The sequence below is a fragment of the Triturus cristatus genome, chromosome 4_1 (genome assembly GCF_964204655.1).
Source record: "Triturus cristatus chromosome 4_1, aTriCri1.1, whole genome shotgun sequence".
Taxonomy (NCBI): domain Eukaryota; kingdom Metazoa; phylum Chordata; class Amphibia; order Caudata; family Salamandridae; genus Triturus; species Triturus cristatus.
This window is the reverse complement of record NC_140585.1, coordinates 620,353,280-620,929,995: the sequence shown is the minus strand read 5'-3', so window position 1 is coordinate 620,929,995 and position 576,716 is coordinate 620,353,280. Positions and strand designations below refer to the sequence as shown.

The 576,716-nt window shown below is 43.7% G+C and overlaps 1 protein-coding gene across 3 annotated transcripts; it reads right to left on the bottom strand.

The window, feature by feature from the left end:
• Window positions 1–133,818: 133,818 nt before the first annotated feature.
• On the bottom strand, window positions 133,819–491,951 carry PAWR (pro-apoptotic WT1 regulator). 3 transcript variants are annotated; one of them, XM_085652993.1, is made up of 7 exons: window positions 491,765–491,951; window positions 489,946–491,262; window positions 212,608–212,727; window positions 183,475–183,509; window positions 161,179–161,326; window positions 148,891–148,995; window positions 133,819–135,295 (listed from the first exon to the last, which is right to left on the bottom strand). In XM_085652993.1, exons 2-7 carry the CDS (start codon window positions 490,582–490,584, stop codon window positions 135,209–135,211), a joined length of 1,134 nt encoding a protein of 377 aa, XP_085509119.1. In that variant the 5' UTR covers window positions 490,585–491,262; window positions 491,765–491,951; the 3' UTR covers window positions 133,819–135,208. The 3 variants fall into 3 exon arrangements, with proteins under 3 accessions (XP_085509119.1, XP_085509121.1, XP_085509120.1); XM_085652995.1 differs by having other exon boundaries at window positions 491,655–491,819; XM_085652994.1 differs by lacking the exon at window positions 491,765–491,951 and adding an exon at window positions 491,388–491,602.
• Window positions 491,952–576,716: the final 84,765 nt, after the last annotated feature.

The window sequence follows — 576,716 nt, the reverse complement described above, 5'->3', positions numbered from 1 at the left end:
GATGCAAACTCAGTATCCTCAACTTATAATGAACTGTCTTCTGAGATATTGAGTATCATTGTAAAACATCTCATTACAAACTCACACTTATGCACTCAATCATATATATATATATATATCTATATATATATCTATAGATATATATTCAAACAGGAATTCTCCCATTCACAGATGCACTCACATACCTAAGCCACATAGCCACTCACACACTGATGCTTCCTGTCACACACAAAACTTAGAAACTAATTTACCGAGTTACACACCCACTCACACTCTCATATGCAAATCACGAGACATACTTATAAACTCACAAACTGATGTATTTCTCACTCACATACTCAGTTACAAACACTCATACATCCATTCACAGATCTACTCAAACACTTACATATGCACTCACAGATGCACTCAGACTCTCATGGGAAGAGGTGTGGTGCAGCAGCCGGGGTGGCTGACGCCGGAATACAGGGGCTCGCGGTTCGATCACCGGCAGCAGGCTAGCCCAGCACCCTGCGACTCTGGGAAATAGCTCGCTTAATCTTCCCGACGGCCCCCAGCACCGGGACACCTCTCCGGAGGTAGCTGTGCACTTTACAAATGCTGGTATTTCGTTTTATTTTCTCAGACTCTCATGCACCAAGAATCACACCCAGAGTGAGACTTATACAGGCACAAAGAAACACTGACTTACACACAAATTAAAACACTCACATACTCACTTACACACCACTGAGACACTAATTCAGTCAGTCATACACTCACTCTCACCACTTACAACTTACAGTAAGGTAATAAAATCAAAAACTGTATTGATTTACTGTTAAGAACTAAAGTTACAGGGATGTTTTAGTTAGGGTACACAATTAAAAAGCCATAGAAATTCACGTAAAAAAAAACAAAGTTATAGGGACAATGTTGTTAGGAAATAGAATTTAAACAAACTGAAAAAAACAAAGGTTACAGGGACACTATAGGTAGGCTCAGAATTCATTCATACAAAACCATTGAAATTCATCAGTTATAGTTACCTGTGCTAACTGTAACTTACGCCCCCGCAATGCACTGCTTACGACCTCACATATTACATCACTTATGATGTCACTGATGACATCTCAAATGACATCACTGATGACATCACTGATTAAATCAACAAGTGAGTGTAAGTGTTTTTAAGAGTTTATGGGTGTTAAACATATATACTAACCTACTACAAAAGTTAAATGAGTATACTAATACTTCTAACATAAATTATGTGATTGACTGTATGTATCCTTGTGTCGATGGGTGTGTTAGTGGTAATATGGGTGTATAAGGGGGTGTGTGAGTAGCTGTCTGAGTGACATGCTGTGTGATTGGTGGTATTGGTGAGTGGGTGGGTGTGTCAGAGGCTGTATGAGTGAGTGAGTGTATATCTGAATGGCTGTATGAGTGAGTGACTCATTGTGTAAGTGGCTGTGTGGGTGAGTGAGTGGCTATTTTAGTGGGTGTTTTGTTAAGTGAGTTGGTGTGTGAGTGGCTGTATGGGTGAGTGAGCAGATGTGAGTGCTTTTATGGATGTGTGAATGGGCATGTGAGTGGTTGTGTAAGTGTTTGTATGAGTAAGTGAGTGGCTGTGTTGATAGGCTGTATGGGTGAATGTGTGGTTATGTGAGTGGCTATACGGGTGAGTAACTGGTTGTACGAGTGTCTGTATGAATGTGTGAATGGTTGTGTGAGTGGCTGTACGAGTGAGTACATCTTTGGAAGGCTGAGTGGGTATATGAGTACTGGAATGGGTCTTTGAATGGGTATGTGAGTGGTTTTGCATGTGTGTGTATATGTTTGTGTGTGTCGCAGTGGGTGTACAAGAGGTTCTATGGGGTCTGAGTGGTTCTGTGAATGATGTCATCATTGAAGTCATCAATGATGTCACTGACCATGTCATGAGTAATGTAATATGTGAGGTCATGAGCAGTGCATTGCAGGGGTGTAAGTTACAGTTACAGTTAGCTCAGATAACTATAACTGCAAAATTACACTGGATTTGCACAAGTGAAATCTGAGCCTAACTCTAATGAACCTGTAACCTTTGTTTTTTACAGTGAATTTCTAAGGTTTTTAAAACATATTTCCTAATGATAATATCCCTGTAACCTTCGGTTTTAAAGTGAATTTCTATGGTTTCATAACTAGTAGTTGCGTTTGCAGAGTGGTGGAGAAAGGGGGCAGTACCTCTGACCAGCTCTCAGGAATTCTGCTGTATGAGATATAAGGTAGGTAACAGGATGGCTTCTTGACCCCCAAGGTCCCTCAGCAGCCAAGCGGAATTCATCCCCAAACCAGTAGTGCACCAGGAGGCATGTTTGCAGAGTGGTGGAGAAAGTGGGTGCGGCCTCTGAAGTCCTCATTGAAATTGTGCTCTGTGGGACTTACTGGAGGCAACAGGAGGGCTAGTTGCCCCCCTAGGGCCCCGTGGAGCCAAGGGGACTTCAATCCCTAACCAGCAGTGTTCCAGGAGGTGCATTTGCAGGGTGGTGGAGAAAGGGGGTGTAGTCCTCAAAGACCTCTCAGCAATCCTGCAGTGTGGGACTTACTGAAGGTAACAGGAGGGGTAGTTGGCCCTCTGCAGCCAAGGGGACTTCATCCCTCAGCCAGTTGTGCTACAGGAGGCATGTTTGCAAAGTGGTGATGAAGGTGGCGGGGCCTCCGGTGACTTGCTGGAAGTTTTTTCCTTTATAGAAATTCTTTTTTTAGGAGAGGAGGCTGGTGGTCCCTCCTCCCTGGCCTGTTTTTGGCCCCAGAAACCCCATCCCCTGGGGCCCAGCCTTTATTTTAGAGGTTTTTTTAAAATTGAAAGGAAGGGGGGCCAAGCAACTGCCTTCCCAGCCTGATTTAGGCCCAGGGACCCCATCCCCTAGGGCACAGCTTTCTTTTGGTCCCAGGACCCCTTTCCCTGAGGCCTGCACTCTTTTATAATTTTTTTAGGGGAGGATGACCTTTATTGTGGGTGTCCTGGTTCCAGGCACCCCCCATCAAATTTAAATCCCCGGGGAGGTGGTGGTCCCCAGGGCTGCAGGTGGTCTAGCCCCCACCCCGCATTATTTAAATTTAAAGCCCTGGGGAGGAGGTGGCCCCCTGCTTTGTTTAAAAAATAAATTCCCAGGGTGGTGGCGGACACCGGGGCTGCTAGGGGGGTCATGCAGGTCCCCGTATTAGTTTATTATTTGATCCTGGGAGGGGGCAGTCCCCGAGGTGCAGGGGTACTGCTTGGACACCCCTACATGATTATAAAACACTGCTCCCAGGATTTGGCCCACCTGGGGACTTCCTATAAAAGAAGCATGGGATATTTTTTTCTCTAATTTTGTCAAGGATTCACAGGTCCACCCGTGAATTTGCGGCAAAATTGAATTAAAATAAATACTTTTAACCCCTGGCGGGGTCCCTCTTGGACCCCCTCACCATATTTTGGGGTGGTCAGGGTATTCCTACACTGCCCCCTTTTCCAAATTTTTTACATTTTTTGTGGGACTGTGCTTCAGGCCAAGTCCCAAGATGGCTGCCAACACTTCCTGGTTGAAGTGTTAGCAGCCAATAAAATTTCAGTAGGATCCGCAAGACCACTGCAAGGACTCACATCTCCAGATATTTTTTAAACTTAAATATCTTCCAAACTACTGAACGGATTTACACCAAATCACAAAAAGCACACTTTCTGGACCAACATCTAGCTTTCTGCCAAATTTGGTGTAATTGCGTTCAGCGGTTCGGGCTATAGTCGTCTTCAAAAAATTAAAAATCCCTATAGACATAACATCGGGAAAATGCATTTTGGGACCCCCCTTTTTTCTCAGCCCCCGCTTGACGGATCACCCCGAAACTTTCAACATACCAGCTGAACTACAAAGAGGGCTTTTTTGAAAATTTTGTGAAGATTCGCAGCCGCTGCAGGTAAGAGAGGTGGGGCCAGGTGAGGGGGGATTTCGAGAGACGCCCGCGAGGGAAAATTATATAAATAATTCATTTTCCCTCTTGGTTGTCTCTCAAAATCCCCCCTTACCTGGCCCCCCGCCCCACCGCTCTTAACTGCAGCGGCTGCAGCTGAAGATTCGTCAAGCAGTGCCAAAGGTATTGGCAAAACAAAAACGCTTTTCCTTTGGAATCTTTGGTCCCAACTATAACTACTTATCCATGATATATATATATACATCGAATGACCATTTCTAAGAAAAAACTTGATACGAATTACAATAAAGAAGAATGGATCTACATTATGAACTATCTGCCTAATGACATAAAGATTTGATTCTAATATAGACATTATTGTATTTAAATTGTGTTGCTCCTTCTTCTTGTAATTAAATATATATATATATCACTTCTTCCAGCAAAGTTCCCAAATGCAAGGAATCCAAAAGATGGACACAGACCCGAAGTAAGTGCATGCGGTATTTATTTGATCCTTATGTCGTCGATACGCGTTTCGGCTCTGGCGAGCCTTGTTCACTCAACATGGAATCATTTTGTGCTCAGATTTAAAGTGAACGTGCATGTAAACGTACAACCCCACGTGCCGTAGCAGAGAATAGACATGGACAAAATACTAGCACATATTAACCAATCAAAGGTTCCAAAACAGTTAGCAATTTACAAAACCATTCCTAATATTTTCAGAACGTAAAATACTTATAATTGACATATTGTTATCTTATCGCTAGTAAATTTTCGCCCAGCAACATTATTGCTTAAAAGTTCCCGAGGGGTAGATAATGTATGTGCAAATAACAGTGTTTAAAACCCAGTGATTAAAAGTTGAACTCATTAATCTCAGTAAGAGAAAAACCAGCAAAAGAATCAATATGAAAATTAACAAGCACAAGTGAAACAGATTAAAAAAATGCTTAAAAAGATGTTGGAAATGTTTGAATACATCAGTGCTGGATATCGCTGCCTCAGAGTCATAGTGAAATACAGTTTGGCCGATCCATAGCACAATGACATCCAACCAAACAACTAATTAAGAGGTACAGATGTCCGATATACCCCATGACAGTATCCAATGAAGATTGCATCAGCATGTGAGTGTAAATCATACTCAAATTAGATAAAAAGTGGATACATAGTAGATAAAAAGTGAATACCCATAGGTGAGACAAGATAATTGTTATTGAATGCCATTCCTTCAGAGTCAAATTATCACAGATTTTTCTGTGATCAAGACCTGCGCAAAGTGATTAATATTATATACTTGGGCGATTATAATCCTTGCAGACAATAAAGATGTGTTTTGATCCAAATAGATAAAAGGACTTCATAAATTAGTTATGTAGGTATTATAACAAAAGTAGACCTGTGTATAACCTTATGACTTGGCCTTTCAAGAATTGAGAGGACAGTGTGAGAGATGTGCAAATATGCAAAATTCAGTATAAATATATAAATATATACATAAATGACCACATAAATATATAAATAAATAAATATATGTGTAAAATCTCACATGGGAATAGTAAGGTTGTTAAATTAAACAGGTAAGGTCCTCTGCCGAAATGTCGGTAAATTGTCAAAGTCTGTAGGTTAAAATCAAACATGATAAAATATCCAAAAGATTAAAGTAAAATACTATCAAAGGCCCAAGCACCAGGTCCTGAAGTAACTTATAGAGGAAACTGCATCTTCTATAAGCAGGTATATAAATCTTCTGTTACATTCAAACCGTTAGGGTGTTTAGTATCAAGTTGTAATATGTATCTAGTCTCTAGTTTTCTAAGTCTGTATTCACGGTCCCCACCTCTTCTACTTGGAGGCACAGCATCAATTACAAAATAATTGAGCCCTTTGTTGTTCGATTGGTGGGATTTCTTGAAATGTCTTGCCACGGGGTATGTGTTATCTTCATTTGTAATTGCTCGGAGATGTTGAAGAATGCGCTTGTGGACCTATATATATTCACGCTGCACGCCTCCTCTCACTCCAGTAAAGACACAGCACTCACGGGGGAGAGTCAATAGATTTATTTTGACTCACAACGCTCCAACCAGACGCATTTCGGCAACGCCTTCCTCGGTGGTGTAAGGGCGCGCCAGAAACTGCCATTTTTTATATATTTGCATCTGACCACATTTCCTGTTTAACAACATCAACAAAGGACTAATTCATACAAGTTGTTCATCAGCGCCATATTGGAATGGTATATACATCGTTTTATCGAATGTAGTTAAATGCTTCAGGTAAATTCCCCGATAATTGCATAAATGTTTGTACTCATATAATTCATATTTCCAAACATGCATACACTGTATCGCGCCCTCGATGGGCCATTGTACCTACATATACATACATGGGATTATCAAAGCAATCTGTTTCGTACCCATTCAGCCCTGAATGGGCCCAAGCGCTATAATTACATATAGTCCTCCTAAATTTTAAGATAATCAACACCATCACTTAAATCATAATCTCTTTCATGATGACAAAAATGACAAGAAAATGGCAAAAAATGACAAAATTGAAACCTCATAAGAATTAAATTAAAAATTAATTAATTGAATATTAATTAATTAATTAAGCACTCTTCAGAGAAATTATAGAGCATTTATCATCAGAGTCATAATTTGGATATTCCTCAATACCTCTTTAGTAAATTTTCAACAATTTCATAGAGACCCAAATTCATTTCTAAAATATATCCATATTTCTGAATTTCTCAATATAGAGGAGTAACCTATAGGATGTGACCACTCCTGTGGTAGAGAGCCCTCTACCCTAGATGCACAGTAAGTTCCTCGTTACTATTAAGTCCCCCAGGGGTCTTAGTACTAAGATCTATGATGTACCTTGACTCTAACCTTCTCAATTTAGCTACTCTGTCTCCTCCTCTTATGTTTACAGGCACATGATCTAATGCAAAAAAAGTTAATAGATCACTATTACAGTTATGATGTGCTTGAAAGTGTCTTGCAACGGGATACGTTGTATCCCGATTTTTTATTGCTCGTGTGTGTTCTAAGATGCAGATTATTGTTTGGTGAATGGTACTTCCAATGTATCTTAAACAAGTTAAGAACTTTCTAATCCACCTTGGCTTTTTGGTTCCCGTAACTTCATATGCCAGGACCTTCTTGCTGTTCCTACATGATTTACATCTACCACAAGGGTAGAAACCATGTGGTACCTCCCCAAATGGTCTAGGGACCGTTCGTATGAAATGGCTTTTAGTTAAAGTGTCCCTTAATGCTCTCGCTCTTCTAAAAGTAAGCATAGGATGTCTAGGTATATCCATCACAACGCTCCAACCAGACGCGTTTCGGCAACGCCTTCCTCGGTGGTATAAGGGCGCACCAGAAACTGCCATTTTTTATATATTTGCATCTGACCATATTTCCTGTTTAACAACATCAACAAAGGACTAATTCATACAAGTTGTTCATCAGCGCCATATTGGAATGGTATATACATCGTTTTATCGAATGTAGTTAAATGCTTCAGGTAAATTCCCCGATAATAGCATAAATGTTTGTACTCATATAATTCATATTTCCAAACATGCATACACTGTATCGCGCCCTCGATGGGCCATTGTACCTACATATACATACATGGGATTATCAAAGCAATCTGTTTCGTACAACGCTCCAACCAGCCGAAACGCGTCTGGTTGGAGAGTTGTGAGTCAAAATAAATCTATTGACTCTCCCCCGTGAGTGCTGTGTCTTTTCTGGAGTGAGAGGAGGCGTGCAGCGTGAATATTGGCGGGAGCACCCCCCGCCGAACAGCACCCGTTCGTGAGTGCGAGAAATTGGTGCAAGTGGAGCGGTTATATATATATATATGTATATATATATATATATATATATATATATATATATTCACTGAAAAAAACATAGGTTTCAGACACTCATATAGCTATTCGCAAACCCATGCAGCCGCTTACACACCAACAGACAAACGGATACAGACATTCACACAGTTTAGTCACTAACCCATGCATTTAGTAAGATACGTTTAATCACTCACTTATAGAGTCAGTCATGCACCTACTAAATCATCCATTCAGACACTTATACACCCACTCATTCTTCCATATGCCTTTCCCTATACATATTAAACATATTTAAACTTTACAGAAACACACAGTCACTGGATGATGTCATCAGTGATGTCATCAGTGATGTCATTTGAGATGTCTTCAGTGATGTCATCAGTGATGTCACTGACCATGTCATGAGTGATGTAATATGTGACGTCATCAGCAGTGCATTGCGGGGGTGCGAGTTATAGTTAGCTGAACTAACTATAACGGGGGAATTTCTCTGGTTTTGTACGAGTGAAATGTCCAACTAACTATAACTTTCCCTAAAACCTATGGTTTTTTCAGTGAATTTCTAAGGTTTTTTACATGCTAATTTCAGACTATAACGTGCCTCAAACCTATGTTTTTTTCAGTGAATTTCAAAGGTTTTTAAATGCTAATTTCTAACTATAATGTGCCTGAAACCTATTATTTTTTAAGGGAATTTTAAAGGTTTTTTAAATGCTAGTTTCTAACTATGCCTACAGAGGTAGGACATGTGAAGAAAGAAGAAAAAACACACAGAAAGAAGCAAAAGAAATGCAGAAAGAAGCAACAGAAGTCCACAAAGACGAAGAAAAGTGCAGGAAGAAGCAAGACATGTGCAGAAAGAACCAACAGAGGAGCAGAAAGAGGCCTTGCTGCAAAATCATCCTGTGCCCACAACTTTTCAGACGGGTACTGGTGGTAACTGACTCTGACTAACCAAGCCTAGAGCCAGTGCTATGCTAAAAGACACTTAGAATACAGTGAAAACAGCTACATACACTAGGGAACACTATGTGTTGGGGTACACCTGTGATTAGCATGACCTCCTCTGTAAGGCCCCAGTACATAATAGGGCAGGGGGATTATAACTACCTCTTAAAATGCGCTACGGGGCGCGTTTGCACAGTGGTGAAGGGAGGGGGGGCCTGTGGTGACGTGTGCAAACACGCCCTGTGGCCGTTTTAAGTTGGGAGATTAAGTGCCCTTGAATCCTGACGATCCCTGTGGTCCAACTAGCCCACCAGGTACCTCCAGTGAGTGCCCAGAGCTGCGTTGCAGAAAGGTGTAAAAAGGGGCGTGGTCAGGCCCACCTCTCTGCAACACAGCACAGTGGCACTTACTGGAGGTACCTGGTGGGCTAGTTGGCCCCCAGGGACCCTCAGGATTGAAGCGGAATTCATTCCCCAACTTAAATGGCACCACAGGGCGTGGTTGCACACATGTCACCTCTCCCCGCCCCCTCCCTTCACCACTAAGCAAACGTGCCCCTTGGCGTGTTGTAAGTTGGGGGATTAAGTCCCTTTGAATCCTGAGGGTCCCTGGGGTCCAACTAGCCCACCAGGTACCTCCAGTAAGTGCCACAGAGCTGCATTGCAGAGAGGTGTAAAAAGGGGCATGGACTGGACCACCTCTCTGCAATGCAGCCCTGTGGCGCTTACTGGAGGTACCTGGTGGGCTAGATGGCCCCCAGGAACCCACAGGATTGAAGAGGAATTAAATCCCCAACTTAAAACGCGCCACAGGGCGCGTTTGCATAGTGTTACTGGGAGGGGGCGGGGCCTGCGGCGCGATGCCAGCTTTTAAAAAAAAATCACGTGGCACGTTTTAACGTGGGAGATTAAGTCCCCTTCAATCCTGAGGGTCCCTGGGGTCCAACTAACCCACCAGGTAACTCCAGTTAGCGCCACAGGGCTGTGTTGCAGAGAGGTTGTCTGAGGCCACGCCCCTTTTTACACCTCTGCAACGCAGCCCTGTGGTGCTTACTGGCGGTACCTGGTGGGCTAGTTGGCCCCCAGGGACCCTCAGGATTGAAGGGGAATTAATTCCCCAACTTAAAACGCACCACAGTGCCTGTTTGCACACATGTCACATCAGGCCCCGCCCCCTCCCTTCACCCCTGTGCAAACATGCCCCGTGGCGCGTTTTAAGTTGGGGGATTAAGTCCCCTTCAATCCAGAGGGTCCCTGGGGTCCAACTAGCCCACCAGGTACCTCCAGAAGGAGCCACAGAGCTGCTTTGCAGAGAGGTGTAAAAAGTGGCGTGGCCTCAGACCACCTCTCTGCAAAGCAGCCATGTGGCGTTAACTGGAGGTAGCTGGTGAGCTAGTTGGCCCCAGGGACTCTCAGGATTGTAGGGGAATTAATTCCCCAACTTAAAACGCGCCACAGGGCGCGTTTGCATAGTGTTACTGGGAGGGGGCGGGGCCTGCGGCGCGATGCCAGCTTTAAAAAAAAAATCTTTTATAGAAGGGGGGCTGTGTGGCCCCCCTTCCTTTCCTGTTTTTTGGGCCCTGGGGACTCCATCCCCCAGGGCCTATTATTTTAAAATGGAAGGGGGCCACACGACCCCCCCTCCTGAGGCCATTTTCGGCCCCAGGGACCCCATCCCCCAGGGCATGGCCACTATATATATTTTTTTTTAAATATTTACCAAGGAGGGGGGCTGCATGGCCCACCTCCTGAGGCTTCTTTTAGCCCCGGGGACCCCATCCCCCAGGGCTCTGCCTCGTTGTTTTTTTGTTCGTTTTTTACTGGGGAGGGGGGCCACGTGGCCCCCCTCCAAGACCACTTCTGGCCCCAGGGACCCCATCCCCGGGGCCTGGCCATTGCGTTTTTTAAATTTTTCAGAAGGGGGGCTGCGTGATCCCCCTCCTCAGGCCAATTATGGCCCCGGGGACCCCATCCCCCGGGGAAGGCCTGCCTTTTTCTTGTAGGGGGGCTGCGTGGCACCCCTCCCGGGCCACCTCTAGCCCCGGGGACCCCATCCCCTGGGGCTGGCCCACTCCTTTGGGGACCGTGGGGAGAGACCCAATGCCCCCACGGTCCCAGCCGGCTCCCAGCCTCCTGCGGGAGCCAGCATTGCTTTTACACATGGGGAGCTGCTAACATGCAGCTCCCTGTGTGGAAAAGCAATCTGCTTTGCTTCACTGAACAGTCCCCAGGGCCATCACAGACTCCAGGAGGGGGGCCGCACGGCCCCCCTCCCACCATTGACAAAGCCCCGGGGCGGCGGTGGTCCCCGAGGCTCGGGGGTCCGTCACGGACCCCCAAATTTGAATAATTAGGACCCGGGGAGGTGGCGGTCCCTGGGACATGTGGGGGGGCTCGAGCCCCCCCACTCAGGTTTATTTTATTTTTATAGAAAAAGCCCCAGGGAGTGACGGTTGTGGTACTTTGAAATTTGGGACCGCATAGGAGGCAGGGCCCTACCCCTGTCTATTCCGGTATTAGCGAACCGCGAATGGTCAATGCGGTATGTACAAGTGCTTTGTATAACGTTTTAGCGATAAATGCACTGTGTATACGATATTATACATTGACTTTGTGGGTTCCATCTTAGAGCGGTGGCCATCTTAGGGTTGCCCTCACATAGGCTACACATTACGACCAAATATGGGCCTTTAGAACACATGTACTTTCTATTTGACTTCTCTGTGACCTGGGCAGCTTGGCTCCGCTGCCCCAGGTCAGTCCGGTCCCACGAGCTCCCCGTCCTACTGCCACCTGTGATTAGCATCAGGGTTTGACACACCATAAAGCCCCTTCACGAACACAAGCCTCCGGCTAATCTCTTTCACACCTGACTCTTCCTGCTTTATGGCTTGTTTTCTAAACAGGAGATGCTCGTGTTTATTGGGGCCTGTTGATATCTGATGTGGGATCTGAGCCTCGCTGGGTAAATAATTGTGGGCTGGCTTAACTGGAATGTGGGATGGTCATCATGACTCTGCCCTTTCGTTTGTAATGGATACATGTAGATGACCATATCGTAAAACAAGGAATGTGTGCCTGAAGCATGATATTTTGTATTTAAGGAGAAGCCCGTTTCTGTAATTTTAAGCAGTCTCCTGAGAACATACATTGTGTTGTACTTCTCGGATACCTGTAATTGGTGTGCAGCCAATAAATCGATCTTTGACTTCACCCAGAAGACTCTGTGTTTCTGTAGGTCTGAAACAGGAAGAACCCGAAGTCTTAGGGTGTGTTCCCCTGCACCGCTGGGCTTAAATTTCCCAGTACTTCAGTTGGCGCCCAACTCGGGACGATTTCAGCGGTACCAGTCCAAGCCAGAGGTTCGTGAGGAGCTTCGTGTGGCAATTCTGGAGGAAGGCCGCCACTTCATCGACCCCTGCATGTCGACGTGGTCCGAAAGTCTGTTCTGCGAGGTTCTCGGCGTCCCGACGGCTACGAAGGACTGCTGCCCTGATTAATCGCCCTGTTTTGGACCCTTGACGATTTTGGTAGAGCGAAACAATCGAGAGAGTCTTCTGGTGACGCCATCGATCATCGATATTCAGTTAAGTATAAGTGGAGCGTCTCCCAGTTTGTTGGTATCCTTCGGGATTTTTGGTATCCTTCGGGATCATTTTGATTTGGAGCTTGCAAGTCCCAAAGCCAGAGGACTCGTGTATTCACGAGACTATCGTAATCGATAATCCTTTGAAGTTTGAAACTAGACTAGTGAGCGAAGATGCCAGGTTCTAGTGTATTTGGAAGATTGTTTTGTTTGGGTTGTGGAAGGGATTTCCAGTTAGAGGATTCGTGTCCGGTTCCTCCAATTGGAACTCCAACTTATGAGCTTTATGTAAAACATGGCGTGGGCCCCATTGCATATAATGAAGTATGGATCCGATACACCAGAAAGGACGGTGTTTTAAAATGGCCCCAAAATGGTAGTTTCGATACAGATATCTTAGATAATTTGGAAGTTAAATTGTTTAAAAAGAAAGCCCGGCCGGCGATGTTTGATTCTTTCCGCCTATGGCGAAAGGAAGCCAAACAGAAGGAAATTAAGCTAGCGAAAAGGAATAAGAGAGAAAGAGGTATGTCTGTGATGCAAGCAGCTGTGCAATTTAAAGATAATGAGGAGGAACAAATGAATGAACAGTTACATAGACAGCGCAAACTAGGGATCGATAAATGTTACCCTGTTTTGTCACCCCTTATGCAAGATGAAACGAAAGAGAAAGATTCCCTAATGTCCCATTTGCTAAGTTCACCACCCCCGTATGCGCAAAATGCCACAGCACCTCCACAGCTTGTAAATGTGCAGCCTCCAGTAAATATGCCGCAAGCCTTCCCACAGCCGCCAGCTCCTCCTCAGCTGGCTCCTATCCCTGCAGTGCAGCCCTCTCAAGGGCCGCCAGTTGTGTTACCTATTGCCCCCGTGCTTCCTGCGACTTTGCCTAGCACATCAGCTGCCTCCCCTGGCGCTCTTTCTTACACTACCCAGGTACCTGTGTCTGAATCCGCTTTTCTTCCCTCTGTCTATCCCCCCGTTTTTGCCTCAACTTCTCCTTCAGCACGACAACGACTAGCTAATGTAGTTACTAGTTTAATATCGCCTCTCTTTGGGTCAACTAATGTGACCCCTGGGTTACAACGTAAGCAATTGCGTAGTCAGCTGCCTGGTCCTGACGAGAAAGAGGTGTTAGATAATCTGGCGCGTAGGTGGATTGGTTTCCCTTCACTCTATAATGTGGAATCAGTTGTTAACGTTTTCGACCAATGGGATGCCCCAAAACAGAGATATGTCTTTGACAAAATGTGTGAATGCCTCTGTGAAGAATTGGAGGATCATGGTTCAAGCACAATCCCGCAGGAATTGTGTCGAATACGATTTGATTTCGACAAAGGTATAATTGTGGGTCCCGATGTAGATAAAGCGGTTGCGATTTTACTGTCCTTCAGAAATGGCGATTGTCAGCAATCATTGTTCGAACAGGAATTCCCTGTGGGGAAAAAGGTAAAAGCACGCCAATATCCGATGCGTGAGGTTCCCCCAGTTTGGAGACCTGCTGATCCAAATGCGAATCCACCTGTCTTAGCACATTTTCAGCGTGTTTGGGTACATGTCCCTTGGAAACGATCTGAAGTAACAGCGCTTAAGCAGACATTGCCTGACCCCCGTAAAAACCCTACAGGATATTATAAGGAGTTATCCCAAACTGCAGAATCGTGTGTCATGAATCTGGCTGACATAGATATGTTGTTTGGGAATGTTGTTCCACAGCCTTTATGGGGATCCATCCGTAATACGGATCATGCTGCGGAACTAGGGGGCACATGGGCTAATATCATTGCTGCAGACGCTAGAAAAGTTGGTGGCGCGAAGCCTGACCCTTTGGTAGCAGAACTCCCTGGTAGAATTATTACATACATGAAAACTTTAATGCCCGCGATGCGCTTAAATTGGGATAAACTGTCCGCATGCAAGCAGAAGAAAGATGAGACAGTGTCCGATTTCTTTACAAGGTTTGAAGAAACGTTTATCGACCACAGTGGTCAAGACATGAGTACTGAAGGTGGCCAACGGTTATTTGTGGATAAATTTGTGCAGAATCTACTTCCCGAGTTGTGTAAGAAATTAAAAGATTCAGAAAGTTCTTGGGCTGTTTCCTCTTCAGCGCAAATACTGGCTACTGCACAGTATTATGAAAATAGAGATAAAGATGAGAAGGATAGAACAGATAAGAAAACGAAAGAACTGAAAACAAAGGTCCTTTTACAGCAGGCTTATCCGCCACGTGGAGGACAGAATAATTATAGGCAAACCCAAGGTATCTATCAGCAACCCCAACAGTTTCAGAATAACCAGCAAATGAATGGGTATTATCAACCACGTATCCCTGTAGGTCCCAATCAATGTTCATATTGCAGAGAGGAAGGTCATTTTAAGTATAGTTGTCCTAAATTAATGCAGCGTACTAATAATGCGTATGGCGCAAGAGGCAGAGGTGGTCAGCAAGCTCCTAGAGGCAGAGGGCGTGGAAATGTTCCCCAGAACGTGCGTCCTCTTCCGCCTCAAAATACCATAAATAGCTTTGATCAGCAAGCCAACGCGACTGGTAATACAGCTCAGTACTACAATAATGATTATTATGCAGAAGACGACAATGTGGAAGGTAATGATTACTAGGACAGCCGTAGACAGAGAGAGGGAGTTGTTTCAGTGCCAGTGGATCAGAGTGGACCATATGTTAAAGTAACTACAGCGGGTGTGACGGAGCCCTTTCTGCTGGACACTGGTGCTGCAAAGAGTTCAATCATGCATTCAAAACTCCCTGGCGCACCTTTGTCTGGCGAAATGAATGTTTCAGTAGGTTTTTCTGGCGCCCCAGTTAGGAACCCGATTTCTAGTCCTATGCCACTCTCTGTTGGACCTTGTGAGCTAAAAGCACCCCTCATCCTAACGACAGGATGTAGTGAAAATCTGCTAGGATTAGATTTGCTAAAAAGATTGCATGCAACGCTATATTGTTCTCCCTCAGGAGTACAACTTACATTAGGTAAGAAAGTGATTTCCCCAATGTATATGTCTAAGAATGCAATGCCACCTGAATTGTCATCCCTTCCGGATGTCCTTTGGGATACTGGTCCCAATGATGTGGGTCTTTTGGAAATACCGCCATACGTGGTCACTTTAAAGGCCAATGTCAGATTGCCACGTATCCCCAGTACAAGATCTCCAATGAAGGTCAGAAAGCGTTGTTAGCCATTGTTAGCGATTTGATTAAAAAGGGTGTAATTGAAGAGACAAGAGGCAACGTTTGCAATAGTCCTGTTTTACCTGTCTTAAAACGAACGGACCCTTCACAGCCACCTGTTTACAGATTTGTGATTGATCTTTGAGAGGTAAATAAGATTGTTGTGCCACAGTTTCCAGTTGTCCCTGATATAACTGCCTTGTTAACTATGATTCCAGCCTCCACTGCATGGTTCTCAGTGATCGATTTAAAGAATGCTTTCTTTAGCATCCCAATTGCAGAGGAGAGCGGAGACATTTTTGGCTTCAGTTTAGGAGGTCGAAGCTTTCGCTTTAAACGCGCTCCACAGGGCTACTGTGAAAGTCCATCAATATACAGTCAAGCTTTAAAAGCGCAGCTTGATGCACTTGTTTTACCTAGTGGTGCTACCCTCATTCAGTATGTGGACGATTTACTAATCGCCGCGGATACTGAAGAGATTTGCAAAAAAGCTACATTGTCATTGTTGCGTCATTTGTCTGCCTTTCATCACAAAGTATCTCTCTCAAAGATGCAATATTGTCGACAAGAAGTGACCTACTTAGGTCATCTCTTATCGAAGGAGGGAAGGAAACTGACCCCAGAAAGAATTCAAGCCATTGCACAATTGAGTGTGCCAAGAACACAGAGAGAAGTGCGTGCTTTCTTGGGCATTACTTCATACTGTAGGTACTGGATACCAAATTTCTCTTTGCTGGCAAAACCCTTGTTAGCATTAACATGTAAAGACACACCGAATCCTATTCCATGGTCTGAAGAGTGTCAGAAAAGTTTTTGGGAATTACGTGATGCATTGTGTTCAGCCCCTGTGTTGGGTACCCCCGACTACAGTAAGCCTTTTACATTGTATGTTCACGAAAAGAATGGCTGCGCATTATCAGTGTTAACACAGCCTTTTGACGACAGACCGCGTCCATGCGCATATTATTCGTCAACCTTGGACCCGGTAGCGAGGGCATTGCCAAGTTGTCTGAGAGCCACAGCCGCCGCAGCTATGTCTATTCGACAGTCTGCTGGACTAGTGATGGATAATACATTGATTGTTATGGTTCCACATGCTGTGGACACATTGTTAAACAGGACCAAGACACAGCACTTAACTAGTGCGCGATTGTCAGGATATGAATTGACACTGTTAGCAAATCATATACACATAAAGAGATGCAACACGTTGAATCCAGCTACATTATTGCCAATTCCAGCAGACCTAGATGAGATTGAACAACATGATTGTCTGTTCAGAACAGAAGAAGAGACGAAAGGAAGAGTGGATCTTAAAGATACTCCCCTGACCGAGTGTGATGGTACCTTATGGGTGGATGGTTCGTGCTTCAAGCTTCCGAATGGTGATACGACTGCTGCATATGCTATCACGACTTTGCACACGATTGTTGAAACTGCACGTGTGCCACAAAATTCGGCTCAAGCAGCAGAATTGATTGCCCTTACAAGAGCATGCGTGTTGTCTGAAGGAATGAAAGTGAACATATATACTGACAGTCAGTACGTCTTTGGCGTGGCTCATAGTTTTGGGCGATTGTGGAAAGAACGTGGGTTCCTGACTTCGCATGGAGCTAAGATTCAGAATGGCAAGTTGGTGAATGATCTCCTTGAGTCACTGACCCTACCGTTACAAGTTGCGATTATGAAATGCAGTGCGCACAAGAAAGTCACTGATGATGTTGGTCGTGGTAATGCATTTGCTGATGAAATCGCGAAAGAAACAGCAAAAGATGTGAAGACTCGAATGTATGTTGCAGGCCCTGCAAGATGGGTTGGTGATGTTGGAATGTGTGAAAACACGATAGAGAGTGTGAAGTCCCTTCAAGCTGAAGCCACAGAGAAAGAGTTGAGCAAGTGGAGAGAAAGTACGGGTAAATTGGATGAGAATGGTTGTTGGATTGATTTGTCAGAACATCGGCGATGGTTGTTACCTGATGCATATGTGCTTCCAGTGGTTACTATGGCACATGGAATGGCACATATCAGTATGAAAGGAATTTGTAAGTTGTTGGCCCCAGTATGGCAGAATGCTGGAATTCCCAAGTGTGCAGAGAATGTATTCAAGAATTGTATGTTATGTTTGAAATACAACCCTGGTAGAGGAACCCCAACTCCAGCTGGTCATTTTGCACCTCCATCATATCCATTTGAAGTTTTGCAGCTAGATTTTATCCACATGGAAAGGTGCAACAACCTGAAATATGTATTGGTTGTTGTTTGCGCTTTTTCAAAATGGATAGAAGCATATCCCCAAAAAGACAACACTGCTTTATCCACAGCCAAAGCCCTTGTGAAGGAATTTTTTCCTAGGTTTGGAATGCCAAGAATGGTGTGGAGTGATAATGGGAGTGAATTTGTGGGTCGAGTGATGAAGAATGTGTGTGAGGGGTTAGGGATCAAGCAAAAGTTTCACGCTGCAAATCACCCCCAATCAGCTGGATTAGTAGAGGGCTACAATGGCACTCTAAAACTCAAGCTGGCCAAAATCCAGGCGAGCTCTGGTCTTAAATGGCCTGACGCTCTGCCTCTAGCACTCCTGTCCACCAGAATGACTGTGCACTCACGAGTGGGACTCAGTCCATACGAAGTGGTTTTTGGCCGCCCGGCCAATGTATGGGGTGTGCCAAGACCGACGAAATTCCGCGAAATCAAACATCCAGTACTGCTTGACTATTTGTATGAATTGACGGCTAAATTGCGTGTTTTACACCAACAGGTGCATGATACTCTCCCCCAGGCCTCTGAAGCTCCAGGACACCCTATTGACCCTGGCACGTGGGTTCTCATCAAGAACTTCCAGCGAAAGAGCAACGATGAGCCCCGTTGGATTGGCCCTGACCTCGTACTTCTGTCTACAAGATCAGCTGTTCGAGTAAAGGGGAAGAAGAATTGGATTCACGGCGCCCACATCAAGAGGATCCCTTTGCCTCTACCATATGACCAGTGGGTCCAGGAGGGTATCGCCGATTCTGAAACAGACACTGTACCTCGTTTTGTACCATTTAGTGATGCACGCGTAAGTGGCACAACTTCAGCACAAGAAAGTGACGATATTTTGCAAGAAGCTGTGCCACCGTCAATTCGATTGGACACCACAGAGCCTGAACTCTTGTTTCAAGATCAGACAGTACCTGGCCGTTTCCGCTACAACTTGAGACCAAGGCCTATGGACAAATAAATATTCTTTTCCCTTACCTTTTTGTTTTTGATATCATAGCTCTCCCATCTGAAGGACTTTCTTGATTTTTGTTTTTCGAACCACCATCCGGGTTCAGCCGCAGGGTCGCGGTGCCAAGACTTTGGGGTACAGGCCGGAGACGTTAGGTCAACGGTTCTGGTTGGTGTAGGGCGTTCCCTGGACCGACAGGCGTACTCCTTAGCAGAAGATACTCACCCGCCGCGAGCGGCATGATTAGAGGATGGAGTTTTTCAAGATGGAGAGACCCGCTGAGGAAATGAACTTTAAAGCGAAAATATGTAAAATAATGAAGAGCAAACGTTTTGTATTTTTATGTCTGTTTATACTATGTAGTATGATAGTGTTTACTGTAGGATTCCTATTCTTCTCCTCTCAAGAGCCCTTTGCACCCACTGTACAGCCTATACCTCCTCCTACTGCTTCCTTGCACTCTTTTCACCCTCTGCCTGAACACGAACAAGCTAGACGATCAGAGTTTGGAAACAACTCGTTTATTCAGCTCCTGCACCAGCACCAACTAGTCATGAATACAACCAATTGCTGGGTGTGTGGTTTAATGCCACATACCATTAACAAGGGTATTCCATATCTAGTGCTGCTGTTTAGTTATAATGGATCGTCATGGGCATTCCAGACCATGTTCCTTTTTGCATTAGCTACCTACTCCCCGCGACAACCGCGTTCCATCAGACCTAGCACAAATAATAAAGCTTTAATGAAAGGAGTTGCCGATATGAGCAGAGATATCGACGCATACTCATCTATACCCAAGGATGAATTGAGAGCTTATGTAGGGTGGAACGTGACGGGGTATAGTATTAGTCTGGGTGAAAGACAGCGAAAAATTTCATCCCCAATTTGGGTTGTACCCCACATAGGTCGGTTCTGTTTACAAGGTAATGGTCAGAATCCAAGAGCTCAACTGGGGAAAAGTGACTACTGAAACGTACACTTTCCCATCACAGTTTTCCCCTGCGTTTTTGGCTGCCAAGGGTACATATTTTGTCTGCAATGACCGAGCAAATACATGGTTGCCCCCTGATTTCTCGGGCACATGTTATATTGCAAATTTGCTACCGCCGACATTTACTGCTGCCTCTGACTATCACAAGACCAGAGTTGTAAGAGGCGTGATTAGTAAGGAGGATACTGCCGGTCAGGAAGCGGGAGACTTCTTTTTGGGTTTCCTGCCGTTTTGGGGACCTATGGTCAATAGTAGGAACCTGAGACAACTGACTCGTGTGGTTGAATCCACCGTTAATGTAACGGCTGGTGCCCTTGGTAATTTGACAGCTGAGCTCCAAGCGGATCGCCTCATGACTTTGCAGAACCGTATGGTTCTAGACGTCATACTTGCAGACCGTGGTGGGGTATGTAAGGTTATCCAATCTAGTTGTTGCATTTTCATACCAGATAACGCTCCAACAGTTTATCAAGCCATCTCCAAACTGCATAAAATATCTGAATCCATACACGTGGATAAAGGAGATTGGTCACTGGTGGGGTGGTTCTGGGAACTGATATCTGCCTGGGGTTGGAAGATTCTGATGGTCATTGGAATGATCTTAGCCATTCTTTTCCTGTTCTGTCTGTGCATACAGTGTGCTCCTGCGATATGTGGCCTCTGTGCTACATTATGTGTAAGGAAACCTGTATCAAGGGACGAGCTAAGTAATAGGATGATGCTACAGCAACATCTCCATGACTTCGTGAATATTGACCTAGACTCGGATTGATGTGAGTATAGTTATTGCCTATGTAAGGGCAAAAGGAGGGTCTGTGGTACTTTGAAATTTGGGACCGCGTAGGAGGCAGGGCCCTACCCCTGTCTATTCCGGTATTAGCGAACCGCGAATGGTCAATGCGGTATGTACAAGTGCTTTGTATAACGTTTTAGCGATAAATGCACTGTGTATACGATATTATACATTGACTTCGTGGGTTCCATCTTAGAGCGGTGGCCATCTTATGGTTGCCCTCACATAGGCTACACATTACGAACAAATATGGGCCTTTAGAACACATGTACTTTCTATTTGACTTCTCTGTGACCTGGGCAGCTTGGCTCCGCTGCCCCAGGTCAGTCCGGTCCCACGAGCTCCCCGTCCTACGGCCACCTGTGATTAGCATCAGGGTTTGACACACCATAAAGCCCCTTCACGAACACAAGCCTCCGGCTAATCTCTTTCACACCTGACTCTTCCTGCTTTATGGCTTGTTTTCTAAACAGGAGATGCTCGTGTTTATTGGGGCCTGTTGATATCTGATGTGGGATCTGAGCCTCGCTGGGTAAATAATTGTGGGCTGGCTTAACTGGAATGTGGGATGGTCATCATGACTCTGCCTTTTCGTTTGTAATGGATACATGTAGATGACCATATCGTAAAACAAGGAATGTGTGCCTGAAGCATGATATTTTGTATTTAAGGAGAAGCCCGTTTCTGTAATTTTAAGCAGTCTCCTGAGAACATACATTGTGTTGTACTTCTTGGATACCTGTAATTGGTCTGCAGCCAATAAATCGATCTTTGACTTCACCCAGAAGACTCTGTGTTTCTGTAGGTCTGAAACAGGAAGAACCCGAAGTCTTAGGGTGTGTTCCCCTGCACCGCTGGGCTTAAATTTCCCAGTACTTCACGGTCCCCGGGGCTGCAGAGGGGCCGTGTGCCCCCGCAAATAAGTAATGAAAGCCCCAGGGGGTGGCGGTCCACGGGGCTTGGGAGGGCCTTTGATGCCCCCCCACATATTTTAAAATTGGCCCTGGGGGTTGGCGGTCCCCGGGGCTGGGGGGCTGCGTGCCCCCTAACTATTTATTCAAGCCCCGGGGAGGTGGCGGTCCCCAGGGCAGTATGGAGGGGATTGGGCCCCCCCACACATTTTGTTCACTGCCCCCGGGACCTGGCTCACCTGGGAGCCTCAATTAAACGAAGCGTGTATATATATATATATATATATTCGAGCAAAGTATTGATTCCCCCTGCTTCCAGCCGGCGAAGAGAGAGTCACAGACCCAAAACACGTGGCAGAAACAGGTCTTTATTTCACGAAAGCCGTATGACGCATTTTGTGAAACGCAGTCCGCCTGCAGTTTTTATTATGCATTGTGTCATTTCCCCGTGTCACATGATTAGAATATACAGAGACAGCATACTATGTTGGAACCTATTACATAGTCGGTCTTCTGATCCGCTAATTTCTCTATTTACTCCGAAGTTAAAAATTGTCATAGTCACAATTAAAAAGCTATACTAACATAGAGAAACCAGTGAGTATTGTACAGTTCATCAATTTATAAGCAGATATTTGGTCACAGTGTTGTCATACATTGAATTAATAAATGCATCAAATGTTAAAACATGTATAAATATATATATATATTTCAAATATATTAAATTTTTAAATATCTGAAATGCATTGTAAATAATTGAACATTAAATATTAAATAAGAAATATTAAATGTTAAAACATATTATATTGCTGCATGAATGCTGGCCAAGACATTTTTACTTGAACTGTGCAAATGAACAAATAACCATCTCACATTATGGTTCTATCACGAAAAACGAATAGCCATGATAGGTGTTGGAAGGGGGAGCGTTAATTTTATGGAGTGCAACTCCTATTGCTGCATGAATGTGATTCTAGCTACATCCCCTGATCCTATCATGATCTTTTAAAGCCAGAATATACCCTAGCTAAAGTTGTTGGACATAACGATTGGAATAAATAGACTAAAAAACTCGGATCTTAATGATATAAAGTGAAAAGATTCGAAACCCATAAAAAATGCTGTATGCTTCACGGTAAGGCAAAAGCCGAACCATATATATTATAGTGCTAGTGCTTGTAAAATACTTCAAAATAATTAGACTGTGGGTATAAAAACAATATAATAAAAACAAACAAACAGCAGCTGATGAACTGATATACAATATACCAATATATCTGAATTAATTCATTCATATAGTGTTAGATTTGTTACCTAATTTGCATGCTCATATATGGTGAGATGACTCAACACTGATAGAATTACATATGTGTTGAGTTGACAGTTTACAGAGAAAAAAAAATTTATAAAAAATTATTCTAAAAATGTATCACAACAAATTGTGAAGATCCTCTGTATTGTTCAACCTTTTGGGGAATCTACCATCAAGGATCATTCAGGATTCTAGTTGGCGGAGAGACCGCTCCCTATTTCCTCCTCTAAGGGGATTAGGTACTGCTGTAATCACATAGTACTTGAGGCATTTGAGGTAATTGTTATGTGTTTGCTTAAAATGTCTGGCAACTGGGTAAGTTGTGTCATTGTTCACAATTGCACGCAGGTGCTGTAGAATCCTGACATGCACCTGTAGCTTCGTGCTGCCCACGTATCTCAATCCACAGCTGCATGTCAGGACATAGACAGCAAATTCCGTTCTGCAACTGTAGTTGCCTTTGATCATTTTGGCAATGGGGCTGAAAGAGGTCATATATCTGGTGGTGTTTTCTCCAAACTTACAAGCTCTACACGTAGAACACTTGAAAAAGCCTTGTCTTGGCTGTAGCACATTTTACCAGAATGGACCTCTGGGCTGCTTTTCACTAGTTGAGACCTCATAGAAATACTCTTCCTAAATGTGACTGTAGGGTTGTCTGATAAATTGGGCGCCAACACTGCATCTGTGAGAATAATCGGCCAGTTGTGTTTGATGATGGATTTGATTTGCCTTTCTTGTTGGTTATATGTCAAAATGAGTCTAGGTGCATTGTTATCCTGAGGTTCCTCTTTTGTATCACTCTTTGTTTCTAAAAGAAGCTCTCTAGGTTTTTGCATCACTTTTGCTAGTGCTTCCTTAAGGACTGCGTCACTGTAGCCCCTTTGTTTGAACCTCATTATAGCCTCATGTGTGCATCTTTCTAACTCATGTTCAGGGCTGCATATTCTTTTAATTCTCAGGAGTTCCCCATATGGTATGCTCCTAACTCAATGCTTTGGTTGTTTGCTATCTGCATGGAGTGTGGAGTTACCCGCGGTTGCCTTTCTATGTAGGGTAGTAGCTATGTGTCCATTTTTTATGAAAATTTGCACGTCCAAAAATTCCGTGCTGTCAGCGCTAATGTGAGATGTGAACTTAAGATTAGCAGAATTGTCATTGATGTTATTGATAAATCTATTTGCACTCTCTACATTGCCTTGCCACACTATAAAAACATCGTCAATATATCTAAACCAATATTTGACATGTCTATTGTACCTCTCTGAGTGTACAGCCCCGAGAGCCCACTCCTCCCACCAGCCTACCACCAAGCAGGCATAGCTTGGAGAGAAGCAGGCTCCCATGGCAACACCCCGCAATTGTCTATATACATCCGTGCTGAACATGAAGTAGTTATTGTTGAGGCACCATGATATACATTCCATCAGCATCTTGTTGTGTTTATAGCATTCTGCTGGTCTGGAATCTAAAAAAAGCTTTATGGTCATGAGTCCTGTGCAATGTTCTATACAGGTATAAAGCGACTCAATGTCTAGAGTTATGAAAATCATGTCTTGTTCTTATTCTATGATTTTGATCTTATTCAAGAAATCTCCAGTATCTCTAACATATGTGGGGAGATCTTTAACCAGTCCTTGTAAAAAGTAATCCACATACTGGAATATATGTTCTCCCATACTGTTAATGGCAGATATTATCGGTCGTCCTGGAACAGGAATAATGTTTTTATGTATTTTGGGAACGAAGTATATTATTGGAATCACTGGATGCTCCACCCATAAAAATGTGTATTCCTCCTAAGATATCAAGCCATCTAGGTTTGAACGGGTGTAACTTTTTTTCCAGACACTCTTTAGCTTTATTGTATTCTTTCCAATTAGATTTAGCATAGCATTCTTGATCTGTCAATTGTCTTTGTGCTTCATTGACATAGTCCACTTTAGGCCAAATAATTATGTTACCTCCTTTATCAGCTTTTGTTGTTATCACCTCATGATTTTTGCTGAGTTTGCCAATTAGTTTGATATATTCGTTTTCGCTGTATTTCTTTTTTCGTTTTTTGTGGTTTATTCGATAGTTTAACTTTTTCATTTCCTCAGTTACTGTCTCGTGAAATATATCAATTGCATCTTTTGGCATTGCTGGTATGAACATAGATTTCGGTCTAAAAGGGCTGCTGCCAGCGCCTCGTTGTGCAATATCCATTAGCTGAAGTTGTTCTTGTGTTTGTAGTGTCCGGTGCGCGCGAGGCGTTCTAGCCTTCCGCCATGCCGGGGTGCGCTAGCCCTGACGCGTGACGTCAGACGCTAGCGAGTTTAAATAAAGGGGCGTGGCCTCGACACATTAGTCGGAGCCGCGTGTGAAACCAAAGAACACCGGCTCCTGTGTCTCTTTTAGCGCGATTGCGCAATCATGTAATTTAGAGCGTTTAAAACGCTACACTGGCGACGAGGGGTGTCTAGAGCCCTGATGTGCTGCTTTTGTGCCCCACAGCATATATTTTGGCCTCCCATGTGTCCTGAGCCGGAGTGTGCAGCCCCTCCTCATGGTGCCCGGCTGTGCCTGCTGCTAGGCCTGGTGGGGGATACTGCAAGTGCCCTGGAGGCCCATCCAGCCATCGGCAGTGACTCTGTGTGCGCCCTGGTGCCCCATTCTACAGCCTGTGAGGGGTATGTCTCGCCCAGGCGGCGCTGCGCCAGCTCCACGAGGTGCCTGACGACGACTGCGCCCTCCACCGGATCGGGCCTACGCCGGGTGAGATCGCCTAAGCCCATGAGCGCCTGAGGAGTCCCGCGGATGACGTCTGGAGGTAGGCGCGCCCACCGGTTGGTGTAGAAGCGCGAGGAAAGTCAACGCGCAACGCCCAGAGGGGGTGCACGCCTGTTGGCGTTGACGCAGAGGAGAGGGAGCCAGCTTCCACCGCGTGCTGCGCACGTGCCAAGATGGCGTCGATTCCCGCCATTGAGCCGTTTGCCGTTGACGGTGCCCCGTCGTCCCTTGCCCCGCGCTGGAGGGATTGGACAGACCGTCTACAAATCTACTTCGAAGGGGCTGGCATCGCGGGGGAACGGCGCAGAGCGCTGCTGCTCCACCTAGGAGGCAAAGACATCCACCGTATATACAAAACTCTCGTGGAAGCCACGCCGAAAACGTACCACACACTGCTGAACGCGCTCAACGCCCATTTCGAGCCCATGGCGAACAGAGACTATGAAAGGTTCATCTTTCGTCAAGCCAAACAAGAGGCGGACGAGTCCCTGGATGCATTCCATGGCAGGCTGAAGGAGTTAGCCAGCACGTGTGGGTTCCGTAACGAACAGGAAGAGATCCGAGGGCAGATCATACAAGGGTGTTACTCGTCCAAGCTTCGTGTCACGGTCCTCCAGGAAGAAGGAAAGCCCCTGGCGGACATCCTTACTCTCGGACGGTCGAAGGAGCTATCGCAAGCGAGGGCCTCGCATATGGAAGCAGCCCTACATCGCCCTGTGAAGACGGAGCAAGTGCAAGTGGCGGAAGCGGTGAACGTGGTGCGGCCTAAAGGAAGGCAAACCGGAGGGAAACGGCAACCGGAGGCAAAGAGAAAGGACTGTGGGTACTGTGACGGCCAACCCCACCGCATACAAGACTGCCCGGCCAGAGGGAAAAAGTGCGGCGCCTGTGGGTGGATGAACCACTTCGCGGCGGTGTGCCGGTCCACCAGAGTCAAGAAGGAGGCGGCCCACGCGGTACGGGAAGAGGCAGACAGTGAAGACATGGACGACGACACCGAAGAGTACCCTGTCCATTATGTGTTTGCAATCCACCAGCCACAGAAGAAGAAGCGCAGACTTCCGAAATGTCGCATCCTAGTCCAACAACAAGAGGTAAAGGCGACAATTGACACTGGGGCCTCCATCGAGCTGATGGCCGCCAATGTCTACCACCAACTGCGGGTCAAACCTCTGCTGCGAGAGGCGAAGATTCGGGTGTTCGCGTACAGCCAGAAGACGCCCATTCCCCTCATCGGGTGCTTCAAAACAGAGCTACAACATGGTGAGAGGAGCATCAACGCCACCGTCTATGTCACGGAAGAGGGCAGCGGGATGCTGCTGAGCGGGCAATCGGCCGAAGAATTGAGACTGATCTCGTTTGCCATGGCAGTCCTGGAGGAAGAACTGGATACCATCATGGAAGAGTTTGGAGAAGTTTTTAACGGCATCGGGTGCCTGAAAGGAAAGGAAGTATCCTTACACATCGACCCGTCGATCCAACCAGTGGCGCTGAGGCACCAGCGAATCGCTTTCCACCTGAGGCAAAAGGTCGAGGAGGAGCTGGAGGCCCTGGAGAGACAAGGCATCATCGAAAACGTCAGTGGGCCAACCCCGTGGGTATCCCCGATCGTCATCGCCAGGAAGCCGAAACAGCCAGGACAAGTCCGCCTCCCTAACGCCGCGGTCAAGAGAGAGCGACACCTGACGCCCACCATTGATGACATCCTGGGAGAGCTGAACGGGGCCAGGTGGTTTTCGAAGATAGACCTACGGTCAGGCTACCACCAGCTACCACTTCATCCGGACTCGAGGTACATCACCACATTTTCCACACATGTGGGCCTCAGACGGTATCGACGCCTGAACTTCGGCATCTCGAGTGCCGTCGAGGTATTCCAAAATACCATCAGAGAAGTGCTCAGTGGGCTCCCCGGCGTGCTCAATGTGAGCGACGACCTGCTCATATACGCGTCAACCATAGAGGAACACCACCAGCGGTTGAGAGGGGTCCTCAAAAGGATTCAGGAGTCAGGCTTGACCCTGCACCGGGAGAAGTGTCAGTTCCTGCAGAACAAGATCAGTTTCTTCGGGTACACCTTCTCGGACCGAGGGGTGGCCCCAGACCCGGACAAGGTGAAGGATGTCCAAGATGCCCCAGCTCCGACGAACATCTCGGAGGCCCGGAGTTTCCTGGGCATGGTCAACTTCTGCGGCCGCTTCATTCCTGACCTCTCCAACCTCACCAAACCCCTCAGGGAGCTGACCAAGTCGTCCACCACGTGGCAGTGGGGCCCGGAACAGGAGCAGGCGTTCCAAGCAACGAAGGCGGCCCTGTCCGCGGACACTACCCTCTCGTACTTCGACCCGGCAAAGCCCACCAACGTGGCGGTCGACACAAGCCCGTTTGGGTTGGGAGCGGTCCTGACACAACTCCAGAACAACGAGGAGTGGGCCCCCATTGCCTACGCCAGCCGGTCCCTGACTGAAACAGAGCAGCGGTACTCGCAAATCGAGCGAGAAGCCATCGCCATCCACTGGGCATGCCGGCATTTTCACGTGTACGTGTATGGACATCATTTCACGGTAAAAACCGATCACAAGCCACTCATTCCTCTATTCCAAGGGTCGTCCTCGAAGCCGCCACCCCGGATTGAAAGGTGGATACTCCAACTACAAGGGTACGACTACCGAGTGGAGTACAAACCAGGGGCCACGAACCCGGCGGACTATCTGTCACGGCACCCGCGGAAAGCCACAACAGAAGAGAAGGAGGAGGCCGAGGATACAGAGGAGTACGTCCGGTATGTGACAGAGCGGTCACGACCCCTCCCAATGAGCCTGGCCGCAATCATAGAAGCCTCAGAAGGTGATGAATGCGTGAGAGCAGCGGCGGAGGCTGTCAGGTCGGGAGATTGGAGGACAATCCAAGCCTCGCTCAACAGAAGGACGCCCCAAGCCAAGCGGACACAGGAATCATTCTTGAAAGTGAAAAGTGAGCTGTCCGTTGACGCCCAAGGATGTCTTCTGCGGGGCCCGAGACTAGTCATGCCGGCCAGCCTCGCTCAACAGGCGGTGGACCTCGCCCACAGGGGACATCAAGGAATGGTAAAGACAAAGGGCAGGCTCCGAGCCAAAGTATGGTTCCCAGGCATGGATGCGATGGTTGAGCAGACGGTGAGAACCTGCACGTGGTGCCAAGCCGCAGGACAGCCGGAACGCCCTCACCCGGTGGCGACCGAAGATAACCCTCTGAGACCGTGGGAGTGTGTGAGTGCCGACTTCGGACATCTCCCCGATGGACGGTATGCGTTGGTCATCATCGATGATTTCACCAAATACCCAGAGGTCGAAATTGTGGGGAACCAGACAGCCACTGAAGTAATAGCGAAATTCGAGAAAACCATCGCCCCTCATGGCATATTCGGGGTGGTCAAGACCGACAATGGACCACCTTTCCAGGGGCAGGAGTTTGCTGAGTACCTCAAGAGCTGGGGGATCCATCACCGCAAAGTAACACCAAGGTGGCCCCACGCCAATGGAGAGGTGGAGAGGTTTATGAGGACACTCAACAAAACCATTCGCATCGCCATGGCTGATGGATCTCCATTGGAGAGAGCGATATACAGTTTCCTGCGGGAATACCGGATGACCCCCCATGTCACAACCGAGGCAGCGCCAGGAACAGCCACCATGGGAAGAATCGTAAGTGACACGATCCCACACCACCCTACTTGGGTTCCGGCACAAGCCTCAAATGAAAAGACCCTAGCCAATCGGATGCACTCGAATGACCACGCCAGCCAGCGAAGGGGAGCTAAGGAGTCCACGATACAACGGCAGGATCAAGTGTACGTGAAGGACCGCTACCCAGGCAGCAAGTTCAGACTTCCTTTTGAACCACAACCATGGGTTGTCATCCGCCGGACAGGCACGATGGTGACCGCTCAAAGAGGAGCTGAAACGGTCACGCGAGATGTGTCGTTCTTCAAAAAGGTCCACCCAGGAACACCTTCACGTCCCGGGGCCTAGCCAGAGGGGCCGGACCCCGACCAGCCGAGCGGAGATCAGGAGGGGGAGGACGGTCGGAGTGAGGATGGTGGTTCCCAGTCCATCCCAGCCACCCTGGGGTGTAACCTGCCTGGCGGCTCCCCAGCCCGGGCAGAGCCTAACACCCCAAGGCGCAGAACCCCCGATGTGGCCCTTTCCAGAGGCGTCCCATCCCGCTACAACCTGAGAAAGAACCCGGCACCGTCATCCCAGCTGGCGGACTATATGGTGTAACCTGAAAGGACTGGCAGACTGGTAACAGACTCATCGTTGATTTTTCTGGTCCTATGTTTTGCTTAATGTTTATAAAGGTTGGAAGGAGTGTAATGTCCGGCGCGCGCGAGGCGTTCTAGCCTTCCGCGCTGCCGGGGTGCGCTAGCGCTGACGCGTGATGTCAGACGCTAGCGAGTTTAAATAAAGGGGCGTGGCCTCGACGCATTAGTCGTAGCCGCGTGTGAAACCAAAGAACACCGGCTCCTGTGTCTCTTTTAGCGCGATTGCGCAACCATGTAATTTAGAGCGTTTAAAACGCTACAGTGTTAAACCTGCTAATGTAAGTGTATCCTTTCCCTTTTCTGTATCAGCATTTAATTCATATGTGGTGATTAATAACGGACTATCAGACACCTGTAAATTGCTCTTGTTGCCTAAATTCTTTTCTTTACCCAACCGATTTGCTTCTAAACCATTTTTAATAGTAAAGAATTTCCTGGGTTTTAATTTACAGATATAGCTGAATAAATCTATCCTTGTTTGCGCATAATTTAATTCATTCGGGGGACAATAAGAAAGACCCAAACTGAGTAATCTTTTCTCTGCAGTTGTTAAAACCATCGTAGATAGATTGACAATGGTTTTATCTTCAAAGTTGTCTATTTGCGCCAATAGTTTCTTTTTGGTTTTGGTTTTGTATTTTTACGTCTTTCTCGCCTTTTTGCATTCCTGTGTTTTCTGTTTGCTGCCCTTGTTTCCGCGGTCTCAGTGTGTTGCGCCAGTCCGTTACTAAAAAATCGACCTCTTCACATAAACTGAGTCATCTTTTTTCTGTTGTTGTGCCGGTTGTATACACTCTACTGCATTCTGAGCCGGTTTTGCTACTTAGTGAAGTCACGTCAGAGATCTTTGGATGTTCCGGCGCTTTGTTGCATCGTGGTCTCTGTGTCTTTTGTAGTTTCTGCATTGAGTTTTTGTTTTTTGACATTAACATATTTACGGGCAAATGTATAAATCCGGCCCTGTTCATAGTCTGCCAAATCTCGAGCAAATTTATAAATTTTGCGTAATTTAATTTTCTCTTCTTGTTTTTTTAAGGCATCCTTGTATTTCTTGTCTGGTTTTAGCAATATAATCATTTGGCTCCAATTTACTTAGTTCTTCATTTATTTTGTCAATTTCTTTTATGAGATCAAGACGATCTGACTCATACTTTATGAGGATGCGTACAAAGTTAATTGATGCGTCAAGATTACTTTGTCCCCATTCCTTTAGCATGCTCGGGTTAGGATTTTCGAAACTAGGCGCCAAAAGAATCCTTAACCCACGCGGCACTCGCCCAGCTTCCTCATATTTGATCAATGATTTATTTTCCCACCATTTATTTATCATTTTGGCATAATGTCACTATTATTACAGGACTAAATTACAGTCTAAATTTGAAAAAATGAAAAATTGTCACAAAGGAACCATGAACCTACCAGTTGTAGACACACAGATTAATATGCTCTTCTTTGTTTTATTTATGAATGTTCACAAGTCTGTTACATTCATTTCTCCATATACTTATGTCACAAATTGGACATATGTATTCTGACAAATTAATTATTTTATTTAAAAATATCAGTTTGTTTATGCAATCAAACCTGGAATTTCTTTTTAACAGGTCTATATGAAGTCATACATAGGACACAATAATCCGCGCACACACCTGGATCATCGTTGTTTTGCAACAAAGTTGTTCTTTTTCAAATTATCCTATATTTTGAAAGTTTTATAGAGCCCGAACAAGATCCTTGCGGATATCAGAGCGCTTTACATAACAACTGGCTGTAAGCAGAACAAACAAAAGTATGCAAGTAAACAATCATATAAAACCATAATTCGTGCAAATATAGTAGGAGGATTAAAGCATGGTGATGTATATTATAACAGGAGCTAAAGAACTCAGGTCTGAGAAGATAGTGCTCATGTAAATTTTGCCATGAGAAACGCTTTAACTTCTTTTTTGAAAGAGGCGGTGGAGGCATTCCGTCTGGTTTCAGGGGGAAGAGTGTTCCATATTTTGGGCGCCATCCCTGAGAAGGATCGTTTATAAGTTTTCTTTTTGTTGAACCTTTGAGGTTTCAGTAAAAGGTTTTCAGCACTCCTAGAAGACCTTAGACCACCAGATTTTGTCAGTTTCTGCGTGAGGTAGCTGGGAGAACTGTGGTGTAAGGTTTTATGAGTCATGCACGCAACTTTTAGGTGGACTCTAGCTTCAAATGGAAGCCAGTTCAAGGTTTTTAAGTCCGGGGTAATGTGTGCAGTTCTTTTCGAGCCAATGATGAGTCTTGCTGCAGCGTTGATAGACGCTCTTAAGGGCGCTGTTGCAGCTTTTGGGAGGCCATACAAGGGATAACTAGAGCTTGTACTGCCAACTTGAAGTCCTCGACTGGCAGGAAGGGTTACAGCTTCCTTAGGGTATTTATCTGGAAATTAGCTCTCTTTGTAGCGTTACTGATGTGTTTTTGCATCATGAGGTTGTTGTCGAGAGTGATCCCCAAGGATTTTGCTGAGTCCACGATAGTTGGTTGCACGTTGAAAGCGGTGAGCTGTTTGATAAAGTCGTGCATTAAGGAGATCTTGGCCGGTGGTGCTATGAGGAGGAATTCTGTTTTTAGTGCGTTCAGTTTGAGATGATTTTCTGATAGCCAAGACTGGGTGATCTTGAGTGTGGAGTTGAGCATATTAATGTCTTCTAGGGAGTTGATCTTGAGGTATAGTTGTGTGTCGTCCGCATACATATGAAATTGAACATTGGATGTTTGCAGGATTTCAGTGAGCGGTTCCATGAACAAGTTAAATAAGGATGGTGAGAGTGCGGACCCTTGCGGCACCCCAAGTGATACAGGAGAGGAATTGGAGAACGCGTTGTTGACCTTGAATTATTGTGTACAGTTATGCAGGAAGGATGTGAACCATTTTAACACTGTGCCAGACAGACCCATCCTATGCTCCAGGAGATCTAATAGTTTCTGGTGTTTGACCGTATCAAAGGCTGAGGAGAGGTCTAGTAAGATGAGTAAGCACGATCCATTCTGGTCAAGGATTTGTAACGCATCATCAAGAATGTGTGTAATGGCTGATTCAGTGCTGTGACTAGCTCTGAAGCCTGATTGGTTTTTATTTAGGAGGTCAAAGTGATCTATGTGATTGGTCAGTTGTCGGTGTACACATTTTTCCAACAGTTTGGCCAAGGTGGGAATATTGGAAATGGGACGGTAGTTGTTAAGGTCAGTAGGGTCAGCTGTGGGTTTCTTTAGGATAGGTGAGACTTGGCCTACTTTGAGGGAGTCCGGGATGCAGCCTTGTTGAAGTGAGCTGTTAATGATTTTGGTCCAAAGTGGAAGAAGCCAAGGCGAAAGGACTTTGACTGCATTAGCCGGGAGAGGGTCAATGAAGTGATTGGTCGGTTTCAGGCTGTTGAGAATCTTGCCTAGGGCGTCTTCAGTGTACGTCTCAAAGGAAGACCAGGCTACCTCGTTTTTAGGGCAGGCCTTAGGGGGGAATGGCACGGCGTGGGTGTAAATGAGGTGGTGATTACCGTATGAGGAGCAGTGTGTAGTGATCTGTCATTAAGGAGATCCTTTATGATGTTGTCAGTCTTCAGATTGAAGAAGGTAGAGAATTCTTCACAATTAGGTTGTGGGCGAGCTAGGTCTCGAGCCTGTTGGGGTGCTTCGTTGGATCGATTTTTGACTAGTTCGAAGAGTTTTTTGGGGCGGTTTTTAGCTTGGTCTAATTGATGGCTGAAGAAGTCAGCTTTAGTGCGCTTAATTTTTTTGTAGTATGCATTTCTCTTTTTCCTAAGCAGTTTGAGGTGGTGAGCCGATGGGACTGATCTCCAATTGCGTTCTGAGGACCTGAGGGCTCGTCTGTCCTCATTAAGTAGAGAGTTGTACCAGGGCTTGGAATCTTTAATGGGAGCTCTCTTAAGTTGCAGAGGGGCTGCCTCATTAATTATCGAGGTCATAGCGTTGAGATAGTGATTGGTGAGATCATAGACGTCAGAGGTGCTTAAAGGGGGCTGGAGCAGGTTATAGCTGGAGGAGGGTAGTGAGTTGGGGTTGATTTTTTTCAAGTCTCTTTTCCAGATCTTTGGTTTTGTGGGTTGCGCTGAGTTGAGTTTAGAGGTTTCTTTGATATGAAAGGCAATAATGTGATGGTCCGACCAGTCACATGGTTGGATCGAGTCCACCTGGATGACGTCAGCTTTGGAGATAATGAGATCAAGGGTTGATCCTTTATTGTGTGTCGGACTAATGCAGGATTGGATGAGGGCTAGATCATCCAGGAAGTTTTTGAAGCTGTTGACCCCTGAGTCATTATTGTCATTCCGATGGAGATTGAAGTTGCCTAGGAATATTTGGGTGTTTTGCCGCCCGTTGTTAGAGGAGATCAAGTCCATGAGGTGTTCGATGAAGAGGAGGTTTTCTCCTGGGGGATGGTAGATGATGTGGAGTGAGCATACAGGTTTGCCCTTGCAGCTGATGTTTAGGCATAAGTATTCACAAGAGGGGAAAGTGGGCGAAATGGCTCTGTTTACGGTGATGCTGCTGCAATGTATACAAGCTATGCCGCCCCCTATCTTGTCCGTTCTATCTAGTCTAATGATGTCGTAGTTAGGTGGTACGAGGATGTCGAGGAGAGGGGTGGAGGATTCTGTTAACCAGGTTTCAGTAAGAAATAAGATGTCAAGCTCCTGAGAGATGATGAGGTCAGCTATGTCGGCTGCATGTCTGGAGGCTGATCTGCAGTTTAGCAGAGTGCATTTCAGATGGGGTGCAGTGAGGGAAGAAGGGGGGACTTGAGGGACAAGGATTCTTCTAAGGTTATTATCACAGACTCCTCTGTTGTTGTGTGTAGCGGGTCTGCAGGAGTTGAGGGGGATAGTCGGGATGGTTATCTGAGAGGACGTAAGGGAGTTGGGGTGGGAGGGTTCGTAAGAGTGCAGAAGAGAGAGGAGATCGCTCTCCGAAAACGGATTGGTGCTGCGCATAGGGCGTGTTAGAGTGTTGTGGGAAGGAACTGTTTTCCAACTGGGAGGGGGCATTTTAGAGGCAGATGAAATTAGGTCCAGGTGCTTGTGTGATTTATAGGACTTTGATGGCGTGAGGCGCAATGAATGTCTCGACAACATCACCTTGAACGAATGGAGCTCCGCTTTAATTTGGTGCAAGGTGATCATAATTTCGTCTAGGCTAGGATCTGGTGTGGATGAGTGAGAGGTAGGAAGGTGTGTTGTGCCTGAGGGAGGCTGAGTGGGAGGGTGTAGAGTTGGGGTTTCTGGCTGTTGTAAGTGAATAGGGATAGGGTGGAGGGTGGTTTGCTCAGAGGGAAGCGTAGTATCAGAAAGGGGGTGAGGTGAGACATTATTATGCCGCAGTCTACGTGGGGGTGGGAGACTGCGTTGTGGGGAGTATGTGTCGGGAGAGGCCGGGTCAGGCAATGGGGAGGTGGCGGAAGAGAAAGAATCAGAGGGGTATAAACTGTAAGGGGGGAGAGGAGTGGTGGGCTTCAGAGGAATAGGTTGCTCATCTGAGGGAGGCACATAGGTTGACGCAGTCGTACTGGGCAGTAGAGTTAACGGGTCAGGTGCAGTGACGGGGGTGTGGATGGGAGGGGTGCACGGGGGGAGAGCTATAAGGCACCGGTGTCAGCGGTGGCTGGGGAGTATGCGGGGCAGGGGTGTCAGATGAGCCGGGCGTTGAGGGTGAGGTTAAGCGCTGAGTGTGGGAGAGGGGGGTAAATTGTGTGGTGGAAGGACTAGAACCGGGCGGAAACGGGGAGATATTGTAAGTTAGGGTGGGGGAGTTAATCCAGTCTGTGTTGCCACAGGGAGCGGGTTGAGAAGGCAGCTGTGATATAGACACCCGGTTTTTAATGATGGGGAAGATGTTATCTAAGAGATTTAAATTATGATCCGTGGCTTGAATGAGGATGGTGCCGTTATTGTATATGGTGATGGTCGCTGTCGCATGAAATAGTTGGGAGGGGTAATAACGAAGGCTGTCCCATGTGCGGTTTTCCTCGTAGAGGAGACCGTGAGAGAGGCTAGGAATGCTTTTCTCCATTGGGCTCTTCGTTTAGTGTGGAAAATGAAATCTGTGGTAGTGATTCCACTACGAGGTGAGAAATAAGGGTCTGCGAAAAGCGTTTCAGGGTGGAGTTTAATAAAATTAGGCTTGAAGCGTTTAGCTGATTGTTTAGATAGGTTAGGGGGATAAATGATGCTGTAGGTGTGTGTACCTGCACGCTCCATGACGCCCACCCCCAGCGGTGTGACGCACGAAAGGTGGGAGGCAAGATGGGGGGGAGAAGCGTGAAAGCTGTGGTAAGGTCTAAGTGGAAAAGGATTGGAAGGAAAGGTGGATGATTGTGAATGATTTTCTTTTTCTGATTTTTTTGTGGGGTGTGGTGGTCCGAGAGTATTAGAGGTAAAGAGAATTGTTGCAATAAAAGGAACTAAGGTAGGGATGGGAGTATCAGAAGTAAGAGAGATAGAGGGAATTGATCCCTTGAAGAGGGGCTTGCTTAGATAGAGGGGAACTAGTTAAGAGTTTGTGTAAATGTCGTAGTAGGGGTCGAGTCGAATAGTATTCAGGGTAAATCCTGCTGAAATAGTGGTTGTCAGAAAATATGGCCAAATCTACCTCCGTGATTTGGTAGTTTAGGTAATCAAAGGGAGAGATCACGGTAATGCTATAGATTGATTTAACTAATAGGAAAGCCGTTCCAAGATGGCTGCAAGTTTGATCAGTGATGATTTGGTTCAAATGCATAGTCCGATCGCTCTTTCCATGAGCCTGTCTCTCTAGTTAAAGTCCTCTATCTCTTACCATAGGTAGCAGTTGTTGGTCCTTTGTTTCTTTTTAGTACTGTGTAGAGTGAGGTAGTCCTATGTCTTTGGTCATGGCTTGGTGTGGAGAAGGAACAGCCCTCTCGATATAGTAATTTAAGACAGCCATTTTGAGGAGAGCAATTGCTGCTGTTAACACTGAGTGATCAAAATGATGGCTTTGCCATGATTAACATGCCCTCGATGCAGTTAATAATCCTGTGTTGGAATGCGCAGGAGAAAATTAACTTAAACTTAAAAACGATGCAAAAATAAGGGAAACGACCAGATTAACCATTAAAACAATAAGAGATCCGAGGGGCCGGTTCCTTGTAACACGCATCGCTTTATGTTTGTTGGAACGCCGTGCGGTCTAGTGCTCCGCTACCAATAAACTAAGCATGCGCGATGTGTCCAAATAGACAATAAACCAATAAGGAATCCGTGTGGCCGGTTCTTTGCATCACGGACCAAATTGTGTGAGTAGAAATGCCATGCAGTCTAGTGCTTCACGAACTGTTAAGTGAGCAGACTTGATGTGGTCGAAATACACTGAGTGCTGCCACCTGCACAAAACAAAGAAGAAAGATGCAGGTCGCCGGGGGGAAAGTCCTGATTGCGGCACGGGGAGGGTGAAATTCCTGCATTTAATAACAGCGACCCTGCCACGTAGATCATCAGAGGGTCACAAAGCTGCTTCAATCATCGCTCCTCTTCGGCGATGAGGGAGGATAGACGCTGGTCAGCTCATCTCCCCATGGGACCCGAGCGCCCGTTGCGAGGCGAGATTCGTGTGGGGGGAGTCGGAGTGCCTGGATCTGTCCTGCAAGCTCTTTCCAATATGCTTGCTCACCGCTGGGACTCCCGCTAACCTTCTTTGCCGCGGCAGCTCCTCTGCGAGGGCGGGACGCCGCCTCCGCAATCCCCAGACAATGCAGAGCTGCCTCCGATGAGGCCTCCAGCGATGTGTCCTCCTCCTGCTACGTCCTCATAACAAACCATGTAGTGGTGTCCTGCCGATTCCCCCGCGGGACTGCCTCCAGTCTCGGCCCCAACTTGGGGGCCCCACACAGCCAGCGTCGATGTGGGCGAGCTTGGTCGAACGGAGGGTCGCCACCAGCGAAGTCCTACTCCTGAAACGGGGGACTCCTGCCGATCGACTCAGGTAAAGATTCAATCCCGTATCTGTATAGATGTAGTTCCTGTGTTCCGGTGCCTAAAGCGGCAGGGCTGGCGAGGACTAACCAGGGATATTTTGTCAGTTTCGATCCCCAGCCTACGGAGCTCCATTCTCGAGCTCCTCTCCAGTCGCCATCTTACAGTCGCATGATGGCTCCTCCTTTCTCTATTTATTTTTAGGCTATCTGGCTCAATATCTCTGTCTGTAAAGAGGGCATACTGCCCCTTTGCTTTTATATCCATGTACAAACAAGATGTATAAGTACAGGTGCCTAGGGATTTGTTAATTAGGAATGGGCATATTTCCCAGAATGTCAGCCCAAGATGGTCACAATCAAGAATATATCACGTCCCTCAACAGAGTTTTACAATCCTGAGAGTACAAATGGGATGGAACAAGAGTTCATGCAGCAGAAACATTTCTCAATGTTTTCAAACTCAACTAGCAAATTCATGTGATGTTCTGCACAGGATTGAAAGCACCGGCCTCAATTTGCTCCCTCTCCAGACCCATCCACAATGTATCATAAGTACATTCATTAGCCGGAACAGGGAAATAAGCTAACAGGTTGATGATCATTGCTACAATAAAACCACAGTGTCCAAGTCCAAAATAACTGCCTTGTTGCCAAGTGAAACTTGACAGTGGTACATTTCCACTGTACTGAGGGGAAGTACAGTTCATTACGTTCCTATCAGTGACACTATGTAAGTTACCATTTGGTTTATTAATGGTGTGTGGTTTCTAATTACTTCACAAAGGAATTATTTTTAAGTCGATTTGCTATCTATCATTAGCAAAGCACACACATGAAATCCCTCTGGCGTGAGCAGACAAAGGCATTGGTGCTTGATATGTACAAGGCATCTCCTTACTCTGTGTGACACTTTTCGCCTCCTGTATAGACATCAGCACAGTGGAATAAGCATTTGATGAGGTACATTCTTCATGCTCTGACTTTCTCAACACTATACAGAATAGGCAAAAATTAGGTACAGGGACAGATATTTCAAAGCATTCTCACTCAGTAGCAGGGCAATTTAGTTTAGTTCAATATATTTTTCAAACCTTTATTAAAAGTCTTATCTGACATGGCAGTCTTTATAGTGTAGTTTCTATATCCCTGATAGGCTCTGCGCATTGGAATAATATACACTATAGATTTGACATAGGACTGAGGTCAGTATGTCTCTATCGAGTACATTAAACTTAATTACTTGTGTGTGCCAGCTAACTTAGATGTCACTAGAAACTTCTCGAATAAACAAGAAGGGATTAGTTTCTGACAACCGCATAAACATGACAACTTTGTTTCCCTTAGAGTCGGAACAATCTCAGAACCGTGGAAACAATAGATAACAGTTTCACTCAGTCAATCGTGCATGCTTCGTTTCTACAGAGTTACACAGAAATAGATAGACGGGCGTTTCAATAAAAAGGGTTTATTGAACAGTCTTATTTCTCGTGCAAGAGATATGAACTGCTACAATCGTAAGACAGGCTGCGAAGTACAATATGTACAGAGTTAGCAGTAAGATAGAAAATTATACTGCAAGAGCATGGTTTGTAGCTATGACATATATTGATTAAAATATATATATAAATAACACAGGCTAAAATGTGAATACTCATCTGATGCTTCTAAATTGTTCTACCCCAGTGTACCTAACCTAAGTGTAGTACGAGGTAAGAAGTAAGTGCTGTTTCCTAAAGTATAGCTAGCTTTAGTTTTAGTTTTGCCAAGAGTTGCCAAAAGTTTCTCTAGGTTCTAGTCTGCTCCATACCTTAGAATGTGCGAGGTTGGAATCTCTTTCCGGGACTCGATATCTAACACCCCGCTAGGGGAGTCAGAAACACTGGAGCTGGATCCTCTGCGAGGAGGATGACAGCATCTGGTCAGTGCATCAGGCTGGAACTCGATCTCCTTCTGAACTTGCCATGGCGAACCGCAAATAGGCTGTCGAACTGGACCGTACCGGAACCGTGGTTTGCCAGGGCAAGTGCAGGTATATTTATACCTTGAAGGTGTTTAGGAATGCCTGTATTGACGTAAAAAACGGGCATCGGAACGTCATGAATGAACCCCTAAGGAATAGATGTTCATGCATAATAAATGAGTTCTTGGAGAAATCAATAACCAAGCAAGGGAAATTCCTAAAGGCTTAAGAGTCTGGTTTTCCAAGAACTCGTTGTGACGTGGATTGACCGATGTAGGAGACCATCCCTGTATTTGGTTAGCATGGCCAATGCCTAAATAAGGGCTGGATTTTCTATGCCTAAATAAGGGCAATATGAATTGTACCTATATAAGGGCATAAATCGGAAGACCTATATACGGAATCTAAATCTACATACAACACCCACTCCAGTTTCGTATGAACGACATTACTAAATCCTAAACATGTCTAAAAGAGAATATCGCATGATAATCGAAAACATGCTAAAACATATCTAAAACATATGTCCTAATAATGCATTACAAAACCATTGCTATGCATTAGGTGCTGTACATATTAAAAGCAATGTTTCATTCTAATACATGTGTGCATTGGAAATGCCAAAAAGAATGAACCAGAAATATATACACATGATGAAATGGCTCGTTAATACAGAAGAAAAAGGGCCGAAACCACTTCATATCAGGTTAACACAAATCAATTGTTGATGTGACAAGGTGGCATAATATCCCAGGAAGTTTTTCAATGAATTCTGTTCTCTATGAATATTTCTACTATAAGCAGATTACTGTGCCAAAAAATGAAGAAAAAAAAACATTTGGAGAAAAAAAATGAATCCTAGGAAAAAGTTCCAAAGTTAGTCCCTTGTCTGAAAAGAATGAAGGCCAAATTCAGAGTCTCATCGGAACACTGTGTGCCAGAATCAAAAGTCAGTGTGTGGGCCTGGAGAAAACATGAACTCTTCTAATCCTGTAGACAAAAAGTCGTCTACCATTGTAGGTGAAAGTTGGAATACCTTGTTTAGAAGATTAATTGCACATTGATGTGAACTATCGCCTTGGTTGCATCAGCAATGTTCGAATCAGATGTTACTTGCGTGCCTGATGTTTCGTCTCATACCTAAGCAGTAGCAATTTGCATCTGTGAGATCTCAATGAATGCCGTCATCAGGATTGGTATCCGCTGGGGACAACACAGAGCGTGGGTCGTAACCGGGTCCAGCAGAGTATCGATATCCGTAGGCATGACTGATGGGAGTGTTAGACAGATGTCTAGCACGCATTCTTCACCGCAGAGCAGGCAGCGTAGAACAGGAAAGATGCAATCTTGCCAGATTGGTCTAAATGACAGAAACCATGTGGTGTTTAATTCTCGCAGACGAGGTAAACCCAAAATTTGGACGATGCACTCACGACACTTCATCTCCAATAGAGCTCTCTCCATGGTGAATTGGGTGTCGATGGTGATTTGCTTGCCATATCGTAGCAGTTGGAGCAAAAATAGGATCCCTGCAACGAGTGCTAAAAGGAGCGGCAGTCCGCCAAACACAGAGTGCACGAAATTTGGAACAATTCCGAGGACTGCTTGAAAAGGTGCTAACAGTCCTGCACACACGTTCTTAGATACATGTATAATACCGCTCGTATCAGACATGTTTAAGATATGACGTAACATTGCGGAGAAATGTACAGGGCAGTTTGTATACAAAAGGGTATGTATCTCTGCAGAAGTCCTTGCCACTTGGAGATCATAGGTTTCTCTGGCTGAGGTCAGTGGCACTGTTTCCTGTAAAAGAATGGCTTTCATTCTGCTTAGAGTATCAATTCGTATAGAAGCGATGTTCAGTGAAGGCCACAAAGGCGACTCCCTGACTGTGTCTATTTGTAGAAACAAGACTTGCATACAGCAATTGACCCTGGATGTAACCGTAACTAGATATGGAACACCTGGGAACATGCCACAGCAGCTATGATCATTCAACATAATGTAACTCTTGTTCGAAAGTTGGCCAAAAATTGGATTAATCACTGCAGCCGGTGAACTTTGCAGGTGACAGGATAAGTTTGTAGTGGAACCATCACAGGCCCCATGTAAGTTAATACCTTGACAAAGGAGAGAACCGCTTATTGTGTGTTCACAGTTTTCACCGCTAAGAAACACTTCACGTTCCCCACTCCAACATCTATGTGTTTAAGGTAAATCCCAGGATGGCTTGATGTATCCTTTACCCAACCTTTCATATTTGCCAACTGGTATGTTTTAGGCAATACTGAAAATGGAAAGTTGTAACAGGCAGATTTTATCATGTAGGAGCCATTCAGTAGCTGGTTTTTCTGCCACTGGGAATGGTAATTTCTCCAGTTTTTCAATGCTCAGCACAGTGTAGTTTGCTCCCCTTTGTGCCAGTTTGATCTGTTTATCAGTGAGATTGAATTCTGAAAACAGTGACGTAGTATGGATTAAACCCCATGGCACATAGCCTGCATGCAAGTTTTGTAGCGTCCAGCCCAATAGCATGATAGAACGTAGCTGAGACTGACCATGTTGCAACATGACCAAGTCTTGTTCCATGATGTCTATGACAGAAGACACAATGCTGTCCAATGAATATATCCTGGACGACAGAGATGTTAACCCATTGTCTACTACAGAGAGAGTTTTCTCTAAATTAATACGATCAATTTCTCGTATTTGTTCTGCAGTTTCTGCTTCGGTAACCTTCCATGCTTCATTATAAGCAGCGTAGATACCGGCATATATGAAACGTTTTTGACGCGGTTTTCTTGGTCCTAGCAAGAATTCCCTAACGTCTGCGCCTTCTTGAAGTAAAGTTAAGTGTTGTTTTACATCCTTCAGTGTAGCTTTCTGTAGCCAATCAAGGCAAAGTTTCCCTACACTGTATGTTGGTACTACCCCAGGATGCTGTCTTTGAACATAGCGTGGGTCTGGCCTATTGATAGTGAAACCCTGTGTTTTGTTTAGGAATCGATCTTGACAGTTGTTTGTGTCTGTGGGCCAGAACAACCATTTTTTCCATTCTGGATCTGATCTGTTGTGATGCAAAATATTATGTACGTCGACCTCCCCCCGTGTAGTGCTATTACTTGCAGGTATAGGTATGGTTGGTGTGTTCATGTCTTTGATCTTGGCTAACCCAAGGCAAGACGTTTGTTGGACAGTGTCATTCAAAAACATAATTTGATCAGGGATGATACAGGCTCTAAACAAAGCTTCTACCCCCTGTACTTGCCAATCTTTTTTACCCCAGACAGATTTTGTCTTTCCAAAAGTCGAAACCCTGTCTAGACAGTTGGGCAATAAAGGCTGCAGAATAAATCTGTTTCGTAATGGTTAACATATTTTTTGTTCCTCTCTTGTTCACATTTTTAAAGTAAAACGATTCTGGATTAGACAAATTGTAGCCTGAAATATAGGAAATTTAATTGCAAAAGTTTTCGAATTACACTTTGGAGGTGTAGGACAATGTTCCCATTGGTTATACATAAATACATTTCTAGGTGTTGCCGATTTATGCAAGAAATGATGACCATAGTGGTTATAACAATACATTTGTTCATAGGTCTGATGAACCCTCTAAATATTCATGATGTGTGAATACTGTAGACATCTCTAGATCAGACATCATGTTATTAACAGTCTCGAAGTCCCAATCATCAGAAAAGGTACAAGAGGTAATAAAGTCACTTAATGAAATCTTAAATAAATGTGGAATTTTCAAAAGCTCAGACGGGCCAAAAATGTCATATTGGGTTTGGTCCCAAACCATACCATCATGTATAGGAACGGCTGTGATGTTCACTGCTAACAAGTCTCTTGCTTCATGATGGGATGATTTGTGTGGCTGGAGAAGTAAATTCACTCTCTTACTTGCTGTGTCCATTTGAATATATCTTCCATTTATGCGTATCAGCATACCCAGAGTTAATACCAGAGCTAACCAAAGTAGAAAGAAGAATATTCCCAAAACAATCCATAGTTCAATCCATGGTGAAACCAGATGTCTTTTTCAGGAGATGAAAAAAGTCTGTTGCTTGTTCTTTGAAAGTTCGTTGGGCTGGCGTAGTTTCAGGTTTGCTGGGATCCTCAGAAAACGTATCAAAGTTAATGAAATAGCCAGAGGCAGTTCTGTCAATGGTTTGAATTGCATCAGGATTTGTTAAACTCGCTGGAACCAGTTGATCACTTGTTACTTCGTTGTAGACATGTGTATCAGGACGACCAGTTATTTGGGTCTCAAGAGGTATAAGTTCCATGGCATTGTTGTTTAGTCCTTTATTTCTAACTGTAGAATCTTCAAAGGTGATGAGTCTCTCAGTTTGAACCTCTTGGATTGTAGCTAGAGGAGTGCGTCTGCTACATTGTCGGAGTCCACTTGGCCTACTGCTTAGTATCGGCCACATAGTGTGGTTTGATCAGGTCGATGGACACAAATCTTTTCTCCTTTTTACCAGCAAGGGGCAGCAAAAGTACTGTTCTTGATCTGTGGATTGCTAGGACAAGTACTGGTTGTCTGTAAGAAAGCCCAAATTCCTTCTTGTCCACGATTCTTTCTCTGACTAGATCACAAAGCTTTGGGATCCAGACAGGCCTTGCTGGGACGGCCGGTTTTTCCCCAGTGATGGTTGGCTTCAGGAGCACGTTGCTTTGTTTAGTTCTTAGTTCATTTAAGTCCTGTAAAACAACCAAACGATCTTTGATATCAAATTTCTTATTCTCCATCACCATGCCTTGCATATCAAGGTCTGGTACCAACATTCTAGTTCCAAATAGAACTTCATATGGAGTGACACCCCCTAGAGAACTTCTTGGCAAGTTGTTAAGTGCGCGCTGGACCCCATAAAGGTGTTTGACCCACCCATCACCCGAACCTGTTATAGACTGCTTTATGTCCCGTTTTTTCTTTCCACAACAGAATTTCCGTCAGGATGGAATGGAGAAGAATACCGCAATGCTATGCCCAAACTGGCCATGGCTTCTTTGTAGGCTCGATAGCTAAACGCAGGACCCTGGTCAGAATGTAGTGTGCCAACTGCATATGTGTCGATAAAGACTCGCAAATCTTTTACAACGGTTTGAGCGTCAGCCGAGCGCTGAGGCCACATCCATAGGAACCTAGAACACGAATCCACTGCGACCATGATATATTTATAGTTACCATCCCTTTGTAAGGGACCGCAAACACATTTATTTATTTATTTATTTCACTTATAGAGCGCATGGTTACACCACCGGTGTGTCCCCGCGCTGAGAGATAGCTCTAAGAGATTAGGTTTCATAGTGCTAGACCTATAGTGACGTGTGGCCATATCAAGTCCTATCCTTGAATAGGTTGTACAAATAGCCATGTCTTTAGCTGCCTACGAAAACTACTTTTGCATGGTTCTGTTCTTAGATCTATCGGGCAGCTGTTCCAAATTATTGCTGCAACGGTACCTGAATGAGCGTTCCCCCATTCTCGCTCTGAAAATTCTCGGTATAGTCACCAGAGCCTTTTCTGAAGATCTTAAATTACGCCCTGGTCTGGATTTGGTAATTAGCAGTTACAGATATCTTGGCCCTTTCTTTTGTAAAATGCAGTGGCAGTGGCACATTGCCTTAAACACAACTCTTTTTTCCACTGGCAGCCAATAGAGGGCTGTCAAGGCTTTCTTCGTGTGAGATCTTCTTGGAAGGCCAAGTACCAGACGCGCCGCCGTATTTTGTACCCTCTGTAATTTGGACAGACCCTATTTTGGGGCTCCAAGGTATAGGAAATTCCCATAGTCCAATTGAGATGTTATTACTGAATGTACAATAGTTTTCCTGGCATTAGGTGGTAAAAGATCTAGGACTTTCCACAGAGTTTTCATGGCCCCAAAGCATTTTCCTGCTACCTTCCAAATTTGGTTCTCAAATGTCAGCTCTGAGTCAAACCAGACTCCGAGGTTTTTCACTTCAGCTTTTGGGGTGGGAAGTTGGCCTAATGCATCAGGCAACCACGCGGTTGACCAGATGGATGGTGTTTTGCCTACTATCAGTACCTCCGTTTTGTTCCCATTTAACTTGAGGCAGTGATTCGACATCCAGCACGCTACTTCAGTTAAACATTCGGAGAAGCGTATAGCTGCTTGGTCCTTATTCTGTGATAGCAACACAATAAGGTGCGTGTCGTCAGTATAGGAGACGATTGACACCTTATGTTTCTCCACTCTCTCTGCCAGTGGTCCCACATAAATGTTGAATAAAGTGGGGCTCAAAATTGAGCCCTGTGGAACCCCCTGGGACAAGGGAATGCTTTCAGATAAATAGGTTTGTTGTGCAACTTGGAAGCTCCGTGCTGAGAGGAACGAGGTCAACCAGCTTAGAGCATTCTGCTTGACGCCACACGTCTCTAACCTGTGAAGGAGCAGTTTGTGGGAGACGGTATCAAAGGCCGCACTGTGATCGAACAGGATCAGTGCGGCTGATTGTCCTTCGTCTGCATATTTTCTCAGAGTTTCCGAGGCTATAATTAGCGCTGACTCTGTGGAGTGAGCCCTCCTAAATCCTGATTGGGATGGATGCAGAACGCCATTCCAGCTTATATGGTCTACTAGCTGTATGTTTGTTACCTTCTCTGCAATTTTAGCCAAAACGGTAACAGTGAGATCGGGCATAGATTTTCTAATACTGTTTGATCTAACAGTGGTTTCTTTTTGAGTGGCTTGACAATGGACTGTTTCCATTTGGTGGGAACAATGCCAGTTTGGAAGGAGCGTAGAATGAGCTCCGAGATATATGGCATAATTGCAATAGCTCCTAACATCATTATTTTTGGTCGAGCTGGGTCCAGAGGGGAGACAGATTTGATACCTCTTGCTATAAATGTAAGTTCTTCTATAATCAGGATCGTAAATTCATCCAGTGTCACCCCTGCAAACTTTATCTGGCTCCTGCCGGTCAAGCCTATTCCTTGTTGCACTTCCACCGGGAATGTGTCATATACGTTAGTAACTTTATTCATGAAGAATTCTGCAACCTTATTACAGCTCTCGGTTGAGGTGATAGTATCCTCTCTGGTTTCATGTGTTCTAAGGGACTTAAGTATGGTAAACATTTCTTTGGAGGAGTTGCTAGCCTTTTCAATTCTTTCCATATAAAAAGTACTTCTGGATTTTTTAATTAAAGCTTGGTATTGTTTTAGTTCCCTTTTATAGTTTTCTTTGGCTATACTGCAGTACTCCGTCCTCCATACTCGCTCAAGCCTTTTGCGTTTTTTCTTGGCCATCTTTAATTCATCATTGAACCAAGGTGCCGTTTCCTTTTGTCTCTTTGGGATCCTGGTACTCCAAGGTGCTATCTTATCCAGTGCCTCTATAATCCAAGTTTCCAGATTACTATTTGCTAGATTAATATCATTATCTAGAATAAGCTTTTTTTCCGTCAGCGTCCTGGTGAAGGAGGTGGGGGTAAAATTCTTCCACTTCCTGCTAGTGATTTCCTTGGTCTGTTGTTCTAGCCTCTTTCTGTGGGAAAGTACTGTAAATTTGATTAGATAACGATCTGACCAGGGAATTGGCCATGGTGTATCGACCTTTATCTCCGTAATGTTTGAGAAAATGGGGTCCAAAATGGGTCCTCCTTGGTGTGTTTGGGTCTCTACTTTGTGTACTAAGTTAAGTGTCAATAGGTCCTTTCATAATGTATTAGCTTCTTGGTTCTGTTTATTGTCAAAATGTATATTAAGATCTCATAGTATCAGAAAATGTTTGTGTCGTAGAGCTGGGTGTATTACCTTCTCTTCCAGACTCATAATAAATTGAGATAAAGGACATGGCGGACGATAAATTAGTAAGCCCGCTATGGTGTTGTCTTCCGTTGCTGCTAGGGTGAATAAGAATGCTTCGCAATTTTCAAGATCAGCTTTTTTTATCTCACACTTCAGTGTTGAATTGTAGATTATAGCAATACTGCCACCTATTTGACCTTCTTGGTCCTGCCTTACTAGCCTATATTAGTTGGGGGTAGCGTTCAGAACATCTGTGGTGGAACTTTCATTAAGCCAAGTCTCGGTCAGGAAGAGAGTGTCCAGTGATTGTTCCCTAAGTAGGTCATGGATCTCATATTTATGTTTGGCTAATGACCGGCAGTTAAGTAGTGCTAGGTGCAGCTTTTCCTCCTTGTTTTTGTTCGTTTTAAAAATTAGGGTCTTATCACAGTGTTCACATTTCGCCTCCATACTATCTACATTTATGGTATGTTTGCATAATATGTCAATAGGCTTTGATAGTCTCCGTATGCTAATGGTTTATCTGAAATTAACAGAGGCGTCTGCGAAGGACGTTTCACAGTAGAGACTTTCATCTTCTGGCATATTTCACATTCCAAAACATATTTCCTGGTCTGTTTCCTAATGCCTGGCCACCAGTATCTCTGTTTTAATAACGATACTGTGGCGGAAACACCTGCATGGGCAGAGGCGATCCCTTCATGTGCTGCTAGGATTAGTCCTAATCTATGTTCCATGTTTGGTATTACCCTATCCCCCACTCCAGCGATTCGAGCAAACGGAACATTGTTCGCATCAATTATATATGCGTGGAAATTTTTTAGGTAACCCTGCACCGCTGCCTTTGCTTGAAGCATTGACAGCCAGCATTATTTCACTGTCTATTTTTGTTTTTGAGCGAGTGATTGCAGCTACGGAAGCTGTTTGCACAGCCCCTTTCGCTGCTTCATTAGTCAATGAATTCCCTTCAAAGTGAACGCCATCATGTTGATAACCCAGCATGTGTATCACATGAGTGTTTTGTAGTCCTTTTCGTAACTGAACTACTTGTTCCCAAAGCATTTTATGCTTGATTGTGCCACCTTTTGCATCTTTGAAACCATTTTGAAGTCAATTCTGTAAATATTCATTGTAAGATTGAACACAGTAAAAAGAATCGCACACTATGAGTGTGGGGAATTCGCGATCCGTATTTTCAAGTGCCATCTTGAATGCTTGTAGTTCAGCTCGCTGAGCAGTACAATCTCCTAGAGATTGGGTTTTTGTGACCATTGGTCTGAATTTGCCATCGTGCATAAGACCTTTAACGATCGCGCATACTGCACTGTAAGCTTTTTCACTCTCCGTAGCGGGTTGTGCAGATCCGTCAGTATAGATTTTAAATTTGTACTGATCAAGAGGGAGAATTTCAGTTTGCAGAGGACATTTGTGTTCGTATTGCAGGAATGCTTGTGTTTTCAAATAAGGATCAAAAACATATTCAACATCAGTTGCAGCAAGAGAATTAACCCATTGTATCTTTTGAGGAAAGGGAGTCGATGAAATTGTGAAGAAGAAGTTTAATTTAAGTGTATGCAGCAACCCCCAACAGCTGTCATCCAGTGCACTCCTGTCCTGTCTCCGTGACTCCCACAGACTGGCTTCACGTAGTAGAACAGCAGTTGCTAGGATGCAGTTGCTGGGTATCAAACATGATGACATCACCAAACAGAAAACATAAAGATTACAACAGTATCCATCTTGGATGTAAAGCCTTTGCATTCGGAATACTCGCTTTTGTAACTGCCTCTAAGGCTGGTACAGGAGTCAGGACCATAATGCGTTTCCCCTGTGCTTTCTTTTGCTGCAGCGGTTTGAACTGCTGTCAGAATCTTTTCCGTAGAAGTGAATTTCATTTCTGCTTGTGTATACAAGTGTGAGTTGTATGCAATTGGTACTTTTTCACCTTAGTTAAAAGTGAAGTAGGTGAATCCGCATTGACCCGGAATGATTGGGATCACTAAGTTGCGTACGTTTCCGCGTGTTTGCAAGTGTTTTGTTGCTAACATGTCTGTTTTAAGTGAACGCAGAATTTCTGTGTGTTCTTGTGTCCAAGTTGTGGCTTTGAAATCCGGTTTCATTAATTCGTAGAGAGGTTTAACCCTCTCTGCGTAGTTTAGAATGTATGTTCTTCCAAAATTCAGGAAACCTAGAATCGACTGTAAGCTTTTCAGCGTTATTGGAGGTTGGCGCAGTGCACACTTCTCTAAAAAGTTGGCTGCCAGGCTTTTGCCTTCACTTGAAAGTTCATATCCTAGGAAAAGAACGTTGAGGTGGGCAATTCTGGACTTTTTATAGTTGAATTTGTAACCCTCAGTGGCGAAGCCCAATATAATGGTGTTCACCCTGTTCAAGTGTCTGTCCAGGTCATCATCTGTCAGATATATATCATCGACATATGACAATGCCTCGTCATCATAAATTTGTAGTATCTCTGTTACTCTCGCTGAGAATAACCCTGGGCTGTTTTTGAACCCCTGTGGGAGTCGACAAAATTGACCCTGGGTCCCCATTATTGAGAAAGCGGTCAAATATCTATATTTCAAGCGCAATATTTTGACAAAAGAAACCATTTGAAATGTCTAATGTGGTTTTGTACTTTTTACGCACAATTTTATTCATTAATGCTGTACTGTACTGTGTGCATTTTGCACTGCAAAGGTTTTACAACAAGAGTTTATCCAAAACTAGACGATATGTATGCAGAACGCCATTCCAGCTTATATGGTCTACTAGCTGTATGTTTGTTACCTTCTCTGCAATTTTAGCCAAAACGGTAACAGTGAGATCGGGCATAGATTTTCTAATACTGTTTGATCTAACAGTGGTTTCTTTTTGAGTGGCTTGACAATGGACTGTTTCCATTTGGTGGGAACAATGCCAGTTTGGAAGGAGCGTAGAATGAGCTCCGAGATATATGGCATAATTGCAATAGCTCCTAACATCATTATTTTTGGTCGAGCTGGGTCCAGAGGGGAGACAGATTTGATACCTCTTGCTATAAATGTAAGTTCTTCTATAATCAGGATCGTAAATTCATCCAGTGTCACCCCTGCAAACTTTATCTGGCTCCTGCCGGTCAAGCCTATTCCTTGTTGCACTTCCACCGGGAATGTGTCATATACGTTAGTAACTTTATTCATGAAGAATTCTGCAACCTTATTACAGCTCTCGGTTGAGGTGATAGTATTAGGCCTGGGCGAAGCACTACGCTACGCTCGCGTAGTTTGCGAAGTTCGCGCTACTTCGCACTACGCGAACTGCACGTAGCACAGTGCGAACACGCGTAGCGTAGTGTTGCGTAGTGCTGCGGTCATTTTTTGCTTGCTCGCGGTCCTCAACGTCAAGTTGGCGACCGCGAGCAAGCAAAATGACATCCTGGCGAGACTTTTTCCTTGTTCGCGATCGCGAGCATGGAAAATAAACCTCCCGGCGAGATTCCCAACGCGAGAAGGTCAGGTTTCTCATTGCGAGGGGTCGCGTATGCTCGCGACCGCTCGCGATGAGAAACTACCAGTTCGCGTTGAGAAAGCTGCAGCTCGAGTAAAAATCTACTCGAGCAGCAGAAAACTACAGCTCGCACTGTGCAAGATGCCATTTTCAATGATTGCACAGTGCCGGTTGCTTGTCCGCACTGTGCAATCATTGAAAACAACATCTTGCACAGTGCGAACATGTTACTTCGCAGTTCGCGAAGTGCTACGCGCAGCTCGCGTAGTGCGAACTTCACTTTGCGTAGCTTCGCGAAGTGCTACTTCGCGAACTACGCCCACCCTTAGATAGTATCCTCTCTGGTTTCATGTGTTCTAAGGGACTTAAGTATGGTAAACATTTCTTTGGAGGAGTTGCTAGCCTTTTCAATTCTTTCCATATAAAAAGTACTTCTGGATTTTTTAATTAAAGCTTGGTATTGTTTTAGTTCCCTTTTATAGTTTTCTTTGGCTATACTGCAGTACTCCGTCCTCCATACTCGCTCAAGCCTTTTGCGTTTTTTCTTGGCCATCTTTAATTCATCATTGAACCAAGGTGCCGTTTCCTTTTGTCTCTTTGGGATCCTGGTACTCCAAGGTGCTATCTTATCCAGTGCCTCTATAATCCAAGTTTCCAGATTACTATTTGCTAGATTAATATCATTATCTAGAATAAGCTTTTTTTCCGTCAGCGTCCTGGTGAAGGAGGTGGGGGTACAATTCTTCCACTTCCTGCTAGTGATTTCCTTGGTCTGTTGTTCTAGCCTCTTTCTGTGGGAAAGTACTGTAAATTTGATTAGATAATGATCTGACCAGGGAATTGGCCATGGTGTATCGACCTTTATCTCCGTAATGTTTGAGAAAATGGGGTCCAAAATGGGTCCTCCTTGGTGTGTTTGGGTCTCTACTTTGTGTACTAAGTTAAGTGTCAATAGGTCCTTTCATAATGTATTAGCTTCTTGGTTCTGTTTATTGTCAAAATGTATATTAAGATCTCATAGTATCAGAAAATTTTTGTGTCGTAGAGCTGGGTGTATTACCTTCTCTTCCAGACTCATAATAAATTGAGATAAAGGACATGGCGGACGATAAATTAGTAAGCCCGCTATGGTGTTGTCTTCCATTGCTGCTAGGGTGAATAAGAATGCTTCGCAATTTTCAAGATCAGCTTTTTTTATCTCACACTTCAGTGTTGAATTGTAGATTATAGCAATACTGCCACCTATTTGACCTTCTTGGTCCTGCCTTACTAGCCTATATTAGTTGGGGGTAGCGTTCAGAACATCTGTGGTGGAACTTTCATTAAGCCAAGTCTCGGTCAGGAAGAGAGTGTCCAGTGATTGTTCCCTAAGTAGGTCATGGATCTCATATTTATGTTTGGCTAATGACCGGCAGTTAAGTAGTGCTAGGTGCAGCTTTTCCTCATTGTTTTTGTTCGTTTTAAAAATTAGGGTCTTATCACAGTGTTCACATTTCGCCTCCATACTATCTACATTTATGGTATGTTTGCATAATATGTCACTAGGCTTTGATAGTCTCCGTATGCTAATGGTTTATCTGAAATTAACAGAGGCGTCTGCGAAGGACGTTTCACAGTAGAGACTTTCATCTTCTGGCATATTTCACATTCCAAAACATAATTCCTGGTCTGTTTCCTAATGCCTGGCCACCAGTATCTCTGTTTTAATAACGATACTGTGGCGGAAACACCTGCATGGGCAGAGGCGATCCCTTCATGTGCTGCTAGGATTAGTCCTAATCTATGTTCCATGTTTGGTATTACCCTATCCCCCACTCCAGGGATTCGAGCAAACGGAACATTGTTCGCATCAATTATATATGAGTGGAAATTTTTTAGGTAACCCTGCACCGCTGCCTTTGCTTGAAGCATTGACAGCCAGCATTATTTCACTGTCTATTTTTGTTTTTGAGCGAGTGATTGCAGCTACGGAAGCTGTTTGCACAGCCCCTTTCGCTGCTTCATTAGTCAATGAATTCCCTTCAAAGTGAACGCCATCATGTTGATAACCCAGCATGTGTATCACATGAGTGTTTTGTAGTCCTTTTCGTAACTGAACTACTTGTTCCCAAAGCATTTTATGCTTGATTGTGCCACCTTTTGCATCTTTGAAACCATTTTGAAGTCAATTCTGTAAATATTCATTGTAAGATTGAACACAGTAAAAAGAATCGCACACTATGAGTGTGGGGAATTCGCGATCCGTATTTTCAAGTGCCATCTTGAATGCTTGTAGTTCAGCTCGCTGAGCAGTACAATCTCCTAGAGATTGGGTTTTTGTGACCATTGGTCTGAATTTGCCATCGTGCATAAGACCTTTAACGATCGCGCATACTGCACTGTAAGCTTTTTCACTCTCCGTAGCGGGTTGTGCAGATCCGTCAGTATAGATTTTAAATTTGTACTGATCAAGAGGGAGAATTTCAGTTTGCAGAGGACATTTGTGTTCGTATTGCAGGAATGCTTGTGTTTTCAAATAAGGATCAAAAACATATTCAACATCAGTTGCAGCAAGAGAATTAACCCATTGTATCTTTTGAGGAAAGGGAGTCGATGAAATTGTGAAGAAGAAGTTTAATTTAAGTGTATGCAGCAACCCCCAACAGCTGTCATCCAGTGCACTCCTGTCCTGTCTCCGTGACTCCCACAGACTGGCTTCACGTAGTAGAACAGCAGTTGCTAGGATGCAGTTGCTGGGTATCAAACATGATGACATCACCAAACAGAAAACATAAAGATTACAACAGTATCCATCTTGGATGTAAAGCCTTTGCATTCGGAATACTCGCTTTTGTAACTGCCTCTAAGGCTGGTACAGGAGTCAGGACCATAATGCGTTTCCCCTGTGCTTTCTTTTGCTGCAGCGGTTTGAACTGCTGTCAGAATCTTTTCCGTAGAAGTGAATTTCATTTCTGCTTGTGTATACAAGTGTGAGTTGTATGCAATTGGTACTTTTTCACCTTAGTTAAAAGTGAAGTAGGTGAATCCGCATTGACCCGGAATGATTGGGATCACTAAGTTGCGTACGTTTCCGCGTGTTTGCAAGTGTTTTGTTGCTAACATGTCTGTTTTAAGTGAACGCAGAATTTCTGTGTGTTCTTGTGTCCAAGTTGTGGCTTTGAAATCCGGTTTCATTAATTCGTAGAGAGGTTTAACCCTCTCTGCGTAGTTTAGAATGTATGTTCTTCCAAAATTCAGGAAACCTAGAATCGACTGTAAGCTTTTCAGCGTTATTGGAGGTTGGCGCAGTGCACACTTCTCTAAAAAGTTGGCTGCCAGGCTTTTGCCTTCACTTGAAAGTTCATATCCTAGGAAAAGAACGTTGAGGTGGGCAATTCTGGACTTTTTATAGTTGAATTTGTAACCCTCAGTGGCGAAGCCCAATATAATGGTGTTCACCCTGTTCAAGTGTCTGTCCAGGTCATCATCTGTCAGATATATATCATCGACATATGACAATGCCTCGTCATCATAAATTTGTAGTATCTCTGTTACTCTCGCTGAGAATAACCCTGGGCTGTTTTTGAACCCCTGTGGGAGTCGACAAAATTGACCCTGGGTCCCCATTATTGAGAAAGCGGTCAAATATCTATATTTCAAGCGCAATATTTTGACAAAAGAAACCATTTGAAATGTCTAATGTGGTTTTGTACTTTTTACGCACAATTTTATTCATTAATGCTGTACTGTACTGTGTGCATTTTGCACTGCAAAGGTTTTACAACAAGAGTTTATCCAAAACTAGACGATATGTATTGTCTGGTTTGGAGACAGGAAACAAAGGATTGTTCATTGATGAGGTGCATGTTCCAATCACCCCCTGGTATTCAAGTTAATCTAAGATCTCCCTGACTTGTTTTTTGGCTTCTTGCTTAACTGCCTTTGTGCAGTTGGTTGATTTTTTAACTGGATTTTGTGGTGAGATGAGTCCTCATCCCATCCTACATGATTCTTGTATAATGCTGGGGCTTGGGCCACTGCCCATTTCCTGGCATAAGTATATTTTAAGTGTACTAGAACATCGTTGGAGAAGGCTGACATAATGATGTCTTCGCCATGTGGGCACTCCCTGACAAATTTTGGTGCCCAGTCTCGTTCTGCTAGAAGTATATCATAACCCTTTGAAAGTCGCTCCCAAAAGAGTGCTTTCACTTTTCTTGGTATGTCTCCCTCCATCCGGAGTGTTATTTCATATAACCTATGCGGAGAACTAACCCTGATGTCTGCAGTTTCAACTTGAATGTCCTCATTCAAATCCACTGTCTCCAGAAGCCCCTTCAGGTTCTGGCGAGCTACTGTAACTTCTGCTGCACTGTCCAACATTGTCTGAGCCCATTCTCCGTTCTTGAGTTGTGTTCTCAGAATCCTCGGCATGTCTGAACTTCAGACCTGCTACTTTCTTCTTGGAGAATTGAGGTTTTGTATTGTTTTTCTGAACGTGTTGATCGTCTTTGGACTTCACGCGTTCTTCTTTGTGATCTGATGTCCTGTTCTTTTGGATGTCTGTGGTGATATCTGAAAGGTACGAGAGGAACGTGTATCAGTATCTTGATACCTGTCAGGTTTTCTCAAATTATCCCTATTCCTGAGGTTGTACCTCCTTTCAGAGGGCTCCTTTTGAGGAGACCTACCTCGGGATTGAGAACGCTTCTCTTTGGAATGCTGTTTGCTCTTTTCCCACTTCTTTTTAGAATAGGTAGGAGTGTTTTTAGGAAAGAATTTATCAGGACTTTCAGACAGTTGTGGTTTAACTGGTTTCCCTCCCAAACTGTCTCCGCCTAATTCTTCATAGGACTTTTTAATTATTCTGGCTAGTTCTTGTGGTTGTTCTGTTACATCAAATTCCCTTAATATCTGGCGGATTGCCACTGATGCTGCTTCTCCTTTAATGTTAGATAATATTATTGTTGAGAACTGGTCGAAATTTTTAAGTAACTTCATACCTAAATTCAGAGCAGGCTCTGCCCCGTATTCGTTTTGAATCTGTTTCAGGACGTCATGTATTACAGCCATAGACGGAACACCATGTGTTTTTGTGTAGATTGCAGCAAAGACTGTGCCCCAAGTGGTGCAGTTTCCTGATGTGGTTTGATCCCCACTGGTAAACAGACTGTTAGAATTCTGTGTTTCTCATAAGGGCAAGTATTAGGAAATACTGCTTCGATTTGAGACATTTTTTGAGCTATCCAGAATGGAATTTGTTCACGTTTTGTGGGCATTTTACCCATGACTGCGTGTAAAGCCTGTAGAGTAATTTTTAGTGTATTCCCCGGATGAGGGGCTGGATTTTTAATGGTTAATGGTGGTTGGACTGTGAAAGTCCGCATGACATATTTAACCAATTGTCTATATATTTTGATTAGCTCCTTGAGTTGAGCTAGCAATTCTACATTTGACATTTCTTCAATGTCTGGATGAGGTGTGTAGCCGGCTAAAATCGGCCATGTTGCTCCTGGGCTACCTAGTGGACCGAGCCTGGTAATGTGATTGTAATGTTTTAGGGCGCCTTTAAACCAGAGATCATGCTCCTGTTATGTGATTGGAATTTCAATATCCTCGAAAGGAATATATTCCTCAGGTGGTTCATCTTCTTTGCAGAAGTGAAACGTTTTAGTTACTGGATTTGATTCTGGGAATACTATCCATGAATAGAATATCTCTGTCTGGTGAGATTCATGTGCCTCTATCACAAAAACTGCTCTACCACCGCTTGGTGTTAGGCCATGTTTTATAAGTTTCAGAGTGATGGCTCTCCTTAAATTTGGTGGGATGTGTATAACACCCGCATCGGTTTCATTAAAACCTGTAAGGTAAGCCGTAGCTGTACCGTTGTCGACGACCTCGTTGTCAGACATCATTTAATGAAAATTGCAGAGCAAGTTTCAAGGGAACAAAGATAAGGTGCACAATATTTTGGAACACTGTATCCTTCAACGTTGAACAAACCAAACAGCTAATACATAGGATCTTTGTCCTACTCAGCTATGGCGGATATTATCCCTACCCACTCCAGACGTCTAATGGAGTATTATGAGTAGGGGGCTCTGAGAAAAGCACGACTGAGGTACTTCAGTATCTAGCGTTAAATGAGTGCCTTACCAAACCGTTGGGCGCCATGTAGTGTAGTTCCTATATCCCTGATAGGCTCTGCGCATTGGAATAATATACACTATAGATTTGACATAGGACTGAGGTCAGTATGTCTCTATCGAGTACATTAAACTTAATTACTTGTGTGTACGAGCTAACTCAGAGGTCACTAGAAACTTCTCGAATAAACAAGAAGGGATGAGTTTCAGACCACCGCATAAACATGACTGTGAGAAGTTGGCCTGATATATGCTGTCCACTAGTTATAGTGGACACCTTGTATCAGTCCAAACAACCCCTTATTGGTTAAAGGTTAAAGACAACCTTTATTGAAAGCTATCCTAGTGGTAGCTATGGAGAGTAGCCTTCAGGCTAAGTCCTGAAGGAATGTAAAGCAGCTTGTTTTACCAGTTGCTTCGGTGCAGACCAGCAAGGTCTATGGGACTCACCACTTGGTAGGGAGTTACCCCCTCAGGGACCCACCAGTCAACGGACCAGGGATCGCAAAGGGACCTCAAGATGAAACACAAAATGGTGGCTCACGTGTCACTCGGAATGACCAGGCCAACAATCTTTGGTGGATTCAGTGCTCGAGGTGGGGGCTACAAGTCAGCCTAAGCACAACTTCAGAAGATGTTGAGAAGTTAATGCACTTGCAAAAGTGCATGGTGACCAGGAGTTCCGGTTCCATGCTACTCACGAGTGCGGCGGGTCTCAGCTTTGCTGGAGACTTGGGTCGGCCTCTGAGATGTCTAGAAATCCTCTTTCTAGGCTTCAAATACTTTGGAGTCCGGCAGGCGCTTTGATAATGCAGACCGGCAAATTGCTTCGTTGGTGCCTGCCAAGCAGGGGAGTCACTCCTTGACCCCAAGGGAGACTTCTTCAGTCCTCTGGTCTTTAGCAGAGCGTCAAAGGTCCAGGATTAGGCTTCAGAGTTTCGTCCAGGGTAATCTAAAGTTCTGGTTACAGAGGTTCCTTACTTATACCTAAGGAAGGGGTTGGACCAGCTCTGGGGACTCACCTATGGGAGGGTTTGGAAAGAGGGGTGGCTACACCCATTTCCATTGTCCAGTTTCACACCAGAGCAGGGGCTGGAAGCCTCTGAACCGGTTTGAGCTGGACTATGCACAGGGACACCAAATGTACCCCCAGTCCAGGACTTAAAAGCACTCAGAGAGTGCTCCCACCCAGCCCCAATATACATAATCCTGTCTGGGAGGTGGTTACACCTCCCTGTGACAGGAAACCTATTGTCCAGGCCTCCCCTGCCGGAGTTTCGGTCAGCAGTAGGAGGCCAGACTTGTGTCTGTGGCTGCAGCATCCATTTTGTGATGTCAGGGCTCTATTAAGTTTCTACCGGGTATACCAGTGCTGCCATGTCTCTCCCTCTAGAAGGGTGGGATCATACTCCCACACCAGTTACTGGTGTGGGGTATGATTCCAAGGTGTTTGACACCAAACAATGACATGTTTCTGTGGAAATATGGATTTTTCTGATCAGTTATGTCCCCTATCTTGGACCCCAACGGTTTCATGTATGAATCACAAATACATGTATGTTCCCTCCAGTTCCAGTTATGAAGACGCAAACACATGTGCGTCCACCGTCAACATGTCCTCTGTCAGATCCGCCATGAATAGGCCGGATATTCCATTCCTAAGTATGAAAGGCCACCGGCTTTATATGGTTCACTTATGCCATTTTACAGTCCAGGAAAGTAGGCCCTGATTCTGTCATCAAACTCTTCTTGCCTTCTGCCTCTGAAAAGCTCCAGTCTGAGCCTGCATCTGCGACCATGAACTTTGTCTCATTCTCTGCGCGGCTCACGAAGCCTGACATCAGCCTGCTGTCTGCCAAAAACTGTATTTCACCTTCGAAGTTATCTACTCCGTTCCCTGCCCGATGCATTCCTGTCTAGCAGTTTAAGTAAACATTCTTCCAACTACCGAGCAAAGGCTCGGCTTCTCTGTCTTTATGAAAGTAATTCATAGCCCTATTTGCTATGGAAGATTTCCGCCCTCGCATACAGTGTAGACACTTAGACGCTTGTACACGCACTAATGGTCAGTATAGTCAGTATAGAATAAGATTCTACTCGAAGAGACCTCTCTTTTGGATAACTTAGTTCTTTAAACACAGGATGTTAGATATGATTTGGATTAGGTTGACTTGACCCTCCAGACTTCTGTCGCCACATGTAGAGCTAAAAGTCAAGTCCCCTTCACCCCCTAGTTGCACGTCAATCACACGTCATGCTGCTGCGCGCGCATTTCTGTCAAGTATTTTTGCTGACATTGCGAAATTCTTTCATAGAACCACCCTCTTATGACATCACATCTGATGACGTTCTTTAAATCACTCCCAGTTACGCCTATTTTTGCTACGCACGAACATATTATCACCACTATCAATTGTTACGCCTCTTGTATTTGCTTCACTGTAATGCCTATTGTATAAAAGTAATTGATTGTCAATAATGTATGTACTTCACTTCCTGAACCTTCGTGGTGATGGAACTTGGAGCAACCGATTATAATCGACCATTGGAATAAAGCCCATTCCGAACCTCTAATACCACGGATTCTGCCTCTTATTTACTGAGCTATTTTATTATGTTTCTGTATCAAATGAAGTCCCGGTAATTAAATTATTTACCACATGAATGGCGCCCGAACAGGGACACTTTCTCATCTCACGCGCCGGCGGTGAGTTGCAGGCCCGGTCTCCTGCCACAGCTGGACGGACAATAACGCGTACCAGCAGGATTTCCTGTATCTCCCTCCGGTCAAGCGGGGGCGACTGAGGCTGCGATCAACACCCAGACGAGGCGGTGAGAAGTGCGAAGTATCCCGACCAGAGCCTAGCTGAGAGAGCAAGATCCGAGGTATACAGAGGCCCACCAGTTTCCGAAGTCCCAAGTCGAGTCCAGTCTCCGCAGTGTTCGAGTCGAGTCCAGTCCGGTTCAAGTTCAGTTCAGTTTCCGAGGCCTTCCGTTTCCGAGCTACCCGGTGAGTACCATTACTGGGGAGGCATTCTGACGTGCACATAGGTTGTGCCGGTCAAGACGGGTTTGGGTACACAAATCCGGTCTGCACTGTTTTAGCAGTGTATCTGTACTGTTTAGCAGTATATCTAGTATATCAAGTATATAATTCAGAATGATTCAGTTAATGTCGAGTATTATGTTTAGTGATTAAGTTTTCCTTAGATCGTCATCATTATTGATTGTTCAGGTAAATGTTAAATGTTAAATGTTTTAAGTACGTTCTGCATATTGTGGTGTGAATGACTGTTCATTATCGTTTACTGTATTAAGTTTGTTTAGAATCAAGTATCAGATCAGTTTTCAATATGCCGCTCTTTTCAAAATTAAGACAGATCACAACAAGAAAAGGGGTACTCGAAGAAGCCGTTCCTATTCCTCCTAGGGACACTCCAGGGTACTTCATGTATCATAAACATGGCTTAGACGCTATATTATTTCTTGATTTATGGGTAGACTACACCAAGGAATTACCAGAAAGTCAGAGGTGGCCCACAGCGGGGACCTGGGATGCAGAGTGCATCATGAAAGTAGAGGAAGAGTTATGGAAAAGGAAAGTCAGACAGTCACAGAAAGACGCCGTTGAGTTATGGCGTAAAGAATCTCATAGACGTACAGAAAAAGCCCTCCGACAGGAAGAGAGAAATAGAGAGAATTCAAATAAAGTTCGAGAAAATCTATTAATTGAAGAAGGTATCCGAGTGAAATCAGAACAAGTAGACAGACAAAGAAATACCCTTATGAATGGTATGTATCCCCTTCTGACCGAAGGATTACCTAAGGCTACTCCAGAGATACCAAAAGACTTGCCAACCCCATTATTTCCAATAAAGGTATATCCTAAGGGGCATCCTAGAACCGCAGAAGATGTTTTTCTTTCCTCATATTTAGATGACGCAGCTCCCGAGTATGCTAATTCCGCCCCACATAGACCGCCTGCCAGGGAGGTTCAACGCCAAGATCCAGTACCCGTATCTCTACAGCAACAAATTCCGGCAAGCACATCTGTTTCTGCATCTGTTCCTACTGCTACTTCTATAGCTGTGTCCGCACCTATAGTTGCTGTGTCGCGTTCAACGAATCCTTTCACGCCCGATACCCCAGACGGGACTACGGGAGGTACTAGCAACATTTTTTCTACGCCACCCAGAATAAATAAACTTACCTTTCAAGAGTCAGCACATTCACGTACCCCCAAACTCATAAATGCCCGTACGCTTAAGGAACTTCTTGTAGATTGTAGATATGACCCTGTGCCCGGCAAAGAGGACGAAATGATCATGGCATCATTACGTATCAGACGAGCCGCAGTGTATTTAGGGAAGTTACCAGGAATGACTGCGCATCTAGATAATATATACCATTTTGTCCAAACAGGGCGAGATTCTGAATGTATTAACAGAGCTATGGAATACCAGAAAGTGGAGATACAGGGGGAACTGTTACGTTTCCTCATAAATTGTGTGATCAGAAATCAAGACCGACCGGGGGTAGACCCGGAAGCAATGCAAATTCTTACTAGATGGAGCCAGAATATATCAGAAGGTAGACATGATAAGCAAAATTGTATAGTAGCCATGTGCCGAAAGATCCGTAAAGAAATAGAACGTTCACATGAAGAGAGATTAGCGGTAGACCAGTCCGAACAAAACGAGGAAGAAGGATCAGGACTGTCCACAGGACAGTCAGACACCATAGCCTATGTGGGTAGAGGAAGACCTCGTAATAGTAATAGATGTCTTATTGACCCGAGACGTCCGATATGTCCAGATAATAACAGGAATTTCCAAACACCTATAATTAATATAAGGTCTAACGAGCATTCATTCCAAGCAGCTGACAAATTACTCCGAGAACGAAGGGGTTATCATTTTCTCGATTCTATGGATGAACAAGAATTAGCCAGGTCAGCTGTCCATTGGGTTGACAGTCCCGGAAAGTATAGTGACGATACAGTAGCACGCACATTTTTGAATCTCACCCCAGATGAACAGCGTTTAGCTGGGATTTATATGATTCAACAACTCCTTATACTATATCAGAGTCAGCATTCGGACCCTGGTCCCTTACCTGACATATTGACTGAATTGCTCATGAATAGATGGAGAGGTTCAGGTACTAAATTAATTAAAGAAATTCTAGAATCAAGAAAGCAGTATATTCTTTTTGTATGTTCAGAACATGTCTCATTGCCCATCAAGGAAAGAACCACGTATTACATGGATAGACAGAATCCCTTACGAGAAGTGCACCCAATAAAAGGCGAGGACAATGAGTTTAAACGCGTATTTGTATATACGCCCATATCGAAAATAGAATTGTTAGAAATGAAGAAAGTGGTACCCAGTCATGACAAAGATCCAGCGGGTTTTCACCGAGAAATTAAAGACATGTTACTCATGGGAGAGTATACCTATCCCGACATCATGACAATATTAAAGGTATTAATGCCTGCTGGCATTTATGAGAAACTCAGGGAAAAAGAGTGGGAGGTAGGAGACCAAAAGATAGAATGGTCAGTATTAGAAGCAGAAGAAAAGGCCCGAACTGCAGGAGCAGGACTTGGGGATAAAACTAAAGCACTACCAGGTTTATTAGTACAGGTACTGCCACGTTTATTAACTACGAAAAAGGAAGACTGGGGTACAATTTCAGCCTGTAAACAGAAGCAAGATGAAGACACTAGCGATTACTATGCCCGATTTGAAAAATGTTTTGGTATAAATAGTGGCATAAAAGCAAGTAGCGAATCATACCCACATCTGTTTGTAACAAAATTAGTAGAAAATGCCCTGCCTCAAGTGAAGAACAGAGTATTAAAATTCGAGAGTACCTGGCAAGGTAACACCCCATCACAAATGTTACAAATGTTACAGTACCATCACAATAGAATTAGAGAGGAACAAGAACATGAACATAGACGTATGAAAGACACGAAAATGAAAATGCTAGTTTCCCAGACAGTTCCAGCTGAAGGACATAAAAAGGGTACGACACATTCCAGTGATCCAACAGGACCTGTAAAAGGGACATGCAATTATTGTAAAAAGCCAGGTCATTACGTACACGATTGTCCAGTTTTGAAACATAATATTGCCATAGGTAATACAAAAGAAAGACCACGGCCACCTAGACAGGATCAGAATGAACAAGGAGCCCCGCAGCATGCACAGTCCATGCCAGCTCCACCACAGTCTATACAGTTTGTGCCAGCTGCACCAGCGCTGCCTGTTGCTGCCACACAAACCACGACACGACAACTGTACCAGACCGCACAGTACGACTATCCTGATTACCAGCGATACGCATGAACCAGCCTAGAGAGGGAAGTTGACTTACCCCTTATCGAGATCCCTGTAGATCAAGAAGGACCTTATGTACATAGTGAATTATTAGGCCAAGACAGAAAATTTTTACTCGATACAGGGGCAAGTCGAACAACCATAAAACGTAGTGAAGTTCCAGGGGCACCCCTCTCAGGCTCTCAGAATATTTCCCTTGGTTTTTCAGGAAAACCTATTGTTAATGAAGTGTCACAGCCTCTTCCACTTACGATAGGACCTTTGACCCGAACTAAAGATTTATTGCTTACTAAATCATGTCCAGAAAATCTGTTAGGAATAAAAACACTGAAAGCTCTAGGAGCTATAATATGTTGCTCTCCGGAAGGAGTAAGATTGTTTTTACGTGATTTTAAAGGTCACTATGTGTCTAGAGACATGGATCCCCGACTGCAGACTTTACCTACACATCTATGGGCACAAGGCCCTACGGATGTTGGTTGTATGAACATTACACCATATCGAGTCACACTAAAGGCAGGAGTGGTACTACCACGAATGCGACAATACAAGTTACCACCAGATGCTGTAGTGGCTTTACTACAAATCATTGACGAGCTCATTGCCCAAGGAGTGGTTGTGGAAACAGACTCCAATGTATGTAATTCACCGATAATTCCGATTCTTAAACGAACAGATCCAAAGGCCCCGCCAGTATATCGACTGGTTATTGATCTGCGCGAATTAAACAAATGCATTTTGCCACAATTCCCTGTGGTCCCAGATATCTCGTCATTACTGACAGCTATTGATTCCGAGGCAACATTCTTTACTGTAATTGATCTCAAGAATGCCTTTTTCAGCGTCCCAATAGATCCGGAAAGCCAATATTTGTTCGGATTTAGTTTAAATGGACGTAGCTTTAAATTCTCACGCGCACCTCAAGGATTTACAGAAAGCCCCAGCATCTATAGCCAAGCACTGAAACGAGAACTCGACAGTATCCACATGCCAGTTAACACTGCTCTGCTTCAATATGTCGATGATCTGCTGATCACCGCGAGAAGCGAACCCGAATGTGAGAAAGCATCACTGACAGTTTTACAATTTCTAGCCGAAAAGGGGCACAAGGTGTCCCCTTCTAAGCTGCAATTCTGTGTCCAGCGAGTTGTTTATCTTGGACACTCGCTGTCCAAGGAGGGAAGGCAGCTTACACCTGACCGCATTCAGTTAATAGCTAACATGCCAATACCCAAGACACAAAAGGAGGTACGGGCTTTCATAGGCCTCACTTCATATTGTAGGCAGTGGATCCCTCAGTATGCATTTCTAGCAAAACCACTAATTCAGTTGACAACACAGGAGGCAGCCACATCGACTGTTCTCCCTTGGACTCAGGAACATACACAAGCTTTTGAAAGCTTAAAGAAAGCTTTATGTCAAGCACCTGTTTTAGCAACGCCATGTTACAATAAACAGTTTACACTCTTTGTTACAGAACGCGAAGGTACTGCCTTGTCAGTACTCACACAGGAACAAGCAGGAGCACACAAACCATGTGCTTATTTTTCTAGTACATTAGATCCCGTAGCTCAGGCTTTGCCTGCGTGTCTGAAATCAGTGGCAGCGACAGCTTTAGCAATCAGACAAAGCGATGCCATAGTGTTAGGACATCCATTGACAGCTCAAGTACCACATGCAGTAGAGGTTCTTGTGAATAGAACACAAACACAACACTTAACTATTGCGCGACTCACTGGGTACGAACTGACATTGTTTCAGCCACATATAGAAATCAGACGTTGTAACACATTGAATCCTGCCACACTTTTACCTGTGATTGGAACAGACCCACTAGCACATGACTGTATTGAAGTTATTACAATAACGACGAAACCGAGACAAGACTTAACCGATGTCCCATTGTCAGACCCAGACCTGACGTTGTATGTAGATGGTTCATGTATGAGAACTAGTACAGGAGAGTTAGTGGCCGCTTACGCAGTCACAACAGATACTGAAGTCATTGAAACTAATCGCATAAATACCTTGTCAGCTCAAGCCGCAGAGCTCATCGCTCTGACACAGGCCTGTATTCAAGCCACAAATAAAAAAGTCAACATATACACTGATTCACGTTATGCATTCGGAGTGGTACATGACTTCGGCGTGCTGTGGCGAGAGAGAGGTTATTTAACTTCCCACGGTGCCCACATTCAGCACGGACCCCTTATCCATGCCTTATTAGATGCAATACATCTACCCACTGCAATATCAATTATGAAATGTAAGGCTCATACGAAAGTTACTGATGTCATTTCTCAAGGCAATGATCTAGCCGACAGAACAGCTAAACAGACCGCTCAAACTCAAACATCCGACATGACAAAGACAATAGTTCCGACGCTGACACATTGTATGACAGTTAAAGATCCTACTCTTGACGTAATTGACATACAGACACATGCTACACCAGATGAAATAAAGAAATGGACCGAATTAGGAGGGATCCAAACGGACCAAGGATGGATGATGAAGGAAAAGTCTGTGTGGTTCCTTCCTGATTCAATGGTCCAAGTTATAATTAACACTATACATAGTCCAGCACATCTAGGAGAAAAAGCTATGCTAGACAGCATTCAACACATTTGGTTCAATAAACATTTGCGAGCAGCAGCCAAACAAAAAGTTCGTACCTGTATGATCTGTTGCCAGTTCAACCCAGGAAAAAGCGTTCCCGTAGAACAGGGTGGATTTCATCCTCCTGATCACCCTTTTGAAGTCCTCCAGATGGATTATATCCAGATGGAACGATGTCGAGGATTCAAATATGTTCTCGTCGTTGTTTGTGCTCTTTCCCGTTGGACGGAGGCATACCCGGTTTCAGATTACACTGCCCCGACTACTGCCAAACAGTTGGTTCGAGAATTCTTCCCACGATACGGTTTACCACGTGTTGTTCACTCAGATAACGGCCAGCCGTTCTCATCCGAATTAATGAAACATGTTTCACTTTTGTTAGGCTATCAGTGGAAATTTCACTGTGTCCGACACCCCGAGGCAGCAGGTCTCGTAGAAAGACATAATCAGATACTGAAAATCAGATTGTCCAAAATATGCAGAGAGAAAGGTGTCGACTGGGTAGTAGCGTTACCCGTTGCACTCTTTTACATGAGAATGGTAGCACATTCTCGAACAGGGCTATCCCCGTATGAAGTGATCTTCGGCAGACCACCAAATATGTGGGGGACGCCTATACCACGCAAAATAACTGATGTTGACTGTAATATGCTGACAGATTACTTGGCTTCCTTGATTTCTGCACTACAATCTTGTCGTTCACAGGTAGCTGCAGCTTTTCCTGACAACACTGAGGTGAAACCCCATGACGTAGTTCCGGGAGACTTGGTCCTCGTGAGGAACTTTGATCGAAAGACTCAGCTGGAACCTAGGTGGAAGTCGCCCCAGTTGGTGTTGCTCACCACAAGGACAGCCGTGAAGATCGAGGGCAGGAAAGGCTGGATTCATTCAAGTCATATCAAGAAATTTCATGGACCACAATCAGAAGTGAATACCACACCTTGTGTGACTTCACCCATTGACTCAAAACTTCCTTTTGTTGAAAAAAGTAATTCCGAACATTATAAACTAAAGCTTAGGTCCAATCAGTCTAGCAATTTGATTGTTTAAGTCCTCTCCAAGGTGAAGCGGTTGAATTGTCTCTGACATGTATCCCTTGGACCTGAGTGGAGAAAACACCCGAAGAATGTTGAAACGACAGGCGTACTGTAAATCACTGCGTAGTCATTGCATAGTGACATTATTAATTTTGTTTTTCTTAAGTCTTTTAATAATTACTGCAAGTATATTGCTGCACATATATTATCCTATTTCTAGACATGTTTATAATGTTACTGCTGAACATTCTTTTAGTGAATTACCTCCGCTTGAGTTGTCTTATAGATTTGCGCTGCGCAATAACACGTTTATCAGTATGTTACATCATTCCCATCAGGTTAGCAATGCTACAAATTGTTGGATATGTGGCCGACTCCCTCCCTATCAGAATTATAAAGGAATTCTACCTCTCTTTCCATACCCGTTCACACACAACGGCTCCTGTGGAGCATGGTTTAGTTTAATTAATTCTCTAGATTCGAATTCTGCAGTTTACCAAGATAACTGGGTATGGGGAAATTTGAACCTAGTTTTGCTTAAGGTCTGCTACCCTAACAAGGAGGGACTTCCCCAGAGAACAGGAACGGATCTAGAAAATGAAGTATATGGATTAGGTAATTTTACACTTAATCTTATGATCCTAAATGTCGAGTCCGAAGCTACTCCAATCTTGCCCGCCATGTCCGTATTCCCAGTAAAAGGGGAATTATGTATAAGAAAGAATGGTTCCATACATATGGGCCATAGTAGATGCACCACTGTAGTAGAATTTAGTGATCAAGGCAAGTCTACATTTAGAGCTTCTTGCCATTCCTATTTCATATGTGGTCAGACGGCATATGTACGTTTGCCTCTAGATTGGGATGGTACTTGCTATATTGGATTCCTTTTGCCACCTGTTTTTCTAGCTCCTCCTGATTATCACAGAAACACTCATTTAGTAAATAATAGAGTAAGGAGAGATCTCCCAATAGTCGATTACACTGAAACAGCATGGGAAAAATACACAGATTTCAATAAAGGTCTCTTTCCCTATATAGGTACCGTTACTAATAGTAAACTGATACGTAGATTAACTAGAACCCTTGAAGCAGTAGTGAATGAAACTATTTCCGCCTTAGGCAATTTAACAGAAGAGCAGTCTGCTATGCGGATTGTTGTGCTTCAAAATCGTCTTGTCCTTGACGTCATCCTAGCCGATAGGGGCGGAGCTTGTAGGGTCATCGGATCAAGCTGTTGCATTTTCATACCAGAAAATTCGCCATCTGTATATAAAGCCATAACTCGCCTTCATAAGATTGTAAGCCAGATACACCAGAACCCAGGCACCTGGACTTGGTCCGGTTGGTTTTGGAGTGTATTATCTACCTTTGGATGGAAGGTCCTATCTTTCCTAGGTATTGGCCTTCTCATACTATTCAGTTGCTGTCTATGTCTACAATGTGGACCAGCGATCTGTGGTCTGTGTGCCACATCGTGTATTCCACCACCAAGATTTCATTCGTCACGGAAGAAGAAAGAAGAACAGATGATGTTATATGAACAGATCAATGGATTGATGAAGATTGATATCTCTTAACGGGCAAGTAGGGGACAAGGAGGGAATGTGGAAATATGGATTTTTCTGATCAGTTATGTCCCCTATCTTGGACCCCAACGGTTTCATGTATGAATCACAAATACATGTATGTTCCCTCCAGTTCCAGTTATGAAGACGCAAACACATGTGCGTCCACCGTCAACATGTCCTCTGTCAGATCCGCCATGAATAGGCCGGATATTCCATTCCTAAGTATGAAAGGCCACCGGCTTTATATGGTTCACTTATGCCATTTTACAGTCCAGGCAAGTAGGCCCTGATTCTGTCATCAAACTCTTCTTGCCTTCTGCCTCTGAAAAGCTCCAGTCTGAGCCTGCATCTGCGACCATGAACTTTGTCTCATTCTCTGCGCGGCTCACGAAGCCTGACATCAGCCTGCTGTCTGCCAAAAACTGTATTTCACCTTCGAAGTTATCTACTCCGTTCCCTGCCCGATGCATTCCTGTCTAGCAGTTTAAGTAAACATTCTTCCAACTACCGAGCAAAGGCTCGGCTTCTCTGTCTTTATGAAAGTAATTCATAGCCCTATTTGCTATGGAAGATTTCCGCCCTCGCATACAGTGTAGACACTTAGACGCTTGTACACGCACTAATGGTCAGTATAGTCAGTATAGAATAAGATTCTACTCGAAGAGACCTCTCTTTTGGATAACTTAGTTCTTTAAACACAGGATGTTAGATATGATTTGGATTAGGTTGACTTGACCCTCCAGACTTCTGTCGCCACATGTAGAGCTAAAAGTCAAGTCCCCTTCACCCCCTAGTTGCACGTCAATCACACGTCATGCTGCTGCGCGCGCATTTCTGTCAAGTATTTTTGCTGACATTGCGAAATTCTTTCATAGAACCACCCTCTTATGACATCACATCTGATGACGTTCTTTAAATCACTCCCAGTTACGCCTATTTTTGCTACGCACGAACATATTATCACCACTATCAATTGTTACGCCTCTTGTATTTGCTTCACTGTAATGCCTATTGTATAAAAGTAATTGATTGTCAATAATGTATGTACTTCACTTCCTGAACCTTCGTGGTGATGGAACTTGGAGCAACCGATTATAATCGACCATTGGAATAAAGCCCATTCCGAACCTCTAATACCACGGATTCTGCCTCTTATTTACTGAGCTATTTTATTATGTTTCTGTATCAAATTAAGTCCCGGTAATTAAATTATTTACCACATTTCCATGCAGCCAGTCCAAAGTTAGCATTTACCGTTTGGTTATAATGCACTTAAGAGTATATGGTCAGGCTGCACTACTGACAACCCCGGCAAAGAAATTCCGAAGGCTGCAGAGGGGCTCAGCTCATGCCTGGGCACCCCCTCACATATAACCAAGCACCCTGCCTTCAGGATTGATAAGGCCTGCCTTAGGGGTTTGTATGTGCAGTATATGGTGATATATAGTGAACCTATATCTCAGTAAGGGGTGCATGCACCACCATACCCAGGCTGCAGTAGTAGACCTGTGGTGTCATTTTGGGTGACTTTCCAGGGGTGGCATAATACATGCCCTGGTAAGCCTCTGGGGTACCTATGCCCTGGATACATAGTATACCATATACTAAAGACTTATAAGGGCACCTCAGATCCAATCTGAACTGTACCTAAAGTACATGGAATCATTTTAGAGAGGAAGCAGCTAGGCTGGGACCCTGAATAGCAGGGTCCCAGCCATACTAAAGTCGAAAAACAGAGAAACATCAGCAAAAGGTGGGGGTACACATGTGAAGCAGATCCTACTGTCCTACAATGACAACTTTGTTTCCCTTAGAGTCGGAACAATCTCAGAACCATGAAAACAATAGATAACACTTTCACTCAGTCAATTGTGCATGCTTCGTTTCTACAGAGTTACACAGAAATAGATAGACGGGCGTTTCAATAAAAAGGGTTTATTGAAGTCTTATTTCTCGTGCAAGAGATATGAACTGCTGCAATCGTAAGACAGGCTGCGAAGTACAATATGTACAGAGTTAGCAGTAAGATAAAATAATACTGCAATAGAATGGTTTGTAGCTATGACATATATTAATTAAAATACATACATAAATAACACAGGCTAAAATGTGAATACTCATCTGATACTTCTAAATTGTTCTACCCCAGTGTACCTAACCTAAGTGTAGTATAAGGTAAGAAGTAGGCACTTTTTTCTAAAGTATAGCTAGCTATAGTTTTAGTTATGCCAAGAGTTGCCAAAAGTTTCTCTAAGTTCTAGTCTGCGCCATACCTTAGAATGTGCGAGGTTGGAATCTCTTTCCGGGACCCGATATCTAACACCCCGCTAGGGGAGTCAGAAACACTGGAGTTGGATTCTCTGCGAGGAGGATGACAGCGTCTGGTCAGTGTATCAGGCTGGAATTCGATCACCTTCCGAACTTGCCATGGCGAACCACAAGTAGGCAGTCAAACTGGACCGTACCGGAACCGTGGTTTGCCAGGGCAAGTGCAGGTATATTTATACCTTGAAGGTGTTTAGGAATGCCTGTATTGATGTAAAAGTCGGGCATCGGAACATCATGAATGAAACCCTTAGGAATAGATGTTCATGCATAATAAATGAGTTCTTGGAGAAATCAATATCCAAGCAAGGGAAATTCCTAAAGGCTTAAGAGTCTGGTTTTCCAAGAACTCATTGTGACGTGGATTGACTGATGTAGGAGACCATGCCTGTATTTGGTTAGCATAGACAATGCCTAAATAAGGGCAGGATTTTCTATGCCTAAATAAGGGCAATATGAATTGTACCTATATAAGGGCATAAATCGGGAGACCTATATACGGAATCTAAATCTACACACAACATCTTGCTTGCATGCATAAGTCTCTAGCCCCATATGCAGACTAAGCCCTGAATTGACCTGCTCTTAGTTGCTTTGAAGTTCAGGCTATTCGATGATTGGGCGCATTCTCAACCTTACAGCATGGGTCCTTTCTTCATGACCGCCACAGTGGCAGCACTGTCCGGGTCCAGGTTCACGTATGATCTTGTTGTGCAGATCTGCTTGTTCACACCAATTTTTAGCTGTGGGGGCTCTTTGGATGTCTGCAGAGCGAAGATTGGGATTAGTAGTTGCGGCCTCTTGTCCATGTTTCATCACAAGGATGTTGCTGTGGCAATTGAAGCCTCAGGCCGTTTGTGGCTTCCCCATTCAGCAACAGTGCAACTTTGCTTTTGTCTGCCAGAAGTGACGGTGCACCTATTTCAAGCCTGTGGTGTATTGCAAGGCAGGATGGAAATCTTCACTCTGGTACAATCATGATACAGTTCACTTGGGAACAGCTCAAAGAGACCGGGAGGCGCCTTTTTCAGCAGAAATAAGTCCTAGCTCTCTACCTATGCTCCTCTGGGTGCTCCACATGCTGGGAACACACTCACCTCCTGGACAGTCTCTAGTCTGCTGGGTCAGGCACACATCTTCCCTCTCTCAGCAGACAGGCAGGCTTCTAGGCTCTTTGGGTAGAGTGTCAGCTCTTCCTGCAGAAAGTACAGACTTCAGTTGATGTTTATTAACCTAAAGAAGACTGGTTGCCTGGCAGACACCTGCCCTCGCTACTTTGCAGCTGTATGAGTTCTCTGCAAAAAACTTCCTTCCTTGGTCAAGAAGATCGTGGGAGTGGGAAAAATTGGTATGGATGGATCACACTTTTAGATGTAAATACACTTTTATTAGCATTTCAGTAATTCGGCATAACATTAGCGGCCACAGCATAACCATAACACAATTCCATCTCACTCCAGAACTTGAGGAACCCTCTCTCCCTCCCTCCATACTGCCCATCCTCCCTCCCCTACCACCCATCTTAATGCCATTTCCATTCTGAATAGGATCTCCACCATTCACTTAGACTAGTAGCTCACATAACAGCACCTTTTTGCCCTAGAAAATTATAGAATAGTAATCCCCTGTCTTGGAGTTGTCTAAAATCTTTAAAACAACAAATCTTTTGGGGGAGTATAGTTCCTTGAAGTCTTTCCCCCAAAAAGTACAGCAGTGGGGCCTACTGTTTTCTTAAGGCTTCTTCTTTGCCTCAGGCTGACTTTGATAGTTTTTACATTCCCTGTAGCCAACAATCAATCCTATTTGATCTCTGTGGGGGCCATCTGATTATTCAAGAAAGATAGAATCCCCTGCGTTGCTGCCAATAGCAAATGAGAGATGAACGGACCCTTCTTGCCATGCAGCAGAGAAATGCTTGTGTTTGGGTGCTCCAACAGTATCACATCAGGGCATCATGCCAGCTTATAGTCCAGTATTTCCTTTATTGTCACCAGCACTTAGTTGCTAATGGGCTGTATCCGAGTACCATACCACATGATGTGATAATGTTCCATCTGACATCTCCTCAAGCATCCTGTGATCCCTCCCTGGTGCATCAGCCCCACTGAAGAGCAATGTAATCTGCAAAGTATTTTTAGCATGGTCTCTCTTCCTCTGCATGAGATACAAAATTGTTGATTTGGATGAGAATATCCTCCCATTGTTCCTCGTCTAGTGCACTCTGTAGTTCTTTTTCCTTAAAAGTGTTGGCATTGAAGTTTCTCCCCTTGCTAGCCTGAAGTTCAGCATATCATAGATTTGGGAAGTGGCATCCTTGTCTCATGTACAAGTCAACATATATGTCTCAAAGGGAGTCTGATTTCTGCTTCCTCCCTGTTTAATTTTAGGGTTATGAAGCCAGTGGCACAGCACCAAGTATTAGCCATCTGATTCTGGGAGGGTAAAGTCATCTTTTAGCTGTGTGATTGTTTTAACATTCTTGTGATTGAACATATTACTAAGTGTTTTACACCCACTATCTAACTTTTTTTCATAGACTGCATTATTTAGGGAAAGTGTGAACTCTGTTTCTCTCAAAGGTGGTGTAAAAGTTGGCCAGCCCAGGTTTACCAGACCTGTAAGGTAGCCCTCATAACAGGTGATTTATATGGCATAGAAGGTTGTTATTCTTTGAGTTGTCAGGACACCTCCCATAGTGGGCCCCTGCGAGGATGTGGTCAATCAAACACCAACCTTTTTAGGTCGAGCTTTCGAGACCTCTTGTATATACTTTAGTATATACTTCTTTGTGGTTTAAAGCCTACCCGCTGCTTTTCATTTGTTTGTTTCAGTGTCCTTTAGAAATCCTTGTTTGCTAGTGGTCAATGCTTCCTCTTTGTCCCTCCTTTTTGTCTTTCTTTCCTCCCATGGAGCAGGGACCAACTAATGTATCTTTATGCTTTGGTTGTCGATCTGTTGTTTGGGGGTCTATTTTTTTATTTCAGTATTTTTTTTATTGCATGTAGTTAATTAAAACCATTTTAAAAAATCATCGAAATTTGACAATAAAAGCACAATCAGCAATTATGTTTAAAAAAAGAGAAGAGAAAAGAGGAGAATATGTCCCTTTTGCAAAGTTTAAAATTCATCGTAATTAGTCAGCATTGATCGGTATACAAGTTATTACTCAATTTTTAACTTCTTTTGTCCTATGGCTAAAATCATGGGCAAAACTGTGTTTTGTACCAAGTTTTGCTGGTTTGCTACATCGTGACTGGGAACATGAATTTAAAATGCAATCCTACGGTGCAGTGTGTCTCTCATTGCAGGCGGTCATCAGATTTAATTACTGCAGTTATATGCAAAAAGTTCCGGTGTGCATGAATCCTTGACTACACTGCTATAATCATGGACAAGGTGCAGATATAAACCAGATGTTACAAGACCTCAGATTCCTGTGCGATATCATGTGCATTATGAGCTTTAAAACAAGTTAATTTTAAGAAGTTCACAGTCATCTATTTCCTATTTGAAAATCATGTGCAAATAACTATTATGCTTATCGCTTTGGTACTAAAAAAAAAAACATCCACGCTGGCGCTATGTGTTTGATTTGGATAATAATGAGCTAACTTTCTGCAAAAATTTGGCTGCCCTGCATGAGGTCTGAAGCGAATAGTAATTCAATAGTTGCATAATGGCCAGTCGACATGATCTAAATTGCAAAGCGCGGAGTGCATGAAGTATATATTGCCGTCTCAGGCTTATTCACAGCTGAGCAAATGCGCACTAGGTGGATGAGAGACTCTTCAGCTTGGCCACAAAGTTTGCAAAGCATGGTTGGCCATGATTGTTTCCATCTTGGAACCTGGTCTTTTGTGGTGAAAGCTCCCAACCGGATCAAAAGTAGCTGATGCTGGATCGATGGAGTGATGTGCTGGACGAGGTACGTTTGGGGCAATCGGATCTCATCTGAAGATAGGACGATCCAATCATGTTTTTTGATAGGGCAGCTTTACCCTTTATCCAGGCCTTTTGCTTTGCTGCGTTGTTGACTATTTTTTTGAATGCATTAAAACTATAGTCAGTGTCCCAAGCACCATGCATGTCAAGCGTTGTCAATGCTTGTTCGAGTACGGTGTGCCAAGCTTTTCTTCCATTGGGTTGGTTCTATATTTGCGTCCAGCAGTACCCCAACCAGGAGTCCTCTGGTGCTGCTTTTTATTTCAAGCACATCTTCATTATTGCCGCTTGTCTGCTCAGGTGTTGGTTTAATAACCAGATTAAGCGAACTTGGGCTTGAGATGTATACTGCTGAATCCGGAAGACTTGTTTAAATAGGCCTGATTGCAATAGATTCAAGAAGTTGGCATCTTGTCCTTTGAATAGTTCGGAGCCGTATGTGAGAGTTGGGAGGAACTTGGCAGCAATAACTTTTAGTAGATGAGTTGGATGGACACTTTAAATTCAGTTTTGACATGTTTAGTGCAAATCGTAGTTTATTTGCTTGAGTTTTTCTGGTGTTTAAGTGGTCTTTGAGTGTGAACCTTGTGTTGACCACTACTCCCAGGTATTTATAGAAGGCACTCTGCTCTATTCTATTTCCTGCTGCATACCACTGGTGTTTCCCCTATTGGGCACTGTATTTGCTGAGAAACACATAACCTTAGTTTTGTTGTAGTTGAGAGACAACCCGAGCTCCTTAGTATATTCCACTAACTTTCTAATCAAGCGCTGGAGTCCCACTGGCATCTGACTGCCTAGGACGATATCGTCTGTGTGGTGCAAACTTCTCATTTTGCGGTTTGCGATCTTCAGGGGGTCACTTTGCACTTCTGATAGCCTCTTATCTAAGTCTGCGGTAAAGATGCTAAAGAGACTAGGTGCCAGCACGCATCCCTGCTTTAGGCTGGTGCGCGTAGGAATCCTTGCTGCGGTACTTTCTCCATTGCCCAGTTTTATCTGGACCCAGGTGGATGTGTACAGGTTAACGATGGCCCATAGTAGTAATGAAGGAACACCCCATTTTGCCATTTTTTGACACAGACGTTTTCTGGGTACCATGTCAAACGCTGCTTTTAGATCGATGTAGCAGGTGTACAATTTGGTAGATTTTCATTTGACATTTTCTACGAGGAGATTCAAAGTCAAAATATTGGACAACGTATTTGTACCGGGTCTAAAGCCTGTCTGTGTGACTGAGATGATCTTGCTGGAAGAGACCCATTCTTCCAGAGCTATCAAGAGATTTGACGCATATATTTTTGCTTCTACGTCGATTAAGGCAATTAGCCTATAGTTTGCAGAATCCGACCTGGCACCCGCTTTGAATAGCGGATGCAGAAAGCTGCCTCTCCAGTACGCTGGTATAATATTTGTTTGAAAAGCATGATTGTATAGTGGAGTGAAAAATTGTGCCCAAAACGATTTGTCTTGTTTAAAAAGCCCGTTTGGTAAGCCATTTGGGCCAGGGGCTTTGCTGAATCTAAGGTTTTTTTATAACCTTTTCAACCTGGTTAGTTTGAATCCAGTTTTCCTCAAATGAATTTTCTAAATTGTCTTTTCCTAGTTGATACACTACGTTATAATCTGTATTTACGACTTGGTGATTGTTTTCATTCATGTTGCTTTTGGTTAAATGGCTATCCAGTCTGCCTCTAGAATATTTGCGTTGTGTTGACAGAAAGATCCATTTGCTATAACAAATTATTCATTTCCGCAGAAAAATTTCTTGTTGTTATTTGCTTTGCTTATTTCCAATAATTTTAACCAAATTTCAGTTTGTCGTTTTTTTTTACAGTCCAAACTTCTTTTTTGCAGCTCTGCCTTAATTGATATATTTGTTGCTTTTCACCTTTGCTTGTTTTCAGTGCATTTCCATGTAGTTTTCTCAGTTCTTGGTTAAATGCCCTTTTTAACACTGCTAACGAGCCTAGGGGCTCTGTTGTTTTTGACCTTGAGTTATTTCCATGATATCTTTCCTTTGAAGGAAATTTGGAAATCAGCATCGTGATCATGGTCACCCAAGTTACCCATGGCTGTATCAGGTTTTGTTCTTGTGTAGTCAACGGTAAGTTCTTTAAATATTTCATTATTTCACCAGCATTTTTGCCATTCCACGTAAGCCTTTTTAGATTGTATAGACTTGGGGTTTCAGACAGATTTTTACTTTCCTCTGCTCTTGGCGTGTAAATGTGAAAGTCGATTAACTGAGGGCTGTGGTCACTCTCTAGTCTATGCGTTATTTGATAACTAGAGATTGTTTGTAGTAGCTCAATGTCCACAATTGTGTAGTTTATGACCGAGTGTGTCTGCTTGGATATTCTGGTTGGTCTCGCTGGTTGGTCTTTCGGGAAGCAACCGTTTAAAGTTATCATCCCTGTGTCGTCTAATATTGAGGCGCACAGTTGGCCATGCGGTCTTCTTTTCGATAATTTGTAATTACTGGAGGAATCATTTTACCTTTGAATTTACTTTGTTGTTTCTTTTGTGCCTGGTCCACTTGAAGTAGAAACATATTGAATTCGCCAGACAACACAATTCCTGCCTGCGGGAAGGTTGATTGCAGCGATTTGATCAATGCTTTGAAGGTCATGATTTTCTCCTGTTTTGCTTTTGATGCTGGGTGGATATATACATTGCATATGATTAGAAGCTTTTCCTCATTGTTTTATCGCAAACCATTTTGTGGATCTTGTGATTGTGAGATTTTTTATACATTGGATATAGGTTTGTTCTAGATCAATCGATTCATAGGACCATGGTATGCTTGTACTTAAGTAGACTGATAGACCACCAGATGGTCTGCCTGATGCTTTGCCTTTGCAGGCATTTTGCTGAAATTCTTTAAAACCATTGATCAGCGTGAGTGCCAGGGTCCAGGTTTCCTGGAATAGGAGACTGTCACATTTTTTTAGGATAGTTTGCAAATCTACCTCATTTGCCTTTCTGACAAAGCCGTTGATATTCCAAGAACACATTTGTAATTTACTTTTTCATGCCGTATTTCCCTTTATCTCCATGCCCCAAGTGGTTGAAAAAAGAACTTTTCAGGCTTGACTAGCTACTTCTGGTGCGGCTTGATGGATGATGTGTAGGTTTGACCAGCTCTCCTGGGCGTTTGCTGTGGGAGCTACTGCCCCCCGGAGTAATCCACTTTCCGTTGCTGATCCTAACTCAGTTATTAGACTAAAAGGACCGGGATATCGTTCTGTTTCTATAGTTCTTATTTCGATTCCCCATTTGGCAAAAAAGTCTCTGTAGTTCCACTCATCCGTTGTAATTTTTGGATCACTCCAGGTTACAACCATCATTTCTCTCCCTTTTGCGTTTGGGGGCGTTTTGAATTGAACGCTTTCTATGTGGTTTGTATTTAGATGTTTTAACGTTTCGATGGAATTTGCCAACTTTAATATTGCACTACGATTGAGAATATCGTGGTTTCCTCTTGAGATGTAATGTGGAATTCATTCTAACATTACTATGCCTTTTGGGCAAGTTTGGCCTTTGTTGCTTTGCGAGCGATTAGCTCTGTGGCAATGTGGACTTGCAAGAATTCTGCTGAGTATATTTTCTCCTGCTGGTATGGTCCCCTCTGTTGCAAATTGGGGGCAAGTTGTTTTTACCACAGCTGGATTGATTGTGTCTGCTTTTGTTTCTTGTAATCTGACTTGGTTTACTGGTAGTGGGCAGTAATCTATCTGATTTGCCAAACCATGGCTGGGTTTTGGAAGTTGCTGCGATTCTACCACAATTTTGCTGATTTGAGCTTTTACTTGTTTGGGGAAGTATTGAGATATACTTTGTTGTTCTACACGTGGATTTTGCCATGGTTTTCCGTCCTTATCTTGTTCTTTATGGGGCGAAAATGGTTGCCAGGGGTCTTTGTGGTTAGTTGTCTGCGTTGTTATTGGGTCAAATGGGCGACTGTTCATACCATGATTTTCTGATTGGGGTCTGAATTCGGAATTTTTTTTGGTATTATGCTTGCTTGTCTTGGCTTCCAATATCCTGTTCCCTAGGCTTGTTTCGTTTGGATTCATTTGATGGTCACTAGATGCAGATCGCTCTGGAGCCTCTTGCAGAGAAATCTGTGCTGTGGCTTACATCTCTTTTTCTTATTTTGCCTTGACTTTCTCAGTCTCTTGCGTTCCTATTTGGTCAATGGATTACTAAGATTTTGTTGCTTTTATTTTAAGGCAGCTGCATCGGGTGCTAGGTTGTCGCAGGAGTCACTGCTGTGATTGTTTCGATGATTGCTTCGTATTGACATATTATTTGATGTTTCTGTCTGTGTTTCTGAGATTGAGTCTCTTAGGGTGCCATCCGTTCCCTCCGTGCTTTTTAGGGTACCCACTGATGGTCTAAAATTCTGTTGGGTCACGGCTGTGTTAGTTGGAGAGCTGTCGGCAAGCGTGGCCATTGTTTTTCGTTTTTTTACTTCTGCCAATATGTCTGTCAGGATCACCGGATTGGACTTTAGTTGATGCATGGTGCTTGAACATTGGCACTCATGATACGTTGTGTGAAGATCTTTCTGCACCCGCTCAATTATAGAGTTTAATGCTTGATTTTTTCTTTCTATGCCAGAAACGTGTAGAGCGAGAGCTTGCAGGAGATCTACTTGCAACTCTAGTTTCTGAGTGTTGGAATAATGCAGATGAGATGGTTTTCATTACATTGATGAATGGAGACCATAACGGAGCTTGTAAGAGTGAAAAATGATCTGTCTGATTAGCGTCCGGTCGTGGGCTAAGGTGAATATTACTTCCTGATTTAATCATAAAGTTGTCCTTAAGGTCTCCCATCAAGCTTGTGCTTGGTTGTATAGGGGATCCAAGCCCCGATCTGGACTTTGTTGGTTGATCAAGTGTTGAGTAGGCTATGAAATCAGTCCCTGGTCCTGTCTTTATTGGTGAGAGTATCTTATTATGATTGTAATCATAGAGGAGCCCTGTTGTTGGCTGCTCGTTTCGGGTGAAAAGGGAAGTTTGTGCCATCTGAGCTACATATTTTGGCCCGAATCAGGCATTCCTGAATTTCTGGAGCTAGTTTATGTTCGTCACTCTTGCCCATCCCGTCCACAGTGGCCTTGAGGGTGACGCATGTCTGGTCTTCGCTTAAATTGACTACACGGATACGGGGAAGTGATCCAAGACTTACGGAGCGCCTCTTCATAGTTGCATCTAGCACTTCTTTTATTGGGCTCTTTTGTGATTTTTGCAGTATTTCACTTGCGTTTATCTGGGCTGTCACAGTAACTTGGTTGCCAGTTATTTTCAGAATTTTTGCGTTGTTGAAGCGGTCTTGTGTAGTTGTAGATCCTGTTGAAGCCAACGTTTTTATGGTTGAATCCTGGGGTCTAGTTTTTCTGGTTGTTCTTGCCTGAGCTCGGAGACTGAGGGGAGATTAAAAAGTCTGTCATTTTTGTGTTCCTTCCTGCTGACTTTTTCTTTGGCGTGGTTAACGCTGTTAGTAATAACATTGGCGACGTTATTGATGGCAATTCCAAGTTTGTTTCCAATTGTGTCGCTTTTACGGGTAAGACAGGGGCACTTTTGCCGGTTCTCCTGCTGTTTTGGCAAACTTTTTTCTTTGGCTTTGCCTCGTTTCTAATTCTCCCTGATCTCATGTCTTGAGGATTGCTTGAGGATAGCTTAGATGCACCCTTTTTTATTTTTTGCTCCTTTTATTATTTTGTGTTTCCTTTGCTTCCTCTACTTCTTCTGCTTCTGTTGCTTCCTTTGTTTCCTCTACTTTACTTTGCGTTACTTTGCTTTCTTTCTTTCTTTGCTTCTTGCTCACTTTGTGGTCAGTAGTCAGTAGTGTGGTGTTTGCAGCCGATGCTCTTTTAATGCTCTTTTGTTTGTCCAAATGGCTATGCAGCAACACCCATCAACTCTCAGTCCTTTTTTCCCTATAAAGGTGCGCGCAAAGTTGGAGGATGGGGAGTGGAAAGAAGCAAAGGTAAGAGCGAAAATTGGTGATTTTTTTGGGGGGAGCACGCCAGGAACATCAGACACACTCCAGCCCACCAAGCATACACTCCTCAGGAACGATTAGAAGCAGGAGCAGGGCACTCAAGCTGACCGCTAGCCACACCCAACCTAGTTAGGTCACTTTCGCGGTCTGCTGGGCTCAACACTCAGCGACCGCCTCTAAGGGCAGTCATGCTCTCTGCTCTGTAGTCTGCCCCCAGTCCAACAATGTAAGTGGGGCGATGCGGTGCATTGAAGTAGTAGGGTGCACCTCCCACACCTCCCCCGTCGACGAAGAGGACTGCGAGGAGACTGCGAGGAGACTGCGAGTTGGCGGGTGTTTTTTTTTTTTGCAGGGCAGCTGCCGGTTGCTGGTTGCAGTTAGACCCCTGGGTCCCCTGTGTTACAGCTGCCAGCGAGTGAAGCCAAGAGCCGAATTCCGCACTGCTCCACTCTGAGCTGCAGAGTGCAGGGAGCCTTGATCCGCCCAAAACAAAGGAAAAAGAGAAATACCGCTTACGTCGCGGGAAGCCGGGAGGTCGGAAAGCTGGAAAGGTGCTGGGAGCCAGGAAGCCCGGAAGCTGCTGGGAAACCAGAAAGCCGAAGAGCCGCTGGAGCTGCTGGGAGCCGGGACTGACTAGCTCCTCGCTCCTGTCCGCCGACCGCTGTGTGCTCTGACCCGGAACCGGAAACAGGTGAGTCAGTCAGTTTCTGGATCTCTGTGTGCTGTCAGGTGTACAGGTCGGCTGAGGTGAAAGCAGCGGGAGCGCCAGTGAGCTTTTATTTTGTTGCGTTAGATTGGAGGAGTACCTTCATAGGCGTCCATGCTCCGAGGTAATATACTCTTTTTAAATTATTTCTTTCCAGCTCTTGTTACACTGTGGGTGCCGTCTAGCTTTGATGCCCGTATTTTATTGTATCTTCCCTCCCACCCTCTCCTTCCCCTGTTGTTGCTGCCATCCTTCCCGCACCTCCCGATCCATTTCTTGCTTAAGCAAGGCGTGATTTCAGTGCAAAAAGTGATAAAGCGAGGGTAATGTGCTATCTCTCCAGTGTGCACCATGGCAGTCTCGCGCCTAACTTTTATCCACATAGGTGCCATGTTTCATGTTTCAGCTCGGCGCCTGCGTTCTTATTTAGCAATTGTCTGTTTTCTTTATTTCATGCTTAAAAATAAAGTTGATTTTCTTGGTTGTATTCCCTGTTGTTCGCGTTATGTGGGATTGACTTGCTTCACCATTTTTCCACAGGCCTTGTCCTAGTTCACCCTTTGTTTCTGAAAATATGCGTAGATTCTTATGGTGTCTTAACTGCTTGCACCACTAGGGGGCACTCTACAGCTCCATCGCTTTGATGTAAAGGAGGCTTAGCAATAACTTCATTCTAGTCTACCCATGAGCAGAGAATATGTCCCTTTCAGGGGCGGTGCGTTCATTGGGGCTTAGGGGCATTGCCCCACTAACCACATGGTCACGGAGGAAGATTAACTTCACCACCGGGCGGGTCCTGACTCGAAATCCAAGTCAGTCAGGAGAACGCGTCGCTGAAGGGGGTGGGGCAGCACTGGAGGGTTGGGTTTGTCGTTGACTTCACTGAGTGACAGCAGCAGGGCAGGCCAAGTGGGAATGTTCAGGTTTGGGCTGATCATTTTTCTGACCAGCCCGAACATGCACACTAGTATAGCCGGCAGTGCCCTGCATTAGGCAAGCGAGGGCTGCTACTGGCCAGTGGCCGCAGCCCCCGGTCTCCTATGGGCAGAGACAGTCTGTGTTCAAGCCAATCCTGGCGCTGCTGGAGCAGCGTCTGGATTGGTTGAGAGGGGTTGCACAGTGCACCAGCCACTCACGAAGGCGCCAACGCAGCGGCAGACTACCCGGGAATAGGAACACTGTACACAGCAGATGTGGCAGGGATCCGGCGGCGGTCAGGTAAGTTTTCATGTATTTTTTTTGTTTAAACTTTATTTTTAAACCCCGCCCTCGCGTGGCCCCCCCCCCCCCCTCACGCGACCCACCCTCGCATGACGCCCCCCGCATGTATTGCGAGCCGCAACGGTGTCCAGGGCTTTAGTTGAAATGCGCCGAAGAGAATGAACGATCTTTGTAAATCACATTTTCAGGAAGTTTGCATGAGCAGGGAAACAGATGTGTAAAATGAAAGCTTCACGCACGAGGTATGACTGAAAATGCTCGGCAGACGAGACGCAGATATTGTTCACAGCCTGGACGCTGCCTTTAATTAGAAAACGCTGGTCAAAAATAGCTGTATTCGAGTCAAACACATTAGGCGATTTTCTACAGTGCGACAAGAGCCCGTTTCCTCTCTTGGGTAAACAGTGAAATCCCCAGGCTCCACTCTATGTCGATGAATGACTTCCAAGAGTCAAGGGAAAGGAAGTCATTTTTCATAACTCTTCCCAATCTTCTGAATATCAAATTTCCTGCACAGCCCCCCTCAACTGACCTTCCCAGCGAGGCCTAGTGCAGGTGAGGTTGTGGGGGTGGTCGCGGTTCAGCCTGAGCAGCAATTAAAACGATCTTCTCTAATGGAAGAGAACGCGATGCAGAAAGAGAAGAGAAAACACAATATTTAACATGGAAAGAAAGGCTTGTGTTAGAGGGACAGTGGCCACGGGAGGTAATGAAGGAATCGAGACAGGCAAATTGATCGAGGGACTGTGGGTGCACATACTTATTAGGGCGACTGATGAGGAGTGCCGATGTGAGGGAGAGAGGCCTCAGGCCAGGGAGTGGTGATAAGGACGAGGAGGGTTGATCTGAGGGAGAGAGACCAGGGAGTGATGAAGAGAATGAGAAGGGTCAGTATATGAGAGAGAGAGGCCAGGCAGTAATGAAGAGAAGGAGGAGGGTCGGTATGAGGGAGTAGAATGTCAGCTGTTGTGCCATTTATCAGGATAAAATTACATCTCAGAGGGAAACCAAAATACCGGTCTGATGGCACACTATGGGACTCACAGAAATGTATTTGGCATGTTCCTTGATAGGGAGCACTCACTTTTTTCATCTCACTTAAAAACCTGTCTGCGCATATTTCTATATGACTGGTTACAGACAGCAGCTGTGGGTGCTTCCCGAAGTCTGGTTAGAGCATATTTTTCCAAAGTTAATGCTGCATGCAGTGCAAGACACTGGGCAAGCATACATTTTAAAGGGCGAAAATTGTCATGCAGAACAATTTACATATTACATTAACTGTTGAACAAATTCATGCAAGACGATACGGGGCAGTTTTTAATGTGTTTAATATTTCAGGACTATACGTTCCCACTACTCAATAAGCCTTGCTTTATTGCTGCATTAATTTGCTTTAAAATGCACCATTTGCCAATCGTTTTTAAATTTCTTTCTCAGGAGAGAGACTCTCCCTAGACCTCAGGTTTGTCCATTGAACTTGTTCACATCGCTAACTAGTGTTTTCTATTGGAAAGGGTAGAGCCACAGCAGTCTTGTTTAGTACCCTAGCCCTCTTCAGAAGTCAGACTTGCTTGCCAACCCAGAAATTCTCTGAAATAATGTATGAGTTTTCTTTTATGAATGCCTAGAAGAACTGAATTTTTTGTCCATTTATCACAGAAATAGTGCTGAAAATCGCACCAAAATGATGCCAATTTTTTAAAAATTTCTTCACGGTGGGAGAACCCCCCCGAACCCACCTTATTGCCGTTGGACTCGCTCGCTCGCATACGTTGATTTCGTTCTGCATATGCCCCACCAGTTTCAAATTCCACCAGCCACCCCTGGTCCCTTTGGAAAATTAGCCTAGAATTACAGCAACTTCAAAAGTATGATGATAATGGATTGTGAATGAGCCATGTGTAGAACTGTTTACACACAGACTGTGGAGATGTGATGTGTCTTACTTGAGCCTCCGTACTTACTTGACATCTGAGCATCCGTTGCCCCATCTGTCACAAGTAGGGGTGCTCTCGAAAAGGAATCCCGGGAGTACTTCAAATAATATAATACATGCAGGCTTCCTTTCTAAGGGCTGTATGAGCATGAGATCACAGGCATCAGTGCTGACCAGTGCCCTTTTACAGTCCTAAAAGAACTTGCAAACAGAATGTAATCAGTGAGCATCTAAATTAATCCTTATCCATAGAAAGGCATGCTTATGCATACACTACAGTATCTCACCTGCTAGCAAAAGGTCAGATGCCTGGCCCTCCTGGAGCAACCTGGCAACCGTACTTACAGGAGCAAGATCACACGCCTTTCATACCTGGAGCTCGTTTAAGAAATCCTTATTACTGGAACAAATGATAGTTAACAAAAATTCTGGAATTTGTACACTCCCTGTGCTTCCATTTGAGGAAAGTTGCCATTCACGGGCTGCAGAAAAATGGCAGGGATTGCCTCCAAGAAGCAATTTATCCCCATTTTCAACAGCTCTTAATCAACAGCTTGCTTACACCACTGAAAACAGACCTCCCCTTCCGCTTTCCACTTACCTTTATGTCCCAAGTTGTATTTTTTTTCAGCCTTGCTTCTACCTTCACCCATCGTCCTTTTTTCCCATGATGATCATCCGTTCTAGAAATTTTGGGAACTGTGCATCACATGGTAGGCATTACGTTTGTAAATTGCAGGCAGTATTTAATTCTTGCAGTAAAGGTATGCTAGTGCTCCATGTTTCCCAAGAAGAATATTTTTGCTTAATAGGAAATGTGATCACTTTTCTAGTTCTATGATTAAAATATAAATATGTTCTAGGTTGGCTTTCAAGGCGATCTCATGTGCCCTTACACGAGTAATCATGCATTGTTTTTCTTTGGTAGTGGCGGAAGAGGCTTCCCTTGAAGGGGGTTTCTGTTTTTTAACAGTGTCAGGATTTTAGGGGTTACTGCACATAAATGTTTAAGGCGACAGACACTCCGTGGACGTTGAGCACAGTATACTCTCTTCCAAGGTGACCTTGAGGTAACTAAATAACAGAACCCATGTATTTGTAAAACACATGTTTACTTCTATAGTCTCTTGGAACGTGCAACGTGTTCGCCGTTCCTTAAACCTAAGGTACTGATTTGTCAACCTTGCAAGGATGAGTGATATTGAAATGAACAACGATGAATCATCCAAGTCAGCCTCCACTGTAAAATGTACTGAATCCTAGCTCAGAGCTCCCATGAATGTTCAGCGCTCCCTCGCATTCAACAAATACATGCACATACATAAGGGTGGATACAAGAGAGCCACCTGGGAACACCCCAGCGCTCATACACAATGTCCAGATCTCACATTAGTGAATGTGAGCACAGAAGGTTGTGTTGCAGTTAAGTTGGCTTTGAGTTGCTGGTGTGGACCTTGAATTTATGATTTCATTACTGTAATCTTTCAAAATAAGATATTCTGGTATAATCTAGTGCCAGAACACTGTGTCTGAGCATAGTAGAAAACCGCAATCATTGCAGATGGACATATCATTCCGATTTAAATTATGAGTCAATACCATGATGTATAAACCAAGGCATAGTCACCACTCTCTTGACTTTTTGTTTTTACACGCCCTTGATGTACAGGTTTGGTGTTAAGATTTGTAACCGTTTTGACAATCACATTTTGGCCTGATCATCCCCTCTTGCACTAGGGCAACATTTCATACATTTAGGGGCAATGAGGGAAGATGGAGGTGTGCGCCCTACGCGGCTGACTGGTAGAGCATTTCTCTAGACCCAGCGCTAATGCACACAGTATAAAGTGAATTGAATATCACTTTATTCGATATAAAATATCATAAAAGTATGAACATTATCAGATCATCCTAAAAATCCGTCATAATACAGCATATAATATTTAAAAAGTGGGATAAAAGAGTGGAATATATACAGATAAAAGCCATAAAAAACACTTCATGTTATAGCAAAAGAAAATGCTCATATATCTCCAGTGTCCAAACTCTTGTAAGGTCTCAGCAATTTGGTACGTATCAACCAGGCACACCCCAAAAATTTAGCTACCCCGCAGACCACCACCAGGGAAGAGGCATCAGTTAAAAAGAAACGTAGCGCCACCCTATAGTTCACAAAGCCCAAATTTCTACAGATAGGGCTAAGCCACTTCCTCCTTGCCGCCCTATAAACCGGGCATGCAAAGAGGAAGTGGGGAATGGATTCATTAGGGACAGAGCACCCGGGACAGTTGGCAGATATTGAATTCTGGTTATTCCAGCTTGCTACCAAAGTGTTAAGCGGGAGGGTTCCAAACCTAAGCTTCATATAGAGCGTTCTGTCTCGTGGACATTGTATATAATCCAGATACTGCTCAGATTTAGCCACCAATTTATGCTCAAGAAACTGGTTAGTAAGGATATCTCGGTTGGGATTTTGAGCTTCCTCTCCCTTCACCCAGTCCCAGTAGGCTTTTTTAATGATTTGCTTTGCAGGTGGGGTCTGATTGGACCATGCCTCCCCATATCCAATTTCTGTAACCAACTGCTTTAATTTACAGATCCATTTGATCTTATTGCCTGTATTTAGATTAATAATCTCGTTCAGGGCATCAGCATAACTAGCCAGTTCATGGGTGCGTCTCAGGCGGACCCAAAAGAGCAATGGGCGTAATCTTACTATGTCCCTGATGGAGCGTTTGCCCAGGTCCATACGAAGTGGTAACAAGGGGGTGGAAGGAGGGAGGGAAACCAGTCCTCTTTGAAAATGATTCTCGGATTTCTCCAGGTCACAAGTATTCTCGAACCCCCATAGCTCCGCCCCATATAATGCTGAGGGTAGAGCCTTCCCATCGTAAACCTCAAGGGCCGAGACTACTGGTCTACTAAAGGAGAGCCGCTGTTTTCTTAGTATCGCCCCCGCCACCCTCTTATGATTAAGAAGCATTTTAGCTAGATGGCCAGTCCATTTCATCGTGTTGGTGATCCTGATGCCCAGATAGTCAAAGGAATCTACGGTGTCTAATGGCGTACCATTAAGTGAGATGCCATTCCTGAAACGTTTAGATGGGGATAGTGTCATTAGTTTTGTTTTGGAGGTGTTGATTACTAAGCCCCGTGCTTCACAAAACTGGCTGAACCTGTCAAGCAGCTTTTGGAGACCACTTGGGCTTTTTGACATCAAAAGGGTGTCGTCGGCAAAGAGGAGGGTAGGAGTTTTCTCCCCTGCCAGGGCTGGGGCATCCGATGGATCCTCTCTCAAATGATCAACCACCACGTTTATATAGAGGGAGAACAGAGTTGGAGCCAGCACGCAGCCCTGGCGGACTCCCCTATCCACCGCCAACCTATCTGTCAACTGGCCCTGATTGCCCCATCTGATTTTTGCGTAATTCCCCTCATGGAGGCGCTTGATAATATCAAGGATCAGCGGTGGGAAGCCCAGATCGGACAGCACCAGCCAGAGTTTAGTACGAGGGACCAGGTCGAACGCGGTCTTGAGGTCAATAAAGGCCAGATATAAACTGCCTTTCCCAATGACCACTACTTTCCAGTAGATCATAAAAAACCGAAAGACCTGGTCCATCGTACCCACCCTATGACTAAAGCCTGCCTGGAAGTGTGAAAGCACATTAACATCATCCATCCACGTCCTGGCCCTCATAAGGAGGACCCTGCCAACCACCTTCTGTATTACGTCGATTAAGCTAATCGGCCTATAATTTGCAGGATCCTCCCTGTTCCCCTTTTCAAATATGGCTACCACTTCGGCACCTTTCCAAGAATCCGGGACAGGATGGCCTCTAGCAATTAAATTCAATATGAGCAGGATGAAATCAGCCCATAATTTTGGTTCGTGGAGGAGGAGATCTCCAGGAATGCCATCAGGGCTCGTCGCCTTCCCAGATGTTAGCCCTGTGATAGCAAGGGAGACCTCATTGAGCTTAAAGAGATTGGGTGGGCTAACAGGTTCAGGGATCGCATCTAGTAAAGGATCCTCCAAGAATAAGGGGGGCTTATCGCTGTTAAAAAGTGAATGACTATTATCCTCACTGTACAAGCCAGTGAAGTGTGTATGCCACTGCTGTGCCGTAATGTGATTGGGGATCGGATCATCACCCGTACGGCTGCCTTTATCAATAAGTCCCCAGAACAGTGTGGCATCTTTCAGAAGGGAGGCAGATTTCAGATCCTGCCAATATGCTTCTTCCCATATACGCTTGGCTTGCTCAATTGTCCTAGCGTACTCTTTCCTGGCGTATCTAACAGAAGGAATGTTATTACTTTGGAGGGCTACAGTTAACATACGTCTCTTCTCCCTGCAAGCCCTTGAATACCACATATTAGAGGGCCCAGGTTTTTTTTTTATGCGTGCGGTGCTCCGGTATGGTAAAAAGCAGTTCCATTTTTTCAGTAAAATCTTGGTAGTAATTTGTAAGAAGAGAGTTCTGTGCTCCCATAAGGGGCTCTCGGAGCAGGTCAAGCTCCAAGGACTTCTGCTCTACGAGTACTCTTATTTTACACAATGTATCCTCTTCATGTGAGACCCTATGCCACTTGAGGCGTCGGTTACAGTGAAAGGGCACTACCTCTTTTGTTGACAGTTTTGTTACATTATGGGGTTTGGAAGCTGTCCAGATATTGCTTAAAAGCATGCAAAGCGGATTGTGATCACTGTCCTGGGATGGTAGAATTTCCATGTCCGCTAAATCATGCCAGAGCCGTATATCCAGCAAAATGTAGTCTATCCTTGACGGACAACTGAGTCTATTGTAAGTATTGGCCCCGCACAAGTCGGAGCGTGTCCTTCCATTTACGGCTCTTAGATTATGCTCCAATGTAAGGGCACTCAGTTGTATAGCCCTTTGAGTCCACTTCTTAATTGGGGACAAACTAAGGGGGCGATTGCAAATTTAGTGTCCTGCTCTCCAGTACCCAGAACATCCACAGTACAAAGAGGTTCGTAAGTGCAGTTAAAATCCCCTACCACCGGCAAGACCGCTCTATTCGGGGATTGCGGTGGACCGCGGAATGGGAAGACAAGATCACCCTATATGCGGACGATGTCCTGCTCTACATTGCCACTCCAAGGGCGTCACTGATTTGCTTGTTGGACGTCTTAGCTATCTTTGGTAGATATTCCAGGTACACAGTTAATTGCTCGAAGTCTGTCATTTATGTGCTGGCAGGTGATCCGCCAGCGATACCGCCGGGTTGCCCAATAACAATCGCCGTTGATGGCTTCTGTTACCTCGGGATTTATGTGTCCCTGGATCCGGGGTGGCGTTTTGCTTCCAATCTGGGCCCGCCCCTGCAGCGACTCAAAGCGGATGTAGCGCGTTGGAGGTCCCTTCCTCTCTCTATGCTGGGGAGGGCGGTCCTTTTTAAAATGATGGCACTTCCGCGTTTCTTGTACGTGCTCCACAACGCGATGGACCCGGTCCCGGGGTCTTATTTTAAGGAGGTTGAGGGCCTCCAAAGGCAGCTTCTTTGGGATGGCAGACCGCGGATTACGTTCACCAAATTGACCCTGAATTGGTATGACGGGGGGGATAAGTCTCCCTGACATTCGGAAGTACTATTGGGCGGCCCAGCTGGCTGCGATTAATCATGGGATGCATGGCAACCCTGGTGATCCCGGTTACGCCATGGATAGGTGGCTGCTCCCGGGGGGAGACTATACTAGGGCGCTGTATGCTAGGCCGGGTAGATTCTCATTGACAGGCCCCACCGCCCACGCAGTCCAGGTGTGGCACACAGTCAACAAGCATTTGGGATGGGACGGTAAGCTGACGCTGGCCACGCCTCTGTGGAGTTCCGAAAAACTGGGGAGCCTTTGGAAATCCAAGGGCTTTGACGAGTGGGATCTTATAGGGATCGCGCAGATCAAGGACTTGTGGGGACGGGACGCGGTTCTATCGTTCGCTGCCCTCAAGGAGCAGTATGGCATGGCGGACGCCGAGCACTTCAGGTACCTGCAGATCCGGCATGCGTTATTGACAAAGATCCCAAAGGGTGGGTCGCTGCCAGAGGCGTCACCATTGGAGACTAGGGTCCTAGACGGCCATATCCCGGAGAAAACAATCTCTCTTATTTATAAGAAGCTAATCAACAACATGGAAGATCCACTGGTGCGCCTTAGGGAGAGATGGAATGCTGAAGGCCTCGAACTTGACGATGAAGACTGGCAGGAGGCAGTCTCATCCCCCAGGGTTGTAGCAACACAGGCCCGACTTAGGCTGGTTCAGCTCAATGTTTTGCATATGACATATATAACGGGTCCTGGGCTGGTTCGTATGGGACGAGCGGAAAGTGGGGAGTGCAGACGGGGGTGTGGGGAACCAGGGACCTTTTTCCATACCCTTTGGGGGTGCCAGCGGATAGCAGAGTATTGGAGAGGTGTACACCGAATTGTGCGGGCTGTGCTAGGGGTTGACATCCACCCAGAGGCACGTAGGTGCCTGCTTAATGTCTGGGAGCCTACGGAACTCAACATGTGCACTACACAGTGGGCTACGCTGGCGTTCATGATAGCGAAACGAAACATCTCACAATTGTGGGGGGCGGTACAGCCACCCGGTCTGGGGAAGTGGAAGGAAGACCTAGACTGGTGCATGTGGAGAGAAAAGGCAGTGTTTGCGGCCAGGGGTTGTCCCGGAAAGTGGAGTAAAGTGTGGGGAGCTTGGAACCACTATAGAGAAGATGTGTGTCCCCCACCGAGCAGACTGACTGCGGATGAGGCTCATGTAACCCCCTCGTCAACTTGAAACTCCATTGGAAACATGTATCGAGATGTATAATTTGTGGCCGATTGTAACTGACGACGCCTGCCAATGAATATATGCTGTCTGACTGTCGAATTGGTTTAATAAAAAGAAATAAAAAAAATTTTTTTAAAACCCTGCCACAGTGGCAACTGAGTTGGGGTTGATGTTGGACAACTCTCTCTCCAATATTGCTATGGTTGAAGAGAATTGTGCCCCGGGAGACCCTCTAGCATAGACATTAAATATGTCCAAATTAAAAACATTTTTAGGGCCTTTCACCGTCAAATGTAAGATGTCGTTTGAGGGGGTTATATGCATGGACGTTGACCAATTTAAGGAAATATTTAGCCAGATATGAACCCCGCTGGTCGGCCTTTCCCTGATCTTGTAGCTGGAATGAAGTAGGTGGCAAACCCGGACTTGTGGAGGGGTACCAAACTCCAAGTTTCTTGAAACAGGCAAATGTCTTGGCCATCTAAAAATGTGTTCCAATCTGGGAGCAGCAGTTTTTTTTGCAGCCCAGCAATGTTCCAGGAAAGAAAGCGTAATGTCCCTGGACTATTGTCCCCAGTTCCAGTGCCTCCCACACTTGCATGCCTTTTGTAATCGACCAATAGACTCCCCGGCTCCACTAGCCCTTCCCCCCTGAAATTTGGACAGAAGGCTATATCATCTTTTCTCCCCCTCTTAATTTTGGTACCGGGGACTGATGGTAAAGTTATATCCAGTCAGTCTACTATACTTAGACCGGACTCTATTCCTTCCCCCTCCAGTGACCATAGTGGAGAATTACGAAATTGAATTGCCGAGTGCCCTGGGGGGGAGGTACGGAATTCAAGTGCCACCAGATTTTCAGCAATTTCAGCATTAAATACCTTAATCTCAATACAGTCTGTCAGCGAACCATCTTTTTTAATCCTCGTTACTTTTGCCACATCCTCCCGTATTATCGACCTGCATCCCCTCATGTATCTTATCCTGTGGATTACTTTGTTATGGAGGGATTCTTGGCTTTCATAACTATGGGGACTCTTATATTTTAGGACCTTAGTCATGTAAATTGTGGGAATGGGGCCCCTTGTGTGTGTGTTACCCCTATTGGACCCCAAACATGGCCGGACGAACTGCTCTTCCCTGATAATAGCAGTACTGTCTAATTTAGCTCCTAAGGGGGGCCGATCTAGTTCACTGCCTCTATTACCCTTGCCAAAACCCAATTCAAGATGTGAGTTAGATTGTCTGTGGGGGATAGGAGTAACAGTGGGGAACCGGGCTTGGGACACTTGACCTTTCACTGATCCACGCCTAGCCTCCTCAGGACTCTTTCCCACCAATTCCCGACCTAAGCTGATACTAGTGGGTATAGGGGGGGGGATGGCTGGGCCAGAAGGCCTGTTCCCAAGCAAGTCCACCTTCTCCCTCAACAGAGCCAGTTCCCTTTCAAGAAGTTCCACTCTCTGTCGGAGGGCATCATTCTGGGGGCCACACAGACTGCATGTTGGTGGACTATCAGAGGGCTTGGCCGTCCCTGCTTTACTAGGGGTGGAAATTAAGCTGTTCTCTTAACAGGGATCTAAAACAGCATACCTATTTGAACAGGGTAATTGGACAGATAGACAATCGCTGGAAGCTTCTATAGAGACACTTTGATCTAAATTTTTTGGGGGGGATGGAGGCCCAAGAATACCCTCCACTGGTCTGTATACCTCACAAGTGGAAGGCTTTTTAGATGGTTTCTTATTGAAAGACTCTTTCATGAGGATGAGCTAGTACTGACATATCCACAGGCCGGTTACCCTCAACAGCTGAAGTGGTGTCAATACTAGCACCAAGAATGTCCTCGCAGTCATTCACAATGCCCTCGATCCTAGCTAGGACACAATTGCTGGCGGCGTGGGAAACTTTTTTAGCTTTTCTCCCTCTTTTACTTAGAATTGGGCCCCCTCCCTCCGTTAGCTTCCTTTTTCCCATTATAACTGTTCCACTGGACCACGGGCTAAGTACAAAGTCACTGTAATCAGCAGGAATATATTGCCTGTGTGCCTAACCTGGATAGAACGGCAGTACTTACAGTCATATGCTCATAATTCAGGTGACAGAGGGAGTGCCCAGCCTGGCCTCCTTCGGCCACTGACGGCCTAGGACAGCCCGCCCTTGTCCCGGGCTTCTCCCGGCGCGTCCCGCGGGACGAGGAACCAAGCGGAGCTTTATGCGCCTCCAGGCGCTGGCAGACGACGTGCGCGGCAATCGAGGCTGATGGGATGTGAAGTCCCGGTGTGGCGGAGCCAAGCCCGGCCAATAACAACGGCGGAGCAAAGCCCGGCCCGGAGTTTAGTTGCAGCTGGAGGTCTCCGTTCGTGGGCAGAAAGGCTCAGTAAGGTAAGTCCCAGCCAAGAAAAGCGGCGGAGCGAAGCCCGGCCAGCAGTTCCTGACCCCCAGCGAAGTAGTTGGATCACATGGGACTCGGCCCCAGCCAGAGCTTTATGCGCCTCCAGGCGCTGGCAGACGACGTGCGCGGCAATCGAGGCTGATGGGATGTGAAGTCCCGGTGTGGCGGAGCCAAGCCCGGCTAATAACAACGGCGGAGCAAAGCCCGGCCCGGAGTTCAGTTGCAGCTGGAGGTCTCCGTTCATGGGCAGAAAGGCAGAAAGGCTCAGCAAGAAAGGTCCCAGCCAAGAAAAGCGGCGGAGCAAAGCCCGGCCAGCAGTTCCTGACCCCCAGCGAAGTAGTTGGATCAGTATAAAGTGTTCTTTGCACAGGTCGGCAACTTGCACAGATGGCAGTTTGGTGAACGCATATTTAATTTCCCACTTTGCATATTTGAAGGTACTTTGTGGCATACCTGGATGTTTAGTGTGACATCCCACATAATTCCACACCATACAATTCACTGCCACACAATTCAACACCACCCAACATAATTACACTCCCCCTAATACCACTCAAAGCAACATGTTTCAACTTCACATAATTACATTCGACTCAATACCACATAAATACACCACACATAAAACCACTTAATGCCACATAGCTACAATACACATAAATACACTTCACACCATGCCACATAATTCCAATCAGTATAATTTCACTTAACCCCTCACAGTTTCACACTGCACAATTCAACCCCACACATTTCTATTCCACACCACATAATTCAACAACAAACCATATAATTCAACTTAACACAATTACAGAACACACCACATGCATCCAATCCACACCACAGAATTCCGAATCATGATACAAAATTGAACAAGACACCACATAATTAAACTCCACAACATACCAATCCACAACACAAAATACCAATCCACATAATTACACTCCATGACACACAATCCCACACCACATAACTCCAGTACAATCAATACCACATAATTAATTTCCACATAATTTCACTGCATACCATACCACATTATGCCACTGCACAAATCCACTCAGCACCCCACTATTCCACATTACACAATTCCACAACTTTCAATTGCAATCCAACCCACACAATTCTACTCCACACCACATAAATCCAGTACACTCCATAACACATGGGTATAATACATTGTCATTCACAATGCCAATAGCTCCAACTCTCGAAAAAATAAGACCTATCAGCTTTGCCAATGCTTGTTTAGTTTCCATCCGAGGCTGGTGAATCAGGAATCAGCTTGGCTGCTGCATAGTAATACAGAAGATCAAGGATCCCCAGCTCCCCTGTCGTGTACGTAGTGAGAACTGGAGCCTAGCTATTCTCTCTTTTCTACCCTGCCAGACATACCAAGAACATAGAGATTGCAGGTCATGCATCTGAGTCTTTTGGGATAAGATGTACGAGTGTCTGGAAGAGGCAGAGGATCTTTGAAAGGATTGATCTTAAAGGCAGTGATTCTGCCTAAAGGGACAGTTTCTGATGCTTTTAGATGTTTAATTCTGACATTACATGCCTCCGTAGAAACTGGAGAATCACTTCTCTCATCTCATCAAGGGGTGCTCACATGAGCTATACCCAAATAGCAGATAGTTGAATCTGTCTATTGTAGTAGAGTTAGGCGCTGAAGATGCTCTGTTCTATTTTTTGGAACTGAAATGTTAAGGATCTAGGACTAGGTGACATGAATTTTAACACCAGAAACTAGGTGATAGTTCATAGGTTCTGCCATAAACTGAGGGAGGGAGTTTAGCAGAAAAATGTCTGCAAACAGTCAATTGTGGGTGCTGCATTTGAGCCATTTGATTTGCGGGTTTGCTCTAATGTTCCAGGCCAAGAACAAAAAGGAGCGGTGGCAGGAGGCACTCCTGCCTACTATCTCTACCTACAGCCACCCAACAGGAGCGATATCCGTTGATCCTGATTCTAGCTCTTGGTTTTCAATCCCATGCAAGTAGCCAGTTCCGAAATTCCTTATCAATCCCCATCACTCACAATGTGTCAGACAAGACAAACCATTCAACTCTATTGAATGCTTTTTCTGCATCCAGGAAGATTGTTCATTTCCTCTGTTACTTATGTGAGAAGGTGAATGGCCTTTTTGGTGTGATCACTAGTTTAGCACTCCTGGATGAAACCCGATGGATAGGGATGAAGCAACGAGGAAGACGATGTGTCCGCAGGAACCACACTCATCGGATCACTTTCCTGGCTTAAGGATAAGGTATTTTGTGTACTCTGTCATAGAAAGGGTCACCTCTCCTTTTTGTATAATTTCTTGGTAATCTTCGTGCAGCAGGGAGAGAAGTGTGGGGCAGAAGCATTTGTAGACAGCAGCTGTGAAGTCATTTGGGCCTTGGGCCCATGGGAGGCGCAGTTTGGTTAAGGCCATGAGGATCTCTTTTTTTGTTAAGTGTATGTCTAGCTTGTCCCTGTTGCTAGGTTGAGGCATGGGTAGAATGGCTCCTGCAAGGTATGTTTTTCCTGCCCAAGGATCTGTCACGTCCCTTGTGTACTGTTTTTCTTATAGAATCTACAGAAGCATTCACCATTCAGGCGTTTAACCTCAACAGTGCTTTTGGATTGACGCTTCAGTAAGATTGCAAGCAATTTGCCTGATATAAGAACTAGCGTACCTATTACCCAAATATTATTATCTAGTTTGGTAATAGATGTGACACTAAAGTTCTGATCAGGCCAAAGGTGATAATATTTTTCTTCTGGATCTTTTGTGAATGTGTGAGCCAGTTTTAACTCATTCAAGTCTCATTTTAGTTGGGTGAGGAAAGCCTTGCACATCTGCTTGATGTGGGCTGCTTCAGCAAATAATTTACCTCCAAGTATTGCTTTCAGCACAGAGAGTGGCCATGCTTTTGTCTCCTGTATCGTTATGGGTAATGCACTCCTCAATACTAAGCTTTTTGTCAACTGTTTTTTTTAAAGTGGTCTTGAGTGCTTGATTTGTAAAAGGGTAAGTGCCGGGGCCCAAAGCTTTGCTCAAAACCCGCAGCCTGCACTATCAAAGGTTGGCGTGCTTAATACCAAGGCTTTGTAGTCTTGATTCAATCAATCAATTAAGTTTCTTATAAAGAGCAACTACTCAGGTCTTGAGGTCCTTTCTGAATTTCGACAGCAATGATGATTGATTTGCAGAGGCAAGGAGTTCAAAGGCTTCTCAGTGAGGTAGGATAAGAATCTTACTCCAGCCATGGTCTTGCAGATCAGTGGAATGGTGGCTAGGGCCAGTTAGGGGGAGCGGAGGTGTCTGGTGGCAGTGTAGGAGGAGAACTGGTGGCTGAGGTATGCAGCTCCAGCATTGTGGAGGGCTTTGTAGGCGTGCGTGGGGAGCGTAAAGGTAGTTCTTTTGTTGATAGGTAGCCAGTGAAGGTCTGTGGTGTGAGATGTTCAGAATGAGTCTGGCGGAGTCAACCTGCATTTATTGCAGTTTATTTAGGAGTATCTGGTTGGTGCCGGCATAGAGTGCGTTGCCATAGTCGAGTGTGCTGCTGACAAGTGCATCGAGGACTGTTTTCCTTGGCTCGGTGGGGATCCATTTGAGGATCTTATGAAGCAGGCAGAGGGTGTGGAAGCAGGAGAACAAAATGGCATTGATTTGGCTGTTAATTCTTTTCTTCAGCAGGTGTGTCTGGACTCTTGGAGGGTGGGGGAGAACCAGCTAGGTTTCTTGGAGGACTGCTTGCCTGATGGTTTCCTGAGGTGAGCCATTATGCTGGAGCAGTCGGAGATTCAGCAGTGGAGATTGCATGCTGAGGTTTAGGCATCGCTGGATGTTGGTGGTGGGGTTTTGTTGAGGGAGGTGGTGAGCGAGACGTTTGTGATCTTGTTTCAGCTTCTGGAAAGAACGCAGTGGGCGTGGTAGTGTATGGTGGGTGTGGTGAAGGAGAAGTGGATGAAGGTGTGGCTGACAGAGATGTTGTTCCTTGTGGAGTAGAGGAGGTTGAGTATGTGTCCTGCTAGGTGGCTTGGCTTTGTGACCAGTTGTTTGAGTCTGATGACTGCGTGGTTCTCCAGTAGGGATGAGGCTTTATGGTCGTTGAGGTTGTCCAGGAGGAAATTAAGGTCGCCGCGGAGGATGTAGTCTGTTGAGGCGAGAGCGTGGTGAGCGATGAAGTCAGCTATGACTTTGCTGAAAGGGGGAGCGGGGTCTGGGAGGTCTGTAGATGAGGGTGCCACAAAGGGTGACGTTCGGCTTGGTCTGGATCTGGCAGTGGCGGTTGTCCATGTCAGGTGAGTGGTCGTCTGAATTGGTTGTGAGGAGGATGGTGTTTTGTGTGATTCCACTTCATGCCACTTTAATCGACCACCAGAAACTCCCCGCCCCATTATCTTATTCTTACAGGTTCTTTTTATATCCACACATTCTATCTTTGTCATTGATTTCCCTTCATTTTTTCCTCCTTTGTTCTCTCGGCTGTAATTTTCTCAAACATGCTCTGGATAAGAGTGCTTCGAGGACAAATCAGTGTAGGTGGCTCCACCTGCAAACACAGGTTAAAATTAAGCACTGGCTGGTCTCTGCGCGAATTGCTATATGCTGTAATTCAAACATTGTGCTCCATAAACAGGACTAATTATACAGAATAATAGTGTTACTAAATAGCAATGGCAATTAAATGGTCTGGGGAACTAGCAAAGGATATTACATTTTCCATCCAAATTTACCATGATTGACGAGGACGTGTTCTGCAATCAATCATTAATGTTTTCTTTCATCTGACTTCACAAATGCTTACAGTACATAAAGGTATAATTGTGTCACATTATAACCCCTTTTCATATCGAAGATAGGAACTTGGACTAACTATTCGTGTAAATGTAAATTAATTTAGATTAAAAGTAGATAATTCCCTGGGTCTAAATCGTGTACGACTGTAGAGCGATTGTTAGTAAACTCATGGAACAGGAAAGAGCAGATTTAAAAGTACAGGATGTGATTCTCGCTTCAAAGCACAATTCATAAGCAATGCTTAAATGTTTCCAAAACCCAGAGGTAACTGATTAACATCTGTTAACTTCTTTCTTTGATTATCCAAGAGAGTAGGTGGTCTCGTTTTACTTTTTAAAACGGCCAAACATGTACGTGCCTTCTCTTGTTTAAAGTCTTAAGTTTTAGGAAACGTAGTGACCAACGTCTTTGCTCCCACAGCACAGCAGACTAAATGTCAATTACCACCCAAAAAAACACCCGAAAAGACATTCACAATAGAACGCAAGAAAAAGGTTCGATGCAAATTGGACGAATGTTGGATTTTTGTCCCACAAACGTTCTGTTACACTTCCTTGGCTGAAATGAAAGCAACTCAGAAGAAATTAGAAGTGACATGGCCTCGTAATTTACAGGCATTGTGCTGGACCTCAGGAATCTGGCGCCATTTCAAGTGACGAAAATGCAGACAGCTCGATGAAGCTGTTGTTTGCACAATTTACCAGAACTGAGGATTTATTTTTTTACATCAAAGCAGAGTCAAACGTGGAATAGAGTAGGAAAGGAAAACATTTGGAACGCAGAAAGAAAGACTGCAGCTTCTGCAAGGGATATTTTTTACAGTAATAATTTTGGGGAACAACAATATAGGAACTGAAAATTGACGTGGAAAAAAGTTTTTTTATTTAGTAATATTTAATTTCATGTTGCAATCATGATCTGGAGATTTAATAACATTCGCTTTTATCTTAGTAGAGCACTGTGGATGCATTTTTTTTTAAGTATATGCATAGCCGGATTCCAATATACAGAAGCAATCACGAAGCGAGGAGTAGGCTTCCCACAGACGTGTTGGAGACGGAATTACATATAAAACTCTAAATAACCTTAGAAACCAATTATGACATTTCTGAGAGAAAAAAAAAATGCACCAACATTCAGGAAACATAAAAATAGAGAATTTTAGTTACTGCATCCTAAAAGCATGCAGAAAAAGAAGAACTCTCGATGGAATCTTTAATTTACATAATAAAGACTGATTTACTAACTCACAAGGTACTATATTGTAATAATGTGGTTAGGAAATGTGTAAATAGTGAGCGCTCACGTTGTGGTGTTTACCTCTAATTATTCGTTATTTTCATTTATGTGTGTATAATTACTGAAATGTTACCAAATATTATGATTTAGCCGGATTATAATGCTGAATTTTACTGAAAATGTATCTTTTGTGCGAGTAAAAAGTGTGCACCAAAACGACAATGAGAAAGTAGGTGTTACGTGCTCCTAATTGATGATGCTTCTGTGAAACTTTCAGAGATTGTATTTCACATATGTACTATTATACATTTAAAACGAAATGTTACACTAATGTGGTCCTGGCAGCATACATGAATTTTCTTGACTTGCTGAGACGTTCGCAATATAACACATAACATGAAACCGTGTTTTCTTTCTTGAGTTCTCATGTACTGTACAAGACATTTTGATACATTTTAGTTACAGTGAGGACCATTTGCCTGGAAAACTGTCCCCTTGCACTTGCGCTCTTGTTAAGGGAGCATTGTTCCAACGTTTCAAGCAATGAATTGTCACACCTATTTCTGTAAATTTTGAATCTTGTTCATGTCACCTGACACTCATCTTATATGAACTGACCAATGAACTGAGTGGTTTGAGCCAATGAGGTGATTCCAAGAGGTGTCACCACCTGAACTTTAAGAATATAATATTGCCTAATGGAACTGACAGTGCACACACACTGATGGTGTCTGATCGGCTGCTGATTATTTCCTTACTTTCGCTGGTGGAGACTTGCGGAACTTTCCTGGAAATCTTGACTTGCTGGATGCAGACTCGCCTGGTTTCCTTTCCAAACGGTCATATTGGCCTGGTGGTCCTTCCTTTCCGGGAGACTGCTTGAACTGACATGTTCCATGAGCTCTTGAGCTTTGGTATATCTTATTAGAATTTGACCAAAGTGTGCTATAACCTGATGCAACATTTTTTCCTTTACCTTTGATAAACTATACTAACATTTCCATATTGGCTCAGCTATCATGATTTATTTCTTCAAACTGAATGTGCATTCCTAATTTGGGTTTACTAATGAGCAGGAGAGATCATATTAGGAAGATCTCAGAGCATCAAATAATGCTATTTTGTATAGCTTTCAATTCGCTCTTGGTGTGTATGATTATGGCTCGCCTAAGTTTCTTTAACCTCTTCAGTGCCACGCCCTTTCCCCCTCCTGTGCCGGGCGTTGCACTAGTGGGTGGGGTTAATGACGAGATAGTCTCGTCATGGGCACAGCGCAACCGTGCTCCATGACGAGACTATCTCGTCATGGGCACTGAAGAGGTTAAGACAGAGATTCTCAAAGTACGGCCCTCTTGATCTTTACATGCAGCCCCTCTGGGCAAGAGCAGCACTGGGCTAATGTTTATGTGACTCAACACTAACAAACAACATGTTAAATAAACAGGCAAGCATTTATTTAAAGGTTAATTGAAATTAAAGAAAGGTAACTAGGGTGTCCTAAACCACTTAACTGTAGGAACACCATCATTTATAAAAAAACATCTTGCAATAAAAGTATGATAAAGTCTGTTAATTCATTAACATGCAGAACCATTTCATTTTAGTACATCAGATTATCAGTGCATTGAGAAGTACTTTTTTTAAAGTGATAGTTTTCAAACATGAATTGAGAAGCATTTATTCTTCCCTACACCTTGATAACAATGCCAATGGTGTACAAAGAGGCAAGTCAGTTGTCATGTGCACCTTCAGGAAGCTGGGGGTTTCTATTACACATGAACAACATATAGTTTATTAAATCAAACACTGGAGAAGGCTTTGTACAGCACACATCCTGAAGTCATGTATTTCGAGGTCCTTATGTGCTAATGAAGAATAAGGAGCGAACGTGAAATAAAATAATTACCCAGGATCACACAGTTGGTAATGTGGAGAAGCTGGGATTAATCCCAATTTTTTGGTTTCACACTGTGCAATTCAGACACTAGATGTATATGTCTAGCTTCTCTTACACCCACCTTACCACAAACCCCTACCGCCACCTTGCTGGTATCAATGTGGCCCTTGATCAAAACAGACCAAATTTGTGGCCCCTGGGAAAATGTTTGTGAGTACCATGCTTTAGGAGATTTGGACTTGTAATGGTAATCCTATACCTTTATAGCATTGTTCTGAGAGTAATTTACATGAATCTGATTTCTGGTTTGTAGACCAGTTATCCAATTCTTGGTCCTCATTGGATGACTGTTGGGACTTTTATATCCAACTCCACTCGGCACAAAACGAGGTCAATTGAAGCACCAAGAGGGTGGTAAAATTTTAATTGAAGAAATAAATTAGGGAAAGGTAAATGGGCCCAGTAGCGCTAGAGCACACACAACAGGAAGTCGGACTGGTCACTAGAGAGAGATAAGTCAATCAGTGATAAGTCAATCATGTGCCCTCTCGGAGTTGCTGCAGGCTGTTGTGACAGGATGGTCCATCAGAGAGCATAAACCCATTCCTGAGGTTGAGAAAAATCCTCACTGAAAATTATCAATTGGCCTCATCACTCGTGCAAAGAAGGTGCTGATAAAAAAAATTCCTAAAGAGGTAGGATCTTTGTTAATTGCCAACAACTGTAGCAACGCGCTATGAATTATCTATGACACTAGTGGCAAGGTTTGTATCCTTGATCTTTCCTCCATATAGTGCTTAATTTGATTTGGGGTTTGCAGGTGGGGCCCACCGGCACTCCTTTTTTGAGGACCAGCAATTATTTTTTCTTCATCAGACTGACACAAGCAAGAGAGCGATAAACACAAAAGGGATAAAGAAGGAAGAAGAGAAAAAGTGTAAAACAGTAACAACGGGATATTGATCTGTGAAAGATAGTCTATAGGAGTGAGATAAAGGGTAGGGGGTGTCTGGTGCTGGATTAAAGCGACAAGGGGTGAATCAAGAGTATGTAGCTTTGAAATTTGGCACCCTGACATTCATTAGTTCTATCTGTGGGCTACTGAGCAAAACTTTGGGCCCAACACTTATTCCTTTACAAGTGGACTACTGCCTCCATCAATATAGATTAGCTTTTGCCTTCAATGAACCTCCTTACTTTGTATTTGTGTTCCAACTGCACAGGGAAGAGGTGCTATTCATAGAGTGTCTTTCTATAGTTAATATGCTACAAGGGCTGTCGTGAACAACCTAGTTTGTGCCCTCACTACAATACCTGCTTAGGCAGATATACAGACATTGCAACCTGGGGCAGTAATTGGTTGGGGGTAATCAACAGTCGTCATTGCCTGCATGTTCAAGTAATACCATTTAAATGCATGTACATAACCCGTAAATATATTAAAAGATATTTAAGTCAATAGTAAAAAAACTGTTTCCTCGAAATGACTACAAGTGTCTGACCAAGGGCTACACGCCTTCTTGTGCCTGCAACCTTTAAGTTTTTCCCATTTGGGATGGCAACTTTTCACATCACTTGGCCCAAACTGTAGTGCTCGCACCCAGCATTGCTAAAATGAAAACTTACGTCAGGATCATGAAACAAGATTTTCTTTGTGTTGGTTTGGATTCCACTCCATAGTTATAGAGGGACATTGCAGGAATTGGCTGTTAAGCACCTACAGATGCTTGGCATGAAGGTATTATGTAACTTGAATAATCAAATGAGCTACACGGGTAGACATGAATAATTCTTTCTCCTTGTTTAGCGGTGTAGAGGCCAACACAAAGAACTGAGTCTATGGAATGAAGCACCTTCATTTTCCTTGGTACCAACCTCCATCATTTATTAAGCTTTTTGTTCAACCCAAGTTGGATATATTTCTGAAGCATGATTTTTGTCTCACAGAGCAAGTCAGCTTTCATGGAGATCGCCAGCTCTCTAGTAATTTGGAGGGCTACACAGGCACAACACCCCAGTTTCATTCATTGAGCGAAAACCCTCCTCCAATCCCACTCAAACGTAGTATAATGCACGATACCTGAAAAACTCTTCAAGATAGGTTCTTAGGTGGGGCCAACAACTACTTTTTCAGGGTCCGTATGTGGGTCCAGTGGAGAAGAGGAAACCAAAGGGGGTGTTTTCAGGTGCATCGAAGCCAATAGAACAAAAAGGGCATCCTCGAAGAAACTCAGTTGTTGAAATCAAACTTTTTGCCTTCACTCCTCCTGTTGTCAGAACCCGTTTTTGTTGACTTTTAGAACTTTGAGCACTTTACTAATGCTATCCAGTGCTTGTGTCATCTCCTTAAAAATGGTTACATTGGCTTACACTCAATTGGAACATTTAATTTATTTGGAATTCTCTAGTGAAGTGGTACTACCTGTACAATAAATGCTCATAGTCGGCCTGCAGCAGTCAATGTGCTACCACTGAAGTATAGAGAAACAAGACCGTAAACAGTTGTGGAGGAGACACCTCCCATAGGGCAGCGTTGAAGACCTCCCCCAACCTCTACTGCCACCTGCTGAGGGCAACAAAGAAGACAGCCGTTGCCACACGCATCAAAACCAGGACCAACACCACCAAAGAACTTTTCAGCATCGTTAAGGAATTTTCTGACCCAGCAACCAGCAAAAACAACATCAGGCCCTCACAGGAGCTATGCGACAACATCACCCACTTCTTCCATGACAAGACCGCAACCATATACAGAAACTTTGAACCCCAACCCACCCTTACAGACTTCCTCAACAGATACGCCACCAGCATAACCGTTACGAACCACACACTGACCACCTGGAACATCCTCTCCACCCAAGACACCACATCCACCGTGAAATCCATCCACTCAGAGCTCCCACAGACCCATGCCCACACCACATCTTCAACCTCGGAAACCAAAGGATCGACCAGTAACTCACCACCCTACTCAACACCTCTATCACCACTGCTACATTTCGCAATGCTTGGAAACACACCAAAGCCAGACCACTACTCAGAAAACCCTCAGCCGACCGCAGCAAACTCAAAATCTACTGTCCAATCTCCCTGCTCCTATTTCCAGTAAAGGTACTCAAAAAGATAATAAACAATCAACTCATGACACACCTAGAGCAGAACCAGCTACTCAATGCCTCCCAACCAGGACACTGCAGCAATAACAGCACCAAAACCGCCCTGATCACAGCCACCAATGGCATCTGGACCCTCCTCAACCGAGGAGAAACAGCAGCTTTGATCCTCCTCGACCTATCAGCAGCCTTTGACACCATATCCCAACACACACTGATCGAAAGATTCCACCAAATCCGCATCCAAGGGGAAGCGCTCAGATGGATCACCTCCTTCCTCACGGAAGAACCCAGAGGATAAACCTCCCATCTTTCACCTCTGACCCCAAGGAGGTCACCTGCAGTGTCCACAGGGCTCATCCCTCAGCCCCATGCTCTTCAACGCATATATGACCCCGCTGGCAAACATTGCCAGATCCCACGGTCTCAAAATAATTTCCTACGCAGGCGACACCAAACTTATCCTTCAGTCACCGATGACTCCACCATCAGAACCAATTTCCACAGATGCATGACAAATGTCACTGACTGGATAAAGAACAACTGCCTGCAGCTGAACACAGACAAGATGGAATTACAGATCCTTGGCAACAGCAGCAACACATGGAACGACTCCTGACGGCCATCAGGCCAAGGACCTGCACCAACTCCCTCCAACCCCGCCAGAAACTTCAGATTCATCGACAAGCTCACCATGAAATCACATATCAACCCCGTCTCCTCCGCCTGCTTCCTTACTCGCCATGCTACGCAAGATCTTCAAGTGGCTACCCTTACACGAGATGCACCGTGATAAGCCCTCATCACCAGCGGACTGGTCTATGGCAATGCCCTCTACGTAAGAATCGCCACACATCTTCAACAGAGACTTCAGACCATACAGAACGTTGCAGCCAGACTCATCCTCAGCCTTCCCTAATGATCCCCACATCACACCCCTCCTCAGGAAACTCCACTGGCTCCCGGTACAAAATAGATGCCAATTCAAGCTGCCGACTCAGTCACACAAGGCTCTACACAACCAAGGACCTGCCTACATTAACCACCACCTGAACATCCACCAACTATTGGGAAGACTACACTCTGCCTCCAATTCACTTGCCAATACTCCCAGCATCTACCGAAGCAGAAGTGGAGGATGTTACTTCTCCCACATCGTAGCTAAGATCTGGAACAGCCTCGTCACCCACCTCCAGACCATCACCTCACTTCTAGAATTCCGAATGACCCTACAAACCTGGCTGTTTGATTAATCCGCCGGTGCCAGCAAGCGCGTGGATAACCTATCGGGTGATTAGCTGCGCTTTATAAATCCTGATTGATTGATGAATAATCGGCATCTCAATAAAGTCAAGCTGCATGCAGTTGAATGGATCACCTGATAGCCCTATGTGACTGCACAGAACTGGATTTCTCCTGCCTGTATTCAGCTTTAAGTGGAATCCTAACAAAGGTTCAAGTTTAACATTTATATATAAAAACATACATCCAAAAAGAATACTTGTACGATTCAAAAAAAGAAAGAATCCGGGAAAGGAAAAAAGATATACATGTACACAATGCAAAAGCAAATTACAAAAAAGCAATATAGAAATTCATTCGTAGAAAATGTATTATTAGATAAATAATTAGATCTAGAGACATACAAAAACATTGGCGCTCAACACGGTACACAAACGAAATGAACAATACAAAGTGTAACCACAAGGGGGCGTTTTGACCATAATATAATTAAATGGTCATCATCAGGACATGACAATTATGGGAGCATCCAATTTAATTCATTAAAAAATCTCATCATATGGTTGATCCAACCGGAAGTATAACAAACATATGGAATCTACAATATGGAAGACTCAGGAATCGAATGATCCAAAATGGAATATAATAAATCCAATTGGCATAATATGCAAAAGATAAGGGAGCTCAAAAGATGGAGGAATTAACTAGCCTGCTTTTTCAAGGATAGATGCAAAGCCAAACAAATGGCAAAGAGCAGATATATGGGTGTATACATCCAGCGAAAGTTGAATCCACAAACATCTTGTAGTTTGCATAGATCAAGCACGGATGATGGAGTTGGAATCATTTTTTTAAAAAACAAGGCACTTTGTTGCCAATGAGTAAATCAGGCAAAGGCTGATATGGGCTGTGCACGGTAACCAAATCCCAAACAATAAGCACTCAAACATCCCAGAAATATGTCCGATCCGGAGCCTGAGTATTCCTCCACCCAGGAATATACTCATCATACCTATACTCCTGCAGCCTAGCTGCTAATCTGGATAGTTTCGCAGAACCCTTGTCTGCCTAATCTAGAAGAAGTACTTTAAGCGTGAACCAACCTAAGCGTGAACTCAACAACCCACACATATGTACGAAGGTACTCCAAAGCCCACCCGGGAGTCAATGTCTCTCTCTCTCTCTCAATAACAGAATAATTATTTTCCGACACCGAAAGAGTTCTAGAGGCAAACGCATCAGATTTTTCTGTTCTGCCATGCTTCTGGATCAAAACTGCACCTAAACCATTAGCACTGCCATCAACTGTAAGAATTGACCTGATCGTTATATCAAAAGGAGACAAGACTCAAGCCTCGCATATATCTCTACAAAACTCTCATCCTGTGCATTTTCCCATTTAAAATGATGTCCTTTCCTCAAAAGGACTTTCAAACTTTTTGTTTTGTCAGCAAACCCTCTCACAAACTTGGAATAGTACTCGACAAATTCCAGGAAAGATCTTAGTTGATCTCTATTGCAAGGCGCAGGAGCGGACTTGATTGCTTCTAATTCGCTTTAGGTTTCGCCCCATTGGATGTAATGTTGTAACCCAAATACTCAACTTCTTCCTTCAAGAATGTGCACTTTTCTCTCCTGAGTGTCAAACATATGTCTGCAATACTACGCAAAGCTGGTCTTAAAACCAAATTGTGTTGCTCTTCGGTGTCACCAAAGATCAATATATCATCTTGAAAAACAAGATATTCTTAATTCCTTTGAACACCTCATTTACCATTCGCTGAAACACACACACACCGCAGACGACAACCCAAAAGGCATGTGAGTGAACTGAAGCGTACCTTCCAACTTGATAAATGCAGTAAGGGGTCTGGAATCTTTATGTAAATTAATTTGGTGATAAGCACTTATGAGATCTAATTTTGAAAAGTACTTACCACCTTTCAGCATCAGGATCACATCTCATTGATATTAGGAAGGAGATAAGTGTCTGCTATTACATTATGGTTGAGGGGTCTTAAATCAACAAAATCTGCGGCGTCCATCAACCTTCTCAGGGATTACGACAGGTGAAATCCATCTGGATGCTTCAACCAGTTCTATGATCCCTTCATCTAACATCTCTTGAATACGTTTTTTTACATCCTCACGTGCTACTACAGGAACCTTCCTCACTTTGTGCTGTTACGGGTATGGCTCCATCTCTCAACTCAATTTTGTGGGCGTACCGCTTCAGGTCACCTAACCTTTGCCTAAAGATGTGCTCAAAACCTTTCAAAATATCGTCAATGGACTTATTGTCAACAACCATGATCTGTGAAGTAGCTCTCGGATTAATAACTATGTGCAGGTCATATTGGTGTATCCAACAAAAAATGACTAGACCACGATCTGCCACATTCACCTTCCCCTGAATATTTCTATCATTGAATTTGATATCAGCAATCATATACCCAAAGATGTTTATAGGTTCACCCCGATAACCTCTAGGAGAAATGTCTTTAGGTAGTAACACTCTGCCATGCCACTCGGCATCACACATGCTTCTGGGAATGATGGTGTACATAGATCATGAATCCACCATCAATTGTACATTATGGCCATCTATCTAAAACATGGCCTTGGGTCAATTGATTCTTATGCTCTCACAATCAGTATCCTCTTCCACACACAAAATCCTATCACACTCTTGATCATACTCCGGGATCTCGGCTGATCAGTGGTGGCTGGTGACATTTCAAAGTGGTAGGGCGTAAAAGTTGTGGATGAATTTTAAGTAGTGAACAGGCAAAGCGAGGGAGCCAGTCTGACGCATTGTGAGTGGCGGGGGGGGGGGGAGGAGGGAGGGGGAGTGTCAAAATGGGGCCAAATTATTTTTTAAAGATTCTTCCAATAACGAATTTTGTGCAAAGCAAGATTCATAAAGCAATTTTGAATGTGTGGTCTTGAAAGATTTAAAACCATTAAAGAATGCCCCATATCTTACCATACTAAAAATGTTCAACAGTTTCTGCCTCAACAAGTCTACCTGGGTGAGTTCAGGTTGTCAGGGTGTTTATGACAGTGCAGTATTAAGAACTCTGGAGCTGAGCACCTGTCATTATGTTATAATAGTGTTCACATTATAGGCACATTCAATCGTTGGCCTCTATGCAGACCACATTGAAAATGGTAAAGCACTAATTTTGAGAAAGCACATAAAGGTCACCCAGTTGTCAAAATGTGTACAAAAAAGAAGGAAAAGATGCTGTGCTAACAGGTGAATGGAGTGGGTATGTTGTCTGTACAAGGGAGACAGAGAAGTGGAGGAGATGAAAGAAAGTATGTGCAAAAGGGAGAGAGAAAAAACTGTAATGAAGAGGGTAAAGAGTTTATGAGAGATATGTAGATGCAGGATTCCCGAAACAAGTGTGGAGAAAAATGGTCACACATTTTCAACAGAGAGAGACTGCAGATTAAAGTGGTGTGAAAGGCATACATGCCAACATTTCAAAGAGCAAAGTGGGAGATTAAAAAAAAAAAAATTGGGAGAATGGGGTCTTGAATCGGGTTACTGTCACGTATGGGCTTTGGAAGTGTGCTGCTGCAGGATTGGACATTTGAAAAGCAAATACACGTTTTTTTCTTTTCTTTCAGAAGCATGACGGTTGCTGGCAGTGCACATTACCCCAGCCCTCCCCCTCCCCCCCCACCGCCCCCTGTGTGGCAGCCCGGGCTGAAACAGCTTCCCAGGCACACACACAACCGCCCCGAGTACTTCACAGGTCTTTAAAAGACCATTCCCTTGTTAAGGAGGCTTTGTTGGGTTTTCACCCCTTCTAGAGCCCCTGCATCGCCACTCACTGTAGCTGAAAGAATTAGCACGTTACACAATACCAAGCCCCCCTGTCTGCTGAAACCCCCCAGGAATCGTGTCTTTGCTTGCAGGAATCGGGAGGCGGGAGACTAGCCTTGAAATCGGTAGTCTCCCGCCTGAATCGGGACTCGTGAATGTCGCCAGCGTAATTAAAAGTTCCCCCAGGCCGAAGTAGAATTACCTATCCTGAGTACCTAACGCAGCAACACCCCTCAGCAGGAGGGGAGCCAGGACGGGGGTAATCCGCCCAGAATTCATAGCGGGTAGGGGGCCACTGACTGCCCACCCCCCCTCAGAGGCAACAAGGTCTGTGGGCGTCTCACTTATGGGGCAGGAACAGGTCCGGGGCAAGGCGACCCTCATCCACACCCCCCTCGCCTGCACTCGGACCGGTTCTCCAAAAGCTGACCCAAGCAGATAACTGTGAAACGTGTCACATTAAATTACAACGAATTGTGGCTCCTCCGAGCCCCGCCCTCGCTGTCAGGTCTCAGCTGGCCTCTCGCGAGGGAGGTACCCTCTGCCTCCATGCACAACTGAACCCAGAGTTTCAGATGAGGTGTAGGGATGTACCTCACCCTGCAAGGGGCCCCTGAGGACGCAACGATACACAAGAGTCCAGTCCAGATAGACGTGCCTCCTCCGCTGTGCCAACCAAACATTGCTGGTAGCAGGTTAGTGTTGACCTCGGTTCAATGACCGCCCCCCGCTTTCACTGTGTGTCCACCCCCAGAAGCCGCCAAACTTTCAGACGAAGCAACTGTGAAACTATAAACAGTGTATAAACGTGATAAGAGTGCAGCTGCCTTGCACAACCACAACACACCCGCGAGGCGATGCAAGAGGGGAACTGTGTAATAGTGTCCGATTGTGCAACACCCAATAAAACCTACACAAGTAATCTGTGAGATAGTGAAACCGCGATACAGCCTACAGTGCAACAGCCTTACACAATACTACTGCGAGGCGATGCAAGTGGGGAACTATACAATAGTGAGCGATTGTGTAACACCGAATAAAACCTAGACAATGAATCGGTCAGATAGTGAAACCGTGTGAGGAAATACAACTGAGAGACAATTACATTGGGCGAAGTGAAACTGTGAAACAGCAAGACAATGAAAGTGTGAGGCTGTTACATTGTGAGATACAGTGAAACTGTGAGAAAATGAAACAGTGAGACGGTTACATTTAGGGACACATGAAGCAGGGTGGAACGACAGGGGAGTGAGACAGTGAACGCATGAGACAAAGAAACTGTGAGACAGTTACATTAAGGGACACCTGAAGCAGGGTGGGACGACAGGGGAGTGAGATAGTGAACGCATGAGACAAAGAAACAGTGAGACAGTTACATTTAGGGACACATGAAGCAGGGTGGGACGACAGGGCAGTGAGAGTGAACGCATGAGACAAGCACACTGAGAGACAGTGAAACTGTGAGACAAAGAAACAGAGAGACAGTTACATCTAGGGACGCAAGAAGCAGTGCAGGACGACAGGGCAGCGAGACAGTGAACCTGTGAGACAGCCCCGTTGCATTCGTCATGATAAAGGTGATCTTGTGTAACTGCGTGAGGCAATGTAACCCTGAGCAGTCAGAGAGTTTCCAGACGGGTGTCACTCTCAGAGATGGCCGAGGGTTGGCATGTCTGGTGAAAGGGAGAGTGGAACTGCCTGAGGTACTCTGAAGACCATTATCAATTAAACAGGCCTTAGTAATACTTAATTCACTTAATAGGAAAAAAAATACAAGAAATAACACTTACCGTCCCGCGCCATCTTCTGGATGGGTCTCGAATCCCGCCATCCGGTCCTGACTCGTGCTGTGTTTCCCAGTTCCGGGCCGGCCGGCTGCAGCTCTCCTCGTCATCAGCCCTCCCTCCCCTCCGCCAATCACAACTTCTCTATGTAGGCTGCTGCATGAGAGTGGGCGTTCCTGCTGGAGGGCAGAGCGGGAGTGGCTTGGCCATTGTTGTATATACTGACTGTTTGGTCGGCCCCAGGGCCGACCAAACAGTCAGTATGCACAACAGTGGGCAAGCCACTCCCCCCTGCCCTCGAGCGGGAACGCCCACCCCCAACCAGACACTTCTGCTTTCTCGCACTGCGAGAAGGCAGAAACATAAATGGTAGTTATTACCATTTATGTTTCTGCCTTCTCGCGCTGCGAGAAAGCAGGGGGGCGGCCCCCAAACGCCCCTATAGAGGAGCCGCCACTGCGGCTGATACAGTAGAAACCTTCCCCGACCTGCTGACCTACACATTTTAGGAAAATTAGCAACTTGTCCACATTTAAAACATTCTTTGTTGTTGGCCCAACAATAGTTTTTGCTTAGCTAGTGCGACTCAAACTCTCATACCTACTGTACACCTTACTACACTGTATACTTTGATTACTACTTTGGGTAACCCCTTTCCAATTATATTTTTGAGGTTTTACAGCCAAAACAGATGCCCTTCCAGAATTAACAATTGCTCCAACTTCAGTTATTTCATGATATCCTGCGTCATTATCCTTTTTTCCATTTCTTATATGTAATAAGTAGATTGGTCTACAACTTTGGCGAGGTCTATAGCATCTTTCAACTATGGATCCTTAGCAGCCCATAGCCTTTCTTGTACTTTTTTGTGATAACACTGGACTATTAGCTGGTCCCTAATCAACTCATCAGTCATGGTTCCAAATCTACATTTAGTTGTTAGTTCTCCAAGTCTAGCCACAAATTTGTCAATAAACTCATCTTTAGTTTGATGTTGTATATAAAACTTAAATCCGGTCATGATAAAATGTTCTTTTTCAAATCTAATTTCAAGAGGACGCTTAGCTTCCTTGTATTAATTGCGTATGGGATGACCATTGGTGCTTACAGCTTGAGGTAAATACTTAAATACGTGCTAGCCTTCCTTCGCCAAAGTGCTTCACAGTAATGCTTTTTTGCGTGCTGCAGAGAACTCAAGACCATCTAGAGCCACTACTTAATTCTCAAACATGGGTAACCAATCTTCCCAAGAAATAGGGGGTTCTCCAGGCTATTGTAAAAAACTTGGTGGTGTTATAATTGCTAATTGTGATGCTGCCATTATGTAGAATAATTCCAAAACAAAGAAAAAGGTAGAGTATTATGTGCATGCATCCACTCTCCACAATATGTAAGGTATAATGCAGTAATGTAGTGTCACTCAACACTGAAAGAAGGTTGGTGTGCATGTCACTGCATGAGTACCACTGTGATAACACACAAGCAAGGGTCTGCGTTGTCACTGTTGGAATGCACGCTCCTCGACGCGACTTTGAGGCAACACACAGAAAGGGTGCGCGTGTCACCGTTAGAATGCAGGCTGGGAATATATGTTGGCAAATAAGTACTATGGATTTACTTTCACCAATTAGAAATGTCTCACCGTATGAATGAAAATGAAGTAGGAATATACTAATCCATGAGCGTGACAGTAGCAACCTTTAGAGCAATTTCGCTATTCATCTTGTGATGAGCCTGGCTGTGTACTGTGAATCTGTCCGTATCGTGAAAAAGAAAGATGGCCGACACGTTGAACGTCTTGACGCGTTATGACAACTAGAGCGGGCACTGCTCTGAATGGTTGTCAAGTATAAGGATACATAATGTCAAACACGTCACTGAGGATGGATGTACGCACGCTGGAGGTTCAGAAATTCGAGCGTGGTGGGGGTACACTGGGGCTCAATAACCACCCCTAAAGTACTTGCAGTTGCCGTAGAAGTGGTAGCCGTTCACCCTCATCACAGCGCCGTCACTCTGATGAATTTTGTCTCAAATGGAAGCGAGACCACTCCGTGGCTTCCATGTGATCACCCAACTTCTAAATATTTCTATCACTGTCCCCACCTCAGGAAAGCGCCTGGCCAGCTCGTTGCCAAAAATTGTGATACATAAGAAGATAAGATCTCTATCTGGTGAGATTTTCTCGTGGTTTATTGCAGCTGGCAGCAGTCGTGACCACCTCCCAAGCTGGCCAGGGAAACTGTCACCTGTAGAATCGGGACTACAAACAATGGGTGGAATTTCATGTACATTTGAATTTCCACAATGGGCTTACATTCCACAACAGCGTTACAGAATCAATGGGTAAAATACAATACATGTATAACCATATAAAACACAAACCTGCACAAGCCACTCATAACAGGCATGCACAGACTCTTTAGATTTTTTTATTTGAGCCAATCAATCTCTTTCTGGAAAACCTTAGTTTTTAAAAAGTTAACCACCTGTGATACTTTGTGACCACAGCAGATGGAGCATTAGTTAGGACATCCCTCTGTACTCTGCAGTTGGCCATTGTACAGCCACTTTACACTCAGCCAACAAATCAGTGGGAAACAATTTCAAAGAAAGAATTCATATCTTTCCAATGCACATTTGAAATGTTCACAGAGATGTCAACTTGAGCATACCACTGATCAGGACTTTCTCTCAACTTTGGAAATTGGTTTGTAAATGTGAAAAGATCACCATGACTCCAAGGCAAATGCACATAAGCTCCTACATGTACTTCCCTCAGTGGATATGCCTTGAGCATGTAATCATCCCTACACTCAGCCCTTTGTCTCCCTTTCATAGTCTTTCTTTTTCTGACCCTATATATCTCTAAACGGCTGTGTGTTACTCCACAACTGAATGTTACTAATGAGCTTCCTTAGTTACAGTTTTAACCCAGAGGTTCACAAGTTCTTGAGTGCATCTTCAGTCGTGAGCATCTAAATGTTTTCCTTAGGATTGCACTTTTAGAAAGGTCAAGCCCGAATTCTGTAGCGATCACTTTGAGAGCCTCATGTGCCACACAAGCACATCTAACAGCTTCTTTACACATATTCAAAAGTTCCTCTTCATTATAGCAATCTATGAATCTCAAATCAAGCGTTCCCTTAATGAATTCTTCTAACTCTACCTTCACCCTTACCACAATAAGCGTTCGTAGAGGGATGTCAGTCACTGATGACCGGGAGCCATCAATCTCTATAGTCTGCACGCTCACAACCGGGGTTGCTCCTGTTTGGGACGTGCTCCCATCTCTGCAAAGGCATTAATTACAGACACAACAGTGGTAGTGGTAATTGTAAGTGTGACAGGTGTTACTACAACAGTAGCATTATCCTGGGACATCGTTAGTGGAGGTGGTAAAATAATCTATGGCAATCATCTGGAGAACTGGTATTGGAAGGGCCGCTAATTGTGGATTTGGAAGTAAAGCGGGTGTCAGTTTTGGAGGTGAAAGGTTTACAAGCACTCCCCCCATCAAGGCCGTGCTGGTCGACAGGCACAATAGCATTTGTATCTGCGGGCAACAGTAGTCCCATAGATGATTGATCTCTCCCAGCTTGTTGAATTACGTTTTAAGGAGGTGGTCAAGAAGCTAATAAATTATTCAAAATTCACTGAAATCACTACCACTTCATTCATCCTTTATTTCAGTCGCAGCCACCTCTCCTGCTTTCTTTGTTCACCGTTTTTCCTCTAAAACAGGATACATCCTAACTCCCTCAATCATCTCTTTCCTCCATGCCTGCAGTTCAGCATCCCACTGTGCTTCCATCCAACTCTTAACTGGCTTTCGCTTGTGCTGCACACTTCCATGCATTCAGTGCTTCATATTGGACTGGTGTAGGTGGGGGCTTCATTTAATATAGCATCAGCATTACATTCTCAATTATTCTGAGGTTTAAAGTACCATGATGAGGAAAGTGCAAGGACGCTTTAATCACAGTGATCTTATGCCATTGTTTAAGTCAAATACACATGTGTAATGCTATGGATCTTTTGCTGGAACTAGAATAAGTTACTAAAGTTCAACATTGAGAACTCGGCACTTAAACATATCTTGTTGTCAAAGTCTACACACATCCCAGTAGAAGCCTCAAGAGCCCTGATTTTTCTGGGGATCCAGCAATATTATGAACAATTTTTGATTCTCTTATAGTGCATTTGACTTTTTGCCCAGCACAGTTTAATCAAAACCAAACCAAAGTGGATTATTTAATTAGTTTCTGGAGCAGCATTGGCTTGGGCAAATTCATTAATAACCATCTCAGACACTTGCTCACAGTTTTAGGATTCCTTCTTATCAGTTTAAGATGTCTGAATGTCCTGATTTGGAATATTCATCTGACGAAGCCTTGGGTGATATTCAGCAAGAGGTAGTGATGTAGTAACTTATACTTACTTCTATCACTAAGCAGTTGAAACTACATGGGTGAAAAAGCTCAGATTAAATTATTTCAATGTGATGTGAAGACAAATATTAAGGTCAAACTGATTCAATTACAGGGTACTACTTTATCTGGACATACTAATTTTGCACTATTGATTGAACATAGTTTACATGAGGGACAAAGGGAAGTCAGGAGAAAAATATTCTAATTTATCTAGAGTTCCTTTGTGCGGTATATCTGAGAATTCAGAGGATCCATTGTCGCCAGAAGAGCATATGAAAGTTGGAGCAGTCTGGGGCCTTTTGCCTGACAGTGACATGAGGCTGGTTCAGGTCTATATCGAGATGATGATGGATATACAATACAGTCCTCTGTTTAACAGCCTTTTCTAAGTGATTTCAATACTCTCCTAATACAGGAGTGCACGGACTTCGATATATTGTACCTCCTCTGAATAATGCAAATGATTTGTTCCTCTTAACGACTGTCAAGAGAACATATGCAAATAAGCCTTGGTCCTTCTCCAATAGGAACAATCCAGCCCGAGCTGCAAAGCCAGGCACTTTCTTAATGGGAACCCAATGAAATCCCATTCCAATTTCAGTTTATTTGAGCCTCGACAGTAGGGTGTAGTTTAAGTACTATGGCACTGTGAACTCATGACCAATGTTTGGGCATGCCGGTCATACTTAGGCCTGGCAGTTCAAGCTGGGAGGTCCCTACTGGAGGAGGAAAAAGCCTTATTTGCATAAAGCTGTTCCTTTCTGTGTTTTCTTTCTGTGTTGTAATGATGGATAAAAGAAGGATGACCAGGAATACAGCCCAGAGTAATTACGAGTGGATGAGACTAATTCAAGTACACCCATCACCTTTTTGCTGTCCTCGGTGTGACAGGTATACCAAACATGTGGTTCCTGTGGTCACTGTGCTACAGAACTCAAGCTGCACCCTGCTGATGAGGCTTACGTAAGCCTACACCCATCTCGGAATGCTTGTGTTCCTGGTTAAAGGGGGCCTAGCCTGACTGGGCGGTTCCTATTGGAGCAGGACAGAGAAAGATTTGCATGTAGCTGGATTTCTGTCTGAGGTGGTATGGTGATCAAAGTGATTGGCCAGTGGCAGAGATTACCTCAAGCAATCCAAGCATTACCTTTTTGATTTCCTCCATTTCGCATTCTAAGGGAGATGGGTAGGCCCAAATGTGGGCACCATGCTCACTGTCGACAGCACCCTGCTTTGGAGTCCCAAATACACCAAAACCGGTCTGTTGTTATTCAGAAGGGTGATGGTCGGACAGTGCTGCCTGGACCGTTTCTTTAGAAGCAGGCCCAAGACTGATTTGCGTACGGCTAGCTGCTGTCTGAGAAAGAACGGGTGGCAAAAGAACAGTGGACTAGATTGTTGACCAGAGCCACTTCTAAATACACTGATCCACAATCCAATAAACTGTTCAACTGACCACCATATCACTTCAGACAGGAACCAGCTAAATACATATAAGCCTTGGTCTTCATCCAATAGGAACAGCCACAGCCAGTCATGGTCCCCTCTAAAAGGAAACGGAAGCAAACCCCAATGGCCTATTTGCCCCTCATCAGCAGAGTGCAGCTGGAATCCTGTAGCACAGTGAGCAAGGGACCTGGTGGCTGAGATGAATTCAATCCACCAATCACCTTTTTGCTCTCCTCTCTACTATGCTCCAAGTGTGATGGGTTTGCCAAAACACGGGTCACATGATCACTGTGCGATAGGACTCAAGCTGTCAAAGCGGATTGTCCCTGTATGCTCATAAAGCGTTACTAGCCATAAGTATTTTCTTTCTTTCATGACATCTCCAGTGGGTAACGGAGAACCATCAACAGCATAAATAGTTTCCACATTAACATTTTGTTCAGAGTATCAATAAATTCCCCAGATGCTCCTAAGTCAATGAGCACTGTAACCAAAAGTCCTCCTTGTGTTAATGATATAATCACTTCGTTAAAGAAATGGCCTGCTTCAGCAGTATGCTTCTGAGTGAGGGGGCCCCGATCTTACCTACTATTCAAGGCTGGACTTTCGAGTGTTCCAGCATTTGCTGACATTGGTGAAGATAATGTCTTAGTGACCTGCAATGTAAACATAAGTTGCTAATGCTCAGAGACAGATGGCATACTAATGGGCACTTCCATAGTAGATCAAGAAGAATGACTAGGTCAGGCATTAGTAAAATTGCATTCTTATAATACTACCTCTAATACCTGTAAGACCTGGTATCTTTTGGCGTGTTTCCCTTGTCTTTTTGCTTTCTGACCTCCTGTTTTAGATGGTATGCTGGACTTCATTTTTGCTGGTTTAGTGTCTCTGCACACTTTTTCACTGCTATTCGCTAAAGTGTAAGTGCTCCTACTGTAAATTGTGTTATGATTGGTTTTCCATGATTGGTATATTTGATTTACTAGTAAGACCCTAGTACAGTACACTGTGTGTGCCCAGGGCCTGTAAATCAAATGCTACTAGTGGGCCTGCAGCACTGGTTGTGCCACCATAACATAAGTGCATGTAATGCCAGTTAGGTTAGAGTGAAAACACCTATCTCACACTGGATCACCATAAGTAGTGCAATAATTGTAGATTCAAAGGAAAGCTCTTATGTGTAAGCGACACGCATCCTCTACTCAATACTAGCAATGTTGGATTAGGGAGACAATCATAGGTAATGCAGGTTGTAGGAGGAAAACACATTTGTAATAACTAACCATAGGGCGCAGAAGCTCCTTCGCTCCTATTAGCACAGTGACGGTCATTTCTATGAGCCTTGGTGAACACAACTGCACTGGGAAAAGCAGGCAGGGCACAGAACACCTTTCTCCTTCTGATACAAGAATATGGCTTCACCCTCAACAGGTTTGGAGCACAACCAGGGTTCCTGTATTTAAACAAATCTCAAAGGTGAGAGACAAGAGATACTCCCTCTTTGGAAGTAACATCGGCCTTATTGTTACCCTCCCAACCCAGTCGGTAAGAGGGTGGGGCAACCAATCATGGGGGAACAGGCGCCCCTTCCACTAAAGTACCCCACGGGTCCCTTCGGGGCCAATCTGCCTACAGCGTGCATGGTGAAGTGCCAAAATATACCACTATGGGGTACCCCATTGGGCCCAGTTGCGACAGGGGCCCTGTGGGCTTCTATCCAGAGGCACAGTACCTGTAGAGTGGTCCTCGCGTCCCTGGGGACCCGCTCCCTTGATAGAACTGCTGGCACCCACAGTGCTCTTCTCCCTGCCAAGGCGAGGTAGTCAGTGAGCTGCCGCTGGGGAGAGAGTTGCCAACACCAACATGAAGAGCAGCGTCATCTCCTGGGTGCTGTTGCTCCCAAGTATGCGGGGCCTCGCAGGGTGTATTCTAAAACGAGACCTTGTATTACCCAGGGGCCGCACCGAGAGGACTCGGTGGATGGTTGCTCCAAACTTTGCTGCAAATTCAATTCCCCACATCACTTATGCAACGAGAGTTGGAGATACAGACGAGATGGAAGAGGGACACACCGGTCCCTAGGTAAACACAAGCCAGTCCTCCAGGAGTGCTCCCAATTACACAGGCAAAAAATAAGGGCAGGGATTCCTACATGGTGCTGCTGCATCAGTGAAATCAGTCGGGATACTTGATACGGACAGCCAGACACCACCACTGTAGTCTTCTGTGATCCTGAAACTCAAAAAGGGGAAAGCCAAAAAGCCCTTGGAGAACACTAGTAGGGAACAGCAGAAGGTAGCTAGGCAGCAGGCCTGCACACAAGGCAAATTGCAGAGTGGCAGTCCCTCCATCAGCCCGGTACAACAACTCAGGTAGCCCAAATGGCGGTTCCTCGTGGCAGCACAGCAGTCCTCTGGCAATGTGCAGTTTGTAGAGCCAGCAGTGTCCAAGTCCAAGAAGTAACTAAAAACATGGTGTAAAAGGCCCTGTACATTGTACTAAAAAATGTCTTTGATGAAGTGGTGACTTCAAAGGAACCCTCAGAAGTGCTCAACAATCCCTTTCAACCCAGCCCTGCCTCCAGACGATCAGTGGGAGGTAAATCAGCCCTTTGTGTGAGGGCAGGACCCAACCTATACAAATGTAAAGTGTGACCCACCTCTTCCTCTCCTAGACAAGGAAGACTTTGATATGCAGATGAATGCAGATGTATCCCGTCACACCTAGCCATTCTTGTGTAGTAGCCATCAGGAAAGTATGCACAAAGTATTGGAGGCCCAGACCTGTATTGGAGTCATAACCACAGAGAAATGCCACTTTCTAAAAGTGCAAAAAAAAACAATTAGTGGCCAGAATGCAGAACAATGTCATATATTCACCCCAGTACAGAGATCTGGGCCTAAATCCATTGTTTCTTTGCTCACCATACCATTCCAATTTGGACCCAGCCATATGCAAATCAGTCTTGACCCTGCGCCCAATGGGAACAGTCCAGCCCGAACTGCCAGGTCAGGTCCTCCCTGGACTGGAAACAAGCATCCACAATCCGGTTTTGGGCTTTCAGCCCTCAGCAGCCAGGATAGCTTGACTTCAGTGGCATGGAGAGCACTGGACCCACGTCTGGGCATGCTTGTTTCCGGTCCAGGGAGAACCTGGCTTGGCATTTCGGGCGGGACTGTTCCCAAGAGGCACAGGGTCAAGACTGATTTGCATATGGCCAGGTCGAAACTGGGGTGGCATGGTGAGCAAAAGAATAATGGATTTAACCCAGATCTCTTGACTGGGGTGAATGTTTTGATTTGTTCTGCATTCCGTCCATCAATTGTGTGTCTTTAACTTTCTCGCCCTAAGTGCGCCAGGTATGCCCAGACGTGGGTTCTGGGCTCACTGTGCCACTGGAATCAAGCTATCCTGGCTGATGAGGGGTGAAACCCCAAAACCAGTCCTAGGATGCTTGTTTACGGTCCAGGGAGGACCTGGCTTGGCAGTTCGGGCTGGACTGTTCCCATGAGGGACAGGGTCAAGACTGATTTGCATATGACCAGGTCAAAACTGGGGTGGCATTGTGAGCAAAAGAATGATGGATTTAACCCAGATCTCTTTACTGGGGGTGAATGTTTTGATTTATTCTGCATTCCGTCCATCAATTGTGTGTCATACTTTCTAAAAGTGGCATTTCTGAAATAGTAATGTAAAATCCAACTATGCCAGTAAGCAAGATTTATTACCACTATTCTAAACATGTCAAACATGGCAACGCCACTTCTTTCTGATCAGGAATTGTCACTTAAAAATACATAAGGGAATTCCCAATGCGAGCCTATGAAAGCAGTAGGCCTCTCAGCAGTAAAACATGAAATAGGCCGTTTGTCACTATCAGGACAAGAAAGACAGAAGGCACATATCCTACCGTTTACTCACACAGCACCCTGCCCATAGGGCTACCCAGGGCCTACCTTAGGAGTGACCTATGTGTAATAAAAGGTGAGCTTAAGGCATGGCAAGTAGTTTTAAACGCTAAGTGAAAGTGGCAGTAACCTGAGCGCACAGGCCCTGCAGTGGCAGGCCTGAGACAGGTTTGAAAGGCTACTTCTGTGGGTGGCACAAGCAGTGTGTAGGCCTCCCTTGTATCATTTAATTTACTGGCCCTGGATATATGGGATACCATATTACAAGGGACTTGAAAGTAAATCAAATATGTCACACAGGTGTAAACCAATCATATCTTGTTTAGAGGAGAGCACATGCACTTTCGCACTGATTAGCAGTGGTAAAGTGCCCACAGTCCTAAAGCCAACAATAGGCAGAAGGCGGCAAAAAGGTTGGGGATAACCCTGCAAAAAGGGCCTGGTCCAACAGCCAGTCTCAGCATTCATATTTAGCAAGACCTGGCAAACTGTTGTGAATGTGTGGTACCAAGGATAATTAAGACTGGCTACCGAATGCCCTGTAGCATATTGCTCACAGTTCTCTGTAAATTTATAGAAAGATACAACCTGTCAAGGGTGGACTGACTGTTAGAGAGGAGAATCTCCAGAACAGGCATAAATATGGAATTGTGTACGGCCACTGTGCATCTGCAGCATATAAACACCTCTGGAACCACTGAAGTGCCTACATATTCTTCTTTGGGAGAGACAGAGGTGTTTTCAACACCTATCCCAAATCAGAAGCTGGACAATATAAATATTGTGACTTGGAACGTTGCTGGACTATGTTCCAAGCTCAGTGACCCCGATTGGGGATTGGTTATTGACCAGTTCGATATTTGTCTGTTCCAGGAGACTTGGGCCATGGAGCCTGTTTAGAGATCAGGCTTCCTTAATGTTTTCGAACCTGCGACCACTACTGCAAGGGGGCACCCTTCTGGTGCTCTTTTGATATGGATACATACTTCCCTGGATATAATTCCCACTCCCCTAAAGAAGGCATCATTGGATATACAAGCTTTAAAAGTCTCTGGGGGAAATAAAGTTGATATACATGTATACAATGTGTAGGATAGGAGGTAGAGAAACACCAGTTTTGAAGCATCTGAGGAATCATACCGAGCAGTGCATCCCATATGACTTGGTAAGAACTGCTGGTGATTTTAATACCACATTTGAAGCTCTGGACAATAATGGATATCCATTAACTGAAGTAGAAGATGGGGAAGGGCGTGGGGGGGCGGGTTGGATAGGGCAGGGGCTTTCCTTTCTTGAGATTCCATCTGCTAAGAGATGGACAGAGTTAGTATATCAGATGCTTTAATTTACGATAGCCTGAGGTTTGAGGGCCTGTAATGGGCCGACAAAATTCATCGAGACGCTTCTCATACATACAATCGAATCAATCATACTAGCAGGATAGATTATATTTTGCTCTCCCTTCCATTGTGGAAATTTGTTGATGACAGCATGATAATTGATAGTCGTCTGCAAATTAACAGAACATTTGTTGCCCATCAACAGCAAGTGAGGATACAGCGGAAGGTGTATAAATGGGCCCAGGCCAAAGCTCTGCCAGCTGGGCAAGAAAGGTTTGAGATGAGTTATATAAGGCTGGGATTTCTAGGGATTGTAAGAAATTCTGGTCCTTGGTAGCTAGCATGGGGCAAAACTCCAAAGATAATTTAGCTAATAATACCCATCCGGAGGCATGGTATAATCATTTCTCTGAGCTATTTGACTCCTTATTAGACTTACCCCCTAAGGGGCGGGCCCCAGATGTATGTGGACCAGAATCCTGTTCATCATGTTTATCATCACTAACCCTAGCATATGATGAAATATTAGCAGCAATTAATTGTGTTGCTGCTGGGAAAGCAGCAGGGCCAGATGGGATCCCTGGTGACTTGTTTCGTGTGGACCCAGAGAATTGAGCCATATATATCAATAGGCTCTCAAATGCGATCCTTAAAGGGGCTGAAATACCCCGCAGCTGGAAGGCTGTCAAGATAGTACAAAACGGGGTGCTAGGTATTCACTCCTAAATAATAGGCCCATAAGTCCGATTGATGTTACACAAAAGGTCTTTAGTACACAAAATTTAATGAGACTTCAGTACTGGGTCAAAGAGTGAGGGGTTTGTCAAGGGTGTGTGCTTGCCCCGAGTTTATTTTCACTATATCTTAATGATGCGATGACCTATATGGAAAAAACAGTGATGCTCCAAGGATTGCAGGGAAGAAATCTCCCCTTCTACTGTTCGCAGACTATACTCTGCTGGTGTATAAGACCCCAATGGGCTTACAGATGCTAGTAGATCATTTTGCAGACTTTTGTGCAGAAAGAAGGTTGATTATAAATCAATTAAAAACTAAATTTCTGACCATTAATCCACATAAGTCATTTAGAGGAACCATCACACTAGAGGGAGTAGAACTCAAGAGTCCCAGAATTTGATTATTTAGGTATACATTTCTCCCCAGGTGAAGAGCAGTATGAATTTATGCCATCATGTATCTGGGATAAAAGGTTGTTTTGGAGGTCTAAAACTAAAACGATCCTACCCGCTCTGAAAGTATATAATGTGAAGGCGAAGGTAGTGCCCTTTACAGAGCAGAGCGGTGGGGTTTTGAAGGATTGTCCTGTTTGGGAAACATTGAGAACAGCTTTCTGAGATCTTTGATTAGGCTCCCAAAGAGTACGCCCTGGTTGCCCCTAACATGGGATCTTGGTGTGAAACAGATTATCCATAAAGCACAGCTGACACCGGTTTCATTTTGGAGAAGACTTAAATCAGCACCTGTCCTAGATGAGTATTACAATATTTTTAAAGAAATTGTCGAACTAGACAAAAACCATAGGATCCACAGGATTTGGTTGATTAGAAATACTCTCTCTAAATCTTCCTTGAGGAATACTGGAATGATCATGGTTGCCCCTTGAGTCTCCCTAAGGCCACGCTTAAAGTAGCTTTTTGGGCTCATAAATGGGCAACCTAGATGAGTAATAGCAGGCAATGAGCTTTAACTGCCGCTTTTTTAGATTTAAAATCACACAGTATGTGCAAACCTTTTTTAAACTACATTTTGTTTCCTTTTTGCAGTCCTTATGTGCAAAATTGAAATCTAATACAGATAAGAGCATAGCTTTTTCAGCATGTCAATATCCAGATGAGAACCTGCAGCACTTTTTTTTCTTTTGCCCTGCATATGCAAAACCCAGGATGGCCTGGATTGTCCCTATCTGTAAGCAGCTGGGGGCTAGGCAATGTGCAGTGGCATTAATGCTCCTGAGAACAGAGACAAAGGAACCCATTGTCTGTGCAGTAGCAAAATATCTCCAATGGAGCTGAAGTATCAGGGCAAAGCTGCTTAAGGGATCTAGATAGAGTATATCTAAATTAAAGTAAAGATGGAGATGGGGTGGATCTATTTTTTTCTGCAGTGTCAAGCAAATGCCCCCCCTTCTGAGACAAGGAGGCCTGGAGCTGTTCTAATGCTCTATTTTCCTATGTAAAAATGTATTATATGTATAATGAATTGGATGATACAAAGTAATGGTTTTAGCTTGGAATAAGGAAGATATGGGTTTAATCTACTTGCTGTATATTGTTAATTCACGTACTTTAAAATGGTCTTATATTTGATGTTTTATCCATATTATTTATTGATTGCAAATTTTTAATATGCTGTACTTTTATGGTTTAAATACTGAATATAGTTGAGGATGGAGAAAAACAATAGGTCAGACCAGGAAAAAGAGGGCTCTGGAAGGAAGCAAAATAAATGCACAGGCCAGTCAGGTAACGCTCTAACATGAAACAGCAAGTAGCACAGTATTAGAAAAAGGGCAAGTGTGGAACCTTAATATGTAGATTCCAATTAAACTCACCCTTTCGGGCTCTTGGGTACTGCCGATTCAGAGGATGAGAAACTAAAGACTATTTCCAAAGGTAGGTAACTCAAAGGCCTGATTCTGAAGCAAGACAAAGTACAAGAGCAAGCAACAAAACAATCTGCAAGGAGTCAGGGAAGAAGGAACCTGAAAGGGAAACTAAGTAAACACGAAGAGTGCAATGAGAGAAGGGCCAAGTGAAAGAACTCATGGCAGTGGAGAAAAACAATTCAAGAAGTTGGCAGGTACTGTTCTCTTGGGCAAGTGATGGTGGATAGATAAGAAGATAAAATTGGTCATTTTCATCACATAAAAAGGGATGACGTTTTGCGACATTAGTCGAGTGAGTGTATATTTTTGTAATTTATTTGTAAAGTACTTTAGTGTATTTTCTAAATAAATGGTGGTTTCTTGCTCTTGTTTTTTAGAGGGAGTATTGGATCCCAACTGTAATCATTTGCTGATCAGATATGATAATAGATGGCACTGGCATGGCTTAAGGGGGTTTGTGCCCTTCCAGTTTAGGAATTTGTAATAAATAGCAGTATCGTTAATATAATAAAGATTTGAGAATTTCCATTCTGCGGAAAATAACATGCAATCCATGAGGTCAGGATATCACTACCTTTGATGTTAAACTACTAGACTTTCCCCATAATTTCAAGTTGCAATCACTGGCTAAGAGCACACTTTCAGAGTGGGTAAACATGTTCTTGTACTTGGGTATTAATTGAATATTTTAAAGCCTTGCATCACATTTTACTTACTGTTAATGTACTATGACAGACTGAGGATACACAGAGCAGTATCTAAAATAGCTTACCTGTGTTGCTCGAAGGACTAAACAAAGAACAAAGCCTGATCTACTATAATTAGATTAGATGAATATCTTACAAACTTGCTATACAAAAATGTTTCAAACCCTGATTTAACTCTAAACTATACCGACACAATTAAATTAACCACCATAAAAAAAATACCTAAAGGACAAACTCCTGTATACTTAAGGGTCTAAATTGAGCCATCAAAGCTTCTGGTGAACCATCTACTATTAATGCAGATTCCATTATTGGTTGGTGAGCACCAGCAACAAAAGATGTTTTGTGGTTCTATAAGCTGAATACTATTGAGGTCCATATTCAATGTTCTTTGTTGCTTTGTGGTTTTATAAGTGGTATACAGGCTGTGGAAAAAGGAACATGTTACTTACACTGTAAGCATCTGTTCATGGCATTTAGTACTGTAGATTCACATGCTGCGCATACTCCTGCCATCTAGTGTTGGACTCGGACGTCCACACGTATTCTTACTGGTAAGAAGCATGGGCATCGGCTCCATTGTTAGATTGTTTTTTCCAGAGGATGCAGATTTATCATAGAGATAAAAGACGGATGGCCATGCAAAGAAATAAAACATATAAAAATAGATAAGGGGTCTGCAGTATCCCAGAGCTTCTGGGGAGGACGGTGGAGGCACGTGAATCTACAGCACTACATGTCACGAACAGATGCTTACAGGGCAAGCAACATTTTCTGTTTGTGGCAGGTGTGGCTGTAGATACACAAGTAGAGCATTGTCTGTAAAGCAGTCCTCCCTTAAGCTGTGGTTAGCCCTAGGATGTGGCAGAAGATTGAAAAAGTGTATGTAACACAGCCTGAACAACTCTAGCTTGTTGGTGGGCTAAACGTCCATATAGTAATATTTAGTAATAGTATGGGGTTAGACCAAGTAGCTGCTTTACAGACATCAGCTATAGGAATATTACCCAGGAAATCCATATAAGCTCCTTTTTGTATGGGTTGAGTATAGTCTGGGAGGTACAGGCAAAGGTCTTTTGGCTTTGGCATAACAGGTCTGTATACATTTGACCAGCCAGTGTGCTATACTTGCCTTGGACAAAGCACGGCCTTCGTGTGGTTTGGAGAAAGAAACAAAGGGCTTAGTCCTGTCAATGTAATACATAAGGGCTCTTTTGACATCTAATGTATGAAGAGCTTGTTTTGCTACTGAGTCTGGATGTAGGAAGAACACTGGGAGGTCTGTAGTTTGATTATGGTGGAAACTAGACACAAAGTCTTGAAGGAACTTAGGATTTGTTGTGAGGACTACCCTTTTGTGGTGAACATGGAAAAAGGTTCTTCCAGGGTAAGAGCTTGAAGCTCACATATAAGCCTGAGGGAAGTGATCACTACTAGGAAAGCTACTTTCCAGGAAAGGAACTGTAAGGTGCATGAGTGTGGTGGCTCAAATGGAGGTCTCATAAGCCTTGTTAGAACAATATTGAGGTTCTACAACGGGACGGGTGGCACCCTTGGTGGGATAACTTGTTTGAGTCCCTCCATAAATGCCTTGATAACATGAACCCTGAAATGGGAAGTCTGTCCTCTGTTTTGCAGATAAGCAGCAACAGCAGCCAAATAAAGTTTAATGGAAGTGTATACAAGGCCTGACTTCTGCAAGTAAAGCAGATCACAAACAATATCCCAGACTGCTGCTTGAACAGAGGCAATACGTCTAAGACAGTAGTGTATGAATTATTTCCATTTATCTACGTAGCAGGCTCGGATTCATTCAGGCCTCTTTAAGGATTGCCATGCATTCTGAAGGTAGGTTGAGATACCCAAACTCTAGGACTTCAGGAGCCAAATTGCAAGATTGGGCTGTTGGGGTTTGGATGCCAGAGAGTGCCTTGATTCTGATAGAGAAGATACGGCTGATTGGGCAGCTTATCGTGAGAGAGCATGGACAGTTCTAGGAGAGTGGTGAATTGGGGCTGCCTGGCCCAGGTTGGGGCTACTAAGATGAGTGAGTGACATCTGCTAAAGCCTTTGAATCATAAATGGAAGTACGAGAGGCGTAAAAGCGTAGGCAAATATCCCTGACCAGTTCATCTATAGTGCATTGCCCTTGGACTGTGGGGACCTGGAGATGAAGTTTGGACATTTTGCATTCTCTGTGGTGGCAAACCGGTCTTTTTGTGGGAACCACCAATGCTGGAAGTACGGGATGAGGCCTTGCCAGTGGAGTTCCCACTTATGGACTTGTTGCTGCACCTTGCTAAGCTGGTCTGCAAAATTGTTGTCCAGTTCTGGTATGTGCTCCATCATCAGATGGACTCGGATTTATCACCCACATCCAAATGCCCTGCGCTAGAGTATGCAACTTCAAAGAGTGCTTAGCACCCTGTTTCTGTAAGTAAAACAGGGCAGTTGTGTTGTCCGTCTGCACTAGTTTTACCTTGTGTTGAATGCAAGGGAGGAACACCTTGAGGGCTAACAACTCCAGGCAGCTGTTGTTGAGACCATGTCCATCGAGCGTCCAAACCCCTTCTACGGTCAGCTCTTAAAGAGGTGTTTGTGTGAGTTCTAGACAGTACCCCTCTGCTGTGATATCTAGAACCCAGTGATCCAAGGTGATGCCTGTCCAGCGGGTCATAAACCCTTGCAATCTTCCCCTCACAGGTGTTAGAAGCAGGGTAAAAGGTGCAGTCCTTCTAAACAAGGGACTCCCTTACACTTCCCCCAGACCATCTGCCGTTGTTGTTTTGATACCTGCACCTGTAGTAGCCCTGAGAGGGTGTTTGCTGTTTTCTGGGGAAGGATATGGATTCCCGGAAGTAGTGACCTTCGCTTCTCTATGGTATGCGGCAAAAACAGTCACGGGCAGATGGGGTCTGTAAGGCACCTAAGGCTTTGGCTATTTCCGTGCCCATAATTTTTTCCATCATCTGGTCAACTTGCGGAACGAACAGGTGCTTCACATCGAAAGCCAAGGTGAGATGTTGCTGCAGCTCTAGTTTACAACCAGATACGTGCAGCTAGGAGCTTCTGTGAAGGACGACACTGATGTTTACATTTCGAGCAGTGGTGTCTGCTGCGTCTGGAGGGCATCTAATGTTGGTGTTAGAGATGATTTTATCTTCCACCACCAACTACTGACCCCTTTTCTTATACTGGTACGGGATGTGTTGAATTAACTCCTCTATTTCATCCAAGTAGGTCCTGTCGCACCGAGAGAGCAAGGCCACTGAATTGGTAATACGCCAATGTGTGGCAGACTGGTCGGCGGCAAGTTTGCCTGCCTGCCGCTTCAATCTTTTTAGTCTTCCAGTTGAGAAGGGGTGCATTTCCTGAGCCCCGGGAATTAGCACACTTTTGTGCTGTGTGTATGACATGGGAGTCGGTTTGACCCCTTATGTAAAGTGGGTCAGAGTTTTTTTTAATCAACACTAGGCGTGAGGACTCTCACCTGTACAGGCTCCTTAATGATATCAGGAGTTAGCCTCAGCATTCCCATAAGAATAGGCAAATAATGCATAGACCTATGGGTGGAGGAGAGAGTCTCCATAAGGAAGTCATTCTCCTCAGTCTGCTTATGCATCTCCACCTTGTGAAAAGTGACTGCCTTTTGCAAAACCTCATGATATGAGGTGGTGTTGTCTGGGAGGGGGAGATTTGGCCGGGCAGAGGTCTGGGTCAGTATCAGCAAGAGGATCTACATCCTAATCCTACATTATTTATTTATTTATTTTTCACATTTATAGAGCGCACTGTTACCCTGAGGTGTCCTGGCGCTGATTGCCAAAGTGTGAGGGCAGAAAGATTACTGTGTGAAGAGCCACGTCTTGAGTGCTCTCCTGAAAGACAGGAGGTCGGGGAGTTGTCTGATGTTGAGTGGCAGTGCGTTCCAAGCCTTTGCTGCGCCCAGAGAGAAACTCCTACCTCCCCACCGAGCCTTCCTAACTCTGGGGACAACTACCAGGCTCAGTTCAGCAGACCTTAGCAATCTAGTCGGTCTATGCCATTGGAAAAGTTGGGTCATGCAACGGGGCCCTAAGCCATGCAAAGCTTTAAATGTTACACATAACGATTTAAAAGTAATTCTTTTGCGAACAGGTAGCCAGTGCAGCTTCGCCAAATCTCGCGATACCGAGGCAAATTTGGGTGTGCTTGTAATCAGACGAGCTGCTGCATTTTGCAGAATTTGGAGCCTGTTGAGGAGCCCCTTTTGGGCATTCATCAGAAGGCTGTTGCAATAGTCCAGACGGGGCATCACTAGTCCTGTCACCACTGTCTTCTTGTACTCGTTGGCTAGAAACGGCAGCACTTTCCGGATGGTTTTTAGGACGAAATGGGTAGCTGAGGTGATAGCATTGACATGAGGCCTAAAGGACAGTGAATCGTCCATTAGTACGCCCAGGTTTCTAACCTTCGGGACCGGAGTTGGGGGGGAGCCCATTTCCTCCGGCCACCAGCGTGGAGACCAGAAGTTGTCTCTGGATCCAAAGAGTAACACCTCTGTTTTCGCTGTATTTAATTTAAGACAGTTTTCCGCCATCCAGTTACTGACTTCCCGCATGCAGCCTCTGAACCTTTCTGCCGTGCTGTCTGTTTCCCCCGGCATCAGTGATACCACTATCTGAGTGTCATCCGCGTACGATGTTAAGTTGAAGCCAAAGGATCTAATAATAGGTGCTAAGGTAGAGACATATACGTTAAAAAGAGTAGGGCTCAGGGAAGACCCCTGAGGAACTCCACAGGGGAGCACGAATGGGTCTGATTCAAAATCGCCTAGTGCCACCTTCTGCGTCCTGCCGGAAAGGAAGGCGTGAAGGATTTTAAGCGCCTTTCCTTGAATCCCACAGGCCCTTAGCCGGTCCACAAGTATCTTGTGATGGACCGTATCAAAGGCCGCAGACAAGTCCAGCAGGATCAAGGCGGCTCTGCCCCCTGTATCCATCACAGTTCTTAGATCTTCTGTTGATCTAATCAAAGCCGATTCCGTGCTGTGCCCTGCTCTGAATCCATGTTGAGATGTGTCCAGGCTATGGCCTGCGCCCAAGAAGACACTCAGCTGTGCGTTCAGGATGCCTTCGAAAACTTTTGCCGGCAGGGGTAGCCTGGCGATTGGCCGAAAATTGCACAGGTCCGTTACATCTAAATTAGGTTTCTTCAATAGTGGTAGAATGGAGGTCTGTTTCCAACGCAGAGGAAACTCTCCGCAGTCCAGCATGGCGTTGAACAGCGGGGTAAGTCCTGCGGCCAAGGCCGGTGCGGCTAGTTTGGCTACGCTAGCCGGACACGGGTCCTTAGGGGAGCCTGATTTTATCCGTCGTAATCTGATCTCGACCTCCTCCTCTCGAATGGGAGGGAAATTAAGTAGCTTCGCAGGATTCCTGTCTGCCTCCAGATTAGATTCAGAAGCGGCAGCATTGACTTGGGGGTCAAGTGCAAGAAAGATGTTTTCTACCTTTTCCTGGAAGAATTTCGCCAGATCTTCGCATAGTTTGCGACTTGGTGGTATCTCTGCAGGTTTAGGGGCAGCCAGGGATGATACTGTGCGAAATAATTCCTTGGAGGAATTACTGGCATCCTTGATGCGTTGCGTATAATGCTCCTGTTTGGCCTCTTGAATCGCGAGTTTGTACCTTTTCAACTCTGCGTTGAGACGTTTCCTGTCCTCCTCGTTGTAGTTTTTTCGCCAGAGTCTTTCCAGCTTTTTGCAGAGCACTTTATGGTCCCGGATTTGTTCTGAGAACCAGGGAGCGGAGGGGCTAGAGCGTGTGGAATGATATGTTTTGGGGGGGGCTAGGTTGAGGCAAGCAGTTTCTAGCCAGTTCGTGTACAAAGTGGCTGCGTCTTCCACATTAACTGGGCAAGGCTCCATGGAGGATCTAAGCAGGTTCTCTAGAGCCTCTCTTTCGATATTTTTCCACTTCCTGATCGTTCTGGGAGGATTCTTGACCTTAATTGGTCTAGAAGGCGGATCCAGCCTAATATCAAATAAAACTGCCGCGTGGTCGGACCAGGAGACCGGCCGAACTGCGGTAACTTCTAAATTAGGGAGGCTGGAAAAAATCCCATCAAGCGTGTGTCCTGCTCTGTGGGTTGGGCCGTTGACCCTTTGGTTTAACTTGACCCCGTGCATCAACTCTTTGAGATCCCGAGTGTCTGGGTCAGAGTCGTTCTCTAGATGAAAGTTAAAATCACCCAGCAGTGTAAACGTCTTTGCGCAAAGCGCTTCCTCTAGTAAGCAGCTGAGTTCTGGGATAAAGGACATTGAAGAAGTGTGTCGTATGGCGGGTCATTTGGTCATCGGAGGACCATGGACTATTTCCCCCCTCCTCCCCCAAGAGGGAAGGGGACCCTTAGGTCCATAGGCAGTAGTGGGAGTGGTGGTCTAGTAGGGAGTGGTACGGGAGGCAGAGGAGGAGGAGGAAGAGGAGGAGACGGATGAGGAGTAAGATGAGGAGGCAATTAAAGGTGGTTTAAAGATTCTTTTATCAAGGCTCCCAGATTTTTGAGGCACCAGTTACGATTGCATATTTAAGGATTCTTCTAAAGTCAGTTTCTGTCTTTGAGGCCAAAGCGACAGATGAAGTAGAATGGCGAGGCTTTGAGGAGAACTTAGGCCCGAAGGTTGGATGTGCATTGAGTACGATTCCTCTGTTTGATGCCAACCAAGACCTTGTGGCTGTGGCTGTGGCGGACGGGTGGCCTCGTGACAGGCCTGCAAGCTCGAGGAACTAGCCTCCGTGAAGTGAGGGTGATGTCGAGGGGCAATCAGTGAGAAGTTAATCCTCAAAGTTAGTACTCACTGCGACAGACTTAATCACCAGATGCTGCGCAGACGGTAGCTCGCACATCTCTGCGACGGAGCAGGAACTCTCCTTTGATGACAGCTCCTCTACCTTGGCGCCACAAGCCTCTGGCTGCTACTGGCCCTCGGTGTCCCAGTACCCAAAGAGATCAGGAGTGTTGTCCTCTAGGCGGTGCATTATTGATGCAGAGGCGACATGATGGGCTTCGAGGTTTTGGATTGTTTTCTATTTCGAAAAGGCAAAGTATGACAAACAGGAGGCTTCTTGGTGGCGGGGGGACAAGCAGAGGTTACAGACTTGGTGAAGGTCTGCAATCCAATATTTAGCACAACACTTCGGGCAGAAATGGAACGGAATTCTTTCTGTCATGGAACATTCTTGTGAATGGAAGAGATTTCTGGAGACAGAACTTTGTATTTAGCTTTCCTTGTAAGTGGAACATGAATCGCACTATTAAAACAATTTACAAATCTAGGTCATTGTACCTTTAGAAAAAGTAAATCTCAGTCTACTCACAAGTATACACATACCAACACACATTTAGTTTCTGCAAAATATTAAAGCACCAGGCTTTATTAATTTCTCAATACAGAAAATCAAATTTAGGACAGTCTATTTGCATTTTCACCATTAGCAAATCAAAGGCATTTTCTTGTACAAATTGTGCATCTTATCTAAAGCATAGTAAATGTTCGTAAACTTCAGAATATGTACACTGCTAATAGTTTTCTCTGGACCAAAGTTACACAGTAAATGACTATTCTAAGTTGTGGAAAATGTATCTGAAATAAAGTAAATTTAAAACATTTTCTTTACAGGAAGAAAACACCATAAAAGTATTTGTTTGTTGCGCTATCATTGCAATTGGTTGATCTTCAAAAACGTTCAATATTCTACTAGAAGAAAATTGCTTTATCAGGTATTTGAACACTTGATAGCCCCAAAAGAACAAAGTGTGTATCCATGTAAACAAAGCTTAGTCCTATCGCTTATATTTCAGTTATGTAAATGCAATAAACATGCTTGTTTATGTAATATACACGCTAACATGTGGAAGAAAACTCATCTGTAACTCTTAAACCAGCAACATTGAATGAAATAACATCTTTGCCCCATGGAATGCAGATATGTTAAATCAATAAAAAGTCAGTAACACTATTGTAATAATATATATGTATAGAATGATTCAAAGTTCATTAAACTATTTGCCCTTGCAGTGCCTTACAAGGACTATACACTTAACAATAGTTTTCACTCTATATTTGGTCTCCATTCTAAACCACAAGTGTTTCCGTATGTTGGTTGCATTGGTCCGTTTGTTCTACAATGGGGTTTTTCAGATGCAATTAGTACTTCAAAATATCTCAGTATACCTTAAGAGGCTAATCTACGTCCAAATTGAAAAAGAGCTACATGCAGGAACAAGTATGTGTGCCACAGTGTCACTGCCTTCCTCCGATGCCTAGAAGGCAGATAAGTGCCTTACTGATAGACTACTCAACCCGACCAAGGGAGTCTTTTCTTAGGTAAATAGAGACTACAAAGAAATTCACAAAAGAGATCAAAATGTGCGCTCAGCATGTATTTGGGGCAATTCTCTCAATTCCGGTTTGTGGCAATTATGTTTCAAGATGATCAGTTGGATGATTATGTTTATTGAGATCCAAAACCAAAAGAATCGATTTTTGAATAAGGCAAATACAAAGGAACTGAGAGAAAACAATCCGTAGTGGTTGACGCCATTTCTTTTATAGTACAAAGGAAGCACTCCGAATATCAATGTCCATTCTGGTGCCTGGTAATAAATATACAAAGGAAATTATTCCTACACAATCTTCTGACGACTCTGACGTATTATTTTTTTGCCTCAACCCAAGATCAATCAGTAGTGTTTCAGCTGTAAATTTCCCCACAGGGGCTTTCAATCTTCTATCTTGTCAGCTGTCCAACAACTTTCAAAAGCGTTTTATTTTCCTGTTTAAGTTGTTCATTTTCATCTTCAATGTCATCCAGGTCCTTCAAAAGAAAACAAAACAATATTTAAATGCACATTTACTTTGGAAAGAATTTTTATTAAAGTAATCTGGAACAATTTTAGTGAGAAGACGTGTTTGGCGATGACAAACATGTTACACTTCACGGCACCACCCACAAGTATGAAATTATCAGGCTATTTTAGCAATATCTGCTTTAAAAAACAGAGTTGTATGGAATGCCCCCTCTTGTGTAAGGTGTTGCGAGTGGTTAGAGTATTTGAAAAGTGTACAGGGATACTTTATCCAGTACTCCAGCCACCCAAGGATCAGTGGCAAACCAAGGATCTCCTTATGCATCGGTGCAACACACATTAGTGGCGTAAGGTGAGATCGAGGCTTACAATTATAGAGATGCTACAGAGTGCAAGGATCAACTATTAAGAAAGATTACAACTTGAATGTAAAACACATTAAGGACCTTTACCAGGATCATAAAAACGAGCATAATTATTAGCTGAATGCCACAAAAACAAGAGAAAAGGGACAAAAAAACTAAGTTAACCATTACCATTAGGTCAAAGTAGCCACCTTTCTGATAAACATCCATGGCAATGTTGCAACGAAAACAGAAGACAATTCAAAAATGTATGTGTGTGTGTCTTTCTAGCAGGACTGATGAAAAATGCAGGATTGCTTGCAGCACTGACAGATGGACAACAGATGGGGTTTTCTTACTGCAAAGCTGCCTGCAGGCTTTAACATCTTAATGGAGTGTGTAGGAAAGGTGGATCTACTTCTATGGTTCCCCCCACTTTTTGCTGGTGCTAAGCTGTATTTTGACTTGTCTGACTGGGATCCTGCTAATCAGGACCCCAGTCTATCTGCTTTCTCCCTAAATTGTTGTGTTGAGTACTTCGGTACACTCCAGATTAGATACTGGGGTACCCTTATCAGTCCCTAGTATATGGTACTAAGGTACCCAGGCCACCGGTACCCCAGAGGTCTCCCATGGGCTGAAGCATGCATTATGCCACCCACAGGAGACCATGCAAAATAGATCTACAGGCCTGCCATTGCAGCCTGTGTAAGTTGGGGCAAGCACCACTTAAGATATAGGTTTACTATATCCAAGGGTCACTGCACTTAAAACCTATAAGTCACCCCTATAGCAGGCCTTTGCAATCCTGAAGGCAGGGTGCTTGGTTCTAAGTGAGAGGGTGCCCATGCATGAGCAGGACACCCCTGGAGCCCACGGAGTCCATTCTCCGGGGTTGTCAGTGAAGCAGCCATATACTATATAGAGGGGCACCACGTAATTACGCGATGACCATAGCGAAAACGGCTGCAACGAATCCTATCACAGTATGGGAGGTATGATGCCAAGCACTGGAAGAGCCCTCTGTTAGGCTCTCAGTGTTCCCGGTACCAGTGTTCTAGACCCGGACACCACAAAATAGTTGCTGCCGACAAGAGACATTACTGCCCTCCTGCTGCTGAGCCAAGCTCGAGCAGAGGAAGGTGGAACAATAGGCATCCTGTCACAGGGAGGTGTGACCAACTCCAAAACAGGATTTAGTGTATTGGGTCAGGGTGGGTGCATTTGCCAGCACCAGAAAGTCTGCACGAGGGGCACACATGGTGTCCCTGTGCATAGCCCAGTTCAAACCAATTCTGCGAGCCGTTGGCTCCCGTTCTGGCGCGAAACTGGTTAAAGGACACAGGAGTAACCTTGCCCCCGTCCAGACCCTCCCCTGGGAGGGTCCCCAGAATTTTCCGAACCCTTTCCCTAGGGTACTTAAGGGCTTACCTGGGTGTAGGTCCCTAGATTCGTCGTGAGATAAGATTCAGATCAGACACCACTGCATGTCTACCGTCTGGGCACTCTAGACTTCGTTTGGGCCTGACTTCATCTCCCTTACAGTCTGCTGCATCATCTGTGCATCATACAAGAACCTTCCAAGGCCTGTGAAGCATCAAAGACAACAGAAGAAATCTCCCTTGAAGTGGAGGAGTCACTCCCCTGCTTTTGCAAGCACTGCAACTAAGTCGACTGGTTTGCAGATCCTGCTCTCCTCCGGATCCGTGGGCTCTGTAACACAAGTGGTGATTTTCCACAGCTCCCGAGGCCTGCTCTACCCTCTCACCAAGTTTGAGGCCAGTATCCCTCGTGGGGGTTGCAATAACTGAACCCCCGTGCACCGCGTCTAACTTGCAGTTGCAAAGGCTTGTTGGCTTCTTTGCAAGTATCCCCAAACTCGAGCACCTCTAGTACCCATAATCCACAGCCACATCGCCTCATGTGCATGCTGCCAGATAGCTTGGACACTGTGAGCTTTCTCCTGACGCTCGTCAGTGTATCTTGCCTAATTATTTTTAAAAGTTTTACCTGTTGTGGAGGAATTGTTGGGACATCTGTGTGGTTTGGGCTAATCTCGCTTCCGCGTCCCTCAGCCAGGCTGAGCCCGGATTGGTTTGTTGCCTCCAACGAGCAGCTCAACCGGGAGGAGACAGTTGTGCCCCAGGTTCTTAATGCCTGCCAGGGCACAGACGCTCATTATTGCCAGATAGCTTGGACACCGTGAGCTTTCTGCTGATGCTCATCAGTGTTTTTGTCTTACCTAATTATTTTAAAAGTTTTACCTGTTGTGGGGGAATTGTTGGGAAATCTGTGTGGTTTGGGCCAATCTCACTTCCGCGTCCCTCGGCCAGGCTGAGCCTCGAGTGGTTTGTCGCCTCCAATCAGCAGCTCAACCGGCAGGAGCCAGTTGTGCCCCCGATCCTGAATGCCTGCCAAGGCGCGGACGCTCATTTTTGCCAGATAGCTTGGACACTGAGGTTTCTCCTGACGCTCGTCAGTGATTTTATCTTGCCTAATTAATTTTTTTTAAGTTTTACCTGTTGTGGGGGAATTGTTGGGAAATCTGTGTGGTTTGGGACAATCTCGCTTCCGCATCCCTCGGCCAGGCTGAGCGCTGATTGATTTGTTGACTCCAATCAGCAGCTCAACAGGGAGGAGCCAGTTGTGCCCCCCGGTCTTTAATAACTGTCGGGGCACGAACGCACGCAGCGGGTGCACCGAAGGCACGCCTAAGGCAAGCCCGTCTGTTCCCGGACAACGCCAGACATGCTACCGGTCGGACAGCCGCTAAGCGGGTGTACCCTCGGGACGAGTTGGTCTCTATTGGCAGGGGGGGTAAGTCCATGCGTCAAACTGTTCAGCTTAAACTGCCATTCGTTAGTAAGCCATTTCGCTGAAATTTACGACCTACTTGACGATAAGTCACCTGACATCCTTTTTTTGATTGAAACTTGGCTCATGGCCAATACGGAGGCAGAGCATGGATTAGCTCTGACCCAAGGCCATAATATCGTGACTCTTAACAGAGGGGCGTGGGGTGGTGGCATCACCATTATTTTCTTAAAGCAAGTTATACCTGTACCCTATCGAAAGAGGCTCTGCCAGGAAGTGATTGTCGTGACTGCCAACTTTACATTTTCGGGACTTTTGATCTATCGCCCGCCTGGCCTCTCTAAAGAATTCAGCGACTAACTGACCACTGTAGCAGGCGTACTGGCTATGAGATCAGCCAACTTCAGTATTATTGGCGATCTGAACTTGCATCTAGATAATACTCAAGACTGCGAGATAGGCAACTTTCTCGCAGATCTGGCTGCCCTGCAGCTTACCCAGCGGGTCCACGTTGTACACACTCTGCGGGTCACCTACTGGATCCGTTTTTTTCTAATCTATCTACTCTCATGGTGGACACGCAAATCCCGATGAGTTGGTTCGATCATTATCTGATTCCCATGACTCCAACTCAGGGAGTCACTCGGAAATCAGTCTTAAAACGCCTGTGGCATAAACTGAACCTCGAACATTTCCACGCGCTTCTTTTGATGCATGCACCTAATCTGTCTGACGATCCAGAAGTGGTCGCAAGTGCCCTCTCTAACTGGATCTTTCACTCCCTCAATACCCTTATTCCCGCCAGGTGGGCACAGATCCGGAGTAGACATTCTAGCCCATGATATAACAGCTATCTGGCTACAGCCCGGAAAGTCTGCAAAAGTATGGAACTGGCATAGAGGCGGGAATATGATCAAGTTCTGAAAGGGAAATATCAGGCAGCTATCAAAGATTACCACAAGGCCGTTCAGAGGGAAAGAGCTGCTTACTATGCAAAGGTGATCAGAGATAGTGGCAACCCAGCCAAATGAATTTTCGCCATACTTAAGGATCTTAAATCATTGGGGCAACCTAAAGCATGATCCCTCTCTTCAAACCAGCAATGTGAATTTCTGGCTACCTTCTTTGTTAAGAAGGTTGAGAATATCTACAGAACTTTTCCTCATTCTGAGGTTAGGGAAGGCCCTGCTTACGGCTTCCTGCTGTCCAGACTCTTTCGGCCTTTCCGTCACTCTCAGAGGAGGATATGCTCACAATTTGCAGGAAAATTAAATCAGGTTTCCCTGCAGACCCCCTTAAACCTGACCAATTTCTTAAATCCCTGCTTTTGCTCCTCTCTCTGCTCTGCAAGTGGATTAACATGTCCATGTCCACGGCAGTTGTCCCTGGGGCTTGGAAACTGGCCAATGTGGTTCCTCTACTAAAAAAAGCCACATTAGATTACTCTAAACCAGAGAATTACTGCCCCATCTCTCTTCTACCATTTGCATCCAAAATTGCTGAAGCTTATATTAATTCTATTCCCACAGGATTCATTGAAAGCAATAACCTGCTTGACCCTTCACAGAATGGGTTCTGCCCTTGTCACAGCACGGAGACGGCTCTCCTGGCTGTGACTGAACAGCTAAGGGGCGCACTGGATGCAGGGCAAACATCAGCTCTGATATTGCTGGAGCTGAGCACTGCATTCAATACAGTGTCCCACAAGATCCTTCTGCAGCACCTGAAGGAGGCTGGTATTGAGGGCCTGCCCTTGGGCTGGTTTGTTTCCTTCCTTTCCAAGAACAGTTTTCAAGTATCAGTACCCCCTTTCAGCTCCAACGTACATGCCATCCATCAAGGGGTCCCATAGGGATTGGTTCTCAGCCCTACCCTATTTAACATTTACATCAAACCTTTGACTGCAGTGGCGAGGAGCAGAAGACCAACTATGGTCTCATATGCGGACGACACACAGTTAGTGGTGGCACTATCAAATGACTTCTCGCAGGACGCGCTCAAATTCAGGGAGGAATTAACAGCCCTAGCAGACTGGATGACTGCCAACTGCCTCCAATTGAACACTAGCAAATCAGAGATCCTGCTGGTAGGGAGAGCAGTGGTGGCCATCTACTTTGGGCCACCCACCTGTCTCTAAGCAGGCAGTAAAAAATCTGGGAGTCTGGGTGCATTCCGCTCTTACCTTTCAGGCACAAACCAAAGTGGTAGCTGGGACTTGCTTTGGTCTTTTACGTGGGCTCAAGCCACTGTTCAGTTTTTTTCGATCCCACCGTCCGGCAAGTCATCGTCCAGGCCAGTATTCTTTCTAGGTTGGATTATGCCAGTTCACTCTACTTGGGGACGAACAATGCAGAGATTCTCCGCCTACAAAGGGTGTAAAATGCAGCTGCCCGGACGTTACTTGGTCTGCCAAGAGCATGTCCTACAACCAACGCCATCCATAGACTGAACTGGCTGCCAGTGACTAAACGCATGAAGTTTAAAACCCTCTGCATCGCACACAGAATTTTGAATCTGCAACCTCCAGATAGCCTGGCGAATCTGCTCTCACCCTATGTACCCACTCGCCGCCTACGCTCAGTGGGCCAACACTTGGCTGTTGTCCCAAGGGTGAGAAAGATCAGAGCAGGAGGACGCTCCTGCCGCGTTCTCGCTGCTAAACTCTGGAATCCTCGCCCTGTGAGCATTAGGAGCATCAGTAATCATGCCCAATTTCGCACAGTCATTAAAACATATCTTTTCCCCGCTTGAGGGGCCTCTGGCGCTCGCTCCACGGTTTTCTTAGCAGTCTGCGGTATCAGCCATGGGATGCCCCTTTGCCGGGGCAGCTGTGCGCTATATAAATCTGCTAACATAACATAACATTGTGGCCTGCATCTTTTGGGTGAGCTGCCTGAGGTCCTCCTGGACTCCAGTGCTTCCGACTTGTGGGTCCACCTGAGGGTCACACTTGTTACTTTTGGGCTCCCCTTATTGCGCGGGGCCTGCTCTGACTCCTCTGCTTTTGGTGAGTCCCCTGGACCTTGCTGATTCCGAAGTTGCTCCTTCTTTGATTTTGCGCGGCTTGCCTTTGCCAAGGCTTGTTGGAGCTCCCGCGGGACACCGAGTCCTCACAGCTGCAGAGTTAAGGCCATTGTCATCTCCCCTGAAGCACCCTACAATGGAGGGCATTCGTCTTCTAAGTCTCCTGGTCACTGAGTGGTATAGACTCTGTACCCCTCTGCTTTCAGGTACTCCTCTTCAAGAATCCACCTTTGGATTCCCACAGACATTTACTCCTCTTCCAGCAGCAGCACTTTCTTGAAGTCCGCCACTGGGTTCAACAGCGGTTTCCGACACCACTTCACCTGTATGCACTCAGCTTCCCTGGTGTAGGTAATGTGGGTACTAGGGTATCCACGGATGGGGTGGCTCTCCAACCTTCTGTCTTCCAAGCGGTTCCTCCAGGGTCCACTGGGAAGGGTCCTTAATCTTTAAAAATCCAACTGTGACTTGCACATAGAGTTGTACACCGCACACGATCTCCGTGGGGTCCCTATCCATTCACCTCAGGTGGTTCCTTGGTGTCCCAGTAGTGCTACGTCCTCTCGACACTGTCTTGACTAGAGTCATCGTCCTTATACCACTTTCTTAGTATATGGTTTAATCCCCCTCTGGGGCGACTGTGTATTTCGTGCTACTTACTGTGTTTCTTTGCTAAAGTATAGTGTTCATTGCGTTTACCTCCGTGTTAGCGGTATTGGAACGTACTAGAGAGTATTGTATAATAAATACATAATTTTATAAATACTTGGTGTGGTTCTTTTTCACTTAATCTATAATATAAGATTGCATTCTGGTACAACAAGCTGCTTTACACTCCTTCTGGACTTAGCTTGAAGGATGCTCACAACAGCTACCACTTAGAGAGCTTTCTAAGGTTGTCTAAGATCTCTTAAATCGCCATAAGGGTTGTCTGGACTGGCGCAAGGTGCCAACTTACATTAGTGGACATCATATACCAGGCCAGCTTCTCACAGAGTGGCTTCGTCGGGGTGGCAGATCCAGGATTTATCCAAACCGGACAGCATGGTATCAGAACAGCTATTTTGGAGGCCCCACTGTAAAGGTTTGATTAGGCAACACTTACATCACTTAAGGTTGGTGTATTCATTTACCAGCTTATCTTCACAATTATTTTTTGTGGGGAGTCAAAAGAGATTACTGGTGCATGTGAGAATCACTAATCTGCTCTGTTTTACCAACTACTACAATGTGTTGCCATTTGTTATTGGTGGTCTGCTGATTCCCTAGTTTCATTGCAAAACCATCAGTTCACCCACATTACTCGCTCCATAAGATATCCAGAATTTCTTTTCTCTGTAGTGAGGCATACAGAGTGTCAAAGGATTTGATTAGGGGTTGCTAAGATCACAAATCACACTTTGTGTGATGTCTACATCAAAGGCAGAGTGATCTATCAGAGGAAGGGGGAACTCAATGAATTTCAAGGTGGCAGTCTCTTGTTGGTTTCCCCTTAGACCAAGGGGTCCACATTTTGGTCAGTCACTTTTATAATCATTTCTGAGAAGCACTTTAGTCCTGGAGTGGCCAGGTTTCCAACAGTTTGTCCTTTCCAGCCATAGTCTTACGGAATGTGGGTTTAAGAGTAAAAGGATTACATTAACATTCTCAACTTCTTCATACAATGTACATTTGTAAATGGATGTCCGTGATATGCATTTAGATGCAGGGATTTTATATTAAAATGGCATAACTTTATAAACTGTCAAACTGCAAATGTCATCAGTCGGAACTGAAAATATGCTATCATTCCTTTATACAAGATTAAATCGCAGGAAAAATAAGCAAGTACATTAGTCACTATATTTTGAAATGGCCAACACGATTGAGAGCAGAGGTAAATGGAAGGAAATGTAATAACTTTTCTCCCGTCAATTACTTTAAAAACTATGAGTGCTTAGCAATGGCCGGTATCCATCTGCACAAGGGTAGTTTCATGCGCACATCTGAAATAAAATAAAAAACCTGGCGCACGTGTTAGCAAGCCTGGCCTATTCCAGCACATTTTAGTGATCAGTGTGACTGAAAAAGGAGTAAAGGGAATACATGAAAGTGGAGGCAAAAAACAAGGCCTTTGGTGGAGGTCCAAAAATTAAAGCACAAGCAAACAGTCTGGAGTTCACACAATGCAGATAGGTTTCCAAATTAAGGGGTTGATTTGAAACCATTATCAGAAAAGTATTTAACGGTATGAGACCAAGAAGGTGCCAAGGTGCCTCCTAACTAAGCAACAATAAAAATTAACCCACAGAAAGGGTAGTAAATATACCCATACCCCAATACATATGAGACAGAGCTGGAAGCCTAACCATCATAGACAGCTGGATCCCAACCTTCACTGTACTGCAGAAATCTTCTTGTGTCTAAAGTATATCCTTTTATTAATGAGAGGTAGTACTAGCAAAATAATGACATTCATATGGCCGCCTACCCTAGAGACAATCTATACCCTCAAACAGAACATTAGAAATTAGAGCATAATCCTCAGCTCAGGCCTATCATTTATTCCACAAAGAAACACAATGATCAAATGAACCAGTTTCCAGCTATCCTTGCTCTTCAAAGACCTGGCACTCCATGAAACGGACAACTGAGCAGAACTAACAAACCCCACAGTAAAGGCAAGACTAGACTACTGCAAAGTGTTCTACACAAGCCTACCAGGACGCTCAACAGCAGCATGGGCAAAATCAGGCAACAAGGCAGGCCCTGAACTGAAAAAAATGCCAACGTATTAAGCCATCCTTCAGACTATTCCATCAGAAGCCAATGGATTGTAGTATGCACAAAATGTTTTGAAGCAAAGGAACAAGCTTCATAAATAAAATAGCTCACCCATACACCTCCATGGACCAGTTATGCTACATGCAGGAAGCTGTGATCAAACCATTTTTAGACAACCTGCCCACTGAGGCTCAAATAGGTGTGAGACAAAACCCATTAAGCGACAGGCCTCTGGCTCTGCATTGGCCTGGCTCTATTTTCAAGTGAACAACATCTACCTACTTTATAGGAAACTAAAAAAGATTAAACGTTTTAACATTCCTACAACTGAGAACAAACACCAACCCATAGCAGCCAAGCAGCACCAGAAGGTGGGCCTACAGATGAGAATGGCATTAAAAAATGGTGATTCGTGGAATGCTTGAATTATTCTCAGCCACTTGCAATCCCTGAGGGCCGCATTCCAATCCATCAGTTTTTGCTCACTATGCCAACTCTGTTTGGACCCAGCCATATGCAAATCAGTCTTGGCCCTGCTGCAATGGGAACAGTCGAGACAAAAAAGCTACACTTTCAGTGAGAAGGCATTACATTAGAGCAGTAAGCAATGTTAGAACTGAAGAAAAGGTTCAGATTGGAGAAGTCTTTCAATAACATTTTGAGTATGTACATTTTGCTTCAATAACACTCGCTCTCGGAGTCCCGTAGAAGGAAAGTTTATTTTAAGTTCAGGGTAACGTGTTTCAGAAGCGGACTTCCTTGATCAAGGAAGTCCGCTTCTGAAACGCATTACCCTGAACTTAAAATAAACTTTCCTTCTACAGGACTCCGAGAGCGCGTGTTATTGAAGCAAAATTTACAGGAATTAATGCCGGTTCTGCACCGCCGGCAGTCATCGCGCCACCGGTCTACGCTCCCAGGAGGGGCGACTATTTTTCAAATATCATATATATATATATATATATGCAATGTGGCGTTTGCTGTAAGCCACGCCCACTAAAGGCGGTTTCTCGTAATAAATTTGAGTAACAAACAGGTGAGCCATTCTATGCCTCTGTGTAAAGCCCATGACTAAGAGGCGCTGGCCTCGAAACGCGTCGGGCATGGTCATAATTTATGGACTGAGGAAATGCGTGCTGCATGGAAGCAATCACTGTGAGAGCATTGTCGAGTGCATTCCTGAGCGCAAGGGCGTTTGGTTGAATATATCTATATCTATATCTATATATATCTATATCTATATATATATCTCTCTTGACAAACTAGATTCACCACAATTGAAAGTGACTGCAAAGCAGAGTGAAGGCTGCGTTAAAGAAGAGAAATAAATAACATCCAGTATGCAATGAAAATAAGGGAGAACTGTGGGTCCAGATGGTCTCCCATCTGAATTACAAAAATAATTAGATGATCAACAGGTTCCAAAATGTGCTAATCTATTTAATATCTTCACTGGAGAGAGGATCCTCCCTAAACGTTGTACAAATACAATTGTGAGACATATAGACACCATTTGCAATGACAGCATGCAGAAGTGACTGCAATGAGAAATACCACCTTGATTGGCAGGAATCTTAAAGATCAATATGCATGGGCTCAAAGGGCATTCACATTAAGTACGTAAGGATGAGACTGAGGTCCTACTGAGGCATAATGAAGACTGCATGTAAGAACATGTGAAACACTTGAAAAACTGGATCGCAACTGGTGGCCTGAATATTGACTGTTGATCAGGCAAACATAAAAAATGCTGAATGGGCAGATAAATTACCTTTAATAATGCCCATCGTAAAGCCATGCTGGGCCAGACACAGGACAAATAACATCAGAAAGTTTGGCCTGCAGATGGTGAGCTTGACAGTCCATATCAGGCCATACACTTCACCTAATGACGGGGGAATGCATTTGGTGGCTTGGAGCCATAGTGAAGAATAATATCCAATACTTCAAATGGCAAGTCACACCCAAGAAGTAGAAGCAGACGCGCCACGAACAGTATTTGGGAAAGGATCGTGAGATGCCAGGAAGACACGGGCGGGTACTTTGATGAAGAAAGTGTTGTATTTAACACTCATGTCCGTTGGGGGGGTTTTTGATGTATTGATTTATCTCTTAAGGCTGGAAGATTAATTGGAGAAATGAACTGGACATTAGTTCCCTAGTGGAAGGCGTGTGAGACAGCTGCATGAAGGTATGTTGTTTAAGAAGTAGTGTGCAGGAGTATTGAAAACATCACCACATATGGCAGCGTTTTGACCAGTTGGTTTTTCACCAGAAAATGTGTTTGGTTCCATTTCATGATTAGATAATTTCTGAACTGTTTCCTATTCATGAGTATACTTGATATTTGATCGTATTGGTGCATGGACAAGAAATGGTGTTTCATGACATATTCTTGTGGGTGATCACAGATCACAATAAATCTTAGGAAAACTTGTTCTGAATTAAACAATACAAAAATACGGAGTGCGCCACCCATCATAATAGTGATTTATAACTTGCTCTGTGACATAAGCAAATTTGATATGAAAAACTCAGAGAAGGTCTGGCTCTGAAGCTTGCGGACACAGGAGTTATAATAAATTGGCAAGTATCTATAGACCTTCTTTATATTACTGCGAAAGCTGAGCCATTCAAGTAGATTTATTTTCTTTTACCATCCAATGGCTATATTGGACTCTAAAGAAGTTGCCAAAAATACAAACTAACAGAGTCACAGTAGGTTCCAATTGCAAGCATACGGGGAAAATTACATTCACATTTTCAGACGGTGTCTAGCGTTACAATCAAACTGGGATACAGTAAGGCATATAGAATCACTTATCTTAAACAAAGGACCAGGGTAAGCAATCTTAAGAGTATTCTACATGTTGCTACCAATCCTTCACAGAGTTCAATGAGTAACAAGGAGTTGCTATTTTATATTTGTTTGTTGGTAAGGCAACAAATAGATAAAAACTTGATTAAAGACTTCCGTCCTTCTAGGCAATGTACCTATACTTAGTTAATGAAAATTCAACTTCTATGTGGAGGAGACATATAATGAGCATGCGTGGCAATTGGTACATATCTCAGGGTCGACAAATCCTCAGCAACAAGGAGGGCCTACACATCGCTATCTTTCAAATCCAGATCGAAGGTCACCGGCTGCACAAGAGTAGATTTGAAGACAGATGAAGACCACAAAGAGTGATTCAGTCAACTGTAAAACTTAAGAAAATTGTCCTTTCAATGAGAAAACAAAAATGGGCTTAATATTCTTAATGAATACACAAGACAAAAAGAACAAGGTACACCATTTGCAATGTAGCCCTAAATCATGTGAAGGCATTTGTTTTAAATCAAAATTAAAACCAATGCAATAGAAGACTAAACTTTCGGATGAGAAAAAGATACTGTAGCCAAGAGGAAGCAAAATATTAGAAACTAGACCTTTGTAAAGCAAAAAAAGAGGATAAATGGAGAAGAATTCAAAACAAAGTGAGAAGTCGGTGTTTATAAGTGGTATACCTTAACGACCATGGTATTTAGGAATTTAAGTACGCACGAGCTTACTTTCATGTCTGTCCTTTAAGAAGTTCACGTGAGGAGTACTTTCAAGAAAGTTTCTAAATGGGGAGGCAGGGACATATCCAGCAAGGTGATGGGAATGCACCACATACACAATACACATGGAAGCTAGAGCAATGGTATTTCACTTCATGAAACATTTATAATCCACGAAATACTCTTACACAGAATCAAAAAATAGCAAATGTGTTAGTAAAAGAAAAAAAATCTAGTATTTACCTAATGCTTGGAGTAGATTTGCTAATCCCTACAATGTCCTTCCACAAGATTGGCCTGCACTAAATGGAGATATTGTACCATTCACTGCATGGGTCCCACACAGACAAACCGCTAAATGGTCACAGTGGCATAGTGTTACGATAACAGAAACCCAGCTCTGTCAAATCATGAAAAGGCATGATAGGATAACCCAGATTTTCAGGATCGTAGCCTTGCTACAAATCATGTTGCCAATCTGTTCATGGCCCAACAAATTCTGACAGTCAAAAAAGTTTGCTCAATCTGTCAAAAGACTGAAAAACTTAAAACGGAAAAGGAGAAAATGTCCTTAATGCAAGACCTGCAATAAGTAGTGGACAGCAAAAAACATAACTTATGAAGACAGCACATTGACATTAACAGGAACACTTGGAGACTCTTCGAAGCTCTTATAGAAAGACTAGTGAGCTGTGCATCCACCGAAAGAGCTGCAAGACACATTATACAACTGCAGTCATCCAAAAGGTCAACATATTTTCAGCAAAAAACACGAGAGGATCAGCTGTGAAATGTGAAAGGGAATTGCCACATTTTTTAAACGGCTTATAGTGTGGACTATTTACTGTAACACTGAAATATGGTAAGTTTACGGATTTCATTTATTTATTTATTTTTTAATACCCATCAGCTGCGCTAAGTGACAAAACTCTACTTTGGGCCAAGAGTTCAAAGGGCCTTCTATCTGCAATAAAAATGCTGATGTTAGGGGTTATGGTAAGGGATGCATTATTCCCAGTGCGATCACATCTTTAAAAAAAAAAAAAAAACAGCCTTATTTTAGGGTTTATATGAATAAATAAAGCACTTTGAAATGCTAATAAATTACTCACTCTGTTTAACAGGTCAATTTCTTCCTTCATTTTCTCAACTATTTCTTCTTTATCTTGCAAGATCCTCACTAATTTCGTATTCTCTTGTCTCTCCTTTGCCAGTTCCTTTTCAGAAAAAAATTAAATAGATTGAGTGATATCCAAGCATTATTTGACAAAATACAATAATATTTAAAACAATTAGATATTTGGTATTTTTACTCTATAATGTGACCAGGTATACATACCAACACCTGTGACATTCAGTGGCTTAATTACAGCACAATGGAATGAAGGAGAAAATGTATAAAATTTTCAGTGGCATTGAAAAATCAGTTGTGTACACTCAAACCCACGCATCTCATGGGAAGTGGAATCTGATTTAACACTTATGAAACACAGACTGCCAAGGAGTAAGCGGATAAGAGTGTAGACATTTCCCAAAAACAATAATGCTCTCTACAGAGGGTAAATTATGCTCAGAATCTTTACAATCAGAATTGCATGGATTAAATTGCATGGGCTGTTTTCAAATATGCACCTGCAGCTTTGGTCTTTCAGTGTTTTTTTTAAATAAGTGCTTAATCAATTGTCATATTTACTACATTGTCAATATTGGTGCGAGGAGGACGGAATACATGTACATTTTCAGTGTCTCTCAAACAAACTTACCAGCTCCAAGTGCAGGATGGGTTAAATACAACAGTTGGGCCTTTACTACGAGTAGTACATCTTTTCAGTTTTTTACGCAGGTCTATATAGAAAATCTGACCCCTTATTGGTTATTTTCCCGCAGTTAAGTAATGGTAATTGCAAACTGTGTTGACAACAAAACCACTTAACTTGTAATAACTGTCAGTCAGTCAGTCATAAAGTCTTTATTCGGTTTAAGTGCAAACCATAAAAGCATACTACAATAAATACATATTAAAAAAAACAAAGTTCCTTTTGGTAGATTACCATACCTAAAAAAACACATTGACACAGATAAATTTAACAGGGCAACGTGTCCAATTAAAAAACATTAAAAGGGTACAGTTCATTTCTTCAAGGAGCGAATTACCACAATTAAAAAGTTCGCAATATTAAAAGTTTCCCATACATTGTTTAACAACTGAAGATACAAGAAAGCAGGTCTCACTTGAACAAAGCCTTTGTCTCTTAATATAGGGATTAAAAAACGTTTCCTAATATCAATAAAGTGCTCACAGAAGAAGAAAAAGTATCATATCCTGGGGGGAAAAATTATCACAAGAACAAGGGCCAAGGTCCAACGCCCTTTTCCAACCTTTCTTAGCTCCAATCAATAGATGTAATTGATTCAATCTAAATCTGGTTAAAAGAAAACGGTGATTTGCATTTGTAACAAATCCAAGATAAGGTTCCATGGAGGATGTTGTTTTACAGAGCTGGTGGGCCCTAACGGTGCCCTTAACCAGCTCCTTCTCTTCCCTTACCGAGGTAGATATGTACATATGAGTTTCTTTACACCATTTAATGTCACCTTTTACCAGGGTCTCAGGAGAATGAAACAATTCTGGTCTACCAAGCTTAATAGCCAGGTTCCGAATATATTTCAACCAGGGTATATATAGCCCATGATCTAGCGACATACAGTCTCTCAAAATTATGTGATTCAGGTGTAAATCCGGGTTAAGCCAAATGCTGATCCATTTCAGCATCGGGGCCAGGGCAATACTGTCTTCTAGAAAACCGATACCAAGTTCCTGATGAACATTATAATTAGCAGTTGAGATCGGGACTGAGAGGAGGTTTTTTAAAAATCTATCCCTAACAGTCTGAATGCTTTTGGCATTATTAATGCCCCAAATCTCAGCTCCGTACAAAGCTATGGAGAGACACTTAGCTTTATAAACCTGGATAAGGGCCTTCATTGGTCTGGCACCTAGCTTTCTGGCGAAACCCAGAACACCCACAGTTGCTCTTGAAAACACAATCTTTTTTGCCGTAATTTGGGTTGCCCAAGAATCTCGATCATCAAAAAGAACACCCAAATAAGGAAAAGAAGAAACCCTGGATAATTGATGACCCCCACATAAAAAGGTTTTAGATTTAGCGGATTTAGGGCCGATAACCATGACATGTGATTTAACAAAGTTAACAGATAAGTCCAAAGCCTTCATAAAATCAGCAAATGAATTAAGCAGTAACTGAAGGCCCACTCCCGTTCTAGCAATTAGGGCGGCGTCGTCAGCATATAAAAGAGCAGGAATTAAACATTTCCCTGCACGAGGGATATCATTACATGAGGCGATTAGGGTATTGTCTAATTCATTTATATACAGTGTAAAAAGGAGAGGTGCCAAAATGCACCCCTGCCTAACCCCATTTGATATGGGTATATCTTTTGTGCAATTACCCCTTTGATCGTAACGAACTGTTGCTATTAACTCTCTGTGTAGATCCGCTAAGAAGTGGACGATGTCTTTGTCTACTCCAAGTGCTAGGAGCAGGGGCCACAGTTTTGATCTATTTACCCGGTCGAAGGCCGATGACAAATCCATGAAGGCAACCAACAAGGTTCCCTTCTTGGCCACCGTGTATTTACCAATTAATAGTTGTAGATTTAAACATTGGTCTGTGGTACCCATCCCTTTTCTAAATCCATACTGGACCTTAGAGAGTTTTCCTGAGTCCTCTAACCAACCATTCAGTTGGGCAAGGACCACCCTCCCCAAAACTTTCACAGAAGAATCTATGAGGGAGATTGGACGGTAGCAGCTCGGGTCGCCTCTATCCCCCTTTTTAAAAATAGGAATGATGACAGATTTCGCCCACGTCGATGGAAGGCCCAGTTGACAAGCATTTCTGAAAACATTAAATAGGATTTTGGACCAGAGTTTTATATCTGATTTAAAAAGATCAGCCGGGACTCCATCAGGTCCCGGCGCCTTATTACTTGTCATTTGCAAGATTGCATTTGTGACCTCTAGTTCTCTGAAAGACAAGGTATAACTCTCAGAATTAAATGAGGACCCCACCCTCGGACCATCTCCATCATACACCTGTTTAAAATGGGTATACCATTTGTCCTCTTGGATACCGCATTCAAGCTCATTATTACTTTTACCGTTAAAAAAAGGTTTGTTTACGATAAACCAAAATTTAGCACTGTTTTTGATAACATCAATGGACAGGAGTTCATTCCATGCCTCATCCCTGATTTCATTTTTGCGCTTATTCTGAGCCATTTTATAGGCCTTCCTACAACTGGCAATTTCTGCTCTATCTAGTGGGACCGCTTTCAGAGCTGTCATTAACTTCCGTTGGGCAGATGAGCAGCTGTGATCAAACCATTTCTCCCCAATTATGGGTTTAACCTTACATACTTTTTTAAGATCACTATTTACCTGACAGCAAATTTTATCATAAGCTGTCAGAACTGCATCACTACAGATCCCGTCTTGCAGACACAAATGTAATTCATCCCCAACCGTTCCCCACAAGTTTTCAATAAAATCCTTTGGGACCAGCTGACACCATTTCAGGCGGCGTGTTTGGTCAGTTGGCCTTATGTCCAGTGTTCTGACAGTAGGATTATCAGATTCTCTTTTCTTAAGATCATCAGTCAGAATTAACTGGACAGGGTTATGATCACTATAAACTGACCATTTTACCTTGTATTGACTTACATTATCTGCTAAATTAGAGGTGACAAAAATGTAGTCAATGGTGGAACCTAGGCCACTTCCTTTGTAGGTCGGGATGTCATTAATGTAATTGACGGGATGGACCAGGGAATTCCCAACAAGGAGCTCATCTAGAAACATCCCCTGTGGTGTGTGATCAAAATGTATATTTCCTTGATTAGATGGACCTAAACTGTCCCATATAAAACAATTGTTAAAACAACAATGAACATTAAAATCGCCAAGCACAATAACCGAATAAGGATTTTTGCAAGATTCATTATACATTTGCAGAAAATCATATAGACTGAGTAAGTGTTCATTTGGCGAGCTCTTGATAAATGAATTATAAAAATTTACGATGAGCCAAATCCCATTAGAGTTGGATTGAATTTCTACTGCTAGACAATAAGGCGAGCCTGTCTCCACTTTACTGTATTTACCCTCAATAGTCAATGAGATGAGAGTTAGAAGTCCGCCTTTAGCCCTCCCCCTACAAGAGGCCACCGCAGGTGACCAAAAAGCAGAAAACCCATCCAGCAAAAAGGTATTTTCAGTGTCCCAAGTTTCTTGTAAACCAATAATTTCGTGGCCTGATGAACAGTCCCTCCATGTGGGATCATGAGCTTTGCTGTTTAGGCCAGCTATATTCCAACTGAGGACACTTGTACCTGAGGGCATCCGAGGGGCAACGACAATATCATCCACTCTTTCATCAATGACATTCCCCATCGCAATCATAGCATTTTGGGTGCCCTCTATACTTGTACCTGGCACAATTCCACTAGAAACCATGTCCTCTTCCCCTATAGAGGATAAACTTTCCCTAGTAAGTCTAGAAGTAGCCCCAACATGGTGCAGTCAGTCATTAGAATCTAAGTTACTCAAAGCCTGAAAACGATTGGAAGTAACAAGACCTTGAGGAAACTGACCTTCAGGATAACGTACTCTGCCCTCCAACGGAGCGCTATGGGGTAAATTGGTCTGTTGTTTGTAGAAATAACCCAGTGAGCGAAGGGTAATACCCTCATCAATGTGAGGGAGCAAAGTAGCTTTTGATAAGATGTTATTCACTATGAAGGGATTTCTAAAATTTATTACAACACAATCCCCCTTTATGGTCTTACGAGAGCGCCCAACCCAAGAAACTCTTCTCGTTGTTAATATCAGGTGGGCTAAATGTACTGGAAAACCATAATGCTTATTTAACCACGAGACTGATTTATTTTTAAGGGATTCGTGGGTTTCTGGGTTAATTTTCTGGGCAACATCCTTCAAGGGGGGTACGTTTGTTAACACTACAACAAATGGGGCGCAATCAGGGGGTAAATCAGGTTTTGCTCCTCCTGAATGTGTGCTTGCCGTTGCATTGTTGCTACTTGAACAACTTTCGGGAGGTAAAATGTTGTTCACATTTGTCGTGGGTTCAACAACCAGTGGATCTGCACAGTTTGAAGTAACCTTTGGGGACTTAGAGGTATCGGCAGATACAGATAGACCCTCAGCTACTCTGCACATATTCCCAGAGGAATTATTGTTACGTGCCAAAAGATTACGTAAGCCTTCGATCTCAGCAGATAGTTCGTCAATCTTGGTTACTAAGGGTTCAACAATTTTCAAGATTTTGGACTCTAAAAGACCTACCAAGGAATCAAATTGATGAGAATCTATCTTGGCCATAGGGTTATTAGGAATGGCTAAGTCCTTGGTAACCCGATTTGATGAAGCAGGACCCGTCTTTTTGTGAGTACTTCGTGCGCAACCCTGTTTCAATTGAGTGCGTTTACGAGATCTTAGCACTCTCTGGGTAGACAGGTCCGGAGAGTCTAAGGCCTCATTGACGTCAGTTACTAAATCCCTATTAACTTCAGGTGCTTCTTGTTCAATAGGGAGATGATCACCCAAGGTTACCAAATCAATATTCTCATTTAAACAGTTCATAGCATGAGATGGGGGAGAGGATATGGTGACTGTGTTATTTAGGAGAGGGCTAGTAGTCGGTGAGTTTGAACCCTGCCCTAAGGATTTACGCCTATCGCTATTAATTTTAGTGACTACTTTGACTAAGTAGTTATCTAATGTTGACGTGGTCAAGGATTTACTGCTTGCTAAAGCTTTGGCCATATTAGGCAAACCCCTGGGAAAACGTAAAACTTGAATTAAACTATCGCACAATGTGGCAGCACCAACACATATGATGATACCTAATAGCCAAAAATGAACAGGTTAAAACCAATACAACACAAACGATATACCATGGGAAGGGCAGATTGCCCCCACCGTGTGATTACTTATAAAGTCTTATAAAGTCTTACACGTTAGTGAGGTGGCCCGTCCCGGCCTCAATCGGTCCTCTGAGGGCAACAGAGGGCCCGCCCTTTGCCCGGGCTTAGCCCGACGCCGCCCGCGCGCGTCCCGCGACGCGGAGGGAGCCTCTCAGCTTTAAGCGCCTCCGGGCGCGCAGGAAAGCGGAAGCAGGAGGTGCCGCTAGGGACTCTGGGGGCTGTAGTCCTCCTTCGAAGCGTCCAGCAAGTGCGAGGGAGACCGCAGCGTCTCCGACCCCCTGGAGATGCAGAAATGCGCAGCGGAGCGTCCGGGCGTCAGGTGAGTACCTCAGTTGCCCACACAATGCCCCCGCTTCACCGAGGGAGCCTCTCAGCTTTAAGCGCCTCCGGGTGCGCAGGAAAGCGGAAGCAGGAGGTGCCGCTAGGGACTCTGGGGGCTGTAGTCCTCCTTCGAAGCGTCCAGCAAGTGCGAGGGAGACCGCAGCGTCTCCGACCCCCTGGAGATGCAGAAATGCGCAGCGGAGCGTCCGGGCGTCAGGTGAGTACCTCAGTTGCCCACACAATGCCCCCGCTCCACCGAGGGAGCCTCTCAGCTTTAAGCGCCTCCGGGCGCGCAGGAAAGCGGAAGCAGGAGGTGCCGCTAGGGACTCTGGGGGCTTTAGTCCTCCTTCGAAGCGTCCAGCAAGTGCGAGGGAGACCGCAGCGTCTCCGACCCCCTGGAGATGCAGAAATGCGCAGCGGAGCGTCCGGGCGTCAGGTGAGTACCTCAGTTGCCCACACAATAACTGATCTTTGGAATTTATTTTTATAAAGTAGCACCATATGAATCTTGCTTGAACCATCTACCATCATGACCAAAACATTGTGCAGACATATTCACAGAGTCCCAAATCATGTCTGCATAATTTTGCAGCCCTTTAAGAGGCGTTTAAATTCAGTTACACAAAGCAATCAGTAGCATTTTGCACGCTGCATTCTACACTTCTCTTTTGCACCAGTGTACAAAGAAATGTAGCTGCAGCCTCACTGTGTCCCTCTGGAATTACTCCACAATGTGAATGTTGACGAGAACTTCGTTGCCTTCTAGAGAGTGAGATAAAAGTAAATGGGAGTTTTACTAAACTTTTAATGCTCGACGTGTCTGCATTTGATTTTTGGAAGGCACAGAGAGCTTGGGGGGAGACTCCAACGACGTTCCCCAGTTCCAAGGTCCCCAGCTTAGCATGTTATGCCACTTTGTTGCTCCAAATGCATCAGATTTGTTTAGGAGGGGGTTATCTCCATTTCCCCCAGTCACCCTCCCACCACGCAACCACCCTTAACCCCCTTCCTCTCTTGTTTCCCTGAGCACCAGCCGGCACAGGACAAGCACAGTCACTTAAATTATACAGAGCCTCGCATCCGGAGACCTCTGGGACCCCTCCATGCCAGACCTCACAACATCCACACCCTGCCCATAGCTTATCTCCCTCATCAGGCAATAAGTCTTCTCAGTCTGCCCATTGCTTGCTCTCTCATGTCCTCTCTCCCGTTGTCTGTGTGTTACAAATGCTTGTTATTTAAAATGCAGAGTAAGTATTTGTTTTCAATTTACCCGGGAGGATTCCTACAGCCCTTTTCATTTAAACCGACACTCTCCATTTACCTTTTAAACTTAACTCTCTCCATTTGCCCCAGTCACCCTTCGACTACCCCTAGCCAATGAAAACAAGCATTTTACGATGCAACAGGTCTTACATTTGCAATAATTTGAGCTATTGGCATTGCAAATGACAATGCCTTTTATTTACGTATTGGTTTTGAAAACATAAATAAAAGGCATTGTCATTTACAATCCCAATAGCTTAAACCCTCGCTATTGCTAAAAATATTGCATTGCAAATGCTGGTTATATGTGTTCAATGTGACAATCTCTGCTGCTTTGTAATGAATCCATGAGGCAATATTGATATTTATTCATAAGTATGCAAAGTCAGTGGAAAAATGTATTTTTGTCTGATGTGTAAAAGTCAAATAAGACCATATTTGGGGTTTCTCAAAGAAATAATCTGTTAAAACTGAATACTCTGAAGGTTAGACAAAAAGAACAATTCTGTTTATGAAATGCTCCTTATAGGTGCACTCTGATCTGGGAAGCTCTCAACTGATGTCAGCGATATGAGATGTGCATCACAGACAACCAACCTCAACATTTGTTGAAGTAATATGCAGCCAAAAGAGTAGAACAGTAGGAATGTTAACGCGTGCATTACCTCTAAAGAAATTAATGGACAGAGTCGACTTTTAAGTTTCCCTTCATCACACTTTAGATAGATTGACCCTGGCGTGCAGTGTGTAATAAAACAGGCTTTGGCAACGCCAAAAGGTTTCGCCTTTAAAAGACAAAGTTCATGGCTTTGCCAATGATTGTTTGCTTTAGCGGTAGCAAAACGAGAATAATTCCAAAATAGTCCATGAGTATGCGTGGTGACGCATCAGTGGCCATTTTGGCATTTTACATTTCTTTTTCCACCATGGCCAGCGGGCTATCTAATGTGCAGGAATGAGGGGAAAAAAGAAGCAATTCACCCAGTATAACTTTGCAGCTGCTTAACGTTCTGAAAAACCAAAAACAGAAAAAATAATGAGCAGGAGTTTGGAAATATAAAAAAGGGAGAAAAATAACCCGAAAGCAGGGTGTGGAGCAAATACGGCTAAAAACAAAGGAGAATGCCACATGACCTATCGCTCTGGTAAAGGAATGCTGGGAATAGCCAGATGAACAGGTCCTGACTAATTCTCTGATTACCTTTGCATTAAAGGGTTGTGTATGTCTAGGATAAATGTTGGTGAATTATCAGCTTACATTTTCTGGTGGACAGCCTTCCCATTCCACAGAATTCATACTATGTTACTTTTCCTGCAGTGGAATATGATGCAGCTTCTGGATTGAGATTCTTCAGTGTCTTAATATCATCGGTCCTGTCAAACCTTGGGCCACATGCAACAAGGAATACATTTATTGATGGGGTGCTCCAAACATTCTTGATTTAGAACTTTAGAGTCTATGGTGATAGTGACGTTTCCCCAGTCATGAATCGGGCAACGAATTGTAGTATCCAGGCCTGGTGACAAAAAGTATTTCGAGCTATCAATATAAAATAAATATTTTGAAAACTAAATTATTGATAGGACTGAAAGTCTTAACCCCAAGGTTGAGCTGAGATGTTATTGCATGGACTGACTGGTAACAGTTTCAGTGGTGGAGTTCATAACTCATTATGTAGTTTTGCAGCGCTACTGCAAACTTGTTCAAAGGAAAAAACGACTACTTTGGTTCAGAGGTTCAAATACATGAGGCTTAGTGAGATTATAAACAGCACCGTCTGCATTTCTTTCTTTCTTCGAGGCGTAACTTTTTTGCACCCGCCAGGCCATGCTTCAGAATTTCTTGGGCCCTACCTTCTTTGTCCTACCTTAGGGTAGTAGCTCCTGACCTAGGATTCGCATAACTCTAGGGGTTCATTACACATACCCAAGGGGTCCGCAACTGTTTAGCAATTAAATAATATTTGAACACTATTGAAGTATATGTAAATAAAAAGCAATCTGTAAAAATGAAAATTTTAATTGCTCTATAAACGTGAAAGCATTTCAAATTGTATGCTAAAAATTAGGTTGGCATCCATAGCTTGTTTCATGGGAGTAGCGCAAGTACAGAAAACTTAATCTAGTATGGAAAATTAGTACCTCCATTGAAGCACTAGTAATGTGCAAACAACAAAAAAAGAGGCATGCTTTAAGAGCAAAAACAGAAAGTGATATGCTAGAGTCTAGCACATAACTTCATCGTTTTAACAATAAAACAAAAATTTGAAAGGTTTGACCTTTCCTATTACAATATAAAATTTAAATTTCTGCAATATTTTTTATTTGTGAACATATTTCCGAATTTATTTACTAGATGTATGCATGTTTCTCGGTTTATGTATTGTTTTGAGGTTCAGACTTTAGCAATTGCTTAGGCTGGGGTTCCCTGCTTCCAGTTGTGGTTCAATGGGGCTCCATAGAAGTGAAAAGACCGACAACTGCTGCCTAAGGGTTTACAATTTCAATTGTCTGATCTTAAGACGGGTATCAACTTTTCCATTTTCAAGATGGCCACATTGATGGGATTTTCCTGTTTAATCTACCCCCCTCTCCTAATTTGTTTCCTTTGGAGAAACCTAGGAGCCTGTAGTTGGCCCTTTGTAAATTTTAAGTGGAGTGGTGTTTGGTAACATGGATACAGACTCCAGCAGCCTATCCGAGATGTGCTTTCCTTTGGCGACTCAATAGCTACCATCTTTGTGAGCAGTACCTTTCTTCGATATCCCACTTCCTGGCATTCAACACTGCCTGCAGGCACCTTTCTTTGTTCAAAAAGATATGAAAGGAAGCCAAGAAAACTGGGTGTCACCGCTGAGACTTTTCTCTATGCCCATTAAATAACACACAGGAGCTGCTGCCACTAGATATTAAGAACTAGCCACAATTTCCAGTTGTAGCCTCTGAAGTTGAATCCACTCGCTTCGACTACTGTTGTACTGATCTACTTGGCCCTAGGACTTCAGAGTCTCAGCTGTACTAAATGAGAAGCTAAGAACATTTTTGGCAGGCTTAAGAACTAGAAATTCCGAGGCCTTCCAGTGCCCTGCATCCTTGGGGTGCTGAAAGCACTTGGAACTTTAGAAGTCATACTGGTGGTTACACTGCATCTGGGGCCATGGAGACATTGTAATCCTCAAGCACTATGCTCTAATCTGACGTTAAGATCAATGTGGATATAAATGGAGCTCTTGCTTTTATTCAGAGTCTGTAGCGCCTTTTGCTTGTTATCTTATGTAGATTTGTAGAGCCACTAATCAACCGTGAGGGTGTCCAGGTGCTTCAGCAGGTGTGTGGTCCCTGCTGAATTATTCAAAGAGCCAGGTCTTCATCCTCTTGCGGAACTCAAGAAGTGAGGAGGAGGCCCTGATCTGTTGAGGAAGGTAGGTCCATGTTTTGGGTGCGATGTAGGAGAACAAGCCACTTTCACTGTACAATATAGAAAAATAAAGCTAGGCCCCCCCATTGCATTAGCACTGGGGAGGTGGCGGTCCCCAGGGATGCGGGGGAGGCTATACAGGCCTCCCCCACACTTATTTAATAAATAGCACGGGGGAGATGGCAGTCGCTGGTCGGGGGGGAGGCAGGGGGGATTGTGGCCCCTTGCATCACTTTACTATTCTTTGCCACGAGGAGGTGGCGGGGGGTGCCACATGGGCACCCCTGCATCAATAAAAAACATGCCCCTGAGATTTGGCCACCTGTGGCCTTCTTATAAAAGTCACGTGGGAGCCCGCACATGTTTTTTAAAATTTATTTTGCAGTGGATCTGAATTTGCAACAACATAAAAAAAAAATATATATATACACTTTTACCCCCAGGCGGGATCCCTGTCCCACCATATCTGGGGAATCAGAGTCTTCCTACCATGCCCCCTATTGTTTATTTTTTACTGTTTTTGTGGGACCCTGCTTCAAGCCGAGTATAAGATGGGTGACAACACTTCCTGGTTGAAGTGTTGGCAGCCGATCAAATTTCAGTAGGATCCGTGAGCCCACTGCAAGGACTTGAGTCCTCAGATATCTATATTTTTTAAACATAATTATCTCTGAAACTACTGAACAGACATAACTTGGGGAAAACGCGTTTTGGGCTCCCCCATTATTCTCGGCCCCCTCTTGATGGATCACCCTGAAACGTTTAACGCAACATCTAAACCAAAAAGGGGACATTTTTTGAAATTTCTGTGAAGATTCGTCAAACAGCACCAAAATTATTAGCAAAACAAAATTAAATATATATATATTTGTTTTTTACTTTCAGCAATGCTGCACAGCAGCCACATTGCTGTACAACATGGCTAAAAAACATTGACAACGCAACTACGTCTCATAGGTGAGGCCTATTATTCTTAAGAATGCTCTCTGCTTCAAAAGTATATCCAGCTCCTGCCTGACTACTCAGTCTAATTTATTTAGTATGCTGTGCCCATATCTTTAGTCAGCCAGCTTCTTTAGAGAAGCACACTTGAGGGCCTGCCATCCATCATGCCAACCTCCTGCTTGTAGGGGGGCAAAAGGTGCCAGTCTATGAAAAGGAAGTATATGCAAGGAAAGAATAGCCATTCTGTGTAGTGTTACACGTGAATGTTGTTTTTTCTTGATTTTCCTCAGTTCCGTAGGATAGGTTTTTGAAATTTGAGCATGATTTGGTTTTGCCACCATATCTGTGTACAACTAGGTTTTCAAAACATACATACACGTTCACATAATTGAAAAAGAAAAAAAATACAATATGGTGAACATACCCTTTCAAGATCCTCAATTTTCTTCTCCATAATACTGTTCTGTGCTGGGTTCCCAGAAGAGGTGGTATCCCTATTAACGCGACTATATCCTGTCCTCTCCCCTCTAGAAGACCGACTTGTGGTGTCCTCATCAGGAGCATTGTTTGTGCTGTGGAAGCCATAAGATATATTCATATGTTGGTAAAACAGTACAATATGACTGGTGGTTTCAATGCATATAGTGCATCAAATGTTGTCATTTTCACATAAGATAACATTTATAAAGACTATGGCATTACTTACTTGCAACACAGATTCCCCTACATTAATCGGCTCCCTGCCCCATTAGCCTGGCTTGCAACCAGAGTGCTTATCATCAGTACCGCTGGTGTGTTTTATCTAATTTATATTTTAGTTTAACTGTTTTTCTCCTGCTTATTTTAACTTGCATTCTTAGTTTTGTCTACTAGTAGGTGTGGCGACTAGGGAGCTAGATGCAGATACCAGGAGTTGCTGGGCTCCATTTGTTTTCAGTTTCTTACCTCTCGCTTTTTCTGCGCTGTACCACGTGTTCTGTATTTCCAGGCAACTCTCTTAGGACACACCCATTCTATTGAGAGCATGCGGTAACTTGATGCTGTGGGGCATGTCAAATATGAGGTATGGCAAGCCTGCCTACGCATCGCGCCTGCCATGATGGCAGTTTTCCTGCATATTCTCAATGGAAGACCAAGGTAAATTGCACTTCTATACAATATTCATGAGAAAATCTTCTGGCATTAAATGTCACATTTGTTGGGAGTGCCTCTACTGTACCAGATCTCGATAGGACTATGACACCCACTCGCTTTTGCACTCTAGATTCAGAGTTTGAAAAATCACATGTTAAAATAGACAAGCTCTCCTGTGGGCACACACTTGGCCTCTCTCCATTAAATCTGACCTGGTTAACACTAGATCCCTTGTCAAGTAAATATTGAGATTCAGGGCCTTTTAGCTGATTCCAGTCTAGATCTTTTGTTTATTATGGAAACCTGGAAGGATACTACTTCCATTCCTAAGTTTACTGTAGAGTGTCGCCTGGACGTTGAGACTGTACCGTTACGGACCTCAGCCTACTGGGGGCAGTTTGGCCACTATAATACGAGAGATGCTGCCAATGTGTTGAATCATTTGTCTGATGCTGAAAAATTAGCATTCTCTGTCACTTTTTCGGACACACAAGTCATTATTGGGGTACTATGCTACAGTCCCACCTCTTCTTCCAGGTCCAACTTTGCAAAAGCTTTTAGAGAATTCCTCACCTCCTGTGGCCCTGTCAGTCAGTCTAACTCCTTCACACTATGGGATTTTAATATCTAGGCGGACTCCCCAAAAAACCCTCTGCCGCCTACCTAACTGAGGGCTAAACTGGCCTCACTGCTTCAGCAGAATCAAGGCCCTACTTATGTAGGGCATTCATTTTGCTATGTGCTACCTATGTGGCAGGCCACTGCCTTGACTTTTAGTCCACCTTATTGTTGCAGACCTCCTTGCCTGTTAGCATGGACTGACCATGCTTTTGTACCATTTTCATTTCCAAGCAGACAAATCCAAATGGCCTCCTTGCCACAAGGAGCGTTACTGCTCTTGTGCCAAAACTCACTTCAGAGACTTTCTCAGTCACGCTGGTCAGGGACACTCTAAAATGCCCACTCAACTCCACGCTCAAGGAAAAAATTTACTATTTTAAATAATGGGTGAACAGGGCCCTTGACAGTAAACGTCCTGCTTCGGTGTATCACTCGACAATCCCATCTACATGTGCCTTGGTATATGGGCTCTCTCAAAGAAGCCAAACTTTAATGTTTAAAACTTGAGTGATTCTGGAGAGCAGGATATTCAATGGAAATAAGCTAGTGCAAAAAAAAAAAACCTTCTCAAATACAAGCTGCTCGTCCATAATTCTGGAACAAATATTTATCCCATCACAATTTTAGGGACTACAAATTCCACAACAGAACTCTCTAAAAAAGTCAATACTCTCTCCTCCCTAGGCTGCATTTGGATGAGAGTTCCCCCTTCCATTCGATTTCTGACTCCCTCCAACTTTCTCCATTAATAAAACTGATAGCTGCAGCAACTTGTTTTTATTGATAATTTTGCCTCTTCCCACTCCATTGCACATGGGCTTCACAGGAAAGTAGGTTCTCTCTGAAAATTCTCTGATGCGATACACTGATTTAAGAAAACTATGGCAGTCGATCACATCTGGTACTCCCCTCAACACATACTCACTCACAGTCAGTCTCAATGATGGGCGCTCCTCTCTCAGATGAAATGCTTCTTCCTGTCAGCAATCACTCACTGGTCTCTGCTTTTGTTCCATCCAGCGAGAAACAAGTACGAGTCATCCCTCTATTGAAGAAACACTCAGCTGATCCCACCTTCCTAGGGAGTTTTATGCCCATCTCTTTACTACACTCTATTTGTAAATTGATAGAAAAATACGTGAACATCGAAGTTTCTAATCTTCTGGAACAGAATGCTTTGTTTAACATCAGTCAATCAGTCGTTTGCCTCTCCCACAGTACGGAGACTGCCTTAGTCTCAGTTCTGGAAGATCTCAGTTTACTGGCAGACCAGATGAAATCTTCTCCATGTCTCACACACAATTGACTACCTGTTGGAGACTGGTGTGCAGAGTGCAGCTCTGGTGTGGATTAAAGAATACCCCAGTAATCGATCTCATGCAGTGTATTTTCCCCCTTTTTAATCAGACATGAAATCAATATCCACTGGGGTCCCTCAAAGATCTTCTTAAAGTCCTACGCATTTTAATGTATACATCCAGCATTTGGCAGATTTGATACATTCTTTTGGCTTGAATTTCATGACTTACTAATGATACGCACAGAGACTGGTCTCCAGAAAATCAGGATGTGGAGAATTTCAACAACTGACTATCCTTGGTGATCAAATGGATTGGTCAGAACTGTCTCGAACTGATCACAGAAAAAAAAAACTCATGCACCCATGCACGTACAGCTTCAATCATACGCCCGTGGCCTGGGAAAAAACACCTGCTCCCGTTTCCTTCTTGCAGAACTTGGGCTTCGACCAAAAGCTTACTCTTGCAAGCAAAGAATGCACATTTTTTTCTGCCTGTTTCTTTCGCAAAACGTTCAGCAGTATCCTAACTTTTCCTCCTCCTTCGTGCTAGAATGGTAGCCAGGCCACAGTCCTAAGTAGTTTGGACTACTGCAATTCTATGTTTCTTGCTGCTCCAGGCAATATTTCTCATTGCTTGAAAATGCCTGAAAATGCAGCTGTTAGGCTTGTGCTGCACCTGTCAGGTCAAGCTTACTCTTCAGCTACCGTCAACAACCTACCCTGGCTTCCGGTAGCCAAAAGGGTTCTATTTAAATCTCTCTGCATCACCTTTCATCCTTTTCATGCTAGGGCCCCTGAGTCGTTACAGAACACATGTTATCACTATTTCCCATCCTGTTACCTCTGGTCCTCTGATGTCCGGGCTAGTAGCTGTCTCCAGCATCAGGCGTACATGGACAGGAGGCAGTAAACTTGGAATGCTCTTCATTTGTAACTACACCATATTGATGAATTGCTCTCATTCCGGAAAGCCTTGAAAACTTGGCTCTTTACTCATTAATTCTGCTTCTGTCCTCTAGCTCTGGCCCTCCATGTAATTCTCAACTTCTATCGCCAGGATACCATTTGGTAACCTCCGTGCTCCATAACGGAGTCTCATAATACAATGTATGCATTGTCGGACACCATGTAGGATATGTGAAGGAAAAAGGAAACATTTCCTGATTTTAGTGGAAACCTGACCAAATTAAAACAGAAGCCAGCGATGCGCTTCTAGTAACATTTCATCTTTTTAATCAGAGTAAGGCTTTAAAAAAATTCAAAAGAACAAGCTACTTATTTTGGGTACCAATATTTCTAGTGGATACTCTAATGTCCAACAAAACAATGTGCTGTTCCCACAAAGAGTTAAGGTTAACACCAATCGTGTTACCTAACAAATCTCAGTCCAGGAGGGATATTGAAAATATCGGAGCAAGAGCCCTCAGCAAGGACCTCTGGGATTGTGTAGACTGGGTAGATCACGGAGATCAGCCATGTGCAGTAGACAAATAGCTACGGGTGGCCAGAACCCACGAGTCCCAAGTGACCCGATCTGAGTAAGGATAGGGTCAGGTTTAGGAGGACCTACTATATACAAGAGGTATAATTTTATGCATCTTTGTTGACTAATGAAGGTGAGTTAATAAGTGGGGACACTATATGGAACAGGATCCCTCTAACTGTAGATTAGGCGATTTGTTCCTGAAGAATTGCCATTGATCTGCTAAGATACATAAGACAAGAAGAATGTCAACCTTTTAGGGGAATATAGGAGGACATCATCTCCCATCATATCCTCACTTCATTTATTTTGAACCTTTAACAGGGATCTTTTCAATAAAGTATTTGAAGGGATACACTGGTTAATTTTAGTACTTTTGAGTTGACCACATCTTGTCAACATTGTGCTTCTGAGAGTATTCTTAGACAGCATAATCAAGAAGGATTATGCTACTTACCCAGTAAGCATCTGTTCTTGGCATGCAGAGATATAGATTCACATGCATGATTTGCATACTCCCGCCATCTAGTGTTGGGTCCGGATGTTTGCAAGTTGTTTTTCTTTCCTAATCAGGAGGTAAGATGACTCTTCCTTTCGGTGATAGTGCGCATGGGCATCGACTCAATTGTTAGATTGTTTTCCCGCAAGAGGGTGAGAATGGAGTAAGTGTGGTACAGAGATATCCATGCATATGTGATGTAAATAATTAAAGGTGCAACAACTATAGGTGCCCGGGGAGGTGGGAGGGCGCATACGAGTCTACAGCTCTACATGCCAAGGACAGATGCTTACTGGGTAAGTAGCATAATCTGTTCGAGGCATGTGTGCTATAGATACACATGATTTGCATGGACTATATAGCAGTATTCTCCCAAAGCGATGGATAACCAGTAGATGTTGCAGCAGTTCAAAAAAGTGTCTTTAGCACTGCTTGCCCTACATTGGCTTGTTGACGTACTAACACATCCACAGAATAGTGTTTGGAAAATGTGTGTGGTGTGAACCATGCTGCTGCCTTACAAATGTAAGCTATTGGGATGTTACATAAAAAGGCCTTAGACGCTCCTATTTTACGAGTGGAATGAGCTCTAGGAGGTATACATAAAGTTCTTTTAGCTTTAGCATAGCAGGTTTGAATGCATTTGACAATCCATCTTGCAATACCAGATTTAGAGATCGGATTGCCTTTGTGAGGTGTAGCAAATGCAACAAACAGTTGTTTTGTTTTGTTTTGCGAAAATCTTTTGTTCTTTCAATATAATACAATAACCCTCTTCTTACACCAAGTATGAAGAGCTCTTTCTGCTACAAAATCAGGATTAATAAAGAACACAGGTAACTCAACTGATTTGCTGATATGAAAAGCAGAAACCATTTTGGGAAGGAATTTTGGGTTGGTGCGAAAAACTACTCTGTCTTTATGAAGCTGAAAGGATTCTTCTAAGGTTAATGCTTGTATTAACCAACCATACTCAATGAAGTGATCGCAATGAGGAAGGCAACTTTCCATGAAAGAAACTGTAGCGGACAGTTGTGTAATGGCCCAAAAGGTGGACCCATGAGCCATGTAAGCACAATGTTCAGATTCCAAACTGGTGCAGGAGTAATACCACCCAGAGTACTGGGTGGTATTACTCTTTTAAGGCTTTCCATAAAGGCTTTCATTACTGGAACTTTGAACAAAGAAAGATGCTGCCTGTTTTGCAAATATGCAGCAGTGCAATCGAATGGAAGTGTAGGCTAGACCATGACACTGTAAATGCAGAAGGTAACAAATTATATTTTGAATAGGGCATCAAGTGGATCAATATGGTTGTTGGTACAATATATAACATATATTTTCAACTTTGCTGCATAACATGCTCTGGTAGTAGGCTTTCTTGCTTCCTTAAGAATAGTTCTAAACTCTGGTAGCAAGATGAGATAGCCAAACTATGACTTCAGGAGCCAAATCGCTAGATTGAGCTGCTTGGGGATTGGGTGTCTGACTTCTCCATGGCTCTGAGTGAGAAGTTTGGAACTGAGATGCAGCTTTTGATGTAGAACTAATGATTGTTCTAAGAGTGTTGTGAACCACAGTTGATGGGCCCAAGTGGGAGCCACTAGAATCAATGTGAGGGAGAAGCAGAAAAGAGTAGGCAAATATCCCTGACCAACTCATCCATAGGACATTGCCTTTGGATAGAGGGTGTGGGAACCTATAGGCAATGTTTGGGCATTTTGAGTAGTCCCCTGTGATGAACAGATCTATTTGTGGGAATCCCCATTCTTGAAAGTATGGCAGAAGAACTTGGGGATGAAGTTCCCACTTGTGTATTTGTTGCTGCCTTCTGCTGAGGAGGTCGGCAATCTGATGAGTCACTCCTGGGAGGTGCTCTGCCAGAAGATGAAATCTGTGATGTATTGCCCAACGCCAAATGGTCCGAGAGAGGTGCAACAGTTGCAGAGAATATGTTCCCTCCCTGTTTTTGTACATAGTCATAGCTATCATATTGTCTGTGAGGACTAGGAGAACTTTCTCTATTAGGTGAGACTGAAAAACTTTCAGTGCTAGATACACAGCTATAAGCTCTAGATAGTTGATGTGAAGAGTTTTGTACTTGTCCCATAGACCTTGAATTGTCAAATTGTGAAGATGGGCACCCCAATCTGTGAGAGACGAGTCTGCTGTTAGCACGATCTGTGGAACAGGGCCGATGAAGGGCTGCCCTTTTGATAAGTTTTGTGTGTTCCACCACTGCAGAGAGAGATGGGTGGGGCTGTCTACCAACACTAGATCTGTTAATTGACCCTGAGACTGATTCCACTGAGGTGTTAAGCACTCTTGTAGGGGACGCATGTGTAACCTTGCATGACGCCCTATTGCAATGGATGATGCAATCATTCCTAACAGTTGCATGAAAGTCCTGACAGCTCAGTATTGATTGGTCTGAAACTGTAGTAGCAGAGTTTGAGTATTTCGAATTCTGGCTGCATTGGGAGAGGCTAGAGCTGTACAGGTGTTTAGAGTTGCTCCCAGATAGGACTGCATTTGTGAAGGCTGAAGAGGAGACTTCTGTGCATTGATTGTGAAATCCAATTGATGGAATAGGTCTAATGTAGTCTGAGTGCGTTGACATTTTTTGGGTGTGTGCTGGCTTTGATGAGCAAGTCATTTAGGTATGGTAAGACATAACATTGTTATCTTCTTAGATGTGCTGCTACTACTGCTAGACATTTTGTGGACACTCTGGGACCAGCGGTTACTCCGAACGCGAGTACCTTGAACTGATAGTGTTTTCCTGCTATATCAAATGTGAGATATTTTCGATGTTCTGGGTAAACCGGAATGTGAAAGTATGCATTTTATAAGACCAGTGTGGACATAAAATCGCCTTACTGTAGCAGTGGAAACACTTGTTGAAGCATGACCATGTGGAAGTGTTCTGACAGTATGTACAGATTTAACATCCTTAGATCCAAAATCTGTCTTAAGGAGACGTCCTTTTTGGGAATCAGAAAATACAGAGTGCACCCCTGAACCTTGGTACTGTAAAGGACTTGTTCTATGGCTCCTTTTGTTAAAAGAGCTTGTACCTCTTGTTGGAGGAGTTGCAGGTGCTCTGACGAGAGTTTGTGAGTGCGAGGTGGAATATTGGGAGGATTGCTGGTGAGCTCCAGGCAATAACCATGTTGGATAATGTCTAGTACCCATTTGTCCGATGTTATGGATAGCCAAGTTTGGAGAAATTGTTGAAGTGTTCATCGACAGGTGTTAAATAATCGGGGAGAAGTGTAGGCAAGTCACTGTTTATTGGGGGAATGGGAGTTACGCGTTGGCATGATCTTACCCCTACCTTTAAAATTGTTTTCTCTGTACCCTCCTCTATAGAAGCCTCTAGAGGAAGAGGGTTGCATGTTGGATTTATAAGAGGAAGCTTTAGGGTCTGAGGATGTATTTTTGGACCCTCCCCTATAAAATGAAAGGCGAAAGAAGCCTCTGCTTGATGGAGACTGAAGCACTCCCATGGATATCGCCATGTCTTACTCTTTTTTCATCTTTTCTAAAGTCTCATCCACTTGAGGTCCGAAAAGATGTTGCTTGTCAAAGGGGGTATTTAAAATAGACTGCTGGACTTCCGGTTTAAAGCCTGAAATCCTAAGCCAGGCATATCGACATAAGAGAATGCTGGTATTATCTTCTCTCGCTGCAGTGTCAGCAGCATCTAGAGCACATCTAACAGAAGAATTTGATATACGTTTTCCTTCTCAGACTAGAGCTTGTGGCTTTTTCTTGTGCTCTTCTGGGAGGTATTGAAGTAAACCTTCCATCTCGTCCCAGTGTGCCTTGTCATACCTAGCTAGTAGGCCCTGCGTGTTGGCAATGCGCCGGTGGTTAGCGGCTTGAGCAGGCACTCTTACCAGATGAATCAATTAATTTAGATTCTATCTGGGGGAGGTGCATCACCAGAGGTCTGTGATTTTGCTCTCTTACGAGCACTGGAAACTACCAGAGAGTCTAAAGGGAGCTGTCCTTTAATAAAAGCAGTATCAGATGGTTTGTATTTCTTATCGACCCTGGGTGTTAAAATACGGGCAGGATCAGGGTCCTTAAAAATCTCATCTGCATGTCTCATCATGCCTTTTAACATAGGGAGAGTCTGACTAGTTCTATGTGAAGACCCTAGTGTTTCAAATAAAAAGTCTTCATCGAAAGCCTCTTTGTGCAGTGTAACACCATGATAAGCTGCTGCCCTGGAAATTAGCTCTAGATAAGAGACATTATCATCTGGAGGTGATGGTTGTGCAGGGTATTGATCTGGATCATTATCCATGGGTGGATCAATATTAGAATCATCCCATTGATCTGTTGGCAAAGGAACATTGTCATCATCATCATCTCCTAAATCAGGCTGTGTGTGAGGAGATTCCTGTGGTGTGATATGTAGAGGATCTGAGCCTGGAGGTTGTGGTAATGGTGAAGATGGTAGAGGTGTATGGGATGGCAAACTAGAATGGATAGGACCTGTACCAATGTCCTTTTTCTTCTTAAGAGTAATCATATCCAGTGTCCTCTGAAATGACTTTCCTTTTGGAAGGAGTTTTAGCTAAAATGTGTCCAGTATCTGGATTAATGTCTAGCTTTTTCTGTTTCAGGTCTAATCTGTCCTTCATAAAATTTAAGATCGCTCCGGGGGATCTGGAAGATATTCTTTTGATTTTGGCGCCAAAGGTTTCGGTGCCATACCGGACTTGCCCTTCGAAGCACACGATTTCGGCTCCGAAGGAGACTTGTCCTTCGGAGCAGAATGTTTCAGATCCGAAGATGATCTGTCTCGACTTGATCTCAAGCCGTAATGCTTGACAGTTTGTTTTGGTGCCGGGCCCTAGGGTGGGGCGTTGAAAACATTGTCTCAGCCCTGAAGGCAGAGGTGGTGCTGAAACCTTATGTTTAGTGGAAGGTAGTTTATGGGGTACGGGGGTTTTAGTACTCACGACCACCTGTCCAGCTGGAATATCCTCGGACTCCAATTCAATCTCTAGGTCAGAATCCGATTCTGCGATCGAGAAAGCCTTCTCTTCTTCCGCAGCTTTGGCTTCATGTTCGGATTCTTCTCCGAAGATATCCGGAGTATGTCGTTGCATTTCTCTTCGTAGTGCCAGACAAACTCAGAGTGTTTTCGATCAGAGTGACTGACAGGCCTCGCAATCTTCTTCCTTGTGTTCCGGGGAGAGGCTCAAGATGCAAACTTGGTGGAGATCGGTGCGAGGTACCAGGAGTGTCACAGAGGACATAATTGAAATGGAGTCTGTTCCATTGGCAGAAGGCTAGACCAACGTAGCTGGGCCCGAAGGCTGTCCACGATGCTTTCGATTGAAGAGGAGACTTTCCGGATCAAATGGATGTGCGGAGAGAGGGAAACGTGTATGATAACAATACTATTGAGGGTACAGTGCATTGCGCATGAGGGGAACATGAAGGACTGTTTTGAACCAGAGCGCAGCAATACACGTCTGAACCAGAAGGCGGAATGAAAACAATCACAATGGAGTCTATGGCCATGCGCACTATCCCCAAAAGGAGGAGTCACCTTACCTCGAGACTAGGAAAGATTTCTTCGGAGAAAAACAACTTGCAGACATCCAGCTCCAACACTAGAAGGCAGGAGTAAGCAAAGCATGAAAAGCATGTGTATCTACAGCACACATGCCTCGAACAAGATCTTCAGCAAAAAGCCCCTCTTTAGGGGCTCATTGGGCATTGCTGGGCCGGCCCATGGAGGAGCTAGCCCAACGATGAAGCAGGACCCCTACGGGTGGATAAACGCTCCTGCTGGGATATTTTCAATATCCCTTCCTGCCTGATTTGTTAGGTAACATGATTGGTGTTAAGCTTAACTCTTTGTAGGAACAGCACAATGTTTTGTTGGATATTATATATGTGGGACTGTATGTGCTAGACCTTGATTACTCCCTGCCTCTCATTCTATTTAACCACAGATTGCTTACCTTAAGAATATTCCCAAGGCATCAGACTGGATTCAGAAGCTTTAAAAGAAGTTCTCCTGCATGCCGACAGGTGGTGTTGTGCAGCTCTGCAGCAATGTCATTCCACTACGAAAGTGACTGGCGGAGACACATAAAACAACAACCCATGCACACTGATATCAGTTGCTTTCTAGGCTGCCCATGCCCTCAGATGCAGAGTCCATCGGCTGACTGGTGTGACCAGTGTGCAGATCTCCAACTTGGGACCTTTTTAGATGAAAAAGGAACCCAGCTTTCACAACAGGGAGGTGGGAGGTTCGGTATCAAATCTGCAGTTAGAGTAGTTTTTGATGGTAATTAACTGGTTATTCTGATGTACACGTCTAACTGCAGATTCCTCACTTTGTAAATAGATACAATTGCAGTACCTACCAAGTGGATGGGTCTGTAAACTGGATCAGATGAAAATGTCTTGCAGGATCAAGCAGGCAAAATGCCCCTCTTGATGGACCAGATTGTCGAAGCAGTAGTGCTTTGTGAATGTGTGTACAGACACTCACGTAGCAGCCTGACAAATGTCGAGAGCATGCACACCACAAGTTAGTGCAGTGGTAGCAGCTTTGGCCCTGGTGGAGGGAGCCTGCAAGGCTTCTGGACGTTGCTTCTTCGCCAGTCTATAGCAGGTCATTTTGCAGGGAACAATCCATCGAGACATGGTTTGTTTTTGCATTATGTTGTTCTCATTTGGTCAAGATAACCCTGCAAAGAGCTAGTCATCCACTCAATGCTCCCTGGTATAATCAATATAAATACTTAGTGCTATCTTAGGGTCCACACATGGAGTTTTTTTTCTTTTCCGCCTTAGAGGGATGAGGTGGAGCAAATAATGTAGGTAGGGTGACAACATGCTAGACACAAACAGGAATGACCACCTTCAGAATAGGGGATCTTCGATCATCAACACCAGCCTATCTGGGAAGCAAATGGAATAAGGTGGGTTGGCAGAAAGAGCCTGTAACTCAGTCATATATCTAGCCAATGTTATGGCAGTAGGAAAGACTGTCTTCAGTGTCAGAGGTCTTAAAGGACAATTGTGCAGTGACTTAAAAGGGATACACAAAAATAATGAGGACTAAGTTTAAGTTCCACTGAGGCATCACAACAGCTTTTAGGGATTCTACAGACAAATGTTGCAAACTTTTACTAAATCTAATAACAGGTAAGCTAAATAACCAGGGCTGATTAGCAACCGTGAAGAAGCCAAAAGAGAAAATAAATAGCCCATAACCAGGCCCAAGTCAAGTCCTTGAACTTCACACAACCTTGCTTGTAGTGGGTCAATTTGTCAGTCCACTTTTCTTTATTGTAATAGGACGATCCACCACTTTATAGCAACGACTGACGTACTCTGATTTTGAGGAAGTACACCTTGCTGCTAAGAGGACATCAACAACCTCAAGGGGAGGCACGAAGGTGGTCAACTGCTGCCACTCAATCTCCAAGCACGTAGAAGATGCAAATTGTTCAGGCCTGGTTCAGAACCCTACCCCTGCTTGCGCAACAGAAGATTCTGAAGTGACAGCTCGATCAAAGGACAGATGCTCATGCCCAGGAGTTCTGGGTACCACACTGTCCTGGCCCGTGCCTCTAGGATGACATGCGCTGAGTGTTCTTGATCTTCTTCAGAACCCAAGACAAGAGAGGCAGTGGCAATACAGAAGGTCCATGCTCCACTCTAGACTAAGTCTCAGAGAGAGCTGTTTTGTAAACTCCAAAACACAAAAATGCTGACACTGCACATTATTAGTAGTAGCGCTAAGATCGAGCCAGGGTTCTTCCCATTTCTCCCAAAAAGTGGTCATCACTCTGGTGACCCCTGTCTTTATCAAAGGACACCAAAACAACATATTACAAGTAAGACTGGCATTGGTTACCCGAGATACAGGACTGACTAACTCATTATGTATTAATACAAACTTGAATTGCTGCCATAAACAGTCTACGCAAAATATATGAATCTTTGAGAATCTTAAAACTGCAATTATGCCAATGGTTTTATCTCCCAAAAGAAAAATCTGCTTCAGAATAGTAACTGCTTATATGCCTTGCAAGTGTAATTATAGAGTACCACCACAACGTTAGAATGTATGTTTTGAGCTCAAACTACAGCCTCATCTACGCCCCTCTCAGTTAACTATTCCAGAACACTATATAGAATTTTTTTTCTTTTCAGTGATTCTTGTTTGAACTTATACAAATCGTTTCAGCACCATAATAGACAAATCTTGGTTTTCATTAAGGTCATAATATCGGGTTCTCAAACATAGTAAAAAGAGGGACAGTGAAATTTCATTTAGTACTCTGAAAGTGTGATTATTCCATTGAGATTGATATCTAACCATTTTGAAGTTCCGCTTTATTTATTTATAAAGTTTTATATAGCGCGAACATGACCACCGGGGGTATCAGAGCGCTTTACAATATATGTGGCAAGAGGGTACATGTAAACAACCAAGAGTAACCAAAGAGAAGGAATCATATACATAAAATATCACAGCAGGAGAAAATAAACAAAGTGATAATTACACAGTCATAGGTGTCCGAACATTCTCATGACCCTTAAAAGTCATGGTAAACACAGCTACAATTTCACAGTCAAAAGTGATCAAACATTCTCCTAAGTCATAAAATGTCAAGGCCATAATATACAAAGCGAAAATTCACAGACATGAAAAGTCCAAGCATTCAAATGGTCCAGGCCGCCGGGCCACTGAAAGCAAATGAGTTGTACAATCTATGGCTTTACCCCAAACCTTTGCAAGACTCTAGATTGCTCCAACATGGACAGTCATTTTCTGAACAGACAACCAGAAACAGAAGATGGTTCCACTGCTGATGACAACAACATATAATAGGCCATTCATGAAGGCAGCCATTGTAGTCAAAGTAAACCCTTCTAGGCAGTTTTACATTGGCATTCATTGAATAAAGAGCATTGTTGTCTTAAATCCACTGCAACCTCTTGCTAATGTGACCATCATTTCCCAAAACAATTCAGTAATGTCTTGTAACCCCTTAGCATACAAAGAGTTTCATTTGAAATAGGTGGCCAAATAAGAAGTTGTTGTCTGAATTTACTCCAAGGCAGCTGCTCTGTCTTCTACCCACTGTTCAATGATCTTTCGGTGAGCGTGCGCTGGAGTCGCACAACCAGTTTTTGTCTCTATTCTCAAGATCATGGGCTCGTAGTGTTCACCTGTAGATCCCTTCTTGAGCTCTGGGTCAGGAATGTGGTGGGCAGAGGGCTGTTGAATTTGAGCAGGGCAGGGATGTCTCAGTTGAGGTGGAAAGAAATTACAGGAGCAACACTCAGAGGCAGTAATTGAGAACTGTCTTGTTGCACAATCCATGATAGAGCCCTGAATTCAAAAGAGGAACCAAATTGAAGAGAGCCAGATTCCAGACAGCAGGAGAGTACATGCGTAACCGCTATTTTAAGGAGAGCAACCTCAAAAATAGTGTTTCACAGCTGATTGCGAATTCCACTTATGTGGTGCTCATCACCCCTACATTACAGTCTACTGCAGTGGTTCGTAACCTGTGTTCCAAGGACCCTTGGGGTCCACGATGCCTGATTATGGGCTACGCTAGGTCTACTCCGGGGACTGCGATTGATTTACAAAATGAAATATTAAGAATAATAAATTTGAATGAATACAGTATAAGGTGAATTTTAAACGTAAAACCTTTTCCTATATTTGAGAATTAAACAAAATATTACAATATTTGAGTATTGTTTTGCGGTATAAATGTTTCTCTACTATTGAGTATTTTTTTAGGTTTTAAATCATAGAAATTCCTTAAGTCATGGGTCCGTGGCTTCCAATATGGACTCAGTGAGGGGTCTGCCGATTCCAGTAGTGGTTCTGTGGGGGGGTCCACTGAAGTCCACTGAAGTCAAGAGATTAAAAAACGCTGGACTACTGTTTTTTTCCGGTTCCTATTTCTCATTTTTTAATGTTATTTATGCTTGTATCGTTTAATTTTTATTTTTAGATTTTGTATATACATTAAACCCAATTCTCAAATTATTTAAAGAAAATTGTTTTAATTGCTTAGTTACAAATCATGCATCTCCATTCCCTGGACTGCTATTTCTTCTCACAAAGCTTCACAGCATTTCACAAGTTTTGAACCTTTTGTGTATGCTATGCCAAGGATACAGCAGCCCATGGAACTGAGCGTTTTAATTCTATGTTAAAAAACTGAAATCACTGCATGGCAAATCAAGAACATTCCGGTGTGGATGTCAGTGAGCATATGCTGAAACTTCTCTCTTCATGCTCACTTTCCCAATACAGTTAACACAAAACAATGTGAAGCACGAATTATAAGTAATTGTGCCATTACCCCCATGAACAAGACCAGTCAGGTCGAAACATGGCAGAAGCCATGATAGAATAAAGGATATTTTGTATATACAATTTATGAGTGCCAGCTCCTATTCCTCCTGCGCAAACAGGGATCTTGGACTGGATAAATCACTGGGTAGCCTTAGTAAATACTCAGAATAGGTGCGCGAGGGCAGAGCTAGTTAAAATGAAGCCCTGGGGAAAATATATTTAATAAAATCCCTTTTAAACATTAAATTACCCGTTGATGTAAGAGTGGACGATGCAGTGGCAGACAGTAGTGTTAAGGTTGATGATATGCAGGTGACATAGTAGGGTTACACCGCAATGCTCCACATTAAACTAGAAAGCATATATATATATATTTTTTTTTTTTTAATTTATTTTGTTTTCACTGAAAAAACCATAGGTTTCACACATGTTATAGTTAGCTGGACATTTCACTCGTACAAAACCATTGAAATTCCCCCGTTATAGTTAGTTCAGCTAACTATAACTCGCGCGCCCGCAATCCACTGCTGATGACGTCACATATTACATCACTCATGACATGGTCAGTGACATCACTCATGACATCACTGATGACATCACTGATGACATCACTGATGACATCATCCAGTGAATATGTGTCTTTCTGAAAAATAAATATTTATTATATATGTATATCTAAAGGTTAATGGAAGAAAAAATGGGTAGATAAGTGTGTAAATGGATGGTTTTTTTTGGTAAAATTAATTGTATAAATGACTTCTTAACAGGATCTTAGTGAATACAAGTATTAGTGAGTAATATTTAAATATCTGTATCAGCGTCTTGCTTTGTGTATAAGTGGCTGCATGGGTTGGTGAGTAGCTACATGAGTGTGTATATGGGTTAATAGTTCATTTTTAGAGTATCAGTATGAGTATCTGTATGGTTCAGTGGGGGATATTACTTAGCGTATGGATGCATAAATGAGTGACTCACTGTATGTATTTTGAAGACAGTATGTGAGCAGGACAAGTGTGTATGGGTGAGTAAGAGAGTGAATGACTGTCTCAATAGTGTCTTTATGAGTAAGACCATATGTTTTGAACTAGTATATGTGAGTATTGATGTATATAAGTGAGGATATATGAGAGTGAGAGATTGGAAGAGTTCCTGTATAAATAAGTATGTGTTTCTACAAGTGATTGTTTTAGAGAGTAAGTATGTGTACGTTTCTGTAGAAGTAAGTGTACTGGTGTGTGTATAGCTGTACATGCAAGTAAATGGATGTATATTTGCATGTGTGAGTATGTGTGTGAGTAACTATGTATGAAAGTAGGTGTGTAACAGGATGTATAGGTTTATGAGTACATATGATGACTGAGTACATTTATGAGTGACTATATAGAAGTGTTGATGAATGAGTGGATGCGTATGTAGATTTTGGAATTACTGAATCGGTTGTTCTAAATGGTATTGGTATCTCTATAGTTTTCATAACCTTAGTTTGTATTTTTCAATGTGTGTATCAAAGTTTATATTCGGATAAGAGGAGGTCTGCCACTCTTACACAAGGATGATGTCATCAGTGATGTCATCAGTGATATAATTTGAGATGTCATCAGTGATGTCATGAGTGATGTCACTGACCATGTCATGAGTGATGTAATATGTGACGTCATCAGCAGTGGATTGCGGGCGAGCGAGTTATAGTTAGCTGAACTAACTATAACGGGGGAATTTCAATGGTTTTGTACGAGTGAAATGTCCAGCTAACTATAACATGTGTGAAACCTATGGTTTCTTCAGTGAATTTGCAAGGTTTTTTAAATGCTAATTCCTAACTATAACGTGTGTGAAACCTATGGTTTTTTCAGTGAATTTGCAAGGTTTTTTAAATGCTAATTCCTAACTATAACGTGTGTGAAACCTATGGTTTTTTCAGTGAATTTAAGGTTTTTTAAATGCTAATTCCTAACTATAACGTGTGTGAAACCTATGTTTTTTTCAGTGAATTTGCAAGGTTTTTTAAATGCTAATTCCTAACTATAACGTGTGTGAAACCTATGGTTTAAGTGAATTTGCAAGGTTTTTTAAATGCTAATTTATGAATGTATTATATTTTTTAAATATTTATTGTACAATAAGCTACCTATGTATATAGTTACAGATGGACTGTATCCTGTAATATGGAATGGCTCAGCTCTTTTTATTTTAATTTGGATAAAGTTGAACAGCATAGTTAACCATTTTTTTTAATGGTTTTTGACCGTGCGCGGTGCCCGCATGCGTACATGCTCCGTGTGTGCATGCGTACGTGCTCCACGTGCACATGCGTACGTGCTCCGTGCGCGCGTGCTCCGTAAGCGCATGCGCGCGTGCTCCGTACGCGCATGCACGCATGCGCGCATGCTTGCGTGCTCCGTGCGCGCACGGCAAGTCATGTGATTAAGAAGCAACACTTTTCATTGGTTCATAGTAGTTTCAGTTCCAGAATCTTCCAACACCACACCCACTCCCCTCATTATTTCTTCTGATTCCCTGGGAGAAGGAGCTGATCAGCTTTTCCAGCACTCCAGTACTTGAGAATGGCAGAGCAGCAGTCATCTTCTGGGAGTGAGCAGGAGACCCTTGTGCCACAGAGGCAGAGGAAACAGAAAGACTCTTTTATATGGCAATTTTTTACATTTCCAGATGGGCAGAACAAGGTGAATGCTCCGAAAGTCACCTGCACTATTTGTGGTGTTGTTTTATCAAGAGGAGATCCTAAAAAGAAATACTCTTAGTATTTTCACTATGATCAGGCACGTTAAAGGAGTACATCCTGTGGCTTATGCTCGAGCTGCTAGAGAAAACCCACCAGCAGCTCAACCGAGCACATCCGCAGCAGCTCAGCCGAGCACATCATCGGCAGCTCAGCCGAGCACATCATCTGCGGCGGCAGCTTCACCTGCTTCTGTTCCTCTGGATATGCACCCTCTGTTCCAGAGGGTGCATATACGGTGCAATGCGTGCAATGCTCTTCTCTCTTATGGTGACACCAGCATTCACCAAATAGAGAGCAAGATACAGCAGCACACATTCGGCACCCCATAATTTTTTCTCATTTTTTTGTTGCTCTGTTCCTCAATTAACACAACGGCTCTTTTTAGAGTCACCTAACATGTAAACACTTAAATTTGATTTTTAATTCTATTTTTTTTATGATTTTTTTCCGCCGTGCGTGCACCGTGCGCACACCTCGCGATTTTTTGAAAAAAAATTAAATGTTTTTTTCACCCTTCGGGGTCCTTCAGGGACCCCCTGACAAAGGCTAGGGGGTCAGGAACTCTGTACCCTGCCCCCTTTTCACATTCTCCACCTTTCTTTTTCACTGTCACACACAAAATGGCGGCCGACACTTCCTGATTTCAACCGATTCGAATGTTGACTGACATGTAACCACCAATCAGAATTACGCTCGCGCACGTTAGGGTGCGCGCACCATGCGCGCTTATAGATATTTATGTACTTTTAACTGCAATTTTCTCAGGAACTACTGAACAGATTGACACCATATATGCAAAAGGCACATCCCTGACCTGAGGACTACCTCTTTGCCAAATTTCAAGTAATTCTGTTCAGCCGTTCGGGCTATACCTTCGACTAAAGGTCCTATGGGAAAATGCATGGGGAAAACGCGTTTTGGGACCCCCCTTTTTTCTCGGCCCCCGCTTGACGAATCACCAGAGACTTTCAGGGTAGGAGCTGAGCGAGCGCCCCATTAGTTTTGAAAATTTCGCGAGGATTCGTCAACCGGCGCCAAAGTTATTCAAAATAGAATTTTCAGATTTCCTATGGAAACTCGGTCCTAACTGGAACTATCTACTGGCGACCGCCAGTAGATTATATATATGTGTGTATATATATATATATATATATATATATATATATATATATATATATATATATATATATATATATATATATATATATATATATATATATATATATATATATATATATCTCCACATATATATATATATATCTCCACATATATATATATATATATATATATATATATATCCACAAACAGCCCAGGGTTTGGTCGCCGGCGCCTTACTGTGGGGCGGTGCGTTATCTGGCAGGGCCACGCCGGTAACCATGTATCCAATTTTTGCCGCAGCAAAGAAGGATCGCACACACACGGGATTTAGGTTGATGGCGGTTTATTAATGCAAGATGATTATTGCCATGCCCCTTCATTGCCAGGGGCATGGCAATAATCATCTTGCATTAATAAACCGCCATCAACTTAAATCCAGAGTGTGTGCGATCCTTCTTTGCTGCGGCAAAAATTGGATATATATATGTAAAAACCAAAAAGTATGCGCACCACAGCTTGGCTGAAATTTTAATTCCGCTTTGCAACTGTAATGTTGATTAAACATTAACTGAAACCCTAGTCCCGATTGTGCCCCCACTTGTGGAATGTTATGTGGAATACAGCCACCATTCACCGACTTATCCAGCCAATCAGCTTCAATGGTGAGTTACCGATCTCCTCTTTCAGGCCATCGACTGCAGTCACGGAGTGAAAACGCTGAAAGAAGAACGCGTTAGGACTTCGAGCACTAGCGTGACTTCTGTAACTGCTTATTGTTATGTCATACACACACTTCTTTCAGACTTGTGAGAAAATATAATAACATCAAAATAGTTAAGGTGGTGGTGTTAAAGAGCAGTTAATCTACCGATTTCATGAAAATACAGTTTTTTTCTATTCCCAGGAGCTTTCCATCAAATGACCTAAGATTAGAGAACCAGTCGGTAAAAGATGCCCCTCCATAAATGACCAGCTCACAGTGTGAAACGAACTCCCCTGAAGGGCAGCATATGTAGTACAAATTTGTTTTTGGAGAGGTTTTACTGTTGTTGTTTATTAGCACTTGTATAGTCGCCATTTGCATGGCATCCCTGTGATTTCGTAGCCCAGGGTCCGACTAAATAAATGTTTCCCTACCAGACTGGTTTTGACTCGGTTGTGCTGGGGTTAGCACTCACTTTACCGAATCTGACACTTTTAAGCAGATGTAGCTTGTGGTTTTCAGCACGAGAGACTAGAGGACTGATCCAGAATGCTCGCAAGTTATTTGCTTGGCAGAAGCTGTTAGAATTATAAGGTGTGTGTATATCACAGATATGCAGGAAGCACGTTGCCATCCACGGGATCACACTTGTTTAATATGCAGATGAAAAGATGGTCACCAATGACGAAGGTCCAATATTTCACAATAATCCAGATGGAAGGGAAGGGGTGCTGCAGATACCGCAAGCTACATTTGCCCTTATAGTTTGGAGGCTTAGTTTTCGACGAGCATGTTTTTAGATCGTAATTTTAGATGTTATAAAGTTTTGTACTTCCCTACAGATCTACCCGAATCTGAATAATATTCGATGAAGATACTGTTCTTGCATGAGTAAAGTGGTTTGTTTTCCTACGGCAGTGCAAGCCCTACAAATATATTTAGGGGTCTAGAACGGAAGAATAGCATACCTAACAAGCATTTGCAATGCAATAGGTCTCGCATTTGTGAGAGTTTAAGCTATTGGCATTGCAAATGACTGCGTTTTATTTATCTGTTTTGATAATTAACACCTAAATAAAAAGCATTATCATTTACAATTCCAATAGCTCAAACTCTTGAAAATACGTATGATTATTGTACTTAATTTCTTCATTATAGCGCCTCAAACGCTTCTGGCCACTTTGATGCTAGTGACAGGCAGTCACGTGCAGCATTTGCGTTTATGGTTTAATAACGGTGCATATACCTTTGGTGGAACTGGCGTCCGAAGTGGCCAAGGAGCAGGAAACGTAAGCGGAGCCACAGACACTTTAAAATCATCATAAACTCGTCCCCACTGAAATACGCCTGGCCCTATGTGAATAACTGCATGTTTTGTTTATAATGTGTACTAGAGTTCAATTAGCATATTACAAACACAAGGAACCCGTTATATATTCAAGGAGTGACTGAGGCCAGAGCTGCCGACTTTGGAGTTGGGAACTAGGTTCAAGTCTCAGCGTCAGCTTAACATCCTGCGATTCTGGTCAAATCACTTCATCTCCCCGTGTCTACCATGAATCAATGTGTTTAACGTAACTGGTGCTCATGTCAAGCGCTCTGACACCTTCTGGTCGAGTTAGCACTAAAAAAAACTGTAAAAAGGAAAAAAAGCACGTAATTGGCACACCGTATTTGTGCACATACTCCAGTATACGTATGTAGGGATGGTGATGTGCCCGATATTTCGAGTGACAAAGTTTGGCAAAGGTTAAGCTGCGGCGTGCCTTATGCAATCTCTGAGTTAACGCGTAAACCCAGATCAGAGTACACATTTTTCTAGGGAACTCATTTTGCACGAACTACGATTTCACAGAACTGAAATACTTATAAAAGATTTCCACGATATGGAACAAAGCTGTTGTTAAATCTTGTTAGTTTTCAAACCTGCGACGTCCAAATGGGAGAATTAGCGGCAGTGATTTAAAAAGTTCAAGCTAGATCTGAGCTTCGCCGAGTATGACAGGCTTACCACAAGAAACAAAAGCCTTTAATTCAGTCTCTCTGCCAAGTGATGACGTGTACACGGGCAAGTGGGGCAACCTTAGATGTAGAGAGGAACAGCTGCTCCGGCGATATATTTAATTTTCCTGGTTTAAAGTGCGTAGGGCTTTCATTTTCGTTTCATGTCGGAATCACGTGCAGGGCTGCCCCCTAGAGGATCCGACTAGAACGCACCACCGAAATGCAAGATAATAACACTACCCAGGACAGAAGGGAGGGAGCTTCTCCATGCCCCTTTTGAATGGAAAAATGGGGGAGGGGGAAGGAGAGAGGCACTTTATACCTAGACTAAACAAGTTGAATACGACAAGTCGCCATTTTTAAAGTAGGAGCGCGCATGGAGCGCTGCAATTAAAAGGAAGACAAAAGTAGCGTGTGTCTTCCCGTGGGCGGGAAAGCGGGCTTTGAAACGGCAAGGGGCGGGGGAGCGCATTCCAGGCGGGGGAGCGGACCCTTTGAAGTAGGTGCACGTGCCAGTGGGCTGAAGCGCTTCCCAAAAGTGGATTGCATGGCGGCACGATGCACGTGATTGTGCGCGTGCTCGCCATGCAATCCACTTTTGGGAGCACTTTTAGGAGCCCCTTACTAGAGTCTCGCATAGCGATTGCTACGCAATGGCTAGGCGAGACCTAAAAATCAAATCAATTTTATATAAGCAATGCATTCAAGTTAGATTGGGCACATCAGTACATATGAAAATCTGGAAAGAATAGGACTTTCTTACCTTTTATAGCGGCTTGATACTGTCTTTGATGTTTCCTACATGTAAACAAAAATTACATACCATTATTTCAATTTCAAAACGAAACCTCACATCCATTTTTAACTTGTGGCATTTGCAAATCACTATGTTTATGGCTAAACATGAATTGAACTTTTCAAAAGGGGTTTGGGGTGGTGCACCACCAATTTGCTTGTAAATATATTACACCAAGTGGTCAGTAGTTGGTACTCAAAAAGTCTTTATTTTAAGTTAATTGTCCAAACAAAGCCTCAATGAATTGAACTTTTACTCTGGTTCACCTTTGAGTAAACAACTGATGGAGCATAATTATTTAAGAAAATTTTGCTTGGTCAAATCCTGCTCACTGCGTGTGAATTACTAAATCATACTTAGAAATACATGATTAACATTGTGTCTCATTGAGCACAGAGTTTTTAAACTGCATTGTAAAAGCATGCATAAAAGGTTGCAAACTTGTAAAGTTCAGACATATACGATAAGAGAAAGAAAAACTACTAGTGTGTTTTGATAATGTGAAAAATAATGCAGTTGGTGGGTTTCTAGCAAAATATGATTTGAAAGGATTGCACTATTGAAATGAGACTTGCTATGTTTTCTCAAATGTAAATCTGAAACTGCACACAGAAGATGTTTACTAATGAAATATGATTAGACTACGCTTATGAAAATAGTGAAATGTTTATATATTAGTTTTCTTATGCGTTTATGTTTCTCAAATGTTTTAACGTTAGCACGTTTTCCTTAGAAAATGCTGATTTCTGTAGTTTTCCCAAGTAGGCCTGAAAATGTATTCGGTCTTTCCATTGTAGGCCTTAGAGAAACGCATTTTGTCCTTCATTATTTCCTTTGAATAAGAGTAAAATTCTGACTTGATTGATCTAGTTATACGTATTATCACCGAAGTTTCTTTTTTACAGTTTGAATATCCTCTCTCTATGAATAATGTGTCAACCTTGTTGCAAGCTAACTCGGAAGCTAGCACGTGGACATGTTATGTTACAAGTGTGCTTCCTATTTCCAAGGTGAAATGAATATTGTGCATTCTTAAAAAACTATAGACAGAGAACAAAGGTATTAAGAGTGGGTTCCGGACGAATTGGGCTGGAGAATGATCATTCCACAATCACACCATGGTTCTCAACCAATAGAATCATGCAGAATTTTGTAAAAGATACTTTGTGGGCTGGAACCGTGGACATTTCGAGGTATAATTGCTTTGTGGGAAAAGGATGTGTGCGGCTATTTTCCTTGCAATTCTGACTATCCTGAACTGAACTCTACTGAAGTTTCACCATGTACTTCATCAGCTGGTGAAGTTGGGCAGGCTATACTTTTTGCCTGAAGGATTAGCTATTCAGCCTACTGCACGCTGTGCTTTAGTCCATGCTTGCTTATCGGTCCAGATAATCAACAAATGAACTTTGGTTTGAATGATTCCTGAAGTTGCATACTGAAATTGTAATGTGTATTCTTTTTTTCTCTCCACTCACACCACACGTTATTTGATTTATGATGTATTTTACTTTGAACTGTAATTGTGTTGTGATTTTACCTGGATTCAATTGAATAACCAAGTAATGAAAATTCAAAAGTACTTGTGTATGTTGACAATTCATCTTATAGTTTAGATAAAAGTGCCTTGATAACTATTCTGAGTTTGTCGTATTTATTGATGATATTATTGATAAGATATGGTTATTGATTATAGTTGTTAGATAGGCATTTCTTCATTACAGGTCCTCATGAAGAAATTACTTCCGTCTCTAATTATCTGAGACCCTATTAGCTCTTACAAAGATCTATCGGAGGACCTCATGATTTGTAAGTGGTAATAGAGTTTCTATGGGCCAAACTCTGATGTTGTGAATTTCTTTACCGAGGTTTGAGTTTATGGTATCTTGGGTAACTCATGTCTGTACCTACAAATTTTACACCGCTTCCGCTGGATCACAACTCAATCATTTGCCTACCAATAACCCAGAATTAGGGGGGTACAAAGACATTTGACAACATTACCAGATGATACATTAGGACCCAGGGATTCTCTGCAATTTATTAGGGAGTAGTCAAGCCATAAAGGTTTCAATCCCGAATGGTGAATTGAGAAATATCAGATATGGGTTTTCAGTCCTCATGCGATGAGCCACTATGTCTGTGTATTTGACCCTCATTAAACAATCACAAACTAGCAACTTTTAACTTGGCATAGTTTGAGCATCAATGTTGACGATCAAAAAATCCAGTTATATTAAATCCTAAAGGTTTTGAAGCACCGACACTGAGGTGGCTTCTTGGTACTGATACTCTGCAAAAAAAGTTGAGATATGGTTACTCAGAAACCTTGGGCTCAACTTGCTTTTAAGCATTCAGGCAAATAAATGGAAGGTGATTATCCATCTCAGATGAAATGCTCAGAAGGAACTCCACAGCTAGGCCACATAGAAAGGGAAGGCCTATCTTTTTAATGTGCGGCACCACCAGAAGATTACTAGTGGGGTATATCATGAAGAACAGTAGACATATACTGGGTGAATTTAGTTTGAAGAAACCAAATGAAGAGCAGAGGTTGATACACTGACTATGTACAAGAACAAAGATATTTCTCCAGTGGATATAAAGCGAAAGGAGATTTCGGAGGAGAGATAGGCTAATGTTCGTCAGTGCAGGCAAGTAGGCAGATAATTATGTTCTGAATATGAAAATTCTCAAACCGGTAAGGTGGCAGACTCCGAAGCAATCTATTTATATATACATGAACCAATAATTAAGGACTGCATTAGAGACAAAATGAGAAGCCAAATGTCAACTTCTGCTACCGTAATTGCTTTAGACTTACAAAGGAGAGAAAAGCGACATCTAGGAAAGTCTCTATGAAACTTCCATAGTTTCTCGATTTTCAATATGGAGGTGGTAGGAAATAAAGTGAAGAAATTTCACACTGGCACCACAAACCTAATAAAAAAATGTCTAGGCCACGGAGAAAGGTGGATTAGTTGCCCGTCTCATCTAATTCTGCTGTTGAACTTACATGAAAGGTCATAAAAATATGTTTTAAAACAGATTAGACGTGCGGACAAAGTTTTCACCCATCAAGTGAGTAAATATGTTGTAGCTGTATGTTTTCTTTAATATTCATGTCTAATCTGAAAGCTACATTCTTGTTTTTTTTATGATAAGTACCTGGATTCTGACCTTTTTTTTTTTTTAACCCTACCACTATGCTCAAGAAGGCCATGTGATTGCAGGTAAGTATCAGGATGTGGATATCCCGCCAGAACAACCCCCCTAATTTTTATCTGAAGCAGTGGCAATTTGTCTTTTCTTTTCAAATCCATGTTGAAATTACTTTTTATCTGGAATGCTCCCAAGTGTTAGCTGTCCCCTCCTCCTAGATGAAAATCCCAAATGGCTAAATTCACTGACTTTAAAGTACTATTCAATTCAATTCAATTAGCTTTATTCGGCAATTAAGTCATAAAAGCACATTTACAAACATTACATATAAATACATATAAATTATCTAAAATATTAAAATTGCAATTAAATATGTAAATAGCCGTCAAGCTTGATTACTTTTTTTAAGAAAGGTGAATAAAAAGCAAGACATGAGAATGAGACCAGCCCATATCAACTTATAATATACAGGCGGCAGCTAGACATAACTTTATAAACCCGATACTTTAGCTGTATACGTGAGGTAGTTACTGCAAGAAATATTTACAGGATACAATGCTATTACACGGGGGGAAAATTGGCGATTTACCTCAGAGCTTTTGATCTTATACTCCAGGCCCACCCCAGAAACTTAGCCACTGCTATACATATTGGGGGAGCAGGATCTGTGCACAGAATGCGAAGGGCAATAGCATATCTTCTGATACCCAAAAGCTTACAAATAGGTTGTAGCCATTTTTTCCGGGGAACCACGTACATTGGGCAGAAAAATAATACGTGTCCAATGTTCTCACATACTTCAACACATCTGTAACATTTATCATTGTTGGTACCTTGCCTCCCCCATCTGAGAGTGAATTCTGCGACGGGTAGTGTTCCCACCCGCAACTGGAAATATAACTTGTGGTCAGAGGTTTTTTCAATAATATCCCAGTACTTCTTTAGCTGGGGATGAGCTTTTAGATCAAGAAAGCGGGATGTTAGATGGGTAGAAAGGCCTTGGGTGGTTTCCAGCTTGTAAACCCATTCCCAATACATCTTTTTCAGGTTTTCTTTAGATGGGAAAACAGTGTTTGCAGGGTTTTTCCAAAGTTCAATTAGGCCTATACTGCCCAAGAGAGATTTTATCCCAAGCAGCCATGATATTTTTTGGGACCTGTCAGATTCTATAATATCCGCAAAGCCACTCCTATAATGAATTAGTTCATCAGTACACCAGAGACGACGCCAATATAATACTGGACGTAGCTTCACCAGATGTTCCAAAGGTTTTTTGCCCAAATCCAATAATAAGGGTAGCAGTGGTGTACTGGGAGGAAGGTTTGTGACTTTACGCAAAAATGCGTTTTCTAAAGCCTTCAAACTATTCAAATTATTAAAGCCCCAGAGCTCGGCCCCGTAGAGGCACGAGCCCAGGACCTTAGTTCCATAGATTTCTATGGCTGGGGAGATTGGCTTTGTGAGTGAGGTTTTGAATCTAGTCAGCAAGGCCCCCGCTTTTTGCTTATGTTGTAGCACTGCGCGGTCTATTTGATTTCCCCATCGCATATCTTTTTGTAGTGATATCCCCAGATATATAAATGAAGTAACTTCCTCCAAGGGTGACTTGTTCATGTATATTTTCCCTTTAAAGGATTTTGATCCATTGAATGACATGAACTTCGTCTTCCCCGTGTTTACTTCCAGACCCCTTTCTGTGCAGAATTCTTCAAAACACCCGACAGCCTTTTGCAGGCCGCTAGGGGTCTTAGAAATAATCAGCGTGTCATCCGCAAACGTGAGGATAGGGATGCGCACTCCTGCCAGAACCGGCGCATCGGTGGGGGTCTGCGAGAGCCGACCGGCCACCCCATTGACAAAAAGCGAGAACAGAACAGGGTCGGCGCCAGGACGCACCCCTGCCTCACTCCTCTGCCAACCGGGAAGTCCTCAGTCACCTCTCCCGCACCCCCCCACCGCACCCTGGCAACATTTCCCTCATGCAAGCGGATGATCACAGTGAGAAGTTCGGGTGCAATTCCTAGTTGCATCAGGACCTGCCAGAGCTTGCTTCTTGGGACCAAATCAAATGCTGCTTTTAGGTCCACAAAGACCGCATAAAGGGCACCGTTTCCCAAGACCACCGTCTTCCAATATGGGTTGACAAAACGGAAGACTTGGTCAATTGTACTTATCCGGGAACGGAACCCTGCCTGCATTGGGCTTAAAATGTTATGGTCATCCATCCAAGATTGAGTTATGTGGAGAAACATGCGGCCTATGAATTTCATATTCAATTAAGGAAAAAGAAAATCAGGGTTGGTGATACAGGGTTTGTATTCTTTGGTAAGGGACAGAAAAGGACAATCCACTTGGACATTTGCAACAGAGTAGCACTATAAAACACAAAGCAGCTCAGGTTGCCTTGCACCCCCAGGAGAAATTGCCCCGTGAGTATTTGAAGAGTAAGCATCAAATCTTCTGCTATCGCTTTTTTTCAGAACAGAGAATACATCATTTGATGCAGATGGCCAGAGGATGGACATCATTTGTCAAGGAGGGATGGTAATCTCTGGCACACTAGTTTATTTTCTCAAATCCTTTTGTAGGTATGTGCCCTTATAAACATGAGTATGTACATGCATGAAGTCATTATTTTAATATGCACTGGTCATATCTTAATGCAGAATTATCCCGTCATTAAAATGTTCTAACAATGCAGTTTTTACCAACAGCAGCATATTTGAATATGCCAGCGATTTTAGTCTAGACATTTAGTGTTAGTAAAGGCGACTTAGTTCAGTCAAAAGAGAGTGTGCCAAGATTGGCTGCACCGAGGTGCTCGTGGTCACAGCAGATTAATGAGATCTCAGGCTTTTTTGTAATATTTGTTTTATTTTTAAAAGAGGAAGTTCTTCCACAGAAGGATAACCTGGACCCCGGCAACTTCACCAACTATAGATGATTCATGCGCCTTCCTTTTCTCTGGAAATCAACTGAAAAAGTTGTGGCTACACAACGGCAAGACAAATTATACACATTTTGTATCACTTGCTATTATTGAACACCCTATGCAGCACAGAAACTGCAAACATCAAAGTTGTAGAGGTCTCTTCGTTCTAAAGATCCCTCACCTGTCTTTGACACACTTGCCAAACATCTTCTAAACAGACGTGAAATCCAGTAGCATTGGGCTTTAATGGTTTGCTTCTTTCTGATCATTAATACATCCACATGGGCACTTCAATTTCCCTGAAACTTAGAGTGAATTTTAGTGTACACCAAAGTTTAATCTTTTCACCAATAATGGAGCAGAAGTAACCTCATATGCTCATAACATCCAAATTCAGCTACCTTTGTCACTGAAATCCACAGTCTAAAACATTTTTTTTCTCCTCTCTGAAATCCATTGCCTGTGCCCACCTTCAGTTCCATTCAACAAACAGTTATAGACAACTGAAGAGACACCCAAATTCACATTTAGCACACCAATATTTGGAGCCTTACACTCTGAAAATGCTAAACCATCTGCGGCAATTTGACGTCTCCTTAAAATGTTATGCCCCCTACCATCTAAGTATCATCTTAACTTCCCTGAGCAAAAAAAGCCCCAACAAAAAGCCCCAACACAAGGAATGAGACTATAGACTCGGTGTTCTCTCCTCCATGGCTGGTTTCAATGCCCATTTCATCACCATCTAAAAATCAAATGATGATTCTCTCTTGAGGGAATACTACATGTTGCGGTTAGTTTCATAATAAGAATGGTTACATATCACTTGTACCCAGAAGGTTGGCTAAGCCTAAAGTTTTTTCAAATTCTCCTGCTTGGGCTACAACACTAACAGCGTGAATTGTTACCTGGTGAATAAATGAACTCTATAAAAATCCGCAAATACAATGACCATAAATTTAGATACACAAGACACAACTAAGGCAAAACACTGTTCCTGTGCAACACCTCCAGCAGTGTAAATGAAGCTTCTATGTAAAATATAACTAGCTCTAGCTGGTTAGTATCAAGCATTAGTTCTTAATACCAAATTGCAAACCACACTCAACCAGGAATCTGCATCTAGCTTTCACACAAACCAATCCAGTAGCATCTCTGAGACTTCCCACTTCTTATTTAGGGAGGTGGAAGCAATACTGTGTGTAGGAGGGGGTGAGAGACTCAAGCAGGAATATCTAGCAGTAAGGAAAAAGAAATATTTGCCTAAAAAATCCCTATGGACCAGAGAAGCCAAAGCAAGAGAAAAGACAAGGAAGACCCCACAACCATCTCCATGCCAGCAAGCTCGCCAGTCAGAGCAGACGTCAATACGGTAAAGCAGGAGAACGAATTCAGTCCCCCTTTGTCCTCCCATTGGCACTCAAGGAGTACTATGCAAGTAAATGGAAGGCAGGTACCCTTGGACTCTAATGCTGACGCGAAGTGTTTCATCATTACATACTCAACGACTGATTCAAGAAAGTCGATAATGTGAGCCACAACTCTTCTGAAGTGAAAAAACCTTACATCATGACAGGGAACAAGAAAAAGCATGTAGACGGAGGTCGTTAAGACTTTCTTTTTATCCAGTTGAGGCGCGTCTAATTCTGATGTTAGGCTCAACACCTGGTTCTTAAAGAATTTTACTGTCCTCCCAGGCCCTGCGTCCTCGAGTATGCTGTGTTGCCTAATGGGTTACGCATTTAGAGGGTTAGGTGAAAGGTGGTCGAAAACATATTTTTCAAGAATTGTGAAGGTAACCTTAAATTCTGTGCAGATGATATGTGGAAGTTGCAGTTCAAGGAATCTGCAGGTAAGCGTTCACCCCGAAATCACAAAGCTGCTTGGAAAGAGGACGGTAAACGACGTAACATATCCACATTAAAGATTTGTATTCTTCTGATCTACAAGACGATAAAAATGCATCCGTTGCTTTTTACAGGCATGTAGATGACTGGAGTGTGGATTATTGTTAATTATTTCAGCGTCACGATCAGATGGGATCAACAAAGTTAAAAGTTGATGTCAAGGTGCCTTCTGTTGCTTCCTGTACACTGTGCAACTCCCGATTTTAAAATAATCCCTGGATTTGCAAATCGCAAACGTTCTTCGGCGCCCTAAGTGATGCTGTTTTGCAGTACCCTTAATTAGCATTCCCGCAATTGGGGACCCAGTGAGTCCGAGTTCACTGTAAAATCAATTAAGTGCTAAACACTATCCTAGTAATAGAATCCAACAGATCTCTTTACAGGCCTATCGAGTGATCTCCTTTTATTCATTAAAAAAAGAAGGAAACAAAAAGAGGAATGCTGGTACCACGGACAAGAAAAGGCTTGGAATTTGCTTTTGGGTTTTGATTGTGCGCTGGTGAGAAGCCCGTAGGTCTGCGGTCACCTAAGATATGCAGAACATTTCTGGCATGCAACCAGGTGCACCCAGGACCTCTTCCAAAGGTTACAATGCGCGCAGACTAATTCAATTATGCAGTTGTTGTACAAAGCGGAGCTTTTACAGTAGTGGAAAAATAAATGCAAGGGCACCGGTACCTTCATAATCAAATATAAACAACAAAGAACGGCGGGAAGCATTGCTCATTGGAACAGTTTGCAACAAATACATCTCCCTCTAACAAAGACAGCAAGTGGCAGCAGAAGGGCTCGTCTTTGTGGAAATAAAATACCGTCAGTGCACAATTGTTTTAAAAGATTCTAAGAGCAGGATCAAACCTCTTGTTAGATATGTGAATATAGGTGTTAAGGAGGCACGATGTATCCAGTGCTATGGGAAGAAATTCTGTTTGCATCACACCTGGCAACGCACTGTCAGGTCCAACAGCAGTTGTATTAAAAAGGGTAGAAAATGAAAACAATTGCATGATGAATCAATGTGAGGCATACCATATTGAGAGCTAGCAACTCTATAAACGCTTCAATAGCTCGCTGAAAACAGCACGGGCCATGTAAACCTGATAGTTGAATGTAACCGAATTCATTCCTGCTGTACACCCGCCTTTCTTCGTTTTCATTGTATCTTGAACGACCGAGTTAAAACCTCAACTTGGCTTTGGCAAAGTAAAACGGCAGTCAAAGCTGGTGTGTTTCTGTGCTACTATAAACAAAGCATTTTTCTGCACCGCAGACGGAGTTATGAACCTTGTAGACAAAGGGTATCTGGTACAACGCATTAACTGCAGTAGATGACATGTATTTTATCTTATTTGTTGAGCACACGTTCTCCAACTGCTCCATGGCTGAGCTTTTTCTTAAACAGCAACAAATCACAGACAGCTTTCAGATGACAGCAGAGAATTCTACTGCTTAGGATCCAACACAGAAAAATAGATGGCACCCTTTTCCTTTTCATGCGAAAGTTAGACACTTGAGGAAGCAGTGAGTTTGTTCAAAGTGGCGCCATTAGTTGATGGTAACAAAGGAGTTCCTTTTCAGAAACAGGCTGACCCATGAATCGTGCAGTGTGTATGGTACACAGCCCTCACCATGAAGTATAGTTCTTACCTGTCGATGTAGTTTTGCAGCATGAAGAATGTTCTAGATTCACAAGCTGTGCATTATTCCGCGATCAAGTGATTGGGTCCTAAATTCTTAGTCGTCCTCCTACCTTTGTTTTTTGCTCTAGGTGGGTGTCGACGGACCTCCTTTTGGTGTCCCCTAGTGACGTCGTCGTGCCTCCCCCTGAAGCTCCAACCTTTGGTCGCCATCTTCAGATTCTTTTCTTCCGTCGTTGGGTCTGAATGCTTGCTGAAGGCTGTCCAACACTTGGAAGAAGAAGTTGATGGAAGTTCGGGAGAAGATCGCTGAAAGTTAGATTTCCTCAAAAGAACAGTGGCACGGATGGATTTTGAATTAAGAGTCACCAACCCGGCAGCAGCATTCTGCATAACCTGTATTTTATGGGGGGCAGTGGAGTATGAGAAAGCGATAACCCTAGTGCTCAGCCAGAGCATGTTCTCAAAGTGTAGTCTCGAACCAAACAGTACAGCGATGGCAGCCAGAAGCATACTGGTCAACTTTTCAAACCACAAAGAGTGATATCTATGCCCATGCACAAATACAGTTTTGCACAGAGGACAGCCTTCTCAAGGAATTTTTGTAAATTGCGGGAAATGCGACATTCTAAAGCACATTTGGCATTAACGTAGGTCAAAACTTATAGTATGAAGAGCACCGTTCAGTGGAACTTGAGGCAAACACTGTGAGAAATGGTGCCCTTATTTGGCCAGTAGCATTGATCATAACTAATATGGCTTAAAGACTACTTTGTAGCAGCTGCTTTGGGGTATCACCTCCAAAGAAAATGCTGTAAAAGTGTGGTAAATTGTTTATCCTAAATCACACAGCACCAATAACTTTGGTCAGAAGTGGAGAGAGCTTAAAAACACAAATTTACTTCATGGTTACTGGCCTCATCTATCAATCAGGTTCTCTGAAGTTTCTGAGGCTCACATATGAGTGGCTTTTACAGAGCAGGTTTGTTTGCCTATAGGTACTCTTAGTCCGGTTATACCACTATATATTTAGTACGAGCATTTAAAGAAACAAACCAGTACTTAATGAGATACTTACACATGGACATGTAAACCAGAAAGCTTGGAAACTTAACATTTCTGCAGTTAACACAAAGGCAAATCCGAATGGGCTGAACTGGATATGAATATTGTTGAACATTTTTACATATATGTAGGGAATTAGGGTTAATACCCAAACTAATATTTAAAGACTTAGGTGTTTCTTAAGCACATCAAATCTGTAGCCACAGTCATGTACAACTCCACACTTTCAATGACACGCATGCAAAGAGGCTACTGACAACGGGTATCGTGCACTACATCAACACTTACATCAATACCAGACAGTACTCCACTCATAAGATGACTTGTGTTTAGAGCTGGGTTTCTCCCAGGGCGACTGTGCGCTAAGGAAACCTGGCTTGCTGTTTAAGGCCTTTGCCATTGCCGTTTATAAATTCTGGCTGAGGGCATGTAGAACAGAGACAGTAGTAGACAAAACACCTGAGACAGGTGGGAATAATGTGAAATTGTTCCTAGTCTGTGTGTCAAGTAGTCACACAATTGAGTACGTACGGAGACCAACTGAGTCCAGAGACCTGTCATAACCACAATGGGAAAAGTCGAGCAGTCAACAAAAAGCTCTCAAGCTTCCTAGCATCATGGATGAGTACCTTATTGAGTCCAGGTGCTTCGTTTGGCATTTATGGAGTTCTAGTCCTGTTTATCCAATTACCAAATTAGAGTTACAAGTCCCAGAATGCAAAGCAAGCAATTGGAGTGGAAGAACTACTCACCGATGGACCAAACAAATCAGAGCTCTGTCGCTAACAAGTGTCAACAGGAAGTGGGCTAAAGGATGTAAGGTAGCCAGGAATGGTGGCTCAAAGGACTAATGCACCCAATAAAATAAACATGTTTGACCACAGGTACAGGGATTCACTTATCCTTTCATCATACTGAGGGTGATAAAAGACGTACCATTACGATTAGAAAAAACTGAAAATTATCAAGGAGATTTTGAAACTTCGTCTCTAAGGGGAATACGATAGGACGAGTAACAAGTATGATGATCTATTAAGTTTGAGATGGGGCACCATAAAACAGAAAGCTATATGGCAATTCAAATACGGTGCATGGGTGCTGTATCAGGTCTGTGGTGCTAAAAGACAGCATACCACCATTCCTGAAAAGACAGTTTAGAAAAGTCCTTCCAAAGTCTGGTAATATATTGAAATGCGACTGCTGAAAGAAGTGAATTGATTTTTATGTGAGGTGATATATGTTCCCAATCCGTAGATAAAGTCCCTAAGAAAACTGCAATATGTGAGAGGGGTATTATAGTGTCAAAAAGTGTTAATCTGATTCCAGACTTGTTATCAGAAAGACTGAACAAGTGCGCATACAAAAAGCATATGCTTGAGGTCAGCTTGTTGTGAGTGACATGCCCAACAAGTGTCTGGGTGATCCAGGTAAATACAATGGAAAGAGTTCAGAGAGAGGAGAAATCTATAAAAAAATAAAAAATGTTTGAATGGCATTGGCAGTCCGTGAGAAAGATCTTATTTTTGTCCAAAATCGTCTCAAATTAGTAATGGTCCAATTCGTTCCCAGATTAAATTCCCAAATTAGGTCTTCATCATATATTTTATGAATCCATACCAAGTGTACAGGAGTGGGTAAACCTGGGTACCCTGTTCCTTGGAGCAGAAAATGTATAGACTGTTTCCCATCCGCATTATCTGTTTGGTAGGAATTCTACTTCAGGCAACTGCGAATCTTCCATTCCCTGGCCGTCAGCATACAATTGAAAAACCTAGCCGATGAGCACCTTGGATCGCCATTCAAGTGGAAGACATGGTGGCAGTGTATGTAAAAATAAGATCAATATGAACCTTTAATACTCAATAAGTTTTTTGTATGTAAATTGAAATTGAACAGTGGAATGTGACGATCCGATACACTTAAATACCAGTAGATTTTGAATCATGCCTTATGCGGTTACAGTCAAACACCTGAATCCCTATTTTAATCTTTGAGCAGTTCATCAAACTCTTGCAATGATGTCAGAAAGATGAAACTACCTGTTTGGGTGGTGATATATTAGGCTTAATTAATTTAGCTATTGCTGTTACCAGTTTGCTTAAATTTGTTTCATGAAGATTTCAGGCTGGTGAACAAAATCCAACAAAAGCATTGTGTTCCATTATATACATACCAGATGTAAGCTATGGACTTTAAATCCTCCAATGATACACTCACCAAAATTTCAGACTTGCCAGTTACCTGCGATATTCAATAGGAACATTTAGAACTGCCTTGCAGGGAGCCCAAACTCGAGTTTGTACACTATTTGCAAACATTAGGAAGATAAACATCCATGCCTCTTAAGTAGCTCAGCCACATACGGGAGAGGGAATGTAGACCGACAGCTCAACTTATTAGCATTTATTAAAATGTAGTTTGCAGCACATTTCAATATGCAGGAAAGAGGAAAATTAGATTGACAACAATCTTTGACTGGCACAAGGACAGCGCCCATTTGGAACTTGGGTCACTGAATGCTTTTATTTTACTTCTAATGGGTGTATGCTGGTAATAACCACCCACCCCCATGATGGCTGATCCTACCACACGTATGTATTCTGCAGAATAGCCTGTTCTGGCTTCAAGAGGAGTTTTTCTGAAACTCTAAACTGTAATCCATATGCTATAATGAAGTGGAGATACCTAAAGAATATCACTATGCTCCCAATAATGGAAGGGTGTATCATTTGGTGGAACAGCACTCTCAGATATGAGGAAGGACTACTGGGTCTCACAAATGTTGGTTTTCAACGACTTTTGTTCTTCTCCCAACTCTTTGTCTGTTAAGATGGATGCCCGGGAAGCAGGGCTATCCGAGTGTCCTAGATGGTGGGAGAATCCCGAAATCAACCAGAATGATACTATCCTGGAAAACTGCTACAGTTGCTACTGGAGGGTAATGGAAAGTGACTGAAGAAATTCCAATCTAGGATATTGCCTTGCTGAGTGACCTCAAGGGATTTTGTAGCTGGGACCCAATTGAAATTTCTATAATAGGTCATGTGTGAGGTGAAGGTGGTCTTAAGTCCTTTGCATGCTTAATTAAACCACGCCACATGCTAATGTTCTGGCATACTGCCGTACATGACAAATGATATCCTTTTAGAGTACAAACTATTACCAGAGCTACTTTTGAAGAAGGCAACACCATGCATATATACATCTCTGCTCAATAATTTTCCTGGTAGGTTCCTGAAAGTAGTGATTATGCTAAAATGTATCACTGGTTAGTGGCTATAAGTATGGGGTTCAAATATATACAGTTGTAGATCTTCTGAAGGGTATGTTATACAAGAACGTGATTGGTCAAATTTAAAACTGCTGGTCATTTTCTTTGGAATGGTGGGAACCTTCTTGCACACCGTTTGGGAGTGTACTGGAAGAAAGTAAACTGCTCCAGAAGGAAATATATTCTGGCCTCCCTGGGATCCTGTCAGCAATGGACAGAAAAAATATGGAGCTATTAGCCAATATGCTGCCCCTTGACTCCCCAGTACTTCGATATGGGACGCGTGCTTACCATTTATATAATGAAACTCAATAGATTGAAAATGGGAACACCTCACAAGCAGTTCTGTTTTAGAATATATCCGAATGCAATAGTAAATCTAAGGAAGAGGACTGATGTTTTTTGAAAAAACACAAGATTTATGTTGTCCAAGAAACACAGAAATGCGGCCCACTTTTTAAGGTGGAATGAATTACTTCTTAATTGCCAGAAGTAAAGGGCCCTAACTGGAAACCACCAATAGGAGTTTTCATTTCTTGGTTAATCATACCCTTAAAGGAAATAAATTGAAAGTTCAGGTATATTCTACTATCATTTAGTGTGCGTCATTGTTTGGATTAGAAGAAGGTGTATTAAAAATTACTATTTGAGCAAACAATGCACTGATTAGTCACAAACTCCTTTCTTACCATTTCCAAGGTTAGGCAGAAGTATAGAACCCCCTAGTTTAGAAGAGTTTTGGTGGGGGCTGCAATATACAACCAAATATTTATTTCTAACACAGCAGTATTATTAAGCTAGCCAACAAAATGTGGTGATGCCATTGAGGAATACCTCAGTACTTTTTAAAAATTTTGAAGCCTTTTCATCATGGACATTCATTAAGATATAAAAGGTCATTGTAACAAATAGGTTCTCAAGCGAGCATTTCAAACTATGCCGGACTACAATACAACATTCAATCAGGCATTACACTTCCAGTAGTATGAGGCACAACCTCTATCTAGAGAACAAATAGTGTTGCCGTCACTAGACCACAAGTATCAAATGGTAGGTATGTGTGTCTGGGAGGTGTTGGTCTGTGACTACTGTCTCAGGGTAGCCATATATCTTTGAGTTTGAATATGGCCAGAAGCAGTGATGCATGTAGATCGGATATAGTGCTACAAATAACATATGGTCTTTGACCCAGTCTGTTGTCTTTGGATTAGAGGCTCTTTCTCAACATAACGTCACTTGTCTCAAATCACGAACGATGAGCTCTCTTCTACTTATGCCAGTAATGCCATCCAAGGCAGTGGCATAACACAGACCCCCGCATCCCCCGCGGTGCGGGGGGGCCCTGAGCCGCAGGGGGCCCCCTCTGCACAGTAGTGAGGCCTGGGAGCTCCGGATTCAAACCGGAGCGGGGGCCCCACCATGTACCTTGCAGGGGGCCCCCTCAACTTTCGTTACGCCAGTGATCCAAGGAAGAGGCACTAACTTGTGTTGTGTTATAATCCTCAACTTAGTATAAATCTTTTCCCAGTATGACTCTCACCCAGGCAAGACCAGGCCAGACCACTTTCCCATTTGATGTACAGAACATAATATGCATTTACAAATTGAATGGAAACGCTTTGACTGTGAAGTATCCGATTAGTTTGTATGAATCTGTCCCTATTCTTGACATATGTTACACAGATATGAGCCCTGAAGAAGTCCTAAGTGGACGAAACGCATAGGCCTTGTGCGAGTTATAGTTAGCTCTACCACCTATAGCTGATGATTTTTAGTTCAAAACGTTAATGTGGTTCCTGACATATTCACATAACTATCATGGTACTTTAACCTTTGTTTTTTTTTTCCAGAGAATTTCTAAGCTTTTTTTTTTCCTTAAACGAAAACAAATTATTTGAATCACACCTAAATATAACTTTACTTTAACCGTTTCTTTTTATCAGTAAAATTCTAGTTTTTTTTATTTAATGTAATATTTTATTGCCATATGTAAAAGCCAACCCCCTTCGTGCACAGCATATGGTTGGCAGTCAGGCCCCAGGGACCTAATCTGGGGCCAAATACAAGAAAAACGGGGACGGGTGCATTGTCCCCTCTCCTTCCCTGAACCTCATTAGGTCCTGGGGACCCCCATCCTTTAGGGCCCTATGTATATTAAAGGAGAGAGGGGCTATAGTGACCCCCTCCCTAAACCTTATTAGGCACTGGGGACCCCATCCTCAGGTCCGTTTTTTTAAAAGGGAGGGGAACCGTATGGCCAACATCCCTGCGCCACATTGGGCCCTAGGGACCCCATCAGTGCCCTTTGCATTTTAAAGGGGGGGCACGTGGTCCAAGTCCCCACACCTCATTAGGCTTTGGGGACTTTTTTTTTTACTATAAAAGGAGGGCAGTGTTCCACTCTCTGAGCCTATTATAACCATGGGAACCAATCCCTCAGGGATGGATGGATGGATGGATTTATTCATTAGTAAACTTCGAGGAGGGCCATGCAAATGCTCTCCCCAAGGCTCTTATGATCCTGGGGACAGCACCCCCCAGGGCCATATAGATTTAAAAAGTGGAATGGGGGGCACACCGCCCCCAGGTCTTTATGCCGTGGGGACCCCATCCCCCAGGGTCTTATTTTATTTTAGGTTTGACTGCCCCAGGAGATAGAGTCCCCCAGGGACATTAGAGGCTCAGGAAGGATGCCCCCCCTCCCCTTAAAGAATACAGTGGCCCCAGGGATGGGCCAGCGAGGCTGTAAGCAACCTGGAGAGGAGGGCCACATGCCCCTGGCCATGAAAAATAACTATGGGCCCTGGGAGATGGGGACCCCAGGGCCAAAAACAGCCTCTGGAGGGAGGCAAAGTGCCATCTCCCCTTAAGTAATCAATACCGCCTCTGCAACCATTTTGTTTTGTTTATTTCCCAGTCCCACGGGAGTCATCTGGGATCACTGCAAAACTGCTCAAATATATATATATATATATGACCCCAGGGGTGGGTCCCTGTAGGTACCCCACCTTCCCAATGGGGCCTAAGGGTGTAGGGAATCCCTGCCCACTTATATAATTTTATTACTTACTACAGGACAGGGAACTAAGATTGTGAGTACTGTAATGGCTGACAGCAACATCATTCTCATGCTGCTGACAGCCAATCAGAGCACTCGCTCCTGCAGAGTCTGGCTCCCACAGGACAGAGATGGCCCAAAGGAAAAAAAGAGCCAAATAGAACGCTCCATTTTTAAAAATTGGATTCCACAGACTCTCGGGAGAGGCCCTCATAACCCACCGTCCAAATATGTATATATTTTTCTAACCTTCATTTCTCAAAAACTACTGAACAGATATAAACCAAATCACAAAAAGGACAATCTGTGGCCCAAGATCTAGCTTTCTGCCAAATTTGGTGTCATTCAGTTCAGCAGTCTTTGCTATAGCGCTGCACTAAGTTGTCCTTGCAAAATGCATGGGGATTTTGAGTTTTAGGACCCTCTTTCTCTCTGCCCCCGCTTTACAGATCACCCGAAACTTTCCATGCATAAGACTCACTATGACACTTTTTTTGGAAAATTTCATTAAGATTCGTCAAACAGTGCTAAAGTTATAGGCAAGTCAAAAAAACAATTTTTCTATATAAACATGGTCCTAACTAGAACTACCTACTGGCAAGTGGAGAGAGAGAAGGGAGAAGACTGTGTGTGTGTGTGTATATACATATATATGCACACACACACACACACACACATATATATCTATATCTATACACACAAACACATATATATATATATATATTACCTACTGGCGGTCGCCAGTAGGTAGTTATAGTTAGGACCTATTTTCCATAGGAAATCTGCAACATTCTATTCCCAATAAGTCTGGCGCCAGTTGACGAATCTTCGCAAAATTTTCCAAACTTTTGGCCAGCTCCGGTCCGCTCCGATCCTGAAAGTTTCGTGGTGATTCGTCAAGCGGGGGCTGAGAAAAAAGGGGGGTCCCAAAACACTTTTCCCCCCATGCAATTTCCCATAGAACCTGTTGACGCAGCTACAGCCCGAACTGCTGAACGGAATTACACCAAATTTGGCAGAAAGGTAGACCTTGGTTCAGAGTCGTGCCTTTTGCTTAAATGGTGTAAATCCATTCAGTAGTTCCTGAAAAAATCAAAAGTAAAATCACATATATATCTGGGCGGAGTCTAACCGCACATCTCATCGTGAGATCTGATTGGCTGTCAGCACTTCATCCAAGAAGTGTTGGCAGCCATCTTGGGACCAATATACATGATAGCACCTCATTAGAAAGCATTGCAGTTAATAGAAGATTTTAATACTTTAGTTACATTATAAATCATTTGTTGATGGTACCATACTCATTTTAGGAATTGTGGTATGTTCTAAGGTGATTTTACCATGTGAAAAAGCCTTCTGCTGGGATATCATGAATCATATTTGAGAGAAAACTATTTTCACATGCTTTTCCCACAGAGGTTTGGAAGGTGATCTATAAGCTAAACTGAGAGCATATTTTCTGTAAATTCACATTATCTTTCTTAGTCATGTGAGAATGAAGTCTGACATTCTCAGTAAAACATGTACATCCAACAAGGGCAGAGACTGTTAGTTGATTCCTTTGTGTTCTACTGTAGCTTCCCAGAGTGTTCCAAAGAACAACTAGAGCGCTAACACTCCTACTTATGATAAACGTATGGCACACCTGAAGCCATCTTGATTGGAATAAAGTGGTAACTCTTAAAACATTTAATTTAAAAAGGAACAAAATGAGGGGGTTCATTTTGCCATAGAATGTATGATTAGTGCTGCAGAAAGAAAAATTAGGGCACATTTTGAGTGACTTCTCAAATCCTCTCCTATTTCATTAAAGAATTCGGACATGCAGACTGAAACCTGCACTTACAATACCAGCAGCAGAATTCCCTGGTGAGCAGTAGCTTTACTACAGTGATCTAATGAGCAACTAGAGTGCTAACATTCTGAATTTATGGCAAATGTGTGACACATCTGAATGCCTTCTTCATTGAATCAAAGTAAAAAACTGAGAGTATGCCTACTGAGGAGACTGTAGTAAATGAGGAAATTAGGAAACTTCATAACAAGTCTCCCAAGATGGCCACCAGAGACAAAAGAGCCCAAATGTAGCCCAAATATCACCGAGATGTAGCCCAAGTATAGCCCAATGACAGAAATCCCAGAGTGTTTTAAAGAACAACTAGAGCGCTAACAGTCTTACTTATGACAAAAGTATGGCACACCTGAAGCCATCTTGATTGGAATAAAGTGGTAACACTTAAAACATTTAATTTTGCCATAGAAATTATGATTAGTGCTGCAGAAAGAAAAATTAGGGCACATTTTGACTTCTCAAATCCTCTTCTATTTCATTAAAGAATTCTGAGATGCAGACTGAAACATGCACTTAGAATACCAGCAGCAGACTTTCCTGGTGAGCAGTAGCTTTACTAGAGTGATCTAATGAGGAACTAGAGTGCTACCATTCAGAATTTATGTCAAATGTGTCACATCTGAATGCTTTCTTGATGGAACCAAAGTAAACAAGCATTGAAAATGTAATAGGTCTCGCCCTCGTTTAAGTTAAAGCAATTCTGTTTGTAATTAGGTGGCTTTTTAGCTTTGCTTTTATTAGTGTTTTTCAAAATTTCATGTACATAACATGTTTATATGTATGCATGCATTTATATTTGTATTTAGATAGATATGCAGATTATATATATATATATATATATATATATATATATATATATATATATATATATATATATATATATAATGTAGTGCTATATAGCGCACATATCACCCCCAAGGGTGTCTCAAGGCGCTGTACACATACCGCTGTGGAACACACATGCATATATATAAATGCATATGCATGCATATGTGTGCATGTAGAGAGAGGTAGAGAGAGGTAGAGAGGTAGAGGTGTAGAGGTAGAGAGGTAGAGAGGTAGAGAGTAGTAGAGAGAGAGGTAGAGAGAGGTAGAGTGGTAGAGAGTAGAGGATGAGTAATAGAGAGTAGAGAGAGTAGTGGAGAGTAGTAGAGAGAGTAGCAGAGAGTGAGTAGGAGAGAGTAGTAGAGTGAGTAGCAGAGAGTGAGTAGTAGAGAGTGAGAAGTAGAGAGTAGTAGAGTGAGTAGTAGAGTGAGTAGTAGAGAGTGAGTAGTAGAGAGTGAGTAGTAGAGAGTGAGTAGTGGAGACTGAGTAGCAGAGAGTAGTAGAGAATGAGTAGTAGAGAGTAGTAGAGAGAGAGTAGTAGAGAGAGTAGTAGAGAGAGTAGTAGAGAGAGTAGTAGAGAGAGTAGTAGAGAGAGTAGTAGAGAGAGTAGTAGAGAGAGTAGTAGAGAGAGTAGTAGAGAGAGAGTAGTAGGGAGTGAGTAGTAGAGGGAGTGAGTAGTAGGGAGTGAGTAGTAGGGAGTGAGTAGTAGGGAGTGAGTAGTAGGGAGTAGTAGAGAGTGAGTAGTAGAGTGAGTAGTAGAGTGAGTAGTAGAGTGAGTAGTAGAGTGAGTAGTAGAGTGAGTAGTAGAGGGAGTAGTAGAGTGAGTAGTAGAGTGAGTAGTAGAGGGAGTAGTAGAGGGAGTAGTAGAGGGAGTAGTAGAGGGAGTAGTAGAGAGCAAGTAGATCGTGTAGTAGAGAGTAGTAGAGAGTGAGTAGTAGAGAGAGAGTAGTAGAGAGAGAGTAGTAGAGTAGTAGAGAGTGAGTAGTAGAGAGTGAGTAGCAGAGAGTAGTAGAGAGTGAGTAGTAGAGGGTGAGTAGCAGAGAGTGAGTAGTAGAGAGAGAGTAGTAGAGAGAGTAGTAGAGAGTGAGTAGTAGAGTGAGTAGTAGAGAGAGTAGTAGAGAGAGTAGTAGAGAGAGTAGTAGAGAGAGTAGTAGAGAGAGTAGTAGAGTGAGTAGTAGAGAGTGAGTAGTAGAGTGAGTAGTAGAGAGTGAGTAGTAGAGTGAGTAGTAGAGAGTGAGTAGTAGAGAGTGAGTAGTAGAGAGTGAGTAGTATAGTAGTAGTAGAGTGAGTGGTAGAGAGTAGTAGAGAGTGAGTAGTAGAGAGAGTAGTAGAGTAGTAGAGAGTAGTAGAGAGTTGTAGAGAGCGAGTAGTAGAGAGTGAGTAGTAGAGAGTGAGAGAGTAGTAGTAGAGTAGTAGTAGAGAGTAGTAGTAGAGAGTAGTAGAGAGTGAGTAGTAGAGAGTGAGTAGTAGGGAGTGAGTAGTAGGGAGTGAGTAGTAGAGAGTGAGAGAGTAGTAGTAGAGAGTAGTAGTAGAGAGTAGTAGAGAGTGAGTAGTAGAGAGTGAGTAGTAGAGAGTGAGTAGTAGAGAGTGAGTAGTAGAGAATGAGTAGTAGAAAGTAGTAGCGAGTGAGTAGTAGAGAGTGAGTAGTTTAATTTAAAAGGAACACAATTAGGAGGTTCATTTTGCCATAGAAATTATGATTAGTGCGGAAAAAAGAAAATTAGGGCACATTGTGAGTGACTTCTCAAATCCTCTTCTATTTCATTAAAACATTCTGACATGCAGACTGAAACATGCACTTTCAATACCAGCAGCAGACTTCCCTGGTTAGCAGTAGCTTTACTACAGTGATCTAATGAGCAACTAGAGTGCTACCATTCAGAATTTATGGAAAATGTGTGACACATCTGAATGCCTTCTTGATGGAATCAAAGTAAACAAGCATTGAAAATGCAATAGTTCTCGCCCTCGTTTAAGTTAAAGCAATGCTGTTTGTAATTAGGTGGCTTTTTAGCTTTGCTTGTCTTAGAGTTTTTCAAACTTTCATGTACATACCATGCATATGTATGCATATATGTACATGTATATGTTTGCATGCATTTATACTTGTATAGATACGCAGATTATATTTATGTTTATATATGTATAAATATATATATATATATATACACACATACATACACATACATATATATAAATGCATATGCATATATATGCATATATATATGTGCATATGTGTGCATGTACAGAGAGGTAGAGAGGTAGAGGTGTATAGGTAGAGGTGTAGAGGTAGAGGTGTAGAGGTAGAGGTGTAGAGTTAGAGAGTAGTAGAGGGAGAGGTAGAGAGGTAGAGAGCGAGTGATAGAAAGTAGAGAGAGAGTAGTAGAGAAAGTATCAGATAGTGAGTAGTAGAGAGTAGTAGAGTGAGTAGTAGAGAGAGAGTAGTAGAGAGAGAGTAGTAGAGAGAGAGTAGCAGAGAGTGAGTAGCAGAGAGTGAGTAGCAGAGAGTGAGTAGTAGAGTGAGTAGCAGAGAGAGTATTAGAGAGTAGCAGAGAGAGTATTAGAGAGTAGCAGAGAGTGAGTAGCAGAGTGAGTAGTAGAGAGTTGTAGAGAGAGAGTAGTAGAGAGTGAGTAGTAGAGAGTGAGTAATGTGAGAAGTTGGCCTGATGTATGATGTCACTAGTTCTAGTGTACACCTTATATCAGTCCAAATACCCTTATGGTGATTGGTTGTAAAGTCAACCTTATAGACCAGCTATCCTAGTGGTAGCATGGACAAGAGCAGTCTTAGGCTAAACTCTGAATGGCATGTGAAGCCAGCTGTGATACCATATATAATACCTTGAATACCAAATGAAAGGACACCACAACAGATATATATATATAAAATAAAGTGTATTTATTCTAGTCAAACCCTCAGCACTCTTTATGAGATTAGAGGTAAGTACAACACAGTCTTATTTAAGCATACATTAAGTCACACAGGTAAGTAATACAGTTAGGCCCTAGGGGCCACGCAAACCATATACTAAGTAAGTGGTATAAGGACCACTGTCACGGAAATAGAATAGGCCTAGGCCTAGGGAATCGCTGGGGCTACACTACACTAGCGTTAGTTAGGAAGTGGGAGGCCCACGGGATTCGTGTGCAGAGTGGAAACACTCACGCGTAATGCGTAAAAATCACTAGCAATAGTACAGTTTAGAAAACGATAGATTTAGGACACTTCCGGAGTAGCTAGGAAGTCGAGACTGGAAAACTAGACACTAGGATAGTCACTATCCTGATGAGCACCGGAGTACCCAAGTTACCTAGCCCACAGGCTGCGGGTGCATAGGGGTGAAGATGCGTCGGTTTTCGTCGTCGACTCCTATGGATGCCTGAAGAAAGATGCTGACAGGCAGTCAGTGAAGAGTGTCCGGTGGATCCCAAGGCTGGGATCAAGAAGAGAGGAGACCTGCAAGCAGAAGGGACAGAGTCAAGGTCACTAGCCAGTGACCACGTGGAACCAGGAAGGAACCAGGCGATGTTGTGAAGATGGCAGGTGAAGGTGAAGGTGAAGCTTGTCGCTGCAGCCAGGAGGACCAGGAAGTGTCGAAGACTACCAGGACCAGGAGGCGAGCTGTCCCACGAAGGCTCTTGCTGTCGGCGGCGTCGAAGTTGGACTAGGACTCACCAAGCCTTGGCAAGCGGAACCCACGAAGAACGGAGGACTTGCTTCTGGTGCAGACCAGGAAGGTCTGGGGTGCTTCTTCTTTGCAGAGAAGCGGGAGCCAGTCTGGAGGAGCCAAACCAGCGCAGAAGATTTCAGGGTGCGTCGTCACAAAGGCCACTAGCCAGCGGGCAAGCAACCGGACAGACGCGGCAAGCAGGAAAATGCAGAAGGGCCCCACGCAGGACTCGTGGAGTGTGGGGGGCTGATCTTCGGTGCAGAGGATGCTTGGGGTTGGGGCTTCTCAATCCCCGGTGCACAACTTCGAGGGTGCCTCAGAAGCTGCGCTTGAAGTTACTAGCCACTTTTCCCAGGTAGCCGGTCCCACGTCGCTCGTCGCCTCCACGGATCTCAGCTCTGCTGTGGATGTGGATCAGGGTCGGAGAAGTCTGGAAGTCAAGGCTCTGGTCGGGCTCTGCAGTCGGTTCCTCGTAGAACGCGGGCAAAGCAAAGGGTAGTCTCTTGATGGTGCCTGTTTGCACAGGGTAGCCACTCCTTGGCCACAAGGGAGATTCTTCAGTCTTCTTCTTTCGTCGAATGTCGAAGGTCCAGAGTTTCTGTTCAAGTTTGCAGGTTCAGGATAATCTAAAGTCTTGAGGCCCAACTCCCACTCTTATACTAATCTGGGGGGCTGGGATACCTGCTAGGTCACGCCTTATGGGTGGGACCTGGGAGGGGGTGGTTACACCCACTTCCCTTTGTCCAGTTTCGCACCAGAGCTGGGGCTGGAGTGCCCCAGCGCCGGTTTGAACTGGACTATGCAAGGAACACCTTGTGTGCCCCAGGCATGTCTCATTCCTTTCAGCCCACCCTGCCCCAATACACTAAAGGCTGTCTGGGGAGGTGCTAGCACCTCCCCAAGCAGGAAACCTATTGTCCAGGCCTCCCTGGCTGGGATCACTCCCAGCTGCAGGAGGTCAGACTTGTGTCGTGGCAGCAGCATCCATTTTGTGATGCTGAGGCTTTGGTCAGAGGCTAACAGTGAAGTATGATTTTAACATGTCTTTCCCTCTAGAAGGGGGGAATAATATCCTCATGTCCAGAAATGGCATGGGGGTATTATTCCACAGTGTTAGACACCTTACACGACATGTTTCGATAAAGCCAAACCATAGTTACCATAACCGTCTAAGATTATAAGGCACTATAAGAGTATATGGTAGGCTATATCATAGAAACGCTATAAGGACTTGGTTCCGAAAGCTGCAGACAGGCTCAGCTCATGCTAGAGCACCATCTCACATGTTACCAAGCACTCTGCCTCCAGGATTGTTAAGGCCTGCCATAGGAGTGACTGATAGGTACACATGTGTCTATATGCAAGTTAGGTATAGGAATACTACACCTAAGCAAGGGGTGATTACACGACCTTGCCCCAGCTGAGTGATCAGCCAGTTGTGTCAAAATGGAAGGCCAGGCCAGGGGTGGCATAATACATGCTGCAGCCCCTGGTAGGCCTAGGGTACACCTATGCCCTGGGTACCTAGGGTACACTGTACAGGGGCCAATAAGGTGATCCTATCCAAATGGGTTATGTACCTAAAGTACATTGTATTAATTTAGAGAGAGAACAGCAGGGCTGTGGGTCTGATTAGCAGGCCCACAGCCACATCTAAGTCGAAAACCAGTAAAGCAAAAGCAAAAAGTGGGGGTGAACATAGAAAGCAGACCCTACTCTCCTACAAGTAGTAGAGAGTGAGTAGTAGAGAGAGAGTAGTAGAGAGAGAGTAGTAGAGAGAGAGTAGTAGAGAGAGAGTAGTAGAGAGAGAGTAGTAGAGTGAGTAGTAGAGAGTGAGTAGTAGAGAGTGAGTAGTAGAGAGTAGTGGAGTAGTAGAGAGTGAGTAGTAGAGTGAGTACTAGAGAGTAGTAGAGAGCGAGTAGCAAAGAGCAAGTAGTAGAGAGTGTGTAGTAGAGAGAGAGTAGTAGAGAGAGTGAGAAGTAGAGAGAGTAGTAGAGAGTGTGTAGTAGAGTGAGTAGTAGAGAGTGAGTAGTAGAGAATGAGTAGTGGAGAGTGAGCAGTAGAGAGTGAGTAGTAGAGAGTGAGTAGTAGAGAGTGAGTAGTAGAGAGTAGTGGAGAGTAGTAGAGAGTGGGTAGTAGAGAGAGTAGTAGAGAGAGTAGTAGAGTGAGTAGTAGAGTAGGAGAGTGAGTGGTAGAGAGTAGGAGAGAGTAGTAGAGTGAGTAGTAGAGAATAGTAGAGAGTGAGTAGCAGAGCGAGTAGTAGAGTAGTAGAGAGTGAGTAGTAGAGTGAGTAGCAGAGAGAGTAGTAGAGAGTGAGTAGTAGAGTGAGTAGTAGAGAGTAGTAGAGAGTGAGTAGCAGAGCGCGTAGTAGAGAGTGAGTAGTAGAGAGTGAATAGTAGAGTGAATTGTAGAGTGAGTAGTAGAGAGAGTAGTAGAGAGTGAGTAGTTGAGAGTAGTAGAGTGAGTAGTAGAGAGTTGTAGAGAGAGTAGTAGAGAGTGAGTAGTAGAGAGAGAGTGGTAGAGAGAGAGTGGTAGAGAGCAGCAGAGAGTAGTAGAGTGAGTAGTAGAGAGTAGTAGAGTGAGTAGTAGAGAGTGAATAGTAGAGAGTAGTAGTAGAGAGTAGTAGTGTGAGTAGTAGAGAGTGTAGTAGAGAGAGTAGTAGAGAGTAGTAGAGTAGTAGAGAGTGAGTAGTAGAGAGTAGTAGAGAGTGAGTAGTAGAGTGTGAGTGGTAGAGAGTAGTAGAGTGAGTAGTAGAGAGCGAGTAGTAGAGAAGGTAGTAGTAGATGGTGAGTAGTGGAGAGTAGTGGAGCGTGAGTAGTAGAGAGTAGTAGAGAGTAGTAGCGAGTGAGTAGTAGAGAGTGAGTAGTAGAGTAGTAGAGTAGTAGAGAGTGAGTAGTAGAGAGTAGTAGAGAGTGAGTAGTAGAGTGTGAGTGGTAGAGAGTAGTAGAGAGAGTAGTAGAGAGCGAGTAGTAGAGAAGGTAGTAGTAGACGGTGAGTAGTGGAGCGTGAGTAGTAGAGAGTAGTAGCGAGTGAGTAGTAGAGAGTGAGTAGTAGAGTAGTAGAGTAGTAGAGAGTGAGTAGTAGAGAGTGAGTAGTAGAGAGTGAGTAGTAGAGAGTGAGTATTAGAGAGTGAGTAGTAGAGAGTGAGTAGTAGAGAGTGAGTAGTAGAGAGTGAGTAGTAGAGAGGTGTCAGTCAGTCAGTGTCAGTCAGTGTCAGTCAGTGTCAGTCTGTGTCAGTCTGTGTCAGTCCAGTCAGTCAGTCCGGTCAGTCCAGTCGGTCAGTCCAGTCGGTCAGTCCAGTCGGTCAGTCCAGTCGGTCAGTCCAGTCCAGTCAGTCCAGTCAGTCCAGTCCAGTCCAGTCCAGTCCAGTCCAGTCCAGTCCAGTCCAGTCCAGTCCAGTCCAGTCCAGTCCAGTCCAGTCCAGTCAGTCCAGTCCAGTCAGTCCAGTCAGTCCAGTCAGTCCAGTTAGCTAGAGCAGCTCTGCTGACCTGGTTCTCTGGATCTAAAGCAGCTCTGCTGACCTGGTTTCTCTGGCTCTACAGCATGTCTGCTGACCTGGTTCTCTGGCTGTAGAGCAGCTCTACCAATCGTGCATATCACGTGATATTAAATGTATATGATGCAACTGAAAAACACGCTGCCGTCGCACACCATATGCGGATCCTTCATGACTTTTCTAAAATGGAGGCTAGAATGCACGCACCCACCGTAATGTGTACACTTTGAGTGCGCGACTCCGAAAACAATTGGATTTTTTTTTTAAAGAAAATAATATAAATATATTAAAATAAAAAATGAACAAGAAAAGTAATCAATATTTCAGTTTTAATAAAAAAATAATGTGTAATTTTCAGAAAAATATATATATATATATAATGTTATTTAATGAATAAAATATTTATAAATAAACAGTTAAAAAACGGTAGAAAATCAGTACAAAAAAATAGATATAACTACTATCACACTTAAAAGTTATCATTTAAAAAACTTTTGAAATTCACTGAAAAAAAACATAGGTTTCAGAGACGTTATAGTTAGAAATTAGCATTTAAAAAACCTTAGAAATTCACAGAAAAAAACATAGGTTTCAGGGGTGTTCTAGTTAGCTGCCCATTTCACTCATACAAAACCATAGAAATTCCTACGTTATAGTTAGTTCTGCTAACTATAACTCACACGCCCGCAGTACACACATATACACACACACACACACACACACACACACACACACACACACATTACCCACACACTTAATGGTCTGGCAAAGGGTCCATCAAATGCTCAAGTCACAAAGCTAACTCCAGTTGCCAACATTATGTGATAATTATATGGACGGCTCCTCCAACAGGATTCTCTGCAAAGCACAAGAGCAAACCGCGTACAGCGCTAGGCGAGAAAACATGCAACTGTTTCAGTTCTGTAAACTGTTTTCTCAGTACTTGTATTTGTTTCAGGATTTCAGTATCTCTAATGAACAGATCACACAAAGTTTGCTAAATAAAAGCAGACACAGCCCTAGTCCTTAGTTTTGTAACAATGTGAACAAAAAGGCATTGCCAGATGGCAGGCAGATATCTGCCTCATAAATCCCATTAAGACAAAAGCATGGGTTTACATGTGTAAATTCTCAACAGGAGGTGGGGCGAGGTGGACTAGAAACAGTAACATGTCATACAAATTGCGACAGCCAATGGTTAGCTGGGAGTAATAAGTGGGTGCAGGAAATCAGGGGCGTTGTGAAGCCCCGCTTTGGCAGCTACAGCAGGGGTGGGGTTCTTTTGGGCCCCTTCTGTCTGCAACTCGCCAGACAAGCTCTCACATTAACGTTATGACGAAATACAACATTAACAGAGGAGCAACCGGGGTCCAACGAAAAACAAAAGGAGTAAATAGAAAAAAATAAATAAGGAAGGAATATTGAATAGAAGGAAGGGTGAAAGGAAGGAAGGATAGAGGGATGAGTGGGTGAATAAATGAGCGGGTGGGTGACAGAGTAAAGGGATGGGTAGGTGGGTGGACAGGTAAAAGACTGGTACAGTAAAGAGATGGAAGGATGAGTGGGTAAAGGTTGAGCGAATGGATCGTAGAGTGTATAGTTGAGTTAAAGGATGGCGGAGTGGACGGATGGCAGAGTGGATTGAAGGATAATGGGTGGATGGCATGACTAATAGATGAATTGACGGTAGGGTGGATGGATGACAGTGAATGGAAGGATGCATGTATGGATGGATGTCTGAGTAAATGGATGGGTCGCTGGATGGCACAGTAGATGGATTGATGGAATGAGGACAGACTGAATGATGCATGAAAGAATGAATGGTTGAAAGAAAGATGAGATAGTGGATATCAGCAGGTGGATAGAAGGCTAAAAGGTTACATTTATAGGTGTCTGGATGGAAGAGACAGGGGAGCTCTTGAAGGGATGAGTTGGCTCACTAGCTTTGTCATCAGTGCTTTTATGTCAAAGTGGGGGGAACTTTAGTTTTCTGGCTACGCCCTTGCAGGGAATCATCGCACAAGTGAAAGCGAAGACGAAGGAGCCGAAGATTACGCAGTCTCGGCTGGCGGTGAAATGAGCGCACAACATAGGCATGGCTTCTCTTACATAGTGGGGTTGTCGGCTAATCGTATCCCATTACACAATTTCTGGAATGTAAATCCCTTAGAAAATGAAAGCCTTGAAGCACACCGCATTTACATCGTGATTTTGTCACCTTTACCTGCTGGAGATAGGATTCACTGGGGTCCACATAAAAAGATTCGTTTTGTGTAGTGTTCTGTTGTGTGACTACATCTGCCTTCTTCGGTCCTCCTTCATCTTCATCATCGTCATCGGGACTCTAAAAATATCAAAGAAATAAATATAAAATAAAATAATTGTGCAACATCATCTCGTGTTTACAACAAAATAAACAGCCTGCCAGACATGAGCTCAGATAAACCGAAGCTACACCGAAGCACTATATACATATCACAAAGCACTGAACACACATACCAGGGACTGATTGTTCCGAGGCACTCAGGTGCCAATAGTGCTTTCGCCTGCCAACCACACCTCTCCAGTTGGGTTTTTTTCCCAACTGGTTTGAGACTTAGACAACTCTTGTGTGATGTGATCCTGGAGGAGTGGCACTTGCAGGGAGTGAGAGATCAACGTGCTACTCTCTACCCCTGGACCGGATGGCAGAGTCGGGGGGGTAGGCTTGAGTCTGCACCAGTGATGATTACACTGTCGGCTTTGGGGAGGGTGTAGATTCTAGTCCTGCTCACTGAACTGGTTTCAGGATTCTTATCAGCTGCTGGAAGGCTGTTTCGGAGTCTGGGGCTGGACAGTGCCAGGGTACATGGCACACCACGTCAAGAGGGACTAGGATCTCCGCAGACTACTGACCAGCAGCACAGGTCTGGAGGCTTCAGCTGGTCTCCGTTCGTACCAATGACACCCAAGTACACAACCTTAAACAGCACTGAATGTATAAACTCAAATGTACATGGTAGTAGCACACCTGTCCCACCAAAATATCTTCCGTCACCCAATCAGGCTGGTCCAACAGTACTGATCTATTTGGGTGAAAAGTGCTCTTAAATGGTGATTTCCGTGGTCTATACTAAGTTTTTATTCACACAAGGCTACATAAATATTTCCATTTTTAACCCCTCCCCCTTTAAACACACATCACCTGTGCCATGTATTGTGCTGTACTGGAACTCAAAGGCTACTTGTTGGATGGTCAAATATGATGGATAGCAGTGATCAGCCCTAGAGAACGCTAGACTTAAGAGATGGTGGCAGAGATTCATGCAAGGCTATGGTCAGGCCAAGAGGACTTCAACCAACCTAGAACCGTCGCCTTCAGGCCTACATGGATCCAGCAGCCAACAAATGTGTTCTGTTTTCTAAAGTAAAAGGGCACGTGACAACTCACAGCAGTGAAGTGACCCAAACAAATGACTGAATCAGCATCAGAGCCACATCATGATATCTGATTTGGAGAGCAAAGGGATAAATAGGGTATCTTTCAGAAATGCATGGGATGCTATGGTTTATGCAGAGGGAATCCACAGGAGAGGCTGGCATGTTTATAGTTTGGCCAGTGAATAATGTGTTACCTGCGATCACAAATATACGTAGTGTCATTACAACTTATTTTGCACAAACAATGGTTTCAAAGTCATAAAGCCAAACCTCAGACCCATTGCAAATGTGTGGTGATGGTGCACGCCTTTGTTTCATCCCTGACACACTGTATAATCTTAAGAGGTTACTTTTGGATGCAGTTTGTCAGTATACTTTACTTCTGCGATTACCTCTCCATTTACATCTCCTGCAGGCCACTTCTGTGTGGTCCTGTACCACTGACATTGCCCAAGTAACTTTTTAGGTCTCGGCCTGACGTAGGCAGCGCGCATGCGCTGCGTCGTCATAAGAGGCTTTTTGGAATCGATACGACTTCAAAAGCCTCGTCCCAGCTCTGCCTTACGTTTTCATTCGTGCGCGCCGTTGTGCGTCACTAATTATGCCAAAGCCAGTGCAATGATTGCACTGTAGGCATGTTACTTGCTGCTTGTTGCCACCCTGTCTCCTTTGATCCACGCCCAGCGGGATTGGATCTCTTAACGTGGCGTGACACCAAAGGTTTAGTATTAGCTTGCCACACTTTTTTGGTACTTTTTTTGTATGCTTGTTGAACATCTCTGCACCAACAAGTTCGGTTAGTGAGTATTACTGTACCCCATGTCTACTGTGTGTACCTTGTATGCAGTCCCACGTGAGAAGTGTGAGCCCCCAGCATCCCACCACGCGTGCACAGCGCCGAGCAAACTCGGTCTTACTACTGCACTTCAGTGTTTACTGTGCGTACCGTATATGAAGCACACTGTGAGCATCTGCACCATGTGTGCACAACGCCGAGCTCAGCAAGCCCCTTGCACGCTCTGGCAGTGCGTACTGTGCTGTACTGACGCCCATTGTTTACTTTACGTTCCTTGTATAGGTCGCCCGTGAGCACCTACCTCCACATACATGTTCACAACGAGTACTGTGTACCTTCAATGTGTCACCCCGTGTGCATCTAGCGCTGCGTATGCACAGCGCCGGTCTCGGCCAAAAGAGCGCACTACGGTACCCCAATATTTACCTCCACCGCCACCCTTCCCCCAGCTACTAATACCACATGTTGTCCGTGGTGACCTCAGCAAGGCCCTGGGCAGTCTCTGGCAATGAGTACTTTGACGTACTCCATACAATACTCAGGGTACAGGCCAAGCGCAGCGCTCTCCAATATTATTGATGTTTAAATGTCGACTTGTGCGCATTACCAATTAGGAGGCCGCAATCCGACTCCCTGGGTGTATATGGGCAACCTCCTTTGAATGCGCACCGTGGGAATGTATGTAGTCGATATTTGTGCAGGACGATATTTCTGGCCTGCACATGTGTAACCTGCACTCCTGCCATGCCTGTGCATCGCTAAGCTCAACAAAGTCCTGGGCGCGCTGTGCTGGTGGGCACCAAGTTGCGCCTGAGGTGCCACAAAATATACCCTGGCCTGCACTTAGAAGGACACTGTTTGCCCCATTCAGCACAAAAGGCCTCACGTTGTAACACAGGTCAGCAAGACCTGAGAAGTGTCTAGCACTGGGTACCGGTGTGCACGGAATCGTGCAGTGCCGCGGTGTGCACTGAACACATCCAGTGCGCCTGCCTCCCTTGAGGACCAGTGACCATCCCAAGCCTTAGGCACAAACTCTGGCAGTGAGTACTAGCAGTGAGTATTCTGTGCACCGCTGAGTACCGTCAAAATTTTGTGCGCATTCTAGCTCAACTGACATCGCGTTTGCGCAGCGCAGCAAGTCTCTGGCGGTCAGTATGCGTGCACTGCTGGGTTCCATCCATAATGTGCCCCGAGGGATACAGTATACATCTTATGCGCACTTTAGCTCACCTCGCACCGCCTGTGCACAACGCCCTGCCCAGAGCCTCTGGTAAACTGTGGTGGCGAGTACATACAGCGTGCAGCGCCCAGTACTGTGCTACAAAATATACTGTACCCGAGGTATACAGTTGTCATCCTGGGCTATTCGAGACCTGAACCCCAGAATCACTCAGTGTAACACAGCGCAAGTGAAAGCGATTATGTTCAAGTCAGGCCGTGGTCACCCACCATACCGCAACTCACTTTCCCGCCCCCCCAGTACTCACTACAGTCCTCACTGCATCGCCCTCTCACTCCAGCACTCACTAACCCACTCCAGCACACTATAACCACCTCACTGAAACCCACTCCCACTCCAGACCTCACTACAACCCTCACCTCCAGACCTCACTACAACCCTCACCCCCAGCACTCACTAAAACCCTCACAGAATCCCACTCCAGAACTCACTACAACCCTCACTGCAACCCATTCACCGTCCAGCACTCCCCTCTGCACTGGCGCACTCGTTTCAGCCCTCTCTGTCTCTCCCCGACCCTCACTGCACCCTCCGAGCTGTCACTCTGCCTCCTCCTCAAAATCTGGGTATTTAGAAAGTCAGCAGTCCATCTAACCTCCTTAGGATGCGATTTTGCTCCCGCATGCCCCATAATGATTCTTTCCTTACAATACTACAAGGAGTACAGCGTAGATTTACATAAAACATGTTTATTTACTACAAACAGTACATCATTGCCATAAATTAACATGGAAAATAGAGGTAGTGATGCATGCTACGTTTTTTGTCACATTTATCAAGAAAACAGCTTCAACATAGCCACACATAAAATGTTATAGTGCTGTTTCCTTGCAGCGAGGCACTTGTTTGGTAATACTTTCATTATGCAGCTCAGTATGGGATGGGAGCAAGCAGGGGGTGCGGAGTCAGTGACTAGAGTAATATCAACGTTATGCAGCGTTATTCCGGGTACAAGCAGGGCGGAGTATTGCTGAGCCACTGGCCGGGCTAATACTGACTTTATGATGCTCGGTAACGGGGTGCAAGCGGAACAGAGTATTACTGAGTAACTTACTGGGATAAAACGGACTGTGGAGCTCAGGAACGAGTCATGCCTGAATTTACCAAGGGAAACAACATTCACGTTATACATAAAACACACCCTTCTAAAGAGTAACATAGGAATGTTGATTGCGCAATGTGCTGGTATGAAAAAATATTCATGTCTACGATCACAATCTGGTAAATTCAAAAGGAGTGTGACTGGACTAATCGGACCCCGGGATATTACTGAAAAGGGATTTTAAGGCAGCCGTTGCTTTAACCTGAAGCATTAAACCAGTCACTGTACAGTCTGCGACTGCGAGGACGCGTCTACGCCGTGGGATTGCCATGTGTAGGAGCCCGGAGCAGATCAAAAGCAGGAGGCGCTGCTTCGGGCGGGCGGAGTGTGCTTTATTGGAGCTGTCCCTCACACACGGGGCAGGCACAGACCGGGTCTCGCACCAGGGCAGGTCGCCGGCTGGGTGTTACTTCACACCCATGTGCAATGGGTCTCGCCTTTCATTAAGTTGAAGCCATTTGCTTTGCTATACAATACCATTAGCAAAGCAAATGGCTTTAACTTAATCAAAGGCGAGACCTATTGCATTTTCAATGCTTGTTTTATCTAGTGACTCTTAACTGGAGAAATGTCCTCCATTTGTTCACTACGGCTCGGCGGCCTGCATAGCAAGTTCTACGTTGTCTCACGTGTTATAGTCTGTACAGGTTATATTCATGCCCTTTCTGTGCCCCATAACCCCGAAAATCGCTAGACCGTTTGAACGATAATGCTTTCTCTCTCGTGGGTACCTCATACCGTCCCTTTAAGGAATGTAATCAATGCAAATCATTTATGTTTAATGTTTGGTATCTTAATCACTGCAGTCTACAATCCATACTACTTCTACAGATTAAATCCTCAGTTGCACTTGCAGGCTTTTCACTACTGATCCTTAAGAGCACGCCTACTAACACTGCAGCGAGTAGGCGCTGTCAGTGACTGAGGGCAAGGGGTAAAAAACAACCAGAAAAATGTGCCAGCACTGAAAAAAACTCTGGTCCATATGTACGACCATTTTTAGCAGCCATAAACTGGGAATCGGGCCGCTTGTGACCGGTAAAACAGCTTGTAGCATGTATCAACCCTATTTTGCTATTCGGTAACCTGTTACTGACATGCAAAACAGGGTTTGCAAGTCGCTATTAGGAAGGGGAATGCCAAGGGCGTCCCTTCCTAATAGGGAGTCACACGGGGATGTACAATTGTTTTGCAACAGACAAGAGCCGGCAGTGGTCCCACAAACCAATGCCTACTCAAACAAGCATTGGCCTAGCCAATAGGTCTCGCCTATGGGTTCTTATAAGTGTTTAGTTATCCAGTACAATATCCTTGGTGCAACAACATCAAGTGTTGCATGGCTAAACACTTATAAGGTCCCAAAGGCAAGACCTATTGGCTATGCCAATGCTTGTTCCAACTTCCTGTAGCTGCAGAGCCAAGAAGCCAGAGAGATACGCAAGGCCAGGAACAAGATCCTGTCTCTAAAAGAAGTGGGGGTGGGGTTGTGACAAAAACAACAACTGAGATATGAAAGTGGGGAGGGTGGGATGCTAGCCGTAAAGCCCTCCTTGCACACCTGCACCACAACATGAGCTATAACCCACTCGGCTCCTGCCTGCTGGATAGAACGTGGCCTAACGGCCAGAGCTGCCACTTTGGAGCTGGGTAACCAGGGTCAAGTCTCGGCGTCGGCTCAACACCCTGTAATTTTGGGAAAATCACTTAATCTCCCCGTGCCTTCCACAAATTAATGTGTCCTTGTGTAATGTAACTGGTGCTCATGTAAAGTGCTCCAATACTTTGCGGTCGAGTTGGCACCATATAAAAACTTGCAACACATTTTTTTTTACCAAAGGCTGAATGGAGCACGAAAGTCAGCGCACAAAAGTCAGCGAGATGTGGGTGGTGTCAGCGCGTGAATCACCTTCGGAGCTGACAGGCAACCACAAAGTGTTAGCTGCATTTGTTGAATGATAACCTGTAACGTTGGGTCGAGTTACAATCTTTTCAGAACATATTGGAAGAGGCCATTAATCCGCACGCTCCCAAAGTTTCTGTAGCAAAATGAACCCAGGTAGCACTATATAATTCCGATTAAAGGCAGGACGCCAGCAAAAGAGAACTGAATTATCGATGCAGCCACGGGCGGCAAAACACAGAGCAGAATTATCCATAATGTCAGAGGGCAGACGAGGGAGGGGGCCCGGCAGTTTCAGCCGCCGCCCTCGGAGCTGGGGAACCATGAATCCCAGCTTCGGCTCACTATCCTGTGATTCTGGGCACATCACGTTATCTTGTTATGCCTAGAACAAGTGTAACATGTAATTTACCTCATACATACTCGTCAGGGACACCCCGAAAGCGACAGCCTGCAGTACGCGAAGGGCCACCCACCCCGACAAGGGTTTGCTACAATAAGGGAGGGGAGATAGGAGGCAGGCAAGAACAAGCCCGCGAGTGGTGTGCACATGCGAGGGGGAAATAAAAGAGGGCGCGTGCGTGAGAGCGAGCACCAGGCCATCTGTTTTGAATTATCGCGCCCGTGTCTGGGCACGATAATTCAAAACAGATGGCGCCCGCGCGGGTAACCACAAGCCTTAGGCGGTTACATTGGCTGGGAAAGGCGGGACATGCGCCCGCCTTTACCCAATTGTGTGCTGTCTTTTTTTAATACGCACGCAAAGGCCAATGAAAATAATGCTGAAAAACCCACACAAGCACGAGCTTGTGAAAAGTGGTGGTCAGCTCCAAGAGGCCCTAACCTTAGAGCAGCGCATGCATGCTGCGCGAAGGCTCGACCTAAAAATTAAACATTTAATTTTTTTTTTTTAATGCATCCGGTTTCAAAAAAGAAAACAGCTTTATGTAAAAAGCAGTCACAGCCTTGATGGTCTGTTGACTCCAGCAGGCCACCATCCCTGCGAGTGCCAGCCATTCCCAATGGGTCTTAAATTGTGACCAGCCTCATGAATATTAAAGCGGCAGGTCCCATGCAACCCATTTGGTAATTGTAAACAGTGTCTGAGACACTGTTGTGCATTTCATTTTGTGGCTCTGAAACTTTTAAACAGGGCTGTAAATGAGATCGTTCTTATAAAAAGTGAAGCACCGACCCGGGTGTTGTATTGTACTGCTTATTTATATAGCACTTTCTATACTCCTTGTGTGGCTAAAGCATTTTCTTGGAATATCCCGTTGAAATGGACATGTTGATTCGGTACATTTGGTTTGATGACATGGTTAGTGCAGTGCCCCGAGTTAGAGGTGGGCGAGAAAGAGGATTGATGGGAGGTGCAGAGCTGAGGCAGGTATCCGTATTGGCTCTGCGAACCAAAGTACGAGCCGAGCCCACAAAACAATCAGTATGTTGGGAGAAAAAATATATATATAAAAGTTATGCCACGTAGCACTTTACTTTTCATTCTCTACCCTTCCAGTCCCTCCTTTATTTCGTTGATGCTGTTCTTCTCTTTCCCGCTCACTTCAATGCATTATTTCTCTATTTCTAATGCTTCCAGTTCCTACTTTTTGTCTCATTGGTGAGTATTGTGTACAAACTAACTAAGGCTGAACCATCCCTGCCTCTCCCCCCCCCCCCCCTCCCATCAATGTGCTCCTTCTCTCTCTTGAAATGTTATTTTATTTAAACCATTTAAACCATTTAAAAAGTGTTGATTCAGCTTTGGCTGTAAGAAAGTGCTGATAAGAAATTGTGGACAAAAATACAATAGTAACTAGGGTAGGTGTCATATGGGCAAGGTTCACCCACCTGGGTCGGGGTCCCTTGGGTGGGGGGGCGTTCATGTGGGCAGCAGGCTGCGAGTGGGGCGGAAGCCCTGGAAACCTTACGTTTTGCTTCTAGTGCACGAGTCCAATCGTACCGCGAAGCCCTGGCAATTAAAGGAGGCATGAGGCGATGGTAGGGTCTTTTCGTCCCAATTGCTGCCTCGCAAACAGGCCACCCTCGCTGCTCCCACCTCAACTGGCCCGTGACATCTTCCTTGTTTCCCCCCTCACTCCCCTAAGTTTTGAAGGTTAGGTGCGCTCCCACTCGGTGCATTGATTTGCATTTAGTAGCATAACCAACATTCGGCACAGGCATCTCCAGTCTGGGGGCTGCACGGGTTCAAGCCTAGCTCACCTAACCCGGTCGTTATGCACTCAGTGGCGGCCCTGGCTGGAGACTGCTGTTGCTGCAGGTGAGGAGGGCTGCATTGTGTGGGGCACTACTGGGGGTCTTTTTTTTAGCTTGCTTTGCTGCCTGTGCATTGTGGGATGATCCTGATACAGGCATGTAATCATCGCAGAGTATCTTGAAGTCTAAAAACAAACTGAGTCTCATACTTTGTCACTACACTTTTCAGTTCTTTCATTGAAGCTCCAGTCTGCTGGTTTCCAAATGTCTGCAGACTGTTTCAATGTTTTTGTCTTCTTACACGTGCCTTCCTCTCTTTGACACAACCCACCCTTTTGCACACAGTGAGCTTTTGCTGTTTAAATCTGCTTTGGTCTTGCTGCATTCAAAGAAGATTGGTTGAAAGGTTATTGCTTAATCTGGTCAAAATGAATGCAGGGGCCCAAAGTATTTCTCAGGAACCCATCTCCTAACACTATGCCAGGAGAGTGGTCCCCTAGTTTTGATTCCACAAATGACTATGACCCTCCACCTCTTGTCTCTTTAGCTCAGTCTGGCCGGTTATGTTTTTCATTCCTGGTTTCTCCCACTGTCAATTTTTTCGTATCTCTTTTTTTACCCTTACAACGATGAAACAAAACAGGAAAGCGATGGGTGCACAGTACTGTCTGGTCACTGGCCTAGTAGCCTCTGGTGCCCTCAAAACAAGTACGTTCTTATTTAGATAGCGCCAGACAGAGTATTTAATTTGTCGGGAAAAACATTCGGCGGACAATCTTAGAGGAAACATTCTTCAAATGCTTTCAAAAAGGAATGCAAACAAAGAGCGGGACTTCCCCAAAAATAACGAGAAGAAAAGAAGCAAGCCTCTGCTTATATATAGCTCTCATAAATCACAGCTTGAAACAGAAACATAAAAATGTGTCCGAGATTACATCAATTCATTAGTCACAAAAAAAGATGCAAATATGAGGCTTCTAGCTATTCTAATTCAAGACAAACATGCAGTCAGATTGGCCCAAGGTACAAACTGCAAAACAACCAACCGGTCGGATGCTCACCAGACATGGCTGAGCCAACTCAGAAACAAGGCACTACATCTCGAATCGTTACTGCGGCACGATGTAACGACACGTTAGCTTCAGTGCATTTATTTACACAGACTGGGTGGACACTGTGCAGGGCTGCCGGCTCCTGGCCTGATTGGACGGGGGAAGGGGCTGAATGAACTTTGTAGGGGGCCCCCTCAAGTAACGAAACTTGAGGGGGCCCCCTAAAAAGTACATTGAGCCCCTTCCCCCGTCCAATCAGGCCAGGAGCCCGCAGCCCTGCACAGTGTCCACCCAGTCTGTGTGCTGTTCTAAAGAAGGCCCCTGCACCGCGGGGGCTGCCTGGTTATGCCACTGTGATTAACACTTATCTGGGGAATACTTCTCTGCTGATACCATATGTAGCACCTTGCCTTATAGTGATCAACAATAAGGTCTTTCTCCACCTCCCCCCAAGACATCAAATGTATCTTCCTCTTCAATGCTACCAGACTGTATGACCCTCGCAAATTCTTTAGCCTTTGCTGTGAATGGCAGATGGATATTCTGATAAGAGTACAGTCCGTAGTGACTTGATCTGTGTGTGCAGATTTAGTATGAGCCACCACAGCCCGCCATGCTGAGGCCCTTCTCAAGCCAAATTTGCATTGCAGTGTTGTGATTGGTTTAGGGGAGCGTGGCTGCTTCCTCTTTGGTGGAGGAAAGAGGACGTAGGAAAGAAAGGCGAAGAGGTAAGTGAATTTTCCTTTTTTGTTGAATTATTCCTCCTTATCCCCCTGACCCACCACCCCAGATCCGTGCTGGACGCCACTGGCTCAAACAGTAATGGGAACAATCCTCGGGGCATGTCACAGAGCACAAACAAACTCATTATAAATTGACCATTACCATTCAGGAGTGGCACAGAAAAAAGGGGCTCAACAACGCAATTTCCAATAAGCCATACAGCTTCAAAAAGGCTACTAAAAAGTACCAGCAAAACCTAATTCCAAATGAGCTATGTCATGTCAGAAACTTAAACACAACAAAAACACCTTTCTGAAGCAAGCACCCTGCACCTCCTCCAACAAGCCCTACATTTTTAAGTTTTCCCCCACATTTTGAACAATACCTTTAAAAGCACCTACAGTAAACAAAAAATACCCAGCGAAAAATGTGACCTTTCTACATTTAGCCAGAATGTCAACTTTCAAGAAATATACTGCCATCCAACTTACCACAATGTCATGAAAGAAAGACCATGAATGATATTGCAACAGTGCCAGGTAAAAAAAAAACACGAGTGAAGGGAAATCTGCAAGAGCCAGGTATTGAGTCTAGTAGTAGACTCAGGAAAACGGACATTACAATTTCTGTTGGCAATACATTTGAGCAGATTGCAGGAGGAAGTTATTGGTGGAGAAGGATATTGTCAGCATTGGTGATTTTGCAAGTGTGTTAATGACAAACATACCTTTGATTTAAACAAATGGTACGGGGTTTTTAGTGTTCAGTGGGTGCATGGATCCAAGCTATGGAAAGGACTAGTATTTACATTAAGAATTTATATCCTGGTACAGATTCCTCACTTGAAGGTATCAAAATGCATTTCAAATATTTAGGCCTAATGGTCACCAGGGATGCCAATCTATGCTGGGAATTATATGTTGTTTTTGGCTGAGCCACATTGCCAGTCACTATAATGGGCTGCAAAGCCCCATTTATAATGATGGGTCTTCAGCAATTTTGATGTTTTCCAGAGTTATCCCTATCCCCTGCGTTTCTTTCAATACCTGCATATAATTCTCACTTCTGTGTCTGTGGGTGGGAGTAATCCAAGGGGTTTCATTCGCTAAATGTGCTCGCTAAATGTGCACAGTCACTCTTCGATGGTGACTTGGAAATTCCCAATCTTCAATTTTATTACTGGGCCTCTCAACTGATCCCACTACATGAGGGACTCCTCTATAACAAGGGAGACTCAACGGTGTGCTTGGAGTTGCACATCCTCGACTCCTTTCATCTGCTTTCTATTCTGCATGGCGCCTCAGTGCTGTATGCGTTACCCTTGGTCACCATGATTACTCATATCTGATGGAAAGTAGCAGGGAAACCTACTGGGTGGCAGGGTAAGGCCATGGAAGAGACACCGCTATTGCATGGGACACTGCTACGACAGATGGTTAGAAGGATGGGATCCACTCCTGGGATCTTACTGAGATCTCCAAGCTTGGGGATGTTTTGGAACGGAGTCACATCATATTCTATGAACAAGTGACAGACACTTATGACCTCCACAGTAGTCAGTTCTTTTGTTATCTGCAATTCAGGCACGCCATAGATAGGCACATCCACCAGAGCATCTCCATGACTAAGTTCCACCGGCTAGAGGCGCAGGTATTATAGCAAAAATTGAAAGGAAGTGTATTTCTCCGGTTGGTGATTTTTTGTAGTTAACTTGCAAGACCCCTTTCAGAGCGTGTGGGAAAAAAGGGAGAGGGACCTGGAAAGTTTGAGAAAGAAAACTGGGTCAAGGCCAAAATAGCATTGTAAGTCATAGCCATATCAACTCTGCTCCATTTGATTCAGTTTAAGTTCTTGAACTGGGTATATTTTCATCCTACCAGGTTGCGGAAGATGGATAGAGCTCCACACCTGGCCTGACCTAGATGTGGAGCTACTGGGTAACGTTTCTGACTACTGTCTCAGGTTCTCCTGTTATATCCCCAATATTGGGCCCCAATACACAACTATTTAGTGGTCATAGCAGGCCACGCCCTTCCAATTAATCCTAGGTTTGCATTATTGGGGGATAATGGAAGGATGGATCGGTGGTGAATGCGCATGGACTCTTTTGGGACTTGGTTTAATGCATACAGGCGAAGCAAAACATTTATAAGGCTTGTGACTGCCCCACTAAACATTTGAAAATATGGTTGAGATGGAAGCAATTGGGGGGGGAGATGAAGGGTCTCTATGAGTCGGTTCATCTGGGTGCTGGAGGTGCTCGCCTGGATTCTCAGACTGATGTTGGGGTCTAGTGCTATTAATAACATGAGTGTTTCTAATGAAATATGACTAAAAAATGTATTTTGGCTTGAACTAAATGCACTTTAAAAACTGCAGGGGATAGAAGTAATGACTGTCTTCATGGAAAGGTTGTATCAGCATATAGAGAAGCTATGTTTAATAATGAAATGAAACAAAATGTTAAAACTATAACACAAACAAAATGTTACTTAAGTGATGTGTTTATGTGGCATCAATGATCCAGTACGGCATGTTATGCCTAAATTACCTCTATACTAATAATGTCTTTTTTCAAAATTTGTTTACTTAGCAAAATTACTATAGCTACTCCAATTACCTTTTAACCAACCTTTTTAAAAGAAATGCATGTTTTTATATACTCCTTGATTGTAATGATTTATTAATTGGACAATAAAGATTACTTCACTTTAAAAAAAATAATAACGAGTGGGGCTGATCTGCATGCACTTATATTCCATTCAATGATCTATACCTGCTCCGAGTGAAGAGCAGAGGTTGTGTTGTTGCTGCTAAAGTGTTTCAGAAATGCAATTACAAATATTTATTACAAAAAAGAAGCAAACAAAAGTGTTTTGCAAAAATACTTTAATTCCCTGCTTCTACCTGGGGTGATCTCTTCTAAAATCCTTGATCAGTGATATTCCAGAATCTGAGAGAAGCTCAAAATTTCTCACTTACTCCACTTACAACCCGAGCACTACCCAAGGAAGGGTCACTAGCCATACACCATGGTCGTAGACTCTAGCCAGGAATTCCTCGCACATACTGCCAGGCCCAATGAAGGACTCAATGTATCATTAATATTTTCACAAAGGAGAGAAATACACATTCCTTTCTACAGATGTGGAAAATAATATATCAGAAAGTATACCCAATTTTATGAGCAGAGCACAGACTTTAGTTCTGAGGGTTCCCAGCTTTTATGGAACAATTCTCTGATTTGCTTATCCCCTTAAGAGCAGGGGAGCTCCGAAATGACTGCAGATGGTGAGTGTGACACTGCTCAGAGAACAAACACTCTAAGGTCTAGGGGGCATTTATGTCCACGAATTGAGGTCCTTTTATTTAAAGGACCTCAATTCCCTAGGCAGGAACGATGGCATTAAAGAAACAGATAATCTCCCTTGTCTTAGGACACAGCAGGTGTTTTGGTAAAAAATATAAACAAGGTTCCTTTTGGTATGCTTCCAAGGCTATCCACCATATTGTAATTTGTGAACGGTTTGATTGTGGACTCCTACTGGGGCAATGTAATCCAAGATCCCTTTATCCACAGGAAGAGACCCTTAAATGATATGGGTAAGGGGGCTGCCCCTGTCAACCAACATTATTCCTGGCATCTATTCGGGACACATATTTTGTACCTCCCATAGCGTCTGGACAGAAATAGCAAGATTACTCAAATGACTAGAAACAATATGATTCTGCACCATTTGTGTTTCTCGTTTCAGAGATCTCCTTTGTGACGTTGACTGACTCAGTCCTTACAGGAATACAGGCTTCTGGGATTCCATGTCCATGTTGGAGAAGGGGACAGGTAATAGATCTTTTAAGTACGGTCTACTCTGGAACATACAGCCACGCCCTAATCAACATTTTCCAGGTTCCAGGTGGCCCAGATAGCATTTCTCCCAATTACCACAGAAGTTTAACACTCGGATAGTAACATACCTACAAACGCACTCGCAGATAATCAACCAAACAACGACCCTTCGCATTTCCTCTGCCCTACATCACTAGGAGAAGCCTTGACTGTCAACACCCCCCCCATATTTGTTCATATATGTTCTGCATTAAGCAAGTCTTCAAATGACGAGGAGCTAAACAACACTTTGCAGACACACATCAATCATTTTCTTAAGAAACCTGCGCAAAACCGAGGAAAAAACAACGAACGATGAGCCAGAACTATCAATAAAAGCAGCGCCGAGATGGCGTTACGTACATTAGTGTGGCTGTAGCTGAAGCCAAGCCTTATAAGGACAGTATTTTCAGCATTTCAAAGACATAGTCAAAATTGTTCTGGTCTAATCCCAAGAATATTACACAACTCAGTAAGCGTGTACTGTTTTCTTCTGCATTCCTCAGCACCTCTAATACTTTAGATGTATTTACTACACAAAGCGCTCTGATACCAGATACCAGGTCAAGTTCGCGCTATATAAAACTCCGTAAAAAAAAAAAAAAAGTACAGTAAATGATCAGTCACAGGCATCATTTAATGTGCGACAACAAAACAGTACCTTTCGTTACATTTTTCTGCCTTGTATTAATTCCAAAAATATAGCCTTGTACAACGGCACATGCATTTTCTATTAAAACCACTTGTGTGGACTGAAGATATTTAATATGACATTTTCCACATCTGATGCTGATTTAAAGAAATTCACACAAATTCCTTCGGTTTATAGCATTTTACCAAGGTTTAATACAAAAACAAACACCATGTCCCCTGCTATGTCTTTAAAGCAATGCCAACGCTCGGGACAACCGCAGTCTTCGAAGACGTACTCTCCTTACTTACCTTCGCCCCATATGTAGAGCTCACATTGCAGTTGCATGTGCAATTTAATCGTTGGAATGTTATGTCCTCACATGCTAGTGCAGAGTGCAAGAGCAATGCGCGTGGGCTAAGATTGTATGAGAGGCTGGAGAGGAGCGTGTGCGAGGGAGAGTGGGATGGGATGCTTGAGAGCCAGCAATGAGCTTCAATGGTGGTGTGCAGACAATGCTGCAGCCAGACCTGACAATGTTACCCAGGGGGATTACATTGATACAAATGGCATACTTTTTTACTAAAACACAGAACCTAAATGCCATTTTTTCCCATATTTTAAACGCACGCAAATAGATGTTAACATGCTCGCAAATGGTTCTATTATTGGCAACAGCTTGAGCATGTTTTACTGCAGTCTCTCAAGGCAAAAGATGAGAAGCAGATAGAGAAGCCAGTAAAATTATTGTCGACTTCCGAGTCATAAAATGAGTTCTGGAACTATCCTCTGGAGACATATAACCACTATCCTCCCCACGGCATTCTGTTGTTGCTCATTACTGGATGCCAAGGGGAGACTCCTAAAAAGTTGGGGATCAGACCACATGCCTCGCACAGTGTTATGGAAACGATGCATTTCCTTAAGTATGGGTTCTTTCGATGGGTAAATCTTGTGCCCCTCTTGCCTGCACACGACACTGATTTCACCTCATAAATAATGCATTAGTCCAATGCAGGTAGGCCGAGGCAGAAGTCATGGCAGCATGGTTAGGACCACTCTGGTTGGTACTGCAGTAGCATGAGACGGTGTTTCAGTCACATTGATGTCAAAGAATTTTAATGTTACCCTTCTTAATAGATGTCCTAATAAATAGATTTTGAAAGGCAACATGTGGAGCCCAAAACGTAAGAAATAACCATTTGCAAAGCCAACGTTTCTCACTTTTGAGACCTATTGCCAATGTTTGTTAGACATGTTGCACAGCATATTTGATGCTGTGCAGCATGGCTAAAGAAAAGAAAGTTTTTTTTAAAGTTACTAACAAGTGGTAGTGGTGTAATTGTGTAGGCATGCATAACATGCACGAACGCGCCTATAAAAGGTTGCAAGCAAATATTGGTCATTTACCTAGCTAGATCAGGAAATAAAATAAGTTCAGCAAGAGTACTTATTTTGGGGGGGGAGGGAGTACAAGGGTGAGCAACACACAGGGCTTAGGGGGAAGGAAGCAACATGGAGAGCACCAGTGACGGGAAGAAACAAGAAGGAACGAGGCATGGGGGAGAAACAACTGATGAGAAAAAAGTATGAGCACGGGTGAGAAGAAGCAACACAGAGGGCGAGGGCATGGCAGAGAACCAATGAGCGAGATAGGAGGATGCGAGTGAGATGGAGCAACATGGAAGGTGGGTGTAGGGAGGAGAAGCAACGGATGAGATAGCAACGGGGAGTGGGCAGGAGAGAAGCACATGAGGGAGACAGCTGTAGAACACATGCACTCCCATAAAGTGGTTAATCAAAAAGAAAAAAAAAGTAGAGCTTGAAAAGTAAGCAGTGTAAACAGAGAAACCAGACACTGAGTTATAAGGGGTGGCAAATAAGCTACGCCCTTTGGGAGGGACCAACTCAAGATAGACAAGCTGGGGCATGAATATGAAGCAGGTAAATGAGTGACAGGAAAGCCAACTCAGTGCCGGTTTAGGGCTGTGCGACCGGTTCCACCGCACCATGCGCCAAGCTTGAGGGCACTGCATTTTGAAACTTCTTCTGGGGTTAAAGCCACCTGCTGCAGGGTTCCTTGCCCAGTAACTTTATTGGAATAATAAAAATGTCAAGGTAAATCTGGTGATTAATGCACTTGCTGGCAAGATTTCAGTTTTATCTATGCACAATTTTAACCCATCATAAAGTAGTGCAGCAGAATAATGTGCCAATGTGTAACATGCATATCATAGATTTGAGTTTTATGTAAATAGCTCAGTGGGTTACTACTTTGCCACAGATATAATTTTGTTACTTGCAGTTTATAAGTAGTAATTCTAATATATCACAGTGACCTATGAACCAGAATCAAAAAGCAGCACGCAAACTGTAAGGCATGCATTCTAAACTTTGCCCCCTCCCAATCTTTCTGTTCTATACGGTTGCCAAAAAGGATTACTTTGGGTAGCAATACATTCTTATAAGTAAAGATAACCTCAACCACTGAGTTACGTTTTAAATACAGAGTTTGTTTTTCCTCAAACCAAGCACTCTTAACATATATACTTCCTACCAGTATGGATGGCATGCAACTCCTACATCTCAAAATCCTCATTGTCTTAAGTAACCTTTGATTTACACACTTATATGAGCTATTGCCTCTGCATAAGATGCACATAAGTCTGCGATGTAATGTACTCTAACACCCTAAATTGGGATGTGTAATGCTGTAAAATAAATTACATTCATACGAGAGAGGGGCGATGTAGAGTTGAGGGGACCATTGTTGGGTGGTAGTGAGGGAATACACTGAGGAGGCTGCCACTGGGCAGGGGCCAAAAAATATGGTCCCACTAGGCGCCACCAGCACTAAAGCCAACCCTGAGCCAAGCAATGGTTCTCAATGGGCAGGCTCCAATGATTGCAGCAATGCTGAGCTACATAACCAATCGCACAGCTACGACAAAATACGATGCAAACTATTCTTGTTCAAGTTCGTTTTATTCTGCGCTTGTCACATTTCATCCAGCTTGACTTTATACACGATGACAACCATCCAAACATCCCTTTGCTTCACATAAAGTAGTTGTGCCAATCCAAGCCTATTACTACAGCACGTCAGGACATTTACTTGATGAATTACAGCTAAAATCTTTATCCCAATGCATTTCGGGCCCTTTTCATTGCCCTTCCTCAGGGGGAGCTGTTTAGATTTAAAGATAAGATAAAACCCATGTTAATCTTCCATAATGCAACTCTATAGTTATTTCATAGATACACATGTTACAATCATTTTTTTACAGTCCTGTCCTTGCAAATAAACCATAAACAAAACCTCACTTGTATTCTGTCATTGTCAAGAGTTTGCTGAACGCAGTAACCTCCCCCACTCCATCCTCGATGTTTAACCTGCCACTATGCCTGCGCTGCTAAGTAAACACTGACCATCCCTCATAATTGTGCTTCAATTAACACTATACCCTGTTAAACTGCAGGGCATAGGGCATCAACATGATTTATATTTAATTTACGTTTGATAGCAGGGAATAGAGATGCATTTAGCATTTAATTGAAGCACAATTATGGCTACCAGGGTAACCCAGCCACTCTCTAGTGGTCCGTCTTAGTTGTTTATTACATTATTAGTTTGGGACAAGAACGGCCTACATACTGTCCTAACTCTCCCCCTTGTTTACAGAAGTAATCACATTTTAACCACGTTCTCAGATTTCTTTGCATACTTTTCTGTAGCGCCACAGCACTGGAAGGTATTTTAGCGCTTTACAGAGAACTGGAATTACATATGAAAGATGTTTACAAAACAAAGAAGGGAGAGCAGAAAAAAGGAGTGTACGAGAGAAGGACGTGTCATAAAGCAATGTCAATGGATCATAAAGTGAAATGAGATATAGATAGGCGACAGGCAGAGATTCACAAAGGAAAAAGGGGTAAGGCAGGCTGGGGACAAAAGATTGGTTAATCAATTAACAAACAAGAATTTTAAGTCAGAACTCGCGGAGATGAGTTTCAAACTAGGTCAGATCACTGCTTAGATATCTTCTGTACAGGAAAGTCTTTAGTCCTTTCCGGACAACAGGATGTCAAGAAACATTCTGAGTTTGGTCAATAGAGAATCCATAAATGTCAAAACCAGCTGTGTTTCATTGAGCCAGCATAGATGTGAATTTAGGGGATTAGAGAATAGGAGTCTCCTTGATTCGAGAAAATTATGGAGTCCCATGAAACTTGCAGAAGGTCTGATAAGTAGCTTGGTACACCTAAACGAAGGGATGTAAATGTGAGACACCAAATACTTATCTGTACCCAAGCCTTTAATGGGAGCCAGTAGAGGTCTATTATAAATGAAGTGATGTGGTCAAACTTTCCTTCTACTGACTAATTGAGCGGTGCAGTTAAGTCCTGCTTTAGGGGCATCAAGGCATAGGCCGGAAGGCCGACTAGGATAGAGATATCAGTGCCCATTCAAGAGATAAGCCCATATGCAGCCGATTTTATCTGTATGGCGAAGCGAGATATTTGCAGTGCGGAGAACTTTGTTCATGTGAAGAACTACAGAGAGAGAGCTGTCAATACAGAAGCCTAGAGATTTAACAGTTACATAGGGAGACTGGGATTAGCTGAATTGGAGCTTGTGGTGGAGGTCAGGATTGATACTTCCATTTGATACAACTATAATTTCAGTCCTTTACGGATTTAATTTCATGCAGTTATTCACCCAGGTAAATATCCAGTCCATGCCTCTGTGTAGTGTGGCTACTTTTAGTAATGAGCAGAGTTTTAAATAGAGTTGCTTCGCCTGCATACATCGGGTAATTTAATGCCTAAAGTCTTCTAATAGGAGGCGGAGGAGCTGAACATATGACCTGGAAGTAAGACGGAGCTTTGTGGGACACCATAGGTTACCTAGTCAAGCCTGCATGTTACTTTACTTGACCAGATGTAAGGGCTGAAGAACAAATTCTAATTTTGGAGATCTTCTCAAAGAAGAAAGTTAGGCATTCAGTGCACTTCTCTTTAGAAGCTGTGATCAAAGCAGGGTTGGGTACAAATGATTTTTCTTTTATGAAAAGTATATTGTCAATGTAACACCACATGTAGCAAAGAGCCTGGGGGAAGAGTCCCAAGTGGAAACAACTGTGATTAATGCAAGACGTTTGTGAATTCAGTGTTCTGCATTCTCAAATATCTACGAAAAAGGGATAAAAACGGACACAGAAATGAAGAGAAGATGGCTACTGTGTCTGAGAGTGTAAGGAGTGTAAGGAGTGTAAGGACTACGGTGTTCTGAATCTAGATTTTTTCATCTGGAAATAAGTTTACTTTAAAGAGGTGCATGGAGTAGTAATAAAAGTCTTAGGCATAATACTAGCCTCTGGGTTTCACAGGAAAGCGGTCACTGCAAACAGGAGTGGTAAGAGTGGGCAAGTTGTGCCACATAAAGAGGCCTAATCCTTGAAAACGGTGTTGGGTCAAAGTAGTATTGATTGCAGCCAAACTGCCAGCCAGTCTAGAGATTTAAAAGCCTTCTATACATCCAGAGCAGCCACAGAATTCTTTCAACCCCCATATCTGACAACGTATTCATGTCAGAAAAGTCTGAAGTTGAACAGTCATCCTTTTGGGGTATAAACCCACAATGGTCAGTGTGCACTAGTAAGTACATGCCTTTCAGCAAGCGTGATGCTACCGATCTGCTCTGTACTTTCATGCACACTTTTAGCATTGACTGAGGTCAATATGATGAGCACTCCAAGTGGTTTTATACGGTTTAGAAACAACCACTAATAAAGCCTGTCATTGGACTGAGATTCTGTTGGTGAAAAAACAGCTCTGGGGGCCTCATTAGTGACCTAAGATTCTTGGGACATGTCCTACTCCAGGGCTAGCTGTTACGAACATGGGTGTCTGGCTGGATAACAAGCTTTCAATGAACATCCAGGTCACTAAGGCAGAGGCTACCTGCTTTAGAATGCTCAGATGGTTAAGAAAGATTCTTAGTTGCCCTCTGATTTCAGCACAAAGAACAGTGATATAGGCCTTGATCATCCCAAGATTGGATTATGGCAACATTCTCTATCTGGATGTTTCTAAGGGAGCCCTTAAGCGACGGCTGTTGGTCCAAAATGCTGCCGTCAGGCTTCTTCTAAAGCTGCCTAGACTTACCTCCATATCCAATCTTTTGCACAAGCCCCACTGGCTACCAGTAGAGAACCAAATTAATTTTAAAGCATTATGTTATATGCACAACCTATTGTCAAATATGGCTCCTCAGATGCTTGGTATCACCTTACAAACCAAGCTGCTCCCTACGCTCTAGCAGTTCCAACTTTTCCTCTGTTCCTAGAGTGAGAAGAGCCCATCAAGGTGGCTGTGCGTTCTCCTACCCAGGTCCCAAGCTGTGGAACTCTATTTCAATGTCCCCGAGATGTTGTCAGTCTTTATCTATTCTTCATGAACAGCTAAAAACCTGGTGTTCCGAACAAGTGTCTAAATACTACTCTGACAAATTACAGTGAGGGGCGAAGTACAGAGAAAGCCATTGTGGTATCTGGGTGCTCTATAAAACCATAATAATAGATGTTGGTAAATTCCCATTACCCAGGGCTTTGTAGCACAATTACAGTAATCTATCTATTATTATACCCGTGTATCGCTTGTACAATTAAGCTGGGATGTCATCTATGATGTTCTTGCCTGGTTTAATATTTTTAATGGCCCATAGGAGTTCTTGACCCAATAATGGATATTGATTGCTGCTCCTTCAATGAGCCATGAGAGAGGCCACTACTAACTAGCTCTTAATTTGAGCACAATCTGGCATCTCTATTTCAGTCTGCAATGGATATGATTTTCATAGAACAATACGGGTACTACCCAATATACAGGTGTACTTAGAACAGATAACCCTTTTTATTTTTAATGCACATCACCGGAAAATTATTCTTATTAGAGCAAATAGAAGATAATATTGGCTTTAAATTACTGCAACTTCGAGAGATTTAAGGTCACAAAAATGACAAAAAATGTGAAGTATTGGCAAAGCTGACGGGGAAAAGACATTTGTACGACATGCTAAAATAAAGCAACTCTTTCTATGGCATGCTTCATTCAAATGCTTTTGTCTGTGCCTACTGAGGGCGCTATTGGACCACTCGCTGACTGCAAAATCATCCCTCATCCATTATGATGGAGGAGTCCTTCATGCATTACAGAGGAATGGATGCAAATAGTCTAAACTACTGGCAATCACTTTGCAACACATTTACTTGAATGGACTGTTCCAGTGAGGAGCAAGGTTGATATTGAGTTGCTTAAGGCGGGCCTCGGTCTAGAATGTCACAATGAGCATACAATTATGTGTTGGAATGCGATCCCGAGTAACTGGCAGTGGTTAGACAATTTACAAGAGTTCCTCCCCTCACCTTTGGGGTGCTTGATGCTATGCCCTAAGTGAACAAGGGTATTCCCAGATATGGCTCCCCTGCTAAATTCCCAGATAATCCAACCTATACCTCATTGATGGGGCCTAAATAGGATAACACCATCTTCAACTGCTTGTTCCTTCACGAGAGAGCCTCGTCTGGAAGTTCTGGAGGTACTCTCCCGATGCGGAGCATGGTCAGTACTGATTTGCATAAGATGGGCCTTTGTTTAGAGGGACACAGAGGGTGAAAAATGATGGGTTGGAATGCTGCCCCAAGCGATTGGCACTGGTTAGGCTATTTGCACACATTCCTCACATCACCTTTTTCATGCAGAGTAGAGACAGAAGGAGACAAACCGCCAATAGAAAAACTGTGGGACTGAAATACTCCTGTATGAGGAGCCGCAGTGTGATTGTTAATGTATCAATGGCTGAACGGCCAGTAACAAAAAAAAAAAACACTGATCAAAGGCTAATCAAAAGCTCATTAAATTAGATATATAATACAATATGTTTGCAAGGAATAGTGTATATACCATACATGTCAAATCTGAACATAATGCATTGTCAAAGTACCCTCGCACTGAAGTTCACTTCTTTTCAAGTGAATGGTCACAAAAGTCCTCAGTGACTTGTAAAATTCTTATAATGAACAGAAGGTGGTACTTTATCTCATATATAACAAAAGAACAGTTGAATAACTAACACAATTATTTAAAATAAATGAGGATATCCCTCCCTGGCCTACAGAACAGAAACTACAACAGCTTAATCCAAGAGCTTCCCTCATAGAAGATGCATTTCAGTTGCTCTGATTCGTTCTAAGAGGGCAGAGATGCTTTCCATGAACTTTATACAACACACACACCCACTCACCCATCCATTACCCACGCACTCCGTGGGTCCTCCCCCCTTAGAGTTGGACAAGTGCACAAAGCATGTTTGAAAGACTCGTGATCTTAGGTACACAGGCTACATTTTTCAGAGTTTAGGAGCCTTGCATTTAGGCGATACAGTCCAAGAAAGGAAAGAGAACCAAGTGATGGCATAGGAGCATACTTGTAATATTACAGGGAAGGATGCATAAAGGGAGAGCAATTTAGCACTTAGTTTGCGTGTGTCAATCACGGACCAAGCATTCTTTCTCTCATTAAAGAACATCTGCAGAATTTAAAGATGACCACCTTAAATTGCTGCTTGGTAACGGATCTGAAGTAAATTAGAGTGGAGACACTCTAACCTACTTGAGAGGTCTCCTAGACCTCCAAATCAGTCTCATCGGAGTGGTAGATCTCTAGGAATTACAGTGCATAATGCAAGTAACAGCCAATGGTCTGGTTTATGTTATGTTATGCAGCTCTGTAGGGCACTATCAACCGCGAGGGTTATCTTGGCATAGTTGGGCAATGTAAATTAAAGTATAATTTGTGCTTGTGCGATGATTATGGGGAAATAAAACAGAGCACCAATAATAAATAAGACGCTAAGCCACAGCTAAAAACATACTTAAATTCCCGCTGAAGAACTCGGTTCCATAAGCCAGTGAAAGAATCAACTTCGCTTTTCTAGAAGAAAGAGTTTCAAAAAAGGGATTTGGCATTTTCTCGGCTAATGTACATAAGGGGTAATTAAGGGAGTGGGCTTTTGGTCCTAAGGAGGCCAAAAGGTGCCAATTCCATCTCTTTTTCAAAGTAACCCGTGAGGTCTTTGTACATGGTGCTGTATAAATACCAATTATCAGTCCTAATTATTTTTCTCCCAAAGATTTTTTTTTTTTTGTAGTTTATTTTTCGCCAATCAGCAGCAGTACATTATACACAGAAATTATCCTTCCACATATTGGTTACAAATCCTATCATCGAAGTTTGTGTTCTAATACAGACATCATCTACACATCATACGAACTTCATAAGGATCTGCTAAGTTTGTTATTACAACTTATTTCTATTTATTTATACTCCTGATCTGGTATGTTCTTTTGTACACAAATTGGTCGCACACTGCTCGTCACACCAGCAAGTTGCCCCAAAGGACTGTGGTAAATGAAGTGGCGACGGCGGGTACGCCTATGCCACGATGTGTAAAGAGAACAGTATGTGTTGCATTTAGCCATCCCTGGACACGTGTTTCGAGGTAGTTGCCTCTCGTCAGCAGGGAGTAGGAAAGTGTAAAGGGGTGCCGTGTGGACTGCCAAAATGTAATTAAAAACAGGTCAAGTACCTCTCATGGCGCGCAGGTGCAGATCCAAGGCTCGTCAGCCCGTTAGCTCAAGGGAGCCGTAATAATTTGTACAGGGATGGCATTTTAGGTGTACCCGCCGCTGTCACTACATCCTCCAGAATACTATGGGGCTATTTGCTAGTATGACGAGCGGTGTGCGACCCACCTCACATTTGGTATGTTCTTTTGCACATTCAACTCCGCCGTCCATTCACTCCGCCATCTCAGCCAGTACTTCTTACCATCATATCTCCTGAGTACACTCTGTATCAATTCAGGGTCCTACCAGTGTGATGTGTAGGGATTGTACCAACGGGTCCCAGAAATCACGAGGCCTAGAAGCCTGTGGTATTTCCTCTGCATAGGCCTCCAGTGTCTCTCTACAACAGGTCATGTCAGTAAGCCAGTCTTTAAGTCTGGGGGGTCTTTTACTACCCCAATGCATGGCTATGCGCCGCTTAGCGAGTAATAGTGCCAGAGACAAAAATTTCCTTCTCCTGGCTAATCTAAGTTTGTGGATTCCCAGTAGGCAGACCAGTGGCATGTTCGGGATTTGTTCTGCTAGCATTGTCGTTAGCGTATCAATAATGTCTTGCCAGTACCTGTGAAGTGGGGGCAAGCCATGAGTAAGAAGTCAGCCTTAGGGGCGTTCCAGCGTGTGCAATTGGCCTCCGGTCTAAGACCATATTTGTGTAATTTGACCGGGGTGTAATATATTTGGTGTAGAAATTTAAAATGAATTATACTTAGATTGCAATTTGAAGTGAGTAAGTCTAGTTGAGTACAGCTGTAGTCTCAATCTTGTTCATCTATTGTGATGCCTGTTACTGATTCCTACCGTTGTAATGATTTGTTATGTCCACATTTCTGTTCATCCTGTGATGCGTTATACAGTCGTGTTACTAGGCTTTGACGCATAGGTGCTGTTAATAAGATTTGTAACGCCGTCAGTTGTGGCGGCTCTTCTGGAAACGTTGTATATAGCTCCCTAACCGCCGTGCGCAGTCTCAGATAAGCAAACAACTTTAATGGCGTCTGATGTGCACATAAAGACGGGTCATCTCGTGGGATGAATCGTTTGTGTGGGAACGCCTTGTTCATGTCAACCAGTCCCATTTCATCTAGTAATGTAAGCATTTTCTTTTCCTGTGTAACTGAAATTTTGGGATGATGAGCTAGAAGCATTGCTGGTGCCTATCAAGGGAGCTTTTTTGCATGATAAGCTAACTTATGTAATGCTCGTGAAGTGCAGTATACTGTGTGGATCGTTTCTCTCGGTGTGGAACTTTGGGTCTATGATATAGGTTATCAACAGAGTCGAGTGTCCATGGTAATGTTCCACTGCTATATGTGGGATGTGTGGGTGTAACCAATAATGTGCGTGTTGCGCTTGAGCTAAAAAAAATCGAGTTGAAGATCCGGGGTTCCAAATCCCCCTTGGTGATATGGTTTAGTTACGATTTTCCAGCTTACTCTGGCCTGTCTCCCTGCCCACGTCAAGCGTTGTAAAGCTGACCTCAATTTGGAGAAGACCGTCTGTGTGAGCCAAATCGGGATATTCCAAAACAAATATAGGAATCTAGGCAGCACTATCATTTTTTTGCAAAGCGATTCTATCAGCTAGTGAGAGTGGCAACTTAATCAATGTATCCACCTGTGCTTGAGGTTTTGATAGCGCCCTCCCGTAATTCTCTCTGATCACTATTTCAGGGTTGCGATCAATCCGATAAAATATCTTGGAATATGGATCAGTGTGCCATTTCAATGGGTATTCCAGAGTTGGCTGTGCCGTACCCTCTGTAAGAGGTATTACGACAGATTTGTCGCAATTTTTTCGGAGACCCGAGTAGCTCTCAAATCGGATATATTCTCTAATGAGTGGGTTTAGGTTGGTGTCAGGGTAGCGTGTATAAACCACCATAATCGTCTGCATATAAGGAGATGCCTATAGGTCGCAAACTGAATTGGAAAGCTGACTTAGAGTGTTTTTAGCGGATTTTGCAGGCTAGGGGTTCTAGAGTCAGTACAAATAAAATTGGGGAGAGCGGGCATTCCGGTCTCGTTCCCCGACTTAGTTCAAAAGTGTTGGAGGTGGACCCGTTTATTCCAACTCTAGCTGTGGGTTCGTTGTATAGTAGTGTTACCCAGCGTAAAAACTGCTCAGGAAATCCCATCCTGAGCAGAACACTTAACAAACACCCATTCCACCGAATCATATGCTTTCGCCGCGTCTAGCAGTGCAGCAGCTGCGCTGCTGGTATATCCGGATCCAATTGATCGTACATTGCAAAAATTGTACTTATGTTTTGTGTAGTGGACCTAGTCGGTATAAAGCCTGCTTGGTCCGGTAGTACTAAATTACCTAATAATGGTTGTATTCTTTTCGCTATTATTTTTGCCAGAATTTTCACATCAATGTTTATTAAGGATAAGGGACGATATGAGTCGCATTTTGCTAGATCTTTATCTGGTTTGGGGAGGGCTATCAATAAGGCTTCCCTCAGTGATAGCGGAAGCATTCCCTCCTCATAAGCCTCTTCGTACATTTCAGCCAGGTGAGGTATCAGCAGGTCTCGGAATGTTTAGTAAAATTCACCTGGGAGACCATCCAGGCCGGGAGCCTTATTATTAGGAAGAGAGTTAATGGCCTCTTGTATCTCATCTTTCGTGATGTGATGACAAAAATACTCAGGTCGTTCGTCCGAAAGCCACGCTAGTGCAATGTCATCCAAGTAACTACAGATTTGTTTTATCAAGATTGACTAGCAAGCTGTTTCTATTATAGACAAAACCAGGGAAGCACTCTCGGCATTTTTTTCACAATTTACTCAAAAGTGAAAGGGAATTTCCATTGCGCAGCAAGGTTATGTGATATCCAGCTAGCTCTGAGTGTATGGGATTTTCTTTTGAGTGTCCAAATCGGTTATAAAAAAATTAATTGTATGGGGGTGAGAACAGAGCCCTGCTTAAGGCTGTTGGTGTCTGGAGTCTTTGACAAAACAAGAGAGCATGTGCCTAATGTTTCCTCACCCAGAAGTTAGAGTGTAGAGATTACATATCTCTTAGTAGATTAATATGAATTCGCACAAACATGTATGCATGTAACTTGGACCATAGTATACTTCTATCTACCTTAACAAAGGCCAAGCTGAAATCTAAACAAGCATTTACAATGCAATGGTCTCGGCAATATTATAGGTAGAGCTATTGGTATTGCTCATTATTTTTTTATCATTTTTGTATCCCTAAATAAATGGCATTGTCATTTCTATTGGCATTAGCTTTTTTTTTTGCATATGTGATACCTATTGCATTAGCAGAGAGAGAGTGAGGTAGTGAGATAGAGAGAGAGAGTGAGGTATTGAAATAGAGAGTGAGGTAGTGAGAGAGAGTGAGGAAGATAGAGACTGAGGTAGTGAGGTAGAGAGAGTGAGGTAGTGAAAGTGAGGTAGTGAGGGAGAGGGATGTTGTGAGGTAGTGATATATAAGCATAGAGTGATGTTGTGAGGTAGTGAAAGAGAGTGAAAGTGAGTTAGTGAGATAGAAAGAGTGAGGTAGTGAGATAGAGAGTGATTGAGGTAGTGAGTGAGAGAGAGTGAAGTTGTGAGGTTGTGAGCTAGAGAGTGAGGTAGTGATGTTTTGAGAGAGAGAAGTTGTGAGATAGTGAGGTAGTGAGATAGAGTGGAGTAGTGAGGTAGAGAGAGTTATGTAGTGAGAGAGAGTGAGGTAGTGAAACAGTGATGTAGTGAGTGAGAGGGATGTTGTGAGGTAGTGAGATGTAAGCAGAGTGGTGTTGTGATGTAGTGAGATAGAGAGAGGTAGTGAAAGAGACAGTGAAAGTGAGTTAGTGAGATAGAAAGAGTGAGGTAGAGAGATAGAGAGTGAGTGATGTAGTGAGTTAGAGAGAGAGTGAAGTTGTGATATAGAGAGTGAGGTAGTGAGAGAGTGAGGTAGTGATCTTTTTAGAGAGAGAAGTAGTAAGATAGTGAGGTATAGAGGGGAGTAGTGATGTATAGAGAGTTATGTAGTGAGAGAGAGTGAGGTAGATAGAGAGTGAGATAGTGAAAGAGTGAGTTAGTGAGCGAGGTATTTTCTGACGTAGTGAGATAGAAACAGTGAGTGGTGTTGTGAGATAGAGAAAGATTGAGGTAGTGAAAGAGAGAGTGAGGTAGTGAGGGATGTTGTGAGGTATTAAGATAGAAACAGAGTGATGTAGTGAAGTAGTGAAGTAGTGAGATAGAGTGAGGTAGTGAAAGAGTGAGTGTAGGTGACTTAGTGTATTTGAGAGAGAGAGTGAGGTAGTGAGATAGAGAGTGAATTAGTGAGTTAGAAAGAGTGAAGTTGTGAGGTAGTGAGAGTGATGTAGTGAAGTTTTGAGAGAGTGTGTTGTGAGGTAGTGAGAGTGAGATAGAAATAGATATTGAGTGAGATAGCTAGTGATGTAGTGTTATTGTGATGCTGTGATATAGAGAGAGTTGAGTAGTGAGGTAGAGAGTGAGGTAGAGAGAGTGATTGAGTTAGTGAGAGAGAGTGAAGTAGTGTGAGAGATAGTGAGAGTGAGTGTACTGCTCGATTTTTCCGGTCTTATTGTGTTGAAGGGTGATTTAGGTGACTTCAGTCTCTTTCCATTCAAGTCTAAGGGTTAGAGTAGTGTATAGAGCCTACTTATTAGGCACTTCGACATGATCCTGTGTTCTTCCCCATAGATCAGGGTTTGCATATATATCCTAGGGGATAGATTCGTTAGCATTAGGGGTAATCTGTTCTGTAGTGAGGGTATTTCATGGAGCCGTGCTGAATTCAGGCCTGGTAGGCCTTAAACGGGAGAGACTCCATCTTTCCTCCTGCTCTGGCAGCTTGGATGTTTCTAGGTCATAGGCAGTGTTTTAGTTAGGAGGTGTTATTCGCTTGGAGAGAACCGGTTCAGGCCGGCCCTTATCGAAGGATTGTATTTTTCTTCATGCCGAAGACACTACATCAGGCCGGCCGGCTGGGAACGTGTCCTTGGCACGGGGAGGTACAAGAATTTGGTGGGCGGCAGGTTACGGGCTGGAATTTTCCATGAGGAAATGCACGTCTATATTAGTAAAAGTTTGAGGCAGATACTGGCACTTGCTTCTAGTCCATAGGCGGCACCTGGCCGTTAGTAGTAAAGCTGCTACTTATTCCAGGGAAGACAGATGACAAACTTGGAGGTGGAGAAAAACCGAGAAATAGATATTCCAAAGAGAAGAGAGTAGCCGATGAGGAAGAGGTCCCAGTGACTCGGAGAGGGAGACGGGAGTAAACCCGTGATTGCGGAGGTGTGACTTCCAGGCGAAGCCGAGGCGCAGACGAGAAGGGAACCTAGATGACCATTGAGTGCAGGCTACATACGACCAAGGTGATGTCAACCCCTTACTATTAGAGTGTACAACTTAATCTTTCACTTTTCTTTGCAGGTTATGTGATATGTATTATGTTCCGTGAGTGTGCATGTAATAACTAAATAAAGTATTCAGTTTGTAGTAAAGCAATATGTGCTACGTGTTCTTGTGTAAGAGGGTAACCTATTCTTCTAGTCAGCTGTGACTTGACATGAACAGATGTTAATCCTGATCAGGTAGGTGGTAACTGAATAAGGGAGAAAGGAGCCCCTCGAACTGGGGAACAAGTTGTGCTCAACTAGCTGTCTTTGTGTGATCTGATATATAGTCTGTCTTTGTGTGATCTGATATATAGTAACACTGATTCCCTTGTTATATGTTGTGGTAATTATAGGATGAACTCGTGCTAAGGCTGCCGTCTGGGCAGGAAGTCCTGGGTCCGTTTGGGACCGCGAGGCTGTGGCTGCCGTCTGGGCAGGAAGTCCTGGGTCCGTTTGGGACCGCGAGGCTGTGGCTGCCGTCTGGGCAGGAAGTCCTGGGTCCGTTTGGGACCGCGAGGCTGTGGCTGCCATCTGGGCAGGAAGTCCTGGGTCCGTTTGGGACCGCGAGGCTGTGGCTGCCATCTGGGCAGGAAGTCCTGGGTCCGTTTGGGACCGCAAGGCTGTGGCTGCCGTCTGGGCAGGAAGTCCTGGGTCCGTTTGGGACCGCGAGGCTGTGACTGCCGTCTGGGCAGGAAGTCTGTGGCTGCCGTCTGGGCAGGAAGTCCTGGGTCCGTTTGGGACCGCGAGGCTGTGGCTGCCGTCTGGGCAGGAAGTCCTGGGTCCGTTTGGGACCGCGAGGCTGTGACTGCCGTCTGGGCAGGAAGTCTGTGGCTGCCGTCTGGGCAGGAAGTCCTGGGTCCGTTTGGGACCGCGAGGCTGTGACTTGTAGGTCTTGGTATATATAGTAGGAATTCCCTGTCCTTAGGTGGTACATATATGTGGTTATTTAGGTGTAAATAGGCCCTAGGGAGGGGGTAACGTTCTGGTTTGGGTTAGAGAGGCTCTGCTGAGCGGGTTCTATCTGATCCGAAAACCCAAGCAGAACATTTGGCGTCACGAACCGTTTATGAAACCTGTGTGCGTTGTGGTTGTCTTGTGTTTGGCTTTTGGCGCCAGCATATTCCTCATTGGAGTCAAATATTGGCCCCCTTGTACCGGGTCACGCGTAAAAAGAATGCATTTGAATGGGATAAACCACAGCAAGATGCGTTTAGTCTGGCAAAAGAGGCAATTCAACATGCTCTGGATTTATGGCCTGTACGTGATGGTGACGTGGATTTGAATGTGTCTGTACAGGGCCTTTATGCAAATTGGAGTTTGTGGCAGAAACAAGGCAGGAGTAAAGTACCGTTAGGTTTTTGGACCAAAAAGTTACCTGATGCTGGTGAGCGTTACACACCCTTTGAGAAACAGTTACTTGCTTGTTATTGGGCTCTGGTGGATACCGAGCAATTGACTTTGAAACATGATATAGTTCTGCGTCCGGAAATTCCTATCATGCAGTGGGTTCTGAGTTCGCCGAAAACTCACCGAATTGGACACGCTCAAGAGGCGAGTGTGATTAAATGGAAATGGTACATACAATACAGGGCACGTGTGGGCCCGAAAGGAGTTGCTTCTTTACATGAGCAGGTGGCGCGAGCGCCATCGACTGAGACTGAGAGTGAATGTTCCGTACCTTTAGCACAGGAGTCTCCTGTCAAGTGGGGTAAGCCTTTTGATGATTTGTCCGCAGCGGAAAGAAACCATGTTTGGTTCACTGATGGTTCAGCGAGGTTTATAGGGATGACACGGCACTGGAAGGCGGTGTCCTATAATCCGATCACACAGAAATTGTTGAGCACAACTGGTGAAGGTAAAAGCAGCCAATTTGCCGAGCTTTACGCTGTTTACCAAGTTTTGAAACAAGAGTTACCTGGTACATGTCATATTTTCACTGATTCTTGGTCTACTGCCAATGGACTGGCTGTTTGGTTGCCAACTTGGCATTCCCATAATTGGAAGTTACATTCCAAAGAATTATGGGGAAAAGAGTTATGGCAAGAAATTTGGGAGATGCTCCCACAGAGTACTGTTACAATCTTCCATGTGGACGCTCACACCCCGATAGATTCTCTTGACAAATTTTTTCATAACATTGCAGATGAGAAGTCTAAAATTGCTGAGGCAGTGGTGGACAGGCAAGATTCTGATATTGCGGGATTGGCGAAATGGGCACACCAGAAGGCAGGACATTTTGGAGAGAAGGCCACTAGCAGGTGGGCTGCTGATCGAGGAATTTATATTCCCTTAGATTTAATCAAAAATGTTATTTTACACTGCCCCGTTTGTCAGCATATCAGACGGCGTAAGGTGCCCCAAATTGTTAAAGGTCATTTACATCGCGGCAAACTGCCCGCTCAAATTTGGCAGATCGATTACATTGGTCCACTTCCCATGAGTAGGAATTGTCAATATGTTTGCACTATTGTTGATACATACAGTGGCCTGCTGGTAGCCCTTCCCTGTAAGCAAGCTACCCAATTGAATACCATTAAAACATTAGAATTAATTATGATGTACTATGGTGTGCCATTCCAAATTCAATCTGACAATGCATCCCATTTTCGTGGAAGATTGGTACAGGAATTCTGTGCGGAAAACAATATTGAATGGATATTCCATATCCCCTACTACCCACAGGCCTCGGGCCTGGTGGAGAGATTGAATGGCCTGCTAAAGGACCAGCTGCGTAAGTTAACGGATGACAAGTATAAAAATTGGCGAGACTTTTTGCCCCAAGCACTATTGATTTTGAATAATCGTCCTTTTTTAAATGCTGAATCTCCACTTATGCGTTTGTTTCCCCCGAATGCTGAGGCTATGCCTAATGAAATCAGAGAAACTGTGATGTATTGGGAAATTACTCCCGGAGCTTTGGCTCCATGTAGAGCGACCCCAGGGTCGGCAGGTTTAGACTTGCATGCTATGGATGACATTGTTATAAAAAGTAGAGATCGAGTCATCATAGAGACAGGTGTTGGTGTTCAGATACCACCTGGAAATTTCGGATTGATCGCCCCTGGATCGGGGCAGGCTGTAAAAGGCATTCAGGTGCTTGGAGGAATTATCGACAGTGATTATCAGGGAGAGATTAAGGTGCTCCTGCTGAATAGCAGTGAGGTTGACTTACTGATAGATCGCACTGACCGAGTGGCTCAATTACTCATAATGCCTGTTTTCAGTGGTGTATTAATGAAAGGCACTGCTCCAACGTTGCTAACTGTACGTGGCCAGAAAGGTTTTGGCTCCACGGATAATCCCGGGGCCAGAGTTTGGGTGCAGTCGCCTAAGAATCCCCCTGAACAAGCAGAGGTCATTGCCACTGGTCAGGATAATACCATTTTGGTTATGAGACCAGGGAAAGATAGCTGGGAAGCGGTCCCGGCTGATAAATGTTATTTACGAGAATGATTAATGCCTGTATTTGGTTTTCTTTCAGATCATTCTTTGGATTGTTGCTGCAGGATGTGTCGGAGCCGGACTGTTTTCGGACTGGTACGACGAGAAAGGAGGGATCCTATCAACCCGGGATGAACTGGGAACCAGAGTGTTGCGTTCCTTCGCTGCATGGGATTCATCATCGAACTTTTGGACCGCACTTGCTAAGAGGGTGACTGACGCCCCTCACTTCTGTTTGACACCGATGAGATCTGTTCATGACATTCTGGCGACCTGCCTGGTTGCTGTCCCCGCCTCATTGGAAACTTTAACTCATATTTTTAATGTCTCGAAGGCCCGTCCCAATATTCTCCTGGGTGATTTTGCTACCCATGTATATTGCCCCCTATGTATTGAATTGCCGAACGAGCAAACCCCCATCCAGTCCCAAATACTTACTTATAATATCACACAAGGTGATTTGTGCTTCTTTCTTACGTGTAATCCTAGTGCGATCTCTGAATGTCTGCGCCTAAAACTAAAAGGCGCCACTTCGTTTACAACCCACGAACGGACTTTGTGCTTTCAAAGGACACCGACCACATGTGTTTCAGTTCAGAACAATATGACTTGTAATAGTTTGGTAGTTACCCCCAGTCACTATCGCACGATGTTACTACCTGCCGGATGGCTTTTCTCATGTGGTAATACTTCCTGGCCATTTGTTCCTGCAAACATTTCCGGAGGCCCTTGTGCCATTACGAGACTCAGTTTGTTGATGTTCGCATCGCATCCGAATGCCAACTCTCGTGTGCTTCGAGATACTGTAATGTTACAGGAGGATTGTGACCCATCTTTGCATTTATATTCCAAGTCTGAATACCTTAGCTTAGCTGTTTCAATTATTGGTGTTCCTGCTTTGGCGGTTTATAATGCCAAATCTATTGGGAAAATGGCCTGCTGGATGGTGAAATCTATTAATCATACTTCTACAATTTTGTCTGACATGCTATTAGACGCCCAGGGTGAACGTAGGGCCATTTTGCAAAATAGAGCAGCCATTGATTATCTTTTGCTTAAACATGGACATGATTGCTCGGACTTCGAAGGTCTCTGTTGTTTTAACTTGTCTGACCATACACAATCCATTCGTGCTCACATCGACAAGTTGCGTGACTTAACAGAAGAAGTTAGAAAACACATTGACCAGGGCTGGTTTGACTGGCTCTTTAATTGGTTACCTGATATACACATACTACGCCAAATATTAGGTGGTATTTTGATTGCTGTTGCTGTTTTGATTTCTATCTGTTGCTTTATTCAGTGTATTCCTTCATTATTTCAATTCTGCACACTTGGTACTAGACAGAGATCAGTTAGCTTTGTTTCATATTATTCTTCCACAGATGTTAGCTCCATTTAATGAATGTATAATAGACTGAAGTCAAGGGTGAAATGTACTGCTCGATTTTTCCGGTCTTATTGTGTTGAAGGGTGATTTAGGTGACTTCAGTCTCTTTCCATTCAAGTCTAAGGGTTAGAGTAGTGTATAGAGCCTACTTATTAGGCACTTCGACATGATCCTGTGTTCTTCCCCATAGATCAGGGTTTGCATATATATCCTAGGGGATAGATTCGTTAGCATTAGGGGTAATCTGTTCTGTAGTGAGGGTATTTCATGGAGCCGTGCTGAATTCAGGCCTGGTAGGCCTTAAACGGGAGAGACTCCATCTTTCCTCCTGCTCTGGCAGCTTGGATGTTTCTAGGTCATAGGCAGTGTTTTAGTTAGGTGTTATTCGCTTGGAGAGAACCGGTTCAGGCCGGCCCTTATCGAAGGATTGTATTTTTCTTCATGCCGAAGACACTACATCAGGCCGGCCGGCTGGGAACGTGTCCTTGGCACGGGGAGGTACAAGAATTTGGTGGGCGGCAGGTTACGGGCTGGAATTTTCCATGAGGAAATGCACGTCTATATTAGTAAAAGTTTGAGGCAGATACTGGCACTTGCTTCTAGTCCATAGGCGGCACCTGGCCGTTAGTAGTAAAGCTGCTACTTATTCCAGGGAAGACAGATGACAAACTTGGAGGTGGAGAAAAACCGAGAAATAGATATTCCAAAGAGAAGAGAGTAGCCGATGAGGAAGAGGTCCCAGTGACTCGGAGAGGGAGACGGGAGTAAACCCGTGATTGCGGAGGTGTGACTTCCAGGCGAAGCCGAGGCGCAGACGAGAAGGGAACCTAGATGACCATTGAGTGCAGGCTACATACGACCAAGGTGATGTCAACCCCTTACTATTAGAGTGTACAACTTAATCTTTCACTTTTCTTTGCAGGTTATGTGATATGTATTATGTTCCGTGAGTGTGCATGTAATAACTAAATAAAGTATTCAGTTTGTAGTAAAGCAATATGTGCTACGTGTTCTTGTGTAAGAGGGTAACCTATTCTTCTAGTCAGCTGTGACTTGACATAAACAGATGTTAATCCTGATCAGGTAGGTGGTAACTGAATAAGGGAGAAAGGAGCCCCTCGAACTGGGGAACAAGTTGTGCTCAACTAGCTGTCTTTGTGTGATCTGATATATAGTCTGTCTTTGTGTGATCTGATATATAGTAACACTGATTCCCTTGTTATATGTTGTGGTAATTATAGGATGAACTCGTGCTAAGGCTGCCGTCTGGGCAGGAAGTCCTGGGTCCGTTTGGGACCGCGAGGCTGTGGCTGCCGTCTGGGCAGGAAGTCCTGGGTCCGTTTGGGACCGCGAGGCTGTGGCTGCCGTCTGGGCAGGAAGTCCTGGGTCCGTTTGGGACCGCGAGGCTGTGGCTGCCATCTGGGCAGGAAGTCCTGGGTCCGTTTGGGACCGCGAGGCTGTGGCTGCCGTCTGGGCAGGAAGTCCTGGGTCCGTTTGGGACCGCGAGGCTGTGGCTGCCGTCTGGGCAGGAAGTCCTGGGTCCGTTTGGGACCGCGAGGCTGTGACTGCCGTCTGGGCAGGAAGTCTGTGGCTGCCGTCTGGGCAGGAAGTCCTGGGTCCGTTTGGGACCGCGAGGCTGTGGCTGCCGTCTGGGCAGGAAGTCCTGGGTCCGTTTGGGACCGCGAGGCTGTGACTGCCGTCTGGGCAGGAAGTCTTTGGCTGCCGTCTGGGCAGGAAGTCCTGGGTCCGTTTGGGACCGCGAGGCTGTGACTTGTAGGTCTTGGTATATATAGTAGGAATTCCCTGTCCTTAGGTGGTACATATATGTGGTTATTTAGGTGTAAATAGGCCCTAGGGAGGGGGTAACGTTCTGGTTTGGGTTAGAGAGGCTCTGCTGAGCGGGTTCTATCTGATCCGAAAACCCAAGCAGAACAGTGAGTTAGTGAGAGAGAGTGAGGTAGTGAGAGAGAGTGAGGTAGTGAGAGAGTGAGGTAGTGAGAGAGAGTTAGGGAGAGAGAGTGAGTGAGGTATTGATAGAGAGAGAGCCAACCACACACACATACAGACCCACACAGACAGAGCCACACACACACACAAAGTGTATCACTCAGACACACATACAGAGCCACACATACTGAGACAGCCATATACACAGAGAGCTATGTAAATGTAAATTGATATTTGTATAGCGCACTACTCACCCGCAAGGGTCTCAAGGTGCTTGTACGAATACCGCTGTGGAACCCATCCTGGCTTTCCCTGTGAGGCGTCCACTCCTGGGCACCCCCAAGGGAGTCCAGGCATCCTTAGCGTTCTGGGGGCCTTTGTGGAGATTAAGCAAGCTATTGCCCAGAGTTGCAGAGTGGGACTCCATGATTGGAATAGGCACCAAGGCGAGAATTATCCGGTCCGTGGAATTTTTGAGCCCAAGACCCGCCGAGGCGGGGAATTGAACCCTGGTCCCGGGCTAGATCTCTGCATCAGGGTCTGCCGCTCTAATCATTGAGCCACACTTCTCAACACACATATACAGAGCTACAGACATACACATACAGAGCCACTGACTTACACACATACAGAGTCACCTAACACACATAGTGAGCCAGCCACATAAAGATACTGAGCCACCTATACACACATATATACAACATGCTTATTAAATTGCTACCCATAAGGCTTTGTGATCACTATAATATGACTCTAATATGCCATAGTTCGTTAAGTGTACATTAGTATAGATATGATCTAATGTTGACTTGTAGTCTGTTGTATATTGTGTTATTTTTTGTTGACATTGAAATTCGTTTAGCAAACATAATGTCTCCACCCAAAGTCAGCGCCCGGACTCACCGGTTGCACTGCCCTAGAGCTGGCCCTTCTCAAGGGTCCTGTGACCTAAGTGACAGAGTCACTGTTGTTCTTGGCTGTGCTGCTTTATAGGCCTGCTAGCACGACTGGAGGTGAACTTCAGTATGGATTGTGGTGGACAAACCTTGAAGGTTATCCCAGACTTGCCAGTGCTAGGGTCCACCTGCTGGTGCTAAGACACCAGCGCTTCTAAGGTCTTGCGAAGCCTTCTAAGGTCTAGCATGGGATTGTGCTCTCTCAGCAGAGTCGTCTGCTGGACTGGTTATTAAGGCTGAACGTGGTTCCCCAGTCCCAAATTCAGCAGCTCTGGCCATAGTGCCACATCGTCTCCCCCACTGAACACCATACTGTCCCACAGAGAAAAACTCACACTGCCTTCAACTACAACTCAATTGCTGCCGGCTATAAACACCTGGATGAGGCTCAATTTAAATGGCGCAATAGACAAGAGCAATATGCAGCCTACAAAAAAAAGTAACATCCTGGAAAAAGCAAACACTCATAGGGGAATGCAAAATTTAGCAAACCATGTGAAATGCAAGCAGGAACAACATTGTTACCTTACCACTTTTACACTCACTATTCAGAAATCAGTGAGTGCTTTTGCGTGAAAGGAGCCTTGAATGGTCCCCATTTCAATGTCCATTGCTGATATCCTTACAAAACGTTAGCAGTATGGAAAAAAGACCACATCCCTGGACGCAGAGCCGCAGTACACATTTTGTTTTCTAATCCACACCTTGCAGTACCTCCAGGATTTGTGCACTAGTTGCAAGCCCAGGGAAAACAAAGACAAGAAAACTAAAATAGCGCTTCACTGGCAAACTCTGTAAAAGTGGTGCTAATGTGTTTGGGTGTGAATAAAATCAATCTGGCCAGTTTGCTACCACTGTCTTACTTTATTTAATTATTTTTCTTATTTTTAACCTTTTATTCCAGATGTAATGGATACAAACAGGCTTTTAAAACACAGGCTCACATCGAGCAACTCTCAGCTTTCACCTTTTCTGAAAACCTCTAGGAAACTGTTGTGTTAGAATGAAGCAGGATTCAGTAGAAGGTTTTAATATTTATATTTAATTCATCTAATATAAGGCCCAAATGGACAGAAACCTTAATGCGAATTTCAGAAAAATAAAACGTTGTTCACACATTTGCTGTGCTTGTTTTGTATTCTTTTTTATTTCTGTATTTTTTTGTAACTCTCACTTATTATTTGTATACTTAATCAATATTGTGTGCTATATAAAAGTACATCGAAAATAGTATGTTTTTACATGCAGGGTCGGTCTGGCCAATAGTATGTTGTGGCAGCGTCGGAGGTGCTGGTCCGGCTCTTTGTGGGACTGTTTCATGGTTTATAGAGGCCGTTTTCTCCGCTGATTTCCCTTATTTTAGCACACACATTGCACGAGCAAGTATACATGCACCCAGCCTTCCATACCTTGCAAACCCTTCTACAGCCGGTGTTTACACGTTAAAAAGTGCCCTGGTTTGCAACTCAGGGCACTTTTTTTCAACTCTCTGAGGGCCACTTTTAATTTGGCGCCCAGGCCTATTTTCTGGCCTAGTCCGACCCAGGGCAAGCTACCTTTGCGCAAAAGTACCGCTGAAGAGAGTGGTTGTGCTGGGAGTTAGCCTTAGCCATTCTAAAGTAACCTCGGGAAGGGACTTTCAGGGAAAGGGAGTACTTTACTTGAACACTTTGTGTAGGAGTTTGAGTTTTTTTTTATTTTTTAAAAGAACTCCTCCTTGGTGCCTGAAACAGAAACGGGTTTGAGCAGTTTGAGATTGGAAGGTTTAAGACTGGAACTGTGGGGGTGGGCATGCGTGCCAAGAGCATACAGGGTAATGGGGAGAGTGGCTGTAGTGTTTAATGTTTGTGGGTGCAGCCTGTAACACCTTGACAGATAGGCCAAATGTTGTTTGAGCAACGAGGTGGGATGGGAGAAGCTGTTTCCATTTGCAGTTTATTTTGAGCTAAGAGTTATTTGCAAGTGTCGAATGAAAAGATGGGAGTTATTCCACTTTTCTGGGTTATTAAAACACTCGTTGAACACAAATCAAAGTGAAAGCACCGCCTTCAGTGCAGGAGAGTAGCTGAGAGAGCATCGGAAAAAACTGAAGAATGTCAGAAAAACGGAAACCTCGAGGCGAGAGAGAGAAAAGGTCGAGATAAAGAAAAGAATAAGGAATTTGGTTTACCTGCAACAAAAGCGAACCGAACGCGGCAGACAGATGGATGCATGGAGAAGGAGCCAGCTCTACAACAGCCTACATTGATGGAGTCCTTTGCTACCTCTTCAGGGGCCGCGACTATACTGACGTCGGAGTTACAGAAGCCGCTCTCCGCCGTATCAGATATAGCGGATGTAGCGGAGCGTACCCGCACGCAGCCTGGGCTCTCGGATGAGAGCTCAGAACAATCGGAGGCGCGTTGGGCGCAGGGCAGTAAACAGAGCCTAGATCTGCAGGTAACTGGCCTGAAAGAGCAGGGATCTTTAACAGCTTTGAGAGCTGTGCATCCCGTAGTGCATGTACTGGATGTACTGGATGTAACGGGTTCAGCTCCTCAGGAGGCGCGAAAGTTGAATTCATGTTCTAAGGAAGGAGCAGTAAATGGTGAACAGGAGAGTGCGCAGGTACATCTAGAGGATAAAACAAATGTAGCGACTAGTGATATTGGAGCTAATGACAATATTGTCAAATTAACTACAACTTTGCTGGATGTGACACTCGGGCCTCAATCAAACTTAACGTTACCTGGCCCTAATATTTCCAACCCTGTCTCTCCGGGCGATGATGTCTTTTTTTCGGTTAATGACGATGAAGATGATGAGGAAGACGATGAGAATAACTCAGCTTCAATTCCTGGGTCTGACGTAGGGCTTTGCTCATTATCTTCAGGAAGCTCCACAGACGAATCGGAGCTAGGATCCGATACCTCAGACCCAGAAGACAATATAGTAAATAGGGCTTCCTCTCAAAGAAAGCTAAAAAGTGTTAAGGAGAGGGCTCGTATTAAGTCAAAGCAACTGCAGGATCCTCTACACCCAGAGGTGGCAAGGAAACTGGTTTGGGATTATTCAGCTACCTCCCAGACATACCAGGAGGGGGAAGGAGATAATACGCAATGCCCACCACAATCAGTTCTGGCTCAAGCACAAGACCAAAATAAGGCATCTGCGCAGGCTCAGATACAAAACCCTAGTTTGGAACTTTTATTCTCAACACTTAAACAGATGCAGGGTGAGGCGAGGATTGAAAGCCGAAGGGCCAGACAGGCTAATAAAAAAATACAGGGTTCACTTCGCAAAGTGAATAAACTCTATGCAGACATGATGGACAGGGTTGTGGAGGTAGAAGAAAGGACCGGAAAATTGGAGGATGAGCTCGCCAAGTGGAGAAACACCAGGCTGGAGCAGGAAAAAACTGCAATGGACGTTTCTTGGAAACTTGAAGCATTTGAAAATAGGCAACGGCGTAATAACATTAGGCTGCTGGGTGTGGGGGAAGGGAAAGAAGGACAAGATATTCGATCATTCGTTATAGATTTGCTCAAAGAGGGTCTCCCCGAGATAACTAAATGGGATTGGGAGAAGGAGATTCAGCGTGTTCATCGCTTCCCCCTACTTCAGAAAAAGGGAAAAACCTTTGATAAACCTAGAGCAATCTTGATATATGTGGGGAATTTTCTACTAAGGGAGGAGATCATGAGCAAAGCGAAACCTGCAGCTAAGCGCTCATATCGGGACATAACTTTCTTTGCTCAGCCTGATTTCTGCCACACCACTGTGGAAAGGAGGTGGAGGTTGAGACAGCTCATTACACCTTTCCAAACTTTAGGGCATGAAGCTTATTTGATGTTTCCATCTCGTTTGAAAGTAGGATCTGGGGGCCAGTTTAAAGTATTTCATACTGAAATACAAGCCCAAGAATATCTTAACGAAATAAAATTGTCTAAGGGCCAGGAAGGACATGTAGGCAGCAAAACGAAGTAAGATTAGATTAAGCGGGTGTATAGCTGGAAAGCGTTAGATTTCAAGAATTCAGGAAGAGAATAGTATGTTTTGTGGTTATAATTGTTGAAATGTAAGGTAAACTCATAATCAGTAGTATAAAGTCTGAGGAAGAAGAGAGTAGACGGGGGAGCGGGGGGGGGGGGGGAGCAGCGAAATGCGAGCGCACGGACACGCATAGGTCAGGATTGACCTATTTGCCAGTAAGGGGGGGGGTGGGCTCATAGGGGGGTGAGCTCATAGGGAGGGGTCTACGAGGGAGGGTTAGGGGGGTTGGGGGAGCACGGGTACAGGGCAAGACACATTGGGTGAATGTACCAACACAATATCTAGGGGAAAAAGGAGAGGCAGAGATGGATGGCTTGAAGACATACATTTGGAAAAAAGGAGTGCAGCTAAGTATTAAATTTGAGGAAAATTTTAAAGAAAATAGTAGGATTCATTGGCTCAGTCAAGTAACAGAAATTTAATGAGTATTCGATTTGTTACATGGAACGTATGTGGTCTAAATGATTACCGCAAGAGACAGGCAATTGCACAACTACTAAAGAGGATGAATGTGGATTTTGTTCTCTTACAAGAAACGCATATAATGGGATCACAAGGGCACCTCCTTGGCCAGTTGGGTTATCATGTATTAGCATACTCCAAACAAGGGGCAAAAAATAGAGGTGTGGCTATCTTATCAAGGAAAAAAGATGTAACTATAAGGAGAAAGCTAGAGGATCAATGGGGCAGATGGGCAATGATTGAATGTTTATTTAGTGGACAATGGATTACGTTGGGGTCGATTTATGGTTCAAATGATGACGACCCAGGGATATTTGAATATTTGGATGTGGAATTAGCTACTTGGGCACCGTGTATTATCTTAGCTGGGGATTTTAATATTAACGGGGTAGATGGATTGGCGCCAGGGGCTTATAAGGGTAGGAAAAAAAGAGTTTGTCAAGCTTTATCCAGCCTTGCTCAAAATAATGCTTTAACAGATGTATGGGCACGTTTAAGACCAGATGATGCGGGATATACATATTACTCAGTTCCGCATAGGGTCCATGTAAGGCTGGATTACTACTTTGTAACTAACTCATTGATCCCTAGCATAGAGATTGAAAGATCCCCTAGACTATTCTCGGATCATAGCCCCTTGATTTTAAGTTTTGCTATGAAAGCTGCGACCCGGAAGGAGAGAGTATGGACATTTGAAAGAGGTCTACTTACTGATGAATAATATATTCAGCATATGAAACATTGGATAATTACATTCTTTGAGTTTAATAGGGGGACAGCGGCAACAGGGATGGTGTGGGATGTCTTTAAGGCTAGTGCCCGGGGAGAGACTCTTAGCTATAGTATGTATAAAAGAAAGCAGGAGAACTTAAGGAGTTCAGCCCTGACTAAACTGCTTTTAGATGCCGAGAAGGAGTTAGAGCAATGCACTTTGATGGGGGAAGTACCTAAACAAGCTCTAATTAAGCTTGCCAGGGCAAAACTGCGAGTAGAAGAAAGTGTGGCAGACAGGGCCGCTAAGATCTATCTGGCAAATAGAGAGAGGTGTTATGAGTTTAGCGAGAGAGTGGGACATACACTTGCCATACGCACTAGGCAGAAGGTGGCTACAGGGGAAGTTAGGGAAATTAGAGACAGCATGGGTAGGCTACATACAGATACTGATGAGATTCGTGAAGTATTCAGGCAGTTTTACGCAAATCTATATGATGAGCAATCTGGTAAAGAGGATCAGGCAATTGATAAATATTTAGGGGAGATACTAGCACCAACATTGAATGAAAGTGACGCTGAGACTTTAGAGATGCCCATAGATAAATTAGAAGTTATAACAGCTGTTCAGAATCTTCCCTCAGGCAAAGCAACAGGCCCGGATCAAATTCCGATGGAATTTTACAAGGTATTCTGTAATGAGATAAGTAGTGATTTTCTGTTGACAGTGCAGATGGCGCAAAAAGGAGTTTCTATACCGGCGTCATGGGGAGGTGCAGATATTGTGATAATTCTGAAGAAAGGGAAACCAACTATCAAACCAGGCTCGTATAGGCCGATAACTTTAATGAACGCGGACACTAAAATATACTCAAAGGTACTAGCTACGAGATTTGCTAGTTTAATACATACCCTCGTCCGTGATAACCAACATGGATTCATACCCGGCAGGGGTACTACTCATCACACGCGGACAGTCATTACATTATTTGATATTGGAGAAGTTACAGGAGAACCGGTTGCGGCTATGCTCTTAGACGCAGAGAAAGCCTTCGACCGCGTCTCCTGGAACTATCTCTGGCATACTTTAAAGAAAGTAGGGTTTAGGGAAGGATTCGTCAGGGCACTACAGGCTCTGTATATAAATCCGGTAGCATCAATTAGAGTGAATGCTGGCAACACCACTCTGGTAAAGATAAAACGGGGAACACGACAGGGTTGTCCCTGTTCACCGTTGCTATTTGCGATGTATATGGATCCGCTAATTCGCAGGCTTGAGATAAACGAAAGAATCGCCCCAGTAACCACACGTCTGGGACAATGTAAGATATTAGCATATGCCGATGACGTTGCGGTTATAACACCAAACCCAACAGAGGCAATAGAACAGATTGAGATTGAGGCTAAAAAATGTGGACGATTATCGGGCTACGCGTTGAATAGCTCTAAAACTCAAATAATTAAGAACCAGTTTGTGCACTGCCTGGATCATAGAGTGGTGGACTCCGGTCTCTACCTGGGTGTAAATATTACTTCTGCCCTAGAAAATCTTGTTGAAATGAATATCGCCCCAATAATTTCCATGGTGAGAAAAGATTTGGACAGGCTGCACAATCTGCATCTTTCTATTATGGGACGCACAAACATTATTAAAATGCTGATCCTCCCAAAATTTTTATATATATTTAGAGCAATCCCTTTAATGTTTGAGGACAAGTGGTTTAAAGTTTTAGAGAATCTCGTAAATAGATTTATTTGGGCTAAGGGTAAGACGAGGAGGGCATTGAGATTCATGGCACTTCCACGATCTAGGGGGGGATGGGCGTTACCCGACTTAAAACTATATTACTGGGCAGCTGCCCTGCAATATATGGCATGTCTTATTGGGGGGGCAGAATTTGAGGGACAAGGATCTCTCAGTACAACTGTTATATATGGCCTAGTATTAGGAGATGTATCAGAAAATGCGTTTCTGAAGCAGATGGACTCGAGTTATTTTAAAAGAACTAGATTTAAGACAGTTAAGGCAGCATTATGTATATGGAAAGCGTTCACAAAGAAATTCGGGCTTGGGAGATATAATCGATACACAAGAATGGGACAGAATCCCTCCTTTCCTCAAGAAATTTTCTCTGATGTTGTGTTTAAAGAATGGGGAAGGAAGGGCATTAATAAGATTGGTGATATTATTGATGGGCAAGGGAAAATAATGCAGTTCATGGAATTACAACAAAAATTTGGATTGCATTCAAGAGATTTTTTTAAATATTTACAAGTTAGAAGCTATATTGAAACAAAGAAGGGAGGGCCTGTAGGGTTTAAGAAAAACTCAATTATGGAGATTATCCAGGCAGGAACTGACTGTACAATTAGAAGATTATATTCGGAACTGATAGAATCTAAGCAGGATGATTTAGAAAAATGGGCGGAAAAATGGGCAAATAAGCTAGATGTAGGCAAAGAAACTTTCTTTGATTCATTAGAAATGGGACAGAATATATTATGTTCTGCGGCCCTTCAGGCACAACACTATAAAACTTTGTACAGATTGTATTATACGCCTGCTAGAATAGCGCAATGGGGAGGGACAACAGGCATTAATTGTCCGAGATGCGGAAGTTTAGAGGCTGATATTGTTCATATTTTTGCTACATGCCCGCATATGCAAAAAATACAGAGAGATATTGAGATCTTCTTCTCTAGGTCATTAGGAATTGAATGTAGTTTAACACCAGTGATAATATTGTTAGGAGTCAATGACGGAGGCAGGCAACCTGATTTTGATTGTTTTATATTTATTGCTATGGCAACTTTGAGATTATGTATTGCTGTGGAATGGTTAACAACCCTACCCCCGACTTTTCATCAATGGTTAGCTAGGTTAACACAGACTAATAATTTGGAGATGGCAATCTATGCAAGGAAGGGGAAAAAGGGAAAGATTAGGTAGACAAATATGGGAGCCTATAACTAAGTGGAAAGAATGCTCTGCAAATTAGTATATTTGATAGATATTGTGCTGTGTATATAATGTAGAAATTATGTATATATTGTTTAAAGACTTAAGGAAATATTAATGTATAGGGTATTAAAAAATGCGGATTATTATGTAATGTGTCCTGCCCTGTGGAACTCACACGGGGTGATAAAATCCTTAAATAAAAATTTAAAAAAAAAAAAAGGAAATTCAAATGCAAGGACAGAGGACTACTGTCCCTTGCAGACATCCATCCCTGCAAGAAAAAAAAAAAAAAAAAAAAAAAAGAAAGCACCGCCTTCAGATAAACGGAATGTGCCAACTCCCACGGAGGAGGTATGGATAGACCAAAAGTAAAGGTTTACCTCGTCGTTAATTTGTAATCATGGGCCGCCTTTTGACATTAAGAAGCCCATAGATAAACGCCGAGCCAGGAAACGCCGGACTTGAAACGCCGAGCAGCAAGGAAGAGGCGACCCCACGTCCCGCTCCGTAAAGACCGAGCATAAAATGGCCAAAGCTTCCGATGTTGGAAGGTTTAAGACTGGAACTGTGGCGGGGAGGGCATGCGTGCCAAGAGCATACAGGGTAATGGGGAGGGTGGCTGTAGTGTTTGTTTGTGGGGGAAGCCTGTAACACCTTGACAGATAGGCCAAATGTTGTTTGAGCAACGAGGCGGGATAGGAGAGGCTTTTTCAAACCCACGGAAATCAACGTTGCCGGTGCTCATGTAAAGCGCTCCAATACCTTCGGGTCCAGTTCGCGCTATAGTCACACACACGTGTGATGACATACGTTGGATCTGGAAAGCCCGGTTGAGATTGTCCCCAAAACAGACGCCACCAGGTGGGTGCGGAAAGTCCAGATGATACAATAGGGTAATGCAGACATATACTAGGTTATTGCACACATCGTGAAACATGCGGGCATGAAGATCCAGACATTGCATTAAAGGCGAGGGACTAACCTTTCGCATCCCCTGAACTTTGCGCAATAGATAACGTGCCTGCCAATCATGCGGACGCTGATCAAAACTCGAAGGTTCAAAATAAGACGGAGGGTTCTTGGGAAAGGACCGGGGGCGATGGCGTTTCCTTTTCCTTTGTTCTTACAAGCCCCCGAAGGTAAAATGGAAGGAAACAAAACAAACAGAAAACTGCAGCTTCTCATCCTAACTTGCTGCTACAGCAATTACTCCCGCCCCTCAGAGTGCTCGCGCTCCATCATCATTGGGTCGTCTAGTAAGATGCGCCGCGCCCCATTGGCGGCTTCGAGTTTCCGATCGGGCGGCCGGCTGTCTATCAGTGTGAAAGGAGGGGGGCGGTGTTCCCACCTTCCATGGAGCAGAACAGAGAAGCGCGCGTATAGGCAGTAAATTAAGCTGAGCTTCTGAAACACCAACATGGAGGCTCACGGGTGGTCTTTGCAATTTTAGTTGCTTATTCGACATGAGGCATGGTTTGAAAATCCGACGACAAGCTCTATTTTAATTTTCAAGGTTTGTGCTGCCGCGGCGAGCGAGCCCAGCTGCCAGTCATTGAGGGAATCGCCCCGAACACCACCGCCTCTCTCCGAGGCAAAGCAGAAATGCCTCGGAGAAACGCAGTGGCGTTTTCGGATTCGGGGGCGTGTTTCTTTTTCTCTCCTCTTGCCATTGGCTGGAGGAGAGAAAAACACGCCTAAAAAAGGGCGTGGCTAAAAAGTGGAAAGAAGAGCACGGAACAAGCCCCCGAATCTGAAAAAGACGGAGCCTATTTGGAGGGACGGCTCTCTCCTCCAATGGCTGGCCTCAGTTTAGGAAGCCAGCCAATGGAGGAGAGGCAAAAAGAGAGGCGGGCTAAATAGCCACTCTAAGAATCATAAGATCTCCGGACTTCCGGTTCTGCCTTCGGCAGACCGGACGGTCCCTCGACCTAAAAAGGGCAGTTAAAGGTTGTTGGGTGTAACATTCTATCTACTTAGTGAAAAGGGACAGATTAGTGTTAATTTGGAGATTGGTCCGATTCAAGGGGATTCATTTCTTGCTGGATACCAAAAACCTGTGTTCCTATAACAAGACTCTTACAAAGAATTTCCCATTTGCGTCTAAAATGGGAAACGTTCTGAAGTGTGTGCGCTCTGTTAAAGACCCCTTTATATGTAATGGATGTAGTGCTAAACTTTACCAAGATTCAGGTACGTGCCTAAAGTCAATACAATGGGTAAATGAAGGTAGAAGTATCATGGCCCAGAACACTACAACGTACATAAAGACTGCTTTGGAAGGTCATTCAGCTCTGGGGCATCAGAAGATTTATTTTTAATTATTTGATTAAAAAATAGATAATCACTAGGAATTAAAATGAGATTAAATCTTCAAGCAGAATTGACTGTAATCAATGGGTCCTACATTCCCTAAAGGAGCCATGCATCCTTTTGGGATGCCCACTTCAATGTTCCAAGCCAGGTGATTAGTAAGGACATGAAACCACAACGACATCTGAACATTGTATCATAATCACAGATTCACTGATGCGGATAGTGAGCCAAATTACTTGCCTATTCTTGAGGCCCTGAAACAGTATTTTGCTTTTTATTTATTTATATATTTAAGACGCACACACCATTTGTGTAACCATGACACAGCTTTTGTTTCTAACAACCACAAATGCTTTCAACCAGCATACTACGTAGAGTGACCCAAGCAGAATTTCGAGGCCACACGGTAAGTCTTCACATGTAGATATTAACGATCCATCTTGGCCACGTCATGCGTGAAAATGCAATCATTATAAGCTATTCCTATGTCAACCAGTCTCGCTGGGTCCCCACCAACGTGTCCCTTCGTCCAAATGTGTTTAACCACCAGAGAAACTCTAGTGAATTCAGAACTGCGTTGATGGAAAAAGACAGACCAAGCATGCAATGTGAATAGTAAGCACAGGGAAAGTTAAACTGTAACCATTATTTCACTAAAATCCAAGCCTCTCTCCAAAACACGGGTTTCATTTAGCCACAGACTAATTTAAATCCTCCCAGGAATGCACAGTGTCCCTGCCAAATTGTTTTCACTTGATGACTGATGAAAAGGTTTGCCATAGAATGTGCCTTCTTTGCAAGGCTTGCAATCGTGCAAGAAGAAATACATTACGGTAATAAAGAAAAAACAGAACAGCATCTTTACAATAACACCATCATCACCTTCAGAATAATTGATATGTAACTCAAGGTAAGATTTCAAATTCAGCTACTCGACTTCCATTCAGAACTCCAAACCCATAGCTCACATTTTGCATTACTATTAAAGGTGCAGCAGTTTATAATGCAAATTAGCTAAACGGATCAATTATTTTTTTTGTTTTAATCCTCTGGGGACACGCCCAATCTCCAGCATACTTATAAAAAAAAAATTAATCGAGGATCCTTTCCAGCCATTTGTCTTATTCAGAAAAGCAACATGGCAGCCTATGGAGCTTGAGAAAATACAAAAGTTGAATATAAAAGCTTTTAGTCTGTATTTTTCTGGTGAAATATGCCACACGCGCATGCTCATTCCCACACCAGGTTGAGGCCAGTGCGTCTGATGCAGTTTACTGCCTATCTCCAATATTCTGTCGAAGCTCGCCACTCTGTCCATGCCTCCGGAAGCTGCTGTATTTCTAGGATTTCCATGAAAATCGAGGCCTGGGTAGTATACACTGCAACTCCAGTCCTCTATTATTTGGGGTAAGTGCTTTTTTCTGCCATCTTCGCTGACATTCGACAAGTAGGAGAGGAAAAATATGGGCAAGTCGAGCAGTGGGGCATTAGCACATAAAAAGCACGAATAGACCACCACCAGCACCTGCAACCACAGTTGGTGTTGGGCTGTTCCAGAAGCTTCTCCCCTTGCTTTCCACAGGAGGCATAAAAATACAACTTGTTTTTCCAAACACAAGATCATGCATCCCCTTCAGAGGGGAGGGTTTGAAATATGCCCAATTCTAAAATTCTAAAAAATATGGCATAATTCTAAAAAATATGCCATCCAGTCTTTTCAATAGGTCTCTCCTACAGTTCGAAAGTCTAGACAATTCAGAACTGCACCATAGAACTGTGACAGACCAAGCAAGCAATCAGCTAAATCTAAGAAAAGTTCAATTATAACCCCTGCTTCCCGCCACTTTACTACTATATTTCTGCGAGACCCATTTGGGCCGAGGTCTCCAAACCTGAAGCATTCACCAGTTCAAACACGTGAGTTGTGGTTGCAGCGCATTTCATAGGTTATGGGTGCAGCTGTAGGTGTTGTCCATTTGTCACATATTATATGACATACTGCAAGTTGTAATATTTGCTACATCAGCAATTGCGGCTGTTCTTACAAACTGACCTCAACTAATGATTAATTTGCCAGTGCAAGGAAAGCCACCTAGTCGACAGTGGTTCAAATATGGAAACGCACCAGCATCGCACAACCAATTCGGTAACACCTTACTATACACATATTAGCTGCCCCACTCCTTACTTACTGCACTTGCAGCCAAGCATTAACGTGTTAGTTCAAGGAATACTTCCGATGGTTAGTTCGGTTGTTTGAATCTGTGAATGGAGCAGGAGGACGTGAAAAGAGCTCCATCAGCATCACTAGCTTCATGAAAAGGGCCCTCCACACACTGAAGATAACTCATCAGCATTTCATCTAACGCTTGGCCCTTTATTTGCCATGATGTTAGTCCTATTTTCAGCCTTAATGCTTGCACCACTGTGGTAAATGGAAGAGTAAAGACATTTTCTGATGTCTGCCCACATAACTGTGATCCACAGCTAAACCCAAAATTGAATCCAGAAGCTTGGTGGAACACCATGCCTGAAATGTATGGGCAGGAGAAGGCGCACCAATGGAACGTTTTCTAAAGGAGTTTCCATCTTGATCTGCTGTCCAAATACTGGGTGGAGGGTGTTGGGTGGAATGGCGGGCAAGATAAAGCAGTCCATTGAGGTGGCATGCATGGTGTGGCTGTTATCTACTCCGATGATGGAAAAGACCCAGATATCGATCCTTAGAGTCAAATATGGTGGAATTATAGAAAGTGGTTTTTACAAATGTGAGAAACATCAAGCACTAAGAAGACACAACCTATCACGAGCAGTCTCGACAACGAAAATGAATTACTATTTTGAGCACTTTAAAGCACAGTATCAGGGGTGGTGTTGCCACTTCTCCCCATTGTGCATTTACATCCATCATCACCATCAGTGTCCGTGAACGCGTTTTACCAGTGCTACCATGTCAAACTTTCCCCTACATCTTTTATAGTAAAAGCAGAACACATGTATTCTTTTGGGATTCAAAACAGCTGGGTTGTGCTTATATTGAGGCAGACGGTCATGCGAGCACTTCTGAGTGTTTATATTTGGACTCATCAACAGCCAGTTTGCAATAGATACAGTCAAAGTGCAATTGGAAAAAACACATGCAAATTTAGGAGGGGTGGGGGGCATAGGGCTGTAAAGGATTGCATTGGGGGGGGGGGGGGGGGGGGGAGTACATGAGAATACTGCTCCTGAAGTGGAACAAAGGGAGAAATGTCTCCAATTGAATAAGAATTAAACACTACTTCTGAAGAAGGCTCTACAGACCGTCGAGAAGAAATACAAGTTAAGTTGTCTCTAATTCGAAAAATCTTAAAGGAATGACACTATCTTTCTTGATGTAGCTAATTGTAATTGCATTTATATAGCGGTTAATACTCCTGAAGAGGCGTCTAAGAGCTTTTGTGGCAAGTAGCACGCTACCCCGGAACCCAAAATGGATTAGTGGTGAATTAGTATATTGAAATATGAAAATAATTTGAGCGGTGGACTTGTTAGTCTGTTATTTGGATTTTTGGATTGAAAAGGATATTGGAGGGGTGGGTTTACATACATACATACATATATATATTCCTTTAAGACAAAATACCTGCTTTCAGATACGTTGTAGCAGTGTTTGAAGCATGACTGCAAAGCCAGTTCCAATGCTGCTACATTCCCCACAGAAGAACGAGATCCTCAAGACTGCACTTCTTAGTGAACATATAGAGCACCAGCATTAAGCACTGGAAAAGCCAATAGGTCTCGCCTTTGGGACCTATTGGCTTTGCAAATGAGTTTTAGGCATGCTGTACAGCATATCTCACGAATGGCTTCTTGGCGCGATATAAAATAGTATAGCAAAAACACTTACATTTGATGATTCATAGCACTGTAAAATACGCTCAATTCAATCAGTAATACTGAGTTAATATGGCCGCACCAACGTGGGGACTCGTGTAGCCTCTTACTGGCTCCATGCTCCTCTCTGAAGCTTGCCAAGGACACACCCAGTCTATGCAGCTCGTCTCCCCTACCAGAAGACCCAACCCTAACAGACTTATAGTGATGTCACATAGCTTATATTATGACTGCCTCCTTACAGTTGGTTTGTATTTTTTTTGTTGTATCCACCTTAAAGTCAAATCCAGTACACAGAAAAATAAAGAGAAAATTCTTTGGTATGCTTGCGTTCAATATTTATTTAGCTAGTAATACTCTATGTCAGCTCTGTCTCTAAGTGCTATAAGAATTCGAGCAGGAGGCAAACCTTGGCATGGAGGATGTTCCAAAAGGTGAGCTTGACAGCTGTTCAAAACAAGCATTTGCAATGCATTAGGTCTCGCATTTACGCGAGTTTAAGCTATTGGCATTGTAAATGACAATGCCTTTTATTTTGGTTATAAAAAACAATAAATAAATAAAACGCATTGTCATTTACAATGCCAATAGCTCAAACACGCGTAAATGCGAGACCTATTGCATTGCCAAATGCTTGTCTTTCATAGAGAGCTAGATTCAGTAGAAACCATTTGTAACTAGTCAACTGGAATTTCCCCCAGGAAACTTTAGCCCGGTTGGTTTTGCACTATGATCTGTGTAGTTTCGCTTCTCCAGGTATTAATGCAAGACAACGTATCACACACATGATTGGTAACCTAAATTGCCGGTAATGTAACCATTATGTATGCTAAGTAAAAGAGGCTGCTACACTTAGCATTGGCAAAGCTGTCCGCTAAACGAATAGTAATTATAAAAGTGTGTCAACCGGGATAATACCGAGCACTAGAACCCAAGAGAAAAGGCCAAGTAGCATAAGAACGCATTGGAACAGGGAGCTCTGAACTAGATTCACCCCTCGTTCAGTGAAACTGCAGCCTGTGGAGCAAACCCCAGTGTCCGTCATCTTGAGCCCACCCACCCACGCTGTGTTCATGCTTCACGCACGAGGAGTGCCCGGATATTCTGTGCACGGCTCGGGATGGTGGGCAGTCACTGAGTGAGTACTGACACAGCATGCATGCCAACATTTTGGAGGAGAAAAGTGGGAGATTTAAAAAAAAAAAAGGGGGGAAAAAGTATTTCTACCATTGACGTCTATTGAAGGAGATGCTACTTCAGGGGCAAACTGCCCAAAATAAGGTCATTTTGTGCTTCAAAATCTGGAGTCTCCTGCATGACTCGGGTCTAATGGCATGTGTGCCACAGTGTCCCCGGCGTACTCCGGGCCAGAGGAGCAGTGATGCAGTGAGTGATAATCTGCGCACGTCGCTGGCTAGTCTATTAGAGCTCGTGTAAACACTCCAGCTGTGACAGGTGTGCACAACTGCAACCAATGAAAGGCTAGGCTGTTGGGAGGTGCCAACCTGCCATCTGACAATCTCTCTCATGACTGGAGGTCTCAGAACTTCCTGCGCGAGCTGCCTTGATACCATTACCAGGACACGCCACACCGCTTTGAAACTGGGAAACGACCTACCAACTTTCCATTATTCACATTCGTCTCTTGAGGGATACTGTGCCAGGATTGTGTCCACGTTTTCCTTAATTGCAGCATTCTTTGAAATGCAGGCAAAAGAATGACGCTTTACTTTTATGTTAAAAGTAAAGCGCGGGTGCCGCGATTATACCAAAAGTAAAGAAAACAAGCGCCACGATCGCTATTGTCAACTAGTGGTGCGCGTGTACAACAGAGGAGGGGGTGGTAGGGAGCGCGGCAGCGAAAGCAAGGCGAACGCGCGCTGCTGCGCGTGCTGGCCACCGTCGGGAATGGGCGTTACAAATGAGGGACCTTGACCTGCTTTTGCCCAATCCCGTGCCGTTTAAAAAAAAAAAAAAAACGCGCAAGCCAATGCCAGACTGTGAAAGCAAAACCACACGCACGAGCATGTGGGTTGCTTTCTAAACCCCGTACAAGAGGTCTCGTGCTACGTACCGCAACACTAGGCGCGAGACCTAAAAAGGGGGCTAGGTCCAAGGTACTTGGGGGTGCAGTCAACTAAGACCAATTGAAACCTGTAGAGTTTTGTGCACGGGTTTTCAGGAGAACAGTTTGTGGGTAGACAGTATTGGACTTTAAGTAAGGCCTAGAAGGGCGCACCACAAAGCAGAGAAGAGACAGCATGAGCTATCTCGGAGACATGTAAAGTACACAGAAGCTTCCAGTACGAGCCATATTATCTGAGACACCCCATCTCCAAAAAGACAAGGTCCCTTCACTGCAAAGGAGGCATGACTTGTGTAATAACAGAGCCTTTTCTGGCATCGCCCGAGACTTTGGAACATCTTTCCGGCTGAAATCAGACTGAATCCTTCAAATACATCTTCCAAGAAAGAAATCAAACTACTATTTATGAACACATTTCTGCACTAGTCCTTAGGAACTCCTCTCTCCGGGTATACTGCTTTCTTGTTATGATATTGTCTTTTCTGATATATCTGCCTTAGCATTGAGGTGACACCGCCCTCAGCTGGGGAATTGCTTTTTCCTGTACGGGTTTTGATTATGACATTTTTGTTTCTATAGGTCTATGCTCCTTGAACATTTGTAAAACGCTCTGATACCCGCTAGGGTCATTTTCGCACTATATAAAACGTCTAAATAATAATTTTTTTTTAAAGTGTTCACATGAAACATATCCATCATTTTAGGAAGAGCTGCAAACCAGCATGCCCTCAGCAGATTGACTGTCTTAATTTATATTAAATTAAACTGAAGACTTACATACCAGTTTACCTAAAATTGCATTGATATCAGGAGTGAAATCTGTGGCTAATTAACCGATCAGCGCTCTGAAGTAGTCTAGGGGACAGGTAGCATTATATAAAAAGTGCCAAGTAAATACCGTGATACAATTTGAAACTGTGGTTTGTGATTTGGGAGCTTGGTGTGGCGCTGCACAGGGTAGTAGGCAGTGAAATTGTCTTTTTCAATGAAACCACCTAAACAGAGCTGTTTGTGTTTTTGCGCTTTACACTTATGTTACACCTTTGTTGGGAGTTACCTCTGCAAGCCGTCTTCCGTCCACAATAGCCTGTAGTTTGAGGCAATGGGTCAGTGCAGTTTAGCCACTGGCTTACATCACAGTGATTGGTGCCATTCCGCTCTTCCACAAGGAGTACATCAACAAAAATGTAGTTCCCTTCAGGGTCAGGGACTACAAGGGCAATGTGTGTTTTTAGCCAGTTGTTTTTTTTAGACTGACATTTGCTAAGCCGCTTTCCCAAAAATAGAGCTTTGGAAAAACCATGACAAAACAAAATAAGCACTGACAAAGCCAGAAGGCTGGCATCCAACACCAGACGTGTTGGTTTAGCCAATGCTTGTGTAATCTACACTAAAGACTAAGGTGCATTCTATTGTTTGTCTTTAATGTACTTTAATATAAAATGAAAAATGTTTCACCGCAGTACAGTAGCATGCATGGCCTGACATGCTCTTATGATGCATGGGGTGATCTGCCCTAGTATGAATTTTCTTTTATCAAACGTGAATGAAAAATAAAGTGTTCTATCTGCATATGGGCACAAGCCTGAGAAGTGTATTGTAGAGCAGGCCTAGAGAGAACTATTCAATTCACTCTCAGCGCCTTCGTTTTCCTTTAGGATTAGCTTAGCAGTGTTTGGGCCTACAGGCTAGTGCCATTCAACCAACTATTCTGCAGAGCTACATGATGCCACCAGATATTTTCCAGACTGAGATAAATGAAAACAAAGGCTTTGAGATCTGCCTTCATAAACCATGCATGTAACCAAAACATTGTAGACGACCAAATCCACATAGCAACCAGGATCTACTGGAGCAACTTCTTGGACAACAAAGCAAAAAAAGCCCAAAGTAGGCTTCCACCTCCAGTCAAATCTAATCCACAATTGCAGACTTTATACAAAATTGCTAAAATGTTTTTGATAAAAGACTAAAAACTTCAGGACGTAATCCAAGGAATGCTTTTGTTTGCATTCCAACAACCAGTCAATCACAAAAGAATTACTTTAATATACAAACTGAATGTCAGTACCACGGAAAATTGAACCACGCAATGCAAAAGCAAATTGTCTAACCCCCTCAGAGCACCCACACTTATGATTCAATGAAGGACTACAAAAACACAGGGGTTTCACCTGTGTCTCTAACAATATGGTGTATACCTAATCATGTGTATATCATGCTAAGAAAGGGGCAACTAAATCTGAGAAACCAGCCAAAGCCTACATAAATATATGAATCTGTACTGGCATAGCCTCTGGAAACTAGGCTAGATTCTAGCCATCATGTGTTTCGTGTTGTCCAGCAATGAACGCTGAGACTCCTCCGATACTCATGACTCACTGGGACCATACATTGGAACCCAACAAACGTACTCGCATTGGTGTATACTCAGACTTGGGACGGCAATAAACGTACCTCGCCCTTTAATGACTTATGAGATATGGATATGATTATTTTTTACTAAAGCCACTAACTGATAGCTCATAGATACTCGCTTTGTTTAAAAATGAGTGATTATGCACAAACTGGGAAGTTATTCAACAAAATTAGCTAAATAAAACACGCAAATACTGATTAGCTCTGAGGAAGTCAATGTCTTAAAACTTACAAGATGAAGCACGTGTTGGTTAAAATCTGTATAATGAGAAGCAGTACCCCAAATTGGGAGACTTCTGAGCTGCTCTTCCCTCCATGTTGCTGAGCACGGCAAACTACTAATTCTTTCAACTAAATTACTATTTAGCCATTCGACCTTGAGTTCGCTTACAGTAACTCTGCCACCCAAGGCTTGTGTTTTTTCACAACCTAACCAAAGCATTCAAAATCCAAAGAATGCAGGGCTCAAATGCACCTTTTAGGTAGTGAGAACTGCAGATATTTATGGATACAAAGATATGTATCTGCTCAATAGACAGGGGTGGTTTGAATAGGAACTATAACTTCACCAGTCACTGTCCCTATTGAAATTTCCATCCTTTCTCCTCCTCCCACAGACATGGACAGGATGTAACACTCTGTTATGTCACCTCTCAATCTCCTAAAAGATTTGTCCACAAAGATTTGTCTACAGAGGCAGTAATACGGCACATAACAGACTCCAAGTCTTCAAAGCATCATTATTTAAAGTGCAGCTGACTGTACCTCAGCAATACAGAGGCACTGAAATAACATGAGTAGCTTTGCACAGACCTTCACTCCACAATTAACTGCATTTGGAACTGGCCCCACCTCAGTTTCAAAGAATGTTACAATAAGATGTGACAGGATGCTGACTATGCCCAACTCTGCCAGCCTATTTAAATATTCTGTCTAACTTGGTAGCTATAAATCACCCAGAACAATCTGGCGGTGACACCAGAGGGGTCAGTAACACGATGCAAATCAAATCATCTTCTCTTCTAGACACCCTGATCTACCATGTGATTAACTGTACCACAATACCATGCTGCACCCCAGATGTATTTGTGTAACATGTGACAGACTCATCCCAGCCCTACTAGTCGACCCTCAAAACACTAACTTGATATAGTATTAACTGTAATCGAAACCTCTTGACATACAAGTGACACATATCTCGTGCAGCACTTACTGTACCCTATATTTACCAGCCATCAATAGGCCTTATCATAAAAGATAATTGACTATCAATAACTACCAGCTTTGTGAAAATACTGAGCAGTGTGAGACCGAAGGCAATAGGGCTTCAGCTTGTGTCTTTGTGGGAATTATTCCCCAATTAGAAACGTGTGTTTATTAACAGTAGACATTTGCTATTAAAACAAAACTGCTGGGATGCACAAAACGAGGTTTTCCTGACCTGTGCTATACTAGGCCTGGACTTCCTTTTGTATTAATATGGCTACCGTTGTGTGTTTATATATATATCAAAATGTGTACTGTTTGTTTTGTAAAGACATGTTCTCGAAAAACTTCAGAGGAAGACTTTAAATACTTTAAGGCTCTTACTGTTCACAAACTATATGACACTCACCAATGAGTCTATCCATTGTCTATGTAATTAATTATTTGTTATTAGTTTCTATGGTGAATTTTGCTATACAAAGCCCTGAATTTGGGGATGAGCCAAATCTTTGAGTCTATATTAGGGATGCTGACTGTTCTCTATCGATTTGCTGAACATTTTGGAATTAAAGTTTAAACAAATGCAACGTTAAGAAAACAATTGGAAAAAAAATCTGAGAGCTTTATAGTAACTGATTCCTATGTCCTTTCACTGATTGAGACTGCCACATTTTTAATTTTCTGTACTGCACTTTGATAATGCAATACACTTCCTAGTTACTACATTTACTTATCTTGAACTCTCTTTTTGAGTAAGTCTTTACTACTGACTGTATTTCGAAATTCTGTTTTGAATCTCATCATTAAGGACACATTTCGTCATCCATTCATAAGGACAACACTGACCCCGACTCTGTGATGAGTGCAATGACTATCATGCAGATCATCTAAGACTTAGCACCCATATATCTACCTTAAACCACCCTTCCACCAGATAACCACCAAAATCCCTTGAAATCTAATCCAGTGCATGGTCTCATTATACAAAAGGATTGTGCATGGGGATCAGGGGGATGCTGATAAAAAAAACACTTATGCTAAACCATACATTTTAACATCCAGATTGTGCAAGTAGAGCACAAGCGATAGCCAGACAAGTTCATCTGAGCATTCAACTGAAATAGAAAGGCTTAAACATGGGTTTATTTTTTGTTCCAATTAGTTGCATGATTGCAGGAGTTAAAATAGAATTACGCCTCACTGCGAAGGATGTGAGCTCCCACAATTCAAACAAAATGTGAGCAGATAAGAAAATCTCGAGTTCAGAGATATTTAATTTGGAACATGTCCAAGAAGTGACAACTTTTGTGAACCTTGCAAATGAATGATTTCTTTAGACTAAATTTAGATCTCTGTTGCTTACCATGGAAGAATGGAATCTATATTTTGTTTAACAGTACACACAAAACATACATAGATGTGGGATAAATATCCCTAAACAGTAAATTATAAGGACATTGCAAGTCACTGAGGAGTTCCATGACTTATAGAGGAGGAATAAGGCAGAAGGTCATAGGACTGCCTTATAAGACATGGTCACACCATCACCCTTTCCACGAAATGTTTAAATCCTCGGTGACTTGACCCATCATAAGAGAGAGAATGAGTTACAGACATCAATAAAATCAGAATCTAGTTTGAAATTAAAGCACAACAAAACGCAGTTAGTAATTTGTTGCAAAAAAAGATTGTAGAATCAGTTTATTGTAAATCTGATTAACACAGGACGGGGCACACAAAGCCTAGATGAGAGTACAGGCATTCTCTTTCTCCGATAATGACCTTTAGTTTGCAGGAAATAAACATGTTCTCATAAACCTTTCCTTTCTGCTCATCAGTGTTCCCTTGAAAAAGATTAAAAAGCTACCTTTCCTTTTTACTGCGTTCTTTAAACTGCAGCTGTAATGATGCTCTGTAACCTGCTTCCCACCTAGACTGCTGGCGCAGACAGCAGGTGTTATAACATCAACACTGGCAGTAATAACTTATTACGGTTTAACAGCTAAGCCATTTCTTTATTACAGGTGGTTAGAGACATTACAAGTTGGAGATTAGAGACGGCTTTAATAGAGAAATAACATGCTCCCATGTAGGTTATGCATATTTTCTATATATGAGAAAACTATTTTGATTGCCAAGAACGCTTTACAAGCCAGTACAGTATATTTGCCTTGGGTTTTTTATATACTATTGTGCATCGACATCAAAAAGGAACAGGATTATTGGGATGAATTCAAGTTGTGTTTCCGTTCAAAGTCCCAATTTGAACAAATCGTTGAAGGATGTTGTGGCGGTTCAGCATTACATCCTTTTCTAGTTCACTGTAGGTGTTTAAAGTTGCTTTCAAATATTTAGAAGAGAAGGTTAGGTTGCAATAATAATCAGTTTGGTTTTAAGGAATCATAGGAGACATCCTATTCTAATATAGAGCCATTACACTCGTACTGCAGTGGGTAAAACAGTCATCTGCCAAGACTCCTTTAAAAGACATTTAGGAAATCACACATTTGTTTGCCAAAATCTTACTGCTTATTATACAAGCCTTCTGTTGTGAAACTGACGATCTCGGGGCTCTTTTAGTCACTTCTTTCATTAAACCTTAATGCTTAAACTACATTTGGTAGAGGACGCATTGACTGCAGCAAAAAAACACTTTCTCTTGTGAACATGGAACAGCATAGAAAAAATCTCATGGTCACTGCATTCTATTATGTTGAGAAAAATGGGGATCCAAGAACGTATACGAGTGTGTTCACTAAAGTGCAAATTCTTGTTAAAATATAACAAAACGGTGTTCTCAGGCAAAACGCTTAACACGCAGCAAAAGGTATCTTCTTTAATGATATTCAATAGGTAGTGTCTGCTTTAAAAATGTTTGCTGTTGGCATCTTAGTATCTAAACCATCGAAGGCGTAATTATGTTTTAGCTAGCCTGAAACAGGATATATATATATCGCTTCCCCAGATAGTCTCTGTTCCTGCACTCACGGGCGGGAGCGGCACGCGCGAGGGCGAAATCACGCTTCAATATCTAAGCTGCGAGGTATTATATATATATATATATATATATATATATATATATATATATATAATCTACTGGCGGTCGCCAGTAGATAGTTATAGTTAGGACCGTGTTTCCATAGGAAATCCGCAACATTCTATTTGGAATAACTTTGGCGCCGGTTGACGAATCCTCGCAAAATTGTCAAAATAGGTGGGGCGCTCCGCTCCGCTCCTACCCTGAAAGTTTCGGGGGGATTCGTCAAGCGGGGGCTGAGAAAAAAGGGGGGTCCCAAAACGCGTTTTCCCCATGCAATTTTCCATAGGGACCTTTAGTCCAAGGTACAGCCCGAACGGCTGAACAGAATTACTTGAAATTTGGCAGAGAGGTAGTCCTCAGCTCAGGGAAGTGCCTTTTGCAGGTCTGGTGTCAATCTGTTCAGTAGTTCCTGAGAAAATCAAAAGTAAAATCATATATATATGTGGGCGGAGCCTAACCACACATCTCATCCTGAGATCTGATTGGCTGTCAGCACTTCATCCAAGAAGTGTTGGCAGCCATCTTGGGACCAATATACATGATAGCACCTCATTAAAAAGCATTGCAGTTAATAGAAGGTTTTAAGACTTTAGTTACATTATAAATCATTTGTTGATGGTACCATACTCATTTTAGGAATTGTGGTATGTTCTAAGGTGATTTCACCATGTGAAAAAGCCTTCTGCTGGGATATCATGATTGAGAGAAAAATATTTTCTCATGCTTTTCCCACAGAGGTTTGGAAGGTGATCTATAAGCTAAACTGAGAGCATATTTTCTGTAAATTAACATTATCTTTCTCAGTCATGTGAGAATGAAGTCTGACATTCTCAGTAAAACATGTACATCCAACAAGGGCAGAGACTGACAGTTGATTCCTTTGTGTTCTACTGCAGCTTCCCAGTGTGTTCCAAAGAACAACTAGAGCGCTAACAGTCCTACTTATGATAAACGTATGGCACACCTGAAGCCATCTTGCTTGGATTAAAGTGGTAACTCTTAAAACATTTAATTTAAAAAGGAACAAAATGAGGGGGTTCATTTTTCCATAAAAAGTATGATTAGTGCTGCAGAAAGAAAAATTAGGGCACATTTTGAGTGACTTCTCAAATCCTCTTCTATTTCATTAAACAATTCAGAAATGCAGACTGAAACATGCACTTTCAATACCAGCAGCAGTTTTCCCTGGTGAGCAGTAGCTTTACTACAGTGATCTAATGAGCAAAAAGAGTGCTAACATTCTGAATTTATGGCAAATGTGTGACACATCTGAATGCCTTCTTGATGGAATCAAAGTAAAAAACTGAAAGTATTTCCTACTGAGGAGACTGCAGTAAATGAGGAAATTAGGAAACTTCATAACAAATAAGTCTCCCAAGATGGCCACCAGAGACAAAAGAGCCCAAATGTAGCCCAAATATCACCCAGATGTAGCCCAAGTATAGCCCAATGACAGAATGTCCCAGAGTGTTCTTAAAAACAACTAGAGCGCTTACTGTCTTCATTATGACAAAAGTATGGCACACCTGAAGCCATCTTGGTATGTTCTAAGGTGATTTCACCATGTGAAAAAGCCTTCTGCTGGGATATCATGATTGAGAGAAAAATATTTTCTCATGCTTTTCCCACAGAGGTTTGGAAGGTGATCTATAAGCTAAACTGAGAGCATATTTTCTGTAAATTAACATTATCTTTCTCAGTCATGTGAGAATGAAGTCTGACATTCTCAGTAAAACATGTACATCCAACAAGGGCAGAGACTGACAGTTGATTCCTTTGTGTTCTACTGCAGCTTCCCAGAGTGTTCCAAAGAACAACTAGAGCGCTAACAGTCCTACTTATGATAAACGTATGGCACACCTGAAGCCATCTTGCTTGGAATAAACTGGTAACACTTAAAACATTTAATTTAAAAAGGAACACAATGAGGGGGTTCATTTTGCCATAGAAATTATGATTAATGCTGAAGAAAGAAAATGAGGGCACATTTTGAGTGACTTCTCAAATCCTCTTCTATTTCATTAAAAAATTCTGACATGCAGACTGAAACATGCACTTTTAATACCAGGAGCAGACTTCCATGGTGAACAGTAGTTTTACTACAGTGATCTAATGAGCAACTAGAGTGCTAACTTTCAGAATTTATGGCAAATGTGTGACATATCTGAATACCTTCATGATGGAATCAAAGTAAAAAACTGAAAGCATTTCCTACTGAGGAGACTGCAGTACATGAGGAAATTAGGAAACTTCATAACAAATAAATCTCCCAAGATGGCCACCGGAGACAAAAGAGCCCAAATGTAGCCCAAAATCACCCAGATGTAGCCCAAATATAGCCCAATGACAGAAGTGTGCAAAACACTTATTATTTTGTGTTTTTGCAGTGTTATATAGTGCAGACTTGTCAGGTATTGGAGTGCTTTACATGAGCATTGGTTACATCACACAAGAACAAATTCATTTTGGTTGTAGACATGGGGAGACTAAGTGATTTGACCAGAATCACAGAATGTCGAGCTGAAGCAGAATCTCCAACCTGGTTCCCCAGTTTCAAAGTCTGCAGTTCTGGAAGTAACACCACATCCTCTCCCCTAAGTGCATCATTTAATCAAGTGGTCAACTGGATAAAAAAACAAAGATAACAAATAATTTAAAAGTGCTTTGTCGCTATTTGAAAACTCAGAAAATATGTCCTTATTTTAGTCTTTTAGAGCACTAACCATAATTTTGATGCCAATAAGACCCTCTCATATATGTAATTTCTAAAGGAAATGCTCTAGGTATTACAGTTTTGATTACATCAAGATGACGTCAGGCGTTCCACACTTTTGTAATAAATATAGAATGTTAGCAATCTAGTTGTTCATTAGGATTCTGTTGAGAGGCAGAGGCCAGGGGCACGGACTCTGAAAATTGAAGGCAGGTAGGAGGGTGCAGAGGCAACAATTTAACCACACTGAGCAGGCAGGAAGGGCCGTGGCAGCACAACAGACTATGGAGGGCAGTGGAAAGGGGGGCAGGGGCAACAAACCAACAATACAGGACTTGCAAGAGAGGCTGTGGCAATGTAATAGACCATCGTGGGCAGAAGGAAGAGGCAATGATAGTACAACCATACATGCCAACAGACCCGATTCAGCCAGGAAACGTCCAATGTTTTTAAGCTCAAATGGGCTTTATTTGATCTGTCTCCTGTCTACAATCTCCTCTTTTTCAATGTAACTCAAAGGGGAAAATCAATACCCCAGTTTTTTTTGCAAAATCTCCCTCTTACCAAGTGCAAAATGTTCGCAAGTATGGTACATTGGATCATGGAAGGAAATGGGGTAGGGACATGGACTTGGATAACAGAGGACAGGAGGGACATGGAGAGGTGCACCAAACTGACCCTGCAGGGCAGGCATCAGGGTTTGCAGCAGCACAATACACCACACAGGGCATGCGGGACGGGAGTGCAGCACAACAATCCATAGAAAGCAAGAGGGAGGGGACAGGACCATGCACATGGACAACAGAGAACAGAGGGGCAAGAGCCAATGGTAGCTAGCTGACCATAATGGGCAGACAGGAGAGAAAGCTGCAGCATAATAGACCATAAAGGGACGGATCAGGGGCATTACAATGGAACAGACAAGCCAGGAGGGAGGGAATAGGGGTCTGCACATGTAAACAGAGGGCTGGGGGCAAGGGGGCAGGGCAGGAGCAGCAAGATAGCCATGGAGGTCAGGCAGGATGGGCACTAGAAGCAAGACACACCATGAAGAGCAACAGTGAGACTGTTATGGCATACACACAGACCATGGAGGGAAGGTGGGAGGGGGTCAGGGGCAGATAACTGACCACACGGGGAATGTGGTAGGGGCCATGGCAGCACAGAAGACCATGCATGGCAAGTGGGAGGGTTAGTGGCAGCACAATGGCTATGATGGGCAAGAAGGAGGGTGCAGGGGCATGCACAAAGGACGATGGAGGATAGAAGGGAGGGTCAGGACCTGTGCACAGACAAGAAAGTTCAGGGGAAGGGGCCTCACAACAGACCGCACGGGGCAGGCAGGAGGAGCAGTTGCAGCACAACAGACCAGGGAGGGCAGAAGGGTGTGGCAGTACAATGGACCATGTAGGACAGGAGGAAGAGGATAGGGGCATGGCATGTGGACAGGCAGGGTGGAGGTGGCAGGGACAGGTTACAGTCATCTGACAATGCTAGGCAGGTGGGAGGGGAGTGGCAGCTCAACAGAACACTCAGAGTAGATAGGAGTGGCAGGTCCATGGAACATGGTGGGCAAAAAGGATGGAGCAGGGGCAGGCACAAAGACATCGGAGGGCAGGGGGAAGGACAATAGGGGCAGCAAGCTAAGCACAGAGTTTAAGCAGGAGGTCAATGATGGGGCATAGAAATGGGCAATGGAGGGCAGGAGGAGTGGCCTGGTACATCATACTAAATTGAGGGCAGTGGCAGCACATCAGACCATGCATGGCAGGAGGGAGGAGGCTAGTCCATGGATTCACACAACAGAGGATAGGGAGGAGGGGGATGGGGCAGCAAGCTAACTGTTCAGAGAAGGCTGGTATTAGGAAGTTTATTGTTTTTAAAACGTGTGTCTGTGCGAACTACTTAAAATATGAACAAGTATGCAGCATAATCTCACTTTTATTCAGGAAGAAGAGTACGTTTGTGACTGTGACTCCAGGCTCACTTGGCAGACACACCCCCTGACCCTCCACCCCCTATCGCAAAATGTAATGCCCGTGAAAAGGGTAGGTGAACACAGTGTTATGTAGAACATAGTCCTGAGAGCACGATTGAAAATGAAAACTAGATATAGTGTATGGTGTAAACTATGCACCAAAAAGTGTGATATAAGATCAACCGGGCGTGAAATATAATATGCAATACATTGTGCGCAATGACAGATTCATTGGAGCGCGCGAGATAGCAAAGGCACTAGCGCGTGCTATGCGATATGCGCCTTGGAGTGTAATATGCACAGGGCAGTGTTGTGTAACCTAACTAGTCTCTAAAGTTGTAATATAAAATATGTGCTGGGGAGTGTAACGTTGCATATGCACTGTGACAAAGATATGGATCCCAGATTGTAATATGTGCGTTATAACATAGGCATCGAGGAAGGCACGTTCGATGGGGCAATATAACCCGTGCGCAGACAATTGCCGCATGACATATTCACGGGGTGGTGTTACAGTGCACATGGGCTAGAGAGTGTCATAGCATATGCACTAGTTGGTGGAATACAACACAGAGGTGTGTGGCACTCGGCAGGCAATGGTGGGTGTAACACAGCATTGGGCTCTGCCAGGAGCGCGCTGTGACTCTCAAGTGATGTTCGTCCCCTTTCCAGAGAGTAAAATATAAAGTATTACACATTCGGCAGTGGATGTGTGTTTTATTAACCGTGAGGGGGGTTTCTTGCATAGTTTTGGTCGAATTTTTGTCGAATCCCCTTTGAATGGCTTGGTGTGCATGTGTATTAAATGTGCCCATCAATAGCTACCCATGTTTGTATGAATAAACGACAAGGGTGTCTACCGGGATTAGGCACGGTAGGGCATCAGACATGTCAGAGCTTCACTAGTGGTGTAAATACATTCCACGTGGATTCATTGTATGCATAGTCGCCTTTTAATGAATATCACGCAAATCGTCATGGTGATAGGTACGTACGGTTTGTCCAGCATGTCCTAGGTGTGTCTATAAATATATATTTTTTAAAAATAATAAAAAACAGTGGCCGGCCCTGGGGATTGGGGTCAAAAAAATATAATTAGGAGACAGGCCCTGGGGGATGGGGTCATCAGGGCCAATAAATTAGAATAAGAAGGGGAACCACACAGCCCCCCTTCTTAAAAAATTAAAATAAATAAAAGACTGGCATCGTGCCGGAGGCCACGCCCCCTCCTTGCAGCACTCTGCAAACGCGCCCCCTGGCGAGTTGTAAGTTGGGGAATTAATTCCTCTTCAATCCTGAGGGTCCCTGAGGGCCAACTAGCCAAACAGACATCTCCAGTATGCGCCAGGGAGCTGCGCTGCAGACAGTTGTTCTTAGGTCAAGCCCCTTTTTACACCTCTCTGCAACGCAGCTCTGTGGCGCTTACTGGAGGTACCTAGTGGTCTAGTTTGACCCTTAGGATTCAAGGGGACTTAATCTCTCAACTTAGAACCGCCACAGGGCACGTTTACACAGTGGTGAAGGGAGGGGACGGGGCCTGAGGTGACGTGTGCAAACACGCACTATGGCACGTTTTAAATTGGGGATATAATTTCCCTTCAATACTGAGGGCCCCTGGGGGCTAACTAGCCCACCAAGTGCTTCCAGTAAGCGCCACTGAGCTGCATTGCAGAGAGGTGGTCCAGGCCGTGCCACTTTTTACACCTCTCTGCAACGCAACTCTGTGGCACTTACTGGAGGTACCTAGTGGGCTAGTTGGACCCTAGGGACCCTCAGGATTCAAATGAACTTAATCTCCCAACTAAAAACGGACACAGGGCGTGTTTACACAGTGGTGAAGGGAGGGGATGGGGCCTGAGTTAACGTGTGCAAAAAATCCCTGTGGCCTGTTTTAAGAGGTAGTTTTAATCCCCCTGCCCTATTATATACTAGGGGCTTACAGAGGAGGTCATGCTAATCACAGGGGGACCCCAACGCATAATGTTCCATAGTGTATGTAGGTGTTTTCACTGTATTCTAAGTGTCTTTTAACATAGCACTGGCTCTAGGACTGGTTAGTCATACTCAGTTACCACCAGTATCCGTCTGAAAAAGTTGAGGGTACAGGATGATTTTGCAACAAGGATTCTTTCTGCTCTTCTTTTTGTTCTTTCTGCACGTTATCCTTCTTCCTGCACTTTTCTTCGTCTTTGAGGACTTCTGTTGCTTCTTTCTGCACTTCTTTTTTTCTTTCTGTGCATTTTTTCTTCTTTCTTCACATGTCCTATCTCTGTAGGCATAGTTAGAAATTAGCATTTAAAAAACCTTTGAAATTCACAGAAAAAACCATAGGTTTCAGGCACGTTATAGTTAGGAATTAGCATTTAAAAAACCTCAGAAATTCACTGAAAAAACCATAGGTTTCAGGGGTGTTATAGTTAGCTGGACTTTTCACTTGTACAAAACCATTGAAATTCCCCCGTTATAGTTAGTTCAGCTAACTATAACTCGCGCGCCCGCAATGCACTGCTGATGACGTCACATATTACATCACTCATGACATGGTCAGTGACATCACTCATGACATCACTGATGACATCTCAAATGACATCACTGATGACATCATCCTTGTGATAGAGTGGCAGACCTCCTCTCACCCTAATATAACCTTTGATACACACATTCAAAAATAGAGACTAAAATTTTCAAAACAATGGACATACCAATACCAGTTTCAACAACCTCTTCAGCAATTCTAAGATCCACATACCCATCCACTCATTCACCAACAGTCCTATAAAGTCACTCATACATGTACTCACTCATCATATGTACTCATACACCTATACATCCTGTTACACAATGCCACTCATCCATAGAGTTACTCTCACACATAATCACTCATGCTAATAAAGAATCAAACATACTTTTACTTGCATATACAGTTATATACACACCACCACACTTACTTCTACGGAAACTTACACATACTTAGTCTTTTAAACAATCACTTATAGAAACACATACTTTATTCATACAGGAACTCTTTCAATCTCTCACTCTCACATATACTCACTTATATACACCAATATTCACATATACTAGTTTAAAACATATGTAGTTACTCATAAAGACACTATTGAGACAGTCATTCACTCACTAACACACCCATACACACACCCATCCATCCATACAGTCCTGCACACATGCTGTCTTCAACACATACAAACAGTGAGTCACTCATTCATGTACCTATGCACTACGTAATACCCCCCACCGAACCATGCAGACACTCAGACTGATACTCAAAAAACCAACTAATAACCTATATAGACACCCATGTAGCTACTCACCAACCCATGCAGCCACTTATACACAAAGTGAGAGACTGATACAGATATTTACATATTTAAACATTACTCACTATGCCATGTATTCACTATGATACACTTAATCAGTCAGTTACACAATCAATTTTTCAAAAACAAATCATCCATTTAGACACTTAAATACCCATTTATTCTTCCATCGACCTTGAGATATACATATATAAAACATATTTAATTTTCAGAAAAACAGACATTCACTGGATGATGTCATCACTGATGTCATAAGTGATGTAATTTGAGATGTCATCAGTGATGTCATGAGTGATGTCACTGACCAGGTCATGAGTGATGTAATATGTGACGTCATCAGCAGTGCATTGCGGGCGCGCGAGTTATAGTTAGCTGAACTAACTATAACGGGGGAATTTCAATGGTTTTGTACAAGTGAAAAGTCCAGCTAACTATAACACCCCTGAAACCTATGGTTTTTTCAGTGAATTTATATATATACATACATACATACACACATATATATATATATATTTTATCTACTGGCGGTCGCCAGTAGATAGTGATAGTTAGGGGTGTGTTTCCATAGGAAATCCGCAACATTCTATTTGGAATAACTTTGGCGCCGATTGACGAATCCTCGCAAAATTTTCAAAATAGGTGGGGCGCTCCGCTCCTACCCTGAAAGTCTCGGGGTGATTAGTCAAGCGGGAGCCAAGAAAAAAGGGGGGTCCCAAAACGCGTTTTCCCCATGCATTTTTCCATAGGGACCTTTAGTCCAAGGTACAGCCCGAACGGCTGAACAGAATTACTTGAAATTTGGCAGAGAGGTAGTCCTCAGGTCAGGGATGTGCCTTTTGAATATCTGGAGTTAATCTGTTCAGTAGTTCCTGAGAAAATTTCAGTTAAAAGTCCATATATATCTATAAGCTCGCAAGGTGCGCGCACAGTGATGTGCGCGAGCGCAATTCTGATTGGTTGTTAGATGTCAGTAAACATTCGAATCGGTCGAAATCAGGAAGTGTCGGCCGCCATTTTGTCTCTCGCAGTCTGAGGCAGTGAAAAACAAAGGTGGAGAACGTGAAAAGGGGGCAGGGTGGACAGTTCCTGACCCCCTAGCCTTTGTCAGGGGGTCACTGAAGGACCCCCAAGGGCGAAAAAAACATTTTTTTTTTTTTGTTTTGTTAATACATCACTGATTACATATGTGTCTTTCTGAAAAATAAATATTTGTAATATATGTATAGCTAAAGATTAATGGAAGAAGACATGGGTAAATAGGTGTCTAAATACAGTGGATTACAGTGGATACTAAATCAGCAGAGGATTGCGGTCGTGTGAGTTATAGTTGCCTGCACTAACTATAACGGGGGAATTTCATTGGTTTTTTACGAGGGAAATGTCCAGCTAACTATAACATGTTTGAAACCTATGGTTTTTTAAGAGAATTTGCAAGGTTTTTTAAATGCTAATTCCTAACTATAACGTGTGTGAAACCTATGGTTTTTTAAGTGAATATATATATATATATATATATATATTCACTGAAAAAACCATAGGTTTCAGGGGTGTTATAGTTAGCTGGACTTTTCACTTGTACAAAACCATTGAAATTGCCCCGTTATAGTTAGTTCAGCTAACTATAACTCGCGCGCCCGCAATGCACTGCTGATGACGTCACATATTACATCACTCATGACATGGTCAGTGACATCACTCATGACATCACTGATGACATCTCAAATGACATCACTGATGACATCACTGATGACATCATCCAGTGAATGTGTGTTATTCTGAAAATTAAATATGTTTTATATATGTATATCTCAAGGTCGATGGAAGAATAAATGGGTATATAAGTGTCTAAATGGATGATTTGTTTTTGAAAAATTGATTGTGTAACTGACTGATTAAGTGTATCATAGTGAATACATGGCTTAGTGAGTAATGTTTAAATATGTAAATATCTGTATCAGTCTCTCACTGTGTATAAGTGGCTGCATGGGTTGGTGAGTAGCTACATGGGTGTCTATATAGGTTATTAGTTGGTTTTTTGAGTATCAGTTTGAGTGTCTGCATGGTTCGGTGGGGGGTATTACGTAGTGCATAGGTGCATGAATGAGTGACTCACTGTTTGTATGTGTTGAAGACAGCATGTGTGCAGGACTGTATGGGTGGATGAGTGTGTGTATGGGTGTGTTAGTGAGTGAATGACTGTCTCAATAGTGTCTTTATGAGTAACTACATATGTTTTAAACTAGTATATGTGACTATTGGTGTATATATGTGAGTATATGTGAGAGATTGAAAGAGTTCCTGTATGAATAAGTATGTGTTTCTATAAGTGATTGTTTAAAAGACTAAGTATGTGTAAGTTTCTGTAGAAGTAAGTGTGGTGGTGTGTGTATAACTGTATATGCAAGTAAATGTATGTTTGATTCTTTATTAGCATGAGTGACTATGTGTGTGAGTAACTCTATGGATGAGTGGCATTGTGTAACAGGATGTATAGGTGTATGAGTACATATGATGAGTGAGTACATGTATGAGTGACTGTATTGGACTGTTGGTGAATGAGTGGATGTGTATGTGGATCTTAGAATTACTGAAGAGGTTGTTGTAACTGGTATTGGTATGTCCATTGTTTTGAAAATTTTAGTCTCTATTTTTGAATGTGTGTATCAAAGGTTATATTAGGGTGAGAGGAGTTCTGCCACTCTATCACAAGGATGATGTCATCAGTGATGTCATCAGTGATGTCATTTGAGATGTCATCAATGATGTCATGAGTGATGTCACTGACCATGTCATGAGTGATGTAATATGTGACGTCATCAGCAGTGCATTGCGGGCGCGCGAGTTATAGTTAGCTGAACTAACTATAACGGGGCAATTTCAATGGTTTTGTACAAGTGAAAAGTCCAGCTAACTATAACACCCCTGAAACCTATGGTTTTTTCAGTGAATTTCTGAGGTTTTTTAAATGCTAATTCCTAACTATAACGTGCCTGAAACCTATGGTTTTTTCTGTTAATTTCAAAGGTTTTTTAAATGCTAATTTCTAACTATGCCTACAGAGATAGGACATGTGAAGAAAGAAGAAAAAATGCACAGAAAGAAACAAAAGAAGTCCTCAAATACGAAGATAAGTGCAGGAAGAAGGATAACGTGCAGAAAGAACAAAAAGAAGAGCAGAAAGAAGCCTTGTTGCAAAATCATCCTGTACCCTCAACTTTTTCAGACGGATACTGGTGGTAACTGAGTCTGACTAACCAGTCCTAGAGCCAGTGCTATGTTAAAAGACACTTAGAATACAGTGAAAACACCTACATACACTAGGGAACATTATGCGTTGGGGTCCCCCTGTGATTAGCCTTACCTCCTCTATAAGCCCCTAGTATATAATAGGGCATGGGGATTAAAACTACCTCTTAAAACAGGCCACAGGGCGTTTTTGCACACGTTAACTCAGGCCCCGTCCCCTCCTTTCACCATTGTGTAAACACGCCCTGTGTCCGTTTTTAGTTGGGAGATTAAGTTCATTTGAGTCCTGAGGGTCCCTAGGGTCCAACTAGCCCACTAGGTACCTCCAGTAAGTGCCACAGAGCTGCGTTGCAGAGAGGTGTAAAAAGTGGCACGGCCTGGACCACCTCTCTGCAATGCAGCTCAGTGGCGCTTACTGGAAGCACTTGGTGGGCTAGTTAGCCCCCAGGGGCCCTCAGTATTGAAGGGAAATTATATCCCCAATTTAAAACGTGCCATGGTGCGCGTTTGCACACGTCACCTCAGGCCCCGTCCCCTCCCTTCACCACTGTGTAAACGCGCCCTGTGGCTGTTCTAAGTTGAGAGATTAAGTCCCCTTGAATCCTAAGGGTCCCTAGGGTCACACTAGACCACTAGGTACCTCCAGTAAGCGCCACAGAGCTGCGTTGCAGAGAGGTGTAAAAAGGGGCTTGGCCTCAGAACACCTGTCTGCAGCGCAGCTCCCTGGCGCATACTGGAGATTCCTGTTGGGGGCGCGTTTGCAGAGTGCTGCATGGAGGGGGCATGGCCTCCGGCAAGATGCCAGTCTTTTATTTATTTTATTTTTTTAAGAAGGGGGGCTGTGTGGTTCCCCTTCTTATTCTAATTTATTGGCCCTGATGACCCCATCCCCCAGGGCCTGTCTCCTAATTATATTTTTTTGACCCCAATCCCCAGGGCCGGCCACTGTTTTTTATTATTTTTTAAAAATATATATTTATAGACACACCTAGGACATGCTGGACAAACCGTACGTACCTATCACCATGACGATTTGCGTGATATTCATTAAAAGGCGACTATGCATGCAATTAATCCACGTGGAATGTATTTACACCACTAGTGAAGCTCTGACATGTCTGATGCTCTACCGTGCCTAATCCCGGTAGACACCCTTGTCGTTTATTTATACAAACATGGGTAGCTATTGACGGGCACATTTAATACACATGCACACCAAGCCATTCAAAGGGGATTCGACAAAAATTCGACCAAAACTATGCAAGAAACCCCCCTCACAGTTAATAAAACACACATCCACTGCCGGATGTGTAATACTTTTTATTTTACTCTCTGGAAAGGGGACGAACATCACTTGCGAGTCACAGCGCGCTCCTGACAGAGCCCAATGCTGTGTTACACCCACCATTGCCTGCCGAGTGCCACACACCTCTGTATTGTATTCCACTAGCTAGTGCATATGCTATGACACTCTCTAGCCCATGTGCACTGGAACACCACCCCGTGAAAATGTCATGCCACACTTGTCTTCGCACGGGTTATATTGCCCCATCTAACGTGCCTTCCTCGATGCCTATGTTATAACGCACAGTGCTATGCCATACATATTACAATTTGGGATCCATATCTTTGTCACAGTGCATATGCAACGTTACACTCCCCAGCACATATTTTACAACTTTAGAGACTAGTTAGGTTACACAACACTGCCCTGTGCATATTACACTCCAAGGCGCATATCGCATAGCACGCGCTAGTGCCTGTGCTGTCTCGCGCTCTCCAATGAATCTGTCATTGCGCACAATGTATTGCATATTATATTTCACGCCTGGTTCATCTTATATCACACTTTTTGGTGCATAGTTTATACCATACACTATATCTAGTTTTCATTTTCAATCGTGCTCTCAGGACTATGTTCTATATAACACTGTGTTCACCTACCCTTTTCACGGGCATTACATTTTGCGATAGGGGGTGAAGGGTCAGGGGGTGTTTTTGCCAAGTGAGCCCGGAGTCACAGTCACTAACGTCTTCTTCTTCCTGAATAAAAGTGAGATTATGCTGCATACTTGTTCATATTTTAAGTAGTTTGCACAGACAAAATGTTTTAAAAACAATAAAGTTTCTAATACCCGCCTTCTCTGAACAGTTAGCTTGCTGCCCCATCCCCCTCCTCCCTATCCTCTGTTGTGTGAATCCATGGACTAGCCTCCTCCCTCCTGCCATGCATGGTCTGATGTGCTGCCACTGCCCTCAATTTAGTATGATGTACCAGTCCACTCCTCCTGCCCTCCATTGCCCAATTCTATGCCCCATCATTGACCTCCTGCTTAAACTCTGTGCTTAGCTTGCTGCCCCTATTCTCCTTCCCCCTGCCCTCCGATGTCTTTGTGCATGCCCCTGCTCCATCCTTTTTGCCCACCATGTCCCATGGACCTGCCACTCCTATCTACTCTGAGTGTTCTGTTGAGCTGCCACTCCCCTCCCACCTGCCTAGCATTGTCAGATGACTGTAACCTGTCCCTGCCACCTCCACCCTGCCTGTCCACATGCCATGCCTCTATCCTCTTGCTCCTGTCCTACATGGTCCATTGTACTGCCACACCCTTCTGCCCTCCCTGGTCTGTTGTGCTGCAACTGCTCCTCCTGCCTGCCCCGTGTGGTCTGTTGTGAGGCCCCTTCCCCTGAACTTTCTTGTCTGTGCACAGGTCCTGACCCTCCCTTCTATCCTCCATCGTCCTTTGTGCATGCCCCTGCACCCTCCTTCTTGCCCATCATAGCCATTGTGCTGCCACTAACCCTCCCACTTGCCATGCATGGTCTTCTGTGCTGCCATGGCCCCTCCCACCTTCCCTGTGTGGTCAGTTAGCTGCCCCTGACCCCCTCCCACCTTCCCTCCATGGTCTGTGTGTATGCCATCACAGTCTCACTGTTGCTCTTCATGTTGTGTCTTGCTTCTAGTGCCCATCCTGCCTGACCTCCATGGCTATCTTGCTGCTCCTGCCCTGCCCCCTTGCCCCCAGCCCTCTGTTTACATGTGCAGACCCCTACTCCCTCCCTCCTGGCTTGTCTGTTCCATTGTAATGCCCCTGATCCGCCCCTCCTGCCCTTTATGGTCTGTTATGCTGCAGCCTTCTCTCCTGTCTGTCCATTATGGTCAGCTAGCTACCATTGCCTCTTGCCCCTCTGTTCTTTGTTGTCCATGTGCATGGTCCTGTCCCCTCCCTCTTGCTTTCTATGGATTGTTGTGCTGCACTCCCGTCCTGCATGCCCTGTGTGGTGTATTGTGCTGCTGCAAACCCTGATGCCTGCCCTGCAGGGTCAGTTTGGTGCACCTCTCCATGTCTCTCCTGTCCTCTGTTATCCAAGTCCATGTCCCTATCCCATTTCCTTCCATGATCCAATGTACCATACTTGCGAAAATTTTGAACTTGGTAAGAGGGAGATTTTGAAAAAAAACTGGGGTATTGATTTTCCCCTTTGAGTTACATTGAAAAAGAGGATATTGTAGACAGGAGACAGATCAAATAAAGCCCATTTGAGCTTAAAAACATTGGACGTTTCCTGGCTGAATCGGGTCTGTTGGCATGTATGGTTGTACTACCATTGCCTCTTCCTTCTGCCCACAATGGTCTATTACATTGCCACAGCCTTGAAGGAGGGTAGATTTTGTATCACAGGGGGCCCCTGGCCCGTTCTGTCCACACCTGAAGTATGAGACCCTTGTCCTTGCCCTGCCAGCCGCATTTGTAGGCCGTATTAAATTGACCAGCGGGTCCTGTGTTGCTATATAATTATCCTGAGACATCCTTACCACTCAGCCAGCATAAAACCCCTGTGTAGGCCCTTCTGTTCAATATGTAGGCCTCTTTGTTAAATTGACCATAGCTCTGCAATTTTAGTGTATAGCAGTCTGAAGGCAGGTCTGCGAGGCCTTCTGCTCCAAACTAGTAGCCCCCACCCTACCCGAGTGCTCCGTGCTCGGTATCAAAGTTCAACATCCCCCTGAAGCTGTCGACATACAGTAGGCTGCATCCTGGACTGGTACTTGCTTCCTGGGCAGGTTTCCCGCTTTTAAGGAAGTGGCAACCGCAGAGCGTCAAGTTAGGAGAACTGAGGAGATTTTATACATGAATATATTGAATTCCTGTACAATACCCATTATTTTCTGCTTGCTCTATGGAACTTACGATAAGCGATTGGCCTGAGAGACTGACCTTTTCACCCAGTCCATTGTCAGCATTAAGTGGGTAAATGACGAAATGTCTGGTAAAATCTGCAGACGAAGCTTTTGGGTAGCATACGTAGGTAGATGTAGCGTGCAAAGGAGCCCACAAAATGATATAAAAAGGGAGCACCCACAGATATCGACGGACTACCTCGCCGTCTGTATGTAGGTTAACAGGCAGTGCAGGTTTTCCCCAAGAGCTGGGAGCTCTTGTCTTCCTTTGCTTAAAATGTCTTGCTCTGCTTTGCTTGAAGTATCTTATTCTATTTTACCTATATGAAATGTCATGTTATGTTTAACCATTGTTCTCTTTACTTTTGCATTTAAAAGATGTTGTATTGTAATTGCAGGAATGCTTGCTCTAAGAGTAAATGTGAGTGTCCCTAGGTAACATTTTCCTTGGTGTAACTTGTTTCTCATGATGCATTTATAGATGTGTTTTCTCTCTCTCTCTGTCAGTCCATTAATTGAGATACAGAGAATATCATGACAGCTGTATGATTATCTGGATTCTGTATTTTGTACTTTATGTCTCTATTCTGCGGTTTCTTTGAAGTTGCATCTTCTCATTAAACTGCCATTGTATTCTGCCTCCAATTCCATGTCTCATATGTCTGTTTTCTTCATTTTTGGAGCAAGCGTTCCTAGGCACCCCGGCTCAAATTAAGGTGCCCCTTTTGTCCATGACTCACTCTCCTGCTCAGTTCTGTGGTGGCTCCCGGGGCTCTGGGGACCGCCCCTAGCTTCCTTGACCCGTAATAGATCTTCCCTCCAACAGCCTCTCTTGCAAGTCCTGTATTGTTGGTTTGTTGCCCCTGCCCCCCTTTCCACTGCCCTCCATAGTCTGTTGTGCTTCCACGGCCCTTCCTGCCTGCTCAGTGTGGTTAAATTGTTGCCTTTGCACCCTCCTACCTGCCTTCAATTTTCAGAGTCCGTGCCCCTGGCCTCTGCCTCTCAACAGTATCCTAATGAACAACTAGATTGCTAACATTCTATATTTATTACAAAAGTGTGGAACGCCTGACATCATCTTGACGTAATCAAAACTGTAATACCTAGAGCATTCCTTTAGAAATTACATATATGAGAGGGTCTTATTGGCATCAAAATTATGGTTAGTGCTCTAAAAGACTAAAATAAGGACATATTTTCTGAGTTTTCAAATAGCGACAAAGCACTTTTAAATTATTTGTTATCTTTATGTTTTTTTATCTAGTTGACAACTTGATTAAATGTTGCACTTAGGGGAGAGGATGTGGTGTTACTTCCAGAACTGCAGACTTTGCAACTGGGGAACCAGGTTGAAGTTTCTGCTTCAGCTCGACATTCTGTGATTCTGGTCATATCACTTAGTCTCCCCATGTCTACAACCAAAATGAATTTGTTCTTGTGTGATGTAACCAATGCTCATGTAAAGCACTCCAATACCTGACAAGTCTGCACTATATAACACTGCAAAAACACAAAATAATAAGTGTTTTGCACACTTCTGTCATTGGGCTATATTTGGGCTATATCTGGGTGATTTTGGGCTACATTTGGGCTCTTTTGTCTCCGGTGGCCATCATGGGAGATTTATTTGTTATGAAGTTTCCTAATTTCCTCATGTACTGCAGTCTCCTCAGTCGGAAATGCTTTCAGTTTTTTACTTTGATTCCATCATGAAGGTATTCAGATATGTCACACATTTGCCATAAATTCTGAATGTTAGCACTCTAGTTGCTCATTAGATCACTGTAGTAAAACTACTGTTCACCATGGAAGTCTGCTCCTGGTATTAAAAGTGCATGTTTCAGTCTGCATGTCAGAATTTTTTAATGAAATAGAAGAGGATTTGAGAAGTCACTCAAAATGTGCCCTCATTTTCTTTCTTCAGCATTAATCATAATTTCTATGGCAAAATGAACCCCCTCATTGTGTTCCTTTTTAAATTAAATGTTTTAAGTGTTACCAGTTTATTCCAATCAAGATGGCTTCAGGTGTGCCATACTTTTGTCATAATGAAGACAGTAAGTGCTCTAGTTGTTTTTAAGAACATTCTTGGACATTCTGTCATTGGGCTATACTTGGGCTACATCTGGGTGATATTTGGGCTACATTTGGGCTCTTTTGTCTCTGGTGGCCATCTTGGGAGACTTATTTGTTATGAAGTTTCCTAATTTCCTCATTTACTGCAGTCTCCTCAGTAGGAAAAACTTTCAGTTTTTTACTTTGATTCCATCAAGAAGGCATTCAAATGTGTCACACATTTGCCATAAAATCAGAATGTTAGCACTCTTTTTGCTCATTAGATCACTGTAGTAAAGCTACTGCTCACCAGGGAAAACTGCTGCTGGTATTGAAAGTGCATGTTTCAGTCTGCATGTCAGAATTTTTTAATGAAATAGAAGAGGATTTGAGAAGTCACTCAAAATGTGCCCTAATTTTTCTTTCTGCAGCACTAATCATACTTTTTATGGAAAAATGAACCCCCTCATTTTGTTCCTTTTTAAATTAAATGTTTTAAGAGTTACCACTTTAATCCAAGCAAGATGGCTTCAGGTGTGCCATACATTTATCATAAGTAGGACGGTTAGCGCTCTAGTAGTTCTTTGGAACACTCTGGAAAGCTGCAGTAGAACACAAAGGAATCAACTGACAGTCTCTGCCCTTGTTGGATGTACATGTTTTACTGAGAATGTCAGACTTCATTCTCACATGACTGAGAAAGATAATGTGAATTTACAGAAAATAAGCTCTCAGTTTAGCTTATAGATCACCTTCCAAACCTCTGTGGTAAAAGCATGAGAAAATATTTTTCTCTCAATCATGATATCCCAGCAGAAGGCTTTAGAAGGCACATAGTGAAATCACCTTAGAACATACCACAATTCCTAAAATGAGTATGGTACCATCAACAAATGATTTATAATGTAACTAAAGTCTTAAAACCTTCTATTAACTGCAATGCTTTTTAATGAGGTGCTATCATGTATATTGGTCCCAAGATGGCTGCCAACACTTCTTGGATGAAGTGCTGACAGCCAATCAGATCTCAGGATGAGATGTGTGGTTAGGCTCCGCCCACATATATATATTGATTTAAATGCTATTTTCTCAGGAACTACTGAACAGATTTACACCAGACCTACAAAAGGCACTTCCTTGACCTGAGGACTACCTCTCTGCCAAATTTCAAGTAACTCTGTTCAGCCGTTCGGGCTGTAGCTGTGTCTAAAGGTCCTATGGAAAAATGCATGGGAAAAACGCGTTTTGGGACCCCCCTTTTTTCTCAGCCCCCGCTTGACGAATCCCCCCGAGACTTTCAGGGTAGGAGCGGAGCGTAGCGCCCCACCTATTTTGGCGACCGCCAGTAGATAATATACACATATATATATTCACTGAAAAAACCATAGGTTTCACACACGTTATAGTTAGGAATTAGCATTTAAAAAACCTTGCAAATTCACTGAAAAAACCATAGGTTTCACACGTTATAGTTAGCGGAAATTTTACTGATAAAAAAACAGTGAAATTCCCCCGTTATAGTTAGTGCAGGCAACTATAACTCACGCGACCGCAATCCTCTGCTGATGCTAATACTGTATTTAGACACTTATTTGCCCATGTCTTCTTCCATACATTTTTAGCTATACATATATTACAAATATTTTTTTTTCATAAAGACACATATGTCATCAGCAGAAGATTGCGGTCGCGTGAGTTATAGTTGCCTGCACTAACTATAACGGGGGAATTTCACTGGTTTTATATCAGTAAAATTTCCGCTAACTATAACATGTGTGAAACCTATGGTTTTTTCAGTGAATTTGCAAGGTTTTTTAAATGCTAATTCCTAACTATAACGTGTGTTAAACCTATGGTTTTTTCAGTGAATTTGTACGGTTTTTTAAATGCTAAGTTACTTTACGCCATTCGTGGCGTGCGCGCCCACTTAACGCAGTTCGTGCTTCGCGCACCGTGCGCACATGGAGGACATATGATGCACTTCGTTTTGAAAGGTAATATTTTAATTTTTCGTAATTTTTATAAGCCATGCACAAATGGTGCCCTTTGGGCACCATTGGCACACGGGGTGGAGAGAGTGTGGATAATTTTTTCTTTTATTATTTTTTTTTTAAATATTATAGTTTATCTCAGCGGTAATAAGCCATGCACAATTGGTGGCCTTCGGACACCAATTGCACACGGGGTGGGGAGAATGTGGATAGTTTTTTTTTTTTTTTATCATTTTTTACCGTACGCGTACGGTAAGCGTAATCGGCGAAATTAGCGAAAAAATAAAAATTCCATTTTTGGCCTTGGGGGATGTTTGGGGACTCCCTAAACATGGCTATGTGTGTGGGAGCTGTCTAAACAGCCCCTTTACATGTTTTTGGGCTTTATTTTAAAACCTAACTCTCAGTGCGAGAGAGAAAATGGCGGCCGCCACTTCCTGATTTCGGCCGATTCGAATGTTTACTAAGATCTAAGAGCCAATCAGAATCGCGCTCGCGCACGCCACCGTACGCGTACGGTAAGCGTACCGTAAGCGCACCGTAAGCTGGCTCAGATATATATATTGATTTAAAGGCTATTTTCTCAGAATCTACTGAACAGATTTACACCAAACCTACAAAAGGCACTTCCTTGACCTGAGGACTACCTCTCTGCCAAATTTCTAGTAATTCTGTTCAGCCGTTCGGGCTGTAGCCCTGTCTAAAGGTCCTATGGAAAAATGCATGGGAAAAACGCGTTTTGGGACCCCCCTTTTATCTCAGCCACCGCTTGACGAATCCCCCCCGAGACTTTCAGGGTAGGAGCGGAGCGTAGCGCCCCACCTATTTTGAAAAATTCGCGAGGATTCGTCGACCGGCGCCAAAGTTATTCAAAATAGAATGTTGCGGATTTCCTATGGAAACGTGGTCCTAACTATAACTACCTACTGGCGACCGCCAGTAGGTAATATATACACATATATACACACACACACACACACACACATGTATACACAAATCCCTTCAATTCTTGGATTAATCACTTGCTATTTTATTGGTCATTATAAAGCTCCTAACTGGGAATTGGGCAGTTTTTAAGGCACCACTGATTCCAACAGTGACCGAAGATGATACCAAGAGTAACATGGAGTGTGATTTTCTAAAGCACAATTTTTTTGCAAGTTATCCCAGAACCTTTTGCCTTCCTCCTGTATTTCTTCTGACCGGTTTTGATGGTTTTATGACTTTGGGCACTTCACCACAGCTGATCAGTGCTAATGTGCATGTGCTATCTCCTGGTAAACTTGGCAAGATTGGTCTACACCCGTTTGGCATATTTAATTTACTAGTAAATCCCTTATACACTGCTATACCCAGGGCCTGTAAATTAAATGCTACTTAGTGGGCCTGCAGCGCTGCTTGCGCCACCCACCAAAGTAGCCTTTCAAACCGGACTTTAGAATAGTGGTGATAAATCCTGCTTATGGTGAAAGCAAATTTCTCATTACTGTTTTAGAAATCCACTTTTAGAAGTGGGTATTTCTGGGTGCTTATGACTCTTTGTGCCCTGCCTGGTTGTGTATTCAACATCTGGTTTAGACTAACAGGAGCTTGGGATGTGCATTCACAAGGGGAGTTGAGGGTATCCTGCCTTTCCTGGGTGACTCATAGTTGGGCTGAATAGGCCTGTTCTGCATTTAGAGTGGTAGGAGGAGTTATCACCTGAACCTGAATTGGGGTGTGCCTGGCATACACAATACTGCCTCCCTGTAGTGTGTCTGGAGTCAAGGCTGGGGATTGAATGGGGGTGTTGTGCACTTCTTAAAAGGGTTCGAAGTGCCCCAGAACAAAGACGTTTGAAGTATAAGTCCAGGGGCTTTGCCCCCATATTTGTAGACACTGCGTGGGACTTGTGACCAAACGCTACTGGCTCTACATGCTGCACCTGCCAGAGGAGACTGCTTTGCTACCAGGAGGAACCGCCATTGGGACTGCTGGCTGTTGTGCTGGTTTGATGTCTACTGATTGCTGGGCGGTAAAAGCGACTGCCACTTTGCACGTGGGCATCCTATAAGTATTTACTAGATTGCACTAATATGTAATGTTATGGCAATTGCCTGGTTGACAACGTGATTTATATTATCTATATGATATCATGACAAGTGCTAGTGGCACAGTGATTTATTTGATTATGGTCTAAAGTCTTTTATGTGCAATACAAAGGATATTTTTATATAACCTTGTGAGGAGTCTCTTTAGTGGTGTGGTGTGGTGTGTGTGTGTGTGCGCGTGCTGCGCAAACGCTTTACACATTGCCTCTGGGATAAACCTAACTGCTCTGCCAAGCTACCAAGGGGGTCAGCAGGGGTTATCTTGTGTGGGTAACTCCCCTTCCCGAGTGGTGGGTACTGCCTGGCCTAGGAGCATACCCTAGGCAACCAGAAACCCATTTCTAACGGTCATAAATACATTTAAAATGGCACTAAAAACATAGTGCAAGTTGTGCTGAAATGGTGAACGTTCCTTTAGATGCTGTGTTTTTAAACACTAGGATGCCTGATGCAAATCGCTCAGCGAATTGCCTGTTCACTAGCGGTCACAACCAGTGCCAACTGCATCACACTAACTTCTTCATAAGGCTTGAAGAGTCTGTATTACTCTAAATGAACCAGTACATTCCTAATTAATGCTCCACTACTAAGCGCATTTCTGTGCCACCGTACTCCAATATTTCAGTCAATTTCACGGTTGTTTCAAACATTCACTTGGATTGTAGTACTCACAATACTTCTCCCCACTGGGCCTTTAGTTCTGCTCGATCGCCAACTTTGTAAAAACGTTTTCTACTCTCTTCTTGGTGAAATAAGAAATATTTGTTACAGACAGAATTAGGATACGACATACACAAGGAGCACAGAAAGCAACAGCCAAAAAAAGAGGCATGGTACACACATACCTTGTACAGTCTAGAGAGGTCAACACATTCTAAGCCTCTCCAAAGAATCAGTTACATGACCACATTGTGGAAAAGGATCCTCATTCACTTCAGGGCCTCCACCCTAAAGTCAATACCTACCAGGGAGAACCATCCCTCGAACAATAGGTAAGACTAAAAAGTCTAAAACATCAACCTCAGCACTGCATTTGTTATGTACCTTATATCATTTTTGCAGGGGTACCTTTCAAATCCACAGCATATTTTAGATCATGCTACTCAGGCATCTGAAAGCCATCATACAAGTCACCATTATCAGAGCCATCTGAAGGATATCATTCAAATCTTAAAGAGCGTATTTACACAATCATGGGAAAGTATTTAATCTTCCCAACTTGACTTGTGTATAACGCTCATGCTCGTACCGGATAATTAACTGCAAAATTAATGGTCACAAACCAATGTATTTGCAAATATTCGTGATAGATCAGAATCAGCTTACACAATTTCCCCCTATATGTTACAAAGAGAAAGTTCCGACTTGCTCAGTACCAAACAAAAGGACCCATCACGTTGATTTACTCTGATGTAGTGACTAACGTCCACCAAATCTACACTTTGTACAGTCACACGAGTTCTATGTTTCGCCCCTCCCCCTGAAGATTTATTTGCCCCACAACCAGCATATATGAGGCAAAAGTAGCATGAACTGGAAACTGAAAGTGCAATTGTCGCTGAGTGCTGACTTAACATGCCAGACATCAAATATTTCAGGCTTTACCAGGGTAAATTGACACATCATCGACACGGCGTCGCCTTCAGGAGCAGAGGTCCTGCACAAGCAACCAATGCATCACCTCCTCTGCGCAACGCATTGTCCCAGAGTGGGAATGCTCAATGTGTCTGCATTGCCTTAAGGAACCAACACATCACCTACATCAGCAACGCCTTACCCCCTCTGCGCCACGCAGTCATTGATTTCCAACGCATCCAAGGTACTGTATGAGGGGGGTCTGCATGATTCCTGTTTTCAGCCCACACTCCATTGCTGTCAGACTGAACTTTTGAATTCGTCCCAGTCAAGCACAACCAGATCGCGCCAGTTGGCGCTACAGACTTCTAAACACTGCATTTTGATTGAATCTTTAAAAAAATCATATCTTGACTGGTTTATGTTGTGTTTTTGTCATTTTGGTCTTGTTTTACCAGATATATATTGCCTATTTTTCTAAACAGGTGTAGTGTGGTGTAAATACTTTACACAGTGCCTCTTTAGTTTACCCAAACTGCTCTGTGCCAAGCTACCCGAGGGTGAGCACAGGTAAACGTTTAGTGTGTACTACACTTACCGTGACTAGTGTGGGTCTCTACTTGGACAGGGTGCATACCTCTGCCAGCTAGAAACCCCATTTCTAACAGCCACAAAAAGCGCCCGGACGTTAATGCAGGCCGCGCCATAACTCTTTATTTTTGTTTAATTTGAGCCATGTTGCACAACAGCCACCACTACTGTGTAATATCTGTATAAAAACATTGACAATCGGTCTCACATTGGTGAAACCTATTGGCTTTTCGAAGTAGACAGTCTCCTCATTACTAATAGCACGTAGCATCTCATTTGACATGCAATGCAGATTAAAAGTGTGCCCATATTTCCTATCTACAGATACTTGGAAGACAGGCTTGCCATACTTCGATAGGAACAATTATAAGACCTCGAGAAGCTTGTTGCAACGTGAAGAATTACTGTTTTCATGCATAGTAGTGTCATTTGAATCTCTATAATGCTGCAGTGGCCAATGTTATTCATGATGCACACCAACGTTCTAAATACTTAATTTACAAAATATTGCCTCAGGAAAATTTAGATTAGTGCAGCCTCAATGTTCCCATTCCTCCAATAGACAGTCACTGCTAAAATATTAAAAATAATTTTAAAGATGAAATATTACCAAAATCGGATTACACCAATAAAAAATGAAAAGGCAGCTTTAAGGAACATACATAGAACACACCACACACCGGTGTGCTATGGCAGTTATAAGGTGCAGCCGCATACAGAACAAAGATACAGATGATAGAATATGAACATTGTTTTCCTCCCCCACCGAACAACTCGTTCTTGGACATCCGACTTGGTGAAACTCGTGGCACATAGTGTACGTTTTCTCTTGCTTGCTCAATATGTTTAAATAGCATCATCGTTTTAGTTACTACAGGATGTAAAATGTTAATCTAGTCCATATTTTGAACAGGGTCCTCATAAGGGGACTATTGTAACTGTTAAATTGAAGAACAACATAGCAACGCATAAGAAGTGGTTAGAATTATCAATGTGTGCAGAGTGAGACATCGCTAACAGACTGATATGGCTAACTCTCACTGTTGTGTTCTTTAGGTGTGGCCCCAACTGATGTAAACTGGAATGTAAATACAGTTCCACAGGCTTGGTCTTGGCGCACACAACACCACACCCACTTCTTAAAAAGACAGGATCCATAAATAGCTTCACACAATAGGTTGATTCAACTGAGGCTTTAACTCTGCGTTATATGATAGAAATAAATACCATAATGCACTACAACTACACATCTGCATGTACAGTATCCATCTATAGGTATCGACAGACATTTGTGCACTTTTTACACGTTTGTCTTTTTCTTCCTAGGCCGAGTCAGTACAGACAAGGGGAAATCGCAAACCAAACAGGTGAATATGACCACACATTATGCCGCGCGACAATGAGATGTAGGACACTTTCCCTACAGATAGCTGATCGTGAAAAAGACAATAGTAATATTTATTTTGGAAAAAATAATATATATATTCACTGAAAAAAACCATAGGTTTCAGGGGGCGTTATAGTTAGCTGGACATTTCCTTCGTACAAAACCATTGAAATTCCCCCGTTATAGTTAGTTCTGCTAACTATAACTCGCGCCCCCGCAATGCACTGCTGATGACGTCACATATTACATCACTTATGACATGGTCAGTGACATCATTCAGTGTCTGTCTGTGTCTGTAAAGTTTAATTTTGTTTCATATATATGCCAAACTGTATTGGGGTATGAGTGGGTGTATAAGTGTCTGTATGGAGGATTTAGTTGGTGTTCGACTGACTGTACAAGTGAATGATTAAACGTACCTTACTAAATGCATGGGTTAGTGACTAAACTGTGTGAATGTCTGTATGTGTCTGTCTGTTGATGTGTAAGCGGATGCATGGTTTTGTGAATAGGTACATGAGTGTCTATATAAGTTATTGATTGGTTGTCTGTATGGGTGCCTGAGTGTTTGTGTGGGTGGGATGTGTGTGACTGTGCATAGATGTGTCAGTGGGTGATTCACTGGGTGCATGGTTTCAACACTAGGTCTGTAATGGACTGTATGGGTGGGTGATTATGTGTATGGCTGTGTTAGAGAGTGAGTATATATTTCATTACTTCGTGTGTTATTTACTACATATGTGAACGGCAGTATATATGTATGTTGGAGTACAGAAATGACCAACTTAGGGTGTGAGTAGCTGTATGGATGAGTGTGTGCTTGTATCATTGATCATTGATTGTATAAGACCATAAGAATGCGCTAGTATTTGTATCAGTAATTGAGCTTGTGTGTGTATAACTGTATAGGTGAGTAAATGGCAGTGTGATTAATTATTTGCATGTCTGAGTACGTGTGTGAGCACCTCTATAGATGAGTAGCGGTGTGCGAGTGTCTATATAAGTGTATGAGTGCATATGATAGTCCTGTACTGAGTGACCATAAGTATGAGTGACTGTATGGGTGAGTGAGTGGATGAGTGTTTAGACCTAAGACTCTGTGATGGGGTATGTACTTATTGATGTTGGAGCGTCTATGATTTTGAGAGTGGCAGTATGAGTGGGTGTATCAAAGGTTATATTAGATTGTGAGAAGATGCATCAAATGATCACACGAATGACGTCATCAGTGACGTCATCAGTGATGTCATCAGTGATGTTACTGTCCATGTCATGAGTGATGCAATATGTGACGTCATCAGCAGTGCATTGCGGGGGCGCGAGTTATAGTTAGCTGAATTAACTATAACGGGGGAATTTCAATGGTTTTGTACGAGGGAAATGTCCAGCTAACTAGAACACCCCTGAAACCTATGGTTTTTTCAGTGAATTTCTAAGGTTTTTTAAATGCTAATTCCTAACTATAACATACCTGAAACCTATGGTTTAAGTGAATTTCAAAGGTTTTTTAAATGCTAATTCCTATCTATAACTTCTCTAAACCTATGATGTCTAATGATTTTCACAGGATTTCTAAATCTTTATTTTTCAGTGTATCAATTCCTTTGGTTTTTTTTATATTGTTTTTCACCAGTTTAAGGTTTTTTCCACTTATTTCTTTTAAAAATTAAAAAATATTATTTGTTTTGAATGAATTTTTAAAAAAAATTATTTATAAATGTTAACTATTTTTTATATTTTGTAAACTATATTTAATACGTTGTCATTTTTTTTTTTTACAATTTTTTTGGGGATTCGTGCACCCTATGCGCACCTTTCTCGATCCCTGCGCGGAACATAGTCGCCATTTTACGATTGTAGTGTAGGATCCACGTACGGTATGCGTTTGGTATGTATTTTCGTGCGCGATTGCTGAGCGACCGGTACGCGACTCCAAGCCCATATGAGACACGTACGAAGTACGTTACGCAACGCTCGCGAGCTTCCGCGAATCGTCATGTGCGTGTTTGACGCGGTGGGTGCGCGAATCCCGCTAAATATTTTAAATGTCAAAAAAACATATATATATATGTATTTGCCTTCTGCCTGTTACCATAGAAACAGGCCATGGAACACTCAACTGAGCACACAGGTCACAAGTTCAGCACACAATGTTGCTAATCAAAACAGCAAGTCTGCTTGACTTTTCAACATATCAGCTTATCATATATAATGTTCCTTTCAATCAGTTTTTGTTAACTAATAAGAATCATGCGTTTAAAAAACAGAAACATGCACCCTAGTTTTCAGTGTAGAAGGTTGTCAAACAACCAATTATTTATTTTCTTTTTTCAAAACTGCATCTTATCCGCCATTTTAGAAAAATCTTACTTTTCAAACTGCCATTTCATTTACAGAGACCATCTGAGTGCATCTAGACCTCCCTTCAAGATGCTTAGAGTGTGGATTGTGGGACACAGCCATATTTTCTGGAGCCAAAGGTATGCAGAAAACAAAGGCATTCACAAAGACCTAGGTTTGCCAAATGTAGACATTAAATGGATTGGACAGAGAGGGTTAAAGTGGCACCAATTGATGCCATTGGTAAAATCCTTTATGCATCTCCAACACCCTGACCTCATAATAGTGCACTGTGGTGGCAATGACCTAGGCACTTTGACTGGGGTAGGTCTGAAAATGAAGGACACCTTTGCAGAATTAATTTCACTTTTCCCAAAACTGCCTTTGTGTATTCTAACATATGCCAAAGGCAGAAATGGAACTGGTCCAATCATTTTTGTCCACAGATTGAGAAAGCTAGGAAACATGTGAATACATCTGTTTCTGCTTTTCTCCGAGACTATAGAATGGGGTCCATTTACAATAACAATCTGCGTTTTCATATGCAAGAGATGTATAGGAGAGATGGAGTACACTTTACTGATGAAGGAAACAGAGTCTTCCTCAACAACTTTAGACTCTGTATAGGTACTTACTTATAAGTACCAAAAACTCTCAATGAACACAACGGCTCTTTTTAGAGCCACTCAAGAACGAAACACATAAGCTTGATGTTTATCTCCCAAAAATTTCAGTTTTTTTGCTTGGAGTCGCGCACCCAACGCGTTAGGAACCGCGCACGATACGCGAGAGAAATCGTGCACCCAACGCGATAGGATGCTCGACTCCTAATTTTACCGTTAAAAAGAAAAATAGCCCCCATCACTAATTTTTATTATCCCCGGGGACCCCATCCCCCGTGGCTTATAAAAAAAACATTGGGGACTGTGGGGGGAACCCCAACGCCCCCACGGTCCCAGCCGGCTCCCCGCGTCCTTCGGGAGCCGGCATTGCTTTTCCCCATAGGGAGCTGCTGACATGCAGCTCCCCGTGTGGAAAAGCAATATCGTTTGGATTTTGAAAGAGAGCAGGTTTCAAACAAAGTTTGCTATGGGAGGGCGGGAGACTCCCGCCCTCTCATAGCAAACAACAGTGTCCTGGGGGTAGGCACCCCAGGACACTGTAGGAGCCGGCCCTAGGGGGTGGCGGTCCCCAGGGCCCTCGAGGGCTCCAGGAGGGGGGCCACGCAGCCACCCCTCCCTCAATAAATAAAGCCCCGGTGGGTGGTGGTCCCCGGGGCTTGGGTGGGGCCGTTCAGCCCCCCCCACCCTATTTATTTTCTAGCCCCAGGGGGTAGCGGTCCCTGGGACTGGAGGGCCCACCTGGGCCCCCCATTAATTTTTTACGCATTTTGCCCCTGGGATTTGGCCCGCCCGGGGGCTAATTATTAAGGAAGCGCGCACCTTGCGTGCATTTTGCTGTTTTAAAAAAAAAAAAAAAAAAAAAAGGGCCCTGGGAGTCCTTCTGGGACCCCCTAACCAACTCTAGAGGGTCAGAGTATTTCTACCCTGCCCCCTTTATATCTTTCACACACTTATTTCCCTTACTTCTTCAGCCTCGCTTCTACAAAAGTACAAAATGGCTGCCAACAGTTCCTGGTTTCAAATGTTCACAGACACTTGACAGCCAATTAGCATTCAGCGCGTGATCGGGAGGGTGCGCGCACTGTGCGCAGAGGATGCGCTTAGGGTGCGCATAGGGTGCGCATAGGGTGCGCATAGGGTGCGCGGATCCTCCGAGGCCATAGATATATATGTACTTTTAACTCTGATTTTCTCAGGAACTACTGAACGGATTTACACCATTTAAGCAAAAGGCACGAGTCTGAACTGAGGACTACCTTTTTGCCAAATTTGGTGTAATTCCGTTCAGCAGTTCGGGCTGTAGCTGCGGCTAAAGGTCCTATGGGAAAACAAGTTTTGGGAACCCCCTTTTTTCTCGGCCCACGCTTGACGAATCACCCCGAAACTTTCACGATGGGAGCGGACCGGAGCTGGCCAAAAGTTTGGAAAATTTCGCGAAGATTCGTCAACCGACACAAGACTTATTGGGAATAGAATGTTGCAGATTTCCTATGGAAGATAGGTCCTAACGATAGAGATAGAGATAGAGATAGAGATATTGATGGAGGTGGTTAGATAGAGGTTGATAGAGATTGATAGAGAGCGAGAGAGCGAGAGATAGATAGCATGAACTAGATCCGAATGAGTATCCAAGTTATTTATACAGGAACAGTTACTATACATAAGCCCATACAGTTCGTTACATTTAAATTTACGGGAGGCACGTTAACAACCGAGCAAGAATGACTTACTAAAGATTCTTCAGGCAAATGAAGGCCAAAACTATCTGATGCGTGTGACAAAGTCTTCCCCTTTGCTAGAAGGGATCCACCAGTCACCCTGGAGCCACAGCAATTTCAGATTAATGTGCCTTCAATGTCTGTGAGGCTAGATATTTTGAGAAGCAGAATTAGCACTGTAGGTTTTCAGTTATATTCACATACTACCACAATTTGAGAGGACTAGCAGACTGCTGTTGGAAGACATTAAACACACAAAAGCCGATGGGAGGATGCCTACAATAAATCTAACCACTGGCAATTGCTTAGGGTAGCTTACCCAATTGCTAGTGGTAGCTTTCCAGCCAATTGTAATTTTGCTTACCATGCCACCGCCGTTTGGACCCAGTCATAGGCAAATTAGTTTTGACCTTGCTCCAATAGGAACAGTCCAGCCTGAACTGCCATGCCAGGTCCTCTCCGAACCAAAATACAAGCAATTCAAAACCAGTTTGATTGGGGATCGTCAATATGGTGTCGCTTGGTTCCAGGGGCCCAGTGAGCATGGGACCCACGTCTGGGCTTATCGTACCCTTGCCACTTAGGGCAGTATATCAAACACACAAAAGATGTTGGGAGAAACGCTTGCAATTTGTCTAACCACTGGCAAGAACTTGTGGTAGTATCTTAACTCATAGTGTTAGAAGACAATCTAACCAAATGGAGCCAACCCAACCTCTCCACTGGCTTAAACACACAGGCAGAGGAATACGTGAAGTACATTATTGATACAGGGTAGGAAGAGGGGAGGGCAATTTACCCTTTGATGGTAGTGGTTGGGCCACTGGGGAGGATGAAGGGATTTCCCAACAAGAAATTATTGAATAGCATCAAACAAATGTCGTTTACTGCCCCCCTCCCTCAAATCAGTGATTGCCACAGAGTGCCAGCCTCCTTGGACCAATACTGCATAAACCAGGAAGCCCTTCAGTTACTCAAAAAACTAGAGGCACATTGTTGTCTTTCCGTGCTCAAACATAAGAAGATATCTGACCACAACTTCATATTTTAGTAGACGATTTAAACAATTACATTATTAGTTTCAGGTATATTTGCCATCAAACAGAATCAGACTCCAAGTTTAGTAACTAACTATTCAAATCAAAACAGGAAAATAATGTTTTCCAGCAGAAAAAAAGTGATAGTCAAATCAATTATTTATAAATAGCATTTTATTTATCATTTAAGAATTCTCATAAAGCATCCTGGGATTCAAACAACTCTGACGCATGGTTCTAATTAGATAAACTAGAGAGAGGTGGGGTACAAATAGAATAACCATGTGAAACAGCAATTTCCCATAGCTGGTCAGGGCAAGTCTGACGTTAAAACATTAAAATATCAAGTTCAAGTTCAACTGAGAAAACAGAACGAGAAATTCGATTTTTTTCAACACACTAATTCACAACAGGTGTAGTTGTAATCCTGAACGAGAGAGAGGATATATTGCTAAATTAGCAGCACAGTAGTATAAGCTATCGGAATCTCTGTCCTAAACAGCCACCTGTGAGCTAAGGGGTGAGCAACACAGCCGATTCATATTATGCCTTTGTACAATGCATCCAAACATTCTTCTGAGGGAGATATTCGGATAAAGCGGATCCAAGGTGAAAAACTCAATGTTCAAATCCATTCATTTGATTTGGAAGGGGAATGGGGGTCAAAAGTGGTGTGTACCCAATAAACAAAAGAGCAAAATAGCAAAATAGCAAGAGTCAGGTAATTTTCATCCAAAAAAGACTAAATGTAAAACATGTGGGTTAGAAATACAGGGTAAATTTCGAGTTAGGGATTGGGTGATAATTTGCTATGTATATACTTAATATTGTCAAATTAGTATTCTGGGATTCCATCTCTCACAGGAATAAACTAGCTGGGGAAGAAAATAAAAGTAAGTCTCAAATGCCTAAAAGTATAGTACCACCCACTATATCAAAATGCCATATTTGTTGTGTGGCTTCACATAATGGTCAAATGTCCCATTTCGAAAATGCACACTTAAAACGCTCCTTTGTGAAAAATATATAAGAGGGGTGGAGGGCTCTGAACTTTCCGGGGTTTTACAAAGCAGAAGAAACAAGCATTGCATAGCCAAGAGGTCTCGCCTTTTAGTGCCTTACAAGTATATAAGTTATGCAGCAGGTCCCAAAGGCGAGACCTATTGGCTATGCCATGGCTTGTTTATTTATTACAAGCATGCCACAAAATTGACAAAAATGGAAAATTAAAACATGCCACTACGGAAAAGTGCAAAAACAATAATTGATGGACAGAATGCAGAACAATGTCATACATTCACCCCAGTACAGAGATCTGGGCCTAAATCCATCGTTTTTTTTGCTCACCATGCCATTCCAGTTTGAACCCAGCCATATGCAAATCAGTCTTGACCCTGTGCCACATGGGAACAGTCCAGCCCGAACTGCCAAGCCAGGTCCTCCCTGGACTGAAAACAAGCATTCTAGGACCGGTTTCGGGGTTTCACCCCTCTTCAGCCAGGATAGCTTGATTCCAGTGGCATGGAGAGCACGGGACTCGCGTCCTAGGATGCTTGATTCCGGTCAAGGGAAGACATGGCTTGGCAGTTCGGGCTGGACTGTTCCCATGAGGCACAGGGTCAAGACTGATTTGCATATGGCCATGTCGGAACTGGGGTGGCGTGGTGAGCAAAATAACGATGGAATAAACCCAGATCTGTGACTGTGGGTGAATGTTTTGCCAATGTGCAACATTCCGTCCATCATCTTGTGTGTTTTACTACTTAAAAGTCCTTGCAAAAAAGAGGCGACTTAAAAAAACAGAAAAAAACCAGTAATCGCAATATAAATTCAATAGAACATCGTGGATGCTTTCTATCAGGCAGGTGTGTTTAGGACATACATTTTGAACACAAAGAGGCTTTCAAAAAAATAAAAAAGGATAATTATTGGGAAGAAAAAAGTATTGCAAACGTAAAGTACTGACCCACTAATCCTGGCACGGATGTGTGCTTCTAATTTAGATGATCAGGCAAAACACTGTCACTCACAGTACAACAGAGCCAAAGGCGGAAATGGACTGACCTATTTCCCTTTCCCCATCCTGTGGTATGCTGAAGCAAACTATGAATGACATGAATAGACCAATAGATGACCAAGGCCGAACCCGGTTAGCAGAAATGGATTCAATATATTTACACATGAAATAACTACGGTTTTATCTGCCCTCTAAATCTCAACAGATTCGATTCTTACCTTAAATCAATTGGTTTAGAATCCCACAGCACCGCTCCTTGAGCCTGCGATGCTCGGGGACCCATCCATTTTGCTCCTCTTTTGTGAAGCTGATTTTGAGAAGAGCACAGACTGCAACCAGGGCTTTATTATCAGAATTTACGAGCAAGACATTAAGGTCTGCTTGGATGATACATTCTATGCATAATGTTTTGCTGATTTGAATACAATCCTTTGTGCGCCCCATTCCAGGCGGAATAACTCATACAAGCCAGATTTAGGTGCAGGCATAGATCTAGACACTTTCATTCCAACCACACTGTCTCCCAGCTCCCAAATCTGCCTGACTTGTAGTAGAGCCGTAAATAAATTTGTTAATTTTATCTGAAGTATTTGGAGTGATTCTTAAATGGCTGTGGAGGGCGGGGCACACACTCGTGTTCTGTACTTTGATATTTCATGGGAAGAATGTCAGATGTGGGTTTTTCTACAGTACATGTCTGTTCCTCTTACATTTTAAATTGTGAGATGCATTATTTACATTTACAACCTTTATATAAGATTGTTCATTCAAAGTGCGGAAATTGTGTTAAAGGTGGAATTATGTAATCAGTCAGTATCTGATACCTGCAGCAGAGTGCTGGTACTGCGGCCACAATTAGAGTCAGACAGTCTTTAAGAGAAGCAGTGTGATTGTCCCGACAAATGTGTCACTCCTGCGATGATGTTTGGAGACTGTTGTATTAAAAGTATAGCAGCCGCACAGTCAGAAGTTAGTTCTTTCCCTTTAAAAGTATGAATTCATGAGCCCAAAAAAATAAAAACGTACAATGCCATATTTGACATCGAGAGCAGCATGTGCTGCAAGGTACAATAAAGACTTTGCTAGTTGGAAACGTATTTACGACTCAAAAAGTAGGCTTTGTGACAAGTTGTGAATGAAAGGAAGGGGGCTCCTGTCCATTAGCAACGTAAAATATGGTTGCAAACCACTGACAGGTCACAACAGTTCTTTATTTGTAAAATATGAAGTGTCAGGGCCCTTCTAGGAAGGCAACTGCAGCCTGCACCGCCCATTGCCCCTGCCAGCACTGCCAATGACAGTACCAACACAACACCAAACCATCGCACTCCTACAAGTGTGACAATTCAAAAAGCTATAATAATGGTGTGATGCTGTGGTATTATTAATTTTCAATGCAGGTTGTTGTGTTCATCTCATAGTTAAACATATTGCACCACTAGAGCCTGTGCTGACAATTAAGTGCCGGTGTTGAGCCCTGAAACCACGGACTCAAATTAAGCTCTGGGTCACAGACCTGTCAAAGGAGGTGGTACTGACAGCTTCACAAACATATTCTACTCTATGAATCACAGTAGAGGACATTGGGGGAGAAGGCTCCACTCCAGGGGACCAGGGCATGCCCCATTTGATGCCATTGTATAATATCTATTCCTTTCCTTTCAGGGGGCCGCCATTTCTTCAGGGGTTGCTATCCTAATCACATTCTCCAGTCGCTACCCTCTCTCCCCCTCAAGATTCCCAGCCTGGGTAAATCCCCCAAGACTATTCCTGTTCCCATTTGGGAACAGATGGCAATGCCAGGGATGATTCAGACACCCCTGACGGGGACTCGGGCCACGAACCAGGCCCGAGCAGACACTGGCGACCAGAAGGTGGTGCAAAAAGACCCAGGTTGGAGGATAAGGTTGACCAAGACTCCCAAGGGGTAATGGGTATGCTGAACTCAGAAGAAATATACCACCCCAGGTCTGCAGATTGGATCCCAAAAACTAAGGAAGCATGCTACGTGGCCAGGCGCATATGGAAGCTCATGGAGCAGGAGGTGCTGAGACGTCTGCGAGCAGAATGCCCAAGACCCACCTTGGCCAGTAAGGTGGCCTGCACCCCTGATGGAGCCTGGCGATCCTGTCAGGATAAAGTTTTGGACGTCCTGGACCCACTTACAAAATTTTTGGATATGGCTGAAAACACCGAAGAATCCGGCCCTATGTTTCCTGTACAATGCTGATTGTGCCAAGTCAACTGAGCTGCGGCGCTCCTTATTGATTAAAATAGAACCAAGACTGGGGGAACTGGCCGCGACAGAGGCTTGGCCTGGTGGCAAATGTGGTTATCTTTGGGAAACCCTTTATTAAGGAGCCGTCATGTTTCGTGAACACTTTATCACTGGACAAAGAGCAGCAGTCCATCTGCAAGGTGTTTAACCTGCAGGTTTTTGGAGGGGGTGGAAGAGGTAGGGGAGGTCCTCCTGGAAGGTGTATCCTTGCAACCCCAACAAGTTGCAAACGCATTGATCCATCCAGTGGCAGGGTTAGAAAAAGTATGGAGGGTTCCACCCCTCCCGAGGCAGAGGCTGGGGAGGTAAAGGAGCCTTCCGTGGAGCAAGTAACGCCAAAGGAGATACCACCGGTAAATTTTCCTTCTTCCCTACACGGGGTGGGGGGCAAGCTGCAATGTTTAAGGAAGCATTGGAAAGCTATCACAAGGGATGCATGGGTACTGCAGAAGGTGAAACGTTCCACATAAGAGTTCTACGGTGCCCCTCATCAAAGCATTCACCGCCGGACTGTGGTCCTCTTTCAAGAAGGCAAGCAGGTAGTCGACAAAGAGGTGTCCGAACTCTTAGAGAAAGGGGCTATCGTCCATTCCTCCCTGCACCCTAGGGGGTTCCTGACCAACATCTTCCACATAGAAAAGAAAGACAGGGGCTTCCAACCGGTGATTAATCTAAAAGATATCAACTAGTGGGTGGTGTAACGCTACTTCAAAATTGAGGGGATCCACCTCCTCAGACTCTCTCGTTCCCTATGACTGGCTAGTGAAACTCAACTTAAAGGACGTATACCTGACCATCTCAATTTTCCCACCCCACAGACGTTTTCTACACTTCTGGTGGGGCAGTTGAACTTTGAATTCACGTGCCATCTGTTCGGTCTGTCCTCTTCACCATGGTGTTCCACCAAGGTATTTGTCGCTTTCCTCCCTTCTTCATTTCCCTATCTCTATTTCTCTCAAATAATCTCCCTTATCTAACTGTTGAAATATTCTTATTTCTATTCCAACCTCCTTTGTATAATTGTCAATAACTGTTCAATACTCTGTTACTTGAATTAATATGCCCATGTACTCATCCTTTATTGTACATCTCCTTACTGTCCATCTTGTCCCCTTTTCACCGTCCTCTTCTCCTCCCTCCGCCCCTTGCCTCTCCTCCCCTTTCTTCTTTTCTTTCCCCCTCCCTCCCCTCCTTCCTTTCTGCTATAACTCTTACTTACCTTGTATTTTTACATGTACTATTGTTTAGACCATTATATTAGTAGGATGTATATCATTGTTCCTTCTTGCTAATTGTATTAGTCATGTATGGTTCGATTCTTAATTTGCCTCTGTTCCTGATTGTACCTGGACTCTGTAAATTGTATAAATCATTCAGTCTTCTCTCTTTTTCCGCTCTCCCTTTCCTCGCTTTAGCACACTTCCGGATCTGCTTTTCGCGCGCTCTAGTTGCCCAGCCCCAACCCCCCACGTGATTCGCTCGCGCCCTCCATATCCTCGCCCGTTGGCCACCATCACAAACACTGCCTGACTAACGCCGGCTCCTTGCACGCCATGGATTTTCCTGTGCCAGATTGATTCGTCTCATATTCGCAAGTACCCCGGGTCTCCAAGCCCTTTCCACGACCTGGTTACCGCCGCACCAGCACCACGGTCCTAATTCCCTTCCCTTTCTCCCCTAGATTACTCTTTGACTGGGTTCCGAGCCGCCCTTCTTTTCACAGTAAGTCACTTCTCCTCTTCGTAAACTTCTGATCCCTCCCTTTCTTCCCTCATTCACATCCCCCCCCCCTTTTCTTTGCCTCCTTAGTTTCTGACTGTACACACGGATCTCTCGAATCACACCGAGGCCGTGTCCATCTGGTTGTTCCCTTGCTTCTGATCGGCTACAAGTAAGTCTAGCTCTCCATACACCTTTCTCCCGTTCGCGTTGCACCTCCCCTTGTCACCCCTCCCTGCTTTTTGCCTTCCTTTCCACTTCCACACACCCATTCTTCTTCACCCTTTCTCACGTCCTGTTCCCCTTCCGTAATACCCGAGCCACTAAACGGCCTGTTCTCCTTTTCTCCACGCCGCACCATCCGTTTGTGCGGTCCACTCGTTTCTTCGTCTTCTGACTTGCGCACCTGCTTTGCCATCTGTTTCACCTGTTCACGTCCTGTTCCCCTTCCGTATTACCCGAGCCACCAACCGATCTGTTTTCCTTTTCTTTACGGCGCTTCATCCTACTGTGCGGTCCACTCGTTTCTTCGTCTCCCCACTTACGCACCTGCCTTGTTCTGTCCTCCCACCCCCTGCTCGCATATCCCTATGCACGCCGCCTGATCTATGACTCTCCCACCTTTCCGCTTTCCTTTCCCCCCCGGTCGTGTTCACTCAAGCTCCTTTCCTTGTACTATCCACGATTATCGGGGTACCTTGCCGGTTGCCATTCTACCTTTCCTCGCCACTCGCTGATCACTTTCGCCAGCGACCACATCTATGAGCTTTTTTCTGACAATTTGTCCTTCCTCTCTTTCCAATGGTCCATATTATCCTGAGATGCGTTTCTCTCATATTCTTAGCACTGCCCTAAAATTGTATGAAACCAGTCCTGATGATGGCCTAGATTTCTACAGGCGGAAACGCAGTCGACTCCAACAGCGTTAATTTTGGCGCTCTTATGCTACGGGCATACGTTTTATTGTTCTTTGTAATTTTCCAGCATTGATTGTTCGGATGCCCTAATTTTGCAAGACTTATTGTATCACTGTATTTCCTGTTGCGCCGTTTTCACCGCTGTATATATCACTTCATGTGTCACTTGCGCCGTCACTACTCTCACGAGCACTTGTGCACAGTATTTTATCGGTTACATTTCCAGTAAATGCTACGCAGTGCTTCTTGTCCATGTGACTTGTACATATGATGATTAATATGTCCAACATGTTTTAAGCATTCCCAATACAAATCTTCAACACTCTCCGTCTCCCTGTGTCTCTCTCCACGTTGATTTACTCCTCTAACCAATTTTATATTTATTTTTGTTTTCCATATTTGTTCCCTACAATGAAACCCACATTGAACATTGTTGTTTGATATAATGTACAGCCCCATTCTCACTGTGGTTTACAGGCTACCTCCTGTGCTCTGATACTGTCCACCAAGGTATTTGGCTGGTAATGCAATGGTTACAGGGAGTTCAACTGATAGTCTATCTTTGACGACATCCTGCTGATGCACCGGGACAGTTCCACACTGGGGGCTCAACTCCAGATGACTTGGTCCCTCTTTAGGGACCTGGGATTCATTGTGAACAAATCAGAGTTTGTCCTGGCCGAATAGATGCCCTTTCTGGGCTTCGAGATCAATACAGTTACACAATCACTCCGATTACCCAAAAAGAAGAGGTTTCTCATTTCTGAAGAATTGTGAAAGGTGCTGGGGAATGAGACGTTCGATTTTTCTAGGCCCCTTCCACTACTGGTCCCTTCAACATTTGAATCGGAAATTGCCCTCACTCCAGAGACCTGTACGGAACTACAAAGATGGCTCTACCATATGCACACCTGGAACGGTAGGGCCATTTTCAGGTCGTCACCGGATCTAGTAATAGAAACCGATGCCAGTCGGCAAGGATGGGGCACATGCTGTGGGGATACTACCACAGGAGGACAGTGGTCAGAACATGAGGAGGCTCTTCACATCAATTGTCTGGAACTCCTCACAGAGTGCAGCCTAGCAGTCGACAAAGTGTCCTGCTCCATTCTATTAAAGATGGACACTGTTTCGGCGGTGAGAAATATCAACCATCTGGGGGCCCTCGATTCAAGGTCCTGGTGGATTGGCCAGGTACTTTTGTAATCACTGCTTGGAGAACCAATTGTCAGTGCCATTGGAGTACCTACCAGGGAAACTCAAACCGCAGATTGGCAGTCCAGACACCTGAAAGGTTATAGTCCATGGAAACTAGAACCTGCATTGTTTCAGTAGATTATGGAATGGTGGGGCCCATGTCAAGTCATCCTATTACCGTTGAGACTGAATCATCAACTTTCGCGTTCCTTCAGCTGGCATTCGGATCCAATGGCAGAAGCCACGTATGCATTCCAGCAAGACTGGAGTAAGATTAGGGGGTAGGCGTTCCCTCCTTTCTCCATGATCGTCCATCTCACGGCGCTGGTCTGCCGCCAGAAGGTGGAGGTGATCTTAGTGAGGCCTCTCTGGAAGTTGCAAGTATGGTATCCAGTTCTTCTGGAACTTTCCATGGATTTTCCAATCTTACTGCCCCAGACTCCTCATCTGCTGATGGATCCCCATAGCAACTGGCACCAGATGGTGCAGGATATGGGTCGCAGACTAATGGCTTGAAAGATTACAGGGGACGTTGGTAAGTCCAAGGCCTTTTGACAGAGACTTCCACTTTCATCAGATAAGCATGGGCCGACACTACAGTCAAGAAATAAGGCTCTACTTGGCATTGATGGCTTTGCTGGTGTCTGTGAAGGGACCCTGATCCTATGGGGACAGATGTATCACATATTGTTAACTTCTTGTCTGAATTGGCAGGTAAAGGATTGGCATATCGGACCATTACGCATGTCGCTCTGCAAGTTCAGCGGGACGCATACCTCTCCATGACATTTCAGTGGTGGAACATCCCCTGGTCTGCTGTCTTTTGAGGGGCATTAGTCTGCCCCTTCCTCCAGTTCTGAAGTACTCATCCCAATGTGATGTTAATGTAACACTACAAATGCTTAGGTATAGGCAAGATAACCAATACATTTTGCGTAAGGAAAAAACAGGTAAGTTGGCAATGTTGTTATGCCTCATCTCTTATAGGAGGGCATCAGATGTTCGCACACTAGATATTACAGCACGTATATTTACTCTGGATTGGGTATCTTTCACCATTTCTAGATGTACTAAGTCCAATACCAGAGTGGTTCCACTACCCGGCTTTTCCAGATCACCCAAAATTGTGCGTTGTGCGCTGCTTGAGAGCGTATGAGACCATGACAGAAGAATACTGACCTTGGCGATGGTCCAACTTTCTATATCACTAAAGAAACCATTCAAAATGGTTTCAGCAAACACTCTCTCACACTGGGTGAGATGGATCTTACAGGAAGCTGCAGTGTATACATCAACATTGTGGGGCTCAATCCACCAGGTGAGCAACGGCTTCGAAGGCCTTCTCCCTGGGGGCCGTTTGGAAGATATTCTCTGAGCGGCTGATTGGTCATCAGACTCCACATTTAAGACCTTCTACTTTAAGACCACTACAGGCATGGTTGCACGGATTGTCAACTAGCTGTAAACTAGCAAATTCTGAGCGTCCAGTCCTGATTAGACACAGTGAAGGAAAGTTTCAATTTTATCAAGGTCGCGGAAGCGAGAATCATCCTGCTCGAACAGAGTTGTACTATGACCCTCCTTTTGTCAGATGAAGATTACGGACTTTATGATGAGTATAATTTGAACCATATGGACGAAGTATTGTCGAATAATTGATGTCAAGGTTTGCCTCGTGATGTTTGCTAAACTTGATAAACTCCTGTGCATTAGTATTATTTCTATGCCATGCTTTGGACTATGTTATCATATTAGTAAAGCTTATTTTTCCATGCATGTTTTTTCATAGGCTCAGAGCAAAAGCAAGACTTCTAAAAGAAATGCCTGGATCAGGATGTTTTGCACGAAGAAAGAGGAAGTGCTGTTCCATGATGTCGTTTAATGGGACATTCTCTACTGTTCCATTGATTGTGAACAGACTCATGGGATTTGTAGTCTGAGTATACTTTTTAAGGCTGTTGAGAAATAAAATGAAAAAGAGTCAAGCATAATCCTTGCCTCTGCGTCCTTAACAGAATTGAAACTTTAATTCACGGTAGCTAGTTCATTTTATATTCCCTAGAAAGAAAAGAGTATCAGCAGAATGGAAATGATAAAAACTAAATAAGAATTTGAAGCTACTAATAACAAATTTATACTTAACTGAAGCAATCATTCTTCTCTAATTCGATTAATTTTCAAGTGCTGTACTGTAAGAAACTAGTGACTATACAAACATACTAGGGGAAAAAAATTATTCAGCAGTTAAACTACCACACGTGACAAATGTTAGTTGGCATTCAAATACTCAAAACAAACATCTATCACAAGCCCCTGCTTAATCCCACCTCGTATTTGTGGATTGCTAAAGGTTAGCTAGACTGTCACTTACAACAGACTATATGTATATAGTTAGATTGATGTCAAAAAGAGAGCCAGACGAACACACTATGGATTTGATTTGTATGAACAATTATTTATGCAGTGAGTTTTTAAGAAAAAAACTATCCACACATAGTATTTAAAAGGAATACACACAGTGTTTAAATAATGGTTAAACATTAGTGAGAGATGTCCCAGTGAAAAATTGGAAGCTAAACTAATGGTGACATTTTGTGACATATGTACAAGGTTTCCTTTATAACATACAGACGACCATTAGAGGGTATACATTGTGTAAATCTGCACTTTATACATTGATAAGTGCTGAATAATGGTTCGCTTCTGTAAACAGTCGATGGCGTTTTGACCCTGTGTGCAATATAGGGTCTCTTCAGGACCTAGAAATATAGGGGCACCTACAAGAAATGGAGGGATACCGTCAGTATGTGGCTGTGGGAGACAGCTAAGCTTGTCAAGGGAAGAAGCAGTGTATGCAATACCTGAAGGATGGTCTGCAATGCCTATTGCAGAGAGAGTCACCGTGAGTATAGTGAAGAAAAATAAAATACTCAAAGGGGACCCAACCAGGCACTGTATTGGTGGGAAAATAAAGCGTGTTACAATCAGATACATACATGATGTAGCTAACAAGTCTACACTGAGGTGGCAGAAGAAGGAACTAAACTTATCCTGTGTGAGGGTAGTGGTAGACTCACTGCTCCATGCAAGTAGTGCCTCGTAATGCCCTGTGAGGACTTTTTAGCTATATATTTGGACCATGGTGGTGCCACTAGAAGGGGCAGGGAGAGGTACCACCAAGCATGTTTTCCTAATGATGTGAAAAACTGCAGGGAGTATAGCAGACCCAGAGCAACATAAAACATTTTTTTTTTAATTCTCCTGGGTCTTTGGATCTATGACCCTAGGAGAAGTTATCACACTCTGACCTTGAGCTGCATGCTCTCTAGTTAGAGTGCAAGACCTCTTTGGGTTGGTTCTATGGCTCCTCTTTGGGTTGGTTCTATGGCTGCAATTTGTGATCTGAAATACGTTAAAAAAAATACTCTAATAGTGATGGTCTAAAATATTTTTAATAAACATTGCAATGTGTGAATTTATAAAAAAAAATATACATTTCATGATAGTGGTTTGTGACTTTTTGATGACACCAATAGATCTGCCTTACATATTGTGATTGTAATTCCAATTATATATCAGTTACTACCCCTGAAAAGGCGTTGAAGCGCTTTCTCTGCGAGTGGCACGCTACTCCAGAACCCAAAAAGGATTAGTGGTGACTTAGTATAAGAACATATTACATTTATTTCAGTGGTAGACATGTAAGTTTGTTGTTTGGATTGAAAAAAGATAGTGGAGGAGTAGAAGAGGGAAGGGTTTGCATTTATATAGTGTGTGCTACCCCTGAAGTTAATGTATTTGTTTTTATATTTTTATTGTAATTCAATAATGAAGTAATTGTCGATAAATAGTTATGATAAAATGTACTCATTTTTGCTGTCACCTATCTACATGTTAAACACAGAATATAACCAAAAGTAATGCGTACAATTGTTAATCAGAACAAACGAATATCTATATATTTATAAACAATTATCTGTTTATACAAAGAAATAAACATATATAGGTACACATCTATAGTCCAAATAAATGCTTATAAAAAGAGGTATGTGTTGTATACAACTGTTTGAGTATGGTAGTTATGTGGGGAAGATCCAACTCTTGAGTAGTCTTCTGAAGATTAGGTAGTTATCCGTGGATCTTATGTTTGGGGGTAAATAGTTCCATAGTTTGGCTGCTTGAACAGAGAAGGATGTGTCACCTATGTTTTTTTTCTTGTATGGTGGGTTTTTGAGGCGAGGTGCAAATCTTGAGCAGAGGTTCTTTTGTTGAATGTATTAGGTGATTTTATTCCCCATGAAGAGTGGTCCTGTTCCATGTATAGATTTGTAGGTGATACAAAGCAGCTTGAATGTGGACAGAGGCATTTGAGAGATCAACAGTGATGACGTCAGTGACCATGTCATGAGTGATGTCATAAGCAGTGCATTGAAAGGGCGTTCTAGTTAGCACAGGTAACTAGAACTGCTGAATTTCTATGGTTTTGTATGAGTGAAATCTGATGATGACTATAACTTCCCTGTAACCTTTGTTTTTTCTAAGTGAATTTATAATGTTTTTTCAATTTTAGTTCCTAAATGTAACCTGTCCCCTTTGAAAGGGTGAGTGTGAGTAAGTGCATAAGCGTCTAAGTGGGTATGTGAGTGTCTGTGTGTGTCCCAATGGGTGTATGAGTGTCTAAGTGGGTCTCCGGTGGGTGTCTAAGTGGGTGCATGAGTATCTGGGCGAGTGTCTCGGTAGGTCTGAGAGTGGGTGTACGTGTCTGAATGGGTCTGTGTGTGAGTGGCTGTATGGGTCTGTGAGTGGGTGCATGAGTGTCTCAGGGAGTCTCTGAGGGTGTGTGGGTGTGTGTGTGCTGAGTGGGTCAATGACTGGGTGTATCAGTGTGTAAGTGGGTCTGTCAGTGGGTGTGTGAGTGCCTGAGTGTGAGAGTGGGTGTCTACATGTCTGTGTGTGTATGTCAATAGCTGTGAGAGTGACTCCGCCACAAAGGAACGCACCTGCCCTTTTAACTAACAAGAGTAGAGAGATAGATAGAGAGATAGATAGAGAGATAGATAGAGAGATAGATAGAGAGATAGATAGAGAGATAGATAGAGAGATAGAGAGATAGATAGAGAGATAGAGAGATAGATAGAGAGATAGAGAGATAGAGAGATAGAGAGATAGATAGAGAGATAGATAGATAGATAGAGAGATAGATAGATAGATAGATAGATAGATAGATAGATAGATAGATAGATAGATAGATAGATAGATAGATAGATAGATAGATAGATAGATAGATAGATAGATAGATAGATAGATAGATAGATAGATAGATAGATAGAGATAGAGATAGAGATAGAGATAGAGATAGAGATAGAGATAGAGATAGAGATAGAGATAGAGATAGAGATAGAGATAGAGATAGAGATAGAGATAGAGATAGAGATAGAGATAGAGATAGAGATAGAGATAGAGATAGAGATAGAGATAGAGATAGAGATAGAGATAGAGATAGAGATAGAGATAGAGATAGAGATAGAGATAGAGATAGAGATAGAGATAGAGATAGAGATAGAGATAGAGATAGAGATAGAGATAGAGATAGAGATAGAGATAGAGATAGAGATAGAGATAGAGATAGAGATAGAGATAGAGATAGAGATAGAGATAGAGATAGAGATAGAGATAGAGATAGAGATAGAGATAGAGATAGAGATAGAGATAGAGATAGAGATAGAGATAGAGATAGAGATAGAGATAGAGATAGAGATAGAGATAGAGATAGAGATAGAGATAGAGATAGAGATAGAGATAGAGATAGAGATAGAGATAGAGATAGAGATAGAGATAGAGATAGAGATAGAGATAGAGATAGAGATAGAGATAGAGATAGAGATAGAGATAGAGATAGAGATAGAGATAGAGATAGAGATAGAGATAGAGATAGAGATAGAGATAGAGATAGAGATAGAGATAGAGATAGAGATAGAGATAGAGATAGAGATAGAGATAGAGATAGAGATAGAGATAGAGATAGAGATAGAGATAGAGATAGAGATAGAGATAGAGATAGAGATAGAGATAGAGATAGAGATAGAGATAGAGATAGAGATAGAGATAGAGATAGAGATAGAGATAGAGATAGAGATAGAGATAGAGATAGAGATAGAGATAGAGATAGAGATAGAGATAGAGATAGAGATAGAGATAGAGATAGAGATAGAGATAGAGATAGAGATAGAGATAGAGATAGAGATAGAGATAGAGATAGAGATAGAGATAGAGATAGAGATAGAGATAGAGATAGAGATAGAGATAGAGATAGAGATAGAGATAGAGATAGAGATAGAGATAGAGATAGAGATAGAGATAGAGATAGAGATAGAGATAGAGATAGAGATAGAGATAGAGATAGAGATAGAGATAGAGATAGAGATAGAGATAGAGATAGAGATAGAGATAGAGATAGAGATAGAGATAGAGATAGAGATAGAGATAGAGATAGAGATAGAGATAGAGATAGAGATAGAGATAGAGATAGAGATAGAGATAGAGATAGAGATAGAGATAGAGATAGAGATAGAGATAGAGATAGAGATAGAGATAGAGATAGAGATAGAGATAGAGATAGAGATAGAGATAGAGATAGAGATAGAGATAGAGATAGAGATAGAGATAGAGATAGAGATAGAGATAGAGATAGAGATAGAGATAGAGATAGAGATAGAGATAGAGATAGAGATAGAGATAGAGATAGAGATAGAGATAGAGATAGAGATAGAGATAGAGATAGAGATAGAGATAGAGATAGAGATAGAGATAGAGATAGAGATAGAGATAGAGATAGAGATAGAGATAGAGATAGAGATAGAGATAGAGATAGAGATAGAGATAGAGATAGAGATAGAGATAGAGATAGAGATAGAGATAGAGATAGAGATAGAGATAGAGATAGAGATAGAGATAGAGATAGAGATAGAGATAGAGATAGAGATAGAGATAGAGATAGAGATAGAGATAGAGATAGAGATAGAGATAGAGATAGAGATAGAGATAGAGATAGAGATAGAGATAGAGATAGAGATAGAGATAGAGATAGAGATAGAGATAGAGATAGAGATAGAGATAGAGATAGAGATAGAGATAGAGATAGAGATAGAGATAGAGATAGAGATAGAGATAGAGATAGAGATAGAGATAGAGATAGAGATAGAGAGAGAGAGAGATAGATAGATAGATAGATAGATAGATAGATAGATAGATAGATAGATAGATAGATAGATAGATAGATAGATAGATAGATAGATAGATAGATAGATATATTTTACCAACTGGCGGTTGTCAGTAGGTATAGTTATGATCAAAGTTACACATGGGAAACGCGTTTTTTGTTTTGCCAATAACTTTGGCTCCGCTTGACAAATCTTCACCATTATTAAAAAAAAAGTCCTTCTTTTGGTTAAGCTGCTATGTTAAATGTTTCGGGGTAATCCGTCAAGAAGAGGCCGAGAAAAAAGTGGGGGTCCCAAAACGAGAGAGAGAGAGAGATATATTTATAGATATATACATTTTCGTGTTGCTCCTTCCACCCCACACAGCCTGTGGTAAATGGAGCGTGCTCCGGCGCAGACCACAGGAAATTTAGATTTCACCACACCGTCCAGTAATACGCTCTCTCAGCTCACTTCAAGTATAAAGTTTTAATGCCAGTTAAAACTTTATACTTGAAGTGACCTGAGAGAGCGTATCACTGGACGGTGTGGTGAAATAAATAAATATATACATCTCCTATCCGTTCACAAAATCGTTTGCTGGAAAAACAGACAAGGACCCAAGGTTCAATGCTGGTAGTGGTTTTATTCACTTGAGCCATACATATATTCTCACACACACACTGAATATATATATTTCACTGGGAGGCTTTGCCACCGACTGAAAAGGAGGCCTGCCTGCTAATTATCTTGGAAGTATTTCGGAAGCAGCCAGTGTTTGCAGGGATATTTACCCACACACACAGACAGGGCGACAATATGTGGCAGAAGGAATTCCAGTCAAGTAACGTTCAAATAACATATACGAGGGGTTGTGCCTTGGGTGAAATTGAGGGACCCTATGTCTCTCAACCCTACATGGACTGTAGGTTTAAATCACCCTACATGGACTGTCAGTTTAAATAATCACCTTTTACTCTGATAGGTGGAGTAACTCAGGGCTCTGCACTGAGCGCAATGCTCTTTAATATCTATGTCTCAGAACTTGCCCTTCTTATGAAAAGTTTTAACTTGATTCTAACATCCTCTGCGGACAACACCCAATTGGACGTGTCTGCTGTGGATAATGGAGTCAACTATTCTCTAAGATTACACAATTGCATGATCACCCTAAGCAACTGGATGAGTAGACACTGCTTAAAATTAAACTAGAGCAAAACAGAGGTTATTCTGTTTAGAAAGCTCTTTACAGTATGGTCTAAAAATCTTGGATTTATCATGGATGACACGCTCAGATATGATGTACAAGGGTCGAGAGTAGTATCTTCCTCTTTTTTGGCAATAAAAACCTTACAGAAAATGTTTCCTTTTATTCTTAGAGATACTAGAAAGACGTTAGTCTCATTTTATTTTATCTATACTGGATTATTGTAATGGCCTATACATGAATCTCCAGGTTAAATTACTTGATAAACTGCAAGAGATTCAAAATGCAGCAGCCAGACTGGCCTTGGACATCCCCAAATTCAAGTCAATTTCTGCAGGCCTTAGGGAGCTGCATTGGCTCCCGGTGCGACAACAGCTTAAGTTTAAGGCTCTCTGTCTGGCCCATAAAGCTTTGTACAGAGAAGGACCAGAATTCCTCTGGAAGGCTTTCAATTGGCACTCACCAAGTAGACTTTTACGGTCAACTAATGCCAAACTGATTACCATCACAAGAATTAGGAAAGTGAAATGGGGAGCAAGGCGTTTCATCAATAGCACTGCTAAGCTATGGAACTCCCTCCCATTATATCTTAGGTCAATACCCACTCTTCTTGCTTTTAGAAGGGAACTGAAGCTGTTTAGGAATCAGTAATGCACTTGCTTAGTAACTCATTGTCCGCAAGCGCCAAGACACCTTTCGGTAGACGCACACTATAGAAATTTATTTAACATAACAATTTACTCCTTTTGAGGCACGAAGATGGGATGTCTCAAAAATCCATGCAAGGCAAAATGTTATCAACAGGGAGAGGAAGGACGCAAGAATGTTTGTTTTACATTTGCAAAGCATTATGGACATTGAAGCTCTGCAAACAGATGGGGATAAGAATCTGTGTTAACTCGTTTTACAGCTAAAGAGAGTACATTGGTGACTGATTTAATTAGAGTACAGATGCTGTGAAGGGTTCACGGATTGCCAAATAATGACAATGATGCTATACTTTGAGAGAGTGTGACAATTTTGTGAATGTGGTTGCACTTGTAGTCCTTTTTACAGTGTTTACGTTTACAGAAAACTTCAAGCCAAGAGCAATTGACCACCCCTTATTGCATACGATTAAGACCCGGTCTGGGTCAAAACGCATCACGCTGTACTGTTAGGATTACCTTCTGCAATTAAATCTTTTTGCTACTTACATTCAGTTGCAAGGCTTGTTTTCCCAATATCAACAATGTGCGATTGTTCTTATGGGAGATATATACATATATTATATAGACAGACACACACAATCTTACCTTCTGCAAATAAAATCTTTAGTTACTTACACTCGGTAGGAGAGCTTATTTTCACGCTGTGGAGAAGGCATGATTGTTCTTATGTGAGATATATATACACACACACACACACACACACACACACAATCCATTAGCTTTCCCAGCATTTGGTTTGTCTGAATGGCTTTTGTTCAGTTGGAACTGAAAACATTCAAAGAGGACTGTAGTGCGTCCTTATGTATGTACAGGTTGTCCTATGGTAATGTTTTTTGTTGTATATTGTCAATAACCATTTTCAAGATGGTCACACACAAGTACAGCCATATTTGAATGGTTTAACAGCCTACGTGTGTGTGTGTGTGTGTGTGTGTGTGTGTTATATATATATATATATATATATATATATACACACATATACACACACACACATATTTACGTTGTTTAATCTATCCAGCACTCACTACGAGATTTTAGCAGCTACCTGAAAACGTTTTCCCCTTCAGCCGGGATGGTGCAATCTGGGAACCGCAGTCCGCCGAGCAGGACTGCAATGACGTTTCAAGCAATGTAACTCAACTGGGCTTCCACCAATGGGAGCGTGATCATTATTTAAACAACGGACTGATGCAAACCACTGATGTATGACATATGAATAAGGCAGTTCGCCTAAACGAGTCATGCCGACAGTGTTTAAATAAACGCATTCTTCCAGGAATCCCTGCTGTGTCCCTCCGGTTTCTGGTATGAAGAGAAGTCTTTTGGTGGATATTGTGCGCATTAGCCCCTGACGCTCTTGGGGGACCCGCCTGTCAAGTGGCCAGAGCTTCATGGGCAAGGGCTCCTGCTCTAACTCTCAAGTTTCCAAGGGATTGGATTACTTTGGCCCCCGCATCCCAAGTACAGCATGGTACTGCTGTGTGGAGATAACAGTCTGTGATTGCACGGGGAGACCAACTGACTACAGTGAAGTCTCTGGTACCGCAGGACTTGACATGATGCGGTAAGGTTTTGGGGACCCTGGAGAAGAGTTAATTTTAACAGTGACATAGGGACATTTTATTTGCACAAATTTACGTTGTTTAATGTATCCAGCACTCACTACGAGATTTAAGCAGTTACCTGAAAATGTTTTCCCCTTCAGCCGGGATGGTGCATTCTGGGAACCGCAGTCCGCCGAGGAGGACTGCAATGGTGTTTCAAGCAATGTAGCTCAGCTGGGCTTCCACCCATGGGAGCGTGATCATTATTTAAACAACGGACTGATGCAAACCACTGATATATGGCATATGAATAAGGCATATGAATAAGGCAGTTCGCCGAAATGCGTCATGCCGACAGTGTTTAAATAAACTAATTCTTCCAGGAATCCCCGCTGTCACCCTCCGGTTTCTGGTATGAAGAGAAGTCTTTTGGTGGATATTACCTACTGGCGGTCGCCAGTAGGTAGTTATAGTTAGGACCCCTTTTCCATAGGAAATCCGCAACATTCTATTTTGATTAACTTTGGCGCCGGTTGACGAATCCTCGCGAATTTCTCAAAATAGGTGGGGCGCTACGCTCCGCTCCTACCCTGAAAGTCTCGGGGGGATTCGTCAAGCGGGGGCTGAGATAAAAGGGGGGTCCCAAAACGCGTTTTCCCCATGCATTTTTCCATAGGACCTTTAGAACGAGCTACAGCCCGAACGGCTGAACAGAATTACTAGAAATTTGGCAGAGAGGTAGTCCTCAGGTCAAGGAAGTGCCTTTTGTAGGTTTGGTGTAAATCTGTTCAGTAGATTCTGAGAAAATAGCCTTTAAATCAATATATATATCTGAGCCCGCTTACGGTACGCTTACGGTACGCTTACCGTACGCGTACGGGCGCGAGCGCGATTCTGATTGGCTCTTAGATCTTAGTAAACATTCGAATCGGCCGAAACCAGGAAGCGGCGGCCGCCATTTTGTGTATTTCACTCTGAAAAAAAAGAGTGAAAACAAGAAAAGGGGGCAATGAGGAGAGTTACAGACCCCCTAACATTTGTAAGGGGGTCAAAGAAGGACAGAAAAGTACAAAAAAAACATTTATTGATTTTTAAAAAAATCGCGGGGTACGCGTACGGTAAGCTAACCGTACGCGTACGGTAGAAAAAAAAAATAAAAAGAAATAAAATTCAGATTTAAGTGTTTAGATATTAGGGGGCTCTAAAAAGAGCCGTTGTGTTTTTGAAGTGATTTTTTAGTGGTACCTACAAGTAAGTACCGATGCAGAGTCTAAGGTTCAAAAGGAAGACTCTGTTCCCTTCATCATTGAAGTGCACACCATCTCCTCTATAAATGTCTTGCATGTCATAACGCAAGTTGTTGTGGTAAATGGCACCCATACCATAGTCACGGAGGAAAGCAGAAACAGATTTGTTGACGTGCTTTCTTGCTTTGTCAATCTGCGGACAGAAATGATTGGACCAGTTCCATTTTTGCCTTTGGCATATGTTGGAAAACACAAAGGCAGTTTTAGGGAAAAGTGAAAACAGTTGTGCAAAGGTGTCCTTCATAAGCATTTCCAGACCTACCCCAGTCAAAGTGCCTAGGTCATTGCCACCACAGTGCACTATTATGAGGTCAGGGTGTTGGATTTGCATGAAGGATTTCACCAATGGCATCAACTGGTGCCACTTTAACCCTCTCTGACCAATCCATTTAATGTCTACATTTGGCAAAGCAAGGTCTCTCACCATATCTGTTTTCTCTGCAAACTTTTCACTCCAGAAGACATAGCTGTGCCCTACAATCCACACTGTGAACATCTTCAAAGGAGAACTGGATGCACTCAGGAGGTGTCTTTCAGTAGAATGGCAATATGAAAAGAAAGACAGTTTGGAAATGGAGGCATACATATTGTTTTCAAAACAAAAAGAACTGATTGGCTGTTTCATACCATTCTAGAATAAAAACTAGGCTGTATGTGTAAATTAATAGAAGCATGTTTTGTATTGGTACAGAAAAATGTGTTACCAAAGAACAGTACTATGGATTTGCTGTTAGGTTTGAAAAGTCAAGCACTCTTGCTCTGTGGAATTGAAACATTGTGTGGCGAACTTCTGACCTAACTCCACACAGCAGTGTTCCATGAGCTGTTGCTATGGTAGCAGGCAGAAGTCAAGTTGGGGGAAGGGTACTAGGCAGAAGTCAAGTTGGGGGCAGGGTACTTTTGGAAAAGGGTTGGTTTTCAACCAATAGAAATGTGTGATTACATTTGAAAAAAAGGGGGAAGCACTGAGATTTGAAACTTACATGTATATGTGTGGAAAAATAGAGGGAAAGTTTGCCATTATCTGGTTCTGCTGAGAGGAGAGAGGTGAACACAACAGAGTTCCTGGCTCTGATAATCTGCTGTTTGAGTGCCACATTTCTTTTCACAACTAACTAATTTTAAAGGTGAGGATAGAGTTTGAGAGGAGATGTATATGGTAAATTAAGAAATGAATAATAGAAATGGAAATTCTTTTTGTTGAAGTTGCGTTTATCATTTTCTGTTTTGGGAGAAATTTAAATGTGAGGAACATGTAAAATAATATGGACTATGTTTTCACAATAAATTAAGGTGTACTGGAAAAAAAAAGAATAGTTTAAGGGTTTGAGGTTGGACTCAGTAATGCAAATACATTCAGCATCACTAAGGCTGGTTGCCCTTGCTGGAATGTAGGCAGCCACCCAGGTTACACATGGTGGTGGTCTGAAAAAGCAGTTTGGACATGTGCATTTAAGAAAATCAAAAAAGTGGTTTCATAATGTGTCAGTCTGTAAAAGTGATTTTCACTTGCCCAAAAAAAAAGAGCAGTAAGTGTGCTTTCAAATTGGCAAAGAAATTTCGTTTTGGGACTAATGTGAAAACATGACTCTGTGTGTAAAGAGGAATTACAGGCAGAGATTTATTGCGTTTTTTTCTGGTGATTTCACAGTTGCATTAGTAGGAAAAAGGGGGAGCGATTTTTTGGGGGAAGAAGCAGACTCTTAGCACACACCCATGTGCTTGCCATGTATAATCATGCACAGTATTTACAAGCGAGTGGGGTTTTCAGGTTTCAGTCTGTAATGCAAAAACATTCAGCATCACTAAGGCTGGTTGCCCTTGCTGGAGTGTAGCAGTCTGGACATGGGCTTTTTAAAAAATCTGAAAAGTGGTTTCATAATGTGTCAGTCTGTAAAAGTGATTTTCACTTGCCCAAAAAAAAGAGCAGTAAGTGTGCATTCAAATTGGCAAAGAAATTTCGTTTTGTGAGTATTGTGAAAAGAAATGTAGTAATATATTTAAATAAAATAAAGGAATTTTTTTTTTAGTTTTTTTCAGGTATTGCTGAAGAGCAGTGAACAAAATTTAAGATGCCTACAAAATCCAGAGTTCAAAAAACGCTAAAAAAACAACTATATTTGAAGACAACTAGAGGATCAAAGTTAGTAGAAGATGCTGATGTTGGGAGGAAGAAAAAATCTTCTGGTAAGCAAAAAAAAGATTTTCTAAGGAATATATTCAAAAAAAGGAAAAATGTACAAAATGTCTGTACAGGAAAGAATGATTTCAAACAAAAAGGACAAGAAAAAATTGAGAATTTAGTTAATGCAAATATACCTTCTGCAACTAAAAAGTTAAACTTAAACAGAAAAACAGCGTTTAAAGAGATACGTAGAAAAATGTTTCAGAGAAGAGTTATGTCCAATTTGATAAAGGATGTGAAGAAATATAAGCAAAAGGCAAAGTTTTATAAGAGAAAAAAAGAAATTGAAGCCATTGCAGCAAAGGCATTAGAATTAAAAAGGAAACTATTCATATTAATTTTGAATAGGATGCGTACATTAGACAAAATGGTTAATGTACTGAAATCACATAGCAAAAGGAAAAGAGTAGTGAACAGAACAAACTTTTGTAAAGTGTTTTTAGGAAAGTGGATGCATAGTTCAAGTAGTGAACCTTTTTTTAATGAAGAGAGCTATTTTCAAAGTAATAGTTTGCTGCATGCAGTTGACACCAGAGGTCGTTCATACGAAGTAAAAAATGGTTGCATAATGGAGAAGGAGATAATGGTTCCAAGAGATGAGGTACAAGTGATGGCAGATGAGGCAATGGGGAGACGTCCTAAAGCCCCAGTGTACACTTGGAATTGTAGTAGTATTTGCACTGTGCGTCAGGAATCTATTGACAAATTTCGAGAGTTTCTAAGAGAATATAGTAAAAAAAGTATAAAACAGAAGATTAAGGTGCTTCAAAGTCTGGATCCATGCAGAGTGAGAGAGAATACTGGTTTGCAGGGTCATTCTCTGGCTTGTCTATCTAGAAAAGTGTGCAATAGTGTTTTCCATCATTTTAGGATGCTGGCTGTTCATCATACTGAAATGAGAAAGTTTGTGAGACGGTTGTATTTTGCCAAAAGTCCAGCAATAAAGTTAAATGAATTGAATAGGGCTCTGTTCCGAGGAACGGTATCAGATGTAGAGAAGGTTGTTGATGAAATTCAGTTTTGTTACTTTGGTCCTGAACAAAACAGTGCAGAGAAGGACACAGTAAATGAGGAAGAAGTGGAAGAGAATGTAGAACCCTCTGTAAGTAACACATTTAATGATCACATAACAAAATTTGCAATAGTCTCTAATGAAAGACCACATTTTACTTGTATTTGTTGCCGCAGAACTCATTATAGAAAACAAACTAGGAATGTTGATCTCTACAGAAAGAGTGAAAATGAAGATAATTATAAGTGGAAGGATTTTGCCACATATATATTTCTAGAAAATTGTTTTGAATTGGGTGAAGATCAGCGTATTTGTAAATACTGTTACAACAAGTTAGAGGAAAATAGAATGCCGACCAGAGCTGTACATAATAATTTAGAATTGGATGCTATTCCTGCTGAACTTTCTGAATTAAATACATATGAGTCTATACTCATTCAATGTGTTCATCCGTTCCAGACCATAGTACGTATGGAGCCCAAAACTGGTAAATTACCTCCTTCAGATTTACTGAGAGGTTTAAAAGGTAGAGTGGTGTATTTGCCCTTGGATTTGAAAAAAAATATGGAAACTATTGATGCGGATACTTTGGAAACTGAACCATTAATTATTCTGGTTAATGGTGTACCTACAAAGAATAAGAAGATTTGGCAGGAGCTGGTAGATGTACGGAAAGTACAAAAAGCAAATTTGTATTTGAAAAGGAATAACAAATGGTATGAATCAATTTATATAGAAGAAGAAGAAGAAGATTTACAAGAAGACACAGAAACACCAACTGGACAAATTGAAAAAGTGGACAAGTCAAAGGAAGAAGAAATTTATGAACATTTTAGCATACATCCTCTTCATTCAAAAGAAGTTATGGGAGACAATATTGATCTCTTTCAGATGAAGAAAGCAAAAGGAACTCCCGTGAGTGTATGGGAGGAGAGCTTGGAAGCTCGATGTTTTCCCCAGCTGTTTCCTAAAGGAAAAGGAGGACGATACGATGAACGTCCAGAACAGATTCCAGCTTCTGAGTATCGGACTACAAGACTATATGCTGAAGATCCCAGATTTCGACAAAGTATTCCTTATTTGTTCCATCTTTTATTTGAAAGCGACTTGTCTGCACTGTCTTATGCAGTAAATCACATTTTAAAAAGTGGAGTACATTTACAAAATGTGTCTGCTAAGGATTTTATGGAGAAAGTGCAGCACCGAGATGATCATTTGGAAACACAACTGATCAATCTGATGGCTTGTCAGCGTGGGACAAATGAATATTGGTACCGACGCCATGGTGAACTAAAATGCATGTTACGGAATTTAGGAACACCAACATGGTTCCTTACCCTAAGCTGTGCCGAGTACGCTTGGGATGATTTACTGGATTTTCTACGAGAGGCCAATTCAAACATTAAAAACATCGAATACAAGACAGCAGGAGAACTGTGCTCATTGGATCCGGTTAATGTTTGCAGATATTTCAATCATAGATTTGAGGCTATGATGTCCTTCATCTGCAATAAAAAAAATCCACCTCTTGGAAAAGTAGTGGATTTCTTTTGGAGAAAAGAGTACCAGGCAAGAGGTGCTCCTCATATTCATATGCTGTTGTGGATCAAGGATGCCCCAAAGTTTGGAACAGATACTGATGAAGCAGTGTTATCTTACATTGAAGAATATGCAACATGTGCTATACCAAAAAGCACAGAAGAGAAAAAGTTAAAGGAGCAAGTTTTACGTTTCCAAAGTCATCGGTGTGGAAAATACTGTCGACGGAAATACAAGAGCAAAGAAAAATACTACACTAAATGTCGATTTGGTTTTCCTAGACCTGTTCTTTCAAATGGAAGAGTAAACAGTTTTATGTCAGCTGTGAGACATACTATCACAAGAAAATCACCAAAGAATACCTACAACCTTAAAAGAAAAGAAGAATCAAAAAATATAAATGACTACAACCCAGTCATTTTATCCATGTGGAACGCTAACATGGATATACAGTATGTTGCTGACAATTCCATTGCTGTTGCTCGATATGTAACGTCTTACATTACGAAATCAGAAAAAACAGAATTGAAGGAAATGTGGGAAGAGATTTCTCACGAGAAGACTGTCAGTAAGAAGCTGTACAGTTTCAGTTTGAAGATGTTATCGCATCGAGAAATTGGATCCTACGAATGTTCAGATAGGTTATCTTCTGCAAGTCTCTACTCGAAGTCAAGAAGAAGAATTTGGGCAAGTTAAGGCCTTGCAGCAATGAGAAATCGGGTACTGAAATCTGTAGGAGAAATTGAATATTTGGCCGAGAATGACCCAGAAAGTACAGATATTTTGAAATCAAACATGTTGGACACTTATTATCCCAAGAGAAGTCATCATCTGGAGAACATGTGTCTCTATGAAGTGTTGCAGAACTACATTTATTCACGGAAAGCTGCAGAAGACATCAACAATGGAAAATATAAAGTCGTTGGTGAAGAAGGATGTTTGGTGAAGCAAACAAAAGGAAGTTTGATAAATCACCGGAAGCTGAGTTGTGACACTACTGACAAGAAGGAATTTTACTACTTGGCTCTTTTACAGTTGTTTAAACCATGGCGTACAGAGGATGAACTACTGGGAGAATTTCAAAGCTATGAAGATTCTTTTAATGCTTGCAAAGACAGCATACAATGCAGTACATTCTCAACTTATCTGCAAATGTTAAATGAAGAAATTGAACAGGAAACTACAATTGCAGCAGAAATAGCTAGAGACAGTTCTCAGGACAGCCAAAGTTCAGGAACACTCAGTCAAGATCCCCTAGGACAACCAATCGTTGAAAATGAAGCATCAATAGCCATGAATGAAGTGGAAACGGCTATGAATCAAGCTCAAGAAGAATTTATAGACTTAGAAAATTTGGAAAGACAAGTGAATCAAGAGCAGCAACAAATTTATGAAGAGATCAAAAACAAAATTGATCACGGATTTCTACATGAAAAAAAAGAGTGCTCATGCACATCATTTCATCCAATCAGGATGTATGTAAGCGGACAAGCTGGAACTGGAAAAAGTTTCCTAATAAAAGTCATCAGAAGCTACCTAAAGCAAAAAACGGATTCTACTTTGTCTTGTGTGGTTACTGCTCCAACTGGGTTAGCAGCATATAACATAAAAGGAATCACTTTACATCGTTTGCTAATGTTACCAGTGGAGCATGAGAACAAAATACAATTCAACAAGCTAACTGGAGAAGCATCCTTGGAAGTTTCAAGAGTATTGAAGAAGATGCAAGTTCTCATTATTGATGAGGTGAGCATGGTATCAAACTTAATGCTTGCCTTTGTGCATTTAAGAATGCAGCAAATTTTGAAGACAGACTATGACATGTTATTTGGTGGAAAACACGTCATAGTTTTTGGAGATCTTTTGCAACTTACTCCAGTTAAAGGACAACCAGTGTTTAGTACTGTCACACATGAAGACACAAAGAAGTCATTGGGAAGCATCGGAAATACAAATATTTGGTCCTTCTTTGAGTACAAGGAACTTACTACTAATATGAGGCAAGCAAGCGATGAAGAATATGGAAGTATTCTGAAGGATATCAGAATTGGACTACTCACAGAAGTTGGCAAAAAAGCATTACAGAGTCGGCTGCTACATAATTTATTTCCAAAGGAAGAAATAGTTGCAGAGAAGATATACAAGAACATTGCAGAAAACAAAAGTGTCATCTGCTTAATGCCAACTCTACGTGAATGCTCAATATTCAATGAGGAGCTTTTGAAATTGGAAAAGGAAGAGATCAGGAAATTGGAAGCAGTGGACAAAATTGAGGATGGAAGAATTACTGTCACAGTAACAGGCAAACTGAAAAATAAATTGGACTCACTAGAGAAGAACATCTCCAAAACAGCTGGATTAGAAAAAAATCTATATGTTTGCATGAACTGTAGACTATTTTTAAGGAGAAATTTGGATGTTGAAAAAGGTTTAGTTAATGGAGCTATGGGAAGAGTTGTGGGCTTTATTAATTATCAGAAAAAAGATGGAATTGAATGTTTAAAAATAAAATTTGATCAGATAGAAGAAGTTAAAGACATTTGTCGTTGTACAGTTCGTTTCATGCTTGTGAAAGACTTATATGTACGTAGGAAGCAGTTTCCGTTTTCTCTAGCATATGCTGTAACTATTCACAAGTCTCAAGGATTGACTGTAGATTGTGCATTAGTGAACATTGGTTCAACTGTGTTCAAAGAAGGTATGGCATATGTTGCTTTGTCACGAGTGAAAACATTATCAGGTTTATTCATGATAGACTTTGATGACTCAAAAGTTAGTGCTGATACAAACTGTGTAAAGGAGTATAATAGATTAAGAAGAAGCTATGCTCCTCATTTAGGTCAGTATCCTGTGTTAGAGAAACGTGTAGTTTCTCGTAAAAGAAAAAATGACAATATCTGTAATGAAGATGTAGAGAAGAGGAAAAAAAAGAGGAGTGATGTAATTGCAAGCAAAAAGAAAAAGGAAAATGAAGAACAGGTTGTAGGATGTCATTTTGAAAATAGCTCTGGTGTCAACTGCTACGCAAATGTAGTGCTGAATGTTGCATTTTATCTGGAAAGTTTGCAAGAGCAGATAATAGTAAATCAGGGAAAAAGATTCGGTTCAGAGCTGAGTCTCCTTTTTCAAAAGCTGAGTAAAGATAAAACTCAAATAGAAAGTGCTACTGAAATTAGAAAACTTTTAGATGTATGTTCAGGACGAACACAGTTTTCTCAAAATGTACAGCAAGACGTACAGGAATTTTTGATGTATTTTCTTCAGGTAGTGGAAGAAGAAGGAGTTCCCATTGACATTTTTTTTGGTCTCTCTTATAAATGGGAACATAGTTGTGATAATTGTTATAATATATGTGGTTCTAATGTTGATAATGAAAGGTTTATTTATTTGACATTGCCAGAAAGTAAAACAGTTACTTTTGCAAAATTAGTTAAAGATGCTAATCATAGCATGAAATGTGGTGAGTGTAAATCTGACATGTTTTCAACATTAATTTTAAAGGAATACGGACAGTATGTAATTTTAATGATGCAACGATGTAGAGCTGATGGTTCAAAATTGGATACTTTAATAAAGAAGTTTACAGGACAGCAATTATCAATTTCAGGAAAAACTTTTGTAACTGTTGCAATAATTTTCCATGATGGACCTACTGTTACTTCTGGACATTACACAGTTTATCTTAAATGTGAAAAAGGTTGGACACTGTGTAATGATTCCCAATTGATTTTCAAACAACGTTTGCCTTTTGATTTAGCAAATTCCTATCTAATCTTCCTGAAACCTAAATTTTAGACAGATTTGGCAAGATCTGGACAAAATAATTTTACCATTTTACTGCATTACCATTACAATTTTGTAGAAAAATGATTTTTTAAATTATCATTTGGCCTAATGGAAAGATAACCAATTGTAATGTGGACTTTTTTAATTTTTAATGAAACTTTGAAAAACCAATAATTTAGAGATAATCGGTAACATCTGCACAATTTAAATTTTGGAATGTTATTGGACTGCCATTGGAATTTTTTTCAAAAATGATTTAAAAAATTACTATTTGGCCATGCGGAAAAGTAACCAATTCTATTGTGGACTTAATAAATTATTCCAAAAATTTTCGTGAACCAAAATGTTACAGAGAATCGGTGAGATCTGGACAAATTAAACTTTAGAATTTTATTTGATTACTGTTGGAAATTTATTCCAAACAAAATTTTAAAATTACTATTTGCCCTAAAGGAAATGGAATCAGATGTATTGTGGAGTTATTTGAGATATAATATTGTGATTATACTTCTGAAACAAACATATCAGACGGTATTTTAAAGAAATAACTATTGGTATTAGATGATATTTTTTTAGAATATTATGCATTTCTATAATGTTAAGTTTAAGTAAAAAGAGATTCTGGGCTTTTTTATTACAATCTTTGTGATTGTTATTTTTTTTTGCCCGCTGTAAAATGATGAATGCAATTGCTTTCACAATTTATAGTGAAATGCAATATATTCTGAAAACAGCAAAAATAAGGCAAAAATATTTTTTGGAAAAAAATGTAAATATGTGTACTGTATTATAAAATGTTTTAAAAATATTAATACTTTTTTCTTTTTTTTCAGATTCATATAGAAAATTTTTGAAAACTAGAACCATTTTTAAAGCTATTTTTTAAAAAAACAAATGAATAAATATTTTTTTGAGTGAGTATGGTAAGTCAATAATAATAATTGTAGTCTCTCAAGGACCTTGTAATGTGATAATTGATTTTTAGTGTTTTTAAAAAAAAAAAAAAAAAAAAATACGCGTACCGTAGTTTTTAAAAACATATATAAAAAATAGATGAAAGGTAAGGTTGGCTCTTAAAAGAGCCGTTGTGTTCATGCAGGGACAGAGGAAAGAAAGATTGGGAATATTAGACGGTACGACAAGTGTGCTGATCTATTTTACTGTTCACTAGGGAAACACTGGTCTCCCTATAAGTAATTAGATCGTGACAAGTGGCGCACCGTACTTCAACCCTCGCAAACCGAGGGTTAATTTCCAGAGGGCCAGCAAAAGGAGATGCTCCCCCCACAGATGAAGGGCTCACCTGACCTGCAGAAGAAGGAGTCAGCTCTGCAGATGATGGTCCAGGCTGAGCTGCTGTGGATGTACTTGCTTGTCTTTCTGAAGAGTTACCTCCAAAAAGATGACCATGTGTCCTTTTGTGTACATCCTTGAGGTGTCTCTTCATGGTGTGATTCCCAAAGGAATACTTCCTGTCAGGATTACCTCTAGAAAGTACACGCTGACACAGCCTGCAAGTTACTAAGGGTGCATTCACCTTTTGCTGGCCTTCAGGAAAAGTAAAATAATCCCATACATAAGAGGGCATTTGTTTCCTCGATCTCTGCCTCAAGACAGTGCTGCTAGTGCTAGCCTCACTCTCAGAAGAGCTCTGCTGTTCTGCCATCGTATCCCAAAGACAAACCAGCTCCTTCTCCTAAGGGATCACAAGCAGAAATGAGGGGAATGGGTGTGGTGTAGGAGAGTTCTAGAACTGAAAGTAGTTTCAACCAATCAAAAGTTGTGTTTCATGATCACATGACCTACCGTACGCTTACGGTACGCTTACGGTACGCTTACGGCAAAAGTGCGCATGCGCGTAAAAAAGACACGCGCTTGCGCGCATGCGCATAACAGACACTACCCGACACTTCCGCGTAACGTGCGCGTGTAGCGCACACGCGTACGCGTCCCACGCGGAGTACGCGCGGCTACGCAAATTGCGTAACTATACGCAAGCAGCGTGGATAAATTACGGACGTAGCGTAAACCGTACGCTTACCGTGAGCTTACGGTACGCGTACTAAAAAAATAATTAAAAAAATAGAAAAAAAGTACTGCAAATAAATTTTACATGTTTATTTTAAAAAAAATATTTAAAAAAAACATATTAAAGAATTTTAAAAATTTAACCATAGTCTTTATAAAAGGTAAGAAAAATAAAATAAAAATATGTTAAAAAAAATAGAAGAAAAAAAAAACAATTAGCATTTAAAAAACCTTGCAAATTCACTGAAAAAACCATGGGTTTCACACACGTTATAGTTAGGACTTAGCATTTAAAAAACCATAGAAATTCAGTGAAAAAACCATAGGTTTCACACACGTTATAGTTAGGAATTAGCATTTAAAAAACCTTAGAAATTCAGTGAAAAAACCATAGGTTTCACACATGTTATAGTTAGCTGGACATTTTACTCGTAAAAAACCAATGAAATTCCCCCGTTATAGTTAGTTCAGCTAACTATAACTCGCGCGCCCGCAATGCACTGCTGATGACGTCACATATTACATCACTCATGACATGGTCAGTGACATCACTCATGACATCACTGATGACATCTCAAATGACATCACTGATGACCTCACTGATGACATCATCCTTGTGATAGAGTGGCAGACCTCCTCTTCCCCTAATAAAACCTTTGATACACACAATCAAAAATAGAGACTAAAATATACAAAACAATGGACATACCAATAACAGTTACAACAACCTCTTCAGTAATTCTAAGATCCACATACACATCCACTCATTCACCAACAGTCCAATACAGTCACTCATACATGTACTCACTTATCATATGTACTCATACACCTATACATCCTGCTACACAACGCCACTCATCCATAGAGCTACTCACACACATAGTCACTCATGCCAATAAAGAATCAAACATCCATTTACTTGCATATACAGTTAAACACACACCACCACACTTACTTCTACGGAAACTTACACATACTTAGTCTTTTTAACAATCACTTATAGAAACACATACTTATTCATACAGGAACTCTTTCAATCTCTCACTCTCACATATACTCACATATATAAACCAATAGTCACATATACTAGTTTTAAACATATGTAGTTACTCATAAAGACACTATTGAGACAGTCATTCACTCACTAACACACCCATACACACACTCATCCACCCATGCAGTCCTGCACACATGCTCTGTTCAACACATACAAACAGTGAGTCACTCATTCATGCACCTATGCACTACGTCATACCCCCCACCGAACCATGCAGACACTCATACTGATACTCAAAAAAACAACTAATAACCTATATAGACACCCATGTAGCTACTCTCCAACCCATGCAGCCACTTATACAAAAAGTGAGAGACTGATACAGATATTTATATATTTAAACATTACTCACTAAGCCATGTATTCACTATGATACACTTAATCAGTCAGTTACACAATCAATTTTTCAAAAAGAAATCATCCATTTAGACAGTAATATACCCATTTATTCTTCCATCGACCTTGAGATATACATATATAAAACATATTTAATTTTCAGAAAAATACACATTCACTGGATGATGTCATCAGTGAGGTCATCAGTGATGTCATTTGAGATGTCATCAGTGATGTCATTTGAGATGTCATGAGTGATGTCACTGACCATGTCATGAGTGATGTAATATGTGACGTCATCAGCAGTGCATTGCGGGCGCGCGAGTTATAGTTGCCTGCACTAACTATAACGGGGGAATTTCATTGGTTTTTTACGAGTAAAATGTCCAGCTAACTATAACGTGTGTGAAACCTATGGTTTTTTCACTGAATTTCTATGGTTTTTTAAATGCTAAGTCCTAACTATAACGTGTGTGAAACCCATGGTTTTTTCAGTGAATATATATATATATATATATACACATATACAATTTTAGGGGCACATTTTCCCACCATTTCATGGTACCGAAGGGGCTATAGTGCTCAATCTTCTGTGTAGATGACATTGTGCCAGGGCAGAACGCTATCGCTCACCCTGAAGGGAACAAATAGCTGAAGTGAGCTGAACGTTTCCCACATGCGGAGATGGGCAGAATCAAAAGATGAATAATACTATAGCAGATCAATGGATTAAGAGGGCTGACTGAAAGCCTCTGTATGTATTCTATAAGGATTTTTCCAGAAAAACCAAGGGCTTGGCTAATGGTATACCTAAAAGGGGTTCTTTCTTCACCAGTAGTAAGTACACATGCCCACCGGAAAGTACCCATATAGTGGTATTTAAATATGGGATTGCTACTTTTTTTTTTATTAGATATTTTTATTGCAAGCATACAGCCACCATATTTTGCAGGGGCATGTTTTCAATCATTTTTTTTTTTTTATAAATGTAAACATTCTACCAGCTTTCCAAGACCAGCTCTAATGAATTTGCCAATGTTTGTTTTTACTAGTGCTGCCATGCCTTGAGAACATGATACACCAAGACTGAACAAACACAGGCGAAGCTCTCAATTTCTACCATCAAGGACATTAGATACTCTTAAGATAAGGGTTCACTGTTGCTTCTGATATGCTAATGTGTTTCCTACACTGGAAATCGAAGACAAGTAGCTTTGGTAAAGGAGACTGATCGATTTGCTTTTAAAAATTTTATTAGGTTAAAGAATTTGAAGTACGAAACATGCAATATTGCTTCTGGATGACAGTTCCCTAAAGTTTCACACTTAATGAGCAAAAAGTCAAATAGTGACCTAAAAGACAGTAACACTGCACACTTCACACACACAGAACAGATACAGCACAAGCCGTAGCACTCTTGCCGTCAGTCACATACAGATCTGTTGCAGCAGTAAAGTGAAATTAAGTCACCCAATAACTGGTACAGCCCAGATAACCGAAGCCTACCCTCACACAAACGTTTTAGGAATGCCCTGAACACCAAACGTGCATTGAACCGAAAACATATTTATCAGACGTGAACTAAAATTGATAAATACAATAACTGTACAACATGGACTTCCTTCTATGCATGTCAGATATGAACAGACCAACCAAAGATTTTCTAAGAGTAACAATAAGAGCCTCTACACTGCAAGAAACATTACAACATTACAACACAGGCAAGTATTAGATGCTTAGATAAATAGCCAGACACATACGTGTGTGTGTGTGTGTGTGTGTGTGTGTGTGTATATATATATATATATTCACTGAAAAAACCATAGGTTTCACACATGTTATAGTTAGCGGAAATTTTACTGATAAAAAACCAATGAAATTCCCCCGTTATAGTTAGTGCAGGAAACTATAACTCACGCGACCGCAATCCTCTGCTGATGCTAATACTGTATTTAGACACTTATTTGCCCATGTCTTCTTCCATAAATTTTTAGCTATACATATATTACAAATATTTTTTTTTCATAAAGACACATATGTCATCAGCAGAAGATTGCGGCCGCGTGAGTTATAGTTTCCTGCACTAACTATAACGGGGGAATTTCATTGGTTTTTTATCAGTAAAATTTCCGCTAACTATAACATGTGTGAAACCTATGGTTTTTTCAGTGAATTTGCAAGGTTTTTTAAATGCTAATTCCTAACTATAACGTGTGTGAAACCTATGGTTTTTTCAGTGAATTTGTACGGTTTTTTAAATGCTAAGTTACTTTACGCCATTCGTGGCGTGCGCGCCCACTTAACGCAGTTCGTTCCGTGCGCGCACAGTGAGCACGCGGTGCGCTTCGCGCACCGCGCGCCCACTTTACGCAGTTAGTGCCGTGCACGCACGTTGGGCACGCGGTGCGCTACGCGCACCGCGTGCCCACGTTACGCTAGATGGGCCATGTACGCACGCTACGCTTCGCGCACCGTGCGCACATGGAGGACATATTATGCGCTTCCTTGTGATAGGTAATCTGTTGAAATTTTTTTGGGAAATGCTGTGCTCTTATATGCCATGCACAAATGGTGGCCTTCGGCCACCATTTGCACACGGGGTGGAGAGAGTGTGGATTTTTTTTAAAAAAATTTTTTTACCGTACGCGTACGGTAAGCGTAATCGGCGAAATTTTCGAAAAATAAAAAATTACCGTTTTTTGCCTTGGGGGATCTTTGAAGACTCAACTAACATGGTTATGTGCATGGGCGCTGTCTAAACAGCCCCTTTATATGTTTTTGGCATTTGTTTATCAGCTCCCCCCTCAGAGTGCGAGAGAGAAAATGGCGGCCGCCGCTTCCTGGTTTCGACCGATTCGAATGTTTACTAAGATGTAAGGGCCAATCAGAATCGCGCTCGCGCACGCCACCGTACGCGTACGGTAAGCGCACCGTAAGCGCACCGTAAGCTGGCTCAGATATATATATTGATTTAAAGGCTATTTTCTCAGAATCTACTGAACAGATTTACACCAAACCTACAAAAGGCACTTCCTTGACCTGAGGACTACCTCTCTGCCAAATTTCAAGTAATTCTGTTCAGCCGTTCGGGCTGTAGCTGTGTCTAAAGGTCCTATGGAAAAATGCATGGGAAAAACGCGTTTTGGGACCCCCCTTTTATCTCAGCCCCCGCTTGACGAATCCCCCCGAGACTTTCAGGGTAGGAGCGGAGCGTAGCGCCCCACCTATTTTGAAAAATTCGCAAGGATTCGTCGACCGGTGCAAAAGTTATTCAAAATAGAATGTTGCGGATTTCCTATGGAAACATGGTCCTAACTATAACTACCTACTGGCGACCGCCAGTAGGTAATATATTCATTCACTGAAAAAAACATAGGTTTCAGGGGTGTTATCAGTGATGTAACTGAACATGTCATGAGTGATGTAATATATGACGTCATCAGCAGTGCATTGCGGGGGCGCGAGTTATAGTTAGCTGAACTAACTATAACGGGGGAATTTCTAGGGTTTTGTATGAGGGAAATGTCCAGCTATCTATAACACCCCTGAAACCTATTGTTTTTTCAGTGAATTTCCAAGGTTTTTTAAATGCTAATTCCTATCTATAACTTATCTCTAAAGCTATTATGTTTAATGATTTTCATTGGATTTAAAAAAAAATCTATTTCAGTGAGTCAATTCCTTTAATTATGTTTTTTTTAATATTGTTTTGTCACCATTTTTTTTAACTTATTTTTTCAATTAATTCTTTTTAAAATTAAAAAAATCGTTTTTAATGTTTTTTTAAATTGTAAAAAAAATGTAATTTTTTAAATATTTTTAAAATATTTTATAAACGATATTTCCAATACTTTATTTTGTAAACATTTTTGGGGGATTCGTGCACCCTATGCGCACCTTTCTCGATCCCTGTGCGAAAGCATCCGCGTACGTATTTTTGTGCGTGATTGCTATGCGACCGGTACGCGACTCCAAGCCTATACGCGACACGTACAAAGCACGTTACGCGACGCTTGCGCGCTTCTGCGATACGTCATGTGTGTGATTGACGCGGTGGGTGCGCGAATCCCGCAAAATATTTTAAATGTCAAAAAACATATGTATTTCATGTGAATATTAATTGAAGACAATCTAAACTACTCATAAAATTAATATACATTTACTTCTAATCCTATATTCCTTTTAAATGCAATTTCGTGGATTCGCGCTCGGTGCGTGCTGACTATGCGCACGATGCACGGATCCCATGTGACCTGAAAAAAAGAGATTTGATTGGTTCATTACACTCCGTATTCTAACTATTGAAAGACCCCACCCATTTCAATCATTCTTCTTTGACCTTCTTTGGAGGAGCATCACTCTGCAGAGAAGAACTTTTTTTGGACTAAGTTTACACCTAGCTCAAACTTTTTTTAAAAAAAACAATGGCTACAGGGTAGCAGGCATCTCCAGGATCTCCTCATTCATCCGAGGATGATTTTATGGAAGAACCACCACGCCCACAAAGGTACTCATCTGTGGTGTGGACATTTTTCACTTTTCCTGAGGGGTAAAGCAAAACCAATGCCACCTTAGTGACCTGTAAGATCTGCCAGCGAGTGCTCTCCCGTGGGGATCCCAACAAAAAATATTCCTGCGGAACAGCAAGTATGATGAAGCATCTGAGGACCCTCCATTCGGTGAACCTTGCTCAAGAGGAATGCCGAAGAATGCGAGTTCTTCCAGCTCCATCACATGCATCGCAGCCAAGCACTTCAAGGTTGGATCCATCTGTGCAAAACTTGGACATTCGTCCACAGTTTGCAACCCTAAAAGTGCTCTGCATAAAATGCAACGCTGTACTATGCTATGGAGAGCAGTCGATTTACCTTATCTGTCGAAAGCAAGAGAATCATCATTGCTAGTTGTTTTTGGGGGGTTTTTTTCCCTGAAGTTCATTGTTTCGTTCCTCCAGTTCTGTTTTTTCCTTTCTTTCCCAAGAAAAACCCAAAAAAAATAAAAATAGTCAAAAAACCAAGAACACAAATATATAAGAAAGAAAAAAAAAAGTTCTAAGAACTACATTTCCTGGTTTAAAAAAAGAGCTATTTTGGTTTGTTAGTGTGTGAAAGTTTAGATGAATATATGTGTAGTACGTAATTGACTGAATTAATGCATTAGTAGCGTATGGTGAATGTATAAGTGCAGAACTATGAGAAAGTGTTGCAGCATCACACAGTAACCTCTTTAACTGCAGTGTGCTGTAGTACTTCCGAAGCACAGGGATGCAACATATGTACATAAATATGTTGCAAATCTATGCTTCCCTCTGCACGGCTGCTTAAACTGCAGCCATAAGGTGACACAGGCACCCTTGCACCATGGTGCAAGGATATCTGTATCATGTGGCATTTCTTTTTGTGCAGGAAGACACACCTTCCTGCACAAAAACAATCAGAAAACGCATTTTTCTCCTTCAATGTATGCTGAACATTTTAGCATGCATTGAAGGTTAAAAAATGAGGAGAAATGAACAATTTTCCTTGTTGTGCTTTCCTACACCAATTGGAGAATGGTGCAGCATTCACACACGTCGAGATTTATGATTTATGATAAATCTGGAAATGTGTCTTGTTCTATGAGTATTCAGTGCAATCATGCACAACAACACTTATAGAACACCCTTTCAACGCAAAGTGGTGTGTATGATGAGGTTGTATTTACATGGAGAAGAAAAGGTACACAGAGTGCCTTTTCCTCTCTTTGTAAATATGAAAGAGTGTCTTGTGCAATAACTATGTTACAAAAAGTGACATATTTCTGTTTGGAAAATTGCTTGCGAATGATAGAAGGTAAGCACAGAGTTTTGTCTGCAAAGATGCTCAAAGAAGAATGATTGCGGACCTTCAATAGGTACAATGGGAAATATTATGAACCACTCAAATCTGTTTTTTTGGCGGTCACATGATATCCTATGACAGAGAGATTCCAAAACTACATAGGTATAAACAGAGTGTTTTTAAAAACGTATTCAAACTTTGTAGCTTCTTGCAGATCTGCCCATTCTGCATATTAATACTTCGTTAAACTTACCTTCACAGTAATAGAAATAAAAAGTGGTACACATTTTTTTCAGATCTTTTTTGTAATGTAAATTGGGGTAAATTGCTTATTTTAGAATTAGGATCTGTGAAGGAAAAGAAAAAATAGTTATAACATGTAATAATACATTTTTATTACATAGCATAATTTAAACAAAGTAATTTGTTTGCCTTTTTTGCTGTTCTCAGAATATATTGAATTTCACTAGAAATAGTGATTTCAGTCTTTATTAAAGTATCCAATTTTCTTCCATCAGCTGTACAACGTTGCATCATTAAAATTAGGTATTGTCCATATTTTTTTTAAAAATAATGTGGATAACATTTCTGATTTAAATTGGCTACACTCCATGTTTTAATTAGCACCTTTAATTTATTGAAAGACACTGATTTACAGTCTGGTAATGTTTAATACAGAAATCTTTCAGTATCTACATTAGTGCTTGCTAGATGTATACATGCAATTTTCACAATGATGTTCCCATTTGTAAGACAGGCCAAAAATATTTTCTATTTCTACACCTTCATTTTCAAAAATGGTAAGCATATACATTAAATATTCCTGAGCATCTTGTTTGATATTTTGTGTAAACTGTGTAGAACCAGGACACACATCCAAAAGATTACGAACATTTGAAACAGTTTGTATTTTACTTGTATCTGTTGTCAATTTTTCATAAACAGAATGCAACAGAGAACAAAATCTTTTTTCCCCGATTCTGCAGAATTTGTTTTTGCAAACCTTCAAGATATATAACAACATTGACCACTCCATTAGCATAGCAGTTGACACCAGAACAATTTTCAAACTGATAACCAACAATCTCTTCAATAGTGTCCTTTTTCTTTTTACTTGCTATCACAACATTATCTTGTTCTTTTCCCTTCTCTACACCTTCACTACAGATATTCTCAAACCTTCTTTTTCGACCAACCACACGCTTTTCAAATACAGGATATTGACCTAAATTGGGTGCATACGCCCTTCTTAACCTATTATACTCTTTTACAGTTTGCATCTGCAGTAACCTTTGTCTCATCAAAATCAATCAAAAACAAACCAGATAATGTTCTGACTCGCGACAAAGCAACATATGCCATACCCTCTTTAAATACGGTAGATCCAATGTTCACCAATGCGCTGTCTACACTTAATCCTTGAGATTTATGAATAGTCACTGCATATGCCAGAGAAAATGGAAATTGTTTCCTACGGACATATAAATCTTTAACAAGCAAAAAACGAATTGAACAACGACCAATTTCTTTAACTTCTTCAATCTGATCAAATTTAGTTTTTAAAAATTCAATTCCTTCTTTTTACTGATAATTCACAAAATCCACCACTTTACCCATTGCTACATTAACTAAACCTTTTTCTACAACCAAATTACGCCTTAAAATTACCTGACAGTTTACACATGCATATAGTGTCTTTTCTAAACCAGCTGTTTTAGATATTTTTTTTTTTTTAAAGAATCCAGTTTTGTTTTCAACTTTCCCGTCAAAATAATAGTGATTCCTTCATGCTCTATTTTATCGATGGCTTCCATTTTTATAATTTCTTCATTTTCCAGTTTCAATAGTTCTTCCTTGAATATAAAACACTCGCGCAATGTTGGCATTAGGCAGATCACTGATTTATTTTCTGCAATTTTCATGTACACTTTCTCAGGAACTACATTTTCATTTGGAAACAAATTGGAAAGTAATCGACTCTCCAAAGCTTGTTTGCCATGTTCTGTCAGAATTCCAATTCTTATATCTTGAAGAATACTTCCATATTCAGCATCATTTGCCTGTCGCATATTTGTTGTCAGTTCTTTGTATTCAAAATATGTCCAAATGGTCACGTTACCAGCACTACCGAGAGACTTTCTGGTATCTTCATGTGCAAGTGTTTTAAATACCGGTTGTCCTTTTACCGGAGTCAGTTGCAGTAGATCTCCAAAAACTATAACGTGTTTTCCTCCAAATAAAACGTCATACTCTGTTTTAAGAATTTGCTGCGTTCTTAAATGCACAAAGGCAAGCTTCATGTTTGAGACCATGCTTACCTCATCAATAATGAGAAGTTTCATTTTCTTCAGGACTCTTGAAACTTCACAACAAGCTTCTCCAGATAGCTTGTGGTATTCCAATTTGTTCTCATGCTCTACTGGTAGCATTAGTAAACGATGAAAAGTAATTCCTTTAATGTAATGTGCTGCCAACCCAGTTGGAGCAGTGACCACACAAGACAAATGCGACTCAGTTGTCTGCAGATAACTTGTAATTACTTTAATTAAGAAACTTTTTCCTCTTCCAGCTTGACCACTCACATACATTCGGATAGGTGGAAATGATGTACATGAGCATCCTTTCTTTTTATGAAGTAATCCATGGTCAATTTGCTCTTTCACTTGTTGATATATTTCTTTCTGTTCAACATTTACTTGTTCTTCCAAGTTTCCTAACTGTATTTCATCTTCTTGAGCTTGATACATTGCTGTTTCCACCTCATTCATGGCAATTGCGGCTTCATTTTCAACAATTGGTTGTCCTAGTGGATCTTAACTCAGTGCAGCAGAACTTTGACTGTCTTGAGAACTGTCTCTAGCAATCTCAGCTTCAATTGTAGCTTCTTGATCAATTTCATCATTCAACATTTTCACATAATTTACAAAAGCACTGCATGGTATGCTATCTTTACAAGCATTAAATGAATCTTCATAGCTCTGAAAATCTCCAAGTAATTCCAGTTCTGAACGCCACGGTTTGAACATTTGGAAAAGGGCTAAATAGTAAAATTCCCTTTTGTCAGCAGTGTCTCAACTCAGTTTCCTGTGATTAATTAAATTTCCCTTCCTTTGTTTCACCAGATATCCTTCGGAACCAATCACTGTATATTTTGCATCATTGATGTTCTCTGTAGTATTCCGTTTAAAAGTGTAGTTTTGCAGCACTTCATAGAGACATATGCTCTCAAGATGATGACTTCTGTTTGGGTAATAAGTGTCCAACATATTTGTTTTCAAAATATCTGTACTTTTTGGTTCTTTTTCTGCTAAATATTCAATTTCTTGAACAGATTTCAGTACCCGATTTTGCATTGCTGCAAGACCTAGACACACCCAAATGATTCTTCTACTTTTGGAGTATAGACTTGCAGATGATAACCGATTTGAGCATTCAGATGCTCCAATTTCACGATGCGATAACATCTTCAAACTGAAACAGTATAATTTCTTACTTAGAGTCTTCTAGTGAGAAATCTCTTCCCACATTTCTTTCAATTCCGTCTTTTCTGATTTAGTAATGTAGGAAGTTACATATCGAGCAACAGCAATGGAATTGTCCGCAACATACTGAATATCCATGTTAGCATTCCACATGGATAAAATAACTGGATTGTAGTCATGTATGTATTTTGACTCTTCGCTTCTTCTTAAGTTGTAGGTATTTTTTGGAGACTTTCTTGTGATGGTATGTCGCATAGCTGACCTAAAACTGTTCACTCTTCCTTTGGATAATACAGGACGTGGAAATCCAAAACGACATTTAGTATAGAACTTATCCTTTGACTTGTACTTTCGTCGCCAGTATTTTCCACACCTATGGCTTTGGAATCGTAAGACTTGTTGTTTTATGTTTTTATCTTCTCTGCTATTGGGTACGGCACATGTGGCATATTCTTCAATAAAAGACAAAACAGTTTCATCTGAATCTGTTCCAAATTTGGGGGCGTCCTTGATCCATAACATATGTATATGAGGAGTACCTCTTGCTTGATACTCCTTTCTCCAAAAGAAATCCACAACTTCTCCAAGAGGAGGATTCTTTTTATTGCAGATGAAAGACATAGCTTCAAATCTATGATTGAAATATCTGCATACATTAACAGGATCCAAAGAGCACAATTCTCCAACCTCATAACCTTGACCACTGGTGTCAACTGCATGCAATAATTTATTGCTCTGTAAATAACTCTCTTCATTAAAGAAAGGCTCTGAACTGGAACTGTGTTTCCATTCTCCCAAAAAAACATCAAAAAAATGTGTTCTATTAATTACTCTTTTCCTCCTACTTTTGGCCTTCATTAAATGGATTGGTTTATCTAGTGATCGAATTCTGTTTAATACTAAAATGAATAGTTTCCTTTTTACTTCAAAAGCCTTTTCAACAATGGTTTCAATATGCTTCTTCTTTTTATAAGATAGAGCTCTCTTTTTATATTTCTTCACATCTTTCAGCAAATTATGTACTACTCTTGTAAAATATTTTTTTGCGTATTTCCTTATACTGATTTTGCCTTCTTTTACCATACTTCGTCTCCTTTGACTGTCCATTTGCTTTTCCTATTATTTTGAAAAACAATTCTAGTTCAAGCATTCTCAGAGGTTTCAGCATTCTGTACATTTTGTTTAGTCCTACAAACATTTTTAATAAATTGCTTTGTGATCTTACCAGAAGATTTTTTCTTTTTAGCCACATTATGTTGTTCATTCAATACTTGTGGTTGATTTTTCTTCAAGTAACTCTACTTTCTCTGGTCTTTTCTTTTTCTTTTTTTTTCTGGCATGATTTCTCTATTTTAATGGTGAAAAACAGTATCTGTAAAAAATAATCACAAATAAATGTATATTATTAAATTTAAAATGTATACTTTTCTATTACTGTACAAACACATTTTTTTATAAATACTGACTAAGAAACTATAGCCCTGAAGCACAAGTGTGACGATGGTTAAAACACTACATGCATAGTGCATACTACTTTGAAGCAGTTCATGCCCTAAAGCCTGCCTCACTCAAATACTACATGCTTACTGACTGAATGATTACAGTACTATAAGGAGAGACACTGGGTGAGTGACAGGGTGTTTGCTAGAAGTGTATGGATACGGACTGGGATATTGATGGTGTGAAAGACAAGTGTGTAGGTGATTAGAGACCTACATGCATAGTGGATACGTGTTTGAATCAATCCATATGTTAAGGCCTGTCTCAGTCCAATAGTACTTGGATCCTGACTGAATGTTTTGAGTATTGCAAGGAGTGCCAGGATGAATTTATAAGTATTTGTTTTTTGGCGCAGTAAATACATTAGTACATGGTGCTGAATAAGTCAATGGAGAAGTATAAGGGGAGTGACAGGGTGTTTGCGGGAACTGTATGAATACTGTCTGGGGTATTGAAGGTGTGAAAGACAAGTGTGTGGGTGGCTAGAGACCTGCATGCATAGTGGATAGACGTTTGAAACAGTCCATGGAGTAACACTTGGATCACTGCAACACTACCTGAGTACTGACTGAATCATTAGAGTACTACAAAAAGAGTGACTGGGTGAATCTTTTTAAGTTTTTGGGTTTTGGCGCAGTGAATAGATTAGTACTTAGTGCCAAATGAGTCAGTGGAGGTGTGCAATTGAAGTGACACAGTGTTTATTGGAGTTTATAGATACTGACTGGGAAATTGAAGGTCTGAAAGACAATTGTGTTGGTACTTAGAGGCCTCCATGCATAGTGGAAACACGTTTGAATCAATCCATGTGCTAAGGCCTGCCTCACTCCATTAGTACTTAGGTACTGACTGAATGATTAGACTATTGCAAGAAGCGTGCTGCGTGAATTTATAAGTGTTTCTATTTTGGCGCAGTGAATACATTACTACATGGTGTTGAATAAGTCACTGGAAGAGTGCAAGGGGAGTGACAGGGTGTTTGCTGGAAGTACATGGATACTGACTGGGGAATTCAAGCTGTGCAAGACAAGTGTATAGTAGGTTAGAAGCCTGCATGCATACTGGATAGACATTTGAAGGAGTCCATGTGGTAATGCATGGTTCACTACATGAGTACCTGGGAACTGACTGAATCATTAGACTACTGCTAGGAGAGTGCCTGGGTAAAACTTACGTTTTGGCGCAGTGAATAGATTAGTACATGGTACTGGATCAGTCACTGGAGGAGTGCAAGATGAGTGACAGGGTGTTTATTGAAGTATATAGATACTGACTAGTTAATTGAAGAAGTGAAAGACAAGTGTGTAGGTGACTAGAGGCCTGCATGCACAGTGGATTGACGTTTAAACAGTCCATGAGCTAAAACCTCAGACACTGCATGATTACCTGGGTACTGACTGAATCATTACACTACTCCAAGGAGAGTGCCTGGGTTAATCTTTTTAAGTTTTTGTGTTTTGGTGCAGTGAATAGATTACTACATAGTGCCAGATGAGTCAGTAGAGGTGTGCAAGTGGACTGAAAGTGTGTTTACTGGAGTTTAAAGATACTGACAAGTTAATTGAAGAAGTGAAAGACAAGTGTGTAGGTGACTAGAGGCCTGCATGCATACTGGACAGACGTTTGAAGCACTCCATGGGCTAAGGCATGGGTCACTGCATGAGTACCTGGGTACTGACTGAATCATTAGAGTACTGCAAGGAGAGTGCCTGGATGAATCTTTTAAGTTTTGGGGTTTTGGTGCAGTGAATAGAATATAGTACATGCTGCTGAATGAGTCACTGGAGGTATGCAAGGGGAGTGACAGGGTGTTTATTGGAGTATATAGATACTGACTGGGCAAATGAAGGTGTGAAAGACAACTGTGTAGGTGGTTAGAGGCCTGCATGCATAGTGGATAGACATTTGAAGTAGTCCATGTGCTAAAGCCGGGTTCACTACATAAGTACCTTGGGTTACTGACTGAATCATTAGAGAACTACAAGGAGAGTGCCTGGGTGAATGTATAAGTGTTTTGCTTTTGGCACAGTAAACGGATTAGTACATGGTGCTGAATGGGTCACTGGAGAAGTGTAAGGGGAGTGACAGGGTGTTTGCGCGAACTGTATAAATACTGACTGGGATATTGAAGGTGTGAAAGACAAGTGTGTAGTTGGTTAGAGGCCTGCATGCATACTGGACAGACATTTGAAGCAGTCCATTATCTAAGGCCTGGGTCACTGCATGAGTACCTGAGTACTGACTGAATCATTAGAGTACTACAAGGAGAGTGCCTCGGTGAATATATAAATGGTTGGGTTTTGGTGCAGTCAATGGATTAGTACATGGTGCTGAATGAGTCACTAGAGGAGTGCAAGGGGAGTGACAGGGTGTTTGCTGGAAGTGTATGGATAATAACTGGAGAATTGCAGGTTTGAAAGAAAAGTGTGTAATGGTTAGAGAACTACCTGCATAGTGGATAGGGGTTTGAAGCAGTCCATGTGCTAATTCCTGGTCACTGAATGAGTACTTGGGTACTGACTGAATGATTAGAGTACTGAAAGGAGAGTGCCTGGGTGAATTTAGAAGTGTTTGGCGCAGTGAATGGATTAGTACATGGTGCTGAATGGATGAGTAGAGTAGAGTAGTGCAAGGGCAGTGTCAGGGTGTTGGATATTGACTGGGGAATTGAAGGTGTGAAAGACAAGTGTGTAGATTGTTAAAGGACTGCATACATAGTGTATAGGCGATTGAATCAATCCATGTGCTAAGGCCTGCCTCACTCCATTACTACTTGGATATTAACTGAATGTTTACTGTATTGCAAGGAGAGTTCCTGGGTGAATACATAAGCAATGACTAGCTTCTAATTCTACCAAAACTTGAGAACAGGAAAGGTTTTTAAGCAGTTGTGTGTGCAAAGATAAGAAATACCCAAATGCTTCTCTCACAATGGTTCCCAAATGCACACAGACTCACAGTGTGATTCTAGACAAGCAACACTATCCCTTGGTCTTTACCAAAACTCATTCACTACTCTGGAAGGGTTAAGGGGACTGCACACAATCTACATATTTCAGTACTGCACTTTAGTGTCAAAGCCGGACTCATTTTATGAATGCGTAAGCAATAACTCGCTTCTAATACTACTAAAACTTGACAACAAGACAGGTTTTAAAACAGTTATCTGTCAGCAAATACACAATATAACCAAATGCTTCTCTCACAATAGTAGGCCAAATGCAGACTCACAGTGTGATTCTAGACAGCCAACTATCCCTTGTACAAAATACATTTACTAGTCTACAAGATGTAAGGTGACTGCACACATTGCAGAAAATGTTCTACTACACATTAGTACCAAAATGTTTCTCTCAAAATGATTCCTAAATGCACACAGACTCACTGTGTGATTCTAGACAAACACTATCCCTTGCACTATACCAAAACACATTTCTTAATCTACGAGTACTACATTTTAGTGTAGAAACAGGACTCATTTTGCAAATTCATAAACAATGACTGGTTTCTAATTCTACCAAAACATAAAAACAGCACACTTATCTGTCTGCAAACATATGAAAAACACAAATGCTTATCACAGAATGGTTTCTACATGCACCCACACTGTCAATAAGATTGTAGACAAAAAAAAGTACTCCCTGCACTTTAGCAGGAGAAATACATTAGTCAGATTAAAATCAAAATAGACCACATACATCCCCTCACAATTAAATAACTCACCTTTCAAGTTGTTTTGTAGATTAAGAAGTAGGTCAGTCACACACCAGATTTTCTTATACAGAATCTCTGCACTGTGCACCTGTCAGCAAAACCAAAGAATGGCAAAGTTTCCCTCTCATTTTGCACACATATACATGTAAACATCAAATCACATTCCTTCCCACATTAATTCAAAAGCTAACACACATTTCTATTGGTTAAACATTTCAACCCTTTCCAAATGACAAATTTGAACCCTACCCCAATCTGCCTTCTGCCTGTTACCAGAGAAACAGGTCATGGAACACTGCACCGAGCACACAGGTCACAAGTTCAGCACAATGTTGCTAATCAAAACAGCAAGTGTGCTCGACTTTTCAACATATCAGTTTGTCATATATAATGTTCCTTTCAATCAGCTTGTTAACCAATAAGAATCATGTGTGTAAAAAACAGAAACATGCACCCTAGTACAGTGTAGAAGGTTGTCAAACAACCAATCATTTATTTTCTTTTTTCAAAACTGCATCTTATCCGAGTGTGGATTGCGGGACACAGCTATTTTTTCTGGAGCCAAAAGGTATGCAGAAAACAAAGGCATTTGCAAAGACCTAGGTTTGCCAAATGTAGACATTAAATGGATTGGACAGAGAGGGTTAAAGTGGAACCAATTGATGCCATTGGTAAAATCCTTTATGCATCTAGAAACACCCTTACCTCATAATAGTGCACTGTGGTGGAAATGACCTAGGCACTTTGACCGGGGTAGGTCTGGAAATGCTTATGAAGGACACCTTTGCAGAATTGGTTTCACTTTTTCCCAAAACTGCCTTTGTGTATTCTAACATATGCCAAAAGGCAGAAATGGAACTGGTCCAATCATTTTTGTCCACAGATCGAGAAAGCTAGGAAACATGTGAATAAATCTGTTTCTGCTTTTTTCCGAGACTACAGAATGGGGTCCATTTACAATAACAATCTGTGCTTTCATATGCAAGAGATGTATAGGGGAGATGGAGTACACTTTACTGATGAAGGAAACGGAGTCTTCCTCAACAACTTTAGTCTCTGTATAGGTACTTACTTATAAGTACCAAAAAATCTCAATGAACACAACTCCAGAACAAAACACTTAAGCTTGATGTTTATCTCCAATAACAATAAAGCCCCGGGGGGGGGGGGGGGGTGTGGTCCCCGGGGCTTGGGAGACCGTTCAGCCCCCCCACCCTATCTATTTTCTAGCCCCGGGGGGTAGCGGTACCCGGGGCTGGGGGCCCCCCTGGGCCCCCCATTAATTTTTACAGATTTTGCCCCCGGGATTTGCCCCCCCCCCCCCTCCCGGGGGCTAATTATTAAGGATGCACGGAACCCCGCGCTTCGGGTTTTTTTTTTTTTTTTCGGTCGGATCCGCGAGTATTTCTACCCTGCCCCTTTTACATCTTTCACACACTTATTTCCCTTACTTAATCAGCCTCGCTTCTACCGAGGCACAAAATGGCTGCCAACAGTTCCTGGTTTCGAATATAGACAGACACTTGACAGACAATTAGCATTCAGCGCGTGATCGGTTCGCAAAGGGTGCGCTCAGGGTGCGCGGATCCTCCGAGGCCATAGATGTATATGTACTTTTAACTCTAATTTTCTCAGGAACTACTGAATGGATTTACACCATTTATGCTAAAGGCACGAGTCTGAACTGAGGACTACCGCTTTGCCAAATTTGGTGTAATTCCATTCAGCAGTTAGGGCTGTAGCTGCGTCAACAGGTCCTATGAAAAATTGCATGGGGAAAACGAGTTTTGGGACCCCCTTTTTTCTCGGCCCCCGCTTGACGAATCACCACTAAACTTTCAGGATAGGAGCGGACCGGAGCTGGCCAAAAGTTTGGAAAATTTTGCAAAGATTCGTCAACCGGCGCCAGACTTATCGGGAATAGAATGTTACGGATTTCCTAAGGAAAATAGGTCCTAACTATAACTACCTACTGGCGACCACCAGTAGGTAATATATATATACATACACACACACACATACATAAGCTAAAATAAAGGAAATAGGTTAGAAAAATAAAAATCAATATTACTTATAGTTTTGATGAATTAACATCTCCAAATTCATCTTGTTCGATGTTGATGACCAGAATTTATCAAGTTGCACAGGTATAGGTGTCAACTTTTTGACGCAGGCAAAGTCAATTGTTCCACTTGTAGATATTCATCTGATTCTCTCACATTCTTTGACACATAGTTCGACATAACTGTCAAAAGACAATGTGCAGTTCTTGCAAGGTGTACACTGACTTGATTTCTGTAAAAGTCTGACTGACCTCTCCAAAGTTTTGCATGGATGAAATCTTGACCATAAGCAATTGTGACATAGTCCACAACAACGGAAGATTTCAATGAGGACACCTTATCGAATTGCAATTCTTCAGGGGAAAGATATTTATTGAGCTCTTGTACAAGTTTGTGCTTCACTGGTTTGGTTGCAGCATCTCCATCAAATAATGTGTTTGTTGGAAGAAGATCAGGCGACAGAATGTCCCATTGATATATTCACCACTTTATTTTGCTACATCCATCCCTCTACGTGCTTCAAAAGTATTTTGTGTAAATTGTTTTGTAGTGGCTGGTTGGACTCCTACTATGGCAATTAAAGTGTGGAAGTTTAGCTTTAGTGATTAGGTCAGACAGCTTTTACTCTTTCAATACAAATCTCTACTGCATCAGTTCTGCGTATACTTTTGATCCATGTTCCAGGACATCTAGTAGACGTGTCTGAGTATTGCTATCCACATATTGTTTGGTCACAAAGCTGTGTAGTCGGACAGGCTCAATCATTTCAAAGGGGTTTCCATGCTGCTGCATGAAATAAAGAAGGCGGTCAACATGTTTAATAAAAAGTTCCCCTCTCTTTCCTACCAGTTTGGGGTGGAGAACAGTTTCACAAAGCTCCATTAATTTTGAATTTGTGATCTCTCTGAAAACATTGCAAATAGAAAATAATTCATGGTAAACTATCTGCCATTGAGCAACATACTCATTTTTACGTGCCTGACCGACAATTCCCTTGGACCATTTCTGTGATCTCTGGATCGTCTGTTCCAGTTTCATATCTGGAGACGCAGCATTGAAGCTGCTCTCTCTGTCTTTCACCACAAAATGTCTTTGGATTAATTTTCTGTTGAAGTATGGTTTTTCCGCCTTTAGCTTCATCACTCTTTTCAAATAGCAGGACCCATTTCTCAGGTAATTTATGCAATTGAATTCACGAAACACAGTAATCAGTGACTCCATAGTTTTCACGTACAGCTCCCAATCACCTTTCCGATCAGCATGTACCATGTTTTTCTGTAGAACTATCATGTGTAAAACATTTCCCAAGCACTTGGAAAGTTCTGATTTTTCTTTACATTCTTTGACAAACTCTATGAACTTGATTTTCAGGTTTTCTGATATTGAACTGAGTGTACTGAACATTGCCTGGCTTTCCATTATGTCGTTTGAATGAAGTGCACCCTGTCCCTTGTTCACTTCTGAGAGAAGATATGCAAAACCCAATTTGTCATTCTTGTTCAAGAAAGCATTCCAACGCAATGTTTCTATAGCCTCAGATATGATGAATATAATGAGTTCTGCTCAATAATGACTGGACACTTACTTCCAAAGATTGCAGCCACAATAAGTGCGTCCATGCCACATCCACCGATATAACTTCCTGCACACCTCAACACAACTTTTTTCATGTGGAAAACTCCCATCATTAGATAAAGATCATCAAATTCTACTGGATTGCTCATAAAAATGTCTGCTACAATACTGAAAACATCTTATAATTCCCTTGGAGCTTTTCTGTGCTCTCTGGATCGTCTGTTCCATTTTCATATCTGGAGCCACAACATTGAACCTGCTCTCCGTCTTTCACCACAAAATGTCTTTAGATTAATTTTATGTAGAGGTATGGTTTTTCCACCTCTAGCTTCATCATTCTTTCCAAATACCAGAACCCATATATCAGGTAGTTTATGCAATTGAAATGGTTCCTTCTGTTTTTACTGCATCCTGTGATGGTATTTTGGCCGAAGGAACATCAGTCAAATCAGCTGAGCACTCTATAAGTGGCTCATTCTTTTTGTTAGACCGACATAAATAAATTCTGGCATTGTGCATTCTCACCAGAAAACTCTTAATTTCATTATTATGGATCAATGCAGGTTCATCAATATCAACCACTATTTCGCGGATTTCACTGAAAGTGAACGCATAGCCAGCAGCCAAGAGTGGCTTTCAAACTTCATTTGCTTTTTCAAACTTAATTGAAAACTGGTGGCTACGTTGCTGCTGGGAGCTCATTGTACATTCATATTTTTTAATGTATGCACGCATACAGTTCGGGTAGGCATACAAATCTGCTGCAAATACATTCACCTCCATGTTTGGATCAGCTACTCGGCTGAAAACTTCATCTTTAAGAAACTAGCTGCAGATAAAAACATGTTTGCCCTTTGAGACTCGCATACTTTGTCCTTTGTTCTTTCGTCAAACCTTTTGACTGTTGTTCTGGCTAAACCACAGATAACACACTGAAGATCCTCTGCCTTCTGATCAGTTGTTGGAGGTGGACGAGGGGTAGCTATCGATCTTATAAGTGGATAGGCATTGGGTTTTGTTATCGTCGCTAACTCAGAAGACTTGAATTACTGTTGGGATTCACTGGTATATGCTATTTTTTGATTTTTTTTTCCAGGCTTTTTTCCATTGTATATGACTTGTAGCACTTGTTACAATGATAAAACGTTTGATCCTCTTCACCCATCAGTGTCAATCTTTTGGGAACTTCATCTTGCCGTAAGTGGGATACGAGAAAAACACAGCACAGTTGATGTCCACAGAGATGTGGCAGGAGGGAGGCTGCCCGACGCTAGCCGATCAATACTGGCGGGAAGAGGTAGATTTGTAATGCTACAGGGTGCCATGGAAAGCTTAGCGTTGGATCCATCACAATTTCTTCAATATGAACAGATTGTGGACACAGCGTACCAATTTCAGAAGTCTCCTGACACCACCCACACCCTTGCCACTAGGTTTTCTATGGCCAGGGGTTGCAGATTTGTAACGCACCTTTATCAAATGCTGTGCACAGATAGGGGAGTCAAACCACTGTAGGTGGTCCCTCAGTTATGAACCACTTTCTACCAGAGATTGGTCCAAAATACACACAGGTGTCCAAAGGGTATCGTTGAGCTCAAGGTTTAAACAGATCCAATATAATACATATGACCTACTGTCTGCCAAGCGACTGCACGATATCCAGGGGTGTGGAATTTAATAAAATATCTACTTGTCCATGGGGCAGGTTGCTTTATAAGTCTACTTGTCCTGTAAGAAAATCCACTTGTCCCTTTTGTGCCATGTAATGTGGCGACAAATTACGGCAGCAATCTCATTAAGCAAGAGTTCTAATAAAGTCTCTCTAATTATGCCAGGGCTTGTACCATAGTAGAGTGTGAATACTAGCAATTCCCTTATGTTACTACGTTTCTGCAAGTCTACATACTGGGGCTGAAGGTAGTGGTAAGCAATAGTTCAAGGGTTGGAATGCCCTTTTGAGTCTTCGCAAACCTACTAACTTGCATGTTCTAAGGGTTTTCACCAACTCTTTTCTAATCTTTTCCCATACTGAAAAAGGTTGGAAATTTACTCCTGGCAGTGGCAGACATAAAACTTCTTCAGGGTTGGGAAAAAAGTGGTTGGAGGAAAAGTAAACTTGAGACATTCAGATTTTCACATGAGCAAATCTACACAAGCACATTTGCTCATGCTAAAATGCAGTTCTCAAATATTTTCTAGGAGTACTATTTCTTGGCCTACTTCTGTAAATTCTTGTGAATTCACGGAGACTGTATATATGCACGTAACGCATGGATATATACCATGGATGCACTTTTAAGACTTTCTTTAATAATTGGGCCTCTAATTAGGCCTGGGGTTAACCATGACCTTTTGTGTTTAGTAAAATTAGTAAAATTATGTCTATCTCTCTCTCTCGGTCTATCAGCTGGCTTCACTGTGAGTGACAGTATTCTGCTCTATTACAAGGAGCATATTGGCACACAAAGTAGTTTTGTTCAGTGCCTGGAACTGCTGTGGCAATGTGTGCTTTTTGAGACCAAAAACTGAGGGCCCTGCAGCTCCCACACAGCTAAGGTTTTACAAAAACCATGCCTAAACAAGTCACGCATTGACAAAACCAAAATCCTGACCACCAATTTCATACCTACTGGCTTGGCCAATGTTTGTTTATTTGTGTTTCCCACAATCGTATTTTAACCGGTTACACTGATTTTCCATTATGAATATTTTGGGGAAATACAAGCATACATCAACATGTTACTAAATGATGCTGCAAAGATATGGTACCTAAAATCTTACAGTAGTTTAGCAAAAAAAAAAATTTCTGGTTGCATTTTTTTGTGAACATTTTATTTTGAAAGTAAAGAATCATCACTGTTTTCAAGCTTCTGCAAATATTTGCATACAATCAGAGAGCATTCTGGGAGCATTATACATAGCCTCATATTACTAAACTTTGAAAACGTGTGTACATGTTTATACTGGAACCACCGTCGGTAGTGCAGGCAGAGCTGACATTTACTTTTAGTGCTCACCTTAATAATAAAGGCTTTGCATTAATGAACCATAAATACAAGTTAACAGTGTTAGCACAGGGACACACATATTACCTTAACTGTAGACAATGCCCTTCCTTGATCCATAATGTGGTATTGTAAACTGGCAGCTAAAGGGGTTGTGCTGTAGGGGGTTGGGCCTACTTGTCCCAAGGACAAAATAGACATTAACACTTGTTGCCCTTGACCCCAAACAATATGTATCGGGCATCAGGCTATAGGAATTCCACATCCCAGGCTATCTATCCAATGCAAGATTCCTGCAGTCAGAGATGCGAAGCTACTGAGGCCACTTTCTTACATATGGTCGGGCGATGCCGGTCGGTGGCCGCATATGGGGATAGGTACTGGCACAGCTTAAACGTGCGACAGAGTGGGATGTTCCTTTAACGATTAATAAATGCTTGCTGGGCCTGCTGCCTAGGGATCTGAAGCGAAAACTGAGCAGACGTTCTACAGTACTTGGCCTCACGGTGCAAAAATGTTGTATAGCGATCCACTGGATGATAGCAGATCCCCCAACTAGAGAAAAGTGGGAGAGGTATCTACGAGAATGCGCAATCGCAGAATAGGAACATATGAGAAAGACAAGGAAAGATGTTAAACTGCCTGAAACACTGCTAGCATGGGGAATGATGTTGCGGGACTTGATGGACCTGGCTGACCACGAACAACCCACGCCTGCATGGATAGAGGACTGGGGGCAAGAAGGTGGTCTGAAAGGAATGGACTAGACCAGGCTTACCCCCGTCTGACAATAAAAGTAATATGTGTGGTCCCACCATGTCGATCAAATAGGCACCATTTTTCCAATACACAGGAAACATCGATTGTTTTCTACACGGAAGCTTCAAGGGGATTCTTCATAGTTCTATGGTTTGCAAATGATTATTTGCTTTACATGTTACAATATTAGATGATATGTTCGATCAAATATCCTTTCTGCGAATGCTAAAAAACTCAATAAAGACCTTTTGAAGAAAATAAACACATCAACATCAGGGCCATTGAACCACTGTCTGGTAAGTGGCTGAAGAGTGGGCCAGAAGGGGGTGACGCATGGGAGTCACTCGCATCCCTGGCTACGCTTTTTGCTCTGCCCCCGGCCCCTCCTCGCATTGCATTGCATTTCCTTCCTCCCGGTACTTCGCTCTCCTTTCCAACTCCCTACCCCCGATCCACTGCTGAAAGCCGTCCCTGTCGGCGGCCCGCTCGTGCTGCCAAGCTGCTTGCTTCCCCGTTCCTCAGACGACAAAACCGGCCCGAGAAGTGTTTAGCCAAGGGGGGGAGGGGGGGGGGGTTAGGAGGAGGATTTATCTCCCCAATCAGATTTTCTAGTGGGAGGGAGAAGGCGAACAAATAAATTACAAGTCTTATGATTTCCGTCGACAGTTCGTAACAAAACCTATGTATGCTGAAAAGTAAAGAGCCCACATTGCCACCCGCAGCCTCCTAAAATCCGCAAGGTTAGTGACGTTACGTAACGTAACTACGACTGGTATGTGGATTCCCCTCTGTAATCTTAAATTTAAATATAAATTATCCAGATTGCTATAGCTGCATTGCCACCATCAGCCTCCGGAAAGCGGTCAAAGAAAGGACATTAGGTCAGTGTGACGGCGAATGAAGCTCTCTCTGCCCCCCTCGTTCCCTAGTCCGTAATCACTGCGTCCGTGGCCTTGGCCGCCACTGGCACGTCTGCTAGCTGTGAAAGGCGCAAGACTTGCAGGTTGGAACTCCGAGCACCCCCCCCCCCCCCTCGCCCCCCCTCCCAACTTTAATGAACGTCAGCAGAGCCGGATGGGCAGTTTGCAAACTGTGCGTGGGACTGTGGTGGTAGGACAGGCCTCCTGAGGCCAGAGGCGGTGCAGAAACTGTTCCACCTCACAAGCTGCCCGACAGTGCCACCTAATTCTGCCAAATCGACCTGACCTGACCCCGACAGAACAAGGGGGTTTGCCTGCGATTAATTGTATCCGTCCTGGTTGTCCCATTTCTTTTACCCGGTGTTGATAAACTTTTGAGGATAAGTGTCTCGGTGCATAGGGCAAACAATTACAGTTTAAAAATGTGGATGGTTTGGTTTTATGAGTAGGAGGTGCCGTCATTCTGAAATGTTTTTAAAATACGTGCCTCAGTTTCGAATCGACCAACAGGAGGCACGCGTCTGAATGTTAAGAAACCAATTTAAGTCAAGTGCACTGTGTGAAAAAGATGCATTTGAATTCTCTTGAGTGAGCACTAACGTGTTTTCTCCCAGTTGATTTGTGCTGGCCAGTAAGTAATTATGTGTCGTGCAAATCTATAATCCAATTTCTAACTTTTTGAAATGTCAGTCCCGGTTTTTAGTTTTCAGAATCTGGTCACCAGAGTGTAGAGTGCAAGCAGGTGGGGGCGCTATACATTCCTTTTCAGGGATGAGGCAAATGAGAGTTTAAATCCCTCTAGTGATTCTGTGGTGAGAACCCGCCTTGTCCCCTGGCCTTCAGCACAGACAGGACAGGCGCCTACCCCATGCACCTTGGAAGGTGGGCCGCTGAAGCTGAAAATGAGCAGAGCATGGAGGCCATCAAAGGAAAATGAGCAAAGTGTGTACTTATTTAAAACAGAATGCGGTCTTGGCTCTTGCAAAGGTTCGACAGAAGCATTCTCCTTTAGGTCTGAAAAGCGGAAAGGAGGAAAGATCAGTTTAGATCAGTTTAGTGGCTGAATTCTACAAGGTGTAATCGGGAATCCAGTGTTAAATCCCGGCTACCTAAATTATGTGATTCTTGACAATTACTTTACATCGCTGCGCCGCAATTTCACTGATAATCACGTCTGACAGAGTCTTGCATGCTGAACGAAAGCCTCCCTTCTATATGCTCTAAAAGACAACTGTAAGACTATCTATAAACAACTATACAGACCATGTATAAAGGGCAAGTAAAAACTGACTTGGCTTTTGGTTGACTAAGGCACCTTTCTCGGGCATGGGGGAGGCAGTTCATGAAAGTTTCTAAATTCAGGTTTAAAAACTATCACTTAATAGCTGGCACTCAGTACAGTAAAGTAATCTAATTATTAGAGTGACTGCTTCTATATGTTAAAGGAATACACCTTTTTTATTTTGAAGATTTGAATCCTATTCTGCAGAGCATTTGCTGCACAATTAACATGCCAAATATTGATATTTCTCTGCTAGTGCTCGGGCTGTTCCATGCCAGACCATTCACTTATCTGGTTCTGTTAATTTGCTGGCTCACCTAACTCTGTCAGCAGAGAGTGGGTGTGACTGCTGGAATAGAATCCGTTTATTCTATAGGTTCTTTTCACGTAGTTCTTAGGGTACTGTTTTGCATCTTTAGTAAAAAAAAAAGTTATACAAATATGAAAGCCAACGTATAGAATGCACATATTTTGTAGTGCATCTAAAGCGGCCCATCTCATATACACAGCGAGTAGGTGGGACAAGTGTAGGTCTTAACAGGACAAGTAGACTTCTGTAGCACTTTGTCCCTTGGACAAGTACATTTTAAAAATAATTCCACACCTCTGATGACTTAAGAATGAAAACTATATGGTATGTGGTGCAATATAAAATAATTTTTTCCACTTTTTAGCACTTGATGAAATAGCCAAACAATTTTAATCCAAACGAATTACAGGTCTTCACGGTACTCAAATTAACTGATACCGTTATTCATAACTTATATAGCGCACATTCTGCTGAACAGTACGCCACCGCAGAGAAGCACGTGCGAAACAGGTGTCAGGAGCCAGCAGTGAACTCCAAATCCTTCATTCAAGCAACCAAGCATGAAATCAACAATAACATGCATGGAACCAGCTCTACATAGTGTAACAAACATACAGAAGCTAGCAGAGAACTCGTAAGTGGGTGCAAAAATATATCTCTCCTTAAGAGTCCAGAGACCTTGAGATGGTCTGGCCCACAGCAAGTCAAGTAGAAGTTTGTATTATTAATTTCTCGCAATAGCATTAGGCCAGTCTAAGATTAGAGAAACTGTTTTTGTAATATGAAAAACATTTTTTCTTTGCTGTACCAACTATATGTACAAAGTACAAAATATTTTAGGACTTTACGTAAAGCACCAAAATTAAGATTTTAATTAATGAGTAGTAGTTAGGATGTTCACACTTATTTGAGTTAATAAAATGAAATACAGTCAAGGCTCCATTGTAGCTCATCGGGTCAATTCTCATGCTTTCTAATGGAGACCTGGAGGATGTACAAAAACATATTCGAAAGGTAATTCTAGCTAATAAAAATTACTGCTGGTTAAAGATGGTTGCACAATGCTGGAACAGAGAAGCTCTCGTAAATATGAAACAGTGAATGGTTTGCAACAATGACAACATTCAGGATTACTGCACTTCTAGCAACATTTGGTGACAAAATGGCAAAAATGTGTTTAAAACATATTTTTGCCATGTTGTCACCCCCCTCAGTGATGACACCCAGGGCGGACCGCACCCACCGCACCCCCCTTCCTACGCCCCAGCTTCTGAAAAAAACACTACGAACGCGTAGATAGTGGGACTTTTCTCCATCTAAATACTATGAAGGGGGGACTTTCAGAAGTCACCTTCTAATCTGAGAAATCACCTTTTACCACAGTAATGCGCAGATGCAAGTGTATTACTTTTACTTGCACTTGTACCAGAACACCATGTCAGCTTCGCGTAGCTCCTATTCAGGTGCAACAGGTCATTCATGGTTCAGCTGGCCTTAATCTCTTATGTGTAATACATGGATTTTCACAAACTAATTGTGTGTTCGATTTTAAGTTAAAAGGCTGAAACACAGGACTAGTGTTGAAGAAAGGGATTCTTCCCAATTAGTTCTGGGTTGCAAACTCTGCACAGCCCTAGTTGGAGAATGGGCTGCCAATGCCCCGGCTGTACAGAGTGTAGGAAAAAAAAAATGTAAGAGTCAAATTAATGGCATTTCAATTAATTATAGTTTAATTTTTCAGGCGTACAATTGCGTCCACCCACCACAACAATGCACACTTATCTCCTTGTCAAACAACTGAATTCAGTCCTTGCAACAAAAAAAACACAGGACAAACCCAAATGACAAATCAAGGGAGGTGCTGCTTCCTGCTAGCATTACAATGCTGTTTTGCTTTGGATTTTCTGCTGCAAGTATGAACATCTACTTTGCTCGCAAGTTAAACTTCCCAAACAACCTCAACTGTGAAGACATTCAGTTGACGATTATAATATTGTAAATCGCCTTCCACTTTTGCAATAGACGTTAACGAAAGGCTTTGAGCAGATATTACTCAAGATCCACCGTATCTGGAGCCATGCCAAGGCTGTCTCTGCCCTTTGTTTTGACCTTCCTTCTGTGCTGCTCAGCTCATGCCACAGATTCCCTGCAGGTACACTGTCTGCACACGCCCAGTAGGTTGGAACGCAGAAACACCTTGACTCCTACACTAATGGGATGCTGCAACACAGACTATAGCCTCTTTGTTCGCCCAGTTACTATGCCAACAATATCTAATAGCAAATAACTGTACAGCCCCCTCATTCCATTTCAAAGAGACATGGTTGTGGTTGGTACTTATGATGTAAAAAAGGTGTCCTCCATATGTGACAAAAGGCCCATCAGCAATTACATTAGCCGGAAATTTAGTTCCTTCAAAAAACGAATGTCTTACCATCAGATTGTTACAAGAGGCAGTGGTCCCTGGGAAAGTCAATGATGCGTATGCAATGAATATAGCCTCAATCGGTACTTTATTGATGCCAATATCCAGCCGGATAGAGGCACTTTTTAATATATACAATAGTTGAGAATAGAACACAGAATGCAAGTCAAATAACAGTGGGATACAAGCCTGTATCCATAGACCTACAAATCAGACAAACAAAGTGAAAAAGGCCCAGGCAGTTTGCGGTTGTTTCAATCAGCTAATACATAAATGGCGAAACAACTAAGATGAAAAGGTCCCCTTCACACAAAATTATATACAAGAATTACTGTGTGTAAGGTTGACAACTGTGTCAGCGGCGTTTTGATCCTTATCTGTAGGATATTGGATCATCATCAGGACTATCAAATAAAGTGCCTGTAAACAATTGCCTGTAATTTTACTGCAAGAAAGGCCCGCTGGGCGAGGCCTTAGAGGAGCATGCCCGGATGTGGAACGGGGCTTGAGGACCCTCGACGGATGGAATCAGTCATAGATGGAGAGCTATATCGGGCCAAGGGTTTGGTGAACGTTGGTCAGGATGGTGAAGCCTCAGTTTAAGGTAAAACGCTAGCGATGTAGTGGTAGTCCAAGGTCGAAGTCTGGATGGGACAAGCCTCGAGTAAAGAAAGGCGCGGCGTCTCCCGGAGAGCGGTGACCATCAGACGCCGCTCCTTGCTTTACTCGAGGCTTGCCCATCCAAACTCCGACCACTGTCTCTTGTAATAAGTTAGTTCCCAAGGTCCCTGACCAATTCCTTTTGGGTTCCCTTGTTTTGTGATCGCCAGAAAACGGTTTAATTTCTCAGCCGAACAGCACCTTAGTCAAGGCTTCAAAATGGAACTCAGTAACCAATCAGTGGGAAGTGGGAGCTTACCTTTAAGTGCTCATGAAGCCCCCCCGGTTTATCTTCCTTATGGATCCTCGCCTGAGACTCAAGTCTGCTCGTGAGGGCATAGTCAATAACTGGGTGGTTGTAGGTCAGTAATACTACATCTGGATCGTGCATCATCAGGCAGGTATTTACAAACAGATGCACAAGAGAACAAGTAATCTTACTTACCTGGTGAAATCACCAAACAGTAGAGAAGGGGTTATGCCGTCATATCTTGTCTGCCTCTCACACCCACATTCACCTACTGTTTATATCTTTGGTCTCTCACGTCAATTGCGTAAGATTGAACCTAATCATTATTATGGTCTCTGTACTTACATGAGCACAAATCATGTGTGTTAGAGATTAAAAAAAAATACCTGAGTAGACCGCAGAATTTGTGCGCTTAAAATACAATTTTATGCAACTTCACCTTTACAATGTTTTCTCTAAACATTTGCACTATTAGGGCATTTATTAATATATTTGCTTATATTCTTTTAAATCCAAACATATGTGGCGATTGGGCCAGGCCAGTTCAGTGGTCTGTTGTGTGCTGTAAAAGAACGAATATAACTCAAACAAAATATCAAAAGTACTCGAGAAAACAAGTAGAATGTATGGGAGCTATGCATTCAGGAATATGATTACCACTATAGGTGGCATTTATAGCATGTGCTAAATAATACCACATGGTATGTTATTCATTGAATGCGATAAATACTACCTATTACGAGTTGTTGGGACATAACATGCATATTTTTGTGTTTACCACACCAAAATCCGCATTATACGGTAAATACCGTACAGTTTTCCCCTGTTAAACTTCAGCACGTTTGACCTGCCTAAATTTAACGTGGGTTTAGTTATTTAACGCATCCAATTATTAAGGTATGAGTTAAATACCAAACAAATTGTAATTCCAAACCATGCGTAAACAGGGGTTTATGCACAGGTGGGAATCAACTGCTCAACTCGCAATCAGGGCCTTAGTGTGTTCAGAGTTCCAACAGTTGTGTGTGGTAACCACCAAGTCAGCAATGCTGTGTAGGGGCTAGCTCAGTCCATCAACTGCAGAGAAACCTGCGTCAAATAGGGGTCCAGTGGCTGGGAACAGGTAAGAGGTTGGCAAAGAACCAGCAATGTAACTTGAAGACTACGTAAGCAGAGAAAGTTCTTTAGATTTTGAAGACATTCCCAGAAAGTAACTCCTTGGGAGCTTAAGAAGTTTTGGTCGCCGTGATTCCAGAAAGATTGCAGGGTCTGAATTATGAGGCTGAACATTGGAATCATATCTGGAGGATGGACAGTGGACGCACAGCGTGCAGTACCCAAGCAAGTGTCACAGAGTGAGACCGCAACCAATGTGTCTTTTCTGCAAAGTCTAGGCAGTAACTAAACAGATGAGCACATAAGTAGGAGTACATGTCAGAAGTTACCAAGGGCACATTAGGACACTTGCAAAATGCACAACGTTTTGTTTCTTCCACAGTGTAGGCAGTGCACCGACCATTTAATTCTCTTCAGGGAATATATATATATCTATCTATCTATCTATATCTATCTCTATCTATACATCTATATCTATCTATAGATAACTATATATATCATATGAGGAATCATGCCAAACTCACAGCATAATAAGAGCATGCTCCTCGTCGCAAATTCATATGGATATGTTGTCAAGAGGCATCCGCCGGCTGTATCTACAATGAACTGAAAATGCTGGTTTTCTGCAACGGAGGCTAGGCTGAAGATTTACGGAACATATCGAGGCAGCCAGGGTCTGTGGAGGTTCACCTCTGCACTTTGGAGAAGGAAAGACAAGCATTGGCATAGCCAATAGGTCTCGTCTTTGGGACCTTATAAGTGTTTAGCTATGCAACAGTTGATGTTGCACCAAGGATATTGTGCTGAATAACTAAATACTTATAAGTAAGGGTGGGCGTAGTTCGCGAAGTAGCACTTCGCGAAGCTACGCAAAGTGAAGTTCGCACTACGCGAGCTACGCGTAGCACTTCGCGAACTGCGAAGTAACATGTTTGCACTGTGCAAGATGTTGTTTTCAATGATTGCACAGTGCGGACAAGCAACCGGCACTGTGCAATCATTGAAAATGGCATCTTGCACAGTGCGAGCTGTAGTTTTCTGCTGCTCGAGTAGATTTTTACTCGAGCTGCAGCTTTCTCAACGCGAACTGGTAGTTTCTCATCGCGAGCGGTCGCGAGCATACGCGACCCCTCGCAATGAGAAACCTGACCTTCTCGCGTTGGGAATCTCGCCGGGAGGTTTATTTTCCATGCTCGCGATCGCGAACAAGGAAAAAGTCTCGCCAGGATGTCATTTTGCTTGCTCGCGGTCGCCAACTTGACGTTGAGGACCGCGAGCAAGCAAAAAATGACCGCAGCACTACGCAACACTACGCTACGCGTGTTCGCACTGTGCTACGTGCAGTTCGCGTAGCGCGAAGTAGCGCGAACTTCGCAAACTACGCGAGCGTAGCGTAGTGCTTCGCCCAGGCCTACTTATAAGGTCCCAAAAGCGAGACCTATTGGCTATGCCAATGCTTGTTTTGGTAAGCACGCGGAGATTAAGTGATTTGCCCAGAATCACAGGATGTGGAGTCGACCCAGAGGCTTGAACCTTGGTATCCCAGCTCCAAAGTGGGCAGTCTAGCCGTGAGACCACATCCTTTCCCCTTTATCACACACAGGTACGCAAACATGAACTGAACTTATTTCAAATGTGACAACTGTGCCCTATGCATGCATATGCGCCAATCTTGGAATTAGTTTTTTAAAATTATTTTTTTAAAGGATACCCATTCTAAGATGGGTACCAGGCATCATGACGCACACAAATGAGACATGCAAATGTATTGCACGTCTGCAGCAGGGATTGGATAAACCTGCAGTGCCACTCAACCCACACTGTGCATGGTCTGCACCGAACCTCATGCCTTCCAAACAACTGAGCCACTTATTTTAGTGCTTGGGTAGGTTAGGTATTTTTTACACTGCATCCATCTTGTGAATCAGTAATGACTCACGAGTGAGGAAAACACATGACTGCCAAATCCAGCACTAAAAATAGTGGCTCACTAGTCCTCGAATCAGCCCCGATTTGCGAGCCGAGCACCAAAAATTCAGATTTAATGAATTGGTGGATACCCATAACCATTGCCTTGGGTGAGCCACCATTTGGATTGGGGTCCCATGACTGTGTGGATTTGTTTTACACAGCACGAATCATGTGAGTAGGTGTGTGAGAAGTTGGTGTAATTTGCATAAGCATAATTGGGTAAAAGTTCAGAAAAAGTATGTAAAACTGCACATAATTACATGACAGGGACATCTGGTATTTAGTGTCTATTTTAGTGTAAAATGCATCATCGTGTCCATTTTGAATGCATTTTGTACAAAAAAGCACCAAAAATTAGGTGCCACGGCCAACTGACGCTTGCGTTCTAGTCATTTGTGTTGTTCCTGTGCTTTGATTGTGCCTCGAACACACCGTGGCCTTATGGCATAATTTCAAGTAACAAAAGTAACATTAAATTCCCAAAATGACATTATTTACTTCCTGCGTGATGTCCCCTCACTCCTACTTGTGAGTCGGAGCCAACTCCTGAGTTTCTGTTTAGCCAGAAAAAAAAATTCAGCCCTAGTCCAGCCAATCACTTTGTCGTAAACGGGAAGGACTTGTGGGTTTAAACGGCAGAGATATTGTGTTAACACTTTAAAGCCCGCTTGACACCTCTTGTAAACACTAATTTCTAGGAACGACTGAATGGATTTACCCCAAAGAGAAAAAAATGCGCTTCATGTTAAGTTAGATAGAAACATGTTCACCTGTGTGGGCTGTAGATGAGATGTGAGCTAAAATGCTTAATCACTCATTTTTGCACTCTCCCTTAACTTTTTTCCCCAATAGATACATCTTCACCAAACGTGTCATGCCAAAACTAAGATAATGAAGTTCATAGGCTGGTAAGTTGTGTGCCTATCTTTCAATGGGGCTTAAAGTTGTAGGCAAATAAAAATGTATTTACAATGGAAAGTGTGGTGTGTGTGTATTACCTACTGGCGGTCGCCAGTAGGTAGTTATAGTTAGGACCACGTTTCCATAGGAAATCCGCAACATTCTATTTTGAATAACTTTGGCGCCGGTTGACGAATCCTCGCAAATTTTTCAAAATAGGTGGGGCGCTACGCTCCGCTCCTACCCTGAAAGTCTCGGGGGGATTCGTGAAGCGGGGGCTGAGATAAAAGGGGGGTCCCAAAACGCGTTTTTCCCATGCATTTTTCCATAGGACCTTTAGACACAGCTACAGCCCGAACGGCTGAACAGAATTACTTGAAATTTGGCAGAGAGGTAGTCCTCAGGTCAAGGAAGTGCCTTTTGTAGGTTTGGTGTAAATCTGTTCAGTAGATTCTGAGAAAATAGCCTTTAAATCAATATATATATCTGAGCCAGCTTACGGTGCGCTTACGGTGCGCTTACCGTACGCGTACGGTGGCGAGCGCGATTCTGATTGGCCCTTAGATCTTAGTAAACATTCGAATCGGTCGAAACCAGGAAGCGGCGGCCGCCATTTTCTCTCTCGCACTCTGACAGGGGGTTGAAAAACCAAGTGCAAAAACATGTAAAGGGGCTGTTTACACAGCTCCCAAGCACCTAGCCATGTCGAGGGAGTCCCCAACGATCCCCCAAGTGAAAAAAGGCAATTTTAATTTTTTCAAAAATTTCGCCGATTATGCTTACTGTACGCGTACGGTAAGAAATAATTAAAAAAATCCACATTCTCCCCACCCCTGTGCAAAAGGTGCCCGAAGGGCACATTTTGTGCATGGCTTAACAGAGCTAAACAAAACATATATTTTACCTGTCACAACGATGCTCATCATATGTCCTCCATGTGCGCACGGTGCGCGAAGCGCATCGTGCGTTCATGGCCCATCTAGCGTAACGTGGGCACGCGGTGCGCGAAGCGCACCGCGTGCTCACTGTGCACGCACGGTGCGCGAAGCGCACCGTGCGCGCACGGAACGAACTGCGTTAAGTGGGCGCGCACGCCACAAATGGCGTAAAGTAACTTAGCATTTAAAAAACCGTACAAATTCACTGAAAAAACCATAGGTTTCACACACGTTATAGTTAGGAATTAGCATTTAAAAAACCTTGCAAATTCACTGAAAAAACCATAGGTTTCACACATGTTATAGTTAGCTGGACATTTTACTGATAAAAAACCAATGAAATTCCCCCGTTATAGTTACTGTAGGCAACTATAACTCACGCGACCGTAATCCTCTGCTGATGACATATGTGTCTTTATGAAAAAAAAATATTTGTAATATATGTATAGCTAAAATTTAATGGAAGAAGACATGGGCAAATAAGTGTCTAAATACAGTATTAGCATCAGCAGAGGATTACGGTCGCGTGAGTTATAGTTGCCTACAGTAACTATAACGGGGGAATTTCATTGGTTTTTTATCAGTAAAATGTCCAGCTAACTATAACATGTGTGAAACCTATGGTTTTTTCAGTGTGTATATATATATATATATATATATATATATATATATATATATATATATATATATATATATATATATATATCCTACTGGCGGTCGCCAGTAGGTAGTTATAGTTAGGACCCTGTTTCCATAGGAAATCCGCAACATTCTATTTTGAATAACTTTGGCGCCGGTCGACGAATCCTCGCGAATTTCTCAAAATAGGTGGGGCGCTACGCTCCGCTCCTACCCTGAAAGTCTCGGGGGGATTCGTCAAGCGGGGGCTGAGATAAAAGGGGGGTCCCAAAAAGCGTTTTTCCCATGCATTTTTCCATAGGACCTTTAGACAGGGCTACAGCCCGAACGGCTGAACAGAATTACTAGAAATTTGGCAGAGAGGTAGTCCTCAGGTCAAGGAAGTGCCTTTTGTAGGTTTGGTGTAAATCTGTTCAGTAGATTCAGAGAAAATAGCCTTTAAATCAATATATATATCTGAGCCAGCTTACGGTACGCTTACCGTAAGCTTACCGTACGCGTACGGTGGCGTGCGCGAGCGCGATTCTGATTGGCTGTTACATCTAAGTAAACATTCGAATCGGTCGAAACCAGGAAGCGGCGGCCGCCATTTTCTCTCTCGCACTCTGAGGGGGGGGCTGTAAACAAAGGCAAAAAACATATAAAGGGGCTGTTTAGACAGCGCCCATGCACATAGCCATGTTAGTTGAGTCCTCAAAGATCCCCCAAGGCCAAAAACGGTAAATTTTTATTTTTTGAAAATTTCGCCGATTACGCTTACCGTACGCGTACGGTGTGCTTACGCTAAAAATTTTAATAAAAAAAAAAAACTCTCTGTGCATGGCATATTATTGTCATCACTTACAAATTAAATTTAACAGATTACCTATCACAAGGAAGCGCATAATATGTCCTCCATGTGCGCACGGTGCGTAACGTGGGCACGCGGTGCGCGTAGCGCACTGCGTGCCCACCTTGCGTGTACGGCACTAACTGCGTAAAGTGGGCGCAGCGCACCGTGCGCGCACGGAACAAACTGCGTTAAGTGGGCGTGCACGCCACTAATGGCGTAAAGTAACTTAGCATTTAAAAAACCGTACAAATTCACTGAAAAAACCATAGGTTTCACACACGTTATAGTTAGGAATTACCATTTAAAAAACCTTGCAAATTCACTGAAAAAACCATAGGTTTCACACATGTTATAGTTAGCGGAAATTTTACTGATAAAAAACCAATGAAATTCCCCCGTTATAGTTAGTGCAGGCAACTATAACTCACGCGACCGCAATCTTCTGCTGATGACATATGTGTCTTTATGAAAAAAAAATATTTGTAATATATGTATAGCTAAAAATTTATGGAAGAAGACATGGGCAAATAAGTGTCTAAATACAGTATTAGCATCAGCAGAGGATTGCGGTCGCGTGAGTTATAGTTGCCTGCACTAACTATAACGGGGGAATTTCATTGGTTTTTTATCAGTAAAATTTCAACTTTCAAAATTTCAAGGGGCAACTCTTTTTCTTCAAATATTGGTGGCCTGCCCGGCCACGGACTAGCACTGCCGCGAGATCCAAGCGGGTCCGTTGCGGTACTATGTAGCCGCTTACACGGAGCAGCGGGTGCTGGAATGAATTGCAAGGGTGCTTTCACGAACTACTGTTTCCTTGGGGAGAACGTTTGAATAAGGCACTTGACGGCACACAGCCCACTTGGGAGGTATATTTTGGAACTACAAGCCCCATGATGCAACGCACGTACTCACCTGTGCTCAATCGTAAATTTGAAATAAATGAAGGGGATGGACTGTTCCGTTGTTGGCCGTCATTTGCTGTTATGCTGCCCATGAAGAAGGGTGTTTACCCGAAACGCGTCGGCAATGGTGGAGGAGCTGAGGAGGTGTTTGTGAGAGCTGCCTTTGCCTCTAACAGCGTGTATCCCTCTGTGTGTGCTGGTCCAATCGAGGGGCAACTCTTTTTCTTCAAATATTGGTGGCCTGCCCGGCCACGGACTAGCACTGCCGCGAGATCCAAGCGGGTCCGTTGCGGTACTATGTAGCCGCTTACACGGAGCAGCGGGTGCTGGAATGAATTGCAAGGGTGCTTTCACGAACTACTGTTTCCTTGGGGAGAACGTTTGAATAAGGCACTTGACGGCACACAGCCCACTTGGGAGGTATATTTTGGAACTACAAGCCCCATGATGCAACGCACGTACTCACCTGTGCTCAATCGTAAATTTGAAATAAATGAAGGGGATGGACTGTTGTTCCGTTGTTGGCCGTCATTTGCTGTTATGCTGCCCATGAAGAAGGGTGTTTACCCGAAACGCGTCGGCAATGGTGGAGGAGCTGAGGAGGTGTTTGTGAGAGCTGCCTTTGCCTCTAACAGCGTGTATCCCTCTGTGTGTGCTGGTCCAATCGAGGGGCAACTCTTTTTCTTCAAATATTGGTGGCCTGCCCGGCCACGGACTAGCACTGCCGCGAGATCCAAGCGGGTCCGTTGCGGTACTATGTAGCCGCTTACACGGAGCAGCGGGTGCTGGAATGAATTGCAAGGGTGCTTTCACGAACTACTGTTTCCTTGGGGAGAACGTTTGAATAAGGCACTTGACGGCACACAGCCCACTTGGGAGGTATATTTTGGAACTACAAGCCCCATGATGCAACGCACGTACTCACCTGTGCTCAATCGTAAATTTGAAATAAATGAAGGGGATGGACTGTTGTTCCGTTGTTGGCCGTCATTTGCGGTTATGCTGCCCATGAAGAAGGGTGTTTACCCGAAACGCGTCGGCAATGGTGGAGGAGCTGAGGAGGTGTTTGTGAGAGCTGCCTTTGCCTCTAACAGCGTGTATCCCTCTGTGTGTGCTGGTCCAATCGAGGGGCAACTCTTTTTCTTCAAATATTGGTGGCCTGCCCGGCCACGGACTAGCACTGCCGCGAGATCCAAGCGGGTCCGTTGCGGTACTATGTAGCCGCTTACACGGAGCAGCGGGTGCTGGAATGAATTGCAAGGGTGCTTTCACGAACTACTGTTTCCTTGGGGAGAACGTTTGAATAAGGCACTTGACGGCACACAGCCCACTTGGGAGGTATATTTTGGAACTACAAGCCCCATGATGCAACGCACGTACTCACCTGTGCTCAATCGTAAATTTGAAATAAATGAAGGGGATGGACTGTTGTTCCGTTGTTGGCCGTCATTTGCGGTTATGCTGCCCATGAAGAAGGGTGTTTACCCGAAACGCGTCGGCAATGGTGGAGGAGCTGAGGAGGTGTTTGTGAGAGCTGCCTTTGCCTCTAACAGCGTGTATCCCTCTGTGTGTGCTGGTCCAATCGAGGGGCAACTCTTTTTCTTCAAATATTGGTGGCCTGCCCGGCCACGGACTAGCACTGCCGCGAGATCCAAGCGGGTCCGTTGCGGTACTATGTAGCCGCTTACACGGAGCAGCGGGTGCTGGAATGAATTGCAAGGGTGCTTTCACGAACTACTGTTTCCTTGGGGAGAACGTTTGAATAAGGCACTTGACGGCACACAGCCCACTTGGGAGGTATATTTTGGAACTACAAGCCCCATGATGCAACGCACGTACTCACCTGTGCTCAATCGTAAATTTGAAATAAATGAAGGGGATGGACTGTTGTTCCGTTGTTGGCCGTCATTTGCGGTTATGCTGCCCATGAAGAAGGGTGTTTACCCGAAACGCGTCGGCAATGGTGGAGGAGCTGAGGAGGTGTTTGTGAGAGCTGCCTTTGCCTCTAACAGCGTGTATCCCTCTGTGTGTGCTGGTCCAATCGAGGGGCAACTCTTTTTCTTCAAATATTGGTGGCCTGCCCGGCCACGGACTAGCACTGCCGCGAGATCCAAGCGGGTCCGTTGCGGTACTATGTAGCCGCTTACACGGAGCAGCGGGTGCTGGAATGAATTGCAAGGGTGCTTTCACGAACTACTGTTTCCTTGGGGAGAACGTTTGAATAAGGCACTTGACGGCACACAGCCCACTTGGGAGGTATATTTTGGAACTACAAGCCCCATGATGCAACGCACGTACTCACCTGTGCTCAATCGTAAATTTGAAATAAATGAAGGGGATGGACTGTTGTTCCGTTGTTGGCCGTCATTTGCGGTTATGCTGCCCATGAAGAAGGGTGTTTACCCGAAACGCGTCGGCAATGGTGGAGGAGCTGAGGAGGTGTTTGTGAGAGCTGCCTTTGCCTCTAACAGCGTGTATCCCTCTGTGTGTGCTGGTCCAATCGAGGGGCAACTCTTTTTCTTCAAATATATATATATATATATATATATATATATATATATATATATATATATATACATACATATACATATACATATATATATATATTCACTTAAAAAACCATAGGTTTCACACGTTATAGTTAGGTGGATATTTCACTCGTAAAAAACCAATGAAATTCCCCAGTTATAGTTAGTTCAGATAACTATAACTCACGCGCCCGCAATCCACTGCTCATGACGTCACATATTACATCACTCATGACATGGTCAGTGGCATCACTCATGACATCACTGATGACATCATCCTTGTGATAGAGTGGCGGTCGCGCGAGTTATAGTTATCTGAACTAACTATAACGGGGGAATTTCATTGGTTTTTTACGAGTGAAATATCCACCTAACTATAACATGTGTGAAACCTATGGTTTTTTAAGTGAATTTGCAAGGTTTTTTAAATGCTAATTCCTAACTATAACGTGTGTGAAACCTATGGTTTTTTCAGTGAATTTGTACGGTTTTTTAAATGCTAATTTATTTATGTATTATTTTTTTTACAATAAACTACATATTAAAAATTTATTATTTTTTTTCTTCAGGTTTTTCACCGTGCGAGAACGGTGCGCGCACCCCCGCGATTTAAAAAAAAAAAAAAAAAATTTCTGCCTTCGGGGTCCTTCAGGGACCCCCTGACAAAGGCTAGGGGGTCAGGAACTCTCTACCCTGCCCCCTTTTCACGTTCGCCACCTTCCTTTTTCACTCTCGCACTGAAAACAAACAAAATGGCGGCCGACACTTCCTGATTTCGACCGATTCTAACGTTGACTAACATGTAACCACCAATCAGAATTACGCTCGCGCACGTTAGGGTGCTTGCACCCTGCGCGGGTATAGATATTGATATGTTTTTAAATGCTATTTTCTCAGGAAATACTGAACAGATTTACACCAGACCTACAAAAGGCACTTCCTTGACCTTATGGCTACCTCTCTGCCAAATTTCAAGTAATTCTGTTCAGCCGTTCGGGCTGTAGCTGCGTCTAAAGGTCCTATGGAAAAATGCATGGGGAAAACGTGTTTTGGGACCCCCCTATTTTCTCGGCCCCCGCTTGACGAATCACCTCGAGACTTTCAGGGTAGGAGCTGAACGGAGCGCCCCATTAGTTTTGAAAATTTCGCGAGGATTCGTCAACCGGCGCCAAAGTTATTCAAAATAGAATTTTGAGATTTCCTATGGAAACACGGTCCTAACTATAACTATCCACTGGCGACTGCCAGTAGAAAATTATATATATATATATATATATATTATATATATAATTTTAATTTACAGGAAACCTGGTGAGCATCAAAAGCGGGCCCATGAGCAGGTAGCAATTTACTTATTAGTGTTTTGTGTACAGCGGGAACCAGACCCATTAGGGCAGCAAAGTGGTATACAGGTTTTTTGAAGTATCATTGTCCCGGTCTCTTGCATCCAAGTAGAAATATTTCCAGGGGCACACCAAGAAGGACAGCACATATTGTACACAGAACATATTACAGAAAGTACACTTTGGAAAAGAGACATCCAAATCACTTTCTTCACTCAGTTGTGGGATGATCAAAATGGTGATATCTCCAGATAAAATGGCATTGAAAGAAGGTGTTGAAAAAAAGTGTGGGGAAGCGTATGTACCTCCATTCACTAGGTCTACAACGTGAGAAAGTTCTTGCTTTCTTGAATGTAAATGCTTCAAGGAGGAGAGTGTCTGTGCTCAGGAGAATACATAAAGCACCAAAGATAACCACTTTCTTGGTAACATAGATAGAAGAGCTTTCATGAACGACGCATGGATGATGCAAGCTAGATTGAATAGGCTACTTATTTATTTATTTATTTTGAGAGTTTTATATAGCGCTGGCTAGACCCGGAGGTATCAGAGCGCTTAACATCAGGTTCCAACAGAAATTACAAAATTGCATCAGTTTCACGTTACATCAGTTACTAGAAGCGCTGGCTAGACCCGTGGGTATCAGAGCGCTCTACATTAGGAATCACATTATTACAGTTAAAAACAGTTACCGGTTACATCGGTTATACGAAACAGATTTAAATAGTATGGAGGAAGGATAAATAGGGCGGATGGGTAAGGGGGAAGGGGGAAGGGTGTAGGTGGAAGGGGGGGGGGGGGGAGATAACGGCAGCAGAGACGAAGGAAGGCCTGCCCAATGTCCGGCTGGGTAGGTGACGGCCAAGGAGGGAATTCACAGCCCATCTCCCCTATAGCTATCAGGGTAGCTCCACCAGGCAATGGTCAGGTAGCAAGGTCTCAGAGGTCGAGGGAACGTTCACAGGGTAAATGTCCTGAAGGGTGTGCAGGATCCAGGTAGGATAGGGGTAGGAGGGAAGGGTGTAGGGGGAAAATAACGGCAGGAGAGACGAAGGAAGGTCTGCCCAATGTCCGGCTGGGTAGGTGACAGCCGAGGTGGGAATCCACAGTCCATCTCCCCTATAGCTATCGGGGTAGCTCCACCGGGCATCGGTCAGGTAGCAAGGTCTCAGCGGTCGAGGGAAAGTTCACATGGTAAATGTCCTGAAAGGGTGTGCAGGATACAGGTCGGTTGAGGGCTAAGATCAAGGTCTGGTCGATAAACCAGTTCTATGGGAAGTCAACTGAGACAATGCCACACTGAAATAATATGTTCTGACACCTGATATTATGTGAGCTGCCGCAATCAGGACTGCTTTGCAATTACCTCGTTGATAAATGCTTTCCATCATTTGGTTAAATTGGATACTTGCATGGTGACGGTGCTGGCATACAATGGACAATATGAATAATAGTGTAGTAACGGTGAATTATATACTCAATCGGAATAACATACTGTAGGTATTTTCTGTTTCACAGAGGTTCTTCACATGGAATTCCAGATTATTGAAGGATGATTTGTTAATTTATATCGTCCTGTTGAAGGTCTGCTAGTGCTACCCTTCCCAAAACTCTATTGGTGCACAATACAAGAATGATATTTTATTAATCATTTCCTAAATTAGGAAGTTACTCGCATATAGTGTTAATTTTAAACCCTGTTTTAACATTATATGCTAAATTAATATGGACCGGAATTATATGAATGGTTTAATGTGTTGTCCTTCAATTTATTGATCTTTGTAATGATATTTGCACGGGTTAAACATAAGTTCATTTATTTGTTTATTTTTTGAAACACCACTGCCAAATGTGCACTGATATAGGCACTTAAAAAAATGTGCTTACATTTTGAATGCACTTCTTTTACGGAATGAATGACATCTTTAGGCCGAACCCATCAGATACTACAAAGCCATCTGATGGAAAAAGATCTGTAATCTAGACTGTGGCTGAAAGCACCTCCCGACTTTTCCATTCATTCCTGTCCCTGCCCTTCACAAATGCCTGCTTTTGTTTTGTCATCCTGCTTAATTAGTTCCACCATTTGGTGTCTGACCCTCCCAGCAGACTGCCCCTGCTACTTGTGGCCTTACACTTTGTTATTAACATTCCTTCGTGCACAATTTTGTTTGGGGGTCTGCCTTGGGCTGGTTTATCAGCATGGCACCCACTACAGGGATGCCACACTTCCATTTTCAAAGGAGTACATTTTTATTATAATCCGCATGACTGATGCCGCGATCGTGTGGGTAGCTACAGTGCAGATACCGACTGCTTTTATTACTTACTGCTTGTTTTTTAAAGCCAGGAGATTACGTGATACCGCCCAGAATCACAGGATGCTGACGCAACGCTGAGACTCGAACCCTTTGTTCCTTAGTTCAAAAGTCGGCTGCTCTGACCAGAGAGCCACAACTTTCTTTCCCCTTTCTACTCCTCCTCCAATCAAGTTAAGCGCAAAAAGCAGAGGCACCGCTAAAAGATGAGCACACAGTTTGGTAACACTTCCGTTAAAGCTGCTGTTTCATGTAAACTTTAAAGCATTGCGCCTCCGATACTGCATTCAACAGAAATCAATGCCGGAACATCCTTTCATAGGCTGAATTAAGGGTGCAGTACCTTATGTGGCTAATAGAGGTCCCTTTAGAAATCCAGAGGGACACCTACTAACAGCCTGTGGTACTGCACACTTTCCTTGCTTCCTGGAGTTTCTCTTATTCCTTATGCTACTGTTCTACGTTTCTCTTTCTTTTAATGCACTACTCGTGCAACCCCTACTTTCCAATATTTCCTCTCCATTCTCTTTCCTTCCTATCTCTTTAGATAGGCTAAATGATCACTCCACAGCAAACAAAACACATAACTAAGAAACATTGTCATTTGCAGCGTCAATGGCTCTAAATTCCACTAACGAGAGACCAATTTATTTGCCTAGGCTTGTTTTTTGATGGGGGGGGGAAATGGCAGGGAGATGTGTGGAGAAGGGGCTGTGGGGGGACCTCTGGGAAGGACCAGACAGCAAATTGCTTCTGGACCACCACTTTAAACAAATGTATACCTTTGAACACATTTTTCCATTTTCTTTTTTATATACTGGTCCATCTCAGATAGATTAAAAAACAAGCATTGGCATAGCCAATAGGTCTCGTCTTTGGGACCTTGTAAGTGTTTAGACATGCAACAGTTGATGTTGTTGCACCAAGGATATTGTACTGCATAACTAAATACTTATAAGGTTCCAAAGGCAAGACATATTGGCTATGCCAATGCTTGTTTGAATTGGTCATGATTTATGCTGGCGTATATGCAATATGTAGGCAGCTTTCTCCTGCGGAAGAGTAACTGAGTGGGCCTGGACTCTGGAGACCTTGAGGTGTGTCTGAGCGTGCCCCTATAGGAGTGCGGTGCTACTGCATGCTTGTGCTCCTCATGGGAAGAGGCTGAGTGTGTATCAGGAGAGAATGTTCACGTTTATCATTTTTGAGAGGAACCAACCATCGATTGAAGCTTCGTGTCTGGATCTGCGGGAGAGTGGTGGACGTCATTTAGTGGTCTCCAGTTCAGTTTGTGTGCCTACAGCGATCCCTGGCACTAAGCTGGTGAGCGGTGTGGGCCACAGTGAAAAGATGTCCCTTTCACCTCCTGCCCCAGGGCATGTGAAGGCAGCAAGAAATACAACCAAGGGTAGGAGTCGAGGGAGAGGCGGTAGAGGGGAAAGACGATGAAGGGAAATTAAGGAAAGGAAGAGCAGGAATACGACACCACAGAGAGACGGGAGAGATTGAGAGACAGACAAGTGGGACTAACGAGTACGCGTGACAGGTGGGAGAAATATAGACAGATGAGACAGAAAGCGAGACAGGTTAGAAGGATAGGTGATACACACAACAGACAAGTGACAGAGCTAGCCGAGAGTCAGACAGAATGGAAGCCCTGCTGTGAGAGAGTACCACAGTATGCGAGACGTCATGTAGACAAAGATGAGAAATAGCCAAGAGACAGAATGAGAGACAGGTGTGAGGAAAGTGATAGAGATAGCTGGTGATAGACAAGAGGTGAGGCAGAAAGAGGCATGTGAGACATTTTAGAAAAATACAGCATAGAGATGGAGGGGTAAAACAAGTAATAAAGAGGCAGCGGAGAGAGTGTGGGAAGGCAGGTAATAGTCTGTTAAAAGAGAAAGGAGAGGCAGAGGGCAGGGAAGACAGTTGATAAAAACCATGAGAGAGACAGAGAGGGAACACAGGCGTTAGAGAGAGGCAGAGACAAGTTAGACTGAACTGTCTGTTCAGAGAGTGTAGAGGTGGGCAGGTGAAAAAGTGAGAGCTGAAAGAGACGAGACAGTTGAGAGAGGGGATAAAGTGCCAGCTGAATGGGAGACAGCACGGTTATACAGTTTAGAGAGAGATGCAGATAGAGACAGGTTAGAAAAAGCACGAGAGCGGTGCGCGTGCGCCACAGCGAAACATCTGTTTTGAATTATGGTGAACGCGTCTGGGCACGATAATTCAAAACAGATGGTGCCTGTGCGGGTAACCGCAAGCAATAGGCCGTGGGCGTAGCAAACGCGGGACATGCACCTGCCTTTGCCCAACTGCGCGCTGTCTTTCTCAGAAAGACGCTCGCAAAGGCCAATAGCCTCTGACCAAAAACAAACCACACGCACGAGCGTGTGGTCAGATTTTGAAGCCCCCTTACAAAAAGTCTCGCAGTGCAGTGCATGCGCTCTGGCTCAGGCGAGACGTAAAAATGGCACCTGCGCCATTTTGAAGGTAGGCATCAGAAGCGGTGAGTGTGCACCTCAAGTCATCATGCACGCGCGCACCTAAAGAATTACACAACCCCCCCACTTTTGGCCTTGCAGCACAGTCTTGCCAATGCAGGAGAGCATCACAAAATAAGGCATCTGCAAAGCCAATAGACCCAAAGGCAGAACAAAAAGGCTTTGCCTGTGCCTTTTCTTCCTGCCATGGTCCCAAATGAAAATATTTAAGAGTTATTCAACACTACTAAAACTGTGTTAATAAATAATGGTGGCTAGAGGCTCTGGTAAAACCGATTACGTAAATTTATTTACTGAGACACTTGAGTTTGTCTTGTAGCTTTCTCTTCTTAAGCCTAAATATAATATATAGGGGTAACCTGCACAAGGATATATACCTCTCTCTGGAGTCTTGACTGCCTCGCTGCGTGTCCTTCAATAACCATAGTTATTAGCAGTTTCATTTACTTTAGATGGTTCGAAGGACTAAATCTGGGCTTGTGGCTTACTTGCTTATCTATTGTCCCAGGGCTTTAAGCCTGCTTCAGCACGTGGCCTAAAAAGCATGCGATTTAGGGCAAAACACTTTATGTACCAAGCCCTCTAAATGTAAATGTGTAATATAAACATGTGCAGTTGTGCAAGGTGTGTGATGGAAAATGACTGCTGTTCAGCACTTCCCCAATGACATGTCCCTAGCTTCCTCCCACCCAATCACATCTTGCTATCTAATCCGGTTGTAAGTGGGTCACGCACAAAATTATGTACAGCAACTTTGAGGCTCTATTCTAGCAAAAAAAAAAAAAAAAAAAATTCCAAGTGCTCCGGTGCTCTTTAAAATCAAGTTTGCGGAACATTTTTAATACCTCAAATAAAAAAAAAAAATTCAGTGGCACACATTCACTATGGACTATGCTATGCGACATTAGCATCATGAATCCGTTGCACATGAATGAAGTTTGGAACACAACTTGATGGCAACACTGCATTCAGCAGCTTTTAACCACATTTAAACAGGTTTTACGGTTTGAAGACTAAAAAGGACATTCTTGACCTCTTTTATTGACTTGACATGTTGCATAGCAATGAAGTTAGTTGGCGGTTAAGGACTAACCTTGTGTGAAGTCACTGTCAAAAGGCTAACCACTCATGTCTGCATTTGCGTGTGGGGATTGGCATGAGGAGGTTTGTGTGCATGTATACGTTTGGGGGACTTGGAGTACATGAGGAGCGTTGGATATTTTATTTTTGCTTGTCACAGGGAGAGAGCCAAACCGTGCCATTCAATCAGATTTAGGGCCAAATGTATGCCCATAAGGGTTTGCGACTCGCAAATTGCGATTTTTAGCGATTCGCAATTTGCAAGTCGAAAAATCTGTTCTCCAACAGTGTCTGAGACACTGTTTGCAATTCCCAAATGGGATCACAAGGGAACTGACTTATTAATATTCATGAGGCAGGACGCAATTTGCGACCCATTTTGAATGGCCAGCACAGGCAGGGATAGTGGCCTGCTGGGATCTGCAAACCATGTCATCTGTGACTGCTTTTTAAATAAAGCAGTTTTTTTTATTGTACCCTGCTTTCCTTGATTTTTTTCAAAAATAAAAATGACAAGTTCTCTTTTAATTTAATTTTATTTTTTTGTGGGCAATGGCCCCTGGGACCACGGCCTGCTCTCAAAAAATGTTGATGCCCCCATTCACAAAGGGGAAGGGGTCCCTTGGGGATCCCTTCCCGTTTGCGAATGGCAATTTGAAATTGGTGGTAACCTGTGATTGTTTTGCGACTGCATTCCGGTCGCAAAACAATCTTGTATCCCCCTGCAACTCGCAATTAGGAAGAAATGCCCTTGGCACTCCCCTTCATAATAGCAACTTGCAAAACCTAGTTTGTGAGTCAGTAATAGGTTACCAACTCACAAAATAGGAATGGTGCATTTCAAAAGGCGTTTTAGTGGTCGCTAACAGGCTAAATCTCAGTTTGGGACTGCTAAAAAAAAGTTGTTCATCTGGCCCTTGGAGACTAACATAACCACTCCCTGTCTAGACTTTCGAGTCCCATACAGGATGCAGGAGGAGCAATACTGTGCTTAAAACATGTACACTGTAAGTGAACTGTCTATTTAAATCAAAAGAACCTTACTGAGTAATGATGAAGACCATACAAGGAAATAATTCAAAACTTTACATAGACAGCCATAAACAGTCTTGGAAAACGTGGAGTAACACACTCAACACTCCCCGCCTAAGCCTCCCAAAAGTAGATGTTCCTGTTGTGTTTAGATATTTCCTTAACTGTTCAGTTCCAAAATGATAAAGTAAATGCGCTAAACAATGCGCTTCAAGTATATATTTTCTTCTGGGCTGTTTCCTTCCTGTTTTTCATTAAATTCCCTGTCCATAAACCATTCAAGCTGAACATTTTTCTTCATTAAGTCTAAAAGTAAACAAAGCCCTGTCATGTTGGTATCTAAAGCGTATGCTGTAAAAAGCATGAAAAATAATTCTATTTTAAACAACTGACTGATGACTACTGAGACAAAGTATGTGCACATACAGTGCCAATCTGGCAACACCACCAGTTATTCTAGATTTCAGAGCATAAAATTGTACTAAGAACACTGCCATCAAATAACCACAAGTCTTCAGACAGATAAAAGGAGTGGATTTAATACTTGGGAAAACATTTGCTTGCCTAAACATGTTTCCTTGAAGAAAAGGCTTCTACCACCGCGATTGTGTCTGGAAATATTAATTGCATATATATGTTGTTAAGTAGCCTATGAAAGGCACAAGGACTCCGCTGCAGAGTCCTTAAAGAGTAAAGCAAGCATGTAATCAACGTAAGAAAGAACAAGTCTTGGGAAAGCCAATGTTAGATTTCTTTTTTTTTTTTTTGAAACCGTTTATTACAGAATCCAAAAAATATACAAAGATGGGCCTACAACCTTAAGGCTGGCCGCTAGCAAACAGAAGGAGCATGTAATACAGACAATAGAACGCACGCTGCGGCAAAAGGGAATTCACAGGAGTTGAAAGAGGCGTTGGCAGCCACACCATCCGGACCCCACACGACGGTTTCATTTTTATATAAATAACAACAAAAAGCAAGTCCACAAGGCAACTCACAGTCGGAAACAACAGCATGTGCTCCCCTAGGGGGGGGACCCCACCGATTCTTAGGAATATCGAGGGGGGGAATAGGTCAGGACGGGGACTAAGTAAACTCATTGCCCAGAACCGGGAAGACAAACAGGCTAAGGAGACGGGGCCGGTGACGGATCAGGCAGTAGCGGCGGGGTACAGATTCCCCCACGGTAAGCGTTCCAGGGGCCCCATACTTTCACCCATGTCCCAGGCTTACCTCTCGCAACATACACCACCTTTTCCCGAAACATACACCAATCCATGTTGTCCTTCCACGCCGAGACAGTCGACGACCTCTGGGAACCCCACAGTTGCGCAATGTCACGTTTGGCCACCATATATCCCAGAGTCGCCCACCACGTCTGCGGCACTGAGTAGTCGGTTGGCTCCCATACATTCAAAAGACATCTCCTCGCCTCAGGCAACAGCGGCACATGCGTAACTACCTGCAAAACCTCATGCACACCACGCCAGAATCGCACCACCTCCGGGCATTCCCACAGAATATGGAGAAAGGTCCCCAAAGAACCACACCCCCGCTTACACAACCCGTCCACAGCATAGCCCATACGCATCAGCCTCGGCCCCGTAACATAGACCCTATGGAGTATCTTGAGCTGGACGAAGCGAAGGCGGGCCGGTATGGCCACCTCTTTCGGGGAGGCCACCGCAGACACCCAGTCCTCGTCATCCAGCTCCAATCCATCAGCCCCCCACACCTCACGAAGGCCGGTCAGCAGTCCCGAACGGTCATTGATGAGCTTTTTGTAAATTAATGAAATCGTGCCGTCCGGGACATGCCCATCTAGCACTCTATCCTCCAGAGGGGAGTACTCCGGGATGGAGGCAACGTCCGGAAATACGGAGCACAACGCATGACGGATCTGCATATAACGCGACGTCCTCCTTCAGGCGCTGGAGGGGGGGGAAGCAAGTTCTGGCTAGATCGGGCCTCCGCGTCCAGGGTAATGAAGACACCCAGGTACCTAAATCCCCGCGGGGCGATCTGGATAGGACAACCCCGCGGAAGGATAGGATCCTCCCCAGAGAGGACATACACACACGATTTAGCCCAGTTGATGACCAGGCCGGAGTTGAGGCCAAATGAGTGCAATACATCAACCAGTACTATCAGTGATTTACGTGGGGAAGCCAGGTACAGAAGAATATCATCAGCGTAAAGAGATACGCGGTCCTCATACTCGGGGGTCCATCGGAGACCACGAATAGAAGGTTCCCACCGCAGCCACTCCGCCAGGGGCTCCAGGGCAAGCGCGAAGAGGAGCGGTGATAATGGGCAGCCCTGCCGCGTGCCCCTGCCCAGCTCAAACGGAGCCGACACTCTACCGTTCACAACCACCTGCGCCAGCGGTCCCGAGTACAACAATTTCACCCAACCGATGAATCCCGGGCCAAACCCAAACTTCGCCAGTGTCGCCCAAATATATGGCCACTCAAGTGTGTCAAACGCCATAGTGGCGTCCAGGGATGCCAAAATGGCCGGTTCCCGTATAAACGGGACACGAGCGAGCACCCCATGCAAGCGCCGCAGGTTAAGCGCAGTGTTGCGATGGGGGATAAAGCCGGACTGATCCTGGTGAATCAAATCGCACACCACGCCAACCAGCCGATTGGCCAACACCTTGGCGAGAATTTTGGGCTCCGCATTCAGCAGCGAAATAGGCCGGTAGGACGTGACCCGGTCCCGCGGCCTCCCCTCCTTGTGAATGACCACGATAGTAGCCAGACGCTGGTCTAGCGGGAGGGACCCCACCGAACGGGCCGCGAGGAACATCGCACGGAGATGCGGCGCCAGCGTATCCGGTCGCAGCTTGTACAATTCGATGGGAAGACCGTTAGGACCCATGGCCTTGCCGGAAGCGACCGAGCGTATGGCGAGAGCAATTTCTTCAGAGGTTGGGGCGGCGTCCAACGACACTCTGTCCTCCTCCGAAAGGGAAGGCAGCGCGATATCCCTAAGCAGGGCATGGGAATCCTCTTCCGAGCGGGAGGACACCGGGGAATACACCCCACAGAAATATTCTGCAAAGCAATCGACTATTTCTTCCGGTTCCGTGACACACACACCATCCAGTTTCTCAATCGACGGGACAACTCGACTCGCTCTCTCCTTTTTATCCAGCCACGCAATCAATTTCCCAGCCTTATCACCCACATCATACAGTCTCCCCTGTTGCTCTCTACTGAGGCCCCTGGCCCACCTCCGTGACGAGGGCCTTATAGGCCGCCTGCTTCAGTCGGAGAACATGTAATTTGTCATTCGTCACCCCACATTCGAGGTCGCCCTCCAACTCAGTTATTTCAGTTTCAACACGGGTCACCTCCTCCCGCTCGCGCCTCCGGGAATGGGAAATAAGGGACAGGGCATCCCCCCGAATCACCGTCTTAAATGCCTCCCATAGCGAGACCGCAGATGACACCGACCCCACATTATCATCAAAATATCGCTTAAGGGACTTAACCAACTCTGCGCGAATGGTGGGGGTCACGCAGGTACCAGGGATTAATCGGGGCCACCCTACCCTCTCCCCTCGGGAGAATATCGAAGTGCAATAAGAGCGGGGAGTGGTCTGAAATACCCCGCGCCAAATGGCGCACCTCCCCGATTCTCCCCGCATGCGCCGCCGGCACCAGGACATAGTCTAGTCTTGACAGACTGCCATGGGCCCCGGAGTGAAAAGTGTACTGTTTCTGCGTAGGATGTTTCAAACGCCAACAATCCACCAGCCCCAAGGCATCCAATAGGCCAGACAACCACGCTTGGGCACGGGGGAGATCCCTAGGGGGGTGACGGTCCTCAGTTCCGGAAACCACAGCGTTAAAATCCCCCCCAACCACCAGAATCCCCTCCGGAAGGCCAAGGAGGAGGCGCCCCAGATCTGCAAAGGTGGTCGTCTGCAACCCTGGCGGGACATAGACCGAAACAAAAATAATCACTCTGCCCTCCATTCTACCCACCAGAACCGTGTAACGTCCCCTGTCATCATGGAGCACCTCATCAACTTCCAACGGGAGCGAGGTCTTGGCCATGATGCCCACACCCCTTGAACCCGACGTGAAGCCCGAATGGGCCAGAAGGCGGTAGCCCCGCCGGTTCATAGCACGAAAGGAGTTGCCAATGAGGTGCGTCTCCTGCAGAAAAACTATGTCAGGTGAAATTCGTTTCAGGAACTGCAGGACCACACCTCGTTTTATCCTGTCCCCCAGTCCATTAACGTTCCAGGACAAAAGACTCAGTCCCCTACCCCCCATCATAAACGAAAGCAATCACTCGTCCCCCCCGAGAGCACTTTGGGAATAGCACGACGATACTTTTGCCTTGTGGTACAAATGAACAACACCCCACCCCAACCCAACCGCCCCAACAAAACTCCCCCCTCACTGCACCCCTGCATGAGCCCAAACAGCCCCCCCAACTTGCAGTGTGCCTGTCGCCCCTATATAGTTGAAACTAGGTAAACCCCCTAGAGGAGGAAAGAGTACCCCTTCGAGACCCCGCACCATCTACAAAGGAGGGAGAACGAGTGCAAAAAACGAGAGACCCTAAGCTTGGCCGAAAGCGGCAGCATCTTCGTCCAGAGTGAGTCCCAGTATCAGCACCTCAGTCCCGGTCCAGTGGGCCTTCTCCTCCCGCAGCCCCCCCCCCCCGCAATCCCGATCCCGACCCCCAGACAAAGTGTCCAGCCAATGTTAGATTTCTTAAAGCAAAATGCACTGCACTAATAAAAATTTAATTCTATCTAACTTAGCAATAGTAGGATTACACTCCATTTTGTTTGTGACATTTACTGCCAAAATTCTAGATCACGTGAACAAGCTTGTATTTTCATGCCTCAGCAGAATATTGTTTGAAAGTGTTTGTACAGGCAAGACAACCACCTTCACACCAATATAAAAATGTTGTTTTAGTAGAATTGTACATGCCAACGGTTACTATCTCTTTTAGTAGAATCACACAATTCGTAGCAATATATGTTCTAGTACAGGTGGCGTCCATGAGAAGCGTCATGTTGTAAAAATATGAGAGACTTACAAAATGTGTTTACTTTCAACAGTTATGCTCCGCTTAGGACCGATTGGATTTTTTTGTGGGAATCATTTACAACTGTATTGAAGGCATGACATCCATTGTTCAGAACCCTGCAAAAGTGTGCTTTTTATTGATGTGTAGAGAGATTCCTTCCCTCCTAAACTTAGGAGGATTGCTCTCCTATGCTTCACTTTTTATTTTTCTGACCTGAACTTTACTGAGTTCTTTCATTGATTTTATACCTTAACTGAGCTTTGTACTATGATTTCTCAATTGATTTTGACTTGATAACTTGTTTTTTGTATAATGTATAATCTGAAAAACAAACCTTTAAGGTTTACCTCATTCCTGTATGTCGTTCTTGTAGGATCAAATGTGTTCTACAGGTCCAAACAAAAATTACCAATTAGAATGCTCTATAGAGAAACATGTCCAGTAAGAGTACAAAAATCCAGTAAGGATTAACACACTTCCGGTCATTAGTCACGCAAGAGAAAGAGGTAGAACGCGGTGTCTTCAGTAAGTCTGGGTTGGCTACAAACCTTTTTGCTTTGTCAAGGCTTGTTTTGTCATGGTTTTTCAAAACTTTATTAATGGTTAAGTTGCTGGGCCCCCATCAACCTTAAAAGACTGGCTGAAAGCAAAAATATTTTTTTGGTCTTAAAACGCACAAACTGTCATAGTAGCCTATGGCGCTGAAGAAATTTTGTGTGCGGAATGGCTTCTTGTGAAAGCGCAGAATGCGGTCACTTACAGTGAGCCAATAATAACAGCATTTAAAAACAGCATTTGTTGAGCACAACAGCTACCTCAAGCAGAGGAGTCCCAGAGCTTTACGGTCAAGAGAGTGAGGGGATCCAACCGAGGTACTAGCCTTGGCTGAAAAGCCAAGTCTTTAAGGTCTTTCTGAACTCACGTTCAGACTTAAATTGGGCACATATGGGAAGGCAGGGAGTTAAACGATCTAGCCATCGCCACTGTGAAGGACCTGCCTCCTATGCAGGACTTTTCATAGCGAGGTACACAGAGCAGGTGCTAGGAGTTAGATCTCAGCGAGCGTTTTTGTTGATGTAGGCTTAAGATATCTTGGGCTGCTATCTTGAAAAGCACCAAAAGCCAGAGTCAGGGCCTTGGACTCTATACTTTTCGCTATAGGTAGCCAATGAAGTTGTCTGATGTGTGGAGAGATGTGGTGAAGGAACGGAACTCGAATTAATCACGCTGCCACATTCTGTACCATCTGCAATTTCTTGATCAGATCCCAGGAACAGACAATTTGCATAGTCCAGCCGAGATGTCACCGTGGTGTGGACTATAACCCTTCGACAATCCTCAGGCAATAGATGCAAGAATTTCCTCAGACTTCTCAGCTTGCCAAAGCAGGAGGGTGATCTATGATGGACTTGCGCCGAGAGAGAGAGGTCTGCATCGCATTTGACGCCTCAGTTTTTCGCCGTGCTTGCCGGTATAGGTGGCGAACTCATTCCTACTGGCTACCAAAGTCCAGCGGGAGGGGGGAGATGCCTGGTCGAAGAACAGGACCTCCGTCTTGTTCGCATTAAGTTTTAGGCTGTTCTTATTCAGCCAACATGAAATGTCCTCCAAACACCCCTTAAATCTAGCAAAAGAATCAATGGCTTAAGTGGGCTGGCTCTGCCCCATGCTGTAGTGGAAGCAAACACGTTAGTGACAATAACAGGCCAACAGAAGAAGAGGGATGGCTTTAAGCCCCTATGTTATGCCTATAACACGGTTTCCCAAGTGGGTCCCAAGACGGCTTTTGGTGGGTCGTGAAAATCCAAGCAATAAATAAAGATGCATTTAAATTCTGTATTTGTTTTGTCACATTTGCTGCACTTCAAAGAGAGGTCAAATGTCAGGCTATGTCTCAACAACAAATTGCTGCTTCTATTTTGGTGTTTACAGACTCCTCACACTTTGCAGTCAGAGAAAGAAAAGTAAAAGGAATTATGTGACCATTTTGCCAGGTTACAATGAGTGAGAAAGGAAAGGCTATAGGATGTCATTTTTTAACCTATCTGCAAACGAAAGCACACATTCAGCAGTTAGGAAAGCAAAAATGAAGCGATTTAATAGGATCAAAACAAATCAAGACATTTTACTAGGCGATGCACAAATGATAAATATTCACGGACATCCGATTTCCACGTATCATCATTTGTGTGCAATATAGTTTTATCGTGAAAACTATATGTCTGTGTAAATTTATGGCAATTTCAATAGAAAACGTGCTGCCTGTAAATCATAGTGAGCTACCACACAATGCTTTAGTGACATTAAAAAAATAGTACACCTCATATCCATTAAAACTAGGTAGTTTGCAAAGGTTGGTCATTCTAAAAACTGGATCGTGGTTCTAAAAGGTTTGGGAAGCATGAACCTATAATGTTAGAAAAATCAGGGGTGTGGAATTTAATAAAATATCTACTTGTCCAGACAGTTAGATTCATAAAACTATGTGTCCTGTAACTCAATCAACTTGTCCTCATGGTACCATGTACTGCGGCGACAAATTATGGCAGCAATCTCATATCAGAGCTCTGATAATATCCTCTCTGATTATGCCAGAGCTCACACTATAATAGGTTTTGAGTACTAGCAATTTACATATTTTGCCACCTTTCTGCACATTTACATACTGGGGCTGGAGGTACCAGTAAATATTAGTTCCAGGATTGGAATGTCCTTTAGGTGTCTGTGTAAATCTACTTCCTTGCATGTTTTAAGGATTTTATAACAGCTCTTCCCTAATCTTTTCCCATACGGAGAAAGCTTGGAAATGTATTCCTGCTAAGGCACAAAATCAAAATTTTTACAGGGATGGGAAAAAAGTGGTTCAAGGGAAAGTGAACTTGTAAACGCTCAACAGATTTTCACATGGGAAAATCAACACATACATATTTTCTCATGCTAAAATGCAGTTCACAAATATTTTCTAAGCGTATCATGTTCTGGTCTACTTCTATAAATTCTTGGTAATTCATGAAAGACGTAAATCTGCACTAATGAAATGACATATACCACGGGTACACTTTTGTAAATTTCTTAAGGAAATGGGCCCCTAATTATGTCTTGTGTTAACCAACACGTTTTGCTTTTATTAAAATTATGTCTCTCTCTCTATCAGCTGGCTACACTAGGAGTGACAGCATTGTGCTTCATCACAAGGAGCATATCGGCAAACAAAGTAGTTTAGTTCAGTGCCAGGAAGAACTGTGGCAATGCGGGCTTTTTGAGACACACAAATATTTTTGCTTTTTGCTAGTGTCTGTTATAATAGTGGGGGGCCGGCAGATCCCACAACAGTAAGGTGTCTTGTCAAAACAAGACGCGCATGTACAAAACCAAAAGGCCGAACGCCAATGTCGAACCTACAGGCATTGCCAATGCTGGTTTATTATCATTTATCCCATAATCTTGTTAACAATGGTTACACTGATCTTCCATTATGAATGCATTTTGGAAATACTGGTATGCATCAACACATTTAACAAAATGATGCTTCAAAGAAATGGTACCAAAATTGTCACATTAGTTTAGCAAAACGTTTTTTTCCCCATTTGATTTTTTTTGTAAATGTTTAAAGCAGAGAATCCTCAATCTTGCTTTTCAGCTTGTACAAATATTTTCATAAAATCAAACAGCATTCTGGGAGTATCATACATAGTCTTATATGGTTAAACTTTGCAAACGTGTGTACATATTTTTTATACTGGAACTATCAGTAGTGCAGTCCGAGCTTAGAACATTTCCCTAGAGCGCTCACCCTAATAATCAAGGATTTGTATTAATGAACCATCAATACTGGTTCAAACAACATAAACCTAAGGACACAAATATTTCCTTAACTGCAGACAATACCCTTCCCTGATCCATAATGTGGTACTGTAAACTGCCAGCCAAAGGGTTTGTGCTGCACGGGGTTGGGCTTACTTGTTCCAAGGACAAAGTAAATATGAAAACTTGTTGTCCTTAACCCTAAACAATGTCCTGGGATTTGGGCTATAGGAATTCCACACCCTTGTAAAATTAATAGGTCTTGGCTAACGCAAGACCTAAAAAGTCACGAGAGATATACGGCTGATTGGGAGAAGAGCTACATACATTCCAAGCCTTCAAAAAAAGTGGAAACTAGCTACTTAAAGTAAATGATGCTATTGTTCACTTGAAAATAACCTTAATGTAAAATAGAGCAACAGTGCATAAAGATTTTTTTCTGTTTTATCTTCATGCGAGTGCGACACCTAGAAATGTACATCATAATTCAATTAGGTTAACAAGAGTTTATATTTTCTACTTTTAGTAAATGCAAGGTAGCACACCAAATTTCTTAAGTGGACACACTGAAACAGTGAAACAAACCTATGAGTAAAAGGTTCATAGTTTAAACTTGTCCCAGTGCATGTGAGCATAACCTAAAAATCAATAAAATATGCTTTTTTGTTTGGTTTTTAAAGTGGACAAATAATTCATGGTAAGATTACTATAAGTATCTGCTTGCTTTAACCTGAAGATCATGATAAAATTAGAACTATCCAATTTCATAACACTATTACAACTAAGTTTGAGAAATATGATTTTTTTTTTTTTTTTTTTTTTTTTTTAACAAGCATGACTGTTTTTTCATATGCTCCAATATCTCTCATGTGTCGATACGGAAGTCAAATAAACGCATTTGGTTCAGTTTTCAGAAACCAGGCCAAAACGCATTATGTTAAAATTAGCAAAATGAAAATAACGAGGCTTCAATACATGTGTGAGTCGCTTAAACAAAATAGTTTTACATGATCTCAGCCTTCTCTATAAGCAAAATTCCCATTGTGCATGCTCTACGACTTAGAACATAATAGACAAGAACGAACTCAGTTTGTTGTGGGCAGCCCAAAGAGCAGAGTAGAGACCTGAACCCATTCACGATCACTTCTTGCATATCTTTAGAAAAGTACCACTACTTTTGGCCCACTGACATTTTACAGCCTACATCACTCTAGGTATTAACTGTAGACCTGTAGAAGTTTCACGAGTTCCAATAGTAAAATGTGGTCCGTTTGGAAGCTTAGATTAAAATGCATTAACATGGATTGACGGAATTGGTAATTTTTTTATGTGAAATGTTGACAAAATCAAGTAAGACCTTAAATGTTATGTTAAAAAGATTAGAGCGCACCACTGCCCTAGGAAGGGTCTTCCCTGCACTAGTCAGGGAGATGACAAAAACAGCAGAAAAGAGCCAAAGCACTGAAGAGAAGAACAACGACAGTGGAGGCTGAGAACAGCCAGGTCTTTAACTACTTCTGAAAACTCAGATGATTCTGGATCTTTCTTAGCTCAATCGACATAGAATTTCATAAGGTCGGAGCTAAGAATCGAAAAGAACGTCGTCCCATTCTGGCTCTTCTAGTTCGGGGTATATGTGCCAGGTTCAGCTCTACCGAGCGTATTGCTCTAGTGGGTAGATTGTTTGAATAAGACGGTTAGACTGGGTGCCCCTTGCTTGTAAAGTTTTGAGAGAGATATATACAGTTTTGAATTGAGTACGCTTCTCGATTGACAGTTAATGAAGACTACAGCGGAGTTGAGCGACCAAACAGGATTTGGGGAGAGACAAAAGTAATCTAGAAGCTGCATTTTGGACAACCAGCAGCCGAGTCAAGACAGACTTTTTGGCGCTCAGATATAGAATGTTTCAGTAATCCAAGAGTGAAATGATTAGAGATTGTAGAATCAATTGACAGATTTGTTGCATGAAAAATCCCTTGATTGGTTTAAGACTTCTTAAAATACCAAAGCAAGATTCGGATACAATTCCGACTTGCGTTTTGAAAGATAACAGGTCATCCATCCTACGCCTAGGCTTTTTACCACAGATTTGGGTTCAGGAGGGGGGCCCCAATGTTTCTGCCCAACAGAAAGATCTCAGTTTTATTAATGTTTACCTTTTTTTTTTTTGAAAACTTTCTTTATTGGCATTTATAGATAGTATAACACACGGGCACAGGCGATATCGCCATTATCACATAGGTTTACATTTCAAGTGCACCCGTGCACAGTCCATACAATCGTGCAGCCTTCTGGCCCCTCAAGCCGTTCGTCGCTGTCCTGAGTGGGGCTGCAGATGTGTGCCCGGGTCCAGCCTCTGGGTGCACCCTACTGGAGCGCGCCATAATCGCCTCGCCGCAGGGGTGCCATGCAGTAGGACTACACCCCCTGTGAGGGGCGTCGCAGGGGCTATGGAAGTGCACCCATTAAGTAACCATGAACTAACTGGGGGCAGAGAAACCGGGGAAAGGGAGGGTGCACTGTGTCGCCTTTCGGGAGTACTGGGAGCTGCGCGCTCATATGCTGGACCATCGTGTGGGAAAGGACCGGGGTAGTCGCGCACGCGGAGGTGAGGAGGGGGCAGGGGGGGCGGGAGCATCCAAAATGGCCTATGAGGGCTCTGGTCGTGGGGCCCGGGGGGACAACCTCTGCGAGACCCCAGGAGCTCGGCCTGCCTGTGCACTACCCGGGGTGGACTCCGGCGTTGCGGGTGCCCCCAGGGGGTCTATCAGTCTCGGGTGTGCCGCGGCCTCTGTCTCCTGCGTGAATGTGTGCATTAACATGGCCCAGGGCATTGAGATCGGGTGTTTGCGCATCCCACGGGCTTCCTCCGTTCTGAGTGTGGTTTCCTCCGCTCTACCCCACTTCCTGACAGCCCCCACCCATGCCGCTAGAGGGGGCCCTCCCGGCGCCTTCCAATGCATGGCAATGCATCGTTTAGCGAGGATCAAGATGAGGAAGGCAAACCTCCTCTCCACTTTCTGCTGCTTATGCCGGTCATGAATTCCCAGCGCGCACGCCTCCCATGTGTCCAGGTTTCGGAATCCTGTGACCATTTTTAGGGTAAGGTGAATCGTGTGCCAGTAACTGTAGAGTGTCGGACAGTCCCAAAACATGTGCCTGAACGAAGCAGCAGGCTCCAGGCATCTAGGGCATCCAAATACCCCGTCGGGGAAATATTTCTGCAACTTTTCTGGGGTTAGATACGCCCTATGCAGGATATGTAACTGAATGTTCTTAAACCGGTAGTTACGGGACACTTTCTTGGTATATTCCAAAGCCCTTGTCCACTCCCTATCGTGCAGAGGCCTTTGAAAGTCATCTTCCCAGTGTTCTCTAAGGGTCGCCAACGTAGGGCTCCGCAGGGCCCTCACCGCTTTATATATCCACGTGACTAGATGGCGGCCGGGCCCCATCTGCAGCATCGCATGGATGACCGGGTGTGTAGGGGGCTCCACTTCAATCCCTCCCCATTGCCTCCGGCAATCTAATAGAAGCTGCCTATGTCGCAGGAATTGGCCCCCAGGGAGCTCGAAGTCCTCGACCAGTGCCTCGAAGGGTTGCAGGCTCTCCCCAGAGAACAACATCCCCACCTCTGTGATCGCGTAATCCGTCCACACTCGCATCATTTGCTCCGTGTAGTACGCCCGACCCCTAGGTAGCCCCACCAACGGCAACAGCGGGGAGTACAGGGGAATACCCCGGCTGAGTCGATGAACACGCGCCAAGCAGGCACGCGCCGTCATGACTTGGAGGGGCCGGGATGCCGGCGGTGCTGCGCCCGGCAGCAACATACGGTGGACCGCGGGGGTCGGAATCCGCCCCGTCTCCGTGCACAACTCCTCTTGTGCCCTGCCTGCCGTCCAACGCGACACCCATTGTAGTTGGGCAGCGAGGAAATACGCCTCGAATGAGGGAGCCGCCAACCCGCCCTGATCAAGGGGCAGCTGTAGTTTTGCCAGGGCTATCCGCCGGCGGCCGTTGCCCCAGATAAGGGTCCCGAGCAGGGTATCCAATTCCCGGAACAGGGATCTCGGGGGTACCACTGGGAGATTGGAGAAGAGATCGAGCAGGCGCGGCTCCAAGATCATCTTCGCAACGGCTATCTTTCCCGGAACAGCCAAGTGGAGATCCTTCCAGAAATGGACTAAGGATCGAATACTACCCATCAGCGTGCGGTAATTCCCCTCATAGATATCTTGCGGCGTATGATATAGTTTAACGCCGAGATATCGAACCGCCTGGGGACTCCACGAGACTGCTATGCCTCCGATTCGTATCGGACCCTGGGGCACGGTGGGTGTCAAGGGATAAACAGTGGACTTGGCCCAATTCACCCTAAGGCCCGTCGCCTCTGCGAAATCATGCAGGATGCTTGATATTGGGGTCAGGTCGGTCGTGATGTCCCGGACGTATACGAGTACGTTGTCGGCATACAGTGATACTGCATGGGTATAATTGCCGATCGGGATGCCCCACTCCTCGCTCGCCCCTCGCAGCATGGCCGCCAGCGGCTCCATTGCTAACGCGAATAGGAGGGGGGAGAGGGGGCACCCCTGCCGAGTACCGCGCCGGATCGGGAAGGAGTCCGAGATGAGAGGGCCTATACGCACTCTGGAACTGGGCGAGGTGTAGCTGAGCCGAGTGTAGGCCAGCAGTTGGGGTCCGACGCCCACGCGGAGCAAGACCTGAAACAGGTAAGCCCAAGAGAGCGTGTCGAACGCCTTTTCGAGGTCCAGCACCAGACACGCTGCCCGAGGGAACCGCTCCCGCACCTGGTCCTGCACGTGAAACAGCCGTCGGATGTTCGAAGATGTGTGCCTGCCAGGCACAAATCCATTCTGATCGGGGTGGACAAGCCGCGGGAGGATCGTGGCATACCTGTCCGCCAGGGCCTTCCCGTAGATTTTATAATCCGCCGACAATAGGGTTATGGGTCGGTAAGAGCCTAGCTGATGAGGGTCTCTATCTGGTTTGAGGAGGGATACTATGACGGACTCGCGCATGGAGTGTGGCAGGACTCCCACGTCCAGAGCCGCTTGGAACTGCAATTCCAGCTGGGGGACCAGCTGGGACGCAAACGTCTGATAAAATTCCAGGGGGAAGCCATCCAGACCCGGGGCCTTGTGGGTGGCTAGCGCCTTCATGGCGCTCCGAATCTCTGCCGCTTTGAGAGGGCTGTCTATGCGGGGAAGCTGAATACGATCCAGGAAGGCCGCCGGGGCGGCATCCGACCCCGAGGGGCGGGGGCTAGTGTACAGGCGCATGTAATGCTCCTGGAAGGCCTTGAGTATCTGCCCCTGCGAATACACCAGGGTGCCCTGGACGTCCCGTATGGCCGTGATGGTCGGGAGGCATGAATCCCGCTTTATGAGCCACGCCAGCAGAGCGCCCGCCCGATCGCCCTCCGTATGGGCCCTAGCTGCGTACGCCGCGAAGTTAAACCGACGCATGCTTGCCAGCGCTGTGGCGTACGCGGTCTCAGCATTAGCCAACACAGCCGGCGCGGCCCTCGCAAGGTCCGTCTCCTTGGTGAGTGCGGCCAGCGCCCCCTCCGTCCGCTGTATGTCCCCCTCCAGAGCCCGCCGGACCCCTGCAATATGACGAATACAATTGCCACGCATTACCACCTTAAAAGCATCCCATTCTGAAGCTCGGGTGTTGGCAGTGCCAGTATTTTCCCTAAAATAGTGACTGATGTGGTCCGCTAAGGTTTGCCGGAAGACCGGGTCCTCGAGACTGTCCCTGGGAAGGCGCCAGGCGGGGACGGGGGGGTGCGGCGGGCGCCATTGCAGTGTGATCGTGTGGGCGTCATGGTCGGAGATAGTTCTGCCCAGGTAATCCGCGTCCAGAACAGTAGGGAGGATGGTGGGAGAACCAAGGAAACAATCCAGGCGCACTCTAAGGTCATGCGGCCTGGAGTGGAACGAGTAAAGTTTAGCGGTGGGGTTCCGAAGCCGCCAAGCATCCGCCAGGGACCAATGACGCATCCATGTGGTAAACCGTTTCGCCTGCGTTACAACGGGGGAAGAGGGGAGGGGCGGATGAGATCTGTCCAGGTTCACGTCTTGTACGCAATTATAATCGCCCCCCAGGAGCCATGGTGCCTGCGTGTATGCGCTTAAGGGATGGGAGAGCGCGTCCCAGAATTTGGATTGGTCTACATTTGGCCCATAGATACTGCCCAGCAAGATCGTCTGGCCGTCTAACCGGCCAAGTAACAATACATAGCGACCCTCCGGATCTATTACGTGTGACAATTCCTGGAAGGGGACTCCCGGGCGCACCCATATGAGGGCACCACGCGCGAATGCAGAGTAAGTCGTGGCATAAAGGGTCCCCGCCAACGCCTGCGCAGCTTTGTCACCTCCCCCGCCGCTAGGTGCGTCTCTTGCAGGAGTGCAATCTGTGCCTGGTGGCGCTTGAGGTATGCGTAGACGGAGTACCGCTTGCGCGCTGTGTGCATGCCGTGCACGTTTAGTGTAAGGAATGTAATTCTACCAGCTTGCGCCATCAGGACATGTGCCTAGCGTGCGTCTCAGGACTGGTCCCCCGGAACCCCCAAGGGCCCCCCCAGTGCCAATCCCTCCATCCCACCCCCACGGATCCAGCGCAGCGGCATGACCTCTCATCGGCGCGCGGGCAGGGACACAGTGCAGAAGGGGTGTGTGAAAGGGGAAAGGGAAACAAGGGTGAGGCGAACATAACGTGCCCCAACACACGGGACCTATCGTCAAGCGCGACACGTCCAAACTAACTCCCAGGTTGCAGGGGAGCATGAACCTATTAGGAAAGGGGGGGGTCGGCTAGCGTCCGTCCTGAGCTCTACAAGCGGGCTATGCGCAGGATCTATTGCTAGCCACTGGGGGAAAAAGTGGGCACTTCAGGGGGGGGAGAGAGTGCCCCGGGCAGCAGGGATAACGCCAGAAGCGCCGGGCTTGCAATTGCATGGGGCGGGGAGCATCACCTCGGGCCGCAGACGTGCGGCCCTCCGCACGGAGCCAGTCATATCAGATCGTCCGCCGTCCGCGGGGTGACTGAGGGCAGGGCTCCCGAGTCCACCCCGGACTGTGTCGCCTCACTGTCCTCCTCCTCTTCTGACGTGAAAACATGAGGAGCCCGCTCCAAGTCCGTTGCCGGGGAGGCCGGGCAGAGGCCCGCCGCCGCTTTGAGGGCCTGGCGCCGTTCCTGGACGATCTGCTCCAAGTCCGGTGACCCCAGAGTGCGTGCCGGCCCCCCGGGGGTACCAGGGCGGTGTCTCTTCCGTGAGCGCTGCCTCCTGCGTCCTCCCGCAGCTGCTCGTTGTTCGACAGGGCGCCCAGCCCTCTGGGCCCGGTACAGTTCTGGTATGCCCAGTCGTGCGCCTCCTCCGGCGCCGTGAAGAAGTGTGTAACGCCGCCGTGGATAATCTTCAGACGGGCCGGGAAGAGGAGAGAGTACTGTACGTTTTCAGCTCGAAGGCGCCGTTTCACCTCCAGAAAGGACGCGCGTTGGCGTTGGACCGCCCGGGAGTAGTCGGGAAAGATCATGACGGTTTTATTCTCGATGCGTAGTGGGCCCGCCTGTCTGGCCGCTCGTAGTACCGCATCTCGGTCCCTGAAATGGAGGAACTTGGCCAGCATCGGGCAAGGTGGGGCCCCCTGCCGACGAGCTTGCACGCGATGCGCCCGCTCAACCGAGAAGTAGGCTGTGCGGTCTTCATCAGGGGTGAACGATTTCGTCCAGGTCTCGATGTACTCCACCGCATCGGCCCGTTCGATTCCTACCGGCAGCCCAAGGACTCGGATGTTGCAGCGCCGAGACCGCCCCTCCAAGTCATCCACGCGTTCTTCCATGGTGGACATGCGACTCATCAAAGCTTGCATCGAGTCCCGGTGTGTGTCCACCATAGGTTGGATGTCAGCGACTGCTTTGGCTTTGTCTGCAACCCTATCGGCTAGCTTCCGGTGGTCATCCCGGAGGAGACTGACGTCCGTGGTTAGGGTGCCCAATTGTTGCTCCAATGAGAGTCGTGACTGTTCAATCGCCACCAGGACCTGATCCAGCTTGGTCGACAAAGAGGGCTCTCCGCTTGATCCAGCCGCTGCCGGGGCCCCCCCACGTGCGCCAGCCTGGACCCCCGACGCCGTCCCCGGGGCCGACTGCCCTGTCCTGGACTTGCCCATGGTGCCCACTCGGAGGGCCGCTGCAGGCGCAGGCCGATTGCAGTGTCCGAGCGAGATGTGGCCGCGGCCGGTACCGGACCCCCTGGCACTCCGCTTCTGCCTACCTCCAACTGGCAGTACCTTCGGGCCGTGTCACTCGTGGGGCAGGCGGGGCCACGGAGGGCAGATCAATCGCCCGGGCGGTGGAGGCCCCCTCCCACGGCGTCGCAACCAGTCCCTTGTCTCCTGCGGCCAGTGCTCTGCGCCGCGTGTCCCCGGGCCAAATGTCGCCGCCGGGTCAGTGGGGCCCGGCAGTCCAAGGCAATCTCCGCACCTCTCGGTATCTCCGCCGCCGTCAGGGCGGGATCCGGGCAGCACCCTCGGGCCTCAGCAGCAGGCGCGCACCTCCCTCGCCGATCTGCCCTCCAAGTCAGTAGGCCGGGGCGCCACTGGCCGCCATCTTAAGGCCAGGCAGGCACCACCGCAATCAGCACCCGAGGCCTCCCCGCATGGGTATCACCCCCCCCGGGGGGGGGGGGGAGCGCCGCCGTCACACCGGACTGCCGCCGCGCGGGCCCACCTGAATCCCAGTCTCTCAGGCCCCGCAGCACGGCCGTCGCCCGGTCCTTCTCGGGTCTCCACTCCGCCGCACTGGGTGACAGCGGAGGCAGTCCTCGCTGGTCGGCGTCTTCGATCTCCGCGCCCCTCGGGGATCACTCCTCTCAGCAGCGCCGTCCGCGCTCCGCGTCGCCAGCAATGTCTGCCACTCGGGGGGAGGGGGGGTGGGACTCACGGGCAGCCCACCGGCACCTCTGCAGCTCCGGAGCCCGAAGTTCTCTGCAGCCCCGCCTCCGCTCCCGGCACTCTGCTCCCGTGATATGCAGCCGGGGAGCGGGATCGATCAACGCCAATGCCCTGACCGCCGATCTTCAGTGACCGCGGCAGCACCAGGAGGCCGCCATTTTGTGGCCGGCGCCTCCGCACCCGACCAGCTCCCGCATCAAGGGTCCGGCGCCCGGGAGCCGCTCCGCTACCGGGTCTGCAGCGCTGGTTTCCCCGCTCCTCCGGACAGCCTCAGGAGGTCATGTGGCGCCCCCAGGCTTGCTGAGAACGGGCGAGGGTAAAGCCCGATCCCGGAGCTCTAGCAGGACGCGTCCGTCTTGGCGGCCATCTTGGCCACGCCCCCCCCCAGTTTTATTAATGTTTACCTTTAAGCAGTTTTTTAGCATCCAGCTGGCAAAAGGTGGTAAACTTTTTTAAATGGCCCCTACGGTCTGCCGCCTCCAAAGACAGGGAGGAAATTAATTGTGTTTCATCCATATAAGGCATCAATGAGATCCCATATAATTTCACCACGTCGGCTTGAGGTCTGACATAGATATTGAAAAGGGTAGGGCTTAGCGCAAAGCCCTGGGGAATTCCATGAACCAGTGTTCTTAAGGATGAAGCGAAAGGGGGAGACATCACTTGAAAGGACCGGTCCATTAGGAAGAAGTAAACCAGGTCAAGGCTTTTCCCCATTCCCCCTGTTGGCTAAGTTGGTGAAGTAACACCACATGGGAGACTGTGTCGAAAGCGGCACTTCAGTCTAGGAGAATGAGTGCCTTGGAGTTGCCAGTGTCTGCACCCCTGCAAAGGATCTCAGTTACTGTCAAAAGGGCGGATTTCATGCTGTGGAAATGTCTACACCTATTTGTAAATGACCTAAAATTTGGAACTGCTCGAAAAAAATGGTCAGTAAATTGTTCACATGTTTCGCCGCTACCTTGGATAAAAACAGCAGCAGAGAGATGAGACGGAGATTTTCTAGGAAGGATGGCCTTAGCATTTTCCATGTCACTGGCACTACAGCTGTGCTCATAGAAAGATTGGGCAATTCCCAATTTAATGGTCTCCTGAAATTTTAAAATATACTCTGGTTTTAGGGGGGTCTTCAGGAGATCCCCATTTAAATGGATGCATCAAGGTAGAGATAGAATTATCGTTAAGCATAGGCAGCTCTTTCAATTCGGCCTTTTGTGAAAGATTAACCATGGTATCATGAGAGCCCAACTCTTATTTTATCACTTATATTAAAAAGATAATAAATATTATTAACTTTGTTGACAAAATAATCTGAAAGTTTATTGCAGTGACTATTTGCTCCCATCAGCCCAGGAGTGACCGTCTGCTTTATCAAATTATTGGCAATTAAATTAACTTCCTTAGAAGGATCCCTACTGTTTATAATTTTATCTGCAAAAAAGCCAGCATGTGCCTTTTTAAACTTTTTATGGTAGATTTTGAAAGCTCCCTTGCAATTTTCCGCCACTCACCTCTACTCTTCTGTGCTGAGCAGCGGGAGCAGGACAGGACTACAGGTCCCAGGCTCCTTCGCGCTGCCACTGACACCCGCACCACGAGCATGGAGGTGCCGAAAAAAGCTCCTGAGGGCTCCCACAGCGCGGGACGCCATTGCAAACTCCAGGGAGTACAATTGTACCAGATAGCTCCCCTAAAAATCCAGTTCCCATTGAGAGTGCTGATAATTCAGTAGGGAACGGGGGGAAGGCACCTTACACATTGATAGACTGGCAAGGGGCACCGAGGGAGAGGCGAACGAGACTCTCAGAGAGGATGCATCCCAGCAGAAGGCCCACTCGATTTGCCAAGGGAAAAAGTAGGGGAAAAAAAATATCAAGCAAACCCGGCCACTTATCTTCTGAAGTGACCCACAGCCAGGCTGGAGACTTAGATTCATGTGTCCAGTCTGCTGTTCGGAAAGCGATGGCGGAATTTTTCAACTCACGGCTGGAGCAATTTTTTTTCGAACACTGCTAAGGATATTGTTACCTCATTGAACACTTCTGTAGAGGGGATTATGGCAAAATTGGAGCGCCTCGAGATCCAGCTAGGGGGCCCAAATAAAGCATGAGAAAACTCTAATCTTAACTCCATCCCCCGGGTACAAATGCTGCCTAAAGTTGATAATAAGGAGGAGGGTCCCGTTAATCCAACACCACCATGGAATAGGCCTGAGCCCACCTCTATAATTAATCCAGACGCAACACTTGGGAGACAGGCAGAGGGGCACCACTCGCTGTCTTACTGAGATCCTCCCAAGCCTTTTGCCAACCCACAAGGCTCAAGATCAGATCAGGAGCCTTGGTAGCCAAGGAGATAAAAATGTGATATATAGTATTAGCCTTCATTTGCCCCCAGAAGCCACTCGCCTGGTTGCCATACTTGCAGGGGTTCCTCCACTGAAAGAGCACAGCACTGAATCTACAATGGAGTTGCTACGCAAAACCAAACATTGGTGTGATCAATATACCAATAGCAGGATTAAGGTTTCTTCACATATTATAATGGCTCCAAGAGTGGGGTGGGTGGGTCACAGACCTAAACAGAAGGTGACTGCACGGTCATTAATTTTGACAGTGCAGATGTAGCCGGGCCGTTATTTAGGGAGGCCCCAAGGAGGGTCAGGGGTTCATCAGGGCTCTGCCACTGGGCTTCTTTTATCCACCACCCAATAGGGTACAGCCATTGGGTGGAACTTCTCTGGGGCAGTCCCACCCCCCGCTCGAACCCTAGAGATAAGATTCGCCCTGCTATATCAAATCGGAGTTTAGCAAGTGCCCCGAAGCCACCAACCTTTATCCCTGAGAAGACTGATGAAGGCAATGGCTTAGCTTGTCAAAATAGATTTCTCCCATTGTCTTATTTAGATAAAAATGATTGACTGGAGCCGTTTTGCTGTCAATAGAGCCATACCTCTGAACGTATTAAAGGGCAGGGATTAGAAAAGAGTGAAACTCTTAACTGCAATATTATTAGTTGGAATATTGAGAGTCTCAGAAGCAAAAAAAAGGATCCCAAGTGGATTAATTTGCTAAAAGACTACAATATATTAAGTCTACAGGAGACTTGGGACACGAAAAACAACTTCTAGGTGGATGGGTTTAAATCATATAGCACCCCGGCACAACCTTCCCCGTCAGGCAGAGCAAAAGGGGGTCTCTTAATGTTATTTTCACTTAAACTATCAGGGGCTCATAGGAGGGTGGATGTGGGGTCCCACAACTGTTTGGCAATTGAATTTATTGCTCATAGCTCGACTAAATTGTTGTTTGTCAACTTTTATAACTCAGGAGAGAGTAGTTTTTCAAATGGACATTTGTTAAGTTTAAAATGTTTTTTAGAGGAATATCGATCTAAGCAAACCACTTATTATTCGATTATAATTATGGGCGATTTTAACATCCATGTCGGTGAGCTGAACTGCCAGGGAGAAGATTTTCTGGGTCCGGTGAAGTCCCCCACTCCCCATTTTGAACACACACAGTATGGGGAATGTTTGGAGGAGCTCCTGGCTACACTATACCTTTCTGAGCCAAGTTTTATTGATATAGATGAGAGGATTCCCACTTTTAAAGCACGAGGGCGGGATACCATTATAGATTTTATATTTATCTCCCCTACCCTCTTACCACAAGTAATTTTTTTATAACTCCAAGTGGACTCATTTCAGTGATCATAACCCAGTCATTCTTGTTCTGGACAGGGGCTGTGGCCAAAAGGGGAAATCGGAAAAGTTTGGGGGTGATATCTGTCTGAAAACATCTGATCAGGGACGGAGACTTAAATGGGCTAAAGTAATCCTGGACCTTTTTTTCCAGGACCTATATGTAAAGGTTGAGGATAAGATCGAAACCTGCCTTGATAACACTAGACAGGGGTCGATGGTACTTACAGCCTTTGAAGGCATTTGTGCGCAGCTAGCGTCAGACCTCTCCTTACCAACTAGATCTAGGGAAATTGGAGAGAGATGGTTTGACAGTAACTGCTCTGAAGCACATCAAAATTTGATAGCAGCACTGAAAATGGTCCCACGGGATAAAGACCATATAGCCAGGTTAAGAAAGGTTTACAAGCTCGCTCTATCCCCTCGTAAAAAGGAAAATAAAGAAGAAGCGTGGAACTCCTTATCAGTGGAAGTTTTAAAAGATGGCTCTAGATTCTGGGCCATTGTAAATAAACCTTATTTTTCCGGGATAGAGAATGCCCCCGGTGAATGTAATATTACAGAAGCTCAATGGCTTTCTCACTTTGAAGCCATATATGACGCCACCACTAGCCCGGATTCACCCATTAGCTTAGAAATCAGTAGGGTTTCCTCCAAAATAGTTTTCAATGAAGGTGAAGTGGAATTGGCAATTATGGAAACGACCAGTAATAAGGCCCCTGACCCTGAAGGTGTCCTGGCTGACCTATATGAACAAAACACAACTTTTTGGGCCAAAATGTTGACAAATGTTTACAGTGTGGCAAGCTGTCAGGGACTTCCGCTATCCTGGTCATCGTCTACCATTATTCCAGTCTTTAAAAGGTCAGAGAGGGGACCCACACTGTTATAGGCCGATATCACTAATAGACTCTGCAGTCAACGTTTTGGGGAAAGTGATTTTAACTAAGTTAATGGATTGACCAAAACAGAATGAGGTTTTAACTAATCTTCAATAAGATTTTAGAAGTGGAGGGGGTACTCTGGACAAGTGTCTAAATTTACATTTATTAGCGGGTAAATACACCATAGCTCAAGCAGGGATACTATAGCTGGCTTTTATGGATCTTTCTTTGGCTTCCGATCTGGTAAATACATCCAAGCTTTGGCTTATCCTGCTAGACATGGGCATAGACCCAAGTCTAGTCCGCTTCTTGGCGGACCTACACAGGGATCTCTCTGCAAGGGTGAGGGTCAAACAAGAAGGGAAATGCACAAGGCACTTTAAATCTGGTAGAGGTGTACACCAAGGATGTATTTTAGCCCCATTACTTTTTACTTTATATATAAATAATTTAGATAAAGTTTTAGATTTGGCTAGTTTGGATATACCGCGAGTAGGAGACAAGGGTTTTTCCTGTGCTCCTATACGCGGATGATGCCGTTTTATTAGCCCGTACTGCTGTAGGGCTCCAGAGGCTTTTGGATTACTTTGGGGCCTAGATGTAGTCATTGGACCTAGTTGTTAATATAGCAAAATCACATGTAATGACCATGGGATTGAAACAAACAAAAAAATCAAAATCTTTTTACTGTGAAGGCCAAGAGCTAACCAGTATGACCTCTTTTACCTATTTAGGGGTACTTTGACGAGAGAGACTCATGGGTAACCCAAAAGAAAGTAAAAAACGCGTTGGCAAGGTCAACGGCTGCTGTGCATGGATTTGCCCAGCGACTGGGGGCCATACCAATTGATGCCATGCTCAACATTTATAGGTCTAAATGTATAGCCATTGCTCTATATGGTTCGACTATCGGGGGTTATAAGTAAGGCTCCCGGTTTTCAGTTTACGGATTTTTACAGATAATTACAGACAGAAATCAATGTGTTTCCTGTCTGTATTTTTTTTTAAAAGTGGAAAAATGCTGAAAAGTGTGCTTCTTGTGGTTGACTCTCCATGCTGTTTTCCGTGATTTCTAGGACAACAACTGAACAGATAGTCAGCATGGGAAGTTAAAAATAATTTGAGATTTCCCTAAATGCAGGTTTAGGGTAATATATATTTGTATTATAGTGCTCAAATTTACCTGAAGGTGTAGTGTTTTGCTATATTTGGTGGCTTAATTTGCTAAATAACGACAAGCAGCAATGTATGAGTGCATGTTTATCAGTTAAATAAATGTGGAAATATACCACTTTATGACTCCATATTTTCGCAAAACACAAAATAAATATGGATAAATACCAATAAGATGAGCAAAAAATAAATATGGATAAATACAGACGGAAATGTTAAAAAAAGAAAAAAATACCAGTTATGAGCCAATGGAGGGGGTTCAGAAAGGCGAAAAGTTTTTACGTACCCTCTTGTCGGTCCCCCAATCCACCCCTACATTTAAAATACACCAAAAGCTGGGGGTTTGATATGTGGCAGACTGATTGAGGCTGGCCCCGGTGGTATGCTGGCTCAAGATTTGGCTTAATCCAGAATTAAGGCTGAACCAAAAGATAATAAGGGATTGTCACCCTGGAACGAGTTAACAGTATTCCATGGCTTTACTATGTTAAGCATATCTTAAACAAACTTGGGCACCAAGAACTATTGGATTTCCCTGATAAAATAAAAAATAAAAAAAAAGGACCAAGTTTGGGTAAAAACACATTTTCTGAATCTGATGTCGGCTGAGCGGGAGGAAATCAAGTTAATAAAACCTTCAGTAAAAGCTTACTATTTGTTGAAAACCTCCCCCGAGATTGAACCTGATCTGAGAATAGTCATGAAGCCCTCAGTAGCGGCTCCTGGAGGGAGTGCTATGGGGCGGGGGGCAGGGCAGGGTTGTAAACTCCGGCATACGGCCGAACCGAGGAAAGTACATAAATAAATAAATAAAACGAATTACATTGCGCACGCTGCATCGCCATTGGCCAATGTAATTACTTTTATTTATGTACTTACCTCGGTTCGGCCGTATGCTGGAGTTTACTACCCGCTCCCCACCACCCCACAGCACTCCCTCCAGGAGCCGCTACTGAGGGCTTCATGACTATTCTCAGAAGCCCTTCCATCGCCGCTTTTAACCAGGTTTCATTTTAATCTAATTCATTTTTTCCTGGGCAATTTGCAAGGATGGAGTAGGGTGTGCGACTTGGGTCATTGTATGTGATAATATTTCGACTCAGGACACCATGCACTTTATAATGTTCTGCAATTTTTACAGTGCTATCTGTAGGAGGTTTTGATTTCCAATTTTAAAGGGAAAAGGGTTTATACAGGTGAAACCTGCTTTATTTTATCTTCAGCTGTTAAATGATCCATGGGAAATATTTAACATTGCAAGTTTTTTTAGTCGCAGCTGTGAGACTTAAGAAAAAAAACGGTACCCTATAACGTCCTAATGAGCATCCATCAGTTTTATGTGATTATTCTTTTTATACTAGATTTTTTTAAACAATTATTTTTAATGTGGTGATTTATTGCTATGTATGTTCTAATGGCAGTCTGGACTTATGTGATTTAATGAATTTTGATTTTATATTATCTTTTGAGGTCGGCCATATTTATTGATAACCTGGATTTTTGATGTTTTACTGTGCGATGTATTGAAAAAAAACTATATATATATATATATATATATATATATATATATATATATATATATATATATATATATATATATATATATATATATATTCACTTAAAAAACCATAGGTTTCACACATGTTATAGTTAGCTGGGCATTTCACTCGTGAAAAACCAATGAAATTCCCCCGTTATAGTTAGTGCAGGCAACTATAACTCACGCGACCGCAATCCTCTGCTGATGACGTCAGATATTACATCACTGTATTTAGACACTTATTTACCCATGTCTTCTTCCATTAATTTTTAGCTATACATATATTACAAATATTTTTTTTTCAGAAAAACACGTCATCAGTGATGTAATATCTGACGTCATCAGCAGAGGATTGCGGTCGCGTGAGTTATAGTTGCCTGCACTAACTAGAACGGGGGAATTTCATTGGCTTTTCATGAGTGAAATGCCCAGCTAACTATAACATGTGTGAAACCTATGGTTTTTTAAGTGAATTTGCAAGGTTTTTTAAATGCTAATTCCTAACTATAACGTGTGTGAAACCTATGGTTTTTTCAGTGAATTTGTACGGTTTTTTAAATGCTAAGTTATGTATTTATTTATTTTTTTTAAGATTTTTCACCGTGCGCGTACCGTGCGCTGTGGGCGCTCGGCGCGCTTCGCGCACCGAGCACCCACGTCACGTACTTCGCGGAATTTTTCCATTTCTACCGTGCGCGTACGCTACGCGCACTCCGCGATTTTTCATAAAAAATTTAAAATACATTTTTGCCCTTGGGGGTCCTTCTGGGACCCCCTGACCAAGGCTAGGGGGTCAGGAACTGTCCAGCCTGCCCCCTTTACACGTTATCCACCTTTGTTTTTCACCCCCTCAGACTGCGAGAGACAAAATGGCGGCCGACACTTCCTGGTTTCGACCGATTCGAATGTTTACTAAGATCTAACAACCACTCAGAATCGCGCTCGCGCACGGCGGCGTGCACGTACGGTAAGCTTACGGTACGCGCTCGGAGCGCGCCTATAGATATATATATTGATTTAAATGCTATTTTCTCAGGAAATACTGAACAGATTTACACGAGACCTTCAAAAGGCACATCCCTGACCTGAGGGCTACCTCTCTGCCAAATTTCAAGTAATTCTGTTCAGCCCTTCGGGCTGTAGCTCAGACTAAAGGTCCTATGGAAAAATGCATGGGGAAAACGCGTTTTGGGACCCCCCCTTTTTCTCAGCCCCCGCTTGACAAATCCCCCCGAGACTTTCAGGGAAGGAGCGGAGCGCCCCACCTATTTTGAGAATTTCGCGAGGATTCGTCAATCGGCGCCAAAGTTATTCAAAATAGAATGTTGCGGATTTCCTATGGAAACACGGTCCTAACTATAACTATCTACTGGTGACCGCCAGTAGATAATATATATATATATACAGACATATACATATACACACATATACACATATATATATATATATATATATATATATATATATATATATATATATATATATATATTATTTTTTACTTTTTTTTCTTCTTTTTCTTCAAATGTGCCCTGAAGCATTAGGAGCGCACTCAACACATCCTGTCATTCGACTAAAACATGCAGCCTGCATTCCTGTTTCACTTTATTTCTCCATTGCCAACGCGTTTCAAGGTTGAAGTCGTCATCCTGGGCAGAACAAACGGCATCAGAAACCCCAACTAGTTTAATTTCCGGCTTTTATTGATTTGCATATTAGCTTCTGCCCCCAGTGGGCATGAGTTCATTTATTCACAATTCAAGTGCCTGATTGGGACATGGAGTTCTACTGCCAAGGTAAGCACCACTTTAGTAAGTTCTGATAGTCTGTTTAAATTTACTCAATTGTTTCCTTAGTAGGCTGTGTCCCGGGATGCAGGCTCGATCCGCATAGGAAATGTGCTGATCCAGATTCGAAAGTTCAAACCGGCAGCTTCGCTCAGCTAGACAGTATTCCCACCCAAACAGTAGAGTTGCCCCCAAATGAAGACGCCACACATGGCGAGTTTTCACCTTTTAATTCGAGGACTGCACTGGATTCAGTCTCCCATCACGATCTCGCAAAATATGCCAGACGCTTTTCGGATATCACACTATCCTTGTTCACAGGCAGATGCAGAGGAAACGGCAGCCACATTGTGAAACACCTGCTTCCTATATCCAATGTCCCGCCTCAGTGGGCATTCCTCTATGCCCCTGTGGGTGTATGCAATGATGCATGATGGATGGTATTAGCAGTTCACAATATTAGTCTAGCCCCCAGTGGGTGCTCCCGTACCTCTTAATGATGCTAATGATTTAGCGGCTGCTGCTCTAGCCGCGAAGACGCCCCGCTGCCAAGTGTGCGGATCTGCGGTGCCTTTGAAAACGAGGCGTTGATTGGAATGGCAGGCCATTTTCGAGTGACTGAGTAATGGCAGTGTCTTCAGCTTCTCCCATTCAGATCACCCCACTGGGGGAAGATTAGCATCATTAAGAGGTACGGGACCACCCACTGGGGGATAGACTAATATTGTGAACTGCTAATACCATCATGCATCATTGCATACGCCCACAGGGGCAGAGAGGAACGCCCACTGAGGCGGGACTTTGGATATAAAAAGCAGGTGTTTCACAATGTGGCTGCCGTTTCCTCTGCATCTGCCTGTGAACAAGGATAGTGTGATATCCGAAACGCGTCTGGCATATTTTACGAGATCGTGATGGGAGACTGAATCCAGTGATGCTGAGGCATCGAAGGTTTTCCTCCAAGTACGCTCAAACGCTTTTCCCCGCAATTAATGTTTCATTGAACCATACTGCTGAAGGCTGCTACTTTTTCATTCTGTAAGGCCTAAGATGAATATAGTTATTTAGGGATGATGTAAGCCAAGTCTTAGTCATAGATTCTACATGTTCCATATTAGAATCAAGTTGCGGAGAAATTGCCTGGATCAGTTGCATAGCTGCCAGGTCATTATTGAAATCATGAGTCCCTTTGTCATTAATCAAATCGAAATGTAAATTTAGGTCACCAATTACATTAAAATTGGACAATTTGAAAACTGAAGTAACATTTTTATGGAGATGAACTTTAAATTGTGCGTTTTCACATTCTTAAATAGGGTAATATGTCATGTTGCACTCAATATTGGTGCTATGAATGATTGCAATACTGCCACCCCTACCACAGGGTCTATCGTACCTTATGATACAGTATCCCGGAGGGAGAGCCAAAACAGGTTCTGCATGTGTGGATTGGGCGAGCTATGTTTCAGTAAGGAATAAAACGCCTCACGTATGATCCAAAATCAAATCATGGAAATCAACATAATGGCGGACTAACGAAAGGCAATTGATACAATGCAATTTCATATTAGATGTCCTTTGAAAGCCTGCCAACAAAGTTACTAGCAGATGAAAGAAAGAAGGCACAGTGGCTACATCCGACCTCAGCCTGATCTTCTTACCCGAAGGTCAGACTGTGTAAGCAAGCATTCTCACAAAACAAACTGAGTAATAGCAGTTGAGAAGCGGAATAGGTAACCATGGATATCGCCAGAGAAACAGGGGTTCTGGCCCCTGGTGCCATCAGGGTGCAGACGGGCTTGCCTTGGCATGCCTTCGGCGCGTCTGCGCTTCGGCTTCCTTCTTAAGGCCGATCGAGCACTTTGAGAATCACCAAATATGGCGGCCACCAGATTGCTAACTTACTCTCTTTGGTGGCAAAAACAAAATTGCCAATAAGGGGAGCAAATGAACAGGAAATACCACTTGTACAAAACACCCTAAACGTAGCCCCACCTTCCCTCACAGATCAAATTCAAATAGCAGCAATTTTAAATTTAAAATTCAGATAGCAGTAGTTTTCAGACTAAAATAAGATAAAAGCGAAAATAAAATTCCAAACGTGTGCAAAGTAGCAGTACGCAAAATATCAGTGCAAAGTAGCGGTGAAATGATACAGGTAACATCTGAATAGAAGTAGAACACTAAATCAGACATTTGTGGCTCACTTAAAAGCTACAGATTAAGAGCGTGCCTGTATCCACTGGTTCCATTACAAGAGCATCTCTCCTGCAGTCAGAAGGTCTACCTTTAAAGTGTTTGAGCCATCTCTTTATCCATCACTTTGCCCACTATTCTGAGTAAACAGCAGCATGAATGTCCTACAAGTGGTGGAAAGCAGGAGAGGGGAAGATGAGGACTTAGCAGCAAGAGCTGTAGATATAGATAGAGCGAGGTAAAGGTGAGGAAATGGAATGGGGGATAAGAGAATGAACAAGAAAGATAGAGGCAGAAGAAAGAAGTTGAAGATACACGAAATTAGTGCAATAGATGTACACAGTAAAAGAGCGTGGAGGGGAGGAAATATACTACTATACAAAGAAGTGCACAGCAGAAGTGGAAAAATAATCTTAAACAAAGGAGAAGGGAAACCAAAGATTTAAAATCATGGGTAAGCTATAAGAAAAGAGGAAAAGAAGTGACGAGTGAGGTTTAAAAAGAGTAGATGTGAAGTGGTAGAGATGAAGGAGGAATGCAGGAAAAAAGGTATGAAAATTGGAGACTAAAGGAAAACAGAGGGTGAAGAAAGGTAAAAAGAAAAGCGAGCACTGGGCAAGAGAGAAACGTGACCAGATACATGACAACTTTAAGGAAATTATAAAGAATAATGATTAACTACACTGGGTGCAGGGGTATGACTGACGAACATAGGTGGAGCAAAGGGAGACATGGGTGCAACGTGAAAAGACTCTTGCACCAGAACAGAAGGCTTGAGGTCAGCGGTGTGTAGATTGTAGGTATGACTGTAACGGATAATGCTCTTCTGTACTTTTAACATCTCCAGGTAAAATCGCTCTCATGTTTTGTATGATTTTATCCAATTTTGTAAAAGAACTGGAGCATGCCCGGCCTTCTGTCAACTATCAGCAGGTTGAGACTAACTCCCAATATGCTGCTCGGCCATCACCTGTAGACATTAGTGATTTAGTGTGAGCGGGATGTAGGTTACTCACAAAATAACTTCAGCCTACAGCAAGGTAAAAGGAGTGCCCACAATGTGGCTCCATTGGAGTGGATTTAAGCACACAGTATAGGAATGCCCCTTGAGAAGCCAGGCCAGAGCATCAGTCAGTCTGAATTCTGGGTCGTACAGATCCATGAACATCGCAATGGTTTTGCCCTGTCCGGTGGCTTCCTATCCTTGAGCGAAAGAGGTGAATTCTGCTGTCCCATGAGGAGGTATACAAAGCTGTGTGCGCTGTAAGACGTTGGCACGATATATGCTGTCCACTAGTTATAGTGGGCACCCTGTATCAGTCCAAACAACCCCTTACTGGGTATAGGTTAAAGACAACCTTTATTGAAAGCTATCCTAGTGGTAGCTATGGAGAGCAGCCTTCAGGCTAAGTCTTGAAGGAAGGTAAAGCAGCTTGTTTTACCAGTCTATAATCTCTTGAGTTCCTAAATGAAAGATATCCCCACCAGGTATATATATAAAATATATGTATTTATTACTAAACACACCCTCCTAGTCTGTTTATGAGACTAGAGGTCAAAACACATAAGTTACACTTCAATAATCACAGTAAAATAGCACAAATACACGTCAGGCCCTCGGGCGAGCCAAACCATATACTAAAATAGTGGTATAAGAACCATGACTTAACTAGACACAAGGCCTAGAGCCTGTAGAATCGCTGAGACCCCAAGGAACCACCCAAGGTAGTGACACAGGAGACCCACGGGGGCCGTGTGCAGTGTGTGAACACAACCGCGAGCTCCCGTTAGCTTCTATGGGGAAAAACGCGGTTAGATTTTTAAAGATTAGGGACACTTAGAAATGAGTCAGGACCAAACCCTTTTGGACTTAGGAAGTTCTAGGGCTAGGACCCGCGGGAGCACCGGAGTACTCATGTTACCTCACCCAGGGAAGACCGGTGCATAGGTGTCTTTTGGTGTCGGGTCGCGTCGTCGATTTCAATGGGAGCTGGCGAAGAAGTGCTGCTGCCGTGAAGATGCGAAGTGTCCAAAGAGATCCAAGCCTGGATCGAAGATAAGAAGAACCTGAAAGCAGATGGGACAGAGTCTGGGTCACTTGCCAGTGACCTGGAAGGCGATAAGCAGATGCCCACCGATTTCGGGTGATTTCAGGTGAAGGAGGTGAAGCTTGACTCTTCAGCCGCGAGGACCAGGAGGCGTCGAGGACAACCAGGAGCTGGATTCGAGCTGTCCCACAAAGGATGTTGAGTGCTGCAGCGTCGGTGCCTGGATTGGACACAACAAGCCTTGGCAACAGCCACCCATGCAGAAACAAGAAAGATGCTTCGGTGCAGACCAGCAAGGTCTGTGGGACACACCTCTTGGCTGGGAGTCAGGGCACGTCTGGAGCAACCAGGAAAGCCAAAGGAAATGCAAAGTTACCCCCTCAGGGACCCACCAGTCAACGGACCAGGGATCGCGAAGGGACCTCGAGACGAAACACAAAATGGCAGCACACGGGTCACTCGGAATGACCAGTCCGGCAATCTTCGGTGGATTCAGTGCTCGAGGTGGGGGCTACAAGACAGCCCAAGCACGACTTCAGGAGACGTTGAGAAGTCAATGCACTTGCAGAAATGCACGGTGACCGGGAGTTCTGGTTCCACGCTACTCACGAGGGCTGCGGGTCTCAGCTTTGCTGGGGACTCTGGTCGGCCTCTGAGATGTCTGGAAATCCTCTTCCAGGGCTGCAAATACTTCGGAGTCCGGCGGGCGCATCGATAACGCAGACCGGCAAAATGCTTTGTTGGTGCCTGCCAAGCAGGGGAGTCACTCCTTGACCCCAAGGATGATTTCTTTAGTCATATGGTCTTGAGCAGAGCGTCGAAGGTCCAGGATTCAGTTTCAGAGCTTCGTCCAGGGTAATCTAAAGTGCTAAGGACAGGGGTCCCACACTTATACTAAGGTAGGGGGTTGGACATACTCTGGGGGCCCACCTATGGGAGGGTTTGGAAAGAGGGGTGGCTACACCCATTTCCTTTGTCCAGTTTCGCGCCAGAGCAGGGGCTGGAAGCCCCTGAACCGGTTTGAGCTGGACTATGCACAGGGAAACGAAATGTGCCCCCAGTGCAGGACTTCAAAGCACTCAGAGAGTGCTCCCACCCAGCCCCAATACACATAAGCCTGTCTGGGAGGTTACACCTCCCTGAGACAGGAAACCTATTGTCCAGGCCTCCCCTGCCGGAGTTTCGGTCAGCAGTAGGAGGCCAGACCCATGTCTGTGGCTGCAGCATCCATTTTGTGATGCCAGGGCTCTATTAAGTTTCTACCGGGTATACCAGTGCTGCCATGTCTCTCCCTCCAGAAGGGTGGGATCATACTCCCACACCAGTTACTGGTGTGGGGGTATGATTCCAAAGTGTTTGACACCAAACACGACATGTTTCCGTGTAGCCAGTCCAAAGTTAGCATTTACCGTTTGGTTATAATGCACTTAAGAGTATATGGTCCGGCTGCACTACCAACAGCATCAAAGAAGGGTCTCCAAACGCTGCAGAGGATCTCTGCACATGCAGGGGCACCCTCTCACATAGGAACCAAGCACTCTGCCTTCAGGATTAATAAAGCGGTACAAAAGGGGATGGTGATGGACAGAGCATCAGAACCAATCAAACACTCACACCCAGTCAACATATCTGGGTTTGATCTATCACCGTTCTTTAGCCCACTCTGCCACCCCAGTTCAGACATGGCCATATGCAAATCAGTCTGACCCTGTGCCTCATGGGAACAGTCCAGCACGAACTGCCCATGAGGCACAGGGTCAAGACTGATTTGCATATGGCTGGGTTCAAACTGGAATGGCATGGTGAGCAAAAAAATGATGGATTTAGGCCCAGGTCTCTGTGCTGGGGTGAATGTATGACATTGTTCTGCATTCTGTCCATCAACTGTTGTTTTTGCATTTGTCACCCCGAGTGGGACGGGTATGCTCAGACGTGAGTCCCGTGCTCTCCATGCCACTGGAATCAAGCTATCCTGGCTGAAGAGGGGTGAAACCCCGAAACCGGTCCTAGGATGCTTGGTTCCAGTCCAGGGAGGACCTGGCTTGGCAGTTCGGGCTGGACTGTTCCCATGAGGCACAGGGTCAAGACTGATTTGCATATGGCTGGGTTCAAACTGGAATGGCATGGTGAGCAAAAAAACGATGGATTTAGGCCCAGATCTCTGTACTGGGATGAATGTATGACATTGTTCTGCATTCTGTCGATCAACTGTTGTTTTTGCATTCAGGATTAATAAGGCCTGCCATAGGAGTGACTTAGAGGTTTATATGTGGGTATATGGTGAGATATAGTGAACCTATACCTCTGTAGTGGGTGCATGCACCACCTTACCCAGGCTGCAGTAGCAGACCTATGGTGTCATTTTGGGTGGCTTTCCAGGGGTGGCATAATACATGCTTCAGCCCCTGGTAGGCCTCTGGGGTACCTATGCCCTGGGTACGTAATATACCATATACCAGGGGCTTACAAGGGCACCTCAGTTCCAATCTGAACTGTACCTAAAGTACATGGAATCATTTTAGAGAGGAAGCAGCTAGGCTAGGGCCCTGAATAGCAGGGTCCCAGTCAGACTAAAGTCGAAAAACAGTGAAACACCAGCAAAAAGTGGGGGTAAACATGTGAAGCAGATCCTACTCTCCTACATGCGCCACTTCTCATCCAAGGGAATTTCCTCGAAGTATCTCAGCAGGATGCATATATGCCTCCCCAAAAAAGCATATGCTACACCATACCGCGTCATCGGAAACCTTTGGCCTGCCTTGGTAATTGATGGCTGGCTGCATTAGGCACAGAGCTGCTAGACTAGCTTCTTGCAGGAATGATGAGCAGAAAACCTAATGCTGTGCCATGTTAGATATCACCCATCCCCGCCAGCCCAGGGTGTACTGCTTGCTACAGAACTGGTAATGTTTGGGTCATGTACATTTCAATTACCATAAAAAGAAGACTGTTATCTGCAGTTAATTCCCATTATCAAGCATGTTCCAAAGTACATCTGCTAGCAAATCCCGGTCAGCACATGCATCCCATGTTGAAGGTAAGTGCACTTGTAGCATTTTGTATACCCGGCATCATCGGGACTGCTCTCGCACTTTGAGTAAGTACTATTGTGATGAAGGCAAGCCCTATAGATAACGTTTAAGATAATATCTCAATTTGTAATACTAATGCCTCAAAGATCTACTTCCATCGCGCTTGTGAGTTTATGTAGTACCGCAGTTCCTGTACTACTCTGGCATGTAGGGACCATTTAAAAAAAAATTCAAACATGCCTTTGAGGGAGCATTGCGGGAAAAGACCGGGTTAATCCGGTGCGGTTTTGTGACTACACTGGATTGCCAAAATTGGAGGGAGAACATAGAATACGAAATCAGACTTCGAGTACGGCATCAGTGTAGTACCAAACAATCGTTTTGCTGTACAGGAACACAACTTGAAAAAACACATGAAATGCTGGCAGGCTCGTTCAATGTGCTTCCAAGTGGCCGAGTACCAGCAGCATTTGAGAAACCCACGCGGACCAAGTGTCCGGCCACCAGCGCACGGAGGGAGGACTCAACCTAGAACCGTGAACGCCAGAGGCGCTCCGAGTCTGGGAGGTAGGGTTTCATTCTAGGCTTAGAAACTATTTGAAGCAATTCAACCCCGGCCTTGAGACAAATGCAAACCACCAAATGTCAGGCAGTGGCGCCCGCAGCCCCCGCGGTGCGGGGGACCCCCGAGCTCCAGGGGGGCCCACAGCACCCTGGCCTGAGAGCTCCCGATTGAATCCGGACGGGGCACCACCGTGTACCTTGCAGCGGGGGGCTTCTAGTGTCACTGATGGCAGGATGGCTGAAATCACAAAGTCGGCGCAAGGCTAAGAAAAGCAAAACTAAAAAAAGGTTGTTGCTAAATGAGTATAAGTTGTTTACGTTCCAGGGGAGGTATTTGCTCGCAGACCGTGACGTCTGCACAATGGGTAGTTCAGTCAGGTCATGCAGAAGCGTTCCAGATGTTACGATACCTATGCCGCATTCGCTGCTCAGCTGCCGAGCAACCTGCCCCCCGGGCTGAGGATCAGTGATGCAGGAATGCGGGGTACCGAGCACCGCGGAGCCGACATTCCAATGGCCGGACTCATCGCATCCTCCAAGCGGCTCGCGACGTGTTTTCTTTTACCAGTCTGCTCCAAGGTGAAAGGTTATTGAAAGGAGTTTCAGAATAGTCAAGAAATATACTTCCCAGAATTGAAAATATAAACGTTACAATTTCCCATTTAAAGGCCACATATTAAAAAGTAAAAGGATTACAGAAAGTAAATATTTTTAAATAAAAATACCTACATCATAAACTACCTGTGAAGGTAGCCTTTGCTACGGAAACAACGCAGACGCTTGATACCGAACTTTCGCCTGTTATCGAGCTCAAATGGCACTTTACGCATTACTCATTAAAACGATTCCTAACAGCTGTCTAGCCTGCATGTGAAGAGGATGTCAGTAGATACAACATCTTACAGGATGCATTACCACGGTCAGAAGGCATGCTTTTAACCATTTATTGGCGGACAGCATTACTTATGTTTCGCTAACGACCACGGTCTATCATTATATGTTTATTGTAAGCAATAGGTCAGCAAACTTAAAAACTACCACTTAAATTGCAAACCGACATTAAAACTACTTAAAATTGCAAAAGTAATCTAAAATATTATTTACGAAACGTACTTAAAACCATCCTTTTTACCTAGCATTATTTTGTACCTGGCTCAACAATAATACAATTGAAAAAAATGGATGAATGGGGTGTCACTCATTGCCTAATTACAAAAGGTTTTAAAAAATATAGATGGTCTGGGAGAGTGGTCAGGTTGACCTTATGGGAGTTGAAATGCTGGAGGCAAAGCACAGGTGGTGGTGATCCGAAGTGTACACCACTGGGAAGATGTTGGATATGAGGGAGAGGCAGGAGTAAACTATAAGTTACCGGGATGACGAGGTGTGAAGCGTGAAAAACCAAGCATTCAATTTGGGGTGTCGGCTGTCAAACCCTCCAATTAAAACACAGAAATATGGAGCTTTACCACTCTCCTGTTCAGTAGGGCCAGTAAAAATATAGCGTGGGAGAATCCTACATATATTTTGTGCCTGCGAGTGTCAGACCCGAAGCACATCCCTTTGTTCCTGCTTTTACCAAGGCAGGTATCTGATTTTGTGACATGGCCTCCAAGTTTCTGACACTTGAAAAAATAGTCCATGTGCCTCAGTTTCTGCCAGAAGTCCATGGTCATGCTAGAGTTAATTCATCTCTCACTGTTCCCAACAAGCGGCATACACCTGCGCTTGTTTGCTTGCCTAGATGCCTCCATTGACACCAATTTTTAAAACCATACAAGTGCTGTTGTTCCTGAAAGGATGTATTCAAATGCCAGTGATCCTGCCAAAATCCTGCTAAATACCCTAATTACCGACTATACCCATTATAGGGTACCTATTCCTGCACCCTTTCTTAATGAATCAAGTTATTCCAGGTGTTTCTGGCAAAATCCAGCCTCGTGCACAAGTTTCTGCTAGAAACCATCCATGTGCACTTATCCCTGCTATGATGCATGCATGTGGCCTTGTTTTTGCCAAGACACACCCTTGTGACCCTAACCCTTCACAGTGCAAGTGTGTGTTACTGATACATTTCAAATATCAACCCCTGTTCTGCCACCTACCTTCGGTGCATCTGTGTCTGTCAACACCTATCCATGAGCTTTTGTCTGATGAGGGAACTGTTCACACCCTCTTGCAGATGCATCACATTATTCAAATACTCATGCCGAGCACCGCAGACAAACATACTCATGCTCAACACACGCGGCCTACACACCCCACGTAAGCGCTATGCGATATACGCCTACGCGAAGCGACAGAAGGCATCCATCCTCTATCTACAGGAAACCCATCTTAACTCGACTGAAGTGGGCAAATTGCGAGCAAAATGGTGCGGCCTAATCTGCGCCACGACCTACTCCTCGTTCGCCCGGGGGGCACTGATATGGATTCGCCCAGGGACCCCATTCCGGGAACTTAGACGGGTGGTGGACGCTGAAGGTAGATTCGCCTTACTGGAGGGGGTTTTGGATGGCAGGGCTGTCCTCTTGGGAAGTATATATGCCCCGAACGTAGACCAGGATAAATTCTGGGACCGACTTACACACTCCCTGGTCCAATTCACCCATGTACCCTGGATCTTAGGTGGGGACTTTAACTGTATCCTGGACCCGAGACTGGACCGCTCACATCCCCCACTCCCGCACTCCCCCACCCTCAGACAAATCGAACGCTTTAAAACATGGGTGGCGCACTGGTCGCTCACAGACGCATGGAGATCACACCACCCTCAGACCCGCATCTACTCTTTCCACTCCATCCCACACAATCTACGAGTTCGGCTTGACCGCTTCCTATGCGCCGCAACGCTTCTCCCGCAAGTATGCCACTCGGATTATCTTGGCAGAGTTGTATCCGATCACGATGCACACCTCCTTTGCCTCCAATGGAGACCCCCGCACCCCCCCGTCCCCACATGGCGTCTCTCACGGGAATGCCTCACAGACCAGGTCTTCACACACGACCACCAACAAAGCATTTCAGACTATTTTACTCATAACACGGGGACTGCGTCGTCGACCCTGGTCGAGTGGGACGGCTTCAAGGTGGTGGCCCGTGGGGACTGTATTAAACAGCGGGTCGGGATGAGACACACGTTAGAACACGCCCTAAAAATGGCGGAACAGCGACTAGCCACGGCTACCAAAGCCGCAGACTAATCGGTAGCGACAACGACCCAAGTCGCCCAAGCCAAATCGGCATATCAAGCGGCGTGCACAGATCTTCGACGTCACAACTTCCGGACGTACGCTACCCGCATGCACAAGGACCGTGATAAAACGGGCACACTCCTGGCATGGCTCGCTAAACAAGACACGGAGGTTCGGCCCATCACTGCAATTATAAATCCCCAAGGATCCCTGGTGCAATCCCAAGACGAGATCCTTCAGGCATTTTACCAAGACTATTCAGCGGTCTACACGGTCCCCTCATCTCTCGACCCAGGGGCCGTCGGCCACTTCCTGGACCCTCTGCCCCTCCCTCAGATCTCTACTGAGGACAAGACGGGGCTGGACGCAAAGATACAAGCCACGGAAATTACCAGCGCTGTAAGGGCCCTGGCCCGAGGCAAGGCCCCAGGTCTGGATGGGTTCCCGCTCGAATACTACTCCACCTTCGCCTCTCTGTTGACTCCCCGTTTCCTCGCGGTACTGGACGCGGCACTCAGGATCGGTGAACTACCCGGCTCTATGAGAGCGTCGGTGATAGTGACGTTCCCGAAACCCGACCGGGACCCCCAACTCCTGGCCTCTTATCGCCCCATCACGCTACTGACAGCCGACTGTAAAATCCTGGGGAAAATCTTAGCGGATAGATACTCACAAATTCTCCGCTCGCTGGTACATCCGGACCAATGTGGTTTTGTCCCAGGGAGGAATACTTCTCACAACATTCGGCGCCTCTTTCACATCCAGGATCAGTTGGGCGGTCGATTCCCTCGGGCGGCGTGTTTAATTTTGGACCTTGAGGAGGCGTTTGATACCCTTACATGGCAGTTCCTTTTTGCCGTTCTCGGACGGACGGGGCTGGGTCCCACACTTCTCGCCTACACGCGCCTGTTATATACTAACCTCACATCTCGGGTTCGTCTTGGTCGCTACATCTCCCCGGAATTTGAAATACATCGAGGCACACGCCAAGGATGCCCCCTCTCGCCTTTATTATTTGCGCTCGCGGTGGAACCCTTGGCTATTCGACTTCGTCGGGACAGGCAAGACTGGGGCATTCCACTAGCGGACGCAATGCACTGCGTGTCCATGTACGCCGACGACCTCCTCATATACATACGTGACGTGACAGCGGATCTCACCACACTAGAGACCACCCTGGCGGAATTCACAGAGGCCTCGGGCCTGAAAGGGAATTGGGACAAATCGATGGTGTACCCCTTCCACCCAGACGTATCTCCCCAGGATGTATGGATCGGTGGCCGGAAACTACACTGGGCGGCAGAGGGTCCCCGATACCTCAGGATCAGGTTATACCACTCCCCAGCCGACATCTACGAGGGCAACCACCGCAGGGTACTCGCAGGGATACGATCCTCCATCGGGTTTTGGCGGAACCTCCCATTGGCACCGATAGGCCGGGTCGCCCTGGCTAAGATGATCCTGGTCCCGCGGCTTTTATACCATTTCACCAACCTCCCAGTAATCCCGCCCGCTCCTTCTTCAAGGACTTAGACACGCTCCTCAGATCTCTCATATGGGGTTAGGGACGGCACAGGATTGCGCTAGCCAACCTGCAATTACCCACGCCACAAGGGGGGCTCGGCGCACCATCATTCGAAGCCTACTTCCTGGCATCACAGCTCCAGTGGCTTTCCTATTGGACTGCGGACAGATGCACACTCGAAACATGTACTGCCGCAGGTAGCATACCCATACCGGAGTTACGCCGCCTACTCATACCGGGGTCTCGCCCCACACGGACTTACCCCCTACAAGTAGACATAGCCCGGAAGTGCGTACAACGTATACACCGCATGGCGCCAGATTGCCCTCCGTACACACCATTGCTACCGCTGGTCGGCTGGCCCAGACAGGGAGGGTTCTTTACTTCCGCCATGCTGCGGGAATGGACGGGAAGGGACATCACCGAAGCGAAAGTACTGTTCGACGACGGACAGCTGCGGTCGTACCGGCAACTCATGGACGAGTGTGACCTACCCCCCGGCCAATTCTTGCGTCATCGCCAACTCCTCAGCCACTACCGGCCATACGCCGACCTCACCCTGGGGGAACCCCCCACACACCCGGTTCTCCACACAATATTACGAATGGGGCCGGGGCGCCACCACACTACATGGTTATACAAGTCAATCAGGGAACTGACACCCCCGCTCTTAGGACCCCTACGGACCCTCTGGGAGGAGGAAATTGGTCGACCTTTCCACGATAGTGAATGGGAAAGAGCAATAGAATTCCCCCAAAAAGTCTCCAGGAATGCCCGGTTCAAGAACATACAGTATCATATCCTACACAGGGCCTACCTAACACCAGCACGCCTCCAACGCTTTTACCCCGACACGATCTTCCTCTGCCCTCGTTGCCCAGCGGGGGACGCGGACTTTTATCACATGTTCTGGACGTGTCCGGGCATTCAGACCTATTGGTCATCTATCCACTCAACACTCAGGGAGCTTACCGGGTTGACCCACCTGACCACCTGGGAGGGCTGTGCATTGGGCATACTGGGACGGAGGAAACGACACAAAATACCAATGCGCTTTGTATCCCTAGCCCACTTGCTGGCCAAGCGCTGTATAGCCATGCACTGGCGCGATCCATCGGGCCCCCCGCTGGCGGCATGGACAGGAGCGGTTCTTAAATGGGCAGCTCCTGAGGAAGAGGTAATCCGTGCGGAAGAAGCCAAAGGTATCCGCAAAATCCCCATTTCCCTAGAATGGGCACTCCTATTGTACCAATTCAGACAATATATATCAAAAAGAAGGGGGAAAGAGAGGTTTTTTAACGGTTAGGTTCACCCTCCCATTGTGTATATGATTAAATAAATAATCCGAGTCTTCAGATTATGAGAACCTAACCAAAGGGTGTGAGGAAAGCACTTGTTTCCCGAAAGAACACCCAAGCAAAAGAAAGAAAGGGCAATTCCTTTCTTTAGTCCCCTCACTCACCAGGGTTTCCCCACGGTGACATGCTTCATCATTGGGGTCCTCTCAGTCCTCTACGGGCTGAGGCGTGCTGCGACTTGCGGATTTACGTAGGAGCACTGAACAAGACTATGTGTTGTGCAAGTGTTGTGGTGTGGAGTGGTTTAAAGTGAGTTAAAATAATCAACTAGTGGGCCAATATAAATTTTAATGTTGCTCCTAGCTAATTAATTAAAAAGTGGGTGATATGCTAAAGAAAACTACTATAATGGGTAAGTGTACCTAGCATACGGTCGACTAGTTTCAAGCTTCCCAAGCTCTTCATCAGGACTACACTGGGACCAGCCCAGTGTAAGTACCACTCCTAGAAGACCTAATTTGGTGCAATAATAAGTGAAAAAAACACAAAACGCTGTGCAAAATTTGCATGCGTTAATCAAAATACATACGTAATGTACGTCTAATGAAAATCTGTAGGATGGAAAACAGACGTTAAAGGAGAAAAGGGCAGATTATGCATTATTGTCATAGGATAAAAAAGTGATTACACTATGCACCAGTGTCGCAATGCTCAATATTCACATATTCTTATTGTGCCACTGTATAGTTCTCCAGACAGTACATCTTTCATGCTGGCGTCTAGCTATATCGTGAATAAAAGGTGATCGTGAATGCACGAAGTGCACATTTAATAATACACACAAGGTCAAAAAACATGCGTCTGACAACATAAATTACACACAAGACAAACAAAAGTACGAAAATACATACATTTTAAAAGGCAAAACTGTGCCTCATGGTCGACTGAGGGGGGGTTGGACACTCGTACACCTAGGATAGAGGTACAAGCGATAAAGTAAAAAGTTCTTGGAGCGCTGTCCTGTTAGGAGATCCAGCGCAAAATGAAGAGAGTTAAAATGAAGACCCATCTAAATTACGATGGGCCAAGGGCATCCCGCTGCTGCGTGGTTACTCACTTGTACTCGTCAGGCCACCCGCCGGAAACACCTACTAGTAAACTGCCTCGCCGACCGCATACTGAATGGATGCGAGCCGGGTGCCTTGATATCTACCTGGTGGGGGATGTGAAGAGGAAGAAAGGACTCGCCGGTTGCGGTCGCGCTCAATGGCCGCCATCTTGGAACTGGCAAATATCGTAAATAGATTAAGAGTAATTCAAAAAGGAATTAATTGTTAGCAGTAAAAAAAGGATTAGCCATCCGCTGCGTTTTTCTAAGAAAAACGGATAAGGAAGAGCTCGCTGGTTGTAGTTCCCCTCGATCGCCGCCATCTTGGAGCAGGCACCAGTCGTGAAAGTTAATAAAGACTAAAAATTAAGAGAAATTAATTTTAAGCAATGACGAAAGAGGTTATGCTCATCTGCTCCGTTCAGCGCACTAAAAACGGACAAGGCTGAAGAGCCTTAGGGTGTCATTTCTCGTAATTTGAATTGGTTCGGCCATCTTAGGTAGGGAAAAGAGTGTAATTTATTAAAAGGTTATCAAGCAGTGCCAAACTGATTTTCTTGGTAGTCAATAAGTTCCTTACCCACAGATTGGGAAAAACAATTGTCCCATTAGTACCTCCATACTAGGTTCTGAACAGACCCAATTACACTTCTCATGGGTGAATGAAAAGACAGTTACCTCAGTTGTAGTAGTGATTGTAAAGACATCTTGTGAGGTGCCCCAAATACTGGAGAGTAGTTGTATATCTCATGTTTTATGAAAAACAATGAAACGCAATGGCGTGCTTGAATTGCACAATATAATTTGATAGGCTCATGTATTCAGGGTGCCAAAATCAGAGTGGTTAAATAACAAAGGGTTGCTGACAGATAACTCAGTTTGTTGTGAAATGGCCCCATGGTATATCATCATTAAGGCCGAGGTCGTCTGAACGCAGTTTAAACACCCAACGTTGTTCTTTTTCGTGTAGATTCTTCTCACTGTTGGGATAGTTGTTGACATGTTCAAGAATGACCCAGCTGAAGTCATTTGGTGTATGTTGTTTTTCCAAGAAATGCGTCGTCATTTTGGTGTTATTATGTTTGCATCTGAAGTTGCTGCGGTGTTCGACCATTCTCGTGCTCACTTTTCTTGTGGTCATTCCCACGTAGTGGAGATTACACACGCATGTAATGAGGTATACTACCCCGGTAGTGTTGCAATTCGTAAAAGATCGCAGATTCCACGTCATGCCATTGTTGCAGGTAACAATCTTAGTTGCTGTGGTTAGGTGACATACGCTGCAATTGCCACAGGGGTAATGTCCCTCTGGGAGTGGGTGTAGTAGGCGTACTGGACCAACCGTCCTTGTCGAATTAGGTCTGGTATGTACCAAGTAGTTCTTGATGTTTTTTGCTTTCTTATGGCTAAACATTGGTAGTTGCAGATTTAGACCTCCACTATTGAGGATTCGCCAATGTTTTTTAATGATCTTGGTCACCTGATCTGATGCGGTGTTGAAAGTTGTAATGCAGATTTGTCGTTTCTCATTCTTATCCAATATTTTTTCAGGTTTAGGTTCCAGAAGCGCATCCCGGTTGTTGTTGGATGCTCGTTTTTGTGCTTTGGACACAAGATGTGGTGGGTAATGTCGTTGCATCAATTTTTTGGATAGATCTTGAGCTTGCCTTTTGTAATCCTCTCTCGTGGTGCAGTTGCGTCTTAGACGCAAGAATTGCCCGAAGGGTAAATTATCTTTGAGACTCCTCGGGTGGAAACTTTCATATACCAAAAGGCAGTTTCTTGCCGTGGGTTTAAAGTGTGTGGTCGTGATCAGGCGGCCGTCGTGCGCCGATATGTTAAGGTCAAGAAAGACCAACTCTGATCTGCTCATGGTGAAGGTGAACTTTAAAAATGGATCTTGTTGGTTTAGCCAGAGAAAAAAGCATTCAAAATCCGTCTCGTTACCCTCCCAGATGAGGAGCACATCGTCGATGTATCTCTTCCATAACTTGATATTGTTGATGTGTGGGTTGTTGTTATGGAGGATCTTGTGTCGTTCCAAATGGTGTACGTAGAGCCCCGCCAGGCTCGGCGCAAAGGTGCTTCCCATGCTCGTACCGTGGGTCTGTTTGAACAAAGAATCATTAAATTGAAAGAAATTTTCTGTTAGAGCTAGTCGACAACACTCCAACACCACATGTCTGGGTGTGTGGTAAGCCCAATCATTTTCGAAGAGTACTTCCTCAAGGATATCCAGTGTATCCTTGTGTGGTAAACTGGTGTACAAGCTTTCCACATCAAGGCTGATTAAGATGCTGGTTGTAGGATTGAAATCTAGATTTTGAATCAGACACAGAACAGCTTTAGTGTCTTGTAGATACGTGTCGGTCGCTTGGACTAGTGGTCTCAGAAAAGCGTCGGCGAATTTAGACAGGGGTTCCAAAATAGAACCAATCCCTGAAACTATGGGCCTGCCAGGTGGTTTAACCATAGACTTGTGTATCTTAGGGATAGTGTAAAAGTAGGGGATGACTGGTCGCTTGTTTTCAAGAAAATCCGCCTCTTTTCTACTAATCCAGTCATTGATCAGGGATTCTTCGACCAAGTTCGCAATCTCTATCCTCAGCCGTTCAGTTGGGTTGGTTGGTATAGCTAGGTAGTTTCTTCTGTCGTCCAGCAATCTGAGACATTCAGTTTGGTAATCCGATGTATCTTGCAGGACTATGGCTCCTCCCTTGTCGGCTGGTTTGATTGTGATAGTTTCGTCTTTGGAGAGTTGGTGAATCGCCTCTTGTTCAATTCTACTCGTGTTATGGAAAACTCTTATGGATTTAGGGTCCAATTCCCTAATCTCCTTAATTACTGCTTTTTCGAATGCTAGTAATTCAATAGGAAGGGTATTGGGAGGAGGTGTGAAATTTGATTTTTTGTGCAGTCCTGTGTCCGTCTTAGATGTAAGGTCTGGTTCTTTGTCTTTGAAAAATACTTCCAACTTGATTCTGCGTATGAATTCTTTCAATTCGCAGATCAGTTTAAATTTATCCAAGGTTGCTGTGGGAACAAACCCTAAACCTTTCTCCAACACATTTTTTTGAATTGGTGTTAAAGAATGGTTAGATAGGTTGACTATCAGGCTGGGTTGTTGCTCGTTGAGGGCAGATTCGGTGGGCCCATGCTCCGTGTGTGACTCCTCACTGATTCCAGTGGCTGTGCCCATTGCACTTGCTGGCCGCGTCTGTTTCTTCCTCTTGGGGGATTTTTGCCTCTCCCTAAAAAAGACTGATTGGATTCTTGGTTCTGGGGTTCCCAATACGGGTAAGGTTGTGGAGGATATGGTTGTTGAAAAGGTGGCGGCCCATAGAAGAATTGTGGGGGTGGAGGCCCATAGTGTGGGGCGTTCTGGAACGGGGACCAGCCAAACTTTGCTCCACCTCTGTTCCTAGGGCGTCCTCCTCTTGGTCGTCTGTTTCGGTTCGTGGGGATGTAATTACCACCAGGGTCTGAAAAATCAGAGCCAGTATCCGAGCCATCGCTGTCCGTGTTGTAACCGGGGTTGCGATTGGATGGAGTATAGTCGTCCCTGGTATAGGGGTACATTTTCTCTTGAGAGAAATTCTTTTGGTCTTTTTTTAGTTTAATGTACTTGGCATCTTTCAAACCAATTTCAAATTCGGCCATGCTTTTGTTAAGTTCTTCCAATCGTTTTTTTAACTCCGCTGTAGTTTGATAGGTTTTCAGACGAATCTCAAGATCATGGATTCCAATTTTCATTTCCTCAGATAAACGAGAAGCTGTTTTTATAATTAGCACTAACCAATCCCTGGTACAGTGCCATGATATTAGAGACCAGTCTTTCTTGAATAGTTTATCATTTTGAAAAATGAAGGGTTCATTTCTGACTATTAATCCACGTGGCGCGATGTTGGCTCTCACGTACTCTGTCATCATAATACCATGTATTAGTGTTTTTATCTGTTCCCGCTTCAATTCAGTCAATTCGTCCCAGCATTGGCTTGCTTCGGATGTATCTCTGGTGTTAGTTCCTGCTAGAGGTAGCATAGACGCTATGATTCTGTCTACCTCTTCTTGTGAGTAAGTAAGGCCCGTAACTTCAGCCATGGTTGGTAAAAGTGTGAGTATGGTGTGTAATGTTGGATGTCAGACTAAGATTCTGTGATCAAGGTACAGATTCCCTCAGCTGTGTGCTGTAATCAACGTATATCAAAAAGAAGGGGGAAAGAGAGGTTTTTTAACGGTTAGGTTCACCCTCCCATTGTGTATATGATTAAATAAATAATCCGAGTCTTCAGATTATGAGAACCTAACCAAAGGGTGTGAGGAAAGCACTTGTTTCCCGAAAGAACACCCAAGCAAAAGAAAGAAAGGGCAATTCCTTTCTTTAGTCCCCTCACTCACCAGGGTTTCCCCACGGTGACATGCTTCATCATTGGGGTCCTCTCAGTCCTCTACGGGCTGAGGCGTGCTGCGACTTGCGGATTTACGTAGGAGCACTGAACAAGACTATGTGTTGTGCAAGTGTTGTGGTGTGGAGTGGTTTAAAGTGAGTTAAAATAATCAACTAGTGGGCCAATATACATTTTAATGTTGCTCCTAGCTAATTAATTAAAAAGTGGGTGATATGCTAGAGAAAACTACTATAATGGGTAAGTGTACCTAGCATACGGTCGACTAGTTTCAAGCTTCCCAAGCTCTTCATCAGGACTACACTGGGACCAGCCCAGTGTAAGTACCACTCCTAGAAGACCTAATTTGGTGCAATAATAAGTGAAAAAAACCAGGACCCCAACACGGTACAGCCTTCTGCTATACAGGCTCCCGAGACAGTGGATCTTCCACCACTACTCCCTGTGCCATCACCGGACCAGTCGGGTCCGTCTTCGTCACTCTATCACACTCAACGCCCCCCCCACATAACTCCACACACCCGCCTCCCCCTGAGCGAGCAGCAACTGCACTGTCGAGTAGGCAATAATGGACCCATCGCGTACGCCCACTCAAACACTACACACCCCATGGCACATCCTAGTTCAGTTCTCCCCCAGTTCCCCTCTCTGGCAATGCTCTGCTACAACACAGACCACATCCTCACTGAACAAGATATTGATGTACTCCCTATGTTGATGAAGGTCTACTCTAATACCTATGTACCACAACTCTCTCTGCGACACACGTATGTACGTTTAAACCTCAAAATGCCAATAAAAAGAAGTAAAAAAAAAAAAAAAAATTATTATTCAAATACTCATCCTTGTGCCACTTTACATAATAGGATTGGCAGATCGTGCCTTTGGGTTCAAGTAGGCACACACGTTCATCCACACAGGCTTATTTCCATCAGGATATATTTGGTTGGCAATGCACACTAGACCTGGCCACAACCTCTTGGCCCTTTCGTCTTGCACAGACATATGCAGGTCTTTAAAAGTCAACTCAAACACAATGTTAATCTTGATTTCTCCATGCACTGACCCAAGGTAACTTCAAAAATTGTCACATGACTAGTCTGTACCCCCAACTAGTTCACATATCAATGAATATGTTCCTACATGTCACCCCGGTCCTGACAGGACATCGCCACCATTAATCAAACCTCATAAATTAAGAAATGCCTCCACTCTTGAACCCATTTCCATGCTGTTCCAACCATTGGGTGAGGACTACCCAAAACGCTCTCCCAGAAGTAATTCCATGTCCTACCACCTCAACCTGTAGAGTGTTGTCCCTGATCCCTCTTCATTGCCCATGAGTTCAACAGTAAAACGGAGTCCTCTAACCTTGCTATAGCACTTTCAGCATGCCATGGTGACTGGGCAGTCTGGCTAAGGGCTCGCTTAAGGCCACATATAGGATGCATGAGAACAAGGATAGTGTTAGGTCAAAAATCCCTGCATTGTGAGCGACAATAAAAATTCACTCAAGATGCTGCAATGGTGCAGTAGAGAGAATATGAAGGTCTAAGCAGAGATCGTAGCTCAATTAGGGATAACATGTACATCAAGTACGGCACAACGTTCATAGGGCAAGTAGAGATTAATCGTAGAATATGTAAAAGAGTAAAGTCAAAGAAAACCAAAATATTTCCTCACAGAACATTCAGTGGTATCTAGGGCTCAAGTACAGTAAAACCACAAGTGGACATTGGGGGCCTTATTTTTTTTTTAAACCTAGTTTATTGGTTTTTTGTTGCACAGCCACATATAAAGCCTTACACAAGTTGTTTCACCATCCACCCTGCAAATTAGGCACAAGCCCCCCGCCAATCCTACCCTACCTAAAGCAGGGTCATAAAAGGTCCCTCCCGGCCTATACAACGCATAACCAATAAGCTGCATAACAAAACTTCTATTTTTAACCCCTATTCAGCTTCCAAATCCCTCCCCCTCCCTCAGTCCTCCTCAACAAGACATTGGGGGCCTTAGTAGGAACTTTTTTTTTAAAACTAAAAAACAAAAAAATAAAAAAAGAAGAGCAACTGCATGAGCCTGCAAGCAATCGCTGCCAAGGATTCTAAAACAACGAGCAGTGATCACCAGAGAGAAGAAAAACCTGAATACAACTACTTTCTTTTTTGGGTTGGGGGGAGGGGTTGAGGTGTAGAAGGTGGGTGGGGGTATATTGCCTTTTACATGCCGATGCTCAAAACAAACTTTGAGATGGCGCTGGAGTGTTCCTAGTGTCATTTACTGTGGATACTTTGAGGCTCTGCAGACAATGGAATTCAGGGAGGGCCTCAGGGGCCTTCGTCCAAAGGAGGAGTTCAAATCATAAGGTAGGGATAATCAGAAACACAAAAGCTTTGCAAGTACAATATTTACCCATTTTCTAGATCACCTGGGATGGGAAAGAGAGAAACGTTGTTAAGGCATAGGAACATATTGTCCTATATGTTTTGTGCAGAAACCACTTCCAGAATTTGCACAAATATTTAGAGAAAGACCACCAGGGTTTAATTCTTTGACAGAGACCAAAGCTTGATGCAGTACGAGCTACTGAAAAAGAAAGCCACATTCATTTCAGGCATGTTCTCAATTCTCTTGGACACAAAGAAATTGATGTACGAGGAGTGATATGTGTATCCATTTTAAAAGGAAGGCCCACATTCACATCTCTCTCAGAAATCAACTCACCCTCTTGCTAAAGATGGATGAAGAGCCTGAGGGCATAAGTGAAGTAAACCTTTAGTCTGACAATCCAGTTCACACTTAATGGCATATTAGAATGACATCTCTAAAATTGAGATCTCATTACAGATAAATTGCAAATTCTGAAAGAGGAAAAGTGTTTAGTCACTTAGGCCTAATAAATCCTCACTTTACCTTTACTTTCATTATCACTGTACGAAAATCCTTTTAGTACAACAAATGTGGTCTCAACATTTTCCCCCTTCCTTATGTCTGTGCTTCATATGGAGAAGTTTTTCGTTCCCTGCATGACAGCACTCCTCCTCGCAGATGAGATATATTTACATTTCTTTAGCGCGGGGATTCTCATGGTCAAAGTGATGATGCTCAGGCCTATTCTAGTGCAATTTTATTCTGCACTGTAAATTTATAGGTCCTTCACAATCCTGAAAATGCAGTGAACCTCTCCAATCTTCATTGGATCCCTGCAACATCAGCAGCTCTGGGGTGAATACCAACAGTGCAGACAGGCCGAGGGAGCACTTGACCCACTCAAATTAGTTTAACTCGGCTTTAGCACAAGGACATGTCTTGTTTGCTTAAGCTATTTTAAATGGAGTTGGACCCTGGCATCGACCATACAGAGAGCAGGTGGCAGAGTCAGAAGAAAAGTCAAATGTTAGTGGAGCCCTTCACTTTTCTACAGGGAATTTTATGTGATAGCAAACTCGAGCAGTAGAGACATATTGGGGTCTGTGTGCATTCTGGGCTCGTCAGTACTATGCCAGGATGATACATTTTTAAGAGGAGGGTACCTGCTGTTCAATTAGGTCTCTCCCTTGCACGTGCAGCTCACCGCGACTAGAGAGATCATGCTAAACTAGGGCCTGACATGAGTTGCCCAACAGAAGGAGCTCATCAGCATCTGGAGTGATCTGGTTTTACTTGAGGGACCCTCACAAATGCTACTAATATTCTTGATACTTTGTCACTGGGCCAGCAAAGTGGAGAAGGCTAGCTGACCCAGCTACACCGTTAGTCCATCCATACCCAAAATCTGGCACAAGTCATAGGCTCTAAAAGCTTATAAATCCATTTCCGTTCTTGTAACACAGACCACATCATTTGTTATGAACCAACAGTGCACATAAACCACTTATACATCACACCCCTGTGCTACATAGCTGTAGAAACCAAGGTAAGCGCTACAAGATTCTGAACCCTGTACTCTATTACTCAATCTCACCTCCTAAATCAATGCTACCGCCCCAGAAGGGCCTCCTTTATATAATAATTACCAGCAAAAGCTTTACCTGCATCTTAGCACTTTTCACTCTCTCGAGACCTTTGTTCCGGCTTAAAGAGCTAGACCCCTGAGCAAATTCTCTCTCAATTATCGGACTCCATATTCATTCGGTTCTGCCTTTTAGAGGCTTTCGTTGATGACACCATTTGCTCCATGTTCTCTCTTTCTTTTGACCTCTTAACTTAGCATGTTAGGAAATTCCCCTTCCATTTATGATGATTTTAAACTATCTTTGTATTTGCCATATTTGAATCGCTTCACCCTGACCATTTTACCTATATAATTATTATTGGTTTATGAATACTTTGAGTTTGTAACTTTGCTAATCTGCTAAATAATCCTTCATGGTTCGTTATCCACTGCTCTCGGTCATGTCTGAGGATCCTAATGTGCTTCACTGTAGTTGATGTTTTGCTGATCTGTTGATGTCAATCCTCAGCCTGTGACAAAAGATCCACGTGCTCAAGTGCAGCTTGTACTGCAGTTTGCACCAATAATATGCATAATGCAAACCTCATTCCCCGCTGCAACTCCGTTTATGTCTTTACCCAAACTCTTGCTTCGGGTAGGCTCTCTAGGCTTGTTAAAACCAGGTTTGAAATAATTGGGTTAATCAAACAGAGAACAGTTCCTGCCCTAATCAAATAGATTTGTTTCAAAATATGAACCGTGAACCAGTTTCTATGACAAGCATTACACCCATCATGTTATTGCTTTTTTATATGAGTGCGAGTAGTATGTCCATATAAGTCATGTGCTCACTGTGCAACAGAGCTCAAGCCGTACTTTACTGACAGGCCCTAAAGGGCCAAAATTGGTCTGGGGTTGCAGGTGTTTATGTCAGGAGGGGACCTGACCTGGAATTTTGGGCTAGACTGCTACTGTTGGATCGGGACCAAAAAGATTTGCATAGGACTGATTGAAGTCTACACGGGCACAATGGGTGGAGAAAGGATAGATTGGCATACAGCCTATAAAAATTACCAGTGGCTAAGATTATTTAACCACGCCATCCATTACTCTTTAGTTGTCTCCAAGGTACACCATCTAGACACCAGCAAGCGTAGAAGATAGAATTTCTTAACAATATACATCAGTGTTTCAACAATGGGGGAGGCGGGGAGTGAAAGCCGACAGCCAATGTTTATGAGCAAGCTATAAATGAATGGAAGAAACCAACATAATGTCCTCAGTCTGCACTTCGGTCAGAGATAAAGTGTCTCATACTTAAAGGGAAAAACGTGCAGCCGATGCACATTAGCCCAATCAGAACTAAAAGCCATTAAATATGTTTACGGCATTTACATTTTTAACTAAAAGATCAACTTGACATATAAAAGCCTAAAGATGCAATGGAGAAAAACAAAGCAAAAAGCACAATGTGCCCAGTACTAACAGATCTCTTCATACGGAGAGTTCTCCTTACATCATCAATGCATTATTTCCCTCGAGTATCCTTAGCAAATAATTAACAAGTGTATCTAGGTCTTACTCCTCAGTGACTCCTTCTTGCCTAGAGTAGACTGTTACATCACTTCAGACGTTTTCACCCAGACGTTGCTGCAGTCTAAAGGATACAAAACAGGGTGGTGGTGGTGGTTTGGTGGGTGTTGCTGTTGATCATTTGAATTGAAGGTTAGCAAGTCTTAGAAGTAAATAATTACTACCTATGCAGACAGCTCTTATAGCGTGATTTGCTGTTGTGAAAACTCTTAAATAGAGCACTAGGAGGTACCCACCCTTAACAGTGGAGCCTGAGCAAACTGATTCACAACATTGTACCACACAGCCCAACCAAAACCACGACGGTAATAACGAGACAGACCAGGTCAAATATCTAACGGTAGAGGCACAGGTTAGAAAAAGGCCACAATAATAACAATAATACCCCTTCCATGAACAGAAAAGGCAATGAAAATGGAACGCTGGGTAGAGATGGCTTATGCAGTAATCAGCACAGGGCTAAACGCTGGTAGAGTACAGAGAAAAGCCCACGCTATGATCCGGGAATCCTCAACAATCTCAAAACATGGCGACAGTCGCTGTAGAGATTCTTGAACAGAAAAATTACAAACCTTGAAAAGGCATTGTGCAAAGGCCAGAGCATCCATAAGATGAACATGAAGGAAGCCCTCACAATCCTAAAACTAAACCCCACAAATGAGCATACAGATGGCAATCCATTATGGACACCAAGGTCGCATGGTACTTTCACTTACTGCCATGAATTTCCAAAGTCAGATAGGAGGAAGAATAGTTTTAAAAACAAAAATCTTTTCCAAACTCCCAGGAGAGGAGAGGGAGCCCAGAGAAGTGGACTATGCCATCTTCAATTAACCAGAGAGGAGAGGATGAGGGAGGTAGTGGAAAGAGAAGGCAGTAACAGAACGTATTACTCATTTCACAGCCCTCAATATAAATAGATCTCAGCAAAAGGCAGATTCGTCCAGCTTAGGAAATAGAAGGTCCTGGCTTAAGTGTTGCAAATGACCCATCCTATCTGGGCTTGGCTCCGCTAAGACGCTCAAAAAATACATTCTGCAGGCTAAATGTTAGTAGTCACAGGCAACTGCATCACACAGACTGTCCAGACACAGTCTAAGCCCCAAGAAAAAGGAAAGACCACTTAACCAGTCAACTCGTCCACTTCAAACAGCATTCTTGATTGCCACAGAAAAAGCCTTGGACACCGAATATGGCACTGGGGCAAGAACGATAGACTCCAAATCCACACAACTCCAGACAAAACTACAGGAAACACAATTCCGAATGCATTAGCGTCTCTGTTGCTGATCTGTCCTTACACAAGGGGTTAACGTGTTCAGGAATAACTAGATGGCTGCAGAAAGGAAGGAGAAGATGGTCGTATATGAGCCATTAGCATCAGTTACAAGTGGAAGACATGAAACTTGAAGGCCCTGGTAAAGGTTTTTAAGCTGTCAAAGGACTGGCACTGCACATTCGGATTAAAGGAATTCATTTTATATGCTATATATTTTGTCGATAGGTATGATATATTGATGTTCTGGCTTATGTTTAGGAGGGCTGAAAGGCCCTATTAACTAAATAAAGGCCAAAAGGAAACGAGAAGATCGAGGACTTAATAAAATATAGAATGTTGTGCTTTTCAATAAAATAAAAAAAGGTATAGAAATATTTCTGGTCTCATAAAGAACCCTTTGGCGTCGTAGTCCCTGGCACTGAAGAGAACTCAGTGTGAAAGTGCAGAATGCGGTCACTCACAGTGAAGTTAGTAGGCTGAACCAGTGCACCATGTGCGGTATGCTACAGTGGGCAGAGTGTAACAGGGAGTGAATTGTAAGAGGGACCCAAATATGCCCACTCCTGAGCCAAAAACAGTTTTCACAATATCTCTCTTGGAATCTAGCTTCCACTCCCAAATACTGAAAGCATGAAGGAGAGGGATGACTACATACTCTGAGTGCATATAGGCTCACTCTTTGCAAAGACATGACATGAGTTTGAATCTCAAGAGGGCCAGGGACTTCCATCTTTCGGGGAACAATATACTGAGTTCAACTACATTTTCGACTAACAATTTTTTTTTTACACTGCCTCGAAAAGCCCAAAAACATTAGTATTAGCTAAACGTGGAAAAAGTTATTAAAAAAAAAAGCAAATTTCTGCTGCAGTCCGTGTTTATTTCCACATAAAATAACAGATCAGACATTTGCAATCAAATTATAGTTCCGTTAATTTCAAATGATACATTTGGAGTGAGCTTAATGCCTCACCTTCCCTTCAAAGCAGGCTTGTTCGGACATATTTTGATGCATACAAAACAGTTTTGGCCCATTTCTTTCTTTCACGAGGCTCGGTTAATTCACACTTAAGGTGATAAAAAAATGGTCAGTGGCAGGCCCAAATGGTACATTTCTGCTTACAAAATATAGGCATTTCACAGACATCTGAAAATCCATCTACAGGCACTGCATCTATCTGGCTAAAAACTTACCCATCTCCAGTAGCTCTTGGTACACCCATGACCAGGACACCACCATACTGGAGACAACGAAATACAAATAAACAAGGTAATGTGGCATCATTGTCTATGCTCCAAGGATCCGGAATGTCATAACTGTATGTAATGGGACTGCTACAAACCTGCTCATTTCAGGAAAGAGTTGAAGACACCCCCTTAAGGAGCATGACAATACGACACAGTAGAAGTACGCTTCCGCCCTCTGGATCTCGCTAACCTTCCGATCACTCATTGGCTGCACTTTCCTTCAGCTATGGAGAGTGCTCTGCACCCCATTGGGTGGGTTTGCTTTATATAAATGCATTAATCTGCAATGAATGTACATATGGAACTTTTTAGCTTTAGAAATTTGCAAGCGTTTGGTCTGCACATCCAGTCATGTTTTGCAATTTTACTTAATGGTGCAGATGCAGAGTACAAGAACATTTGATATCACTCTGCCAAACTATAAAAGCAACAAGTACATTTCTGTCAAAATTAATTTCAGCAGAGCACATAACTTTATTACAAAAAGAAAAAATTTCTAAATGTCTCGGTAAGCATTTATGCACCGCCTTTGCAAGAAAAAGAACTTCGCATTTTAAATGCACCTAGTCGTAAATTCACAAAGATTCTGCTGGCACACATTTCTCCCATCAAATAAAAACTATGAACTCAACTGACCACAGGCTATGCCTCAACTGCTACTTAGTTATGTGGCATGTTACAACAATCATGCTCAACAGATGGCAAATACCACATCAATTCAGATAGCCAGCAATCATTTGATTTACGGCTGAGCTGAAATGAAAGACTGAATATGATGAACCTGCCTGTTTTTTGAGAGATGATCTTTGTTTTAATTAGAATTCCATGAAACATGATAAAGGTTTCCACACCAGTTAATCTCTGGTGCAGCAAGTTATTCCTTTGATGCTCATTTTACGCTCCACGGTCTTGTGAAATGTTAACGTGCAGCGGATACTATTTTATGGATTCCACATGTGCAATGTTAAGGTATTCTTCAAGTGGCTAAGCTTTATGTATGTATGTGGCATTTCTACAGCGCAGCTGTAGTCAAAAGGCTGCGGAGCACTGTACTGGGTCAGTACAAACGAAAGCAAGAGGTCTACAAGACATAGGAAAGATATCTGGTTTGTGGATGACGAATGCATTATGATGTAGTGTTCTTTGAAGAGGTGCGTCTTCACCTCTTTCTTAAAATGGAGCAGCGTTGGGGCAATCCTAGTGGATATGGGGATGTTGTTACAGATCCTGGGTACATGAATGGAAAAGGCATGCGGCCCACTTTTTGTGTGTTACACTTAGTCTGCAGTCTGGTGGTATCTGCAAGATGAGCGGAGGTGGCTGGTCGCCACATCGACATATTTGCCTTTTTTCCGGCTGTCCTTTTGGCTTGTAAAGTTTGAATTTTTGTATATGTTGCTGTAAGTAATGTACTTCCTTACTCTTTTAATCTATATCTTGCGATACATTACCAACATTACTACAATTGAGAACGATGACGTCTTAAGTGCTTTGCGCTTCAGTATGTACTCTCTTTTTTGCTGTTTAACTTATTTAGTACCTATAGTTTGATACTTGCATTTTTATTCTGTACAATTTTTTACTGCAAACATATCTTGTCATTGGCTGGTTTAATATTTGACAATTGTCTGGCCAGTCATGTCTGATTCAATGTGCTACATACCTTAAGTTTCGCTTATCAGTTTACCTTATGTCAGCCTAGGATTTACAATTAATGATACATGCAGGACAGGGATGTCACTGGTATCTACTGTCCCACCTCCTTCTCTATTTCTTCTGTCGCTCTCTTTTACCCCTCTCTTTCTCTTTTTTATCCTCTTTTTAGGGGATTGAATCAGACAGTTTCATCGTATACTTGATAGGCTCCAGGTTAAGAGTTATAATTTTCAGATGAACTCAATGAAGCTATTCACAACATAGGCTTGGAGTTTTTTGTTCCCTTGTTTTACATTATAAACTTAAACCAAGGTTAGAGAACCGTGTCTCTTTTAAGTAATTACTTTGCACTACTTGCGCCTTGCAGCCGCGATATTTGGTGATATCTTTCACTTTACTTCTTGCGAATAATCAATAGCTCGTGACGCATTGTGCGTGATACCTAGACAATGGCCTTATTGCGAGGGATCTCCTTTAAATCAATTATGAGCTTTTCTTAGTTTTTGGATCTCCGAGACTTTGGCTACAGTACTTTGAAGTCCGTCTTCTTCCGGGACTACTCGGTTTATTGATTTCGACGTTCTAGTGTTCAGGTGCTTCCTGCTATATTAGCACTTCCGGGTTAAGAGTCTCGGATACACCGACATACGGAATAGATGCCGCCAGGACGCTTTGATACTTCGTTCCATATGTAAGTACGTGGTTAGTTGCTATTTTGGTTCGTTGTGTTATATACGACATAGATGTAGATTGGACATCTCTTTTAACTTAGATCTTACGTAGTTAGTTGCTATTCTGGTTCGTTGTGTTATATATGACATAGATATAGATTGGACATCTCTTTTAACTTAGATCTTACGTAGTGGGAGACATTAACGTTACCTAACCTTTTTTTTTCCTGTTGTGGTTTTCATTCCAGATAATGGTTTGCTCAGACTTGTTATAACGAACACGTTACCTGACTCATACGAGCTGGAATTACTCTTTAGGGATATTTTTTATGTATAACTGAATCTTACGTGACTGGCGGTATGAAGTCATCTTTGATCCTTGTTGCTTTATTTTGAAGGTGCGAATCGTTTTCTTGTACTTGCTTTATTTCAAAGTACAAATCGTTTTCTTGTACTTGTTTTATTGACTTATTTTTTACGTATTTACGTGTAGTCTACATTGGGTGTATTATATCTTTTATTCGTACAGAGACGATACTTATCTGCACAGATCGACTGACCCTTTGTTCACCCTACCGGGTTGGAATTATCACCGGTGGAGTGGTAAGACATTCCCATTTACTGTTTCTTAGACACGCCTTTTTGACCATTGTCTTGGCTTCTAAGAACACATGTGACTATTTGTTTGTATTGTTTTATTTCTCAGTATATACTCTAAGTTTGGCATCAGCTTCAGGTATGGACGCGTCAGTTCATTTTTGTGGAATTTTTACTCTCGGGGTACATAGCCTTTGGAACTCTCACTATATTCGGGTTTATTGGTGATGATTTTGTTTCTTTTCCTCCCTTCCCTTCCTTTATGACTTTTCACCGATTGGTGGTACAGGCTTAATCTACACCTTTGTCTTATCATCACTTCAGTACCCTCTTGGAGCGGTGGTGTTTTCTTTCTTTTTATCTTCGCACTGGCGTGGTATCCTACGTTTGTATTGAGCATTATATTTTATAATTGCTTTGCTTAAGACACATGTCTTAGCATGAAATGTTTTGTATTCTTTCCAGCCCTGAAGAGTCGTGGTTTATACGTCCCACGATGAAACACGTGTCGGCTGGATATGCTTATTAAACGGAATTACCAATTTACATATGGATGTTTTCTGTGTTGCATTGTACTTACTTATGTCAATTTTTGATTCAATGAATTGTATGTGTGCACAGGACTGGTCTTGTGGCTGGTCGTTATGGCTTTATTGATGCACGGTTGTCTATTCCGAAATACTTGGGGAAAGCGAAACCATTTCTTCAGAAACGCTGGATCTTATTTGTCAAAAAGTGCTTTACTTCACTCCACTCTACTGGAAAGGGACGTCAATTTCAAAATTCTATAATAGGAATAAGATAAGTGTAGCGGCACAGAAATGGCTTTTCAGAAGCATTTCTGTTTAAATAAAATAAAAATGCTCAGCAAACAAACTAAAGAAATTCCAGAGAGCATGTCTTTAATGCACTGTCCCAGTACATCAGCGACTAAGGTGCCCCACCAAGATAAGGTGTGTGCTGCGGGGTCTGAAGTCTGATAAAGCCAGTGACTTGGCAGAGTCAGCAAAATGCAGACTTACTTGCCTTGCAAAGGCAATATGGAATTATTTGAAGAGAAGGCCTATGTAGGAGGTGTTTTTTGTTATGTGTACACACAAATGATACAATTTTTTTGGGTTTACATGGAGTACTTTCTGGTTAAGATCACAGATAAAGTTTACATATATCGAAAAACATATTAAAAGAATATGTTTATGGAAAAATAACTTACTTGAGGAAGTAAATCATCACAACTGGAGAACAAACTTCTACAATGCTAGGAAGTTCATCTTTTCTAAAGAGTATAGTTGTAATCTTAAATAAATTAGAACACATATTGCTCATCAACATAATTGGCTTAATAAACATACTGTATGTTCCCTGAGACACAGAACAAGAGCCCTTTTTTGAAACCAGGAGAGGCAGAGTTGCCTTAAGAGGCCAAGAAAACAACTCTGCAAATTATAGTTCAAATACACAACCTTCAAAGAATAATTTGTAGCGTGGTATTAAAAGAAACTTCTTTACATGTTTCAACATTTGTATTATGCATTCTAAAATACAAAAATAATACTTGAAAGTAATAGCAAAGCTGGACATAACCTTTTTTTCCAACATTTTGGTGAGTAAATGTTGCAACACTTCTGAAAGGTAAACCTGCAAGTCACTGAGTTGGTATAGACAACCTCACGTCTTTCACAAGTCTGAATAGAAATGCCAGTCTGACACCTTCGCAGCAAGGACCTCCCCTAAACGGATATTTAGGGCAGGATTCCCGGTCTCATACTTAAAAGCAAGCTATACTAGTTCAAATTGGGCAAAAACATGCAAAAAGGTAAGCAGCAACTACTGTCTTCTGAGCAATATAAAAACAATGTGGAAACAGACCATGAAAAATAAATAGTACTGGTATATGTTGTGTCCAGACAAAATACCAGAAATACCTCTCCACATGCTTTTCACAACACTAGATGACCTCAACAAAGCTGTACAGCATGCTTATGCGCAAATTTGACCAGATCAATCAATGCGAAGTTTCCATACACTAAGGTCTACTTTTTTTTAATACATATTTTATTGCCTTTTATAGTCAACATTGCTCATGGAGTTTCAGCAAAACATTTGCATGTTCCATATCATGTTTCTTTGCCTTATATTACATATGTTTGGCTGCGTGATATACTCATGTGCTCTGTAACATATAATAATTTATCCTAAAGCCATTGTCCAATGCGTGTCTGTACAAGCACTGCCCTCCCTCGCCAACAAACCCTCCGCCCTCCCCTGCACTGGTGTTCCCTAGAGTATTACGCTACATCCTTCTGATACACTAAGGTCTATTAACAGATCACTGCATATTCAAGACAGTATTCCTGATTAACAAATATGTTACTAGAAGGTAGTGGCCCGCTGTGGTAGCAGGTCACACGCGGGTTGCACAGCTGTATGCCACACATTGGTATTGCCAAATTAATACACATTCACTGTAGTAATCCAATTTTTATCATGTTTATTTCCGTATTTTTTTAAACATTTTATCCATTTTGTTGAAACCATCACGTCAAAAGATATGAAATTCGTGGCATTTTTGGTTTTTTAAATTCCATGTGTAGCCCATCCAGGCCTATGCATGAATATATGACGAATTTCCAAACCTCCACCAGATTTGGTACATTTTCTTTACTCAATGCATTTTGGTTTAGAAAAACTTTCCTCAGGAGTATCTATAAATTGTAAAGATGTATATATTACAATCACATGTGAACCCCACGAAAATTTAAAATCATATTTACTTAAATTATCTGTCTCCATGTCAAACAAACTACTAAACGTGCCAATTAATCACAAATCCATCGTCCCCCAACGTGACTCCCAACTTCAACTAAAAAATGCAGTGCATTACATTTGACCCCCCGTCTTACTCCCCGAATTTTCCCCTTCATCATAATCTTAAAAACCGTGTGCTTTTAATTCACACACCCTCGATCAACCACCCTTCTGAAAACAATCCCTTATGAACCTAAAACCTCCTGTGCCCGACTCAGCACACCAACCATTCAACTCCATTCTTTCCCTGCATCCGGTTTTAAGACCTTTACCAACCCCCTTCGCATACCTGATGTAAGGATTCACAGCGCATTAACCTCCTCCTGCATGCTCATAGTTTGTTAAGCGCCACCATGCTGCTCCTCCCAAATTTAAACTGATGTTACCCGCCCTCCTTTCAGGTCACAGGTGTAAACCATCATGTGTTCTCCCACAAGCCGCCAATCACACCTCCTCAATTACCTGCCAATGCTGACGGTGCTCGTAATGTGCTTCAGAGCCACAAAAACCCCCATATATCACGTGCAAATGTATTATAAAAGTCGCTTGTTGCCTATCCAACTATAAACAATACGTGCAATGAAGAGTCCATGTCAATAACTTCTCAAAGATCCGAACGCAGTGCACCTCTTTTGACGTGGTTTTTAAGATTATGATGAAGGGGAAAAATACAGGAGTAAGACAGGAGGTCATATGTAATGCACTGCATTTTTTAGTTCAAGTTGGGAGTCACGTTGGGGGATGATGGATTTGTGATTAATTGGCACGTTTAGTAATTTGTTTGACATGGAGACAGATAATTTAAGTAAATATGATTTGAAGTTTTCGTGGTGTTCACATGTCATGTGATTATAATATATACATCTTTACAATTTATAGATACTACTGAGGAAGGTTTTTCAAAACCGAAATGCATTGAGTAAAGGAAATGTACCGAATCTGGTGGAGGTTTGGAAATTCGTCATATATTCATGTATAGGCCTGGATGGGCAACACATGGAATTTCAAAAAACAAAAATGGCACGAATTTCATATCTTTTGATGTGATGGTTTCAACAAAATATGTTAAAAAATACAGAAAAAAAAATGATAAAAATTGAATTACTACGGTGGATGTGTATTAATTTGGCAATACCAATGTGCATACAGCTGTGCAACCCGCGTGTGATCTGCTACCACAGCGGGCCACTACCTTCTAGTGCATTATGCCCCGGTGCGAAAGGAACGGCGCACCGTTCACGGGTGCTGCACGCTAAATTTAAAAAAAGAGGATACTTCAACTGTAATGTGAAATACACAAGGTGTGCTTCAGGACATTTTTAGTCATAACAAATATGTTAACCTCAACTCCTAAGTAAGTGGTCCACAGAGGTAGACGCTACACAGAAAGGAGCAGCTCTGCTTAAAAACATCAAGTTTCAATAATGAAACTCTTATGTTTTTTCTCATCATGTTCTGTGAATTTGTAAAACATCCATCTCACCCAAGAGGGTATCCCAGCACTAGAGCAGGGCGAAGGGACTGTGGTGGCCAAGCCTGAGATTTCGGCAAGTTTTTGTGGAACTATAGGACTAATGAGGTAGCTCAGATGTACAGAGGGAGGGCAGGGAACAAGGTATGAGAAAGCTCAATTGTCAGCTCTCGCTCTGCGGATTCAGGGATTTGCGCGAGTAGCACACCGGTAGCCCAAAGGTTTGTGGCAGGCATGTGGAAGTTGATGCAGCTGCTGAGGTAGGATGGACCCAGATTGTGCTGGGCTTTGTATATGTGTGTGAGAAGATTGAAGAATTCACATTTGTGGATGGAGAGCCAGTGGAGGTCTCAGAGGTGTGGGTGATGTGTGAATGGCATGGGAGTCTGAGCACTGTGTTCTCTATGGTCTAAAGTCTTTTGATCAGGGGGTGGTGATGCAGACAGAGACTATTGACGTAATCCAGTTTACTGGAGATGAGGGCCTGGGCAACAGCTTCCAAAGTACAGTATACACTCTCCTGTCAATATTTTAAGGCTTATGCTTGATCTACTTGGGTAACGTTAAGGCAAAACCTTCTTATTCAAAAAATGTATTTACATGCAAATGTTGACACAGACAAAACTGTGATTGGAGTAGACAATACAAATGCTCCCAAATAAACTTATGGGAGCAACGGGCAAGGTCTGGATCACACATTTGCAAGAGCCTCTCTATTGACTAATTAGGACTACAATCATCACTCAGCATAAGTGGAAAAGCAGGTTCACTTTCCAGTTACCAAAATGCCTACAACTTAGCTGCATTACTTTTACAGGGGACTCAAGCACTCACAAGTCATAACCTCACCAAAACATATTGGAATGCCCTACTAATCCGCCACAATCCTGAATACTCACCACCTCATGCTCAGTAAATTATTAGAGCACTTGTAGCATTCCAATTACACTTTTGTAATATAGTCCACACCAGAATGCTGCATAATACAAACCTCAGTCAGATCGTGCCTGAAGATGAATAAAATAGTACAAATGTTCCATCTTGAAAGACCTTGTCTGCTATGTTGTTGAACAAAAAGCCAAGTCTTGTGTACTTTAAATAAGAAAGGGGTGCAGACCTGCTTTAACTGCTACAGGTAGACCCTATAGAGACACTGACCTGTAACTGTAGGACACAAATGGCCAGGCTTGCCACACAAATCAATCACAGGGGCATTGAATGAGGAGGCAAAGTTATAAAAGTTCAAAGGCCAACCTGAAAATACCCTAGATTCTCATTTGAAAATCCTGGCAAGACTCATTCAAGAAGATCTAGAAAATTGTAGTCTTCAGAGAGGCCTTGTACAAACTTCCTCACCCCAGTAAATTGAGTGCGCTTAATTTGTAAAAAAAAAAAACAAAAAAAATTATTAAGTGCCAGGGCCCTGGTCAGGAGGCCACAGCAGCTAACACCACTCTTGGCCACTGCCAGCGTTGGCAATGACCGTACATACAGAACTGCCAGCTATCTATCACACTGCAACAATTCAGACTGTTTGAGGGCCCCATAGCTATAACAAGAGCTTGGGCGGAAGGAATTGTTTGCTTTTAATGTATATTAAACAACAGTTGTTCTGCTAATCTTTAAATTACACAAACAATTGCGGACATGTGGCAGCTGTCACAAGTGCTGGCTTTGACGGTGGTGACAATTAAGTGCCCTTGCTGAGCACCAGTAACTACCGGCTCAAATTAAGCACTGCATAGCCCTGATAAAACAAACCAGCTATGCCGAAAGATCCTTATTAAAGACCTAACTAAGAGGCATTCAACTCTGAAGCTCCAATAGACAAACAGGTCCACAATGGAAAAATGTATTGAAATAAGTAAACTATCTCCCTTTCTCCAACACCCACTCAAAAACCTATTACTCAATGCCCTACTTAGAGCACCCATACAATTACAATTGCCTTACCCTTGTAAACCTTGTATACGTAATGGTCCCATCAAAAATGTCACCTACTGCCGACTTTTACAAATCATAAACTTCATGTGCCATACCTCAGTAAGCCTATAAAAAGGAAAGTGGCCCCAAGAGACAGGGTTCCTTGAACCAATAATTCTCTTGGAGAAATCACCAGTCAAATCAATCACACTCGGGGAGGAGCCTAGCGCGCAACCAAGATGGCCGCGTAGGTGCGAGGCTCCCGAGGACCTCCGTGACCTCCTACATAAATCCTGAAAATATCCTGTCCTAGATGAGGGGACTGTGTTGGTGAGCCCGAGCTGAGGTGTCACCCGTTTTCCGTTTCCAAATTGGACCTCGGACACCGGCGGGAGCACCGATTGAGATTTGCGGCCTTCTCCACGCCGGCCCCCCGGATTGGAGTTGCGGGGTGATCCGGAGACAAAGTGATCAACAGCGGCGGGCAGGGCTGGGCGACTCGCGTACCCCGCACTTTCACTTTCGCTTTTGCACCCTCCTTGCTGCGTAGGAGAGGTTGGGTTGCGGGGCGGTGTGCGGTGTGTGGCCTCGTTGGGGTGCCCTGCTGGCCCGCCGGCTGTGATCCGTCCTGCGGACCTGTGGTGGCCCCCCCCGGAGCCCGTGAACTGGTTTGTCGGCCTTTTCTGAGGTGATCGGCACGATTTGGGGACTGGAACCATGTCCACAAAGCAAGATGGCGACCGGGCAAAGGTGAAATCGACCCGCCGTGGCGCAGCCCATCAGTCCAACAGCATGGACCGCTACACCCTCCAGAAGGGATCTCCCGAGGTGCTGCATAGGTCCCCTGAGGGCCCGACTGATGCTCCTGCGCTGCCCGCGGATCTGACCCTGCGAGATGTCATGGGCGCTATCGCCGAGATGAAGGCCTCGGTGGACCAGCGCTTTGACACACTGGCGCAAAAGATTGACTCGGTCCACGTGGATGTTGGCCTGGTGAGGGCCGATTTATCCAAGACCAATGACCGGGTCGATTCTTTGGCCCACACCACCTCGGGCCTTGCGGCGGACGTGGCGGCCCTCCAAAAGGAGGTGCGCCGGCTTGGCCAGGCGAGCGCCCTGATGGATCGTCGACTGGAGGATTCCGAGGGTCGGGCCCGGAGGAACAATGTCCGCATTGTCGGGGTGCCGGAGGGACGTGAGGCGGCGGCGGCGGACCTGTTTGTGGAGGACCTGATTCTCACCCATCTCCAGCCCCGGGGGCTGAGTAAATTCTTTGCGGTGGAACGTGCCCACAGGGTTCCCGGAGGAAGACCTAAGGCCGGAGCCCCTCCGAGGCCTCTCATTGCCCGGATTTTCAACTTTCGGGACAGAGACGCTATTCTTCAGACTTCTAGGCAACAAGGACCGGTCAGACTTGACAATATGGATGTAAACTTCTATCCTGATTTCACCCCAGCGGTCCAGAAGCAGAGACTGAGCTTTCTCGGAGTCAAACGTCGTTTACGGGACCTGAACCTCAAGTATGCGATGCTTTTTCCAGCTAAGTTGCGGGTGGAGGTGGATGGCCGCACGCACTTTTTTGATCGTCCCGAGGCAGCCGGGGACTGGTTGGACTCCTTGCCCGGGGATCGGGGCCGGGGGGTGGGGGGGGGCGCGGTTGGAGGGGAGGGCTCGCCGGATCAGGACTGAGGGACTAATAGTAGGCCTCGCTCTGGACAACATTGTCGTCATTTTTGACTGTTCGTTAAGTCTCCCTCCTGTGGAGGTGGTACGGGGTCTCTTGGGGGCTCTCCCTCCTCCTCTGGGGGACTAGTTAGTTTAATCATTCATGGGGCGACAGGCACACTGCACTTTGGGGGGGGCTGTTTGGGCTCATGCAGGGGTGCAGGGAGGGGGGAGTTCTGTTGGGATGGGTGGGTTGGGGTGGGGTGTTGTTTGTTTTTACCGCAAGGCAAACCCTTTATTGTATTGGCATTTTTAAGGTGCTCTCCAGGGGACGAATGATGGCTTCTGTATGTGATGGGGGGTAGGGACCTGACTTTATTGTCCTGGAACGTTAACGGACTGGGGGATAGGATTAAGCAAGGTGTGGTCCTGCAGTATTTGAAACGACTTTCGCCAGATGTGGTCTTTCTGCAGGAGACACACCTTATTGGTAATTCCTTTTGTGCCATGAATCGGCGTGGCTATCGCTTGGTGGCCCACTCGGGCTTCACGTCGGGCTCACGGGGGGTGGGTATCATGGTGAAGAACTCGCTCCCGTTGGAAATAGACGAGGTGCGCCATGATGAGAGGGGACGCTACACTGTCTTAGTGGGGAGAATGGAGGGTAAAGTAGTTGTCTTTGTCTCAGTGTACGTCCCACCGGGGTTACAGTCTACGACTTTTGCAGACCTAGGGCGCCTCCTCCTTGACCTTCCGGGGGGGCTTCTGGTGGTTGGGGGGGGGGACTTCAATGCGGTGGTTTCTGGGACCGTGGATCGTCACCCCCCTAGGGACCTCCCCCGGGCGCAGGCGTGGCTGTCCGGCTTCTTAGATACACTGGGATTGGTGGACTGCTGGCGTTTAAAACATCCCACGCAGCTGCAGTACACTTTCCACTCGGGTGCCCATGGTAGCCTCTCACGGCTTGATTATGTCCTTGTCCCTGCAGCCTATGTTGGGAGGGTAGGAGAGGTGCGCCATTTGGCGCGGGGTATTTCAGATCACTCCCCGCTCCTGTTGCAAATTGATGTCTTCCCGAGGGGGGAGGGCAGAGTGGCTCCAATCAATGCCTGGTACCTGCGCGACCCCACCATTCGCGCTGATTTGATTAAATCCTTGCAGCGGTATTTCGATGAGAATGCAGGGTCCGTCCCTTCGGCTATCTCCCTGTGGGAAGCCTTCAAAACAGTTCTTAGAGGGGAGGCTCTCTCCCTTATTTCCCATGCCCGGAGGCGCGAGCAGGAGGAGGTGACCCGGGTGGAGGCCGAAATCGCTGAATTGGAGGGTGATCTAGGGGGTGGGGTGACGGATGCTGCACTACATGTCCTACAACTTAAGCAGGCGGCCTACAGGGCCCTCGTCACGGAGGCGGCCAGGGGCCTCTATAGAGAGCAACAGGGGCGACTGTATGATGTGGGTGATAAGGCTGGTAAATTGCTTGCATGGTTGGATAAAAAGGAGAGAGCGAGTCGTGTGGTCCCGCTGATTGAGAGGACGGATGGTGTGCGTGTCGCCGAGCCAGAAGACATTGTCTCTTGCTTCGCGGATTATTTCCGCGAGGTGTATTCCCCGGTTTCTCCCTGCTCGGAGGAGGATTCCCATGCCCTGCTTAGGGATATCGCGCTGCCTTCCCTTTCGGTGGAGGACAGGGTGTCGTTAGATGCCGCTCCTACCTCCGACGAAATTGCCCTCGCCATACGCTCGGTCGCATCCGGCAAGGCCATGGGCCCGAACGGCATCCCTATCGAGCTGTATAAGCTGCGACCGGATGTACTGGCACCCCACCTCCATGCGATGTTCCTGGCGGCCCACTCGCTGGGCTCCCTCCCGCCGGACCAACGTCTGGCTACAATTGTGGTGATCCACAAGGAAGGGAGACCTCGAGACCGGGTTACATCCTACCGGCCTATCTCGCTCTTGAATGCGGAGCCCAAAATCCTCGCCAAGGTGCTAGCCAACCGGCTGGTCGGCGTGGTGGGCGATCTGGTCCACCAAGACCAGTCCGGCTTTATTCCCCATCGCAACACGGCCCTTAATCTGCGGCGCTTGCACGGGGTGCTCGCGCGTGTCCCGTTTGTGCGGGAGCCGGCCATATTGGCGTCCTTAGACGCCACCATGGCGTTTGACACGCTCGAGTGGCCATACATCTGGGCTATGCTGGCGAAGTTTGGATTTGGCCCGGGGTTCATTAGCTGGGTCAAATTGTTGTATTCGGGCCCTTTGGCGCAGGTGGTGGTGAATGGAAGAGTATCGGTCCCATTCGAGCTGGGACGGGGCACGCGACAGGGCTGTCCCTTGTCGCCGCTCCTGTTCGCGCTGGCCTTGGAACCCCTGGCGGAGTGGCTGCGGTGGCACCCTTCCATCCGTGGTCTCCGTTGGACCCCCGAGTATGAGGACCGCGTGTCCCTTTACGCTGACTATATCCTTTTGTACCTAGCCTCCCCGCGTAAATCACTGATTGTCCTGGTTGATGTTTTGCGCTCATTCGGCCGCAACTCAGGCCTTGTCATCAACTGGGCTAAATCATGTGTGTATGTGCTTTCCGGGGAGGCTCCCGTCCTCCCGCGGGGCTGTCCGATTCAGATTGCCTCACAGGGGTTTCGGTACCTGGGGGTTTACATTACTCTGGACCCGGAGGCCCGCTACGAGCGGAATTTGCTTCCCCCCCTCCAGCGTTTGAAGGAGGACGTCGCGCGCTGGCGGCGCCTGCCGCTTTCGCCGCTCGGCCGGGCGGCATTGTTTAAGATGATGTCGTTGCCACGCTTCCTGTACGCTCTCCAGAACACTATGGATTTAGTCCCGGCGCGCTACTTCCGTGAGGTGGAGAGTCTACAGCGCCGCCTGTTCTGGGACGGGAGGCCGCGTATTGCCCTGGCGAAGTTGACGCTCCCATGGTACGACGGGGGGATTGCCCTCCCGGATATTAAACGGTATTACTGGGCCTCCCAGCTAGCTGCAATTAATCATGGCCTTTACGGGCCCGCCTTAAACCCGGCATTTGAAATGGACAAGACGCTCCTGCCTGGTGGCGACTATAATCGAGCGCTCTACTCTGGCGCGCCCGGCCCCCGCCTGACGGGACCTACGCGTGTCATGGTACGAGTATGGCACGCGGCTAACGCAGCTATGGGGTGGAAGGACCGTTTGACCCGGGCATCACCGTTGTACGCGTCTGAGAGATTGGGCTCCCTGTGGACCTCGAAGGGCTTCGGGAAGTGGGACACGATCGGCATCAGTAAAGTGGGGGACCTCTGGACGAGAGGGGGATTTAAAACATTCGAGGCGCTGCAGACGGAGTTTCAGCTGCAGGGCAGTGAATACTTTCGGTACTTGCAGGTCCGTCACGCACTGGGCTCAGTCTTCCCGGACGTCGCCTCCATCCCGGAGTCTTCCCCCCTGGAGGATAGAGTGCTGGATGGCCACGTTCCGGACAGCACGATCTCCCTTATTTACAAAAAATTGATTAATGACCGCTCGGGCCTGCTGACTGGCCTCCGCGAGGCTTGGGTTGCCGACGGGCTGGAGTTGGACGACGAAGACTGGATTTCCGCGGTGGCCTCTCCGAAGGAGGTGGCCATACCGGCTCGCCTTCGCTTCGTCCAGCTTAAGATACTCCATCGGGTTTACATGACGGGGCCAAGGCTTCTGCGTATGGGCTATGCTGAGGATTGGTTGTGCAAGCGTGGGTGTGGTGCTTTGGCGACTTTTTTGCATATTTTGTGGGAATGCCCGAAGGTGGAGCGATTCTGGCGTGGTGTGCATGAGGTCCTGCGAGTGGTTACGCATGTCGAGCTGCTGCCTGAAGCGAGGAGATGCCTGCTGAATGTGTGGGAACCAACTGACTACTCGGTTCCGCAGACGCGATGGGTGACTCTGGGATATATGATAGCTAAGCGTGATATTGCTCAACTGTGGGGATCCCAGAGGCCCCCGGCGGTGTCGGCCTGGAAAGAACACATGGATTGGTGCATGTTCCGAGAAAAGGTGGTGTATGTGGCGAGGGGTGAGCCTGGGGCATGGGTGAAAGTATGGGGCCCTTGGAACGCCTACCGCGGGGGTATCTGCGCGCCACCACTGCTGCCTGCGGCCTCACCAGCCCCGTCCCCTTAGTTGACTCCTTTCCCTAGCCCTGAGCACGGAATTCCCCCAGTCCTCGATTTGTTCCCCTTCCCCTCTCTAGACTCCTGTGGATGGCTGGGGTCCCCCATTCGGGGAGCACGTGCTGTTACTTTCGATTGCAGGTTGCCTTGCGGGTGTGGTTTTTGTGTTGTTTGTATAAAATGAAACCGTATTGTGGGGTCAGAGTGATGTGGCCCACGACGCTTGTACCTCCTATTTTGCTCCTTTGCAACGCCAAGTGTTTTTGTACGTATGTCATATGCTCCTGTCATTCTAGCGGCCGGCCGAAAGGTTGTAGGCCCATACTTGTATATTCTTGAGATTGCAATAAACGGTTTCAAAAAAAAAAAAAAAAAAAAATCAATCACACTCCACTGTATCATCTATCAGAAGCTACTCACTCTCAGTCTTAAAAGGACCCAAAAGGCAATTAAATAAAATCTGTTTAATGAAGTATAGATTTTTAAAAACATGGAACAATAGATAAAAAAATCATATAGTTAAAAACATTCTCATAGAGGACAGATTACAAACTTGTTACAAAACATCACAAATAAGAGAAACAACATTCCAGACATAAATCTTTGTCTCTTCAGGAGTTTATTTAAAAAGGGTGAAGCCAGAGCATGCGAATGGACACGGGCAGCTGATTCCAGTAATAAGGGGCGAGGAAGGAGAGACTCCCACACCTGGTTGTTCGGATACGTTTGGGACGTAGGAGTAAGATCACTAGATCTAAACTGGCGGACCGGGATGTAAGGCTGAAGTTTGTTTCTGAGGTAAAGGGGGCCATTACCTTGGAGAGTTATACAGACCAGACAAAGAAGTTAGAAGAGGATGCGTGTTTTAATCGGAAGCCAATGAAGAAAATGGAGAGTGTGCTCCAAAGGAGACCGAGGGGGAAGGTTCAAGACTAGGCGTGCAGCTAAGTTCCGCACTACTTGGAGCCTAGTTAGGAGATTTTCATTAATTCCCACCATTAAGGCATTGCCAGTCAATATGACTTATTATCAAGGCTTGAACAACAGTTTGTAGAGGGGTCCTTTGAAAGACTTTAAGCATTCGCATTAGACTAAAGCAGGTTCCAGAGATGGTTTTGACATGCTCACTCCTGGAGAGATTATCATCTATGAGAACTCCCAGATTCTTTGCATATTTTTTGAGGATAGGTGGTGGGCCCAGCTCCAATGGCCATCAGTCATCCACATAGAGATTCTTAGTAAACAGTTCTTAAATGTGACTTTGGTCAGTGTAGGATTATGGTCTATAGTGATGACCAATTAGGTGTCATCAGCATAAGAGATGGTTTCAAACCCACATGAACGGATGAGTTTTGCCAGGGGTGCCACATAGACATCAAACAAAGTGGGGCTCAAAATTGAGCCCTGCAGCACATGGATACAGAAGAATAGTCACCCAGCTGAACCAGATGATTATGTTCAAACAGGAAATTCTTCATCCATTCCAAAGCTTTACCCGTGACACCAATCGCCCCTAGTCTTTGGACTAAGATTTTATGGTGTCAAAGCTGCTGACAGATCCAAGAGAACCAGCATAGCTGAAGAACCCTGGTCTAAAGCCAGTTTAATGGTATACGTAACCTCTACTAAGGCTGATTTTGTGGTGTGGGATGCACTGAAACCTGACTGAGAAGCGTCCAGCAGGGGGTTTGTTTCAAGGTAAGACACCAATTGATGATTAACTGAAAACTCTAGTATTTTGGATATGAAAGGAAGGCTAGAGGTCTGTAATTTACCAAATCCAGAGGGTCGGCTGTAGCTTTTTAAGAAGAGGTTTAATGCAAGCGGTCTTTCATTTAGAAGGAATAGTAGCTGACTGTAAGGAGAGATTACATATATATGTAATGGAGGTAAGCAGAATAGAAGTCAGAGTGGTGATCATATAAGGGGGGACGGAATCTAGTGGGGAACCGGAGTTTATGGTATTAATTCGGGCCTGTATTTGATCCTCTGTAACAAGAGAGAGAATCCAGGTGTACAGGACTAGGGGGGGGGGGGGGGTGCTGAGGATCTTGGATGTCAAACTGTTTGCAAAGGAGCTGTATATATGGTTAATCTTATGTTCAAAATGTGCCGCGAGGTTATCGCAATGAGATTGCGAGATAGTTATTATAAGATTACAACTACTCTGATTCATTAATTCCTTGAGAATTTTAAAAAGCTCTTTGGAAGAGTTTTTGGCAGAGTTAATTCTCTTGACTAGGTAAGATCTTCTTGCGGAGTTACAATATTTTTAATAAGTCCTAAAAGCGAATTTATAGGTGCGTCTTCCCTTTACTGATTTAGATTTCCTCCCATTTGCGTTCTAATTTTCTTACTATGGATTTCTTCTTTACAAATTCTGAATACCAGGGGGCGGGATGGTTTTCCCTTTTTGATTTAGATCTTTTTAACGGGGCAATAATATCTAAAGCCTTTGTAAAAGAGTCTTAAAAAGCTTTAAGGGCGAGATTGATGTCTTCATAGTCTGCCATACCTTTCTTCAAAGGTCAACAAACGTCATCTAAAATCAACAACACATCCAGTGACAAAACTAAAGAGCAAATAATCACAGTGTTCTGATGAAACCACAAAAAGACGTCACCGAAAGCAGGAACCAAGCTGTAGTTTGAGATTAGACATCGATTGATGACAACACTGGGGATTCAAAAGTTTAAGTAACGCTCACAAAAGAAATGTCACGTCATTCATGCATTCATTTTTTATTGCGATGGGTACCAATATATTGTCACTTTATCCTTTTGGAACAGTCACTTCTTTCTGATCTAGGGTGTTTAGGTTAAACCTCATTTCATATTACAAAAAACAGCATTAATTAGACTGGAAAAGGGGTATACTGAATGAATATCTAACTAACCCGTTTTGGCTAACATCCCGTGCAATCTTTTATGGGTTTGTTTGTCCCATAATCAAGAGGCGTAGAAGCTATACATGTGCAAAGGCTCACTGCAAAGCAGGCATAGCTTCTTAGATCCTAAGCCAAAGTTCGGATTAAGGTTAGTGTACGGACCATGTCACAGAGCACAATAACCAAAAAAGACAAGCATTTCCCACAAATACAAAACATCGCTGACAAGCTAGTAGAAATAAAGGCATGAAGGTGGTGGGTACCCCACACCTTACTGACAGAGCAAGTAGAAACATTTAGAAAACATGCCTCCTTAGAGGCACAATAGTTATAAACGTGGGTTAAACATTAACACTTTAATTATTCAAAAACAATATTTTCAGTTAACGTTTGGAAAATAGGGCAGCTTAGAAACCGTCATTGGTTTTAACCAGAACCTCAAAATTATTTAACAAGAACCCAGTGTTATGAGCATAAACCTGTATTTCTTGATGCTGCGGTAAGCTAGAAAGACAAGACTGCCTCGGGAAAAGTAAAGAGGAGGGTGTTGGCCATCTGTTTGGCACACCTCGTAGCTTATCATCCTGGTACGATAAACACCGGCTACTGGGAGGGGCTGTAATTCTGCAGTAAACAGGGCAGCAATGTCTAATTGGCCTTGTTTCAAAAACATGTGTTTTCATAAAATAAGTGCAGAGTCACAACAATGCACTACGTGCAGATCAGGTTTTTTCCGTGACAATCCAGACCGCACATGGAACTAAAAGCAGTATTGGCAAATTGTCAGAGGAGCCCCATACGTGGAGCAAGGGAGCATGGCCACGGCAAGGAGGGTCTGGTGAGAAGAGGAGGTATCTCTCGCTTGTCAAAAACATTTTTTTTTTAATTGTCCTTTTTACAAGACATTTAGCTTTTTTTTTTTTTATTACGTAACTTTTGAACCATAGAAAATGATATTCTTGAAGTCCATAGTGGTTAGCTACATGCAGCAGAACTGAGGGTGTGAGAATGTTGGCATAACAACCGTAGTCTCGGGCTCTGGGGGCAATTTTGGCATTAGTACAACGGTTGGGGATAGGGCAATTTCTTGCACTCCAATAATTGTGCCGACAGTAAAAAACAAACATTGGCATAGCCAAAAGGTCTCGCTTTTGGGACCTTGTAAGTGTTAAGACTTGCAGCAAATTATTCCCCACTCGCATGCCCACACGCTCAACACATTTGAATAATTGTACACTTTTTTCTTTTTTTAAAGTCGATATGAAACGAGAAATGTTAAAAGGTTCAACTTTTACCTATTGTTAGTTGGCATTTTCATCCTATTCCTGCCTACAGCCAAAAAGTGCAACAATCACAGTAAAGGTGTGCTCTCATACCCAAATGCTTTCAGCTGACAGAAAAAAAGTTGAGCTCATCATGATAACGTGACCCCATGTGCCTGCAGACTTTGGCTGGGTTTTGTCAGTTCCTTTGATGCAAATTTTCTTTGCCATTGATGGGAGTTTTTGCTTTGCAGGCAGGAAAAGAAAAAGAAAAACAATCATGAAGTGCTGATTTTGCCAAGTTCACAATTCTCTAAAATGGTCTGGCTGCCCCTAGTTCAGAAGACTGTAACGGCAGTGGGTGGATCCAGAGCAAACACCTCAATAAAGTTCTGGCATGAGCACAAAATGAGAGATGTTTAAAACTTTTAGGCACAGTCCTTACCCTAATAACAAATCTTTGTGCCATACCCCAAATGGCAAGTCCATCAGGGAATACCAGAAGCTATAAAGTAGCTTGAACTCCTATTCTTCCTAAATCTCTCAGAAAAGTCTTGTTTGGCGTACTTTGGGGTAGACCTTTCAAAGAAGCATGACATCTCTAGCTCATTCTTTTTCAGACTCCACTGTATATGTCATACTTTTACACTGCATCTGCTATCTTCTCAGGGCACAACTAAGTGTGTACTGTATTCCAAAGACTGTATCAAATGGTTTTCTCTACATGCATTGGCAAAATCAAAAGACCTGGCATTTGCTGTCAGCTTTTTGACTTTGTGAATGCTTGATTGGTTTCATCTTTGTTTTTGTACAACTTTATTTTTGGGACAGCTGCTGGGCCACCAACAATATTTATAAGAAGAAAAAAAACATTATCTAAAAGCAAAAATATTTCGTAGTTTCAAAAAGCACACATTCCCATACTAGTACCTGGTGCTGAAGGAAACTAATTTGTTTGTGGATGTGCTGTTTGCGAAAAGCAGAATACAATTACTCAAAGTGAAGTTTGCAAGTGGCTGAAATAGAACATTTTTGCCCCTCATCCTGCCATGACTGAGTCCGCTCATACTCTTGAATTTAACTACGAATCGTATATCCCAATCTTGGGTAGATACCAAGATTAAGGATATAGGAGGGAATCGTCCTCTCTTATTTCCTTATTGGATTTAAACACTGCTTTTCTATCCTGTTCTTCTAGTTCACCTGCAGATCCATGCCCTCAAAAGATTTAAAAATTGGGCCTTGACTATACCGCACTTCAGGTGTGTGGGCTTTTGAATAATACCATCTAACTGGCTAGGTCGAATGCCTCTTGCAAATTGGTTCATATAATGCAATTATTGAAATAAAACATTGGCAGACAACTGTGCTGGTTAACTACAAGCCAATATCAATCCTCCTGTGTCCAACTAAGATTTCGGCGAATGCAATCAACTGCTATTTATCTTGCTGTCCGGAAGAGCGCCACTTACTGGACGATGTTCACTTGCTTTTAGGAACAGGTAGGGCATTGTTAGCAGTTTCTGAACATGTGTGCTATAGCCTGGATAAAAGTCGCCAAGGCACATTGGTCCTATTGGACCTCTCTGCAGCGGTCAATACAGATTCTCATTTCATCTTACTAGAAAGCCTCTCTCGTGGGAATCTGCAGAGCTGCACTAAAATGTTTGCGTTCCTTTCCACAATATCATTCTCAGGCTGTTCCGATAGGTCTCCGGTGGCTACATAGTCATGTCTTTTGGATTCTTTGTAGTAGCTAATACAAACAGCATATAGCTACACCCAAGAGTTAAAGACTGTACCTTGGCTGTGGCAAAATGGGTGCATAAAAGGTGACTTCAGCTCAACTCAGTGAAAAAGCAGACTTTGATCTTTTGCTGCTCTAATCCCTTCTGGTCTCATGCTTAGTGACCAACCACATTGGGTCAAATTTCCACTCCCTCCATGAAAATTAGAAATCGTGGGATCTAATCGCACCATGATCTTTCAGATCACAGGTCACTGCTGTGTTGGCCTCTTGTTTTTCCTTCCTGAAGTCATTTAGAAAGATTGTTGACTTCTTATCCTCTTCAAGTCTGAAACGTGTGATTCATGGTGACATTATGTCCAGACTTGACTATGGCAATTCATTGTACCTGAGCCTGCCCAAATATTCCATCTAGCAGCTGAATACTGTCCAGAACCCAAGCATTCGCCTCATAGTCAAGGTACCCAGGAAACATTCTATCTCTTCCCATTTAAGAGACCGGCTTTGGCTCCCCATATTTAATAAGGTGCTGTTCAAGGTGATGGTATAATACAACAGTAGTGCCCGGTAAGAACTTTAAGTTCAACTAAGGCTAGGCTACTAACTGTTCCCCACAGTTCATCAGGCCAGGATTGGTGAGCACTCTATTGCCCACCTCTAAAGCGAGTCATCAAACAAGGATTGATTTGACTCTGAAGATGAGAGAATAAACGTAATGACACCTGTAAAGTTATCACAGCATTACTGCTGTATCTTCTCCCTAGCCCTCTTCTTAATCAAATCATTAAGTTATACTTTTTTGGATGCTCGTATATTGAACCCTACTTCCTGAGATATACATCAAAAGACAACATTGCTGGTCAGAATTTCTGGCAACAATCAACAGTGAACTGGTGGTACAGCTAAATGGGGCGACAAGGAGGTGAATATACAGTGTTTAATTTGTAAAATAGTAAAGTATTAACGGCCTAAGTTTTTCTCAGAAGCTCTCAGGCAGCACTGACGAATGTCAAGACTACCGAATACTAGGACTGCTTGGTCTGAATTCCACCTGGAGTCTCTTTTTTCCAACACCATGCACTCCAGTCCTTTTATTTCACTCTTGCGGGTTCTTCTTCATCACTGATATTGCCTTTTGTCCCTTTTTTTAGTCTCTCTTCCTTTCCATCTTTTATATTTTTCTCCCTCTAGTTGGGTCAAAGTCTGATGAGGCAAACTAAGCGCTTGTTACCCAAAAATGAGTGGCGGTGGGCCCTGCAACTACCAGCTCAAATTAAGGACTGAACATAAGCCATAACCAATAGCCTCTGCTTATGTCACATGCAGTTCATTATTGTGTGACTGACATACAGTGCTGGAAAAAAGTCAGTTGGTTTGCATGAAATACATCTAAAAAGTAGAAAAGTTTGGCATTTATTGCGATTACCAATCTGACTCCTAACCCCAGCAATGAGGCAAAAATAAACTTTTTACACAGCTTCTTGGATGCATCCAGTACGAAGTACCACTGAAAGGATATCATTTTCACATGTAAACCAATATTTGTTATTTTGTGAAGCCTGCACGACCTCAACCTGGTATTTGACCCAGGCCTCTAATATGTGCCCTTAATTGTTTTGATAAAGCCATAAGTTTTGCATTAATGCTATACTCTACGATTAGCTTACATTTTTACCATGAGTGACTATGTTTCATGAGATAGAGATAGAGATATATATACCTCCTTTGTCATAGAAATAGAAGACAAATAATAGCCCAGTCACAGTACTGCTTCTCTACCCATCAGGAGGTCGACAAAACCTACACACACACTTATTTTATTCAGTGGAAAAACTAATATAACACAATGAAGAGGTTACAAGTCAGGTTATTTTCGAAAAGACAAGTCAACTAGAGATCAACATTCAGTTCTGGGCTCAAAATAGAAAAAGACTTTATACAGTCTCATCAGCTCAGATTCGGAGTGCGTCTAAGCATAATCAATAATGCTGCATTCTGGGCCAGAGGAATCCATGCTGGAGAGTAGATTAGCTCTCCTGTTTTCAGGGTCCATCTGCGTGCAAGTCAATCATTATGGCCTCCAGTGTGGTAATTCCTCCACAAATGATACTCTTCCCAGGGTGGACAAAGTAACAGTATTCTTGTCCTCCCTCCCATGTATTTTAGGTGATGCACGTTTGAAAGCTTTTGATCCATGCTGTGCTACAGCCCATGCTCCAGTTCCTGCTATGGTATCACTGATCATTCCTCACATCTATAAACAGAAGGAAGTGTTAACTAAAAACCATACGCTGTGCAATGCAACTTCAAGGATGATGCTAGAATTGCATCTAGCAGGTATTCAAACACTAGACCAGCTTTTCCACATTGGTGATTTTAAATCCTTCACACAACTTAGAGCAGGATTTGGTCTTCCACTAACTACATCAATCTCCGAAATATACTCAACTTCAACAATCTGTGAAAAAGCACCTCCCTCTATCTTCTTCCATGCTTCAAACTTCACACAGTCACATATTTGAACATTTGGAGTAAACATGAAGGAGTAATATCTGGTCTCTACAAAAGTTTTACACTGCACCTTCACTATCAACCCCTGTCACAGATGCTACAACTCAAATGGCAGAATCGGCTTTCAGTATCTTACACTGATGAGGAATGGGAGGAAATACTGGAAAATTTAGACAAAGGCACCCGTGAAGCTAGACCAAAATTCTGCCTCTATTATCTCAAAGCCCCCCTTTTTTTTTAATTCAATTTTCTATTTACGTATTTATTCACATATATATATATATATATATATATTCTATTTTCTAACAAATAGTACTCATCTAATATATATATATATATATATATATATATATATATATATATATATATATATATATATATATATATATATATCAGGAAACAGGTGTGCCCATGCACAGAATCGCACTCAGACCAGCGTCGGTTCGAGGAAAACCTTTATTCAGGACAGACTGCCAATGCAACCAGGAGTCAATGTTAGGGTGTGGCGCTTGGCTCCACGACGCGTTTCGGGCTCTTCCCTTCTTCTTGGTGGAGCGCCATATTGCAGCTATGTGCCTCTGCATACTTGAGTCAAATACGCCCTCCAATGGGCCAATCAGTTAAGTCGACTGCTAAAATTATCCCATTTAGCCCTGGATGGGCCTCACCAGCGCACCGCAGTCCGTGATCCATCTGGGTGAGTCGACTTACCTGTTTCCTGATGTTTATACGCGGCCGCCCAGCCGCGAGAAGCCGCACCACCACATGATTGAAGGGGGCCAGGGGCTCAGGATTGTCGGAGTCCTTGGAGGCAGCGTGATGGATGGATCACGGACTGCGGTGCGCTGGTGAGGCCCATCCAGGGCTAAATGGGATAATTTTAGCAGCGATATTACGGAGGCATTAAATCAATGCGCACTGCAATTCCCAGAATTCATCTGGGTGAGTCGACTTACCTGATTGGCCCATTAGAGGGCGTATTTGACTCAAGTATGCAGAGGCACATAGCTGCAATATGGCGCTCCACCAAGAAGAAGGGAAGAGCCCGAAACGCGTCGTGGAGCCAAGCGCCACACCCTAACATTGACTCCTGGTTGCATTGGCAGTCTGTCCTGAATAAAGGTTTTCCTCGAACCGACGCTGGTCTGAGTGCGATTCTGTGCATGGGCACACCTGTTTCCTGATATATATATATATATATATATATATATATATATATATATATATATATATATATTTCTGCTTACAATGTATTCATTTCTCTACTATGAATTGTTACATGTTGAATGCTGTTATTGTTCCGGTGATTATTTTTTACTAAAATGCTAATAAAAAACTACAAAAAAAAAAAAAAGGGATGATGCTAGAAACCGGTGCAAATTTATACCCAAAATATCCTTATACATATATAACCAGACAGATGCTTGCTTAGCCCAACCATTCCTTGAATACAAGGCCCGAATTTGCACGCTTACGTTGATTACAGGAGAGGACATCCAGGGGACAGAATAACAGTAGGCGGGAATTTTCACCCATTTTGAATTTTCTCCCCACAAGCAGGTACAATGCTTGATGAGCAGTGGCTTGATAACTTAAGTAATAGGAAGGCAGAACCAGGGGCCACCGTTTATGAAGTGTGCCTACTTACTTTCTGGCAAGTTTCGAATGTCATGAGATCATAGGCCAGACTTGCCACTTCACTGGAATTTCAAATATTTACACACAGATTCTTCAAATCTTATCAAAATTATACCCTCCTCTATCTTTAAGCTCTTCACTAAATATTTAACTTTTAATATGAGGTACCTTCTAAGCAAATGCATTGCCTCAATTGCAAGTGAAAGATTAATTGATATGAAGATAACCATTTTTCAATGATCCAGACACTCTTCAAAAACAGTTTCACTTTGTAAAGGTAAAGCTCTGGAACCACATAGGAAAACTGTTTCAACAATTAATTTTATGGATCAAGTATTGCAGTCAGACATTAGGTGTTTCCAAATGCTTGCTAGTACAGGTGTTACATTTTCCTCAACGTTTGCAACTATTATACCTATGCACTGATTTTTGGTTTGCCTCATCAATGATTCAAATGCACCTCATCAAAAAATGAACACAGTCTGAATAACTCCTTTCGGTTTAAGCACTATTCCACACTTAAATATATTTACAGAGCATGGATTCTGAGACAATAGTTTCAAATCAATTTTATATATCTTAGGTAACTGATAATTTCAAATTGCCAGGAATCTCAATGCTGGAAGATTAACAGAAAGGAAACCTCCATACCAGGAGAAAACCACATGTCAATTTAGCATTTTCCGTACTTGCTTCCCACTCCAAATTTAATCCAAACCAAAGTAGTGGTTGCTCTTACCTACTCTCTAAAGTTCACACTTTAAGGAAAGTAAGCAGCTTACAGACGACCCTAAATTAGAACCAAAGACATGGCTGTAATATATAATTTAAAAAAAAATAAAAACAACAATGAAAGATGCCTCGCCTAATGACGTGTGTTCCTAGATTTTTATCAAAGAAAAGCGTCTCTAGCCCAAATCACCCATGTGTGGGTGGTTTTTTTTTTTTTTTTTTTAAATATAGAACGCCACAGACCGTTAAATATTATATAGAAAAATGTTGCTAGTTATTTATTTTGAAAAGCATTTCTCCTTCCTAAAAAAAGGTATATATTTTTCACTTGAGGCAAATGCTAAAGGTTCAGTCAAAAATCTATCAACTGCTCATAAAGAAAATCAAAAATGTAGTAGGGAAAAGAGACAGATCTGGGCACAGAGTGAGAACAAAATCCCTCATGTAAAATGAACATTTTTCCATGGTAACTTGTGCTTCCATGTTATGGTTCCAACGGGCCAGCTTATGTGCCTGTCAAGCAGACCATTCACAAACATATATATGCGCAACCAACACAATATTTTCTACTGTTTAGCCAGAACAATGACCCCCCTTGGCATCCCATTTGAAGGGGGAAAACACATTTTAATCACCTATTCGAGGCCATTACGCTGTTTGTCCCCAAGAACTAGTTATCTGTCAATCCTCTATCTAAATACCAATGTCAGTGTAATTAAATCCTCTCTGTAAAGTGGTTAGTGGTCAACTGATAACTACAAGCTCCATGAACAATGGAAACCATCAAACTGCTCTTCAACCTGACAGGCATCACAGCGGCAAACAGCGTAAAGGCTACAGAAGATAAGCTGGTCACGTGCAGCCTGGTATTTCAACCCCACGGGCTTATTGTGAAACCCATTAACCTTGAAGCAGCCAAGCACGTGTATCGTAACTCCAAATGCCACAAAATTAAACTCTGTAAACAGGAAGGCAGTATAAATCAGGGAACATTTAAATTAGACACCCACATACTTTTTCCTAAAATCTCTACATTTTTCTATCGGCCTTTATTAGAAACCGATGTAGGATGTTGCATGGGGAACAACATCTCCAGTTTACCCACACATACAACAAGGAAACAACCTCTTAAAGACAGGGGGAAAATAATGGGAAATAATTGTTCTAACATTAAAAGTCCTCTATAGAGAGGATGCTAGAGAAAACTTTTTAAGTGTAAATAAATAGCAAGGTAGCACTTCAAACCGAAGCCTGTGCCAGAGATGCACCATTCTTACAGTCTCCAAAGAAGAAACTATTGTGTCTCTGGACTGATTATCTTTACAATTTCACGAATTATCGGAGAAAAAATATGCAATGTTACTAGTTTTAAATATTTTTGTACAAGGTGCGCCTTCTTTTTAAATGGAGCAAGCTACACATGCTGTTTCTCCAACATTTCGCCGACTAAGAGGTCCTACCCAGAGAGATAACATGCTTTTTTGCACACTCGTTTTAAATCATAGCCACAACACAGTAAATTCAACTAAAGGCTACTTAGTGCCTTCCTGCAAGACAACACCCTTGTCACCAAAAGTGGGTATTTCATCGGCGTGTCAAAGTGATTATGCTCTTCCATTCTTGCATTGCACGCTATAAAGTCATGATTTGAGGATGGGGCGACAAACTATAATTTTTAAACTGCGACGGTGAAGTTAAAGAGTTGTTCTAGCCAAGCGAAGATGACAAGGAATCGAGACCTTCTTAAATTTATTTTGGATTACCCGGAACACCATGCGAGGAAGGCGCTCCTTTCCATACTATACCACAAAGTGCAACAGTGAACAATTTCCGTACTATACCACAAAGTGCAACAGTGAACAATCAACTAACTTTACAGAGGGGGATGCACGGTGACTTCCAAAACAAGGCACCCGCATGCCTACCCCTGAACTAAGAGATCGTGCAATGGCAAAGCCAATAGGCCAGACCGTGGCAGTTTAGTGCAATGGTTACTTTTTATTTCTTATTGCAAGGTTATGCCACAAAAAGAAAAATATGTTCCTGTATAACCATGGCAGCATATGGTTACAATAAACATTCTAAAAAAATACCAATCCAATATAATTTTAATAGACCAGTATGGGTGCTCACTATCAAGCAGGCATATTAGGAACAGGTATGAATATAGTTTTAGTTTTCAAACACATCACAGGAAACTATGCTATATACTGACACAAAGAAATGGCACAATTGACTTGGTATAACTGTAACCTTAAGACAGTTTAAACACAAAACAAAATAAGCAAGCATTGGCAAAACCAGTAGGTCTTGCTTGCATGTTGAGTCAGGACTAAAATATTATGAAGAACCCGGTGCAGCAAAACAGAAGAAAAAAAACTTTGCTTGTAAAATGAATCTATGAGATAGAAAGATCAATGTGCCTTGTTCCAGTGTACTTGGGATATATACAATCTTCCTTGGTGCACTCCTATACAAGCACTCCACATGCTTATATAATGATACACCAATGAACCAAGCAAAAACTGAAAGAAAACTCATCTGAGTTGAGTCAAAGCCCACTTTATATATATTTTAATTAGGGTTCCCGGTTTTCTGGTATATTTTTTGTATCCCCGTCTGTATTCATCTGTATCTATCCATATTTGTTTTGGGTTTTGTGAAACAATTACACTGAGACTAGTACATTTTCACATTTAATTGATAAATGCACACTCATTTTCATCCCTGATATGAACACCCAAAGATGATAAATCAATGCACTTGCATGAACACATGCACATTTTAGTATCAAAAAGGTGCACATCTCTGGCAGCTTAATCATCGTTACTAAAATGTATTCCTCTTTTAGCCCCATTACCTGTCAATCTGCTCAGCTGTTGGGCTGATAATCATGACTGACAGTATTAAGAATCACTCAAAAACAACCTATTTTCCATTTGTATCCACCTTTAAACAATAAATGCAGACAGAAAAAAAATAATAGGGTATTCTGTCTGTATTTATCTGTAAAAATCAGTAAAAACGGAAAACAGGGAGCCTTTATTTTAATTGAGTGGTACAATCATTACTCCATGCTATACTGGGTGGAAGTAAAACATGAATGACAGCCGAACATACTTATGGAAGTAGAGGGGTGACCCAGCACCCCTGTAATAATGTGCTGTTCCGGAAATGGGAAGGAAAAGTCTTTGCCTAGTATGTAATGTGAAGGATGCAAAATGAAGATACAGCATAGTGCAATCAATCTCCTTCGGGACGCTTAGTTGGTATATGTAGATGTTATTCTGAGCTACAATCGGAAATGCCTCTCGTCTCAGCCCACGTAGGTCTAAACAAATTCTAAATCCTAAAATGAGGAAGGGGAAGAGGTTTATGAAATCAAAATGAATTGCATACGCCTATTCACTTATTAACATAAAAAATGAAGTTCGCAGAGAATCTACGGTTTAACATGGGGGTGCATTTATCTAATATACACTTCATAAAATTGATTTTCAAGAAAAACCAACATAAACACCCCCCAATAAATTGCTGATTGCCTTCATGGTTATATCGCAAGTGCCAATCACAGACTACAATGCATCACCAATGTTAGTTTATTGAATCGAGCTGCCACTCAAGGAGTTAATGTGTCCACTGCTCAAGGAGAGAGAGGAGTTGGCCTAATGGCTAGGGCGCTGGACCTCGGACCTGGGGAACTTGGGTTCGAGTCTTAGTAATGACGCTGAACATCCTGTGATTCTGGGCAAATCACTTAATCTCCCCGTGCCTAACAAAGAATGAATGTGTGTCCTCATGTAACGTAACTGGCGCTATGTAAGGCGCTCTGCTACCCGATTGGATTTGGGTCAAGTTCGCGCTATATAAACCTCTGCAAAAAAAAAAAAAAAGGGGTCAACGCCTTAATGACAGGCCCTGGCCACAGGTGGGGTCAATACCTGCCCCAGGGAAGGGGCATACAAATTGCATTTGCCACTCTGTTTACTTTCAGTTTCTTGCGCAGTCTTGACGCAGCGCCTGGCGCCCATTGGCTGCCTCACAGGTCAGCAGGGTCGCCCGGGCGTCTGCCGGGGGCATTTAAGCACATGGGCTTTCAAATAACCACATTGCTTCCTGGTTTTCTGAGGCCCTGATGACAGTGAACACACCTTGCTTCCACTGGATACAAGCTTCTTTAACCCGTCAACCTGTCCCTGGATTGACGATTGAGGGGAGACAAGTGGGTAATTTTTATCAGGCATGGTTGATAGTTTTTCCAGCTTTTGTTTCTTTTAACTATATTGTTATGATTTGTAGTATTTGTTGCAGGGACGGAGTAACCTTTGGCCACAAAGCGGGTATACGCCATGGCTACTCGAACAAGAAGGCAGGCAAATTCAGTATACCGTTATCTTTAAATCTTTGAACAAGTAGGGGCAGAAGTATATAGTCTGTAAAGCAGGGCAAGGGACATGCGCTTCTGCAATCGTCCTTGACCCTCCGGGTAGCCTATTTCACTGCCCTGGGATTGCTGGGAGTCGGAGCTTGCACAAGGAACCAAGACCCGGCCACACAGGCCCAACTCCTGATGGATGCAAAGGGGGTGGGTTGCTCTGGCATGGATGTTTCAGAGTTTAGTTGACTTACTGGCAACGATTCTTCTTTTTTGAGGGAGCAGGCACAGTTTGCCTTGCAAAGAACGGATCTCGGGACCCAGAGGCTTGCAATCGGGATTCCAAGTCAATTCGCCAGTGCTCTGAGGGACAGAAGGGTGGCCAAACATGACTCCAACAATGTTGGTTAGGTGATTCTAAAGTATAGCAGTTCTCCGACTCTATTCCATCTAAAAGTGTAAAAAGTATGTCAAACGCGTGGTAATAATTTAAAATGTTTTTCATCAAAATCTGTTGTGTAAGAAATACAATGTGAGACGGTTTTCATCAAATGCAAAATATGGTTGTCTCAGAACAATTATTGGTCTGGTCTGTTGAGGGTGGCCCATAATGCAGGCTGTGGGTTTCCGACAACCACCAGGGGGCCTTGGTGCAGTCCCCTACCTGTGCTGATTTCTCATCACTTCCCTTTAAAGGAGATCCATAATCAGAAGGCTGTTGTATTGATATGCCCTATTTGAATATTTAACCACGTTTTTTTCCCTCATAGGACAGGCGTTAACGCTAATGTTTTTCAGCTCCTATTAGAATCTTATCACCAAGTGTGATTTCACCACTGGGTTTTGCTTTCTACACAATTCCTCCAATCGTAAGCAGTCAATTGAATATTTCAACGTGCTACATCTTTACGTGAGAATTTACCAGCCTCATGTTGCGCCGTTCCTTACTTTTGCTATTTAATAAGGGCCACAACATTTCTTTATTACAAAAATATTACCAACTAGTGGGGTCTCCAAGCTGTACAGCATTAAGTGAACCATATATAACCAAACTCGTACATTAATGTAATGAAACATATTTCAACAAAACAAAGCACGAGGCATTAACCTTCATGCGACGATTTCATTATATTTTGTGAAAAGTCAGACAACTTTTTCTTTATGGAACGAGCTGAAAATTATACAAAGGCACAAGTGCAAACAAGCAGCATTGCTGAGTTATAGTAATAGAAAACTAAAACAAACCCAATACTCACACAAACCTTAAATGTTGAAGCAATGCCAAACATACCTTTTGAATTTATAGGACCTTTTTCGATAACTCACACCAGACATGAAGTGTTCGGATTAGACTCCTAACTCTTGGAAACAGTAAATAAAATGGATCTTTGACTGCTGGACCTGATGAGTGACACACCTATCTTCACGACTAATAACGCATCCTACCCTACCAGAGAGACCACTCAGAGCTCCATCTCTCAGTCTGCTTGTCATGGTCCTCTGGGACATTGCTATGTCTCTTCTTCTAGGGTCTCATGCACCTTTTAGAGTCTTTTCCACTTGTACTTGGGTCCCTCAGGTATCATTATTGGGAGCAAAGGGTAAACTCGGGATGGGAGGAGCATTAGGGTCACATGTTCTATCAGCAGCAGTGAGCAGAAAAGGTCAAGCGCATGAACTGCTTATTTATTCGCAGTGAAAGGGTGTATTTGTGAGTGTAGAGGAGGTCGGTCGATGAGCAGGGTTACCTCTTTCTTAAACAATAACATGTGCGACTCCACAAAAGGACTTTAGATCAAGCCTGCAGCTGAGTCCCTATTTCCAATAAGGTGCTGATGCTGCCACATGAATAAGGAAACAGCAGCAGAAGCAACATCCACTACTCTATATGTTATGGGTGGGGTGATTGTGGCACGCGAAGCCCCTGTACACATGGTAGCCAGAGTTTACTTCTGTGTAAAGTTTCATTAACCACTTTTCATCTGTGCACTAGTCAGTGTGCCTTAAGCCTATCGGCATGCAGTGCAACACATACCATTCCCTCTTCCACAAAGAACTGAGGACTTGGTCCTCCATTTATCCAAAACTACAGGAGGTACAATTAAGATAAGCTATATATACACACACCACTCTCAGGTATTTTAAACAGTGAAGCAACAGAGCAGTACAATAAACCCAAGTATGAAAAAGGTAGGTAAAAAAATGTATCACAACAAATGCCTAAAAACATGTGCAGTTGCTTGTAAATATTTACAGTGGCCATATTTAAACGCTTTTATTACATTACATGATCGTTCACTATTAGCACACATATGCGTTTGTCCCACTGAATAAAAGTCATGCACTTTTGCATACTATTCAAAACATCTCACCATATGCAGTGCCAAACATACTCCGAGGCAAAGAGGAAGGCGGGGCCAGCATCGGCCCCGCCGCCATTATGGTGGTCGGCCTGGCCCTCGTATCGTTTCCCGTTTTGTTGGCCCCCGCATTGGCTGCGATCGGATCGCTTCCGGGTCATGGGAGGCTCCACCGCGCCCCGGAAGTGATCGGATCACTTCCGGGGCGCGGGTGATCCCCTCAGCAAGAACCAGTTCCAACTGGTGGATGTGCTTTAGTATAAAGCCGGGGGGAGCGCGAAGAGCAGTCTCTTTGCTCTCCGCTCCCCTCGGCAGCACACCAGACGCGTGTGCCTCCTCCCTCGGGAGGACCTTTAACGTTTTTTCTTTTTATTGCTTGCATGTCTGTGGCGGCGTGGGACAGGAGGACAATCAGCAACTGGATTGAAAGCAGGACCGGAGCACGGATCGGTGTCATGGTGCAAGGAGGGGTGCTGCAAACGTCTCGGAGTCAGCTGCTTTATTGGCGGGAGCGGAGTAGCGGCGTTCATTGGTCGGATGTGGACTCTGAGTCGGCAAGGAGAGTGGTGGTCCAGTATTATGCCGCGCGGGTCGTGACCGGCATGTTGATCAAGGACCCGTTTTACTGCCCGGGAGAAGATCCTGCACCCGGGATGGATCGTGGCAAAGGGGCCACTCCCGCACGCAGCCTCGGCTAGGATGGCACAGTTAAGTAGGGGGTGAACAGCTGTGTGGTGGCAACAGTGGGTTTGAAAATGCTTCATTTAGTTAAAGTCATAACCTGTATAGCGCTCGGGTCCAGCTAGCGGTATACAAATAATGCTGAATTCGTAGAAACTGTACTGACTGCTTTATGCCTTCTGCGGAAAAGGGATAATTTTCCTCGTGTTGCTTGTATTGGTGGGCTTTGTCTCCGTGATGTTCAGTTTTTTCAATCGTGCATTTTAGCGGGCTGCTTTGACCAAGTCAACATCGAAAATGATAGGAAGGTATTGTTGCTGGATGCCGAGGCCCCGAAATGGGCTGGGCGAGCCAGGCCCCCCAACAGCTGCTATTTTGAATCACGAATGTCCTCACTACAAGTGGCGTTGGTGTTTGAGGCGTTAGCAATTGGATTCATAAAGTACAAACGTCGAGGTAATTTTAGTTTCAATGTCCGGATGACTCGGTCGGGTTTTGCCAGGAAAGGTAGCAAAACACATAATATGGGGAATCGGTGCGCATCGAAATGCTCACGGGCAGGTAGTGACATAGTTTTCAATGTCGCTGGGTCGGATATATAATAACTGTGTGTGCATGTAACCACTTTTTTTCATACTTGGTCTTTGCGTATATTTCTCCATATCCTGAATTAGCACAAGATGCGCGTTACCTGCGCAAAGGTCGCATATTCATAGCAGCCGGAAAGACTTGTTAATCCGCTAATTATTAAGGTGCAGCATGGGAATCGCGTTTCTTTTTTATGGTATACAACCCCTTAGCTATCAAACGTCGTCAGGTCTCATGTCTTGCGAGAGCAGGATTTACAACAGTTGTAGTTAGTGTCCACCCTTACTAAGTGCCTATGAAACAGCGGAAGTGTGGTATGGAGCGCTATATGGAGGCGCAACAGTGGGGCAGGTTTTCCTTGCAGGGCATAGGGCACGCGGCTTTCGGAAATTTCAGAGCACATGTCTGTCTCTTAACTCAGCCTCTTGGGTCTCGCACTAGCCTGGGAACAATTTTGCCTGCCCCATGTATTATGGCTGCATGATGGTGGCATCACTTGCTATGTGGTTGTCGTGCATTTTTCTGGACACATTTGATGGGTCCCAGAGGGTGGCCAGAAGACAATTCATAGCTGGCTGCGTGTTGTGGAATGATCTACCTAGAGAACCACTGTCTGGTCAGAGTTGAATATATAGGTGTAATCTCTAGGCCTGGAGGATAGCACAGACATACACTGATGGACGACTTTGCAAGAGTTGGGGCCCTGCTTATCCTTGGCTATAGCCAACTGCCTGTCACCAGCATAATTAATGAAACTGAGATTAAATTATCAGATTAGTTGTGCCAAAGGTTGAACTTAGATGTAAAAGAATGTTGGGCTTAACGCTGATCCTTAGGAAATCCCTGGTTCTATGGACGTATAGTCTAAAAAGTATGGGGGTTGATAGACTGTTTGGTACTTTTTCTACGGGTAGGACTAGCACCACTTCATTGGCTTACCGCAAACCACAGTTTATCCAATCTGGAGAGACGATTAGCTTGTTACACTATGTCAAATGAGTCACGAAGGTCTAACAGCGCAGGTGCTACAGACGTGGCTCTGTCTGCCAATATACGTGGGTCATTAATACCGACAGCCATGCTGTCTCGGTGCTATGAGTTGGTCGAAAGCCTGCTAGAGTCAAACAAATAAACTGTTTTTGATCCAGAAAGGACAGCATTTGATGTATGTGTTGCTTTAGTATCTTAATTCGATAGAGCAAGAGAGAAATAGGCCTCATATTAGGCAGAACAACTGGAGGTGCATTAGGTTTCCCCAACAATGGTGCTATTGATGCTTTTTCCACTCTTTGTTATTCTGGCCTGATTTTCTGGTCACTTGTGCCTTTTTTGTCATAAATGTCAGGGCCTTTTGCATCTTCCTAGACTATATATTTTCGTGTATTAAGCTATCTACGCAAGGAGAGTCTTGCTCAGCTGACTGGCCGATGTTAGATCTGGGGGTGCCTGGTTGGCAGGGTAGGTACCACTGTCCAAGTAGGGACCCTTGATTATAGTCAGGGTAAGGGGAATGCACTGTTAAGATAACCCCGGCTCACCCTCTAGGTAGCTTGGCCTGAGCAGTCTAGTCTATCAGAGGCAATGTGTACAGTATTTGTATCAACACTCACAGTAACAGTGAAAACGCCGCATATTTACTCCACACCGTTTTTAGAAAATAAGGTATCTTTCCAAGATTGTAAGAAGGATTTCGAGCAGCTTATAAGTGTAGCTTTTCAATTAAACGAAAGCCTGATGTTAATAATTTAAACGTGTAAAAGAGCTTCAACTGGCGCGGTAAGAGCACTTGCCTACGCCTCCTTCCTACATGGGTGAACTCTCTTGTGAAACCGGTTATGGCACCTACGCATTCGCATGCATCACATAGTGGACGTAAGGTTTTCACCTGGTTTACCACAAGTGTTTTCTCTAGGGTCCACCGTTCCTCATGTTATTGAACTGGCTCTATGCTGAGTGCTCCCACTTTGCATACCAATTCGATTTGTTCAGCGTGTACAACAAAGGGTGCCATAAGTGTTGCGAATGGTAGAGTGGGGCCACGATAGTGTCCTGTGTCTGACCTCATGGCCACAGTTTTAGATCCCTGTGAGCACATCTAGCCGTGTCTCATTCAGAGATGGATAAAATGAGTACCATTGAGTTGGGTAGCAATCAATAATTATGATAAGCAATAAGTTTAGATGGTTGCTCAAGTGAGGCAGCCGTGACTAAATCTCGCGCCGCCTGGTGCGAGAAGCCCACATTCAGCCAGCCATCACACTTCCTACCACGAAGAAATTCTCTGGTCTGTGTCTTAGCTGTATTTCATGTGATTACAAACACAGTGATAGGATTAGATCCATCACTTTATCATGTTGATGTTACGCTTCAGAGAGAATGCATTTTTGACGCAATTGTTGAATTCTGGTTTCCCAGATGGGCCTAAATGTTTAGCAGCACTATGCACAGATTCTGGCATTCCATGAGCTGTAGTCATACAAAACTTTAACTGAGCACGTCCTTTAATACAACTGGTGCTATGCTAAGCACTCTCAGCGGACAGTCCTATGTTGTTGTACTTGGGGCTATGCTAGGCCTCATTGAAAGGTCTGATTTCAGGGTTCGGCACATTACTTGATTTTCAGAATAGGAAACTAGGTGCCAAAGGTTGGCCCTCCCCTGATGGCTTGTGACATCACGCTTGAAAAAGGTGCTTTGGCCGTTTCACAGGGAATGCAAGTAGGGATGCGGCGTGGGTGGTTACAATTCAGTTGGGCCGCTTTACAAAATACAAGTGAGAGATGCCACCACATGGGATGTAATATCTGTACGTCCCATGCCTTGCTGTCCCGCATTATTGAGTACTGAAGCACGCCGGTGCAATTACACATACAAAGTGGGGGACGGCCCAAAAAGCTCAGACACCCATTGCAACGACACCTATAATTTAGAAACCTGTTAGGTCGCACGGAGGGGGCAGCAATATTGGCCGTTGGTTAACATGGTACCGGTGCACCCATGTGCTCTACCGGTAGGTATGCATACTGCTAGGTTATGGTTATACAAACGCTCTGTGCCCAGGTGCCAGCACACTGATCCATGGGATATTGGTATGGTGGCACTCGCTACCGGTCAACCCTAGATGCCAGATCAAGAACTAGAGGCTTATTGTTTGTCACGCGGTATCTCTGCACTCGTTTCCTGCGATGCACTCTACCTACCGCTCAGGGCCTGGGCAAGTGTGTGCATTTATAGTGCATTGGGTACATATGATATCTTGCTTATTGGTTTGGTGTCACGCATACTATCAGGCTGTAATTTTACCAAAAGACAACACTAATCATCTGTTTTCATTCTCATTTATGCATGACTGGATCCATGACTGCTGCATGAGGAAGCGCTCCACACCGCGAGTTCTGCGAGATGTGGGCCGGCAAGGGGACCGGTGGGTCCAGGACGGCAATGGTAAGCAGCGGAGTCAAGGCTGTTGGGCGATCAACGGAAAAGCTCATAAGTTCCCTCGGCCTGTCACGCAGGAAGAGACAGCGACACCTCACCAAGAAGAAGATACAACCGCGAAGAAAGTCATTTTGTCTGGACGCCAAGGTGGAGTGTCATGCGTATATCTGCGGCCATTCGTATGTCTCCTGTCTAAGTAACTTTTATTGCAGGAAATGGGGCAGCGCGCGGAAAGCGATTAGGTTGCGGGGACTCCTTGTGGGGCACGGGGGGTGACGTTTCGACAAGTTCACCCGACCACCAAACGCTATCATGTCACATCTTGGGGGTAACAACTTAGTGCACCTAAATCGGAGGATCCTAAGTGGATCAGTGCTGGTAGAGTCAGCATGGCTGGCCAGGCGCTGCCCAGGTGTGATTATTGTGCGGTTGCACATGCTGCCAAAGGGTTCAGTGGCAGGGAGGGGAATCAGTGAGGGCTCGCAGTCACTCGGTTTGGAGGATCAAGAGTAAAATAGACCGGTTTAGGACTCCCCAGATTAAGAGTTATTGCTCATGGGTGCATAAAAGGGGATGTCTGCTATTTGCGGGACGGGGTTCACCTCTCTAGGTGGGAGAGCGAGATATTCCTGGGCGACATGTTAGCTTGGCTGGACCAATTTTCAATGGCGAGTATGACCTTGGGTTATGGTGGGGGGGCCTGATAATCGGTCGACTATGCAGGCCTGTGCGGTAAGGTCATCGGTTGGACAGACTAAATTGACTAATCTTTTGGGGCGCCTTATTAAATGGGGCGCCCAGAGGGGAGGGACATGTGGCTCTCACCTGACTCCAGGGGCAGTTACAACCGGTTGGTTGCAACGGTGCGGGGACAAACGGGGGTTACGCTTTCCATTGGCTGGTTGGCCACCCCGCACGCGGGCGTAAGTAAGCTGCGCTGTCTGCATGGCCCCTTTATGGAGTAAGTCTTGAACGCATGGGGGTTGCCTGGGAGGAACTACTTCCGGGTCAGCTGGGCCCCCTGCGCATGCGCACCCTGGTTGGGGGGCACGGGACAAATATGGAGAGAACCACTTCCGGGTCAGCTGGGCCTCCTGCGCATGCGCACACTGGTTAGGTTGCGCGGGACAATTTGGATTCAAGGGGGAGGGGCCAGCGTGTTGACCTTGCCGTAGGCCCAAAAGTAATACGCAGAAATGTGCTCAGCAATATGTTTAGACTAGGATATGAACATTATGTATTAGAACTTGGTTAAAGCTAGGAATGAATCAAATGTACCGAATCCTGTCTTATCATTTCATTTCTGCCTAATTATATATTTGTGTGCAAATATGTGTGTTTGTTAATAAATACGATCGGGGGTCAACGACCCCCTATTCCAAACAAATTGATTGTATTGATGTCTGTCACAAAAGAAGGGAGGAGGGGGCGGTAGGCCGTACCGGACCATATCTGTTTATAGGTGTAAACAAAGGAGAGCAACTGGCGTCACAATTTTCTAACATAACACTACTTGTCACTATTCAGAGCATAAGGTAAAGGGATAGCTGGAAGGCTTGGTTTCATGTTATGATAGACGTTCAAATGACCAATTTTTAATCTTAATTAAAAAAAGACCACCACAAACTCGCTTGCTGGTGAATTAAAAACGTCTAGTGACAAAAAGACATAGAAAATTATTTTTAAATGGCATGGGGAACCCTTCAGCTTCTTGACAACCAACAAACACCATGTGAGACACTTGCACGCTCGCAGCAGTATCTACAATTTAAAGCAGCTATGCTCTTTTATGATGAATGGACATTTTACTCTAAGGGGGAAATCATGGTGTAAACATATCTGCCATGCTACATACCATATGTAATTACAATTGACTTTGAAGATGAAAATAACATTACTGGTAACTAAATCAGGCAAAATTTCCTCATCCATCTCCGTCACCCCAGTCCAGACAGAGTGAGCATGCACCAAAGCAGAATAGACCCGCTACAGAAAAAAGAAACAACACAGAAGACGGTCTGTATCATTGTGACTTTGAAGGATTAAATCACACAAGAAATAAAGGAGACTAGAGGCGAATACTTGATAAGCTGATGAAGCTAAAAGTTCATGACCACCACTCAGACGAAAGTGAGACATTAAAGAGTTCGCAGATAACAGTAAACGCATAGTAAAAGTCCCTCAAGCAGGCTCGAAAAGCAGAACGAAGAGGCGGACATCTCTCTATTAAAACACCATTCTACTGACCACAACAACAAGAAATAACCCTTGCACGTACAGAATGTGCCAACCTAATTCCTTGTCATAGGAAGAACTGGAAAGATACCAGGTGGGATCAACGTCTGTGAGAAACACAAAGCTGGAGAGATCTTAGGCATGAGGACAGGGATATTCTGAGGACCACATTGGTGAGCAAACCAGAGAGAAAAACCTCATAGTGTGGCCCTGCATACAAGCGGTCTACCGAGTGCCCAGAGAGCATACCATGAATTTACCAAGTTATGCTAGCAACACAGAAAAAACAGCCATCTGGAGGGAGGGATCTGTATTTGTAACACCTTTGGATGGCAAGCACAGGTGCTAGAGAACAGATATATTTCTTTAAACAAAGTATTTTTTAGCAATAGGATAAGTAAATCTTGTCTGCTGGATGAGGAAAACTTAAATTTATAAGGACTGAGATGAGGAAGACGAGCAAAGAGATAATGTACTTTCTGAAAGTAGACTTGCAGAATTTAGTTTTATTTGTACTTTTAGAGCGTTCAATATTAGATTGATTTAACACACCTTACAAATAGAAACATGTGATTGATCATTTTATTAGGTCACTCCCATCTACACATATAATGTATACTATTTAAGAAGACAATTTCCATGACCTTCTGCTTAACCCTTTTTACTCTGAGCCTGTTCCATACAACTATATATAGCTGTGGCATTCAACCTGTACTGCAATAAACAGCTTGATGCTACATGTTGCAGTGACCTACGTGAACCAACACCAGTAAGACTCCATCTGTTTAGAATTCCTAAAACTTTTTTTATTAAGGTAGCTGACCAGCCAACATATTTTTCCCTGCTGCGGATGTATCACTTTGAGGTACCTCACTGGTCACCTCAATCTTCTAAATATGAACTGTATTTGCCAGAGTTCTCCAATACTACTTAAGTTTGTATCCAAACAACCAACCTGGCTCGCTTTCAACAGCAGTTCAACTTTCTTATAAGTCTCCCTTCTGAAACGGAGCTTTACCCAAGTATAGGTAAATAATAGCTATTGAGGTCTACGTTGTCGCCAGTCATAACCTGGATTCAATTTTGGCAGACATCTTTTGAGGCTGCAGTGGATCACTATTTTAAAATATTTAACTATTATTTCATTTTCAGATAATTTCACTAACTCCATCAATATTATTGCCTGGCTGGATGTCCTTCAGATGTCAGCCTGTTCAGTGCTTCAAGTACAGTCTAACGGAATTAGATGTATTTTTCTATAATGATCAAAAACTCTGTTTTCAACAAGGCTGGTCACAGCGATGTTGCTACTAACTTAAGTTACCATAATTAATACCAGGAAATTCCTGTTAACTTAAACACTATACTGAAAATCAGGGGCTTTGGTTGGCAGTATCGGATTCTGGAGCACCCTTTCGCTCTCGGTGGCGGGGAGGGTGGCGCTCCCACGCCTGTTGTATTTTTTCCGTACACTCCCTATTTGGGTACCGGCGTCGCTATTCAGCAAGCTCACGGCCATGGTTACGGGCTTTATCTGGGGAACTGGCAGGAGGCGGGTGGCGCTGGCCACCCTACGACGGCACAGAGCTGAGGGTGCGCTGGCAGTACCCGACTTCGAGTGGTATTATCTGGCTGCCCAGTTACAATGGCTCACGCTGGCGGTGGCTAGGGAGTTTAGAGGCCCGGAAGGCCCACAGGGCCGACTGATCCCGCGCCATGTGCTTTCCTTTATTGTCTTACAGCAACGACTCGATTTGTCACAATTAACTCTTGAAGAGCGAACGCTCCGGCTGTGTTGGAACCGAAGCCTACGGAAGGCCGGCATTGCTCACCCTTACGCCCCAGAGATCCCATTAGGCATGTGCACGGCCCTCCCGCATGGAGGGGATTGGTCGGGATTGGCTAACTGGGAAGACCTCGGGGTACAGATGGTGGGGGACCTGTACCTAAATGGAGTGCTTCAGCCATTCCAGGGGCTACGGGACTCCTTTGGGATCCCGAGGGGAGACTATCTACTCCACGCAGCCCTGGTGGCAGGTCTCCAGAAGCACTGGATAGCGGGACTATCGGAACCCCAGACGGCTGCAGGATGTCAATATGTGGTCATGGCAGCGGGCACAATTAAGGCCATTACGTGCCTATACCGGAGCCTGACGACGGAACACCTAGCCCCTTTGAACGCTCTAAAGGACAAATGGGAAATGGATATTGGGAAACCTATCCCTGCACTGACGTGGCCCAAGCTACAGAGACGGGCCTGGAAGAGCACACATAATGCCCGGCTTCAATTGGTGCAGTACTTCACCTTGCATAGGGCATACTTGACGCCAGCTAAATTATTTCAGTATTTCGGGGGCCCTACACCGCAATGCCCTCGGTGTGGGAAGGAGGGGGCTGACTTCAAACACATGTTCTGGTCCTGTGGGTCACTAAGTCGCTACTGGGACGAGGTTATTGATTGCTTAAACCAGGTGACAAGGCAGAACCTGGAGGTAGAACTGGGAGTTTGTTTGCTGCTATGGTTTCCCCACACTCCGCGTACAAAAATTACGAGCAAATTTTGCGATTTAGGGCTAGTTATGGCCAAAAGAGAAATCACCCTGCACTGGAAATCGAGAGTTGGTCCCAGCTTTGCGAGATGGAGAGCGACTTTCACCAAATGGGCATGTAGTGAGGGGAGAGGGAGGGGGGGGGGGGGGGGGAGGGTGAATATGCATATAGGAGTGCTGATGGGTACAGAATATCTGGATGACAGCGAATTAGATCATATAACACATTGATTTCCGGAAGTCGGATATGTCCATCAGCATGAGGGTAATTAATGAAAGGTAATTGTAACTGAAAATATGCAATAAAAATTGTAACTTAAACACTATACTGAAATTTACCGTAACTGCACAGGAGCGATGGTTCATGGTATAACTGCATTAAAGCGATTTACGAAAAAAATGCATGTATATTATGTGCATTTTTTTTCCCGGGTATACCCAGCGCTTGTAAATAGTTGCTACAATCCGACAGCTTGGTTCCTTCCTTGTTAAGCAGTTTAAAGTATACATCCTAAGGTATTTGGTATCTAGCGCTCTACTGTAAATTGTGGCCATCGCAAAAATGGGGTTACCCTTAAAGTCAGGGACCTGGGAGTAGAATCAATACAAAAAACAATGGTCCTAACTCAATTATTATCAAAATCAATAATCACATCCAATTACGTTGTTTCAAAATTTAGAGCCAAATGATAAATGAATTCAGGATAGCTCAAGATATTCAATATAACATTCAGACATGAAGCGATGCAACATCCAAAACTTAATTCATCATATATTTATTTACAAAACCATAGATTATATAGGATTTTTCACATGGTTGCTCCAAAGGAATGTGCATAGAACAAGAGTGATAAGAAGTGAGTGTGTAGAAAAGTAGATTTGAAGGACAGAAGTACAATTATTAAAAACCTTTACAAAGTTCACGGTTATAATTCACCGTTTGTCATGTCCTGGTCACGTTAAGAAATATCATCAATGAGTTTACGTATTTCATGCACAGAATTTAATTCAATTAGTAGCACGTTTGAGGGTTTGCGTGTACCAGGCTTAACAACAAGAGAAATGTCGACGTTTCGACCCGTCTTGGGGTACAGAGGTATTTTGAGACCTTGACCATGCGGGTCTTCTTCAGGACAACAAGGGGGGTAAGAGCAACCTGGCGTGGTCCTTGACTCGACTCTGTATCTAATGTGTATCCAGGCGATAATTAACCATAGATGATGTATCCCGGTCAATCATTAGTCATGTGTACAGTCCTGTCAAGTATATTTACACAGGCTGTCGTGCTGCAATCGTAGCATCAATCAATCCTGCAGTGTTTCGGGCCTTCTACTTAAGGGATAGGAACGGAATTCATTTGTGCATCTCGTTTCCAGCCGAAAGGCGCGCTGCGTCCGACTAAGTACGTGCTTCCCGTGGCGTCTACTGTAAATTGTAGCATATCAAGATGAAAGCATTACAAACATTTTGGGCGACACACACTTTGTATAGGAATCAACGCGGCGAATGGCCAAACCATGACAGCAGGATCAAACTAACCTTGTCTAGTGTTTAAAATAGCCGCAAACTTCAAATTCACCAAATAGCTCAACGCATACCCATTGCAAACAATTGTTTAGTGCCCCTTCTAAACAAGGGATCCTTTTGCAGCAAATACGCAATATCTTTAAAGTAGTGACCTGCAAATCCAAAGAACAACCTTCAAGTGTCTAGATTTCTGAGTGCACAGAAAGAATGCAGCCTGTAACTATTTCTTAAAGGTTTCTATTCACATTGTCCACTACTTTCACAAAGGGAGATTATGTCAGAAGCCCGAAGTATTGCTGCACTGATTTATGGGGGAAGGGTGGTCAGGAGTAAACAGTCTTTCTGGAAAAATAAAGGCTGCAATACTCAAACCATTCCTTTAAAAAAAAAAAATCATTTGCAATGCAATAGGTCTCGCATTTGCAATGCAATAGGTCTCGCATTTGCGAGAGTTTAAGCTATTGGCATTGCAAATGACAATGCCTTTTATTTATCTGTTTTGATAATTAACACATAAATAAAAGGTATTGTCATTTACAATGCCAATAGCTCATACTCTTGTAAATGGGAGACCGATTTCATTTTAAAGCAGCGGTCGCCATTGTACCGGGCTGCTTGGAAAGTGAGAAAGCGCATGGCGCACTGAATGTTGCAGGAATGCATTTCTTGCCTGCAGTAGGAGAAACTCATTAAAGAAAATACTGCTTACGAACTAAGACATACTGTGTAACAAGAGAAGAAAAAGGGCCAGCTCGCATGGGAGGTTACAAATTAAGACAAGGCGGTACTAAGGAGGAACTAACAAGCCTATTGACGAATCAGAAGCCAGCATTTACTAAGGACAATGACAAGCCAAAGACAATATGGGCGGAGAGTGGGCGGGGTTCAAGAGCATACTCTAATACAGCATGCCTTGCAGAGCAGCACATGCGCTGGCCAGGCTCGACCTTATAAGAACTCAGGTGCAGCACTGGCAGAGCGAGGGTCTACAAAGTTGAAAACTGGAACAACAAGCACTGTCAATGCCAGCAGGTCTGGCTTTAAAGGAATGTTATTTGGTAATGTGTCAACAAGGTGATTGATTGAATGCTTTATTTAATCTCAGCCACTGGCAATTGCCCAGGCCGCATCCCAATCCATCATTTTTCGCCCACCATGGCACCTCAGTTAGGTCCCAGCCATATGCAAATCAGCCTTGACCCTGCTCTAATTGGAACACTCCACCCCGAACTACCATGCCAAGTCCTCCTTCAGCCCACCCATTACATACTATTAGTTGACATTCCCGTCACTCTCACTTGCCTACCTCTTATTCATGCCCCAGCTTGTCAATCTTTTTTATTGTCTGCACCATGGAGCATAGCCACTACACCAACTCTTGACTGCCTGGTGTCTATCCTTCCACTACTTGCTTCTCAACTACATTTGCTTTCTTTTTGATTAAGCACTCCACGAGTGCACCTCCATTTTCCAGCTGTCTCCATCGTGTAATCCTCACCTCCTTCACTTTGCTCAGTTGCCTGTGAGCTTCTCCAAGCCCTCCCTCCATAGTGCGCTCACTTGTGTCCTGCTCCCATTGCTTTCTCACCTTTGTGTTTCTCCCCCACACGCTTTGTTACTCGTTTGCTGCTATCCTTTGGAGTATTTGTGCGCTATACAAATTTTATTCTTTCATTAATTCTCCTTCCCACGCCTGCCATCCATGTTGCTTCATCCCACCTCCTCTCCATCGGTCACTCGTTGCTTCTCCTCCTCATACCCAGCCTGTGCTCCTTCCTTCTCCTAGCTGCGCCTTCCTACTGTCACCAACTGCTTCTCCTCCTCCCTACCCCTTGTTTTGCCTTCCCCACCCAATTAGCGCCATCAGTATCACTCCCCGAGAACATAATGGCTAAAAACCAGTAGTAAAGCCACTAGGTCTCAAGAGTGAAATATATTGGCTTTGCTAATGCTCGTGTTTTAGGTCTTGCCTGACAGCATAGCTGTCTCCAAGACCTACTGTTACCAATAGCTTATATATAAGCAGAATGGGCTGTCCCTCCACCCAAAAGAACACTGAATCATCACACATGCACTTTTTACAGAAAGCAATCCTTTTTTGCTATCAATTGACAACGCATCTGTCAGCAAAATGTAGTGTTACAAATTCTTTAAAGTGGGAGTTGGCGTCATCCAGCGGAGTAACACTCTCCGACCTCAAGCTAGTGCCTATTTGCTTTCTACCTTCAAGGAAATGCTCCAAAGAAATGCATGAGGGACCAGGGCATTGGAATTGTACACTCAATCATCGCGCTGCTTGTCACATTCAATTACTTATTTCCTATATGCATTCCATACAGAGAACAATACTTTTTCCCTTTTTCCAGCACAGGCCAGGCCACCCGACAGGATTTAATGTAATAAACAGCATTTGTGCATGCAGCACATGTAAATACATTTGTGAATGTGTGGGTTTACATAAATCGGCAAATTAAGTTGAGACTTACTGGTGTTACCAATGCCTGTTTCGATCTGAGATTCCACAATTTCCCGCAAACTGGAAACATGACACAGGTGAGGACATTTAACCTCGTCTCCAACACACCCACGTCTTTAAAAGCTATGAACATTGGAACGATGCAGCTCGTGCTGCAAAGTGACTTTTTTTTACATTAACATTTCATTATTTTGATAAAGCATCAATCTGCTCCAAATCGAACACGTATAGTTAGCTTCTGCCTTACAGCTCGTTCCAACCTCCACCAAAACTTACATCAACAATCAGATGGACAATAATATACGGATACAGATCCTAAAATAAGTTAAATATTAATCACAGCTTTTATGTAGGCAGAATGGGGAAGCTAATCAACTTATACACGTGATTGTTTGCAACAATCTTGTAACTTCGAAAATGAATAATATGTGGAGAAAACCACTGTTTACCCATTATTTCAAGAGTTTTGTAAAGCACTGCATCAAGGGAGCTTAGGATTAGCGAGGGCCAGGTATAGCATTCAAAAGTTAATGCTTGGACGGACATCAGTTATACTTTCTGCCCTACGCTGTCTTCTTACCCACTTTCTCCTGACTCGATTAGCCTTTGTCTACCCATAGTTCAGCAAATTTGCCCAATACTATACTTCACATGAAATTCCCATGTTGGTGATAAATAACCCCAATCGTACTGCAGTACACACAAGAGTCACTCCTAGGTTCTGTGCCGACATCTCCACGTACTCCGCTTTTCACAAAATGTGCAATATTATAAATAGGTCTCAGTGAGTGTGTGAGATATTTACATGGTGTACACTGGAAACAAAATCATGTGCTAGTACTCTCTTCAGAGGAGAAACAACTGAACATTTAAAGGCAAGATTAGGTCAAAAATGTAGTGCTGCAGTCCAGCTGTTCTTAAGCTTTTGACTTCTGGGGATCCCCACTGGCTAATTACTGGAAGCCGGGGACCCCCACTAAGTCATTATTAGAAACCTGGGACCACCGGCCTAAGCAATTTATACGATTTGGAACTCAAAACAATACACAAATATAAGTATACACAATTAAATGCTCAAATACTGAAATATTCTGTGCAATTCACAATCAAATATAGAGAAAGTTTTTACATTTTCAATGTTGGTTGCTTATTTGTGTATACTTTATATTATTTAATTTTGTACAACAGGCGCAGACCCACAGGGGTCACCGGATCACAGGCTAAGAGCCACTGCTCTAGTCTGTGCAATCTGAGGTCCAGCCGACAGCTTTACAGCCAAAGGCGCGGATTTGTAATATCTCTGTAGCCAGAACAAACGCTGATCCACTGACATAATGCTGTCCAAAGAAGTAATGTGCAGCCGTGAGTCAATGGAATTTATGGTCTAGATGCTGGGCATTCAAGGTATATAAATGCAGGGTTTGAGAGGCCTCATTACAGGTGAGGTAAATACAGAAATAGAATGTATTCACAAATAATGACATGCCATTCATGATCGAGTTGGATATTGGGACATGGGCCTCCCATGAACCACTGGTCTGTAGTACTACGGAGTCACCCTGCGGTTGCTGGGACTTTTCTACATAGAGGGTGCTGCATTGTAGGGCATTTTGAAATGCCTGGATTTTATTTTGGAGCATGTAAATCATTACGTCAATGGATGTCAAATATGGAACAACTGTGCGTTCGAATGTCTGTTTTATGACGAAGCCAATAAAAAAAATAAAAAATGCAGGGTTTGAGATGTATCTGTAAGAAGCAATGCACACCCAATTCTGTAAAATCTACATATCTTAATACAGCTCTATGTATGAAGAGCATCTGCAAGATCTGTGTAAACTGAGGGATGGATCTGATCCCTTAAGGCAGGAGCTGGTGAGATCTGTCGCATGATATAAATGACTTTGCTGCTCAAGATCTGAGAGTGGAAGTCACTTCAAGAAAATAAAAAAAGGTACACATTTGCAGAGAATTACTAAGGCTCCAGTCACAGTGGCTGAGAGAATCTGGGAAGCCTACATCTGCCTCCCATAGAACAGATGCACACGGTTTTTAGAGAGACTTAATATTCTGGTGTTACACTTTGATATTCAAGATTAAAGAAAGCCATCTGTCTCCTGGGTAGACTACAGACAGGGTGGAGTTAATATCTTAATCTCATTGCAAGGAGCAAGGGGTAAAACAGGCCTCTATGCAAGCAAGCACTAAATTCTTCGGATATGTACAGACATCTAGCAATTACTCTGGCGATCCTTGCTGAATAAGTGGCGACTGGAGCCATGCAAGTTACCCTCATGAAACCTTGCAAAAGCAAAGGTCAGAGGTAAAGTGTCTCAAGTTCAGGAGGTCTAAAAGAAGGTATAGATCAACTTGAAATGGTTATGTCACTGGCACCAAGAACGTTTTTCGGGAAAAAAAATTGAACTTAATTACTAGCTCATTCATCTCTGACTGCAGCCTCTTGATATTTGTAAAATAAAGTTCTGTTTATTGAATGCCTACTTTTTTTTTTTTTTTTTTAAACAGAGTGATAGCAACTTGTATCAGTTCTTTATGTGTAAATAAAGCATACTTCATTACAACAGGCTTCGCGTATGAAGTTAGCCAGTGATGTTCTGAGACATTGGAGTGGCTAAGCACACTCTTCCACACAAAAAAGCATTCCTGTGCAACCACACTCTTGCCACCCCGGCCAAGGTCAGTGCGGCGTGACCAGAGCACACCTGTGGACCTTAAGCACAGCGTCAAACGGTTGCCATATAGGACACACTGGACACGTGCACCTTCCAAGCCATCATCGCCTTCGCCTTGCAGACCCTACAGGTCAGATACTACATTCAAGTCAAAGAATTCAAAGAAAACCCGGCCTGGAGCAGCACATCCGGCATGGACCGGGGAAACCTGGCAGCTACTACAAGCGAGCAATGCACAAGGGACACTCGTCCGCTACACAATTGACAATTACAATGTCAAGGCCTCCATTTCTTTTCCTCAAGATTAACTACGTTAATTGACCATAAAACAATGGCAGGAAGAATGTATACATATTGGCGACCTGATCATACCTTATCATTTTATGTTGACTTGCAATGCAAATAATGGCAGTTACCCTGTCTGAGCTGCATCTGTGTAAATGCCAATAAAATATTTTATTAAAAACGGTAGTGCAGCTTTAAAGGCCTATCTGTAAGACACCTGGCACACAGAGGTCCTTCCTGCCCATGAGAGGAGGCGGGCTTTCGACTTACGGGTACGTCAGATCCCTGCCGTCTCGCGGAGCTTGCAGTTCGGCCTCCACTCGAAGTTAAAATTCACATTCTCCAAACCCACTGGGCCGCGGGGGTCAGTACATTCCACCGTGGGTGCTAATTAAGTATTAATGACTCCCTGCTGTTGTCATTATAAGATAGGGGGGGTGTGCCGGCTGGCCAGCGAACCGTGCTCAAACTGCAGCAGGAAGGCGTAAAGATTAAAGTAGGAATGCCCAAGCCTGCCACGACGCAGGGGGCTGGCTCCTCTGTCCGGACAACCGAAACTAGGGGCCGGCGCAGGCCGCAGTCCTCACTCTGGGACCACTTCCGACTCCAATACGGCACACAGAAGTTGTAAAAACAAATACATGTCACGTTGTGTCCACTTCACATTACTGGATGTCAGACGTGCACGTGCACCATTTCCTGCTGCAGGTTTCGTAAAGTACACGGGGAAAACCCTTTTGCCCAACCTGGAAGGCATGGCATGTAAATTAGAACAGAAGTTCTGTGGGTCTTGTCTAAGCATACCGGTATTCCATGTGTTTGCACCTATGACCGGCATATTATTTAATGTTGTAAATCAAAAGTAACACGTCCCTTTCTTACGCAAAATATTATATTCTTATTCATTCTAACGTTTTTGCGCTTTCCAAAAAGAGTGCGTTCGACGCAGTGCTCGTAGGTGGATACATTGTCTGAACAGTGAAGTATGAAACATATGTACATCTCGGGGATGTACCCCGCTTTCACACAGTTCAATCCAAATATTGTTCTTTTTTGTAATCTATTACATGAACGTCAATCCCAGAGTTGGTGACAGCCCATAATCAAACTCAAATGGCTTTCCTGGGGGCAGATCAGCCGTCTGGTTTCATGCCTCCAACTGGATACATTCATGAGCCAGGTTCAGGTTGCCCAGCCCAGGTTCACTCCAAGGGTTCACGGGCCCAGAAGGACCACTCATTCAATGTCAATGTCAATCCTCAAAGCTGCGTCCCGCGTCTCGGCCACGGATCGCAACAGAAACCGGAAAACGTCACCCGATTCCCACCAGAGTCTTCCACGCAGACTGGTTAATGTAGCCAGTATGGGGGGAAGAGACTTTAGAGGGGGGGGGGGGGTGTTAGACCAGTGTTGATCTGTCATGAGGAGAGACTATTTGACTTATATTTTGGATTGAAAAGTCGACACTAACTCTGGGATTGTTCTTCATATAATTAATTACAAGAAGGAACATTATTTGGATTGAACGTTTGAACTGTGTGGAAACAGGTGCCATTCCCGAGTCAAAGGTTATTGTTCACAATGTTTTCTCCTATGAGCACTGCGCCGCCCGCACTTTTTTGTAAAGCATGATGACAACCTTAGGGGTGAATGCGAATATAGTCTTTCAGATATCAAAAAGTCTTGTTCGTTTTGACTTGCAACGTTAGTATGCTGATCACAGGTGCAGACATGTTGAATGCACCAGTGCTATTCATTTCAAGTATTTGTTATTGTTTTCATAACAAAACAGATGTCCAGAGAAGCAATAATAGAACGTATCAATTATCTGAGGTCATAGTAATATAACTGGGGAGAAACGACTCGTATATCCTTTTGGTCACAAGATATTCAGAATGCTTCTCTGGTCACACAACGAAGGAAACGAGAGAACAGAGGACGAAGGAGGCCAGGAAAAGAAAAGACGAGAGGCCTGGTGTGGGCGTAACTGCCTACACGCAAGAGGCTAAAATGCGAATGCACCCGTGTTTAAGAGACCATGGAACGTCAGTTCGAATATATATCCTGCTACATGTAAGCAGATATGTCAGCAACAGATGTAGGCATTATTTACATGCATTTCACTTGTCACTGTAAAACGCTACTTTCGCCTCGATAATAGTGTTTCACCTTGAAAAAAAAGTGGCACTGTTCGAGTTGGCTGCACCTATTAGAACAAAGGAGCAGAACTTCACACTACCTAGGGTACATGGGTGGGCCTGCAATTGCCATTTACTACATGCACACGAAACAAGCACTGGCAACACCAACAGTTCTGCCATTGACTCAACCTTCCGACTTTGCTAATGCTTACATTTTTATATACAGACACACTAGACACACAAGCGGCCTGGAAGCAGTGCTGGAGAAACTGCGATTCCCTCACCCAATCAATCCAAGTATGGTCTAAAAGACAACACTGATTAAAAGCACACAATGCAACATTAGTACCAGACACATTGTGTAAAAGATGAATGCTGTCACTCAGTCAGGTAAGCCAATGGCTTCAATGAGTTGTCCCTGTGCCCCTAATGCTGTGGTGGGTGGAAGCAACCAACAATACTGCATACCAATGGGTGAACAGAACTGGCTAAAATCCCTGGTACGCATTGTACATACATTATATTAAAAACAAAAAAAGTGTTGGCTGAGGTAGAGCTAAAAAAAAAAAAAAAAAAAAAAAAACACTAGGGGTTAAAAAATATATTAACAATTGATGTATGTGTTAGTAAATCAGTCACAAAGCGAGCTTGTAGGTTGGTAGCCATTTCAGGTTTGCATACACATAGATGTGACACTCCACCCAGACCGTGCAGATTTACCAGACACATCAATAAATGAAGGTTGCTGCATTCTGCCGGTTGCGCTTGGTTCCCTTTTCAAGACTTAGCCTTCAATGTCTTTCTCTAAATCAGAAAATGTAGGGTGTGCATCTTTTAGGAAGTATGCATTGCCCAGTGGTTTGATTTTACAATGTATCAAGCCTGCGAAGTTAAAAGCATTTACCAGTGTATCTTCAACAATAGCACCAATCCAACGAGGTGAAGTTTTTGCCAAGAACGCACGAGAGGTGGTACAGAACAAATAGTCCTATAATTTGTATCTGACTTTTTTTTAATAGAGGCTAAATGCCCTTATCATATTACACATCAGAAAAGCCATGATTCTGAACAGGCACTGAGTCTTCAGAGAGGTTGCCAGGATTTCAAGGAATGTCTCTTATTATAAGTACAAAAGTTAAGTAATGTCATTGCAGTGATTTCTTTTTGTCACATCCAAACTTTCTCGTGTGATTCAATACATGTCCTACTTTTCCCATTTACAGCTACTATTGAATAGTTATAAATGAAAAAAACTGCCAGATAAGAGTTCTACCAAGAAATCAGGACCAGGTGTCCAGTGGGCCAAAGGGTGGAGGAGGCGGAGCTTTAGCCAAATATGCAGGTATATTTTAGAATAACAGTATCACTGGTCACAGTGACCAACACTTCTCTCTGTAGTACTGGCTGTTTCCTTTCTATTACTGTTAATATTAAAAGACACTTATAGTCAAGAAGCTTTCGGAAACTTTCAACACCCACCAAGAAAGTAACTAAAATTTAAACAAACAAGTTTGGGGTAATATTTCCCTTGGCACTTATCAAGGACTACATTTTTGAAATAACACTTTTGGCATTGCTGGTATACTTAGAGACTCATCAGTTACATCGTGCAGAGAAGAGGTGACCTCACAGTATCGGCCAGAATCCTCTTTTTAGGGCAGCTTTAATCTGATTTACTAAGCTTGAATGAAAAGGTAAGGACAAGCTAAAAATGATCAAGATCGCTGTCCCATGTTAGCTACTGCACTGTCACATTGTTTTGTTCTAATTGATCAATCATCATTATGTACCACTTCCACAATAACCCATTGGGCCAAATAAAGTATCTTCACCCATCAGTTCTAGGCTGTTTATTTTCGGCCCTGGAATGTGCTTTCTTAACAGGTATCTAAAGGCCAGCTGGTAAATGTGTAATTTCTAAAATACAATTATGTGGAGAACTGGTTCAATGTAAACTTTAGAAGCCTCAGTAAGACAGGGTTTACAATTTTACAGAACTAGACCGAGTGCGCTATCTGTTGGTGCTCACACACAAAAACAAATAACACACCATGGGCCATAGTGATCACATTGATTCAAAGAAATCAAAATTACTTGTTTTGTGACACATCAAAAGTGTTGCCTCACAAAAGTTCGAAGGGTAGCTCATCACCAGAAACCTTCGGGATAAGCACTCTCCTGGTACCCTGGCCCATCTACCATTTCAGTCTCAACCTTACAGTTGATGCATATGATTGGTGGGCACTGTTCCACATCAGCCTCGACTGTGCACAGGTTCGTATTGTTCCACATAGTAACACACCACCAATAAGTATTTGGCTCTGCAGTACAAGCTGAAGCAAATAAAGTCACTCTAAGTCATTAAAGAACATTTTGCATCCAAGGCCACATATATCACATAAAAATGAGGTTTGAACGATTATACAGAGAGACATCATGACAAATACTGAAGCACAGTGATGCGAGCCCACACTGCTCCCAGACAGAGGCTCAGGCCTTACCTCCAAGGAAGGAATGTTGACAACACCTGTGGACCTCCTCTTCTCTCTCATCTTCCTCTTCTCAATTTGGCCCTTTCCTTTCCTTGCGCTGGGGCCGAAGCTCTTTGCCTTCTCCTTGGCCTTGGTTGAGGTGTCCTTGCTGGCCTCCTCTGCAGCACCATTCCCCTCCAATGCATCTTCCTGCGGCTGTAGTGCTGCAGACAGAACCTTCTCCGGTGCTTTCTTAAGTGCTGGCTCAGGGGCGACTCGTCCTCCAGGGACGTGGGAGACGGCAGTAGAAGGTGCTGCAAGTGGTACAGGCTGCTCTTCCTCGGGTTTCCTCAGGGAGGGAGATGAAGATGATTTTGCCAAAGAGGAAGTGGTGTTTACTGAGATGCAATTCGCTCCGCCAGTTCGGTCTGGCATGGCCGCCAAGTTACTAGAGCTGTTGTTGTTGTTTAACTCATTGTTGACAACTACCACTGGGGGCTTAACGCCACTCTCTGGGCCTCCAGTCCCTCCTATGGGGGCAGAGAGCACACTACCTGGGACCTCTCCATAGAGCCGGGCACGCATCTTCTCCCTTTTGGCCTTCCATTCCTCAAGAAAGTCAGTAGTGGTGGAGGTGGCTGGAGGGGCCCTGTAGCCTCCAGTTGCCATGCTGCTCCAAAGGGGCAGGGGTGGCCCAAAAAGAGCGGCCTGGTGAGAGTGGAGGTGCAGTAGTGTAGAGATTCAGTTCAGGGATTTGTTGGCACTGGTCAGATAGGTAGCGAGTGGCCTGTGGCGTGAGAGTAATTGAGTACTATTGAAGCGTGGTAGTGATATGACACCCAGTGCTTTCTGCTAGGTGTGCAGCAACAGTAGGGGGGGGTCAGAAGTCTGGAAATGTAGTGGTTTGGTGTGAGATAGGAGTAAAGTTAGTAGTAGTTAAAAGGGGCAGATATTAGGTTGAGATGGTTGGGGGTGATTACTTATCCAGCGTAATGTAGAGGGTGGAAAAATGGAATTGGTGCCGCAGCATGTGTGGGGGTTACAGGATATTCAAGGTCTGAGAGTTCAGCATTAAAGTAGAGAGGATTTATTCAGCACGGGGGAAGTTGGGTTCTGTGGACACTCCTAGGCAGGTTATATATGCTAATGGTGACGAGGCAGTGTAGCGATCTTCGGAAAGCGTTATGGTCTGGTGAGCAGCGATGCGGCTGCCAAGGATGGGGGCGAAGCAGGCCGCGTCTCCCCAGCTCTGCTGTCGGCGGGTCGCGGGCAGAGGGTAGCAGCGGCTCCGTTCCACAGATAAGGCAACCCTGCAGCAGCGGCTGCGCTCCTTCCAGAGCAAACACCCTGAGAGAGAGAGAAAAGGGAATGAAAACAAAAGGATTAGTCAACAGGAGCGGTGCCAGGAGGGGCAGAAGCGCCACTCTCCCTCCCCCAGCAGAGAACCGAAACCGGCACAAACCGGGTATTACATTTAGAATATTAACTTTACGGCACAAATTCGCTAAATGTCACGGGAAGCGACATCCCCTGGCCGCCAGCCCTCGGCAAGCAGAAGGATTTGAAACAGAGGGAGAACGACTATCCGTGCTCACTTCACCGACGCGCCGATAACGCTGCCCACCCTGTGTTTTATCAAAGGCTAGAAAAGTTCAGTCCCTTCGGGAAGTTGTGCGTGACAGCAGTCATATGGGGGCGGAGGGAAAGAGACGAAAGGTGTGACGGTCGGTAGCACTCACGCGAGAGAGGTGCACGGGGAGGCAGGAACGGCACTGTCATGCCGGTGCCTTCTCTCGGGCTGAGAGGACCACCCACCCCTCCCATGAAATGGTGGCGGTTGCTTCGTTACCTGCTGCAGAGCGGGGGACTCTTGGCGATACCCAGGAGAGCTTCCTCCCCCTCGCAACTGCGGCTTCAGGTGTGCTGCGCCTGCTGGCCTCGGAGCCGCCTCCAGTCGCCTCAGCTCCCCACCTCCCGGAAGAAGCGGCTTCCAGGGCTCCGAAACTTTTCCGATCCCCATGGGAGGAGCAAGGGCTGAAGACAAGGCCAGGCCCCCGGCGGAAATGCCCGAAGGGGCGGAGAGGTGGCCACAGGCGGCATCCAGCGCTGCACGCAATTGTCCGATGCGCCCAAGAATTCTTTTTAGGGAGGGAAACAATCGCATAAGCCTTAAACCTGAGCCCGGCGCCCCATAGACAATACAGTTTAGTATTACATCCTGGATCTGCCCCCTGTATTCTTTGGCTGGGGGAATAGAGAGCTGTTTTCAGCATTTTGGCCAGTAAATTAATTGTCCCACAAATGTATAGATCACACGGATAACGTGAAAGCTATTAAGCGCAGGGGGTTACGCAGCTTGAACTTCCGGTGTAGGGGAAGAGGGTGGGTGGCTCTTCAAATAATGAGGGGGCGCTATCCCTGGAGTTAATTCAAGAAAACAAAGTGATGCACTGGGCATTTTAAACGTGGGTGAAGCCTTGTGTAATGTAACTTGTACTCATGCAAAGCACTCCAATACCTTCGGGTCGAGTTCGCGCTATATAGACCTGCAAAAAAATATTATATATAACACACATGATTAAATAGACCTAAGTTTATAGGCTAATGATATAGATCTTTAGAAGTGCAATGAGTGATTTGATAACTAAAAAGCAGCTTCTACAGATTTCAATATGCAGCACTTTAAGAAACAGTTTTTGCAAAGTTATTTCTAGAAAATGATCCCTTTGCCAATTCTCTGAAAATTCCTACTGTGGAATAACCACGAGCGCCTGAAATACTTTTAATTCCATGTTCAGAAACATGCTTCTGTCCGACTATTAACCCAAGGTTCATTTTCAGTCTGCTCATAGGCACATAGCAACATGTGTTGTTTGCGGTCGCACTCATGTACAGGTCTCAATATATTGAGCCTAGTGGCTTAATGCACCTGATTTCCTGATGTGTGATTGCACAAGTCTCCGGTTTGACTCAAAATGCATCTTCCGCTCCTCCTAAGACTAAATAAGTGATTGCCAATCAGTTGGAAATACTACAGCCTGATAATTAATTACTCTCCCAGGAATCTGGTCTATTGTAAATCTAAATAAATTAGTTATCACCCCACATTGAGTAGTTCTCATATGAGATGACTATGCTACATCCATGCAGGAAGCCACCACACCTAAATAACTGGCAAAAAGGTACTTGCCTTGAAATTATTTTGTAACAAATTCTGTTCTAGCATGCAAAGGATCTAAGTATTCCTTCAGACTCCAGAACTCATAGAATGTGTGGTTGATGGAAATGTCCTACAAAGGAAAAAGTACGTCTCAATAGAATATGTTATAATAACTACAACATTGCTGTCATTTTTGGTCTGAAGGCACTGAACATAAAGTGTGAGATCCAGTAAAATATTAATGTCGTTTTTAAATCAAGCAGGGGCAATGTGCATTATAAAATATAATGTTTGTTTTTCTCCAAAATTCTGTTCAGCACAATGACAATATTCTCTATAAGGGTTGTTCCTAAATGTTTGTACTAATTATAGCAGTTAGTCTGGCCTGTGTAGCGAAAGGACAACCTTGAGTGGAGCATAAGAGAGACACCAGGCAGAAAACATGGTTACCAGTTTGCCTTTTTAAAATGGGAACAAGTAGTTTCCAAAGTAGTTTTTAGGTCTCGCCTGAGCCAGCGCTTTAGCGCTGCTCTCGCGAGAGCTTTTGTAAATGGGGGATCTGGAAGTGCAAACGAGTGCTTTCAGGCCTCCAAATACAGTGCATGTGCGCCGGGCGCGCGCACCATTTGGCAGCCTGCGTGCTCACTTTCGTGTCCGCTTTGATGTCCTCAGTGAGCCTCGCGGGCACTGAGGACATCAAAGCGGACGCGAAAGTGCACACCATTTGCTTTCACTTTCGCGTACTTCTCGCTCCCCGTCTTTATTTCTCATCTTTAACCCCTCGCGTTTTCCACTCTCAGACGTTTCTTCTACTTAGCCTGATATTCGCCTCTGTGACTCTTCTGTCACTCCCACCTGTTTCTCTCTCGTTCCCTTTTCATGATTTTACCTTTTGTCCCCAACAGCCGGGCCGTGGCTTATTACCACCTCCGTGATTGCGCGGACGAAAAACAATCTTGTCACCTAAGCAGAGCCACCCCGGACTGTGTTTTTACGATTTGCTTAACTGCAGTGTTGTCCAAACGGCTCCCACCGCCTTATTCATGTGCGTTCTTATACAGAGCACCAAATAATGCAAGCATACACCAAGGGCACCTTCCGGAGGCTTGTCTGGGTTCCCGATGGATGATTCAGGGGGAGAAGGGCCTACAGGCTTCATTGCCTAGAAAAACCATCCCCGCTCACTGTGGTCCTAGAAAATACAGCCAAGCATGCCCTCCACTTCATAAGCAACACGCATGCACAGATCCGTGCGCTTCCTATGGAACTGCTGGCGTCCACGAGCCGCCTTATAACAATGCTGTGATATTTGCAGACCGTTCTGCAGTGTGAAATGGTGTCCGTCTGCAAGCCCTAGGCGCGAAATGTCACGGCATCAGCGAGGTTTCTGCTTGACTAAATTCTTCTACATGTATTTAATTCTGACTCTAGCCTCTTCATGGAGGAGATGTTTGCAGTGCCTGCAAGCATGTTTTTACGATTTGCTTAACTGCAGTGTTGTCCAAACGGCTCCCACCGCCTTATTCATGTGCGTTCTTATACAGAGCACCAAATAATGCAAGCATACACCAAGGGCACCTTCCGGAGGCCTGTCTGGGTTCCCGATGGATGATTCAGTGGGAGAAGGGCCTACAGGCTTCATTGCCTAGACAAGCATTTGCAATGCATTAGGTCTCGCATTTACGCGAGTTTGAGCTATTGACATTGCAATTAACAATGCCTATTGGTATTGTCATTTACAATGCCAATAGCTTTAACTTGTGTAACTGCGAGACCTATTGCATTGCAAATGCTTGTTTCATTGTGCACTGCTTTTGCATTGGTAACCTATTATACACAATGTCATAGTTATGCTGCTTCTGATAAATTCATGCTGAGTTTGACAGAAGAATAAGGTTTCCTGAGCATTTTGCTGTTAACCTACACTAGTTTGATGAGACAAGACACGGCAATGCACTGCCCACACAGGCAAGTGCAGGTGCACTTCCTCTGCATAGACATCATCCTGATGAAAACAAAACACAAGGCATATGTGAAAACAAATTCTGCACCTGTCTTACAATGCACTCTGAGAAACTGATCATAGAGGTGTTTGTTTTAGGCGGCAGAGGTCTGCCTCCATTAGAAATAAATTATATATTCAGGCTTCAAGTAGCTGAGCTATCTCGCAGGTATACCCATGGGTAAGGCTTTAGACACATGAGCTTTCTTTCAGGTGAAAGTACTCTATTACCAAAGGACAGGAGCCACAATCCATCATTCCTGCTCAATTTCTTCTTAAATTGCCACCAGCCCTGTATTCAGTGTCGGAGGCCACCGACTAAATATTTTGAAAACATTTACATACAAAATATGAGTTGAGGAGTTACTCATAAATTGCAAGAAATGCTCAAAGTCTTATTCGCTTTGAACTGACTAACATTATCAGAAAAGATAAAATTGCAAGAAATGCTCAAAGTCTTATTGGCTTTGAACTGACTAACATTATCAGAAAAGATAAAATAATAAGTACATTTAAAGAGCCTTTCTAAGCATAAAATAGTCCTTTACTTTGCTCAGGCCAAGACCGAGTACATTCCAAATAGAAGAAGAAACAAAAAAGAAGGAACACCCCTATTTACCCCCCCCCACAAAACTTTCTAAATAGGGAGACTGACAGCAGAAGGGAAGAACCACAATGAAGGGATTGCTTGGAAGTAAATGCATAAGCAGCATGTGGATTGTTTCATAATAGGCTTTGTGGACAAAACATAGCAACGTATAATAGATCATTTTAGCAACTGGCAACCAGAACAGCTTAAAGTGAGCCTCCGCGAACCTATCAAATGTCCTGAATATCATGACAAGTCAAGCTGCCATATACTGAACGCCTTGAAGCTTCTAAATTTCTGACTGAGGAAGGCCAATGTAACAAGCATTGACATATTCCATCTAGAAAGGATAGTAGCATTGACAACACAAACTTTTAAGCGGCACATCATTAAAAGAAGGGTGTTCTTCAAAATCCTAATTTGAAGGTAACAGGGCAATCCAATTACAACTGCAGTATGAGATAGGTGCAAATGCCATCATGATAATCTTGTCTGGTCAGGAGCGGCTCCTCCGTTATGGCGGAGCTGCGCCCCCCCCCCCCCCTGAAAGCCAGCAGAGGCAAAGGACAAAAATAAAATGATAATAAGACAACTTTATTATCATTTTAATTTCCTTCCTGCAGGCTGCGAGCCGAGGGAGGGGTGTGGCCATCCGTGTTGGGCACTGCCAAGTGTGCATGATGTTTTGGCCGGCCATGACAGTTTGGCCAGCCCTCTGGGGCCGGCCCAACCGTCATGCGCATTTAGCTTTCTCCTACCCGAGCTGTGTTCTACAGCCGGGTGGAGAACCAACACAGGCTCCCAGTATCTGTCTGAGCGCTGAACCAGGGGGCTCAGACCAATCCCAGTGCTGCTTTCATGCTGGGAATGCTGTACCGCCGGATACAGAGACTGCCAGGCTGAAATACACAACAGATTTACTCTTGAGATGACAGACATCGGATGACCTGCCACTCCTCTAACGCAACGTGCATGCAAGGCCGTTCAACAACACGAGCTCTCGACCGAGCCCACCTTCTTTACTTCGCCCAGCACAAAGTCATTAGCTGGAAGCATGAATAAGTGCTCTACCACAATCCTGATGAAGACCCTAACCTAAGGCTGGACTCACCTAGTTCTAGTTATCAGGGTCGAAACATCGACAAATATCCATTAAATCACAAGCCAGGACAATTGTATAAACCTAACAGTGTCCAGATTGAGCTATGTATATTATGTGGAACAACTGACCTATTGATTAGGCCAGATTTTTACTACAGTGTTAATGTGATGTATCTATGTCACACCACTCTGTCCGTGTCCACTACCCTCACAAACCCACAATGGTCACAAACACTCCTTTCCCTTCTCCTCCACCCTTAGCCCCATAATGTGTAAATATTTGTATAAATAACAAATACCAGTTGATGAGTACTGTTGTGATCTACAACAACAGCACAATAAATCGGTGATGTATCATCTTTTGTAAAACTTGGTATTGTGGATGTGAATGACTCTGTATATCTAAAATTGTTGCATACTACCTGACCGTTTTTTATTGTACTGAACTACTAACCCGGGTCTGGTAGGCTTTCGGGACTCCCCATTGATACGCAACATGCTATTCCCAGCATGAGAGCAGCGCTGGGATTGACACCTGTGAGCCTGCGCAATATGCAGCAGTTCCTGGACAGGAGGCGAGGATTGGGAGCAGGACGGCGGCCGTCGGAGCAGGTAGGTGCTTTTCTTTTTTCATAATTATGTTTGTTTGTTTGTGTTTCCCCTCTCCCGCCCCACCACTTTCCAATCCAAATGGCAGTTACTGACTCTGGTTTCATTTTATACAGCTACTGAGGCAGTCTCAGTGCCTATAACAGATAGGGCTTATGCTAAGCTGTCTAGCATCTAGTAACTGGTGTTCTTCAACATGTTTAGTAAGCCAATGAGCCAGAGCTTCTCACTACTACTAATGTACATAGACTAGTAATAGCAATTTCCAAATAGCAATTCCATCTGATTACACCATACTTCTAACAAGGCTTCAAAACACATTTGCATAGAGGTAGCATGCTACTCAGGTGAGTGCCATAGATGGAACAGTGCGTGTTTGTTGTGTAGCCTTTATGGGGACCTTTTGATGTCCTGTGCCATGACCAGAGTTATGCTCTCAATACCTTTTGGTGCTATGCTTCTGCACAAATTTGAAGAGAAAATCAGTGAGAGATAGGCTGTTTACTGGTGGACCAAGGTGTTTGAGTGCAGTCTGGCCTATGTTTTAAGTGTTCTGTTGTGTGGATATGTCTGAATCTGCTGAAATTGTTTCATAAACAAGTGTGTAGCTGCACTTACTTATGGGTGTAGGAGTTAAGTGTGAGGACAGATGCACCCAACAACAGTCAATACCTGAACGCTTTGGAGTGTTCATATACAGGTTAAACCACATAGAACGAAGGGCTAAGAAAATGCACAGAGATGATGGGAGCTACCAATGGGAATTGCTAACTCAGGAATTCAGGCAGTTACAAGGCCTGATAGTGCACACAATCAACTCCAAAATACCTTCTGTGGAAGGAAAAAGCCACATGAAATTCACAGTACAACAGGGCCGACAGCACCCACAATATAAGGCAACAATCATCTGGAATCAGGAAAGTGAGCATGATTTGGATGGTTGGGACATTATCTAGTCATACTGATAAAACCTAGTGACAGACTCTATACTGTTTTCTTTTAGTTTCTGTTTCAATAGAGCCTGATGATATTAACGGGTTCAAAGCATTACTAAAATTAAACCAAACAACATTTCTGCTATATCTGCACTTTGGGCTTGTGAAGGAGAAGGGAAGTGCTATACAAAGGTCAATACAATACAATATCTCTACCTCTCTCATTTACATTCTTGAATTTGCAGTCTTTTGTTGATGTTAAAGTGTGGTGAAGTAGCATGCTGTGTATTTGTACATATGGTGGGATGTGATAATCAGTCCTTTCATCACTGTTGATCTATCCACAGGCACTTTAAGTAGCCCACCATGGTTCCAATTATTTGTTGCATGGTGTCTGTCAGGGTGCAAACTCTGCACTAGTAATTACCAACACTCTGCGTTAGCAACTTGCCGGTTGTTGTAAGGGCACAGGTAGATGGAGGGATGAAGACGGTAAAGGAAGGAGTGGAGAATGTTGGCCGGCAGGGTGGAGCATGTAATGCTACCCTCATGCCGTACCTTACGTTTGTGCAGGGGTAATAGAAGGGGTCTGGGCTACAATAAAGCCTTTTCACAGAGTAAATTTACTTGCTGGATTTTCTGGCCAATATAGTCAGGTTTGTTGTTCCTGCACTAAGTGCTGGGAACACTCAAGCTCTTATAATTGTGCTGAATGGAATTCCACACACAAATTCTGCAGCGCATAGTTTTGAAATGGGTACCATGTCTTTAATGAGTGCCTTGCAAGTGGGCTGATCGGACAGAGAGAGCACGACACCATGAGGCATGAAAAGCAATGAAAAAACAAACATAGCCTCCTCTACCTGTAAATAACCTTTGGTTGACTGCAGTGGTTAAAGGGAGGGCAATCTATTAGAAACAACATTCCCAATCATTTTCGATGTTTTCAGTACGAGTTCCAAACTTAAAAAAACCTCAACAATTTCCTGTACAGAAAATGCTACCCTTCAGGTGCTGGATGCAGGGAAGAGGGGGGGTGGGGGGGTTGTGAAGCTAAGGTAAAAGCAGACAGCAGAAGAAGGAACAAGCCTTCTCACCAGGGTGCCTGATAATAATAAAGAAATATTGTAAATGTGTGCAATTGGTTTACTAGCAAATCTAATGGCTACTTGGGAGCCAGTATGTTTCATTTGAGGTTTTGTGGTGACAAAGATTTATTCTTTTTGACAAGTAGTGTAAGAGTGTTTTCAGCTGCATTATGGAGCGAATCCCTAATGGAGACTTATAACAAAAAGTTTGCATTTCGTACAGTCTGATTGAGAATTACTACACATATATATTTGTAACACATGTGTTTTATCATAAAGACTAAGGGCTGGGATAAAAAAAAATTGAATTCACAAAAAAGTGGTCTCAAATTGCACATTAACTTTTTGTGAATGGAAAAGAATTTAGTGAACAGACCTACATTCTAATAGAATGCTTTTTAGCCTAATGGGTATAGCGCATCTGCACTTATCCATGATACCTGGAAGACAACGTAGTTCTAAAAAAAAAGGGCTCTAAGTTAATGTGAGTTGGGGAAGAACATTATGCGTTCCGCTGAATAAACAGTGTTAATCAATCAATCAATCAACCAATTCGGATTTGGAGACTGCAGCTTATAACCCACGAGGGTATCTAGGTGCTAGGTTCTTACTGGGATCAGTCAAAATGCCAGGTCTTGAGTCCCTTTCTAAATTCTGGGAGAGTGGATGCCATTCAGAGGTGAAGGGGAAGGTCACTACAGGGCTCGGCGGCGAGGTAGGAGAAGGCTGCGAGGAGTGTGTGCTAGGGCGAGGGAGGCACACCGCAGGTGTCTGGAGGGTTGGTGGAAGTTCAGGCAGTGGTTGATGTATGATGTGCCTTGGTCATTGAGTGCCTTTTAGGTGTGTATCAGCATCTTGAATTGGCATCTCTTCTGGATGGGGAGCCAGTGAAGGTTCCTGAGGTGGGTAGTGATGTGGGTCCATTTGGGATGTTTAGGATGAGTCTGGCAGCTGAGTTCTGTATCATCTGGAGTCTCTTCAGGAGTTGGATGATGATTCCTGCATAGAGCGCAGTGCTGTAGTCCAGCAGGCTGCTATCTGGAGCCATCTGAATATCTTTCGGAGCATGCAGAATGTGTGGAAGCAAGCAAAGGAGAATGCGTTGATCTGACATTTCATGGTGAGTCGGCTGTTCAGGATGATGCCAAGGTTGCAGGCGTAGTCTGTCGGTGTGGGTCCGAGTTTGAAGGTCCACCAGGTGTCGTTCCACGGGGAGGTGCTGTTGCCAAAAAGCAGCACTTGCGTCTTGTCCATGTTGAACTTCAAGCAGTTGGTCTTCATTCAGCCAGCGACACTTATCATGCAGCTGTGGAAGTTGGTGCTAGTGGTAGAGGGGTCTGCTGAGAGCAGGTGGATGAACTGGGTGTCGTCTGCCTAAGATATGATGTTGAAGCCATGGGTTCTGACGATGTTTGCCAGGGTCATCATGTAAGTGTTGAACAGAGTGGGGCTGAGGGATGAGCCTTGTGGGAGGCCACAGATGGTGCTCTTGTGTTCCGAAGTGAAGGGTGCTAGGTGGATTCTTTTGTTCGCCCTGTGAGGAAGGATGCAATCCATTTGAGGGTGTCTCCCTGGATCCCAGTGTGGTGGAGCCTCTTGATGAGTGTGTGGTGGGATGCAGTATCAAACACTGCTGGGAGGACGAGGAGGATAAGCGGCACTGTTTCCCCCCGGTTGAGGAGGGCTCTGAGGTCATTGGTGGCAGCGATCATGACAGTCTGTGCGCTGTGGTTGGTGCGGAAACCGGATTGGGAGGTGTCAAGCAGGTTTCTCTCCAGGTGTTGGATGAGTTGGCGGCTGATGGGCTTCTCGAGGACTTGTGCACGGAAGGTGAGAAGCGAGATGGGGCAATAGTTATTGAGTTCTCCGGGACCGACAAAGGATTTCTTGAGGAGTGGTCTGACCTCTATGTCTTTCCATCCATCAGGTAAGGCGCCTGTGGTATTGGATGCATTGAGAATGGAGATGAACTTGCAGCTGATTTCCTTGCTCCCAAGGTTGAAGATGTGGTGGGGGGAGGGGTCTGTGGGTGCTCCAGAGTGGATGGAGTTCATGATGGCTGTGGTGCTCTGTGTGGTGAGCTGTTCCCATGCGATGAGAGGGTGGTTGTGGGTGGTGTCAGTTGGTCTAAGGAGGTTGTAGACATCAGTGGATTGGAGTTCGAAGTTACTGTGTATGGTGGATATCTTGTTGTAGAAATAGTCCTCCAGGGTGTCGCAAAGTTCCTGGGAAGGGAAGATTGTGTTCTCAGTGGCTGATGGGCAGGTGAACTCTCTGACGATGCTAAAGAGTTCCTTGCTGTGGTTGGAGCTTGCTTCGATGTGGTCTGCCAGGTCTCCTCTTTTCATGTCTTGCAGGTGTTGGTGGTATTTGTTGAGGGTTGACTTGAAGGTGGGTCAGTCTTTGGGATTTCTGCTGGTGTACCGTCTTCTTTCTAGCCATTTGCAGTTGTGTTTCACTGTCCTAAGATCTGATGTATACCAACTTGCCTTTTTGGTGGATCTGCTAGTCTTGGCTGGCTTGATGGGGGTGATTCCGTCAGTGCAGTTGGTGATCCAGGTAGAGAAATTCTGGAGAGTTGGTTGTGGAGTCGGAATGGTTGGTTTTGAGGGCATCCGTCCATTGGATCTCTGTTACTCTGTTCCTGATGTGGTGGGAGGAGCTTGGGGGCCTGGTGGTGGTGCCTGGGGATCCTGCGATGGTGAAGTGGACAATGGCGTGGTCAGCCTAAGTGAGTTTGGTGACATGACTGTACTTGACTCTGTCGCTGGCCGTGAAGATCGGGTAAATCGTGTGTATCATCTTGTAGCCGTTAGGCATTGCGGTGGCAATGTTGGGGGCAGAGTAGGGGTTGAGCCAAGTCTCTGTTATGAAGATAACATTGGGGTGAGGGTGGTGATGGTGTCCCAGATTTCGGTGGCATTATTGCAGAGTGATCTGGCATTGAGCAGGAGGAAATGGAGTAGTTCCAGGGTGTTTGTGATTGGTGCGGTGGATATGACAAGGATTTTCCATTAGGGTGGGAGGTTCTGAGGTCCAGGTGAAAAGGCAGCGGTGGCAGGTAAACGGGTCTACCATTGGTCAAGTTGATGCGATGCAGCAGTTGTTGTTGCAGCATCTGGGGCCCAGGGCTCAAAGCTCCGCAGCGGAGTATTAGTGGTGCCATGTTTCCTAACCTAGGCCTAAATAGCAAAGTGACCTTTTACCTACATTTGTCCTACCTGGCTCTGCATAATGGTTCTAGCACGGACCTTTTACCCAGTTATGTGCTGAATAAATGGCGATTGGTTTCCTTGAAACTAGCCTCGTTTATTATGCATTAGGATTCTTAGCATCATATCTTAAAATCCCCTGCACATGACGTACATAACAGGATTAACATACTCTGTCATGCATGCAGCAGTTTGACATCCCTTGTGGGGTGTCCAACTCTTGACCAAGATGTGGTCCTTCATTCTCTCCCATCAGGTAATGGGCTTGGCTTTTTCCTAGGGGATTCTTGGCGTCACACTAAGATACATGCTAGGAACATTGAGGTACACTTAGGTAGGTTACGCATAGTAGGAGTATGCTAAGATTACTGTCATGTTTATATGCCTGCATATATTCACTGTTTTAGCACCTTCTAGTTATCATTTTGGTGCTTGTAATCATTTACATTTGGGTCTGTCTATTGATTGTCACAGCAAACATGTTTTATACTAGAATGACGCTGGTTCAATAAATACTTATTGAAAATGTCCTCAACTTTATTCTGTGTATCTCTCTGAGACTAAGTGAGTGCGATTGACTGAGCGAAAAGTACTGTACTGTTTCCATGATTCCTGAAGGATCAAAGGTTGTCATATTCAATGGCTGCCAGAAACTATTTGCTCCTTGATGAGGTTCGGAGGCTTATGGTGGCACTGTGAGCTATGTGGTCTGTAGGCTGACATATCCTGTGGGGTGTCCAGAATCAGTCTAGACACTAATCCCATAGTTTATGTTGTCCAACAAATGCACAGATCCTATGTATTTTTAGGAACTACATGACAGTGGGTGGCAGGAGGGCCAAGGTTCCTGGTACTGGGCGCGATCCAGGAGCAGATGGGTCCAGACGGGTTTGCCTTTGGCTTGCATTCGGCGTGCCGGCTGAGGACATCCGCTGCACGGTCGCAATGTGACCTCCATTAAGTAGAACCGGGGAGGTGGAAGGTGCTGGGTGGGGGTGGGCAAGACTGTCAGGAGGGAGAAACGGCGGGAGGCAAGCGGGCAGCAGGGCAAACAAAACAAGTAACTAAGGAATCGGGCAAAGAAGAGAAAACTAAATAAACAAGGAGCAATAGGCAAAATACAATCACCAGGAAATAAAGAAAGGCAAGGTTGTCAGAGGCAGCAGAGAAACAGTGAAAAACGAGGCAAAAAAAAAAAAATAAACAAGGAGCAATGGGCAGAATACAATTACTAGGAAACAAAGACAGGCAAGACAATCAGAGGCAGCAGGGGGAGCAGACATGAGGACTTGCTCAATTTGGTCACGCTGCAATCTCCATTAAGTAGGTCCTGGGAGGACAAATGGTCACTGGGAGGTGGTGGGAGGGGCCAGTGGGAAGCGGGGAAAGAAATGACAGGAAGCGAGCAGGCAAACAAAACAATTAACAAAGGAATCTGGCAAAGAAGAGAAAACAAAATAAACAAGAAGCAATGGGCAAAATACAATCACCACGAAGCAAAGACAGGCAAGACAATCAGAGGCAGCAGAGAAACAGCGGGAAGTGGGGCAAACAAAATAAACAAGGAGCAATGGGGAAAAAGAGTCACCAGGAAACAAATACAGGCAAGACAGTCAGAAGCAGTATAGAAACGGTGGGAAGCAGGGTAAACAAAACCAAATAAACCATGAGCAATGGGCAGAATACAGTCACTAGGAAACAAGGACAGGCAAGACAATTAGAGGCAGCATGTAGGAGCAGACACGAGCATCTTTATCATTTTAGGACACATTAAGTTTCCTGTTAGGGACATCATTAATCTGGATCTGTCTGCCCCTGCCATGGTGCCCTGTCACACATGGGGATCCGTTAGACTCGCTTTTTACTCGGGTTCTGTTAATTATACTTTAAAGCAATAGAACATGGACATAGCAGAGCCAAGTACAAACAGGAATTCATTGTAATAACCTTGTTGAGACAACAAAGCAGCCACATGCACATCTGCCATGAAGGCTATGCAATAAAGAGGCAACATCTGATATGTTCAAAATACAATGTCAGAGACCACATTATATTAGAATGCATGAAAATAAACATAAATTAAAAAACAAAAGCAAACACATCAATGATAGGCCAGAATATTTTTTTTTTTAATTGGGCGAGAATGAATATTAACTACGTAGTGTACTCAAATCTTGCGGTTCTCTGTATTAGTGATATGCTCTCTGTGTATAACTTAAATATGCAGTTTTCAAAGCTGTGTTTGATGATGTATCGTGTTTCTCTCTTTCTATCTATTTTATGATGAAATGTGTTTTAATTTGTCTTTTATGACATTTATGTCGAAATAAAGACTGAATAAAGGAAATAAAGGATAGGCCAGAATATACCGGGGAAGGAGTATGTGGGGGAGCAGCATCACTGCAGAGCAGAAAATGAACACTGTATCCATTAGTGCAATAGCAGGCATTGTGTTAGCTTTTGTGATTGTTCAAGTTTATATTGTTTGCTTTGCTTTTTTATGGAGTATAAAACCTATAAGAACAATTAGTATATATTAAAAGTACATAAACCACCCTCTAAAAAGAAAAAATAGCCCGTTTTACATAAAACCAGCCTCTTTTCGAATTCCTGCATTAGCGTTAAAAACTTTCCCAGTTTATTAACATAGACCAATATGTTCTCAGTACATCACATAGTCTGTAAGTTCCTGGACTTACCTATCAGTAGTTTTCTAAGAGTTGGAAGGAACAATGCTCTACGTTCTTTCATTACTCTCAAAATAAAATCAGTGGACTAACATAATGGACTTTTTTGTAATAGCATTTTACAGCCCCATTCAGCTTTTTAGGTCTTGGCTAGACATCGCATATGCTGTCTCGTAGAGACATGTTGTATTCAATATGTGGGCTTAGCCTGCTCATAGGCTTCCCATTTGCTGGCTCCACCATCGCTCTCATATTCTTTCTCCCCATTTGTCCATGGCATGCATGCATCATGCCTCTTCCTGTATTTAGCCCTCCCCGAGAGCATGGACCAAATACTACTAACCATCCACTGCTCCCATTTTAGGAGCTGTTTTAGGAACTACTTTTTTCTGAGCACTTAACAAGAGCACTCGTGTTTTCACTCACTCCAAGCTCCGTTTCTGTAAACAGGCATGTAAATCTTGTTCTTATATCGTCACATTTGCTGTGCATTCAAAGACCGAGATCAAATGTCAGACACTGTTTCGTGATTTCTCTTTGTTTTATGCAGTTATTTCCTAAAGATTAACTTTACAAAACAAAAAAAAGTTTGCCACATGTGTCTTTTGTCTCCTTACCTTAGTCATATTTTACAGAAATAAGTGATGCACATACTTGTATTACATGTTATCTTTTTTTTCAACCTACTGGGCAACCGCGGAACCTAAAGTAAACAAGTACACGTCTCAGACGGAACTTAATTGGCATCTCATCATTTCCCCAAACAGAGGCGGACTTCATGCACTTCAAGCCTCCGTTTGAGACCGACCTTTGTGCGCGTCACATCTCCTTCTGAGACAGCTTATGACCATTAAACTGCATTCTGTTTCCGTGCTTACTAGTAAATCATAAACAGATACAGCAGCAACGTTGAGGAATGTGAGTGTTGCTAGTTATTTTCTTACTTGCACATACACCCACCCCCTTCCCGTCTTTTTATTGTTGCTTTCCAACCATCGGGCCTCCCTCCCCCTGTTGTTTTGCTTTTGCGTTTTCTTCACCATGTTTATAGCGCAAGAAAAGATTGTTTATTGCACTTTATAGATTGACAGATACTTAATTCATGCAGCATACGGAGTACTTCGAGGGCCGTAAAAAGAACAGTGACATTGTCTCGTTTCTGTTTCCACTCTCAAAGGAGTTTACTCCAAGAGGCACGCTGAGGTAAACAAACAGACCAGAACTCTGAGTCCCATAATGATGCAGCAAAAGTCTACTCTGAGTACAGAGTATAACCCTATCCTGCGGGTAGTTGTATGCGGTGTGTGTGTGTCTTTCTAAGTTACCTCATTGAGCATTGTTTACTTGTTATTTTCTGATATTTATTTATTCATTTATTTTTTACTTTGTAGTTTGTCATAGCACAAACATGATTCAATGGTACTGGAGTGCTATAAGTACTTACCTGTTAAATTATACAATGACACATTCATTCTTAGCGTTAATCATTCTTTGATTGAGGTATTTTTTTTTATTGTTTTCCCCGTCTTTGTTGCTTCCTCTCACCCTATCCTGTTGCTGCTTGCCCGTCTCCCCATCTCCTCCTGCTTCTCTGATTGACCTGTCCCCCGTCTACCTCCCTCGTCGCTGCTGCTTTTTTTTTTGTCTTAGCAAATTTCTATAGCACAATCCCACCCCTCTTCACATGCAAAAAGCGTTATGACTGGCCACATCTCAGTGATTTTTTTTCAGTAACTTTCAGCCATGCCGAAAAGCAAATGTGCTGCTAGACAACATGGCTTAAAGACGTTCACATTGAAAAGGCCAATAGCTGGGGCATTGCTGACAACTACTGACTTTGCCAGTGCTTGTTTCCATTCCATCCACCAGCGCTTAATTGTCTCTTTCTTTTGTAATGGCTTCTCAGGAGAGAAAGTAACTTCCAGTAAACATTTTATTCTAGCATGAGGTGTGAATTCAATGCACTTGTCCTATGGCAGCTAACTCTGCGTAGTGCTTCTCTTTTCCCCATGACATTCCTAGGTCTAGACCCACTTAGCTCCTTATGTTTTTTGTTGGCTGCCCGCCATCCCCAAACCAGCAACCTGAACATTATTAATGTTAATGTTACTGTGATTTATAAAGCGCACGTATACCCGGAGGTGTCTTGGCGCTGCGTACCATGGCTCCTGTATGTCAGGTGAGGCGGGTAACAATGGGCTGAGTTTGCCAGGAAGAAGGATGTATGGTGGCCCAGGAGCAATTACTAGCAGGGCAGAACTCAAGGGTAAAGAGAATACAGTGTGGTATCAGGGTAGGGAGGATTCCCCTCAGTAGAGGCCATCTTATCCCAGGCAGCATAACTACAGACCACAGAGATATGCTACCATCACATTTATAGGACGTTTCCACCATCTGTGTAATGATTTAAGATTCACACCAGATATGAGGTAGCCTGTTGCCCTTGTGTTCAGTTAGCTAAGATCTACTTGTCCAGAGTAGTGTATGGACCTTGTTCATGGTGATCAATCAGGGCATGTGTGTCTGTCGATCTCAAAAGACCTTGTACTTTAGCTTAGTTCCCAGAGTGCTTTATGTTCATTTCCCAGCCAGTTGAGAGTTTTCTATTGAATGTTAATGTTTGCTGCTTATATTACTTTGAATCATTGAGGTGTGCATGCTCTTGTGGTATGTTTAGGCTAAGTTATATTTAATGGCACTATTTAGGGTTGGGGTGTTCTGTTCAGATGTGTACCCTTTGGCAACTTTATGGTTTTGGTGCTGTGCTGTGAAGGTCACTTTAATCTGTTCTCAAGGTGCAGAGTGAATTATGATTTTATTTGGTCTGCGATGCATCATTGTCTGATTCTGTACTCAGGAGTTTGGTTATCGTAGTATTTATCTGTCACTACTCCAGATCTGTGGATTTCCACCACCTCCACATGCTCTGATGGGTGACCACATCTGTCAAGAGAGGTGGTCAATGACATACACAGCTGCCCGTCTCAGAAGGCAGGACCACTCCGGGAGGCATGGAGACTCGAACATTAAAGGAAATAGGGAAACAGGCAACAATCATTTCTCTCCACAGGCTCCTCATTGAGCACTCCAGTGTAAGGGAGAAGCTCAGGCTTTCTACTTCTAGGTCCTAGCTACTATGGACAATTTAAGAGCAAATAGAGTCAAACAAAGGAATCCGGACAACCATTTTGGTTGAAGGGTTCGCATCTACATACAGTTTACACTTGGCCTCCTCATTCCTTGTGCGCGTTTATTATTTTGTCCACTTTGGGTAGCTGTTTTGGAAAGTTGCTTCTTCTCCATGCACGTTTTCCCTTAAGATTCCTGATGCCTTGTTGCTGTACTAATCCTGGAGGCTGTTTCTCATCTTAGGCTCTCCCACGACCAAAGAGTGGTTAGTATTCATACCTTCATTTGTCAATGCTATAAATTCATAAACTGTGTCTCTTCTAATGATCCCCTTTACTTCATCCAACACTCCAGAGATCTTCACCGTCACCTGCATTTCAATCACTATATCTTTCCTTATTTTGTTCAAGAATTTACCTGAAGGCCTCCATTCCGGTGCTGTATAGTAAGTACAGTTGTATGATGTCTAGGAGATTGTGGATCAGATACGTCTTAGTCTGCATATAGTTGCACACTGGTTCTTCACATTAAGGTGCACTATAATTTGTATTATTAAGTCTCTGAGTTTCGCCAACACCATCACAGGGGTGTTCTTAAATCTCATGTATTATGGTCAGATGTGTCTGAAACATATGCACACATCAGTGGGTCGCTTCTACATCTCAGATCAACAGGTCAGGGATTTGATTCAGTAGCATAAGTAACATATACAGCTCTTGTGTAGTTCAGTCTATTGGTGCTGCTGCCTGCATACAGGTCAGAGTGTGTTTCTAAAGCTCATGTCCAAGGAAATGGAGATGTTTATCTCAATATCTCAAGATCAAAGGTATTTGTGTGGGCTTTAATGTTGCACCTCTCATACCAACTGTAACTTGGGTCATTGGGAAAGAAAGGTGATATGTAGAAATATAGCACATTTAAAGAGCTCTGATTCAGATGCAATGGCCTTCTCTTGATCATTTTGGGTTGGTTTGTCAAATTGTGTTAAGAATATATGGCCCTATTGAATCAAAATAATTATACTCTAAATTGATGTATCAGACTGATGACCTTAGTATAGAGTATCAAGTCTTGAATATCTGAATGCAACAGGGGAGTCTAACCTTGGTTTTGATAAACAGAGATAGTTCTGATCAATAAAAATAGTCCTGAGCTAACGAATTAGAAGGTTGTTGCAGAAGTGACCATGTCAGAGACAGTCACAATAGGGCCACACCTTGCAGTATTACTAGTACTGACTGGTAGCGGCCACCCAGATGAATGTCAAGATATTGATTAATGGCATGATATATTACCTACTGATGGTCGCCAGTAGGTAGTTATAGTTACAACCTAGTTTCCATAGGAAAAGCATTTTTTGATTTGCTAATAACTTTGGCATCGTTTGATGAATCTTTGCGAAATTCTTCCCAAAAAAAGTCTATCCAGGTCAGCTCCTATCCTGAAAGTTTGGGGTGATTCATCAAGGGGGGGGGCTGAGAAAAAAGGGGGTCCCAAAATGCATTTTCCCCATGTTAATTTTCATAGGAAATTTTGCAACGAGCTACATCCCGAACTGCTGAACGGAATTACCCCAAATTTGGCAGAAAGGTAGGGCTTGGTACAGAAAGCGACCTTCTTTTTAAATGGTGTAAATCCGTTCAGTAGTTTTTGAGAAATTAAAAAAATAAGAGTCAAAAAATCAATTTCATATAGGAAACTTTGTGCAAGGCTACAGCTGAAACTACTGAACAGAATTACCCCAAATTTGGCACAAAGGTAGTGCGTGGGTCAGAAAGCGACCTTTTTTTTTTTAAATGGTGAAATCCGTTCAGTATTTGCTGAGAAATTAGAAAAATAAAAGTTTAGATATCTGGGCAGAGCCCAAGTCCCGTGCACGAGCGTCACTGTGATTGGCTGCCAACACTCCAAACCAGGAAGTGTTGGCAGCCATCTTGTGGCTCGGTAGAAGCGAGTCGCTAGAAAACAGAGAAACAAAGGTAGAAAACAAGAGAAGGGGGCAAGGTAGAAACACCCTGATCCCAGAGGCCGGCTCAGGGAGTCCCAGAAGGACCCCTAGGGACAAAAAAAACATTTAAAAAATGGCGCAATTTGCGCAGCGGTCGCGCGTTCCCCTGTTTTATTTTAATGAGACCCCGGGGTGGGCTAGGTCCCGGGGGCATTTCTCAAAAAATAATAGTGGGGGCTCGCTGGGGCCTGCTGGGGTCCCCGCAGTCTCGGGTTTCAGTCATGTTGGGAGGGGGGTTGCTCGGCCCCCCTCCTGGAGCCCTCCATCTGCTTATAACTTTGGCGTTGTTTGACGATTCTTTGCGAAATTTTCCAAAAAGCTTTTCTTTTTTGATCAGCTCCTATGTTGAAAGTTTAGGGGTGGTAGGTCAAGGGGGGGCTGAGAAAAAAGGGGGGTGTCAAACCGTGTTTTCTCAATGCATTTTCCATAGGAAACTTTAGACAAGGCTACAGTTCAAACTGCTGAATGGAATTATGCCAAATTTGGCAGGGAGAAAGGTCTTGGTCCAGAAAGCGTGGTTTTGTGGTGTAAATCCGTTCAGTAGTTTTGAGATATTAAAGGAAAAAAATATATATTTATCGGGTCGGTGCCTAACTCCAGAGCACGAGCTAGCCTCTGATTGGCTGCTAACACTTCAAAACAGGAAGTGTCCTCTGATTGGCTGCTAACACTTCAAACCAGGAACTGTTAGCAACCATTTTGTGCCTCGCATCGAGTGAAAATATAAAAGAAAGGTTCCGGGGGCAATTTAATATAGCGGAGCTCTGTGTAATGATGATTTGGACGCAGTGAAGGTCTAAGATTTATTAGCAATAAAGGAGAAACAGGTGAGCACCAGGCAGCACGACTTCCACTCCAGGACACCAGTAGGAAGATAACCCTTTCACGCTCCCTGTGCCCAACATCACCACTTCGCAGCTATGTCTTTAGAAGCCAGTCTGTCGGCTCGCAGCTGTTTACCTTTGAGAGCTAGTATGCTGCTGTGCCTCTACCTCTGCGAGCTACTACTCTGCTGTTCCTTTGGGAGCGGACGGCTCGTAGTTCTGCCTCTGTGAGTCGAGCGGGCGGGCCGCAGTTGTCCCTCTGCGAGCCTGGGTACGAACTGTTTATAAGTCACAATATATGAGCATTGAAAAGCCATTTTGTGATTCAATCCGTCAGTTGGCATCTGTCCGAGGCATTTCTGAAAACATACCGGAGCTCTTTCTGTGAGAGATACCCTTTTTACGCTGCATCTCCCCACATTAGCAGGTAACGCACCCTCTTCCCACATCACCAGCATACCCCCAACAACCTTCTTGGGCCCGGAAGTGTCCCTCTACGAACTATTAATAAAAAGATGCTTGTGAGGTTGGAGAAATAAGAATCTTAGTCATGTATAGATTTACATATAAAACATTTTATTAAACAAAAAAACTACAAATAAAACTATGTACAGCCGTGGCATGTCATCACTGGTCCATTTGTGATTTACAGCCTGCAAGACAAAAAGAAAGATAAGATGGTGCGTCATGCGTCTAGCAAAGGAGATAGAGAGAGGGAGAAAGAGTGAGAGAGAGGAAGAGAGAAAGAGTGAGAGAGAGAGGAGGACAGAGAAGGAGTGAGAGAGAGAGGAAGACAGAGAAAGAGAGAGAGAGTAAGAGAGAGCAAGAGTAAGCTACAAGGAAGAGAGAAAGAGAAACAGTGTGAGAGAGAGGAAGACAGAGAGAGAAAGAGTGAGAGAGGAAGAGAAAGAGAAAGAGTGAGCTACAAGGAAGAGAGAAACAGTGTGAGAGAGAGGAAGACAGAGAAAGAGAGAAAGAGTGAGATACGAGGAAGAGAGAATCCATGTGAGAGAGGAAGAGAGAGAGAGAAAGAGTGAGAGAGGAAGAGAGCCAGAGTGAGAGAGAGGAAGCCTGACAAAGAGAGAAAGAGTGAGACAGAGAGGAAGACAACGAGAGAAACAGTGTGAGAGAGGAAGAGAGAGAGATAAAGAAACAGTGTGTGAGAGAGGAAGAGACAGAGATAAAGAGAGAGAGAGAGAGGACAAGAGAGAGCAAAAGTGAGAGAGGGAGAGAGAAAGAGTGAGCGAGAGGAAGAGAGAAAGAAAGAATGAGAGAGGAAGAGACAGGGAAAAAGAGAAAGTGTGAGAGAGAGAAAGGAAGAGATGGAGAGGGAGTGTTGAGACTGGAGAAAATCTTCGCAGCTCACCTTTGTGCCACCGGTGTCTCTCCAACCACTTGCCGGGACATAGTGCACCGTCAAGTTTAGTGATCTGAAAGATAATATAGATTTAGTTATTGCAGAGTACATACAACTGCACAAGCGTAATTCTCTGTTTCAAGGAAGAGAGAAAGAGAGAAACAGTGTGAGAGAGAGGAAGAGAGAGAAAGAGTGAGAGTGAGGAAGAGAGAGAGAGAAAGTGAGAGACAAAGAGAGAAAGAGGGAGAGAGAGGAAGAAAGACAAAGAGAGAAAGAGTGAGAGAGAGAGGAGGAGAAAGAGTGAGAGAAAGAGTAAGATACAAGGAAGATTGAAAGAGAGAAACAGTGTGAGAGAGAGGAAGAGAGAGAGATAAAGAGTGAGAGAGAAGAAGAGAGAGAGAGAAAGAGGAAGAGAGAGAGAGGAAGAGAGAGAGAGGAAGAGAGAGAGAGAGAAAGAGGGAGAGAGAGAGTGAGAGAGAGGAAGAGCGAATGAAGGAATGAGAGAGAGAGTAAGAGACAGAGAAAGAGAGAAAGTGTGAGAGAGAGAAAGGAAGAGATGGAGAGGGAGTGTTGACACTGGAGAAAATCTTCGCAGCTCACCTTTGTGCCACCAGTGTGTCTCCAACCACATGCCGGGAAATAGTGCAGCCCTCAAGTTTAGTGATCTAAAAGATAGTATAGAATTAGTAATTGCAGAGTACATACAACTGCACACACGTGTTATTTAAAAGAGGGTGATGGCCCGTCCCAGACCACCGGGACGGGCCATCACCGTGGCGGTGTGACTGTGCTGGCCGCAGTGCATGCGTTGCGAGCAACTCTAAAATGGCGTAGAGCACGTGCACCTGGTCTTTTTTATTAGTAGGGTCACGTGTCCTGTGACGCCTGTGCTGGATGGGTGTGGTGTGGGTGTATACCAGCCGTGAGGGAGGGGCTGTGGCATCAGTGTTGCCAGATTGGACTAGATCACGCACAATTGGGCTATATTTTGCCGGTCTTGTGGTAAAATTTTGGTTTGTGCTAGTTGCCAGGTTATAAATATATATACAGTGCTCCAGCAAAGTAGTATGTTAAGCGCTTTATTAGACAAATATTTACTTGGCATTCTGCTGCAACATCAATTCCAATGCATTCACCGCCTGCTTGATGCTGTCCCTGCCCCTCCGTCCCTAAAGTAGCAATATTGGGCTACTTTTTGGATGGCTTTGGGCTATAGAAAGCTTAAAAAATCTGACAACCCTGGATGCGGGTGTCCGTGTTGGAGTGCTACCGTCACCTGGGTTGCAAAAGCCAAAGTGTCACTCTGTGAGCCAAGTCCAACAATATGGCCAACATGGAAGGTACAGGGAATTACTGACCCTATATTCATTCATAGTTCCACACAAGAAAGATGGTGGACATGAGACATCTGTGTGGCTATGAATGTTTATTGCACATTCATTGGAGTGTTGCAGCTGTAGCAATACAGGGCCATGAAAAGTTGAAGTTTTAGTTTTTGGCACATGGAGGGCAGCCAATTAGAGACAAGCTATATATGTACGATCCTCACACACTTATAAATTCACTATACACTCTGCTAGCAGTACTCTAATGATACAGTCTCTACGTATGTACTTGAACAATGACTGAGACAAAGTTACATAACTAAAGTTTTCCCCCACTGTCAAAGGTAAGATAGTTGCACACGCTGTCCAGAGCACTATGTAATGTGGTAGGGCCAGGAATGGTTGGTGCTGGCAACAAGTACAACAGTAATCATTGGATCAGACACAGAGATTCAGTCATAAAGGGTCAATGATTTGTGCTGCACTAAGTTACGGGTACCAGATATGAAATCATACATAAAAAGATTCTATCGTAAAGGGTTCATGACTTGTGTGATACACTGAGGTAGGACAGCAGATGTGAAATAATACACAAAATATTGTATCAGAAAGGGTGCATGAGTTGTGCTCTACTGAGATATGGGCTTCAGAAGCATTTAGCGTCTGCGCAGCCAGCGATGATGCATGGTGCGGGCGAGCCACAGAATCGCAACTCGATGTGAATTGTGAGCCCTGCTATCGCTAGTGTAGATCAAAGGCAGCAGTCAGCACAGATAACGAGGAATGTTTTTAGTCACTTCCTCTTGACAAAGTTCGAGGACATAGAGTACAATTCACTATACACTCTGCTAGCAGTACTCTAATGATGCAGTCTCTACGTATGTACTTGTACAATGACTGAGACAAAGTTACATAACTAAAGTTTTCCCTCACTGTCAAAGGTAAGATGGTTGCACACGCTATCCAGAGCACTATGTAATGTGGTAGGGCCTAGGGGCAGCATGATGCATACATAATGAACACATGGACACAGATAGATAGTGGAACTGGGTACGGCACGTCTGTGGTGGATGCGTGTGGGGTGATTGTAAGCCAAGGGAAGAGGAGTTGGCCTAACGGCTAGGACGCTCGACCTCGGACCTGGGGAACTGGGTTCGAGTCTCGGTAATGACGCTGATCTTCCTGTGATTCTGGGCAAATCACTTAATCTCCCCGTACCTAAAAAAAAAATTCATGTGTGTCCTCATGTAACGTAACTGGTGCTATGTAAAGCACTCTGATACCCGATTGGATTCGGGTCAAGTTCGTGCTATTTAAAACTCTGCAAAAAAAAAAAAACCTCCGGGAATGGTTGGTGCTGGCAACAAGTACAACAGTAATCATTGGATCAGACACAGAGATTCAGTCATAAAGGGTCAATGATTTGTGCTGCACTAAGTTACGGGTACCAGATATGAAATCATACATAAAAAGATTCTATCGTAAAGGGTTCATGACTTGTGATACATTGAGGTAGGACAGCAGATGTGAAATTATACACAAAATATTGTATCAGAAAGGGTGCATGAGTTGTGCTGTACTGAGATATGGGCATCAGAAGCATTTAGCGTCTGCGCAGCCAGCGATGATGCATGGTGCGGGCGAGCCACAGAATCACAACTCGATGTGAATTGTGACCCCTGCTATCGCTAGTGTAGATCGAAGGCAGTAGTCAGCACAGACATAGAGGAATGTTTTTAGTCACTTCCTCTTGACAAAGTTCGAGGACATAGAGTACAATTCTCTCTAATAAATAAATCATGTTTCAATTTAAATTGTGAGCTCTGCTGACCGCAGTGTAGGTGTATGGAACAAAAGATGAAGCATTTATGGAATACACTGAGGAAATCTTGGTTGTTCTGAGTACAGTTGTAAAGTACGGTATTCTGAAGCTAGAATCTGAACTGGTCGTTCATCATATCGTCTACCTTTTTCAGTAGAGAAGAGCTGTGGAAAACAACAAGCTTCCAAACTTGTTTCCCACACACTCATGAGAGTTCGTTTTGCTTTTTTCATCTGGAACAATTCAATAGTAGGTCCTATCAGTTCTTTTGGATGTAGAGGCTGTATAGTATAATGTTCATAAATGTCTTCTTTTCTTGAATTGTCCACTTGAAATATGTGTTTCATCTTCTAAAGTCATTTCTTCTCCTTCTACATTTACAATTTTATAGTAAATATTGTTTTGCACCAGATATAATGTAGCCTTTTGGACATTCGTGACATGTACTAACTCTTGCCGTATTTTCCGACTCTTTGTGGGTACACCATTAACAAGAATGATTACAGGTTCAGTATCGTCTCTTTCTACACTAACAGTTTCAACATTTTTCTTAAAATCTAAAGGTAAATACACAACACTTCCTTTTAAATCTCTTGATAGATCTGCTGAAGGCAGCTTACCAGTTTTAGGCTGCATACAAATTATAGCATGAAAAGGGTGCACAGATTGTATAAGGATGGCCTTATATGTATTTAAATCTATAAGTTTAGGAGGTATAACAACTAATTCTAAGTCATTATGGACAGCTCTAGCTGGCATTTTGTTTTGTTCTAATTTATTGTAACAATATTTACAAATACATTGTACAGTACGTAACTTAAAACGAGCTTCCACAAACACATAAGCAGGACATTCTCTGACTATCTAGAGAACTATCTCTAGCTATTTCAGCTGCAATAGTACTTTCTTGATTCATTTCTTCGTTCAACATTTGGAGATAATTTGGAAAAATTGTACATTCAATGCCATCTTTACATTCATTGAAAGAATCTTCATAGCAGTCACAATCTCCAAGTAATTCCATTTCAGTCCGCCAAGGTTTGAAGAGTTGTAGAAGAGCTAAATAGAAAAACTCTGTTTTATCTAGAGTATTGTAAATTAGTTTCCTGTGATTAATCAGATTTCCTTTGGCATGCTTTAAAAAACATCCTTCAGATCCAATTACAGCGTATTTTCCTTCATTTATATTTTCAGTAACATTTTTTTTTAAACTATAATGTTGCAGTATTTCATATAGACATATCTTTTCCAGGTGTGGACTTCTATTTGGATACTACGTAGCCAACATATTTGTTTTCAGAATATCTGTACTTTCCGGTTCATTCAGTGCCAAGTATTCAATTTCTTGTACAGATTTCAAAACACGATTTCGTGTTGCAGCAAGACCTAGACTTATCCAGATGATTCCTCTTGACTTTGAATATAAACTTGCTGATGTCACTCGATCTCAACATTCATACGATCTAATTTCTCGATGTGAAAGCATCTTCAAGCTGAAGCTGTACAATTTCTTGCTAAGTGTCTTCTCCTGTGAAATTTCTTCCCACATTTCTTTCAATTCTGTCTTCTCAGACTTGGTAATATATGACGTGACATAGCGAGAAACAGCAATTGAGTTATCTGCAACATATTGTATGTCCATATTTGCATTCCACATCTTCAAAATCACTGGATTGTAATCATTAATGTACTTCGATTCTTCTGTTCTTTTTATACTATAAGTATTTTTGGGTGATTTTCGAGTGATAGTATGCCTCACTGCTGACATAAAACTGTTCACTCTTCCTTGCGATGACTTATGGTGCACTGAGTTAGTAGTACCTTTGGCGCTCAGCGTGTATGTACCCTGCGATGATGCGTGGTCCAGGGGGGGACCGCACTCAGAGCAATGTCTTTTGTCTATTGAATTCTGCCTCAATAAGGCCACGTGGTGATGACTTGTGGTGCACTGAGTTAGTAGTACCTTTGGCGCTCAGCGTGTATGTACCCTGCGATGATGCGTGGTCCAGGGGGGTCCGCACTCGCAGCAATGTCTTTTGTCTATTGAATTCTGCCTTAATAAGGCCACGTGGCGATGACTTGTGGTGCACTGAGTTAGTGGCACCTGAAGCACTCAGCGTGTGCGCACCCTGCGATGCTGCGTGGTCCGAGCGGGCCGCACTGGGAGCAATGTATCTTGCGTACTGGACTGCGTCATCTGCAATCCCTACTCCATCTGAATTGTGATGCCTGCTGTCCGCAGTGTAGATCGAAGGCAGTAGTCTGTACAGTCATAAGTCTGCTGTGCTGTGCCACTGGGTTCGCAGGGGGCTTGTGTCGAGGAGACCCGCGGTCATGATGGCCATGTGGCAGGGTGAGGCCCGCCGCTCTGGCAGACTCGTTGGTCTTCACAGTTCACAAGTTAACCACGCCCAGAGCCCCGGCTTATTTATTCATACTCCTACGCTGGAGTGGCATACGTTGGACCAGCCCACTGTGCTTCCGCTTCCAGGGGAGGACAACACTGCTACATGTCCGAGATGTTCCCCACTGCCTGAGGTAACATGGTTGCGTCTATTGTGCACAACACCACAAGCACCAGCAGTATATGTACAGATAGAGAGGTTTATGATCTGTATAGTGAGGTCTGTCCAGCACATCACTGCTACACTTGGTATTGTGTGCATTATTATTATTGATGGAAGAGTTGCGTCCTACACACATATTTGCTTGCCATATCTGCCAACATTCAAGTATTGTGTGGCTGAGGGACCTTGCCATTTTTGGAAGGTCTGCTGTCCTGTTCTGCGCTGCCTCGGTGGTAGTAGGGAGGAGGGTGGTCCGGGGGATGTCCTGAGGCTGGTGGCAGTGAGTGTTGTGGCCTTCATGGGTGTTTGAGCTGCGTGATCAGTAACTCTATAACATATGTTGCGCTTCAGATGTGATTCTGGGCTGCGATCCCTTTCACATTGTAGGTAGTCGTCCTGGTTTACACCAGTAAAATGCAGATGTTAGATACCTACTGCAAACATGGCTTATTTCCTGTTTTTGGATTGCACCCCAGATTTGGCTGCTCGTTGAAAATATCGGGAACTGGTGCTTTTGTGTTAATTTTTGCACGGAGATGTCTACTCTGTATATTATTACCGTTAGTTGTAACGTTGTAAAATTGTGGAAGCTATTGCTGGAAAACTGGAAAAATGAAGGGATAATTTAAAATCACTGAAAAAGCTATAGGTTTAAACAACAAAATAATTAGAAATTAGCATTTAAAAAACCTTTGAAATTCACTGAAAAAAGCATAGGTTTCAGGTACGTTATAGTTACAAATTAGCATTTAAAAAACCTTTGAAATTCACTGAAAAAACCATAGTTCAGTGATGTCATTTGAGATGTAATTAGTGATGTCATCAGTGATGTCACTGACCATGTCATGAATGATGTAATATGTGACATCATCAGCAGCAGTGCATTGCGGGGGCACGAGTTATAGTTAGCTCAACTAACTAGAATGGCGGAATTTCTATGGTTTTGTATGAGTGAAATGTCCAACTAACTATAACGTCCCTGAAACCTATGTTTTTTTCAGTGAATATATATATATATAGATATATATACATATATATATCTATATATATGTATATATATACGAGCCAATCCACAGGGAAGTGTATCTAATGGGGTTTTGCAGGTTTTGTTACATATTAGAAGAGTGGCAAGATAAGGGCATGCTTGATGTGGAAGAATTTCAGTTCCTTAGGTGCAAATATCCACAATCCCCTACTTTTTACCACTTACCAAAGGTACATAAATATGCTATTTGTCCTCCAGGGTGTCCCATTATCTCGTCCAAGTCCTGTCTATTAGAGAACACTTCGATTTATGTTGTTTCTTACCCTTTTGCCAGAAATCTGAGCTCATATATCCGGGACACAAAACATTTTTTAAAGTGGATAGAAGGTATAGTCTGCAGGGACGATTCTCTTATGATTACAATGGACATTACAAGCTTGTATGCTAGCATTGGACATAAGGAGGGATTAAAACCAGTGGAATGTTTTCTGCGTAGCAGAGCTCTTAAATTTTATGAGCATAACAGGATGCCTATACAGTTTAATGAATTATGTCTTATGAATGACATCTTTTTGTTTGCAGGACAGTACTATAGATAAATAGACAGCACAGCGATGGGCACCTGCTTTGCACCCACCTATGCAAACTTGGTTGCAGGCTGGTGGGAGAAGCAGGTGGCCTGGTCAGAGCAAATTTAATTTTGGTGGGCCTACACTGGCAGCAGCGTAGAGCCTTTTCAGTGAAATTCATCATGTGGATCAGATACATAGATGACCTTTTCATTATTTGGAAAGGCAGTAATGAGATAGCGCAGGTATATATATCCATGCTCAATCACAATACATTGAATTTACAGTTTATGAGCTACATAAGCTCAGAAGAGGTCACATTTCTGGATCTTAGGATATTCATGCTTGAACAGAGGATCTATATATTGTTACAAAGGAAACCCACTGCAGGGAACTCCTTACTGCATGCAAAAAGTAATAATCTCTGAAGAATAAAATGGAGGATCCTCTTTGGGGAGCTCCTACATACAAAAAAGGAACTGCACAAGGAAAATAGAGCATGATCTAGACGTTAGTGAAGTGGCTAACAGATTTGAGTCATCGGGTTATCCGGCAAGTGTCCTAAAGACAGCCAGGGGCAAGGTTCATCTAATAAAGAGAGAGGAATTACTAAGAGAGAAAGAGAAGGATAAGGTAGTGCCCAAACTAAGGATGATCACTGATGATTCAGAACATGCTACTGAGATTTATCGGATACTCCGTAAGAAATAGCATAAACTGCAGACAGATAACGTGCTTGGTACAGACATACCAAGTCATTCACTGATGAGGTATAAAACTAGCACCTCATTCAAGGACCTATTGGTGCACAGTCATTTCAGTACAGAAGGTAATAAGTTAAAGAAAGAGGCCGTGGGAGGGTTTTTTCCATGCACGAGATGCAAAGCATGTCCATTCAGCCAGAAAGTAAGAGAATACAACGTACCTGAGCAGAAAAAAAACAATGAAGATAAGACATATAATGACCTGCAACACAGATTACACTGTCTACTACCTAACATGTCAGTGCAATAAACAGTATGTAGGCAGAACGACACACTCCCCAAAGGAACGCATTTTGGAACATATGGTTCCTATTACGAATAAGGACTCCTCCTATCCAGTGGCTAGGCACTTCAAATGTATCACAACAGTAACACGAACCTACTCAAGTATTTTTGCCTTGACTGAGTACCCATGGGGGAAAGGGAGGCAATGAGATTTTGATGCTGAGCAGACTTGAGTCAAGGTATATTGTGAACCAACAAACTAAGATTCCAAGGAGTTAGCAACCCATTTAGGGATCAATCATTTTTGGAGTTCTAGAACATGTTACAATACAATGATTTCAAGGAGGATAGTTGGATGTAAATATGAGGGCAGGAATTAGCCCACTCAGGGCTTGATTGAATGTAGGATGAAGGCAAGTCCAGCCTATTTTATAGGTATAAGTGTATTTAGTTAATAGTGATATTCATACACACAAAAAATATATGATATATATGTAACAAACATGATGATTGCGGAGCATAGAAGCTACCTAAAGGATAAGGAGTAGCCTTTGTGTTTTTACTTTCGGTATTTTCTATTTTCATTTAACTCTGCCCAAATGTATATCATTGTGATAAGTATAATGTAAAACATTAATGCATTTTAAGTTTGATTGAAATGTAGAAAGCATTTAATCCATAATGAACTCTAAAATGTAGCAATGACTAGTGTTATAAGATGGCCGCCGTGTAGAGGACTGGTGTGAAATGAGAGATGAAGTCCTTTGTTTATGTTGAGAATAGACCCTCCAATGAGATTGCATGTAAAGTATAAAAGTAACTGCATGCATCACTGAAGCTTTTGAGAAAGGCGCGTAGCCGAAACACATTTGTTCATTTCAAATCAATTAATTTGAAAGTTTTTATTTAACCTAGAGAGTACCTGTCATATTCTTCTTGGCTATAATTAATATCCAAGTAAGTCCAACCTTGTGGTGGGAGACACCCATCCTGGAGTGTGTGTGTGTGTGTGTACATATGTATGTGTGTGTATGTATGTATATATATATCTATCTATATATATATATATATCTCCTAGTGGTGGTCGCCGCTAGTTAATTATAGTGAGTTCTGCATTTCCACAGAAGGAGCATTTTTTCCCAAAAAAGTTCACTCAGCTCCGTTGAGGAACGTTTCAGGGTGACCCAACAAGCTGGGGCCGTGTAAAAGAGGGGGGCACAAAACACAAAATTCCCATGCATATTCGATAGACTTCTTTAGATATGGCTACAGCAAAAACTGCTGAATGGAATTACACCAATTGTGTCAGGAAGCTAGATGTTGGTCCTCAGATTGTTCTTTTTTTTGTGATTTAGTGTAATTCAGTTCAGTAGTTTTTGGACATTTCGTCCCCACACTCTACCAAGCACACCCATTATTACAAAGAGAGGTCATAAGGTCATAGCAGTCCCTCCCCAGACTCTACTGTTTTATCTCAGAGAGAGGTCTGAAAGGAGATACCAGTCCCTCCCCCCACCCTACTACACACACTCATCGATATAGAGAGAGGTCTCAGCGGAGAAGCCAATCCCTCCCCACTCCCTACTATGCACATCCGTCATCTGAGAGAGAGGTCTGAAAGGAGAGGCTTTTCTCTCGCCACATCCTACTACACACACCCATCATTACAGAGAGACATCTCAGCAGAGAGGCCAATCCCTCCACACACCCTACTATGAACGTCCATCATCTGAGAGAAGGGTCTGAAAGGAGTGGCCACTCCCTCCCCACATCCTACTATGTTCACACATCATCTGAGAGAGGAGTCGGGAGAGGCCAGACCCTCCCTGAACTCTATGACGCACACCCATCATTTGAGAGAAGGGTCTCAGTGAAGAGGCTAGTCCCTCCCACCCACTACTATTTCCCAACAATTCTGTTGTGATCATGCAAGAGAGAGTGATGCTTGCCCCATGAGGGTAGTGCGATCCCGCAGGTGTCTCACGAGACCTGCATGGAAAATTACTTAGCCTACCACGAGGTGTTTTACGGTTCCGCAAGAGTTTTGTGAGATCGTATGGGGAGAAGTAGAAAAAAAGGGCCACGGTCAACCAATAGTTAAAATTCTTATTACATGGTTGAAGAAACACTTTGATGTGATTGGCTGCAGAGCCAGAGATAGCTCAGATTGTCCTTGGTGGTTTCAGGGAGAAGGAAGTCTCTTTGAGTTGGGCTCAGCAGATGTGACTTAATTTGGAACAGAAAGTGACTGGTGCTTTCAGCTGGATTTAAGAACCTGCTCCAAGTTCAGGTATTTATAGTAATCTTTATAAACTTTGTTGAGAAATGTCAGTGAGTGTACTACTGTTGGTAAATCTATTCTACACCATATTTACTGATTGAAAAGCTGTTTGGAGAAGTATAGGTTTCTCAACATAGTTTATCAGTAAATATTGCATGTTGTGTTAAAAAATGAAGTGTTTGATCTGTATGTAGTTTTAATTAAAGAAGGCAGTGTTACTCAAATTATAAAACAAAGAATCTTAAATCTGTTAATACAAGGCCTAGTATTTTTATGAACCTTAATATACACATACTATACCCCTTTGAGAGGTTAGAGTGGCTATATTGTTCTTTCTAAAGTAAAACACTGTGCTCACTGTTAGCAAAGGTGTGTAAAGAGGAATGTGTTACTTTATAAACTTTCATGGAACCAGGTTTGATGGCATGATGTTATAATTTAATTGTGAAAAAAAACCTAAAGATGCTCTGGTTGAGGATGTGGAATATTTCAAGAGAAAGGAATAGGAAACACCAGATATAAATATGAGATTGTGGGTGAAAAATGTAGAAAGGTTTAGAGAATATAGTGATGAATCACTGTTATCAATTATTGATCAGTATGTAACTTCAAACTTTTCAGTTTTTTTTGTCTTTTTAAAGGAGGATAATAGAAAACAGAGATGGTGAAAAAGAAAAGTACCATGTCACAAAATATACGCAGGAGAAAAACAAAACCTGTTCAGTTTGGAAGAAACAGGAAACAATAACTGTGTGGAAAGGCAGGAAAAAAACATAATTGCAGAACTGATTATGTTCCTACTGCATAGTGGGATAGTTGTAGTCTTGCAGAAGCTTGTTCTGTAAAGCTCTACGGATGAGAAAATGATCTGGTTATATAAGCAGGGTTGGTGTCTGCTTGAGTAATAAGTACCTGGGAAGGCACATTATTTCTAAGTTGAAAGGACATGGAAGCCCCTGAAGAGATCTCTAGTTCGGCTGCATAAGCTAAGTCTGGCCGAGCTAAGCTTTGTGAATGTATGGATATTAAATGATTCACCTTGCCACTTCCCTGGCTAAACTGCTTTTTTACAAAGTTTTCAGATGAGTAACTTTGCTGAGACATTTTTGGCACCTAGCCTGATATGAAAAAAGTACCAAAGTGAAGTTCTTTGGCAGGTGTTAACGTATCGTCAAAGAGCTCTTCAACATCGTGAAGGAACTCTCCAACCCCAGCACCAACGACATCCCACCTTCACAAGACCTGTGCGACTCACTGGCCACCTTCTTCCATCACAAGATCGTAGACATCCATGACAGCTTCAACGCCGTCACCACCCCGGCAACCACTGAGACCCCCACACCCACGACCACCACCCGCACCAACCGCCTGACCTCCTGGGCCAACATCAACGACGACGACACCATCAAGATCATGAACACCATCCACTCCGGATCCCCGGAAGACCCTGCCCACACCACATCTTCAATAAAGCCAGCTGCACCCTTGTACCCCATCTCCGGAAAACCATCAACATCTCCTTCGAGACAGCGACCTTCCCGGAGAGCTGGAAGCAAGCAGAGATCAACGCCTTACTCAAGAAACCCAAGGCGGACCCCAAGGACCTCAAGAACTTCCGACCCATCACCCTGCTCCCGTTCCCGGCAAAGATCATCGAAAAGGCCATCAACAAACAACTGACCAGCTTCCTCGAGGAGAACAGCATCCTGGACCCTTCCCAGTCCGGATTCCGCAGCAACCACAGCACCGAAACTGCCATCATTGCCGCCACCGATGACATCAGGACCCTGCTAGACAACAGAGAAACCGCGGCCCTCATCCTCCAGGACCTGTCAGCTGCCTTCGACGCGGTCTGCCACCGCACACTACGAACACGCCTCTACGATGCCGGAATCCAAGAGAAAGCCCTGGACTGGACCACCTCCTTCCTCTCCGGCAGAACACAGAGCGTCCGCCTCCCCCCCTTCTGCTCCAAAGCCACCGATATCATCTGCGGCGTACCCCAAGGCTCATCCCTCAGCCCAACGTTGTTCAACGTCTACATGGCACCACGGCACGACATCAACATCATCTCCTATGCTGACCACACCCAGCTGATCCTCCCCCTCACCAAGGACCCCCACACCGCCAAAACCAACCTCCACGAATGAATGAAGGCCGTCACCGACTGGATGAGGAACAGCCGACTGAAGCTGAACTCGGACAAGATGGAGGTCCTCATCCTCAGATCCACCCCCTTGGCCTGGGACGACTCCTGGTGGCCGACTGCACTAGGAACACCCCCAACACCCACCGACCACGCACGCAACCTAGGGGTCATCCTCGACTCTACCCTCTCCATGATGAAGCAGGTCAACGCTGTCTCCTCCTCCTGCTTCAACACCCTCCGCATGCTTCGCAGAATCCTCGAATGGATCCCCACCGAAACAAGAAGGATGGTCACCCAGGCCCTCGTCTGCAGTAGACTGGACTACGGAAACACTCTCTACGCAGGAGCCCCGGCCAAACTCCTGAAACGGCTTCAACGCATCCAGAACGCCTCCGCACGCCTGATCCTCGACATCCCTCGCCGTAGCCACATCACACCCACCTGAGAGACCTACACTGGCTCCCTGTCAACAAGAGGATAACCTTCAAACTCCTCACCCACAAGGCACTCCACAACACCAGACCAACGTACCTCAACAGCCGACTCAGCCTCTACACCCCCACCCGCCAGCTCCGCTCCACAGACCGCACCCTCGCCACCGTCCCCTGCAACCGTAGAGTGGCCAGCGGCGGCAGATCATTCTCCCACCTCGCCGCCAAGACATGGAACACCCTCCCCATCCATCTGCGACAGACCGAAGACCTTCTGACCTTCAGAAGACTTCTCAAGACCTGGCTCTTCGAACAGTAGCAGCTTTCCCCCTTTCCCCCCAGCGCCTGGAGACCCTTGCGGGTAGGTAGTGCACTTTACAAATACCATGATTGAGTGATTGATTGACCGCGTGAGTCGTGACATAACCTTGCAGAGATTATATGGATCCAGGTCCTTTTCCGTGACCACACCTAACAGTGAACTACTATTCACACCTAGAAGGTTATATCAAGAATAGGAACGTCGATATTGCTGATGGTGATAGTAAAGCGACTACCAAGTTGTTGGCCTGCGGATGAACACACAGGGAAATGGAAAGTGTGAGATTGTGTCCAGTTACCCGACCGTATCACTATTCCCTTCCTACCACTACATCAACCCTCCCACTTGGACTCTAAATATCTGCGAGGCAGGTGGTATCCTCTCTGCCTTATAATATCTCGAAAAAGAGTGGGGGTCAAAGGGAAAAAATTTACAGACTCTAATAGTTGTGACATCCCCAAATCAACATTATAATATACTAGAACAACTATGAGTCTCATACAATTGAAGACCTTGACACAAGGATAAAGGTGATGCTAGAAATTAGTGAAGCTGTGGATTCGAGTATGCATATGTGTATGTATGCATGGGAGTAAAAATTCCCATCATCAACCTCAAGAGGTTAGCTTCATCATCTGGGAATGGAGGACTTGAAAGAGTACCATCTTCTACTTGGCAATTTGTAGATCTTGGTCTCTTATGTGTCCCAACCAGTGGCTGATATATTAGTTGTTGTTGGATGATGGAAAAGTATGATGGTTGCAGTGCTCGTGAAATGTGATAGTGTAAGGGTGCTCGATAAAAATTGTCTAACAAGGCACTAAACACATTTTATTAGATCGCTACCTTGTTGGCAATGTATAAAAACAGTGCTATAACAGTTTTAATAATATAATAACTGTGATGGAAAAGAGGGTCTACATGTTTCTGCTAACGGGTGGAATTCACCCAAGCATTCGTCAGGACCAATTTAGCTACTGCAAGGGTGAAACAGTGCTCAAGTGAGCAGTGAAGTGAATAATACAACCTGGACCCAATCGAAGGGCCTAGAAACTCTGTAGGAAGTAATTTTACTCCGTTGACCCAATATGTTGTGGGTGTGCACCTCACCTCACCTGGCTACTGCTCAGGTTACGGGAGGCCCCGCTCTATCCGTCGGTACCTCAAAACGGAGCTGAGCTCGTAGGGGAGGCACCTTTATCCTTGTGTCAAGGTCTTCAATTGTATGAGACTCATAGTTGTTCTAGTATATTATAATGGTATCCTCTCTGCACCAGGGAGTTGAGTAGAGACACAATGGAAAACGTTTTCTCTGATTGCCAAGGCTTGTCAAACTGGTTCTCCCAATTGGTACTGCCAATGTTTTAAGGAAGGGTTTTCTAGAAGAGACACACTGTTACCATTTTGCCCAATCATTCATACATGTAACAATTATTGCGCAATAGGTTCAACACAGTATAAGCAGTCACTTTGGTTCCTTGCGTTTCCTTTGTTGAAGGAGTTTCAATATTTCTTCACATCCAACTACTTTTCTTAAAAAGTTACAATGTATCTGTTTGTTACAACAGTCTTTGGTAAATGTGTCTTCATTCTAAGAAAGTCTTTGGTAACTGTATCTTTCGCCACAGACTATGATGCAGAAGTTGTTTGCACAAGTCTTTCACCACAGAATATGCTATACAAGTGTGGGAGGGATGGGCGGAAACAAAATCTAGGAGGCCTAATACGTGGCTCAATTTTGACGAAATTTTATTGAACAGTCTTGTAGTGTATAAAGTCCACCAAAGTTCAAGGATAAGGACTCTCCTGGTGGTTTTCTCTCCGTCACTCTTCTATTTTCTTTTTTCCAGGAATGGTCACTCAACGTGGCCAGGCTAATGTACCCCTGGAGTCTCTCAAAAGAGAATAAAGCAATGGTAAGTGGAATGTCCCTACTTTTACATCTGCATTACCGTCACCACACCCAAAGTGGAGGTAGAGGGAAGTGGAAAATTAGTCATGCGATTTTCTATACTTTTTCAGGGTACCTTGTGATCCCCTTGCTCCCCAAGCAACCTTATCCTGAATAGAATGAAAAGTGGAAAATAGGAAACTAAATCAACCAGAAAGGTATCATGGGGGCGACTGTTTCCTTGTATGCATCACAGCGTGAATACCTTGAAAAGAAAATGTCTGAACTCTCAAAAGAAACTGGGGCTATTTCCTTCTATAGCAGAAGTACATGCGTTAAAGGAAAAGAAAAACAAATCACACACACAGCAATTAACTTGCGGGCTGGTTCCTTTAACAGAGCATTACGAAAACGTGCGCATGCCGCTAATGAGATGCGGGGCTGTGGTTTCCTACTACCAGGTGATATCAGCGTTAGTCTTTTCACATATGCAAGAGAAACTTGGTTGCTTTGTTTGTTTTCAAGTTGTTGATATCGTTTGTTAATTTAGTTGTAGTTTTGTAATGTTGTTAAATTATTTTATTGTTCTAAAAAAAGAAAAGTTAGTAGTGAATATTTTTGCATAATACTTTTTGTAAATGTAAAAATTATTACAGTATTGCAATGTTGACTAAAAATTGCAGTTCCATCTTCAAGGACTGCAGAAGTGCTCATTCCATGTATATGTATCTATACAGTAATATGGACATCTTTTATGCTACAGAAACTTGTTAAAGGAGAAGCCAAATATCTGAATACCGAACCATGGTGAGTTGTCATGCAATAGTGAGGTGTCAGTAGAGAGATAATTCCTTGTTCACACTGTAGTAAATAGACTTCTCACACAAGGCAGAAATTTTGGCACAGAGGCCTGTCCATCTTCATACCCTCTATTCACTGCTATCAGCTGGTGGTGATGTGATAGTGGTGAATGCAGTTCTTTTGCACATGTTACTATCTGTGGTTGTGACTCTGTAGATAAGTTTCAGCCGAGAAGTCTGTCCCTTTGCACACCCTGCCTGCCTGTTCCCATGGGGAGATCTCTGCGGGAGAGGTGATTGTGTCTCCACACCAGTGAACCAAGACACACTTGTCAGCAGAGAATATAATCCATTTCTATATCCTACAGTTTCTAATCCACAGTGTTCTACACACATGCGTTACTCTGGGGAGAGTTCTGGGCTGACAAAGCAGTCTCTCTCCATACCCTAGTCTTTATGCTTGACATCCAAGAGAGACTTCTCAGCGTAGAGGTCAAATGCTTCCTATACCCTAGTTGTACATCTGACGCCCTGGGAAGAGGTGTGAGCAGACAGGTAAGCCCCTCCTCACACTCTACTATGCACTCCCAACATCCAAGAGAGAGGTCTCAGCATAGGGGCCAGTACCTTCACAGACCCTGCTACACGTACCTGTCATCCAGACAGGGATGTCAGCAGAGAGTCCAGTACATCCCCAAACCCTACTATGGATACCCATCACTGTGGGAAGAGGTATGAGCACAGATGTCAGTGTAGAGTCTAGTCACTCCCCACACACTAGTATAAACATCATTCAAGAGAGGGGTAGAAGTGGAGAGGCCAGTCCCTCCATAAACTGTACTATGATCTCCTATAACCTGACACAGAGGTTTCAGAGGAGAGGTCAGTCTCTCCACACACCCTACTATGCACACCCATCATCTGAGAGAGAGGTACCAAAGGAGGGGAAGTCCCTCCTCACACCCTACTATGCACACCCATCGTCCAAGAGAGGGGTCTCAGAGGAGAGGCCAGTTCCTCCACACACCCTACTATGAACACCCGTCATCTGAGAGAGATGTCTCAAAGGAGAGGCCAGTCTTTTCTCACATCCTGCTATGCACACCTGTCATCCAAGAGTGGGGTCTCAGCTTAGAGGCTAGTCCCTCCCCACACACTATTACACTTGTTTATCACACTGTGGAGGGCTGTTAGTGGAGAGGTTACTTCCTCCCTATATCCTACTACGAACATCAGGTGCCCTGTAGAAATTTGTCACCAGAGAGGCCTGTTTCCCACATACCCTACTACGCAAAGGTCTTAGCGGAGAGGTCTGTACCTCTGTACACCAAAATATGCACACCCGTCATTCCAGAGAGAGGGTCCAGTGGAGAGGTCAGTCCCTCCACAGTCCCTGCTAAGCACACTCGTCAGCCCAGAGAGAGATCTTAGCACAGAGGCTAGTCTCTCCCCTCACCCTAGTACACACCCTTAATCTGAGAGTGAGGTCTCAGCAGAGAGGCCAGTCCCTTCACACACCTTACTGTGCACACTTGTCATCTGATAGAGAGATCTCAAAGGAGAGGCCAGTCCTTCTCCACATCCTACTATGCATATTCGTCATCTGACAGACAGGTCTCAGTGGAGAAGCCAGTCCCTCCCCACAGCCTACTACGCACACCCGTCATACAAGAGCAGGGTCTCACCAGAAAGGCCAGTCCTTTCATACACCTTACTATGCACACCTGTCATCCAAGAGAGGAGTCTGAATGGAGAAGCCAGTCCCATCACTCACCCTACTATGGTCCCCCATCATCTGAGGGAGAAGTCTCAGCAGAGAGGCTACTCCTTCCTACACACTACTATGCATACTAGTCACTCTGAGCAGAAGTGTCAGCAGAGAGGCTAGTCTCTCATTACACTCATGTTATACTGTGAAGAGCTCTGAGTGGAGAGGCCACTTCCCCCCATACCCTAGTAGTGGGAACTATTCAGCAGAGAGACTTATGTGTTTGCACACTCTACTCCGCACACAAAAGAATGCAGGACTGTTATCTATGAGATATGCTACATTTTTGAGCTTGTGAGACTCACGAGAGCTGGACAAACATATGAGTGCAGGCAGGCGTTTGTGTGCTCCCACTCTCGTGAGAGTCTCCTGGGTGTCAGTATCCCAAAAAAAGGAGGTATAACATGAAAGAATGACATAATGTAGAAATAGGGTGAGCCTTTGTGTTTATAGTGTATAGTGTTTAGTTACACATTGAATTGGATGCATTCCTTGATGTTATTAAGGAAGATCCTGTTCCCTTCTGCAGCGAAGCGCAATCCATCTCGTCTATAGACTCCCGGCATATCAAAACGGATAGTAGTATGTATGTATGTATGTATGTATGTGTCTTGTAAAGCGCACTGCTGCCCTGAGGCGTCGTGGCGCTGTAGACCGCTGGGGAACCCGTCCTGGCTATCCCTGTGAGATGGTCCCTCCTGGGTATCTCCAAGGTGAAACCAGGCATCCCCGGCGAATGTGGGGGGCCGTTGTGGAGATGAGGCAAGCTAATACCCAGAGTTGCCGAGTGTGTTCCTGGTTAGAGTAGGTACCGAGGCGAGAATTATCGAGTCCGTTTTGACCCTGGTCCACGACCCTGCCGCGTCGGGAATTGAACCCTGGTCCCTGGCCGATTCTCTGCTTGCGGATCTGCCGCCTCTAACCAGTGAGCCACACCTCTCCACTATATGATATATAGAGCCCATGCCATGGTCACAAAGAAATGCCAAAACTGTTTTTTTGACATGCTTCTGGGATTTCTCATTCTTAGGACAAAATTCTTTTGACCATTGCCATTTTTGCCTTTGACACATATTAGAATAGACAAAGGCAGTGTGAGGAAAGAGAGACATCAGTTGTAAAAAGGCCTCCTTCATTTGGATTTCAAGCGCAACCCCTGTGATTGTACTAGGTAATTACCACCACAGTGTACTATCATCAGGCCTGGGTGCTCATAATCCAAAATGCTCTCAATCATTGGTAACAATTGATGCCACTTCATACTTTGTCCAATCTAACTAATGTCCAAGTTTGAAAATCCCAAATTCTTGTCAATATCACAGCTAATGGGATATTCTCTAGCCCAGTGGATGAAGTTGTGTCCCAAAATCCGGACGTGAACCATGATGCAGTATGGAGATGTCAGTAACAAGAGGAGTGCTCAGCAGAATGAGTAAGTTTCAGGAGGAATATGGAGTTACAAGAGAAACATGCATTTGCAATGCAATAGGTCTCGCCTGTGGATGGGTGTCTTTTGCATAGGTGAAGCACTGCAGGCAGACAACAGGATCAGTATAGCTGTGCAGTGGGCAGAGGGATTAAAGGGCATCGGTGTTAGTGAAAAGCCCTGGGAAACCCCACAGAGAAAGGGATGGGATCATCTGAGAAAATATGTGACTAGCGATTTAATCTCACAGGCAATAGGTTTTGGGCAGTCGGTCACATGTCAGGCGAGGTAATGGCTTGTTCAAAAATCTTATCATTGCCTTCCATAGTTGATTTCTGGAGGCAGCACATCGTGTGAGTATAAAGGCGCAAGCGCAAAAAGTAAAGGCTGGATAGAACACAATGAGTCGAGTATGTTGGGGACAATCAAAATGCAATAAAAACATAATAACGAAAAAATGGAAGACCTAAGCCCTCGCGCTCCGTGAGCTGCCGTCTCCGCACACACATGTAGTGGGTGCGGAGATAAAGGACTCCCTGCTGGATAAGGTGCGTCTCCCGCTCATCTCTGCCATGAATCACCGGCGCGCGCTCCTGTAGGCACTTGTACGTTCTACGGTGCCAGCCGCCAAGTTGCCTGCGCTTCAAGTTGATGAACACATTACTCTGGAGTAATTGCTCGCTACCTTGGCCAGGAGTAGCCCCTCTCATCCTTATCCCTTCAACACCCCCAGCAAGCAGCGCATTAATCACCAGATGAGCACAGCTGACTGCTTCCAAGCCGAGCCTCGGGATGCTGATACGTGAGCCTCGTACAGCAGCGCACCCTGCGCGCGCTGCCACCTGAGCGCATGGCCTTCTTCAAAGGAGGAAAGCGCCAGCATCCGGGTGAGGAGCAGGCAGCAGCTGCGCAAACACCCCCTCAGACACAGGCATGGCATGCGAGCACACAAGCGTTTACACAATTTACCATATCAATCCCACATTGTTGAGCTTTTGTTCTTACTGACTTTTTTGTTGTTGCAGCATTCCAAGTCTGGGAATATTCACCCTCCTTTCCACTGAAACACAGCCTCACACCGGCCACTACGCCTGCTTGGACTTGAGCTGGGAGTTGTGCACCGCCCGGGGGTCACGGAAGAGCTGGATGATGTGCAGGTTGAGCGCCCGGTTCTGCAGCAGTGGGAGTAGCAACCCGGCGTCCATAAGCCACACGTCCTTAATGACCACGGCCGGGTAGCAGCGATACTCAGCTTCCAGCTCCCGCAGGGGGTGCGGTGTGCAAGCGCGCCGGCACTCCGCACCGTCCAGCAACCCCAGCTGGGCGCGGGGCTGACTGGCGTGCGAGCGTGCACATGGGCTGTCCGGGCGGGGCGCAAGCTCAAAGAGACGCCGTGAGCATGCGAGCGTGCACATCGGCTGTCTGGCCCGAAGCTATGCCGTGAGCGTGCACATCGGCTGTCTGGGCCGAAGCTCAAACAGACGCCGTGAGCGTGCACATCGGCTGTCTGGGAAAGTGCACATCTCCTGTCCCCCTTCCAAACTCAAGTTGACGACAATAGATCTCGCTAGCGAGCAGCTGTGCTGCTTCGCTAGGCGAGACCTAAAAATGGGAGGGTGGCCAAAATATCAATTTAATTGGTAACTCTTGGCAGTTAGAGCAGTAGGTTAGGTTGTGACCAACTGCTGTTTCTGTGGTGTCAAGTTACTTGTTAAACAGTGTGAGCATTTCTATTGGGTGATTTTCAAATTTGACTACGATCCCACGAGAGTCATTTACAAGCTTCTGTGGGTAAAGCTTGCTGTGGGGGCCTTGTCTGATCCTGCAAGGCTCTCCCGAGAGTTGAATGGAAATTTACAGAGTGACCCTGCCATGAGGTTTTTCCTCGATCTCTTGACAGTCTTGCAAGCTCGATTGTACAGGGAGAAAAAAGAGTGTGTATTACTATAGTTCAAGTGCTATTAACTGGTTAAAACAACCATGAAGCAACAGAAATGAAGCAGAGGTTGTGAATGTTCTCAACTAAGCTAAAACATAAGCTTACAAAGCCCATTAAAGGAGATTATGGTACATGTAGTTTCTTGTGTGATGAATGCAAGAGAGAGGTTATATTAGGAGCAACCAATAGAGGACATTCCCTCTACAAAATTCAAAAAAGGTAACAATGTGATTGGCTGCAAGGCTTAAGAGTTCAGATACTTACATCTGTTACATAGCCTCAAGCACCTGCAATTGCCCTAGGTGATTTGGAGGTGAAGGAAGTGTAATCTCTTTGTCTTGTGCTCACCAGAAGTAATTTGATGTTTGAATAAAGGAAATTGGTGTGTTCAGTTTCTGTCAACATACATCTTTATTTGCAGGTAATTAAAAATATAGTGTCATTAAAGTATGAAGTCTGTTACTAAATATTTAAAATATATAACCAGTTTTAATATGTGTGTTAATTATGAGAGTACTAATAATTTGGATGTTTAAAATGGCAAATATAAATTAACAGTGCTTGCTATTGAACCTTAGCTAATTCTATCTTTGATATATTGTTAAGTTCCTAGGTGGCTATGGAGATACTTTTGCTTTGAGATGTAGGTGTCTCCCAGGAAAGAGTGATGTATATTTCAAGTATTGTGCATTCTATATATAATTCTGGACAGTGGGTGTCCTAAACATAGTGAGAAAGTGTGTTCACTAATATAAAATGTGTTTCATGAAAGGTGTTTCAAGGGGAGAGTGTTTATCAATGAAGGGTGTACTACCTAGGTATCAGTTAATAGAAAAGTGGCAGCTAAGAGGATATATTGTCATACAAATTAAGTATTCACCCTGTGTGGATTACTAAAATAAGAATCTAATGTATGAAAATGTACTGTAGAGATTATATATCCTGTAATATAGTATGGCCATTGGGGAAATTGTCAACATTGCCAAGTTAGCATGAGCTCTGCTGCCATGATGCTGCTTTTGTGCACGTTACTACATGGCTTTATTGTGAAAGACTCTGTTTGTGCCTTTCATATGAGAACTGTCTGCTTTCTGCGTTCTCTGCCTGTTCCTGGAGTTTAGTCTGAACACACTGTGCAAGGTTGATAAACAATCTCCCTTGTTATTCTGTTCTGGTCAGTCCCTAGCACTTAGACAAAACATGCTACACAGCTGCAGCTGCTGGGAACCCGTGCTTAGATATTATGGGATTGCATGTTGGTTTAACATCTACTTGGAGAGGGACCTTTCCAGGGAGAAGAGCCATGCTGTTCCTATGATGTAAAAACTACAGTCTAGGCACTAAGGTATGGGGTCTGCTGACAAAGCCCGGAGGTCTCGCAAGCTCGATTGTACAGGGAGAAAAAAGAGTGTGTATAACTATAGCTCAAGTTCTATTAACTGGCTAAAATAACTGTAAAGCAACAGAAATGAAGCAGAGGTTGTGAATGTTATCAACTAAGCTAAAACATAAGCTTACAAAGCCCATTAAAGGAGATTATGATACATGTAGTTTCTTGTGTGAACAATGCAAGAGTGAGGTTATATTAGGGTCAACCAATAGAGGACATTCCCTCTACGAAATTCAAAAAAAGTTACAATGTGATTGGCTGCAAGGATTGAGAGTTCATATACTTAAATCTGTTACATAGCCTCAAGCACCTGCAATTGCCCTTGGTAATATGGAGGTGAAGGAAGTGTAATCTCTTTGTCTTGTGCTCACCAGAAGTCATTTGATGTTTGAATAAAGGAGATTGGTGTGTTCAGTTTCTGTCAACATACAGCTGTATTTGCAGGTAATTTAAAATATAGTGTCATTAAAGTATGAAATCTGTTACTAAATATTTTAAAAATATAACTAGTTTCAATATGTTTGTTCATTATGAGAGTACTAATAATTTGGATATTTAAAATGCCAAATATAAATTAACAGTGCTTGCTATTGAACCTTAGCTAATTATATCTTTGATATATTGTTAAGTTCAAAGGTGGCTATGGAGATACTTTTTTTTTAGATGTAGGTGTCTCAGGGGAAAGAGTGATATATATTCCAAGTATTGTGCCTTCTATATATAATTTTGGACAGTGGGTGTCGTAAACATAGTGAGTAAGTGTGTTCACTAATATAAAATGTGTTTCATAAAAGGTGTTTCAAGGGGAGAGAGTTTGTCAATGAAGGGTGTAGTACCTAGGTAGCAGTTAGTAGAGAAGTGTCAGCTAAGAGGATATATTGTCATAAAAATGAAGTATTCACCCTGTGTGGATTGCTAAGAAAAGAATCTAATGTATGGGGGGTGTGGCCTAGCTGATGGCCGGGTGAGAAGTGCTGAGCGCGAGCTCCCTCTGATAGCCTAAATCCTGATTTAATCCTGCGGCATCCAATGCAACCGTTGCCTCCAAAAGGCAGCCCGAGAAGCACATTCCCCCGTTGCTGATCGGGGGGGGGGGCACGTAGACACCTGAAATGGTGCAAATCGACTTAGTCAGAGCTGAAGCCGATCGAGTGCAGCTTTGGCAAGATGGCAGCCCATGGCGGTGAAGCGGCCTCGAGAACTGCCTTACACTGCTGAAGAACCGGCGGATCATAGAACGACTAGCCGCTGGAAGCCGAGCCCTCCCACCCCTTTGTTTGGGGGGATGCCTGGAATCTTGCAGCGGAGCGGGACCTGACTAGGGATCTGCCCCTCCTCCCCCCTGAGTGGCCAAGAGGAGAAACCTGGAAGTCGGAAGGGAGGCCGAGTCTGATGACTCCGTCCCGAATCCTGCGGAACAACTGAGGTCCCACCGCTGGTCCGCAGTAGCGTGGAGGACTCCCCCGAGTGCCGAGCACCCCTGCAGTGCGACACCGGTTGGAGCCCCTGGTTGGTTTAGCGGCCTAGCTGCTGATATTGAAAGTCCACGGAGCGGGTTTCCTGGTGGCCCCCCGCCGCACTATACCCCCCTGAAGGGGCAGAGAGGATATCAACAAGACGGCTGTCACCCGGAGCGGGGGCTTGAGGGAGGAGGCCCCGATCGTGAACTGAAGTGAAGGTGAGTTCCTGGAGGGCAACAAGAACTGGGTTTGAGGCCCAGCGTTTCCAAGGGGGCCTGAAGCACACAGAATCAGCCCGGCTGAGTCCTGCCCCGGGTGGTAGAAAAGGAACAGCATCCTACCTTGCGTAGTCAGTATTCATCATTCCTGGTGCTTGGTGCCGCGTTGTCAGTGTGTGGCCTGGAGCACACAGAGTTAGCCCGGCTAAGTCCCACCCCGGGTGGAAGACAAGAGACAACATCCTTCCTTGCATAGCCAGTATTCATCATTCCTGGTGCCGCGTTGTCAGTGTGCGGCTGCGGGGGCAGCTCCCCCTTGCCTTGCTTTTATCCCATGTGGGGACAGAACAGACACTACCTGCCAGCACTCGATCCTGTGTGGGGGCCGTGGAAAGGTTGCCCCCTCTCCACCCCCAGCGGCATCCCTCATCCCGAGTGTGCGGTGCCTACCTAAAGTCACTGTGGATCCTTCATGGCCACTGCCTGGGTGAAAAAGGAGGGAGAAACACCCATTCATACTAGGATGGTCAGTCCTCGAGGACTAGAGTGTTCGAAACAGTCTGATACACCCCTTAAGTAATGGCCTGAAACTGCCAAATAAGAGGCCGGCCCAGCCTCACTCCGCGGAATCCAACGGAGGGACATGCCAGATTGAGGGCAGCAGGCATTCTTAGCACGCTGAAAGCGCCTTGAAGTCTCCATATCTGACATCAGCAACAGGGAGGCCCCCCCCTCCCCTTCCCTGCTTGCTTTTGGAGGGAGACAAAAGTACCATACCGCTGTGGCAGTGGTGAGGGCTGCAAAATCCAGGAGCATCAAGGAGAGACTTCTGATCTGGGTGGGCTGCAGGAGAAAACAATAGCAGGAATCCTACCACACGTTCGTAGCTTAGGTGGAACTGGGTCGTAGCTTAGGTGGAACTGGGTCATGGCTAAAGACAAACACCCAAAACCCCCGTGACAGGGCAAGATGGATACATACACCAAAGTGCTCCCAATGCAATCTGAGGCGGCTGAGGTGGCTCAGCCCCCCTCTGACATGGCCCTACTCCTTCAGGCCATCCAAAGCTCTTGGGAGGTGTTGGAGGGAAAAATTGGTGAGGTTGGTCCAGAGGTCTCGCTGCTTCGACAGAATCTCCGTAAGGTGTCGGAACGGGTGACGGAGGCCGAGACCCGAGTCTCAGAAGTTGAAGATGCAGTCAAAGACCTCCAGAAGGGGATGAGAGAAATGGGCAGCTCCACCCCAGATACGTTATGGAGGATTGACGACACAGAATACCGGGCCCGGAGAAATAACCTCCTCTTCATGGGCTTCCTGGAAGGAGTGGAGGGCACCAATGTAGCAGCATTCTTGATAAAGTGGTTAACGGATCTCATCTCGGCAGACCAGTTTTCTACTTGCTTCATCATTGACTGCGTGCATCGCGCTCTGAGCACTAAACCTCCTCCTTGGGCCCCACCGAGGCCCATTTTTGCGAAACTGTTGAACTTTCTGGACAGACATGATACTGAGGAAGATGCGCCGCAAGGGAGAAGTCCGCTACGACAACTCAAAGATCATGACATTTCCAGATTACAGTCGTGAAGTGCAGAGACAGCGCCGCACCTTCGACTCCGTAAAGGTCAAACTACGGGCCCTTCAGCTCCAGTGTATGCTTTTGTTCCCAGTGAAGTTAAAGGTACTATTTTAAGGGAAAGCCTTATTCTTGCAGAGTCCAGAGGAGGCGTGAGCCTGGGTGGAGAAGAGGCTGGTGCTTCGACCGCGGGGGCGCCATCTCCGGGCGCCCGGGGGCTGGGGATCGTTGCCGATGGAGATGGGTCCCCCCGGAGAGGGAATTGCAGGAATACGGGAATACCACAGAGTATCCGCAGGGGCACGCATTACTCCAGGAACAGACTTACGCTAAACAAGAGGAGCCAGAGTGGCCACAAAGGAGACTACACTCAATCTGAAACCGACACAGTACACGGCTCCCCAAATCTGCAGTCAGACTCGGACGATACCGGCAGGTCCTTCGATCAGAATCAAGGCATCTATTAGAGAAGGCAATACTGGCGCTTGAACAGAGTGGGGGAGACGAAGAACCGAAAGAAGATGCCCCACCCACGGACGGGGATCCGACCGACCTGGGTGCTGCAAGTTGAACTCCGGCGGAAAAGCTCCACAAACTAGCTCTTACCCTCCCTTCTTCTTTCCTCTCTTTCTTTTATGTTCTTTTATCTTTTTGTTGCCCTATTCTTCCTGTTCTTGTCTCTTCTTCGGGAAGTGCTGGGCCTTGAAAGGCCGATAGCCAGTACACCTGAGTAGCAGAACTGTAAGAGATGGGAATTTGGTGCTTATGATTGGGTGGGGGGACCGACAGACCGACCTATCCACACCGACCTAGGGCTGCTTCCAGAGATGGGGGGCACAGGATTGATGAGGGATGGAGGGAGGTGAGGTGGAGGGTTGGGAGGGGTTTTACACAGTTGGGTTCCAAGTGTTTATATTTTTGTTTGTCAAGCACAAAGATCGCCAATACATTATTATCCTGTAAAAAGGGAGGCATGGGGCAATCCCACCCCCATCACCCCTTGACTACAACACTTTAGATGTAAATTCGCCAGAGGTAATATGATTAGACATCCCACTCTGACGGTTATGACTTGGAATGTTAATGGACTGGGGGACAAGATTAAACTTGGACTAGTGTCACAGCATATTAAGCGGCTTCACCCAGATGTGGCAATGCTACAAGAAACGCACCTCAAGGGTAAACAGTGTGGGTCTATTGCTCACAGGGCTTCTGGGTACTGGCACATTTGGGGTTCAGCTCTGGGGCAAGGGGGTGGCGATCCTGATTAAGAAAAACATTCCCTTTCAAATCACACGCCTTTGGCTTAACTCCCTGGGGTTATGGGGGAGGACTGAGGTTCTTCTGATCTGCGTCTATGCACCCCCCAAGTTGCAGGTGCCTTCCATGTCGAAAGTAATCGACATGTTGATTGAGGCACCCTCCGCTCTAAATGTGGTAGGTGGCGACTTTAATGATGTAATGAACCCAGCTCTGGACTGCTCAGGAGGGGGGGGGGACAGACCCACATCGACCACACCGCTACGGCGTTTCACCACAACAATGGGACTGACGGATATTTTGAGGGACACATTTCCCCAAACCAGACAGTTCTCCTTTTACTCAGGGGCTCATGATATACATTCCAGGCTGGACTACATCTTTGTCTCCAGAGGGGAAATATGTGACATGGGTTGCACTGAGTATACAACTAGGGCCTCTCGGACCACTCCCCGCTCCTGGTAGGGATGGGCTTGAGGAAGCGGGACACTGCCCGTAGTTGGAGACTGTGCCCATGGGACCTGCAGAACGCATAAATCGCAAGGGGAATTAGGGCAGTCACAAAAGTCTATTTTATTTTAAAACAAGGACTCTGTCCCCACCGGGGTGACGGTATGGGAGGCCTACAAGACGGTGCTATGGGATAGGGCCCAGAATCACATAGCATGGGGAAAAAAAGAAAGGGACAAGTGTTTGGCTGACCTGGAACAAAAAATAAATGATTTAGATAGAGAGGTTGCCCAGAGCAACGACCCTGAAAAGTTCCGCAAACTTGCATCCCTAAGACTGGAGTACAAGGAACTGGCCACTGACAATGCCAGGAAATAGCACCTGGCGACACTACACCGCCTCTACGATGTAGGAGACAAGGCAGGGAAGCTCCTAGCCTGGCTTGGCAGGAGATAGGTTCAAAATAGATGGGTAAAGGAAGTGATAGACCTCCAGGGGACCAAACATTCTACGGATTTGGGGGTCGCCACGGCTTTTGCTGAATACTACAGGGATCTCTATCGGGCACGGTCGCTAAAATCACAGGTTGAGTTTCAGGAGTATCGGAGGGCTATTCCCCTCCCTAGGTTAGAAGAGGTGGAAACACAGACCCTGGATGAAGACCTGTCACTTACGGAGGTATGAGAGGCAGTTGCAAAGCTACGCCCCGGAAAGCCTCTGGCACCAACGGGCTGCCTGCGGAATTTTATAAGCGATCCACAAAAATCCTATGTCCCCACCTTAATAGGCTCTTCATAGATGCCCAAAAGGAAGGGACTCTCCCCCAGACCTGCGAATGGCTACTATTGTGGTCATATACAAGGAAGGCAAGCCACATAATCAAAGTAGGCCCTATAGACCCATTTTTCTGCTGAACTCGGAAGTTAAGATCCTGGCCAACATTCTAGCAACTCGCCTCCTCGGTGTGATCAAGGGTCTGATCCACGAAGATCAGTCTGGATAAATGCCAGGCAGATCTACCCACCTGAACCTCAGACGCACACATAATTGGCTTATGGAGGAGTGAAAACGGACGAGTCCCTGTGTGTTTTTATTATTAGATGCGGAAAAAGCGTTTGACGCCGTCAACTGTCAGTTCCTTGATGCCACCCTGGCTAAATTTGGACTTGGGCCAAAATTCCGCAGCAGGGTGGCACTTCTATATAAACAACCGATGGCCACAGTGCGTGTCAATGGTTGGTGTTCGGCACCCTTCCTTATTGAGAGGGGGACGAGACAGAGCTGCCCCCTGTCATCTTTTCTCTTTGCGCTTACTCTGGAGTCGCTGGCCTGTGCCATTAGGATACACCCCTCGATTAGGGGCTTCCATGTCACACCCGAGGACGCAGAGGAGGAGAATATCTCTCTCTATGCTGACGATATCCTTCTGTACATCACAAACCTCGAAACGACCATGCCGGCCCTTTTCGACTTGATCACGGACAACGGACGACACTCGGGTATAAAATTAACTGGAATAAATCCACACTCTACTGCCCGACTAACACCCAACTAGACTGCTGTCTGCCCGGAGAGCTGCGAGTGGTGCAGAGGGGCTTTAAATATCTGGGTATTTTCATCACACCCCACGCAGAGGTATGTAGGGGGAGAATCTGGGCACAGTCCTGAGCAACTTTTGGGCTGACGTAGAGAGATGGAAGGATCTTCCTCTCACCCTGCTTGGTCGAGTGGCTCTCTTTAAAATGATCACTCTGCGTCAACTCTTATACGTCCTCCAGAACTCGCACCATCCCCTACCTAGGGCCATCTTCACAGAAATAGATAACAAAATCAGATCACTAATATGGCTAGACGGACACCCTCGAATTGCACTTTGGACGCTGCAGCGCAACCCCTACAATGGAGGGATCGCACTCCCCGACATGGAGGCTTATTATTGGGGTCCCACATGATGCTCATACACGAATGGACACACAAGGACAGAGACCACCCCACATACCGCCTCGAGAGAGAGAGAGACAATGCAACAGCATACACATCTACATTACCTTTATGGGGGAAGGGCAGTTCACGTCTACTACCCGCGACTCAAGTGACCTTGCTGGCATGGAAGAGGGCTAGCAAGACCCTGGGCTGGATGAAATGGATTATGCGGACCACACTGCTCTGGGAAGGGAATTGGTTTAGAGAACTACGCAAACTCAAAGGGTTTGAGACCTGGGACCTTCTTGAGATCGCCACAATAGGGGACATTATTGAAAAAGGGAAGCTTAAAACGTGGGCAAAATTTAAACAAGAATATAACATGAGTGATTCCCAATTCCTTAAATATGCACAATTGCGCCATGCGTGGCAGGCGGAAAACATCCCCAGTGAGCAATTTCCAGAGGAACTGATCGATAAAGATGTCTCCCTCACATATAAAACTATTAACAACAATATTCCCGATGGGTTGCTAGGCCTCCGTGCAAGATGGGAGAAAGATGTAGGGTCCATGGAAGATATTGATTGGGAGGAGGCGTTAATGCACCAGAGGGAGGTGGCTATAAAGGCAAGACTTCGACACATTCAACTTAAAATACTGCACCGAACATACTATGATAGAGATAGGTTACATAGGATGGGAAGGGCAGAGTTGCCACATTGTCTGATGTGCACCGCCACTAAAGGCGATTTTTACCACACGATCTGGGTGCGCCCCTCACTCCTACCATTCTGGACGCAGGTGATTGAATTATTGGGAATGGTCCTAGGGGTTACGTTGCCGATAGAGCCCAAATTCATGCTATTGGGGATCCCAAGCGAGGTGGACATAACTAGAATGCAGTTGCTTTTACCTCTTTGGGGTTGATTGTGGCTAAGGGAGACATTGCCAGGGGATGGGGAGTGGCCGACAAACCGACCATCCAGGAATGGACGAGAGGAATGGACATATACATGACGGCCGAGCAGGTCACATATCGTAGCAGAGGGTGCCCAAAAAAACTCTTTGGGTTGGACGTAGGAGGCGATATGCAACAGTCCACTTTGCACAGCACACAGGAGACCCAGACGTAGAGACCTGACTCCATAGCACTTTAAAAGACCATTCCCTCCGCTTATCAGAGACTGCTCCCTGGTTCAGGATGCAACCACATAACCATGACAGAAATTACCACTGGCATACACTGTTTTACATTGATCACTGGAAGGGAAGGGGAGGTGACCTTGCCGATAATGATCATATTCGCACCGGTTTGAGATCTAATTTCATTAATGCGGCATGTAAGCTTTCTCTTGTGCTGATTGTTCAGTTGAATAAAATGTAAAATAAAAATTATAATAAAAAGAAAGAATCTAATGTATGAAAATATACTGTAGAGATTGTATACCCTGTTACGTAGTATGGCCGTTGGGGACATTGTCGACATTACTAAGTTAGCTTGAGCTCTGCTGCCATGATGCTGCTTTTGCGCACGTTACTACATGGCTTTATTGTGAAAGACTCTGTTTGTGCCTTTCACATGAGAACTGTCTGCTTTCTGCATTCTCTGCCTGTTCCTGGAGTTCAGTCTGAACACACTGTACAAGGTCGATAAACAATCCCCCTTGTTATTCTGTTCTGGTATGTCCCTAGCACTTAGAGAAAACATGCTACACAGCTTCAGCTGCTGAAAACCCATGCTTAGATATTATGGGATTGCATATTGGTTTAACACACACTTGGAAAGGGACCTTTCCAGGGAGAAGATCTATGCTGTTCCTATGATGTAAAAACTACATCTAAGGTATGGGGTCTGCTGGCAAAGCCCAGAGATCTTCCTATATATAATGAAACTTATCCTTACCAAGGGGAGGGTGGTTAGGCCTTATAGTCCTTTTTCCACTGTCTGTATAAGATGACATCCCCTTTCATAGTCTATGGACTTGCTACAATGCTAACTGTTTTAGGATTATGCGTTTTGCTGGTGGTAGTGGCTCCTATACTGCATTATAGAGCACTATAGTTAAGATAAACATTTTGAACTATAACAGTGACTGTTTTTCTTTATTGTGGACAAGTACGAATGAGTGAGTGAAAGGGTACGTCTTGCTACCGCGATTCATGAGAGACTCGGGAGTGTTGTGTTCTGGGTTGTCTAATCATTTGTAGCTTCATGATTATGTAGGAGAACGAATGAGATACTATAGCTAGTCGATTCCAGGATTTTGGGTACTGAGGCGGTAGGAAGGCTTAGCCCCTACACACCGAGGTCCTGTTTTCCTGCGCATAGTTCTGTGTATGTGCAGAATCCCCGCAACATGGCGCCGCCAACGTTTGGTCCGGTACTAATCTGCGAGACGCCTGAGTAGTGCTTGTGCTTGTTCACAAACCCCTCACTTCTGTTTCCGGAGGCGGTTGCGATGGTGTCGCCTCCTATATTGTGATATTTTGTAGGTTTTTCAAGCTTGAATTTTAAAAGGTCTTTCTCTTTCTTTTTACCTGTTATTGCGCTGATACACATAAGTTGTTATTCTCTACTATTGATTATGGTGGTTGCCATAGCACCTCCTAACCGCGCACCAGTCACAGCATATTTGACTCCATTTGGAGTCCCTGATGCTGGTGTTGTGCTTATTTTTGTTGATGAAGCGGATGCAGCTCACCGTTTCAAGGTCTTTTATTCTTGGGTCCCCTTTCCGTCAGTCGATGGAACAGATAAATTGTTTCACGAGTATACTGCCACTGCCCTTCTGCAGAATTATCAACCTTATAGATCTCTTGAAGTTCTGCTAACGGCTTGGCAACATACTATATGGTTTAATGGCACCCATCCTCACCCTGTAACTGTGGTTCATTTAGGCCCCTTGTCAATTGATGGGGCCACATGGCCCGTTTTGGCTGGGTTTATCCCATATTCAAATTATCTTAATGTTCCAGTCGCAGAGCTACGCGTATTACACACTTCATTAATACATAGAGCTGTTATTCAGTTTGTGTCGCGCAACTTCCAGGTGGGGCCATCTGGCGTTGCTGCACAACCTCCGGGACCTGGTGGCGTAATCATCAGTCCCGTCATGATTAATTCAGTAATGGCAAGCGATTGCAAAATAAGGACAAACTCCCATATTGCGTGCTGAAAAATTTGGACAGCTCGAAGCTGTTTTTCCAAATACCACACCTGTGGAGAAACACAGAATCCTCCTGACAATGAGTTTACTTAAAGGCCTGGTTCCCGAGTTAGCTGATTGTAACACTTGGGGTAAAGTGTTTGCAGCGGTTTATTCGATGTGTGTCAGCACCCCCTCAATGACCGTTTTCCCTTCCGTGATTAAACGTGAGAAAACAGAGCATAGGGGTTCTATTGGAGAATCACATAGAGTTTTCAATTGCAGTTATGTGTTAGTGAAGAGGCTATTTTTTCAAACTCCATTGTTAACCATGTTTACTGAAAGTAAGGTGTGTGGTGAGAGCTTACTTCCTCACTAAACAGTTTTACATATATACAAGAGTGTTTTCACACTAGAGAGTTTGCACTAATTGAATTGAATCATAGATGCAGCTCACTCACAGATAACATGTTTGAAGTAGGAATGAGTTCCTTACTAAACTGTTTAATACTCAGGTAACACCCTACATAAAGATGTTTTGTGAAGAGTGCATATTTATATTAAACTGAGGCATTCTTTCTATACAAATTGTATGACATACACTGAAAGCTGTATAAAAATGCACCTTATTTAATCTCTAGCTGGTAAATATGTTTTGTGCTTAGTGTTGTAATTACAGAGGGTTCCGTTTCTTAAAACAGTCATAAATGTGGTTCACTCAATTAAAAGGTCTTTGTATAGGAGTGGGTTTCTAATAAAAGCCTTTTACACCTAGCATTTATACCCAGCTTTTAATATGTGGAGAGGTCTCAGTAAAGAGGCAATGCTGTTAGTAAAGCCCATCACATCTACTGTTTATCTTGTAGAGGAGTGTCAGTCGACATGGTGTGCCCCTACAAAACTAAACCATTCACTCTACATGGTTTTGCATAAGAATCAGTTACTTTTTCATGAAACATTACCACAATCAAAGTGTACCCTGTTTAAATGTCATAGGAAAAAGCATAGTGTTTGTATAAAACCTAGTTTACTAACCCTTTACTCACTGCATTGGTTTCAGTAGACGTTGCTGTTTGTAAACCCATTAATACACCATGTGCTGTCAGAAAAGGTGCCTTTGTGCAGGGCTGAATAACTCACTAAACCCTTTTACACCCAACCTTTAACCTCTACAGACTTATCACTAGAGAGGGAATGTTGTTATCCAGTGCCTGGTTACCGTCAAGGGTGAAAAGAAGCGCTCCACAAATCTTCTGATTGATTTTTATAGAAGTGTGCCATTCACTCTGTATAGAATTGTATTACAACCCTCTACTTTTACATCAAACTTTACTACCCTATCTCCCCTGTGATTAAATGTAGTAGCATTTGGCTGAGGCCTTGACACACACTTTATTCTGTTCACAGACATCAGTAGAGACCTTACTGTTTATAAAGCTATGTGACACAGAAGATACTAGTTCTCTAAAGTCTTCTACACAAAACATTAGTTTTCTGTTGAGCTGTGATTTAGAGTGACTGCTGCTACAGGGTAGTATTCGATACTACCCTGTAGGGGTACTAGAACAAGGTCTACTTATTCTCTTAATACTTTTACACAACATGTCTATTCAGCTCAGAGAAATTATTACAGAGAGTGGTCTTAATGTACTGAACTGAACATGTTATTCACTCAGAGAGAGCATGTTTAGAAAGGGATGCGTTTCTCAGTAAAGCCTTTCACACCCATTCATCAATGTGAATATATGTCTCAAGAGACAGGCTATGTTGCTATAAAAAAGGAAGCATGTAGCCTCTACAAACATATAAGAAAAGTAGCACCCCTCTTCTGAAACCGAACCATACAGAATCTGTGCCCTGTGACAATACAAGGCCTAGTGTTTGCATAGATCCTTTTACATACATCCTTTATCTGGTCTACAACTGTCAGTAGACAGATAGTTTTTTTTCACTTCAACCAAACACTCTTCATTCTCAGGAAACCTCTCTAGAAATTGATGGCTTTGTTACTAAACCCTTCCCCCCATTATTCAACCTGTACTGGGATGTCAGGAGACATGATGTCCTGTTATTAAAGTGAATCACTCACTCTGTATACATGTGTTAAAGTGTCTTGCTTTTTCTCTAGAGCACATGGGCAAGACTTCAAAATGCCAGGACAAAACATGAACACTCTTCAAAATAGGAATCTACACATTATAGAATACCGAAATACAATTTAGACAAGGCTCAACTCTCATTTGTCAAGTAAAGAGGATTATTGCAGCAAGTTCCCTTATATAAAATAGCAATAATGCACATGTAAAATAAATGCATATAGTAAACGTATATACACAAAAATAAATGTTTAGAAAAATAACTACATGTACACAAGAATAGGTAATTAGAACTTAAAATACTTCACCGGCTCTCTGTCTTGCATCATCATGCCAACACGACTGGGGAACCAGTTGACAGATCTCAGCAGGAGCTCTTCAGCCCGGCAAGAGCTCTAGGCGGTGCGTCCACTCCTAGAAGAGTTCCTATGAAAGCACCAAGAGGTCTCCGTCTTTATACTCTTACTAATAAAGAGAAAGGCTTCTAGAAGCTCCCCCCCCCCTTCATTTGCACTGTAGGTGCTAGCTGCACTCTCTGTGTCGAGGTCAGTCAATAGAGTTGGGCAGGCTCCAATAAGAGCTGAGGCAGAATTCTTCACTTTCTCATCCGTGGGCACTGTACGCAGCCCACACTCTCTGCTCTAGCAGCTTATCTCTCCCGATTGGTGAAGTGAGAAACATAAACAATCTATGTGCACGCAAGTTACCCGGGGCCTGCCTGCGTTCGCGGAGCGAAAGGCAGGGTCAGACAGACACAAGATGAAACTGCTCACAAATGTAACTTAAGCTACATGGAGTCAATGGTCAATACACGATCTCACAATATATAATTGCCTGTAGCATTACAATAAGAAGGAGTAACTCTTTTATAAACACTACCACAGCGAAAGTCTGCCCTGTTTAGATCAGGTAGGGGAGGGCCTAGTATTTGTCTAACACCTTGTACTCTGACCCTTTAGTCTCTTCAGAGGTATCAGTAGAGACCTTGCAAGTCTGTACACACATTAATACTCCATGTTCGCTCAGAGTAGATGCATTTACACCCAACCTATAACCTCTGCAGACTCACTACAGAAGAGGAAATGTTCTAACAGAAGTGTGACAATCACTGAATATACAAGTCTATCACAAACCACTGATTATACATCAAAGTCTACTATGCCCCACTTCCCTCTGATGAACTGTAGAAGCAAAGGGGCTAGTGTTTGGCTGAGACCTTGTAGACCCACACTTTATGCTGTTCAGAGATATCAGCAGAGATATCAGTAGACACCACACTGTTTATAAAGCCATGTGACATAGGACATACTAGTTCTGCTAGGTGTTCTACACAAAACATTAGCTCTCTTGTTGAGCTCTTACTTAGAGAGACTGCTGTTACAGTATATTATGAGATAGGATCACTGTTTGATCAAACCGTGCCATGCAGAATGTATGCCATGCTGAAATATATTACCACAGGGACTACTTATTCTCTGAATACCTCTACACAAACTGTCTATTCTGCTTAGATGAAACGTTTACAGAGAGTGGTCTTACTTAAATGAACAGGTTATTCACTCAGAAAAAAATGTTTAGAAGGGATGAGTTTCTCAGTAAAGCCTTTCACATCCACCCTTCCCTGTGAATTGATGCCTCAATAGAGAGGCTATTTTGGTATAAAAAGGGAAGCATTAAGCCTGTATCCACTTATGGGAAAAGAAATACTTCTTTCCTCAAAGTGAACCATACAGAATATGTGCCCTGTTATACTGTGATAATACAAGGCCCAGTGGTTGCATAGATACTTCTACATAAAACTTTTATCCTCTCCAGAAGTGTCAGGAGACAGATAGCTGTTTCTCACCTGAACCAAACACTCTCTTAACTCTGAGGAAATATCTCTAGAAATAGATGGCTTCGCTAGTAAAGCCTTTCACACTCACAGTTAAACTTGTAGAGGGGAGGCAGGAAAGATGGGGTTCTGTTATAAAAGGGAATCATTCACTCTGTATGGACTTATATATGAAGGCGTAACTCTTTCATAAACACTACCACAGCCAAACTCTACCCTGTTTAAATCAGGTAGGAGAGGGCCTTCTGCTTGTCTAAAATCTTGTACACTAACCGTTTACTCTCTTCTGACCTATCAGTAGAGAACTTGCTGTCTGTAAACACATTCATACCACATGTCCACTAAGAGGAGATGCTTTTGTACAGGTCTGAATTACTCACTAAATTATTTTACACCCAACCGTTAACCTCTACAGGCCTATCACTAGAGAGGGAATGTTGTTATAGAAGTGAGCCATTCACTCTGAATAGAATTGTATTACAAACCTCAACTTTTACATCAAACTTTACTATTTCCTATTTCCTCAGTGATGAAATGTAGTAGCAGAAGGGCTAGTTTTTGTCTGAGGCCTTTTATATACACCCTTTATTCTGTTTACAGATATCAATAATGACCTTACTGTTTACAATGCTATGTAATACAGGAGGTACTAGTTCTCTAATGTGTTCAACACAAAGCATTAAAGCTCTTTTGAGCTCTCACTCAGATACAGGCATGCTAAAAATAGTAGGATAAGGCCTAGTTCTTCTCTTAACCCTTCTAGACAGACTGTCTATTCTGTTCAGAGAAATCACTATAGAGGGTGGTCATCCAGTAGTGAACTGAACACCCTACTCACTCAGAAAAAACATCTTTAGAGAGGGATGATTTTTTCAGTAAAACCTTTCACACCCAGATAGAAATTTGAAGAGATGTCTTAACAGATAGGCTATGTTGCCATAACAAAAAATAAGCATTTACCCTGCATGCACTTATAAGAAAATAGCCCCTCTCTCATGAAACTCAACCAAATAGAATCTGCGCCCAGTTAAACTGATATAATGAAAGGCTTAGTGTTTTCGTGGATCCTTCTACACACAGCATTTATCCTCTTCAGAAATGTCAATAGACAGATAGTTGTTTGTGAACTGAATCAAATACCCTCATGAGTCTGTTTAAATTTGTAAGTAAAGAGACTCTTGCTCATAACCTGAACCATACAAAAATTATTTTTTAATACTAACTCTACGAGAAATAAAATTATTATTGTATGTCTTTTATTTTCTGTGTGGGTGTTAAAGTTGATTAAGTTGATTAAAAATGCCAACGAAAGAGCAGAAAAATAAGAAGAGAAAACAATGCTACAACAAACAAGAATCTAAACATGGAACACATCCACAGCAAGAAAACAAGGGTAAAAAATGATTGAAATCAAATAACAGCACCCGGTCTTTTATGAAAAAGATTAATTACAACAGGTAAACTTTCTTCTGTAGGTGTAACTAGTATTGAAGATATATCAACATGTAACAAAAATGGTATTCATGTTAAAAAAAAACCATAATGTCGGAGAAAGAAAAGACCAACCAGACAGGCTTGACAAGAAGCAATTCAAAGAAATTCGTCATAAGTTCTTCCGAAGAAGAGTAGTCTCAAAATTATACGAAGCATGAAGACAGCGAAAAGCAGAAGAGCATTGCAAAAGCAGAAGAGCATTGCAAAAGCAGAAAGAGTTTGTTGAGTAGCTAGTAGATAAGGGGCCTTTGAATTAAAGAGAAAGCTATTTATTCTCATTTTGAAGAGAATGTGATGTTCAGATAAACTAGTTAATTCCTTTAAGAAAATTTTTTGACAGAAGATTCAAGTTAGTAAAACAAACAGATGCAGTATTTTCCAGTGAGAGTGGGAGCACACTTCCAGTAATGAACTATTTTTTAATGAGGAAAGTTATTCACAGGAAAATGACTTGAGGGCCTGTTTATGAGTCTTGGAGCGGGCCGCCACGGCAGCACCCCGTTCAAAGACCAGCAAACTCAACCACCGCCTGCCAGATTACGGTCCTGCGGGGGTGCAGTTCAAAGGCTTATATGTGAGCCTTTGAACTGCAGCGCTGAGGGAGCTCCAAAGTAAGTTTCTGCACGACATGGACTTTGCAGTCCATGCTGTGCAGGAACTGGGGTGCATGTACACAGGAGGGTACACCATGTGCTCCCCTGCAGTCACCCCCAAGCACAGGGACACCCTTACTTTCCTGACTGTCACACTTTTCGTGGCGGGATCATAATATACTTGGCGGTGCAGCAGCAGCACAGCCAGCATATTGCTGCCCCCGACGGCTGCATCAAGGGCGAGGGATCGCGGATCCCTGGCGGTTGCGGCGATCCCATGGTGGTCCGAACGCAGGAGTTGTAATGTAGTGTAGTTCCTATTTCCCTAATAAGCTCTGCGCATTGGAGTAATATACACTATAGGTTTGGCATAGGACTACGGTCAGTATGCCCCTATCGAGTATATTAAACTTAATTTACTTTGTACCAGCTAACTCAGAGGCCACTAGAAACTCTTTGTAAACAAGAAGGGAGTAGTTTCTGGCAACCGCATAAACATGACAACTTTGTTTCACTTTAGAATCGGAACACGTCTCAGAATCGTGGAAACAATAGATAACAGTTTCACTCAGCTAATCGTGCATGCTTAGTTTCTTCAGAGTTACACAGAAATAGTAGACGGGCGTTTCAATAAAAGGATTTATTGAACAGTCTTGCTTGTCGTTAAAGAGATATGAGCTGTTACTATCGCAAGACAGTATGCGAGATATATTATGTACAGTGTAAGCAGTTGAAAGAAATAATACTGCAATAGCATTTTATTTTAGCTATAACACATATTCATATACATAAATAACATAGGCTAAAAAATGGATGCTCGTATGATGCTTCTCTAACTAATTCTACACAAGTGTACCTAACCTAAGTGTAGTACAAGGTAAGAAGTAGGTGCTGTATTCTATAGTATAACACAACAAAAGTACTGCCAATGCTGCACTAGATATAAAAAAGATACTTCGGATCATGGACTGAACAAAACAGTACCACTATAAACCACTTTTTCCGTTTGATTTTAATCAACAATTTTTTGGGGGTTCAGTGCTTCATTAACTCATTTTTAAGCACGGTTTTATTTATACAGAACAAATTATCAAAAATAGTAGAAAAAAACAATACAACATTAATATTTACATTGCCTACACAAATACACACGACACTGCTACTGGCATACAAAAGTCAATCATACCATACATCCATACTACTCAATCATACTGTGGGACATTTGAGACAAATATTCAATGACAGTTTGACGATTTTTTGAAAAGTGGGGGGGGCTATCGAAGACTTGTTTACAGCCTAATGGTGGTAGTTTGAAAGTGATTAAGTTGTTAATTGTGCGATTAGCCCACAGCGAAGAGGTCTACGCGTTTCGAATCCCTCAAGTTGTGGGGATTCTCATCAGGACCAGATGCTCACTAAAGGGAGAACAGAAAAGCTAAATTAGACCAAATGACCCTTAAACACTAAAATTTCCTCAACGCAGACCTTGTGCTCGAATCTTACCTCGCAGCCAATGCCAACCAAGGGGAGACTTGCGAATATTGAATATAGACCTTTTCAAAAAAACCTTTAAAAAGACAGAAGGAGGGAGAGTGGATTTAATATAAATGTCGCCTAAAGCGCTGGTAGATGCGGTAGCGGTGTTAGTCCGATAATGAAAAGCGTCTTACTTGTCAGCCTGCCGATGTCGTGTATCTTTCTGCTGGCGTGGGTTGAGGTTCCTCCGGACAAAGTACCGGCTATTAAAAATGATGATTCATGTTTCGGAAAGACTTTAATTGTCGTCTGAAAGAAATGAACCACAACGGAATGAAGTGGCTGCGTTATTCTAGCCTACAAGGAAAATGCGGGAAGGCTCAAGTGTAGCTCGTTCAAATGTTCTCTTACCTTCCGATGTAGTTTGCAAAAGTTTTACAGGGAACCCGTAGTCCGTGCTTGTGACGCCAATGCAGGTGTTGTTCAAGGTGCAACAGGAAGGAATCTCCTTTTACACTTCCTGTCTTAGTGCACGGGCGCAATCTGGGATATGTAGTTTCTTTCCGCTGGGAAGCTGATTGGAGTAAAGGAGGACTGCTTGAATCGGGCGATGATCGCAATGTCGATGTGGAGGCTCATGGGATTTGTAGTTAGACATCGTGGTGTGTTCAACTTTATTGACAAAAACACCATATCACGCTACTTCGCGATCCAATGGATATGCATATAAAATGCAAGATGAAACGTAGGTGTGGTATGATGAAGCTGTGAAGCAAGCATCATTAATGACGTTATTTGGCAAGACATTCAGTAAACAGGAGATGTTCTAACAGGAACGGATTCATAGGTTGAAAATCTCTGACATTTCATTCAATCCCTCGACTGATGTATTGAATTTAATTATCAACATCGCTTCTCTTTTCAACAGTTTGGCATCCAGATCTCCTCCTCATCGGCAGGCTGACAAGTAAGACGCTTTTCATTATCGGACTAACACCGCTACCGCATCTACCAGCATCTACCAGCGCTTTAGGCGACATTTATATTAAATCCACTCTCCCTCCTTCTGTCTTTTTAAAGTTTTTTTTGAAAAGGTCTATATTCAATATTCGCAAGTCTCCCCTTGGTTGGCATTGGCTGCGAGGTAAGATTCGAGCACAAGGTCTGCGTTGAGGAAATTTTAGTGTTTAAGGGTCATTTGGTCTAATTTAGCTTTTCTGTTCTCCCTTTAGTGAGCATCTGGTCCTGATGAGAATCCCCACAACTTGAGGGATTCGAAACGCGTAGACCTCTTCGCTGTGGGCTAATCGCACAATTAACAACTTAATCACTTTCAAACTACCACCATTAGGCTGTAAACAAGTCTTCGATAGCCCCCCCCCTCTTTTAAAAAAATCGTCAAACTGTCATTGAATATTTGTCTCAAATGTCCCACAGTATGATTGAGTAGTATGGATGTATGGTATGATTGACTTTTGTATGCCAGTAGCAGTGTCGTGTGTATTTGTGTAGGCAATGTAAATATTAATGTTGTATTGTTTTTTCTACTATTTTTGCTAATTTGTTCTGTATAAATAAAACCGTGCTTAAAAATGAGTTAATGAAGCACTGAACCCCAAAAAAATTGTTGATTAAAATCAAACGGAAAAAGTGGTTTATAGTGGTACTGTTTTGTTCAGTCCATGATCCGAAGTATCTTTTTTATATCTAGTGCAGCATTGGCAGTACTTTTGTTGTGTTAACTATATATTGACTTGGCCTTGCTGCCTTTCAAGTCAAAACCCAAGGTTGTTCCTAAGGTTGTCTGGCGGGTTCCTACTCGCGAGGTTGTTTAGACTTGATTTTCTTTGATATTACGAGCAGGTGTAGCCTGCAGATTTTTGAATGAGTCACGGTTAGTGTGTTTAGTATAGGTAAAGCACATTTAAGGGTGTGTATTATAAGGTGATACTTTCCTTTTTTCACTTTCCCTCTTTATTTTTCTTTGACATACTATGTCAGTTAGCGACACTTTCGCATACAGCGAGGAACATATACTTAAGCTATTGAATGACCCTCCACTTTTTTCTTCCGCCGCCTTGAGCACGACTGCTAAAATCAATAACGAATCCGATAGACTTGTTAGACTGAAAAAGAAGCAAATACGGACTGATCTACACGGTCATTTTCTAATTGAACATCTGAGGGCAGGAACCATCCCGGGAGGCCTCCAAATACGTAACGTTCCGGTAATATTTACAGAGGATCCAACTTATAAAAAAGGGTTCAGTCAAATCGAAACAAAATGCAGTAGAGACCTCATGGTCCTCACCATCGAGACAGCACAAAGACTGTCTAAATAACAATTGGAAGAAATCTCGGCTCTTGAGAACGAAATTAAAACTAACCAATTGATCACGGATGCCAAAGAACTTTTGGACAAAGTCGATAAGGAGATCCTCGAATTTAAGGACTATTCAATTAATCAAAAGGGCCTCAAATTCGAAAAGGACAAAAAGAACTTTTCTCTAGACAAGATTTATCCTTATCTACAAATTGATTTTTACACAAGACCTGACTCACGACGATTTCTACAGGATTACCAAGGGAGATCTAGGTCCAATTTCATCAATTTTTCCGAAACATCATCTTCTTCGGACAGCAGTGACACTGACAACCCTAGTACAAGGGGCGAACCCAGTAGACGTGTTAATTTCCAACCAAATCTACAACAGAACTTTCAACAACCGTCTTTTTTAGGACGAGGCCAGCGGAAACCTCGCGGCAGATCCAGATTTTCCAACCAACCATGGGAAATGTCCACGAGACGTCAGAACTACAAAAACTGAGGATTCTAACTGTCACAGATCGGCAAAAATCACGGGAACCGAAGATGACGTCCATCTTCAATCTCTCAGATAAAATTCTGACATATGATGAATGCAGTGTACTAGAAATGGGTCTTTCTTTCGTACCATCCAAAGCAACCAACTTTGTCAAACTTAAGGCTGAATTCATTGAATTCTGCCGCAAGATACGCCTGATCACCTTCTTCCTGGACAATCCATTGCAGGACAACACAGAGACGACAGGTTTAAGGAAAAAATCCTGCTTTTGCCCACCAACAGCGAAAACACCTAAGGAGGTAATACTATTTGAAAAGGTAGTACTGTCTGCCATCACGGAAGCTGAAAAACACAAAAAGAGATCTGTCAAATTCAACATGACGAAAGCTCAAAAAGAAGCTTTGACTGATCTAAAAAATGACCCATCTATAATAATTAAACAAGCGGACAAGGGCGGGTCTATTGTCATCTGGGCCACTGAACGCTATACGGCAGAAGTGATGAGACAACTATCAAATGATACTTGCTACAGAAAGCTCAATAAAGATCCAACGGCTGAATTGCAAGGCAAACTATTCAACATTCTCCAGAAAGGATTTGATGAAGGCTTTTTAGGCAAGAAAGAATATGAATTTCTTAAAAACAAAAACCCTCGTACACCTATTTTTTACGTACTTCCCAAAGTACATAAAAACGAAAACAACCCCCCGGGTCGTCCCATAGTCTCGGGTTGTGAGTCTTTGACTGAATCAATTTCAAAATTCGTAGATTTCTTCCTTAAACCCTTTATGCAAGAGGTCAAATCGTTTATTAAAGACACCACGGACTTCCTGATCAAATTGAGCACAATGGAGTTTCAAGAAAATACACATCTCTTAGCCACCCTAGATGTCACCTCGTTGTATACGGAAATTCCCCAAGACGAAGGGCTGGCAGTTTTGGAGACATTTCTAAACAGTAGACCGAAGCCTGAAAAGGTCCCGACACAATTCATCCTGGAGCTAGCTACCTTTGCGTTAAAAAATAACTATTTTTGTTTTAAGGATGAGTTTTTCTTACAAATCAAAGGTGTCGCGATGGGGTGTCCTTTCGCCCCAGAGCTGGCCATCCTCTACATGTCAAAATACGAGGAACATTTTGTGTATAACAATAATCCATTCTCAACTTACATCGGACATTGGGTAAGGTACATCGACGATGTGTTCTTAACTTGGACTGGAGAAGAAGACCAACTGCGAGACTTTGTCAATTGGCTGAACAATAGAACACCGGACATTAAGTTCAGCCTGAGTTTTTCCAAAGTCAAAATACCGTTTTTGGATGTTGAAGTCTACCCAAGTGAGGGACACCTTGTATCCACACTGTACAAGAAAAAAACCGACAGAAATAAAGCGTTCCTCTATTCCAGCAATCACCCACGCAGCCTGAGGGACAATTTGCCCTATGGACAATTTTTAAGAATCCGTCGGAATTGCACATTCAAGGATGAATTTCTCCTTCATGCGGAAAAACTAAAGACTAACCTCGTAGAAAGAGGATATCCTAAAAAACTTTTGAAGAGATCCATGAAACGTGCATGGTGGACCCCACGGGAAGTTCTCTTTGAAAGGAGAGACAAATCCAAAATGGACAGGATTGTCTGTGTGTCCACCTTTACACCCACGTCCAATTGGCTTAAAAAGATCATCTCCCAAAACTGGCACCTGGTAAAAAATTTGGACCCTTCCCTCAAAGAACCCCCACTATTTGCTTTTAGAAAAGATAGAAGCATAGCCAATCAGATCGTGAGAGCTGCTCTCCCAAAAACAAAGGTCCCGAATTTGAGAAGCTTTCTAAATCTTCCTCCGATTCAAGGCCACCACAAATGTGGTACATGTGTGTGCTGTGAATCTACTTTGGAAGGCAACCATTTCATCCATCAGGACATTCATTGGAAACATGATTCCTTTTCAAACTGCAAAACAAAATTTGTAGTATATGGGATATTATGTCCATGTGACAAACTTTACATTGGAAAAACAAATCAGGAAATAAGGTTCAGAATCCAACAGCACAAATCAAGAATACGAAAAAATGTGCAAAACGCTCCTTTGGTTAACCATTGGCGTCTTAACAACCATGCAGAAACAGATGTCAAATGGACTGTGATTTCGAAAGTTACACAAGACAGCAGAGGAGGAGATCTGGATGCCAAACTGTTGAAAAGAGAAGCGATGTTGATAATTAAATTCAATACATCAGTCGAGGGATTGAATGAAATGTCAGAGATTTTCAACCTATGAATCCGTTCCTGTTAGAACATCTCCTGTTTACTGAATGTCTTGCCAAATAACGTCCTTAATGATGCTTGCTTCACAGCTTCATCATACCACACCTACGTTTCATCTTGCATTTTATATGCATATCCATTGGATCGCGAAGTAGCGTGATATGGTGTTTTTGTCAATAAAGTTGAACACACCACGATGTCTAACTACAAATCCCATGAGCCTCCACATCGACATTGCGATCATCGCCCGATTCAAGCAGTCCTCCTTTACTCCAATCAGCTTCCCAGCGGAAAGAAACTACATATCCCAGATTGCGCCCGTGCACTAAGACAGGAAGTGTAAAAGGAGATTCCTTCCTGTTGCACCTTGAACAACACCTGCATTGGCGTCACAAGCACGGACTACGGGTTCCCTGTAAAACTTTTGCAAACTACATCGGAAGGTAAGAGAACATTTGAACGAGCTACACTTGAGCCTTCCCGCATTTTCCTTGTAGGCTAGAATAACGCAGCCACTTCATTCCGTTGTGGTTCATTTCTTTCAGACGACAATTAAAGTCTTTCCGAAACATGAATCATCATTTTTAATAGCCGGTACTTTGTCCGGAGGAACCTCAACCCACGCCAGCAGAAAGATACACGACATCGGCAGGCTGACAAGTAAGACGCTTTTCATTATCGGACTAACACCGCTACCGCATCTACCAGCGCTTTAGGCGACATTTATATTAAATCCACTCTCCCTCCTTCTGTCTTTTTAAAGGTTTTTTTGAAAAGGTCTATATTCAATATTCGCAAGTCTCCCCTTGGTTGGCATTGGCTGCGAGGTAAGATTCGAGCACAAGGTCTGCGTTGAGGAAATTTTAGTGTTTAAGGGTCATTTGGTCTAATTTAGCTTTTCTGTTCTCCCTTTAGTGAGCATCTGGTCCTGATGAGAATCCCCACAACTTGAGGGATTCGAAACGCGTAGACCTCTTCGCTGTGGGCTAATCGCACAATTAACAACTTAATCACTTTCAAACTACCACCATTAGGCTGTAAACAAGTCTTCGATAGCCCCCCCCTCTTTTCAAAAAATCGTCAAACTGTCATTGAATATTTGTCTCAAATGTCCCACAGTATGATTGAGTAGTATGGATGTATGGTATGATTGACTTTTGTATGCCAGTAGCAGTGTCGTGTGTATTTGTGTAGGCAATGTAAATATTAATGTTGTATTGTTTTTTCTACTATTTTTGCTAATTTGTTCTGTATAAATAAAACCGTGCTTAAAAATGAGTTAATGAAGCACTGATCCCCAAAAAAAATTGTTGATTAAAATCAAACGGAAAAAGTGGTTTATAGTGGTACTGTTTTGTTCAGTCCATGATCCGAAGTATCTTTTTTATATCTAGTGCAGCATTGGCAGTACTTTTGTTGTGTTAACTATATATTGACTTGGCCTTGCTGCCTTTCAAGTCAAAACCCAAGGTTGTTCCTAAAAAAGTATTCTATAGTATGGTATGCTATAGTTTGGTATGCCAAGAGTCCCTCTAGGTTCTAGTCGGCTCCATACCTTAGAATGAGAGAGTGTTAGGAACCGTTCCGTGGGTTCGTCGTCAGGATCGAACGGCGGAAATGCGGAAGGAAAAACTACATTACCCAGTAGGCTGTGCGTCGCGCCCGGGACGTGCCTTCGCTCTTCCGGCACGTGATGACGTTTGCAGTGCGGCACATAGGTGAAGAAGGGAGCAGACGCGCAAGGCTGCGCCGGATATTCCTAACGGTTCCTGAGGAGGACTACCTTCTGGCGTGAGGCTGTCGCGCTGGGGTAAGGGTGCTTAGCGCACCGAGATGTTTGCTGTGGAAACCTCTGAGTAATACTTGATACAGGGGGGGGGTCCTGTTCTACGTTGTTGCATTGCTCCTGTTACTGCCACAGTCTTTGGAACTTACAAACACTATCACTCTAGGCCAGAAAGACTAAGGGTGTGCCGAGTGAATGAGAGAGAGAGAGAGAGAATTCCCGCTGATAGGGAAATAGGATTAACTATTTGCGCCTTGCGCAAAAACATCTGAGCCTTGAGGCGATTCATGCTGTACATAATTTGGGGAGCACAGAGTGACGAAGCCGGGTTGCGAACCGGCAACTATGTGCCTGAATCTTCCGTGGGCGAAGCCGTGTTGAGAAACGGTGGAAGTGAAGGAAGAAACAAAGGGGGATGTATCATAACTTTCATGGATGTATTAGTCCTTTTTGGTAATTTGGCAGGTTCTTAGTTGGGGAAAGTTACCTCTGAACCTCATCTTTGTTCATGACTTTCAATGAAATTCCTGGTTCTTTTCTTTTACAGGTAGTTGACCAAACTCCAGGCATTTTACATGTTCCATGTGTACTGTCTCCATTACTCATAGATCTAGTGTATAACCTTGTGCTTACATTTTTACAGGTCTCCCTCCCCGCTGTCCCCATCCTTTCCTTCCCTCACTTGATCCGATCTGTCTCTTGTGCTATTATAGCTATCAGAGAGGAAACGATCAAGGGGTGGAACCCTTTTGAGCAACGAACCAATCCTGAAGAGGTCCACGGATTCCACTCGAGGCTATCAGAGCTGACAGAATATCCGGCCTTTACCTAGGATTACTTCCCGGTTGGTTCGGGGCACAATGGCCACCCTAGAAGAGGTTATAGCCGCTTTACAAATAGTGCAAAACGAGGTAGCAGCCTCTAGAGTAGAAACCGCGGCGTTGCATGAGCGCGTAGAACGATTACAGCGTAATCCGTTTGACGCAGTAGGGAGTAGAGCTCAGGGTGGAGGTGCATGGGGAGGAGGCTCGTCCTCAATGCAGCCCACTCCTGTTACTGTTGAAGTACCCACGCCCATTCCCTTAGCAGCCCCTGAAAGATTTCATGGGGATGAAAAGAAGGTCCAGGTATTTTTAACACAAATCATGATGCATTTCACCTGTCGTCCCAAGGTCTTTAGTACAAATCAAGCGAGAGTCGCCTTCCTGATCTCATATTTGGCAGGGGATGCAGCGCAATGGGCGGTTCCTTTGGTAAGGAAAGACGATCCTTTTTTGTACGACTGGGATGGGTTTCGGGAGGAGTTTGAACGAGTATTTGATCAACGAACCCAGTCGTATTCGGTAGACAGGGAATTGTTGGAGTTAAGACAAGGGAATCGGGAATTATTAGTGTATGTGAACGCTTTTCAGCGTTTAGTGGCCGAAACACACTGGCCCGAAGATAAACAAGCAGCTATCTTTCACCATGGTCTGAGGGAAGAGTTGAAGGACGTAATCGCCCAAATAGACCCGCAACCCCGATCCTGTATCGAACTCATTAACCTAGCGAGACGGTTGGATCATCGTCTGTCAGAAAGACGGGGGGATAGAAAGAAATATGACCGTCCGTTTGTGAGGAGCGATAAACCCCGCGTACCGGTGGGGGGATCTGGTTCAGTAACGGAACCTATGGAAATAGGGTCCGTAAGGGCGACCCTTACCCAGGAAGAAAGGGAACAGAGGAGAAAGCAAGGCCTCTGTATGTATTGTGGGAAGAAAGGGCACTACGTAAAAGACTGCTTGGCTAAACCCAAGGCTAGAGAAGGAGGGTATGCGAGGGCCACTTCCCCGATCGTACCAAAGGCGGAAAACTAATAGGCCCAGGGATTGGGGGAGGAAATGCCAGGGGCCTGTATGAAATTCCTTCTGTGATAGGTGAGAAAGATCATTTTTATGTGAGTCTGCACTTCCGTCTCAAAGGAGAAAAAGTAGAAGTGAACGCTCTTTTGGATTCTGGTGCGACAGGCATCTTCATGGATGAAGACGTTGTGCAGAAGTTAGAGATCCCCAAGGTAGCTAAAGAACATTTGGAAACCGTCCTGACCGTAGACGGTAGGAACCTGGTTTCAGGACCCATTGGTTTTTGTACCCCCTCTCTTGAGGTTTGCTGTGGAGAAAACCACATTGAATGGCTAACCTTTAATATCATCAAGACCCCCACGTATGGGGTGATACTAGGACTACCCTGGTTAAAGAAACATAACCCTACCATACAGTGGGCAGATCACAGTATAGTTTTTGATTCCCCGTTCTGTGACCATAATTGTCTTCCGGAACACAGTCCCGTAGACAGGTCAGTAGGAAAGGAATACATGATCGCCACCGCTGCCGAAAAGGATGTGGTGTTACCTGAAAGATACGGAGAATATGTAGATGTCTTTAATGAGAGACAGGCGAACAAGCTTCCTCCGCACCGCCCATACGATTGTCAGATAGATCTTGTTCCGGGGGCGGTAGTGCCTTGTGGGAGGATTTATGCACTGTCAGAGAAAGAAAACGAGCATTTGCGAAACTATTTGGAGGAATACCAAGAGAATGGGTTTATTAGGCCCTCCAAATCCCCAGCTGCGTCACCCCTTTTTTTTATACCTAAAGCTAATGGAGAGTTGAGAACTTGTATTGACTTTCGCGCCTTAAACAAGGTGACCATCAAAAATAGCTACCCCCTTCCGCTGATATCAGTCCTGCTGGACCAGGTAAAAAAGGCGGTAATCTACACCAAACTCGATCTCCGAGGGGCATACCACCTCGTTCGCATGAGAAGGGGTGATGAATGGAAAACGGCTTTTCGCACCCGATACGGATTATTTGAATATCAAGTAATGCCGTTCGGGTTGTGCAATGCGCCTGCCGCATTTCAGTATTTTCTAAACGAGGTGTTAAGGGAGTATTTAGACAGATTCGCTATAGTGTACATTGATGACATTTTAATATACTCAGAAGATGTCAACCAGCATGAACAACATGTGGGGAAGGTGTTAGGTGCCTTGAGAGCCAATGCACTTTACTGTAAACTCAGTAAATGTGAGTTTCACGTTGACCAGGTGGAATTTTTGGGGGTTATGTTGTCAGCACAAGGACAAACCATGGCCGACAGAAAGATCAAGGCAGTGCAGAGGTGGCCTATCCCTACGAATGTCAAGGATGTCCAATCCTTTCTTGGATTTGCCAACTTTTACAGAAGGTTTATCCTTCACTTTTCGGATATAGTGGCCCCAATCACGCAACTCCTCCGGAAAAAGATCAAATTCGCATGGACTCCAGAAGCCCAACAGGCGTTTGACCAGCTCCGAGAGGCATTTACAACGGCCCCAGTGCTGGCCCACCCTGATCCGGAAAGGCCATACCTGGTGGAAGCAGATGCCTCAGAAGTAGCAATAGGGGCGGTGTTATCCCAGAGGGATCCCCAGAACGGCCTGTTGCACCCCATCGCCTTCATGTCACGAAAGCTCAGTGGAGCAGAAATAAACTACACAATAGCGGAAAAAGAACTGCTCGCTATACGAGACGCATTTAAGGAATGGCGACACTATTTAATGGGGGCCAAACATACCACTACAGTATATTCCGATCATCGGAATTTGCAATATATGACCTCAGCTCGCCTCCTATCCCCCCGACAACTCAGGTGGATGTTGTTTTTTGAGGAATTTCGGTTTATACTCACCTACAGGCCGGGGAGTGCGAACAAAAAAGCGGATGCCCTCTCAAGACAAGAAAGCACTCCAGCGCCTCTGGAACCTATAGCACGATCCATTATACCGCCAGAGCAAGCAATCTGTGTGGTGAAGTCCGAACAATTCCTCAATAAAGTAAAGACCGAAATGGAGAGGCCAAAATGGAAAAAGTGGTTAGTGGACCACCCGGATTGGAAAATCCGGGAAGGCCTCCCTATGAAAGGGAAACAGTTATTCATACCTACCCCGAGCTTAAGGCAGGAAGCTCTACAATGGTGTCATACTTCTCCCACCGCAGGACACAACGGAAGAGAAAAGACACAAGAAAGGCTCTTACGACAATTCTGGTGGCCAACAATGACCAAGGATGTGCACTCCCTGATACAGACATGCCTCGTATGTATGCAAACCAAACCCAATCGGGGGAAGCCCTACGGGCTGCTCCGCCCGTTACCCACACCTGAGCTGCCTTGGGAACACATAACGTTGGACTTCATTGTGGGGTTGCCGAAAGACCAAGGATGTACCACGATATTGGTGGTGATTGATAGTTTGACCAAGATGGGCCACTTCATAGCCTGCCCTCGAATACCTACTGCTGGACAGGTAGCACAACTACTGCTCACGCATATAGTGCGGCTGCATGGCCTTCCAAAGACGATTGTCACAGACAGAGGCACACAATTCACGTCGCAGTTCTGGAGAGTGTGGTGCGCCGCATTACGTATTGATTCAAATCTGTCTACAAGCTTCCACCCCCAGACGGATGGACAAACAGAAAGGCTAAACCAAACCTTGAAACAATATCTAAGATCTTACGTACACGGTGATACCGAAGCGTGGGTTGAATGGTTATGGCTCGCCGAAATAGCCTACAATAGCGCACAACACAGCACAACGAAATATGCCCCGTTTTTTGTCACCTATGGCTTCCATCCCCGGTTTCTACCCTTTATCCTCCCAAGAGAGGCCACAAAGGTGCCAGAAGTACAAACGAGGGTCAAAAAGATCCAAAGGGTTCTAAAACACACGCAAAGAAACATCCAGAAGGCAAAGACCGCGTACAAACGACAAGCCGATAAACATCGAAGACCTGAACCAAGGTACAAAGAAGGAGAGGTGGTGTGGTTATCCACCCGAAACATACGTTTTCGGCGCTACAGTATCTTCAATCCTCGCTATATTGGTCCTTTTAAGATCATTAAAGTCATCAACCCGGTAGCAGTGAAGCTGGCATTACCGAATCATATGCATATACATCCGGTTTTTCACGTCTCGTTGTTGAAACCAGCTCACAATCCAGTACCCAGACACCCAAAACCCACCCTGATTAACAATGAACCAGAGTACGAAGTACGTACAGTGGTGGACTCCAAGCAGAGAGGGAAGAAGGTGTGGTATTTGATATCCTGGAAAGGATATGGCCCGGAGGAAGACTCTTGGGAACCCGCGGAAGCAGTCCACGCTCCGCGACTAGTGCAACGGTTTCATCAGCTGCATCCGGATAAGCCCAAGCCCTGACGACGTCCCTCGGGGGAGGGATGTACTGTTAGGAACCGTTCCGTGGGTTCGTCGTCAGGATCGAACGGCGGAAATGCGGAAGGAAAAACTACATTACCCAGTAGGCTGTGCGTCGCGCCCGGGACGTGCCTTCGCTCTTCCGGCACGTGATGACGTTTGCAGTGCGGCGCATAGGTGAAGAAGGGAGCAGACGCGCAAGGCTGCGCCGGATATTCCTAACGGTTCCTGAGGAGGACTACCTTCTGGCGTGAGGCTGTCGCGGTGGGGTAAGGGTGCTTAGCGCACCGAGATGTTTGCTGTGGAAACCTCTGAGTAATACTTTATACAGGGGGGGGGTCCTGTTCTACGTTGTTGCATTGCTCCTGTTACTGCCACAGTCTTTGGAACTTACAAACACTATCACTCTAGGCCAGAAAGACTAAGGGTGTGCCGAGTGAATGAGAGAGAGAGAGAGAGAATTCCCGCTGATAGGGAAATAGGATTAACTATTTGCGCCTTGCGCAAAAACATCTGAGCCTTGAGGCGATTCATGCTGTACATAATTTGGGGAGCACAGAGTGACGAAGCCGGGTTGCGAACCGGCAACTATGTGCCTGAATCTTCCGTGGGCGAAGCCGTGTTGAGAAACGGTGGAAGTGAAGGAAGAAACAAAGGGGGATGTATCATAACTTTCATGGATGTATTAGTCCTTTTTGGTAATTTGGCAGGTTCTTAGTTGGGGAAAGTTACCTCTGAACCTCATCTTTGTTCATGACTTTCAATGAAATTCCTGGTTCTTTTCTTTTACAGGTAGTTGACCAAACTCCAGGCATTTTACATGTTCCATGTGTACTGTCTCCATTACTCATAGATCTAGTGTATAACCTTGTGCTTACATTTTTACAGGTCTCCCTCCCCGCTGTCCCCATCCTTTCCTTCCCTCACTTGATCCGATCTGTCTCTTGTGCTATTATAGCTATCAGAGAGGAAACGATCAAGGGGTGGAACCCTTTTGAGCAACGAACCAATCCTGAAGAGGTCCACGGATTCCACTCGAGGCTATCAGAGCTGACAGAGAGGTGGGAATCTCTCTCCTTGTCTCAAACTCTAATACCCCGCGAAGGGAGTCAGAACACTGGAAGCTGGATTCTCTGCGAGCAGAGATGACAGCGTCTCTTGTCAGTGCGTCAGGCCGGGACACGAATTCCTCTAAAGTCGTAGTCTCTTCCGAACTTGCCGTGGCGAGCCGTATCAAGCTGCGCAGCCGTGCTTTGTCATGACAAGGGAAGGTATATTTATACCTGGAAGCTGCTTAGGAATGTTTGCATTGACGTAAAGTCGGGCAGAGGAAGACGTCATGAATGAACTCTTAAGGAATAGCGGTTCATGGATAATAAATGAGTTCTTGGAGAAATCAATAATCCTAGGCTAGGGAAACTCCCAATGGCATAACGGTCTGGTTTCTAAGAACTCATTGTGACGTTGGGGTGGATGGATGTAGGTGACCATGCCTGTATTTGGATAGCACGGCTAATGCCTAAATAAGGACAGGGATCTCATGCCTAAATAAGGGCAATGCGAATTGTGCCAAGATAAGGACATGATTTAGGAAAACCTAGAAGTTAACCTTATTGCTCCTATACTTATTTTAATCCACGTTCTTTTTGTGCACTGCGCTGCATGTTTTAATGTTTACAGCCCTGTTGTTCCTTTGTGTGCCAGATATTGTATGGGCAATTGCATCCTGTAAATTCTGCATCCTGCATTCTGTTAAGGGTGATATAGGAGTACTTAGGACGCTTACCTCACTCCTAATTGGGTGCTTTTGCATCTTTTGCGTCTGCTCCCCGGTCCACCACAGCTTTTGCTGATTGTGTGGAGGGAGCGCTGACGCGACATTTCCCCCCCACTTCCGGTGGGATAATAACGGCAGCCATTTTTTTAAGAGATGGTCTATTCTCTCGCCACATTGCCTAGCATCATTGCATAAATGGAGGGAAGGGCGCTGACACGCAGCAGGTGCGCCAAAGGTAAGCCCGTCTGCGCCCAACGCGCGACCAGCGCCAGCCATGCTGCCAGTTTCCAACCAGGTAGAATATTTTCAGTAAATCATCTGCATGAACTGAATACCAAGAAACATTGTGAACACTACATAGAAGTCAACAAAATCAGAGGCCCGATAACATGCCGGAAATGTCAGGTACAGATACCATTCTACGAATCTTTCAAAACGAGGGATGAAGTAAATGGAGCCTGTCATCAGGCGTGTATTAGGGGGGGTCTAATCAATAAACGATCTTTAGTTAGACATGTCTTAGATATTAAAGAACTGATCATGGATAATGATTTAGACTTCTTATGCATTACTGAATCTTGGTTAAAGGAAGACTCTAATCTGGATATTGCGGACGCCCTGCCACCCATCTTCACAAAGTGCAGGATAGTAGGGGTGGGGGGGAGCAGCCATCATACATAGAGAGACCCTACAATGCAAAACCTTCACCTTACAAGGGCATAAAGGAGCAGAAAACATGGGCTTTTGTTGTGCTATGAATAATTCCTTCTCCTTCTCTGGGGCCTTAATATATCGCCCACCAGGCAACAGTAATTCCTTTTTGTACTCATTAGGAGATGCTCTCAGTGAAGCACTGCTTAGATATTCTAATTTTTCGCTGCTTGGAGATGTTAATCTGCATCTGGAATGTAATGACAGCCCAAGGGTTACTTCCTTTCTGGAAACGGTAACTTTGCTTGGCATGAAACAAGTGGTCCAGTGACCAACACATAGAGCAGGACATACGTTGGATGCTGTTTGCACCAACCTTATCTCACTCCAGACAGGCAATACAATCCCACAGGTCTGGTCTGACCACTGTTTTATCCCATTAGCATTTCCAATCCCCAATAAGGACTGTGCAGCTATGAAGAATAATACAGGGGCACAGAGGCGGAAATGGCATTCATTAGCCATTAATCCTTCCTTACCATTAATCGCCCAAGACACGATTCCTACACTTATGGGGGAACCAGGAGGGCACTCTCGCCGGTTCCACAGTTGGATCATGTCTATAGGTGAAGAATTAGCTCCTACAAAGTGCACGGCCAGAATGAGTAAAAGGAAAATTCATAATGATCCATGGTTTTCAAAAGAACTGGAGGGACTTCATCTGCATTGTAAACAGCTAGAACGCAGATGGAGAAGGGATATGAAGCTTCCAATTTACAGATCTTTAAAACATTCAGGAAACAATATCATTCAGCTATTAAATTAGCAAAATAAGAAAATTTCCATAATAGAATAACTTTGGCAAAGCATAATTAAAAATAAATATTCAAAATGGTAAAATCCTTTATAGATCCCAAAGGCTTACATTCAGAAATCCCCCCCTCCCATAAATTATGCAACGAAATTGCACTATACTTTGAAGATAAAATTAAGACCATTCAAATGAGCTTTGAGACCCATAGTCTCTCAGATCATATTGAGGGAAAGGTGCCAGATTATAGAGAGGACAGTCCTGACCTTCAAACCTTCCAAACTACCACGCTATCCCAGACCAATCAGGTAAATCAGGCTCTCCATTGGATGCATTTCCCCCGATCTTATTACATTACATCATCGATATTGTGAATCATGTGATTAACAATATTGTGAATTCTTCCCTATCCACCGGTATTGTACCGGATGAATGGAAATTTGCCATTGTGAAGCCACTTAAGAAAAAACTGAATCTATATTCATCTAACCTCTCTAATTACAGGCCCATATCCCTGTTACCAATCTTAGGTAAGATCACAGAGAGAATGGTGTATAAAGAACTCTCTAGTCCTCGGAGTCCACACTGATTTTCTATCCCCGCCAATCTTGATTCCGCCCTAAACATTCGACAGAATTGGCATTACTCCAGATATCGGACACCCTGAAATGAATTACGGACAACGGCAAGAAGGCAGTCTTGATCCTTTTGGATCTGTCTGCTGCATTTGATTCCATCTCGCACCATATCCTGCTAGCCAGATTGAGATCTTGTGGCATTTCTGATTCTGCATTGGCATGGATTACATCCATCCTGTCAAATAGGAAGCAGGTCGTCTCGTTGGGATCTTTTCTGTCGTCGGAATGTATCGTTAACACGGGCGTCCCACAGGGGGCTTTTCTTAGTCCACTTCTATTTAATATATATATAGCCCCACTTATTTAGCTGATCTCGGCTTATGGGATCGAAATTCCATCTTATGCTGATGACACTCAGCTGATCCTGTCATTGGAAAGGAATTCCACTGATGCCGAAGAAAATGTTAAAGCTTGTCTTACAGCAGTCATCAAATGGATGAAAAATAATCATCTCTGCTGTTATACTGACAAGAAGGAAATACTACCGATTGGAAAAAACAATTCCTTCCAACCAAAGGATTGGTGCCCAGATAACACTGCAGCCCCCCCCACCAACGGTGGAGGTTGCAAAAAATCTGGGCGTATGGTTTGACTCTTCCCTCTCTTTCAAACCCCATGTCCTAAAGGTAACAGGGACTTGTTTTGGCCTTATCAAAACTCTGAGAAAGTTCTTCAACCTGATCCCGCTGGCCGCTAGGAGAACATTGGCAGTGGCTCTTATACTATCACGGCTGGATTACTGCAATAGTCTTCTTGCAGGGATTAATAAAGCCACCCTGAGGAGACTACAGGTAGTTCAGCACGCAGCAGCCAGATTGCTCCTAGGGCTTCCTCGTAGAGCGTCTGCCTCTGCCGCCCTGAAGATCCTTCACTGGCTCCCAGTTCATAAAAGAATCTTGTTCAAACTATTGTTGACGACTTTCAGAGCATACCGCCGCCTGGGTCCGGTATACCTTTCAACAAGATTCAAACCATACACTACAACGAGAACACTTAGATCTAGTGCTGCAAACTTGCTTAAAATGCCTGGCTTCAAACTAACAACCAGAGGAGGGAAATCGGCCACGGTATTGGGAGCAAAAGCCTGGAATTGCATGCCAAAGGAACTCAGAGCAATTGAACAGGTGGAGCAGTTCAGAAAGGCTTTAAAGACATGGATCTTTGGAACATCTGATGCCTGCTGCCTGGCCCTAATTTAGATCTCAATCTACACAGCTGATCTTTGTCATTTACAGCGCCAGGAGACTCCGTTAGGAGTGACAGATGCGCTATACAAGCAGCACCCTTCATTTCATATACGGACACCTAAAGCGAAATACAACAGTAATACGGCGGTCGAACTGCCAGTGAGATGATAGCCGTCACACCAACGTGAGTTTGGCGGTCTTATGGACAGCCAAACTCGTAACTAGGCTCTTAGGGGCATATCAGCAAGGGCCGGCGATAATTATCCCTAAACACACTTAGCGCAAGGATAATTATCGCCGGCGAGCTCTGAATTTTATCGCGGAGATAGCGTGCTATCAGCAACGCTTATCTCCAAAGCGATAAAATTCAGAGCACAAGCTGCCAACTGTGCGATTATCGCTGGAAATGCAGCGATAATCGCACAACTTTTGGCGATAGCTTGCTGATAAGGCTACACATACTTAGCCATGATATCCACCTTCCATAGGATATCATGGCTAAGTCAGTTTCAAAGCAGGCGTAAGGAAAGTAGCGATAACAGAGGTTATCACTACTTTTCTTGTCGCTATGCTTCTTAGCGTGAGGCTTGATAATGGGAGAAATGTCGCTTAGTGACATTTCTCCCGTTATTCTTGTGAGGAACGCCCACTTTGCGTTAGAGAATTAGAGGTGCAAAGCTGGGCGTTAAGGGAAAGGGCGAAGGAGCATGGATTCACGCGTTAGCGTGTCCTTGCTAATAGGGCGTTAAAGTTATCGCCGCTTTTCGTCCGAAATCAGACGCAAAAGTGGCGATAATTTTTTATCGCCTCGTTGATAATATGCCCCTTAGTGTTTGCAATTGACCAAGATGGTTGTGCATATGAAATCAATGAAGGTACACTGAATGAAAAAGAAAAAATAGTGCTGAGATATACAGAAGAAGAAATAGAAGTGAAGAAATGTGTGCAACATAATAGAAAAGTCTATTGACAAACTTACAGTCTTCTTAAACAAATACAGCAGAGCAACTATAAAACAAAAAGCGAAACTACTGGAAATAAAGTACTTTCCATCATATATGGATGCTGTCTGTGCGCGCTCTAAAATTAGTAATATAGTTAGAAGTTTGTGTCTTTCAAAAAGTCCAGCTCTCCAGCTTCAGAAACGAAATGATATGGTATTAAGCAGTTCTCATTCTGAAGTCAGTTCTGTTGTATATGATATATTTTGGGCCTGAAAGGCCAACTGAAGAGACTGAGATGGTTGTGTAGAACAACACTGCAAAAGTTCCAGAGAAGGTGTGTGTTTTTTGCAAATAAACTCACTAGAAATCACAAGTCAAACAAATTTGGCATTTGTGAAAAAACAGAAGAGACTGATCTAGTACAGTAGTATAAACCTGGTCTTTATTTGATAGCTGACGCTCGATGTGATTTGAGCATAAGCCAGCTTTGTCAGTAAATATTGGATTGCCAAATTGGACAATAATAAATTAGAAGTTTTTCCAAGTCCTCCAGAGCTTGAAAATCTGAATATCTATTTGAGTATTCTCATACAGGCATTACATCCCTTCCAAGCAATTGCAAAGATGGAGACCAAGAATAAGAAACTACCTCCTGCTGAACTCCTAAAAGGTAAAGTTGTGTATTTGTCTTAGAATATAAAGGAGAATATGGAAACTATATGGGTAAATCAAGAAGAAGTAGTAGTGTTTCTAGTAAATGGAATAACTACTAAAGAGAAATAAATTTGGAAGGAACTTGTGAGCAATGATAGAATACCTTAAAATAGAAAATATGTTTTACAAAGATGTTGATGTAGAGGGATATCTATTTGTGTGAGAACGAAGGTTCCACCTCAACTGCTTTGGCTCAGCTTGCAAAAGTTGACTCAGGTAAAGCAGAAGAAATATATGAACACTATAGCATTCATCCTCTACACTCAAGAGACATGATGAGTGATGCTTTAGAATTGTACCAAATGAAGCAGGCAAAAGGGGAACTAGTATGTGTGTGTGGGAAATGAGCTTAGAAGCACAGTGTTTTTAAATTGTGTTTCCTACAGGAGAAGGTGGTTGAACGTCCAGTACAGATTCCTGCATCAGAGTTTAGATCCAGTAGATCAGATTCTGAAGATCCGTGCTTTAAGCTACACATACCATACATTTTCCTCCTTTGGTTTGAAAGTGATCTTCCAGTACTAACTTATGCTGTGAGCCATGTTATGAGAACAGGGACAAGGTTTAATGACATCACTGCAAGAGATTTTGTTGAAAACTTACACGGTAAAGATGAGGTACTATAAAGTAATTTGATGAATATCATGGTTGCCAACGTGGTACCAATGAATATTGGCTTTTTTGCCATGGTGAACTAAACTGCATGTTACTCAGTCTACGTGCGCCTACCTGGTTTGTTATTTCGAGCTGTGCAGAATATGCTTGAGATGATCTTCATGACTTTCTCAGGCAAGCTAATGCAAACATTGCTGGGATTAATTTGAAGACTGTTGGTGAACTGTGTTCAATTGATCCTGCAAATGTTTGTAGATACTTAAGGCACAGATTGTCGTGTAGTTCCTAGGAGTCCCCCAGGACCTGCGCATTTTGGATGAGCTATACTGAGGGCTTGGTGTCCCAACCGCTTTTGGACCCCCCACAGGATATATCAGCCGTTAGACCAGCTAGCTCTACAGTGCCACTACCACCTCCCTGTATTCTACAGTGGTGTAGGGAGTGTCTAACAACCACTGAACATGACAATCCTGATTCCTCAGGGATCGTGTAAACAGTCCAGTACGTTTCGCTCAGATACTCATTCTTGCTTTCTCTCAGAAAATACACAGGTTGGCAATTAGGACGTTTCAATAAGTATTTATTGGTCCAGCGACAATCTTGTGTAAAACATATGTGCTATGACAATCAGGAGACAGAAGCATACGAAAGAGATTGCTAGTACCAATATCGTAAACAGTAGATACATTTCTACCATAGTGCTAAAAAGATGAACATAAGCAGCTCAGATAAAAACAGTAGCACTTGCATATTCCTAAAATGCGCGCCCTAAGTAATTTTGCTAAAATGTACCTAGCCTAACCTGGATGTGTAGGTGTATGTGTGTATAGCTATATGTATCTGTAGCCAAGAAACCCCTAGGTACTTGCCCTCTCACCTGTTGTTTGGGTATGAAGGACCCCGTCTCTGCTTCGAGGATGACAACCCACAAGGGATGTCAGACTGCTGCTTGTCAGAGATTCAGCATGCAGGACCCCCGTCTCAGCTTGGAAGTAATTCTCCTCTAATTTGTAGGAGGGGAGTGAGGGTCTTTTATAGTAAAGTGGTCACTCCAGGGTTTTTTCTAGAATCAATAGGTTTTTTAAATATCCATGGATGTTTGGAAAACAATCATAAATGTATAGAAAACAATTGCTGATGCTTTCTTAAACAAGTGTGATCATGCACAACTGGCTGTTGGACAAGGATGAAAAAAAGTGGTGACCTTTATACAGAATAATTCTGCCATGCCCGAGGTCATGTTTATGTACGTCAGGTACAGGAATTATGATAGAATACTTAGAGCCTGGTGTCGAAGAAACAGGAGCAAGCTACTAGGTAAAAGGTCACCTGTTTTAGAATCGTTATTGTCGTGTGGATGGGACAATATATGTAGAAATGGGATATACATGATGTGACTTTCCTAAAAGACATTACACTCACTCCTCCTCAGAAGGTCAACCTGGTCAGCTAGGTAATGAGAAAGCTAATGCTATTAAAAGGCATACAAATCATTTATAATTAAACATACTAAAAAGCACTTTAAAAGCCGGATAAAATGTCCATAAAAGAAAGTCATTATCCCCTAAAAAAGCATTCAAAAGTTCCTCTAAACTTTATATATTGTGAATATTGCACTGAGCACCTTGAAAGCCATGAAGCTCAGTTAGAGCTGAGAAAAAAATAAAACCGTGTCGGTTTCAATCTTCAATTTTAGTAAATGTTTAAAAAGTTGCCAAACGGTTCCCAGCACAGGAGAGGCCAGATTGTTTTAAGAATCCTGCGCCGAAGACTCACCATCGCTAAACATCGTATCCGCAGATGACAGTCCCGCAAGAGCTTCCAGTATCATGTCCAATGAGCAAAGATGGTCATCTCTGGTTCTCACGGCAGCCTGCGCGCCTGATACCGATGCCTGAACCTCTGGAGCAGAGCCGATATCCCTTCCAGCAGGAGTGGAAGCATCCCTTGGAATTTCTAGAAAGGCCGTCATCAACATGGGGATAGGCTGTGGACAACTGCACGTGTGGCCTTCAAATGCGCCAGCAGAGCCTCTATGTCTGGCGGCACAACCAATGGAATGGTCAGACACAGGTCCAACACGCAGCCAAAACCGCAGAAGAGGCTACGGAACACAGGCAGGACACAGTCTAGCCAGACTCGTCTGAAAGACAGGAACCAATGATCTCGAAGCCGAGGCGTTGTCAGGTAGAACACCATGTGATCACGACAACGTTCCAACAGTGTTCTCTCTATTTCGTGAGGGATTGCGAAGCAACAGTATTAAAATCAGGATGCCCGCTACCGAAAGCAGGACCAAAGGAAGCCCTCCAAAAACTTTTCCAAGTACGGAGTTTATGAAGGCTGGAATTACTCTGAAGATGGTCTGAAAGGTGGTAAAGAAACCTGATCCAAGTCGCTTAAATAAGTGTACAATCCCACTTGTATCAGACATGTTAAAGATATCGTGACCCATTTCTCCAAAATGGATCGGCAAGTTCGTACGGACCAGGGCCTGTATCTCAGCTGAAGACCTTGCAACCTGGAGATCAAAAGTCTCTCGGGCTGAGTTTAAGGCCACATTTTGTTGAAACAACACGGCTTTCAGTCTGCTCAGCGAATCAAACCTAATACTGGAAACATTCAATGAAGGCCACAGTGGTGTCTCCCTAACTGTGCGAGCCAGGGGAAACAATAATTGCTTACAGCAAACAACCCTGAAGTTTACTGTGACCAGATATGCGATGTCTGGCACCATTCCACAACAGCCTTAATTATTCAGCACTAGACAACTTCCATTCGAGAACAATACAAAACCCGGATGAATCACAGCAGCTGGGAAGCCTTTCAAGTAGCAAGATAAGTTCGCCTTTGGCGCATTACACGTTCCATGAAGCGACACTTCTTTGCACACTAAAGACCCACTTAAAGCCTTCCCGCAGTCTTTACCACTTAAGAAAACCTCAGTGTCCTTATTTCTGCACCTATTTCTATAAGGTAACTCCCAGGTTTCCTATATGAACCCTTCACCCAAAGCTTCATATCTACCTGCTTGGATGTATCTAAAGCAGTAATGGAACTGAAATGTCGTGATTGACAGTGTAGATGGTGACTCTGCTACAGTAAAAGGTAATTTCTCAAATTTTTCAATGAGCAGCATGTTGTACTTTGCATCTCTGCGTGCCATAGTCAACTGTCTGTCGGTCAGATTGTAAACCGAAAACAAACTTGTGCTGTTAATGTATTTCCATGGCACGTGACCTGAACGCAATGATTGCAACGTCCATCTTAAAAGCATAATGGAGGGCAATTGAGCATTCCCATGTAGTAGAACAGACAAATCTTGTTTCATTATGTCAATTGCCGAGGACACAATGTTGCCCAGTGAATAAATACATGAAGAAAGTGAGGTCATACCATTGTCTACCACAGCAAGGGCCTTTTCTAGGTTAATCCTATCAATTTCACATAATCTCTCAGCAGCATCCTGTTCGGAGACTTTCCACACTTCATTGTAGATGGTAAATAAGAAGCGTTTCTTACGTGGATTTTTGGGACCTAGCAAGAAGTCCCTAAGATCCATGTTGTCTGACAGAAGGGACAAGTGTTGTGTCACCTGTTGTAGTGGTGAGGATTTTAGCCATTCTAGGCACAACTTCCCAACACTATAAAAAGTACCCCTGTATCGTCTGTGTGTACATAGCGTGGGTCGGGCCTATGGATACTTAACCCTCTGGTGGTACTCTTGAATCTTGCTTGACACCTATTTGTGTAGCTAGGTCAAACCAACCGTCGTTTCCCATTGGGAGTTGAGGAATTGTATGTACCATTCTGTACCATTTTGCCCAGCATCTCCTCAGTTATCAGTGTGTCGTTTAATAAACCTTCAATAGGTGTGGGTAAGGGGACGCGTGGTGTTTTTAGGTGTTTTATATTTGCAAACCTGTAGCAGGTAGTTTGTTGCACTGATCTGTTCAGGAATATTATCTATAAAGGTATGAGACAAGCTCTAAATAAAGCCTCTGTTCCTGAACCTGCCACTCTTTCGTCCCCCTGATGGTTTTTGTGTCTTTCGTGTCCCTCCAATATTTGAAATCTTGCATTGACAGTTGGGAGATGAAAGGTGCTGAATAAATGAGCTTGGTGTTTGTCAGCATCATTTTCTGCGCAGTTGCATTATTCTGTACAAACGTATAATAGTATGACATTGGGTCTGATGTAACCCTGAAAAGTATGCAAAGTTCTGTGCGAATGTGGCAGAACTACCTTTTGGTGTGTTGGGCAATGTTTCCATTGATGGTAAATGATAACAGTGCTTGGAACACTTGCTCCATGCAAAAAGTGATGAGCATAATGCTGGTAACAAAACATGCTATCGTAGTCAGGTGTGTCTTCATATAATTTCCTGTTAGAAAATGCAGCAGATTGCTCTAAATCTGAAAGCACAATATTTACAGTCTCAATGTCCCAATCAGCAGAGAGTGTGCTCG

Excerpts from the sequence above, each read along its gene's own strand:
- PAWR (XM_085652993.1), bottom strand. The coding sequence starts at position 490,584 with ATGGCAACTGGAGGCTACAGGGCCCCTCCAGCCACCTCCACCACTACT. Across the intron at positions 212,728-489,945 it reads TCAACATTCCTTCCTTGGAG|AGTCCCGATGACGATGATGA; the intron begins GTAAGGCCTGAG and ends TGATATTTTTAG. Across the intron at positions 148,996-161,178 it reads AAATTGAGGATCTTGAAAGG|GAACTGGCAAAGGAGAGACA; the intron begins GTATGTTCACCA and ends TTTTCTGAAAAG.